The 519,525-nt window shown below is 44.8% G+C and overlaps 3 protein-coding genes across 9 annotated transcripts; 2 read left to right on the top strand and 1 right to left on the bottom strand.

Moving 5' to 3' along the window:
* Positions 1-142,440: 142,440 nt before the first annotated feature.
* TNS2 (tensin 2) lies at positions 142,441-334,348 on the top strand. Of its 3 annotated transcripts, none has more exons than XM_077298018.1 (29): positions 142,441-142,534; positions 225,592-225,697; positions 233,923-233,960; positions 239,827-239,865; positions 252,214-252,252; positions 256,286-256,332; positions 256,704-256,875; positions 257,285-257,335; positions 258,222-258,344; positions 258,755-258,819; positions 263,864-263,947; positions 267,012-267,124; positions 271,123-271,183; positions 272,356-272,440; positions 277,616-277,745; positions 284,329-284,394; positions 285,332-285,448; positions 287,324-288,730; positions 312,122-313,673; positions 317,708-318,273; positions 318,361-318,447; positions 319,063-319,194; positions 319,280-319,369; positions 322,086-322,163; positions 323,640-323,717; positions 325,379-325,544; positions 325,628-325,696; positions 326,722-326,751; positions 332,852-334,348. In XM_077298018.1, the coding sequence occupies exons 1-29, from the start codon at positions 142,460-142,462 to the stop codon at positions 332,991-332,993; spliced, it is 5,808 nt and encodes a 1,935-aa protein (XP_077154133.1). In that variant the 5' UTR covers positions 142,441-142,459; the 3' UTR covers positions 332,994-334,348. The 3 variants fall into 3 exon arrangements, with proteins under 3 accessions (XP_077154133.1, XP_077154135.1, XP_077154134.1); XM_077298020.1 differs by lacking the exon at positions 142,441-142,534 and adding an exon at positions 182,448-182,596; XM_077298019.1 differs by lacking the exon at positions 142,441-142,534 and adding an exon at positions 201,331-201,451.
* Positions 334,349-341,553: 7,205 nt separating this feature from the next.
* Positions 341,554-400,306, bottom strand: SPRYD3 (SPRY domain containing 3). 5 transcript variants are annotated; one of them, XM_077298016.1, is made up of 12 exons: positions 400,190-400,306; positions 398,022-398,520; positions 386,566-386,701; positions 365,563-365,638; positions 363,088-363,212; positions 354,794-354,929; positions 354,508-354,696; positions 351,436-351,585; positions 351,000-351,057; positions 347,438-347,557; positions 347,138-347,304; positions 345,433-346,325 (listed from the first exon to the last, which is right to left on the bottom strand). In XM_077298016.1, the coding sequence occupies exons 3-12, from the start codon at positions 386,691-386,693 to the stop codon at positions 346,191-346,193; spliced, it is 1,284 nt and encodes a 427-aa protein (XP_077154131.1). In that variant the 5' UTR covers positions 386,694-386,701; positions 398,022-398,520; positions 400,190-400,306; the 3' UTR covers positions 345,433-346,190. The 5 variants fall into 5 exon arrangements, with proteins under 5 accessions (XP_077154130.1, XP_077154127.1, XP_077154131.1 ...); XM_077298015.1 differs by lacking the exons at positions 398,022-398,520; positions 400,190-400,306 and adding an exon at positions 388,407-388,487 and having other exon boundaries at positions 341,554-346,325; XM_077298012.1 differs by lacking the exons at positions 398,022-398,520; positions 400,190-400,306 and adding an exon at positions 388,319-388,406 and having other exon boundaries at positions 341,554-346,325.
* A 29,793-nt stretch (positions 400,307-430,099) lies between these two features.
* On the top strand, positions 430,100-515,062 carry SOAT2 (sterol O-acyltransferase 2). Its single transcript, XM_077298011.1, has 15 exons — positions 430,100-430,448; positions 435,034-435,086; positions 437,159-437,286; positions 452,826-452,885; positions 469,916-470,023; positions 471,515-471,797; positions 471,962-472,034; positions 482,521-482,605; positions 482,904-482,949; positions 486,479-486,608; positions 509,857-509,954; positions 510,036-510,134; positions 510,217-510,352; positions 513,200-513,345; positions 514,611-515,062. Exons 1-15 carry the CDS (start codon positions 430,361-430,363, stop codon positions 514,659-514,661), a joined length of 1,584 nt encoding a protein of 527 aa, XP_077154126.1. The 5' UTR covers positions 430,100-430,360; the 3' UTR covers positions 514,662-515,062.
* The last annotated feature ends 4,463 nt before the right edge of the window (positions 515,063-519,525 follow it).

Below are 519,525 nucleotides of genomic sequence, written 5' to 3'. Positions count from 1 at the left end.
CCTGAGCAGGGTCCCTTCCTGCTTAGGTGGGCGACGCCACGGCCTGGTGTCCATGGGAGAGTTGCAGCACTGGTTACCGGCAGAGGTGCTGGGATGAGGAGGTGCTGGGATGAGGAGGTGCTGGGATCAGGAGGTGCAGGGATCAGGAGGTGCTGGGATCAGGAGGCGCAGTGACAGGTATGGTGTGAGAGGGTCCCTTTCCCCGGTGAGGTGATGCAGCAGCCCGGTAAGCAGCAGAGCCGGGTGAATGCTGTTGTTATCGGTGGTGGAGGCCATCTTCCGGGGGCCGCGCGTGCGCAGATGAAGCGCTCTGCTTCCCGGGGCTTCAGGAAAATGGCCGTGGGAGGCCGCGCGTGCGCAGATGGAGATCGCGCGGCCATTTTCCTGAAGCTAAGAACTTCAGAAAAATGGCCGCCGCGATCCCCATCTGCGCACGCGCGGCATCCCGCGGCCATTTTCCTGATGCCCCGGGAAGCAGAGCGCTTCATCTGCGCACGTGCGGCCCCCGGAAGATGGCCGCCACCACCGATAACAACAGCATTCACCTGGCTCTGCTGCTTACCGGGCTGCTGCATCACCTCACCGGGGAAAGGGACCCCGCTCACTGCGCCTCCTCATCTCCGCACGTCTGCCGAAGCACCTCTGCCGCCGCACCTCTGCCACCGCACCTCTGCCGCCACGGGTAAGCCTGCATTTCGACTATTAGATGCACCCCCCATTTTCCCCCCTTTTTTGGGGGGAAAAAAGTGCGTCTTGTAGTCCGAAAAATACGGTAATATACCAACACAAAATAGCAAATATTTGTGGTGTAAAGGAAATGATACATAGATATAAATCTAGAAATTGTGATGTGTATTTGTATTCACGCCCCCTGTAGTCTGATACCCTTAAGTAAAATCCTGAGTGACCAATTGTCTTCAGAGGTCACATAATTAGTCACCGTGTGTAATTTATTCTCAGTATAACTAATATCACTATAGCTGTTCTGTGAAAACCTCAGAGGTTTGTTTGAGGACATTAGGGAGCTCTAATTATTCCATCATCCAAAAATGGAAGTAGTATGGCACAACTGCAAACCTACCAAAACATGGCTGTCCACCTAAACTGATATCCTAATCAAGGAGAACACTAATTAGAGAAGCCACCAAGACAACCATGGTCACTCAAGCGGCTGAGAGCCACAGCTCAGATGGGAAAATCTGTCCACAGGACAAATCTGGCCTTTATGGAAAATTGACAAGAAGAAAAACAATTTTCAATGCAAGCCATGAAGGGCAGCGCGGTGGCTCAGTGGTGAGCACTGCAGCAATGGAGTCCTGGGTTCAAATCCCACCAAGGACAACATCTGCAAGGAGTTTGTATGTTTTTGTGTTTGCGTGGGTTTCCTCCGGTTTCCTCCCACATTCCAAAGGCATACTGATAGGAAATCTAGATTGTGAACCCCATCAGGGGACAGCAATGATAATGTGTGCAAACTGTAAAGCACTGCGGAATATGTTGGAGTTATATAAATAAAAGATTATTATTATTATTATTATAAGGGTATGTTTCCACGTTCAGGAAACGCTGCGTGTTTAGAGCCGCAGCGTCAAACACGCAGCGTCCAGATGTTACAGCATAGTGGAGGGGATTTAATGAAATCCCGTCTCCACTATGCATTAAAAGACGCAGTCGGCAGACCCGCGGAAACGGACATGCGGTGCGTCTTTTCAGAACGCAGCATGTCCTTACAATGCTGAAACAACGCAAGAACAACGTAGGTGACCTCAGGTGCAGATTTGGTCAGGATTTTACCTGCATAAAATCCTGACCAAATCCTGAAGCAATCCTGAACGTGGAAACATACCCTAAGGGTACATGTCCACGTTCAGGATGGTCGGCGCTTTGGACGGAGCGGAAAACTCGCTCCGCCCAAAGCACCGCCCCCTTCTGTAGACGCGATGATTCCGGATGTGTTCATTGCACACATCCAGAATCATCGCACCCCACACATAGAGCCCTGTGTTTTACCTTGCGGCGGCGCAGCGTCGCCGCAAGGTAAACTGACATGCTGCGTTCTAAAAAGACACGCCGCATGTCTGGAAACGCAGGGCCGCCGGATGCGTGTTCGCACGCATAGTGGAGACGGGATTTCATAAAATCCCCTCCACTGTGCTGTAACATCTGGACGCTGCGGATTGAACGCTGCGGCTCTACGCAGCGTTCAATCCGCAGCTATTCCGGATGTAATACGGCCCGTGGACACATACCCTTAGAAGTCCAGTTTGCATGTAACATAGTTATTAAGGTTGAAGGAAGTCTTTAAGTTCATCTAGTTCTAGGGACACACGCAGCATGTGGAACATGGTGCTCTGGTCAGATGAGACCAAAGTAGAACTTTTTGAGTTAAATGCAACATGCTATGAGTGGCAGAAAATGAACGCTGCACCTACCTTGAAAACACCGTCCCCACCGTGAAACATGGTGGTGGCAGCATCACGCTGTGAGAATGCTTTTCTTCAGTAGGGAAACTGGTCAGAGTTGATGGGGAACATGTATGGAGCTACATACTGGGCACTCCTGGAGGAAAACCTGATAGAGGCTATAAAAGACTTGTTACAGAGAGTAAGTTCACCTTCCAGCAAGTCAACGACCCTAAACATTCTACCAGAGTGGATGGTTTAAATCAAAGCATATTCATGTGCGTGAATGGCCCAGTCATAGTCCAAACCTAAATCCCTTTAAAAATCCGTGGCAACACTTGAAAAGTGCTGTTCACAGACGCCTCCACCCAATCTCAGTGAATATAATACATTTAATGCATAGAATAAATGTAATACATAGAATATAATGTAGCCCCATCAAAGAGTATGATGCAATTCTCCCTCATAAAACCTAATACAGCCCCCCCATAGAATATAATGTAACCCCCATAGAATATAATACAGCCCACCTCCCCATAGAATATAATGTAGCCCCATCAAAGAGTATGATGCAATTCTCCCTCATAAAACCTAATACAGCCCCCCCATAGAATATAATGTAACCCCCATAGAATATAATACAGCCCACCTCCCCATAGAATATAATGTAACCCCTAAATAGTATGATGCAATCCTCCCTCATAGAATATAACACAGCCCCCATAGAATATAATGTAGCCCACAGAGAAAATAATACAGCCCCCATAGATTATAATGTAGCCCCCCCGAGAATATAATACAGCCAACCTCCCCATATAATATAATACAGCCCCCCATAGAATATAATGTAGCCCCCCCGAGAATATAATACAGCCAACCTCCCCATATAATATAATACAGCCCCCCATAGAATATAATGTAGCCCCCCCCGAGAATATAATACAGCCCACCTCCCCATAGAATATAATGTAACCCCATCAAATAGTATGATGCAATCCTCCCTCATAGAATATAACACAGCCCCCATAGAATATAATCTAGCCCCCAAAGAATATAATACAGCCCCCATAGATTATAATGTAGCCCCCAGAGAATATAATACAGCCAACCTCCCCAGAGAATATAATACAGCCACCCATAGAATATAATGTAGCCCCCCGAGAATATAATACAGCCAACCTCTCCATAGAATATAATATAGCCCCCCATAGAATATAATACAGCCCACCTCCCCATAGAATATAATGTAACCCCATCAAATAGTATGATGCAATCCTCCCTCATAGAATATAACATAGCCCCCATAGAATATAATGTAGCCCCCAGAGAATGATACAGCCCCCCATAGATTATAATGTAGCCCCCAGAGAATATAATATAGCCAACCTCCCCAAAGATAATAATACAGCCCCCCATAAAATATAATGTAGCCCCCAAGAGAATATAATACAGTCCCCCATAGAATATAATACAGCCCACCTCCCCATAGAATATAATGTATAATGTAGCCCCATCAAAGAGTATGATGCAATCCTCCCCCTAGAATATAATACAGCCCACCATAGAATATAATTTAGGTCCGATAGAAATATAATACAGCCCCCCATAGAATATAATACAGCCCTCCCCATAGAGTATAATGTAACCCCTCATAGAATATAATGTAACCCCTCATAGAATATAATACAGCCCTCCCCATAGAATCTAATACAGCCCTCCCCCATAGAATCTAATACAGCCCTCCCCTATAGAATCTAATACAGCCCTCCCCATAGAATCTAATACAGCCCTCCCCATAGAATAAAATAAAGCCCTCCCCCATAGAATACAATAAAGCCCCCTTAGAATATATACAGCCCTCCCCTATATAATATAATACAGCCCTCCCCCAAAGACTCTAATACAGCCCTCCCCATAGAATATAATACAGCCCCCAATAGAACATAATACAGCCCTCCGCCATAGAATATAATACAGCCCTCCACCATAGAATATAATACAGCCCTCCCCATAGAATATAATACAGCCCTCCCCGTAGAATATAATACTGCCCACCTCCCCATAGAATATAATGTATAATGTAGCCCCATCAAAGAGTACGATGCAATCCTCCCCCATAGAATATAATACAGCCCCCCATAGAACATAATACAGCCCTCCCCATAGAGTATAATGTAACCCCTCATAGAATCTAACACAGCCCTCCCCCATAGAATCTAATACAGCCCTCCCCTATAGAATCTAATACAGCCCTCCCTATAGAATATAATACAGCCCTCCCCATAGAATATAATACAGCCCTCGCCCATAGAATATAATACTGCCCTTCCCCATAGAATATAATACAGCCCTCCCATAGAATCTAATACAGCCCTCCCCATAGACTAAAATAAAGCCCTCCCCCATAGAATCTAATACAGCCCTCCCCACAGAATATAATACAGCCCCCCAATAGAATATAATACAGCCCTTCCCCATAGAATTTAATACAGCCCTCCGCCATAGAATATAATACAACCCTCCCATAGAATCTAATACAGCCCTCCCCATAGACTAAAATAAAGCCCTCCCCCATAGAATCTAATACAGCCCTCCCCATAGAATATAATACAGCCCCCCAATAGAATATAATACAGCCCTTCCCCATAGAATTTAATACAGCCCTCCGCCATAGAATATAATACAACCCTCCTCGTAGAATACAGCCCTCCCCCATAGATTATAATTCTGCCCCTCCCATATAATATAATACATCCCTTCCCCATAGAATATAATGTAGCCGACCCCCCCCCCCCCCCTCAGAATGGCCTCACAGTCTAGTGATCACTCATTGATATCTAATATATAAAGCTGAATTTGTGTGTATGTATGTGTGTGTGTGTATGTCCGGGATTGGCATCTGCACCGTCGCAGCTACAGCCACAAAATTTTGCACAGTCACACATCTGGACCCCGAGAGCATCATAGGCTATGTTGTGAGGCGAAATTTTAACCCCGCGCGTTCCAATTCACCAAACAATTTTGCCTATCTACATAATGGGGAAAAAGTGAAAGGAAAAGTGTTGAAGGCAAATTGACAGCTGCCAGATGTGAACAAAGGGGACTTAAAGAGTGAGAGCGATTGGCGCCAAAGAGTATATACCATACAGTTGCTAAGGTGGGGCCCCAACATGGGATACTCACCACACACGGGGATATGAACACACACACAAAATGCGCCACACACTACCACGTGCTTGAACACATATATCACCCTCAGCACACATTTCACCACACATACACCAACCTCGCTACATAAAAGTCAAAACACAAAAGTCCCACTCAAAACTCGCCACACGCAAAACTCGCCACACTTGCAAAACTCACCTCATGGAAAACTCACCACACGCAAAACTTGCACATGCGGAAAAATTGCCACATGCACAAAAGTTGCAACACATGCAAAAGTTGCCTCACACAAAACTTGCACATACTCAAAACGCACCACACATAAAACTCGCCATGCGCAAAACTTGCTGCACACAACTTGCTACACTAACCTGTCACATGCAACTCGACACACAAAAAGTTGCTACACGCATGTCGCCACACAAAACTCATCTCACAAAAGTCGCTAAATGCATGTCGCGACACGCAACTCAACACACACAACTTGACACATGAAACTCGCCCTAAAACACACACAAGTCTGGTATTATCCTTCAAAAATAAAAATCTGATTAATAAGCAGACAAACTACAAGAGCAACAACTGTACCATATAGGAAATACGGCAGCTGTCAGTCACATGACCTGTCTATTATGTGTATGTGTGAGCTAATATATACTGCCAGGGAGGAGGGTTTCCTGTTGGCTGGGGATTTATCAGGCTGCCAATTGAGCTTACAAATACTGAGGTAAAAATACTGAGCAAATAACGTGTGAACGAGGGCTAATACAGGAGGAGATGACATACAGATATATACTATATACAGGAGGAGATGACACACAGGTATATGTAGCGCCCCCACTGCCGCAGGGCCGAGGGGTACCCGGTACCGGGCCTCTGAGTCTCTGCTTCTGGGGTTGTCACGGCGGCTAGGCCCCAGTCCGTGACCCTGCCGTGGGGCGCACAGTGAATGATCGGTGTGGATGTCGGTGCAGTTGTGGGGTGCAGGTCGCGGTAAATAACGAGGACACCAGGTTGCAGTCTCTTTACCTCTTTACTGGAGATCTCTGAGTCCTCAGTCCAGAATACGGTTCACCAGGCTGCGCAAGTCCGGCCGGTCCAATGGCACTTCCAGAGTTCTCTTCACAGGTGGAAATCGGTGCCTTCCTTCTTAGCGCTATGTGTTGTAGTCCTCCCCTGCTGTGCTTACGGAAAGTACCCCACAACTGTTGTGTCTGTTTCTTAAGTTCCCTCACAACTCGATTAAATGATGTTCTTCTAATCGTCCGTCCCTCCCTGATGTTACGGTTAGAACGGCACCCGTTTGTCGGGTAGGCCTGGAGTTCTTCCGGGACCCTAGAGACGCCCCTCTCCCGCAATTGCCTCCCAAGACTTCATAGGTGATATGTGTTAGACAGCCCGCCTTAAACTGACTGTCCTGCCGCTGTTTGGAGTATTGCTTGAAGCTGAATGTTATTCTACTCCCTCGGCGTTCCGGCCACCGGTAGTGCGCCTCAGTAGGGTGTTGCTTCGGTCTTACAGCACGACCCCTACTGGAATTCTCCTATTGCTTGATCTCGTTTCTCACTCAGCACAATCTATCTCGCTTCTAGTCCTTTCTTAGGGCACCGCCGCTATTCTGAGCAGGCACGGTCCCGTTACGTTCTTTCCAATGCCAAGCCTCTGCCAGGATCCCACCCCTGGCAGAGACCCTACTGTCTCTTCCTCCACAACACCCTCTGCCACTGAGTGTTGCTTCGTCCAATCCAGTCAGCTTTCTGATCTAACTTCCTGCCTGACCCCCGGTTTACCCACTATGGTGGGGAGTGGCCTAATGAATAGCACCCTTAGCTCCCCCCGGAGGCCCTGCGGTGAAATGTATTGGTGTCTGTGATACCTGATCAGATGAACTCCTTCAGTGCCATCGAACGCACCATGGCTCCCCATAGTGGCGGAGCCACAGTACTGCAACGACCAGGACTCTGGGGCGCTGCACTCCCCCCTGGTTAAACACAGTACTCCGGGACTGGGAAGAAAACAACAATACAAGTTAGCAAAAAGACATACAATTTTGTTGAGTGCAAAACAATAAGTATACTTGAACAGGCTTCCCTTTATGGGAGGTGAGGACACTTTAACGTTACAAACATAATTAAATATCATAGCAACATGCTATAATTAGCTTTTCTTACCCAACCGGGTATTCTACTAAGTGCAAACATTATTGACCAATAATTTAACTTTGCCTTTAAGGATATACACTCTTAATCCACTAAAGACCTTCCTATAATCACATTATAAGGTATTTTAACTTTTACATTCTCCTACTTTGAATCTGCAGGACCGCCTGTCCCTATGGCACCAGACCTACTGCCTCTCCTTTCTTTTACAGGACCGCCCCGTTCAGCCAGGGCCTACTGCCTTTCTCTACTATACATGGTATAGACATAACATTCCTCTCAATTAGAGAACATGGAGCCGGCTCTACTTGGCTCCTATTAGGACTCACTCACTAACCCCTACGGGTCCACTTTCTGTCCTTAGTAACACATTTCTAACTTTCTATGGGGACTCAGGGTTTACCTTCTATCCTCACCTTCATTATTACTTTCTTACTTTCACTTAAGCAGAACTCTAAATCTACCCCTACGGGCTTTCTGCATCTTTCCTTTTAAAGAACATTATCTAGGTTTCACATCTTAAACAAATTGAACACACATAACTTTCCTATATGCAAAGCAGTTACATTTCTTCCAGAGCATCATCATCAGCATTTCTTCACATTTAACTAGTTAAAACACATACAACTTTTCTCATTCCAACATTACCATGGCATTACTGTTCTTAAAACAGTATCTCTCGTAAGTACGCTGTTGGACATCCCCTTTAAAAGAGGATCAAGTCTTTCTGAGGTAGCTCGTCTTCTCAGCCTACCAGTCTTTGTTCAGCAAAGGTTCCAGAACGGTATCTTCGCAAAGAGTCTTTAAATAAAACCAGTAGGAAGCGCCTTTAATAAGGTGCAAACTATTTACAAGAAAGTTTGGATCATGCACTGTTCATGATTTCTCAGTTTGTAAAACTTGTAGAAAAACAAACAATAAGGATCCCGGGTCAACTAAGGGATCCATGAAAAGTTAACCCTGGACGGGTTTAGCAGCAAACAGTAAACAAACAGTTAAAAGGAGAACTATTTACATTTTCAAAAGAAACAGTAAAACCTTAAGGCCCCGTCTCACATAGCGAGATCGCTAGCGAGATCGCTGCTGAGTCACAAGTTTTGTGACGCAACAGCGACCTCCATAGCGATCTCGCTATGTGTGACACGTACCAGCGATCAGGCCCCTGCTGTGAGATCGCTGGTCGTGTCGGAATGGCCTGGACCTTTTTTTGGTCGTTGAGGCCCCGCTGACATTGCTGAATCGGTGTGTGTGACACCGATCCAGCGATGTCTTCACTGGTAACCAGGATAAACATCGGGTTACTAAGCGCAGGGCCGCGCTTAGTAACCCGATGTTTACCCTGGTTACCAGCGTAAATGTAAAAAAAAAACAAACAGTACATACTCGCCTTCTGATGTCCGTCAGGTCCCTTGCCGTCTGCTTTCTGCTCTCACTGACTGCCGGCCGTACAGTGAGAAGTGAGAGCGCAGCAGTGACGTCACCGCTGCGCTCTGCTCTCAGTGTACGGCCGCACTCAGTCAGAGCAGGAAGCAGACGGCGAGGGACCTGGACACCGAAAGGCGAGTATGTACTGTTTGTTTTTTTTGGTAACCAGGGTAAACATCGGGTTACTAAGCGCGGCCCTGCGCTTAGTAACCCGATGTTTACCCTGGTTACCCGGGTGCTGCAGGGGGACTTCGGCATCGTTGAAGACAGTTTCAACGATGCCGAAGTCGTTCCCCTGATCGTTGGTCGCTGGGGAGAGCGGTCTGTGTGACAGCTCCCCAGCGACCACACAGCGACTTACCAACGATCACGGCCAGGTCGTATCGCTGGTCGTGATCGTTGGTAAATCGCTTAGTGAGACGGGGCCTTTACTGTGGTGAAGCGGAAGGTGGTCTCCTATCCGGCCTCACCAGGCCAACAGATCGCACTGGTGAGCCAGGACGCCGTTCCGGTCCCAGCAGTGATAAAATCCCTCGCCGGGAGGCCCTTCTTACTGGCAGGCGCACACGTTCCTCCGGGGCACGGCGGGGTCGGGTTTCTTGTGGTTCCGCGGGGCCGGGCTCCGCTGCTTTTCCCTTGGGATCACCTTCTTCCGGTGCTTCAGCAGCAGCCTGAAGGGCGATGCACCGCTGAACACCTCGCGCCACCCAGCCAGCTTCTCCCGTAGCCCTCCTCCATCGGGTGTACGTCACCGCATCACCTGGCTCCAGGTCGCGGGGAAATCTTCCGCTGCAGGGCTCCACTTCTTCCCGTTCCACATGGATTTGCAGCGGCTCCCCAATCTCCTGGATGACCCCGCGTCCATGTTGAGGGTTGAAAGAGACCACCACACCCCAATGAGACAAGGGGGGCTCCGCAACGGCGGTTAATTCGATCTGGGCTGCCGGTTGTGGTCGGTTCCGCCATGCAGCCATCAAGCGCCGCAGGTGCTCAGCCTCTGGCAGGATCTTCATGCCCGGTGCCTGCAGCGTACCTTCAGCCGCGGCCGGGTGGGAAGGAGCAGGGGACACCGGAGATAGGTGGACTTCCGTGGGCCGACCCAGCCGAGCAAGCACGCGGGCATCGACCTCCATGCGGCGCGCTATCTGGCGGGCCTCGGCTGCGGCTACACACTCCTCCGATGGTGGCAAGGGGGGTCGGCCCATTGGTAGCTCCGTGAGGGTCAGTCCCCACAACGCTGGTGCATCTGAGGCTGTGTCAGACGGTGCAGCCTCAGGCTGAATCGGATCAGTCCCCCGCGGGATTCTTGGTGTCGCCATCTTTGCTCCTTCTGCAGTGTCTTCTTCCCGCGGTCTCTTTCGTGGGCGGCCCCGTCCCCATGGTCTCCACCCTCCGACCAGGATCAGGAGGCGGACCTCGGCTGTTGACGGGCACGTCCTCAGGACACAGAAATACTTATACTGGGCGGCCATTGCTGTTCGCGCTCTCCAGCTTGCCTACGCCCCCTTCACGCCCCTCTTCTCTTCCTGCGCTCTCCTCAGCGCTACAATGGCGGCGGAGTTTGGCGGCAAATGGCACAACACACAGTCCTCTCAATAAAGTACAGTCCAAGCACAACAAATCACAGTCTCTAGGCACACATGACCTGGTTCTTCAGGCTTAAGTAGATCCTGTTCGTGACGCCAAGTTTGTAGCGCCCCCACTGCCGCAGGGCCGAGGGGTACCCGGTACCGGGCCTCTGAGTCTCTGCTTCTGGGGTTGTCACGGCGGCTAGGCCCCGGTCCGTGACCCTGCCGTGGGGCGCACAGTGAATGATCGGTGTGGATGTCGGTGCAGTTGTGGGGTGCAGGTCGCGGTAAATAACGAGGACACCAGGTTGCAGTCTCTTTACCTCTTTACTGGAGATCTCTGAGTCCTCAGTCCAGAATACGGTTCACCAGGCTGCGCAAGTCCGGCCGGTCCAATGGCACTTCCAGAGTTCTCTTCACAGGTGGAAATCGGTGCCTTCCTTCTTAGCGCTATGTGTTGTAGTCCTCCCCTGCTGTGCTTACGGAAAGTACCCCACAACTGTTGTGTCTGTTTCTTAAGTTCCCTCACAACTCGATTAAATGATGTTCTTCTAATCGTCCGTCCCTCCCTGATGTTACGGTTAGAACGGCACCCGTTTGTCGGGTAGGCCTGGAGTTCTTCCGGGACCCTAGAGACGCCCCTCTCCCGCAATTGCCTCCCAAGACTTCATAGGTGATATGTGTTAGACAGCCCGCCTTAAACTGACTGTCCTGCCGCTGTTTGGAGTATTGCTTGAAGCTGAATGTTATTCTACTCCCTCGGCGTTCCGGCCACCGGTAGTGCGCCTCAGTAGGGTGTTGCTTCGGTCTTACAGCACGACCCCTACTGGAATTCTCCTATTGCTTGATCTCGTTTCTCACTCAGCACAATCTATCTCGCTTCTAGTCCTTTCTTAGGGCACCGCCGCTATTCTGAGCAGGCACGGTCCCGTTACGTTCTTTCCAATGCCAAGCCTCTGCCAGGATCCCACCCCTGGCAGAGACCCTACTGTCTCTTCCTCCACAACACCCTCTGCCACTGAGTGTTGCTTCGTCCAATCCAGTCAGCTTTCTGATCTAACTTCCTGCCTGACCCCCGGTTTACCCACTATGGTGGGGAGTGGCCTAATGAATAGCACCCTTAGCTCCCCCCGGAGGCCCTGCGGTGAAATGTATTGGTGTCTGTGATACCTGATCAGATGAACTCCTTCAGTGCCATCGAACGCACCATGGCTCCCCATAGTGGCGGAGCCACAGTACTGCAACGACCAGGACTCTGGGGCGCTGCATATATACTATATACAGGGGAGATGACACACACACATATATACTATATACAGGGGATATAACACAGGTATATACTATATACAGGAGGAGATGACATACAGGTATATACTATATACAGGAGGAGATGACACACATATATACTATATACAGGGGAGATGACACACAGGTATATACTATATACAGGAGATGACATACAGGTACATACTATATACAGGAGGAGATTACACACAGGTATATACTATATACAGGGGAGATGACACACGTATATACAGGAGGAGATGACACACAGGTATATACTATATACAGGGGAGATGAAATGAGAAACAAAACCCAAATTAGCCAGCTCACCAGTAACCAACGCAGGTGCACGGAACTTCGTTGCATGGAGACGAATGGATCATCAGGGAAAAAAAAAGGTAAAGTTCCAGCTCCTTAAAAATATGAAAAGTCTTTAATTGTATCCAATAAAATCCACAAAAATATGAACACGGTCACATATAGCTCCCCCCGGTGGGTGCCCTCCAGCATGAGAGGCTAAACGGCAACGCGTTTCGATCAAACGATCTTTATCAAAGCCATACCAAGCACTGAATGTGCTGCTCTATATGCTGGATGTCATCCAATCACAATGTCAGAAAAAATCACATGACTATTCAACAAGGTCCTATCATAAAAACATTTCTGCTATTCTATACAAAATACATTATATAATAAAATAGTCACTGCAGTACTTGCAAACAAGCCGTTGTTGCCAAAGTTTTCCATAATGCGGATGAAACTATGAAATTTTACATTAAACAATATATTAATTGCAATTCTAGCAATATAGTGTATAAAATTAACTGTAGAGAGTGCAACCTGTCTTATGTGGGCTGCACGACCAGAAAACTAAAAACACGCATTCGGGAACACCTATATGATATAGGCAACATACAGAGTGGCAATAGAAGCATATCGGCAGCATCCAGGCACTTTGTAGTTCATCATGCGCGGAACATTGCATGTTTTCAAGTGCAAGGAATCGAACAGGTTAATATGTCTCCTCGCGGTGGAGACGCCAGAAGACGGCTCCTCACGCGAGAAGCATATTGGATTTTCCACCTAAATAGTCGTTTCCCCATGGGATTAAACAAACGACACGAGACCATGTTACATTATTGCTGAATTGGAAGTGACTATTTTATTATATAATGTATTTTGTATAGAATAGCAGAAATGTTTTTATGATAGGACCTTGTTGAATAGTCATGTGATTTTTTCTGACATTGTGATTGGATGACATCCAGCATATAGAGCAGCACATTCAGTGCTTGGTATGGCTTTGATAAAGATCGTTTGATCGAAACGCGTTGCCGTTTAGCCTCTCATGCTGGAGGGCACCCACCGGGGGGAGCTATATGTGACCGTGTTCATATTTTTGTGGATTTTATTGGATACAATTAAAGACTTTTCATATTTTTAAGGAGCTGGAACTTTACCTTTTTTTTTCACAGGGGAGATGACACACACACATATATACTATATACAGGGGAGATGACACACAGGTATATACTATATACAGGAGGAGATGACATACAGGTACATACTATATACAGGGGAGATGACACACAGATATATACTATATAAAGGAGGAGATGACACACAGGTATATACTATATACAGGAGGAGATGACATACAGGTATATACTATATACAGGAGATGACACACACATATATACTATATACAGGGGAGATGACACACAGGTATATACTATATACAGGGGAGATGACACACAGGTATATACTATATACAGGAGGAGATGACACACAGGTATATACTATATACAGGAGGAGATGACCCAGGTATATACTATATACAGGGGAGATGAGACACGTATATACAGGAGGAGATGACACACAGATATATACTATATACAGGGGCAGATAACACACAGGTATATACTATATACAGGAGGAGATGACACACAGGTATATACTATATACAGGAGGAGATGACATACAGGTACATACTGTATACAGGAGGAGATGACACACAGGTATATACTACATACAGGAGCAGATGACACACAGGTATATACTACATACAGGAGGAGATGACTTACAGGTATATACAGGAGAAGATGACACACGTATATACTATATAAAAGAGGAGATGACACATAGATATATAGAGGAGGAGATGACATACAGCAGGTATATACTATATACAGGGGAGATGACATACAGGTAAATACTATATACAGGAGATGACATACAGGTATATACTATATACAGGAGGAGATGACATACAGGTATATAGTATATACAGAAGAGATGACATACAGGTATATACTATATACAGGAGGAGATGACACATAGGTATATACAGGTATACAGGAGGAGATGACATACAGCAGGTATATACTATATACAGGGGAGATGACATACAGGTAAACACTATACAGGAGATGACATACAGGTATATAGTATATACAGAAGAGATGACATACAGGTATATACTATATACAGGAGGAGATGACACATAGGTATATACAGGTATACAGGAGGAGATGACATACAGCAGGTATATACTATATACAGGGGAGATGACATACAGGTCCTTCTCAAAAAATTAGCATATAGTGTTAAATTTCATTATTTACCATAATGTAATGATTACAATTAAACTTTCATATATTATAGATTCATTATCCACCAACTGAAATTTGTCAGGTCTTTTATTGTTTTAATACTGATGATTTTGGCCTACAACTCCTGATAACCCAAAAAACCTGTCTCAATAAATTAGCATATCAAGAAAAGGTTCTCTAAACGACCTATTACCCTAATCTTCTGAATCAACTAATTAACTCTAAACACATGTAAAAGATACCTGAGGCTTTTAAAAACTCCCTGCCTGGTTCATTACTCAAAACCCCCATCATGGGTAAGACTAGCGACCTGACAGATGTCAAGAAGGCCATCATTGACACCCTCAAGCAAGAGGGTAAGACCCAGAAAGAAATTTCTCAACAAATAGGCTGTTCCCAGAGTGCTGTATCAAGGCACCTCAATGGTAAGTCTGTTGGAAGGAAACAATGTGGCAGAAAACGCTGTACAACGAGAAGAGGTGACCGGACCCTGGGGAAGATTGTGGAGAAGGACCGATTCCAGACCTTGGGGAACCTGAGGAAGCAGTGGACTGAGTCTGGTGTGGAAACATCCAGAGCCACCGTGCACAGGCGTGTGCAGGAAATGGGCTACAGGTGCCGCATTCCCCAGGTAAAGCCACTTTTGAACCATAAACAGCGGCAGAAGCGCCTGACCTGGGCTACAGAGAAGCAGCACTGGACTGTTGCTAAGTGGTCCCAAGTACTTTTTTCTGATGAAAGCAAATTTTGCATGTCATTCGGAAATCAAGGTGCCAGAGTCTGGAGGAAGACTGGGGAGAAGGAAATGCCAAAATGCCTGAAGTCCAGTGTCAAGTACCCAGTCAGTGATGGTGTGGGGTGCCATGTCAGCTGCTGGTGTTGGTCCACTGTGTTTCATCAAGGGCAGGGTCAATGCAGCTAGCTATCAGGAGATTTTGGAGCACTTCATGCTTCCTGGCACCTGCTCACAGTGCCAAAACCACTGGTAAATGGTTTACTGACCATGGTATTACTGTGCTCAATTGGCCTGCCAACTCTCCTGACCTAAACCCCATAGAGAATCTGTGGGATATTGTGAAGAGAAAGTTGAGAGACGCAAGACCCAACACTCTGGATGAGCTTAAGGCCGCTATTGAAGCATCCTGGGCCTCCATAACATCTCAGCAGTGTCACAGGCTGATTGCCTTCATGCCACGCCGCATTGAAGCAGTCATTTCTGCCAAAGGATTCCCGACCAAGTATTGAGTGCATAAATGAACATTATTATTTGATGGTTTTTTTGTTTGTTATTAAAAAACACTTTTATTTGATTGGACGGTTGAAATATGCTAATTTATTGAGACAGGTTTTTTGGGTTATCAGGAGCTGTAGGCCAAAATCATCAGTATTAAAACAATAAAAGACCTGACAAATTTCAGTTGGTGGATAATGAATCTATAATATATGAAAGTTTAATTGTAATCATTACATTATGGTAAATAATGAAATTTAACACTATATGCTAATTTTTTGAGAAGGACCTGTACAGGTAAACACTATACAGGAGATGACATACAGGTATATACTATATACAGGAGGAGATGACATACAGGTATATAGTATATACAGAAGAGATGACATACAGGTATATACTATATACAGGAGGAGATGACACATAGGTATATACAGGTATACAGGAGGAGATGACATACAGCAGGTATATACTATTTACAGGGGAGATGACATACAGGTATATACTATATACAGGAGATGACATACAGGTGTATACTATATATAAGGGAGATGACAAACATGTATACACTGAGGGGAAAATGAGAGATGTGAGGTGAAAATGAGGGGTGTGAGGTGAAAATGAAAAGGTGTGAGTGCAAAATGAGAGGAGTGAGGGAAAGTAGTGGAGTGATTGAAAAATGACAGATGTGAGGTCGAAATGACAAGTGTTAGGGGGGAATGAGAGGAGTGAGGGGGGAATGAGAGGAATGAGGGGGAAAATAGGAGGAGTGAGGGGAAAATGAGAGGTGTAAGGGAGAAAATGAGAGTTGTGAGGGGGAAAATGAGAGGCGTGATGGGAAAACAAGAGAAGTGAGGTTCTATAACTAACCACAGATATTTACTATGCCCAGGCAACGCCGGGCTCTTCAGCTAGTATTAAAATAAAAACACACAATCCTCACCTCTCGTGCCCCCGGCTCAGCTCCGGTCTCAGCGGCTGCAGTCTGCTCGACACACAGCAGTGTTGTGAACTCTGTTTTTGGGCTCCCTCTTGTGGTCACAAGTGGTACTGTGTGAGTGCTGTCTTTGGGCTCCCTCTGGTGGCTCTTTGTGTCATTCTGCAGGTCTGAGGCTGGATCAGCTGTCTCGTTATCTGTTAGCTGGTTTCCTATTTAGCTCACCTGGACTATCAGTTGTTGCCTGCTGTCGATGTATTCAGTGCTACTTTGAGCTCTCCTGAATTCCTTCATTATCAGTCTCGCCAAGAGAAGCTAAGTTTCTGTTTGGTTATTTTTTGCTCATCAGTGTTCAATATGTTTCTTAGTTATTTATTTGTCCTTGTCCAGCTTGCTAATATGTGATTTCCTTGCTTGCTGGTAGCTCTAGGGGGCTGAGTTTCTCCCCTCACACCGTTAGTTGGTGTGGGGGTTCTTGAACTCTCAGCGTGGATATTTTGTATAGGGTTTTTTACTGACCGCACAGTTCCCTGTCTGTCTTCTGCTATCTAGTATTAGTGGGCCTCATTTGCTGAATCTGTTTTCATTTCTACGTTTGTCTTTTCCCCTTACCTCACCGTTATTATTTGTTGGGGGCTTCCTATATCTTTGGGGTCATTTCTCTGAGGCAAGTGAGGTCTTACTTTCTCTATAGGGGTAGCAAGTTTCTCAGGCTGCGTCGAGACGTCCAGAAATTTAGGTACGTTCACCGGCTACCTTTAGTGTGTTTGGTTAGGATCAGGTTGCGGTCAGTCCAGTTACCACCTCCCTAGAGCTTGTTCTATGTTCAGTAACTTAGCTAGTCCATTCTGTGATCCTCAGCCACTAAGGATCATAACAGTACAGCAGGCCAAAAAGTGTTTAATGCATCGCAGAAGTGGGATAAGAGAAGTCCTGAGTACAATTTTTTTTTTCCTCTTCCTTTGTTGCAGTCTGTCCAGCTTCTCTCATCCCCTTAATCTCTGGGTGGCTTTAAGTTCAGCTGCAGACATGGATATTCAGAGTCTGACTTCTAGTGTGGATCATCTTGCTGCAAGGGCGCAAAGCATTCAGGATTTTGCTGTTCGCAGTCCTATGTCTGAGCCAAAAGTACCTATTCCTGAGTTGTTTTCTGGAGATAGATCTAGGTTTCTGAATTTTAAGAATAATTGTAAATTATTTCTTTCTTTGAGACCTCGTTCCTCTGGTGATTCCGCTCAGCAAGTTAGAATTGTTATCTCCCTGTTACGTGGCGACCCTCAAGATTGGGCTTTCTCCCTGGCGCCAGGAGATCCTGCATTGCTGAATGTGGATGCGTTTTTTCTGGCGCTTGGTTTGCTTTATGAGGAACCTAATCTTGAGAACCAGGCAGAAAAGGCCTTGCTGGCTCTCTCTCAGGGCCAGGATGAAGCTGAGGTATATTGTCAAAAATTTTGGAAATGGTCGGTGCTTACTCAATGGAATGAGTGTGCCCTGGCTGCAAATTTCAGAGAAGGTCTTTCTGAAGCCATTAAGAATGTTATGGTGGGGTTCCCCACGCCTGCAAGTCTGAATGACTCAATGGCTTTGGCCATTCAGATTGATCGGCGTTGCGGGAGCGCAAATCTGCGCACCATCTGGCGGGGTTTTCTGAACAGAGACCTGAGTCTATGCAATGTGACCGAATTCTGACCAGAATTGAGCGGCAAAATCATAGACGTCAAAATGGGTTGTGCTTTTACTGTAATGATTCAACTCATGTTATCTCAGCATGCTCTAAGCGCTTAAAAAAAATCGCTAAAACTGTCACCGTTGGTACCATACAGCCTAAATTCATTTTGTCTGTTACTTTAATTTGTTCTCTGTCATCCTACTCGGTTATGGCTTTTGTGGATTCAGGTGCTGCCCTGAACCTGATGGATTTGTCGTTTGCCAGGCGCTGTGGTTTTGTCCTGGAGCCTTTAGAATTCCCTATTCCACTGAGAGGAATTGATGCTACACCATTGGCTGAGATTAAGCCTCAGTATTGGACTCAAGTGACCATGTGCATGACTCCTGTACATCAGGAGGTGATTCGCTTTCTTGTGCTGCATAATTTGCATGATGTTGTCGTTTTGGGTCTGCCATGGTTGCAGGCCCATAATCCAGTACTGGATTGGAAAGCTATGTCTGTTTCAAGTTGGGGTTGCCAGGGGATTCATGGCGATGCTCCTTTGGTGTCAATTGCTTCTTCCACTCCTTCTGAGGTCCCTGAGTTTTTGTCGGACTAACAGGATGTATTTGATGAGCCCAGATCCGGTGCCCTGCTTCCTCACAGGGATTGTGATTGTGCTATAAATTTGACTCCTGGTAGTAAGTTCCCTAAGGGACGACTTTTTAATTTGTCTGTACCAGAACATGCCGCGATGCGGAGTTATATAAAGGAGTCTTTAGAGAAGGGACATATTCGCCCATCCTCCTCCCCTCTTGGTGCAGGATTCTTTTTTGTGGCCAAAAAGGATGGTTCTCTGAGACCTTGTATTGATTATCATCTTCTAAATAAAATCACGTTTAAATTTCAGTATCCTTTGCCATTATTATCTGATCTGTTTGCTCGGATTAAGGGGTCCAGTTGGTTCACCAAGATAGATCTTCGTGGTGCGTATAACCTTGTGCGTATTAAGCAGGGGGATGAATGGAAAACAGCATTTAATACGCCCGAAGGCCATTTTGAGTACTTGGTGATGCCTTTTGGACTCTCTAATGCTCCTTCTGTGTTCCAGTCCTTCATGCATGACATCTTCCGAGAATATCTGGATAAATTTATGATTGTGTATCTGGATGACATTTTGGTCTTTTCTGAGGACTGGGAGTCCCATGTGAAGCAGGTCAGGATGGTATTTCAGGTCCTACGTGCTAATGCCTTATTTGTGAAGGGCTCAAAATGTCTCTTCGGAGTACAGAAGGTTTCCTTTTTGGGTTTTATTTTTTCTCCTTCTACTATTGAGATGGACCCAGTCAAGGTCCAGGCTATTCATGACTGGACTCAGCCTACATCTGTTAAGAGTCTTCAGAAGTTCTTAGGTTTTGCTAATTTTTACCGTCGCTTCATTGCTAATTTTTCTGGCGTGGTTAAACCCTTGACGGATTTGACCAAGAAGGGTTCTGATGTGACTAATTGGTCTCCTGCGGCCGTGGAGGCCTTTCTGGAGCTGAAGCGCCGGTTTTCTTCGGCTCCAGTTTTGTGTCAGCCTGATGTCTCTCTTCCTTTTCAGGTCGAGGTTGATGCTTCTGAGATTGGAGCAGGGGCTGTTTTGTCGCAGAGAAGCTCTGATTGCTCTGTGATGAAGCCTTGTGCTTTCTTTTCGAGAAAGTTTTCGCCTGCCGAGCGGAATTATGATGTTGGTAATCGGGAGTTGTTGGCTATGAAGTGGGCATTTGAGGAGTGGCGACATTGGCTCGAGGGAGCTAAGCATCGTGTGGTGGTCTTGACTGATCACAAAAATCTGATTTATCTCGAGTCTGCCAAGCGGCTGAATCCTAGACAGGCTCGTTGGTCGTTGTTTTTCTCCCGTTTCGATTTCGTGGTCTCGTACCTGCCCGGTTCGAAGAATGTGAAGGCTGATGCTCTTTCTAGGAGTTTTGTGCCTGACTCTCCGGGAGTTTCAGAGCCAGCTGGTATCCTCAGAGAGGGGGGTGATTTTGTCTGCCATTTCCCCAGATTTGCGACGAGTGCTGCAGAAATTTCAGGCGGATAGACCTGACCGTTGCCCACCAGAGAGACTGTTTGTCCCAGATAGATGGACCAGCAAAGTTATTTCCGAGGTGGTTCATTCTTCGGTTTTGGCAGGCCATCCTGGGATTTTTGGTACCAGAGATTTGGTGGCTAGGTCCTTCTGGTGGCCTTCCTTGTCACGGGATGTGCGTTCCTTTGTGCAGTCCTGTGGGATTTGTGCTCGGGCTAAGCCTTGCTGTTCTCGTGCCAGCGGTTTGCTTTTGCCTTTGCCTGTCCCGAAGAGGCCTTGGACGCACATTTCCATGGATTTTATTTCGGATCTTCCAGTCTCTCAGAGAATGTCTGTCATCTGGGTGGTGTGTGATCGTTTTTCCAAAATGGTCCATTTGGTGCCCTTGCCTAAGTTGCCTTCCTCCTCCGATTTGGTTCCTCTATTTTTTCAGAATGTGGTCCGCTTGCACGGCATCCCTGAAAATATTGTGTCTGACAGAGGATCCCAGTTCGTGTCCAGATTTTGGCGGATCTTTTGTGCTAAGATGGGCATTGATTTGTCTTTTTCGTCGGCCTTCCATCCTCAGACGAATGGCCAAACCGAGCGAACTAATCAGACCTTGGAAACTTATTTGAGATGTTTTGTTTCTGCTGATTAGGATGATTGGGTGACTTTTTTGCCATTGGCCGAGTTTGCCCTTAATAATCGGGCTAGTTCTGCTACTTTGGTTTCGCCTTTTTTCTGCAATTCTGGTTTTCATCCCTGTTTTTCCTCGGGTCAGGTTGAGCCTTCTGACTGTCCTGGGGTGGATTCTGTGGTGGATAGGTTGCAGCAGATTTGGAACCATGTGGTGGACAATTTGAAGTTGTCACAGGAGAAGGCTCAGCGCTTTGCCAACCGCCGTCGCGTTGTGGGTCCCCGACTTCTTGTTGGGGATTTGGTATGGCTGTCTTCTCGGTATGTTCCTATGAAGGTCTCCTCTCCTAAATTCAAGCCTCGCTTCATCGGTCCTTATAAGATTTTGGAAATCCTTAAACCGGTGTCATTTCGTCTGGACCTCCCAGCGTCGTTTGCCATTCATAACGTGTTCCATAGGTCTTTGTTGCGGAGGTATGTGGTGCCTGTGGTTCCTTCTGTTGAGCCCCCTGCCCCGGGGCTGGTTGAGGGCGAATTGGAGTACGTCGTGGAGAAGATCTTGGATTCTCGTATTTCTAGACGGAGGCTTCAGTATTTGGTTAAGTGGAAGGGCTATGGTCAGGAGGATAATTCCTGGGTTGTCACCTCTGATGTTCATGCGGCCGATTTGGTTCATGCCTTCCATGTGGCTCATCCTGATCGCCCTGGGGGTTTTAATGAGGGTTCGGTGACCCCTCCTCAAGGGGGGGGTACTGTTGTGAACTCTGTTTTTGGGCTCCCTCTTGTGGTCACAAGTGGTACTGTGTGAGTGCTGTCTTTGGGCTCCCTCTGGTGGCTCTTTGTGTCATTCTGCAGGTCTGAGGCTGGATCAGCTGTCTCGTTATCTGTTAGCTGGTTTCCTATTTAGCTCACCTGGACTATCAGTTGTTGCCTGCTGTCGATGTATTCAGTGCTACTTTGAGCTCTCCTGAATTCCTTCGTTATCAGTCTCGCCAAGAGAAGCTAAGTTTCTGTTTGGTTATTTTTTGCTCATCAGTGTTCAATATGTTTCTTGGTTATTTATTTGTCCTTGTCCAGCTTGCTAATATGTGATTTCCTTGCTTGCTGGTAGCTCTAGGGGGCTGAGTTTCTCCCCTCACACCGTTAGTTGGTGTGGGGGTTCTTGAACTCTCAGTGTGCATATTTTGTATAGGGTTTTTTACTGACCGCACAGTTCCCTGTCTGTCTTCTGCTATCTAGTATTAGTGGGCCTCATTTGCTGAATCTGTTTTCATTTCTACGTTTGTCTTTTCCCCTTACCTCACCGTTATTATTTGTTGGGGGCTTCCTATATCTTTGGGGTCATTTCTCTGAGGCAAGTGAGGTCTTACTTTCTCTATAGGGGTAGCAAGTTTCTCAGGCTGCGTCGAGACGTCCAGGAATTTAGGTACGTTCACCGGCTACCTTTAGTGTGTTTGGTTAGGATCAGGTTGCGGTCAGTCCAGTTACCACCTCCCTAGAGCTTGTTCTATGTTCAGTAACTTAGCTAGTCCATTCTGTGATCCTCAGCCACTAAGGATCATAACACAGCAGGTAGGTGATGAAGTGACAACATCATGCACCCGCAGTGTCAGAGGCAGTGGGGAATGATGGGAGAGGGAGCGTCAGCTGACGCTCTCTCTGCCATCATTGCTTTGAATGCTACTGGCGTCATAGACGCCAGTATATTTCAATGCGGCGGAGGGGGGGCAGTTGGCGATGGCAGGGGGAGTCGGCGCTGGTGGCAGGCGACTGGCTGCCTGCCGCTAACGCCAGCCCTGAGAAGAGCATACCCCAACATTGCAGCCCTTACAAGTAAGTGTTGCCCTATTGAAACTCCTTAGTGTTCCCTGTCATGTTCTCAATGGCAAGAGAACATAGCATCAGCATATATAGGAACTAGCTCTTGGAAGATGGGAACTGAGCTGACCATGAACTAAACCTAACGCACAACTAGCAGTGGCCGGGTAGCATGCCTACGTTGATTCTAGATGCCCAGCACCAGCCGGAGGACTAAATAATACTAGCAGAGGAAAATATTAGTCCTAGCTCACCTCTAGAGAAATACCCCGAAAGGAGACAGAGGCCCCCCACATGTATTGGCGGTGAATTAAGATGAAATAACAAACGTAGTATGAAAATAGGTTTAGCAAATTTGAGGTCCACTTACTACATAGCAGAAGACAGAAAGGACACTTTCATGGTCAGCTGAAAACCCTATCAAAACACCATCCAGAAATTACTTTAAAACTCTGGCATTAACTCATAACACCAGAGTGGCAATTCCTGTTCACAAGAGCTTTCCAGACACAGTAACGAAACTACAGCTGTGAACTGGAACAAAAATGCAAAAACAAACATGGACAAGAGTCCAACTTATCTAGTAGTTGTCTAGGAGCAGGAACAAGCACAGAGAGGCTTCTGATAACATTGTTGACCGGCAAGCAACTAACAGAGCAGCAAGGTTATATAGCGACTCCCACATCTTGATGGGAACAGGTGAACAGAGAAGATGAAGACACCAGTTCAATTCCACCAGTAGCCACCGGGGGAGCCCAGAATCCAAATTCACAACAGTACCCCCCCCTCAAGGAGGGGGCACCGAACCCTCACCAGAACCACCAGGGCGATCAGGATGGGCCCTATGAAAGGCACGAACCAAATCAGAGGCATGAACATCAGATGCATTCACCCAAGAATTATCCTCCTGGCCGTATCCCTTCCACTTGACCAGATACTGGAGTCTCCGTCTGGAAACACGAGAGTCTAAGATTTTCTCCACAACGTACTCCAACTCACCCTCAACCAACACCGGAGCAGGAGGCTCAACGGAAGGCACAACCGGTACCTCATACCTGCGCAATAATGACCGATGAAAAACGTTATGAATAGAAAAGGATGCAGGGAGGTCCAAACGGAAGGAAACAGGGTTAAGAATCTCCAATATCTTATACGGGCCGATGAACCGAGGCTTAAACTTAGGAGAAGAGACCCTCATAGGGACAAAACGAGAAGACAACCACACCAAATCCCCAACACAAAGCCGAGGACCAACACGACGGTGGCGGTTGGCAAAAAGCTGAGTCTTCTCCTGGGACAACCTCAAATTGTCCACCACCTGCCCCCAGATCTGATGCAATCTCTCCACCACAGCATCCACTCCAGGACAATCCGAAGATTCCACCTGACCAGAGGAAAATCGAGGATGAAACCCCGAATTACAGAAAAACGGGGACACCAAAGTGGCAGAGCTGGCCCGATTATTGAGAGCGAACTCTGCCAATGGCAAAAAAGCAACCCAATCATCCTGGTCAGCAGACACAAAACACCTCAGATATGTCTCCAGGGTCTGATTAGTCCGCTCGGTCTGGCCATTCGTCTGAGGATGGAAAGCGGACGAAAAAGATAAATCTATGCCCATCCTAGCACAGAATGCCCGCCAAAATCTAGACACGAATTGGGTCCCTCTGTCAGAAATGATATTCTCAGGAATACCATGCAAACGAACAACATTTTGAAAAAACAGAGGAACCAACTCGGAAGAAGAAGGCAACTTGGGCAGAGGAACCAAATGGACCATCTTAGAGAAACGGTCACACACCACCCAGATGACAGACATCTTCTGAGAAACAGGCAGATCTGAAATAAAATCCATCGAGATGTGCGTCCAAGGCCTCTTAGGAATAGGCAAGGGCAACAATAATCCACTAGCCCGAGAACAACAAGGCTTGGCCCGAGCACAAACGTCACAAGACTGCACAAAGCCTCGCACATCTCGTGACAGGGAAGGCCACCAGAAGGACCTTGCCACCAAATCCCTGGTACCAAAAATGCCAGGATGACCTGCCAACGCAGAATAATGAACCTCAGAGATGACTCTACTGGTCCAATCATCAGGAACAAACAGTTTATCAGGTGGGCAACGATCCGGTCTATCCGCCTGAAACTCCTGCAAGGCCCGCCGCAGGTCTGGAGAAACGGCTGACAATACCACTCCATCCTTAAGGATACCTGTGGGCTCAGAGTTACCAGGCGAGTCCGGCTCAAAACTCCTAGAAAGGGCATCCGCCTTAACATTCTTAGAACCCGGTAGGTATGACACCACAAAATTAAACCGAGAGAAAAATAATGACCAGCGCGCCTGTCTAGGATTCAGGCGCCTGGCAGTCTCAAGATAAATCAAATTTTTGTGGTCAGTCAATACCACCACCTGATGTCTGGCCCCCTCAAGCCAATGGCGCCACTCCTCAAAAGCCCACTTCATGGCCAAAAGCTCCCGATTCCCAACATCATAATTCCGCTCAGCGGGCGAAAATTTACGGGAAAAGAAGGCACAAGGCCTCATCACGGAGCAGTCAGAACTTTTCTGCGACAACACTGCCCCAGCTCCGATCTCAGAAGCGTCGACCTCAACCTGAAAAGGTAGAGCAACATCAGGCTGACGCAACACAGGGGCAGAGGAAAAACGGCGCTTAAGCTCCCGAAAGGCCTCCACAGCATCAGGGGACCAATCAGCAACATCAGCACCCTTCTTAGTCAAATCGGTCAATGGCTTAGCAATATCCGAAAAACCAGCAATAAATCGACGATAAAAGTTAGCAAAGCCCAAAAATTTCTGAAGACTCTTAAGAGAAGAGGGCTGCGTCCAATCACAAATAGCTTGAACCTTGACAGGATCCATTTCAATGGAAGAGGGAGAAAAAATATATCCCAAAAAGGAAATCCTCTGTACCCCAAAAACACACTTAGAACCCTTCACACACAAAGAATTAGACCGCAAAACCTGGAAAACCCTCCTGACTTGCTGGACATGAGAGTCCCAGTCATCCGAAAAAATCAGAATATCATCCAGATACACAATCATAAATTTATCCAAATAATCGCGAAAAATATCATGCATAAAGGACTGGAAAACTGACGGAGCATTTGAAAGACCAAAAGGCATCACTAAATACTCAAAGTGGCCCTCGGGCGTATTAAATGCGGTTTTCCACTCATCCCCCTGCCTGATTCGCACCAAATTATACGCCCCACGAAGGTCAATCTTAGAGAACCACTTGGCCCCCTTTATGCGAGCAAACAAATCAGTCAGCAACGGCAATGGGTATTGATATTTAACAGTGATTTTGTTCAAAAGCCGATAATCGATACATGGTCTCAAAGAGCCGTCTTTTTTTGACACAAAGAAAAAACCGGCTCCTAAGGGAGATGACGATGGACGAATATGTCCCTTTTCCAAGGACTCCTTTATATATTCTCGCATAGCAGCATGTTCAGGCACAGACAGATTAAACAAACGACCCTTTGGGTATTTACTACCCGGGATTAAATCTATGGCACAATCGCACTCTCGGTGCGGAGGTAACGAACCAAGCTTGGATTCTTCAAAGACGTCACGATAGTCAGACAGGAACTCAGGAATTTCAGAGGGAATAGATGATGAAATGGAAACCACAGGTACATCCCCATGAGCCCCCTTACATCCCCAGCTCAACACAGACATAGCTCTCCAGTCGAGGACTGGGTTGTGAGATTGCAGCCAAGGCAATCCTAGCACCAAATCATCATGTAGATTATACAGCACCAGAAAGCGAATAATCTCCTGGTGATCCGGATTAATACGCATAGTTACTTGTGTCCAGTATTGTGGTTTATTATTAGCCAATGGGGTGGAGTCAATCCCCTTCAGAGGAATAGGAGTCTCCAAAGGCTCTAAATCATACCCACAGCGTTTGGCAAAGGACCAATCCATAAGACTCAAAGCGGCGCCAGAGTCGACATAGGCGTCCGTGGTAATAGATGACAAAGAGCAAATCAGGGTCACAGATAGAATAAACTTAGACGGTAAGGTGCAAATGGAAACAGATTTATCAAGCTTTTTAGTGCGCTTAGAGCATGCTGATATAACATGAGTAGAATCACCACAATAGAAACACAACCCATTTTTCCGTCTAAAATTCTGCCGCTCGCTTCGGGACAGAATTCTATCACACTGCATACTCTCTGGCGACTTCTCAGTGGACACCGCCAGATGGTGCACTGGTTTGCGCTCCCGCAAACGCCTATCGATCTGAATAGCCATTGTCATGGACTCATTCAGACCCGCAGGCACAGGGAACCCCACCATAACATCCTTAATGGCATCAGAGAGACCCTCTCTGAAAGTCGCCGCCAGGGCGCACTCATTCCACTGAGTAAGCACAGACCATTTACGGAATCTTTGGCAGTAAATTTCCGCTTCATCTTGCCCCTGAGATAGGGACATCAAAGTTTTTTCTGCCTGAAGCTCCAAATGAGGTTCGTCATAAAGCAACCCCAAGGCCAGAAAAAACGCATCCACATTGAGCAACGCAGGATCCCCTGGTGTCAATGAAAAAGCCCAGTCTTGAGGGTCGCCCCGGAGCAAGGAAATCACAATCCTGACCTGCTGTGCAGGGTCTCCGGCAGAGCGAAATTTCAGGGACAAAAATAATTTGCAATTATTTCGAAAATTCTGAAACCCAGATCTATTCCCCGAGAAAAATTCCGGCAAAGGAATTCTCGGCTCAGATACAGGTGCATGACAAACAAAGTCTTGCAAATTTTGTACCTTCGTGGCGAGATTATTCAAACCTGCAGTTACACTCTGAAGATCCATTACAAACAGGTGGACACAGAGCCATTCAAAGATTAGAAGGAGAGAAAAAAAAAAACCTCCAAATGAGGTTCGTCATAAAGCAACCCCAAGGCCAGAAAAAACGCATCCACATTGAGCAACGCAGGATCCCCTGGTGTCAATGAAAAAGCCCAGTCTTGAGGGTCGCCCCGGAGCAAGGAAATCACAATCCTGACCTGCTGTGCAGGGTCTCCGGCAGAGCGAAATTTCAGGGACAAAAATAATTTGCAATTATTTCGAAAATTCTGAAACCCAGATCTATTCCCCGAGAAAAATTCCGGCAAAGGAATTCTCGGCTCAGATACAGGTGCATGACAAACAAAGTCTTGCAAATTTTGTACCTTCGTGGCGAGATTATTCAAACCTGCAGTTACACTCTGAAGATCCATTACAAACAGGTGGACACAGAGCCATTCAAAGATTAGAAGGAGAGAAAAAAAAAAAAAAAAAAAATCTCAGCAGACTTCTTATTTCTCTCCTTTCTCAGCCAAGGATTTTAACCCTTTAGTAGGCCGGTCAAACTGTCATGTTCTCAATGGCAAGAGAACATAGCATCAGCATATATAGGAACTAGCTCTTGGAAGATGGGAACTGAGCTGACCATGAACTAAACCTAACGCACAACTAGCAGTGGCCGGGTAGCATGCCTACGTTGATTCTAGATGCCCAGCACCAGCCGGAGGACTAAATAATACTAGCAGAGGAAAATATTAGTCCTAGCTCACCTCTAGAGAAATACCCCGAAAGGAGACAGAGGCCCCCCACATGTATTGGCGGTGAATTAAGATGAAATAACAAACGTAGTATGAAAATAGGTTTAGCAAATTTGAGGTCCACTTACTACATAGCAGAAGACAGAAAGGACACTTTCATGGTCAGCTGAAAACCCTATCAAAACACCATCCAGAAATTACTTTAAAACTCTGGCATTAACTCATAACACCAGAGTGGCAATTCCTGTTCACAAGAGCTTTCCAGACACAGTAACGAAACTACAGCTGTGAACTGGAACAAAAATGCAAAAACAAACATGGACAAGAGTCCAACTTATCTAGTAGTTGTCTAGGAGCAGGAACAAGCACAGAGAGGCTTCTGATAACATTGTTGACCGGCAAGCAACTAACAGAGCAGCAAGGTTATATAGCGACTCCCACATCTTGATGGGAACAGGTGAACAGAGAAGATGAAGACACCAGTTCAATTCCACCAGTAGCCACCGGGGGAGCCCAGAATCCAAATTCACAACAGTTCCCACACACTAAGATACCCCTTTCATGGCTCCATAAAGTATAAGGCCAACATATGTGCCACTGAAACATAGTAATATCTCTCCCCCACAGTGAATTCCTCCACAGTATCATCCACACAAACAGTATGGTGACCCTACAGTACCACCTGCCCATGGTGAACCCAACTCAGTATGACAATTCCCATAGTTCCCCACACACAGTATGATGAACACCACTCAGTCATTCATACAGTATGATGGCCCTCCATACAGCAGTGGCCCCCCACTCAACCCTCCACACTGTATAATGGTCTGTACACATAATTGTCCCTACTAGCCCTCCAGACAGTATAATGGCACTCATACAGCCCTCCACACAGTATAGTGGCCCCTGCGTAACCCTACACACAGTATAATGGACCCCACACAATCTTCTGCACTGTGTAATGGCCTGCATACATTATAATGGCCCTTACTAGCCCTCCAGACAGTAAAATGGCCCCCACAACCCTCCACACAGTATATTGGACCCCACACAACCCTGCACATAGTATAATGGACCCCACACAGCCCTGTAAACAGTACAATGGCCCCCAAATAACACTCCAAATAGTATGATGGTCCCCACAGAGCCATGCAAATAGTAGGTGCCCCTCACAAGTAGCATGATGGCCCCTATATAGCACTCCAAATGTTAAAATGGCTTCCCCCCACACAGCCCTCCAAATAGTATGACGACCCCCCCATATAGCTCTCCAAATAGTATGACCATACCTCCCAACCGTCCCGATTTCAGCGGGACAGTCCCGCTTTGGCACCGGGGTCCCGCTGTCCCGCTTCGGGCATTTAAAATCCCGAATTTGCGGCCGCCGGTGAAGCCCCGCCCACTTCCGGGACGTAGAGACGATTAGGACTAGTCCCGCACTCCGGGCGGGGTCAGTGACGTAAGCGGCCGGCATGATCACACTCTGCAGCCTTTGTTTAGTAAATCTGGGCCAGGAGATCGGGGAAGGAGGGACCAGCTGCGTGGGCGGCGCCGACTCCAGCCTGGTGTCTCCCCCACCACGCACCGCAACGCGCATGCGCGGGAATCTGTGGTACCCGATGCTGAGGCGCAGAGTCTGGTCCTTGTGTCACTCGGAGGCGGCAGCGGCGTGTGAGGGGGAGGGAGGCGGTCATCATTACCGGCACACACCGGCATGCATTGTGTATGGCGGATAAGGGGCGGCAGGGAGAAGCCTGCAAACCAGATAGTGCAGTGTGTCCATGCACCTCTCCATCCACAGGTAGCACTGTAACACCTCTAACAGTGCCAGCCAGCACCCTCCTAGTGCCAACCTGGCTGTGGGTGTGTGTGTGTGATGGCTGGGTGTGTGTGTGATGGCTGGGTGTGTGTGTGATGGCTGGGTGTGTGTGTGTGTGATGGCTGGGTGTGTGTGTGTGATGGCTGGGTGTGTGTGTGTGATGGCTGCGTGTGTGTGATGGCTGGGTGTGTGTGTGTGATGGCTGCGTGTGTCTGTGTGATGGCTGCGTGTGTGTGTGTGATGGCTGCGTGTGTGTGTGATGACTGCGTGTGTGTGTGTGATGACTGCGTGTGTGTGTGATGGGTGTGTGTGTGAAGGCTGCGTATGTGATGCATTTGTGTCAAAGCTGCATGTGTTTGTGAGCTGCGTTTGTGATGCTGCGTGTGTATGTGTGATACTGTGTGTGTGATGCTGCATGTGTGTGAGCTGCGTGCGTGTGTGAGCTGTGTGTGTGCTGCGTGTGTGTGGGCCGTGTGTGTGAGCTGTGTGCGTGTGCATGTGTGTGAGCGTGTGTGTGTGAGCTGCGTGCCTGTATGTCATTATACAGTATGGAGAACTGTGGCCATTATACAGTATGGAGCATCATGTGCGGTCATTATACAGTATGGAGCATCATGTGTGGTCATTATACAGTATGAAGCATCATGTGCACCCAGCATACAGTATGGAGCATCATGTGTGGTCATCATACAGTATGGAGCATCATGTGCGGTCATTATACAGTATGGAGCGTCATGTGCGGCCATTATACGGTATGGAGCATCATGTGGGGCCATTATACGGTATGCATGCCGTCATTATACAGTATGGAGCGTCATGTGTGTTCATTATACAGTATGGAGCGTCATGTGTGGCAATTATACAGTATGGGGCATCATGTGCGGTCATTATACAGTATGGAGCGTCATGTGTGGCAATTATACAGTATGGGGCATCATGTGCGGTCATTATACAGTATGGAGCATCATGTGCGGTCATTATACAGTATGGAGCATCATGTGCGGCCATTATACAGTATGGAGCATCATGTGCAGTCATTATACAATATGGAGCATCATGTGCAGCCAGTATACAGTATGCAGCATCATGTGCGGTCAATATACAATACGGAGCATCATGTGCGGTCATTATACAGTATGGAGCATCATGTGCGGTCATTATACAGTATGGGGCATCATGTGCGGCCATTATACAGTATGGAGCATCATGTGCGGTCATTATACAGTATGGAGCATCATGTGCGGCCATTATACAGTATGGAGCATCATGTGCGGTCATTATACAGTATGGAGCGTCATGTGTGGCCATTATACAGTATGGGGCATCATGTGCAGTCATTATACAATATGGAGCATCATGTGCAGCCAGTATACAGTATGCAGCATCATGTGCGGTCATTATACAGTATGGAGCATCATGTGTGGCCATTATACAGTATGGAGCGTCATGTGTGGCCATTATACAGTATGGGGCATCATGTGTGGTCATTATACGGTCTGGAGCATCATGTGCAGTCATTATACAGTATGGAGCATCATGTGCGGCCATTATACGGTATGGGGCATCATGTGCGGTCATTATACAGTATGGAGCATCATGTGCGGTCATTATACAGTATGGAGCATCATGTGCGGTCATTATACAGTATGGAGCATCATGTGCGGTCATTATACAGTATGGAGCGTCATGTGCGGCCATTATACAGTATGGAGCGTCATGTGTGGCCATTATACAGTATGGAGCGTCATGTGTGGCCATTATACAGTATGGAGCGTCATGTGTGGCCATTATACAGTATGGAGCGTCATGTGCGGTCATTATACAGTATGGAGCACTGTGTGGCCATATTTTTTTGTTTATAACTATTGTATATGAAACAGTGTGATCAGCAGTGCTAAATGGGTGTAGTTGGGACGTGGATATGGGTGTGACTAATTATGAATGGGTGTGGTCAGAGGCGTGGCCTAAAATTTGACGCGGCGCGCTTCGCGCGCCGCTAACTTTGTCCCTCTTTCCCATCTTCAAAAGTTGGGAGGTATGGTATGACGGCCCCCAAATAGCCCTCCAAATAGCATGATGGCCCAATAAATAGCCCTCAAATAGTTTGATGGCTCCCCCCGTTGCTCTGGTCTCTGCAGTGTGTGGTCTGCACTGCTCAGCACAGCGATCGTGATGTAAACAAGTCATCATGTCTGGTGCGCTGAGACGTCAGACAATCAGCGAGAATGATAGGGTAGGAAGTATCATGATGGCTCCCTATTTTATCATTTCTTTCTCACTGTATCTGAATCCAGGATGCAGATACAATCCAAAGCTGGGGGGGGGGGGGCAATTCTTCTGGCATTGGCACTGGGAGGGATTCATAGTGCCCATTTTTTTTATTTTATTTAATTGTCATAATAATCTTTTTTCAGTATATGAATGTGTATATATATATATATATATATATATATATATATATATATATATATACTGTATAATTTAATATTTATTACATTTTTATGATAAAAACACCTGCATTTTTCGCCCACTCCTGGTTTTGGCATATAAATGCTGAGGTAAGAAAACTGACCAAATACTGAACTTTTGAACGTGGCCACATAGAAAGGTGCATCAAAAAGTCTTGTTTCCCTGTTTTTTCTGTATATCCAGCCCAGCACATTCTATACATACAACTGTATTAAGACAAGAGCAAAGACACAACAAGGCGTGTATATGTATGTGCACAGAGTATACAATATATAATACATAAGGATATAAAGTTACTATATGCACACACACCCTGGACTGAATGTATGAATGACCTTCAGTGATATCACAAGCAGAAAGAAGGAAGAGCAGAGATAATTAAGAGTTGTCAAAGACTAAGTTTGTGTTTAGTTTAAAAAATAACAAGCAAAAAAACCCACTGTATGCAATTGTTATTTTTTATGCTATAAATGGTATAGACCTTAAAAATTCTAAATGTCATGAAGCACTGTGAGTATTAGCCAAGCAGCTCTTAATAGGGCTTCCTTGGACAGGCTTAGTGCTAACCATTCCATCTACCAGATTCCTAGGGTTACCCTGACCTTCAGCCTTTAACCCCTGTTCAGGGATCTGGACTTACACAGGGGCCTTTGGGTTGAATCCACAGAGTAGCTACTGTGTCAACCAGGATCTCAGCCACAGGAACATGAACAGAATCATCAGGCAGAAAGGTCATCTATATGGAGCGCCCCCAGACGCAGTGCCGCGGGGTTCTCGGTACCGGGCCTCTCAGTCTCGGTCCTGGGGTTGTCACGGTGGCTAGACCCGGTCCGTGACCCTGCTAAGGGGCGTCCAATGAAAAATGAGATGATGTGCGTGGTGCAGGTCGCGATGAATAACGAGGACACAGGGTTGCAGTCTCTTTACCTCTTTACTGAAGGCGTCAGGATCCTCAATCCAGAGTACTGCTAACAGGGCTGGCTGAGACCGGCCGGTCCGAAGGCACATCCAGAGTTCCCTTTGCAGGTGGAAATCAGTGCCTACCTTCTAGCGCGCCTGTGTGTTGTAGTACCTCCCTGCTGAGCACCACGGGATAGTCCTCACAACTGTTGTGTCTGTTTCTGATGTTCTTCTCTCACAACTCGTATCTATTCTGATGTTCTTCTCCGTCCCCCAGATGATATGGATAGGACACACCCGTATGATGGGTAGGCCTGGAGTTCTTCCGGGACCCTAGCGTCGCCCCTCTCCCACAATTGCCCCCTATGTCTGCTTAGGTGATTTAGGTGAGACAGCCAACCTAAAATTAACTGTCCTGCCGCTGTTTGAAGTATTGCTTGGAGCCTAATACTTCTTCGGCGTTCCGGCCACCGGCTACGCGCCTCAGTAGGATGTTGCCTCGATCTTACGGCACGACTCCTACTGGCTTTATCTCCTTTGTGCTGCGATCTCGTTTCTCACTTCTCCACAATAAACCTCGCTTCTTTTCCTTTCTTAGGATGCCACCGCATTCGAGTGCAGGCGCGGCTCCGTAACGTTCTGTTCTGTTCGCTAGGCCACTGTCAGGATCCCACCCCTGACAGAGACCCCCCTGAATCTTCCCCTGCAACACCCTCTGCCACAGGATGTTGCCTGGTTCCAACCCAGTCAGCTTCTGACTAACTTCCTATCCAGCCCCCAGTTTTACCAGATTGTGAGGAGTGGCCTAATACATAGAACCCTTTGCTCCCCCTGGTGGCCAGAATGTGAAGTGTAAAGTGTGACTGTGATACCTGGTCAGGTGAACTCCTTAAGTGCCATCAGACGTACCATCACTCCCCTTAGTGGCGGAGCAACGGTACTGCAACGACCAAGACTCTGGGGTGCTGCACTCCCCCCCGGTTAAATCCAGTACTCCCGGACTGGGAAGAAAACAACAATACATGTCAGTAAAAGACATACAAATTTTAAAATGCTATGAACAAGTAATTATAACAGTGCTTCCCTTTATGGGAGATAAGGACTCTTGAATGTTACAAACAAAACATGGTTAAATATTTTAAATAACATATTATAAATAACTCCTATTACCCAGCCGGGTATTCTACTAAGTGCAAATTCTGAACAATAATTTAACTTTTCCTTTAAGGGCGTATAAGCTGAACCCACTAAAGGCTTACCATAAAACTCTAAAATATAAATTAACTTTTTCTTTATTTTTCTCTTCTAAGTGCAACACTCTTCTTTTTACTCTCTAATTTTTCATATGCAGGACCGCCTGTCTATCTGCCCAGGCCTACTGCCTCTTTTCTTACTACAGGATCAATTGGCCATCTCTCTATGGCTCTCAGGAGGACTCACTAACTAACCCCTACGGGTTTACTCTATTGAAAATCAGCTTTCAACTCTTTTCTGTCCTCATTCTCTAATAACATTATTAAACATTCTCTATAACTATCTAGCTAACTACATATTACTCCTATGTAAAACATTATTACCATCTACTTTCTTTCAAGACAACATTATACTTTAAGTGCAACTAGTGAACGTTCCCTTTAAAAGGGGACCAAGTCTCTTTGAGGTAATGCAGACTCTCTCTATCTGCAAGTCCAGTTAAGGCAAGAGCTTCCATGCTGTACTCAGGAACAGTCTCTTCGCAAGGCTCTCCTTCTTGTAAAACCAGTAAGGGGCAACTTTAAGAAGGTGCGAACTATTTACAATACAGTTTGTGAACCATTCACCGTCCATGATTCGGCAGTCTTTGTAATATTGTAGAACAAAAGCAAAAATAAAACAAGAGCAAAAATAAAAAGCAATAGGGATCCCGGGTATTAGCAGCAAAAAGCAGGGAAACAAACAGTTAACTATTTACATACTCGTGGTTCCCAGGTTTAGTTGGACGGCTTCCAGGGCTGCACCTGGCACTTAACCCTTCTTGGCCTGGGAAAAGTGAGGTCCAGGGTTACACCCAGTGCTGGACAAACGCCGTTAATCCATCTTTCATGTACGGTTAAATCATGAGCAGCGATGGAGGTCTGCGCAGCTTGAGTATGGGCATTTGCTGCAGCAGAGGTAGCGGCTGCTGCAAGATCAGTCACTGGAACGGAGTCAGCAGCTGTGGCACTAGCAGTCGATGGAGTGGTGTCGGTCATCAGGGCAGGGTCATCCTTCATACCTGCTTCAGATGCGGTCCCTCCGGTGCCGGGCTGCTCCGCCCCCGCTGGGGTCTGGAACGCTGGTTGCAGGGCCTTGTGCTGCGGCGTTGTCATCTCTGTTGGCAACATCTCGCTTTCCGGCAGGGCCCTGCTTTCTGGCTTCAGAGCGCTGGAACTCCTTTCCTGCTCCGGACCAGGCGAGGCTGCCGACAGGCGTCTGGTGAGACTCCCGATGAAGGTCTTCTTCCACCCGGCCTCAGTGCTCGGCTGCATCCGCCGGAGTTGGTCACTGAGCTTGTCCACTCCGGCCTGCAGGAATTCAGCATCAGTGGTGGAGGCCTGGTTACGGTGCCCCTCCGGGTAACTGGGGGAGTCCTCTGCTCCGACCCCACGCTCCGGCTCCAGGTGGCTGGCCATGGCGTCCTCCACGTGGCTGACTTCTTCTTTGTCCTTTTCCCGCTCTCTCCTTCGTGGGCGGTTTCGCTTTCTTTGTCTCTGCCCACCATTGAGGATCAGGAGGCGGATCTCGGCTGCTGACGGACACGTCCTCACGGGACAGAAATATTTAGACTGGGCGGCCATTGTTCTTCGCGCTTTTCAGTTCGTCCACGCCCACAAATCCACGCCCTTGTTCTTCTCCTGTGCTCCTCGTGGCGCTGTAATGGCGGCGGTTTTGGCGGGAATCTTTGGCGGCAAAAGCAATGCACAGTCTTTGCGATAAATCACAATTCAAGCACAATTCAGTCACAGTTCCAAGGCACACATGACCTGACTCTTCAGGCTTAAGTAGATCCTGTTTGTGACGCCAAGTTGGAGCGCCCCCAGACGCAGGGCCGCGGAGTACTCGGTACCGGGCCTCTCAGTCTCGGTCCTAGGGTTGTCACGGTGGCTAGACCCGGTCCGTGACCCTGCTAAGGGGCGTCCAATGAAAGATGAGATGATGGTGCGTGGTGCAGGTCGCGATGAATAACGAGGACACAGGGTTGCAGTCTCTTTACCTCTTTACTGAAGGCTTCAGGATCCTCAATCCAGAGTACTGCTAACAGGGCTGGCTGAGACCGGCCGGTCTGAAGGCACATCCAGTTCCCTTTGCAGGTGGAAATCAGTGCCTACCTTCTAGCACCTGTGTGTTGTAGTACCTCCCTGCTGAGCACCACGGGATAGTCCTCACAACTGTTGTGTCTGTTTCTGATGTTCTTTCTCACAACTTGTATCTGTTCTGATGTTCTTCTCCGTCCCCCAGATGATATGGCTAGGACGCACCCGTATGACAGGTAGGCCTGGAGTTCTTCCGGGGCCCTAGCGTCGCCCCTCTCCCACAATTGCCCCCTATGTCTGTGCAGCACCCCAGAGTCCTGGTTGTTGCAGTGCTGTGGCTCCGCCACTACGGGGAGCTATGGTGCGTCTGATTGCACTAGGGAGTTTCTCTGATCAGGTACACTCACACCACACTTCACACTCCGGCCACCAGGGGGGGTGGTCCTATCTAGTAGGCCACTCCTCACAACTCTGGTAAAACTGGGGGTTGGACAGGAAGACAGGGAGAAGTAGCTGGGAAGAGCTAGTGAGAGGACCTGTCAGGGATGGGATCCTGGCAGACTCCTCAGAGCAGAACTAACCAGTAAACAACGGGAATACAGAAAAGGAGAAATACCAGAAGGGGTCTTGCTGTTAGACCAAGGCAACATCCTTCTGAGGCGCAAACAGTCGGTGGCCGGAACGCCGAGCAAGTAAGAGACTTTAAGTACATTGCAAACCACGGCAGGGCAGCTAACTACAGGTTGGCTGTCTCACTTAACACCTAAGCAGACAACGGAGGCAGCTGTGGGAGAGGGGCGACTCTAGGGTCCCGGAAGAACTCCAGGCCTACCCCGTCATACGGGTGCGTCCTACCATATCAACTGGAGGACGGAGAAGGAACAGTAGAGACAGAAAGAAACAGTTGTGAGGACTATCCCGGGAGCTCAGCAGGGAAGAACTACAACACACAGCGCTAGAAGGTAGATACTGATTCCCACCTGTAAAGAGAGCTCCTGATGTGTCGTTGGACCGGCCGGTCTCTGAAAACCCAGTTAACAGCGCTCTGGACTGAGGTCTCCCACATCTTCAGTAAAGAGGTAAAGAGACTGCAACCTGGTGTCCTCGTTATTTACCGCGACCTGCACCCCACAACTGCACCGCTACACCACCGTTAACAGCACCTATTGGCAACGGACGTCCCCCACTGACAGACAGGGCCACGGACCGGGTCTAGCCACCGTGACAACCCCAGGACTGAGATCCCAGAGGCCCGGCTCCGGGTACCCCTCGGCCCTGCGGCGGTGTGGGGGCGCTCCGCAACTTGGCGTCACGAACAGGATCTACTTAAGCCTGAAGAATCAGGTCATGTGTGCCTAGAGACTGTGATTTGTCGTGCTTGAACTGTACTTTATTGAGAGAACTGTGTGCTACTGCTTGCCGCGGAAAGTTACCGCCAAAATTCGCCATTGCCGCGCGCGGAGGGAGGAGCCTTAGCTACGTGGGCGGGATCGGCCAAAAGAAGCGCGGAACGGAAAGCGCGGTGAGACGCCAATCCCGGAAGAGGAACTCCGACCTCCAGCAGGTTAGCGGGAGGAAGGGACGGCCATGTCCGAGTCGGGAGGAGAGGAGGTGGCGGTCGCAGCCGCGGACGCAGGGGCAGCTCCGGTCCCCGCAGCGGGCGAAGCCGCGGCCCTAATACCGCCACTGGCTGCCGCAGAGCCCGCTGCCCCCATCAGCCAGTCGGACACCGCCGCTAACGCAAAAGCCATAATGCCCTTCTCCATGCCCTACCTGCCCGGAGCGACCTGGCTCCCACGATACTCTGGGGAGGCGCATACATTCACTGACTTTAAAGAAGGGCTTTGCAGCCTACTCGAGTTCTATCCCCTAACCGAGCCTCAGAAGGTCCATATGATAACCGGTCAACTCTTTGGGGCGGCTCTGAGAGAAGTGAAATCCTGGCCCGCTGAGCATAAAGGAACTGCACAACAGATTTTTGCCAAGCTTAAAGCCACCTTTGATACTCGCACTGCCACAGAGATTAAACTGACTTTCTATGGATGCAAACAGAGGTCGCAGGATAGCTTACGGGACTATGCCCTTAATCTCCAGGAAGCGATGCGGGCCATTAAGCAGAGTGACCCCGGCAGCATGCAGGATGAGGATAAAATCCTGAAGGAGCGGTTCATCGAGGGGCTCCTGTGCAGTCACCAGCGGGGCCAATTGCACTTCCTGGCCATGCAAAATCCAGACTTGACTTTTGCGCAGTTTAAAGATAAAGCTATCCAGGCATTGCAGGAGCGGCAGCCCAGCCGCGCAGTGCCACCCAGGCGCCCCGCTCTCACCTACCACCAGGAGGTGGCATCGGATACCCCAGTTGCCGCGGAGGCCGACGCCCAGAGCTTCGAGGACGACTCCCCTGCAGGACTCCGTCTCCAGATGCAAGAGCTAACCAAGAGCGTTGCTGCCCTGGCCCGGACGGTGCAGTCCCTACAGGAGGCCCCCAAAGAGAAGATCCAGTTGGCTTCCAGCCCGGAGGATGTCCCTTGGATGCGACAGAGGAGGACTCCGCCGACCAGGAGCCGGCCCGACGATCGCTTCCACCAGGATGGACGACCCATCTGCCGCCGCTGTCATCAGGTGGGCCATCTTGCAAGGTACTGTCCTTTAAACGAGCAACCCCTGGGGCAAAGGGCCAACCCCCAGGAGTAGGACGGTCAGGCCCGCAGCATTGGAGAACCAAGTATATTGGAGGACGACCAGTTCTCCCTGTAGTGATTGATGGAATCCCCTTGAATGCTTTGCTGGACACCGGTTCTCAGGTGACGACTATACCTTACGTGCTCTACAAACGGTATTGGGAGGACGCTGATATTACTCGTGGCCCTGACGATGATTTCACCATAATCGCCAGTAATGGTCAGCCGTTGCCACAAGTGGGGTATAAGGAGGTCACCATCAAAGTGGGGCGGGTGGAATTGAAAGCCCAAGGGATTGTGATTGTAGATATTGATCGTCGAGAATGTAATCCCATGATGACTCTTGGTACTAATGTTATAGAAAATTGTCTTGCAGAAGTGATTGTTTTGTTGCAACAGGTGGTAGAAAACGCTGGCCACAGTGAGCAACGTGCCCTGCAGAAGGAAATCAGAGCTCTGATGCAGAGACAGCAGGTAGAGCTGACTGGTGGTGAGATTTGTCGTGTCACTGTAAGTGATTCAAACCCCATCGCGATACCTCCCAAGAGTGAAATGTTAATATGGTGTCGAGCAGCCATAGGCCTCAGGGGTAAGGACTACCAGGCCTTGGTGGAACCTGTATATTCAGACAATAGGCCTACTGTTCTGACAGCCCGGGGGGTGGTTGACGTCCGACAGGGGAGAGTGCCCGTACGTGTCCTCAATTGTGGGGAGGAAGAGGTCCACCTAACCAAGTATACCACGCTCGCCAAATTGTTCACTGTCAATAATAGTGTAATACAGACACCTGAACCCTTGGTCCCGTCAAACGTGGCGGAGAACAAAGGTTCTGCAGAGCACTCGAAAGACTGGTGTCGGGAACTGCATGTGGGCACTGACTCCACCCCGTCTCATCAAATACAGGGGGCTTACAGGGTGGTACACGAGTACGAGCAGGTATTCAGCAAACACCCCTCAGATTTTGGGCAGGTGAAAGGGATCCAACATCACATCCCCACGGGAGATCATCGACCCATAAAAGAGAGATATCGCCCTGTACCCCCAGCTCATTACCAGTGTGCCAAGGACATGTTGCGGGAAATGAAGGAGGCTGGGGTGGTGAGAGACAGCTGTAGCCCCTGGGCAGCTCCGTTAGTCCTCGTTAAAAAGAAAGATGGTACAATGAGGATGTGTGTTGATTACAGGCAGTTGAATCACATTACACATAAGGACGCATACCCACTGCCCAGGATAGAGGAATCTCTGGCTGCTTTAAAATCTGCTAACTACTTCTCTACCTTAGATCTCACCAGTGGGTACTGGCAGGTTCCTGTAGCGGAGGCGGACAAGGAGAAGACGGCCTTCACGACACCAATGGGTCTCTGCGAGTTCAACTACATGCCCTTCGGACTGTGCAATGCTCCAGGAACGTTCCAGAGGATGATGGAGTGCTGCCTAGGACACATGAACTTTGAAACTGTGCTGCTGTATTTGGATGATGTCATTGTCTTCTCTAAGACCTACGAAGACCATCTGAAGCACCTGGCCGAGGTGTTCGAAGCCCTGTCCAAATTCGGCTTAAAGGTGAAACCGTCCAAGTGTCATCTGCTCAAACCTAAAGTGCAGTACCTGGGCCATGTGGTGAGCGCTGAAGGAGTGGCCCCAGACCCCGACAAGGTCACAGTGATCAAGGACTGGCCAAAGCCTAGTGACCTCCACGAAGTCCGGCAGTTCCTCGGGTTGGTAGGTTACTATCGGAGATTCATTAAGGATTTCACCAAGAAGGCCGCACCCTTGCAAAATCTGCTGGTGGGCCAACCAAAGAAGACCAAGGGGAGGAAAACCCCCTTTGATTGGAACGAAGAGCTGGAGGAATCCTTCACCTGTTTGAAGTCGGCACTGACGGGAGAAGAGATACTGGCTTACCCCGAATACGATCAACCGTTTGTGCTGTACACAGATGCCAGTAATGTGGGATTAGGAGCCGTGCTGTCCCAGGTTCAGAACGGCAAAGAAAGGGTGATCGCTTACGCCAGCAGGAAACTCCGTCCCACGGAAAGGAACCCTGACAACTATAGTTCCTTTAAGCTGGAATTCCTGGCCCTCGTCTGGGCAGTGACAGAGAGGTTTAAGCACTACCTGGCCTCCGCGAAATTCACCGTCTTCACGGACAACAATCCGCTAACGCATCTGGGTACTGCCAAACTCGGGGCTTTGGAACAGCGGTGGATGGCCCGGCTGTCCAACTATGATTTCACCATCAAATATCGGGCAGGACACCAGAATGCCAATGCCGATGCTCTGTCCCGAATGCCCAATCTACCAGAAGTGGGAGAAGACCCGGAGGCACTTGAAGAGGTGGAGCTGCCTGCCTTCCATCGCCCCAAAGCCACTCAGAACTCTCACCATGTGAAGAACAGGCACAAGAACCAACCGGATGCCACGCTGAATCCCCTGCCCCACCACGGATGGGCAGAAACCCAGGATAGTGACCCCGCGGTCCATCAGGTGAAGGAACTCTTGACGCAGGCTGGGTTGCACCCTGGCCCAGATGATCCACAAGAAACTCAACAGCTGTGGAAGGGGAGAAGCAAACTGTTTATCCATGATGGCAAGTTGTGCAGGAGGAGCATCGACCCACGTACTCATGAATTGGTGTGGCAGATAGTGGTGCCAAGGCGAGATGCGCCCATGGTTCTGGGAGCCTACCATGATGGAGCCGGACACTTCGGATGGAGGAAGCTGGAGAAGCTGCTCCGAGGGAGGTTCTATTGGATTGGCATGAAGAGAACCATTGAGAAGTGGTGTCGAGAGTGTGGTCCGTGTAGTCTGCGAAGGAAGGACCGTGACAGTCAACGGGCTCCCCTGCGGCCTATCATCACCAAACGGCCGCTCGAACTGGTCGCGCTGGATCATGTGAAGCTGACGCCTAGCCGGTCGGGCTATATCTACGCCCTTACCATCGTGGACCACTACTCCAGGTTTTTGGTGGTTGTGCCTGTCAAGGATCTAACAGCTAGGACTGCCGCCAGGGCCTTCCAGCAGCACTTTTGTAGACCCCATGGCTACCCAGAGAAAGTACTGACCGATCAGGGGCCTGCATTCGAAGCGGAAGTGTTCCAAGAATTCTGCCAGTTGTACAGGTGTAAGAAGATCAGAACTACACCGTACCACCCCCAAACCAACGGGATGTGCGAGAAGATGAACCAGGTAGTAATCGATTTATTGAAGACCTTGCCTGTGGAGGAACGGAACCTGTGGCCGACAAAGTTGCCTGACTTGGTGGATATGTACAACCACATCCCAGTAAGTTCCACCAACTGTACTCCAGCGTACCTGATGCGAGGAAGGTCTAGTCGGTTACCCGTTGATCTGGACATGGGGGTCCTAGTACCCGAAGATACCTCGCCGGAGGCAGATTGGGATACAGAAAGGCAGCGAAGATACCGCGAAGTACAGGAGTGTGTGGAGAGAAGTCTCGCCCAGGCTAGGCAGAAACAAGAAAGGGACTACAATCAACACGCTCCTGCGATTCCCCTGTCACCTGGTGAGCAAGTGCTTAAACGAAAGAGGAGGTTACACAAGCTTGATGACCAATGGGAAGCGGAACCGTATACCATCTTGCCATCCGACTTCGACAACACTAAGGTCTGTCTCATCAGCAAGGACAGAGGGGAGACCTCGACAGCGGTATCCAGGGATCACCTTAAGGTCTGCCCTGATAAGTTGAAAGAGAGGGGCACGGCCCCAGAAATCTCCCCGCCGGTGGAAAAGGAGAAGATGTTCCATACTGTCCTTGGTGACTTTCCCCAGTCCTGGACTCAGATAAATCAGGCCATCGCGGTACCTGTTCTAACGTTTCCACAGCCGGACCCACCAGAAACAATGGTGGTACCAGATCATCCGGTCCCGCAACCTCAACAAGCCTTGCCTGAAGAAGCCATGCCAACCGTTGAACCGGCAAATCCTCCCTCTGCTATCAGTGAGCCTGCCGTACCCACTGTTGATAGCAGCAGCTCTGAGAGCCCCAACCTGCCAGTGCTACCCAGACTCACTAGAAGTGTAGTTAGAAAACAGCGCACTACACCAGCGGTAGCAAGCATAGCGGGCCCTGTTAGACCAATAGCAACCCCTGCGCTGCGAAGGTCCACACGCAGCACTCAAAATCAAACTCCCCTCCGCTACAAAACTTGGAGGTATTGATAGGGCTGCTATGTAATTGAAAATGTTTGTATGCATATCCTTTTGTTACAGGTTTTTAAATGGACACTAGAGTAATGGACGGTGAATTGCTCAAAAACTTCCACAAGGGGGGGCCCCTTTGTTTACCCGGGGTCCCCGCTGTTTCAACCACTGAACTGAGAGTCATAAACTGTGCATGACCAAACTTTCGCAACGTTCAAGAATCCTCACCTCCCGTAAAGGGAAGCTCTGTTATGTTCAATTGTTATGCTATTTCAAAAATTTGTGTGTTTTCTGTTAACATGTATTATTGTTCTTGTTTTCCCAGTCCCGGAGTACTGGATTTAACCGGGGGGGAGTGCAGCACCCCAGAGTCCTGGTTGTTGCAGTGCTGTGGCTCCGCCACTACGGGGAGCTATGGTGCGTCTGATTGCACTAGGGAGTTTCTCTGATCAGGTACACTCACACCACACTTCACACTCCGGCCACCAGGGGGGGTGGTCCTATCTAGTAGGCCACTCCTCACAACTCTGGTAAAACTGGGGGTTGGACAGGAAGACAGGGAGAAGTAGCTGGGAAGAGCTAGTGAGAGGACCTGTCAGGGATGGGATCCTGGCAGACTCCTCAGAGCAGAACTAACCAGTAAACAACGGGAATACAGAAAAGGAGAAATACCAGAAGGGGTCTTGCTGTTAGACCGAGGCAACATCCTTCTGAGGCGCAAACAGTCGGTGGCCGGAACGCCGAGCAAGTAAGAGACTTTAAGTACATTGCAAACCACGGCAGGGCAGCTAACTACAGGTTGGCTGTCTCACTTAACACCTAAGCAGACAACGGAGGCAGCTGTGGGAGAGGGGCGACTCTAGGGTCCCGGAAGAACTCCAGGCCTACCCCGTCATACGGGTGCGTCCTACCATATCAACTGGAGGACGGAGAAGGAACAGTAGAGACAGAAAGAAACAGTTGTGAGGACTATCCCGGGAGCTCAGCAGGGAAGAACTACAACACACAGCGCTAGAAGGTAGATACTGATTCCCACCTGTAAAGAGAGCTCCTGATGTGTCGTTGGACCGGCCGGTCTCTGAAAACCCAGTTAACAGCGCTCTGGACTGAGGTCTCCCACATCTTCAGTAAAGAGGTAAAGAGACTGCAACCTGGTGTCCTCGTTATTTACCGCGACCTGCACCCCACAACTGCACCGCTACACCACCGTTAACAGCACCTATTGGCAACGGACGTCCCCCACTGACAGACAGGGCCACGGACCGGGTCTAGCCACCGTGACAACCCCAGGACTGAGATCCCAGAGGCCCGGCTCCGGGTACCCCTCGGCCCTGCGGCGGTGTGGGGGCGCTCCGCAACTGCTTAGGTGATTTAGGTGAGACAGCCAACCTAAAATTAACTGTCCTGCCGCTGTTTGAAGTATTGCTTGGAGCCTAATACTTCTTCGGCGTTCCGGCCACCGGCTACGCGCCTCAGTAGGATGTTGCCTCGATCTTACGGCACGACTCCTACTGGCTTTATCTCCTTTGTGCTGCGATCTCGTTTCTCACTTCTCCACAATAAACCTCGCTTCTTTTCCTTCCTTAGGATGCCACCGCATTCGAGTGCAGGCGCGGCACCGTAACGTTCTGTTCTGTTCGCTAGGCCACTGTCAGGATCCCACCCCTGACAGAGACCACCCTGAATCTTTCCCTGCAACACCCTCTGCCACAGGATGTTGCCTGGTTCCAACCCAGTCAGCTTCTGACTAACTTCCTATCCAGCCCCCAGTTTTACCAGATTGTGAGGAGTGGCCTAATACATAGAACCCTTTGCTCCCCCTGGTGGCCAGAATTTGAAGTGTAAAGTGTGACTGTGATACCTGGTCATGTGAACTCCTTAAGTGCCATCAGATGTACCATCACTCCCCTTAGTGGCGGAGCAACAGTACTGCAACGACCAGGACTCTGGGGCGCTGCATATACACTACCGTTCAAAAGTTTAGGGTCACTTAGAAATTTCCTTATTTTCACAAGAAAAGCATAGTTTTTTCCAATGAAGCTAACATTAAATGATTCAGAAATACACTCTATACATTGTTAATGTGGTAAATGACTATTCTAGCTGCAAACGTCTGGTTTGTAATGCAATATCTTCAAAGGTGTATAGAGGCCCATTTCCAACAACCATCACTCCAGTGTTCTTATGGTACTTTGTGCTTGCTCACTGTGTAAGAAGGCTAATGGATGGTTAGAATACCCTTGAAAACCCTTGTGCAAGTATATTAGCACAGCTGAAAACAGTTTGGCTGATTAGAGAACCTATAAACCTGACCTTCCTTTGAGCTAGTTGAGAATCTGAAGCATTACATTTGTTGGTTCCATTAAATGCTCAAAATGGCCAGAAAAAAAGAACTTTCATGTGAAACTCAACAGTCTATTCTTGTTCTTAGAAATGAAGACTATTCTATGCAAGAAATTGCCAAGAAACTGAAGATTTCCTACAACAGTGTGTACTACTCCCTGCAGAGGAGAGCATAAACAGGATCTAACCAGAGTAGAAAGAGAAGTGGGAGGCCCGGCTGCACAACTGAGCAACAAGACAAGTACATTAGAGTCTGTAGTTTGAGAAATCGATGCCTCACAGGTCCTCAACTGGCAGCTTCATTAAATAGTACACGCAAAACGCCATTGTCAACATCTACAGTGAACAGGCGACTCCGGGATGCTGGCCTTCAGGGCAGAGTGGCAAAGAAAAAGCCATATCTGACACTGGCTAATAAAAGGAAAAGATTAATATGGGCAAAAGAATACAGACATTGGACAGAGGAAGATTGGAAAAAAGTGTTATGGACAGACGAATCCAAGTTTGAGGTGTTTGGATCACACAGAAGTACCGTATTTTCCGGCGTATAAGACGACTTTTTAACCCCCGAAAATCTTCTTAAAAGTCGGGGGTCGTCTTATACGCCGGGAATCGTCTTGTACGCCGGTGTATATGGTGGGTGGGGAGGGGGAGTGATCCTGATGACGAGGGGGCGTCTCACAGGAAAGTGAGTAATCCCCATTACCTTATCCTAGCGGTGCAGCGTGGGGGTGTCAGTGCTGGGAGCGGCGGCGGCTGCTGTGTTCTGGTGCGGCGGCTCCTCTTCTGTGTGGGGCCTCTGTGCTGTGGGGTGGCGGCGGCAGCGGCGTATCTTTATCCAGTTGGGGCTCCTCCGGCATCTCCTTAGCCCTGGAGGCCCCGCCGCAACTCCATCGGTGCAATGTGGTGGCCTCCGGGAAAATGGCCGCTGCTCAGATTCAGATCTCGTGTCCCGAGATTTCGGGACGAGATCTGAATCTGAGCAGCGGCCATTTTCCCGGAGGCCACCGCATCGCACCTATTGAGCTGCCTCCGGGAAAATGGCCGCTGCATTGCACCGATGGAGTTGCGGCGGGGCCTCCAGGGCTAAGGAGATGCCGGAGGAGCCCCAACTGGATAAAGATATGCCGCCGCCACCGCCACCCCACAGCACAGAGGCCCCACACAGAAGAGGAGCCGCCGCACCAGAGCACAGCAGCCGCCGCACCAGAGCACAGCAGCCGCCGCCGCCACTCCCAGCACTGAGACCCCCACGCTGCACCGCTACGATAAGGTAATGGGGGATACTTACTTTCCTGTGAGACGCCCCCTCGTCATCAGGATCACTCCCCCCCCCCCCCAAAAGGCACATATTCACCGGCCCTATAAGACGACATAGGGTGTATAAGAAGACCCCCGACTTTTAAGAAGATTTTATATTTTAACTGGTAAAGTTGGGGGGTCGTCTTATACGCCCAGTCGTCTTATACGCCGGAAAATACGGTACATTTGTGAGGCGCAGAACAACTGAAAAGATACTGGAAGAGCACCTGACGCCATCTGTCAAGCATGGTGGAGGTAATGTGATGGTCTGGGGTTGCTTTGGTGCTGGTAAAGTGGGAGATTTGTACAAGGTAAAAGGGATTTTGAATAAGGAAGGCTATCACTCAATTTTGCAATGCCATGCCATACCCTGTGGACAGCGCTTGATTGGAGCCAATTTCATCCTACAACAGGACAATGACCCAAAGCACACCTCCAAATTATGCAAGAACTATTTAGGGAAGAAGCAGGCAGCTGGTGTTCTATCTGTAATGGAGTGGCCAGCGCAGTCACCAGATCTCATCTCCATTGAGGTGTTGTGGGAGCAGCTTGACCGTATGGTACGCAAAAAGTGCTCATCAAGCCAAACCAACTTGTGGGAGGGGCTTCTGGAAGCATGGGGGGAAATTTCTCCAGATTACCTCTGCAAATTAACTGCTAGAATGCCAAAGGTAATTGCTGCAAAGGGAGCATTCTTTGACAAAAGCAAAGTTTGAAGGAGAAAATTATTATTTCAAATAAAAATCTTTTTTTCAAACCTTGTCAATGTCTGGACTGATTTTAAATTCATTTGGCAACTCATTAATTAATTAATAAAAGTATGAGTTTTCATGGAAAACACAAAATTGTCTGGGTGACTCTAAACGTTTGAATGGTAGTGTACATGGAGCAAAGGTCAGAAATGGGAGTCAAGCAGGCTGAATAGGAACTAACGTGTGAACCAGAGCAAGTATAAACTATAACTGGCACCTCCCAGCAGTATGCTGGGCATTTAAGTAGGGTTTGTGCTGTCCCATTGGCCATAGCAAGGTGCTGATTAATCCTGTGGGATAGCACACACACACATACACACACACCCATACTGCCAGAACGTGTGACACTACAGGCCCCAGCTAGTGAAGAGCGAGTGTGCTCATTACTCAGATTTTCTGAGCATGCTCGGGTGTTCTCCGAGTATCTTGGGCGTGCTTGTAGATTATGTTTGAGACCCGGCAGCTGCATGAAATGCAGCTGCTAGACAACCTGAATACATGTGGAGATTCCCTAACAAACAGGCAATCCATGCATGTATTCAGGCTGTCTAACAGCTGCAAATCATGCAGCTGCCGGGTCTCAAACATAATCTACAAGCATGCCCAAGATACCCGTTAACACCCGAGCATGCTCAGAAAACTCCAGTAACGAGCACACTCGCTCATCACTAGTCTCAGCCACTCTATCTTCTCTGGCTGGACAGAACCTGCTCTGCCCTCAGCTTCTGGTCCTGACATCTCTTCTATATTGAAAACTTATTATACTGATGGGTATATGGAGACAGCATTATTTTATTATTTTCCTGACTTGATTCTATTCTATTTTGTTAATCAAAAGGTTAATACACAGATTCTAATGCAAATCATGGTGAACCAGTGCACTTCTGCGTATAGCCATAAGATGGCGCCATGTCCATAGCATTTATATCTGGATTCTGGCAGCAGAATGATGTAACATGGAGAGTCTCTTGTCACTTCTCTCAAGTATTTGGAAGTGCCCTCTATACAATGCTACAGCCTGACCAGTTTCACAACCACAGACTGCTTCATCTACAGATATCATGTGGAATCCCCTCGCTTCCCTCCCACCAAAACCTCACTGGCACATAGCTGACTGTAATGAAAAACAGATTTTGTGAGCAAAGATGGGAATAATCTACATTTGTTTCTTAAAGGCAGATGAACTGTTTAATAAGTAGAGAGGCTAAGGAAGGAAATGTGAACGAGAGGTGTCCTTTTATAATATAGGAATGAATCGCCTACATAGCAACTCTCTAACTTCATTACAAGGATTATAATGGATGTCCTGAGAGGATCCCTTTAAGGATAAAAAAATCAATCATAAGGAGCTTCGTGGATTTTACGTTCACCACATCATGCTGAGAAGAACCCGCTGATGGGTACGCTGGATGACCACAAGGAATTTGACATTTTTCTCAACTTTGCATTAGGTGAAGCTAAGAGCAGAATGTGGACTTGGCTATTGGGCTGGTGCGCTGGAAGCCATGTCTGCAGCACCGGGCTAAAAATTATCTGCCCCCCTCCACATCCGTCATTGCCGTCGTGGAACTCCAGCGACACTCAGTCACTGTATATTGTATACGTGATCAGACAATTGCAGGTTTTAAAAAATATATATATAAAAACATATATGGCATTCATAAAAGTCCAATCTATCAAAATCCAAAATAAATGAACACAATTGGTAAACGCCTTAATAAGAACAACAATTCAGAACAGAAAAATTAAAAAAAAATTTATCACCACATCTACCCCAAATTGGTACCAATATAACCACCAGTTTGCTACGCAAAAATCAAGCCCTCAGTTCTGTTGTTAGGAAAATAAAAATGCTACAGGTTCCACTTATAATTACAACACAAAGCCAATTATTATTATTTTTTTTTAGAAACTTCTGAAATTTTTTCTATACCTAAATGAAAACTAAAATATACAGTGCCTACAAGTAGTATTCAACCCCCTGCAGATTTAGCAGGTTTACACATTTGGAATTAACTTGGCATTGTGACATTTGGACTGTAGATCAGCCTGGAAGTGTGAAATGCACTGCAGCAAAAAAGAATGTTATTTCTTTGTTTATTTTTTTTTTAAATTGGGAAAAGTTTTTTCAGAGGGTCATTTAGTATTCAACCCCTCAACCCACCAGAATTCTGTTTGGTTCCCCTAAAGTATTAAGAAGTAGTTCAGGCACAAAGAACAATGAGCTTCACACGTTTGGATTAATTATCTCTTTTTCCAGCCTTTTCTGACTATTTAAGACCCTCCCCAAACTTGTGAACAGCACTCATACATGGTCAACATGGAAAAGACAAAGGAGCATTCCAAGGCCATCAGAGACAAGATCGTGGAGGGTCACAAGGCTGGCAAGGGGTACAAAACCCTTTCCAAGGAGTTGGGCCTACCTGTCTCCACTGTTGGGAGCATCATCCGGAAGTGGAAGGCTTATGGAACTACTGTTAGCCTTCCACGGCCTGGACAGCCTTTGAAAGTTTCCTCCCGTGCCGAGGCCAGGCTTGTCCGAAGAGTCAGGGCTAACCCAAGGACAACAAGGAAGGAGCTCCGGGAAGAACTCATGGCAGTGGGGACATTGGTTTCATTCAATACCATAAGTAACGTACTCCACCGCAATGGTCTCCGTTCCAGACGAGCCCATAAGGTACCTTTACTTTCAAAGCGTCATGTCAAGGCTCGTCTACAGTTTGCTCATGATCACTTGGAGGACTCTGAGACTGACTGGTTCAAGGTTCTCTGGTCTGATGAGACCAAGATCGAGATCTTTGGTGCCAACCACACACGTGATGTTTGGAGACTGGATGGCACTGCATACGACCCCAAGAATACCATCCCTACAGTCAAGCATGGTGGTGGCAGCATCATGCTGTGGGGCTGTTTCTCAGCCAAGGGGCCTGGCCATCTGGTCCGCATCCATGGGAAGATGGATAGCACGGCCTACCTGGAGATTTTGGCCAAGAACCTCCGCTCCTCCATCAAGGATCTTAAGATGGGTCGTCATTTCATCTTCCAACAAGACAACGACCCAAAGCACACAGCCAAGAAAACCAAGGCCTGGTTCAATAGGCAAAAAATCAAGGTGTTGCAGTGGCTTAGTCAGTCTCCTGACCTTAACCCAATTGAAAACTTGTGGAAGGAGCTCAAGATTAAAGTCCACATGAAACACCCAAAGAACCTAGATAACTTGGAGATCTGCATGGAGGAGAGGGCCAAGATAACTCCAGAGACCTGTGCCGGCCTGATCAGGTCTTATAAAAGACGATTATTAGCTGTAATTGCAAACAAAGGTTATTCCACAAAATATTAAACCTAGGGGTTGAATAATAATTGACCCACACTTTTATGTTTAAAATTTATAAAAATTTAACTGAGCAACAAAACTTTTTGGTCTGTAAGATTTATGCATCTGTTAATAAATCCTGCTCTTGTTTGAAGTTTGAAGGCTCTAACTTATTTGCAGGGCCGGCGTTAGGGCCAGGCAGACTAGGCAGCTGCCTGGGGCCCCCACTCCCTTGGGGGCCCCAAGCATCTACAGCAGAAGCTTCACTGATAATAGCATTATCAGTGAAGCTTCCGAGTAGAGACTGGTTAAGGACCTGTAGTGACATCATGATCAGGTGACCTGCCATGTGACCGTGATGTCACCACAGGCCATGTACTCAGGGAATGTTTGTAGCAGTAAAAATAGGAGCCTGCAGTGAAGCACAGGAGCAGCGGCCACTGAACCTCCCCCATCAGAGTGATAGAAGTGCTCATTGGCCAGCGCCCTGTCCTGCTGCACGGAGCCTCTGAGGGGAAGGGAGAGAGACCCAGCACCAGTAACAACCTGAGCCGGCAGATAAGTAAAGAGCACCGTCCCACTGTGTGTGTGCTGCTCCTGGTGATGATGGCTCCTGTCCTGCTGTCAGCAACTCCTGCTCTTGTCGGCAGTCCCAGCAGAGGAGAGGGCAGGAAGGTGTCTGCTGGGAGCAGGAGGAGCTGCAGCTGATAGTGTGCATCATCTCATTCCCTCCAGCATAAAGGTGTGTGTGTGTGTGTGTGTGTGTGTGTGTGTGTGTGTGTGTGTGGTGTGTATAGCGTGTGTCATGTGTAGTGTGTGCTTATGTGAATCACATGTATCAAATGAGCATTTGTTGTGCTGCATGTGTGTGCCGTGTATGTGTGTGTGTATAAGTGTGTCTTTGCTTGCCGTGTGTGTGTGTGTGTGTATATATATATATATATATATATATATATATATATACACACGCTATGTATGTGTGTATGTATAAGAATGCTATGTATGTGTCTGTGTATAAGTGCATGCAGGGGCGTAACTACTGCAGTCGCAGCGGTCGCCATTGCGACCGGGCCCCGCAGGTCAGGGGCCCCGGGTTGGCAGGTCAGTACAGGGCCGGACTGGCCATCGGGCACTTCTGGCAGAAGAGCCGGTGCCAGTAGTGGGCCGCTGCATTGTTCCCCCCCGCCCCCCCCCCCCCCAGTGCCGCCGCCGCCGCATTTAACTATACCGGCGTCTATGACACCGATATAGTTGAATGCAATGATGGAGGAGAGAGCGTCACCTGACGCCCCCTCTCCCATCATTCCCCGCTCTGCCTCTGACAGTACACTGCGGGTGCGCGATGACGTCATATCATCGCGCACCTGCAGTGTCCTGGGCAGACTGCAGCCGCCGGGAGCAGCGCGGGCAAAAGGAAAGGTGAGGAGAGTTTTTTTTTTTTTCTTTTTAACTGGACTGTGGGGCCATTATCGGGGGGGGGGGGGGGGAGATGAGATGTGCGGGCTCTGCTGTATATATCCCTGTGCGGGCTCTGCTGTATATATCCCTGTGCGGGCTCTGCTGTATATATCCCTGTGCGGGCTCTGCTGTATATACCCCTGTGCGGGCTCTGCTGTATATACCCCTGTGCGGGCTCTGCTCTATATACCCCTGTGCGGGCTCTGCTCTATATACCCCTGTGCGGGCTCTGCTCTATATACCCCTGTGCGGGCTCTGCTCTATATACCCCTGTGCGGGCTCTGCTCTATATACCCCTGTGCGGGCTCTGCTCTATATACCCCTGTGCGGGCTCTGCTCTATATACCCCTGTGCGGGCTCTGCTCTATATACCCCTGTGCGGGCTCTGCTCTATATACCCCTGTGCGGGCTCTGCTGTATATACCACTGTGCGGGCTCTGCTGGATATACCACTGTGCTGGATATACCACTGTGCGGGCTGTGCTGTATATACCACTGTGCTGGATATACCACTGTGCGGGCTGTGCTGGATATACCACTGTGCTGGATATACCACTGTGCGGGCTGTGCTGGATATACCACTGTGCGGGCTGTGCTGGATATACCACTGTGCTGGATATACCACTGTGCGGGCTGTGCTGGATATACCACTGTGCGGGCTGTGCTGGATATACCACTGTGCGGGCTGTGCTGGATATACCACTGTGCGGGCTGTGCTGGATATACCACTGTGCGGGCTGTGCTGGATATACCACTGTGCGGGCTGTGCTGGATATACCACTGTGCGGGCTGTGCTGGATATACCACTGTGCGGGCTGTGCTGGATAGACCACTGTGCGGGCTGTGCTGGATAGACCACTGTGCGGGCTGTGCTGGATAGACCACTGTGCGGGCTGTGCTGGATAGACCACTGTGCGGGCTGTGCTGGATAGACCACTGTGCGGGCTGTGCTGGATAGACCACTGTGCGGGCTGTGCTGGATAGACCACTGTGCGGGCTGTGCTGGATAGACCACTGTGCGGGCTGTGCTGGATAGACCACTGTGCGGGCTGTGCTGGATAGACCACTGTGCGGGCTGTGCTGGATAGACCACTGTGCGGGCTGTGCTGGATAGACCACTGTGCGGGCTGTGCTGGATAGACCACTGTGCGGGCTGTGCTGGATAGACCACTGTGCGGGCTGTGCTGGATAGACCACTGTGCGGGCTGTGCTGGATAGACCACTGTGCGGGCTGTGCTGGATAGACCACTGTGCGGGCTGTGCTGGATAGACCACTGTGCGGGCTGTGCTGGATAGACCACTGTGCGGGCTGTGCTGGATAGACCACTGTGCGGGCTGTGCTGGATATACCACTGTGCTGGATATACCACTGTGCGGGCTGTGCTGGCACCCAACACCATGTTGCAGTGCAGGAGATTCCTGCGACAGTCCAAGGCGTATCTAGGGGAAGGTGGGGGGGCGCCCCATTTGGAAGTTCGCACCGGGGCCCATAACTTTGTAGTTACGCCACTGAGTGCATGCCATATATATGTGTGTGTATATAAGTGTGTGCCATGTACATGTATGAATGTGTGTATAAGTGTGTGTATAAGCATGTGTCATGTGCGTTTAATTGTGTGTGTGTGTGTGTGTATATATATATATATATAATTTTTTGCATTATTCTATATAAACATACAGTGATAGTGTGTGTGTGTGTTCCATGCACATTTTAAAATAATGGTTGAACAGACTAGAGTGTGTATATATATATATACACACACACACAGCATGATACTATATGGGGACAGATTGATCTACTAGCGTTCTGTCCCCATCATTCGATTCGTCCTCAGACGATGTAAAGAGGCCGAGAAACAAGAGCCAAACGACTTCAATGTTGTCAATCGCACGCATCGAACGGTCTGAACTCAACGCATGTCAATACAACAAAATGTTTGAGCGTCATGGTGCAATATGTATGTGAGCATTGGGGGCCTCATTTTAAACTTTTGCCTAGGGCCCCACTTTGTCTAAAACCGGCCCTGCTTATTTGCATCTTATTAAACCTGCTAAATCTGCAGGGGCTTGAATACTACTTGTAGGCATTGTACAAATTTCTTAAATCAAATGGTTTAATTCAAAACTACAGGAGGCCCTGCAAAAAAAAAAATGCTCCCATAAGGCTACGTCAATGGAAAAATAAAACAGTTTAGGCTCTTGGAATAAAAGGAGAAAAAAACAAAATGTAAAAAGTTATTGCTTTAGTGAGTTAACATGAAAATAAGCAAGTTTACAATTGACTTGCTTTTTCTAGCTGATGTCCTTATCCTGAAACTAGAGCTTCTAACCTTCATTATGCACAGCTGGTTTCCTTGGAGCTTGGCCACTAGTGCCTGCCCAGACCCTGGTCAGTAGTAACACTCCAGGAGAGAGGTTATTTCCTAAGATCCCAGCCACCTCTATCCAACTATTTGATTTCAATACTGAAGTTAGCTGATCGCCTCCCCCTCCCTTTCAGCTCCTGACAAGCTGCTGTTATTAACAAAATCACAATCTATTGGCTGTTTACAGTGCAGTTCTTCTCATCACGGCTCTCACTTTCCTGAGCTGCTTTCTTGATCAAATGCCCTGCCATCTCTATATGTAAATACAGTGATAGTAAGTGTAGACTCCAAAACAAACCACTCATAGCTGGATGTGTTACAGCAGAATTTGTGCTTAGCTTAGATCTACTAATGCTATAGATCTGCTATTCACCAGAACTGACAATAAGTGCCCAGAAGTGAGAGAAGCTGGAAAGCTGTCTGCTGCACAAGAAACACATTAAGAATAACCCTTTAAGGAGTTTTAGGGTGTTGTCTGCATCTATATGTAGACAACGCCTCCTTGTGGTGGTTGCAGATATTCAGAATGTTACCATTTAGCTCTATTATATGGTATTAGAGGTTCATATAAGAAAATTAGTTAGGAAGATTGCTTTTGTCAGGTGCCATAGCTTCTTTGAGAAGAAAACACAGGGTGGCACCCAGCATCAATAAATTTCCCATGAAGTACAAGAGGCCTGATGAGGAAGACTCAGGACTTTGTAGCGTGGCTACCGGGGGGCAGAGGGTGCGAGCGCCCCGGGCCCAGAGCTCAGAGGGGGCCCACCCAGAGCTACGCTACCGTAACTGTAAAACCAAGACTTTACACGTGCGGCGCCGATTCTTTGGAATGCACTACCTAGGTTAATACAATTAATCCCCAATCCCCACAGTTTTAAGCGTGCACTAAAAACTCATTTGTTCAGATTGGCCTACCGCCCCAACGCATTAACCTAATTATCCCTGTGTGGCCTATTAATAAAAAACAACAACATAATCACGTTCCTCCATCATGTTCTCATACACTTTATGCAGTTAATAGCCTCTGTGTCTGTACTGTTACATACTTAGGCAGTTAACTGGTTCATGCAGCTTTACATGAACACCCGAGCCTTACACTATGGCTGGTCCAAATAACTAAAGCAATTGTTACCATCCACCTCTCGTGTCTCCCCTTTTCCTCATAGATTGTAAGCTTGCGAGCAGCAGGGCCCTCATTCCTCCTGGTATCTGTTTTGAACTGTGATTTCTGTTATGCTGTAATGTCTGTTGTCTGTATAAGTCCCCTCTATAAGTTGTAAAGCGCTGCGGAATATGTTGGCGCTATATAAATAAAATTATTATTATTATTATTATTATTAACTGTATCGGCGCGCGCAGAGCAGGGAGAATCGATCTCCCTGCTCTGCCGCCTTGCCGCTATAGGGCCCCTGAGCAGGCGGGGGGCCCGGTGCCAGCAGTGGGCCCCCCAGCCATCACCGCAAGGTCAGCTGTATTGGCTTCTAGACAATACAGTTGACCGCATTGATGAGAGAAGGAGCGCACAGCGCTCCTCCCATCATCCCCCTGTCAGCGTCTGACATCACCGTCACCGACACTGACAGTGGGTGCAGTGATGTCACCAGCCGGCACCCGCTGTCAGGAGATGAGCAGGAGCTCGGAGCACCGCTGAAACAAGGAGGAAGAGAGGTGAGTATTTATTGTTTTTTTTAAATGGGGGCTGCCTATGGGGGATCTGCCTATGGGGGTGCTGTCTTATACTACAGGATCTGCCTATGGGGGTTGTTGTGAAATTGGATTCTGGGCTCCCCCGGTGGCCACTTGTGGAATTTAACTTGTGTGCATCATCCCCTCTGTTCACCTGCTCCTATCAGGATGTGGGAGTCGCTATATAACCTTGCTCCTCTGTCAGTTTCATGCCGGTCAACAATGTAATCAGTAGCCTTTCTGTGCATGTTCCTGCTACTAGACAACTCCCAGCTAAGTTGGACTTTTGTCCTTGTGTGTTTTTGCATTTTGTTCCTGTTCACAGCTGCTGTTTCGTTACTGTGTCTGGAAAGCTCTTGTGAGCGGAAATTGCCACTCTGGTGTTATGAGTTAATGCTAGAGTCTTAAAGTAATTTCTGGATGGTGTTTTGATAGGGTTTTCTGCTGACCATGAAAGTGCCCTTTCTGTCTTCATGCTATCTAGTAAGCGGACCTCGATTTTGCTAAACCTATTTTCATACTACGTTTGTCATTTCATCTAAAATCACCGCCAATATATGTGGGGGCCTCTGTCTGCCTTTTGGGAAAATTTCTCTAGAGGTGAGCCAGGACTGTCTTTTCCTCTGCTAGGATTAGGTAGTTCTCCGGCTGGCGCTGGGCATCTAGGGATAAAAAAACGTAGGCATGCTACCCGGCCACTTCTAGTTGTGCGGCAGGTTTAGTTCATGGTCAGTATAGTTTCCATCTTCCAAGAGCTAGCTCTCATATATGCTGGGCTATGTTCTCTCGCCATTGAGAATCATGACAGTTTGACCGGCCCAAAAAAGGGTTAAATTACTGGCTGAGAAAGGAGAGAAAAAAGAAGTCTGCTACAATTTTTTTTTTTTTTTTTTTTTTTTCCCTCTAGTTCTGAGTGTGCTCTTAATTGAATCACTTGCTAGTCTGCCTATACTGCAGCCTTCCTCTCTTCCTCTCCTTCTAATCCTTGAATGGCTCTGTGTTCACCTGTTTCAAATGGATCTTCAGAGTGTAGCTACAGGTTTGAATAATCTCGCCACAAAGGTACAAAATTTGCAAGATTTTGTTGTTCATGCACCTATGTCTGAGCCTAGAATTCCTTTGCCTGAATTCTTCTCGGGGAATAGATCTCACTTTCAAAATTTTAAAAATAATTGCAAATTGTTTTTGTCCCTGAAGTCTCGCTCTGCCGGAGACCCTGCACAGCAGGTCAGGATTGTAATTTCCTTGCTCCGGGGCGACCCTCAAGACTGGGCTTTTGCATTGGCACCAGGGGATCCTGCGTTGCTCAATGTGGATGCGTTTTTTCTGGCCTTGGGGTTGCTTTATGAGGAACCTCATTTAGAGCTTCAGGCGGAAAAGGCCTTGATGTCCTTGTCTCAGGGGCAAGATGAATATCGTTTCTGACAGAGGGACCCAATTCGTGTCTAGATTTTGGCGGGCATTCTGTGCTAGGATGGGCATAGATTTGTCTTTTTCGTCTGCTTTCCATCCTCAGACTAATGGCCAGACCGAGCGGACTAATCAGACCTTGGAGACATATTTGAGGTGTTTTGTGTCTGCGGATCAGGATGATTGGGTTGCTTTTTTGCCTTTGGCGGAGTTCGCCCTCAATAATCGGGCCAGCTCTGCCACCTTGGTGTCCCCGTTTTTCTGTAATTCGGGGTTTCATCCTCGATTTTCCTCCGGTCAAGTGGAATCTTCGGATTGTCCTGGAGTGGATGCTGTGGTGGAGAGGTTGCATCAGATTTGGGGGCAGGTGGTGGACAATTTGAAGTTGTCCCAGGAGAAGACTCAGCTTTTTGCCAACCGCCGTCGTCGTGTTGGTCCTCGGCTTTGTGTTGGGGACTTGGTGTGGTTGTCTTCTCGTTTTGTCCCTATGAGGGTTTCTTCTCCTAAGTTTAAGCCTCGGTTCATCGGCCCGTACAAGATATTGGAGATTCTTAACCCTGTGTCCTTCCGTTTGGACCTCCCTGCATCCTTTTCGATTCATAATGTTTTTCATCGGTCATTGTTGCGCAGGTATGAGGTACCAGCTGTGCCTTCCGTTGAGCCTCCTGCTCCGGTGTTGGTTGAGGGTGAGTTGGAGTACGTTGTGGAAAAGATCTTGGACTCTCGTGTTTCCAGACGGAAACTCCAGTATCTGGTCAAATGGAAGGGATACGGTCAGGAGGATAATTCTTGGGTCACTGCCTCTGATGTTCATGCCTCCGATCTTGTCCGTGCCTTTCATAGGGCTCATCCTGATCGCCCTGGTGGTTCTGGTGAGGGTACGGTGCCCCCTCCTTGAGGGGGGGGGGTACTGTTGTGAAATTGGATTCTGGGCTCCCCAGGTGGCCACTTGTGGAATTTAACTTGTGTGCATCATCCCCTCTGTTCACCTGCTCCTATCAGGATGTGGGAGTCGCTATATAACCTTGCTCCTCTGTCAGTTTCATGCCGGTCAACAATGTAATCAGTAGCCTTTCTGTGCATGTTCCTGCTACTAGACAACTCCCAGCTAAGTTGGACTTTTGTCCTTGTGTGTTTTTGCATTTTGTTCCTGTTCACAGCTGCTGTTTCGTTACTGTGTCTGGAAAGCTCTTGTGAGCGGAAATTGCCACTCTGGTGTTATGAGTTAATGCTAGAGTCTTAAAGTAATTTCTGGATGGTGTTTTGATAGGGTTTTCTGCTGACCATGAAAGTGCCCTTTCTGTCTTCATGCTATCTAGTAAGCGGACCTCGATTTTGCTAAACCTATTTTCATACTACGTTTGTCATTTCATCTAAAATCACCGCCAATATATGTGGGGGCCTCTGTCTGCCTTTTGGGAAAATTTCTCTAGAGGTGAGCCAGGACTGTCTTTTCCTCTGCTAGGATTAGGTAGTTCTCCGGCTGGCGCTGGGCATCTAGGGATAAAAAAACGTAGGCATGCTACCCGGCCACTTCTAGTTGTGCGGCAGGTTTAGTTCATGGTCAGTATAGTTTCCATCTTCCAAGAGCTAGCTCTCATATATGCTGGGCTATGTTCTCTCGCCATTGAGAATCATGACAGGGGGTGCTGCCTTATACTACAGGATCTGCCTATGAGGGTGCTGCCTTATACTACAGGGTCTGCCTATGAGGGTGCTGCCTTATACTACAGGGTCTGCCTATGGCGGTGCTGCCTTATAGTCTTATAGTTATTAAGGTTGAAGGAAGACTTTAAGTCCAACTAGTTCAACCCATAGCCTAACCTAACATGCCCTAACATGTACATATACTACAGGATTTGCCTATAGAGTGCTGCCTTATACTACAGGGTCTGCCTATGGGGGTGCTGTCTTATACTACAGGGTCTGCCTATGGGGTGCTGCCTTATACTACAGGGTCTGCCTATGGGGTGCTGCCTTATACTACAGGGTCTGCCTATGGGGGTGCTGCCTTATACTACAGGGTCTGCCTATGAGGGTGCTGCCTTATACTACAGGATTTGCCTATAGGGTGCTGCCTTATACTACAGGATCTGCCTATGGGGGTGCTGCCTTATACTACAGGATCTGCATATGGGGGTGCTGTCTGATACTACAGGATCTGCCAATGGGGGTGCTACCTTATACTACAGGATCTGCCTATGGGGGTGCTGCCTTATACTACAGGATCTGCATATGGGGGTGCTGTCTGATACTACAGGATCTATCAATGGGGGTGCTACCTTATACTACAGGATCTGCCTATGGGGGTGCTGCCTTATACTACAGGGTCTGCCTATGGGGTGCTGCCTTATACTACAGGATCTGCCTATGGGGGTGCTGCCTTATACTACAGGATCTGCCTATGGGGGTGCTGCCTTATACTACAGGGTCTGCCTATGGGGTGCCTCCTTATACTACAGGGTCTGCCAATGGGGGTGCTGCCTTATACTACAGGGTCTGCCTATAGGGGGTGCTGCCTTATACTACAGGGTCTGCCGATGGGGGTGCTGTCTTATACTACAGGGTCTGCATATGGGGTGCTGCCTTATACTACAGGATCTGCCCATGGGGTGCTGCCTTATACTACAAGATCTGCCTATGGGGTGCTGCCTCATCCTACAGGGTCTGCCTATGGGGTGCTGGCTTATACTAGAGTCTGCCTATGGGATGCTGCCTTATACTAGAGTCTGCCCATGGGATGCTGTCTTATACTACAGGGTCTGCCTATGGGGGTGCTGCCTTGTGCTATAGAGTCTGCCTATGGGTGCTGCCTTGTGCTATAGAGTCTGCCTATGGGGAGCGCATTATACTATATTTAGGACGATCTGTTGCATTATACTATATGGAGGCTATCTAGTGTGGGGATTACAGTGAAGGGGCCATCATACAGTGCTGGAACCATCAGTTTGGAGGCTACTAAGAGGTCAGTATACTGTGTTGGGGTGCATTACAGTGAGGGGTGTCATGATCTCTGCAAGCAGAGATCATAGCAAGCCTATAGAGGGACAAGCTCTCGGAAGATGGAACTATACTGACCATGAACTAAGCCTGCCGCGCAACTAGAAATAGCCAGGTAGCATTTCCTATTTATTGCTAGATGCCCAGCTCTGGCCTAAGACCTAAATAGCTAGCAGAGGGAAATATAAGACCTGGCTCACCTCTAGAGAAATATTCCAAAGAAGACAGTAGCCCCCCACATATAATGACGGTGAGTTCAGATGAAACAACAAACGCAGCAGGAAAATAGTCTTAGCAAATTTGAGGTCCGCTTACTAGATAGCAGAAGACAGATAGTATACTTTCATGGTCAGCAGAAAAACACTAACAAAACACCATCCAGAGATTACCTTAAACTCTGGCATTAACTCATAACACCAGAGTAGCAATCCCTGATCAACGAGAGCTTTCCAGACACAGTAACAAAACTTCAGCTGTGAACTGGAACAAATAGGCAAACGAAACATGGACAAAAGTCCAACTTATCTAGTAGTTGTCAGAAGCAGGAACAAGCACTGAGAGGCATCAGATAACATTGTTGACCGGCAAGAAACCACCAGAGAAATGAGCTTAAATAGCGACACCCACTACTGATGGAACCAGGTGAAACAGGAAAGAGGATGACAAGTCCAATTCCACAAGCGGCCACCGGGGGAGCCCAGAATCCAAATTCACAACAGTACCCCCCCCTCAAGGAGGGGGCACCGAACCCTCACCAGATCCACCAGGGCGACCAGGATGAGCCCTATGGAAGGCACGAACAAGATCAGAAGCATGAACATCAGATGCATTGACCCAAGAATTATCCTCCTGGCCGTAACCCTTCCAGTTGACCAGATACTGGAGTCTCCGTCTGGAAACACGAGAGTCCAAAATTTTCTCCACAACGTACTCCAACTCACCCTCAACCAACACCGGAGCAGGAGGCTCAACTGAAGGTACAACAGGCACCTCATACCTGCGCAATAACGACCGATGAAAAACGTTATGAATGGAAAAGGACGCAGGGAGGTCCAAACGGAAAGAAACAGGATTAAGAATCTCCAATATTCTATAAGGGCCGATGAACCGAGGTTTAAACTTAGGAGAAGAGACCCTCATAGGGACAAAACGAGAAGACAACCAGACCAAATCTCCAACACAAAGCCGAGAACCAACACGACGATGACGGTTGGCAAAACGCTGAGTCTTCTCCTGGGACAACTTCAAATTGTCCATAACCTGCCCCCAGATGTGATGCAATCTCTCCACCACCGCATCCACTCCAGGACAATCCGAGGATTCCACCTGACCGGAGGAAAATCGAGGGTGAAACCCCGAATTACAGAAAAACGGGGACACCAAGGTGGAAGAGCTGGCCCGATTATTGAGGGCGAACTCTGCCAATGGCAAAAAAGCAACCCAATCATCCTGGTCAGCAGAGACAAAACACCTCAGATATGTCTCCAGGGTCTGATTAGTCCGCTCGGTCTGGCCATTAGTCTGAGGGTGAAAAGCAGATGAAAAAGACAAATCTATGCCCATCCTAGCACAGAATGCCCGCCAAAATCTAGACACAAATTGGGTACCTCTGTCAGAAACAATATTCTCAGGAATACCGTGCAATCGGACAACATTCTGAAAAAACAGAGGAACCAACTCAGAAGAAGAAGGCAACTTGGGCAGAGGAACCAAATGGACCATTTTAGAGAAACGGTCACAGACCACCCAGATGACAGACATCTTCTGGGAAACAGGCAGATCTGAAATAAAATCCATCGAGATGTGTGTCCAAGGCCTCTTAGGAATAGGCAAGGGCAACAGCAGTCCGCTAGCCCGAGAACTACAAGACTTGGCCCGAGCACAAATGTCACATGACTGCACAAAGACTCGCACATCTCGTGACAGGGAAGGCCACCAGAAGGATCTTGCCACCAAATCCCTGGTACCAAAAATTCCGGGATGACCTGCCAATGTAGAAGAATGTACCTCAGAGATGACTCTACTGGTCCAATCATCCGGAACAAACAGTCTATCAGGCGGACAACGATCCGGTCTATCCGCCTGAAACTCTTGCAAGGACCGCCGCAGATCAGGAGAAACGGCCGACAAAATTACTCCCTCCCTAAGGATACCTGTGGGTTCAGTATTACCAGGAGAGTCCGGGTCAAAACTCCTAGAAAGGGCATCTGCCTTAACATTCTTAGAACCCGGTAGGTATGACACCACAAAATTAAAGCGAGAAAAAAATAAAGACCAGCGCGCCTGTCTAGGATTCAGGCGCCTGGCAGTCTCAAGATAAATCAAATTTTTGTGGTCAGTCAATACCACCACCTGATGCTTAGCCCCCTCTAGCCAATGGCGCCACTCCTCAAACGCCCACTTCATGGCCAAAAGCTCCCTATTCCCAACATCATAATTCCGCTCTGCGGGCGAAAATTTGCGAGAAAAGAAGGCACAAGGTCTAATGACGGAGCAGTCGGAACCTTTCTGCGACAACACTGCCCCAGCTCCGATCTCCGAAGCGTCAACCTCAACCTGAAAAGGCAGATTCACATCAGGCTGACGTAACACAGGGGCAGAGGCAAAACGGTGCTTAAGCTCCTGAAAGGCCTCTACAGCATGAGGGGACCAATTAGCAACATCAGCGCCATGTCTGGTCAAATCAGTCAGTGGTTTAACGACATCCGAAAAACCAGCAATAAATCGGCGGTAAAAGTTGGCAAAGCCCAAAAATCTCTGAAGACCCTTAAGAGAGGAGGGCTGAGTCCAGTCACAAATAGCTTGCACCTTGACGGGATCCATCTCAATGGAAGAGGGAGAAAAAATATACCCCAAAAAGGAAATTTTCTGGACCCCAAAAACGCACTTAGACCCCTTCACACATAAAGAATTAGACCGCAGAACCTGAAAAACTCTCCTGACCTGCTGGACATGAGAGTCCCAGTCATCAGAAAAAAATCAGAATATCATCCAGATATATTATCATAAATTTATCCAGAAAATCGCGGAAAATATCATGCATAAAAGACTGGAAAACTGAAGGGGCATTAGAAAGACCAAAAGGCATGACCAAATACTCAAAGTGGCCCTCGGGCGTATTAAATGCGGTCTTCCACTCATCCCCCTGCCTGATCCGCACCAAATTATACGCCCCACGAAGATCAATTTTAGAGAACCACTTAGCACCCTCTATACGAGCAAACAAATCAGTAAGCAATGGCAATGGGTATTGGTACTTAACAGTGATCTTATTCAGAAGCCGATAATCAATACATGGTCTCAAAGAGCCGTCCTTTTTTGAGACAAAGAAAAACCCAGCTCCCAAGGGAGAAGAAGATGGACGAATATGTCCCTTTTCCAAAGACTCCTTTATATATTCCCGCATAGCAGCATGTTCCGGCACGGACAAATTAAACAAACGACCCTTTGGATATTTGCAACCCGGTATCAAATCTATGGCACAATCGCACTCACGGTGCGGAGGTAACGACCCAAGCTTGGGTTCATCAAAGACGTCTTGATAATCTGAGAGGAACTCAGGGACTTCAGAGGGAATGGACGACGAAATAGAAACCAAAGGTAAGTCCCCATGAATACCCTTACATCCCCAGCTCAACACAGACATTGCTCTCCAGTCCAAGACTGGATTGTGAGACTGCAACCATGGCAATCCCAGTACCAAATCGTCATGTAAATTATACAGCACCAGGAAACGAATAATCTCCTGGTGATCCGGATTGATACGCATGGTTACTTGTGTCCAGTATTGTGGTTTATTATTAGCCAATGGGGTGGAGTCAATCCCCTTCAGAGGAATAAGAGTCTCCAAAGGCTCTAAATCAAAACCACAACGATTGGCAAAGGACCAATCCATAAGACTCAGAGCGGCGCCAGAGTCAACATAGGCGTCCGTGGCAATGGATGACAAAGAGCAAATCAGGGTTACAGACAAAATAAACTTAGACTGAATGGTGCCAATGGAAACAGACTTATCAAGCTTCTTTGTACGCCTAGAGCATGCTGATATAACATGAGTAGAATCCCCACAATAGAAGCACAATCCATTCTTCCGTCTAAAATTCTGTCGCTCGCTCCTGGACAGAATTCTATCACACTGCATACTTTCTGGCGTCTTTTCCATAGACACCGCCAGATGGTGCACCGGTTTGCGCTCCCGCAGACGCCTATCAATCTGAATAGCCATTGTCATGGACTCATTCAGACCTGCAGGCACAGGGAACCCCACCATAACATCCTTAACGGCATCAGAGAGACCTTCTCTGAAAGTTGCCGCCAAGGCGCACTCATTCCACTGAGTAAGCACAGACCATTTACGGAATTTTTGGCAGTAAACCTCAGCTTCGTCTTGCCCCTGAGATAGTGCCATCAAAGTTTTTTCTGCCTGAAGTTCCAAATGAGGTTCCTCATAAAGCAAGCCCAAGGCCAGAAAAAACGCATCCACATCGCGCAACGCAGGATCCCCTGCTGGCAATGAGAAGGCCCAATCTTGAGGGTCACCCCTGAGCAAGGAAATCACAATCCTAACCTGCTGAGCAGGGTCTCCAGCTGAACGAGACTTCAGGGACAAATAAAGCTTACAATTATTTCGGAAATTCTGGAAGCTAGCTCTATTCCCTGTGAAGAACTCCGGCAAAGGAATTCTCGGCTCAGATACTGGAGCATGTACCACAAAATCTTGTAAATTTTGTACTTTCGTGATGAGATTATTCAAACCCGCAGTTACACTCTGAAGATCCATTATTGTCAGGTGCACACAGAGCCATACAGAGATGAGGAGGAGAGAGAGAAAAAAGACTGCAGCAAGGCAAACTGGAGGGAAAAAAAAAAAAAAAAAAAAAAAATTCCAGCAGACTTCTTATAACTCTCCTTTCTCAACCTGGGTCTTTAACACTTTATTGGCCGGTCAAACTGTCATGATCTCTGCAAGCAGAGATCATAGCAAGCCTATAGAGGGACAAGCTCTCGGAAGATGGAACTATACTGACCATGAACTAAGCCTGCCGCGCAACTAGAAATAGCCAGGTAGCATTTCCTATTTATTGCTAGATGCCCAGCTCTGGCCTAAGACCTAAATAGCTAGCAGAGGGAAATATAAGACCTGGCTCACCTCTAGAGAAATATTCCAAAGAAGACAGTAGCCCCCCACATATAATGACGGTGAGTTCAGATGAAACAACAAACGCAGCAGGAAAATAGTCTTAGCAAATTTGAGGTCCGCTTACTAGATAGCAGAAGACAGATAGTATACTTTCATGGTCAGCAGAAAAACACTAACAAAACACCATCCAGAGATTACCTTAAACTCTGGCATTAACTCATAACACCAGAGTAGCAATCCCTGATCAACGAGAGCTTTCCAGACACAGTAACAAAACTTCAGCTGTGAACTGGAACAAATAGGCAAACGAAACATGGACAAAAGTCCAACTTATCTAGTAGTTGTCAGAAGCAGGAACAAGCACTGAGAGGCATCAGATAACATTGTTGACCGGCAAGAAACCACCAGAGAAATGAGCTTAAATAGCGACACCCACTACTGATGGAACCAGGTGAAACAGGAAAGAGGATGACAAGTCCAATTCCACAAGCGGCCACCGGGGGAGCCCAGAATCCAAATTCACAACAGAGGGGGCATTATACTGTGTATAAGAGGGCATCATGCTGTGTATAGGGGAGCTGTACAGGGGGCAGACTCGGGACTTTATTAAATATAAAGTGGGCACTTATTGTTATAGGGGAACTCAGGTTACTGTGACTATTAAAGGGGAACACACAGGGCATTATTACTTTCTAGAGGGCACAATGTGGGCACTGTTTTCTAGGACACTTGCACCCGGCATTACTATATTATAGAGGGGTACTTTAGAATTTAGAGGGCACAGAGAATCACACAGCAGGTGCAGTAATAGGGACACATACGGCAGCAGTAGCTCAGTATTGGGGTATCAGCAGGATGAGGAGTTTGTGAAGGTCGGGAATAGATGGTGATGGGGCTGGAATATGATAAATTAAATGTGTCTTTGTTGTAATCTCTGCAGGTGAGTCGTTGCTGGAAGAAGTTGTCATGTCGGTCTGGGCCAGATGGAAAAGACGGGAAAAATGAACGATTCATTCAGAAAGAACGTCAGCGGTAAGTTATCATCTATAACTGTGCTGTGATCTCTTATATGTTCTGTAGGACTGGTATCTACCACTGACCATATGGTGGTAATATCCATGTTGGTCTTGAAATAGAGATTATCTTCAGTAACAGCGCGGTCATCTGCTTGAGGTTCTCCTCCATTATTAGGGTGCGTCACCCAGTTGTAATCAAGGTTACCTGGTTAGGGGCCCACTCAGAAGCTTCGCCCACCCCGAACCAAAACCCTAGCTTCACCTCTGTCAGGGCTCACAAGGAAACCTCATAAAGGATGGCTTCTTCATATTTCTTAAGACAGAATATTCAGTTAACAGTGCAATGTGAAGAACAAGCCAGGCTTGGCACCATGCAACTACATTACTGCCTTATCAAGGCTTCTGAAGAACCTCCTGTGTATTTCCTAGCAACCAGGACAAGTTTACATGTTTTGATTTACCAGGAATGAATGTAAAATGGGATTGCATGTCATGGGTCAATCATACGCAATATCCCCTTATGTAGGAACACTCGCTTCTTTGTAAACGGACTGTTTATGTCTCTTACACGCTTATATTCATGTCATGATGGAAAGCTTTACACCATGTCTTGTGCACAGCAGGAGAGGATGGGACCATAAGTAAGGAGGAGCGGTGGCTTTGTGATAGCAGAGGATGCCATGGATTCTTGGCTATGGAGGAGAGTAAAACAGCTGTGGAATTTGTTCTGTCAGCTCCCCCCTCCATTTCTTAAATCTGTACCTTCTCTTAATCATAAGGGGCCCAACTGTGTCAAAGGACAGTCATATATCAACTCAGCCCTGACAGGTCCTGTTGTAGTGTCAATGCCTGATACAACGGAGGGGGAGATCGTGCGCTTCAGAATGATGTGATCGCTGTATAAAAGCTGCATTAAATACACAGATGATATGTTATAATGACATAATCCTACCTTTCTGCAAGTGGATCATCCATTACAGTCTAAGCAGGATGCCATGTGTGAAAAACACTAGGAGCTCCCCACCAGGACTGGTGCCCGGTGTGTAGCCCTGACTGATATACTGTATTAGAAATTAAAATTGATTAACTTACACCTCATTTCTGATGTTTGTTGTACATTTTTTGGCACATACTCTGCATCTGTTTTTCATTTGCATATAAAAGAGCAGTTTGTTGCAACATTTTAGTCCTTTATTTTGTAATATGGATGTGGTTTTCCAGACACATTTATATAAAGACGCACCTCTCCCATTAAAGTTTTTATCCTCTTACTATATTGCAATCATCATATTATATGGCACTGTGTGCTTAATTTTGCCCTTATACCCAGTTAATTCTTATCTTTTCCATTAGGTCTATGTCATCATGTAATTAAAAACTGAGTAGCTGAATCCTACGTTTTTTGTAGAAACAGGAGGTTTATTTTCCCTTCGTGAGTCATTATTAGAACTACAATTATACATCATTGCAAAATCCCAGGCAGAGGGGAAGAGCAGAGCAGCTGGGTCAGGGGTTCCAGAGAGGGTAGAACTGGGCTGCCAGGGACTTTCCAGTTATGTAGAATTGTAGTTTTAATGATGACTCATGCAGGGAAAAGACACTTCCTGTTTCTACATAGAGCTGAAAATTCAGTATCACTGCTCGGTAGCAGGATTCCCTGGTTCTAGGGGCTCCTTTCCTATCTCTCAAGCTAGGAGGCGCCCTAGTATATCCTTGCTCTTTGGATTACTGCTGATGTTGAAGACGCCAGGCCACGTGCCTTGAAGCACTCCTATATCAGCCCTGATCTGTCCACTCCCTCACCCAAGGAAGAGGGGAGTAGTAGTATATGAGAATACACCAACCAGACAAACAAGGGAAGATGGACAGGAATGAATGAAAATACCAATCATGCAAATATGCACTCACAAACAACCGAGTGAAATACCGGGGAGTAAAGGAAGGAGAAACAAAATACCGTATATACTCGAGTATAAGCCGACCCGAGTATAAGCCGACCCCCCTAATTTTGCCACAAAAACCTGGGAAAACTTAATGATTCGAGTATAAGCCTAGGGAGTAAAATGCAGCAGCTACTGGTAAATTTTAAAAATAGATACCAATAAAAGTAAAATTAATTGAGACATCAGTAGTTTAAGTGTTTTTGAATATCCATATTGAATCAGGAGCCCCATATAATGCTCCATACAGCTCAAGATGGCCCCATAAGATGCTCCATGCAAAATACGCCCCATATAATGCTCCATACAGTTTATGATGGGCTCTATAAGATGCTCCACATCAAAATATGCCCCATATAATGCTGCACAAATGTTGATTATGACCCCATAAGATGCTCCATACAGATATTTTCCCCATATAATGCTGCACATGGCCCCATAAGATGCTCCAAAGAGATATTTGCCCCATATAATGCTGCACGTGGCCCCATACAAATATTTGCCCCATATAATGCTGCACATGGCCCCATACAGATATTTGCCCAAATATAATGCTGCACATGGCCCCATACAAATATTTGCCCTATATAATGCTGCACATGGCCCCATACAGATATTTGCCCCATATAATGCTGCACATGGCCCCATAAGATGATCCATACAGATATTTGCCCCATATAATGCTGCACATGGCCCCATACAGATATTTGCCCCATATAATGCTGCACATGGCCCCATACAGATATTTGCCCCATATAATGCTGCACATGGCCCCATAAGATGCTCCATACAGATATTTGCCCCATATAATGCTGCACATGGCCCCATACAGATATTTGCCCCATATAATGCTGCACATGGCCCCATACAGATATTTGCCCCATATAACGCTGCACATGGCCCTACAAGATGCTCCATACAGATAATTGCCCCATATAATGCTGCACATGGCCCCATAAGATGCTCCATACAGATATTTGCCCCCCATATAACGCTGCACATGGCCCCATAAGATGCTCCATACAGATATTTGCCCCCCATATAACGCTGCACATGGCCCCATAAGATGCTCCATACAGACATTTGCCCCATATGCTGTTGCTGCGATTAAAAAAATAAAAAATAACATACTCACCTCTCAGGCCCCCGGCACTTGCTATACTCACCTTTCCCGTTCCACCGCCGACCGCCGCTGTGTCTTCCGCGTCTTCTGCACTGACATTCAGGCAGAGGGCGGCGCGCACTAATCGTGTCATCGCACCCTCTGACCTGAGCATCACTGCAGAGGACGCGTAAGACGCAGCGGTGCCGACGGTGGAACGGGGAGCAGGTGAATATAGCGCACTGCTTTATACTCACCTGCTCCTGGCGCCGTCCCTGCACGTCTGTTCCCCGGCGCCGGCAGCTTCTTCCTGTAGTGAGTGGTCACATAGTACTGCTCATTACAGTAATGAATATGCGGCTCCACCCCTATGGGAGTGGAGTCGGGTCCATATTCATTACTGTAATGAGCGGAACCATGTGACAGCTTACTACAGGAAGAAGCTGCTGGCAGCGGGGAACCAGGGACACCGCACCAGGAGCAGGTGAGTATTATTACACAGCTCCGCTCCCCCTCCCCTGCCGACCCCTGGGTATGACTCGAGTATAAGCCGAGAGGGTTACTTTCAGCCCAAAAAAGTGGGCTGAAAATCTCGGCTTATACTCGAGTATATACGGGAGTAGAGGATGAAGATGTGCACAGAGATAAAACTCCAAGTAGCAGTCTTCTGAACAACACTCCAAAACACCTCCTCAAACAACCAACCCCTCCAACTCCATAACCAGGCAGTATGAACTAACACTGGCAATCGATGAATGATTAATCCTTGCACTGCTAGCAAGGAGAAACCTGCACTACTTAATAAGAAGGTGAAGTGCTGAAGTTCTAATCAGTGCAGGAGTACGTGAAATCAAACACTGCAGTCTTCTGCCCCGTCTCTGTCGCAGTATACCTGTGACATTCAGCTGGTCTGTTTATAGGCACAGGATATCATAGACCTAATGGAAAAGAAAATAATTAACTAGCTAGAAAGGCAAAATGAGCAATTGTAAGTACACAGTGCAGGATAATATGATGACTGCAGTATATTAAGGTGGGAGTGCTTCTTTAATTTTGGTTTTGTTCTAAAAATTTGGTGCAATGTATACCAGCAGCAGGAACAACTTGGTCTAAACTAAAGTCTTCAAGGGAGACATAGACAGTTGAGGCCTGATTCATTAGACTGGAGTAGTGCACACTGGTTTTAATGACGGGAACGCTGGAGTGAGATGTGCCTAATTTATTAAGAGGTGTACACCACTTAAAGGGGTTCACCAGTACTTTTTTATTGAAGGCTTATCCTTTTAGGTAGGTCGTCAATATCAGGTCGAGATGGGTGTGACACCCGGCACTCCCACTGATCAGTTTTTCATGCTGCCGGAAGTGGCCAGATGTGATCATATTCAGTCTACACAGCTCCATCAATTGCATAGTGGCCACATTAGGGTACTGCACATCTGCCCTGTTCGAATGATTTTGCAGCCGGAACAGCTGATAGCTGGGGTGTGACACTGATATTGATAATCTATCCTAAGTATAGGCCATCAAATTAAATGAGTACTGGATAACCCCTTTAATGGAGTACATTTCTGATGTAACTTTTGATGAATTTGCAAGGTGGACTTTGCCGCACCCCATCCCTCCCCAGTTTCATCTATTTTGGTAAAAGTAATTGGGAATGGCGAAAGAATTTAAATTTTAACAAAACATTTTGTGACATTATAAGGTATTTAACTCCAGAATTCTTGATGAATAAGGCTCATAGACAAAATCCAAAGAAAGATAGAAATAGGGAATCTGCTTTGTTGAAGTCTTGAGAGAGAGAAATGTATGCTGCTAATATTTTATCTCACATATACCATAAGGACAAAAGTATAAAAACACATCACTGAATTCAAGTTTTTTATTCAGTCTTAGTACCACTGGTGTGGAAAATCCAGCCCCTCACCCTGCAGTCTGCCCGTACTAACATTTGGGATAGAATAACTCCTCTAAAGGGCTAAAGCGCAATCCCGGAGAATTGAGGCATGGGTTATCATGTGTTGTGAATTTGCTTTTTGCTCCCTCTAGTGGTTACTAGTTTTTTGACTCTGGTTTTTCTGTCATTCCTTTTATCCGCACCTGGGTCGTTAGTTAGGGGTGTTGCTATATAAGCTCCCTAGACCTTCAGTTCAATGCCTGGCAACGTAGTTATCAGAGCTAGTCTGCTGTGCTCTTGTCTACTGATCCTGGTTCCAGTTATATCAGCTAAGTCTGCCTTTTGCTTTTTGCTATTTGTTTTGGTTTTGTATTTTTGTCCAGCTTGTTCCAAATCTATATCCTGACCTTTGCTGGAAGCTCTAGGGGGCTGGTGTTCTCCCCCCGGACCGTTAGACGGTTCGGGGGTTCTTGAATTTCCAGTGTGGATTTTGATAGGGTTTTTGTTGACCATATAAGTTACCTTTCTTTATTCTGCTATCAGTAAGCGGGCCTCTCTGTGCTAAACCTGGTTCATTTCTGTGTTTGTCATTTCCTCTTACCTCACCGTTATTATTTGTGGGGGGCTTCTATCCAGCTTTGGGGTCCCCTTCTCTGGAGGCAAGAAAGGTCTTTTGTTTTCCTCTACTAGGGGTAGCTAGATTCTCCGGCTGGAGCGTGTCATCTAGAATCAACGTAGGAATGATCCCCGGCTACTTCTAGTGTTGGCGTTAGGAGTAGATATATGGTCAACCCAGTTACCACTGCCCTATGAGCTGGATTTTTGTATTCTGCAGACTTCCACGTACCTCTGAGACCCTCGCCATTGGGGTCATAACAGTTTGCCAGGCCAGTATTAAATGTTTAATGCGTTGCAGAAGAGGGATTATAAGAAAGAAGATTCTGAGTTTTTTTTTCTTTCTTTCTTCTTCCCCTTTACCTCAGAGTGGCTATGCTTGCTGCAGACATGAATGTCCAGACCTTGATTACAAGTGTGGACCAGCTGGCTACTCGTGTGCAGGGCATACAAGACTATGTTATCAGAAATCCTAGGTCAGAACCTAAAATACCGATTCCTGAACTGTTTTCCGGAGACAGGTTTAAGTTTAGGAATTTTGTGAATAATTGTAAATTGTTTTTGTCCCTGAGACCCTGTTCATCTGGAGACTCTGCTCAGCAAGTAAAAATAGTTATTTCGTTCTTACGGGGCGACCCTCAGGATTGGGCTTTTTCGCTGGCGCCAGGAGATCCGGCATTGGCTGATATTGATGCGTTTTTTCTGGCGCTCGGTTTACTTTATGAGGAACCCAATCTTGAGATTCAGGCAGAAAAGGCCTTGCTGGCTATGTCTCAGGGGCAGGACGAGGCTGAAGTGTATTGCCAAAAATTTCGGAAATGGTCCGTGCTGACACATTGGAACGAGTGTGCACTGGCCGCTAATTTTAGAAATGGCCTATCTGAAGCCATTAAGAATGTTATGGTGGGTTTTCCCATTCCCACAGGTCTCAATGATACTATGGCACTGGCTATTCAAATTGACCGGCGGTTGCGGGAGCGCAAAACCGCAAATTCCCTCATGGTGTTGTCTGAACAGACACCTAATTCGGTGCAATGTGATAGAAAAACCGCAAATTCCCTCATGGTGTTGTCTGAACAGACACCTGATTTAATGCAATGTGATAGAATCCTGACTAGAAATGAGCGGAAAATTCATAGACGCCGGAATGGCTTGTGCTACTACTGTGGTGATTCTACACATGTTATCTCAGCATGCTCTAAACGTATAGCTAAGGTTGTTAGTCCTGTCACCGTTGGTAATTTGCAACCTAAATTTATTCTGTCTGTAACTTTGATTTGCTCACTGTCGTCTTATCCTGTCATGGCGTTTGTAGATTCAGGTGCTGCCCTGAGTCTTATGGATCTGTCATTTGCTAAGCGCTGTGGTTTTACTCTTGAACCATTAGAAAATCCTATTCCTCTTAGGGGTATTGATGCTACGCCATTGGCAGCAAATAAACCGCAGTATTGGACACAGGTTATCATGTGCATGACTCCTGAACACCGCGAGGTGATACGTTTCCTGGTTTTACATAAAATGCATGATTTGGTTGTTTTAGGGCTGCCATGGTTACAGACCCATAATCCAGTCCTGGACTGGAAGGCTATGTCAGTCTCAAGTTGGGGCTGTCGTGGTATTCATGGGGATTCCCTGCCTGTGTCTATTGCTTCTTCTACGCCTTCGGAAGTTCCGGAGTATTTGTCTGATTATCAGGATGTCTTCAGTGAGTCTGAGTCCAGTGCACTGCCTCCTCATAGGGACTGTGACTGTGCTATAGATTTGATCCCAGGCAGTAAGTTTCCTAAGGGAAGACTGTTTAATCTGTCGGTACCTGAACATACCGCTATGCGTTCATATATCAGGGAGTCTCTGGAGAAAGGACATATTCGTCCGTCTTCTTCCCCCCTTGGTGCGGGATTCTTTTTTGTGGCAAAAAAGGACGGATCTTTGAGACCTTGTATTGATTATCGGCTTTTAAATAAGATCACTGTCAAATTTCAGTATCCTTTACCGCTGTTGTCTGACTTGTTTGCCCGGATTAAAGGTGCCAAGTGGTTCACCAAGATAGACCTTCGTGGTGCGTACAACCTTGTGCGCATTAAGCAAGGTGATGAATGGAAAACCGCATTCAATACGCCCGAAGGTCATTTTGAGTACTTGGTGATGCCTTTTGGGCTCTCCAATGCGCCTTCAGTTTTTCAGTCCTTTATGCATGACATTTTCCGGAAGTATCTGGATAAATTTTTGATTGTTTATCTGGATGATATTTTGGTTTTTTCTGATGATTGGGATTCGCATGTGGAGCAGGTCAGGTTGGTCTTTAAAATTTTGCGTGAAAATTCTTTGTTTGTCAAGGGCTCAAAGTGTCTCTTTGGTGTACAGAAGGTTCCCTTTTTGGGGTTCATTTTTTCCCCTTCTGCTGTGGAGATGGACCCAGTCAAGGTCCGAGCTATTCTTGATTGGACTCAGCCCTCGTCGGTTAAGAGTCTTCAGAAGTTCTTGGGTTTCGCTAACTTCTACCGTCGTTTTATCGCTAATTTTTCTAGCATTGTGAAACCGTTGACGGATATGACCAAGAAGGGCTCCGATGTAGCTAACTGGGCTCCTGCTGCCGTGGAGGCTTTCCAGGAGTTGAAGCGCCGGTTTACTTCGGCGCCTGTTTTGTGCCAGCCCGATGTCTCACTTCCCTTTCAGGTTGAGGTGGATGCTTCAGAGATTGGAGCAGGGGCCGTTTTGTCGCAGAGAGGCCCTGGTTGCTCTGTTATGAAACCTTGTGCCTTTTTCTCCAGGAAGTTTTCGCCTGCCGAGCGAAATTATGATGTGGGCAATCGGGAGTTGTTGGCCATGAAATGGGCATTTGAGGAGTGGCGTCATTGGCTCGAGGGTGCTAAGCATCGTGTGGTGGTCTTGACTGATCACAAAAATCTGATGTATCTCGAGTCTGCTAAACGCCTTAATCCGAGACAGGCCCGCTGGTCATTGTTTTTCTCCCGCTTTGATTTTGTTGTCTCGTATTTACCAGGTTCAAAGAATGTGAAGGCCGATGCTCTTTCTAGGAGCTTTGTGCCTGATGCTCCTGGAGTCGCTGATCCTGTTGGTATTCTTAAAGATGGAGTTATCTTGTCAGCTATTTCTCCGGATCTGCGACGTGTGTTGCAGAGATTTCAGGCTGATAGGCCTGAGTCTTGTCCACCTGACAGACTGTTTGTCCCGGATAAATGGACCAGCAGAGTCATTTCCGAGGTTCATTCCTCGGTGTTGGCAGGTCACCCGGGAATTTTTGGCACCAGAGATCTGGTGGCCAGGTCCTTTTGGTGGCCTTCCTTGTCAAGGGATGTGCGGTCATTTGTGCAGTCCTGTGGGACTTGTGCTCGAGCTAAGCCTTGCTGTTCTCGTGCCAGCGGTTTGCTCTTGCCCTTGCCTGTCCCGAAGAGACCTTGGACACATATCTCCATGGATTTCATTTCTGATCTTCCGCTATCTCAGGGCATGTCCGTTATCTGGGTGATATGTGATCGCTTCTCCAAGATGGTCCATTTGGTTCCTTTGCCTAAGCTGCCTTCCTCTTCCGATCTGGTTCCTGTGTTTTTCCAGAACGTGGTTCGTTTGCACGGCATCCCTGAGAATATTGTGTCAGACAGAGGATCCCAGTTCGTTTCTAGGTTCTGGCGATCCTTTTGTAGTAGGATGGGCATTGATTTGTCGTTTTCGTCTGCTTTCCATCCTCAGACTAATGGACAGACGGAGCGAACCAATCAGACTTTGGAGGCTTATTTGAGGTGTTTTGTCTCTGCTGATCAGGACGATTGGGTGACATTCTTGCCGTTGGCTGAGTTTGCCCTTAATAATCGGGCTAGTTCCGCCACCTTGGTTTCGCCTTTTTTCTGCAACTCTGGTTTCCATCCTCGCTTTTCTTCGGGTCATGTGGAGCCTTCTGACTGTCCTGGGGTGGATTCTGTGGTAGATAGGTTGCAGCGGATCTGGAATCATGTGGTGGACAACTTGAAGTTGTCACAGGAGAGGGCTCAGCGCTTTGCCAACCGCCGCCGCGGTGTGGGTCCCCGACTACGCGTTGGGGATTTGGTATGGCTTTCTTCCCGCTTTGTTCCTATGAAGGTCTCCTCTCCCAAATTTAAACCTCGTTTTATTGGGCCTTACAAGATATTGGAAATCCTTAATCCTGTATCTTTTCGTCTGGATCTTCCTGTGTCGTTTGCTATTCACAATGTATTTCATAGGTCCTTGTTGCGGCGGTACATTGTGCCTGTAGTTCCTTCTGCTGAGCCTCCTGCTCCGGTGTTGGTTGAGGGCGAGTTGGAGTACGTGGTGGAGAAGATCTTGGATTCTCGCCTCTCCAGGCGGAGGCTTCAGTACCTGGTCAAGTGGAAGGGCTATGGTCAGGAGGATAATTCCTGGGTGGTCGCCTCTGATGTTCATGCGGCCGATTTAGTTCGTGCCTTTCATGCCGCTCATCCTGATCGCCCTGGTGGTCGTGGTGAGGGTTCGGTGACCCCTCACTAAGGCGGGGGTACTGTTGTGAATTTGCTTTTTGCTCCCTCTAGTGGTTACTAGTTTTTTGACTCTGGTTTTTCTGTCATTCCTTTTATCCGCACCTGGGTCGTTAGTTAGGGGTGTTGCTATATAAGCTCCCTAGACCTTCAGTTCAATGCCTGGCAACGTAGTTATCAGAGCTAGTCTGCTGTGCTCTTGTCTACTGATCCTGGTTCCAGTTATATCAGCTAAGTCTGCCTTTTGCTTTTTGCTATTTGTTTTGGTTTTGTATTTTTGTCCAGCTTGTTCCAAATCTATATCCTGACCTTTGCTGGAAGCTCTAGGGGGCTGGTGTTCTCCCCCCGGACCGTTAGACGGTTCGGGGGTTCTTGAATTTCCAGTGTGGATTTTGATAGGGTTTTTGTTGACCATATAAGTTACCTTTCTTTATTCTGCTATCAGTAAGCGGGCCTCTCTGTGCTAAACCTGGTTCATTTCTGTGTTTGTCATTTCCTCTTACCTCACCGTTATTATTTGTGGGGGGCTTCTATCCAGCTTTGGGGTCCCCTTCTCTGGAGGCAAGAAAGGTCTTTTGTTTTCCTCTACTAGGGGTAGCTAGATTCTCCGGCTGGAGCGTGTCATCTAGAATCAACGTAGGAATGATCCCCGGCTACTTCTAGTGTTGGCGTTAGGAGTAGATATATGGTCAACCCAGTTACCACTGCCCTATGAGCTGGATTTTTGTATTCTGCAGACTTCCACGTACCTCTGAGACCCTCGCCATTGGGGTCATAACAATCATGGCCGAGCAGCTTTGTGCCAGCCTTACATCACCAAGCACAATGCCAAGTGTCAGAGTGGTGTAAAGCTGCCACCATTGGACTCTGGAGTTGTGAAAATATGTGCCGTTGAGTGATGAATCATGCTTCCCTATATGGCATCTGATGGATGACGAGTCAGGGTTTGATAGATGCAAGGAAAACGCTATCTACCGGACTGCATTGTGCTAAAGTTTGGTGGAGGAGGATGATACTATGGGCTTGTTTTTCAAAGGTCGGACACGGCTCTTTAATTCCAGTGAATGAATGTCTTAATGCTTCAACATAAAACATATTTTGGACAATTGTAGCTTCAACGCTTGTGGAAATAGTTTGAAGAAGCCCCTTTTCTGTTCCATTACTCTGCCCAAAACAAATGTTCTTCAGGGTAAATGGACAAAACATCCTGTAGACGCCCTCCAAAATCTGATAGAAAGCTTTTCCTGGGTTACTCAACAGTCCTGGCTTTTGGGTTTTCCATTTTCTTTTCCCAGCAGTCAACTGCCTGAGCTCTCATGTAGGTGGTACCATTGTAATGGTAACTAAGCATGCACCTTTCATGTCACTCTCATAGGCACTTTAAGGCAGGCTTAGATGCCTGCATACTGCCTGAGTTTTCAGGTAGTTCATCATACACTGGCTACCAAATGCTAGCAACTTCATGAGACACTAATCAAACCCAGCTTTGTTATTTCTCTCAGCTGTGCTGTACCAATGTACTGGCTGCACACTCAGGTCTGTTGTACCAAGGTGCCTGACTGCACACTTATCCCTGCTGTACTAAAGTGTCTGTCTGCATACTCAGCTATGCTGTTCCACAGAGATGCATATCCAGCTCCACTGCTTCATGATCCATCCAGCATTTACAGCTCCACTTTTACATGCATTTCCATCTAACATATTCAGTTCAACTATTTCACGTTGCTCCTGGTGCCAATCTGCTAATCCAGCTCTGCTGTTCCATGTGCTGTCCAGCTTATCTCACCCTGCTATATCTCGATGCGCCTAAAGTCCAAGGAATTCATTTGGCCCACAGCCCTGCAAATCCCCTTCGCCAGGTGAGCCATGACATTCAAAAGATTGGAGGCTGTTATAATTGAAAAGGGGGAAAACTCAATGTTTATGCCAATTGATTTGGAGTGGGATATCATAAAAGCTCCTGTGGGTGTAATTTGCAGGTTTCACAATACTTTTGTCTATATAGTGTAGGATTCCCAATATTGGATACAGTTGTAGCAAACTCTCTCCGCTTTGAGGATTATTATTCAAGAATGGATTTTTTGCCTTTGGATGTAAATGGGAATGTTTCCACTTACTGTCCAGGAACTGAGATACTGAGGAATGGAACACACAGATTGTATTAATATGTTGCATAGGGTTATCTCATGAAGACATTCCCTTTGAGGCCATCCCAGAGATCAGTGCAATATTACTTACTGGCATTTACAACCATGGCTGAAAGTGTTGGCACCCTTATGATTGTTGCATAAAATGAGGTATTTCTCACAGAAAGTTATTGCAATTACACATGTTTATTTCCTATGTGTGTATTGGAACACAAAAAAAAAGAGAAAAAAGAGCAAATTGGACTTAATTTCACACAAAACCACAAAAATGGGCTGGGCAAAATTGTTAGCACCTTTCCAAAAGTGTGGGTAAACAACTTTGCTTCAAGCATGTGATGCTCATTCAAACTCACCTGTGGCAAGCAATAGGTGTGGGCAATATGAAAATCACACCTGAAACCAGAAAAAAAAGAGGAGCAGTTGACTCAATCTTTGCATTATGTGTCTTTGTGTACCACATTAAGGGCTCATACTCACTTGCAAGCAACTCGGATGAGTCTCGCACGGCAATACCCGGCACTGCACCTGGCACTCAGATCGGATCGTGCAGCCGCACGATCCGCTCCTGAGTGCCGGGTGCAGTGCCGGGTATTGCCATGCGAAACTCATCCGAGTATTGCTCGCAATTGAGTATGAGCCCTTAGCAAGGAGAACAGAAAGAGGACAAGAGAACAGTCTGAGGACTTGAGAATGAAAATTGTTGAAAAATATCAACAATCTCAAGGTTACAAGTCCATCTCCAGAGATCTTAATGTTTCTTTGCCCACGGTGCGCAATATAATCAATACGTTTCCAACCCTTGGCACTGTAGCTAATCTCCCTGGACATGGACAGCAGAGAAAAATTAATGAAAGGTTGTAATGCAGAATAGTATGGATGATGGATAAGCAGCCCCAATAACGTTTCAAAGAAATTCAAGCTGTCCTGCAGGCTCAGGGTGCATCAATGTCAGCACAAACTATCCATTGACATTTGAATGAAAGGAAATTAAATTCTATGACAAGAGACCAAGGAAGACCCCATTACTGACACAGAGACATTAAAAAGCTAGACTGCAGTTTGCCAAAATGTATGTGAGTAAGCCAAGATCCTTCTGGGAAAGTGTGGACAGATAAGCTTCAAAGTAAAACACATAATTCTACTGTTTACCAAAAACAGAATGAAGCCTACAAAGAAAAGAAAAGTGCCTACAGTCAAATATGGTGGAGGTTCAAAGATGTTTTGGGGTTGTTTTGCTGTTTCTGGTACTGGGTACCTTGACTGTGTGAAAGACATTATGAAATCCGAATATTACCGAAGGATTTTGGGTCACAGTGTAGTGCCCAGTGTCAGAAAGCTTGGTTTGTGTCCTAGGTCATGGGTCTTCCAGCAGGACAATGACCCCAAACATACTTCAAGAAGCGCCCAGAAATGAATGGAAACAAAGCGCTGGAGATTTCTGAAGTGGCAATTGGTGATGAGCGAATATCTTCGTTACTCGAGATTTCCAGAGCACGCTCGGGTGTCCTCCAAGTATTTGTAAGTGCTCAGAGATTTAGTTTTCATCGCCGCAGCTGAATGATGTACAGCTACTAGCCAGCATAAGTATATGTGGGGATTGCCTGGTTGCTAGGGAATCCCCACATGTAATCAAGTTGGCTAACAGATGTAAATCATTCAGCTGCTGCAAGGAGCACTTACAAATACTCGGAGGACCCCCAAGCATGCTCGGGAAATCTCAAGTAACGAGTATATTCGCTCATCACTAGTGGCCATCAATGGCTCTGGATCTAAATTCCATTTGAGATCTTAAAATTGCAGTTGGGAGGAGGCAAACTTGAAGTATGAGAGAACTGGAGCAATTTGCAAAAGAAGAGTGCTCCAAAATTCCAGTTGAGAGGTGTAAGAAGCTTGTTGATGGTTATAGGAAATGATTGATTGCAGTTATTTATTCCAAAGGGTGTGCAATATTAAGCTGAGGGTGCCAACAATTTTGTCCAACTCATTTCTTGGGTTTTTTTTGTGCAATGTCCAATATGCCTTTTTCTCTTTGTTTGTTTTTTTGTGTGTTTTTCAAAACACACAAAGGAAAGAAATGTATGTATAACAAAACATGTGTAATTGCAATAATTTTCTGGTAGAAATACTTAATTTCTAGAACAATTTCAAGGGTGCCAACACTTTCAGCCTTGACTGTATGTGGTGCATGTGGTGGATCTTCTATGGTGAGAGACACTATCTGTGAGCTCTTCTCTTTAGGAAATATAGAGGGATACCAAGTGGAAATCCCCAGTTGATGATATCCACATACTTTTTTGATCCAAACATTGAAAACCTGTTCACAAAGAGTTGGTTAGCAGTTATGTGTTTTTAAACCTAGTTCTAATTTTTCTTCGGTTAGGCTGGAGCCACACATGCCTTTTTTTGTTTTTGAGTCAACACTGGAAATAGAACCTGGGACCATCATTGCCTATTTACTAGCAGCGCCGGGCTTTTGTAGAGTGTCTCATTGTATCACTGTTATTAAAACAATAAGTATCTGGAGAAGTCTGAGTACTGATAAGGGCTGGATACTTGGCCTGTAACATGATGATGCGTAACGATCAGATTATTGCATTGGAAGCAGAGAAGCAGAGGAGAATAACTTCCCCGCACAGCTGTTTTCCTTCTGTCTGTGTACACTGTCACCCACATAATGAAGCATTGGGGCAAGGGGCATAATTATAAAGGGTGCAGAGGCTGTGATTACCCAGGGAGGGAGTCCAAAGTGTATCACTGCCCCATAAAAGGAGACTAGTAAAAAAAAAACAAGCAAATTCAGGGGCCCCAGGCTGTTACGAGTAGTGGGCCTGCCTGGTCATCTGACATGTCATTATAGTGATAGGACTATGGGGTGGTCTCATATTTAGGGGAATATATTACATGAAAGATCATATGAAAAACGCACAGGTTCTGAAATATACCGTACATTTGTGCAGCACTGAAAGAGGGAGGCAAAGTGGTGCATATTTCCCTATCTACGCCAATTAACTTTCTTTTCAGCAGTGTCTTAATCTGGCCATACACACATGATGGCGGCTGGCCAAACGATATGTCGGCTGATCTTATGGCCGACAGCCATCTTATCCGACTCTCCCATAAACAGAAGCACTTGCGTTCATGTGTTCTCTATGAAGAAGCTATTGACAGACACAGCAGTCCGACCACCAGTTGGTTGGAACCTGTTAACACATTAGGCCATCAGACAAACTTATGGATATCTGCAGGTGTAGCCAACTTACGTCTAATGTGTATGGGGGCCCTAACCAGTGAGGTCTCATCTGAGTAGTTTTTTTATGTTTTTTCTCCACAAGCTCCAGACCTCCAGACCTTCATTTCATCTTCTTCCAGCCAAAACTCATCTCTGCAGTTTGCTGCACATGTGTCTTCTCCTTCTCTCTTTTTCAGAAGTTCACTGTGCCCCTGAAAAAGGCAAATGCACATATACAGTTAGGTCCATATATATTTGGACATAGACAACATTTTTCCAATTTTGGTTATAAACATTACCACAATGAATTTTAAACAAAACAATTCAGATGCAGTTGAAGTTCAGACTTTCAGCTTTCATTTGAGGGTATCCACATTAAAATTGGATGAAGAGTTTAGGAGTTTCAACTCCTTAACATGTGCCACCCTGTTTTTAAAGGGACCAAAAGTAATTGGACAGATTCAATAATTTTAAATAAAATGTTCATTTCTAGTACTTGGTTGAAAACCCTCTGTTGGCAATGACTGCCTGAAGTCTTGAACTCATGGACATCACCAGACGCTGTGTTTCCTCCTTTTTGATGCTCTGCCGGGCCTTCACTGCGGTGGTTTTCAGTTGCTGTTTGTTTGTGGGCCTTTCTGTCTGAAGTTTACTCTTTAACAAGTAAAATGCATGCTCAATTGGGTTGAGATCAGGTGACTGACTTGGCCATTCAAGAATATTCCACTTCTTTGATTTAATAAACTCCTGGGTTGCTTTGGCTTCATGTTTTGGGTCATTGTCCATCTGTAGTATGAAACGACGACCAATCAGTTTGGCTGCATTTGGCTGGATCTGAGCACACAGTATGTCTCGGAATACCTCAGAATTCATTCGGCTGCTTCTGTCCTGTGTCACATCATCAATAAACACTAGTGACCCAGCGCCACTGGCAGCCATGCATGCCCAAGCCATCACACTGCCTCCGCCGTGTTTTACAGATGATGTGGTATGCTTTGGATCATGAGCTGTACCACGCCTTCGCCATGCTTTTCTCTTTCCATCATTCTGGTAGAGGTTGATCTTGGTTTCATCTGTCCAAAGAATGTTCTTCCAGAACTGTGCTGGCTTTTTTAGATGTTTTTTAGCAAAGTCCAGTCTAGCCTTTTTATTCTTGATGCTTATGAGTGGCTTGCACCGTGCAGTGAACCCTCTGTAGTTACTTTCATGCAGTCTTCTCTTTATGGTAGATTTGGATATTGATACGCCGACCTCCTGGAGAGTGTTGTTCACTTGGTTGGCTGTTGTGAATGGATTTCTCCTCACCATGGAGATTATTCTGCGATCATCCACCACTGTTGTCTTCCGTGGGCGCCCAGGTCTTTTTGCATTGATGAGTTCACCAGTGCTTTCTTTCTTTCTCAGGATGTACCAAACTGTAGATTTTGCCACTCCTAATATTGTAGCAATTTCTCGGATGGGTTTTTTCTGTTTTCGCAGCTTAAGGATGGCTTGTTTCACCTGCATGGAGAGCTCCTTTGACCGCATGTTTACTTCACAGCAAAACCTTCCAAATGCAAGCACCACACCTCAAATCAACTCCAGGCCTTTTATCTGCTTAAATGAGAATGACATAACGAAGGGATTGCATACACCTGTCCATGAAATAGCCTTGGAGTCAATTGTCCAATTACTTTTGGTCCCTTTAAAAACAGGGTGGCACATGTTAAGGAGCTGAAACTCCTAAACCCTTCATCCGATTTTAATGTGGATACCCTCAAATGAAAGCTGAAAGTCTGAACTTCAACTGCATCTGAATTGTTTTGTTTAAAATTCATTGTGGTAATGTCTGTAACCAAAATTAGAAAAATGTTGTCTCTGTCCAAATATATATGGGCCTAACTGTATATGACCCCAGAATAAAAAGTGCCCATTCTGCATCAATGAATACAAATATTCACCGCCTCATAAAATTATTGGTGTGTTAATGTATAACCAATGATGTCAGGGTAGAAAGGGATTCAGTCCTTGGAATTACAACAACTGACCCTTTTGTTCTGCAGAGAGAAAAGCTGCTGCCAGAAAAGTCTGGCACTGGCTCTCTCTCAAAGAGAACACTTAAATGATCAGCGGAGCCAAACGTGGGAGTCAGAAGGGATAGCCAATTTGGCCAGCAGCTATCTAACTTTTAATAGTCTAATGTTTAATTGTAAAGTGCTCTGGAATACGTTGATGTTAAATAAATAAAATTATTATTATTATGGGGTCTTTACTTGGCTGTTTGTCAGCCTCATAGATTGTGATTGGAACGTCACTATGATCAACTGTGGCTCCATTCAAATGCCACCTTATTGCGGCCATAAATTGAAGAAAACAGCCGCACTCAAATTTTGAATTTTTAGATGCATAGCAAGAACAAAAGTTTATTCAGGTCACCACAATATTTAGGCAAAAAATGGAGAGGGCCTCCGTAGTAGGTATAAAGTAGGTAACGTGTCTATGTTATCAAATGCCAAAATGAGTCCAAAATGAGTCTTGAGGCGAAGGTTGCAGTAGAACTGTTGTAAGTCTTGGGACAGCCTGAATTTGTCCCATGGTGGTGTGGGACAAAAGGTTAAACCTCGTTGCAGAACTGCCAGTTCTGCAGGATTGAGGGTGTAGGATGAAATGTTTATGCCCGAATTGGTGGTCTTACCTGGGACCTCGTAGTCATGCGATCTGTGCTGCTTCCGGGCGGCCCTCCGTATCGGTTTCCACCGGAGCGGGTGTTGGGTTTTGTGTTGGGGCGTCTGGGTAAAAAATGACGTTCTGGGAAGCTGTTTGAGGAGCTGTCGCTGTCTGTACAGTATGACCCATAGCGCCGGGGTCCGGTGCTGGATCGTCTTACGCCTGTGTGGTCGCAGAGTCGTTCCATCTATAAACACGGCCTTGGGTATAGTCTTCGGAATCACGCTGGAACTTTGAACGTTTCGTCTCCTGTAGATATTTTCGATACTCTTCTATTGTCTTGTCATTTTTAGCTTTCAAGGTACTCCAATCGGCTGCTGGTAGAGATGTAGAGAAATGTTCCTCGATGGAAGAAAGTTTCTGTTCTGATTCGGTGATGGCTGTTTGGAGAGAATCAATAGTAAGTAGGATAATATCCAAGGAGCATTTATTAAGAATTTTTTGAAACTTCTCGCAGTACTCGGGCTTGTCAGAAAATAGTGTAGTTCTTAAGTGGCTCCTGATGCCACGTGGAATCCTGCTCAATCTATGATACTCAGCGAGTGTTATAGAGTGTAGCTCAAAAGAAGCCAGCCGTCTCCCTTCCCGCTCGTAATCCTTCGTGCGGAGTTTGTGTGCTGGGGTTTTCAAGAAGTCGCCTGGGTGGACTACTTTAGCAAGAATCCTTGAAGCTGCGGACTCGTCAAATGCAAAGGTTTCGGAAGACATCTAGGGCACATGTGCAGGCACCAAAACAAATTGATAAGTAATAGAAAGAAAAATGGCTGTATATCTGTATATACTATGTACATAGGCCACAACCACAAAATGTATAGTTTCGTGCATCTTTTCACATGTCTGTTGCTTATCTAGCTCTGTTCTCTGTAACTTTATCCTGCCTCTAATTATGTATATACTTGTTTTTTAGTGAGATTTGACAAAGACCCATCACGGGGTCGAAACGTTACCTACAGTATTCCTACTACGGAGGCCCTCTCCATTTTTTGCCTAAACATTGTGGTGACCTGAATAAACTTTTGTTCTTGCTATGCATCTAAAAATTCAAAACTTCAGTGCGGCTGTTTTCTTCAATTTATGACTTTTGATTGGATCATCCACGTTCAGCCAGCACCTAACTAACTATATACGGAGTGCATGCCATTTTTCTTTCTATACCTTATTGTGGCCATGCAGCTAGAAGGAACGTGAGTTTGGAAACCTCTTTCGAGTAATCCATAGGTTGTCACAGCTACGGGGCCTGAGGGAAAACTCTTTAAGCAATGGTTTCCATGTATTAAAAAATGACGCAAATTTACCAAAATTTATATAAGAATTTTTTTTCATATAGCTACAAATTTGGTATTAAATTGTGTAATTAGTTAATTATAGAAGAGTAATTAGAACGTCACTCTCCAACAATCAATTTGCTAGCAAAAAATGTATCCCAAAAATTTTGGGGAATCATACAGGTATTGAAAACAAGATCATTAATGACAATTACTTGGTCCCAAAAGCTATAGAACTTTGGACATCACCATATTAGATGTATCAAATCAGCATGAATATATTTGGGCTTTAATTTTCATCCATGAATGTAATGTTTAGGAATCAGGATACGTACAGTGAGATATAAATAATCAATATTTGAGCCTGTGAATGAGTTAGACTACAAAAGAAATTTGGAATAAAGGTATATTCCCATGGACGACATTTATGGAATATCCATGACATGCCATGACATGATAGACGCAGGTCCCACCTCCATTACTGCATCTACAGTGGGAAAAAAAGCATTTAGTCAGCGACCAATTGTGCAAGTTCTCCCACTTCAAAAGATGAGAGAGGCCTGTAATTGACATTACAGGTAGACCACAACTATGAGAGTCAAAATTGAGGAAAAAAATCCAGAAAATCACCTTCTCTGATGTTGCAAGATTTATTTTTCAAATTATTGTGGAAAATAAGTATTTGGTCACCTAAAAACATGCAAGATTTCTGGCTCTCACAGACCTGTAACTTCTTCTTTAAGAGGCTCCTCTGTTCTCCACTCATTACCTGCAGTAATGGCACCTGTTTGAACTTGTTATCAGTGTAAAAGACACCTGTCCACAACCTCAAACATTCACACTCCAAACTCCACTACGGTGAAGACCAAAGAGATGTCGAAGGACACCAGAAACCAAATTGTAGCCCTGCACCAGGCTGGGAAGACTGAATCTGCAATAGGCAAGCAGCTTGGTGTGATGAAATCAACTGTGGGAGCAATAGAAAAATGGAAGACATACAAGACCACTGATAATCTCCCTCGGTCTGGAGCTCCACGCAAGATCTCACTCCGTGGGGTCAAAATGTTCACAAAAACAGTAAGCAAAAAATCCAGAACCACACGGGGGGACCTAGAGAATGGCCAGCATAGAGCTGAGACCACCGTAACAAAGGCTACCATCAGTAACACACTAAGCCGCCAGGGACTCAGATCCTGCAGTGCCAGACGTGTCCCCCTGCTTAAGCCAGTACATGTCCGGACCCATCTGAAGTTTGCTAGAGAGCATTTGTATTATCCAGAAGAGTATTGGGAGAATGTCATATGGTCTAATAAAACAAAAGTAGAACTGTTTGGTAGAAACAAAAGTCGTGTTTGGAGGAGACAGAATGCTGAGTTGCATCCAAAGAAAACCATACCTACTGTGAAGCATGCGGGTGGCAACATCATGCTTTGGGCTGTTTCTCTGCAAAGGGGCCAGGACGACTGATCCGTGTACATGAAAGAATGAATGGGGCCATGTATTGTGAGATTTTGAGTGCAAACCTCCTTCCATCAGCAAGGGCATTGAAAATGAAATGTGGATGGGTCTTTCAGCATGATAATGACCCAAAGCACACTGCCAGGGCAGCGAGAGAGTGGCTTCGTAAGAAGCATTTGAAAGTCCTGGAGTGGCCTAGCCAGTCTCCAGATCTCAACCCCATAGAAAACCTTTGGAGGGAGTTGAAAGTCCGTGTTGCCCAGCGACAGGCCCAAAACATCCCTGCTCTAGAGGAGATCTGCATGAAGGAATGGGCCAACATACCACCAACAGTGTGTGCCAACCTTGTTAAGACTTACAGAAAACGCTTGACCTCTGTCATTGTCAACAAAATGTGGCGCCCCTAGGGGTATTTGCCACAAAAATAGTTATTGACACCAAATACAAATATTAAAATAGCAAGACTGCACTACCATCTCCGACCAGAATGGGGAGCTCCAGAGACTCCCCTTGATCTATTCTGGTCTGAGAAAAGGACTGGCAGTTGGGTTGAGGAGCTGAAAGTGAGAGGTCGTATAACTGAACTCCTAACAGCCCTATGACGGATTATAGGCCCGTAATATCCATAGTAGGAAAAGAGGAATAGAGAAAAAGGACATTGTGAGAACCGGGTAGCAATAACCTATACCCAGAATAGGCGCAGAGACGGATACCGGATCCGTGGCTATATTCATTATATATAATACAGCAACCGGAAGGAAGTGAGGTGATATCAGCTTCACCAGGGTAAGACGCAGCAACAGACACAGAGTTCAGCGGTACTCCCAGAGGGGGTAAGCCGACAAAAAAAAAGGACTCGGGTTGTCCGTCGAACCAGAGCACAGAAGAGACAGATTGGGTCGGCAGCCAGTTCACAAACAGCAGCAGGGCCATACAGAAACTGCGCATAATAAGAGGTGGAAATCCTGACAGGATCAAAGTAATTCAGAGTTCTTAAACAGACTCCGGTGACAGTATTGGTTGCAAATCCCTTTTTGTTGAAGTAAACTGGTTAAACGTTTCAGCGCCTCAGTCTTTCATTTGGACAATAGCCATCGATCCAGGATTGGGGTCATCACAGCCGAGAGGACCTGCTGCTGATCAAGTAAGTGTCTGTTCCTTCATGATATCCCTTACATTGTGCATCGCCTGAGGCCACAGCACCGGGTCAAGCCACTAGTGACACCCCCTCAAGAGACGGACCTCATTGATCTGGTGCTGGGTACCTCGGTCTCCCGGGCGTTACAACTGGCGTCACGAACAGGATTGGGCCAGCCCGTACACCGGGTATTGTGTGCCGTAATTGGAGTCTGAAACTGTGAAAATTTGGATGAAAAATCTTGGAGATTGACTTTGTTAAAGAAAATCCCATTCCCCATTGAAAACTATTGAAAGTGACTTTTCTCCATTGGTTATAATGGGGTAAAAATGGCCGCCATCCCCTGATGTAATCATCTCATAACCGTTAGGCACAAAACTGTTAATCGAGCTACGTCATTACCCAAGCCCCAGTCTAACTGAAAAACTTCAAAATCCACCATCACAGAGCGTGCGGCAGTTAGAGGCAGCAGGGGGCGTGTCATTGTCATCCTGCTGCACAGAGGAACGAATCTACATTATCTAGACGGAAGCTGGGACCGGAGGGGTCTGGATTAACTAAGGGAGTACAGTATGTCGCAGCACGGAGACGCCGCAGCACCCGGCGACGCTAATGCAGCTGAAAGACAGAGTGTCAATAGAGAGCCTGGCAGCGCAGCAGTGCAAGGAGTGGTGCCCATCATGCCGGTGTTAATGCCATTTACCCCGGGTGGCCCGGGGCTTCCAATGTATGAAGGTGAACCTAATACCCTTGACGGTTTCAGGGAAAAGATGCTGGCTCATTTTGATATGTTCCCCGTGGGTGAAGCTCAGCGTGTTAGTCTCCTGATGATGCAGTTAAGTGGCCATGCTAAGCGAGAAGTCACGGCATGGGCAACTGATCTAAAAGGTACAGTTGAACGCATATTTGCTGGATTAAAAGCTACATTTGAAACCACTGCCAGCAGCAAAGCTAAAGTACGATTCTTTAATTGCAAACAAAAAGCTAATGAGGGCGTGAGAGATTTTGCCTTAAACCTGCAGGAAGCCCTTAAATCACTTATACTGGCTGAACCTATTTTTAACACAGGAGCCGATAAACTGCTAAGAGATCAATTTATTGAGGGACTCTACACCCCTTCTCACCGGGGACATGTGAGTATGCTTGTTTTTAAGAACCCTGAATTGACATTTGCCCAATTAAAGGAGAGCGCTATACGTCTCCAGCTGGCAGAGGCACCTCGGGATCAGGATCTCACACAACCCATGGCAGATGCACTTCAGCAACGGGGAATGCCAGTGACATCAGCTACGTCCGGTGCCAGTGCTAAGTCCCTGGGGCCCATTACTAATGAGGCTCTTCAGCAAAAGCTTGACTCTTTAACTGATGTTGTTGCTTCAATGGCTAAAACCATGCAGGAGATGAGAGAACCCAAGATGGAGTTGGCAAACCGTAGAGAGGATGTTCCATGGATGAGGTCCCGGAGATACCCGACATGGAGAGGACGACCCCGTGACCGCTACCAACCGGATGGACAGCCCATTTGCCGCCGTTGCCAGCAGCCAGGCCACTTTGCACGAAATTGTGATTTAAACGGGAATCCCCTGGGAATGCGGGCCGCTTCGCAGGAATGAATTTTCAAGGCCCAACACCCTGGCACGACAGGTACATCGGAGGACGACCCATCATCCCTATGGTGCTGGACGGAATTCCCCTCAACGCTTTGCTGGATACAGGTTCCCAGATTTCATCTATACCATATATCCTTTATAAGAGGTACTGGGCTGAGGTAGATATTGATAAAGGACCCTCTGATGTTGAACTAGATATATGGGCCAGTAATGGTAAGTTGGCACCGAAACTAGGATTCAGGGAGATGACCATAAAGATTGGTAAAGCAGAATTGAAGAAACAGGGTATAATTGTCGTTGATGTTGACCGACAGAACTGTGAACCAACTGTATTGATAGGAATGAATGTGTTAGAGAACTGCTTTTCCGAAGTTATTTCTGTCTTACAACAAATTGCTGAAACTGCCCGATCCTGCCAGCAGAGAGTTCTCCGGAGGGAAATAAAAGTATTAATGTTAAGGCAACAGATAGAAGTTGCAGGTGGAGAAATCGGCACTGTGAGGGTGAGTGATCCAACGTCTATTGTAATCCCACCAAAAACAGAAATGCTGGTATGGTGTAGAGCGGCCATTGGTACTAAAGGACGAGACTATCAAGCCTTAATAGAACCAGCATACACCGACAGCAGGCCCACTATACTCACGGCACGAGGGGTGGTCGAGGTACACCGGGGACTGGTGCCGGTACGACTTTTGAACTGTGGAGAGGAAGAGGTCACTTTGCCAAGGTACGCTACAGTGGCAAAGTTATATACTGTTGACAACAATGGCATCTCAACCGTTGAGCCCTTAGAATCGACCTGTCAGGTGGAAAATAACGGCTCAGATGGAAAATTGGAGGATTGGTGCCAACAGCTAGACGTACGTGTAGATTCAACACCTACCCATCAAAGACAAGGGGTGTATAGATTAGTGACGGAATATGAACAGGTCTTCAGTAAACACCCATTGGACTTCGGACGGATAGAAGGGGTGGAACATACAATCCCCACCGGTGACCATCCCCCGATAAAAGAAAGATATAGACCCATACGGCCCGCTCATTATCAATGCACGAAGGACATGCTGAGAGAGATGAAACAGGCCGGGGTAATAAGAGATAGTTGTAGCCCTTGGGCGGCCCCTCTGGTGATTGTCAAAAAAAAGGACGGAACCATGAGAATGTGCGTAGACTACCGGCGGATTAATAACATCACCCATAAAGACGCCTATCCCTTGCCTAGGATAGAAGAGTCCTTGACTGCTTTGAAATCTGCTAATTATTTTTCCACCTTAGACTTAACAAGCGGGTATTGGCAAGTCCCTGTGGCTGAGAGAGATAAAGAAAAAACGGCATTCACAACACCAATGGGTCTAAGCGAATTTAATCGCATGCCGTTCGGACTCTGCAACGCATCCGGTACTTTCCAGCGACTGATGGAATGTTGCCTCGGACACAAGAACTTCGAGACTGTCCTCCTGTACCTAGATGATGTGATCGTCTACTCGAAGACTTACGAACAGCACTTAACAGACCTGGCAGAGGTGTTCGAAGCCTTATCCAAGTATGGTATGAAAATCAAACCATCCAAATGTCACCTTCTCAAGCCAAAGGTACAATACTTAGGGCACATCGTGAGTTCGGAGGGAGTAGCACTGGATCCCGAGAAAATAACTGCCATAAGGGATTGGCCAAGACCTACCAACGCAAAAGAAGTGAGGCAATTCTTGGGATTAGTGGGTTACTATCGTAGATTTATAAAAGGATTTACCAAATTGGCAGCGCCCTTGCAAGATGCTTTGATAGGGCAGACGAAGAAGCCTTCAAATCGAAACCCTCCTTTTCAGTGGAACGACGAAAGAGAAGACTCCTTTGAACAACTAAAGAAGGCACTAACCGGAGAAGAAGTTCTGGCGTACCCGGATTACCATCAACCTTTCATCCTCTACACCGATGCCAGTAATGTGGGATTGGGAGCGGTGCTGTCACAAAAGCAAGAAGGTCGGGAGAAAATCATCGCCTTTGCAAGTAGAAAACTCCGGCCTACTGAAAGAAATTCTGAAAATTATAGCTCCTTCAAATTGGAGCTACTGGCAGTAGTTTGGGCTGTGACTGAACGTTTCAAACACTATTTGACCGGTGCAGAAGTTATTGTCTATACTGACAACAATCCATTGACCCACCTAGACACGGCTAAATTAGGTGCGTTAGAACAGCGATGGATAGCCCGGTTATCTAATTACAACTTCGTGATCAAGTATCGAGCAGGTCGCAAGAATGGAAATGCCGATGCCCTATCCCGGATGCCACACTGGAGAGATGTAGAAGAAGAAACGGGGGAGCTTGAAAAAATTGAACTACCAGCCTTTCATCAGCCCAAGGTAAAACATCGTCAGTCAAATACCTATCAGAAACAACAAGAAGTGAATTTTAATCCGTTAGCACACCATAGATGGGCTGACACCCAAGATAGCAATCCGGCTGTGAAGCTAGTGAAGGAACTATTGACTGAGCAAAGTGCATATCCCGATGAGGATGCCCCAGAAGAGACGCATCAACTCTGGAAAGAGAGAGGCAAAATGTTCCTGTATCAAGGGAAACTCTGTAGAAGATACACCAATCCGAAAACACATGAATTGGTTTGGCAGATTATCGTGCCTAAACAAGATGTGAGGATGGTCCTCGAGGCTTACCACAATGGTGCTGGTCACTTTGGTTGGAAAAAGCTAGAAGTACTTCTGAGAGAAAGATTTTATTGGGTCGGGATGAGAAAATCAATCGAACAGTGGTGTAGAAACTGTGGCCCGTGCAACCTCAGAAGGAACGATCAAAAGAGCCAAAGAGCACCATTGCAGCCCATAATCACCAAACAACCACTTGAACTGGTAGCCATGGACCACGTGAAGTTGACACCGAGCCGGTCCGGTTACGTCTATGCCTTGACCATCGTGGATCATTATTCGCGCTTCTTGGTAGTAGTACCTGTAAAAGATCTGACTGCAAAAACAGCAGCCAAAGCGTTCCAAACGTACTTTTGTAGACCCCATGGATATCCGGAACAGGTTCTCCCTGACCAGGGTACAGCCTTTGAATCAGAGATCTTCAGAGAATTCTGTAATATGTATGGTTGCAAAAAGATCCGGACGACGGCCTATCATCTGCAAACAAACGGCTTATGTGAGAAGATGAACCATATTGTGATAGACCTACTAAAGACTTTACCTGAAACGGAAAGGAATCAATGGCCAGAGAAATTGCCTGACTTGGTGGATCTGTATAATCATGTCCCGGTGAGCTCTACCAACTGCACCCCAGCTTATCTTATGCGTGCAAGACCTGGCCAATTGCCAATCGATCTAGAAATGGGAATTCTGAAACCAGACGCAGAAGTTCAAGACTCCAATTGGGATGTCGTACGGCAAAAGCAGTAATCGCCAAGTGCAAGAGAGTGTGGAAAGAAGCCTCCAGCAAACCAGAGAAAGACAAGAGCGAACTTTCAACCAGAATGCTCTAGCAACTCCATTAAGACCGGGTGACCAAGTACTCAAGAGGAATCGTCGAACCAATAAACTGGATAATCAATGGGAAGCCGTACCCTACACAGTTTTACCAACAAGAATGGATAATCCTAAAATGTGTCTCATTAGCAAAAACGGAGGTTTAACATCTGTACTTTTGTCAAGAGACAATCTTAAATTATGTCCGGAAACGTTGAAAGAGCCAGAAGTTGTCCAGCCAGAATCAGAAGTTATTCAACCTATACAGGTTCAACCAGTAAAGGAAAAAGAGGAGGAAATGTATCACACCTGTATAGGAGACTTTCCCAAAACCCTACTAACATACCATGGTGCAGTAGTGGTTCCCATGGTGGCCTTTTATCCAACACCGAATCCAATATTAGAAGTCCCAAGACAGGAAGAGGTTGACCCCGTACTACAAGAGGTTCCAGGTCAGGAAGAACAGATTCCTGATCAGAGTGATCCCATTCACGGTGGACTTGCCAACCCCTTAGTGGTGGAATTATCTTTAGCAGAGAGGGCAGATACTATATCCGCAGTAGACAGAAGTACACCACATAAAGAGACACCGCTATTACGTAGATCCCAGCGTAGTACCCAGGGTCAATTACCGGCCAGGTATGCGGATTACCAACTATAAGACTATAGTCATTGTTATCGTTCTGTAACGTTTAAGCCCAGTACCTACAGAGACTTACCTGTATGAACTTTTTGCATATTCTTGAACTTTTTATCAGCCCGGAAACACTAAATCAAAGCTCTGGAAAGACTGCTTTGTGAACTTTGCTTCCTAGTACCTTCAAGGATAGAACTGTATTAATGGACGCTATTTGAAGTGACTTTTTACAGAATTCCATTTTTTTTGTTTCTTTGAGTGGTTTTTGTAACTTTTCATTTTTAAGACTCTGTACATATCAATTGTTATTTCAAAATGTTATCATCCCACAGTCCCGGAGTACTGTTCTTAACTAAGGGGGAATGTGGCGCCCCTAGGGGTATTTGCCACAAAAATAGTTATTGACACCAAATACAAATATTAAAATAGCAAGACTGCACTACCATCTCCGACCAGAAGGGGGAGCTCCAGAGACTCCCCTTGATCTATTCTGGTCTGAGAAAAGGACTGGCAGTTGGGTTGAGGAGCTGAAAGTGAGAGGTCGTATAACTGAACTCCTAACAGCCCTATGACGGATTATAGGCCCGTAATATCCATAGTAGGAAAAGAGGAATAGAGAAAAAGGACATTGTGAGAACCGGGTAGCAATAACCTCTACCCAGAATAGGCGCCGAGACGGATACTGGATCCGTGGCTATATTCATTATATATAATACAGCAACCGGAAGGAAGTGAGGTGATATCAGCTTCACCAGGGTAAGACGCAGCAACAGACACAGAGTTCAGCGGTACTCCTAGAGGGGGTAAGCCGACAAAAAAAAGGACTCGGGTTGTCCGTCAAACCAGAGCACAGAAGAGACAGATTGGGTCGGCAGCCAGTTCACAAACAGCAGCAGGGCCATACAGAAACTGCGCATAATAAGAGGTGGAAATCCTGACAGGATCAAAGTAATTCAGAGTTCTTAAACAGACTCCGGTGACAGTATTGGTTGCAAATCCCTTTTTGTTGAAGTAAACTGGTTAAACGTTTCAGCGCCTCAGTCTTTCATTTGGACAATAGCCATCGATCCAGGATCGGGGTCATCACAGCCGAGAGGACCTGCTGCTGATCAAGTAAGTGTCTGTTCCTTCATGATATCCCTTACACTGTGCATCGCCTGAGGCCACAGCACCGGGTCAAGCCACTAGTGACATCCCCCTCAAGAGACGGACCTCATTGATCTGGTGCTGGGTACCTCGGTCTCCCGGGCGTTACAAAAGGATATATAACAAAATATTGAGATGAACTTTTGTTAATGACTAAATACTTATTTTCCACCATAATTTGAAAAATAAATCTTGCCAAATCAGACAAGGTGATTTTCTGGATTTGTTTTCTCACTTTGACTCTCATAGTTGTGGTGTACCTATGATGTAAATCACAGGCCTCTCTCATTTTTTTAAGTCGGAGAACTTGCACAATTGGCAGCTGACTAAATACTTTTTTTTCCCACTGTATCACTAGAATACAGCCAGTGTCACTTTGTTGGGAATGGAGACGACGCAGAATATTCTTTGCGCTCTCACTTTGTTCCTATTGGAGTTTTGAAAGTTGCTGAAAAATGTTCAGAATGGAAGCAGTGAAGACTTATTCCAATTTAATTTTAAGCCCAAAATGTTTTCAAGGTTCCAATTATTTTATTTATACATAGAATTTATGTTCTTAAATTTTATATGATTTTATTCAAAACAAATATAAAAGTGATATCTTGGAAGTGGATAACTTAGTTAAATGATACTAAATTACAGTAAATGTATTTACTTTGGTACTTTTTTCTCCCATAAATATTTAGCTTTGTGGGCCATTTGTCTCCTTATAGGGAATAGGCAGGAGAACTTGGCAAGGAAATTAGTGATAAGTGAAGAATAAAGCCTATTTCTCAAGTACATACAGTAGTTCAGAATAACAGAGGTCATTGCTATCAGTGAGATATTGCATGATAATGTATGGGAATGTGAATACAATCTGTTCTTATCGGCGATCTGTGTCTAGGTGTAAGGACATTGTTAAGACCTGAAGGTCATCAGGAAATAAATCTGATATCCTGGAGACATGTGCTCTCTATAGAACTAGAAGAGACTTGCTATATTATGGGGTGTAACTGGCAATAGCCTGAAGACGTCATGAGCGCTGCCATGTAAAACAATGCCCTTCTGACAGATCAGAACAATACAACCTAATTATAGAAGCCCAGACAAGTGGACATTTATATGGCCGATGTCATAATGTTACAACACCACTACATTAATTCTGAGAGCCTATGTCAGTAATCTGGTGAGAAGGCAGCAGAGGACAATGTGACAATTGTCTACACTAATCTGTGGTTTTCTTCCCCGTGAGACAATAAATCACAATAATCAACAGACGGAATAAATATTAGGTAGTAAACTTCCTAGGGAAATATTACCATCCATTCTGCTCCAGTGCATCGAGTACTGAACTGCGTCGGGTGGCGTTGGCACATACACTTCAGAATTTGGCAGTCACTTTTGGAAACAAATTAAAAAGTCTCATACCTTACAATGCGCCTCTAAATCCTCCATCCTTTGACCCAAATAATGTTTTTTTTCTTTTTAGACTGTCATGATGTACCTTGGTGAATGATCGTCAGGTTGTGGACCACACATGACATCTGACGACCATCAAGGATGTTTCGTTTCTTGAACCACCCAGTAGTGAAGGAGATTTGGCCTTTTGGCTGATGCTGAACCTATTGGGTTATACACCTTACTCCTGCTCCATGTACCTGGCTTATATATGCTTCACATGGACGGCCATTCACTTGAATGTATGACAAATAGTTCAAGGATAGCTGTACTTTCAAGTAACTTTTCAGAATAAGCAATAATGTGTGTATGTAAATGAGTAATAACTAATAACACTTTCAATAACCCTGATTTGTATCCTGCATTTTCACCAGTTTTCTCCTCTGCCGGCTCTATAGCTAAATACCAGTTGTTTCTGAGTTGGTGGGGGGGAGACTAAAGGCTGTGGTGTCTCTTATACCCAGCATACACAGAGGAGGAGTCCTGCTCTTCATTCCTTTAGTTAGCACAAAGAGAGAAGCTGCATAATAAAAGGAATTATTCAGTAGTATTGAGCTGTGCAGATGTGAATCCGGCTTTTGGGTAAGGTAGACGATTTGTTACAAAGTTAAGCACCATCTTTACCTTGATTTCTCACTCTGTTTTCCATGCTTTCCCTCCCACCTTTCTTCTCTCCAGAGTATACGGTAGTCGGACACCTCATCATGCTCGCAGTCTGTTTTGTCTTGATCAAGATGAATTTAATATTTTTTTTTCAGAGTGAATGATAAGTTTAGGAGATGGGGAGGGCAAGAAGTGGCTCATAAGTGCATAAAAAGCATTTTTTGTTAAGATATATTACAAATAATAATAATAATCTTTATATAGCGCCAACATATTCTGCAGCGCTTTACAGCTTAACAGTTTCAAACACAACAGTCATAAGTAACAATGTTAGCAATACAATAATTAAAGCAAAATAAGATCACCCTGCTCGTGAGAGCTTACCATCTACAATGAGGTGGGGGAGATACAAGATAAAGGTGTGTATTTACAATGGGTCCAGCCAACTTCAGGGGGTGGGGGATAGATGGAGATAGGGAATGGGCTACACACACATAAACATAAAATGACTTTGATTTGTTAACGTGATAGGCCGCTCTGAACAAATGTGTATTGAGGGTGCACCTAAAACTATGCAAACTGTGGATGGTCCTAATATCTTGGGGTAGAGCATTTCAGAGAATTGGCGCAGCGCGGGAGAAGTCTTGGAGTCGGGAGTGGGAGGTACGGATTAGTGCCGAGGTTAGTCGAAAGTTGTTTGCAGAGCGCAGAGGTCGGTTAGGCCGATAGACAGAAATGAGAGAGGAGATGTAAAGGGGGTGCCGCATTGTGGAGAGCTTTGTGGGTGAGAACAAGTACTTTGAATTGTATCCTGTAATGAATGGGCAGCCAGTGTAACGACTGGCGAAGAGTGGACACATCTGAGTAACGATTAGCCAGATGGACGACCCTGGCTGCTGCATTAAGGATGGAATGGAGAGGGGAAAGTCGAGTAAGGGGGGCAATTAGTAGAGCATTGTAGTAGTCCAGGCGGGAGTGGATCAGGGCAACAGTGAGGGTTTTTGTTGTTTCCATGGTGAGAAAAGGACCGATTCTAGAGATGTTCTTTAGGTGTAAGCGGCACGAGCGGGCAAGAGATTGTATATGGGAGGTGAAGGAGAGATCGGAGTCAAACATAAAACCCAGACAGCGCGCCTGCTGCCGGGGTGTTATTATGATGCCACCCACGGAGAGGGAAATGTCAGAGTTAGGGAGGTTAGTAGATGGCAGGAGCAGAAGAAGTTCAGTTTTGGAGAGGTTGAGTTTCAGATAGAGAGCGGACATGATGTTGGAGACTGCAGACAGTCAGTGGCGTTCTGTAGTACAGCGGGGGTAAGGTCAGGGGATGACGTGTATAGTTGTGTGTCATCAGCATATAGATGGTACTGAAAGCCAAATCTGCTGACGGTCTGTTCAATTGGGGCCGTGTAGAGGGAGAAGAGAAGGGGGCCAAGGACTGAGCCCTGAGGTACCCTGACAGTGAGAGGAAGAGGAGATGAAGTGGAGCCAGAGAACAGAACACTGAAGGAGCGGTCAGAAAGATAGGAGGAGAACCAGGAGAGAGCAGTGTCCTTAATGCCTAGTGACTGGAGACTAGAGAGTAGGAGATGGTGGTCAACAGTGTCGAAAGCTGCAGAAAGGTCGAGAAGAATGAGCAGAGAGTGGTCACCATTACATTTTGCTGTCAGAAGGTCATTGGTCACCTTGATGAGTCCCGTTTCTGTCGAATATAGGGGGCAGAAACCAGACTGTGAAGGGTCTAGGAGGGAATGAGTGGAGAGGTATAATAACCTGTACTATTGATTTATTCAAAGTTTGGTGAAAGTTCAGTTTCTTTTTAAGACATCCCAAATGTGAATATTTTCTACTATGACTGACAGTGTATTTTATTTGATTATGGATAATTTGAACCCGCATAGACTCCCTGCCTTACCTTCGCAATTCCTGATGCTCCACACTCACCATTGGTTAGCCACCTGATAATCATTAATGGTAGAAAACATAGATAGTCCAATGAGAGCTCTTTGATATGCTTCCTAGACAAAACTCCACCACTCTCATCTATCGGCCAGTCCTTCCAGTCTACATCCTTTGTACCCTGCAATTTGCATCGAACCTTCTAAATTGCTGACTACCAGGGGATATAGAAGGCCTGACAGCAAGGAAGAAGCCCTAACTGCCCATGAAGGTTTGTGTGAAGTTACTGGGGGCCAGCAATGTATGCCTTATTTTGATGAGAACTATAAGGCTATGGTCACACAGAATTCTGAGAAGTTTTTCAAGTATAAAGCTCTTCAGGAAACGCTCCTTGTTTGGGAAGTTTTTTAAGAAATTTCCCTTTATCTGTAACGGTTCCTGAAGAAGCTTTGAAAGAGGTTTTTCCTGAAGCACTCATTTAATTCTTTTTATTTGACAGTGCCTACTATCGGAAAGGTTTCTTTCAGGATCTGCTTCAAAGACGAGACATGTCAAGGTTGTCCAGTTGCTGAATTCTTCAGAATTTTTTAATGTAATTGTTACACATCTTTTTATGTAGCTATGACTTTAATATGCCATACAAGCTATTTAATCTTGTTTGATGGATATTAATCCATTTTTCCTTGGAAAATTCTTTCAGTTCTGTGAGATTCCAGGGCTGTCTTGCATCCTCTGCTATTTTGAGGTCTATCAACAGATTTTCATTGATGTTTAGATCAGGAGACTGTGAGGGCCATTGTAAAACTTTCAGCTTGCGCCTTTTGAAGTAGTCTATTGTGGATTTTGACGTGTGTTCAGGATCATTATCCATTTGTAAAAGTCATCTTATTTTTAGCTTCAGCTTTTTTACAGATGGTATTATGTTTACATCAAGAATTTGTTGAAATTTAATTGAATCCATTCTTCCCTCTACTCGTGAAATATTACCAGTGCCATTGGCTGCAACACAACCCTAAAGCATGATTTATCCATCCCCATGCTTAATGGTTGGCGAGATGTTCTTTTTCTGAAAGTATGCGCCCTCTTTTCTCCACACATATCTTTGATCATTGTGGCCAAAGAGTTCCTCATCAGTCCACAGGACTTGCTTTCAAAATGCATCAGGCTTGTTTAGATGTTGTTTTGCATACTTCTGATGCTGAATTTTATGGTGAGGATGCAGGAGAAGTTTTCTTCATATGACTCTTCCTTGAAGGCCATGTTTGTGTAGGTGTCTCTGAACAGTAGAACAATGTACCACAACTCCGGAGTCTGCTAAATCTTTCTAAAGGTCTTTTGCAGTCAAGCAGGGGTTCTGATTTGCCTCTCTAGCAATCCTACAAGCAGCTATCACTGAAATTTTGCTTGGTCTTCCATACCTTATCTTGACCTCCACTGTTCCTGTTAACTGCCATTTCCTTATTACAACTGAGAAAGGGCAACTTGAAAATGCTTTGCTATCTTCTTATAGCCTTCTACTGCTTTGTGGGTCTCCCCCATTTTTATTTTCAGAGTGCTGCTGTTTTTTGGCACAAGGTTAGAAGAGACTGGGTTTTTATAAAGCCGGGAAATTTGCATCACCTGGCCTTTTTTAATGCTGATAGTGAACAATCCATAATCTTAACAGGCTAATTAAGGTCTTAAACCTTGGTCAAAGTTATCTGAGCACACAATTCTCCAAGGGTGCCCAAAATTTTGCATTGGCCCATTTTCCTTTTTGTATTTTTTAAAATGTAAACAATGACAGTATATATATTTTTTTTGCGAAAAAATAAAAAGGAAATGTGTCATCTTTAACTCTAGGCCTTTTTTAGAGATAAATTCATCTTCAACTTGCTTAACTGTTCACAATAACAATCATTATGACCGGGGATGCCCAAACGTTTACATACCACTGTAGTTTCTCTGCACATTGTGGCCAGCACCTATGAGTATTTTTCTATCATTGCAATATGGATCAAAACAATACTAAACAAATTCCTGCTATATTTGTGTATGAGGCTCCTATGTAAGTGAATATTTAACCCCTTTCTGCCATTGGACGTACTATTCCGTCCATGTGGGGTGGGCCCTAATTCCCAAGGACGGAATAGTACGTCCAGCACGATCGGCCGCGCTCACGGGGGGAGCGCGGCCGATCGCGGCCGGGTGTCAGCTGCCTATCGCAGCTGACATCCGGCACTATGTGCCAGGAGCGGTCACGGACCGCCCCCGGCACATTAACCCCCGGCACACCGCGTTCAAACATGATCACGGTGTGCCGGCGGTACAGGGAAGCATCGCGCAGGGAGGGGGCTCCCTGCGGGCTTCCCTGAGACCCCCGGAGCAACGCGATGTGATCGCGTTGCTGCGAGGGTTTCCTACCTCCTATCCCTGCAGGCCCCGGATCCAAAATGGCCACGGGGCTGCATCCGGGTCCTGCAGGGATTACTTCCGGGTGCCGTGCAGGCTGCAGATGAAAGCTGCAGCCTGCACGGCTGTAAGTGAGATCGGTGATCTGACAGAGTGCTGTGCACACTGTCAGATCAACGATCTGTAATGTCCCCCCCTGGGACAAAGTAAAAAAATAAAAATAAAAATTCCCACATGTGTAAAAAAAAAAATAAAAAAAAAAATTCCTAAATAAAGAAAAAAAAAATATATTATTCCCATAAATACATCCCTTTATCTAAATAAAAAAAATCAAACAATAAAAGTACACATATTTAGTATCGCCGCGTCCGTAACGACCCCACCTATAAAACTATATCACTAGTTAACCCCTTCAGTGAACACCGTAAAAAAAAAAACGAGGCAAAAAACAACGCTTTATTCTCATACTGCCAAACAAAAAGTAGAATAACACGCGATCAAAAAGACGGACATAAATAACCATGGTACCGCTGCAAACGTCATCTTGTCCCGCAAAAAACGAGCCGCCATACAGCATCATCAGCGAAAAAAAAAAAAAGTTATAGTCCTCAGAATAAAGCGATGCCAAAATAATTATTTTTTCTATAAAATAGTTTTTATCGTATAAAAGCGCCAAAACATAAAAAAATGATAGAAATGAGATATCGCTGTAATCGTACTGACCCGAAGAATAAAACTGCTTTATCAATTTTACCAAACGCGGAACGGTATAAACGCCTCCGACAAAAGAAATTCATGAATAGCTGGTTTTTGGTCATTCTGCCTCACAAAAATCGGAATAAAAAGCGATAAAAAAATCTCCCGTGCCCGAGCATGTTACCAATAAAAACATCAACTCGTTCCGCAAAAAACAAGACCTCACATGACTCTGTGGACTCAAATATGGAAAAATTATAGCTCTCAAAATGTGGTAACGCAAAAAATATTTTTTGCAATAAAAAGCTTCTTTCAGTGTGTGACGGCTGCCAATCATAAAAATCAGCTAAAAAACCCGCTATAAAAGTAAATCAAACCCCCCTTCATCACCCCCTTAGTTAAGGAAAAATAAAAAAAATTAAAAAATGTATTTATTTCCATTTTACCGTTAGGGCTAGGGTTAGGGCTAGGGTTAGGGTTATGGTTGGGGCTAGGGTTAGGGTTAGGGTTGGGGCTAGGGTTAGGGCTAGGGCTAGGGATAGGGTTGGGGCTAGGGTTGGGGCTAGGGTTAGGGTTGGGGCTAGGGTTAGGGTTGGGGCTAGGGTTGGGGCTAGGGTTAGGGTTGGGGCTAGGGTTAGGGTTAGGGTTAAGGCTATGGTTAGGGTTGGGGCTAAAGTTAGGGTTAGGGTTGGGGCTAAAGTTAGGGTTAGGGTTTGGATTACATCTACGGTTGGGAATAGGGTTGGGATTAGGGTTAGGGGTGTGTCTGGGTTAGAGGTGTGGTTAGGGTTACCGTTGGGATTAGGGTTAGGGGTGTGTTTGGATTAGGGTTTCAGTTATAATTGGGGGATTTCCACTGTTTAGGCACATCAGGGGCTCTCCAAATGCGACATGGCGTCCGATCTCAATTTCAGCCAATTCTGCGTTGAAAAAGTAAAACAGTGCTCCTTCCCTTCCGAGCTCTCCCGTGCACCCAAACAGGGGTTTACCCCAACATATGGGGTATCAGCGTACTCGGAACACATTGGAGAACAACTTTTGCGGTCCAATTTCTCCTGTTACCCTTGGGAAAATACAAAACTGGGGGCTAAAAAATAATTTTGGGGGCAAATTTTTTTATTTTTATTTTCACGGCTATGCGTTATAAACTGTAGTGAAACACTTGAGGGTTCAAAACTCTCACAACACATCTAGATAAGTTGCTTAGGGGGTCTACTTTCCAAAATGGTGTCACTTGTGTTTTTTTTTTACTGTTTAGGTACATTAGGGCTCTGCAAACGCAATGTGACGCCTGCAGATCATTCCATCTAAGTCTGCATTCAAAATGGCGCTCCATCCCTTCCGAGCCCTCCCATGCGCCCAAACAGTGGTTCCCCCCCACATATTGGGTATCAGCGTACTCAGGACAAATTGGACAACAACTTTTGGGGTCCAATTTCTCCTGTTACCCTCGGGAAAATACAAAACTGGGGGCTAAAAAATAATTTTTGTGGAAAAAAATATTTTTTATTTGCATGGCTCTGCGTTATAAACTGTAGTGAAACAATTGGGGGTTCAAAGCTCTCACAACACATCTAGATGAGTTCCTTAGGGGGTCTACTTTCCAAAATGGTGTCACTTGTGGGGGGTTTCTACTGTTTAGGTACATTAGGGCCTCTGCAAACGCAATGTGACGCCTGCAGACCATTCCATCTAAGTCTGCATGCAAAATGGCGCTCCATCCCTTCCGAGCCCTCCCATGCGCCCAAACAGGGGTTTACCCCAACATATGGGGTATCCGCGTACTCAGGACAAATTGGACAACAACTTTTGGGGTCCAATTTCTCCTGTTACCCTCGGGAAAATACAAAACTGGGGGCTAAAAAATAATTTTTGTGGGAAAAAAATGTTTGTTTTATTTTTACGGCTCTGCATTATAAACTTTTGTGAAGCAGTTAGTGGGTCAAAGTGCTCACTACACCTCTAGATAAGCTTCTTAGGGGGTCTACTTTCCAAAATGGTGTCACTTGTGGGGGGGTTTCAATGTTTAGGCACATCAGTGGCTCTCCAAACGCAACATGGCGTCCCACCTCAATTCCTGTCAATTTTGCATTGAAAAGTCAAACGGCGCTCCTTCCCTTCGGAGCTCTCCTATGCGCCCAAACAGTGCTTTACCCCCACATATGGGGTATCAGCGTACTCAGGACAAATTGTACAACAACTTTTGTGGTCCAATTTCTTCTTTTACCCTTGGGAAAATAAAAAATTGGGGGCGAAAAGATCATTTTTGTGAAAAAATATGATTTTTTATTTTTACGGTTCTGCGTTATAAACTTCTGTGAAGCACTTGGTGAGTCAAAGTGCTCACCACACCTCTAGATAAGCTCCTTAGGGGGTCTACTTTCCCAAATGGTGTCACTTGTGGGGGGTTTCAATGTTTAGGCATATCAAGGGCTCTCCAAACGCAACATGGCATCCCATCTCAATTCCAGTCAATTTTGCATTGAAAAGTAAAATGGCGCTCCTTCGCTTCCGAGCTCTGTCATGCGCCCAAACAGTGGTTTACCCCCACATATGGGGTATCGGCGTACTCAGAACAAATTGTACAACATCTTTTGCAGTCCATTTTCTCCTGTTACCCTTGGTAAAATAAAACAAATTGGAGCTGAAGTAAATTTTGTGTGAAAAAAAAGTTAAATGCTCATTTTTATTTAAACATTCCAAAAATTCCTGTGAAACACCTAAAGGGTTAATAAACTTCTTGAATGTGGTTTTGAGCACCTTGAGGGGTGCAGTTTTTAGATTGGTGTCACACTTGGGTATTTTCTATCATATAGACCCCTCAAAATGACTTCAAATGAGATGTGGTCCCTAAAAAAAAAATGGTGTTGTGAAAATGAGAAATTGCTGGTCAAATTTTAACCCTTATAACTCCCTAACAAAAAAAAATTTTGGTTCCAAAATTGTGCTGATGTAAAGTAGACATGTGGGAAATGTTACTTATTAAGTATTTTATGTGACATATCACTGTGATTTAATTGCATAAAAATTCAAAGTTGGAAAATTGCGAAATTTTCAAAATTTTCGCCAAATTTCCCTTTTTTTCACAAATAAACGCAGGTAATATCAAAGAAATGTTACCACTATCATGAAGTACAATATGTCACGAGAAAACAGTGTCAGAATCACCAGGATCCGTTGAAGCGTTCCAGAGTTATAACCTCATAAATGGACAGTGGTCAGAATTGTAAAAATTGGCCCGGTCCATAACGTGCAAACCACCCTTGGGGGTGAAGGGGTTAAGAGCTATAGCATAATAATTATTTGGCCATTGTATCGTAGAAATTATCTGGGTGTATGTCAGATTGTCTAACTTAAGATGGTCAGAGTGCCGTATTAACCTATGGTCAAGGACCAACAATCTGTGGTTATTTTGGCTTCCTCTGACATGTCAATCTTTCACCCTACTGCAGCTTCGCATTTGTCAGTTGGATCATTGTCCATTTCTGTGTTAAATTCACAGAAATTTGGAAAGTATAATTTATGCAACAATTTAAACTCTCAGTCAGAGGTATAACAAAAAAAATTCCCAAGGGTGGCGACAGTATCTAGGCCCAGAAGGGTAGGATGTCTTCACCACTACTTGCCTCGATCAAGCCTGGAGTTGCAGAAATCTCACCTTTCTCACACACAGCCTTGTGCTGAAGTCTCTATTGTTGTGTTGTGCATGCGAGTGAGTTGTTTGGTGATGATGGTGGATCATAGGTGGCTGTAATAATGTATGCTGGCCTGGCTGACTGCATGCTATTGCAGCGCCCCAGGGTCCTGGTCGTTGCAGTAATGTCATTCTCCTCTAGGGGGGAGTGATGTTACGTTTGGAGGCATTAAAGGAGATCTCACTACCAGGTATCACCAACACACAACACACTTCATACTCCAGTCCACCAGGGGGAGCTATGCTCCTATTTATTAGGGCACTCTTCACAATTAGGTAAAACTGGTGGTCTGGATAGGAAGTTAGGCAGAAGCTGGCTGAGCTTCACTCAGGCAGCGGCTAGCTGAGCTCGGCTCAGTTAGTTCGTCCCTGACGGGTGGGATCCTGTCAGAGGCCTAGACAGAAGGCCATGGAGCTGCGCCTGCCCCACGTGCGGCAGCTTCTAGAAAGAGACACTGAAGGAGAACTGTCTTGTAGAGAGTGAGAAGAAGTCATAGCAAAAGGAGAGGAAACCAGAAGGAGTTCTGCCCTGCACAGGCTGCCTCCTTCTGAGGCGCAGGATCCCGGTAGCTGGAACACCGAGGGAGCAACAGTCCTTTATGCCTTGCTCCAGAGACTGGCAAGACAGCTAATTTCACGTTACCTGCCCGCCCTATACCCAGGAGGCAAGGTGGCACCCACAAGAGGCTGGGGCATGATAGAGTTCCTGTAAAAAAGCCTCACGCCACCGGTCATACGGGTTTGTCCTAACCATCCGGGGGACAGAGAGACACAACATCTAGAACATCTACCACAGTTGTGAGGACCTTATGAGAGGCTCAGCAGTAAGGTACTACAACACACAGGCGCTAGAGGAAGGCTACTGATTTCTACCTGGATAAGGGGACTCTGGATTTGCCTACAAACTGGCCGGACTCTGTCTGCCCTGTGATCTGTTCTCTAGATCGTGGTCACTGAAGACATCAGTAAAGGTAAAGAGACTGCAACCTTGTGTCCTCGTTCTTCACTGCGCCTCACACCATCCACCATCTACACACTAGGAAGCTCTGGGGACATACTTCACCTGTGGGAAGGTATACCATCTAGCTGCCATACCATCACCCCAGCGGACCCCTTAAAGCAGCGTCGGTCACTCTGACCGAATACCACAGGTGGCGTCACGAACATTTCCCCTTTAAAGACCTTTCCCTTATTTCAACGGACCTCCCGAGGGCCACAGACCGGGTCAGCCACCGTGACATCCCCCTTGAGAACCGAAAGGTCTGGTACCGAGTTCCCCACAGCCCTTGGGGGCGCTCCACTATCTGCACAGGATGTGCTCTATGTGATATCAGCACAGCCTGCCTGCAAATTCAGATGAGTTGAGAAGTCAAATAAATCAAAGCTGCTGCTGGCAGGTAAATCTCTGGAGTGGATGAAGACTCACAGGCCTGGGATAGAGAGCAGAGAGGTATATTTCTCTATAAAGAATCATATCTATCTATCTTAATATATAACATAGATAGATATAAGATAGATACCACTAGATAGAACCACTACTAGCTGCCACCACTAATAGTTTATACAGGCCGATTCGACGCCCATTGCAGGTATAATATGGCTTCAGGGGTGCAGTTTACAGAGCAAGAGGAACTGAGAGAATACATTTTATATATTTAATCCAGATATATAGGCAGTGTTATAAAAAATATACAAAGATGATACAAAATGGGAACAAAACAATATGGTATATACAATTACATAAAAGGGATGACAAAAGAAAATAACTAATAATGATGTCAATGAAATGGCTCACAGCTTAGTAGACGGAGGTACTCCTTAGCAAAACAGAGAGAACTACAACAAGCTGTACCTTCTAGGACTGACAAATGACCACACCCAATTTCTACTTTTTGTTAGATCAAAGTTAAGTCCACATACCTCCCCTTGGTGAGCTCATATGGGCGCTGGTTGTGGGATGTGCTTCATCTTTCAAAATTTTATGAGATTCCCAACTTACAGGATACCTTAGTCAATGGAGGTCCCAGGGGGTAGATATTGTCGTCATGCTTCTTATCACAATTTTACGTTTATATCGAGATGAAAGATGGCCTGGATAGCATCATCCATAGGAAAGTTATTAAGTTGGAGGGGTTAAAAAGGCCTTACAGTTATATTTGTCCCTTTGCTACGATGCCAAAAATCTATTTCCCATAAATATTGGATTAATGCAGACCCTAATATGCATCACTGACCACTGACTCCAAAAGGTCTCAGAAAGATTCTTTGATCAGAAGAAGCTTTTTAGTTTGAAGCGTACTTTCCCATCTCTGTGTAAACAAATCTCAAAATTGGTGTCTATTTCCCAGCAAATCTCCTTGCTGTAATTACCTGGTCACTATAGGAGGCCACTACTTCAATTTTGCTGGAAGTGTCAGCTCTCTCTCTCCTCCTGTTTTAATTAATTTCTCTCTTCCTTAATTATAATTAGTTCCATATGTTCAATGTGAGGGTGATATGTTCCTTCTCTATGATAGATAGATAGATAGATAGATAGATAGATAGATAGATAGATAGATAATAGATAGTTAGGTAGATAGATAGATAGATAGATAGATAGATAGATAGATAGATAGATAGATAGAACACCAGAAAAACAGGTAAAGGTGCCTACCTGTCTAGGCCTTGAATCATATGCACTATCAAGGTGCAGCGGGCCCAAGTAAAGATGGCAACTACACAGGTGCGGTAATACCAAATTTTTAGAATAGTGGAGGTGTTTTCCTCTTTTTCCTCCTTTTGTGGTTTTTGCAGATAGATAGAATATGCCATGAGTTTCCATAGCCCCATCCATCGTTCCTACAGTCCTTACCCATCATCCCCACAGTCCTGTACACTTGCTTTGGCAAAACTTATATGTATTTGCTCATGCCAATAAAGTTTCTTTGCATTTAATAGAAGACAAATAGGAGATAAATATAGATACAGCTAGATATAGATAGATATAAGTGATATTAGATACTTAAATATTTATAAAATATCAAAAACCACACTGGCGCTATACACACTCTGCAAAAAGAAGAAGAAAGCTGCTGGTATTGGACGGATACTGTGCCAAATTCCATCGGTTATATAAGAATGGATAATAGTGAATAGAAATACCGCGCTATAAGGGGTCCAATTGAGGCTGGTTACTCGGATAACCAAATATATATACAAGTGTGATTCAGATTCAACACTGTTGCCTACTATTATTCAATAATTCCTAAGGAAACCAATAGACCTATTATCGGTCTAGAAATCTGTCATACATAGATATGTGTGTTCGCCTTAAAAACTATACTAGTTAACACTTTGTACATAAATTCCGTTAGCAATTGCACATCTAATTGCTCCACATACCTTGTAAGTTCACGGAGGTTAGTTCGATTGAGATTCCTAGTCTGGCAGGCGAAGAGTTGGATAATGTGCAAGTGCACACCACCGTCCTCCAGGTGGGTAAAAGTTTACTGCAGGTTTGTGCAGAGCTGGGTGGGTGAACACTGTGCGTGCACCGCCTGAGGGTTTGTGCGATAGGCCGAGGAGGATTGCAAATGTGTGCACAGGCAAAGACGTCCCGGCCGGTGGGTCCCTGGTTACACGAGGAAAGGAAGAAAGGGGAAGATGGCCGATACTGCTCAGCCATTCGACCGCATGTGACGTCACTGGTCTACGGAGTCTAACTAAGGCCAGAAACAACCAACGCGTTTCGAAGTATGTCGCAGGGCCCTGACGAAGAAGTGTGACACACTTCAAAACGCGTTGGTTTTATTGCCCCCTAAACCTAATTTCTGATTGGGCCACCCTTAGCAGCAACAACTGCAATCAAGCATTTGCAATGGGATAATTTTGTTTAGTCGGACATTAATGGGAAGGTTCGCCACTGTTCCATGTTTTTGCCATTTGTGGACAATGGCTCTCATTGTGATTCACTGGCGTCCCAAAGCTTTAGAAATGGCTTTATAACCTTTTCCAAACTGATAGATCTAAATTACTTTGTTTCTCATTTGTTTCAGAATTTGTTTGGATGGCAGCATGATGTCTAGCTTTTGAGGAACTTTTGGTCTATTTCACTTTGTCAGGCAGGTCCTATTTAAGTGATTTCTTGATTGGAAAGAAGTGTGGCAGTAATCAGGCCTTGGTGTGGCTAGGGAATTTGAACTCTGTTTCCCAAACATGTGATAAATTACAGTTAATTTATGTTTTAAGAGTGGAGGCAATCACTTTTTCACACAGGGCTCAGTACGTTTGGATTTCTTTTTCTCTTTATAAAAAAGACCTTCATTTAAAAACTGCATTTTGTGTTTACTTGTGTTATCTTTGTCTAATATTTGCATTTGTTTGGCAATCTGAAACATTTAGGCTATGTGCCCACATTGCAGAAATGCTGCGGAAATGTCCACAGCGTTTCCGCAACTCCCTGCCGCGGGTAAAACTCATGCAGAATTCGCATGTGTTTTCCCACAAAACACAAGCGTTTTGTAAGCTTTTTTAACTAGCAGAATGCTTGTGCTTTTACAACCGATTTGAAGCATCGCTTGTAAAAGTGATTGACAGGTTGGTCACACTTGTCAAGCATAGTGCTTGACAAGTGTGGCCAACTTTTTATTATTGATGCTGCCTATGCAGGAATATTGTACCCAGGGCCTGGAGGAGAGTCTCCTCTCCTCCAAACCCTGGGTACCATCCGCACATGAAGCGCTCACTTTACGCATGGTGGGCATAGCCACATGCGTAAAGTGAGCGTTTCAATGCAATCCTGTAGCGGCGGAATTGCTGCGATTCCGCAGAAATAATGAACATGCTGCGGATTTTACCGCTATGTGATTCCGCAGCGGGAAAATCCGCAGTATGGGCACAACTGCGGAATCCCATAGGATTGCATGGGAATGCGTTTTTAAGCGTTTTTTAAGCGTTTCCGCTGCAACGTGGGCACAAACTCTTAACTGTGACAAACATGCAAAAGAATAGGAAATCAGGAAAGGGGCAAATTATATTCTCACTACTGCAGATAGAGGTGTAGATGGAGATGTAATAAGGAAGGAGGCAGCATGGCGTCACAGCCCTGACGCTAGGGCACTATTGGTGCATATATACAGTATGTTTACTCATATTTCTATGGTGCAGAGTACAAGATGTTTATTGATCGCTTTCTATTCCGATTTTTGGGAGGCAGATTGAATAAAAACCAGCAATTCAGGAATTATTTTTGGGGGTTTTTTTTATGTCGTTTTGCATGGTAAAATTAATAAGGTAGCTTTATTCTTTGAGTCAGTACGATTACAGCGATACCACATTTATATTTTTTTATGTTTTAGCGCTTGTACACAAAACTATTTTATAGAAAAAAGATTTTTTTGCATCGCTTTATTCTGAGAGCTATAACTTTTTTATTTCTCTGCTGACGGAGCTGTATGGCAACTTGTTTTTTTGCAGATGATGTTTTCAGAGATGCCATTTTTATCTAGATTGGTCTTTTTGACCGTTTTTTATTTCACTTTTTGTTCGGTTGTTTGTTTTTCATTTAGTTTTTTGATGGTGTTCAGTAATGTGAACTATAATGTCACTAATGTCAACTATATGGCGGGTCGGCGATTCCAAATATGTGTACTTGTTTTTTATTTTATTTTTTACATAAATGTATTTATTGGATTAATACTTTTTGTTCTTTATTTTGTGATATTTTTTAAAAAAGCTTCATTGTCCCAGGATGGGACATCAACTTCAAACTGACAGATCGATGATCTAATACTCTGCAATGTGTATCCGCTCGTGCTCTGAGGATGAGCTGACATGCCACCGTCCTGACTCCGCTGCCATCTTTGGGCCCATGGTCACCATGGAGATCATTGATACAACGCAATCACATTGCATTGTGCCGATGGGAACACAGAGGGAGCTCCCTTCCTCTCCGATGCTCCGCGATGTCGTTGTCACTATTGACAGCGGCGTCGCAGAGGATAAAAATCCTCGATCGATGCTAGCACCAATTGCAGGCGTCGCTGCAGGGTTTCATGTCTCACACTCGACCACGGCGGTGCTCAGCGTGAGCCTGTGCAATCATCACCTACTGTATCCTCACCCATCCCTTGTAGATTGTGAGCCCTCGCGGGCAGGGTCCTCTCTCCTCCTGTACCAGTTATGACTTGTATTGTTTAAGATTATTGTACTTGTTTTTATTATGTATACCCCTCCTCACATGTAAAGCGCCATGGAATAAATGGCGCTATAACAATAAATAATAATAATAATAATAATCTCTGAGAGACATAGAACATAGGTAACAGTGATACCCCCCCCCCCCAAAAAAAAAAAAAAAAAAATGATGGTCCCTTAATCCCTGCCGGGGCCTTAGCGTTCAGCCTGGTCAGCCTTATGACTATAGTGACCATACATATTAGATCTATGTCAGCCAAACCTGCTGTTTTTGTTTTGTTAAAAGCTATGTTTTGTTATAGCTTATGTTGGTCACATGGATGTAACCTGTGTGTGGCTCTTTGTTCACACTGATCTTCTAGATGAACGTTTTCTGTCCTACGTCTTCCCTTACATCATATTTGCACTCCATACTCCCGTAAGGAGGAAGACCGGGCTGCGCGTACCTGTATTGAGCCTTGTCCGGAACTGTCAAGGCTGCGTCCCATGTTGCCCGGGGAAAGGAATAGGAGACGGGATGGCCCCATGACTCGGGAAGAGGGGGTGTGTTTAGACAGGAAACAGAGCCGAAAGCGAGCAAAGGGGCAGAGAGTTTCCTGCCGTCATGGAGAGTGCAGGAGGGTGAGCAGCGCGCTCCGCACCCAGAGCAGCAGCCGAGACCTCCTGGACACTCCAGCAGGGTAGGGAGGGTGGGAAGCCCCGTGCGCCTGGATGAGGGTAACACCGCGCTTGTGCAGGAGAACGTGAGCCCGTTACAGGACATTAGGTTGCGGTCCCCTCTGCTGGACAGCGCGCATCAGCCCACGTTTGATACCGGGATCTCTTCAGCTCTCTTTAGCTGCACAGGCTTATGGACTGGGGACTCAACGGGCAAAACTGGAGACCACCCTTTGCCGCCAGAAGTTAGACTGTTCGTTTTGGGACCCTAGCTGAGGGCACTATGCTGGCTGTTGCCGGTACTACAACCCCCAACGGTTCATCTGCGGCTGAGGAAGCTAAGGACACATAAGTTTGATAACTGGACTGTTGTTACATTATAACTTTCTCTTACAGCGTTATCTCCCTGCCAGGAGCCTGTTCATTGTGCCAAATTAAATTGTTAATCTGTTAACCCTTGCTCTGCCTCCATTGCGTCACTGCATCCCGCAACCTGCTTACGCTCCCTGATACCATTCACCTATTAAATAAATATCTTATTCAATCTGCAATTCCTGCCTGGAACCCAGAAAATATCTGAATGTTGCTTTTTTTATATCCTAAGAACCAAAATAGTTACTTTGGGTTAAATCCAATCTACAAAATAGCAAAGGACTGGAGCTGCAGAGATGGCGTAAACTCGCATGCCGTGAGGGAGGGCACCGGGCAGACAGAAGGGCACACATTGGGAGCCCTTTCTCCTGAGCCTCAGGAGTGGTGCCAGGAAAATGATCAGTCTATGTGTTCTAGGCGCTGAATTCCTCAGAGTTTATGAATGTTATTATTGCACCTTTTTATGCATTGTATGTGTGACTTTTAGGGCTTTGCCACACAAGCCCTTTACTCACCCTCTGCACATACTATGCTTGGTGTTGGCACTTGCCTCTTTAGTTTCCCTACAAGCGACATCTGCATGAGCATTTTCTTATAACGGCAATTTGGATCAAAGCAGCATGAAAGCAATTCCCACCTATATTTGTGCACAAGGTGGCCGCCACACCGTTATACCAGGTGTAAAAGTGACAACATGAAGAAGAGTTCAAGGGAATCTGTCACTACGTCTCTGCTATTTAACCTGAGAACAGCACAATGTAGGGGCAGAGAGCCTGATTCCAGTGATTTGTCACTTAGCAGGCTGCTTGTTGTTTCTCTATAAGCAGTCTTTTTTTAGCTGTTTGTTATCACTACACAACTAGTTGTCTCATGCCATTTAGTCCTCCTGCTCTGTGTAACCCAGCCCCCACCACTGATTGCCAAATTTCTGCCTACACAGAGTGTACACAAAAAGCAGCCAATCAGTGGTGTGGGTGGGATTATGCAGGGCTCAGCATTTAGAGAACTGCTAAATCTGCAGCAGACAAAACAGTGATTTTATCAAAACTGCACCAAGCAGCCCAGTAAGTGACACATTGCTAGAATCAGGGTCTTGGCTCCTACATTGTGCTGCTATCAGATTACAAAGTGAAAACCTGCTGATGGATTCCCTTAAATATGATTACAAGTTCACATGATGTCATTTATAAATCTAATATGTATAATACCCTGCATGGTATAACTGCATGTTAGGAGCTCGGCCTTATTGAGGCGTCAGTATTTGTTGTCTGTCATGGATAACATAGAAACCTGCCCATTCAAGTGAATCGGGCCACAAAAATGATGGGTAGCACATAATTGCCATCTGTGTCCTGTATGACCAGATGTTAGGAAACACATGGGAAACCCTCTCTCAGGCCTCCTGGTTGTTTTTTAGTCTAGATAAAAAAGTGTGAAACACTGATAGGGAAGATGAATACATGGAATGCAAGGAGATGAGAAATGGACAATCACATGGATACAATGGTTTGTATAAGGCCATAATATGGGTCTGGAGGTACACCAGATCCGTGAGATGGCAGCAGGAGCGTTGGCATGTTGGAGCAGCAGCGTGCCCACACACATACGTGACCGTCACTGACCATGGTGGCTGTGGGCTGATTACTGCTGTCCGACATTCATGTTGTGCAGGAAAAACAAGACAAACAGAAATACAGTGAAGACCTCCAGTATTCATACTGATATGCAGCGCCCCAGAGTCCTGGTTGCTGCAGTAATGTTATTCCTTCACCAGGGGGAGTGATATTACATCTGGAGGCAATAAAGGAGATCTCCTGTCCAGGTATCACAAACACACCACACACTTCACACTCCAGTCCACCAGGGGGGGCAAAGGTTCTATCTATTAGGCCACTCCTAACAGTTAGGTAAAACTGGTGGGTTGGTTAGAAAGTTAGGGCGTTCCTGGCTGGAGGCCGAGAGAGAAAGGTCTCCAGGCCGAGCTGTCTGGAGTGATCTCCAGCAGATCCAGACAACGGTCTGAGGAGGAGCAGGGTCCACGGAGCTACGCCTGCCCCACGTACGGCAGCATCCTAAGAAAGAGACATTGAAAGGAAGTGTGTTGCAGTGAGTGAGAAACAAAGGCATAGCAACAAGTGGATACCAGAGAGGATAGTGAACGAATAGAAGCGGCATCCTTCTGGTGCGTGTTCCGGTAGCCAGAATACCGAGGGAGTAAAGTGCTCTACGCCATTGCTTCAGAGACTGGCAGGACAGTCAATTCCAAGTTGGCTTCCCGACCTTAATACCTAAGAAGACAGGTGGCAAACTGTGGGGGTCGGGGCGTCTCTAGGGTCCCTATTAACAAGCCTCAGGCCATCAGTCATACGGGTTTTGTTCTATCCGACCACGGGGAACAGAGAGAGAAAAGTAATTACAGAGAGGACTTCATTAGAGCTTAAGCAAGTGAGGACCTACTGTGTTACTGTGTGCATAGGAAGGCTATTGCATTCCACCTGGATAAGGAGACTCTGGATTTGCCTTCAGACCAGCCGGACTCTGCCTACCCTGTGATCCGGTGCCCTGGACTGCGGACACTGAAACCTTCAGTAAAAGGTAAAGAGACTGCAACTTTGTGTCCTCGTTATTCACCGCGCCTTACACCATCACCATCACCATCTACTCTCTGGGAAGCCCTGGGGATACACTTCACCTGTGGGAAGGTATACCAACTGGCTGCCATAACATCACCCCAGTGGACCCCTAAGCAGCGTCGGTCACCCTGACCGAATACCACAGGTGGCGTCACGAACACTATCCCTTTAAAGACCTTCCCCCTTTTGATACGGACGCCCTAAGAGCCACGGACCCGGTCAGCCACCGTGACATCCCCAGAACTGAGAAGGACCCGGTACCGAGTACCCCACGGCCCTATAAGGGCGCTCCAGATAAAAATCTGGGTTTTCACAATGTTTGCTGCTACAGTGGCTTTAGATTGTTTAGTCAGAGGTTTCTGTGTTCACTGAAGTACAAATATAAACATTTTATACGTTTTTAACCCCTTTCTGACATTAGACGTACTATCCCGTCGAGGTGGTATGGGCCTGTATGACCACCGACTGGATAGTACGTCTAATCCGATCAGCTGAGCTTACGCGGTGACTATCACAGCTGACATCCGGCTCTATGTGCCAGGAGCGGTCACGGACCGCTCCCGGCACATTAACCCCCGAAACACTGCAATCAAACATGATCGCAGTGTTCCGGCGGCATAGGGAAGCATCGCGCAGGGAGGGGGCTCCCTGCTTGCTTCCCTGAGACCCTCGGAGCAACGCGATGTGATCGCGTTTCTCAGAGCGTCTCCTCCGTCCTCCTCCCTGCAGGCCTTGGATCCAAGATGGCAGTAGGGCTCCTTCCGGGTTCTGCAGGGAGGTGGCTTGCAAGCGCCTGCTCAGAGCAGGTGCCAGGAAGCCTCCTTCAGTGCCTGTGTGATCGCTACCAGCGATCTGACACTTTACCATGATGTCCCACACTGGGACAAAGAAAAAATGTAAAAAAAAAATATTTACTTGTGTAAAAAAAATAAAATCCTAAATAAATAAATAAAAAAAAATATTGTTCCAATAAATACACATATCTAGTATTGCAGCGTCCGTAAAGACCCGACCTATAAAACTGTCCCACTAGTTAACCCCTTCAGTGAACACCGTAAAAAAAACTAGGCAAAAAACAATGCTTTATCATCATACCGCTGAACAAAAAGTGGAATAGCACGCGATCAAAAAGACGGATATAAACTACCATGGTGCCGCTGAAAACGTCATCTTGTCCCGCAAAAACCGAGCTACCATACAGCATCATCAGCAAAAAAATAAGAAAGTTATAGTCCTCAGAATAAAGCGATGCAAAAATAATTATTTTTTTAATTTATTTTTTATTGTATAAAAGCTCCAAAACATAGAAAAATGATATAAATGAGGTATCCCTGTAATCGTACTGACCCGAAGAATAAAACTGCTTTATCAATTTTACCAAATGCGGAACGGTATAAACGCCCCCCCCCAAAAGAAATTCACGAATTGATGGTTTTTGTTCATTCTGCCTAACAAAAATCAGAATAAAAGGCGATCAAAAAATGTCATGTGCCCGAAAATGGTACTAATAAAACCATCAACTCGTCCCACAAAAAACAAGACCTCACATGACTCTGTAGACCGAAATATGGAAAAATTATAGCTCTCAGAATGTGGTAACGCAAAAAATATTTTTTGCAATAAAAAGGGTCTTTTAGTGTGTGACAGCTGCCAAACATAAAAACCGGCTATAAAAACCCACTATAAATAGTAAATCAACCCCCCCATTATTGTCGCCTTAGTTAGGGAAAAATAATAAAATAAAAAAATGTATTTATTTCCATTTTCCCATTAGGGTTAGGATTAGGATTGGGGCTAAAGTTAGGGTTGGGGCTAAAGTTAGGATTCGGGCTAAAGTTAGGGTTAGGGTTGGAGCTAAGTTAGGGTTAGGGTTGGGGCTAAAGTTAGGGTTAGGGTTTGGATTACATTTACGGTTAAGATTAGGGTTGGGATTAGGGTTAGGGGTGTGTTGGGGTTAGGGGTGTGTTGGGGTTGGGATTAGGGTTAGGGGTGTGTTCAGGTTAGGGGTGTGGTTAGGGTTGGGATTAGGGGTGTGTTGGGCTTAGGGGTGTGGTTAGGGTTGGGATTAGGCTTAGGGGTGTGTTGGGGTTAGGGTTGGAGATAGAATTGGGAGGTTTCCACTGTTTAGGCACACCAGGGGCTCTGCAAACGCAACACGACATCCGATCTTAGTTAGGGAAAAATAACAAAATTAAAAAAAAGTATTAATTTCCATTTTCCCATTAGGGTTAGGGTTGGGGCTAAAGTTAGGGTTGGGGTTTGGATTACATTTACGGTTGGGATTCGGGTTAGGGGTGTGTTCGGGTTAGGGGTGTGGTTAGGGTTAGGGTTGGAGTTAGAACTGAGGGGTTTCCAATGTTTAGGCACATCAGGGGCTCTCCAAACGCGACATGGCACCCGATCTCAATTCCAGCTAATTCTGCGATGAAAAAGTAAAACGGTGCTCCTTCCCTTCCGAGCTTTGCCATGCACCCAAACAGTGGTTTACCCCCACATATGGGGTACCAGCGTACTCAGGACGAACTGGACAATAACTTTGGGGTCCAATTTCTCCTGTTACCCATGGGAAAATACAAAACTGTGGGCTAAAAAAATAATTTTTGTGGAAAAAAAAGATTTTTTATTTTCACGGCTCTGCGTTATAAACTTTAGTGAAACACTAGAGGGTTCAAAGTGCTCACCACACATCTAGATAAGTTCCTTAGGGGTATAGTTTCCAAAATGGGGTCACATTTGGGGGGTTTCTACTGTTTAGGCACATCAGGGTCTCTCCATACAAGACATGGCGTACCATCTCAATTCCAGCCAATTTTGCAATGAAAAGTCAAATGGCGCTCCTTCCTTCTGAGCTCTGCCATGCGCCCAAACAGTGGTTTACCCCCACATATGGGGAATCAGCGTACTCAGGACAAATTGCACAACAACTTTTTGGGTCCAATTTCTCCTGTTACCCTTGGTAAAATAAAACAAATTGGATCAGAAGTACATTTTTTGTGAAAAAAAAGTTAAATGTTCATTTTTTTTAAACATTCCAAAAATTCCTGTGAAACACCTGAAGGGTTAATAAACTTCTTGAATGTGGTTTTGAGCACCTTGAGGGGTGCAGTTTTTAGAATGGTGTCACACTTGGGTATTTTCTATCATATAGACCCCTCAAAATGACTTCAAATGTGATGTGGTCCCTAAGAAAAATGGTGTTGTAAAAATGAGAAATTGCTGGTCAACTTTTAACCCTTATAACCCTCTAACAAAAACAAATTTTGGCTCCAAAACTGTGCTGATGTAAAGTAGACTTGTGGGAAATGTTGCTTATTAAGTATTTTGTGTGACATATATCTGATCTCTGTGATTTAAGGGCATGAAAATTCAAAGTTGGAAAATTGCAAAATTTTTAAAATTTTCACCAAATTTCCATTTTTTTCACAAATAAACTCAAGTAATGTCAAGTAAATTTTACCACTATCATGAAGTACAATATGTCACGAGAAAACAATGTCAGAATCACCGGGATCCGTTGAAGCGTTCCAGAATTATAACCTCATAAAGGGACAGTGGTCAGAATTGTAAAAATTGGCCAGGTCATTAACATGCAAACCACCCTTGGGGGTAAAGGGGTTAAAACTTAAACTTTTACTGAGAAATATATTAAATACAAAATGAATGGCAAGACTCAATATTTACTATGTCAATTGAGATGAGAAGATCTTTTGGAATTCATATTCGCCGACTTCGCTGAATCTTCCCTCAAAATATGATTTGCAGCAAATGTATTCCAATACTGGAATGCTTTTAATTGGTCAGAAAATACACGTGGGGAAATGAGAGAGCAAGAGAGAACTGTACTGACCATAAGAGCTTACACTCTACAGGAGAGATGACCCCGCTGACCCCAAGAGTTTACACTCTGCAGAAGAGAGAGGACCCCACTGACCATAAGAGCTTACACTCTACAGCAGTGTTCCCCAACTCCGGTCCTCAAGAGCCACGAACAGGTCATGTTTTCAGTATTTCCTTAGTATTGCACAGGTGATAATTGCATCATAGTAACATAGTAACATAGTTATTAAGGTTGAAGGAAGACTTTAAGTCCATCTAGTTCAACCCATAGCCTAACCTAACATGCCCTAATATGTTGATCCAGAGGAAGGCAAAAAAAACCCATGTGGCAAAGAGTAAGCTCCACATTGGGGAAAAAAATTCCTTCCCGACTCCACATACGGCAATCAGACTAGTTCCCTGGATCAACACCCTATCATGGAATCTAGTATATACTGTATAAGCTGTAACATTATACTTTTCAAGAAAGGCATCCAGTCCCCTCTTAAATTTTAGTAGGGAATCACTCATTACAACATCAAATGGCAGAGAGTTCCATAGTCTCACTGCTCTTACATTAAAGAATCCGCATCTGTTATTATGCTTAAACCTTCTTTCCTCCAGACGTAGAGGATGCCCCCTTGTCCCTGTCACCGGTCTATGATTAAAAAGATCATCAGAAAGGTCTTTGTACTGTCCCCTCATATATTTATACATTAAAATAAGATCACCCCTTAGCCTTCGTTTTTCCAAACTAAATAACCCCAGGTGTAATAACCTATCTTGGTATTGCAGACCCCCCAGTCCTCTAATAACCTTGGTCGCTCTTCTCTGCACCCGCTCTAGTTCAGCTATGTCTTTCTTATACACCGGAGACCAGAACTGTGCACAGTATTCTAAGTGTGGTGGAACTAGTGACTTGTATACATGTAAAATTATGTTCTCCTTATGAGCATCTATGCCTCTTTTAATGCATCCCATTATTTTATTTGCCTTTGTAGCAGCTGCCTGACACTGGCCACTAAATGTGACTTTGTCATCCACCCATACTCCCAGGTCTTTTTCATTGACGGTTTTGCCCAGAGTTTTAGAATTAAGCACATAGTCCTACATCCTATTACTTCTACCCAAGTGCATGACCTTACATTTATCCCCATTAAAGCTCATTTGCCATTTATCAGCCCAAGCTTCTAGTTTACATAAATCATCCTGTAATATAAAATTGTCCTCCTCTGTATTGATTACCCTGCAGAGTTTAGTGTCATCTGCAAATATTTAAATTCTGCTCTGTATGCCCCCTACAAGGTCATTAATAAATATATTAAAAAGAAGAGGGCCCAATACTGACCCCTGTGGTACGCCACTGCTAACCGCGACCCAGTCTGAGTGTGCTCCATTAATAACCTCCCTTTGGTCCTATCCCTGAGCCAGCTCTTAACCCACTTATGCAGCGCCCCAGAGTCCTGGTTGCTGCAGTAGTATTATTCGTCCACCAGGGGGAGTGATATTACGTCTGGAGGCAATAAAGGAGATCTTCTGTCCAGGTATCACAGCCACACACAGCACACTACACACAACAGTCCACCAGGGGGAGCAAAGGTTTTATCTATTAGGCCACTCCTCACATAGGTAAAACTGGTGGGTTGGTTAGAAAGTTAGGGAGTTCCTGGCTGGAGACTGAGAGAGAGAGGTCTCCAGGTCGAGCTGGCTGGAGTGATCTCCAGTCAGATCCAGACTACGGTCTGAGGAGGACGAGGGACCACAGAGCAGCGCCTGCCCCACGTGCGGCAGCATCCTAAGAAAGAGACATTGAAAGGAAGTGTGTTGCAGTGAGTGAGAAACGAAGGCATAGCAACAAGTGGATACCAGAGAGGATAGTGACCGAATAGAAGCGGCATCCTTCTGGTGCGCGTTCCGGTAGCCAGAATACCGAGGGAGTAAAGTGCTCTATGCCATTGCTTCAGAGACTGGCAGGACAGTCAATTCCAAGTTGGCTGCCAGACCTTAATACCTAAGAAGACACGGTGGCAAATTGTGGGGGTCGGGGCGTCTCTAGGGTCCCTATAAACAAGCCTCAGGCCATCAGTCATATGGGTTTTGTTCTATCCGACCATGGGGAACAGAGAGAGAAGAGTAATAACAGTGAGGACCCCATTAGAGCTTAAGCAAGTGAGGACCTACTGTGTTACTGTGCGCATAGGAAGGCTAATGCATTCCACCTGGATGAGGAGACTCTGGATTTGCCTTCAGAACAGCCGGACTCTGCCTACCTTGTGATCCGGCGCCCAGGACTGTGGACACTGAAGCCTTCAGTAAAGGTAAAGAGACTGCAACCTTGTGTCCTCATTATTCACTGCGCCTTACATCACCCACCATCACCATCTACACCTCTGGGAAGCCCTGGGGATACACTTCACCTGTGGGAAGGTATACCATCTAGCTGCCATAACATCACCCCAGCGGACCCCTAAGCAGCGTCGGTCACCCTGACCGAATACCACAGGTGGCGTCATGAACATTCATTCTATAAACTCTTGTCTTGTCATTACTGGACACCCCTAAAAGGGCCACGGGCTGGGTTGGGCCACCGTGACATCCACCGAACCGAGGGACCCGGTGCCGAGTACCCCATTGCCCTTACATGGGGGCGATCCACTTACACATATTTTCCCCTATCCCCATTATTCTCATTTTATGTATCAACCTTTTGTGTGGCACCGTATCAAAAGCTTTTGAAAAGTCCATATACACTATGTCTACTGCGTTCCCTTGGTCCAGTCCGGAACTTACCTCTTCATAGAAACTGATCAGATTAGTCTGACAGGAACGGTCTCTAGTAAACCCATGTTGATATTAGGTCATGAGGTTATTCCTCTTCAGATACTCCAGCTTAGCATCTCTTAGAATACCCTCCAGGATTTTACCCACAGTAGAGGTTAAACTTACTGGCCTATAATTTCCAAGTTCAGTTTTTGTCCCCTTTTTGAATATTGGCACCACATTTGCTATACGCCAGTCCTGTGGTACAGACCCTGCTATTATGGAGTCTTTAAAGATTAAATATAATGGTCTATCAATCTATCAATGACTGTACTTAATTCCTGCAGTACTCGGGGGTATATCCCATCCGAGCACGAGGATTTTTCAACTTTAGTGATTTTAGATGCCGACGTACTTCCGGCTGGGTTAAGCAGGTGACACTTAATGGGGAATTTTTGTTATCACTGATCATATTGTCTGCCATGGACTTTTCTTGTGTAAATACTGATGAAAAAAAGTCATTTAGCATATTGGCTTTTTCCTCATCCTCATCCACCAATTTACCCGACTATAAGGGGGCCAACACTATCATTTTTTAGTTTCTTACTATTTACGTAGTTAAAGAATATTTTGGGATTATTTTTACTCTCTCTGGCAATGAGTCTCTCTGTCTCAAATTTTGCTGCCTTGATTTGCTTTTTACAGAATTTATTTAATTTTCTGTATTTATTTAATGCCTCATCACTACCTACTTCCTTTAATTCTCTAAATGCTTTCTTTTTGTCACTTATTGCGCCCCTTACAGCTCTATTTAGCCATATTGGTTTCCTCCTATTTCTAGTATGTTTATTCCCATACGGTATATACTGTGCACAGGTCCTATCCAGGACGCTAATAAACGTCTCCCATTTTCTTTGTGTATTTTTATGTCTCAGGATATCGTCCCAGTTAATTGCACCAAGATCCTCTCTCATCCGTTGGAAATTTGCCCTCCTGAAGTTTAGTGTCCTTGTCACCCCTCTACTACACATCTTATTAAAGGATACACGAAAACTTATTATTTTGTGCTCACTATTCCCCAAGTGACCCCCAACCCTTATATTTACTATGCGGTCTGGCCTATTGGTTAATATTAGGTCTAGTAGTGCCCCCCTCCTTGTTGGGTACTGAACCAGTTGTGAAAGGTAGTTGTCTCTCATAGTTGTCAAAAACCGATTACCTTTGCTGGAACTGCAGGTTTCTGTTCCCCATTCTATTTCAGGGTAGTTGAAGTCCCCCATAATAATGACTTCTCCTTGAGTCGCAGCTTCATCTATTTGCTTTACGAGGATATTCTCCATTGCTTCCATTATTTTTGGAGATGTACAGTACAGACCAAAAGTTTGGACACACCTTCTCATTTAAAGATTTTTCAGTATTTTCATGACTATGAAAATTGTAAATTCACACTGAAGGCATCAAAACTATGAATTAACACATGTGGAATTATATACTTAACAAAAAAGTGTGCAACAACTGAAAATATGTCTTATATTCTAGGTTCTTCAAAGTAGCCACCTTTTGCTTTGATGACTGCTTTGCACACTCTTGGCATTCTCTTGATGAGCTTCAGGAGGTAGTCACCGGGAATGGTTTTCACTTCACAGGACTGCCCTGTCAGGTTTAATTTCTTGCCTTATAAAATGGGGTTCAGACCATCAGTTGTGTTGTGCAGAAGTCTGGTGGACACACAGCTGATAGTCCTACTGAATAGACTGTTTTTGTAGACTGAATTTGTATTATGGCAAGAAAAAAGCAGCTAAGTAAAGAAAAACGATTGCCATCATTGCTTTAAGAAATGATGGTTAGTCAAAAATTGGGAAAACTTTGAAAGTGTCCCCAAGTGCAGTGGCAAAAACCATCAAGCGCTACAAAGAAACTGGCTCACATGAGGACCGCCCCAGGAAAGGAAGACTAAGAGTCACCTCTGCTTCTGAGGATAAGTTTATCTGAGTCACCAGCCTCAGAAATCGCAGGTTAACCGCAGCTCAGATTAGAGACCAGGTCAATGCCACACAGAGTTCTAGCAGCAGACACATCTCTACAACAACTGTTAAGAGGAGACTTTGTGCAGCAGGCCTTCATGGTAAAATAGCTGCTAGGAATCCACTGCTAAGGACAGGCAACAAGCAGAAGAGACTTGTTTGGGCTAAAAACACAAGGCATGGACATTAGACCAGTGGAAATCTGTGCTTTGGTCTGATGAGTCCAAATTTGAGAACTTTGGTTCCAACCGCCGTGTCTTTGTGAGATGAAGAAAAGGTGAACGGATAGACTCTACATGCCTGGTTCCCACCATGAAGCATGGAGGAGGAGGTGTGATGGTGTGGGGGTGCATTGCTGGGGACTCTGTTGGGGATTTATTCAAAATTAAAGGCATACTGAACCAGCATGGCTACCACAGCATCTTGCAGCGGTATGCTATTCCATCCGGTTTGCGCTTAGTTGGACCATCATTAATTTTGCAACAGGACCCCAAACACACCTCCAGGCTATGTAAGGGCTATTTGACCAAGAAAGAGAGTGATGGGGTGCTACGCCAGATGACCTGGCCTCCACAGTCACCAGACCTGAACCCAATCGAGATGATTTGGGGTGAGCTGGACCGCAGAGTGAAGGCAAAAGGGCCAACAAGTGGTAAGTAACTCTGGGATCTCCTTCAAGATTGTTGGAAGACCATTTCCGGTGACTACCTCTTGAAGCTCATCAAGAGAATGCCAAGAGTGTGCAAAGTAGTCATCAAAGCAAAAGGTGGCTACTTTGAAGAACCTAGAATATAAGACTTAACAAAAAAGTGTGAAACAACTGAAATTAAGTATATAATTCCACATGTGTTAATTCATAGTTTTGATGCCTTCAGTGTGAATGTACAATTTTCTTAGTCATGAAAATACAGAAAAATCTTTAAATGAGAAGGTGTGTCCAAACTTTTGGTCTGTACTGTATAACAAACCCCCATCAGTAATTTATTATTTTTCCCCCTCCCCTTATCTCCACCCACAGGGTCTCTACATTTTCATTAGATTCACCTATATTATCACGCCGGATGGGTTTTAAGGACGATTTTACATACAGACACACCCCTCCCCCTCGCTTATCCGTTCGGTCATTTCTGAACAGACTATAATCCTGCAAGTTAACAGCCCAGTCATGGCTCTCATCCAGCCATGTTTCAGATATCCCCACCATGTCTTAATTATGCTCCAACAACATTAATTCTTATTCCTCCATTTTGTTGGCGAGGCTTCTGGCATTAGTATACATGCACTTTATGTATCTCTCTGTACTTCTATTCTTTCTTAGATTATTAATTGTTCTATCCCCACCCCCCCATGCCACCGCCACCCCCAACTTCCTTATTTATGCCCAGGTCTCTATCTGCACTATCTTCCCTCCTATAAAATCTATACCCTCCCCCCCAATCCCTAGTTTAAACACTCTTCCAACCTTCTAGCCATTTTCTCCCCCAGCACAGCTGCACCTTCCCCATTGAGGTGCAGCCCGTTCCTAGCGTAGAGCCTGTAGCCAACTGAGAAGTCGGCCCAGTTCTGCAGGAACCCAAACCCCTCCTTCCTACACCAATTCTTGAGCCACTTATTAACCTCCCTAATCTCTCGTTGCCTCTCTGTCGTGGCACGTGGTACAGGCAGTATTTCGGAAAATACCACGTTGGAGGTCCTTGCTTTCAGCTTGCAGCCTAATTCCCTGAAATCGTTTTTAAGGACCTTCCATCTACCTCTAACTTTGTCATTTGTGCCAATGTGCACTATGACCGCTGAGTTCTCACCAGCCCCTCCCAGTAATCTGTCAACCCGATCAGCGATGTGTCGGACTCGAGCGCCAGGTAGGCAGCACACTGTTCGATGATCCCTGTCTTTTTGACAGATTGCCCTATCTGTTCCCCTAATAATTGAGTCCCCCACTACCAGCACCTGTCTGGCCTGCCCTGCTCTCCTATTTCCCTCCTTACTGGAGCAGTCACTCCTCCGGCTTTCAGAGGACATGACTGGCTGCAGCAGTGCTACCCCTGTACTGGCACCCCCCTCATCTGCCAACTTAGCAAACTTATTGGGGTGTGCCAGATCAGGACTAGCCTCCCTGGCACTCTTCCCTCTACCCCGCTTCCTAACTGTCACCCAGCTTGCTACTTCACTGTCCTGCAGCTCCATCCTACCATCCCCCCCTCATCTATCCCATTGAGCATCTGCTCAGTGAGCAGAAGACTCCTTTCCATATTGTCAATGGATCTCAGTGTTGCCAGCTGCACATTTAGATCCAGAATCTGGGCTTCCAAATGCACAACGTGCTCACATCTCGCACAGCAGTATGCACCCTCGACCGGCTGCTCAAGGATTGCATACATGTGGCAAGATGTGCACTGGATGGCATTAACAATAGTGGAGCACATTTCCTAATGGAGATTGCACCAGACAGAAAAGTTAAATAAAAAAATAAATGCAAAGTATCAATAAAACACACACAGCAATTCAATAATTCCTCCCTTGGAAACTCCCTGAATCCAAAGTCACTGAATTTCAAGTCACATTTACCGACGTTCACACTTATGCTCAGGTCACACTCAGCTCGTTCACACTCGCTAAGGCCGGTTTCACACGTCAGTGGCTCCGGTACGTGTGGTGACAGTTTCCTCACGTACCGGAGACACTGACACACATAGACACATTAAAATAAATGTGTCTCTGCAGATGTCAGTGCAGCGCCTCAGGGTCCTGGTCGTTGCAGTAGTATCATTTTCCTCTAGGGGGGAGTGATGTTACGTTTGAAGGCAATAAAGGAGATCTCTTTACCAGGTATCACAAACATGCAACCCACTTCACACTCCAGTCCACCAGGGGGAGCTATGCCCCTATTTATTAGGGCACTCTTCACAATTAGGTAAAACTGGTGGTCTGGATAGGAAGTTAGGCAGAAGCTGGCTGGGCTTCACCCAGTGAGCTGCTAGCTGAGCTCTGCTCAGTTAGTGGATGATAGCAAAAGAAAAGTCCAGCTCACCATAGTCGTTATCCCAGGAAGCTCGGAGCACGGAAACGCTGTGTCAGGGCGTGAGGAGGCCAGAAATGAAGAAAGAATTCCAGCTCAACAACAGAGCACCCTGAATCGTGATATCATGATTAAGGGTGCTCTGTCACCTGAAACGCGTAGATAGTGTTTTTAATTGTATTGTGCTGATGTCTTATCCTCTGCTTCTGACATGAAGTGAATTAAGTACCAAGTGTTTACTTTTCACCGCCTCGTTGAGCTGGAATTCTTTCTTCATTTCAGTTAGTGGATCCCTGACAGGGGTGGGATCCTCTTAGAGGCCTATACAGAAGGCCACGGAGCTGCGCCTGCCCCACGTGCGGCAGCATCCTAAGAAAGAGACATTGAAAGAGAACTGTATTGTAGAGAATGACAAGATGTCAAAGCAGAAAGAGAGGAAACCAGAAGGAGGTTTGCCCTGCACAGGCTGCCTCCTTCTGAGGTGCAGGATCCGGTAGCCGGAACACCGAGGGAGCAACAGTCCTTTATGCCTTGCTCCAGAGACTGGCAGGACAGCTAATTCCACGTTACCTGCCCGCCCTATACCCAGGAGGCACGGTGGCAACTTGTGGAGGCTGGGGCGTGCTAGAGTCCCTAGTAAAAAGCCTCAGGCCACCAGTCATACGGGTTTGTCCTATCCATCCATCCGGGGGACAGAGAGAGACACAACATCTAGAACATCTACCACAGATGTGAGGACCTTATGAGAAGCTCAGCAGTAAGGTACTACAACACCCAGGTTCTAGAGGAAGGCTACTGATTTCCACCTGGATAAAGGGACTCTGGATTTGCCTCCAAACCGGCGCGGACTCTGCCTACCCTGTGATCTGGTGCTCTGGACTGTGGACACTGAAGCCTTCAGTAAAGGTAAAGAAACTGCAACCTTGTGTCCTCGTTCTTCTCTGCTCCTTTCACCATCCACCATCTACACACTGGGAAGCCATGGGGATATACTTCAACTGTGGGAAGGTATACCATCTAGCTGCCATAACATCACCCCAGCGGACCCCTTAAAGCAGCGTCGGTCACCCTGACCGAATACCACAGGTGGCATCATGAACATTTCCCCTTTAAAGATCTTTCCCTTTTACACCGGACCTCCCGAGGGCCACGGACCGGGTCAGCTACCGTGACATCCCCCTTGAGAACCGAAGGACCCGGTACTGAGTACCCCACTGCCCTACGGGGGCGATCCATCAGCATGTTTTCACGGACCGTGTGTGCGTGTGCAAAACACGGAGACATGTCAGTGTTCGTGGGAGCGCACAGATCACACGGAACCATTAAAGTAAATGGGTTCATGTAAACATGGACAGCACATGGACGATAAACACAGACACACGGATAGCACCCGGATGACACACGGATGGCCTACGTGCACACACGGACACGGATAGCTCCGGGACCGTTTCTTCCAGTACCGGAAATATCTGGACATGTGAGACTGGCCTCAGCTGAAGATTTAAAGAGATTTTTTTTTTCTTCCCCTCAGCAGCAATCCACCTTGCTGTTCAATGCACTTCCAAAAGGGGTGATAATTGCATCACCTGCACAGGCAATAATTCCATCACCTGTGCAATACTAAGGAAATCCTGAAAACATGACCATAAGGCTATGTTCACACGATGCGGCAAATCCGTGCGGATTTGCCTGCGGAAAAAAGAAGTACCATGTCAATTCTTTCTGCAGATTCCGCTGCGGGTTTCCAGCAGCACCAATAGGAAACTGCAGTTGGAAACCCGCAGTGGAATCCGCAGTAGAAAAAGGATCAAAAACCGCAGGGAAAAGCACCGCGGATTTTACCAAAAAAGGACCTGAAAAATCCGCAGTGAAAAAAGGATCGTGTGAACGTAGCCTAAAAGCTTACACTCTACAGGAGAGCGAGGATCCTGCTGACCATAAGAACTTACAGTCTACAGGAGAGAGAGGACCCCGCTGACCATAAGAGCTTACACTCTATAGGAGAGAGAGGACCCCGCTGACCATAAGAGCTTACACTCTATAGGAGAGGGAGGATCCCGCTGACCATAAGAGCTTACTCTCTACAGGAAAGAGAGGACCCCGCTGACCATAAGAGCCTACACTCTATAGGAGAGAGAGGACCCCGCTGACCATAAGAGCTTACACTCTATAGGAGAGAGAGGATCCCGCTGACCATAAGAGCTTACACTCTATAGGAGAGAGAGGACCCTGCTGACCATAAGAGCTTACACTTTTCTTCTGATTGTTCCACTCCTAATTTTTTGCTTACAAATACTGAGCAAAATACTGCCGTGTGAACGTGGCCTTACCCAGTGACTCTGGAGATAGATAATGACTGTGCAATCTGCAATGGTCCAGGTACCGACCACCACTGTACAAGGTATGATGATCTGCAAGGCCTCTTTCACACTTCCGTCTTTGAGCTCTCGTTGAAATCCGTTGATTTTTGAAAAAACAGGATCCAGCAAATTTTTCTGCTGGATCCTGTTTTTTCTCATAGACTTGTATTAGCGACGGATTGTGACGGATGGCCATCCGTTTCATTAGTCGTGCATTGGAAAATTGCTGTCCGTCGGGCGGGGACAACGCACAGAGGAACTTTTTTCTGTACGTCGGAAAATCGCTCAGCGACGGATCCTGCGCTGCCCGTCGTTGGCTATAATGGAAGCCTATGGACGCAGGATCCGTCGCTGACTGTCAAAAGCAGGAATCCAGTGATGGGTTCCGTCTTTTGAAACTGAGCATGCGTGGAAGAATTTCCAGTCAGGGAAATTCTCTCTCGCTCGCTCTCTCTCTCTTTTTACTATTGATGCTGCCTATTTTTTTTTTAATCCGTCACAATCCGTCGTTTTTTTGTGAATGCAGGATCCTGCAAAAAAATTTGCAGGATCCTGCATTTTCCCATAGACTTGTATTAGCGATCCCTGCCCAAAATGTGACCAATCCCTGCCCAAAATGTGACCAAATCCTTGCCCAAAATGTGACCAAATCCCTGCCCAAACTCTGACCAATCCCTGCCCAAAATGTGACCAATCCCTGCCCAAAATGTGATCAATCCCTGCCCAAAATGTGACCAATCCCTGCCCAAAATGTGACAAAACCCCTGCCCAAAATGTGACCAAATTCCTGCCCAAAATGTAACCAAATCCCTACCCAAAATGTGACCAATCCCTGCCCAAAATTTGACCAAATTTCTGCCCAAAATGTGACCAATCCCTGCCCAAAATGTGACCAAATCCCTACCCAAAATATGACCAATCCCTGCCCAAAATGTGACCAAATCCCTACCCAAAATTTGACCAATCCCTGCCCAAAATGTGACCAAATCCTTGCCCAAAATGTGACCAAATTCCTGCCCCAAATGTGACCAAATCTCTGCCCAAACTGTGACCAATCCCTGCCCAAACTGACCAATCCCTGCCCAAAATGTGACCAAATCCCTGCCCAAAATGTGGCCAATCTCTGCCCAAAATGTGACCAAATCCCTACCCAAAATGTGACCAATCCCTGCCGAAACTGTGACCAATCCCTGCCAAAAATGTGACCAAACCTCTGCCCAAAATGTGATCAAACCCTGCCCAAAATGTGACCAAATCTCTGCCCAAAATGTGACCAATCCCTGCCCAAAATGTGACCAAATCCCTACCCAAAATGTGACCAATCCCTGCCCAAAATGTGACCAAATCCCTACCCAAAATTTGACCAATCCCTGCCCAAAATTTGACCAAATCCTTGCCAAAAATGTGACCAAATTCCTGCCCCAAATGTGACCAAATCTCTGCCCAAACTGTGACCAATCACTGCCCAAACTGACCAATCACTGCCCAAAATGTGACCAAATCCCTGCCCAAAATGTGGCCAATCCCTGCCGAAACTGTGACCAATCCCTGCAAAAAATGTGACCAAATCTCTGCCCAAAATGTGATCAAACCCTGCCCAAAATGTCACCAAATCTCTGCCCAAAATGTGACCAATCCCTGCCCAAAATGTGACCAAATCCCTGCCCAAAATTTGACCAAATCCCTGCCCAAAATTTGACCAATCCCTGCCCAAAATGTGACCAAATCTCTGCCCAAAATGTGACCAAATCCTTGCCCAAAATGTGACCAAATCCCTGCCCAAAATGTGACCAAATCCCTGCCCAAAATGTGACCAAATCCCTGCCGAAACTGTGACCAATCCCTGCCAAAAATGTGACCAATCTCTGCCCAAAATGTGAACATATCCCGGCCCACCCACCAACAGTTCATGATAAAAGCATGAAAATCTCAGTGCCACTGGCCAACTGCAGGTTAGGAGGATTTTCAATCCCATTAATACTGGATGATTTTACCCTTTATAACAGTGAAAATAACAAGATCACATATACACATGTACACTTTTATTCTGGGAGGTGTGTACAGTAGAAATGTCCTACGCTGTGCCACTAAACATGAGCATATACAGAAAATTGGCCTGGACTCTGTAATAATGCGGGGTGCTGGTGTAACGGACCAAAAGGTCCAATATCTGTAGACTAAGTTTCACTGCAGATCCTTAGTGGAATATTTTTCAGAAATTAACAATTTATTCAATATGCACAAAATTAATTAGATAGCATATGTACACTGGAAAAATGATATGCGACACAGATTACTGATGTTTCGACCCCTCCCGAGTCTTACTCATAGGTCGCTGAATCCAGGTGTAGTATGGGAGCAGAACTCAAGAAAAGGGAAGAGATGTCCCTGTAGTATCCAGGGGCTAATAATCCCAGAAAATCAATTGTGGTGGTATAGGGTGCCTATTATGGCTGTGGACCTTGTTTGCAGTGTGAATCAGCGGCGCTCCTGCACCTTGCTGTGCGTTTTCGCATGGTATTTTCCGCACCATGGGCACAGCGGATTTTGTTACCCATAGGTTTACATGGTACTGTAAACCTGATGGAGAACTGCTGCGAATCCGCAGCGGCCAATCCACTGCGGATCCGCAGCCTAATCCGCTCCATGTGCACATAGCCTGAAAAGTCGTAAAATATCCCTGACCGGAGCACATTTCTGCTGGAGGCGCACAACGCTTGTAAAATGCGCCAAATTCAGTAAGTGGTGTGCGCCTCCTCATGAATATGGTGCTTGTCACTCCGTGTCCTCGTTCATTAGGACTTGTGTGCACAAAGTCAGTGTTAACAAATCGGGGTCCTAGTGTTCTGGGTGTGCTGAGTGCAAAAAATTTCATTTTTTTAATGGATGGCACAATGGTTGACCATCGAGTGTGATCAGTTACCCATTTACTTTAAGGTTAAGAAAAAAATAAAAGTCAACAGATCAACTACTATCCAATTTTTTTGAAAGGACAAAACAGTTGTGCAGACGACATTTTTAGTCCATCTAATACGGGTAACACACGGGACACAAGAGGGACGAGGCCTTTTTAGAACATTTTATTTCCATTTTTACACTCCCCAAACAGATCATGAAAATGGAAGTAATAATGCCTCACACCAACCACCAGTGAAAGTGTCCTGAGAAGGCAGAGAGCTCCTTATAGCTCTTAGATCTTGAATCTTGACATATTTTTTTCTTACATGACAAAAGATGGATGGAAATAGAGGGCCACTTAAGGCCACGTCAATATCTGGTCAGTATTTTACCTCAGTATTTGTAAGCCAAAACCAGGAGTGGGTGATAAATACAGAAGTGGTGACGTGTTTCTATTACACTTTTCCGCTGACTGTTCCACTTCTGGTTTTAGCTTACAAATACTGAGGTAAAAAACTGATCAAATTCTGAGCGTGTGAACGAGGCTTAAGAATAGGGTCACATGACTGTTTTTTCTCCATTTATTCTGATCACAGTTTCAGCAGCGTGGCATCAGTTTTTACCAGAGATGGAGGAAAACAAAATTCTCCATCTTCTCCATTCTATCTGAACGCGGGCCGATGTTTTTCACAGACCTGCCATCTTGTAGTGCTGGATTTGATCCTACACTCGGATCTAAATCGGACATGTGCACAGCCCCATAGAATATCATGGGTACGAGTATACAGCCCCATAGAATATCATGGGTACGAGTATACAGCCCCATAGAATATCATGGGTACGAGTGTACAGCCCCATAGAATATCATGGGTATGAGTGCTCAGCCCCATAGAGTATCATTGGTACGAGTGCTCAGCCCCATAGAGTATCATTGGTACGAGTATACAGCCCCATAGAATATCATGGGTACGAGTATACAGCCCCATAGAATATCATGGGTACGAGTGTACAGCCCCATAGAATATCATGGGTATGAGTGCTCAGCCCCATAGAGTATCATTGGTACGAGTGCTCATAGACTATCATGGGTACGAGTGCTCAGCCCCATAGAATATCATGGGTACGAGTGCTCAGCCCCATAGAATATCATGGGTACGAGTGCTCAGCCCCATAGAATATCATGGGTACGAGTGCTCAGCCCCATAGAATATTATGGGTACAAGTGCTCAGCCCCATAGAATATCATGGGTACAAGTGCTGTGAAAACCCCGGCTAGCACTCATCCGATATAGTCAGTGGTGTGCATGAGCCCGAAATGACAAAGTCAGCTCTGCTCCATTTACACCACTGACAGGTCACAGCTCTGAGTTACACAGCTCCCCTCACTGCCTGATAACCACAGCTCCTTCCAGGGACTGCAGCCCTAATGCCGAGCACATCTGCTGCACTCTCCTCACACAAGGCTGGATCAGTATGAGGTGACTGTGCCTCTCCTACACCGCCCCAAGGAGGAGCTCTGCACCCCGCAGCAGCAGCAGCACGGGCGGCACACGGGCTCTGCTGGGCGCTCTGCTGTGTGCTCTGCTGCGGCGCGGTGGCAGGTTATGTGTCCTGTATGGGCTGTGCGGGGAGTTGTGCTCTGGAGGGACAGGGGACTGGACGTGCCAGGAGGACAATGCACCTGACTGAGGTACACTGCTGGGCATCTCTGCCAACAAGAGAGCTGCTAATAGTAACCTGTTCAGTGCTGCAAAATTGGAAAAGTTCTGCTAATCGCCAATAAGTTTGTGTGTGTGTCAGTGTGTGTATATATATATATGTGTGCGTTTGTCAGTATGTATATGTGTGTGTATCAGTGTGTGTATATATATGTGTGTGTTTGTCAGTATGTATATGTGTGTGTGAGTATCTGTGTGTGTATATGTGTGTCAGTGTGTGTGTATATATGTATATATATGTGTGTGTGTGTCAATGTGTGTGTATAGATGTGTGTATCAGTGTGTGCGTGTGTGTATATATATGTGTGTGTGTGTGCGAGTGTCAGTGTCTATGTGTATATATATGCGTATCTCTCTGGATATCTATATAGATCATCTATATATAGAGAGATAGATCATATACAGTATATATATATATATATATATATATATATATATATATATATATATATATATATATAAATATTATGCAATGTATATGTTTCCATGCTGCTCATCCTGGGAGTAGTATGTAGTAAGCCAACTATATAAAGAGAACAGTTGACATTCAGCTCTGCTATATCAGTATATGACATGGTGCCCTTTTTTACACAGGTTAAATGGTTTCAACATTCATAATTCAGAAGCTTTCAGTAGAAAAAAACAAACAAAAACACCTGTAGCATCTATTCAGGATACATAAAAGTGAAACAAAACTACTGACGCGTTTCGCATCAGATGAATGATTGTTACTGGGAGCTTCATTATGTGGAGGCCAAGTGCTGGTTATGGGTGATGCTTTTTCTCCGCCGAGTGCTGTGTGCAGTGACCGCCCTGGGATGTGCAGGAGGTTGTTAGCACATTAGGGCGCTGACCTGCAGTGTCTTCTCCTTTTGGTATTGCTTCATTGTGCAGCTGAAGCGATCGCTGTTGTTAGATGGTGACAGATGATAAATTAGGCAACAGGAGCAATAACACTAAAAATAATTTACTCATATTCCTATATACTCGAGTCGTAATAGTTTGTGTTTATAAAAAGTTAGTCCACGTTCATACCCGAGTACAGCTGTATATACCAATTACTACTTTATGAACATTCATTAATACTACTATATGCTGTAGAGCCCACACACCATTTCTATATATTTCCCACTCAGTAGTACTATTGAGTACCCCAGTAAAACTGCCTAAGTACAGAAGTGGGTAGCAATAACTTCCCCTGGTGGTCTAGGACCTTGATGGGATTTGTGGAAGAGACCATTGGTTCAGGGCATTTCACCTTTAAATGCTCGATTCTCAGGTTGTTTCGATGAGTCCAGTTCTTGGACATACCTGAGCCTTAGGCAATTTACCAGTTTGTCACCCCCTAACCATACCTTACTTTGGCAAATATTATGGCCGTGTGTAAAACGTGACCAGGTAACGTAGCATCCATTGGTAGCATGATGTTATCACGTGATGGTGTATCCATGTAGCTGATAAAACCACAGGAGGATGCTGCTGTAGGGACCCAGGGCTTTGTGTATAGTAAAGTCTTCCTCGGATCTTCAGATCTTCTGTTAGAGATTTTGACCACTTCACTAGGTCTTCAGCTTGTTAAGGTGACACTTTCTGATTGAATGCTGGACACACAGTTAGTCACTTTATTATTTACAGTGATTTTGTTTGGGGTTTTAGAAAAAAATATCTGTTACTTCATGAAGTCAAATGATTAGAAACATACGGGATCAATGTGATGGTGGTGGAAGGTTTAGTGAAGCTTTGGATTCAGTCTGAGATCCACCCAGCATGACGGCTACATGGGACTTGTACGACATCTTCACCTTTGTGCAAAATTTTCTGTTCTGTAGTTTCTTTCTTCAGTTTCTGTACATTGCACTTAATCACTAGGGACCTGATGTTTTTACTGATAGTCCTGGTATTTAGTGAATGTCCCACATGTTTGCTGTGGTGTTTGGTGTTCACTGGCCATTGCTGATATGGTTTTCAGCATGATAAAGCTTATACAGTGGCAAAGACAGACAGAAGAGGGCCCTGTGCAAAATCAGTACATGGGACGATTGCAGTCCAACTGCTCTTCATAATGCACAATTCATTCTGCTTTCTAGGTAGAAGTGGCCCCTGTGTGGCTGCATAGGTTGCACCAATGGTATGTTCACTCCCAAAGCCATGTGCTTCTTGACATCTGAGCTCTGCGCAAGTTAATATTGAGGTATTTATTGGTTTGCTCATAAAAGGGAACCCTTTTAATCAAATTTATAAAGAACTGAAAAATGCTATATACATATGATGACATAACGAACTAAGTAAACATAGTGATATCGCGAAACAAGTACACACAATGACGTCATGAACCAAGTACCCACCGGGGCATCAAGAGCCAAGTACTCACGATGACATCATGGACCAAGTACTCATGATGATATCATGGATCAAGTGCTCACAGTGACATCAGGAACTAAGTACACATGATGACACCATGAACCAAATACCCACGATGACATCATCAACCAAGTACTCACGATGACATCATGAACTATGTACACACGATGACATCATCAACCAAGTACTCATGATGACATCACAAACTAAGGCTAGGTTCACATTAGCGTTTCTGTGCTTGGCGTATCATCTGCATGCACTAACGCATGCCAAAACGCATGCATGTTTACGCAGCATTTTTGTCGGCATCAGCTTACGCATGACTGCAAAAAAAACGCTGTGTGTGCATGCGTTTGTATGCGTTTTTGCCTGCGTTTGCGTTGTTTATGTGCATGCTTTCGATAATTCCAGGAGGGTGTTTCTCAATGGGTGTGTCTCAAAACAGTTCCTGGACATGCGCAGTCTGAAGTACGCAAGGGCATCGAACGCATGCGTGTGCATGTCCTTGCGTACCAATGCGTTCCCATAGACAGTAATTCATTTTTTGACGGACTCCATCCCCAATCATCCGCATGCGGATGACTGCGCATAATTGATGCCTCAAAAAAGGCAACATGTTGCGTTTGCCGGACCCCGCCGCACACCACGAAACGACGCATGCGTACACATCCGCATGTGAACTGATGCAAACGCATGTCCCTGCGTACACAATGTTAAAGATATGTACGCAGGAAGCATGCAGGTCTATGCGGATCAAACGCTGAGCACAGATACGCAAATGTGAGTCTGGCCTAAGTACACATGATGATATCACAAACCAATTACTCATGATGACATGAAATCAGCACACACGATGACATCATGAACTAAGTTCACAAGATGACATCACAAACTAAGTATACACACAATGACACCATGAACATGGGACTTAGTGGTCAACCCATAAAGACTGGTCTGTGGTGCTGGTTCACAGGAGACTAGTTTGCTCTCCCAGTTAGATATGCTTATTCACCAGTATAGGTTACCTTGCCCACTGGCAGATACTTTTGCTGTGCTTACCAACCTGCCATGAGACCATTGTAGCAGCTCCCTAGGATGTGTTTCTCTGCTCTCTGGCAGGACACTCTATATATATTTGACAGCCTGCTAGCAGACACAGACGGCAGATCTTATACACTTCCCCCTAATTCCCAACAACTTTCTCTCTTTTGGTCTCCTGATGAGTCCACTATTGCAGACAGAAACATGTCCTGTTGGGACAATTTAAACCTCTTTGAAAGGGACACACCAGGGATTGAGAGCAATGTTCCAGTCGGACGCCCTGTGGCAAGGAAAGGTTAGGTTCTCGGGGTTATTTTAACTTTCCTTTTTATTTTAGAGTGTAACAGGGATAGGAACCATTCACCACACCATGCAACCCGGGACCCCAATCTGACTTGACTGACTGCATAATACCTAATTGAAACCAGAAGTAGAACTTACCTATTTTTTCTACTGCACTGGTTGTATAGTCATACACTTTTACCTCTGTGTGAATTCATTCTAACTGGTTGCAGTAAGGTTTTTGGAATTTTCATGCACGGTTTGGTGGCTTGAAGTTTTGGTTACAAAACTAAAAGTTAGGGGTAAAACCATAGACTCCCTCCATATCTTATTCTTTACATTTTTGTGTCACTGTGTAGCACTACATGGTTTTTATTCTATGAGATTAATTAAAGATAATGGCCTGATTCAACATTGGCGGAGTTTTTGTAAGTCAATTTTATTTTTGTCTTATGTGATATACCGTATACTTTGACCTTCAAAATGGCTCAAGTAGCTTGTGAATGTTGTACAAAATAATGCTCTTTATTTTTTGCTGTAAAATTTTAAAACTTTTTAAAAAATTGAAATTGATGAATTAGTTGATGAAATGATTATCTGGAAAACAAAACCAACACCCACAATAGGGAACATAGAAAAACAACAGCTGAACACATGTTAAGTAGACTTTAAAAAAGGCATGACTTAAAAAAATGGATTTAAAAAAGGGGCATAAAACAACAACAACAAAAAAAACAAGGGTATATACAATATGGAATGGAGCCCAATGGAAGTAATAATGCCTCAGCTCACACCAACCACCAGTGAAAGTGTCCTGAGAAGGCAGAGAGCTCCTTATAGCTCTTAGATCTTGAATCTTGACACTTTTTTTTCTTACATGACAAAAGATGGATGGAAATAGAGGGCCACTTAAGGCCACGTCAATATCTGGTCAGTATTTTACCTCAGTATTTGTAAGCCAAAACCAGGAGTGGGTGATAAATACAGAAGTGGTGATGTGTTTCTATTACACTTTTCCGCTGACTGTTCCACTTCTGGTTTTAGCTTACAAATACTGAGGTAAAAAACTGATCAAATTCTGAGCGTGTGAACGAGGCCTAAGGATAGGGTCACATGACTGTTTTTTTTCTCCATTCATTCTGATCACAGTTTTAGCAGCGTGGCATCAGTTTTTACCAGAGATGGAGGAAAAAAAAATTCTCCATCTTCTCCATTCTATCTGAACGCGGGCCGATATTTTTCACAGACCTGCCGTCTTGTAGTGCTGGATTTGATCCTACACTCGGATCTAAATCGGACATGTGCAGAGCCCCATAGAATATCATGGGTACGAGTGCTCAGCCCCGTAGAATATCATGGGTACGAGTGCTCAGCCCCATAGAATATCATGGGTACGAGTACACAACCCCATAGAATATCATGGGTACGAGTGTACAGCCCCATAGAATATCATGGGTACGAGTGTACAGCCCCATAGAATATCATGGGTACGAGTGCTCAGCCCCATAGAATATCATGGGTACGAGTGCTCAGCCCCATAGAATATCATGGGTACGAGTGCTCAGCCCCATAGAATATCATGGGTACGAGTGCTCAGCCCCATAGAATATCATGGGTACGAGTACACAACCCCATAGAATATCATGGGTACGAGTGTACAGCCCCATAGAATATCATGGGTACGAGTGTACAGCCCCATAGAATATCATGGGTACGAGTGCTCAGCCCCATAGAATATCATGGGTACGAGTGCTCAGCCCCATAGACTATCATGGGTACGAGTGCTCAGCCCCATAGAATATCATGGGTACGAGTGCTCATAGAATATCATGGGTACGAGTGCTCAGCCCCATAGAATATCATGGGTACGAGTGTACAGTCCCATAGAATATCATGGGTACGAGTGTACAGCCCCATAGAATATCATGGGTACGAGTGCTCAGCCCCATAGAATATCATGGGTACGAGTGCTCAGCCCCATAGAATATCATGGGTACGAGTGCTCAGCCTCATAGAATATCATGGATACGAGTGCTCAGCCCCATAGAATATCTTGGGTACGAGTGTACAGCCCCATAGAATATCATGGGTACGAGTGCTCAGCCCCATAGAATATCATGGGTACGAGTGCTCAGCCCCATAGAATATCATGGGTACGAGTGCTCAGCCCCATAGAATATCATGGGTGCGAGTGTACAGCCCCATAGAATATCATGGGTACGAGTGCTCAGCCCCATAGAATATCATGGGTACGAGTGCTCAGCACCATAGAGTATCATTGGTACGAGTGCTCAACCCCACAGAATATCATGGGTACGAGTGCTCAGCCCCATAGAATATCATGGGTACGAGTGTACAGCCCCATAGAATATCATGGGTACGAGTGTACAGCCCCATAGAATATCATGGGTACTACGAGTGTACAGCCCCATAGAATATCATGGGTATGAGTGTACAGCCCCATAGAGTATCATGGGTACGAGTGCTCAGCCCCATAGAATATCATGGGTACGAGTGTACAGCCCCATAGAATATCATGGGTACGAGTGTACAGCCCCATAGAATATCATGGGTACGAGTGCTCAGCCCCATAGAATATCATGGGTACGAGTGTACAGCCCCATAGAATATCATAGGTACGAGTGTACAGCCCCATAGAATATCATAGGTACGAGTGCTCAGCCCCATAGAATATCATGGGTACGAGTGCTCAGCCCCATAGAATATCATGGGTACGAGTGCTCTGCCCCATAGAATATCATGGGTACGAGTGCTCAGCTCCATAGAATATCATGGGTACGAGTGCTGTGAAAACCCCGGATAGCACTCTTCCGATATAGTCAGTGGTGTGCATGAGCCCAAAATGACAAAGTCAGCTCTGCTCCATTTACACCACTGACAGGTCACAGCTCTGAGTTGCCTACAGCTCCCCTCACTGCCTGATAACCACAGCTCCTTCCAGGGACTGCAGCCCTAATGCCGAGCAGCACATCTGCTGCACTCTCCTCACACAAGGCTGGATCAGGATGAGGTGACTGTGCCTCTCCTACACCGCCCCAAGGAGGAGCTCTGCACCCCGCAGCAGCAGCAGCACGGGCGGCACACGGGCTCTGCTGGGCGCTCTGCTGTGTGCTCTGCTGCGGCGCGGTGGCAGGTTATGTGTCCTGTATGGGCTGTGCGGGGAGTTGTGCTCTGGAGGGACAGGGGACTGGACGTGCCAGGAGGACAATGCACCTGACTGAGGTACACTGCTGGGCATCTCTGCCAACAAGAGAGCTGCTAATAGTAACCTGTTCAGTGCTGCAAAATTGGAAAAGTTCTGCTAATCGCCAATAAGTTTGTGTGTGTGTCAGTGTGTGTGTGTGTGTGTGTGTGTGTGTATATATATATATATATGTGTGTGTGTTTGTCAGTATGTATATGTGTGTGTGAGTATCAGTGTGTGTATATATATGTGTGTCAGTGTGTGTGTATATATGTATATGTATATATATGTGTGTGTGTGTCAATGTGTGTGTATAGATGTGTGTATCAGTGTGTGTGTGTGTATATACACTCACCGGCCACTTTATTAGGTACACCATGCTAGTAACGGGTTGGACCCCCTTTTGCCTTCAGAACTGCCTCAATTCTTCGTGGCATAGATTCAACAAGGTGCTGGAAGCATTCCTCAGAGATTTTGGTCCATATTGACATGATGCTATCACACAGTTGCCGCAGATTTGTCGGCTGCACATCCCAAAGATGCTCCATACAAGGCAGGATGGATCCATGCTTTCATGTTGTTTACGCCAAATTCTGACCCTACCATCCGAATGTCGCAGCAGAAATCGAGACTCATCAGACCAAGCAACGTTTTTCCAATCTTCTACTGTCCAATTTTGATGAGCTTGTACAAATTGTAGCCTCAGTTTCCTGTTCTTAGCTGAAAGGAGTGGTACCCGGTGTGGTCTTCTGCTGCTGTAGCCCATCTGCCTCAAAGTTCGACGCACTGTGCGTTCAGAGATGCTCTTAGGCCTACCTTGGTTGTAACGGGTGGCGATTTGAGTCACTATTGCCTTTCTATCAGCTCGAACCAGTCTGCCCATTCTCCTCTGACCTCTGGCATCAACAAGGCATTTCCGCCCACAGAACTGCCGCTCACTGGATTTTTTTTCTTTTTCGGACCATTCTCTGTAAACCCTAGAGATGGTTGTGCGTGAAAATCCCAGTAGATCAGCAGTTTCTGAAATACTCAGACCAGCCCTTCTGGCACCAACAACCATGCCACGTTCAAAGGCACTCAGATCACCTTTCTTCCCCATACTGATGCTCGGTTTGAACTGCAGGAGATTGTCTTGACCATGTCTACATGCCTAAATGCACTGAGTTGCCGCCATGTGATTGGCTGATTAGAAATTAAGTGTTAACAAGAAGTTGGACAGGTGTACCTAATAAAGTGGCCAGTGAGTGTATATATGTGTGTGTGTGTGAGTGTCAGTGTCTATGTTTATATATACAAAGAAAAAATGGAGTTCTATACAAGGATTGAATAAAAACCAATGTTTATTATAACAAAAATTAGTTAAAAACTGATATACAGTGTACAAAATAATATAAAAAGAAGCAAGGAGACCTTAGTGAACACACATCCGGATCACATGCACTAAAACTGTGTGTAATATCACCATAGGTTACATATATATCTGTTGCTATTACAATGGTATAATGAATGGTGCCGGTTTCATTAAAGACTAGTGTCCCCCTGTGCGGAGTGACCGGACATCAAAAAGGGGATGAGGGGGATTTCCAGGGTCCCAGGCACCACCTACTTCTCCATGGGTAAGAAACTCGATATCTGACATATATGACTGCCCTTTTTGATGTCCGGTCACTCCGCACAGGGGGACACTAGTCTTTAATGAAACCGGCACCATTCATTATACCATTGTAATAGCAACAGATATATATGTAACCTATGGTGATATTACACACAGTTTTAGTGCATGTGATCCGGATGTGTGTTCACTAAGGTCTCCTTGCTTCTTTTTATATTATTTTGTACACTGTATATCAGTTTTTAACTAATTTTTGTTATAATAAACATTGGTTTTTATTCAATCCTTGTATAGAACTCCATTTTTTCTTTTTGTAATCTGATACCTGGAGTATACGTTACTGTCCTCATATATACATGGGTGGAGACTTATTTGCGTCCCTAAATATACGCACTGCTAATGTGATCCATGTTTTTTCTGTGGGGGTGTTTTCATTATGTTTATATATATGTGTGTATCTCTCTGGATATCTATATAGATCATCTATATATAGAGAGCGATAGATCATATACAGTATATATATATATATATATATATATATATATATATATATATATATATAAATAAATATTATGCAATGTATATGTTTCCATGCTGCTCATCCTAGGAGTAGTAGGTAGTAAGCCGACTATATAAAGAGAACAGTTGACATTCAGCTCTGCTATATCAGTATATGACACGGTGCCCTTTTTTACACAGGTTAAATGGTTTCAACATTCAGAATTCAGAAGCTTCCAGTAGAAAAAAACAAACAAAAACACCTGTACCATCTATTCAGGATACATAAAAGTGAAACAAAACTACTGACGCGTTTCGCATCAGATGAATGATTGTTACTGGGAGCTTCATTATGTGGAGGCCAAGTGCTGGTTATGGGTGATGCTTTTTCTCCGCCGAGTGCTGTGTGCAGTGACCGCCCTGGGATGTGCAGGAGGTTGTTAGCACATTAGGGCGCTGACCTGTAGTGTCTTCTCCTTTTGGTATTGCTTCATTGTGCAGCTGAAGCGATCGCTGTTGTTAGATGGTGACAGATGATAATTTAGGCAACAGGAGCAATAACACTAAAAATAATTTACTCTTATTCCTATATACTCGTAATAGTTTGTGTTTATAAAAAGTTAGTCCACGTTCATACCCGAGTACAGCTGTATATACCAATTACTACTTTATGAACATTCATTAATACTACTATATGCTGTAGAGCCCACACACCATTTCTATATATTTCCCACTCAGTAGTACTATTGAGTACCCCAGTAAAACTGCCTAAGTACAGAAGTGGGTAGCAATAACTTCCCCTGGTGGTCTAGGACCTTGATGGGATTTGTGGAAGAGACCATTGGTTCAGGGCATTTCACCATTAAATGCTCGATTCTCAGGTTGTTTCGATGAGTCCAGTTCTTGGACATACCTGAGCCTTAGGCAATTTACCAGTTTGTCACCCCCCTAACCATACCTTACTTTGGCAAATATTATGGCCGTGTGTAAAACTTGACCAGATAACGTAGCATCCATTGGTAGCATGATGTTATCACGTGATGGTGTATCCATGTAGCTGATAAAAGCACAGGAGGATGCTGCTGTAGGGACCCAGGGCTTTGTGTATAGTAAAGTCTTCCTCGGATCTTCAGATCTTCTGTTATTGATTTTGACCACTTCACTAGGTCTTCAGCTTGTTAAGGTGACACTTTCTGATTGAATGCTGGACACACAGTCCGTCACTTTATTATTTAGAGTGATTTTGTTGGGGGTTTTAGAAAAAAATATCTGTTACTTCTTGAAGTCAAATGATTAGAAACATACGGGATCAACGTGATGATGGTGGAAGGTTTAGTGAAGCTTTGGATTCAGTCTGAGATCCACCCAGCATGACGGCTACATGGGACTTGTACGACATCTTCACCTTTGTGCAAAATATTCTGTTCTGTAGTTTCTTTCTTCAGTTTCTATACATTGCACTTAATCACTAGGGACCTGATGTTTTTACTGATAGTCCTGGTATTTAGTGAATGTCCCACATGTTTGCTGTGGTGTTTGGTGTTCAATGGCCATTGCTAATATGGTTTTCAGCATGATAAAGCTTATACAGTGGCAAAGACAGACAGAAGAGGGCTCTGTGCAAAATCAGTACATGGGACGATTGCAGTCCAACTGCTCTTCATAATGCACAATTCATTCTGCTTTCTAGGTAGAAGTGGCCCCTGTGTGGCTGCATAGGTTGCACCAATGGTATGTTCACTCCCGAAGCCATGTGCTTCTTGACATCTGAGCTCTGCGCAAGTTAATATTGAGGTATTTATTGGTTTGCTCATAAAAGGGAACTCTTTTTTAATTTTATTCGCTCTTTATAATCAGATTTATAAAGAACTGAAAAATGCTATATACATATGATGACATAACGAACTAAGTAAACAGTGATATCGCGAAACAAGTACACACAATGACGTCATGAACCAAGTACCCACTGGGGCATCAAGAGCCAAGTACTCACGATGACATCATGGACCAAGTACTCATGATGACATCATGGATCAAGTACTCACAGTGACATCAGGAACTAAGTACACATGATGACACCATGAACCAAATACCCACGATGACATCATCAACCAAGTACTCACGATGACATCATGAACTATGTACACACGATGACATCATCAACCAAGTACTCATGATGACATCACAAACTAAGGCTAGGTTCACATTAGCGTTTCTGTGCTTGGCGTATCATCTGCATGCACTAACGCATGCCAAAACGCATGCATGTTTACGCAGCATTTTTGTCGGCATCAGCTTACGCATGACTGCAAATTAACCGCTGCGTGTGCATGCGTTTGTATGCGTTTTTGCCTGCGTTTGCGTTGTTTGTGTGCATGCGTTCGATAATTCCAGGAGGGTGTTTCTCAATGGGTGTGTCTCAAAACAGTTCCTGGACATGCGCAGTCTGAAGTACGCAAGGGCATCGAACGCATGCGTGTGCATGTCCTTGCGTACCAATGCGTTGCCATAGACAGTAATTTATTTTTTGACGGACTCCATCCCCAATCATCCGCATGCTCATGACTGCGCATAATTGATGCCTCAAAAAAGGCAACATGTTGCGTTTGCCGGACCCCGCCGCACACCACGAAACGACGCATGCGTACACATCCGCATGTGAACTGATGCAAACGCATGTCCCTGCGTACACAATGTTAAAGATATGTACGCAGGAAGCATGCAGATCTATGCAGATCAAACGCTGAGCACAGATACGCAAATGTGAGTCTGGCCTAAGTACACATGATGATATCACAAACCAATTACTCATGATGACATGAAATCAGTACACAAGATGACATCATGAACTAAGTTCACAAGATGACATCACAAACTAAGTATACACACGATGACACCATGAACATGGGACTTAGTGGTCAACCCATAAAGACTGGTCTGTGGTGCTGGTTCACAGGAGACTAGTTTGCTCTCCCAGTTAGATATGCTTATTCACCAGTATAGGTTACCTTGCCCACTGGCAGATACTTTTGCTGTGCTTACCAACCTGCCATGAGACCATTGTAGCAGCTCCCTAGGATGTGTTTCTCTGCTCTCTGGCAGGACACACTATATATATTTGACAGCCTGCTAGCAGACACAGACGGCAGATCTTATACACTTCCCCCTAATTCCCAACAACTTTCTCTCTTTTGGTCTCCTGATGAGTCCACTATTGCAGACAGAAACATGTCCTGTTGGGACAATTTAAACCTCTTTGAAAGGGACACACCAGGGATTGAGAGCAATGTTCCAGTCGGATGCCCTTTGGCAAGGAAAGTGTAACTAAGGTTAGGTTCTCGGGGTTATTTTAACTTTCCTTTTTATTTTAGAGTGTAACAGGGATAGGAACCATTCACCACACCATGCAACCCGGGACCCCAATCTGACTTGACTGACTGCATAATACCTAATTGAAACCAGAAGTAGAACTTACCTATTTTTTCTACTGCACTGGTGGTATAGTCATACACTTTTACCTCTGTGTGAATTCAGTCTAACTGGTTGCAGTAAGGTTTTTGGAATTTTCATGCACGGTTTGGTGGCTTGAAGTTTTGGTTACAAAACTAAAAGTTAGGGGTAAAACCATAGACTCCCTCCATATCTTATTCTTTACATTTTTGTGTCACTGTGTAGCACTACATGGTTTTTATTCTATGAGATTAATTAAAGATAATGGCCTGATTCAACATTGGCGGAGTTTTTGTAAGTCAATTTTATTTTTGTCTTATGTGATATACCGTATACTTTGACCTTCAAAATGGCTCAAGTAGTTTGTGAATGTTGTACAAAATAATGCTCTTTATTTTTGGCTGTAAAATTTTAAAACTTTTAAAAAAATTTAAATTGATGAATTAGTTGATGAAATGATTATCTGGAAAACAAAACCAACACCCACAATAGGGAACATAGAAAAACAACAGCTGAACACATGTTAAGTAGACTTTAAAAAAGGCATGAATTAAAAAAAATGGATTTAAAAAAGGGGCATAAAACAACAATAACAAAAAAAACAAGGGTATATACAATATGGAATGGAGCCCAATGTTTTAGAATGTTTAGCCAAATATTGAGTTTCGTAGAAAAAATGCAGAAGAAGAATCGCTGCCTTCAAATTGTGGTACTGGAGAAGGAAGTTATCAATACCATGGATGGCAAGAAGAAAAACAAAAATCAATTTTTGGAACAAATCAAGCCAGGTATGTCACTCGAAGCAAGGTCACCAAGGTAGGACTAACCTACATTGGACACATCATATGAAGAGAGCAATCACTGGAGAAATACATCATGGTCAGAAAAATAGAAGGAACAAGACGAAGAGGAGGACCAGCAACCTGATGGCTTGATAGAATCAAAATAATGGTGAAGACCCTGGTGGACCTATCTAGGCTTACACAAGATCGATCTTCCTACAGATCATTCATCCATCAAGTCACCATGGCTCGAGATCGAGCCTAAGGCCATTAAAAAAAAATCCAACAAATATAGAAGTTTCTGGTAGGTTGCTGTAAGGAATCATAAAAACATCTATGTTACATTGATCCAATTTTATTTTATATATATATGGCTAAATGTACACTATCCATGTTCTTTGGTCTCAATGATATATACAAATCATAAGATGTGCATCAAAACGAGTCTTAAACTTGAAGTTTTGTTGAGGGATCAAGATTGTCCCATCTGGAGCTCAGCCAGCAATATGTATACCACCAATGTGATCCTTCTGTGTGATGGAACACATACAGAATACAAACGCCAATAATGGGATAAAATCCTAATCCTTTCTTCAGTGTTCCTGTGTACTCTTTTTTTTTTAGTCATATTTTTTTAGTTCTCACTTTTTATTTTGTGCATGTAATGTCCTCCAGCTGCTTGACATCTTACACAGAGAGGCCTTTTTAATAATCTCTCCGGCTCATAAATATGAATACAAGAATGTGGATTGAGAAGCCCTCTCCTGGTGGGTGTACGGATCCAAAAATGTGGAGTATTCACATAACTGAGAAAGAACTGAAGGAGTCTGTTATTGGTTTACCCACTGTGATTTTGTATGTATAATTAGACAGCCATTGCGGTCAGTGACGTTTTTGTAGGGGTACTTCAGGAAGGGATGAGGTGCAGTGGCAGCCCCCTTATATACACAAGTTTCCATCATCCTACATAAAGCATAACATCATGTAAGCTTCCTGTCTCTCCTCTATAAACACTCTTGGGAAAAGGTTCTGAGTAGATGCGATAGTCTGCAGTTCCCAGATTTGGCTTTCCTACTTATTCTTGGTCCAATCTTTGTATCGATCCCATTCACATTTCCAACAGAGTTTCTTTTACCTTTATGCATTTTATTCTGTTCTTATAAGAACTGGCCTGATCCTGGTTCATACATCTCGAAAAGACAAGGGTCCACATTTACTAAGGCTGTTACACCTGTTTTCTAGCGTATATTCACAAAGAAGAGTGAGCGCATGTGCGACGCTTAAAGTCTTTGTGTTTTCAGATTAAAAGTGGCTTTGGCTAAGCAGTGTCATAATTGACACACATTTTATATTGGCGTGCATCAGGTTTAATGGGAACTAACTAAGAGTTGGTGAAGGAGAGAGAAAGTTTCTAACTTCCAGCAAGATGCTCCATATCTAGAACACAGCATGCGCCGCTATGATAAATTTGCCACATATTTAGACAACTTGAACTAGGCTTGTGTTGGCATTAGTAGACATCATTAGTACATGTCGGGCAATGTGTTTAAAGGGAATCTGTCACCTACTTTTTCACATATAAGCTTCGTCCACCGCCATCAGGGGCTTATCTACAGCATTCTGTAATGCTGTAGATAAGCCCCCGATGTAACCTGAAAGATAAGTAAAAGAGGTTAGATTATACTCAACCATAGGCGATCCCGATTCGGTCTGGTCCGATGGGCATTGCGGTCCAGGTCCGGTGCCTCCCAGCTTCATGCGATGACATCGTCTTCCTTGCTTCCTGATGCAGGTGTCCTTTATCTGCCTTGTTGAGAGCAGCGCAAAGTACTGCAGTGCGCAGGTGTTGGGTTTCTCAGACCTTTCCTGGTGCCTGCGCACTGCAGTACATTGCTCTGTACTTAGATCCCAGTCTTAAGCCTCTCACCTAGCCAAATGAGATCTCATAGTTTGCACTGATGAGGGGTAATATCCCAAAACACTGTGTCTGGAAATTGAAATTCGGGTTTGGCTTTTATCCTAATTCATATGGAAAGGCTTGTTAAGGGAATCTGCTGATGATTTCTTCCAGGTTCTGGGGTGTGCATTTCCTTTAAGAAATCTCTGCCTCCTGTCTTCGTTATCATACCACCCCTCAGTGCCCTGTGATGCATAATGTTGTCCTGGGATTCCGCTCATGTGCCCTGCAATAGTGTGATTATACAGTACGTATTCTGCCATTCTATGGGCATTGGCTTCAGCGTTCTTCTGCACAGGTGCTGGCATGTGCGGAGATAAGGCGTTCCCCCCACATCCTTCCTCCCTGCATAGTTAGGAACCATACAGTTTCTGATGCCCTTGTCACCCATGTATCCATGGTGGAGATAGCACCTTATTACTGCGTATGCCAAAGGTCACTGCAACGGAAGTAGCAGTGACTCGCCAGTGTGTACACAGCCGGTTGGCAGTTTTAAATGTCCAAAATTCATGGTCCATGTACCGTCCACAATGTCCAGGTCTGTTGCTTTTGTCCTGACCTGAATTTAATAGTCTCATGTGTTGTGAAATTGGATTCTGGGCTCCCCCGGTGGCCACTTGTGGAATTTAACTTGTGTGCATCATCCCCTCTGTTCACCTGCTCCTATCAGGATGTGGGAGTCGCTATATAACCTTGCTCCTCTGTCAGTTTCATGCCGGTCAACAATGTAATCAGTAGCCTTTCTGTGCATGTTCCTGCTACTAGACAACTCCCAGCTAAGTTGGACTTTTGTCCTTGTGTGTTTTTGCATTTTGTTCCTGTTCACAGCTGCTGTTTCGTTACTGTGTCTGGAAAGCTCTTGTGAGCGGAAATTGCCACTCTGGTGTTATGAGTTAATGCTAGAGTCTTAAAGTAATTTCTGGATGGTGTTTTGATAGGGTTTTCTGCTGACCATGAAAGTGCCCTTTCTGTCTTCATGCTATCTAGTAAGCGGACCTCGATTTTGCTAAACCTATTTTCATACTACGTTTGTCATTTCATCTTAAATCACCGCCAATATATGTGGGGGCCTCTGTCTGCCTTTTGGGAAAATTTCTCTAGAGGTGAGCCAGGACTGTCTTTTCCTCTGCTAGGATTAGGTAGTTCTCCGGCTGGCGCTGGGCATCTAGGGATAAAAAAACGTAGGCATGCTACCCGGCCACTTCTAGTTGTGCGGCAGGTTTAGTTCATGGTCAGTATAGTTTCCATCTTCCAAGAGCTAGTTCTCATATATGCTGGGCTATGTTCTCTCGCCATTGAGAATCATGACAGTTTGACCGGCCCAAAAAAAGGGTTAAATTACTGGCTGAGAAAGGAGAGAAAAAAGAAGTCTGCTACAATTTTTTTTTTTTTTTTCCCTCTTTTTTTTTCCCTCTAGTTCTGAGTGTGCTCTTAATTGAATCACTTGCTAGTCTGCCTATACTGCAGCCTTCCTCTCTTCCTCTCCTTCTAATCCTTGAATGGCTCTGTGTTCACCTGTTTCAAATGGATCTTCAGAGTGTAGCTACAGGTTTGAATAATCTCGCCACAAAGGTACAAAATTTGCAAGATTTTGTTGTTCATGCACCTATGTCTGAACCTAGAATTCCTTTGCCTGAATTCTTCTCGGGGAATAGATCTCACTTTCAAAATTTTAAAAATAATTGCAAATTGTTTTTGTCCCTGAAGTCTCGCTTTGCCGGAGACCCTGCACAGCAGGTCAGGATTGTAATTTCCTTGCTCCGGGGCGACCCTCAAGACTGGGCTTTTGCATTGGCACCAGGGGATCCTGCGTTGCTCAATGTGGATGCGTTTTTTCTGGCCTTGGGGTTGCTTTATGAGGAACCTCATTTAGAGCTTCAGGCGGAAAAGGCCTTGATGTCCTTGTCTCAGGGGCAAGATGAAGCTGAAATATACTGCCAAAAATTCCGCAAATGGTCTGTGCTTACTCAGTGGAATGAGTGCGCCCTGGCGGCGATTTTCAGAGAAGGTCTCTCTGATGCCATTAAGGATGTTATGGTGGGGTTCCCTGTGCCTGCGAGTCTGAATGAGTCCATGACGATGGCTATTCAGATCGATAGGCGTCTGCGGGAGCGCAAACCTGTGCACCATTTGGCGGTGTCTACTGAGAAAACGCCAGAAAATATGCAATGTGATAGAATTCTGTCCAGAAGCGAGCGGCAGAATTTTAGACGAAAAAATGGGTTGTGCTTCTATTGTGGTGATTCAACTCATGTTATATCAGCATGCTTTAAGCGTACTAAGAAGCCTGACAAGTCTGTTTCAATTAGCACTTTACAGTCTAAGTTTATTCTATCTGTGACCCTGATTTGTTCTTTGTCATCTATTACCGCGGACGCCTATGTCGACTCTGGCGCTGCTTTGAGTCTTATGGATTGGTCCTTTGCCAAACGCTGTGGGTATGATTTGGAGCCATTGGAGGCTCCGATACCTCTGAAAGGGATTGACTCCACCCCATTGGCTAGTAATAAACCACAATACTGGACACAAGTGACTATGCGTGTTAATCCGGATCACCAGGAGGTTATTCGCTTTCTGGTGCTGTATAATCTACATGATGTTTTGGTGCTGGGATTGCCATGGCTGCAATCTCATAACCCAGTCCTCGACTGGAGAGCTATGTCTGTGTTAAGCTGGGGATGTAAAGGAACTCATGGGGACGTACCTTTGGTTTCCATTTCATCATCTATTCCCTCTGAGATTCCTGAATTCTTGTCTGACTTTCGTGACGTTTTTGAAGAACCCAAGGTTGGTTCACTACCTCCGCACCGGGAGTGCGATTGTGCCATAGACTTGATTCCGGGTAGTAAATACCCTAAGGGTCGTTTATTTAATCTGTCTGTGCCTGAACACGCTGCTATGCGAGAATATATAAAGGAGTCCTTGGAAAAGGGACATATTCGTCCTTCGTCATCTCCCTTAGGAGCCGGTTTTTTCTTTGTGTCTAAGAAAGACGGCTCTTTGAGGCCGTGTATTGATTATCGACTTTTGAATAAAATCACGGTTAAATATCAATATCCGTTACCACTGCTTACTGATTTGTTTGCTCGTATAAAGGGGGCCAAGTGGTTCTCTAAGATTGATCTCCGTGGGGCGTATAATTTGGTGCGAATCAAGCAGGGGGATGAGTGGAAAACCGCATTTAATACGCCCGAGGGCCATTTTGAGTATTTGGTGATGCCTTTTGGTCTTTCAAATGCCCCTTCAGTCTTCCAGTCCTTTATGCATGACATTTTCCGCGATTATTTGGATAAATTTATGATTGTGTATCTGGATGATATTCTGATTTTTTCGGATGACTGGGACTCTCATGTCCAGCAGGTCAGGAGGGTTTTTCAGGTTTTGCGGTCTAATTCCTTGTGTGTGAAGGGTTCTAAGTGTGTTTTTGGGGTTCAGAAGATTTCCTTCTTGGGATACATTTTTTCCCCCTCTTCCATCGAGATGGATCCTGTCAAGGTTCAGGCTATTGGTGATTGGACGCAACCCTCTTCTCTTAAGAGTCTTCAGAAATTTTTGGGCTTTGCTAACTTTTATCGTCGATTTATTGCTGGTTTTTCTGATGTTGTAAAACCATTGACTGATTTGACTAAGAAGGGTGCTGATGTTGCTGATTGGTCCCCTGATGCTGTGGAGGCCTTTCGGGAGCTCAAGCGCCGCTTTTCTTCCGCCCCAGTGTTGCGTCAGCCTGATGTTGCTCTTCCTTTTCAGGTTGAGGTTGACGCTTCTGAAATCGGAGCTGGGGCGGTGTTGTCGCAGAGAAGTTCCGACTGCTCCGTGATGAGACCTTGTGCTTTTTTTTCCCGTAAATTTTCGCCCGCCGAGCGGAATTATGATATTGGGAATCGGGAGCTTTTGGCCATGAAGTGGGCTTTTGAGGAGTGGCGTCACTGGCTTGAGGGGGCCAGACATCAGGTGGTGGTATTGACTGACCACAAAAATTTAATTTACCTTGAGTCTGCCAGGCGCCTGAATCCTAGACAAGCGCGCTGGTCGTTGTTTTTCTCTCGGTTTAATTTTGTGGTGTCTTACCTACCGGGTTCTAAGAATGTTAAGGCGGATGCCCTTTCTAGGAGTTTTGAGCCTGACTCCCCTGGTAATTCTGAGCCCACAGGTATCCTTAAAGATGGAGTGATATTGTCTGCCGTTTCTCCAGACCTGCGGCGGGCCTTGCAGGAGTTTCAGGCGGATAGACCTGATCGTTGCCCACCTGGTAGACTGTTTGTTCCTGATGATTGGACCAGTAGAGTCATCTCTGAGGTTCATTCTTCTGCGTTGGCAGGTCATCCTGGAATCTTTGGTACCAGGGATTTGGTGGCAAGGTCCTTCTGGTGGCCTTCCCTGTCACGAGATGTGCGAGGCTTTGTGCAGTCTTGTGACGTTTGTGCTCGGGCCAAGCCTTGTTGTTCTCGGGCTAGTGGATTGTTGTTACCCTTGCCTATCCCGAAGAGGCCTTGGACGCACATCTCGATGGATTTTATTTCGGATCTGCCTGTTTCTCAGAAGATGTCTGTCATCTGGGTGGTGTGTGACCGTTTCTCTAAGATGGTCCATCTGGTTCCCTTGCCTAAGTTGCCTTCTTCTTCCGAGTTGGTTCCTCTGTTTTTTCAAAATGTTGTTCGTTTGCATGGTATTCCGGAGAATATCGTTTCTGACAGAGGGACCCAATTCGTGTCTAGATTTTGGCGGGCATTCTGTGCTAGGATGGGCATAGATTTGTCTTTTTCGTCTGCTTTCCATCCTCAGACTAATGGCCAGACCGAGCGGACTAATCAGACCTTGGAGACATATTTGAGGTGTTTTGTGTCTGCGGATCAGGATGATTGGGTTGCTTTTTTGCCTTTGGCGGAGTTCGCCCTCAATAATCGGGCCAGCTCTGCCACCTTGGTGTCCCCGTTTTTCTGTAATTCGGGGTTTCATCCTCGATTTTCCTCCGGTCAAGTGGAATCTTCGGATTGTCCTGGAGTGGATGCTGTGGTGGAGAGGTTGCATCAGATTTGGGGGCAGGTGGTGGACAATTTGAAGTTGTCCCAGGAGAAGACTCAGCTTTTTGCCAACCGCCGTCGTCGTGTTGGTCCTCGGCTTTGTGTTGGGGACTTGGTGTGGTTGTCTTCTCGTTTTGTCCCTATGAGGGTTTCTTCTCCTAAGTTTAAGCCTCGGTTCATCGGCCCGTACAAGATATTGGAGATTCTTAACCCTGTGTCCTTCCGTTTGGACCTCCCTGCATCCTTTTCGATTCATAATGTTTTTCATCGGTCATTGTTGCGCAGGTATGAGGTACCAGCTGTGCCTTCCGTTGAGCCTCCTGCTCCGGTGTTGGTTGAGGGTGAGTTGGAGTACGTTGTGGAAAAGATCTTGGACTCTCGTGTTTCCAGACGGAAACTCCAGTATCTGGTCAAATGGAAGGGATACGGTCAGGAGGATAATTCTTGGGTCACTGCCTCTGATGTTCATGCCTCCGATCTTGTCCGTGCCTTTCATAGGGCTCATCCTGATCGCCCTGGTGGTTCTGGTGAGGGTTCGGTGCCCCCTCCTTGAGGGGGGGGTACTGTTGTGAAATCGGATTCTGGGCTCCCCCGGTGGCCACTTGTGGAATTTAACTTGTGTGCATCATCCCCTCTGTTCACCTGCTCCTATCAGGATGTGGGAGTCGCTATATAACCTTGCTCCTCTGTCAGTTTCATGCCGGTCAACAATGTAATCAGTAGCCTTTCTGTGCATGTTCCTGCTACTAGACAACTCCCAGCTAAGTTGGACTTTTGTCCTTGTGTGTTTTTGCATTTTGTTCCTGTTCACAGCTGCTGTTTCGTTACTGTGTCTGGAAAGCTCTTGTGAGCGGATATTGCCACTCTGGTGTTATGAGTTAATGCTAGAGTCTTAAAGTAATTTCTGGATGGTGTTTTGATAGGGTTTTCTGCTGACCATGAAAGTGCCCTTTCTGTCTTCATGCTATCTAGTAAGCGGACCTCGATTTTGCTAAACCTATTTTCATACTACGTTTGTCATTTCATCTTAAATCACCGCCAATATATGTGGGGGCCTCTGTCTGCCTTTTGGGAAAATTTCTCTAGAGGTGAGCCAGGACTGTCTTTTCCTCTGCTAGGATTAGGTAGTTCTCCGGCTGGCGCTGGGCATCTAGGGATAAAAAAACGTAGGCATGCTACCCGGCCACTTCTAGTTGTGCGGCAGGTTTAGTTCATGGTCAGTATAGTTTCCATCTTCCAAGAGCTAGTTCTCATATATGCTGGGCTATGTTCTCTCGCCATTGAGAATCATGACACTCATGGCATAGTTGAGGTTGTTGAGTTCAGGTCAGGAAACTCACAGCCGGTCCAGACATCATGGTCTGTACTCGGACTGTGAATGTCGGATGTGAGACTACCACCAATCATGGAGTTTCATGGTTGTATGGCTGAATGGTGCACGCTTCTGCTTCATTCATTGAGTATAGGACCGATGGAGATATACTGCAGTACTCGCCAGTGGTCACTAAGCAATGCTCGGGGTTGTGGTGTTCCGCTCTGTATGCTGCTTACATCTGGCCACTGCGGGAGCATACAGTATATCAGCTGATTAGTGTGGGGTTCTGATGTCAGACCCCCCACGATCTCATATTGATTACCTATATTTTGACCCCTTTCATACTGTCTCCTGAGCTACCACCCTTTTTTTATGAACCTTAGCCTTAGATAGGGTACCTCTATGGTATATACTGCACCTTTATATTTGTCCATGAACATTAAAGATGAGGTACCCTGCTAAATAATTAAACAAAAGGTATACCAGTGAATACTGCCTCAGAAAATAGCAGTGTGAAAATAGCCTAATCTGGTAATATTATAAGTCGCTCCTCTGCTTTCCTTGTAACCAGTCTTATCTTTGTGGGGTAGGGAAGTTATAAATGACCGGATGCTGGAGGGACCTATGACCTGCCTTTCTGACCCATTGCTAACTTGATGCATGCTCTTGTTCTATAGTTAGGTGAGTTTACTGCTTACCTACAGCTGTGTCACACATTTAGCACTTTTTATTGAAAACTGAAGGAAGAAGGAGAAATTTAAGGTATTTGGCAAGTGCAAAGACCTTATAGACATATAGACCACCCTGGCATGCTGCTTGGCACTCCATGTATAAGCCAGAATGGAGAGCCCCTTTATAGGAGCAGCTAGTAGCTACCATTCTGGAAGACTTGAGCTGTCCTTATATTACATGGACAACTGTTCATGGTCGACATCTAATACTACAGCCGACCGACCGCTATTAAGGGATTTGGCAAGTGTAAAGACCCGACAGACATATAGACCACCCTGGCTACTGCTTGGTGCCTATGTATAAGCCAGAATGGAGAGCCCCTACTATTGGAGCAGCTACACTTCTGGAAGACTTGAGCTGTCCTTATATTACATAGACAACTATTTATGGTTGTCATCTAATACTGTAGCCGACCGACCGCTGCTGGGAGTATTCCTGACTAATTGTGACTTTTCCTGGCAAAATCAGATTTTGCTGCTTTATACATTTAAGAGGTTTGGTTTTTTTTACTTTACAGAGTTTGCAGTTCATTGGCTTTATGAACATATTATCTTACAGGTTCTCCTCCATCCTCCCCAACTCCTGTCCACAAAATGGCTACTGATGGAGGATCATGTGACCAAACCTGTCCATCAACCCCCTCCAATTGAACAGCAGCTTTCCCATGTGCAGTGTTTTTCTATTGGAGGAGGCTGATGGACAAGTCCGGTCACTTGCTTCTCCGCTAGCCCCCTTTTTAAAAAATAGGAGCGCCGTGCTGTGTGTGTGAAGAAGGCTGCACCAAGTGCAGGAGGAGAACCTGTCATATTTGTTTATTAGAGACATAAAATCATGTCCCTAACACATTTGGGGACAAAATTATCAATCCCTTTAAAATGGACAAACCTCTCAAAGCGGAAGTGTAATGGTGAAGATAAAAAGTGCATTTCACCCTTTGCATTGGTGGTGATATCAGCAACATCCACAGTATATTTTGATATGGATTTGAAGTCTGCAGTGCTGGTTAAAGATGCAATTATTCTCCCCATCCACTGTATGAGAGTTCTTAAAAATGCACAATGCAGGTACTGTAAAACTAAGCACATTCTCTATTCGGAAAATCTGCTGCATTTGCGCCCACTGTAATCATGTGGTATCATGTGGTACTAATAAAATTTTGCAGGGAGTATATTACCCCAAATTGTCACGTCAAACTAACCACGTAGCCTTTTAGGAGATGGAGCAGCAATAAAAATTGTTCTTTTTGTATTGAAATCTGTTTCTCTGTTGCCCCCCTCCCCCCAAAAAAAACAACAACTTTATTGTAATATTTAAATAAATGTTCTCATTGCACTCTTGTTGTAGCTAAATGGCACCCACTTGTTTAATTTACACTCCTATGATGATTGACAGCAATAGCTTGTCCAGACACAACACTATCTGAAGATTAAGCTCTGTTATGTGATGACTGTCCCTGTGCAGAAGATGGCACATAAATCACTCTCTCCTCACTGATGACACTACGTGTCTCCTCTACTATCACTGAAGTGCAGGAGATGGCACACAAATCACTCTCTCCTCTCTGATGACACTATGTATCTCCTCTACTGTCACTGAAGTACAGGAGATGGCACACAAATCACCCTCTCCTCACTGATGACACTGCGTGTCTTCTCTTCTATCACTGAAGTGCAGTAGATGGCACACAAATCACCCTCTCCTCACTGATGACACTGCGTGTCTTCTCTTCTATCACTGAAGTGCAGTAGATGGCACACAAATCATTCTCTCCTCACTGATGACACTACATGTCTCCTCTACTATCACTGAAGTGCAGGAGATGACACACAAATCACTCTCTCCTCGCTGATGACACTATGTGTCTTCTCTTCTATCACTGAAGTACAGGAGATGGCACACAAATCACTCTCTCCTCGCTGATGACACTATGTGTCTCTACTATCACTGAAGTGCAGGAGATGGCACACAAATCACTCTCCTCACTGATGACACTATGTGTCTCTACTATCACTGAAGTGCAGGAGATGACACACAAATCACTCTCCTCGCTGATGACACTATGTGTCTTCTCTTCTATCACTGAAGTACAGGAGATGGCACACAAATCACTCTCTCCTCACTGATGACACTATGTGTCTCTACTATCACTGAAGTGCAGGAGATGGCATAAAAATCACTCTCTCCTCGCTGATGACACTAGGTGTCTTCTATCACTGAAGTGCAGTAGATGGCACACGAATCCCTCTCTCCTCTCTGATGACACTATGTGTCTACTCTTCTATCACTGAAGTATATGAGATGGTACACAAATCACTCTCTCCTTGCTGATGACACTATGTGTCTCTGCTAATATCACTGAAGTGCAGGAGGTGACACACAAATCACTCTCTCCTCGCTGATGGCACTACGTGTCTCCTCTACTATCACTGAAGTACAGGAAATGGCACACAAATCACTCTCTCCTCGCTGATGACACTGTGTCTTCTCTTCTATCACTGAAGTACAGGAGATGGTACACAAATCACTCTCTCCTCGCTGATAACACTATGTGTCTCTACTATCACTCAAGTGCAGGAGATGGCACACAAATCACTCTCTCCTCGCTGATGACACTATGTGTCTTCTCTTCTACCACTGAAGCGCAGGAGATGGCACACAAATCACTCTCTTCTCGCTGATGACACTATGTGTCTCTACTATCACTGAAGTGCATGAAATGGCACACAAATCACTCTCTCCTCGCTGATGACATTGCTTGTTTCCTCTGATATCACTGAAGCGCAGGAGAGAGTACACAAGTCACTTCTGCTACTGACATTGCTTGTCTTCTCAACTGTCACATCAATGCAGGAGAGAGTTCACATCTCTCCATCCTTGTTTCTGATATTGCTGGTCTCTTCAATTATCACTTCAGAGCAGGAGAGGACACACAAATTACTCCCTTCTCGCTAATGACTTTGCTTCTTTCGTCTACTATCACTTCAGAGCAAGAGAGGGCACACAAATCTCTCTCTCCTCACTTCTGACATTGCTTGTTTCTTCTACTATCACTTTAGAGCAAGAGAGGGCACACAAATCATTCTCTCCTCTCTTCCAACATTGCTTGTCTCCTGAGCTATCACTTGAGAGCAAGGAGAACACACACATCACTCCCTGCTGATGACATTGCTTGTCTCCTCTGTTATCAGGCCAGCATAGGAGAAGACACATAAATCACTCTCTCTTCGCTGATGAGATCACTTAGGCTAGGTTCACATTGCGTTAATGGGTTAACGCTAACGGACTGCGTTTCACGGCGAAAATGTCGCAATTAACGCCATGCAACGGGTCCGTTAGCGCTCCCATTGACAGCAATGTGATTTCTGCCTGTAGCGCATCGCTAGCGCATGCCATTTTCGGCACGCGCTAGCGATGTGCCATTCTTTTGTGACGGACCTCGGACGCTGCTTGCAGTGTCCGAGGGGCGTCCGAGGTCCGTCCCTCGCTAGCGCAGATCGGGGATCTGCGCTAGCGGGGACGGCGAACGCGGACCCTAGAGAAACATTGCGTTAGCGCAATCCGCTAGCGCTATGCGCTTAACGGATTGCCCTAACGCAATGTGAACCTAGCCTTAGGTATAGCTGTATAACAATGTCACCAGCAAGGAGAGAGTGATATGCCTGCGCTCTGCTGCACTGAAGTGATAGCAGAGGAGATGACCAGTGTCAGGAGAGAGGAGCTTCTACTACCAATTAATCAGTAAAAAACAGACAGAACTCAGATGACACATGGTTGGCATCCGAATGCTATCCATTTTTTTCACGATCCCATTGAATGGGTGATATGATCCCATTCAATTATAAAAAAGTTACTGGTAGGTGGAGGAATTTACATTGGGCCCCAGGAGCTTCAAGTTATACCTCTGCCTCTATAGCTACTAAAGCACTGGATACAGGTGTGAATAAATGGCTTTATTTCTTTATTTTCTGTCATTTCCATTTAGCACGAATCATCTGCCTGCAGCTTGTAACAAGTTGTCCCAGAACTTCCTGCAGCTTTCTGTATATTGTTAATCCCTCTCCCTCTTGTGCTGTGTATACAGTTCCTAACCCCTCTTGTTCCAGGCTCTGCACACTGTCATTGACCCTCCGCTTCCAGTGGTGAGTGTACTTTCACTGACCCGCCATCAGTAGTCTGCATGTTCTCACTTTTCTGTCCACCCCCCAGTGATCTGTCCTGTATCAGTCTCTGCTCTTCTATGTATTCATGTTGCCTTTAATGGAAATTTATAGAATTTTTACAGTAAGATGTATTTTCCCAGCCTTTCCTTAGACAGCTGCTCGAAATGTTCCTTATGGTTATGTCAGAGAGAAAAATATCTAAGAAATTGCAGACACTAATAGTAATGTATGAATTCATGCTCACTGTGGAAATTGCAGATGCTCATTTTCTAAAATGAACTATAATTATTAATGAGTACCAGTGCTCGTTACAGTTTGCCTAGGGTGCTCAGGTATGCACCAAGGATCGCGGGTGCTCCAGTGACATGTGTGAGTGCCTGATGGCTGTTAAACAGCACAAAAAATGCGAGAATTGTCTGACCAACCCCGGGGTGCAGGGGTTGATGTAACTCCTGGGCCCTGGAGCTTGTAACTGAAGCTACAGGCTTGTCCCTGCTTTGCACTTGGACAACCCATTTAAGGCTACGTTCACATTTGCGGTCAGCACCGCAGCGTCGCCGCATGCGTCATGCGCCCCTATATTTAACATGGGGGCGCATGGACATGCGTTGTGCTGCGTTTTGCGCCGCATGGCCGCAAGCGTTGGACGCAAGAAACGCATCAAGTTGCATTTTTTTTGCGTCCAACTTTCGGCCAAAAAGGACGCATGCGGCGCAAAACGCAGCGTTTTAGCGTGCGTTTTGCCGCGTTTTTTGTTTGCGTTGTGCGCTGCGGCGCCGACGCTGCGGCGCACAACGCAAATGTGAACGTAGCCTTAGAGTTTTTCCAAATATGCAAGTTTTTCACTATCCATAGGATAAGGAATAATTTGTTGATTGTTGTGGGTCCGTACTCTGGGATTCTCCATTGGTCATGAGAACAGGGATCCGCATCCAGGGAATGGGGCTCTGGACCCAGGGAATGGGGCTCTGGACCCAGGGAATGGGGCTCTGGACCCAGGGAATGGGGCTCTGGACGCAGGGAATGGGGCTCTGGACGCAGGGAATGGGGCTCTGGACCCAGGGAATGGGGCTCTGGACCCAGGGAATGGGGCTCTGGACGCAGGGAATGGGGCTCTGGACGCAGGGAATGGGGCTCTGGACGCAGGGAATGGGGCTCTGGACCCAGGGAATGGGGCTCTGGACGCAGGGAATGGGGCTCTGCAGAACCCAATTTTGAATAGACCAGTGGTGCTCATGTTTGACCTTTGCTCCATTGATTCTCTATGGGACCGCGCTCAGCTATTGCTGGCAGTCTGTAATGACTGTAGTGGAGGTCGATCATGCGCACCTTTGCTTCATTCAGCATCGGGCTCTATACAGCTCCCCTCCCTAAGTTCTGTGACTTACCGTAATCATTTTTCATGGCATCACTGTACAATTACACTCAGAGAATGCATCGGTTCAGCAATAAATGTTGTCATGGTTCCCCCTTTTAGGACAAAGAAGCCAATATATGAGTCTCTAAGCACCAAGATGTTTACAGCTAAATATTAAAATCAATTTCCAGAACAGAAAATAAGAATCATTGTTAACTATGACAACCAGATGTTCCATAACAGTGAACTAGTGCAGGAAGAATGCATGTCCACTTAACTCCATGTCACATTTCATATATACTGTATGTCTGACCTAAGGGTGCTCACAAGAACTTCTGACTATCAAGCATGGACTTCCTCACCATCATCGAAACTGATAACTCTAAATATATAAAGGATCATTTCTTAGATAAGGGAAGGCTGGTCGGCCCACACCGTGCTTCCAACACCACTGACTAGAGTGGTAGCTGTGCCATCCTTCGCTTAGGTCAGAGTTTCAGTTTGCTGCCTAGACCTGTATCTAGACCTGGAAGCTACCCTTTGGCTATATCCTTACTTCTGGGATAGACAGATTTGTTGCTACCAGTTGAATCTAAGTTTACATTGTCCAGTCAGCATATTGCCAATGCTACTGGAACATCTAGAAGGCTCCTAAGAAAAAGGAGACACCTCCTACGCTCCAGTGTAACAGGCCATAGTATACCCCGAGTCCAGACTATACCTGAGATTAAAGCAGCCTTGGCTTGATGATACCCGGGTATATTATAGCCTAGGGGTATAAATTGGCCTAGGCCATTTCATATCCCGTCATGTAAGATTATACTCCCCCTTGATATCAGCAGCATTGAGTGATATACATATGAATAACTTAATTTTTTAACATCTTATTGGGATTTCAGGGTTGTCAGGTAAGTTATGTAAGAAGATAACTGACTTAAATCTTAAACTTCTAAACACAAAGACTTTTATTACTTGAACCAGAAAAACTTCAATCAGTAAAATATTAGACTTCCACAAAGATATAATGAGGTAAAGAATCTACCGCACTTCTCAGTAGTCACACAGGCTATGTGCCCACGTTGCAGAATATAAGCAGATTTTTCCTCATGAAAACCGCACACCCTTGCCAGGGAAAACGCATGCGAATTTTGATGAGTTTTTGATGCGTTTCTGATGCGGTTTCGACTCATTTTTCATGCTTTTTTTGCGTTTTTCCAATACACTTCTATGGCTGCGGAATCGCCGCAATTCCGCAAAATTAATGAACATGCTGCATATTTTACCGCGATGCGATTCCGCTGCAGAACAATACGCAGCAAGTGCACAGCAATTGCGGAATGAAATTAAAATCAATGGGATGCATTTTGTTAGCGGTTTTTTTAAGCGTTTCCGCAGCGGAAAAACGCGGCGGAAACGCTTAAAAAAGTAATGTGGGCACATAGCCTAAGACCAGCCGTCTATGAGTATAATAGAAGGAGATCTGCACACTTTTCCACCAAAGACAGGGTAAGAAAACCAGACTCAAGATACAATTGCATCCTAAGGTAAAAGGTAAAATCTTACTGGACAGCAGGGTAATCTCAGAATGATTGTTGTCCGTTACCAGTCACATTGTATTGTAAGATCAATCTTCATCATGTGGTTAACAACACAAATACCTACGTAAGAGTCAGTTTTAAGTTATTAAAAAATGACATCTCATTTACAAGGGCTCATAACATAGAGGGGTATATAGTAGTCTGGAGGGGTGTAGTTTGGCCGAGGCTATTTTACACCCCTGGGTATAGTTTGGCCTTGGACAGTTATTCCCCGGGGTACATTCTGGCCTAGGCCAAACTGTTCCCGGGGTTAATCTGGATAGGGGTTAATCTGACTGGTTACACCGTAAAAATTTTGCAAAAACCCAAGGTGTCCCGGGAGCCTCACGGGAAGTAGCACTCCCTCAACACTCTCTGTGTTTGGCACCAGGATGCTGGGTTATTAGGCTCAGCTCTGGTGTCCAGACCCATGTTCAGGGGCTGATCTGAGGGTGTGGAAAGGGGCATGGCCTGCAAAATAAACACTGTTAGGGAATGGGGTGTAAAAATGACAAGGATTTTCTAACTATTTTAGAAAGTTTATCAAAGATTTTTCTACCATTGCTAAACCGCTTACTGACCTGACGAAAAAGGGTACCAATTTCTCCGCCTGGTCTGAGTCTGCTGTGCGCGCATTCGAATTTCTGAAGAACAGTTTTGCTTCGGCCCCCATTCTGGTGCAACCGGACGTATCAAAACCATTTACCGTGGAAGTCGATGCGTCTGAGGTTGGAGTGGGGGCGGTGCTGTCACAAGGCTCATTCTTAGGCGAGTTGCGTCCATGCGCCTACTTTTCCAAGAAGCTGTCGCCCGCCGAACATAACTACGATATCGGCAACAGGGAGTTGTTGGCTATCAAGTTGGCTTTTGAGGAATGGCAACACTTCTTGGAGGGGTCGGTCCACCAGGTTACAGTTATCACCGACCATAAAAATCTGCTTTATTTAGAGTCAGCCAAGCGTCTGTCCCCCAGGCAGGCTCGCTGGGTGTTGTCTTTCACGCGATTCAACTTCCCTCCTCTGCTGGGAACACGGTCATCTTGGTGGTTGTTGATCGGTTCTCAAAGATGTCGCACTTTGTGTCCTTGCCTTCATTGCCTAACGCGAAGACTCTGGCTCAGGTATTTGTGCAGGAGGTGGTCAGACTTCACGGGGTTCCGTCTGACATCGTGTCTGATAGAGGTACTCAGTTTGTGGCAAAATTTTGGAAAGCATTTTGCTCACGGCTGGGGATCAAGTTATCGCATTCTTCGGCGTTTCATCTTCAGTCAAATGGTCAGACCGAGCGTATGAACCAGAATTTGGAGCAGTATTTACGCTGCTTTGTTTCTGACAATCAGGAGGAGTGGTCGACGTTCCTTCGGTTGGCGGAGTTTGCCATAAATAATCACCGCCAAGAATCGTCTGGGGAGTCCCCGTTCTTTTGTGTTTACGGGCATCATCCTCAATTTTGTACTCTGCGTCAGGGGGGCTCTGCTGGTGTCCCGGAGGAGGACCTGTTAGGAGCACAACTGTCATCTGTCTGGAGGAGAGTGAAACAGTGCTTGCTGAGTGTGGGTGCTAGGTACAAACGTGTGGCTGACAGTAGACGGGTGCCATGTCCGGACCTGAGTGTGGGTGACTGGGTGTGGTTGTCCACAAAAAACATAAAACTCAAAATACCATCCCTGAAATTAGGTCCAAGGTTTATTGGTCCATTTAGGGTCGCCGCCATCATTAACCCGGTAGCCTACCGATTGGAGCTTCCTACGGTTTATAAGATACACGTGTTCCACAGATCATTATTAAAAAAGGTGGTGGGTTCCGTGGACGCGACACCGACGCCATCTCCAGTTTTGGTGGATGGCAATTTGGAATTTGAAGTCTCCAAGTTGGTTGACTCTCGTGTAGTGCGCCACACATTACAGTATCTGGTACACTGGCGTGGTTATGGGCCGGAGGACCTGGTCAGTATGTTTCACCGCCGCCATCCGGACAAGCCGGGTCCTATAAGTCGTGAGGGCCCTGGGGTCCCTCGTAAAAGGCGGGGTACTGTCATGTCGGACGCTATTCACACTAGGGCGTCCGACAGACAGCGGTAATTCCGCATTCGTCCACTATACGCTTAGTGGCGCCTACTAGATTTTATCTAGGTTGTCCGGGGTTAATTTAGCTGGTAGTCGGGTTGGAGGCTGGGTCTCGCCCACGGCCTTTAAATAGTTCTGCTGGACTTTGGGCGTCGCCGATTATAGCTTGTGCCTCGTGCCTAGTGATTCCGGTCTGGAGTGGTGGTCTTGGAGTAGAAATATCGTATCTGGTGGTGTATTATCCTTTGTCATATTTCTCCTTCCTATATTTGTATTTGTTTTGCCCTGTGCACGTTATAGTGTTTTCCTGTGTGTCTGCAGCGTGGTGCATTTTTAGTTTTCCCTGTCTGCTTTCTGTTGAGGTTGGTGTGTGGTCTAATCACTGGGTGGCGGGTGGAAGTTTCAGCATAGGGCTGAAACAGGAGTCAGGGTCAGGCCTGGTGGCCCAGACAAGCACACCATTAGTGTAAATTCTGGGAGAGGGACAGACAGGGTTTTCCCTAGTCTGAGGGATATCGCAGGGGCCCGGGTAACCAGCCTTAGTCTACCCAGTACCCCCGTGACAGGCCTGCACCAAAGAGACATGTTTCTGTATTTAAGAATTTGGCAGTTTGGATAGCCCACCACAGTTAAAAAACTAATAGAAGAAAATTTCTAAAAATTGGTTTAGCAATGATGAATAGCAATTCCTTAATGAATTAATCATAAATGCTTCTGTAACACCCCAGGTAACAGGTTGTTACTGTGATGTTGCCTTTCTTTAGGGGAGGGCGATGTCATGCTTGGAGGCAAGGGGATTCTCTTTACCAGGTAAGCACCTACATACAACACATTCTGAATCCAGGCCAGAAGGGGGAGCTCTGAACCCGGATTCAGGGGAGCTTCCCCAGCTTTAAATATTCTGGTCTGGAGGAGGAGTTAAGTCAGTCTGGAGCAGACAGTGAGGAGTGAGGAGAGCAAACAGCGGAGCCGTGCAGCCAGGACTGAGCTGCAGCTTCAGGAAAGGACGAGAACCCGAGGGGTTCGTGTTGCACTCCAGGACACACGGCAGAACCGGATGGCATAGGACTGTACGTTATTTGCCCACACCACACCTGAAGGTGAAGCAGCACCTGAAGAGCCCTGGTCATGTTAGAGACCCTATAAAATGGCTCAAGTTGCCCGCCATACAGTTAACTGTCCCAGGACAGGACAGAGAGGACTTTGCCAGCAGCTACGGGCAGCAGGGACCTCGCATACTGGCGGGAGTAGGAAGGCTTACCGACCTCCCCTGGTAGAGGGATCCACTGTTGCCTCCAGGCCAGCCGGACCATATCATCACCTGTTCCTGGTACCCTGGACTGTGGACTGCTATTGCCAATAAACCAGGTAAAGATTTTACAACTCTGTGTCCTCCACTTATTTGCCAGCACACACCATCCTTGCCATACACCTTGGGAGCCCTGGGGACCCCGCTTCACCTGTGGGAAGCGTCACCATCATGCCCCAGAGGACCCCTTTAAGTAGTGTCGGTCCCCTTTGACCGAGAACCAAAGGTGGCGTCACAAACAAACTTTATTACCAAATCCCCTTAACCCTGCTGTGGAACCATGGGGTCATATAGACCCCAGCGCTGAATAAATTTTAATATTTCTAAAACTGGTCAATCTCAGACACTGAGCTTCTATTTATTTTCAAGTAACATATTTCTGCTTATGTTGATGATATTTTGAATTTGTTTTTCAATTTTGTTTCAAAGTTATTTTCAATTTTCTGTGTTTGGGACTCTCCTGACCCCATAGTACCTTTATCTTTTTTTGAATATTTTCTGTTTATTCACAGGTTTTGTAATATAATTGTAAATAAACAATGGCTAGTCACTTCCAAGTGACACTAGCAGTGTTACAGGACAGTGCAAATGCTGCTATGTTTGTCCTCGATCAAAGGACAAAAAGATGAGATCTGTTTGCAATGACGGCAAGAAGTTCATTTGTGAAGAACATGGCACTATGACGTGCTGTGAATACAAGGGCTATATTTATTGTCAGATCATTCGTTGTCATTATGTTTTTACTAAAATCCACACAGTTGCAGTTATTGTGCATTTTTTTTATTGAATTTGAATATTTTTAGTTATTAGTAAAGCATTTTGGTATAAATTTAAGTTTGTGTTTGATGATGACAAATACATCACTTCAAAGTTACATTTGATTTAATAACTTCTGAAATGATGACAGAATAAAACTTGATTATTCTGAACAGCCAGCATGTTCATTTTAATGAAATGTGATGATTTTGAGCCTGGGGTCATATAGACCCCATGGTACCAAAGCAGTAATTTTTTTCATGGTTCCACAGCAGGGTTAAAAGACCTTTCCCCCTTAACTAAAGTGCCCAGGACCACGAACTGGGTCGTAGCCACCGTGACATCCCCTTTAAGTGCGACTGGACCCGGTACCTAGTATCCCCATTGCCCTGGTGGGCGACTCACTTCCTATAATAATGCTGTAGGACCAAGACTGGAAGGTGACCCATGGCTGGCATCTCCTAAACCAGTAATATTCTGCCGTTGTCCTTATATTTGATAGTATTATCTTGTTGTAATACAGAATTATTTCATAACACCGGAAATGCCAAATACTGCTTCACAGCTGTATTCCTGCTAGGCCTCGCAGATCATGTGTAACATGACCACCATTTCCAGCTGGATTGGAGAACTATTATCCCCCTAGAGGAAAAACTCAACACATGTGTAGTCATCAATGGAACAGCCTCATTACTGCGGACTTCCCACAATCGAGCACGAACAACAAGTACAAGAATCTCTAATGGAGAAGTAAAGCATACTAGTATATAAAGTTGTGAATAAGTGTCTGAGAGTAGGGAATAGGATAAATAAATAAAAAAAGTACAAATACCTTCCTCTTTAACCCCATCCACTCGCTGCTTCAGCTTTGGTGGTTCCTGCCCGTCACTGTTCCTACCTAAGCTAACGTGTCCCGATCTAACCTCTCCAACCCGCTGCCGCTTCGGCACCCCTTCTCCAGTGGTCCTGTATTTTTATCTAGCTGGTGTCTCTTTAATACATTTAGTTTTTTGTTACATCTCCCAAATTGCTATTACTAAATGCTTCCAAAACGAGCCACCCTCAGGCATAACCAGTGGGAAATACATTTGCATCATGTGCTTGGACTTTCGTCCACAAGTCTGCAGATGACTTTAAAACAACCGACTGGGCAGTTAAATGTCTTTTGTGACATTATCTTTATTAACGGATTACTCCAATCTTCCTACATGGTTGTTATCAGTACTGCTTTTAAAAACAACTACTTCTACAATTGTTTCCTTATTAAAATTTACAGCATTTCTTGAGATATAAACACTTTTACATTGTTTACTGCTCGTTGCCTAAGAGACCGACCACCACTGCTGTCTAGTTTGTAAGGACACTGCACTAAAACTTGTTAAAATTAGGAGGTAACAGCACAGATCAGCGATCCTGGCCAGCTTCCAAACAATGCTTACAAGCGCAGTAGAAAAGAGCTTGTAAGCAGTGCACATCTTCTGCTGTCTACCAGCGGTGGCCGGTCTCCAAGGCAACAGTTTTAATAGCTCAAGAACAGCAGTATATTGCAAAATTGCTTGCACTTACAAACACTGTCTGCCAATACCCATGTATGAAGATGGGACTAGCCCTTTAAATACCTTAATATAAATGATGATGAGGATCAGATGATCTGCTTTAAGTGCAGTCCAGTCTGTAATGTCACCAGGTTTTGTCACCTAATTTGAGAGCAGCAGAATGTAGGAAAAGAGACCCTGATTCCAAGGATATATTACATAGGTTGCTGGGCTGCTTGCCAATAAAGTCAGTGGTTTATCAGCAGGACATTATCACTATATGACTAAAAAACCTGCTTCCAGGTAGTCCTCTTCTCCTGAGCTCTGTATAACCCCGCCCCCAACACTGACAGTTTCTGCCTATGCACAGTGTACACAAGAGCTGCCAATCAGTGATGTGGGCAGGGTTATACAGAGCTCAGCAGTTAGAGAACTGCTAGATCTTTGACTGTGATTTTATAAAAACTACAGCATGCAGCCCAGTAAGTGAGTCATGGCTGGAATCAGAGTCTCTGCCCCTACGTCATGCTGCTCTCAGATGGGATAGAAAAAAATCACTTGACAGATTCTCTATAACTATCCTTTCAGCACTGCAGTGAGTGATATGTTCGTGTTCGACCCATTGGTTTCGACTCTTGTTTTTAATAACCCTCATAGCTAGAGCCCATGATCAGATTACCATTTATTCTTGATTCTTTGTCATATATTTAATACCCTGTTCTCTAAGTCAGAGAATATTGAGTGTCACATTGTGGATCTGGCACAGCGCCACACGAAGGCCCGGCTGTAGAAAGCTGATTTTAGTGCCAGTGGATAATGGTGTCACAGGGATGGAAGGTGCGTCTCCCAACTACCATCATCCATACTTTCTTCATTTGATGATGGCTTCATAGACCTTTTCTACTGGGATTTCACCAACCAAAACATGGTGATACCCCGACTTCACCACTGGTGGTCACTATTCTTGTAAAAAGATATATATATTTCTGGGTTCAACTCTCTACCCCAATTTAACATTAAATAGATGTTTGAGAATCGTGTTACCTTTGGGTGAAAAATTAAATATGTGCATTATAGAAAATTGTATGTGCATCCACAAGAGCAAGATAATGACACGGTGGTGTATTTTATTAAACCATTTGCAAGCATAGCAGAGAGGCGCAGGCTCAGTACATATAGTGCTGGTAGAATGCTGATGAATACAAACTACTCTGTTAACCCCTTCCCGACCTTTGACGCATACGCTGCGTCATGAAAGTCTGTGCCAATCCGACCTATGACGCAGCGTATGCGTCATGGAATGATCGCGTCCCTGCAGATCGGGTGAAAGGGTTAACTCCAATCTCACCCGATCTGCAGAGACAGGGGAAGTGGTGCTTCAGCCCAGGGGGGGTGCTCCTGTCCGCTCCCTCCTTGTTTGTATTCACCCCCCCTGTGCTCCGATTACCCCCCCTGTGCTCCGATCCACCCCCCCACCACCCCTTCATACTTACCGATCCTCCCGGTGTCCGTACGTCTCCTCGCTGGGCGCCGCCATCTTCCAAAATGGCGGGCGCATGCTCAGTGCGCCCGCCGAATCTGCCAGCCGGCACATTCCTTACAGGTACATTTTGATCGCTGTGGTAGGTTCTATCACAGCGATCAAAATAAAAAAAATAATAAATAAACCCCCCCCCCCTTTATCACCCCCATAGGGACAATAATAAAATAAAGAAATTTTTTTTTTTTTTTTCGTTTTCCACTAGGGTTAGGGTTAGAACTAGGGGTAGGGTTAGGGTTAGGGGTAGGGTTAGGGTTACGGGTAGGGTTAGGGGTAGGGTTAGGGTTATGGCATGTGCACACAGTGCGGATTTGGCTGCGGATCCGCAGCGGATTGCCGCGGATCCGCAGCGGATTGGCCGCGGATCCGCAGCGGATTGGCCGCGGATCCGCAGCGGATTGGCCGCGGATCCGCAGCGGATTGGCCGCGGATCCGCAGCGGATTAGCCGCTGCGAATTCGCCGCTGCGAATTCGTAGCAGTTTTCCATCAGGTTTACAGTACCATGTACACCTATGGAAAACCAAATCCACTGTGCCCATGGTGCGGAAAATTCCGTGCAGAAACGCTGCGTTGTATTTTCCGCAGCATGTCAATTCTTTGTGCGGATTCCGCCTTTTACACCTGTTCCTCAATAGGAATCCGCAGGTGAAATCCGCACAAAAAAACACTGGAAATCTGCTGTAAATCTGCAGGTAAAACGCAGTGCCTTTTACCTGCAGATTTTTAAAAAATCGTGCGGAAAAATCTCACACGAATCCGCAACGTGGGCACGGATAGGGTTAGGGGTGTGTTGGGGTTACAGTTGTGGTTAGGGTTGGGATTAGGGTTAGGGTTGGAATTAGGGTTACGGGTGTGTTGCGGTTAGGGTTGTGGTTAGGGGTGTGTTGGGGATAGGGTTGTGATTAGGGTTATGGCTACAGTTGGGATTAGGATTAGGGGTGTGTTGGGGTTAGTGTTGAAGTTAGAATTGAGGGGTTTCCACTGTTTAGGCACATCAGGGGTCTGCAAACGCAACATGGCGCCACCATTGATTCCAGCCAATCTTGCGTTCAAAAAGTCAAATGGTGCTCCCTCCCTTCCAAGCCCCAACGTGCGCCCAAACAGTGGTTTACCCCCACATTTGGGGTACCAGCGTACTCAGGACAAACTGGGCAACAACTGTTGGGGTCCAATTTCTCCTGTTACCCTTGCAAAAATAAAAAATTACTTGCTAAAACATAATTTTTGAGGAAAGAACAATTATTTTTTATTTTCACGGCTCTGCGTTATAAACTTCTGTGAAGCACTTGAGGGTTGAAAGTGCTCACCACACAACTAGACAAGTTCCTTGGGGGGTCTAGTTTCCAAAATGGGGTCACTTGTGGGGTGTTTCTACTGTTTAGGCATATCAGGTGCTCTGCAAATGCAACGTGACGCCCGCAGACCATTCCATCAAAGTCTGCATTTCAAATGCCACTACTTCCCTTCCGAGCCCCGGCATATGCCCAAACAGTGGTCTACCCCCACATATGGGGTATCAGCGTACTCACAACAAACTGGGCAACAAATATTGGGGTCCAATTTCTCCTGTTACCCTTGTGAAAATAAAAAATTGCTTGCTAAAACATCTTTTTTGAGGAAAGAAAAATGATTTTTTTATTTTCACGGCTCTGCGTTGTAAACTTCTGTGAAGCACTTGGGGGTTGAACGTGCTCACCACACATCTAGATAAGTTCCTTGGGGGGTCTAGTTTCCAAAATGGGGTCAATTGTGGGGGGTTTCTACTGTTTAGGCATATCAGGGGCTCTGCACACGTAACATGATGCCCGCAGACCATTCCATCAAAGTCTGCATTCCAAAACGTCACTACTTCCATTCTGAGCCCCGGCATATGCCCAAACAGTGGTTTACCCCCACATATGGGGTATCAGCGTACTCAGGAGAAACTGGACAACAACTTTTGGGGTCCAATTTCTCCTGTTACTCTTGCAAAAATAAAAAATTCTGGGCTAAAAAATATTTTTGAGGAAAGGAAACACATTTATTATTTTCACGGCTCTGCGTTATAAACTTCTGTGAAGCACTTGGGGGTTCAAAGTGCTCACCACACATCTAGATAAGTTCCCTTGGGGGTCTAGTTTCCAAAGTGGAGTCACTTGTGGGGAGTTCCTACTGTTTAGGCACATCAGGGGCTCTGCAAACGCAACCTGACGCCCGCAGAGCATTCCATCAAAGTCTGCATTTCAAAACGTCACTACTTCCCTTCCGAACCCCGACGTGTGCCAAAACAGTGGTTTACCCCCACATATGGGGTATCATCGTACTCAGGACAAACTGGACAACAACATTTGGGGTCCAATTTCTCCTATTACCCTTGGGAAAATAAAAAATTCTGGGCTAAAAATCATTTTTGAGGAAAGAAAAATTATTTTTTATTTTCACGGCTCTGCGTTATAAACTTCTGTGAAGCACCTTGGGGTTATAAGTGCTCACTATGCATCTAGATAAGTTCCTTGGGGGGTCTAGTTTCCAAAATGGGGTCACTTGTAGGGGAGCTCCAATGTTTAGGCACACAGGGGCTCTCCAAACGCGACATGGTGTCCGCTAACGATTGGAGCTAATTTTCCATTCAAAAAGTCAAATGGCACGCCTCCCCTTCCGAGCCTTGCCGTGCACCCAAACAGTGGTTTACCCCCACATATGAGGTATCGGCGTACTCAGGAGAAATTGACCAACAAATTTTAGGATCCATTTTATCCTGTTGCCCATGTGAAAATGAAAGAATTGAGGCTAAAAGAAATTTTGTGTGAAAAAAAAAGTACTTTTTCATTTTTGCGGATCAATTTGTGAAGTACCTGGGGGTGTAAAGTGCTCACTGTTGTGAAATTGGATTTTGGGCTCCCCCGGTGGCCACTGGTGGAATTGAACTTGTGTGCATCATCCCCTCTGTTCACCTGTTCCCATCAGGATGTGGGAGTCGCTATTTAACCTTGCTCCTCTGTCACTTCCATGCCGGTCAACATTGTAATCAGAAGCCTTTCTGTGCATGTTCCTGCTACCAGACAACTTCCAGCTAAGTCGGACTTTTGTCCTTGTTTGTTTTTTGCATTTTGTTCCAGTTCACAGCTGCAGTTTCGTTTCTGTGTCTGGAAAGCTCTTGTGATCTGAAATTGCCACTCTGATGTTATGAGTTAATACTAGAGTCTTAAAGTGATTTCAGGATGGTGTATTGATAGGGTTTTCAGCTGACCATGAAAGTACCCTTTCTGTCTTCCTGCTATCTAGTAAGCGGACCTCGATTTTGCTAAACCTATTTTCATACTACGTTTGTCATTTTCATCTTAAATCACCGCCAATATATGTGGGGGCCTCTGTCTGCCTTTCGGGGAAATTTCTCTAGAGGTGAGCCAGGACTATATTTTCCTCTGCCAGGATTAGTTAGTCCTCCGGCCGGCGCTGGGCGTCTAGGGATAAAACGCAGGCTACGCTACCCGGCTACTGTTAGTTGTGCGGCAGGTTTAGTTCATGGTCAGTTTAAGTTTCCATCCTTCCAAGAGCTAGTTCCTATGTATGCTGGGCTATGTTCTCTTGCCATTGAGAACCATAACAGTTTGACCGGCCCACAAAGGGTTAAATTAATTGGCAGAGAAAGGAGAGAAAAAAAGAAGTCTGCTGAAAAATTTTTTTTTTTTTTTTTTTTTTCCTTCAGTTTTGAGTGTGCTTTCAATCGAATCACTTGCAAGTCTGCCTATATTGCAGCCTTCCTCTCTCTCTCTCCTTCTAATCCTGGAATGGCTCTGTGTTCACCTGTTTAAAATGGATATTCAGAGTTTAGCTGCAGGTTTGAATAATCTCACCACGAAAGTTCAAAATTTACAAGATTTTGTTGTTCATGTTCCTATATCTGAACCTAGAATTCCTTTGCCTGAATTTTTCTCGGGGAATAGATCTTGCTTTCAAAATTTCAAAAATAATTGCAAGTTGTTTTTGTCCCTGAAATCTCGCTCTGCTGGAGATCCTGCTCAGCAGGTCAGGATTGTGATTTCCTTGCTCCGGGGCGACCCTCAAGATTGGGCTTTTGCATTGGCTCCAGGGGATCCTGCGTTGCTCAATGTGGATGCGTTTTTTCTGGCCTTGGGGTTGCTTTATGAGGAACCTCATTTAGAGCTTCAGGCGGAAAAAGCCTTGATGTCCCTATCTCAGGGGCAAGATGAAGTTGAAATATACTGCCAAAAATTCCGTAAATGGTCTGTGCTTACTCAGTGGAATGAGTGCGCCCTGGCGGCGAATTTCAGAGAGGGTCTCTCTGATGCCGTTAAGGATGTTATGGTGGGGTTCCCTGTGCCTGCGGGTCTGAATGAGTCCATGACAATGGCTATCCAGATCGATAGACGTCTGCGGGAGCGCAAACCTGTGCACCATTTGGCGGTGTCTACTGAGAAGACGCCAGAGAATATGCAATGTGATAGAATTCTGTCCAGAAGCGAACGGCAGAATTTTAGACGAAAAAATGGGTTGTGCTTTTATTGTGGTGATTCAACTCATGTTATATCAGCATGCTCTAAGCGTACTAAGAAGCTTGATAAGTCAGTTTCAATTGGCACTTTTCAGTCTAAGTTTATTCTATCTGTGACCCTGATTTGTTCTTTATCATCTATTACCGCGGATGCCTATGTCGACTCTGGCGCCGCTTTGAGTCTTATGGATTGGTCCTTTGCCAAACGCTGTTGGTATGATTTAGAGCCTCTTGAAACTCCTATACCTCTGAAGGGGATTGACTCCACCCCATTGGCTAGTAATAAACCACAATACTGGACACAAGTAACTATGCGAATTAATCCGGATCATCAGGAGATTATTCGCTTTCTTGTGCTGTATAATCTACATGATGTGTTGGTGCTTGGATTGCCATGGCTGCAATCTCATAACCCAGTCCTCGACTGGAACGCTATGTCTGTGTTAAGCTGGGGATGTAAGGGGATGCATGGGGACGTACCTTTGGTTTCCATTTCGTCATCTATTCCCTCTGAGATTCCTGAATTCTTGTCTGACTATCGTGACGTTTTTGAAGAACCTAAGCTTGGTTCATTACCTCCGCACCGGGAGTGCGATTGTGCCATAGATTTGATTCCGGGTAGTAAATACCCTAAGGGTCGTTTATTTAATCTGTCTGTGCCTGAACATGCTGCTATGCGAGAATATATAAAGGAGTCCTTGGAAAAGGGACATATTCGTCCTTCGTCATCTCCCTTAGGAGCCGGTTTTTTCTTTGTGTCTAAGAAAGATGGCTCTTTGAGGCCGTGTATTGATTATCGGCTTTTGAATAAAATCACGGTTAAATATCAATATCCGTTGCCACTGCTGACTGATTTGTTTGCTCGCATAAAGGGGGCCAAGTGGTTCTCTAAGATAGATCTCCGTGGGGCGTATAATTTGGTGCGAATCAAGCAGGGGGATGAGTGGAAAACCGCATTTAATACGCCCGAGGGCCACTTTGAGTATTTGGTGATGCCTTTTGGCCTTTCAAATGCCCCTTCAGTCTTTCAGTCCTTTATGCATGACATTTTCCGTGATTATTTGGATAAATTTATGATCGTGTATCTGGATGATATTCTGATTTTTTCGGATGACTGGGACTCTCATGTCCAGCAGGTCAGGAGGGTTTTTCAGGTTTTGCGGTCTAATTCCTTGTGTGTGAAGGGTTCTAAGTGCGTTTTTGGGGTTCAAAAGATTTCCTTCTTGGGATACATTTTTTCCCCCTCTTCCATCGAGATGGATCCTGTCAAGGTTCGGGCTATTTGTGATTGGACGCAACCCTCTTCTCTTAAGACTCTTCAGAAATTTTTGGGCTTTGCTAACTTTTATCGTCGATTTATTGCTGGTTTTTCTGATGTTGTTAAACCATTGACTGATTTGACTAAGAAGGGTGCTGATGTTGCTGATTGGTCCCCTGCTGCTGTGGAGGCCTTTCAGGAGCTTAAGCGCCGCTTTTCTTCCGCCCCTGTGTTGCGTCAGCCTGATGTTGCTCTTCCTTTTCAGGTTGAGGTCGACGCTTCTGAAATCGGAGCTGGGGCGGTTTTGTCGCAAAGAAGTTCCGACTGCTCCGTGATGAAACCTTGTGCTTTTTTTTCTCGTAAATTTTCGCCCGCCGAGCGGAATTATGATATTGGGAATCGGGAGCTTTTGGCCATGAAGTGGGCTTTTGAGGAGTGGCGTCATTGGCTTGAGGGGGCTAGACATCAGGTGGTGGTATTGACCGACCACAAAAATTTAATTTATCTTGAGTCCGCCAGACGCCTGAATCCTAGACAGGCGCGCTGGTCGTTGTTTTTCTCTCGGTTTAATTTTGTGGTGTCATACCTACCGGGTTCTAAGAATGTTAAGGCTGATGCCCTTTCTAGGAGTTTTGAGCCTGACTCCCCTGGTAATTCTGAACCTACAGGTATCCTTAAGGATGGAGTGATATTGTCTGCCGTTTCTCCAGACCTGCGGCGGGCCTTGCAGGATTTTCAGGCGGATAGACCTGATCGTTGCCCACCTGGTAGACTGTTTGTTCCTGATGATTGGACCAGTAAAGTCATTTCTGAGGTTCATTCTTCTGCGTTGGCAGGTCATCCTGGAATCTTTGGTACCAGGGATTTGGTGGCAAGGTCCTTCTGGTGGCCTTCCCTGTCACGAGATGTACGAGGCTTTGTGCAGTCTTGTGACGTTTGTGCTCGGGCCAAGCCTTGTTGTTCTCGGGCTAGTGGATTGTTGTTGCCCTTGCCTATCCCGAAGAGGCCTTGGACGCACATCTCGATGGATTTTATTTCGGATCTTCCTGTTTCTCAGAAGATGTCTGTCATCTGGGTGGTGTGTGACCGTTTCTCTAAGATGGTCCATTTGGTTCCCCTGCCTAAGTTGCCTTCTTCTTCCGAGTTGGTTCCTCTGTTTTTTCAAAATGTGGTTCGTTTGCATGGTATTCCGGAGAATATCGTTTCTGACAGAGGAACCCAATTCGTGTCTAGATTTTGGCGGGCATTCTGTGCTAGGATGGGCATAGATTTGTCTTTCTCGTCTGCTTTCCATCCTCAGACTAATGGCCAGACCGAGCGGACGAATCAGACTTTGGAGACATATTTGAGGTGTTTTGTGTCTGCAGATCAGGATGATTGGGTTGCTTTTTTGCCTTTAGCGGAGTTTGCCCTCAATAATCGGGCCAGCTCTGCCACCTTGGTGTCTCCTTTTTTCTGTAATTCGGGGTTTCATCCTCGATTTTCCTCCGGTCAGGTGGAATCTTCGGATTGTCCTGGAGTGGATGCTGTGGTGGAGAGGTTGCATCAGATTTGGGGGCAGGTGGTGGACAATTTGAAGTTGTCCCAGGAGAAGACTCAGCTTTTTGCCAACCGCCGGCGTCGGGTTGGTCCTCGGCTTTGTGTCGGGGACTTGGTGTGGTTGTCTTCTCGTTTTGTCCCTATGAGGGTTTCTTCTCCTAAGTTTAAGCCTCGGTTCATCGGCCCGTACAAGATATTGGAGATTCTTAACCCTGTGTCCTTCCGTTTGGACCTCCCTGCATCTTTTTCTATTCATAATGTTTTTCATCGGTCATTGTTGCGCAGGTATGAGGTACCGGTTGTGCCTTCCGTTGAGCCTCCTGCTCCGGTGTTGGTTGAGGGCGAGTTGGAGTACGTTGTGGAAAAAATCTTGGACTCCCGTGTTTCCAGACGGAAACTCCAGTATCTGGTCAAATGGAAGGGATACGGTCAGGAGGATAATTCTTGGGTGACTGCCTCTGATGTTCATGCCTCCGATCTGGTCCGTGCTTTTCATAGGGCTCATCCTGATCGCCCTGGTGGTTCTGGTGAGGGTTCGGTGCCCCCTCCTTGAGGGGGGGGTACTGTTGTGAAATTGGATTTTGGGCTCCCCCGGTGGCCACTGGTGGAATTGAACTTGTGTGCATCATCCCCTCTGTTCACCTGTTCCCATCAGGATGTGGGAGTCGCTATTTAACCTTGCTCCTCTGTCACTTCCATGCCGGTCAACATTGTAATCAGAAGCCTTTCTGTGCATGTTCCTGCTACCAGACAACTTCCAGCTAAGTCGGACTTTTGTCCTTGTTTGTTTTTTGCATTTTGTTCCAGTTCACAGCTGCAGTTTCGTTTCTGTGTCTGGAAAGCTCTTGTGATCTGAAATTGCCACTCTGATGTTATGAGTTAATACTAGAGTCTTAAAGTGATTTCAGGATGGTGTATTGATAGGGTTTTCAGCTGACCATGAAAGTACCCTTTCTGTCTTCCTGCTATCTAGTAAGCGGACCTCGATTTTGCTAAACCTATTTTCATACTACGTTTGTCATTTTCATCTTAAATCACCGCCAATATATGTGGGGGCCTCTGTCTGCCTTTCGGGGAAATTTCTCTAGAGGTGAGCCAGGACTATATTTTCCTCTGCCAGGATTAGTTAGTCCTCCGGCCGGCGCTGGGCGTCTAGGGATAAAACGCAGGCTACGCTACCCGGCTACTGTTAGTTGTGCGGCAGGTTTAGTTCATGGTCAGTTTAAGTTTCCATCCTTCCAAGAGCTAGTTCCTATGTATGCTGGGCTATGTTCTCTTGCCATTGAGAACCATAACAGCTCACTATGCCTCTAGATAAGTTCCTTGGGGGGTCTAGTTTCCAAAATGGGGTCACTTGCGGAGGAGCTCCAATGTTTAGGCACACGGGGGCTTTCCAAACGCGACATGGTGTCCGCTAACGATGGAGATAATTTTTCATTCAAAAAGTCAAATGGCGCTCCTTCCCTTCCGAGCCTTACCATGTGCCCAAACAGTGGTTTAACCCCACATGTGAGGTATTGGTGTACTCAGGAGAAATTGTCCAACAAATTTTAGGATCCATTTTATCCTGTTGCCCATGTGAAAATGAAAAAATTGAGGCTAAAATAATTTTTTTGTGAAAAAAAGTACTTTTTCATTTTTACGGAACAATTTGTGAAGCACCTGGGGGTTTAAAGTGCTCACTATGCTTCTAGATAAGTTCCTTGGGGGGTCTAGTTTCCAAAATGGGGTCACTTGTGGGGGAGCTCCAATGTTTAGGCACACGGGGGCTCTCCAAACGCGACATGGTGTCCGCTAAAGATTGGAGCCAATTTTTCATTCAAAAAGTCAAATGGCGCTCCTTCCCTTCCGAGCCCTGCCGTGCGCCCAAACAGTGGTTTACCCCCACATATGAGGTATCAGCGTACTCAGGACAAATTGTACAACAACGTCCATGGTCCAGTTTCTCCTTTTACCCTTGGGAAAATAAAAAAATTGTTGCTAAAAGATCATTTTTGTGACTAAAAAGTTAAATGTTCATTTTTTACTTCCATGTTGCTTCTGCTGCTGTGAAACACCTGAAGGGTTAATAAACTTCTTGAATGTGGTTTTGAGCACCTTGAGGGGTGCAGTTTTTAGAATGGTGTCACTTTGGGGTATTTTCAGCCATATAGAACCCTCAAACTGACTTCAAATGTGAGGTGGTCCCTAAAAAAAATGGTTTTGTAAATTTTGTTGTAAAAATGAGAAATCACTGGTCAAATTTTAACCCTTATAACTTCCTAGCAAAAAAAAAATTTGTTTCCAAAATTGTGCTGATGTAAAGTAGACATGTGGGAAATGTTATTTATTAACTATTTTGTGTCACATAACTCTCTGGTTTAACAGAATAAAAATTCAAAATGTGAAAATTGCGAAATTTTAAAAATTTTCGCCAAATTTCCGTTTTTTTTCACAAATAAACTCAGAAATTATCGACCTAAATTTACCACTAACATGAAGCCCAATATATTACCTCATAAAGGGACACTGGTCAGAATTGCAAAAAACGGCAAGGTCATTAAGGCCAAAATAGGCTGGGTCATGAAGGGGTTAAAAGAGTGAATGGTAAGCTACAGAGTGAGAGTCCGGACAGTCCCTGGGATATTATACTGGTATAAAATAGTATGTAGGAGAGGTTTCTATGCTAAGTGGCCATCATGTACTGTCCTAGGAATGGGTTTTACAGACGGGCCAGTGACTATAACCGTCATTATAGAGAATATACTGCAGCTACTGGAAGAGTCAGAAAATAGCCAGGAAGCTTTTTTTCCAATTCTAAAGTTTAATATTAGAAATATGGAGTAGGAGGTGTAGACCGGCAGGACACTGACCCTCCGCAGATCCCTTAATGACCCCCTCCTGATCCAGGCGTGGGGACACCGCACAGACACACTATTATCTGAGGGTAATATAGAGCTGTGCGCCAGATCTGAGGGTGAGGATGAGGAGAGAGCCTGCAGCCCAGGGCGTATGAAGAGAACGACGTGGGAAGGAAAATGCCAAGAAGAGCGAGAGGAAAATCTAAAAGGGACATTTAGAAGGAAATAATTAGAAGAACTTATGAAAGGACGTTGTTGTCCGTTCTGAAATCCGGAGTTTCGCAGCAATCAGTGGGTGAAGGTGCGTATTGTGCGCGTGTGGACGCCTATGTTTGTTTTTCCAACCGCCGCAATTTTTTAAGTAAAAACCTTATACATTAAAATGGGGAAACATTGATGTTTTGCATGATTTACATATTTTTGTTATTGATTTGTTGGGGGTCACATCTAAATGTCTTCTGGACAGGGCAGGTTTTTGTGCCTTTTTTTTGGAGACAGAATTATGACTCTTCCCACCATAAAGCAAATTAGACATGAAGGGCCACTGTGATTGGGGATGGAGACGTAGCAGCCGTACATCAATCCTGGAGCTTGGAGGGCAGCGGCACTAGTCGTAACCCATCTCATAAATGACACTTGATAGGTGGGGAAACCTGTTACTGATTTGTATTGGAGCCTAGGGACATCTCTGCTCAGCTTCATTGTATTTTTGAGTCTGATCAGTGTCAGCATAGTGTGATCCGCTTTTCTCAGATGAGGAAAAGATGGAAAAAATGTCTCCATCTTCTCTATACTGCCAGTCTGTGAAAATCAGAATGCACTCAGATGTCATCTGAGTGCAATCCAGTGTTTTCCACAGAATCATTGACTTGAATGGCCAAGTACAATCCAATAATCATATCCATATCGGGTATTCTGTGATTTTTCCTTGAACTGTCTCGGTCTCAGGAAATTATCAGACAGGCGCACGGCCCTATAGAATAACATTGGTCCGAGTGCAACCCGATGTTTTGTCAGATCTCACTCAGGCGGAAAGCCCGATGTTTTGTCGCCTCTTATTCAGACCAAAAATGCAACTTAACTGGTTGACCAATTAATCTGTATAAGATGAAAAGACGATGTTCTTTGGCAGATGTTGAAAAAAAAAAGATCGGACAATATGCCCTATATTTTTGTCCTCGAGCGAGATAAGCCGCTGCCACAGGGGTCTGACAGAGGAGTCTGACAGCAGTTAGCTCCATACACACTAGATTGCTGTCAGCCAAATGATGGTTCAGCCAATAGTTCTGCCGGCATCTATTTCGGCCGTAGTTCATATTCACAGCACTCACTGACAACCTCTCCTGTGTTGTCTATGGGAGAGCCACTGTCAGACATCTCTGGCGGCAGCTTATCCTCTTGACAAAAAAGGATCAAAAGTCCGAAATCAACTTTCCTGATCCTTATTTCCCCCCGACAATTATCTGTTGGTGGCCTGCATACCCAGATGTCCTGTAGAACCCCATTATGGAGCTGGTTTACGATATTCGAGACATCACAGTCCATATTCCATGTCTTGGGTATTGTAAATGTTTAAGGCAATGACAAAAACATAACTCAGAGTGCCGTGGAAATATATGGCCACAGCAGCCTTTGTGAATTAGAAAGTATATATAAATCCTAATATAAATAATATTTTCCACTGAGGAGATCATGGATAGCCTTTTTTTACATCCATAATAATTTTTTTTTTATAAAAATTATATAATAATATAATTTCCTACATAATCTATGCAATGAAACCATTAAAAACGAGTGCCATCAGGGTGGTGTTCTTATGGCATCCATACGTTTTGTGCACACATTGAAATCTATACTCGAGTCTCACCCAAAAAACGGATGGGACTAGCGTCTGCTGTGATCTATTCCATTATTATTATTTATTTACCGTATTTATTTATGTTCCATAGAAACTATTGGTCCATATAGAAAAAAGGTTGATGTGAGCTCCCATGCCATCCGTCCGTGCGCTGTCCGTGGGCAGTCTGTTTTGTGTGCGACAGCGCACAGAGTGAAAATGTGCTTGTGTAAACTTAGCCTTCGAGAAATGGTTGAATTTTCTGTTCAGTAGCTGTATGTTTTACGTACAGACTTTTTGGGTTTACTCCGTCTACTTTCATGGTTCTATGCTGAAATCTTTCTGAGGTCCATGAATCCATCGGAGGGTTTCATGACCTAGAAGAAACTTGGCCACCCATGAGCACACTTATGGTCCCTGCATGGAATATCATGTTACCAGAAGCCCAGTGACAGTGTTGTTGTGCTGTTCTCTGTCCATTCAGCACCAGGCGGTAGGGGCTGCACCGACGCTCAGGAGGTAAAGTTGATAAAAAGAATCTTAGGGCAAAATTATCCCTGTGTAAAATCTGAGCTGTTTCACCGTTTCTCTGCTGGACTTGTTTATGCCTTATTATAGAAATGAGTGATTCTTCAAAAATTCTCCTATCCAATCAGTAAAGGCACGTTTACTGCAAACTGTTAATTCTGAGTAGATTCCGCTGTCTTTTCTTCCCAATATCCTCCGCTTTATGTTTGTACTATATTATTGCCGTATGTATAATGTATACACTCTTTTAGGCCACGTTCACACATTCAGTATTTGGTCACTGTTTTACCTCAGTATTTGTAAGCCAAAACCAGGAGTGGGTGAAAAAAACAGAAATGGTGACGTGTTTCTATTATACTTTTCCTCTGACTGTTCCACTCCTGGTTCTGGCTTACAAATACTGAGGTAAAATACTGACCAAATACTGATGTGTGAAGGTGGCCTTACTGCGTGCAGTCGGTTCCAGAGCTTCCCTGTTTGGTTTTTGGGCAGTCATTAGCTTTCTGAATACGTAAAGGGGTATTCTCATCTCCAAGAACCTATCCCAATATGTAAGTAGGTGTAGTAGTATAGTTTTTTCTGACTTGCTTTTTCCTCATGTGCAGGCATTTCAGGACTTTTTGCCCCTCATCAGTGCAAAGTATGAGACATGATTGGCTAGGTGAGAGGTTAAGACTGGGATCTAAGAAGGGTTTGCATATTTATTTTCCCAGAGGGGCATGTAAGGCATTTAAGTCTCCTCATGCTGGCACGCCACTCTCCACAAGGAGAAACCTTGCCCATTAGATCCCAGTCGTATCCGGATGTGTCAGGTCACGTGGTCATGTGGTCACTTGATTGTCTGTCCTGAAGTCACCTGGTCACATGACTCGGGGGGGCCGGCCAACTTCCGGGTTCCCCCTGGAGACAGATGCATCTCTCTGACCTAGGTCTCCTCTTATTGGCTGCGTATATCTTTTTAATGCCTCCGGTCTGATGCCATCCCCTAACGAAGGTCTTATTGTCATATTGTGCCCTGTGCCTACTCTATTTTGCCCTTTTGGCTTACTGTTTTTCCTGTGTGGTCTTTAGGGGTCTTTTTTTTATATTTTTGCTTTTATTTATACATCCTTGTATTTATATATGTGCAGTTGTAATTGTTGTTTTGTACTCTTGTGTGTGCACCCGTCTTCTACAGTGCCACTATTTAACAACTGATTGTTAATAAAGGTTTTTTTTTATTTTGCACTTATGGGTTCTTTCCTTCTATGACCTCATGAACAGTTTTTCTTCTTTGGGTATTCACTTTTCCTTCCGAATGGTCGACCCTGTATCCGCTATCTGATATATATCAATGTAACTATCTGTTTATAGTATTTTACCTTTTAGTTGAGATATATTATCTGCTTTGTCCAGTATGTGCTCTAATTATCATTACGCATGACAGCGTCCAGAGTCAGATGGTGAAACACCTATTCATAGCCTTGGTGAGGAACGATAAATAAGCTGCTTCCAAACAATGAGGCTGCATCATAGACAGATTGTTGAAAAATTGGGTTGCAAAATGGAGCAATTGCCCGGTGGGGTCTACCGCCCAGTTTCATTAGTCTTCCTCAACAGAAAGACGAGAGAGCATGACAAGACTGAAAGCGCACCTACAACAATAGAAAAGTTTTACTACTTGGCAGAAGATGATAACACAATACTAATTACTTAGGGTTTGAGCTCCATTCACATGTCTGCATGCTGGTTGAGCGCATGGATCAACAGATCCCGTCCGACCTACATTGTTTCCCCAATAGCAGACATTGAGGAGCAGTGGGACTTTTACATATTAGAATGGTATCCGAAGAACTGCACTTTAATTTTATTCTTGACTTATCAGTATTGATGAAGATAAAAAACAACAACTTTGTAATAGGTCTTGTAGAAGAAAAATGTCGCTTTCTTCACTTACCCATCTTTTTCTTCTTTAACTGCACTGATCCTTTACTCTCAAAAATTGCTCAAATCTGTCTACAGTTCTGCCTTCAGTTAGAGATCAAATTATATAATAACTCTATAGAGATGGGAGGGGAGATCTGCTCTTCTGTATGGGGCAAAAAGACACCATCTGGAGCTAATTTTTTGTTAGACCCAGTGTTAACGCACCAATTTGGCAGACTCCCGCACCACACATCATGGACCCACGAAAGATCTGCTTCCAGCCTACTTTATCCATATGTCACTTCCCTTCACCCTTGATCCGGCTCTGTATAGACGGGTAACAGACGATTTTATGGTAATGAGTTGTGTGACTTAAAAAAGACGAGTTGTGAAGCACGTAGTACAGTCAAATTAAAGTCCGCTACCTGCCCTGGCGAGTAATAGCCCCAGCTCTATGGTGGGTCTACATCACAGCTCAACCAGGAGCTGAGTGATCAGTGCTGCTCTTAGCCCATACATGAGGCACATAAGTGAGGCCATATTGTGGACAGGACAGTCTGCCTGTGTAATGGGACTTGATTTTACAGTTCTGGTCGAAAGCTGGACATACATATTATATAAAACTCACCTATTCCACACAACGCGTTTCAGACCTGTCCGGTCCTTAGTCTGAGCCTTTAAAATTTTGATAAAGATTTCATAAAGCATCTGTCTTTTTATGGAAGAAAACGAAAAACGAGTGCTGGCTCAAGGTTTGGACTGCCCTGCATGGAGGGAGCAGGTTTGCTGATTGACAGCTCCCGTCCCGACACATTACCCCTGCCATCAGTCACACATTGTGGATTTGTGCAGCCAGTTCTCACGTTCACCACCAATAACCTTATAAATCACAGGACAGAAGTGACTGATATAACGATTACAGCAGTTGCAGGGATATTTCCGAGCTCGCCCTCGTGCTAACATCACTGGTATGAACTGGGCTATAACTGGATTTAGCTGCCATGACCTCTATTCCTTCTCCCTTCTCTTTCACATTCCTTCTGTTCTCCATTTCATGGCAGCCCCCTCCTCTCGCTGTCCAGCTGCTGGACTCTCACAGAACATTCTTGTAATATCAGGGGACATGTCTTTCCCTTATCATAAGAGTGACATCCGGGAAAGAGGGAGGAGGACTGTGTTTCTTTCTTAATCCATGGGACAAGTTTTGGGCCGTCTTGTCCTATTCTTGTAATTTCCACCTTCTCAGGGTGACTTTCCGGAAGAGAAGTCTTATATTTATAGTGAACGGAAAATCCCTTCTTCACGCCGGTTACCATAAATATCCCAGGTTAATAAACATTTTGTGGGCACGTATTGCAGCACGGAAAAAAAATTACCATTTCTCCTACCCACAATGCCCCGGGAGTAGATGTCTAACATTTTATTAAAGTGCAGATTACTCACTGCGGCCCCTAGGACTGAAATATACAGTCGAAATGCAGTTCCTATTTGCAAGCAGATCTGTCCCCACATTTCACACTATAAAGTATATACTACATACAGTATTACATAGATGTCTTAGACCTGATGAGGTTGGTGTACTTACTTTTAAAGTCCATATCAGAATAACTGTATAATCCTTTTTGAAAAATTTATTGTCTGATATTAAAGAGAGCAGAGCTGGACTCATAAAATGCCTCCTTTGATATCAAGACTAGGCAGCCATTCTGACATGAATTTTTAAAGTAAATACACCAGCCTCATCTGTGCTCAGAAAGATTACTATTAATGAATGTATGACATTTTTATTGAGAGATAAGATAAGGCATGCTGTGTGACACGTGCGTCAGGTGGCCGGGCAATTATATTTCTGGTGCTTTTCTCTGCTGTGTGTGATTCCAGTCACCACTTTATATATGTTGGATGTCTTGCATTACTATTTTCAGCTCTTCTTGATTATAGCTGGCACCACTATATATACAGTGAATGAAATAAGTATTTGATCCCTTGCTGATTTTGTAACTTTGCCCACTGACAAAGACATTAACATTCTATAATATTAAGGATAGGTTAAATTTATCATTGAGAGATCGAATATCAAAAATAAAATCCAGAAAGTCACATTCTATAAATTATATAAATTTATTTGCATTTTGCAGTGAGAAATAAGTATTTGATCCCTCTGGCAAACAAGACTTAATACTTGGTGGCAAAACCCTTGTTGGCAAGCTCAACAGTCAGACTTATTTTTGTAGTTGATGATGAGGTTTGCGCACATGTCAGGAGGAATTTTGGTCCACTTCTCTTTGCAGATCATCTCTAAATCATTAAGATTTTGAGGCTGTTGATTGGCAACTCGGAGCTTCAACTCCCTCCATAGGTTTTCTATGGGATTAAGGTCTGGAGACTGGCTAGGCCACTCCATGACCTTAATGTGCTTCTTTTTGAGCCACTCCTTTGTTGCCTTGGCTGTATGTTTTGGGTCATTGTCTTGCTGGAAGACCAAGCCACGACCCATTTTTAATGTTCTGGCGGAGAGAAGGAAGTTGCCATTCAGGATTTTACGATACATGGCTCCATCCATTCTGATTACAACTGGGTGACACACCTTAATAGTGGATATAGAACCTCAGTGACCGCGCTGTTACTGAAGATAATCTCTATATAAAGACCTACATAGATATTACCGTCATATGGTCAGTCCTATAGAACATGTAAGAGATCACAGCACAGTTACAGATAATTACTTACTTTTCCCGTCTTTTCTATCTGGCCCAAACCGACATGACAACTTCTTCCAGCCACGACTCGGCTGCAGAGAATACAACAAAGAAACATTTCACTTCTCATATTCCACCCCCATCGCCATCTATTCCCAACCTGCACAAACTCCTCATCCTGCCGATACCCCAATACTGAGCCGCTGCTGCCATATGTGTCCCTATTACTGCACCTACTGTGTGGTTCTCTGTGCCTTCTAAATTCTAAAGCAACCCTCTATAATATAGTAATACCGGGTGCAAGTGCCCTAGAAAACAGTGCCCACATTTTGCCCCCTAGAAAGTAATATTGCCCTCTGTGTGTTCCTTTCACAGTCACAGTAACCTGAGTTCCTCTATAGCAATACGTGCCCAGTTAAATTTAATAATGTCCAGAGTCTGCCCCCTGTACAGCTCCCCTATACACAGTGTGATGCTCTCTTATACACAGTATAATGCCCCCTCAATGAATAGTACCACCCACACAGTATACTAACCCCTTAGTAGCCTCCAAACTGTTTGATGGCTCCAACACTGTATGATGGCCCCTTCACTGTAATCCCCACACTGTACGATGGCCCCCTCACTGTAATCTCCACACTGTATGATGCCCCCCCTAGATAGCCTCCATATAGTATAATGCACCAGATAAGCCTCCATATAGTATAATGCACTCCCCATAAGCCTCCATATAGTATAATGCAGTCCCCATAGGCCTACTATATATTGAATCATGCACCCCTCATACGCAGATTCTATAGCACAAGGCAGCACCCATAATCAGACTCTATAGCACAAGGCAGCACCCATAGGCAGACACTAGTATAAGGCAGCACCCCAAAGGCAGACCCTGCAGTATAAAGCAGCACCCCCATAGGCAGACTCTGTAATAAAAGGCAGCACCCCTTAGGCAGACCCTGTTGTTTAAGGCAGCACCCCCATAGACAGACCCTGTAGTATAAGGAAGCACCCCCATAGGCAGACCCTGTAGAATACAGCAGCACCCCCATAGGCAGACCCTGTAGTATAAGGCAGCACCCCCATAGGCAGACCCTGTAGTATAAGGCAGCACCCCACAGGCAGACCCTGTAGAATACAGCAGCACCCCCATAGGCAGACCCTGTAGTATAAGGCAGCACCCCTATAGGCAGACCCTGTAGTATAAGACAGCACCCTCATAGGCAGACCCTGTAATATAAGGCAGCACCCCATAGGCATACCCTGTAGTATAAGGCAGCACCCCACAGGCATACCTTGTAGTATAAGGCAGCACCCCACAGGCAGACCCTGGAGTGTAAGGCAGCACCCCCATACACAGACCCTGTAGTATAAGGCAGCGCCCCTATAGGCAGACCCTGTAGTATAAGGCAGCACCCCACAGGCAGACCCTGTAGTATAAGGCAGCACCCCACAGGCAGACCCTGTAGTATAAGACAGCACCCCCATAGGCAGACCCTGTAGCCCTCCTCCCATCAATGCGATCAGCTGTATCGGCTAAATGCCAGTACAGCGGACCTTGCGAAGTTGGGCGGGGGGCCCCCCCGCCTGCTCAGGGGCCCATAGCGGCCGGGCGGCAGATCAGGGAGATCGAATCTCCCTGCTCTGCCGCAGAATGTACAGTTACAATAGTGTAGCTCCGGGTGGGCCCCCTCAGAGCACGGGGCCCAGGGCGACCGCCCCCTCTGCCCCCCTGGTAGCTACGCTACTGAGTCTGACTGACTAATTGAGTCTGTGGACAGGAGTCTTTTATAAAGGTGACTATGCAAGACAGCTGTCTGTAATGCAGGTAACGAGCTGATTAGGAGTGTTATGATCCGGTGACCTTGGAGCTGCATGAGACTTTCTCAGGAGTAGGTGGAACATGTACTGACCGCAAACCCTAAACTGTCACTGCAACTAGAAGTAGCCGTGGGGTGTACCTAACACATCCTAGACACCTCGACAAAGCCGGAGGACTAAATACCCCTATAGATGGAAATGGGAATTCTATCTTGCCTCAGAGCAGAACCCCAAAGGATAGGCAGCCCCCCACAAATATTGACTGTGAGTATTAGAGGAAAGACACACGCAGGCAGAAATCAGGATTTAGCAAAAGAGGCCACGCTAGCTAAATAGAAAAGGATAGGACAGAATACTAAGCGGTCAGTATTAAAACCCTAAAAATATCCACAGCAGATGATACAAAAATTCCACCATCTAACTAAAGACATGGAATGTATATCTGCATCTCCTGAGAATCCAACTTGACTGAAATATCCAAACACAGTCTAAGCTGGACAAGAAAAAACATTGAATAGTACTGAATTGTAAAGCACACAGCATGTGTGCTGCAGAAACAAAACCAGACACTTATCTTTGCTGATTTGGCAGCAGGGCAGGAGGAACCAGACAGAGATGCAAAACCTCCAAGAACAATGGACAACTGGCAAGGGCTAATGAATCCTGCACACCTAAATATCCCAGTCAGAGCTGCAATCAGCAGGGACACCTGCCCAGGATTGCAACCCAGGGACAGGGACAACTGCATTACTACCAACAACCACCGGAGGGAACCCAAGAGCAGAATTCACAACAGTACCCCCCCCCCCCCTTGAGGAGGGGTCACCGAACCCTCACCAGAGCCCCCAGGCCGATCAGGACGAGCCAGATGAAAGGCACGGACCAAATCAGCAGCATGGACATCAGAGGCAAAAACCCAATAATTATCCTCCTGGCCATAACCCTTCCATTTAACAAGGTACTGAAGCCTCCGCCTCGAAAAGCGAGAACTAAAATCTTCTCAACCACATACTCCAACTCCCCATCAACCAACACAGGGGCCGGAGGATCAACAGAGGGAACAACGGGCACCACATATTTCCGCAATAAAGATCTATGGAAGACATTATGGATAGCAAAAGAAGCCGGAAGGGCCAATCGAAAAGACACCAGATTAATAATCTCAGAAATCCTATAAGGACCAATAAAGCGAGGCTTAAACTTAGGGGAAGAAACCTTCATAGGAACATGACGGGAAGACAACCAGACCAGATCCCCAACCCGAAGCCGGGAACCAACACACCGACGACGGTTAGCAAAACGTTGAGCCTCCTCCTGAGACAATACCAAATTGTCCACCACATGAGCCCAAATCTGCTGCAACCTGTCAACCACAGAATCCACACCAGGACAGTCAGAAGGCTCAATCTGCCCCGAAGAAAAACAAGGACCTTTGCTGATTTGGCAGCAGGGCAGGGGGAACCAAACAGAGATGCAAAACCTCCAAGAACAATGGACAACTGGCAAGGGCTAATGAATCCTGCACACCTAAATATCCCAGTCAGAGCTGCAATCAGCAGGGACACCTGCCCAGGATTGCAACCCAGGGACAACTGCATTACTACCAACAACCACCGGAGGGAACCCAAGAGCAGAATTCACAACATAGGAGCATCTAACTGGTCTGTAGGAGCCAGAACTCTTAATGGTTGGTAGGGGATCAAATACTTATTTCCCCCACTGTACTTGTATTATTGTTATTACCGGTATCATTCCCCATTGACTATTGCACCTTCTTTGTATCTCTATATACCGTATAAAGCCGAGTTTTTTCCACACATTTTTTTTGCTGAAAAAGACCCCCCTCGGCTTATACACGAGTCATGGTCCCACTTACTTGTTCTCCGCTGCAGTGCGGGTGTTACCTGGTCATCTACATGTGCCTGCAGCCTCTGTGAGTGTTTCAGTGACTGCTGACAGGGCCAGTGGTCGGTGGGGACAAAGGCGCGCTATGGGCGCCAGGTGCCTGTGCCGCCGCTTGCTCAGGCCCCCGGCACTTGGGATATTCACCTCTCCCCGTTCCACCGCTTCACTGTGTCTTCCGCATCCTCTGGCTGTGACGTTCAGGTCAAATGGTGCGATGACATGATTAGTATGCGCCCTCTGCCTGAACAGTCAGTGCAGAGAGACAGCGACGCTGAGGAGCATTGGTCAGCGTCAAGAGGTGAGTATTTCAGGGTTTTTTTTCCGGCAATATACGGTATATGGGGATTAGCATAAACTGTATTGAGCATTATGTGGGCCCATCATAAACTTAATGGAGCGTTATATGGGCCCATCATGAACTTTATGGAGCATTATATGGGGCATATTTTGTATGGAGCATCTTATGGGGCCATCATCAACTTTATGGAGCATTTACCAGTAGCTGCTGCTTTTCCCACCTTAGGCTTATACTCGAGTCAATAAGTTTTCCCAGTTTTTTGTGGTAAAATTTGGTGCTTCGGCTTATACTAGGGTCGGCTTATACTCGAGTATATATGGTACTTCATTCACTTACTCACCATTCCTTTATGTATGCCCATCTGCATTGAGGCATCCCTTCGGGCCTCTATCTGTCCTGCTCCTTTTTCCTTTTGTCTTGTTATTAACCTTTCATGCATTCCTTGTACTAATTTTTTATATGTATGTTTTTATCTATTTTTCAATAAAGTTGTTTACTTTTATATTTACGTATGGTCTTGCTCATGCTTCTCATGCTAGGGTTTTGGTGTACTTAGTTTGACAATCTAGAGGTAGACATATAAAAGCTCATATCAATATTATACTGCCCAGTTTTCAAAAAGGATTAAACAGCCATTCTAACCTATATTTTCAAAGTAAGCGCACCAGTCTCATCAGGTCTAAAATATCTGCTGTATTTATGGAAAATGTGGTTTACATAGTAAAATCTGGGTCTAAATCCACTTTTACCCCTTTATGACCTATGATGTATAGGGACGTCATAGGTTGCCTCCTTCTCTCCCTCTCTCGCTCAGCGCTGGAGCCCGCATCTTTTCAGGCACATGCAGGTGATCTGATCAGCTGTCATGTTCCCCTAACAGAGGCGGGTGGAATCACAATCCACATGCAGCTGTAAATATGTTAAATGCCGCTGAAAATCTCTGCGGCATTTAACTTGCACTTACCGTCACTAACCCTGACTATTGGCTGCCCCGTCACATGATCGCTGGGCGCTGATGAGTTGGCATGACAGCCGGGGTTCTGCAGAAGACCACCTTGCTCGTCATTGCAGATCTCTGGTGCTCATAGGAGATGATCATTATTGCTACATATAGCAGGGCTTCAGCACAAGCGCTTGGATGATCATAGCTCCAAGTCTCCTAAGGGGCCTATTGAAGTCAGTGAAAAATGTAAAAAAAAAAAGTAAAAAAATATTTAAAAAACATAAAAGCTCAAATCACTTTCTGGTGTTTCATTTCCTGAAACACCAGAAAGAGTCAGAACTAGCCCTAGTGGCCAGTATGAAAATTGCAAGATTTTTATTTTTAATACAGATTATGGTATGAGAATAAAAAATTTGACAAAAATGTAAAAAACAAACACACATTTAACGCAAAAATTAATTTATACAATTGGTCAATTTCTAATGATATCTTCGCTTTAATAGAGAATAGAAGTTTTTACATTAGGAGAGCTGACAGAGTCTATTTTATTAGTTTTTCATTGTGTATTTTTGTGAAAAGGAACAGTTCCTCCTATCAATACAAGTCATCAGTGTTGCTACATACTGAACAATTAATGAAGTGCTTCCTGTGGCTGTGTATAGAAGAGGCATCCCATGAAGGACTTCCTATCAGAAACTGATTCATTGTTGTTTAATGATTTCCTGTTTGGAAACTGCAGAGTATTCCTCCCGTTATCTCTTCCTGCCGTGATCCGCTGGTCGTCACACGCGCACACAATACGCAAGACTGCTTCAATTCAACCAACCCAATAAGACACTTGTTCCCATACAGAGAGTCCACGGGTAATGGTGAAAATTTTTAATTCTACCAACTAACTTCTCTGAAAACACAGTCACATCCGTACACGGAAAAGCTCTCTGGTACACGATCTGTTGGATGAAGGGAATAATTGCATCTTTATTACTGGTGGGGTGTGGGGATGGGGAGGTATAACTCTTTGGATTAGAGGAGCACAGAAGAAAGCGAAAAACTGTTCCAGAGTCAGTGGAGCAGTGCCAATTGGAGGAGGTTCATAGTTTTTAAGGTTGAAGGTAGACTGAAGTCCATCGAGTTCAACGTATAATTTAACATGTTGATCTAGAGCAGTGTTTCTCAACTCCAGCCCTCAAGACCCACCAACAGGCCAAGTTTTCAGGATTTCCTTAGGTGATGGAATTAATGCTGAAGCAGGTGATGAAATTATCACCTGTGAAATACTAGGAGATCCTGAAAACTTGACCTGTTGGTGGGTCTTGAGGACCAGAGTTGAGAAACACTGCTCTAGATGAAAGCAAAACCCCTTGTGGCAGGGGGCAATAGCTTCATATTAGGGGCAAAATACCTTCTCGACTCCACATACAGCATAGAATTAAATGAAAAAATTCAGTGAAAGGTCTTTAAACTTCAATTTACATGAATAGGGTAATTTTTTTATAGACTAATGTCTGCTGAACCTGCCGTTATCGACAGGTTCGGATGACGGACTACTGTGTATGGGGGCGCCGACCGACTGACGATCAGGAGAGTTGTAATTCGCGGAGGTCCAATTCTTGACAGCCAATTCCATTCTTCTCCCAGGGATAAGCCGACTCTCCTGTGTATGGGAGAGTCGGCTGACATATCTGCCAACCAAATGATCGGCCGAAGCATCATGCAGCCAACAGCTTAAGATATTGGTGACCTATATCAGATCAATGGGATTTCTACAGTTGAAACTTGGAGTCTCAGGTGTCGAAAGTGCCAAGTTTATGGAGACTTTCGAGCACGGCTTCGTTCCCTGTGTAGTGGTCGCTGTTGGGTGTTGCTGCTTAGATCATATTCATTTCGTTAGTAGCTGGGCTGCAATACCGGGTCAGGGTCCCAGACGTTAAACCCCCACAATCTGATATCCTAAGGTTAGGACATCAATATTTTAGTCCTGGACAACCCTTATAGGAAAAGTATATAAGCTCTTGTGAAAAAGCCATATTTTCTACCACTTTTTTGAGATTCTTTTTCATAGCAGTAATGCTTTCATAGTGATGGCTGACGTGTGCTGCATCGGCCCTGGTGACAGGAGCCCCACACAACACAACACAGCTATTAAATGTGCTGTATGGAAACATGCAGTGTGAGATCATACAGAAAACTCCCAGAATTTAGCCAAATTGGAAAATACCTACTTATGTGAATGCCGATGACTGAGACATAGAGAAAATCTGCTGTAAATATGGTTTCAATTTATACGCAGATCTAATGATCGCTTCTAGCTCATGTCTTCTAGTGATAACCTAATTCTCCTATTATTACTGGGGTTGATATAATCCTGCGCTGAAAACTTCGTCCCCTCGGGGACTTAAAAATAAAGGTAGACATCTTTCAAGAGCTTAGAGGTGTACTCCAGATTTTAACCATTCAAGGTCGTCAGTGTTTGATCAGTGTATAAATATTCATATACAATTCATTTAAGGTCTGTTCCGATAACAAAGTCATGTGTATATCCCCTTAAAGAGGATCTGTCACCAGGTCTCATAATACAATACTAGATGTTATAGATCTGATGAGGCTGATGTACTTACTGTACTTTGAATGTCCTTGTCAGAATGGCTGTATAATCCTTTTTTATTTTTTGCCTTATATTAACCAGTGCGAAGCTTCATTCAAAAAACAGCCACTTTGATATGAGGATTATATGGCCATTCTGAGAATAAGCTGCTGCCCAACACCTAGATGGGTGACTGATTTGGCCATTTCGGTCGATGTTTGAATAAGGTGTATGGCCGTCTAGTAATTTGTCATTATTCATAGTAAAAAAAATATTTCTAAGATAAGAAACATTAAAAAATACTCCACATTACTGTGTAAACTGTTGATTTTATCTTTTTTCGAATAGTTAAAATCCATCATCATCAGCTTTTCAAAAAGATGTTTGTATTACTGAGGCGTGGCAATCTAAATTAAGTTCTGGAGGAGGGAACTCAACACGTGCTTGCTATAAGTATCCACACACCAAAAAATAGACATCACCAGTAATGGTTATAAATAATATATAAATAAATAAATGCAAAGTCACTTGTATATAATAGCGAGTGTTGGCAGATAGGAAGCAGGATTGAAAAAAATTTTTTTTTAAAAAATTGTAATTTTTTTAAATAAAAAAATACGCTGAGGAGACTACATGAACCTTAAGATAGATAGAAGTGATGAGCGAACATGCTCGATAAGGTGTTATCTGAGCATGCTCTGGTGCTAACAGAGTGACTTTGTCGTGCTCGAATATGTTCGAGTCCCCGCGGCTGCATGTCTCGGGGCTATCAGGCAATCCCTACATGTGTTACAGCTGTCAAATAGCCGTGAAACATGCAGCCGCGGGGACTCGAACATATTCGAGCGCGCCGAAGTCGAAGTCGTATCCGAGCACGTTCACTCATCCCTAATAGATAGCTATTCCGTACTCTTCTCATAAAATTGGGAGCAATGTGAGCTCTATTGATGAAGAATCATCAGTCAGCCTCTGTAAGTCCTAAATTTTCATATTTAAAAAAATGCTTACTTAAACACTAGGACATATGAAAACCAAAACCTGTAGTTTAGGTTAAGGAAAAAATCCGGTTGAGGATAGTGAAAAAACATCGTTTAGAATCTTCCCCATGTATCTGCCCCATGATCCCTGACATTTGTGGCCAAGAAAGCCAAAGACGACTGATTGCTTCCAGATAACCCATCTACAGTTTAATTAAAAATGATTTAATTCCAATTGCAAAAATGATTATTATTTTAGGTATAAACATTTGGCTGCTTACAATGAACCAAAAAGGAAAAAATTAAATAACTCAACATAAGTAATGTAAAAAGGGCAATAGGAAAAATCCATAATCCCAAAAGAAATAAATGTTGCATTTAAAGCATCACATTTATTAAAACTCAAATAAAACATATTGAAAGGGGATAGGAAAAGGGACATCAAAAGATAGAGAAAGTTTGACGCGTTTCGAGCCAGCATGATTCTTCCTCGTATCCTTGCATTTTTTCTTTTTTTTGTGATGTAAAAAGAGGTTTCTCCAACCTCAACCGAAAATGCCACTAATTATTCAACGGTTGACATAAAATCCTTCTTAAGAGCAGACATGTGTTGTATCAAGCACCTCTGATGCAAGTATTCATTATCTGCAGGAGGTGGCACCATAGAGATACAGCGTGAAAAATAATGCCCGATTCAACATAACAGTTCGACAGGCGTTTGGCGTGAATATTTCTCAACTGGTGACTTTTCCATTTTCTACGAATTCATCAAGTGATTTGAGCCTCATTTCAAATAGTCTTTTGTTATTTAGTTAGTTTTCCGATTTTTCCGTTGATGTGGCTTTTTTGCAAAAGTTTTAGGTAAAATCGGTCACCTCTCCGGAGTGATTTTATGTACGCCAGTTATTTTGTTGCATTTTTTTACAAACATTTTACAAAACACACAACTTTTTCCACTGCAAAATTTAGCAAAAGTTAAACAGTTAAAGACAATTTTGGGCTTTGCTCAAAATTTGTGAATCACACCATTTTGATGAATTTGGGGTAAAAATGTAAGCAAAAACCACAAGTCGAAAAGCAAAAGTGACTTAAAGCACAAATGATGAATTGGACCCAGAGTTTGCAAGGAACCCTGGTCTACACTATCTGAATGTGCAGGAAAGAGGAAGCTGTCACCTGCTGCCATCAGATATCTGAGTAGGCAGGTGGTTAAAAACCTTCAAGTGACTGCAAAAGACCTACAGCAAGATTTCATTTGGTGGCAGCAGGCAGTGAGGTTTCAGTTAACATAGCAATAATAATAATAATAATAATAATAATAATTTTTGTTTCTATAGCTCCAACATATTCCACAGCACTTTACAATTCAGGGGAGACTTGTATAGACAATATTACAGAGTAACACGTAATTTAAGAGATGCCAACAGGAGTGAAGGCCCTGCTTGCAACCTTACAATCTATGAAGGCGCATACTAAACACTGAAGGCTTCCATTCCCAGACTCCAAGATATACATCTCTGCCGATCCTAAAGGAGAAGAAATGTCGAGTCTAATATGTTCACTACTAATAAAAAAATTAACCCACAGAAGTTTGGGGATTCTAATTTGAGGGGTTATGGATCATAGCTAGATCTTTTAAGACCGGTTGATCAGTAATATGTCTAGAGGAGGAAAGAAAAGCATAGGCTGAAAGAAGCACCCTGCATACAGTGAAGCATGGTGGTGGCTCAGGGATGCCTGCAGTGAAGCATGGCAGTGGCTCGGGGCTGCCTACAGTAAAGCATGGCAGTGGCTCAGGGATGCTCTGTGGTTGTTTTGCTTTCTCTGGCACAAGAAGTCTGCAACATGTGAAGGACAACATGAATTTAATGAAACATCAGAAAATCCTAGGAGAAAACATCATGTCTCTTGTGCAGAAGCTGAAACTTTGGTATCATGGGACCTTCCAATAGGACAATTACCCCAAGCTTATCTCAAAGTCCACTAAGGCTTGGATTCAAAAGAAGTCCTGGATGATTCTAGAGTGACCATCACGGTTGCCTGACTTCAGCCAGATAGAAAATCCTTGGTGGGATTTAGAGAAAGTAGTTGAAGAAAGCAAACCCACTGCCTGTGAGGAAAGGGCTAAGATTCTTCAGGAACGCTGCCAGAAGCTGGTGCCTGACTATGCGTCACTTTTACTGCAGGTCATTATAACCAAAGGTGCTCTACCAAGTACATCATGAGGAGATTGAATAACTGACTGCAGTAGTGAAAAAAGTGATTTTTTTGTGTGTGTTGAATTTGGATAAACCACTTGCTCTATATTAATCGCGTTGACCTATTTACTATATTCTTGTTTAGTTTATTGATAACAGCAGAAAGTTTGTAAATTTTTCTAATCAGCTGAATTTGCAGTGGGTTATTTTCTGATGACACAATCACTTTGAATAATTATTTTTATTACTGAAAGCTTCTCCTTTTTGACAGGGGGGAGATCAGAGGGTATCACATTACTCTGGTCTGCCAGTAGACACCATCCATGACTCCTACAGGTAATAAGGAGTGCGGATTTATGGAATACAAATGCCTCATAGTCACCCAGAGGAACCATCACTACTACCGCAAACTGTATTCTGTGACTGAAGCAAGCAGAGGGGCTTTACTGGTGCTGCCGCGTCTGGGAGAGAATACAGCCACTGTAAGGCCACCTTCACACGTTCAGTATTTGGTCAGTATTTTACCTCAGCATTTGGAAGCCAAAATCAGGAGCGGCACAATCAGAGGAAAAGCATAATAGAAACACGTCACCACTTCTGTATTTCTCACCCACTCCTGGTTTTGGCTTACAAATACTGAGGTAAAATACTGACCAAATACCGAACACGTGAATGTGGCCTCAGAGCTGTTGATGGATTTCCCTCTTGGCTGCTCTCCCCTATTTTCAAGAATTTAATTTTCTGATCATCTATTTTAGTTTTAGTAAAGGAAAATTCATTCACCTCTAAGTAACTGTGTTTCCTACCTTGTAATTGCAGCAGTGCGGTGGGCCAGCAGTAGTGTCAGTTTTTACTGTCATTCTTGCATTGCATTCATTGCCCCAGCATTATAAACAGTAGTAATTGGTCCCATTATGCTGCAGTGTTTAGTCTGTACTTTTTACCCTGCTCCATCTCTGTCCGTAATCTATGGCATCTCTGTCCGTAATCTATGGCTGCCTGGTGGATTACTTCTCTAATTATATCCAAATGCAGATGGAGGGACATGCAAAGCATTGCTGCGTTATTTTTAGAGAACGCTGCTGAATGATACGCGAGAACCTTTTGTTAGACCAAAAAAAAATGTCATCACAACCTTCCAGTCAGGCCCCCCCAAATTGCTGGATGTGTGTAAATGGCGGCGGCAGTGCAGTGGTTAAGCTCTATGCTTAAGTTTAGGTGGGGAGGAAATGTGAGCTTTGTCTTTCAGGAAAGGCTAGTTCCCCCCATCATGTCCTTCCCCCCCAACATCACATCCTCTGTCCGCCCTGATCGGCCACCACTCCCTGCACAGCCCCCCACACTGACTACACACACAGCTCCTTCAGAGTGCAGCCTGAGGGGTCCTGAAAAGTTACCATGAAGCCTAGGAGGTCTTTTCAGGAGGTGCTGAGAGGGCTGAGCAGGAGTTTCAACTGTGCCACGGTATGGGAAGGGGGTCTGTATCTAAAAATGTGAGGGGACGGGGAGCATGCACATGTGCCTGAGGTATTTTGGGGGTAGAACTGTGAGAAGACGCGAAGAGAACCATGTCTATGGAATGAGTGAGGAGGACGCAGGGGTCTTCTGCATTTCACTGGCTCCTTCCTGAAGGGTTTCTGGGAGAATGATGTGAGGAATGTGATGGACGGAAATAGACGTGTGCGTGTGATGGGATGTATTCTAGAGATGCAATGTTCTTGTGTCCACCACTTCCACCACTACTGGTCCATTAATGACCTTTATTATAAGACTACCCAGTGTGGACGCAGAAGAGCAAGACGTTACCAAGTGTCCCCATAGACACCCAGGATTGTATCCCAGTCCGGAGTGTGTGATGCACGTCTTCACCTTACACAGAGGTGTGAGTCTCCTCTCTTAGAAGGAGGAGGGAGGAGTTAATTTGCATGTTTTTCCCATGGTACCCCATGCTTGGCTAGTCTCCCTAAGGAAAGTCAGTCTCCCCCTCCATAACTTCCAGAATGATGACATTTTTCGATTTATTAGCAATGGTGACCGAGTCTGTCCGATGACCGTGTCTACCAATGGCTCATCAGTCAGAATGAACGTATCCCTAATGCCTCCATTATCAGGATCATCCCCATATGTGTCTGTGCATCTGGCGATGATATCTGCACAGTGTCAGAAGGGGGAGGGTAAAGGTGTTTTGACTTTGCATTATATAGTCAGTAATAAGTCAGAAATAATCATTTTACTTGTGATTGTGGGAAATAATACAGGGGCGGAGAGCTGGTTACATATATTTGGGACTATAGACGGGATGTATATTTAGTTCCCAGTGGATATCCGAATCCCACGGTCATGGATTACTAAGCAGCACCACACCCCCTTCCAGCGAGAGCTCAGGGGTCCGCACCTGCTGACCACATTGTAGACTATAGTGGTATGTGTCCTGGTGAGCGTGTGAAGTACCGCAGTTTTCTGATGTATCACCTGACGTAATGTAGTCCCGGTCCTACACTGTGCACTATTGCATGATTGCGCTGTGTATGGCATCCTGCACAACGAGTCTATGGCTGCTTCCAGTCACAATATCTTCCTTGCTAATTTTTTCAGCCAATTGGTGGATATGTCTGAAAATGATGCACGACAGCGCACACTGTGACTGCATCTGCTTCAATGGTCCCGTCGGCACATGCGCCCAAATCCCATTTTGCTCATGGTTCAGAGAAAAGTCCCAAAAGAGTCACTGACCATAGGAGAGACCCTGATTCCAGGGATGTGTCACTTACTGGCTGCTTGCTTTAGTTTTGATAAAATCCCTGTTTTATTTGCTGCAGATGTAGCAGTTCTCTGTCCACACCACTGACTGGAAGCTGTCTGTGTACACTGTGCATAGGCAGAAAGCTGCCAGTCAGTGTTGGGGGCAGGGTTATACAGAGATCATGAATTTGGAGGATGACATGGCAGCATGTTTTCTAGTTATCTAATGATAATCTCCTGGTGATAAAGCTGTAATTTTATTGAACCTACAGCAAGCAGTCCAGTAAGTGACACATCGCTGAAATCAGGGTCTCTGACCCTACATCATGCTGCTTTCAAATTAAGTGACAGATTCTCTTTAAATCAGCTACCCCTTTACTGCACCCACAAGCCCATCAGAGCGCGGCATACTCACACTTCTGCTTTTTACATTGACTGGATCCCGCATATTGTCGGCCTCCATGACAGATCCAGCCTCGCATGTACATAGCGCCCCAGGCAGACACTGCCCTTTTACCAAGCCAGCATGATAGAGAACTAATAATAATACCGCTCTGTCTTTCCCAAACTATGAAGGAATTATTCCAGCACCAACCACCACAATGTACAGTGCCTAAAAGTAGTATTCAACCCCCTGCAGATTTAGCAGGTTTAATAAGATGCAAATAAGTTAGAGCCTTCAAACTTCAAACAAGAGCAGGATTTATTAACAGATGCATAAATCTTACAAACCAAAAAGTTTTGTTGCTCAGTCAGTTAAATTTTTATAAATTTTAAACATAAAAGTGTGGGTCAATTATTCAACCCCTAGGTTTAATATTTTGTGGAATAACCTTTGTTTGCAATTACAGCTAATAATCGTCTTTTATAAGACCTGATCAGGCCGGCACAGGTCTCTGAAGTTATCTTGGCCCACTCCTCCATGCAGATCTTCTCCAAGTTATCTAGGTTCTTTGGGTGTCTCATGTGGACTTTAATCTTGAGCTCCTTCCACAAGTTTTCAATTGTGTTAAGGTCAGGAGACTGACTAGGCCACTGCAACACCTTGATTTTTTGCCTCTTGAACCAGGCCTTGGTTTTCTTGGCTGTGTGCTTTGGGTCGTTGTCTTGTTGGAAGATGAAATGACGACCCATCTTAAGATCCTTGATGGAGGAGCGGAGGTTCTTGGCCAAAATCTCCAGGTAGGCCGTTCTATCCATCTTCCCATGGATGCGGACCAGATGGCCAGGCCCCTTGGCTGAGAAACAGCCCCACAGCATGATGCTGCCACCACCATGCTTGACTGTAGGGATGGTATTCTTGGGGTCGTATGCAGTGCCATCCAGTCTCCAAACGTCACGTGTGTGGTTGGCACCAAAGATCTCGATCTTGGTCTCATCAGACCAGAGAACCTTGAACCAGTCAGTCTCAGAGTCCTCCAAGTGATCATGAGCAAACTGTAGACGAGCCTTGACATGACGCTTTGAAAGTAAAGGTACCTTACGGGCTCGTCTGGAACGGAGACCATTGCGGTGGAGTACGTTACTTATGGTATTGACTGAAACCAATGTCCCCACTGCCATGAGATCTTCCCGGAGCTCCTTCCTTGTTGTCCTTGGGTTAGCCTTGACTCTTCGGACAAGCCTGGCCTCGGCACGGGAGGAAACTTTCAAAGGCTGTCCAGGCCGTGGAAGGCTAACAGTAGTTCCATAAGCCTTCCACTTCCGGATGATGCTCCCAACAGTGGAGACAGGTAGGCCCAACTCCTTGGAAAGGGTTTTGTACCCCTTGCCAGCCTTGTGACCCTCCACGATCTTGTCTCTGATGGCCTTGGAATGCTCCTTTGTCTTTCCCATGTTGACCATGTTTGAGTGCTGTTCACAAGTTTGGGGAGGGTCTTAAATAGTCAGAAAAGGCTGGAAAAAGAGATAATTAATCCAAACGTGTGAAGCTCATTGTTCTTTGTGCCTGAACTACTTCTTAATACTTTAGGGGAACCAAACAGAATTCTGGTGGGTTGAGGGGTTGAATAATAAATGACCCTCTGAAAAGACTTTTCCCAAATTAAAAAAAAAATAAACAAAGAAATAACATTCTTTTTTGCTGCAGTGCATTTCACACTTCCAGGCTGATCTACAGTCCAAATGTCACAATGCCAAGTTAATTCCAAATGTGTAAACCTGCTAAATCTGCGGATAGATGGGGCTGCTGGCTGGCGAATCCCCAATTAATCTGATATTGATGACTTAAGGTCTTATCCAGATGACCGTTTTTTATTCCGAGTGCAATCTGACAAAACATCGGATCGTACTTGAATCAATGTTAATCTATGGGGCTGTGGACTTGTCTGATTTTTTCCTCAGACCGAGTCTGTGGAGGAACATCTGATAATCGCACTCGGATGACATCTGATTGCAGTCTGATGTTCACAGATTCACAGAATGTAGAATCTTCTCTACATCCAAGAAAATCGGATGAAACTCTGATAATAGTTTGATCAGGGTGTGATTAGCATAATTGTTCCGATTCTCTCGGATGAGAGAACATTCAGTGGTGTGACCCCGGTCTCCGGCTTAGTTACCAGTCTTTTGGTCCCATACAACCATTTTACTCATCTGTACATTTACATCAGCTGCTATTATATGGCAAGACAACATACCGTATTTGTAATAGATCCAGTTTTGAAAACTAACTGGTTAACACATGTCGGATATAACTGTGTGATGAAAAGAGCAAATGTCCCCTTCAGGATGACAATTTCACTATCTTACTCAGACAGCTGCGAGTAATACGTAACTCAGCCATGGAAAGGGGCTGCCATTTAGGAAAGAGCAATATGCCATACATGTCCCCTTCTTACAGGACCTTTTAATGTTTACCTTGTATGATGCAGTCATTCATTATACATCTATATACACTGCTCAATAAAATAAAGGGAACACTAAAATACCACATCCTAGATATCTCTGAATGAAATATTCCAGTTGCAAAATTTTATTCATTGCATAGTAGAATGTGTTCAGAACAATAAAACGTAACAATTATCAATGTAAATCAAAATGAATATCCCATGGAGGTCTGGATTTGGAATGATACTCAAAATCAAAGTGGAAAATCAAATTACAGGCTGATCCAACTTCAGTGGAAATGCCTCATGGCAAGAAAAAGATGTAAAGTATTGTGTGTGGCCTCCACGTGCCTGTATGACCTCCCTACTATACAATGCCTGGGCATGCTCCTGATGAGGCAGCGGATGGTCTCCTGAGGGATCTCCTCCCAGACCTGGACTAAAGCATCCGCCAACTCCTGAACAGTCTGTGGTGCAACGTGATGTTGGTGGATGGAATGATTCATGATGTTCCAGATGTTTTCAATCGGATTCAGGTCTGGGGAACAGGCGGGCCAGTCCATAGCTTCAATGCCTTCATCTTGCAGGAACTGCTGACACACTCCAGCCACATGAGGTCTGGCACTGTCCTGCATTAGGAGGAACCCAGGGCCAACCGCACCAACATAAGGTCTCACAAGGGGTCTGAGGATCTCATCTTGGTACCTAATGGCAGTCAGGCTACCTCTGGAGGGCACATGGAGGGCGGTGCGGCCCTCCAAAGAAATGCCTCCCCACACCATTACTGACCCACTACCAAACCGGTCATGCTGAAGGATGTTGCAGGCAGAACATCGCTCTCCACGGCGTCTCCAGACTCAGTGTGAACCTGCTTTCATCTGTGAAGAGCACAGGGCGCCAGTGGCGAATTTGCCAATCCTGATGTTCGTGGCAAATGCCAAGCGTCCTGCACGGTGTTGGGCTGTGAGCACAACCCCCATCTGTGGACGTCGGGCACTCAACCATCCTCATGGAGTTGGTTTCTAACCGTTTGTGTAGACACATGCACATTTGTGGCCTGCTGGAGGTCATTTTGCAGGGCTCTGGCAGTGCTCCTCCTGTTCCTCCTTGCACAAAGGTGGAGGTAGTGGTCCTGCTGCTGGGATGTTGTCCTCCTACGGCCCCCTCCACATCTCCTGGTGTATTGGCCTGTCTCCTGGTAGCGCCTCCAGCTCCTGGACCCTACACTGACAGGCACAGCAAACCTTCTTGCCACAGCCCGCATTGATGTGTTATCCTGGATTAGCTACACTACCTGAGCCACTTGTGTGGGTTGTAGAGTCTGTCTCATGCTACCACGAGTGTGAAAGCACAACCAACATTCAAAAGTGACCAAAGCATCAGCCAGAAAGCATTAGTACTGAGATGTGGTCTGTGGTCCCCACCTGCAGAACCACTCCTTTATTGAGTGTGTCTTGATAATTGCCAATAATTTCCATCTGTTGTCTTTTCCATTTGCACAACAGCATGTGAACTTGATTGTCAATCAGTGTTGCTTCCTAAGTGGACAGTTTGATTTCACAGAAGTTTGATTTACTTGGAGTTATATTCTGTTGTTTGTGTTCCCTTTATTTTTTTGAGCAGTGTATATGTGTGTTTACACTCCTCAACATTGAAATTGCAACACTGAGAAGGAAAAGTCATGGGATCATCGAAATCACAGGATTGATAGACATGGTAGTGATAATAAAAATAATAAATAATTAAAAAATGGAAGAAATTTTTATCTAAATTTATTCAAAATTAAATAAGATCTTCATAAGCAGAAGTACACGTCTTGACAAGCTAGCCAGGAGGTTATTACTGATTGTCAGAAAAATGTTTTGCCATGCTGAATACACTTTCACATGTAACTCATCAAGATCCACCGCTAGCAGCACCCTTAGCAAATGCTGGCTGATGTCGTCCCTGATGTTTTCGATGGTAAACAAGTCTGGAGACGCTGGAGGTCATGGAAGCACATTTAAGACACAATGGATGCCGACATTAGGACGAGCAACATGTGGCCTGGCGTTGTGTTGTTGATAGACAGCTCCTGGGACACCATGGAGAAATGACTGTACCACTGGTTCCACAACCAAATCAATGCAATGCAGAACTTGTAGTGCACCTGGCATGAAGACTAGATGTGTCTTGCCACTCTATATTATGCCACCTCACACCATAATCCTTGAAGAAGGACTAGTGTGACATTCCCTTGTGAAGGTTTCTTCATGGCATTGCCCACGTAGACTTCATGCCACTCTCTGTCTATCATTGCATTCAATTAAAAACAAAAGCAGGCCAAATCACTGAGAAGGATAGACCTCCATTCCAGCCTCCATGGCCATCTTGCTGTGCACCATGATAGCCATTGAGAGCAAAGTCAATGCAACCTGTAGTTGGCAATCTTTCCTGCAGCCTAATAACGCTAAAACGCCTTTTCATGGTTTGATATGTGATGTCCAATTTCAATTGCAGTACAGAATGGATCAATCATGGAACTAGTTCTAATTCTCCAAAGTGTACCCCGGGCCGCATGTTGCTTGTGCTTTTGTGAGTAGCCTGTGTGACCTAAACGTGCGACCATGGCCTACAGCATCTACAAGCTTCTATCTCATCGAGCCTTATCTGTGACGTCATTGGTCAGCAATTGCAAAGGGAGCTGCCAGCAGCGGATCTTGATGAGTCACCCAAGTGCATTCAGTGTGGCAGAACATTCCTCAGAGAATCATTAATAACCTCATTGATAGCCGCCAAGAAGTGTAAGTGCCGGGATTTCTGCATGCGGCTCCCATACTCATCACTGAATAAACCAAGATGTTTTAAAAATGTTGTTTCCATTTTTTCACCATCTGCATCTCAGTAACATGTCTGTCCATCCTGTGATTTCGATTATCCCGCAACTTTTCCTTCTTGGTGTTGCAATTTTAACGTTTATGAGTGTAAATATACGTATGTCTGTATGTGGTGCACACATGTAGAAGATGGCAAGCTGATTTATATATGTAGAGATAGAGGTCAGAAATCGGGGCACAATAGATGTTCATGATGATGGAGGAGATACTGGTCCTGTGTGTGTTGGATGAACACTTTCTGACATCCCATCATGTATGTTATTGCGTTTGTCACTGACACACTAATCAAGGCTCACCAAGCAACGCTGCCTCCACCATCACACAGGAGTGGCCTGTTAACCACTTGTTAGCGGCCTTGGGTAAATGGTGGCTCATGAGACGTTACCTTTTGAGGCTGCCTGGTTTCAGAGGAGGATGTCTTGGCTGCTAAACTAGCGAACTAACCATCACTATATCAGTGGTTGTAGCCATGGATACCTAAGGTCCTGCAATGCCCTGCACATGGCGAATCAGAAGAACTATACTACATTTCTAATTGGAGGCAATAGCTGATATTATTATTTTTACACCTACTACATATTGGGATAGGATCTTGGAGATGGGAATACCCTTTTAACAGTTATCCTCACAGGCCGGGCTCAGATTCTTTATAACATTTAGGGGGCAGCCTCTATATTGGAAGTCCTGTATGCCAGTAGCCGCCAAACACATGGCGCCCTACTTCCTACCTGAAAGCCACTTGTGACTTGTTCAGTCCACATCCTGTAAGAAGGAATAAATCGCTTTTACAAGCGCTGCTCGATAGCACAGTTTAGTAGACGCAATAACTGGTGGTAAATGAACCCACCAGTGTGCGCTCGGTCTCGAGGGCAGCCCCAGCTTTCATGTTCAGTGGGGTAGTGATGGCACTGCCACGCCGCACTGCTGCAGTATACAGTCATCATAGAATCTGATTCTCACATCCCATACAAAACTTCTGTGTGGATACCCTGCCTCTCCTTTTCACCCCATACTGGATTATTTCTTTCTCTAAGGGCTCCATGATAGTAGGCCCAGGACATTTTGGTACTCTCTGCCCATATCCCGTGTCTTGTAGGACCCTCACAAATCTGTCTGTGCCAACAAGAGTAGGCAAACACCCAACAACTCTTGGCACCATAACCCATATCAATGTATCAGAATAAAGCCTCTCCCAGAGATTGACAAGGCACCATGATTGCACGGCCCAAATGTTTTCAAGATATTGCAGGGTTCCGCAAGAGAACACACAAATTACTCATGTACCTTGTGAAATGGCAGTCAAGCCTCTTGTTTAAGTGAATTTGTTACCAGAATTTCCTCCCAAAAAAACTTTTTATGTGCATATAGCGCTTTCATAGACAAGTCCAGCAATACCTTTACGTGACCAGTCTGTTCCTTCATTACTTAGAGCTGAGATGCAAAAGCTGCTGAAGAGCCATTTGTAGATCTGAAGCCTCTGTCACTCCAGCATTACTCCCTGCCTAGCACTGCCTCCTGTGTAACTAATTGCCTGCCGTCACACTGCATAGAGGCTGTCAATCAAGCAGGAGGAGGCGGCACTGGGAGGAGAATAGAGCTGGAGTGACAGAGGCTTCAGATCTACCAGTCTTTCAGCCTCATTTGCATATTAATTCAAATATTGATGTTTCAGAGGAACAGACTGGCCATGTAAAGGTGATGCTGGTCCTGTTTTTGAAAAAGCTACCTGTACATATATAGTATGGGGGGTGATGTCCTGCTGACAGATTCCCTTTAGTCTTACCTTGACTCACCCTATTGCTGCTACAGAAATGTTGATACGTTTGGTTCTCGATATTGTCAGAAAGACCAATTCTACTCTGTTCTCTCCAGATGAGTGAAAGTATGAGGAAGAACGGAAGATTTATGTGACAAGAGAACAACACAGAACATCTGTTGGCCTCGCTTACAAATTATTCTCAGTCATTGCTTGTTTTTGTACAAAATGTAACATTGAACAAATTCATTGGAGGGTCCCAGGTGGGCCGATGCTGAAATACCATTGTTACAATTGCATTCATTGTAATATATATGTATAACTGTAGTCAGGGGCAGGAGGTGTAGAAACACCAGTGTGTTCTCAGCGATTACTGCCCATGAAGGGGTTGTTTAAGTAATTAATGCTTGAAGGTGGGAGGTTATATTTAGGATAGGTGCGCACAACTGTCTTTTTTCCATTCGAAAAAAAATGGTCCAATTATTCCGATGAAGGTTTCGTGCACACGACTGATAATGGTTTTTCATGGATAGCACTCATGAACATAATATTCTATGGGGCTGTGCACATGTCTCATTTGTACCTTGGACAGAGTGGAAAAAAATCAGACATGTCCAATTTTAATTCAAGCGCCAGATCAAAACCAGCAATGAAAGTCTATGGGTCCATGAAAACATTGGAGCACACTCGGATGACATGATTTTCACAGGCAGGTATTCTGACAACGTTCAGTAACAGTGCGCTCTGCTGCTGGCTTGTTACTACTGATCTGAGCCGGCAAGAGAGCGCACTGTCATTGGGACTAGCCCATTCCCTGAGACGAGTGTCACTGATGAAGCTTCTTTTCGGGGAAGGGGCCGCAGCCTCTGCCCTCTGATGACTCTTTGTTTCAGTATCCCAACATGCACTAAGATTCTAAAACTAAGCATCATCAAAAAGGGAGTAGGAAAAAAAAAAGAGAACCAGTTAGAAAGTGTATTTAGAGAAAGATTGGGAATTTGTAATTCAAGTATATTAGAAAATAGTTTAGATTATTGCATTAAACACATAGGGATTAAGGATAAAAAATTATTTAGTATTTCGTACTACCCCTTTAACAATTCATCCAATCCTGGTAAATATTAATCCTGATAACCATTATTTTTTGAGGAGTGAAATGTATTTTCCTATGGGTACTTTTTTAGAGGATCAAATAGTTGGAAATGAAGTATGCAAACAGTGCTCGTCAATGTGACACATTGTGGCTGTCACTGTGATTGCACCTTTCTCGATTTGTAGCCATCACGGCGCTGCATACTAACGGGATGTTGGTGAGTTTAGTGGAATGACAGATAATAACTTCTCAAAAATAAATCATATTGAAGCTGTGGGTTTATCTACATCATGATATGGATCAGAAGGAGCTGAACAGCTTGATGTATAGTTCTAAAAATCTTGGGGTTCCAGATATTAAACCCTGCCTCATCTAGACTGAGGAGTCCAGTGGGCGGTGTCAGTCAAAGATTGACAGCCTTGTCCAATTACCTCTCCAGCAGTGCAGGATAGATCCCCGCTTTCAAGATGGGCGCAGTCCCAGAGGTGGTAGTGGCATGTGTAAGGAATTGATGACTTATCCACCAACCCCTTTATACCTTGTACAAAAATTACTACTAGAATGAAATCTAGTTTTCGTATTATTAGTTGTACAATCGGAATAAATGAGTAAAATAAAATTGAAAGATCTCTTATAAAAAAAGGGTTGTACTAGTTACCTTCCTGAAAATGTAACTCCCTCATTCTCCTTGGTTATACATTGCCATATGGAAAGATTTAGCACCCGTGAGGTTGAAGGAGGTCAGGCCAAGAAATCTAAATATGCCTGGCTGTTTTATAGCATGCGCCTGTGTTTCCCTACCAAAATTTTGTAAAGTAGGTTCACAAGAGCTAAAGTAACCAGATACTGAAAAGCAAAGCTCTGGAAACGTTTCAGAGGTTTTGGGGTTATTTTTCCTTTCCGAGATAAAATTCTATATAAAAAGTATCCAAACTTTTTGCTCGTGTAAGAGCGTATGATGAAAGGCACATTATGCTGTGAATTTCCTCTATTTATTTTGGGTCATTTACAGGATTTTTCAGGTTCAGAATTTCCACTTGTTATGTGGAAAACCTTTGGAACAACAGTTCATTTCACATAACACTTTGATATTTAGGATTTGTCGGAGAAGTCTCACAATGAATTTTTCTAGTATATGAATCACTGGTATAAAGCTGCCTATGACCGGACAGTCCATTGTTCTACTTTGTGGCACGCTTATTAATCTATCTACTAAATCTTGATTAAAAAAAAAATGAAAAACCTCCTGCTGTACAAGATAGGTGTCAAAGAGACACCTGCCACAGTGCCATTTCAGAAAGTGGAAAAAATGGCTGGTTACACCTCCGCAGGGTCAACTTGGTATGGCCCAGCCATATTGTAGCTATTGAGTGTGGCACCACAACCCATTTTTTTAAGGTTTGCCACATCCACATGGCCTCTGAATATATGACTGGATCCCAGGGCCTGGCGTTATGGCGAAGGGTACCTTGAACGAGTGCTGCCTTGTGAGAGGATTACCAGACGATAAGGCGGTCTCTCCGTTTTCCAGCAATGTCCTCGAGAGTTGGCAAGTAAAGAATACGTTAAGCTGGCCAAAAACAATAATAATTGCCAAATCCTGTCAACATCAAAAAGAGTTGCTGACTAAATGACTATGAAGGAAGCCCAGTTTTTGCCCAGCGTCTCCTGTTACGATCAGCTAAGTCACTGTTTCCCAAACTCCGGCCCTCACGGCTCCCGACAGGTCATGTTTCAGGATTTCTTTAGTATCTCACAGATGGTGAACATATCATCAAGGCATCAGGAATTCTATCACCTGTACAATACTACGGAAATCCTGAAAACATGACCTGAGGGGGGCCGTGAGGACTGGAGTTTGAGAAACACAGTCATGTTTTAGTCGCCTGAAAGTAACTAGAAGTTTCTGGCAGCCCCTTATCCACTTCTAACTATTTCAATATGCCCACTGGATTTCTTATAAAGTGGTTTAATCCACATCATAAATGGTTAACTTGCAATTTATTTGTTATTGAAAATATTCTCCGTCTCCGTTCTCAAGACTAGAAAGATTTTTAGTTTTATTGTGTATTTCTAGTTACCTGCCACCTCTGAAGTCTATCAGCAGTGGCTGGTCTCCTAGGCAAAGAGTGCAGTGCTTACAAGCTGTTTGCTATGTCCAGCTTCAGTGTCACTGCCTTCCTCCATTGGTGCAGAGGCACAGCTGACTATGCTTGCTACATCGGAGAGTGCACATTATAGACCAAAGTCTCACTGTCAATTGTGAAGACCACCCCTCCGGCATGGAGGCAGGGGAGGATCGAGCTTTATGCTCAATAGATATGCATGGAATTAATTTCTAACTCTCCCTATTGATACCATATTGAGTGTGCCTTCCTTGCTGCGGAGGTTGGGACCCTAGCTTGGAGGCAATGTGGCTCCCCCGCTCACTAACAGATAACCCTGGTAATTCCTGTTATTCCCTGGTCTAAAACCACTTGCCATCACCAGAAACCAGTTGACGTAAAGTCCGTCAATGCCAGACTAGATAAAATACTCAACTCATTAGGTGATAAGACACAAAAAAAGAAAACAAATGATGGGGTAAACCTTAACACACTCACAGGGACACACCACGGGTGAGATAGTCACGGATAATACTAATTCAAATTCCATATACCAAGCATTAAATCTCACAATAGTAAATAGATATTCGTAGATAAAAAGTTTATTGCCCAAATAATCAAATTCTATCAGTGATGGGTTAGTGAGATTTAATGCTTGTGCTTGTGAAGTATTTTCTCGAGTCTGGCATTGATGGACTTTACGTCAACCGGTTTCTGGTGATGACAAGTGATTTTAGACCAGGGAATAACAGGAATTACCAAGGTTAGCCATCAGTGAGCGGGGCATCACGTTGCATCCAAGCTAGGGTGCCAACCTACGTGGCAAGGAAAGGACACTCACTAGGTATCAATAGGGGGAGTTAGAAATTAATTACACGTCTATCTATTGGGCATAAAACTCTCTCCTTATTAAACGTTATATTGTTTGTATTTATCCTATATGGATTGATTATCTTTTTTCTGTTTTTTGACTACTTTAATGATATGATTTAATAAATGTTTTATTTTAGTGGGTACTTTTCTTGATAAGCTTCATCACTTTGAAAAACTTTGAAAGTTGAGACAACCCCTCTAAAAAGACAGAGAAGTTCCAACACCAATGTCTCTGTGATAAAATCTGAAAAGAGATGGGAAGACCCTTGGGCTATTGGCCCCTTTCCTCTCTCTATAAACGAGTCCTACTTATGCTCCTCCTTCTGTGAACGCTACTACCCATTCAGGATAATGACTCTTATTGGTCATAGAAGTAGTAGTAGGGCTTGCTCCTCCTGTCTTCCTGATTTCCCACGGTCCAATTGTCAAAATCAGTTTTGCTCCTCCACTTTATTATTATGGGATAATTTGGTTCCTTCATGGTACTTGTTCTGGCAGCGGCCACAGGTTTCTTTTAATTAAAGTCCTAGGAATCAACATTTTTAATATAAAGTTGTTTTTGAATTGACAATTAGGTTCTTGTGTGAATATCAAGATTGAAGCAAAAGGTCACATCCATCATTAAATTTTTGCCAGTTCATTTGCAATAAATTCATCAAAGGATTTGCTCTTTTATTCAAAGTTGTCTTTTGTTTATTTAATTTTCATATTTTTATGGCAATGCGGCTTTTGTTTGCACAATTTTTGCACAAATGTTCTCCATTTGCTTCTGGAGTGATTTTGGATGCCAGAATTTTTTGCTCAAATTTTGCAGAATGTAACCTTTTGCTCTTAACATTTTGTAAAAAGTTTAAAGACAAAAATAAAAAACACTTTTGACTGTCTGCAAAATTCATGAAATGCGATTGCCATTTTGAAAAATTAGCCACAAAAAATGGCAACTAATACCACAAGACAAGAAAAAAAGAAAACTGTCTTAAAAAATGTCAAATAATGAATCAGAGCAAAAGTGTTTTAAATTTAGGAGGTCCAGAATAAATCTCTACTATTTCTGTAAAACTACAATAGCTAAAAAAAAGTGCACATTCATATGCAGTTGAATTGAGCTTATAGAAATTCCATTTAGGTCACAGAAATGTGTTCACAAATTTGTCATCTGCGAATAAGCCTCGTCAGAGCTCGCGGTTTTCTCTTCTGTGTTCAGGACAAGTAAAGTGAAAAACTTGACAGCTACGTTTCCCAGTTCTTAAAACTGCCCAAAATCCCACTTCCAAATGTCCCTGAATATCAGTGTGCTGCTGTGCACCTTATAGACCCCCTCTGCCCCAGATTTCATTAAAGGTTTTAAAATAGTAATTGTCTTGTGATGGATGTAAAACCAGAGTGTAAGCATTATCTTACAATATTCATCCTGTACAACAAGATACAAGACAAAACTGCTTTTCTTACACATACAAGTCTAATATGTTCAGGGACTGTTGCGATTCAGATGCCTTACTACTTGGCATCCAGTGGGTAGTACTTTTCATATTTACTCTGCCTGCACTATTGGTGCCGGAACTTTCATCCCATCACCTCTCAGAATGCATTGTGCCTACTGTTGGCCAGTGGCTTGCCTGCAATGAACAAAAAGCCAGCTGCATGTTATGCATGTATGCAGTTTGACAGATAGGAGAGCAGGACTAGGGAGATCCATTAACTGGTAATGGAGACGTTACACTTTCATTAGCATTCTGGTGCTTTTGGCAAAATATAGAGCTGGAATGAGCACAGTTGTTACCATTAGAAAGTGCAGAGCATTGAAATAAAATAACCGAGCAGAGCCATAAGCGTGATTGATCCAATGTCTCCTCCTTGGGGGTCTCTACCGTGGCTTCCTGCCAAAGAGTAACAGAGTTAATCGCTCCCTAATGGGCTATTTCAAGAGAAATTAGCGTAGACCAGTCGTCTCCTTGACAGGTTGTCCTAGAGGATTTACTCAGTTTTTCCTTATTACTTTTTAGCAGCTGTATACTTTGCTTTTACGGAAAGAATCAGCCACTGCATTTTTGTCATCTCAGTTTTTATTGTAGGTTTATGTTTTCTGATGAATAAAATTTGTGCTCTTCTCCGCGGCAGCCAAGAGGAAATTCTTAGATAGCCTGAAGTAATTGTGCTGTCATCTTCTGCGCTCAACATGCTAAACAGCTGGCCCCCGGAAAGTGATTTACAGATCACAGAGCTGGACTGTTCTGCCAGAAGCACCTGCTCGGCAGAGATCACTGCTCCCTCCGACTCCGCTCACATGGTGTCAGAGGTGTCCATTCATACTTCTGTTTCTTCACGAGAGAAGAATGGATCCCAGCAGAGGAAGCAAAGAAAAACAATTTCCTTGTTCTCACTGGTGGGACAAGTTACCAGAATGAGAAGGATATGGACTAGTGTGAATCCGAAGAGTGTAGAAAAAAAATAATATTTTAATGAAACTTTAGGTTCAATGGAGATTGGTTCAGCCCAATAGTTATTATAAATTGAGCCCATCTGGCTGCATTGGGGCCCTTGGAGAGAAGGGGCCTATTCCAAAATAATTTTTCTCCAATTTTAATAAATAGCGAGAACCTACACATGGAGGTGGTGTACACCGCTGCTACTATTAGACATACATGTACAAGGATCAACGGTGACACCTAAGAATCTACTATGTCAGAAGACACGAAAGTGGAGTATGTACTGAAAACGGAATTGGGGCACCAGGAGACCCTGATGGTTAGATTGTGGTGTGGTGGTATCAAGCAGAGAGAGAAAGGGACGTCACTTTTGTCCTTGCTTTTGGGACACTTCACATTTTAAGAATACACTGTTACATGCCCATTAGATAGCTAATGTGATTGTCCCCAGATACAAGAAATCTCAGCTTGGCCGAGGGTTCTTGTGCTCTCTATGTGGGAGCTGCTACCAGATTCCTCTGAGTTATCTCTCAACTGACTAAAAGGATCCGGAGTGGATTGGTCAGGCTCCTTCTCTCCCCTGGCTTCACCTAGGGTTAGAAGGCAACTATAGACGTTTGATGTTCATCCGATCTGCCGTCTATCATTTATCTAATGTCTAAGGGCACTTTAGAGATGAGGGCACTCAAATGAGTAATGCCCATGCCTTTCAAAGGTGACTGTCCATACTTGGACACATCTACAATATAACTATGGATGAGAACCAGTATATATACAATCAATTCTAATTTATTAAGTGTCCCCTACAAGTGTAGGCTGATAGGAATCCTGGCTGAGCCTGCAGTCACAGTTTTATCCATATGAAATTACCGTATTTGTTACGGAAACAGCCAACAAAGCTTGATTTGATTTTTATTCAAACGCTTCTCATGTAACCCTTTCCCAACATCCGTACATGTATGATGCTTATTGGGCCCCCATGTATGGAGCGGTCTCAGGAGCTGAGCCCGCACTGTAACTGGCAACTGCTGGCTATGTTCCACATCCAAAGTCTCCATGTCAGTGGAGCGATCAGAGCCGAGCTCCGGTCACTCCTGATAACCACCTAAATGCTGCTTTCAAACTCTGACAGCGATATTCAAGATACGCTATGGGGGTAGGGATGGACGCACCATTCAGGGCACCCATTGGCAACTCCATGACACACTTGTAATAATGATGGGTTGCTACAGCAGATTAGGGCCTGCTGACGGTGTTTCTGCGAAGACCGGTTTGTGGAGACCATGATTTTCTGAATATATACCGTAATAACATTGTATTGCCGTATATAGACAAGCAAACAATCGTAGGTTTAAATCCCCTAAAAATAAAAACAAATTTGAATCCTGTCCATTTCCCACATTTAAAAATAAAAAATATAAAAAATAAACATATTTGGTATTGCTGTAACTAGAAACATCTGATCTATCAGAATATAATAATTTCATTCGAACAGTAAACACTATAGCACAAAAAAAAATTTAAATGCTAGAATTGCAATTTGTAATTTTACCACACTTTTTTTTCCAGTTTTTCAGTATATTGTAGGGTAACAGGAATTAAAACTGCAACCTATCTTGCACAAAAAAGCTCTATATTGCTATGCGAACAAAAAAATAAAATAGTTATAGCTCTTAGATAAAAAGGAGAAAAAAACATATACAAAAATAAAATATTGCTGTGGCATGAAGAGGTAAAGATGTCAGTAGAGAAAGAAATGCAGCAGTCTAAAAAACTTGCATGTTGCTGCCCGTCACACGTTGTGGTCAAACGGGGAGCCTCGGTCTCCAGACAAGTATAGATCTGGAGGTAGGAGCCCATCTATACCCAGTATATTTGCCTTAAAGGGAACCTGTCAGGGAGTTAGTGCAGTACGATCTGTGGTCAGCACAGTATAGAGAAGGATAAGCTGAGCAGAATGATATATAGGTTTGTGATTATGAAATCTCTTGTGTTTGTATATGTGGGAGTATAGTTGGCAGTCTTATTTAGTGTAGGAGTCCAGTTGGCGGTCCTATTTAGTGTAGGAGTCCAGTGGGCGGTTCTATTTAGTGTAGAAGTTCAGTGGGCTGTCCTATTTAGTTTAGGAGTCCAGTAGGTGGTCCTATTTAGTGTAGGAGTCCAGTAGGTGGTCCTATTTAGTGTAGGAGTCCAGTAGGCGGTCCTATTTAGTGTAGGAGTCCAGTAGGCGGTCCTATTTAGTGTAGGAGTCCAGTGGGCCGTCCTATTTAGTGACTGTTGGCTGTGTTTGCATTCACAGTCATACAGGGAAGACCTCCCGCTGGACTCAGATGCATATAAACACCAGAGATTTCAATGAATAAGATTGAAGTTTTTCTGAAACTTTTCCCACAAAAATGTATGTAAATCTGTTCATCTCCTACTGCTCCATAACATCCTGCCTGTAGATCAGTTACCATTTTCAGCAAGACAGGTTCCCTTTAAATTCAGATTGGTGGAGATCCATCTCTGGCAAATCGAACCGTTTATAAGGCCCGGCATTGTCCGTTATATGGCCGATGTTCATGAATGGGACTGAGCTGTAGTGAGTGTTAGTGCCAAACTCAGTCATTACTAAATGTGGGGCACCGAACCTTGAAACCTTCAAAGTGATACTGCATGTAGGGGAACCATAATGTAACCCCTTTAGCTGATTGGTGGGGCTACCAGGTGTCAGATTCCCACCAATCTGATTTTTGTGATCTATTCATAAGAATAGGGCATGAATTTTGTAGTATTACGGTTTCCATATTCCTAAAGATAAAGATTGTCCAAACTGGCCATTTTCAGTGGAACTGCCTGACCATGTGTATGTTGGCCATCCGACTCTCCCCTGACATCAGCAATGAAGGATCCTGTATGGCCGGCTGTAGGAAACCATTTATTACACTTTCTCAATAATTGCTGGACCTCTAGAGGAGAGCACAAATTTGCATTGGTAAAGAAATTAAATGAGCCAATAATTATTGTTGAGGTTTAGCCTGGAACAGTTCCAAGAGCTAATGAAACAATATTACTCCTAGTGATTACTGGTCAATAATATCTATTCCCTAAAGTCAAAAACCGCGATGAAACAGCTTTCACCTAGTTTTTGGAATCTGCAAGGCTTTCTACGTCTATGCCTTCAACAGTATGGAGTTATTATTATTATTATTTATATAGCACCATTAATTCCATGGTGCTGTACATGAGAAAGGGGTTACATACATGGTTATAAATATTGTTTACAGTAATCAAGTTTACAGTGACAGACTGGTACAGAGGGGAGAAGATATTATAGTTATATACCTATCATCACACGCAAGGTATTCTATAGGAAAGTACAGTGGGGCAAAAAAGTATTTAGTCAGTCAGCAATAGTGCAAGTTCCACCACTTAAAAAGATGAGAGGCGTCTGTAATTTACATCATAGATAGACCTCAACTATGGGAGACAAACTGAGAAAAAAAAATCCAGAAAATCACATTGTCTGTTTTTTTAATATTTTATTTGCATATTATGGTGGAAAATAAGTATTTGGTCAGAAACAAACAATCAAGATTTCTGGCTCTCACAGACCTGTAACTTCTTCTTTAAGAGTCTCCTCTTTCCTCCACTCATTACCTGTAGTAATGGCACCTGTTTGAACTTGTTATCAGTATAAAAAGACACCTGTGGACACCCTCAAACAGTCTGACTCCAAACTCCACTATGGTGAAGACCAAAGAGCTGTCAAAGGACACCAGAAACAAAATTGTAGCCCTGCACCAGGCTGGGAAGACTGAATCTGCAATAGCCAACCAGCTTGGAGTGAAGAAATCAACAGTGGGAGCAAAAATTAGAAAATGGAAGACATTCAAGACCACTGATAATCTCCCTCGATCTGGGGCTCCATGCAAAATCCCACCCCGTGGGGTCAGAATGATCACAAGAACGGTGAGCAAAAATCCCAGAACCACGCGGGGGGACCTAGTGAATGAACTGCAGAGAGCTGGGACCAATGTAACAAGGCCTACCATAAGTAACACACTACGCCACCATGGACTCAGATCCTGCAGTGCCAGACGTGTCCCACTGCTTAAGCCAGTACATGTCCGGGCCCGTCTGAAGTTTGCTAGAGAGCATTTGGATGATCCAGAGGAGTTTTGGGAGAATGTCCCATGGTCTGATGAAACCAAACTGGAACTGTTTGGTAGAAACACAACTTGTCGTGTTTGGAGGAAAAAGAATACTGAGTTGCATCCATCAAACACCATACCTACTGTAAAGCATGGTGGTGGAAACATCATGCTTTGGGGCTGTTTCTCTGCCAAGGGGCCAGGATGACTGATTCGGGTACATGAAAGAATGAATGGGGCCATGTATCGTGAGATTTTGAGAGCAAACCTCCTTCCATCAGCAAGGGCATTGAAGATGAAACGTGGCTGGGTCTTTCAACATGACAATGATCCAAAGCACACTGCCAGGGCAACGAAGGAGTGGCTTCGTAAGAAGCATTTCAAGGTCCTGGAGTGGCCTAGCCAGTCTCCAGATCTCAACCCTATAGAAAACCTTTGGAGGGAGTTGAAAGTCCGTGTTGCCAAGCGAAAAGCCAAAAACATCACTGCTCTAGAGGAGATCTGCATGGAGGAATGGGCCAACATACCAACAACAGTGTGTGGCAACCTTGTGAAGACTTACAGAAAACGTTTGACCTCTGTCATTGCCAACAAAGGATATATTACAAAGTATTGAGATGAAATTTTGTTTCTGACCAAATACTTATTTTCCACCATAATATGCAAATAAAATGATAAAAAAACAGACAATGTGATTTTCTGGATTTTTTTTTCTCAGTTTGTCTCCCATAGTTGAGGTCTACCTATGATGTAAATTACAGACGCCTCTCATCTTTTTAAGTGGTGGAACTTGCACTATTGCTGACTGACTAAATACTTTTTTGCCCCACTGTATATACTGTATATATCTCCTATACATATATAATATATCCAATACATTTATAAATTCATCATTTATACTGATATACATGAGTGATACTAGTACTGTATACGCAGGAACCACATGAGAAGATTAGTTGATTTCTCCACCATTGTCATGATGCCATAGTGTATATATTATAGATTATGCTGTCATCAGTCCACTGTAACTTATAAATACCTGTGCAAAGTGATTATATATACATGTGCGATCATTTGGCGGGAATCTATCTCTCCCGACTCCTACATACGAAGGAGATCTCATTCTACCAATTACTCCTGTAGCCTCTACGAGAGAGCTTCGGGTGGTGGCTTATCTCTCCAAGAACTAATGGATTGGCAGCCCAAAATCATACTGACCGCATCCTTATCTTCTCCAACATCTGTCGTGGAATAGTCGGGAAGCCTCCATGCATATTAGCTCACCGATATCGGCGGGTTGAGCTGATGTTAGTCTAATGTGTATGGGGTCCTCAAGACTATGTTCACACTTGTGTTTTGACATTCCATTTGTCTGTTCTGTTTTTAGGAACAGAAGAATGGAATTAATGTTAATAATGGATCTGTTGCATAACTGATGCTGACGCATGTAGAGACACCCATCATTATCATGAGGCCTTCTGTGTCCCGTTATGTGGCCAATTTTAGATTGGAGTATTCAAAGAGTTGTCCACCTTGGGTCATCCATTTTTTTTTAGAGATTCTCTCTTGATGGGTTGATCTGAATATGTATTTGATTTATGTGTAGCACCAGTACAAAGTTGATGAACTTTACAAGGTGTTTATTCAACTACATGGAATAAATTGACATTCCAAATCCCCATGGACACTTTTCTATTTTATTTATTTTGGGTTGTTTATACTCCACTGACATATTTTGCAGTGCAGTACAGAGATTTTTACCATTCACATCAGTCCCAATAGGACTAACAATCTCGAACAAGGGTTGGCAATTAATTTTCCCGTGTGGCCACAAGAGAGACTGTGATTGTGGTGGAGGGATGAATCAGTCAGATCAACGTTTTACTGCTAGCAAAGTTCATTTTAATTAATAGATCCTGGAATAAAAATAAATTGCACAGTTGGATGTGTTAAAAAAATGTTCCTGTGTTTAGATAATCTTATAAATCTTCCCCTGTTATGTACTGTGTTATAACTTTGTCATGGACAGGGACATGGTCTAATCATACCACATCTCCTAGGCAGGAACTGTGGTGTGATCAGACCATGTTCCTGTACGGTCAGACACAGCCATTACACAGTACACAGCAGGGGCACATGTATAATTATCTCAGCACAGGAACATTTTTTTAATACATCCAATTGTGGAAATTATTATTATTCAAAGATCTTTTGATTAAAATGTTGATTAAAATTAACTTTGTTCATGGGAAAACCCCTTTAATTCTGCTCATTATTGTTGTTTTATTATTTTTATCACTTAATATTGAGCTAACAATTATCTAGCTGCTACTAGTAATATATATTCCAATTATTATTATTTATTAATATAGCGCTACTTATTACATGGTGCTCTGTATGTGAAAAGGGGTCTACATAATAAAAACTAGTGCAATAATCTTAAACAATATAAGACATGACTGGTACAGGAGGAGAAAGGATCCTGCCTACAAGGGCTCACAATCTACAAGGGATGGGTGGGGATACAGTATATGAGCTGGTCATGCAGTGGTATGGTGGAACGAGGGTTACTGCAGGTTGTAAGCTTGTCGGAACAGGTGGTTCTTCAGGTTCCTTTTGAAGGTTTCCATGGTAGGCGAGAGTCTGATATGTTGTGGTAGAGAGTTCCAAAGTAGGGGAGATGCGCTGCCGAATCTTGTATGTGATTGTGGAAAGTGGAGATAAGAGGGGAGTAGAGAAGGAAATCTCATGAGGTTTGGAGATTGCATGAAGAGCTTATAACAATATTATGATAGGGCTTATTGTAACTTACCTGCAGGAACAAATCAAAACCATATAATTTACTGCTTTTTTAAAAAGTTCATAAATCATACCGCTCCTATTATTCATCCCTTGTACCTTGATTAACAACTTCCAACACAATTTGATGGTTCCACAGTCCCAAGAGACAGTATGTCACCACACAATTGCCCACATGATATGTCCCCACACTGCCCCATAAACTATATTATATTCCCTTAAACAGTATCATGCTTAAAAATGCTCCCCCGCACACTGTATGATATCTCCACAAACTCCCTCACACAGTATGGTGTCCCATCACAAAGTACGATGTCCCTACAAACACCCCCACACAGTATTATGTTCCATCATGCAGTATGATGTCCTCACAAAGCTCTCCATACAGGAATGGTGTCCCCACAAATCCCCCACACTGTATAATGTTCCCACTCAGTATGTCAACACAATGCCCCCCAAGCCGTATGAGGTCCACACACAGCCCCCTACACAGCATGTCACCACAAAGTCCCCATACAAAGAATGATTTCCCCACACAGCCCCCTGCACAGAATGATGTACCTACGCAGTCCCCCTGTACAGTATGATGTCCTCACATAGCCCCCCTACACAGTATGATGCCCCCACACAGGTCCCTTAGGGCACAGTATGATGTCCACACACAGGACCCTTAGGGCACAGTATGATGTCATCACAAAGCCCCCCCTACACAGTATGATGTCCCCACACAGCTCCCTTAGGGCACAGTATGATGTCCACACACTGGACCCTTAGGGCACAGTGTGATGTCATCACAAAGCCCCCCTACACAGTATGATGTCCCCACACAGCTCCCTTAGGGCACAGTGTGATGTCCCTACACAAGCCCCTTAGGGCACAGTGTGATGTCACAACACAGGTCTGTTAGGGCACAGTATGATGTCCCTACACAAGCCTCTTAGAGCACAAGTAGCTGCTGACAGCTACCTATTCAGGTATTGTGTTCACCAGTATCTGCATCCCAAGGATGCAGATATCAGTGTCAGTGAGACGCCGGGCAGAAGGTGACCACATGGTGCAGGTCACCACTGTTTCCTTTGGCTTTTCTGGTCTGCAGGCCGCAGCGGAATAGACAAAGCGCTGCATGTGACCCGTGGATTCCATAGGAGGCCAAGTAACCTTCTAATATATTTTTCAGAGCACTGATAACCACTAAGCCTCCACCAGAGCTTTCGCTGCTCTTTGCTCTGGCAGATAATTGCAGTCTCAAATAAGTGAGCATAGTTAATGTATTACATTCTATTCAGAAGTATTTAACAGGGTATTTAAAATGTTTATCTAAACTCCTTTTAGTATGCTGGTTCATGTGACTAGCTTCCTCTGCTTGTGTGGAGGTGCATGAAATGTCATTTTTCCGTAAAGCTTGCAGCTTGACCTTAGCAGGCCTGGAGAATACCTGTTAGCTTGATAGCCATTAGTTCCAATAAATAATTTCCAATGTCATCTCTTTAGGGTATGTTCACACTCCTTGAAAACCACTTGGAAAACTCTTATTCATTTCTATGAGAAATCCTTGTTGTTCATACGAGGAGTTTTTGAGGCCTTTTTTTTTTTTAAAGAGGTTTTGAAAAAGGCCTATTGGGAGAAAAGAAGGTGAATGTCACTTATTCGAAGCAGATCCTGAAAGATTCAATTCCAAATTAGGCACTGTAAAATCAAATGGCTGCCAAAATTATTTTTTGGGGGAAAAAACTAGTTCCTGTGGAGCGATATGATTCACAGTCATGAAGATTTCTTCAACATTTTATTCCCACTTTTAATACCGTACTCCTCAAATTCTAAAATAGTTTTCATTTTTTGTGCACAACTGGAAATATTTTGAAACCCATAATTTTAGCAATCTCTTGGTACAAAGATTGTAATACTTTAGTCTCCCACTGATTCTGTTAGACTTGTGGTCATGTTTAATCTTGATGTTGTTTCCTCTACAGCCCACGGGGGGTGAACGTCACATTTTCCATGAGAAAGTACTGAAAAAGAAGAGGCTGTGTGCTGCATGCAGTGAGCCTGTCGTATCCCAAGGCAGTGTCTGCAGAGGTAAGCAGTGACTACCACCGATACCCATTCCTGACCGTTATGGCAAAGCATAACTGAAAATGTACAATTTGGATTCTGTATCAAAAAGTCCACCACATGTTCTCCAGCGATCCAAAGATTGGACTGATGGTGGCAATACAGACTGGCATTTCATAATTAGGATTTAAAGGAATTGTTCCTTTTGTTGGAAGAATTTACTGGCAATAAATTGGTCAGTGGGTATCCGAATAGTGGGACCATCAGTGATCAGCTCTTGTTGGTGAGGGCAATTTTCCTGCAGTGCCTCCACAGGAGAAATAGGGCATAACACTGTTGTAATTGTACAGCTAATTTCACCACTTCACCATTAAAACTCTTTCTCAGCACAGTCATTTAGTGTGGAGAAACAAACAGCACTGGACGTTCTGTCTAGAGATCAGTAGGGAAACCAGCCTTGAGCCCCCCATCAATCGGACATTTATTATCTATTCTAATGTCCAGGCAAAAAGAAAAGTTCTTCAGAGGTTTGAATCTGTAAAAATTACTAATTTATACTCCCCTACCGGAACCCATTTGAATCCAGTGAACCCCTCTTAGGAGTCAAGTGACGTTGAACAGAACAACATTTGATGACGGACTGCTCAAATCACCTGAGCATTACATCACTGTCTGCAGCGGTCCTGCAGCTGGGGAAATAGTGATGTCTCCACTTACAGCGCTGGCGCAGCTACCAGAGCAGCCTGCACAGGATCCAGGTGGGTGCCGGTAGGTGATCCTCAGCTAGTTTCTTATTTTTCACAGATCCGAGTTCCTGAGTAACTCTTGTTTTTGTTTCGTAAACCCCTCTAATGACCATTGTGAAGGAACCGCTTCAACTGGAACCCGTCATGCCGTCCAAACCACAGGCCACAAGAAATAGAGGCAGGATCCATACGCTTTTACTCTCCTGTTGCTGTTACACTTCATAGAAAACAGAGCAGAAGATTTCCGGAACTGAAAGAAAAATTGTCTTTCTTGAAGAAAAATGTCTACTAGATGTCTGTCTCTTCTCGATTAGGCCTGATTGACATATCGCTCCCAATTTTCTAATAGGGAAAGAAGGTCTTTCAAGCTGAAATGCCTGTACAGTTGTTACAAGATCATGTATGTAAAAATGACATCAATTGTAGGTGACGATAGACATGGTATGCATAAAACTAGTTTGTGCACCCCACTTATTTTTCAGCGCATTCAATTTTGACATTGAGAATTGTTTACAAATGTCTAAAAAAAAAAAAGCATGCGGCCCATGTGTAATCGTCACCCGGTTCGGGATATTTATTCCGTTCAGGGCTTCATAAAGAAACCAGTCTATGCACCACCTGTTTTTATTTATCTATATGCTTTCTTGGAACTCTATGTACAATGAGTGAAAACTATTCTTATTAATTGTCTCTGGGGCTTTACATCAGAATTTAACTCTTTGTTGGTGATCCTGCTAATTCATTCCGGATAAAGATTAATTCAGCAGCCCTGCAGCAATAATACTGTCAAACATTTGTTGAAAATAATCAGTAAGCGATCAGTCGACCACCGTGTCACACTAGCAGAAGATGGTTGGGATAGTCTAAAGGCAGCTAAGAGGACCTCACGATTATGGCGACCAATCTAATGTGTGTGAGCTTTTCAGCTCCTCCCCACAAATGATGTTGGAGAAATAAAAAAAAGGATCGATCAACATGAAAATAATTTCCTGAACCTTTTATTATGCTTCAGTTAAGCCACAACCAGAAGTATCTTCTCACAGTGGCTTCCTTCACTCTTCTAATGGAGAGCACAATGCTCGGCCAAGATTTATCCAAGGTGTGTGGGCACCTTAAGATGCCACCGTGTTGCATCGTCCTGTTGTATACATTGTAACCATATGGACATTTTCTGGGTCATAATTGATTTCCCAATTGGTATAAATGGTGTTCCAGCTACCACCAGTCTAAATTTTTGATCCCATAGAGCAGGGGTGAGTAATATTTTTTCTGTGAAGGGCCATTTGGATATTTATACCATCCTTCGGGGGCCGAACAAACTCTGCCCACAAAGTACATCCTGACTCTGGAACTAGTTCCAGGACGTAATCTTTCATTGCATGCCCTTCAATGTTGAGTAGTGAACACTGCGTGTGTGTGCTAACAGAGCAAGAAGAAATTAATGAGCTAGTTGTAATCAAAATACAGCTCCTTACCCAAGAATGCAGTCCCCGAGAATCTGCTCGGGGGCCTGATAAAAGGTCATCGAGGGCCATTGGCCCTGGGGCCTGAGGTTCCCCACCCCTGCCATAGAGGATTGGGCCCTTATTGTGGCTAAGTCCACCAATTCCACCAACAATTATCATCGAGCAACTCGGAATAATCACATCAGGTTAACCTTTTCTGGATCTCAGTCCTTGATTTATGGAGTTCCTCAGATGTGTTGGGCTGTGCGTGTCGTCTGCTGACACAGACCATCCATATCTGTAAAGGAGTATGTTAGTTCAAAATTGCTCTATTGTGACATGACACGTAGACTGATTCTCCTCATTTACACCCCTCTTGTGCGAAAAGAGGTTAATCTCAGGTTCAGGTAAATGTGACATATAAAAATATATTGTTAATTTTTTCATGTGCAGAAGAGAATTGTCATGTGTGGACCGGTTACTGAGTTAAAAGGGTTTTCTCATGAACAAAGTACATTTTAACTACTAGATCTTGGAATAATAATAAATTCCACAATTAGATGTTTAAAAAAAAATGTTCCAGTGCTGAGATAATCTTATAAATGTGCCCCTGCTGTGCACTGTGTAATGGCTGTGTACTGACCGTACAGGAACATGGGCTGATCAGACCACAGCTCCTCCGCACTGGAACATTTTTTACACATCCATTTGTGGAAATTATTTTTACTCCAAGATCTAGTGATTAAAAGGTACTTTGTTCTGTATGTGTAGGGGATCCAGGTTACAAACTGTGGTTCCAGATCATGCATTGTATTTACTTGGTTGGCCCATGAAGAACATTATACGATAGATGATAAATGTATAATCACCATCTGTGATCGCTACTCCCACCAATCACAAAAAAAACAACCCAGGAGTCCCATGTAACCAAATGTATGGAGTGGTGGAAACACGTGTGCAATATTCCTGCATTTCTTGCCTACAGGACTGATGAATATACAGTACAGAGCTATGATATGTAAATCTGCAGAATATGTTGCCGCTATATAAATAGACATTATTATTAGCATTATTCCCTCTGTGAGTCCAATAGTTACAGTACATTTTATATAGGTGCCCCTGCATGATTACCCCTCCATTCAGATGGGGAATATGGAACCCGTTTGGGGGTTTTAACGTTGGGACCCAAAGTAATTATTTATTCTGCTTGACGATACAACTAGCCAAGTTTTATGTGCTTTGATAAAGATCTGGTCTCAGATCGAAACGCGTCGCTTTAACCCCTTAGAATCACATTGTACAGAGAGTTTTTTCATCGCTGCAAGGACTAATAAAGTTTAAATTTTTAAGGAGCTGGAACATCACCTTATTTAAGTTTTATGTAAAGACCACATAGGCCAAGATGGCAGCTTATGAATGTCAGTACCTGGTGAAAAAAAATGCTGTTTGTGGCATACACAAAATTAATAACATGATACGTTGACTTAGTGGAAACGTTTTGGCCACGGTCTTTATTTAAATTATTAACTTACAGATCTATATTAAACATTTAGCCAAACTCGTATAACAAATTTGTACACCAATAACCTCAGCTTAGCCAAAGCTCAAAATGTCAACCCAAAAGACATGCTGTCAATTCAGCTGCCTGAATGCCTAACCCCAAGGCCGTGACATAACCTAAATTCTATATATATATCCTGTATTCTCACAGAGCTGCCATGTTGTCCCCTTGCCAGCCAGTGACGAAGTTAGCCACGTGCATGGTTTTATATGTATGGTGTAAACCTAGACCTATATTTGGTAGAATTTCATGCTGACCTTCTGCATGACCCTGCTCCTAGCCTCCCAGATTAAAAATGCAGCTAAACCTCAGTTAATGAGCGGCACTGAGATTTGTAGGACTCCAAATTTAGGTCAGTCAGTTTCAATTGAGCCCTTTGTGAGCCAAAACCTTGGTGGTCAGTAACACGAGGAGGGAGTTCATGTTGCAGGGTACTGTCACAATGTCACATAGAACAGACGCTCATAGTTAAGTTGTTGACTTTTCCTGTAAACCGTATATGAGGAGTTTCCAATTTTCCCATTAAACCACATTTAGCTCTGACTCCCAGCTATGGGAAATTTTAATGTTCTGCTTTTAGTATGTGACACACGTAGAAATCAACCCTGACACTTTCTTTTAGCAACAGATCACGTGTCTCACACTGATGGAGCGGCGGTGTGGTCTATCAAAGTGACAGGTTCCTACATAGACCATTCTTTTATGTCAATGGGAGGTTGGTGGAGCTTCTTGAACATTACGGTGGGTTTCCCAGAGTTTCTTAATTTGTCACTATAGTGCTACTTCCATCAGAGTCTTGTGGTGGAAATACCATCACTCAGTATTTATCATGGCGTGGCATTGTTTTCCAACTAGTTTTGGCAAAGAAAGTAAATTTCCTTGGTGACAACTTCATGGGGGATCTCTTCAAAATCAGCAATGGTCGCCCCTACTGTGGGGATATGTAGTGGATACGCTGTCGATTTTTATCTAGATTTACAGATGGAAAATTGGAAAATTGACAGCTTGTTACAGTAGCATCAAAGTAGATGACATTTTACAAGTTCTCCGTTGGACGCTGCATAATAAATCTGGAACTGAAATAGAAATGTGGCACAGATTTTCAATCTACTGCCTGTTCATGTGTGCTGAGGATTTTTATGGCAAAATTCACCATTTCCAGTGCACGGGGTGAATTCTATGAAAAAAATTTCACCAATCTCAATGCCGAATCTGCATGCAACTATTGTGGATTCTGAAGTGCATTTTCTTGCTTATTTGTATCAGTTGTACAATAAAAGTAAAAAAAAGGGTTTAGTACTGTGTGAGGCCGGTTTCCCACATCCTGATTTTTCCAGTAGCAGAAAAACCAGTACCAGAGATATCAGTGTCTGTGTGTCCGTGTGTGTAATACTTGCAGCACACATGTGGCAACATGCTGCCCGTGTGTCGCATCAGTACCACACGTACCGGCACCTGAGAAGCAGCGGTGCAGTTAGCGCTGTTCCCCTGGGCCGGGTGCTGAAGACGGCTTGCATCATTCACCCCTGCTCTGCTGGCTATCAGTTCAAATAGGGGAGAATGTTGAGAGTTCTATTCAACTGATCACAATGACAGCCGGTGGCGGCTGATGGGACTATTACTCCTATCAGCCTATACCTGCTGCCACTAATAACAGTGAGATCAGGCAGTGTCTGATGGCAGAATTCATCACCCGCCACCTGCGCTATAAATAAATAAACTGGTGTGGGTTGCCCTGTATTTTATATAATTAGCCAGGCAAAACTGATAGCTGTGGTCTTCAGCTCTCAGCTGTCAGCGTTAGCAAGGCTGGTTATCAAGAAAAGAGGGATCCCCACGCTGTTATTATTTAAATACATAATTTATAAAAACCAGTGGGTTCCCCCCCATTTTTGACAACTAGCCTTCCTAAAGCAGAGAGCTGAGGGCTGGTATTCTCAGGCTAGTAAAGGACCATGGATATTGACCCCCACCTGCCTAAAAATAGCAGCCCACAGCTACCCAGAAAAGGCACATCTATCAGGGAGTAATAGCCCCATCAGTCGCCGCCTGCTCTCGCTGTTATCACTTGAATATAACTCTCATCATTCTCACCTGCTCATGCTGATCGCCGGTAGAGCAGGGGAGAAAGATGAGAGCTGTCTTCAGCACCCGGTGCTGGGGAACAGCGCTAACTGTACCACTGCTTCTCAGGTGCCGGTACCTGTGGTACTGATGACACACGGATGTCATCCATGTGTCATCATTGTGTGCGGGAAATTTTGCGGCCCGTGCTGCTGGTGTCATCGGGCATATCAGCGTATTTTGCCTGCCTATTGACACACGGTCCGTGGAAACACACTGACATGTGCACAGACCCATTCACTTGAATGGGTCTACGTCTGAAATGTGTCTCCAGTACGTATAACAAAGTTTTTGAATAAAGTTTTTGAATAAACACAAATATATGCACAAATTGAGCAGAGACATAACATAATAAATGGACATTAAAAAACCAAGAACAAAATGAGGTCAGAGAATGAATCCTTCAGTAGCTTAGATAGGTGGTGTGAAAGTTGTATTGTCCCAGACCTGATCCCTTCACTGTCTCTGAAATTCCTCAGATTTTGTAGTAAATCATAAATCCTTGTGTCAGATTAAGTCCTGTGTGGAGAGTATCAAAGACTGCTATAAATGTTTGCTCACAGACCCTGCGGTGTTTTTGTGATTTGAAGTTGCCTTTTAATATAACAACTTTCATATTGTTTATGTTTTGTCCTGGGCCACAGAAATGTTTAGCCAAAGATTGATGGTTTTTTTGTCTGAGTTTTTTTTTTGTCTCTGATTGTGTGGCGATGAGATTTCATCCTTGTGTAAGGGGGTGACAGGGACGTTCATACACCTCTTCCCCTGAAAACAATGTTTGCAAGAAATGTATTTAAGCATGTGATTTTATTGTTTTTTCGTAGCCCTGTAAAATATAGAAGTGCCTTAAGAACCTTATAAGCATTATTGTATGCGGTTCTTCTAATGTATGGCAATTAACATACAATGTTATTAATGTGGAGTGTATAGCGAAAGCAGAGAGATAGGTTTAGGGCATATGGTATAGTATAGGGCTTATAGTTTAGAGTAGGAACAGGTTGACATGAGAGGTGGTGAGTTCTCCTTTTCAGTTTTAGTGAATCCTGTATTGAGCAGGGGGGTGGACACGACGACCCTTGAGGTCCCTTCCAACTCTAACATTCTATGATTCTTAAGTTCTTGTTTAGACTCAGTCCAGCTTATTAATGTCATCGATGTAACGGAAATAGGCCAAGGGCTTGATGGAGCAGGATGATAAAACATCATCCTTCAGTTTAGCCATGAAATGGTTGGCCTTCTTGGGTGCCAATTTTCTGCCCATAGCAGTTTTGGTGTGTTGTAGGTATAGCTCCTCACCGAAGAAACAGAAAAAGTTATGCGCAAAGATAAATCTGGTGAGTTTTAATACAGAATCAGAAGGCATCCCATTAGCTTCCAGAAACATTAGATTAGAAATCTTTATGTGGGATGTTATAATATAGAGATTCCACATCAATGGTGGCTAAGAGGGCACCCTTGGAGAGGGGACCTACTGTAGGTAGCTTTTTCAAAAGGTCCGTGGTGTCCTGTACATAGCTGGGTGGTTTTCTTACCAGAGGTTTAAGATTATTCTATACCTACCCTGAGAATTTTTTCAGTGAGTGTTCCCACCTCAGAGATGATTGCCCTCCCTAGGTGGCATGGCTTATGAATTCTGAGAAGCAGATAGAAAATTCCCATCCTAGGATTCTCAGGTATAAAGTTTGTGGAAAGGTTTGTTGAATTTTTCCACTGACAACACTCAATCTTTCACAGTAAAATACACAGCACAAAATTTGTATGTAAGAACATACACGAATATGTCAGTTTTAGACCTGTTGAACTCATATAGACTTTTTGGACAATTCTCAAGCTCCAATCACGACCTTTGCTCCCCCTGTAGTCGTTCCCCTGCTTGGTGTTTATTATAGATGTAAGATATGGGGACATTGTCTTTAATTCTGTGAGAGGTGGCCAAGATGTTGAGGGACTTTCCATGGGTATAAGTTGGTGGCATTGTGGGGTTTCTTGGGAAGCCTCACTTGGTTTTTTTTTTTAGGTTTAGAGAGGTTTAGAAATCCAGGACCCAGGAAAAAATACATTATAGAAAAAAATAAATCAAGGAGCCAGGACAAAGTTTTTAGAATCAGTTTTTTCTTACAGATCTGTTTATTTAACGTCCTGCAGAAAAACGCAAGAGGGAGATTTAAAAACATGGGTATTTTTGGTCAAATATGTGATTGTAGATTAGATGCCATGAAATTCGTGGGGACATTGCCCATATGAAGATGGTTTTAATGTATGAGGCAGATACGGAAATTTCAAGACACACTGTACAATTTAACAGCAATTTCTCTGTACATTATTTACATATGGTCCCCTCTAATGCTCTGCTTTTCCCTACATGTTTTTCAGTCTGCAAGATTACGAGCCACAAGAAATGTGAAGGAAAGGTGAGGTTCTTTTCAGATCGTTTGCTTAAATTTTGTCCTGTGATTCCCATTTATGATGTAGCATTTGGAGCAAAAGAATGTTCAAAACTTGTGTAACGTGGCTGCTCTAATACCAGGTGGATGATCTTCTGTGCTATGCCAACTGTACATCACACAGGTTGTCGTACATCTGGTGTTTGAACAACTTTCAAAGCCAGGAAGACCATCAACTAAGGGCTGACACGAAGTTAAAATAAAAGCATCCAACAGAATGAGTTTTTCCTGTCTGATCTTTTTGTCTTCCTGGAGGTCACGTGAGATGCCCTCTAGCTACCTATCTCAGCCTGGTCCACATAAATAACATGCATATGCATAATATACAGCTCCGCCAAAAAGTGTTTTTTGAGGATTTTTTTTGGAGCAGGTGCTGAATAAATGACCTGAATAAATAATTCAAAACACGCTTGAAATACTCTTCCTATTAATGTCTAGGAACCACTTTAAAAAACTTTGCTGTTATTGCGTTCAGTCTCTTGAATATTTTATGCTCCTCAAGGTGTGATAATCACATGATAGTGAAATAAAATGGCATGTGACCTCTTTGAAGCAGATCCTGATGGAATCCGCTCCAAACTAGGCACAGTCTAAATCAAAAGGCAGCTAATGATGCTGGGGGGGGGGGGGGGGACTTCAAAAACTCCTCAAAACTGCTTCAGAAAACATTTCAGAAAATGATAAAGTACTCCAAATAAGGAAAATTTCCTCTTTGCTTTTTAGACCTTTTTTGTGGTGGCTTTGACGTCAGCATCTACAGTGCCTTGCGAAAGTATTCGGCTCACTTTTCAACCTTTTCCCACATATCATGCTTCAAACATAAAGATACCGCCCCACTTTTCAGTTTTTGAATTTCCACAAAAATGTAAAATAACCAATAAATTTCATTCAACTTCACAATTGTGTTCCACTTGTTGTTGATTCTTCACCAAAAATTTACATTTGGTATCTTTATGTTTGAAGCATGATATGTGGGAAAAGGTTGAAAAGTTCCAGGGAGGCACTGTATTTCTTTTAAAATTTTACATATAAAATAGTGGTGACCTCCAAGTGGAAGCCACTTGAAAAATGGTCACTTGACTTTTTTCAGCCGCTTCATGACTTTCAAAGTCTGAAGTGGTGAAAACAGACAGAACATATGAATGGCAAGTAATTTTTGACTTGTCAGGTCATGTAAGTTCTTTATGTTTTTTAGCACCTTTTCAGGTGGGTTGCAGTCATGATCTGTCTTAAAAAGACATCTTTTTTTGCTGCGTTTTTGGATTAAAAACTCTTTAAAAACCCTGAGTTTAGATTGGAGAGTTGGAGAGTTTTTAGCTCCTAAAACAAAGTAAAAAAACTCAATGTGTACACACTTTTTGGAAGTGGTCATATTGAGTCTTGAGTCTTTTTGCTGAGTTTTAGATTGGAAATGCTCCCAAATCCTACTGAAAAAAACTTAGCTTTTCTGGAGCAAATTTTCAGCAAAAAATCATTGTGAACACACCCTCTGAGTAAGTAATCAATTTATAGGGAAAGCGTCATCCCGTCCATGATTACCCCTCTTGCAGGGGGTACTTGTAAGATTTTGAAGAACAATTTTGGATAGCTGACACTTTTAATTATCAATTTAAATATTACTGTGCACATTTGATAGTAGGTTTTTTAGGCGTTTTTCATCTCTATGACTGTCACTCAGGAGAAGGTAGAGTTTCTGGACAATCTTTTTACAGAGAGTTGCTGTGAAAGGGTCTCCTGTCCGAACCATGGGTGGAGGGACCCTGTCTGCCCATAACCCTGCGCCCATGTGAATTATGAACTCACCTACTAGATAAAGAGCCTTTGTGGCATCTCTACAGGAGTCTTGTATGTTGGTTTTCCCAGGGCCGTCTATATATAAATTTGAGCCCTGTGAAGTTTCAGCTCACCTACTATTAAGCCAAAGTTTATATATGCTGCTGGATAAAGATCTTTTGTGGGATCTGTACACGAGACCCCTTGGTTTTCCCAGGGCTGTGACTCCGAATGTTTATTCTTCCACACATTGGCCTTGTTTTCACATGTATTTAGAGGATTAGTATCAGTGGGATCCTTAATCCAATAGCTTTTAGATATAAAAAAGATCAAAATACACCCAAAAGTGACACGAGGTTCATAGGGCACAGAATTTTAGCTTTTTAGATTTTAGCTGGTTTATTTGAAATACCGTATATTGCCTCGGTATAATTCTCTTTATTAGGGCTAGGCTTTATTAGGGAATATACAAAAGTAATAGTTAAAAGGTTATTCCCCAAATTTGTAAGTTGTATCCTATCTATAGAATTGTGGATAACTTGCTGATCATGGGTTGTCGAAGTGGTCTAAGGCTTCTTTCACACTAGCGTCGGCACGGGGCCGACGCGCGTTGTGAAAGTGATGCCCGACGTGGGGAGCGGAAGCAGTGTCACGACGCTTGCGCTGCCCCATTGTAAGGTCCGGGGAGGAGGGGGCGGAGTTTCGGCCGTGCATGCGCAGTCGAAAATGGCGGACACGACGCGCCAAAAAACGTTACATGTAACTTTTTTGGGGCCGACGGTCTGCCAAAACACGACGCAACCGTCGCACGACGGTTGCGACATGTTGCCATACGTCGCTAATGTAAATCTATGGGGAAAAAACGCATCCTGCGGACAACTTTGCAGGATGCGTTTTTTCTCCTAAACGACGCATTGCGACGTACAGCAAACCACGTTAGTGTGAAAGTAGCCTAACTCCCAGCATTCAGCACATTATCCACTGTCCAATGGAGATGGAATAGATTAATGTTTTAGGAATTGTTCATTTTCAAGAGCCAATGGTGTGTGGTGTATTGAATTTCACAATTTTAGGTACATTTTGGGAACTAATACAATTTCTATGTATAATATACCGTAGTCTAATTGTCGTCACGTTACATTTGAAGAAGCACCATCAGCCCTCCTGATTTAGCTGTATTCCTAATAAAATGACAATGTTAGGGTATTTTGTCTTAGTACTTTGCATTGTGTTGCCCATCTGTTTTTCTTTCTGCAAATGTATGGCTAAATAAAAACCTGTTTGAGAAGCATGGACCTAAACAGTGTGACTCTTGCAATGAGCGTTGACTGTGTGAGGATCTGTAGTGCACTGATAAGGGGCAGTACCCCAAAACACAGTGATTCACGTGACAAGGCTCGTCAGAGAGTCGATATTGGTTTTTAGGATTGCTACTTCCAATAGGTGGCACTTGACTTCTAGTCTTCTTACTCTCTGAAAAGACAATTTGCATATGTCCCATAGGAGCATAGCGGCTTAAAAGTCTCCTCACCTTGGCATGTCAGGCTTGACATGTCACTCTGCGCAAGGAGAAATGTTACTCCTTGGTTCCCTGTCAGAAGCCTCTCACCCAGCCAACCAGAACTCACACTTTTCAGTAACGAGGGGCAGTACCTCAAAACACAGTGTCTGCAAATTGAGATTTTGGTTTTGGCTTTTATCCTAAGTCATGTGACAACATTGACTTTTAGGATTGCTTCTTCCTATATGTGGCACTAGGGTTCTAGTTCTATTTCTCTCTGAAGAGACAATTTGCAGTGACACACACTAGTGTATGGGCAATAGTCAAGGCCAGTCTCATACTGGGGAAAAAATCCCCCATACACCTTAGATGACTGTCTGCCGAACGATGCTACGGCCGATTGTTTGGACAACAGCCTTGTCAGCCAACTTTCTCATACACAGGAGCGCTGGCTTTGCTGAGCTCTATTGTGTGCTCTTTGAGAAAGATGCTGCCTGACATGTCAGCCAGTGACTTATTTCCAGGAGAACAATAGGATCGTCAGCTTGAAATAGGACATGCCAGATCGATAGCTGAAAAGTCAGTCAGCCGGCACAAACAACCACATTAGATTGTCTGATGAACCTACTCGTATCAGCGAGTTCGGCCGACATTAATCTGTGTATGTGGGCCGACATTAGTCTGTGTATGTGGGCTTTCATTAGTCTGTGTATGTGGGCCGACAGTCCGTATATCTGGGCTGACATTAGTGTGTGTATGTGAGCCGACATTAATCTGTGTATGTGGGCCGACATTAGTCCGTGTATTGTGGCCGACATTAGTCTGTGTATGTGAGCCGACATTAGTCTGTGTATGTGGGCCGACATTAGTCTGTGTATGTGGGCTTTCATTAGTCTGTGTATGTGGGCCGACAGTCCGTATATCTGGGCTGACATTAGTCTGTGTATGTGAGCCGACATTAATCTGTGTATGTGGGCCGACATTAGTCCGTGTATTGTGGCCGACATTAGTCTGTGTATGTGAGCCGACATTAGTCTGTGTATGTGGGCCGACATTAGTCTGTATGTGGGCCGACATTAGTCTGTGTATGTGGGTGGACATTAGTCTGTGTATGTGGGCCGACATTAGTCTGTGTATGTGGGTTTACATTAGTCTGTGTATGTGGGCCGACATTAGTCTGTGTATGTGGGCCGACATTAGTCTGTGTATGTGGGCCGACATTAGTCTGTGTATGTGGGCCGACATTAGTCTGTGTATGTGGGCCGACATTAGTCTGTGTATGTGGGCCGACATTAGTCAGTGTATGTGGGCCGACATTAGTCTGTGTATGTGGACTGACATTAGTCTGTGTATGTGGGCCGACATTAGTCTGTGTATGTGGGCAGACATTAGTCTGTGTATGTGGGCCGACATTAGTCAGTGTATGTGGGCCGACATTAGTCAGTGTATGTGGACCGACATTAGTCTGTGTATGTGGGTTTACATTAGTCTGTGTATGTGGGCCTACATTAATCTGTGTATGTGGGCCAACATTAGTCTGTGTATGTGGGCCGACATTAGTCCGTGTATGCGGGCTGACATTAGTCTGTGTATGTGGGCCGACATTAATCTGTGTATGTGGGCCTACATTAATCTGTGTATGTGGGCCAACATTAGTCTGTGTACGTGGGCCGACATTAGTCTGTGTATGTGGGCCGACATTAGTCTGTGTATGTGGGCCGACATTAGTCTGTGTATGTGGGCCTTTATTCAGTGGCGATTGTCTCTTTGTCCATTAGTATTGTTGTCTTCTGTAGTAATTAGTGGTCACTTGGATTGTTTCCAGTTTTCTGATGTATGCTTTCTAGAACTGATCACAGATCTCCTGTTATGTCTTGTTGCAATAAAATGTTCATTATAAATACACCATATTGAAAAAAGAATTGGGAGACACGTCTTAATTAGTGATGAGCGAGTGCACTCGTTGCTCGGGTGGTCTTCGAATATTTGTTAGTGTTCGGAGATTTAGTTTTCATCGCGGCAGCTGAATGATTTATAGCTATTAGCGAGCTTGATTAGATGTGGGGATTCCCTAGAAACCAGGCAACCCCCACATGTACTCAGCTTGGCTAGTAGCTGTAAATTATTCAGCTGCCGTGATGAAAACTAAATCTCCGAGCACCAAAAAATACTCGGAGGTCACCCGAGCGTGCTCAGGAAAACCCGAGCAACAAGTACACTCGCTCATCACTAACTAGAACAGAATTTGTGAGCCTGGCTCTCTCGTTCAACATCAGTGTCTGACCTCACAAATGCTCTTCTGGCCAAATTGGCAAAAAAAAGTGCCACAGATACACTTCAAAGTCTTGTAGAAATCCTTTCCAGAAGAGTATATGTAGTCATAGATACAAAGGGACCAACTTCATATTAATACCTATGGATTTAAAATAGGATGTCATATAATTTCCTGTAGGTGTAATGTCAAGGTGTCCTAATAGGTGTGTTGCTTTATAGTGTACGCTTTATTCCACTTCTATTTTGCCTCGTTCCATGACCCATGCTCTTACTCCCATGTTGCAGGTACCCCCAGGTTGCTCTTCTCCCCCACCAGCTGACATGGTGAGTAGGTTGCCCATACATTTTTCTTGGATGTAATTTGTTTGGGTAGCAGAAACACGGTCTCATCTCATCTAAGGACCCGTTCACCAATAATATTCTAGAAGTGTTTTGGCTTCAGCAAATATTTTCTAATAAACTTTCTGTATCAGTGACTCTTGTTTTTTGTATAAGATCTCTGCTTTCTGTAGGAGCCTTCATTGTATAGTCACAGGGAAGATTTTATCTGAAAAACACAGTTAATCGGCCCTGTACCTGTCTGTCCATCACAAGACTAGGTCAGAGCTTAACGACCTGCTAACGATCGCCTATCAGTGGCCATTCAGAGGACTTTTGTTGAAGCACCTCCTTTTTATGGCATCATTCAGAAAAAAGATTGCTGCAATGTTCACTGTACAGACCCCGTGGACAGGCGGCTGCCGCGATGGCCTTGGGCAAAAGGCACTGACCTAGAGTTATACAAACAGAAAAGAAGAGGTGACCTTAGTTTATTTTTCCAAGCATTATTCACATTGACTATTATTCACATTACTGTGCACCACTTAGTAGAATTGTCCAAACGAAAAGAAAAAAGAAACGTGAATGAAAGTGTGACCTTTAGGCCATGTGCACACGTTCAGGATTTTTTGCGGGTTTTTTTTGCGTTTTTTCGCTATAAAAACGTGATAAAAATGCGAAAAAAACGCTTACATATGCCTCCTATTATTTAGAGGGTATTCCGCATTTTTTGTGCAAATGTTGCGATTTTTTCCGTGAAAAAATCGCATCGCGGAAAAAAAAGCAACATGTTCATTAAAAAATGCGGATTGCGGGGATTCCGCACACCTAGGAGTGCATTGATCTGCTTACTTCCCGCACGGGGCTGTGCACACCATGCGGGAAGTAAGCAGATTATGTGCGGTTGGTACCCAGGGTGGAGGAGAGGAGACTCTCCTCCACGGACTGGGCACCATATAATTGGTCAAAAAAAAAGAATTAAAATAAAAAATAGTGATATACTCACCTTCGATGTCTTCCCGCCTCTCAGGTGCATGCTGCCGCTTCGGTTCCTATAGCTGGTGTGCGGTGAAGGACCTGCGATGACGTCGCGTCCTGTGATTGGTCGCGAGACCGGTCATGTGACCGCTCACGTGACCGCGACGTCATGGAAGGTCCTGCGCACACACACCAGCTATAGGAACGGACGCCGCTGAGATCAGATGTCTGGGTGAGTATAAGCATTTTTTTATTTTTTTTATTATTTTTAAACATTCTATCTTTTACTATAGATGCTGCATAAGCAGCATCTATAGTAAAAAGTTGGTCACACTTGTCAAACAGTATGTTTGACAAGTGTGACCAACTTGTCAGTCAGTTTTCCAAGCAATGCTACAGATCGCTTGGAAAACTTTAGCATTCTGCAAGCTAATTACGTTTGCAGAATGCTAAAAAAAAACGCGAAAAAAAACGGAAAAAAAACGCAAAAAAAAAAATGCAGATTTCTTGCAGAAAATTTCCGGTTTTCTTCAGGAAATTTCTGCAAGAAATCCGGACGTGTGCACATACCCTTATTATGTCTTTTCCATATTGATTGTGTCAGTCATGTGCTAAGCGCCTTATCCCAACACTAAGGCCAGGGTCACACAAGAGAGTTTTACGGACATATGAGAGGCGCAAAAACTACGCATTGCACACGGACCAATGATTCTCTATGGGGCAGCTCCTATCTGCCGTATATTTCGCAGCCTTATTTTACGGGCGTAGAAAATCGCAGCATGCAGCGTTTGTCAGTGTATTGCGCAAAAAAAATTAGCCAATGAAAGTCTATGGGGGCAAGAAGAATACGGATTACACATGGACCATCAGTGTGACTTGCGAGAAATACGCACCAGTGTTCTATAGAAAAGCCGGTAATTCAGTGCGGTGTACAGTAAAATCACACTGACAGAGTAGAATAGAATAGATAGAATAAATGTGTACATATAGAATAGGTATATATATATATATACTATATATATACTAACGCATCGGGTATTCTAGAATATGCATGTCCCCGTAGTATATGGACAATGATGATTCCAGAATTCGCGGCAGACTGTGCCCGTCGCTGATTGGTCGAGGCAACCTTTATGACATCATTGTCACCATGGCAACCATTATGACATCTACGTCGATACTGTGCCCGTCGCTGATTGGTCGAGGCCCAGGCGGCCTCGACCAATCAGAGACGCGGGATTTCCAGGACAGACAGAAAAACCCTCAGACAATTATATATATAGACTAGATTGTGGCCCGATTCTAACGCATCGGGTATTCTAGAATATGCATGTCCCCGTATTATATGGACAATGAGGATTCCAGAATTCGCGGCAGACTGTGCCCGTCGCTGATTGGTCAAGGCAACCTTTATGACATCATTGTCGCCATGGCAACCATTATGACATCTACGTCGATACTGTGCCTGTCGCTGATTGGTCGAGGCGAATTCGCGGCAGACTGTGCCCGTCGCTGATTGGTCGAGGCAACCGTTATGACATCATCGTCGCCATGCTGTGCCCGTCGCTGATTGGTCGAGGCCTGGCGGCCTCGACCAATCAGAGAAGCGGGATTTCCAGGACAGACAGACAGACAGACAGAAAAACCCTTAGACAATTATATATATAGATATCTCATTGAGACACACACACACATATATATATTTATATTTAATACAGCGCTAGATAGCTTAAAAGCCGTTAATTCAATTGCCGGCTTTTGCTATCTCCTTATCAAACCTGACAGGATATGAGACATGGTTACATACAGTAAACCATTTCATATCCCTTATTTTTTTACATATTCCTCAATACTAATGTTAAAAGTGTCTGTGTGCAAAATTTGGTGGCTCTAGCTGTTAAAATAAAGGGTTAAATCACGGAACAAACTGGCGTGATCTCCCACGCAATTTTGTCCGTCAGAGTGGGAAAGCCAGTGACTGAGGGCAGATATTAATAGCCTAAAGAGGGACCATGGATATTGCCTTCCCCCGGCTAAAAACATCTGCCCCCAGACACCCAAGAAAAGGCACATCTGTAAGCCTGCTAATGCACCTGTTGCTCCTGGTTGTAAAAACTGGGGAATGAATGGAATGCAGGGGATTGTAGCATCGTACTCTTGCGGTGCTGCGCCCCCTGCTGGCATAAACTCATATGAACTCTAGCGTGGGAAAATATTCAGAAAAATTCCTATGCTAGAGCTCATATGAGTTTATGCCAGCAGGGGGCGCTGCACCGCAAGTCTACGATGCTACGTTCCTCTGCATTCCATTCATTCCCCAGTTTTTACAACCAGGAGCAACAGCTGCATTAGTAGGCTCCTGGTTGTAAATTTATTTAACCCCTTCAGATGGATTTACAGCGTGGGACATGACTGGTCGCCGGAAAGGTATGGGATATTGTTGCTTTTTTATTTTATTTTTTTAACACAACAAGGGTCTTCAGGTGGATTAAGCGTACAATAAAGATTTTATAACCCCATGTGTTTATTTATTTCATTAAAATACTTTATTCATAATGTGTGTGTGTATTATTAACCCCTTACTACTATTGGATTAATAATGGATAGGTGTCTTATTGACATCTCTCCATTATTAACCAGGCTTAATGTCACCTTACATTAGCAAGGTGACATTAACCCTTTATTACCCCATATCCCACCGCTACTCGGGAGTGGGAAGAGAAAGGCTAAGTGCCAGAATAGGCGCATCTTACAGATGTGTGTTGTGAATTCCGTTCTTGGGCTCCATCCTGTGGTTGCGAATGGTATTTTTGGGAGTTCTGCTCTTGGGCTCCCTCTGGTGGTTTCAAGTGGAACTTAGCAGCTGCGTTCACTAATCGGTTCCCTGGCCTTTGTTATTTAACTGGGCTTTTGGCTGTAGTGGATGCCAGCTGTCAATGTATTTCCTGTGGATTCAGTTCTTTCCTGGAAGTTCTCTGTTGGCCAGTCTATTTTCAGCTTAAGATAAGTCTGCTAGTTTTTGGGTGTTTCCCTGCTTATGACCTTCTGTTCAGTTTAGTTTTGTCTCTTTTGTCCAGCTTGTCATTATGAAATATTCCCGCTAGTTGGAAGCTCTGGGGTCGCAGATTTGCCCCTCCACACCGTGAGTCGGTGTGGTGGTTATTTTTTGTAAACTCTGCGTGGACTTTTTAGTTTTTATACTGACCGCACAGTAGCCTTTCCTATCTCTGTCTATTTAGATAGTATTGGCCTCCTTTGCTAAAAAATCTAGTTTCATTTCTGAGTTTGTCATTTCCCTCTCCACTCACCGCCAATATTTGTGGGGGGCTGTCTTCCTTTGGGGGTTTCTCTGAGGCAAGATAGTTTTCCGTTTCCATCTTCAGGGGTAGCTAGTTCTTAGGCTGTGAAGAGGTGTCTATGCAGAGTTAGGTACCCTCCACGGCTATTTCTATTGTTGGTGTTAGGAGTAGGGATTGCGGTCAGTAGAGTTACCACCTCCTCAGAGCTAGTACATTATTTGTTTTACCCACCAGGTCATTTCAGTGCTGCTCCGTATTCACTAGGTCATATCAGTGATTACTGTCTGTGGAGCTGCTACCTCCTCTAAGTTTGTCCATGATTGGTTTTACCGGCCACCAGGTCATCTCAGTACCGCTCCGTAACCACCAGGTCATAACAGATGTGCCTTTTCTTGGGTGGCTGGGGGCAGATGTTTTTAGCCAGGGGGGTTCAATAACCATGGTCCCACTCTAGGCTATTAATATCTGCCCTCAGTCACTGGCTTTCCCGCTCTGGCGAAGAAAATTGCGCGGGAGCCCACGCCAGTTTTTTCCGTGATTTAACCCTTTATTTTAACAGCTAGAGCCACCAAATTTTTCACACAGACACTTCTAACATTAGTAGTGAGGAATATGTAAAAAAATAAGGGATATGAAATGGTCTACTGTATGTATACCATGTCTCATATCCTGTCGGCTTTGATAAGGAGATAGCAGAATGTACCTCCGTACCTCCGCAACAACGACCTATGGAACACATTATGGATGGCAAAAGAAGCTGGAAGAACCAAACGAAATGACACAGGGTTGAGAATTTCAGAAATCTTATAAGGACTAATGAAACGAGGCTTAAACTTAGGAGACGAAACCTTCATAGGAACATAACGAGAAGACAACCAAACCAAATCCCCAACACGAAGTCGGGGACCAACACAACGACGGCGGTTAGCGAAACGTTGAGCCTTCTCCTGGGACAACATCAGATTGTCCACTACGTGAGTCCAAATTTGCTGCAACCTGTCCACCACAGAATCCACACCAGGACAGTCAGAAGGCTCAACCTGCCCCGAAGAAAAACGAGGAAGAAAACCAGAATTGCAAAAAAAAGGCGAAACCAAAGTAGCAGAACTGGCCCGATTATTAAGGGCGAACTCAGCCAATGGCAAGAAGGTCACCCAATCATCCTGATCAGCAGAAACAAAGCATCTCAGATAGGTTTCCAAAGTCTGGTTGGTTCGTTCGGTTTGGCCATTTGTTTGAGGATGGAAAGCCGAAGAAAAAGACAAATCAATGCCCATCTTAGCACAAAAGGACCGCCAAAACCTAGAGACAAACTGGGAACCTCTGTCCGACACAATGTTCTCCGGAATGCCATGCAAACGAACCACATGTTGAAAAAATAATGGCACCAAATCAGAGGAGGAAGGTAATTTAGGCAAGGGTACCAAATGGACCATCTTAGAAAAGCGATCACAAACCACCCAGATGACAGACATCCTTTGAGAGACAAGAAGATCTGAAATAAAATCCATGGAAACATGCGTCCAAGGCCTTTTCGGGACTGGCAAGGGCAAAAGCAACCCACTGGCACAAGAACAGCAGGGCTTAGCCCGAGCACAAGTCCCACAGGACTGCACAAAAGAACGCACATCCCGTGACAAGGAAGGCCACCAAAAGGACCTAGCCACCAAATCTCTGGTACCAAAAATCCCAGGATGACCGGCCAACACCGAGCAATGAACCTCAGAAATAACTCTGCTAGTCCACCTATCAGGGACAAACAGTTTCTCCGCTGGACAACGGTCAGGTCTATCAGCCTGAAACTCCTGCAGCACCCGCCGCAAATCAGGGGAGATAGCAGACAGAATTACCCCCTCTTTGAGAATACCAGCCGGCTCTGGGACTCCCGGAGAATCAGGCACAAAACTCCTAGAAAGGGCATCCGCCTTCACATTCTTAGAACCTGGAAGGTATGAGACCACAAAATCGAGAGAAAAACAGCGACCATCGAGCCTGTTTAGGATTCAACCGCTTGGCAGACTCGAGATAAGTCATATTTTTGTGATCCGTCAAGACCACCACGCGGTCCTTGGCTCCCTCAAGCCAATGTCGCCACTCCTCGAATGCCCACTTCATAGCTAGCAGCTCCCGATTGCCAACATCATAATTACGCTCAGCAGGCGAAAACTTTCTAGAAAAGAAGGCACATGGCTTCATCACAGAGCCATCAGCACTTCTTTGAGACAAAACAGCCCCTGCTCCAATTTCAGAAGCATCAACCTCGACCTGAAAAGGGAGCGAAACATCTGGCTGACGCAACACAGGGGCCGAAGAAAAACGACGTTTCAGCTCCTGAAAAGCCTCAACGGCCGCAGAGGACCAATTCACCACATCAGCACCTTTCTTGGTCAAATCAGTCAAAGGTTTAACCACACTAGAAAAATTAGCGATGAAGCGACGGTAAAAATTAGCAAAGCCCAGGAATTTCTGGAGGCTCTTCACCGATGTAGGTTGAGTCCAATCATAAATGGCCTGAACTTTAACAGGATCCATCTCGATAGTAGAAGGGGAAAAAATGAAGCCCAAAAAGGAAACCTTCTGAACTCCGAAGAGACATTTAGACCCCTTCACAAACAAGGAATTAGCACGAAGGACCTGGAATACCATTCTGACCTGTTTCACATGAGGCTCCCAATCACCCGAAAAGACCAAAATATCATCCAAATATACAATCATGAATCTATCCAGATACTTTCGGAAGATGTCATGCATAAAGGACTGAAACACAGATGGAGCATTTGAAAGCCCGAATGGCATTACCAGGTACTCAAAATGGCCCTCGGGCGTATTAAATGCTGTTTTCCATTCATCGCCCTGTTTAATACGCACAAGGTTATACGCCCCTCGAAGATCTATCTTGGTGAACCAACTAGCCCCCTTAATCCGAGCAAACAAATCAGACAGCAGAGGCAAAGGGTACTGAAATTTGACCGTGATTTTATTGAGAAGGCGGTAATCTATACAGGGTCTCAGAGAACCATCCTTCTTGGCCACAAAAAAGAACCCTGCTCCCAACGGTGATGAAGACGGGCGAATATGCCCTTTCTCCAAGGACTCCTTTATATAACTCCGCATAGCGGCGTGCTCTGGCACAGATAAATTGAAAAGTCGGCCCTTAGGAAACTTTCTACCAGGAATCAAATTAATAGCACAATTACAATCCCTATGAGGGGGTAGGACACTGGATTTGGGCTCATCAAATACATCCTGGTAATCCGACAAAAACTCAGGGACTTCAGAAGGAGTGGAAGAAGAAATTGACACCAATGGAACATCGCCATGTACCCCTTGACAACCCCAACTAGACACAGACATTGATTTCCAATCCAATACTGGATTATGAACCTGTAGCCATGGCAAACCCAACACGACCACATCATGCAAATTATGCAACACCAAAAAGCGAATATCTTCCTGATGTGCAGGAGCCATGCACATGGTCAACTGAGTCCAGTACTGAGGTTTATTCTTGGCCAACGGCGTGGCATCAATTCCCCTTAATGGAATAGGATACTGCAAAGGCTCCAAGAAAAAACCACAGCACCTGGCAAACTCCAAGTCCATCAAATTCAGGGCAGCGCCTGAATCCACAAATGCCATAACCGAGTAGGATGACAAAGAGCAAATCAGAGTAACAGACAAAAGAAAGGCTGTACAGTACCAATGGTGACAGACCTAGCGAACCGCTTAGTGCGCTTAGGACAATCAGAGATAGCATGAGTGGGGTCACCACAGTAAAAACACAGCCCATTCTGACGTCTGTGTTCTTGCCGTTCAGTTCTGGTCAAAGTTCTATCACATTGCATAAGCTCAGGCCTCTGCTCAGAGGACACCGCCAAATGGTGCACAAGCTTGCGCTCACGCAAACGCCGATCAATTTGAATGGCCAAGGACATTGATTCATTCAGACCAGCAGGCGTGGGGAACCCCACCATAACATCCTTAAGGGCTTCAGAAAGACCCTTTCTAAAAATTGCTGCCAGGGCACACTCATTCCATTGAGTAAGCACAGACCATTTTCTAAACTTCTGACAATATACCTCCGCTTCATCCTGACCCTGACACAAAGCTAGCAAGATTTTCTCTGCCTGATCCACTGAATTCGGTTCGTCATAAAGCAATCCAAGCGCCAGAAAAAACGCATCTACATTAAGCAATGCAGGATCTCCTGGCGCAAGGGAGAATGCCCAGTCTTGAGGGTCGCCACGCAACAAAGAAATAATAATTTTTACTTGCTGAATGGGGTCACCAGAGGAGCGGGGTTTCAAAGCAAGAAACAGTTTACAATTATTTTTGAAATTCAGAAACTTAGATCTATCCCCAGAAAACAAATCAGGAATTGGAATTCTTGGCTCTAACATGGGATTCTGAACTACATAATCTTGAATGCTTTGTACCCTTGCAGTAAGTTGATCCATACAAGAGGACAGACCTTGAATATCCATATCTACACCTGAGTCCTGAACCACCCAGAGGTTAAGGGGAAAAGAGAGACAAAACACACTGCAAAGAAAAAAAAATGGGTTCAGAACTTGTCTTATCCCTCTTTTGAGATGCAGTAACACTTTGTGGGCCAGCTGTACTGTTATGGACCTGGTGGTTAGGAGCACCCGGAATGACCTGATGAGTAAACTCAAAATCGGGACTAGCTCTGGGGAAGTGGGAACTCTGCTGACCGCAAACCCTGCTCCTATCACACACACTAGAAATAGCCGTGGAGCGTACCTAACTCTCCCTAGACGCCTCTTCACAGCCTAAGAGCTAACTACCCCTAAAGATAGAAATAGAAGCCTTACCTTGCCTCAGAGAAATTCCCCAAAGGTAAAGGCAGCCCCCCACATATATTGACTGTGAGTTAAGAGAAAGGTCACAAACACAGGAATGAAACAGGTTTTAGCAAAGGAGGCCAGACTTAACTAAATAGTCAGAGGAAAGAAAAGGGAACTATGCGGTCAGCACAAAAAACTACAAAAAGCCACGCAGAGTAAGCAAAAAGACTCCCCACACCGACTCACTGTGTGGAGGTGCCACTCTGCACTCCCAGAGCTTCCAGCTAGCAAGGGAATATCATGATAGCAAGCTGGATGAACTAGCAAAGACTTAGCTTCTGCTGGAGCAGACAGGTCCTCAGAGAAGTCCAAGAGAGATCTGAACCAATACTGAAACATTGACAGCTGGCATGAAGTAACGATCTGAGTGGAGTTCAATAGGGAAACCAGCATAGCAATAAACGAGGGCAGCTGATAAAGCCAACCTCAGTGACTAGCAGTTCCGCTCGAAGCCACCAGAGGGAGTCCAAGAGCAGAACTAACCAAAGTACCATTCATGACCACAGGAGGGAGTCCGAGAACGGAATTCACAACAGCAGAAGCCGGCAATTGAATTACAGGCTTTTAAGCTATCTAGCGCTGTATGAAATATAAATATATATATATATATATGTGTGTGTCTCACTGACAAATATATATATATATATATATATATATATATATATATATATATATATATATATAGACTGTATATATGTTTTCACAAATATTTGAGCCCATGGATCCATTATATGTCTATTTTGCAAGGTTGTGAGAAAAAAATGCAGTACGGATGCCATACGGATTACATACAGAGGATGACATGCGTAAAATACGCAGCCACACCCTGCCTACGGATGACGTACGGATCACTGTTTAGGGAGCATTTCTGTGTATTACGCCTGTAAAAATGGACCATATTTTCCTACGCTAAGTGTGACCCCGGCCTAACAGCGTAGCCAAAGAAAGAGACTATCGAATTCAACTGCACGGTTAGTTTTGGGTGCTTAATGTCAGCTATCATATGACTGACACAATCAATGTGGAAAATGGCAATAAAGATTAGATTTTTATTCACATTTCTTTCATGTTTACACCTTTGTAGCTGGTCACTTATTGTTAAACCCTTTAGATGCAATAGTGTTGTGAATTCTGCTTTTGGGTTCCCTCCGGTGGTGGTAGGTGGTAATGCAGTTGTCCCTGAGTTGCAGTCCTGGTCAGGTGTTTCTGCTGATTGCAGTTCTGACTGGGGTATTTAGGTGTGCAGGATCCATTAGTCCTTGCCAGTTGTCAATTGTTGTTGGGAGGTGTTGGACCTCTGCCTTGTTCCTCCTGCCTTTCTGCCAAATCAGCAAAGATAAGTGTCTGTTTTTTTTTTTCTGTGGCACACATGCTGTGTGCTTCATGATTCAGTGCTATTCTTTTGTGTTTTCTTGTCCAGCTTAGATTGTGTCAGTATTTTCTCAGTCTTGTTGGATTCTCTGGGGTTGCAGATATTCATTCCACGTCTTTAGTTAGATTGTGGAATTTTTTGTATTATCTGCTGTGGATATTTTTTGAAGGGTTTTAATACTGACCGCTTAGTATTCTGTCCTATCCTTTCCTATTTAGCTAGAGTGGCCTCTTTTGCTAAATCTTGTTTTCTGCCTGCGTGTGTCTTTTCTTCTCCTACTCACAGTCAATATTCGTGGGGGCTGCCTATTCTTTGGGGTTCTTCTCTGAGGCAAGGTAGTATTTCCATCTATAGGGGTATTTAGTCCTCTGGCTGTGTCGAGGTGTCTAGGGTTTGTTAGGCACACCCCACGGCTACTTCTAGTTGCGGTGTTAGTTCAGGATCTGCGGTCAGTATAGTTTCCACCTACTGCAGAGAAAGTTTCATGCGGCTCCAAGGTCACCGGATCATAACACAACAGTCAATAATAATCGAGGTATCTAAGCAGTTTGACAGAGACGGGCAAAAAAAAAGAATGTCAGAATTGCTGTTCTTTTAACTTTCCTATGTGGATTTTCTGTAATTATGGACTATGGATATATGACTGGTGTCGGACTAAGATGCCTAGGGACAACCAGTGATATTGAGTCGGTCATCCCTAGGGACAACCAGTGATATTGACTCTAGGGCACACTGCTGAATCACAAATGTACCTATTCTTCTATATAATAATACATTTGGTAATTTGATAAATGAAGGATGTGATTCTGCTTGTCTGTACATAGTGGATCAAGTGTATTGTTTCAGCTACTGCTTATGTCAGAAGGATGTGGACCCACTACTACACCAGGGCCCACCGGGGAATTTCCCCACTCTCCCACGGGCCAATCCAAGCCTGCATATTCCATATTAATTGTATTAATTGACATGAATTGATGTTAGCAGTAATTGATAGAAAAGTAAAAATACTTTCCTGTTTGAGCCATACATTAAGGCTGCTTTCACACATCAGTTTTTTGCCATCAGGCACAATCCGTTGAATGTTGAAAAAAAACAGATCCATTGCAGATTGTGAAAAACTGATGCGGTGGATCCGTTTTTTCGACAGATCCGACTAGCTGATACAGCTAATTGTATCCTAAAAAATTCGGAGCATGCTGAGTTAATAAAAAACGGAGTCCCTCACCGGATTCTATCATTTGACGGATCTGGCGCCATAAGGTTCCATTCTAGCAAACGTCGGATGGCGTTTTTTCGACGGACACAAAAAAAGTTACTATGTCTGTTTTCCCCTGCCGTCCGAAAACCAATTTTTGATGGATCCGGCGAACATGGATGAAACGTGAGGCCATCCGTCGCAATCTGTCGCTAATACAAGTCTATGAGAAAAAGACAGATCCAGCGGCAACTTTTGCCAGATTCGTTTTTTCAAAATTCGCCGGATTGTCCCTGACGGCAAAAAACTGATGTGTGAAAGCAGCCTAATTTGGGAACTAGCATCCATCTTTCCTGGAGAAAATCTCTGAGCTGCTTACAATGCAGATTTCATGGTAATAGTTTTTCTTGAGGTTTATCCATTTTTTTAATTACATTCTGAATTTTCCAAATGTATTTTTTTCTTTAATTTGTAAATAAAAAAAAATCTTTAGAGAAGATCAACTTTGTAGCCAAAAAAAAAACTACAGATAAAAGGATTGTTGCCTATGTCTCGGTCCCTATATGAAGTCTTTGCAAGGTTGATGGGGATACGCGGGAGATAACCTGTTATGTATATACTGACCCCTGTGCTTTCCTGCAGAGGAGAAGAACAGCTCCGGGCCCATGCATCCAGCACATGGTAAGGAGGTAGGGGGTTAATAAATGCATGGAAGAGTGGAGGGGCTGGCAAGGAAGGGGTGATGGAAATGAGCAGGACGTGGCTGCGTTTCTGTGTGAAGTTTTTCTTGGCTGAATATATGGAGAGAGTGACACAGCCAGTTCTAGAGAAGATGAGGAGGGGCGAGAAAAAGGAAATTTCAGGAACACACTGTGGGACACAGATCTATTTGAAAACGCTATCTCTCTTTATCCACAGTTTACAGTTGTAAATATTATGGGCCCCAGTCATCATTTCAGGATGTTTTAAGTTCCTTTTTTTTCTCTTGTGTTATTTGCTGATGTTTTTTTTTGTGTCAAATCCATCAAAATAGTGCACACGATTCCTGAATTTTGCACAAAGGCAGAAACTATTTTTTTTTCTCTGTCTTTATCATTTTTGCAACACATAAGGTTGCAGTACTTGCAGGAAAATAATTCTGGCGTACAATGAAATCACTTCTGGGAGAACTGGAGTACGTGTGCAGCAAATTTTGCAAGTTTTTAAAAAGTCACAATTGATAAATTAGACAAAAATATCTTCAAAACAGGTGCAACTGAAAAGATGGATTTGGTGCAAACTAAAAAAAAAGAGGAGTAAAACGCCAAAAAAAAACTGTCGAAACTACAATAATAAATCTGGCCCTATATCTACAGGGTGGGCCATTTATATGGATACACCTAAATAAAATGGGAATGGTTGGGGATATCAACTTCCTGTTTGTGGCACATTAGTATATGGGAGGGGGAAAACTTTTCAAGATGGGTGGTAACCATGGTGGCCATTTTGAAGTCGGCCATTTTGGATCCAACTTTATTTTTTCCAGTGTGAAGAGGGTCATGTGACACATCAAACTTATTGAGAATTTCACAAGAAAAACAATGGTGTGCTTGGTTTCAACGTAACTTTATTCTTTCATGAGTTATTTACAAGTTTATGACTACTTATAAAATGTGTTCAAAGTGCTGCCCATTGTGTTGGATTGTCAATGCAACCCTCTTCTCCCACTCTTGACACACCGATAGCAACACCACAGAAGAAATGCTAGCACAGGCTTCCAGTATCCATTTTTTCAGATCTCGTACACCTGCACATCTCGTATCTCCACATCATAGACAACTGCCTTCACATGACCCCAAAGGTAAAAGTCTAAGGGGATCAGATCCGGAGAACTTGGTGGCCATTCAACTGGCCCACGACGACCAATCCACTTTCCAGGAAACACAAAAATTGGAGCACATAAATTGATGGTATGGTGTGGTATATGGGGTACAAAGATAGTGGGGCCATTCTTCATCAGTGGAAACCTCAATACCACTGGATATCTGAAACTGCTACATGATGATGTGTTGCCCTCTTTATGCATTGAAGATGGCACGCTCCCTGAGCTTTTCCAGCAAGATGGTGCACCACAACATTATGGGTATCAGGTCCAAGCATTCCTACATGAGCAGTTTCCTGGAAAGTGAATTGGTCGTCGTGGGGCAGTTGAATGGCCACCAAGGTCTCCCGATCTGACCCCCTTAGACTTTCATCTTTGGGGCAGCATCTGAAACAACAGATACTGGAAGTCTGTGCTAGCATTTCTTCTGCGGTGTTGCTATTGGACTGTCAAGAGTGGGAGAAGAGGGTTGCATTGACAATCTAACACAATGGGCAGCACTTTGAACACATTTTATAAGTGGTCATAAACTTGTAAATAACTCATGAAAGAATAAAGTTACGTTAAAAACAAGCACACCATTGTTTTTCTTATGAAATTCTCAATAAGTGTGATGTGTCACATGACCCTCTTCCCATTGAAAAAAATAAAGTTGGATCCAAAATGGCCAACTTCAAAATGGCCGCCATGGTGACCACCCGTCTTAAAAAGTTTTCCCCCTCCCATATACTAATGTGCCACAAACAGGAAGTTGATATCACCAACCATTCCCATTTTATTTAGGTGTATCCATATAAATGGCCCACCCTGTATATATACACCCCTACTAGACACCTGACTTCACCTCAAAATTAGTATATGTTAGCCAATGTCCATGTCATTTTAATAATAGGGCAGCACTCATTCTGCCACCAGCTAGCTCTTCCGATCCCACCCCACACATGCCCGCATGGCTTGGTCCAGCATGGATGTCTTCTATATGAACAGTTAGTATAGAAAAGTAGGAGACAAAAAAGCGCAAATAGGGTCTTATCCTCAGGATTGCTTCTAATCAATTATGAGAGAACTGCTCACCTGGTGGTACACAGTAAAGGCGTGTAGTTTGTCAGCTGCTGCAGATCCACAGGTCGGCGCTGCGACCTCTTAGAGACGTTATAATTGATGAATGTGGATAAAATCCGCGCTGCTGCGACAAATAATGGATCCAGATATAGTTATAAGGTGTTCGGGTGGTTTATTCAACGCGTTTCGAAGCTCATTTCTCTGTGTGGAAACTTCCTGAAGAAGAAGCCATGAGCTTCGAAACGCGTTGAATAAACCACCCGAACACCTTATAACTATATCTGGATCCATTATTTGTCGCAGCAGCGCGGATTTTATCCACATTCATCTATTATAACGTTTCTATATGAAGAGAGCAGACTAAGCTCCTACCAGACACGTCAGTGACACTATCTTTCATAGAAACTAAACCCATCCGGTTCTATCTCGGCATCATTCTACCAACGGGGGACTGTCAAACAGGCCCTGTACACATTAGATGGTCAAATTCATCAGTTTTGATGGCATGAGCATGGCACCAATGTGCATGGCCAACTTTGGAAGTGTGGAGAGAAGTTTCTTGACTGTTCTCAATAGCAGTCAGCAGAACTGAGAATTCAGCTCCGGGTTATCATACAGATGGTGATGCAGGTTTCCTTCAAGGAATTAAATGAAACCTTTATCCAAAGCTATCTTTTGACTATGCATATATCCTGTAGTAATATGGTCAGGGGTGGTCATGGATTTTACATGGAAATCATGTAAGTGACTCAGTGGCGTGTAAAGCATCGGCCATGGTAAAGAGAATTCTTTCCTGGATGGAACTAGTTGTTATTCACGACCTTCTGGCTTTATTCTGCTTTTTGTGCTGTTGCTGCTCCTGAATAAACACCACAAGTCACTTTTCTCATTAGAGTTTTGCAATCCTGTGCTGAAACAAGCGGGAAACAAGGGGAGTGGCGGCGCTGCGGAGAATTGTATAACTGATCCGCTGTGGGAACTGGATTATTGTGTGCTGAAGTGGATCCCACAGTCTTTATGTGCTGCCCTATCTCAGGAGCTTTTATCGTTTTATATAAATGCAACCCTATAAACCTACATTCATGGCGGGCTACACAGTCCAAGCCTTGTGGTCCGATAGTTATTAGTGATAGTCTTTCTTGAGCAAGAGCTATGGAAAGTGCCCATAATTAATGATAATAATCACATAGGTCATTATACAGCCTCTCTTATGCTCTATTACTTCTTATTTAATTTATGGGGCATTTTAAAAGAGATATAAAAAGACAAAAGTGCATGAGTTGAGTTTGAGAAATAACTAGATATTTAGCAGATATAAAGATAATTAGAGTGATAGATAATAGATATATACGATAGATAGATAGATAGATAGATAGATAGATAGATAGATAGATAGATAGATAGATAGATAGATAAATTTGTGACTTTAAAAAGTTGGAAATGAAAAGATGAATATTGAGGAAACAAAAACCAAACACAAAACTAGACACAAAAGAAATAATGAATCGACTCTCCAGTGTATTAAAGTTTTTAGAGTGCTGCTTTTTTCCAGAATTTATTTATTAAGGACCCCAAGGTTATGGGCTGGGGCTTGCACCCTTATTTTGCATTGGACTGGTGGTTGCTTCCAATTGCAGATAGAAAGATAGGTCGTTGTTCTGTGGTGATGGTGAAATTATTTATAAGGGTGTTACTAATTTTTCTCAGAATCCTGACTGCTAGATCCCTGACTACGACTACAGTGATTATCTTCTGTCCATGCTGATACTGAGTCGCTATGTTTTTTTTCAGGGTTCTACCAAATCTCTCAACGTCAAACAAAGGAGCTCCCTACCAAGGTGAGGAGAGAGACTTACTACTGTTTGTATACAACACCCCAGCCTGGAATACTAAAGACAACTATATATAGTGAAGTCTCTTTGTGATCACCACCCAAAATTGCATTAAAAAGTAGTCTTATAGGGGATGGTCTTCCCAAAGATGGTCAGTTTTGATAACATATGGTAGAATTGAAAATTTGTAACAAGGACTTTGGTCTGTATATGGGGTGGGTCTTCTCAACAAGTTGGTCCTATGTTGAGTTTCCCTGTAATTAGCTTTAATTATGAAGCTGTGACCTCCTTGTGGTCTTTCATTTCAAAAGTGTGGAATGTGTCAGGTTATCAGGTAATTGTGATCATTAGATCTACTGTACTTTTTTTTATTTCAGGAGTTTTAGCCTAGATCAAGTGATCCAGCGCAACTATGACCTGGACCTGACATATATCACTGAACGTATCATTAGTGTCTTCTTCCCCACCATCCTGGAAGAACAACGATATCGAAGCAATCTGCGGGAGGTGGCAAGCATGCTGAGATCCAAACATGAGGACAAGTACCTGGTGAGAGCGGTTCCCCTTATCATAAATACTTCTCCCTTTCATCTAAATCCTAAAGATCTCTTTTCACAAACTCTGCAAACGTTATCATAGATGTAACATCGGCTGTCACTAGAATAAAATCCAAATGTAATCTAGAAGAACCTCACCTGCTTAGGTTTTATGACTAAAGCTACCACTCATGACACCATTTAGCCACCATGGTCATGTAGGGTGATGCCTACATGGACACCATACAACATTATGATGTGACACCAGATATATGTAGCTCATAGGGCTTTCTAAATTCTAAAATATGTCCTTAGCTCCGGTGCTCATTTGTTCATTTATTTTAATAAGCAGATAAAATCGCTGTTATCTCATTTTTTGATTAATTATTCATATGGTTTTTACTGTTTGTTGTTTTTTACAGTTTTTTAACCTGTCAAGAAAAAGACATGACATTAAAAAGCTCAACCCAAAGGTAAATGTATTACACATTAGTAGGTATCAACATTGGGTCTCGGTAAATAGGATGTGTGGCAAAGGAGACATCTGTGTGAAATATTGTCGTGCTGCCCAATTTGGCACATGGACCCTAAAGAGTTTCATCGACCTGTTCACACATCCGTGAAAATTATGGATCCGAGCGTGAGATCCATGACACTCAGGGCATTTCCTATTCTGATCCGAATTTGAAAATAAGTATAGGACATTACTCAATGTGACTGTGTGCTGTCTGAGACACAATCGGCCACCACACCGACATTTCACAATGATGTGCATTAAACTGTACATTGCCTTGATTTTTGATGTTTACCTATGTATCGAAGTGTTTCTTTTTTATATTACTCATTATTTTCTTCTTCTTGTGCTTTTTCCTTATACCACCAGCCCTCCTGCCTTCTTAATAATCCCTCAGCCTCGCCACAACGACCTCCCACCCCCACACACCTCGAACCACCGCAGAAACTCATTCACTTTCATCAATGGGTTATTATACAGGAAATATATAAGCGTCTATATGAGAACAATCTTCCTGTGAACCTGGTGGTAGCTGCTCTATTTTGATTATTTGCCAACCCAGCTCTTTGTGGTTGATCAGTCGGCCTTGTCCGTGACCTTGACTTCCGCCCCTTCTCCAGACATAGCACCTCTTGTCTTATATTGCTTTCACTAACCCTCCTCCCTCCCTCCAGCAATGACCTGACTTTGCCCAATTCTTCTCTCTTATGACTTGTGAGTGGGATTCTGATAAATCAGCCTTTTTCATACCCTATATGTGTAATGTAGAATTTTTCAAGCAATGTCTCCTCAAAAAACCACCTACAACTGTATAATTTACATTAACTTTTTTTACGGTCTTTTAGGTTCAGGAGTTTTTCTGGCCAGACTGTCATGCACCATCTCTTGATGTGATATGCTCCATTTGTAAAGCCATGGAAGCCTGGCTAAACAATGACCCACAGCATGTGGTTGTCTTACACTGCAAGGTATTACCTGAGCCTAAAACTAAGCTGTGACTTTTCGTTCAGTAGAGATCACATCTCATTATCACCATGGAAGGATTTCAATGACTTGTATCACGATATTCACAATACATGATCACAGCTCACCTCCTACCCCTCCCTGTACAGTGGCCCCTGCACAGATCACAGAGCATGCTCAGTACATTCCTCCAATGAACATCTGCAGTTTATTGTTTCCTGTGGTCCATGAAGGTGTTGTATCAGAACAGAACAACTGGCCCCGTAGTTTTGTACAGAAGAGAGTAACATTTACAAGACAGAAAATATAAAAAACTATACAAATTATATATTTCCTATAACTTAAACAAATGTAAAGGCCACTTGACCATACCCTATGCCACCATGAATTTATAATGTTTATTTCTTTTTTCCAGGGAAATCAGGGGAAGACGGGAGTGGTAATCGCATCCTACATGCATTATAGCAAGGTGTCCGCAAGGTATTCTTTGCTTAATTTCAATTGCTACTATTTTTTTAACCTGAAAAAAATAATCCTAGTAATTAATTATTTAAATTAAATAATCCCAATTGTAATGTAAAAACCCCATATACTTTCTTCCTGCATCGGAGCTGCTCTATTGATGTTGGCTCCTGGGGCTCCTGTGACATTGTTATGCCAGGTGAGCCCTGCTGCCAATCATTGGCCACTATTGGTCTGAAAGTGTGAACCTTGGACAAACAGAAGAAGTGAGAACGCGGCATCCCAATAGCTGCCGCTGATTGACTGCATAAGTCACAGGGCATAACAATGTCACGCGAGCTTCGGGAGACCTAGAGCCCACATCCCTAGAGCAGATCTAGTGCTGGAGGTGTTTTTCTTTTACAAAGGGGACTATTTCAATTAAAATGGGGTTGCCCAGGTAGTGGACAACCCCTTTAACAATGTATTTTTTTTATTTATTTAGCAACAGCATATTCCACAGCACTTTACAATTCAGAGGGTACTTGTACAAAAATATTGTATTTTAATTTAAAAAGATAGCACACAGATATAGAAAGCGTATGTTACATTAAAATCCAATCCTGAATTCCTTGGTTCCACCATCCTTGGCATCAAAGGATGAGAACGAATTCTGTAATAACTTAGAATCCATCTTTCATATTGGTATTGAATACAGTGTAAGTGATCTGATATAATGGTAGCTTCTGAGCATAGATTCAATTCAAGTGCTTGACAATGACTGTCCAAAACCTTAACTTTATTTCTGCTTCGTTCTAAAGATGTAGACTTGCTTTTGATCTTGTTAGCACATCTAGCTTTGTCTGATGTACAGATAATCAGGCATCAAAGGTGTCTCATCTTCTTAAATAGGCAAAATTGCAAAGTGCTCATAAAAACAAGTAACTTTGAAATTTACAACCTATTTCCGAATCCTCTTTGTTCTAAAGAACGGAAGGATTTTTTTACTGTATAGTGTAATGCTCATTGCCTCATTGTACTCTATGGTCAGTGGCTGATTGCTAGCTCTGCTCTGAAGTTGGCATTTTATCCAACACGTTTCCTCTGCGTGCAGCATCAGAGACCGCACAGTTCGGACTGACAGTACAGTTATGTGAATCTGCAGGAGCGCGCCACCTCCCTGGAAATTAGGAAGCCAGGAGGCAGGGGAGCAGTGCGCTCCTGCAGATAGAAGCCAAGACAAATCCTTTAGTAGTCTCTTGATTAATTGTAGGCTTTGTAGGTCTTTAAGCGGTAACACATCTCCACATCATCACAACCACCGCTATTGCCTGTTGGCACTACGTTCTTACTCTTGAGTGTTCCAGATAATTCACATTTCACTTAATTTTCCATTGAACATTATCCCGACCATTTTAGGGTCAGTCAGATGTTTTGTTTCTGGAGACCTGAGGTGAACTTTGGTCTTACTCATGGACGCCTGTTGTTTCCATCTGAATACATTCTGATAAATTCCAGGTTTATTTTTTTGTGGTGTAATGAGCAATGAGCTTAGCCGAGACTAGCGAGGTCTCTCTTCTATCCTCCGGTGATGGTTTTGTGTCTTCCTGAACAGACTGTCCTTACGCCCTCTGAATAATTTTGGTAGTCTAGCCAGTTGAGGAAAATACATTACAATTTTCTTTCAATCCTTTTTTTCGGGAGAGGGTGATGAACCACTGCAGGTCACGTGCCCAATTCTGGTTTTCATCAATTACTGACACTATGATACAGGCAGATTACCCACCATTACATAAGATTGCTTTGAAGATTATAGGACAGTGATCTATAAGAGATTTTCTGGGACACTACATTGGTGGGGTATCATTAGGGTTACCGCGTAAAAGCAAAGTGAAGGTTCAGCTCTTTTCTGCAGTCCTGTCAGCGTATTCATGATTGCATCTTGTGCTGAAGTGCAACCCCCTTTATTTAAAGGGAACCTGTCTTATGGCTTCTTGATGTATCGGAGACCACCTTCTTCTGCCTTATAACCATGTACGTTTTACTCAAAAATGGTGCTGCATTTTAGAGACATACATAGTTGAAACATAGTCAATTTGTACGGCTGGTAACAAGGTGACCAATTCAAGTGGTATGCCCCCCACCGTATAGAGACCTACCTGAGTGGCCGATCCGTGGCCGATCCAGCAGGAACATACCTCTTGGGCTAGACATGTTGTCCCTGGCTGTGGTTTCAATTCTGTATTTTTTTTAATGTTTCAGCATTTCAGAGTAATATGTACATGTTTGTAATTCAGCTGCTCGTCGCTGATTTAGGCTGCACATGAATTATGGGGCAGGATCCTTTTAATGTGCTGAGCTGCAGTACCACCCATAATGCTTGCCTATGGGTATGGCATCAGATACTCTTGTGCCTGTTCCGATCAGTAATGCTGCCAATCAGTGGTGGTCTCACAGCTGAAACTCATGCCAATGACACATCGGTGGTCTATCCGAAGGATTCTTTTGATTTCTCACATGGATAATTTAGTGTTTTATTAACTCTATTCCTTTTATTTATTTAATGTAATACTTTGTAATGGTCATGAATTATGGAAAAGAGGAAATATTTTTTGTAGGATTTAAAGAAGACCTGGTACTTACCACAATTATGTATTTTTTAACCTGTTCTAAATGTCACTGTTCTCCTGAATCTGGGGCTGTATTTCTTTTGTTCCTTCTCCTCTCCTTTCCTGAGATATGGGCTTCCTCTTCTTTGTTTATAAATCTACTATATATATATATATATATATATATATATATTTATTTATTTATATACACACACAGAAATATATTTAGCCAAGTGGGCGTGGTCATCAACTGTTCTCTGTAGGTGTCTAATTGAGCAACACCCCCCTTTGCTTTACTAGACTAGATTTATTTACAAGTAAAAGGGGGTATATCTCAAGAATGGAGAGGCGCAGGATCAAAAAAAGGAACACTGTCAGATTCAGGAAAACAGCGCCATTTAGACCAGTTTTTTAAAAAATACATATTATTGTACTTGCAAATGATATTATTAAGAGACTGGAGGATTTGTTATAATATTATTTGGAAGGAACACTAGTAATATCTACAATGAGCTGTGATTGCAATTCCTGCAAGTGCACCCTTAGCTAAATGAAAGTAACTGTATATGTGGATTCTGGCCAAATTCACCATATTTTCGGCCTGTGCGCTGAACTGTATATGGACGTCAATGGTCCCTGTGGAAAAAAATCTCAACCTGCACCATCAGATGAGGTGGATGACTTGAATTTTGCCATATGATCATGTAAATTCACCCTTAGGCCTCATTCACACGTCTGATTTTCACATGAGTGCTATCCTTGATTTTCACGAATAGCACTCAAACTTGTGATAGTACATTCGCCTGTCCGTGATTTTTCATAGACTGAGGGGAGACATAAAATCAGGGAGATTTAGGTACAGGAAAGAAATATATCTTGGTACCTTGTTAGCCAGTAGATAGAAAAATATTTAGAATTGAGAGTCCTCAGTGGTTGATACCTTTTAATGGCTAACTGAAAAGATGGTAACAAATTGCAAGCTTTCGAGACTACACAGGTCTCTTCATCAGGCAAAGACTAAAAGAAATTCTGAAGAATCACATATTTAAGCACAACATAGCATAGAAAAAAAAAAAAAGGAAAAACCATGGATAAGACAGGTGACATGAAGCAGAATTACCATGAGTGATAAACAGTTATGTCCATAAATATTGGGCCAGTTCTTAGATAAGGATTGTTTTATTGGGGTTTGGTTCTGTTGTGATGACCCCTCATACTCTGAGGGGCAAGTTCCTTAGTTGATATAAAAAGACATAAATCCATGCGACACATTCATTCCTGCAGTGAGAGTGTCAAAGGTCGTCATCAGTTTATATTCCCAGACTCTTCTGTCTCTCTGAGATTTGAAATTACCTTTTAACACAAGTAATTTCATGTCCATAATGTTATGATTTGGGAGACAAAAATGTATTGCCACAGGTGGATCCACCATTCTTTTTTCTCTTATTGTGTGGCGGTGAGAATTCATTCTTGTTCTAAGCTTTTGCCCTGTCTCCCCCACACACAGACCCCCAGTTGGACATTTAGTACAAATAATTAGGTACACCACATTAGAAGTGGGAGATTTCGGGGGAGACGTGTCCTATTTTGATCCAAGGGTCGGATCAAAATCGTCAATTCATGTCAATGGGTCCTTGACAAAATCAGACTGCATTCAGATGACATTCAAGTACGGTCTGATTTTCACTGACTGACAGAACAGAGAAGGTGGAGACATTTTTTTCTATATTTCTCCACGTACGAGAAAATCGTATCACACTCGGACCACTCCGTGATCAAACTCTGATCAAAATAGTTGCACGTGTGAATGAAATCTAAGCATTATTTTCGTTCCTTTTATCACGGCCAGTGATTATTTCAAGTAGTGACTGTTTTGAGTGGATTATGATTGTTGCCGTTGTAAATTAAATCAGTCTGAAATGATAAAAAGTCATTTGGGGTCTTCAGCACAGGAATGAATGGCCTCCTATTGTCAGACTCTAATCATTATTATTAAGGGATGATATGCTTCGCATCGTCATACACATGATGATCATATTGCATGTTGGGCCTTTGCAGAGTCATAGTACATAAACCCGGCCCTAAAGGGTTTATAGGTGGAGAACCCCTTACAATCCATTGTGTATCATGGGAAGCCTATACGCACATAGTAGAATTACTTGAGATGCCGCGAGTCACTCTATATCTAGGATCTATGGCGTGATATAAACCAGTGATTGGCAACTGGAGTCCTCCAGCTATAGAATTTCTGAAAAGCCTCGACAGCCGCCAAGATATAGGTCGTACATAGCGTCAGCAAAAAACGCCAGATGCCAAGTAAATGAATAATTTCATAACCTCACGGGTTGTTTTACTTTTTAAAGTAATGTATTCTATTTCCATGATTTTGCAGAATTGTTTCCAGTTTTCGTGCTTCCTCCTATCTCTCCCTTCTTCCCTACGCCGTCGGTCACACGCGTTGTTTCCTTTTGCAGTGTGGATCAGGCACTCAGCACTTTGGCCATGAGAAAGTTCTGTGAAGATAAGGTCTCTTCATCGCTTCATCCATCCCAGCGCAGGTCAGTGCAGAAAAACCGGTAACGCCAGTGAACCCGAGAGCCGTAGCATTACTCATGGCTCACATGCAATGCCAGAACACTTCAGTATTGTTTTCCCACCATGCTGTTGGGAAATCGGGACCTTTTCCTGTTCTAAAAGAGAAATATTCACTTTCCCCGTGTCCTGTTATCAGAAGCAACAGAATACTCTTTACTGAACTGGTTTCCTGCTGTACCAATTGACAAAGTAAAGTCTTGTTTCCTTACAGGAATGACAAGGAAACTTCTAGTAAAGTCCAATGGCATTATATTAATTTAATCTGCTGGCAGTTCCCTCAGAGGTGAAGTAGAAAGAAAAAGCAAATTGATACCCCAGATGGTAAAAAAAAAATCAATTTTTTCCATATTATAGTGGAAATATTACGCATTCATGTGCTTCAGTGTTTTCCAATAGTCAGAGGCAGATGTCTACTAAACCTCATGAGCTGGTGAGACCCACATAGCCTTACGTTACCACCTATATTAACATGAAAACGATTACAGTGCTGAAGTCTGCAGTATAATAATTTTAATAATTTTTCTATTCTCAATCCATTTCACATTTTTGCTGATAAGCCTCAGCACAGACCGCCCAACTGCTGCTGCGGGATGCACTAAACTAGGCAGCGTTCTACTCATCCCTCTTAGCTACCGCCTGCCTATCAACAGGAAAAGGGCACAGACTAGTGCAATGCAGCCCGAAGCACAGACTCTGGCCAGTCCGTGATGCAAAACATGTAATAGGGTGACTTAGAAAACTAATTAATCTGTAGAGTTTTGCACTATAATCGCTTTCAAGTGAAAGAGGAGGTACGTTTCAAGTTAAGGAACCTGAGTTACAATACCAGGTATAGCCCGTAGAAAAGTTTGGCACTGGAGGAGGAAACAGCCATATTTTTTTTGTCTCATACAACCCTATATGAAGAAACGCTGTACTGGTGAGGATTGGTGAGATATCGACCAGTCCAAACTGTTGTAACTATTTTTACTACGAGAAATCATTTGAATCCTTGGAAATCTCATGTTTGTACATTGCTGCACTTGTATTTTCTCAAGAAGTTGTTAAAGTCCTCCATCTGTTACACAACATGGAAAAAATGTCATCGATAGACCCTCTCATTTCAGTAAATGGACTGATGTCAGAGTCCTCAAGTTGTCACTTGCTTATTAGTGTGAGGACCCATCTTGGAATCTCTTATTACGGTTTATAAGGGTGTCTGGCTTGTAACTTTTTTGTTTGTGTCCTTTTATATGTTGAAATTTGATGTAAATATAGGGATCTTTTTTAATAGTCAACATGAAATAACCCTGGATTGTCCTTAATTCTGCAAACTATTTCCTACATGTTTTTGTCACGTAAATTACCCCATGTACAAGTACAGATATTTAATTCTTGTGGCTTAATGGATGTTATTTGTAACCACATTAAATTATGCAAAATTTGATATAAAAAAATAATAGAAATTAATTGTTTTAGTAAAATACTCCAAGGTGGTTTAAACATGGGCATAATTATAAGCTTCAATTGCACCAGGGCCCTGGAGACTAGGGAGGCCCCAAAGGTCAATTTGCCCTGTATAAAGGGACTATTATTATTAAAGACCTGTGATAGTTGGGGGCCCTGTTGGAGATTTTGTATTGGGCCATATATAATTTCAAGTGACACCACTTCTATTTTTCATATACTTGTCTATATATTATAATAGTTTTTGAAGCTTTGTGATTGCATGGTACTATGCTGGATAACTTAGGCTATGTGCAGATGGAGTTTTCTTGAAGCGTTGAAAGATAAGTAATTCAAGCGGCAAAATCTTTGTGAAATTCTTCTTTTTTTGTGAAGTTTCTCAGTATTTATTTTCATAAAGTGTTTTAGAAGGTTTTTGTAATAGTTTTTTTTTACTTTTTCTCCTGAAGCTTATTTTTTCAAACCTCTTATCGTATATGCACGTGGCTTCTTTTTCAGGCAAGTCCGCTCCCAAACTCGTGTGAAAAAGCTCACAGAGAATTCTCAAAAGCATAAACGTACATATCCATTGTTCAGGTGTTTTACTCTTGGAAGACGCTTTATTCAAGTCAATGGGAAAGCTCAATAGATACCTAGAGGTATTTTTTTAATGTTTTCCCAGTGTTTCGCTTTAGGAAATCACTATTGGTTTCTTCATTGGTCAATGGAGTAAAAAAAATGCTGGAAAATACAACCCAAAAATGATGGGAATATACGGAAAAAAAAAAAAAAACACCGGCAGTCAAAAAAGAAGCACGCACTAAGGAAACAAGCAAAAAAGCACAAAAAAGATGCTTTAGGACAAAAAAGGCAACGTTCCCTGAAGCGTCTCCCTCTTGGAATGGTCAGCAGATTAGCCCATGTGTAAGAGACGTCATGTGCACAAACCCTCAGAGCGGGTTGCAAGAGGAATCTACATCGAAGAAGGGACATGCACTTTTTGTTCCCACCAGGTGTTTTACAAAACCTGGAAAAATGGGAAAAATGCTCCAAAAAACTGTAATATGAACATTAAACTAAATAGGAACCTGGAAAAATGGGAAAAATGCAAAAAAAAAAAAAACTTTACATATGAACATTAAACTAAATAGGAACCTGGAAAAATGCTAAAAAAAAACCCTGTACATACGAACATTAAACTAAATAGGAACCTGGAAAAATGGGACAAATGCTAAAAAAAAAAAAACTTTACATATGAACATTAAACTTAAAAGGAACCTGGAAAAATGCTAAAAAAAACCCTTTACATATGAACATTAAACTAAATAGAAACCTGGAAAAATGTGAAAAATGCTAAAAAAAACCCTGTACATATGAACATTAAACTAAATAGGAACCTGGAAAAATGGGGAAAAAATGCTCAAAAAAACTGTACACATGAACATTAAATTAAATAGGAACCTGGAAAAGTGGGGAAAAAATGCTCAAAAAAACTGTGCATATGAACATCAAGCTAAATAGGAAGTGGCGGAAATGCTTTATAAAAAGCTCCACTGCCTTATATTATTATCACCCCCCTCTATGTTTTTTTCCTTTGTACAGGTATATCAATTATTTTGGAGGATTATTGTCGGGCAATATAAAGATCAGCAGTGGCATGTTATCGTTGCAGTGTGTGCTGCTACCGGTTATCCCGGCACTTCAGAATGATGGCGGTAAGTGTTCATCATAGTATAGAGATGGTTCCCACATTCACTCTATGTCCTGTGGATATGCCAGATGTAGCGTGGAATGGATGATTTGCCCCATAACAGCACTTTACATCTAACATGTCAGTGTTGGATGGCGGCATATTTCCTTGGCACTGACTTTGTTTATTCCTATTGTGTATCTATTAGATTGCTCAGGGAGGTGGCTTCATGGTTTCTTGAGGAGTTGATGAACAAGGTCTATTCGGCATGCAGCGCAGAATCTCTCTGTGATTGTTCCACTATTAATTTCTGCTTACATGGTGCTCATTATACATTTGTCCTAGGCACATATGTTTCTTATAAATCCTGGCTTCCCTCGACATCTGCTTCCCAGATCCATAGAGTTAGCATCGAATGTAATAAAAACTCCACCTTGGCTATTGCATGCCGTGCCAGACATAGACTCCCACTGCTCGTTGCCATGTGGAATTTAACATTTTCTAACCTCCAAAATTAGTTTGGAAAAATAAAACCCTAAATGAATATGACCGTGCCAAATGTAATGAGAACCTATGCAGCTGATGCCTCTTTCCATACAGTGTAGGATGAGAGCACAGGTTTCCAGACCTGAGTCACTCCACCTCCCTTGTGGTCTGTGCATACCATCATCTCCACGCATGGGTCAGACATCTGCTCAGCGCTACTCTAGCATGCAGTGGAGCACTCGCTTCTTTTTTAATTTCATAGTTGTGACTTGATTTTCCTTTTGCCATCGTTTTCACTTTTTATTTATATGATTTTTTTTGCTATTTATGGCAGGGTATGAACTTGGAACCAACCTTACTCCATGACTATTACATTATTTAGTTATTTTAGCCACAATATCCTCCCCATATCACTATCAGGCCATTTTTCCTAAACATGCTATTTCTAAGGCTGGGGTCACACATGCGTGTTTTACGTACGTAAGAGCGCAAAAACTACGTACGTAAAACTCGCATTACATACGGCACAATGCTTCTCAATGGGGCTGCTCCTATCAGCCGTATATTACGGATCCGTAATATACGGCTTTCTACGGCCGTACAAAATCGCAGCATGCTGCGTTTGTCAGCGTATTGCGCAAATAATACGCCAATGAAAGTCTATGGGGGCGAGAAAAATACGGATTCCACACGGACCTGCAGTGTGACTTGCGAGAAATACGCAGCGCTGTTAGTGAAAAGTCGGTAATTCAATTGCCGGCTTTTCATTTCTCCTGCACAAACCCGACAGGATATGAGACATGGTTTACATACAGTAAACCATCTCATATCCCCTTTTTTTTGCATATTCCACACTACTAATGTTAGTAGTGTGTATGTGCAAAATTTCAGCGCTGTAGCTGCTAAAATAAAGGGTTAAATGGCAGAAAAAATTGGCGTGGGCTCCCGCGCAATTTTCTCCGCCAGAGTGGTAAAGCCAGTGACTGAGGGCAGATATTAATAGCCAGGAGAGGGTCCATGGTTATTGGCCCCCCGTGGCTAAAAACATCTGCCCCCAGCCACCCCAGAAAAGGCACATCTGGAAGATGCGCCTATTCTGGCACTTGGCCACTCTCTTCCCACTCCCTGTAGCGGTGGGATATGGGGTAATGAAGGGTTAATGCCACCTTGCTATTGTAAGGTGACATTAAGCCAGATTAATAATGGAGAGGCGTCAATTATGACACCTATCCATTATTAATCCAATTGTAGGAAAGGGTTAAAACACACACACACACACATGATTTAAAAGTAGTTTAATGAAATAAACACAGAGGTTGTTGTAATAATTTATTGTTCTCTCAATCCATCAGGAACACCCTCGCTTGGAAAAATAATAAACGCACAAGATACATACCTTCTGGTGAACCATCTCGTCCCACGAAGTAATCCATCTGAAGGGGTTAATTATTTTACAGGCAGGAGCCCTGCTAAATGCAGCTGTGCTCCGTGCCTGTAATCCCCGGCGAATGAAGGAAATGTAGGTCATTGACCTACATTTCCTTCAGTCGCGGTGATGCGCCCCCTGGTGGATGTCCTCATATGACCTGGAGCGTGGGAAAAAGTTCCCAGGCTGCAGTTCATGAGAACATCCACCAGAGGGCGCCTCACCGCGACTGAATGTAAGTATAGATCCTGCTTTCCTTTCAGCACCCGGGGGATTACAGGCACGAGCGAGTGGTTTATCGCAGCTCTGCCTGTAATATTAGTTAACCCCTTCAGATGGATTACTTCGTGGGACGTGATCTGACATCAGAAGGTATGTATATTGTGTGTTTATTATTTTGCCAAGCGAGGGCCTGGAAATGGATTGCGAGAACAATAAATTATTACAACAACCGCTGTGTTTATTTCATTAAAATCCTTTTTAATAATGTGTGTGTGTTTTTTAACCCTTTCCAACAATTGGATTAATAATGGATAGGTGTCATAATTGACGCCTCTCCATTATTAATCTGGCTTAATGTCACCTTCCAATAGCAAGGTGGCATTAACCCTTCATTACCCCATATCCCACCGCTACAGGGACTGGGAAGAGAGTGGCCAAGTGCCAGAATAGGCGCATCTTCCAGATGTGCCTTTTCTGGGGTGGCTGGGGGCAGATGTTTGTAGCCACGGGGGGGCCAATAACCATGGACCCTCTCTAGGCTATTAATATCTGCCCTCAGTCACTGGCTTTACCATTCTGGCGGAGAAAATTGCGCGGGAGCCCACGCCAATTTTTTCCGCCATTTAACCCTTTATTTCAGCAGCTACAGCGCTGAAATTTTGCACATACACACTACTAACATTAGTAGTGTGGAATATGCAAAAAAAAAGGGGATATGAGATGGTTTACTGTATGTAAATCATGTCTCATATCCTGTCGGGTTTGTGCAGGAGAAATGCAAAGCCGGCAATTGAATTCCCGACTTTTCACAGATCTCGCGCTGAATGAAATCTAAATACAGAATATATATATATGTGTCTCAATGACATATATATATATATATATATACTGTATATATGTTTTCCCTAACATTTGAGCACATAAATCCATTAGATGTCGGTTTTTCAAGCCTGCGCGAAAATCTCGCAGTACGGATGGCATACGGATTACATACGGAGGATGCCATGCGCAAAATACGCTGACACACCCTGCCTACGGATCACTATTTTGGGAACATTTCTCCGTATTACGGCCGTAGTACGGACGTATAATACGTGGCGTATTGTCTTACGCCATGTGTGACCCCAGCCTAAGAAGTAATGAAATCAGCTGCCAGATATTGCTGATTCCGCAAATGGCATTGGTAAAAATACGTCTCGCTCGGTGCTTGGGTCACCCAACTGGAGACCACAAGGTTAGTTAGGCTTTTCCCATAGTCTTGACTGTTGGAAGATCTTGTTAAAATATTAAATTGGTCCTTCCAAGTAGTCCTTTTGGCACCATCCATATCCTGCAGGCTTGTCAAAGAGAGGAAGAAAAATCTAACGTCTTAGAGGCTCTAGGAAAGATCGGAATTGCTTGTGTTCTCTACCTTTTGCATGAAGCGCACCATTGCAGTGTCCATTGTAGTAGTCACTTGAAATAGGGCTGCAATACCAGGCACAACCCAAGGTCACAGGTAGCACTATTTCGTGAACATAAGTCTTTTGTTTTTTAGTCCTGGACAAACCCTTTAACTTTTAAGTATCACCGGTCAGACAGGAGCTCCTCATACTTGACCCTCAGAGTTTAATGTCCATCTTAGCCATTTTGCTAGCTGAGCCGCCCTTGTTTGAACCCTTTTTCATTTGTAATGTATTCCTGCAACAGATCTACATGCAGCCAATGTTTTCCCATCTGTTTACCATCTGCAGTAATCTACCCGTGTTATTTCACTTGTGTCATAGTAATGCCTTTATTTTGCTGTATCAGTCCGGCACATTCCTGTCCAGGCCACATAAATAAGAGGATGCCAGGGCTTCTGTGAATCTTCATTCCACTCATATTCTATCATTTCTTCTCTCGCTCAGGATTTTGTCCTTTTCTGAAGATCTACCAGTCCATGCAGCTCGTCTACACCTCAGGAATTTAGTGAGTTTTATTTCTGTATCTCGGCACTTTGTAATGTACAATACCAGCTGCAATGGAGGGCTCGTACAGACGGTCAGGACGGACAGCACACTGACCTACGGTAGCCGATAATCCCCTGCACGCGGGCACTTTTCGCATGGGCCGTGGCGGTGTGTGTGCACTCTTCTACTATTAACTGCCATGTTACACATCATTGACACATCAGTGTTGTATCCGTGTGTCTCACAGACTCAACACGTGTAAGCTATAGTGCTGTTCACATGTCTGTTTTTTTTCCGTTATGCCTGATGACAAGGGTCAATACAAGTCTATGGGTCCGTGAAAACTACGTATAGCATCAGTATGTCATCTGTGTGCGCTCCATATTTAACATTGATACACAGATGACACACTGATGGTAGAATCGGACACATAGATGACACACTGGTGGTAAAAATGGACACATAGATGACACTGATGGTAAAAATGGACACACGGATGACACTGATGGTAAAAACTAACCCATCGATGACACTGATGGTAAAAACGGACACAAGGATGACACTGATGGTAAAAATGGACACTCGGATGACACTGATGGTAAAAATGGACACTCGGATGACACTGATGGTAAAAACTAACCCATGGATGACACTGATGGTAAAAGCGAAATCCACAGATGACACACTGAAGGTAAAAACGGACACATGGATGCACAACACTGATGACACCGGTACCATTTTTTCCAATACAAGGTTAAACACGAACGTGTTAATGAGGCCATAAGGATGAAACTAGTTGTGTCTGTAATACAGAAGAGCACACAGAGCTCAAAGTTTGAGCAGGATGTGATCCGATTTTCTCGAATGTGCAGAATAAAATAAAATTTCTCCATCTTCTTCATTCTGTCAGTCCGTGAAAATCAGACCTTATTCTGATGTCATCAGATTACAGTACAACTTTTTATACTGACCCATGGACATGACTGGCCGAGTGTGACACGATAATTGGATGCAACTCGGGCATGCTACGATTTTTTTTTCTAGACTGATTCAGTCCAAGGAAAAACTTGGATGTGTGCACGGCCCCATAGAATAACATGGGGACGAATGTCATCTGTCTAAATGTCGGATTGCACTTGTTCGATTTTTACAGTCGTCTCCACGAGCCCTAACTCTCCCTCTCGTCTCCAGCTTAAGTCATGGGGATGGCGATAATAAGAAACGTCAGCTGTGTGTTAGCCTGGAGCCAGCGCTGCTTCTGAAAGGCGATATCATGGTATGTAGTGGTCTCTGCATTTTACAGGTATCTTAAAACAGGCATACAGTATGGAGCATCAGGCACGGGGCAGACAGAGTACGGAGCATCAGGCACAGGGCAGACATAGAGTACGGAGCATCAGGCACAGGGCAGACATATCCCCTTTGAAAAAGCCATCTAAACGCGAAACGCGCGTCAGGGGTCTTAGGGTGGATCACTGTTTCCAGCCGGATTTACAATGGGTAAGCAGTGATGTCGGTATTTTTGTATGCTGTTGGTAACTATGCGGTGTTAATTACTTTTTGATGTGAGTACGATTCCTTGCGTTCTAACACCAATAATAGCGATACTCTCTTTAAAATACATGGACACATGCTACACCAGGTCATATTAATGGAGCAGTGATCCCCTCTTTGAGTGCTCAGTTGTTGTTCCCCCTTATTGTATAATCCTTTTTGTACTGTTTTTTATACTGAATATTTAAATAAAAATTGACTATTTTTAGATCATGTGGTGGTGAATTATATATACTCTGGTTCTCTTGGTATCTAAATTGATGTTTGAGTATTTCACCTGGCAATGTGCCGATTTAATATATGGGAAAGGTTCTAAATCATATACCTTTGGCCCTTACGAATATGCAGTGCTGGATTGCTTTTGTTTGTATAGAGTACGGAGCTTCAGGCACAGGGCAGACATAGAGTATGGAGCATCAGGCACAGGGCAGACATAGAGTACGGAGCATCAAGGACAGGGCAGACATAGAGTACGGAGCATCAGGCACAGGGCAGACATAGAGTATGGAGCATCAGGCACAGGGCAGACATAGAGTACGGTGCATCAGGCACAGGGCAGACATAGAGTATGGAGCATCAGGCACAGGGCAGACATAGAGTACGGTGCATCAGGGACAGGGCAGACATAGAGTACGGAGCATCAGGCACAGGGCAGACATAGAGTACAGAGCATCAGGGATGGGGCAGACATAGAGTACGGAGCATCAGGGACAGGGCAGACATAGAGTACGGAGCATCAGGCACAGGGCAGACATAGAGTACGGAGCATCAAGGACAGGGCAGACATAGAGTACGGAGCATCAGGCACAGGGCAGACATAGAGTATGGAGCATCAGGCACAGGGCAGACATAGAGTACGGTGCATCAGGGACAGGGCAGACATAGAGTACGGAGCATCAGGCACAGGGCAGACATAGAGTACAGAGCATCAGGGATGGGGCAGACATAGAGTACGGAGCATCAGGGACAGGGCAGACATAGAGTACGGAGCATCAGGCACAGGGCAGACATAGAGTACGGAGCATCAGGCACAGGGCAGACATAGAGTACAGAGCATCAGGGATGGGGCAGACATAGAGTACGGAGCATCAGGGACAGGGCAGACATAGAATACGGAGCTTGAGGCACAGGGCAGACATAGAGTACGGAGCATCAGGCACAGGACAGACATAGAGTACAGAGCATCAGGGATAGGGCAGACATAGAGTACGGAGCATCAGGCACAGGGCAGACATAGAGTACAGAGCATCAGGGATGGGGCAGACATAGAGTACGGAGCATCAGGGATGGGGCAGACATAGAATACGGAGCTTCAGGCACAGGGCAGACATAGAATACGGAGCTTCAGGCACAAGGCAGACATAGAGTACGGAGCATCAGGGATGGGGCAGACATAAAGTACGGAGCATCAGGGATGGGGCAGACATAGAGTACGGAGCATCAGGGAAGGGGCAGACATAGAGTACAGAGCATCAGGGACAGGGCAGACATAGAGTACGGAGCATCAGGGATGGGGCAGACATAGAGTACGGAGCATCAGGGATGGGGCAGACATAGAGTACGGAGCATTAGGCATGGGGCAGACATAGAGTACGTACAACCATTTCTTCTGCATCGGGGCCTTAAGTTATGTAGATATGATGTCTTTTAGACGTGTGAGAATCCGGCAAATTTATAAGGAGGAAGGCCCTTCTGTTTACTCTGGCGTCTCTTGTTGTGACGGGTCTTCTTTGGTGTCTTTTTGGTCATCTCTTTTGAGGTTTTGGCCAAGCTTGTATTGAATAGACTAGTGAGGGGCTTCTAAGTGAAAGCTGCCAGAAGAGTGGTCTGCTCCCCTTCTTTAACCATCTTTAGAAACCCGACATAGTTAAAAGAAGCTGAAAAGACTGAAAATATAAAAAACAAGTCATTTTTATATAAAAATGGATATGTTCATTCTTTTTAGCGTTTATTTTGAGATTTTTCAGGGAGGGGTTATAAAGCATACCTGCCTGAACATTTTGTGACATGCCCGTAAGGTCCCCATACACATTAGATAAAAGCCAGTGGGATCAGCAAACTATCTAATGTGTATGTGGGACGCCCAACTGTCCCCAAACAAATATTGTTGTGGGACATAAGGATTGAGTGGTTGGAGTTGGTCTCTTCTCCTTACACAAGAGATTCTTGTGTATGGAGTAGTTCGGAGATATAGCTGTAAGCCAAACTCTTGTGACGGACAGCTATCTAATGTGTATGGCCAGCTTTACAGTCAAGGGAGGCCCATTGATATCTTAAAGTCCTATTCCAGCGATTTTTGTTATTTCAGTGCTGGAGTGGTGCTACTAATCCATGTTACCTTACCCTAGTGTTATACTTACCAGCCACTGTCTTTATCTGTTATCAGCGCCACTCTGGTCCTGCGCCACCATTTACTGACCACAACTTCTGCGTAAGTCAGAGGTACTGGACACAAGCTCTCAGTGTTAGTCTATGAGAGTCTCGTTCTGGCCTCTTTCTGTCTCTCATAGACTTACATTGAGTAGTGACTTCCGGATCTCCCAGCAAACACTGGAGCGGTCCAGCAGGTCACAACCTATAGAAGACGGATCGGAGCGGCACTGATAACAGATGAAGACAGCGGCAGGGGAGTATAAGGGTATGTGCACACTTTGCGGTTTTTGCTGCAAATCCGCAGCGTTTTTGGACGCTGCGGATCCGCAGCAGTTTTCCATGTGGTGTACAGTACAATGTTAACCTATGGAAAACAAAAAACGCTGTGCACATGCTGCGGAAAAAAACACGCGGAAAGGCAGCGGTTTTCATTCCGCAGCATGTCAATTCTTTGTGCGGAATCCGCAGCGGTTTGGCACCTGCTCCATGTTAAAAACCCGCAGGTGTCTAAAACCGCAGTGGAAACCGCACAAAAAACGTGATAAATCCGCAGTACTTTTTGCACTGCGGATTTCATCAAATCCGCTGCGGAAAAATCCGCAGCAGAATCTGCAAAGTGTGCACATAGCCTTAGAGTAGGGGCAGGGAACTTAGATTAGTGAAATAAAAAAAAACGCTGGAGTGGTGCTTTAAGAAAACAATTTTGCCCCTGCTGTCTATTAGACCACCCAATAATGCCAGATATAATAATATCATGAAAGCATATGCCAACCAGGAAAATACGCATTTATGGTCTTATTTCTTACTGGAATCTTGCTGAACTTTTGTTGAACCTTTATGGATACTGTTATACAGATTGGGGTCGAGTTCTTAGACAGCACAAACTTAGACTAGAAAATGTTAAAACGCGCCAGTTGTATCACAGTGGTTCATGCTATTTGATTAATCTAATTTTAGCACTGTCTAGTCTAAGTTCGCACCATTTTTGTAGTTGTTTAGTTGACTTACTTTGGGCCAGAAATGTATAACACAATTTTGGTGCCTCATTTTGGCTCCGCCCCCATTGTCCAAGGTGCTGAAATTGTCTAAAACACATAATACTTTTTGGGGATGCAATTTTTGCAGAATTGTGGCACATTTAGCTTGATAAATCTCCTCCAATGTTCCTATATGTTCACTTTGGCAGCTCTGTCAGCAGAATACTGTACAGAACACAAGTGTACCGCCGATAGCGGCAGATCATGCTATGGAGCCCGGAAGCCGGAAATACCCTGCACCACTACACCATAAAGTACACTGCTCAAAAAAATAAAGGGAACACTTAAACAACAAAATATAACTCCCAAGTAAATCAAACTTCTGTGAAATCAAACTGTCCACTTAGGAAGCAACACTGTTTGCAATCAATTTCACATGCTGTTGTGCAAATGGAATAGACAACAGATGGAAATTATTGGCAATTATCAAGACACACTCAATAAAGGAGTGGTTCTGCAGGTGGGGACCACAGACCACATCTCAGTACCAATGCTTTCTGGCTGATGTTTTGATCACTTTTGAATGTTGGTTGTGCTTTCACGCCCATGGTAGCATGAGACGGACTCTACAACCCACACTAGTGGCTCAGGTAGTGCAGCTCATCCAGGATGGCACATCAATGCGAGCTGTGGCAAGAAGGTTTGCTGTGTCTGTCAGAGTAGTGTCCAGAGGCTGGAGGCGCTACCAGGAGACAGGCCAGTACACCAGGAGATGTGGAGGGGGCCATAGGAGGGCAACAACCCAGCAGCAGGACCGCTACCTCAGCCTTTGTGCAAGGAGGAACAGGAGGAGCACTGCCAGAGCCCTACAAAATGACCTCCAGCAGGCCACAAATGTGCATATGTCTGCACAAATGGTTAGAAACTGACTCCATGAGGATGGTCTGAGTGCCCGACGTCCACAGATGGTCGTTGTACTGTTGCCAAAGAACACCAGGATTGGCAAATTCACCACTGGCGCCCTGTGCTCTTCACAGATGAAAGGTTCACACTGAGCATATGTGACAGACGTGACAAAGTCTGGAAACGCCATGGAGAGCGATCTGCTGCCTGCAACATCTTTCAGGATGACCGGTTTGGCAGTGGGTCAGTAATGGTGTGACTGAATCCGATTGAACACATCTGGGACATCATTTATCGCACCATCCATCAACGTCACGTCATTTTTAGGTTTTACTGTTCTCAACGCATTCCACTATATAATGAATAAAGATTTACAACTGGAATATATCATTCAGTGATATCTAGGATGTGAGATTTTAGTGTTCCATTTATTTTTTTGAGCAGTGTATAATGCAGTGCAGTTACTACCTTTGACAGCTCTGTATAGTACAGATGAAATTATATTTATTACCGTACTTACTGCATTTTTTACACCTTATTATTAAAAATGGTTTTCTAAGATTGCTCTAAAACTTGAAACGTAAACTCTTCAAGCAAGTTTAGTATTTATCGCCTACTTGCATCATATAATTTTGTATTCCCAGGTGAAATGCTACCATAAGCTCTGCAAGCCCCACGAGCGCGAGGTCCTGTTCAGACTTCAATTCCATACGTGTACAATTCACAACACTCACCTCTGCTTCAGTAAAGACCAGCTGGACTGTGCCAGCACAGGTGAGATGTAGCACGTACTACCCTGGCTCCCTACCGTTAAAAAAATGAGTTTTTCAATGTCGTTTCCAAAGGACCACTACAGGGAAGCAATCATCAGAAAATGACCAATTGTTTAAACCAGGTTTTTGCGTATTTTTAAACATTTCAACAGCGTTTTTTTTTTAGAATTAACAATCTTGCAATTTTTACATTGACCACAGAGTCTATTTTAGACTGATACTTCCTATCCTTTCAGGAAGAGTTTTCAGTAGACTACTTATCAGTAAAAGCAGGGTTAAAATGCCATGGCTGGCCCTGCTTCCCCTTCGTTTTCAATAACCTTTGCACACGCTCTTAGGATACTTCAATACAAAGGATACAGTCAGAGACATTGTGGCTTTGTACATGTGTTGTTTCCTGAAACAATAAGAAGAGTCTAAAAAGAGCCTCAGTGTTCATTGCAAGAGTTCTGTTTTTAATTTTTTTTAAACAGATTGTGATATGTAAAAAAAAACATTGCTAAAATGTAAAACAAAATACATTCACCAGAATAACCTGACTAACAAAAGGTAATTTTCTGATTATAGCTTCACTTTTAGGCAGGGTCTCTTTACTCTTGTAGGCATTTAGGACATAAGGGGACAGAAAGAGAGCTTTGGGCCAAATTTTTAAAAGTCTCTGGCTGTGTTTGCTGAATTGGCCAGATGTTAAGAGAAAATTGGTCATTTCACGCTAGGCAGCACATATCTTGTTATATTTGTTGTTCCTGGAGAAACTACTGCAGTACTTCTTTTTTTTTCCCTTTTTAAACCAATTTCATTTTCTGTGTTGGTGGACTTTCTTCAACCCAGAGTGATGAAATCAGTCAAAGGTAAAAGTTTCCCCTTTCACACTTGCCTATTTTCCATTTGTGTATTTCTGACCAAGAAGGGAACATAAACAAAGAGAAAGATTAATGCAAAGATTTGCAGGTCTTCCACGTTTAGGATGTAATGTTGGTTTTGTCTTTGTTCACATCTATATCATGATGAATGTTTTTAAAAAACACTAAGACAGTGCCAGATCCATCAAAGGACAGATACCAACGCGTTGGTGCCTGACAGACCCTGTTGACGCGTACTGTCTGTCCATGTGCGTCATTTAGATGGGAACCATAACTTCTAGTCTTTCAACTAAATGTGAACACAGCCATACAAATACTAATGCAAAATACCAACGAAAGTATGCAAGTGTGACAACTAAAAGTTTGAGATTAGGAAAAATAAAGAAGAGTTGGCCATTTCTGCAATCCTGTTGTTACTGTGTTTATAAAAGGATATCCGTAAAGCTGAATGCTGACCACGCTAATGAGAGGATGTGGGGCTGTGACAGCTGAGCTTTGTGGGATTAGAGCTAGATATACAGATCCGTCTATGTTTTGTATCTGTAAAGTGCTGAAGAGCAGTAGTCACAACCAAGCTGCTGTCCGGTTGCGCTCTGGTAGTTTACAGGCAATGGGTGTCCCAGTCCTAGTGTGCTGTAGGGTGTGGGTTGCATCACAATCACTTGTAGGACGCATATTATTATTATTTATTATTATAGCGCCATGTATTCCATGGTGCTTTACATGTGAGGAGGGGTACACATAATAAAAAAAGTACAATAATCTTAAACAATACAAGTCACGACTGGTACAGGAGGAGAGAGGACCCTACCCGCGAGGGCTCACAATCTACAAGGGATGGGTGAGAATACAGTAGGCGAGGGTAGAGCTTGTCGTGCAGCGGTTTGGTCAATCGGTGGTTACTGCAGGTTGTAGGCTTGTCGGAAGAGGTAGGTCTTCAGGTTCTTTTTTAAGGTTTCGATGGTAGGCGAGAGTCTGATATGTTGTGGTAGAGAGTTCCAGAGTAGGGGTGATAAGCGAGAGAAATCTTGTATGCAATTGTGGGAAGAGGAGATAAGAGGAGAGTAGAGAAGGTGATCTTGTGAGGATCGGAGGTTGTGTGCAGGTAAGTACCGGGAGACGAGGTCACAGATATATGGAGGAGACAGGTTGATGATGGCTTTGTATGTCATGGTTAGTGTTTTGTACTGGAGTCTCTGGGCAATGGAGAGCCAGTGAAGGGATTGACAGAGGGGAGAGGTCAGGGAATAACGGGGGGACAGGTGGATTAGTCGGGCAGCAGAGTTTAGAATAGATTGGAAGGGTGCAAGAGTGTTCAAGGGGAGGCCACAGAGCAGGAGGTTGCAGTAGTCAAGGTTGGAGATGATGAGGGCATGGACTAGGTTTTTTGCAGATTCTTGGATTAGGAATGTACGGATCCGTAAAATATTTTTGAGTTGAAGGCGGCAGGAAGTAGAAAGGGCTTGGATATCTGGTTTGAAGGAGAGATCAGTATCAAGGATTACCCTGAGCTTGTGGGACTGGGGAGAGTGGGCAGCCGTTTACTGTAATGGATAGGTTCATTGGGGGGGTCGCGTGAGATGGGAGAAAGATGATGAATTCTGTTTTGTCCATGTTAAGTTTTAGAAATCTAGCGGCGAAGAGGAATGAAATAGCGGACAGACATTGAGGGATTCTGGATAGTAGGGTGATGATATCTGGTCCAGAGATGTAGATCATCAGCATAGAGGTGATACTGAAAGCCATGAGATTCTATGAGCTGTCCCAGGCCAAAGGTGTAAATCGAGAAGAGCAGGGGCCCAAGGACTGAACCTTGCGGGACTCCGACAGATAGGGGCGAGGTGAAGAGGTGGTATGTGAGTGGGAGACGCTGAATGTCCGGTCTGTTAGGTATGACGAGATCAAGGTTAGGGCCAAGTCTGTGATGCATATCTCCGCTGCCTCCAGGCTTCTTTCCTCAGGAGTCACCGCACACAATGCATGGGATACAAGGCTCTTTAAAAGAGTTAAACTTTTACTAAACAGTCCAAGTTCATCAGGTGGGTACAACTGGGATAGGGCACAGCAATTCACAGTTTCCTCCTTCTTAAAATAACTCCTCTTCAGCCCAGTCACCAGGGCTGCCATCAGGAATTTCAGGGCCCCATACTGGCAAAATTTTCAGGCCCTCTTGAGACTCCGCCCAGGCTCCACCTCAGCCTCGCCTCCAGCCCTTGAACCATCCACAGTTCCACCGCCCACTCTTGGAAAAACTCCACTTATGCACCATGTCCTCATCAATCACATGTTAACAGTTTCCATCGAACACCATGTCACAAACATAGCCAGCGGCTTTTGTTTTGGCCAAAAGATTTAAGTCGCCACCTTGACAAGGCAGACTCTTTTGTCTGTGCCCTACTTTAACCTATCAAACATTTCTTAAAATACACAATACTCTTTTTAGGTATATTTCTATTTATTTTTCTTTAAGGGTATGAGTCATATTAATTTTTTTAAATGAAAAATAATACCACATACAAAGGACACACCTTGACCAGACCACATATTACCACCACATAGTGACTGAATAATACAATGTACAAGGGAGAAACAGTGATCACCAGTGACATTATACACAAGAGCTCTGCATATAGTGTGCAGGTTATACAGTGGTCAACAGTGACATATACAGGAGCTCTGTATATAGTGTCAGTGTATGGGTAATACAGTGATCACCGGGACATTATACACAGGAGCTCCGTATATACTGCAGTGTACAGGTTATACAGTGGTCAACAATGACATTATACACAGGAACTCTGTATATAGTGTCAGTGTACAAGTAATACAGTGATTGCCAGTGACATTATACACAGGAGCTCTGTATATAGTGTCAGTGTAAAGGTAATACAGTGATCACTGGTGACATTGTACACAGGACCTCTGTATATAATGCCAGTGTACAGGTAATACAGTGAGCATCAGTGCCATTATACACAGGAGCTCTGTATATAGTGTCAGTGTACAGGTAATACAGTAATCCCCGGTGATACACTGTTATGTGTATAGTATACAGTGTATAGTGTAAGTGTGCAGGTAACACATTGACTGAGTGGTAACGTCTCTACTGTAATTGAAGTTCTTCAACCAGCGCAGACTGCCATCACTTCTTCCATCAAAGACTCGTCTCTGTGGAAAATAACACTTATCTAGAGCACATTCCCCAATTTTTCCCCAACTTCTTCACTACGACAGATGAAGAAAAAAAGTGACAGTGTCACCCTGCACAGTGTCGCCCTGCACAGTAACAGGACCTCCCCACCTACTTAAAACAGTAACCCCAAAATTAAAATATATCACTGCAGTAAAAATATCCCTTAGCGACTACTGTATTAATGTCCCACTTCCTGCTCCCGTATGCACTCCATTTTGGACCCCACATGTCTTATTCCTGCCACCTTGTGTCACATTCAAGGTCCGATTTGTATCCATCCATACCCATGTGTTTTCCTATCCCGGCCCCATGTCTCTCAACTCTGCCCCCCCCTCCCGTATCTTTCCATCCCCCCCCATGTCTCTCCATTCTGCCTACCATTTCTCTCCATTCTGCCAAATGTCATCTCCATTCTGACCCCATGTTGTGTCCATGCTGCCCCATATGATCTCCTGTCCTGGCAGTGACATCATATGCCGGCAACGTAGAGGTGGGGCACAGTCCTACTTGTCACTAGCTCATCCTGAACTACCCCCAAGCCCACTGGTTCTATCAGGTCCCTGTCCATCTTCCCCTGCGTTCCAGAGGACACAATTTGTCTGACAGTCCCTATGACAGACATTAGGCTGCGGGCGTGACAGGAGCGACTGCTTGGAATCCCAGTAATGCCTCCCAATGCCTGGAACAAGGGACACATGCTGCCCCTAGCAGCCCACAACCTCTCCTGAACTTGAACTCACTTCACACTTCACTGGCTGACACTGAACTCCCTCTAACCATGAAGTGACCCCCTTCTTATCAGCACTAGTGTCCCCCACTGGGCTAATCCTAACCTGAACCGTTTCCTATCTACATTCTAACCTGTTCTCTATCCTATGCTATATTCTATGCTGTCTTATCCTTATGTTATATTCACATTATGCATTAACACTTTATATACTTTGCATCACCATAATACACTACATTATACACGTTACTGTCACATATAAAGCCGCACAAATATATTCACACAGTGCGTCTTCAGGTGCCGGAACGGTGTAAAAGAGTCCACATCCCTACATATCATCATGTAGAGAATTATGTACTTGGTTGTCCTAGGGTTACTTATTTTCAGGGTTATATACAGGTATATAAAAATGTAGTAATAATCTACCTCCTTTGTCTCTAAGGGCAGGTGACGACGAGCGTATATTTGAGAAAATCAGCTCAATTATACTAATCGCATTCTGATCAGTTTGTCATCATAGTGTGATCTCTGCCCGAGGAAAAAATTGGAAAATTGTGCATGGCCCCATATAATAACATTGGTCTGAGTGCCATCCAATGTTTTGTTGGATCGCACTCGGATGTCTATATCTGCTCTTAGCTGAATTTCTGACACTTAGCTTGTCCTTTCTGGTCTCATCATACTGGAAGGGTTTAGGGGGTCACTGCTGTGATCAATGATTGGATAAGAAGACATTTATGGCCAATTTCATTGTTTTGAGGAAGTGTCAAGAATAGTAAAGTCTGCCTGAACTCTTATCTTGAAGATTAATCTGTGACTATGTCACTATAATACTCTCCCACACTTATCTGGATGGGAAAGCTGAGATATGGGGTGTTCTTTGTTTGTCCCATTGATTGCCTGATAGCCGTACGCTGATCTTCTCCATGGTGTAAAGGCCCCGTCTCACTAAGCGATTTACCAACGATCACGACCAGCGATATGACCTGGCCGTGATCGTTGGTAAATCGCTGTGTGGTCGCTGGGGAGCTGTCACACAGACCGCTCTCCCCAGCGACCAACGATCAGGGGAACGACTTCGGCATCGTTGAAACTGTCTTCAACGATGCCGAAGTCCCCCTGCAGCACCCGGGTAACCAGGGTAAACATCGGGTTACTAAGCGCAGGGCCGCCCTTAGTAACCCGATGTTTACCCTGGTTACCAAAAAAAACAAACACTACATACTCGCCTTTCGGTGTCCAGGTCCCTTGCCGTCTGCTTCCTGCTCTGACTGAGCCGCCGTACTGTGAGAGCAGAGCGCAGCGGTGACGTCACTGCTGCGCTCTCACTTCTCACTGTACGGCCGGGAGTCAGTGAGAGCAGGAAGCAGACGGCAAGGGACACCGAAAGGCGAGTATGTACTGTTTGTTTTTTTTGGTAACCAGGGTAAACATCGGGTTACTAAGCGCGGCCCTGCGCTTAGTAACCCGATGTTTACCCTGGTTACCAGTGAAGACATCGCTGGATCGGTGTCACACACACCGATTCAGCGATGTCAGCGGGGCCTCAACGACCAAAAAAAGGTCCAGGCCATTCTGACACGACCAGCGATCTCGCAGCAGGGGCCTGATCGCTGGTACGTGTCACACATAGCGAGATCGCTATGGAGGTCGCTGTTGCGTCACAAAACTTGTGACTCAGCAGCGATCTCGCTAGCGATCTCGCTATGTGAGACGGGGCCTTAACAGAACATCACGGAGTTCACTACCATTTATTGCTCTTTCCCATATTATTAATAATAATTGTGATTTCTTCTCCAAGATGACAGATTTCCAGACGATGCAGCTGTGGAATTTATATTTTCTTCTGGACAAGACAAAGTTAATGGTAAGGACACTTCTGAGTCATAGGGCCCCATCCATTAAGATGTTTTTGACAGAATTCTACCGTTAAAAGAAGATATTGAAACATTTCAAAATATTTGAGCAACTGGAAGTTACGCAATAATTTAGCAATTTTTTTTTTCGGTAATTTTTACACACGTCCCAACCAGGTCCACCAAAGCTAGGATGGGCCGTGATGAAGCCCACCTGGCAAATTCATCATAATTTATGCCACTTAGGTGGTGTAAATGACACCAAACATGTACACCAGCCCAGCCCCCGGCTGGAGTAACATTTCTGGCAGACAGGATCAGCATTCATAATATTCATTAAAAGATTCTCTCTTCATTAAGGGCTCATTCAGCCATCAGTGATTTTTCTCACACGCAAAAGAAGAGTCTGAGCTTCATCAGTGTTTTTAATCAGAGTTTGATCAGTGTGTCAGTTTTCTCCAATGAGTTTCATCAGTTTTTTCTCCAGCTTTTCATATCACACAGACGCCATCCAGTGCTGTCCGATGCTTTAACAGACTCATAGACGTGCATTGGCAAGTTTTGATCCAACATTCTGACCTCAGTGCTTTTTTGCAGACCATTCGGTCCAAAGAAAGAATCATACAAATGAACCATAAACTATCTGTAAAAAACACCGATGGCACTCGTGCAAGAAAAACTGACTTGGACGAGAACAAGTGATTTCACAATGAGCCCAATTTGTAGGTCATAGATTTGTCTTAGTTCTAAACATATCCAAGAGTGTTAACCAGATTCTTCCTGTATAGACGACAACATCTTGTAGAATTATCTAGTGGAAGTCCCCGATATTTCTGCATAATCAACTAATTTTCTCTCCTAAACACATCTGTCTGCCACCGGCGCATCATCCTTCTAAACTTACTGCCATCTTATTCCCATTTTGTCTCTCCATCTTCCACATTAAAGGGCGAGAGGTTTTCCGGAAAGACCCCAGCGTTTCAGTGGATTACGACATCACTGATCCCCTTGTCCGATATGACTCTTATGAAAACCTCAATGTTAACCACGAGGACAGTCTGGAGGGTGAGTGCACTGAATGTCACATATAACAGCTGTGCCAAATACGTGCTTAATGTAAAGGGCAGAGGTCTCCTTATTCCAAGCCACTTGTAGATATAAGATGGGGGGAGAGACTAAGTGGATTAGTCACTTCCTCAGTAATAATTTGCGCAGACAACATTCCCAGAGGCTGCTTTACATTATAGCTCTGGTTAATATTAGTGATGTAAGATGCTGTGGCTTTAATGAAATTTCAGGGGTTTAAGCTTTTTATGTATGTGACATGTCAATGAGTCACTAAAGGTACCGTCACACTAAACGATATCGCTAGCGATCCGTGACGTTGCAGCGTCCTCGCTAGCGATATCGTTTAGTTTGACACGCAGCAGCGATCAGGATCCTGCTGTGATGTCGCTGAATAAAGTCCAGAACTTTATTTGGTCGTCCGATCGCCGTGTATCGTTGTGTTTGACACCAAAAGCAACGATACCAGCGATGTTTTACACTGGTAACCAGGGTAAACATCGGGTTACTAAGCGCAGGGCCGCGCTTAGTAACCCGATGTTTACCCTGGTTACCAGCGTAAAAGTAAAAAAAACAAACAGTACATGCTCACCTGCGCGTCTCCCAGCGTCTGCTTCCTGCTCTGACTGAGATCCGGCCCTAAAGTGAAAGTGAAAGCACAGCGGTGACGTCACCGCTGTGCTGTTAGGGCCGGAGCTCAGTCAGTGTCAGGAAGCAGACGCTGGGAGACGCGCTGGTGAGCATGTACTGTTTGTTTTTTTTACTTTTACGCTGGTAACCAGGGTAAACATCGGGTTACTAAGCGCGGCCCTGCGCTTAGCAACCCGATGTTTACCCTGGTTACCCGGGGACCTCGGCATCGTTGGTCGCTGGAGAGCGGTCTGTGTGACAGCTCTCCAGCGACCAAACAGCGACGCTGCAGCGATCGGCATCGTTGTCGCTATCGCTGCAGCGTCGCTTAATGTGACGGTACCTTAAGACAGGACGCACAGGGAAGATTAATATGATTTACTGATTTAGAGTGCAGAGGGAAAACAGGACAACAAAGTGAATGTTGATGCGTAGCTTGAAGGGGAGAATGTGCATTGTCTGCAATTTCTGAATCCTTATACAGTTGTGATCAAAATTATTCACCCCCCCCCCCCCCCCCCCACTGCAAATTAGTAATGATGAGCTGATCGATCTGTAGAGGATCGAGTTATAGTCTAATTTCCTGAATTTCGCTGGTTTCTGCAAAATCAAACATTTTGAGATTCGATTTGTGGTTCAAAAAGAAAAACTTGGCCAGCACCCTTTCCCTCACTGCTGAAGCATCAGAGAGCTGGCTAAGGTCATTTTGCATTGCTGCGTGGCCTTCCCCATAAAGATATTGGATCAGCAGCCACATTTGCAGAAATGTTCTCTTCAGGTCCCATTCACATCATGTTTTCACCAATATATTTAGTGGGAAAGCTCCCAATATACATGATTTAGGGTTGCACTTGTCTATTGGGTTCTGTTGCCAGATAAAAAAAGCCAAAAGCGTGACCTTTGATCCTCTGTCTAGCCAGAAGACATTAGTATATAACAAAATACTCAGTTTCATCCTGTGCAGTGTGGTTAAAAAAATCTATACTTTTTTTTTAAACATAGAAGTGTATTGGTGATGGATGCCATAATACATCAGTCACTGGAATCCATTAAATGGATGAGCTTTTCAATAGCATTAAATGCCGTATCTGTTAAATGGAAAGCTTCACACATGGGTTAAATTAAAGCTGTGACTGATACCTAACAGTGATGTCCTTCACCCTCTGACTATTTGTGTTATATTTTATCATCATACGCCACTTTCTTTTTTTTAATTACATGTCTTTAATTTTTTTTGTTCCATAGATCTAAGTCACACTCGTGGGCCATTGGATGGCAGCTTGTATGCCCGTGTGAAGAAAAAAAGCACTCCATTGACGTCTACAAATGGAAGCCCCGAACAGCATGGACGACTGCTGTCTGTTAGTAGTGACTCTGGACACTCTTCAGCCCCGACTGAGAGGTTGGAAGAAAGTCCACAGAAGACGTTGCCAACAGCAGCGGAGCGAGAAGACCTAGCAAAACTTTTAGGTGGTTTTGGAGTTAATGTAAAGAATGAAAGAGAGCCACATTACTCACAATTGGTAAAATGTGAGGATGTGGTAACCCAAAATGGACATCAAAGGCAAAATATTGAGGAAAGACCAAGAAATTTACATCATCAAATGCACCAAGAAGGTATAAACCAAAACAATCAGGCAAAAGTGAATGGAGATTCGAGGTTTCAGTACTCACCTCAGTGGTCTGGAGTATCCGATGAAGGACCATCTCAAAACTTACCCTTAACTCCACCATCCTGGGATGAACAGAGAGAATCGCCTTGTGAAGCAATCATTTTGGAAGATGAAGTAGCACAGTTTGGCAGCCTCGCTGTCTATCCAGGAAGGAGAGCTGTATTGTCCAGGCACTGTTCCTGCAGAGTAGGTTATGCTGGTCCCAATATTGAAGGACCTCCTAGCAGATCTTACTTCAGACCAGAAGGAATTCTTGATCCTCGTGGGGCACCAGGAGCAGGTGCAATATTACAAGGATGTCACTATCCAGGCATGTATGGAGATCAAGAGAGAAGAAGAGTGTATCGCTCTTTGTCTGAAGGACCCCAACATTACCCCAGCCAAACACAAAGCCCACCAAAGAGAGGAAGTTTAAGAGAAAATCGACAATATATGTGTCAGCCTATTTCTCATGAACCTGTTTTGCCTCCAATGTGTCCATGTTCTCATTGTCAAAATTCAGCTTGCTATCCAGTGCCTGGATTGTGGACTATGGAAGGAGGCAAGATGTCAACAATGCAACCTTTCCATCGAGGAGAGTTTCCGTTACACCTATCCCAGCCTTATGGGCAAAGTGTACAGCCCAACCATGATATTTCACCTGCTTATCAGGTCCCCCCTGTTAAGATGCAGTATGGATTCACAGTTCCACATGGTGAAGACTCACTACACTTTAGTAATTTTGCTGACACAGGATATGGACATGCCTACCCACATTTATTACACCCCTCCTATCTCCAAGCTCATTGCCCACCCAATGGTTATGTTCCTCATCCTTTTCCTGGTTGTATGTCCTCCTGTAATCAGACCGGTGGACAATCTCCTCCAAGCTCTGTTTCTCCCATTGTACCATCCAGTTGTACTCCCCAAAGAATGAGTGGGGACACCATGTCTGCAGGGAGCCCTGGTGAACTAACACCCCCACAGCAACATCAGCAAGGTGAGGCATGAGATGTATAACAGCTCTTTTCAAGGTCAGACGTCACTATCAAAATATCTAGGTTCATGCCTAAAGGGTGGGTTAGTAGCTAATTGGCATATTATTCTTTATTGCTGATGGAAAATTTCATGAATGAATATAAGTGGTATTTCATTTTTCAAAATTTGAGTTACTGAGGATACTGACTTTTATGTATGTTAGGGCAAAGGTAATGAACAAGAACAAGAGTCATGCTAAGGCACTGCGTCAGTAGGTCATTTTCTATCAGTAAAAATTGACTTGATTCTTATTTCCAGTGGAAATCAGGAAGTTTATAAAAATTATAACGAATCTAAATTGTTCGGGCATTTCGAAAACCATGTGGAGTAGGCTGTGAGGATCAGGTGGCTGTACTGTAACTGACTATGGCCAGTGGTCCTGTATTTCCAAAACACTTTAAAAGTTTTGAGCAGTGGCATATGGTGGAAAGCCTCTCAACTACTATGTAGACCAAGAGCAAGGGAGGACCTGGTGCTGAGCTATTTTGCCCCCTGCCTGTCATCTGCCTACTCCCGTCATCTGCCGAATTTGTTTGGCGAAAGTCGGAGGAACTTGTATTGAGCAGACATATGTGCTAAGCTTGCCATACCCGGTGACTACCAACTATTGTACGGATCAGACACAAGGTGGTAACTGCCATGGTGAACTGCTACTATGGAATATAAGTAATTAGACGAAGGGTGCTCTCTTTCACCCCCATTGAGCCCATGTCACTCAATTGTGGGAACTTTACGGTTGGTTAATGGCTGCCGGGGCCCCAGTTTGGACCTTCGCTCCATTGCCATGTATGCCCGTGTTTTGGGCAGTTGATAATGAAGGTGGTGCAGCAGAACACAGTGTCCATAGCATACAAAGCTGAGAATACTGTATCGGTGGGTGCCGGATCCTGCTGGTGCGGCACAGCAAAACAGGGCGGTAGCAGAGAAAATTATCGACACTTCCGTCCAATTAATAAAAAATTCAAAAACTGACACGTTTCTGGCACAAACATACTATTATGAAGGGCGCTTGTTCTGGTCAAAAACGTGTCAGTTTTTAAATCACTCCTACATGGATTTGTTTGTTTTTATGAATTTACAATAAAGGGAATTTTTTTATAGGATGGAAGTGCCGATAATTTCCTCTACTACCGCCCTATACAGTCATATGAAAAAGTTTGGGCACCCCTATTAATCTTAAGCTTAATGTTTTATAAAAATTGTTTTTTTTGCAACAACTATTTCAGTTTAATATATCTAATAACTGTTGGACACAGTAATGTTTCTGCCTTGAAATGAGGTTTATTGTACTAACAGAAAATGTGCAATCTGCATTCAAACAAAATTTGACAGGTGCATAAGTATGGGCACCCTTATCATTTTCTTGTTTTAAATACTCCTACCTACTTTTTACTGACTTACTAAAGCACTTTTTTTGGTTTTGTAACCTCATTGAGCTTTGAACTTCATAGCTAGGTGTATGCAATCATGAGAAAAGCTACTTAAAGTGGCCACTTGCAAGTTGTTCTCCTGTTTGAATCTCCTCCGAAGAGTGGCATCATGAGCTCCTCAAAACAACTGTCAAATGATCTGAAAACAAAGATTATTTAACATAGTTGTTCAGGGGAAGGATACAAAAAGCTGTCTCAGAGATTTAACCTGTCAATTTCCACTGTGAGGAACATAGTAAGGAAATGGAAGAACACAGGTACATGTTGTGAAATTGGATTCTGGGCTCCCCCGGTGGCCACTTGTGGAATTGTACTTGTGTGCATCATCCCCTCTGTTCACCTGCTCCTATCAGGATGTGGGAGTCGCTATATAACCTTGCTCCTCTGTCAGTTTCATGCCGGTCAACAATGTAATCAGAAGCCTTTCTGTGCATGTTCCTGCTACTAGACAACTCCCAGCTAAGTTGGACTTTTGTCCTTGTGTGTTTTTGCATTTTGTTCCTGTTCACAGCTGCTGTTTCGTTACTGTGTCTGGAAAGCTCTTGTGAGCGGAAATTGCCACTCTGGTGTTATGAGTTAATGCTAGAGTCTTAAAGTAATTTCTGGATGGTGTTTTGATAGAGTTTTCTGCTGACCATGAAAGTGCCCTTTCTGTCTTCTTGCTATCTAGAAAGCGGACCTCGATTTTTGCTAAACCTATTTTCATACTACGTTTGTCATTTCATCTAAAATCACCGCCAATATATGTGGGGGCCTCTGTCTGCCTTTTGGGAAAATTTCTCTAGAGGTGAGCCAGGACTGTCTTTTCCTCTGCTAGGATTAGGTAGTTCTCCGGCTGGCGCTGGGCATCTAGGGATAAAAAAACGTAGGCATGCTACCCGGCCACTTCTAGTTGTGCGGCAGGTTTAGTTCATGGTCAGTATAGTTTCCATCTTCCAAGAGCTAGTTCTCATATATGCTGGGCTATGTTCTCTCGCCATTGAGAATCATGACAGTTTGACCGGCCCAAAAAAAAGGGTTAAATTACTGGCTGAGAAAGGAGAGAAAAAAGATGTCTGCTACAATTTTTTTTTTTTTTCCTCTAGTTCTGAGTGTGCTCTTAATTGAATCACTTGCTAGTCTGCCTATACTGCAGCCTTCCTCTCTTTCTCTCCTTCTAATCCTTGAATGGCTCTGTGTTCACCTGTTTCAAATGGATCTTCAGAGTGTAGCTACAGGTTTGAATAATCTCGCCACAAAGGTACAAAATTTGCAAGATTTTGTTGTTCATGCACCTATGTCTGAGCCTAGAATTCCTTTGCCTGAATTCTTCTCGGGGAATAGATCTCACTTTCAAAATTTTAAAAATAATTGCAAGTTGTTTTTGTCCCTGAAGTCTCGCTCTGCCGGAGACCCTGCACAGCAGGTCAGGATTGTAATTTCCTTGCTCCGGAGCGACCCTCAAGACTGGGCTTTTGCATTGGCACCAGGGGATCCTGCGTTGCTCAATGTGGATGCGTTTTTTCTGGCCTTGGGGTTGCTTTATGAGGAACCTCATTTAGAGCTTCAGGCGGAAAAGGCCTTGATGTCCTTGTCTCAGGGGCAAGATGAAGCTGAAATATACTGCCAAAAATTCCGCAAATGGTCTGTGCTTACTCAGTGGAATGAGTGCGCCCTGGCGGCGATTTTCAGAGAAGGTCTCTCTGATGCCATTAAGGATGTTATGGTGGGGTTCCCTGTGCCTGCGAGTCTGAATGAGTCCATGACGATGGCTATTCAGATCGATAGGCGTCTGCGGGAGCGCAAACCTGTGCACCATTTGGCGGTGTCTACTGAGAAAACGCCAGAAAATATGCAATGTGATAGAATTCTGTCCAGAAGCGAGCGGCAGAATTTTAGACGAAAAAATGGGTTGTGCTTCTATTGTGGTGATTCAACTCATGTTATATCAGCATGCTTTAAGCGTACTAAGAAGCCTGACAAGTCTGTTTCAATTAGCACTTTACAGTCTAAGTTTATTCTATCTGTGACCCTGATTTGTTCTTTGTCATCTATTACCGCGGACGCCTATGTCGACTCTGGCGCTGCTTTGAGTCTTATGGATTGGTCCTTTGCCAAACGCTGTGGGTATGATTTGGAGCCATTGGAGGCTCCGATACCTCTGAAAGGGATTGACTCCACCCCATTGGCTAGTAATAAACCACAATACTGGACACAAGTGACTATGCGTGTTAATCCGGATCACCAGGAGGTTATTCGCTTTCTGGTGCTGTATAATCTACATGATGTTTTGGTGCTGGGATTGCCATGGCTGCAATCTCATAACCCAGTCCTCGACTGGAGAGCTATGTCTGTGTTAAGCTGGGGATGTAAAGGAACTCATGGGGACGTACCTTTGGTTTCCATTTCATCATCTATTCCCTCTGAGATTCCTGAATTCTTGTCTGACTTTCGTGACGTTTTTGAAGAACCCAAGGTTGGTTCACTACCTCCGCACCGGGAGTGCGATTGTGCCATAGACTTGATTCCGGGTAGTAAATACCCTAAGGGTCGTTTATTTAATCTGTCTGTGCCTGAACACGCGGCTATGCGAGAATATATAAAGGAGTCCTTGGAAAAGGGACATATTCGTCCTTCGTCATCTCCCTTAGGAGCCGGTTTTTTCTTTGTGTCTAAGAAAGACGGCTCTTTGAGGCCGTGTATTGATTATCGACTTTTGAATAAAATCACGGTTAAATATCAATATCCGTTACCACTGCTTACTGATTTGTTTGCTCGTATAAAGGGGGCCAAGTGGTTCTCTAAGATTGATCTCCGTGGGGCGTATAATTTGGTGCGAATCAAGCAGGGGGATGAGTGGAAAACCGCATTTAATACGCCCGAGGGCCATTTTGAGTATTTGGTGATGCCTTTTGGTCTTTCAAATGCCCCTTCAGTCTTCCAGTCCTTTATGCATGACATTTTCCGCGATTATTTGGATAAATTTATGATTGTGTATCTGGATGATATTCTGGTTTTTTCGGATGACTGGGACTCTCATGTCCAGCAGGTCAGGAGGGTTTTTCAGGTTTTGCGGTCTAATTCCTTGTGTGTGAAGGGTTCTAAGTGTGTTTTTGGGGTTCAAAAGATTTCCTTCTTGGGATACATTTTTTCCCCCTCTTCCATCGAGATGGATCCTGTCAAGGTTCAGGCTATTGGTGATTGGACGCAACCCTCTTCTCTTAAGAGTCTTCAGAAATTTTTGGGCTTTGCTAACTTTTATCGTCGATTTATTGCTGGTTTTTCTGATGTTGTAAAACCATTGACTGATTTGACTAAGAAGGGTGCTGATGTTGCTGATTGGTCCCCTGATGCTGTGGAGGCCTTTCGGGAGCTCAAGCGCCGCTTTTCTTCCGCCCCAGTGTTGCGTCAGCCTGATGTTGCTCTTCCTTTTCAGGTTGAGGTCGACGCTTCTGAAATCGGAGCTGGGGCGGTGTTGTCGCAGAGAAGTTCCGACTGCTCCGTGATGAGACCTTGTGCTTTTTTTTCCCGTAAATTTTCGCCCGCCGAGCGGAATTATGATATTGGGAATCGGGAGCTTTTGGCCATGAAGTGGGCTTTTGAGGAGTGGCGTCACTGGCTTGAGGGGGCCAGACATCAGGTGGTGGTATTGACTGACCACAAAAATTTAATTTACCTTGAGTCTGCCAGGCGCCTGAATCCTAGACAGGCGCGCTGGTCGTTGTTTTTCTCTCGGTTTAATTTTGTGGTGTCTTACCTACCGGGTTCTAAGAATGTTAAGGCGGATGCCCTTTCTAGGAGTTTTGAGCCTGACTCCCCTGGTAATTCTGAGCCCACAGGTATCCTTAAAGATGGAGTGATATTGTCTGCCGTTTCTCCAGACCTGCCGCGGGCCTTGCAGGAGTTTCAGGCGGATAGACCTGATCGTTGCCCACCTGGTAGACTGTTTGTTCCTGATGATTGGACCAGTAGAGTCATCTCTGAGGTTCATTCTTCTGCGTTGGCAGGTCATCCTGGAATCTTTGGTACCAGGGATTTGGTGGCAAGGTCCTTCTGGTGGCCTTCCCTGTCACGGGATGTGCGAGGCTTTGTGCAGTCTTGTGACGTTTGTGCTCGGGCCAAGCCTTGTTGTTCTCGGGCTAGTGGATTGTTGTTGCCCTTGCCTATCCCGAAGAGGCCTTGGACGCACATCTCGATGGATTTTATTTCGGATCTGCCTGTTTCTCATAAGATGTCTGTCATCTGGGTGGTGTGTGACCGTTTCTCTAAGATGGTCCATCTGGTTCCCTTGCCTAAGTTGCCTTCTTCTTCCGAGTTGGTTCCTCTGTTTTTTCAAAATGTTGTTCGTTTGCATGGTATTCCGGAGAATATCGTTTCTGACAGAGGGACCCAATTCGTGTCTAGATTTTGGCGGGCATTCTGTGCTAGGATGGGCATAGATTTGTCTTTTTCGTCTGCTTTCCATCCTCAGACTAATGGCCAGACCGAGCGGACTAATCAGACCTTGGAGACATATTTGAGGTGTTTTGTGTCTGCGGATCAGGATGATTGGGTTGCTTTTTTGCCTTTGGCGGAGTTCGCCCTCAATAATCGGGCCAGCTCTGCCACCTTGGTGTCCCCGTTTTTCTGTAATTCGGGGTTTCATCCTCGATTTTCCTCCGGTCAAGTGGAATCTTCGGATTGTCCTGGAGTGGATGCTGTGGTGGAGAGGTTGCATCAGATTTGGGGGCAGGTGGTGGACAATTTGAAGTTGTCCCAGGAGAAGACTCAGCTTTTTGCCAACCGCCGTCGTCGTGTTGGTCCTCGGCTTTGTGTTGGGGACTTGGTGTGGTTGTCTTCTCGTTTTGTCCCTATGAGGGTTTCTTCTCCTAAGTTTAAGCCTCGGTTCATCGGCCCGTACAAGATATTGGAGATTCTTAACCCTGTGTCCTTCCGTTTGGACCTCCCTGCATCCTTTTCGATTCATAGTGTTTTTCATCGGTCATTGTTGCGCAGGTATGAGGTACCGGCTGTGCCTTCCGTTGAGCCTCCTGCTCCGGTGTTGGTTGAGGGTGAGTTGGAGTACGTTGTGGAAAAGATCTTGGACTCTCGTGTTTCCAGACGGAAACTCCAGTATCTGGTCAAATGGAAGGGATACGGTCAGGAGGATAATTCTTGGGTCACTGCCTCTGATGTTCATGCCTCCGATCTTGTCCGTGCCTTTCATAGGGCTCATCCTGATCGCCCTGGTGGTTCTGGTGAGGGTTCGGTGCCCCCTCCTTGAGGGGGGGGTACTGTTGTGAAATTGGATTCTGGGCTCCCCCGGTGGCCACTTGTGGAATTGTACTTGTGTGCATCATCCCCTCTGTTCACCTGCTCCTATCAGGATGTGGGAGTCGCTATATAACCTTGCTCCTCTGTCAGTTTCATGCCGGTCAACAATGTAATCAGAAGCCTTTCTGTGCATGTTCCTGCTACTAGACAACTCCCAGCTAAGTTGGACTTTTGTCCTTGTGTGTTTTTGCATTTTGTTCCTGTTCACAGCTGCTGTTTCGTTACTGTGTCTGGAAAGCTCTTGTGAGCGGAAATTGCCACTCTGGTGTTATGAGTTAATGCTAGAGTCTTAAAGTAATTTCTGGATGGTGTTTTGATAGAGTTTTCTGCTGACCATGAAAGTGCCCTTTCTGTCTTCTTGCTATCTAGAAAGCGGACCTCGATTTTTGCTAAACCTATTTTCATACTACGTTTGTCATTTCATCTAAAATCACCGCCAATATATGTGGGGGCCTCTGTCTGCCTTTTGGGAAAATTTCTCTAGAGGTGAGCCAGGACTGTCTTTTCCTCTGCTAGGATTAGGTAGTTCTCCGGCTGGCGCTGGGCATCTAGGGATAAAAAAACGTAGGCATGCTACCCGGCCACTTCTAGTTGTGCGGCAGGTTTAGTTCATGGTCAGTATAGTTTCCATCTTCCAAGAGCTAGTTCTCATATATGCTGGGCTATGTTCTCTCGCCATTGAGAATCATGACAGGTACAGTTCTTGTTAAGGCCAGAAGTGGCAGGCCAAGAAAAACATCAGAAAGGCAGAGAAGAAGAATGGTGAGATCAGTCAAGGACAATCCTCAGACCACCTCCAGAGAGCTGCAGCATCAACTTGCTGCAGATGGTGTCACTGTGCATCGGTCAACTATACAACGCACTTTGCACAAGGAGAAGCTGTATGGGAGAGTGATGCGAAAGAAGCCGTTTCTGCAAGCAGGCCACAAACAGAGTCGGCTGAGGTATGCAAAAGCACATTTGGAGAAGCCAATTTCATTTTGGAAGAAGGTCCTGTGGACTGATGAAACCAAGATTGAGTTGTTTGGTCATACAAAAAGCCGTTATGCATGGCGGCAAAAAAACACAGTGCGTTGTATAGTTGACCGATGCACAGTGACACCATCTGCAGCAAGTTGATGCTGCAGCTCTCTGGAGGTGGTCTGAGGATTGTCCTTGACTGATCTCACCATTCTTCTTCTCTGCCTTTCTGATGTTTTTCTTGGCCTGCCACTTCTGGCCTTAACAAGAACTGTACCTGTGTTCTTCCATTTCCTTACTATGTTCCTCACAGTGGAAATTGACAGGTTAAATCTCTGAGACAGCTTTTTGTATCCTTCCCCTGAACAACTATGTTGAATAATCTTTGTTTTCAGATCATTTGACAGTTGTTTTGAGGAGCCCATGATGCCACTCTTCAGAGGAGATTCAAACAGGAGAACAACTTGCAAGTGGCCACTTTAAGTAGCTTTTCTCATGATTGCATACACCTAGCTATGAAGTTCAAAGCTCAATGAGGTTACAAAACCAAAAAAAGTGCTTTAGTAAGTCAGTAAAAAGTAGGTAGGAGTATTTAAAACAAGAAAATGATAAGGGTGCCCATACTTATGCACCTGTCAAATTTTGTTTGAATGCAGATTGCACATTTTCTGTTAGTACAATAAACCTCACTTCAAGGCAGAAACATTACTGTGTCCAACAGTTATTAGATATATGAAACTGAAATAGTTGTTGCAAAAAAAACAATTTTTATAAAACATTAAGCTTAAGATTAATAGGGGTGCCCAAACTTCTTCATATGACTGTATGTAAATTATGTTGATCTTGGGATATAAACTTTTTTGTGCTACATGTCAAATGAAACCAGTCCCAATGACCACTGTAAAACATAAATCTGAGATATTTACAGCATATTAAAGTAACTTCTGTGGAGTGTGTGGGAACAGATGATAGAAAGACCCATCAGTTTTGACAGCATGAATCAAATTACATGCTTTTTTTTTTTTACAACTGGAGACTTGTAATTAAACAGATTGTCTTGGGAAGTGCATTCTAGAGACCTGGTGCAGTACATGAAATTTAGATTATGGAGGATGATAGTCTTAGATCATGGCAGACTGGAGAGCATCGGGAGGGTGGTAGACAGATGTGGGAGGAGATGTAGTGTGGGGCAGCACTGTGCAGAGTTTTGTGGGTGGAGTGATAAGTATATGTAGTATTTTGTAGCAGATGGGCAACCAGTGTAATGACTGGCACAGGCTGGTGGCATCAGTGTAGTAGTTGGACAGACCCTTTCTGCTGAGCTCAGGATATATTGGAGGGGGAGAGTTTTGTGAGATGGAGACCAATTACTAGAGCGTTGCTGTAGTGCAGATGAGAAGGAATCAGTGACATTTACATTTTTTACCATTTCTAAAATAAGAAAAGGGAAGATTGTGGAGATGTTTTTGAGGTGCAGTTGACAAGAGTATGTGAGTGTTTGGATATAGGGCATGGAGGAAAGATCTGAATCAAATATAACCCCAAGACAGTTATTGTGCTGCTTGAGAGTTACGGCAGTACCACACACAGAGATTAAACATGGTGGTACTATGCAGATACAGTATGGTAAATATTATGTTTCTACTTTCCGAAATCACAAAATCGGGCACTTGGTGACCTCCACCGACATTGATCTGTTCCTTGGCACCAGCACCACACTATGGGAGAGACTTGTCAATCATCTGTAGTGCCGTAGCCAGACTATTATTATTATTATTATTGTTTATTTATATAGCACCATTAATTCCATGGTGCTGTACATGAGAAGGGGTTACATCAAAATACAAATATCACTTACAGTAAACAAAACTAACAATGACAGACTGGTACAGAGGGGAGAGGACCCTGCCCTTGCGGGCTTACAATCTACAGGATTATGGGGAAGGAGACAGTAGGTCGAGGGTTGCAGTAGCTCCAGTGGTGTTGAGGTGGCCGTGTGGTCTTTACAGGCTGTAAGCTTCTTTGAAGAGATGGATTTTCAGGTTTCTTTTGAAGGATCCAAAAGTAGTGGATAACCGGATGTGTTGGGGCACTGAATTCCAGAGGATGGGTGATATTCGGGAGAAGTCTTGGATGCGATTGGGTGAGGAGTGAATAAGCGTGGAGGAGAGAAGGAGGTCTTGGGAGGACTGGAGATTACGTGAGGGAATATATTGAGAGATTAGTGTGGAAATATACGGAGGAGAAAGATTATGGATGGCTTTGTAGGTCAGTGTTAGTAATTTAAACTGGATACGCTGAGAAAGACTAGTCTCCAGACTAAACCTAGTATAAAAACAGTGGGCAAATACCCTGCCGTAAGTAAATAAATATTAAATGTAAATAACATGGGGTACTTACAGTCATATGAAGAAGTTTGGGCACCCCTATTAATCTTAAGCTTAATGTTTTATAAAAATTGTTTTTTTTGCAACAGCTATTTCAGTTTCATATATCTAATAACTGTTGGACACAGTAATGTTTCTGCCTTGAAATGAGGTTTATTGTACTAACAGAAAATGTGCAATCTGCATTCAAACAAAATTTGACAGGTGCATAAGTATGGGCACCCTTATCATTTTCTTGTTTTAAATACTCCTACCTACTTTTTACTGACTTACTAAAGCACTTTTTTTGGTTTTGTAACCTCATTGAGCTTTGAACTTCATAGCTAGGTGTATGCAATCATGAGAAAAGCTGCTTAAAGTGGCCACTTACAAGTTGTTCTCCTGTTTGAATCTCCTCTGAAGAGTGGCATCATGGGCTCCTCAAAACAACTGTCAAATGATCTGAAAACAAAGATTATTCAACATAGTTGTTCAGGGGAAGGATACAAAAAGCTGTCTCAGAGATTTAACCTGTCAATTTCCACTGTGAGGAACATAGTAAGGAAATGGAAGAACACAGGTACAGTTCTTGTTAAGGCCAGAAGTGGCAGGCCAAGAAAAACATCAGAAAGGCAGAGAAGAAGAATGGTGAGATCAGTCAAGGACAATCCTCAGACCACCTCCAGAGAGCTGCAGCATCAACTTGCTGCAGATGGTGTCACTGTGCATCGGTCAACTATACAACGCACTGTGTTTTTTTGCCGCCATGCATAACGGCTTTTTGTATGACCAAACAACTCAATCTTGGTTTCATCAGTCCACAGGACCTTCTTCCAAAAAGAAATTGGCTTCTCCAAATGTGCTTTTGCATACCTCAGCCGACTCTGTTTTTGGCCTGCTTGCAGAAACGGCTTCTTTCGCATCACTGTCCCATACAGCTTCTCCTTGTGCAAAGTGCGTTGTATAGTTGACCGAAGCACAGTGACACCATCTGCACCAAGTTGATGCTGCAGCTCTCTGGAGGTGGTCTGAGGATTGTCCTTGACTGATCTCACCATTCTTCTTCTCTGCCTTTCTGATGTTTTTCTTGGCCTGCCACTTCTGGCCTTAACAAGAACTGTACCTGTGTTCTTCCATTTCCTTACTATGTTCCTCACAGTGGAAATTGACAGGTTAAATCTCTGAGACAGCTTTTTGTATCCTTCCCCTGAACAACTATGTTGAATAATCTTTGTTTTCAGATCATTTGACAGTGACAGTTGTTTTGAGGAGCCCATGATGCCACTCTTCGGAGGAGATTCAAACAGGAGAACAACTTGCAAGTGGCCACTTTAAGTAGCTTTTCTCATGATTGCATACACCTAGCTATGAAGTTCAAAGCTCAATGAGGTTACAAAACCAAAAAAAGTGCTTTAGTAAGTCAGTAAAAAGTAGGTAGGAGTATTTAAAACAAGAAAATGATAAGGGTGCCCATACTTATGCACCTGTCAAATTTTGTTTGAATGCAGATTGCACATTTTCTGTTAGTACAATAAACCTCATTTCAAGGCAGAAACATTACTGTGTCCAACAGTTATTAGATATATTAAACTGAAATAGTTGTTGCAAAAAAAAACAATTTTTATAAAACATTAAGCTTAAGATTAATAGGGGTGCCCAAACTTTTTCATATGACTGTAGTTAACTCTATTTTGATTAAAAAAGCGTAAAAGCCGATCACTCCGTGACAAGGATGGTCGCTAACTGTAGTATCTCAAAATAGCAGGCCTCAAAATAGACGGAGACAGAGCATGACCTAGACCTGACTGTTTCACACTTGCCTTTCTAAAGCTACATAGACAAGATGCACAGCCCAAAAAGTGAGATCCATGCGTCTCTATGTACAAAGTACAGGGAGCTAAAGCAACATGGAAGAAATGGGTCAGCACACCTGTTGGTGTAAGTGCAATGTGTAGGTGCATGTTCACACTGTTGCCTTTAACAGACAAAACCTAGGATAAAAACAAAGCCATCCCTCCGTGACAAGGTGTACCCAGTCTGGATGGTCCTTAACTCTGGTATTTCACCTCGCTATGTGCTAGCAGGCCTCAAAATAGACGGGGGCAGAGCAGGACCTAGTCGCGGTGTTTTGCTTTAGTCTCCGAACTAGTCTCATCTCTGTCGGCGGTTTGAGGAGCATACAACAGGTGACAGGTTCCATTTAAGTAAAAATTTCACAAAAAGTAATCTAAATAGACAAGATAGTGTGGTTTAGCTGCGTGTCCATCACAGTCCTGCGGTTCACAGCGCTTAGAATATACAGTACTGTATGTAAAGAGCCAGCTATACACTGTGTAACGAAACATGGTACTGAATACAGACAGTCCGCAGTGCACTCGTACCCCATAAACCAGCAATCACGACTCCTGGAAATTTCCTCTCCTTCTGTTTGCCAGTGTCGGCATCCCGCATGAATTTTCTTTTCCAAGCAAAGGGATTTGCCAAACTAACAAGCATGTATTCCCCTGTAGGCGATCAGTGGAGACGTGCTCACATAAAATGATTATTATAGATTGCCATTTCAGAGATCGGGAAAAACCGTGGCCGTGGAGTTACATCATGGCTCAGGGTGTATTGGCCGGCGTCACGTCACTGGTGTTATTACAAGCCAACACCTTATAGGAACCCGATTATAGCGGCTGTAATGAGCGTAATTACTAATAATGGGCTGCACTTTATAACTCATGCTCATTATGACATCAGGGATTGGGAATTTAGTGGTATTTTGGAACACTCCCATATTTATCGTAAGAGATATTAACCCCTTCACATTCAAAATAGTTCAATAATAATTATGTAAAGACATACTTGCTATATAATTTAGGTACCCTAACTTCTGGATAACTCCTTATAATGGGCCCAGGGAAGTGGAAAAATTAATGATACCTTTCAGACCAGCATCACTCCTCCATACTCATCGGTGCTTGACCCACTAGTTCCCTGGCATCAACATCTGGTAGGGTTGTCACACAGCAAATCAATGGCTGCTGGACGTCTGCAATGTTCACAATTCATCCTATAAATCTGTTATGCTTATTAAATCACTGGCATGATGTATCAGGGCTTGTCAGTGCCGGTCCTCTGCATAAGCTGAGCGTTGGAAGACTCCTATGCTCAATCACTATTCACAGCCAGGTATCTGGATAGCGGTCATGTGTTCACTGCAGAACAACCATTAGAAATAGCTTTCTGTCCTGTCTATCAGGGAAGGGACAGAGGATCTACACTAGCATAGTCGTATAGCAGAGAAGACTCCTTTTGCAGAGGTAGGAATTATGGCAGCTGCCAGAGGGGGAAGGGGAATGATTCTGTCTAGATTCTGGAGCGCCCCCATAGGGCTAGGGGTACTCGGTACCGGGTCCTTCGGTTCTCAAGGGGGATGTCACGGTGGCTGACCCGGTCCATGGCCCTAGGGACGTCCGTGTAAAAGGGAAAAGGTCTTTAAAGGGGAAATGTTCATGACACCATCTGTGGTATTTGGTCAGGGTGACCGACGCTGCTTAGGGGTCCGCTGGGGTGATGTTATGGCAGCTAGATGGTATACCTTCCCACAGGTGAAGTGTAACCCCAGGGCTTCCCAGTGTGTAGATGGTGGATGGTGAGAGGTGCAGTGAAGAACGAGGACACAAGGTTGCAGTCTCTTTACCTTTTTACTGAAGGCTTCAGCATCCACAGTCCAGAGCACCAGATCACAGGGCAGACAGAGTCCGGCCGGATTGGAGGCAAGTCCAGAGTCCCCTTATCCAGGTGGAAATCAGTAGCCTTCCTCTGGCGCCTGGGTGTTGTAGTACCTTCCTGCTGAGCGTCTCGGTAATAAGGTCCTCACAACTGATGGTGTTCTAGATGTTATGTCTCTCTCTCTGTCCCCCTGATGTGAAGGATAGGACAAACCCGTATGACTGATGGCCTGAGGCATTTTACAGGGACCCTAGCACGCCCCAGCCCCCACAAGTTGCCACCGTGCCTCCTGGGTATAGGTCGGGCAGGTAACGTGGAATTATCTGTCCTGCTGGTCTCTGGCGCAAGGTATGGAGACGGTTGCTCCCTCGGTGTTCCGGCTACTGGATCCTGCGCCTCAGAAAGGAGGCAGCCTTTTGCAGGGCAGAACTCCTTCTGGTTTCCTCTCCTTTTTGCTATGACTTCGTTTCTCACCCTCTACAATACAATTCGATGTTCGTGTCTCTTTCTTAGGATGCTGCCGCACGTCGGGCCGACGCAGCTCCGTGGCCTTCTGTCTAGGCCTCTGACAGGATCCCACCCCTGTCAGGGACCCACTCTGTCAGCAGCTATTAGGTGTTCGTCCTCCCTCTCTGTCTGCCTGACAGGTGCTGCCTGGGTGAAGCTCAGCCAGCTTCTGACTAACTTCCTATCCAGACCACCAGTTTTACCTAATTGTGAGGAGTGCCCTAATAAATAGGAGCATAGCTCCCCCTGGTGGACTGGAGTGTGAAGTGTGGTGTATGGTTTGTGATACCTGGTAGAGAGATCTCCTTTATTGCCTTCAGACGTAACATCACTCCCCCTGGTGGAAGAATGGCATTACTGCAACGACCAGGACCCTGGGGCGCTGCAATTCCGTCCCCAGCAGGACTAGAATGAGGCACATGGAATCAAGTAAACACTGTAAATTACCTTAAAACAAAAACTAGAAATGTTTAAGAATTTTGGCATTAAAATGTTTCATGGGATCTCCTTTTCAGAAGGTGAAGATTCAGGGCTCGTTATATTGAAAAATCCACTTTTCTCATGTCCTCCTTGTTATTCATTGGACTACTGGGGACAGCGATGACATGTTTGTAAACTGCTGTGGAATATGATGCTATATAAGCATAATAATACTCACCAAAATGAAATGTCTTTAGGCTGGATTAAGAATTTTCGGTCTGTAGATTTTCTAGATGATCTGTATTTTTAACACTGACATCAAAAAGTGTCATAGTTTCCACAGTCATTCCCTGTCCTGCCAACCTTCTACCTAAAGGTACCTTCACACGAAGCGACGCTGCAGCGATAGCGACAACGATGTCGATCGCTGCAGCGTCGCTGTTTGGTCGCTGGAGAGCTGTCACACAGACCGCTCTCCAGCGATCAACTATGCCGAGGTCCCCTGGTAACCAGGGTAAACATCGGGTAACTAAGCGCAGGGCCGCGCTTAGTAACCCGATGTTTACCCTGGTTACCAGCGTAAAATCTAAAAAAAACAAACAGCACATACTTACATTCACGTCCCCCTGCGTCCACTTCCTGACTGACTGAGCGCCGTACAGTGAGAGCAGAGCGGTGACGTCACCGCTGTGCTGCTTTCACTTTCACTTTGCGGCGCTGAGTCAGAGGAGGAAGCAGACTGCAGGGGACGCAGGTGAGTATGTACTGTTTGTTTTTTTTACATTTTACGCTAGTAACCAGGGTAAACATCGGGTAACTAAGCGCGGCCCTGCGCTTAGTAACCCGATGTTTACCCTGGTTACCAGTGTAAAATATCGCTGGTATCGTTGCTTTTGCTTTCAAACACAACGATACACAGCGATCGGACGACCAAATAAAGTTCTGGACTTTATTCAGCGACCAGCGACATCACAGCAGGATCCTGATCGCTGCTGCGTGTCAAACGAAACGATATCGCTAGCGAGGACGCTGCAACGTCACGGATTGCTAGCGATATCGTTATAATGTCGTTTCGTGTGAAGGTACCTTAAGACTCTCATGACTCACTCTGGGGCTGCCAAGGCCACTTATGAGTCCCATGAGCAAACATCACAGAACACTTTTTAGTGCTTTATTAACTGTATCCTGTCAGAACATCTCTATACATTTCACATTTTTTATAGTATGCCACAGATTTTATTAGGATGTACAATTATTTTCTATTATTCAAAGAAGGCAACAGTTTTTGTATTAAAGGGGTTACAATTGACCCTCTAGCCTAAAACTAAAATTGGACTATTTATGTCAAATGTAGTGTAATGTCAGCATGCCCAATGACTTCTCCAAGGCCCCCATACACATTGGACAAAAAAAGTTTATAGCTGAAAAACTGCGAAAAATAATTACTGTATTTTATACAACTATAAGACGCACCTAGGTTGTAGAGGAAGGAAATAGAAATAAAATTGAAGCAACAAATGTGGTTTTAACACACTGTTATGGGGGGGAAGGATCTGCTGTTGCCACTGTTATAGGGGTAATGTCCCCTAATTCTATAGTAATATCCCCTATTGGTACATCCAGACTATAGGACGCACCCCCCACTTTCCTCCAAACTTTTTTGGGGAAAAAGTGCGTATTATAGTCCGCAAAATACGGTTTGTTGAATGACTGCTAAACTGAATGGTCTCCGGTTATAATGATGTACCCCAAGGTTCAGTGCCATGTTCGCTAATATTGAACGTATTTAGTAATGGTATAGAAGACAGGAGGATTAATATTATTGTTCCTATTTATGCAGATGACGTTATGTAGTATAGAGCGGTGTGTGGAAGCTATAATTAACAAGCTGACATAGATAAGCTAAGCGTTTGGGCATCCACGTGGTATATGAGGGTCAATATGGATAAATACAAATGTATTCATCTAGACACAAATAATATCCAGTCATCCAATGAATAAAACTAGGAGATATAATATGCAAATTGCCTCTTCAGTGAAAAAGAGGACTTAAACTCTATAGCGCCACCTGTTGGAAGTAGCGATCCTACAAGTCACAATCAACCCTTTAACAAGTCGTGCAATATGACTTAGGATAAAAGCCAAATCAGTATCTCAATTCGCAGACACGGTGTTTCGGGCTGTTGGCCCTCGTCAGTGCGAAGCATGAGAACTGATATGGCTAGGTGAGAGGCTCCGGACTGAGGTCTAAGGGGTAACGTTTCTCCTTATGGAGAGTGACATGCCAGCTGGCTTGTCAAGGTAAGGAGGCTTATTCGCCGTGCAATGCTCCTCTGGGAAATATAATATGACTTGTAGGATCGCTACTTCCAACAGGTGGCGCTGTAGAGTTTAAAGGGACTCTGTCACCTGAATTTGGAGGGAACAATTTTCAGCCATAGAGGCGGGGTTTTCGGCTGTTTGATTCACCCTTTCCTGACCCGCTGGCTGCATGCTGGCTGCAATATTGGATTGAAGTTCATTCTCTGTCCTCCGTAGTACACGCCTGCGCAAGGCAATCTTGCCTTACGCAGGCGTGTACTATGGAGGACAGAGAATGAACTTCAATCCAATATTGCAGCCAGCATGCAGCCAGCGGGTAAGGAAAGGGTGAATCAAACACCCGAAAACCCCGCCCATATGACTGTCACCTGAATTTGGAGGGAACAATTTTCAGAGTCCCTTTAAGTCCTCTTTTTCACTGAAGAGGCAATTTGCATATTATATTTCCCAGAGTAGCATTGCACAGCGAATAAGCCTCCTTACCTTGACAAGCCAGAGCTGGTATGTCACTCTCCATAAGGAAAAACTAGGAGAGTCATTTATAGAGAAGGATTTGGGTATCCTTGTAAGTCACAGACTGAATAACAGCAATAAATGTCAATCAGCGGCTTCTAAGGCCAGCAGGTTATTATCATGTATTAAAAGAGGTGTGAACTCGTGGGACAGGGACGTAGTGCTCCCACTTTACAATGTGTTTTTGCGACCTCAGCTAGAATATGTAGTTCAGTTCTGGACATCAGTTCATAGAAAGGATGCACTGTAATTAGAAAAGGTACAAAGAAGTGCACAAAACTGATAAGGGGAATGGAGGAACTTGGTTATGAAGAAAGATTAAAATAATTAAATGTATTTAGTCTTGAGAAGAGACATTTAAGGGGCAATAACCTCTTATATACAGTATGAGCCCCCACATGGCCTCCTATATAGAGTTTGAGACCTCACATATCCACCTTTTATACAGTGTGAGCCCCCAGATAGCCTCCTGTATACAGCATGGGCCCCACATATCCTCCCATATACAGTATAAGCCCCACATAGCCTCTTATATACTGTATGTACCCTACATAGTCTCCCTATATACAGTGTGAGCCCCTACATAGCCTCTTATATACAATATGAGCAACCACTTAGCCTCCTATGTAGTGTGAGCTCCCACATAGACTTTATATATACAGTGTGAACACCACATAGCCTCCATATATACAGTGTGAATGCCACATAGCCTCCATATATACAGTGTGAGTGCCACATAGCCTCCATATATACAGTTTGAGCACCACATAGCCTACATATATACAGTATGAGTGCCACATAGCCTCCATATATACAGTGTGAGCGCCACATAGCCTCCATATATACAGTGTGAGCGCCACATAGCCTACATATATACAGTGTGAGTGCCACATAGCCTCCACATATACAGTGTGAGCGCCACATAGCCTCCATATATACAGTGTGAGCGCCACATAGCCTCCATATATACAGTGTGAGCACCACATAGCCTACATATATACAGTGTGAGTGCCACATAGCCTCCATATATACAGTGTGAGCGCCACATAGCCTCCATATATACAGTGTGAGCCCCACATAGCCTCCATATATACAGTGTGAGCACCACATAGCCTACATATATACAGTGTGAGTGCCACATAGCCTTCATATATACAGTGTGAGCGCCACATAGCCTCCATATATACAGTGTGAGCCCCACATAGCCTCCATATATACCGTGTGAGTGCCACATAGCCTCCATATATACAGTGTGAGCACCACATTGCCTCCATATATACAGTGTGAGTGCCACATAGCCTCCACATATACAGTGTGAGCGCCACATAGCCTCCATATATACCGTGTGAGTGCCACATAGCCTCCATATATACAGTGTGAGCACCACATAGCCTCCATATATACAGTGTGAGCGCCACATAGCCTCCATATATACAGTGTGAGCGCCACATAGCCTCCATATATACAGTGTGAGCCCCACATAGCCTCCATATATACAGTGTGAGCACCACATAGCCTACATATATACAGTGTGAGTGCCACATAGCCTTCATATATACAGTGTGAGCGCCACATAGCCTCCATATATACAGTGTGAGCCCCACATAGCCTCCATATATACCGTGTGAGTGCCACATAGCCTCCATATATACAGTGTGAGCACCACATTGCCTCCATATATACAGTGTGAGTGCCACATAGCCTCCACATATACAGTGTGAGCGCCACATAGCCTCCATATATACCGTGTGAGTGCCACATAGCCTCCATATATACAGTGTGAGCACCACATAGCCTCCATATATACAGTGTGAGCGCCACATAGCCTCCATATATACAGTGTGAGCGCCACATAGCCTCCATATATACAGTGTGAGCCCCACATAGCCTCCATATATACAGTGTGAGCGCCACATAGCCTCCATATATACAGTGTGAGCGCCACATAGCCTACATATATACAGTGTGAGCACCACATAGCCTACATATATACAGTGTGAGTGCCACATAGCCTTCATATATACAGTGTGAGCGCCACATAGCCTCCATATATACAGTGTGAGCACCACATAGCCTCCATATATACAGTGTGAGCCCCACATAGCCTCCATATATACCGTGTGAGTGCCACATAGCCTCCATATATACAGTGTGAGCACCACATTGCCTCCATATATACAGTGTGAGTGCCACATAGCCTCCATATACACAGTGTGAGCACCACATAGCCTCCATATACAGAGGGTGAGTGCCACATAGCCTCCATATATACAGTGTGAGCACCACATAGCCTCCATATATACAGTGTGAGCACCACATAGCCTCCATATATACAGTGTGAGCGCCACATAGCCTCCTATATACATACAAACATCCCATATGCATGATAAAAACAACAACGCATACTCACCTCGCTCTCATTCCCCTGACGTTCTGCACTCTCTGATGCACTGACGCTACGCTGTGCACAGCTGACATCGCAATGTCATCGCGATTGCTGTTTCACACACTGATTGATGGAAGATGGAGCTATCTACCCCATCCTCCACCAATGTATTCACCGCTGTCTGCTTCCCGAGGATGCAGATAGCGGTGACAGCGGGCATGGTTCGGTCAATGTGCCACTGTTTCAGCGCTTCCGGTGTCCTGGTCCTGGACTGGAACAGTCACAGGGCCAGATGTGGCCTGCGGGCTGCAGTTTGCCCAGGTCTGCCATTAATCTGTGGAATAGTCTACCTCAACATCTGATCTCTGTGGCAACAGTTGATGGTTTGAAAAAAGGCTCAGATGCTTTTTTTTTTTTTAAGAAGAAAATAACAGAGTTATTTTCTGAATGTTTGGTCCAGTGGACTGACAATCGGGATCATGAGGGAAAGATTAGTCATTTTAGAAAGGACTGGTCACGCATTCTGGTTGTGCATGTGCCCTCTTCTACCATTGTCCTTTACTATGCCTCAGTTGAACATTTGTAAATTTTCAATTGTATTAACTACATATGTTGTTTTTTTCATTACTGGTATACTCATTAGTAGTCAGGATCTATGAAAGCCTAAGGCTACTTTCACACTAGCGTCGGGCTCGGCCGAGGTTACCGACGCTAGCGTTCTCTGCGCCGCACAACGGGGGCAGCGGATGCATTTTTCCAGCGCATCCGCTGCCCCATTGTGAGGTGCGGGGAAGCGCGGGGAGGTGGGGGCGGAGTTCCGGCCGCGCATGCGCGGTCGGAAATAGCGGACCGTCGGGAGCAAAAAACGTTACATGTAACGTTTTTTGCTCCCGACGGTCCGCCACAACACGGCGCAACCGTCGCACGACGGTTGCGACATGTGTCAATGCGTCGCAAATGCATCGCTAATGTTAGTCAATGCAGAAAAAACGCATCCTGCAAGCACTTTTGCAGGATGCGTTTTTTCGGCAAAACAACGCATTGCGACGTATTGCAGTTAACGCTAGTGTGAAAGTAGCCTAACATGTCAGTATTTCCTAAGGCTGCCCTCCAAACATGTAGCATCTCCAATGTGTCACTTGGGCAAATCCTATGTTTATTCATTTATTGTCCTTACTTACCATATATAGCGCCATCATATTCAGCAGCGCTTTACAGACATTATCATCTCTGTCTCTATTGGGGCTCGCAATCTAAACTCCCTATCAGTATGTCTTTGGAGTGTGGGAGAAAACTGGAGGAAACCCACGCAAACACGAGAAGAACATACAAACTTATTACATACAGTGGGGCAAAAAAGTATTTAGTCAGTCAGCAATAGTGCAAGTTCCACCACTTAAAAAGATGAGAGGCGTCTGTAATTTACATCATAGGTAGACCTCAACTATGGGAGACAAACTGAGAAAAAAAAATCCAGAAAATCACATTGTCTGTTTTTTTATCATTTTATTTGCATATTATGGTGGAAAATAAGTATTTGGTCAGAAACAAAATTTCATCTCAATACTTTGTAATATATCCTTTGTTGGCAATGACAGAGGTCAAACGTTTTCTGTAAGTCTTCACAAGGTTGCCACACACTGTTGTTGGTATGTTGGCCCATTCCTCCATGCAGATCTCCTCTAGAGCAGTGATGTTTTTGGCTTTTCGCTTGGCAACACGGACTTTCAACTCCCTCCAAAGGTTTTCTATAGGGTTGAGATCTGGAGACTGGCTAGGCCACTCCAGGACCTTGAAATGCTTCTAAAGAAGCCACTCCTTCGTTGCCCTGGCGGTGTGCTTTGGATCATTGTCATGTTGAAAGACCCAGCCACGTTTCATCTTCAATGCCCTTGCTGATGGAAGGAGGTTTGCACTCAAAATCTCACGATACATGGCCCCATTCATTCTTTCATGTACCTGGATCAGTCGTCCTGGCCCCTTTGCAGAGAAACAGCCCCAAAGCATGATGTTTCCACCACCATGCTTTACAGTAGGTATGGTGTTTGATGGATGCAACTCAGTATTCTTTTTCCTCCAAACACAACAAGTTGTGTTTCTACCAAACAGTTCCAGTTTGGTTTCATCAGACCATAGGACATTCTCCCAAAACTCCTCTGGATCATCCAAATGCTCTCTAGCAAACTTCAGACGGGCCCAGACATGTACTGGCTTAAGCAGTGGGACACGTCTGGCACTGCAGGATCTGAGTCCATGGTGGCATAGTGTGTTACTTATGGTAGGCCTTGTTACATTGGTCCCAGCTCTCTGCAGTTCATTCACTAGGTCCTCCCACGTGGTTCTGGGATTTTTGCTCACCGTTCTTGTGATCATTCTGACCCCACGGGGTGGAATTTTGCGTGGAGCCCCAGATCTAAGGAGATTATCAGTGGTCTTGAATGTCTTCCATTTTCTAATTATTGGTCCCACTGTTGATTTCTTCACTCCAAGCTGGTTGGCTATTGCAGATTCAGTCTTACCAGCCTGGTGCAGGGCTACAATTTTGTTTCTGGTGTCCTTTGACAGCTCTTTGGTCTTCACCATAGTGGAGTTTGGAGTCAGACTGTTTGAGGGTGTGCACAGGTGTCTTTTTATACTGATAACAAGTTTAAACAGGTGCCATTACTACAGGTAATGAGTGGAGGAAAGAGGAGACTCTTAAAGAAGAAGTTACAGGTCTGTGAGAGCCAGAAATCTTGATTGATTGTTTCTGACCAAATACTTATTTTCCACCATAATATGCAAATAAAATGATAAAAAAACAGACAATGTGATTTTCTGGATTTTTTTTTCTCAGTTTGTCTCCCATAGTTGAGGTCTACCTATGATGTAAATTACAGACGCCTCTCATCTTTTTAAGTGGTGGAACTTGCACTATTGCTGACTGACTAAATACTTTTTTGCCCCACTGTATGTTTTCCTTGATGGGATTTGAACCCAGGACCCCAGCGCTGTAAAGCAACAGTGCTAACCACTGAGCCACTCGATGTTCATACCTTTACTCCACAAATATTGGTTACCCAATAATAGACGTCAGACTTAAGTATTTTTTAGTAAGTAAGGCCCCAGTGACAATTCCCTTCAATCCTTAGACTAGTTGTAGCCCAGATAATGTGTACATCCTGTATTGCATGCGTGATGGGTCAACTTTTATTATTTAAAAGGGTTGTCCAGGATTAGAAAGGTTTGACAGCCTTCTAGAAGCAGGAATACGCCTGTTCTCTAACTGTGTGATTCTACAACTTGGCTTTGTTCACTTTAAATGAGCTACAATACCAGACACAACCCATGGCCATGAGTGGTGCTATGTCCAGAAGAAAGGGGTCAGATTTTATCTTATGGTGTTTTTTCCTGGAGTGCCATGTTAAAGATTTACTCCCTATTGTTTTGTTTTTTTACAGATGTACTTGACCATGTTGTTCCAAGAGACGCCCCTTTTTTTCAGCAACCGAATCCAAGAGGGGCAACAACTGCTGCCAATGTTTCTTCGATAGCACAGAGTAACCATGCGGTTCATGTACAGAGCCCACTGCTCACCAGCTCCCCAACAAGCAGCCAAAGTTCAGGACCCAATACAAATCCCCACGCACACAGTCCATTGCATGGCCGCAGCACAGTGCCGCCTGATGCCTTTGTGTATCCACAGAGTCCTTTACATGTCAGTACCCCAATAAACACACATTGTCTGCCAGCGCAAGCACAACATAACCTTATCCACACACAAAACACAGCTGTGCAAACCCATATCCCACCTATGTCACCATCACATAGACCCCTGATACACGCTGACCATGGAACACAACCCAAAAATTCATCTGGGCAGCAAAACACTGTTCAAAGGCAGAGCTCAGTCGTGCAAAAACAGAGCCCTCCACGGGCACATGTGCATTTTCACAGTCAAGTCACTGTTGGTCCAGTGCAGTCTCAGAATCCTGTTGCACAAACAAATGGATATGGGCCAAAAAATAGTCCTGTGCAGTCCCACGGTCTTGAACAGGTTCGCAATACATCAGTACAATTACCTGATACGGTGACTCTGGAACAAACTGTACCGGCGCATAAGATTGTGCACACACAGGGCTTCAGTTCACCTGTACGCTCACAAAGTGAAGGCACAGCACCCAGTAATGGTCAGGTCCAGGGTCCAGGTCAAACCGTACCAGTGCATAAGATTCTGCACACACAGGGCTACAGTTCACCTGTTTGCTCACAAAGTGAAGGCACAGCACCCAGTAATGGTCAGACCCAGGGTCCAGGTCAAACCGTAGCGGCGCATAAGATTGTGCACACACAGGGCTTCAGTTCACCTGTACGCTCACAAAGTGAAGGCACAGCACCCAGTAATGGTCAGGTCCAGGGACAAGGTCAAACCATATCGGCGCATAAGATTGTGCACACACAGGGCTTCAGTTCACCTGTACGCTCACAAAGTGAAGGTACAGCACCCAGTAATGATCAGGTCCAGGGTCCAGGTCCACTTTCACCTTTAACCTCTCAAAGTTCTGGAACCCAAGCCCAACCTGCTGTGCACACACAGTTCTCCCAATCTCATCCCCCCGTGCACAGGCAGAGCTCTGCAGGTCAGGCAACCACTGTTGTACGCACACAAGGTGGATTTACCCAGGAAAATAAGCCTAAGCCAACTTCATTTCATCAGCCAGGTCCTGTCTGTACCAGCACTACATGTACTCCTACAAATAGCACCGTGCAAACTCAGCACGTACATTCAGATAACACGATGCCAGTCCACAGCACAGTACACACCCAGATGCCTTCCCTTACGTTACACAGTCCTGTCCAAAGGCAAGGCCCACAACTACACAGCACCGTGCACATACAAAACACCTTACAAACATTCAGAACACCTTGTAATCAAAGTCAGTCTGCTCCAAACTACCAACTGGCGCAAACACAGAGTCAGTCATATCCAGTCAGCCCTGGCAGCACGGGCAGGTGAGTCTTCTTCTACAAGCCTGTATTGTAGAGCTTCATTCGCAATTCTGCAGGCTTCAGAGCTGAAATTTACAGCATATCATTCCGATTCAGTATCTGTGTAGCATTTGATCTGGTGACTAAGATTCTGAAAAGTTCAGTCTTTACACAAGGCTGTTAACAGTAATCTGATATATTAAAACCCAATTTGTCCGTCGTCCATCAGACTGACAGATACAGAAGCTTGATTCATCGCTCGGAACGTTTCCACTGGTCCAGAGTCCAGTGTTAGTGGTGTTATACCACTACATCTTACTATTGCTTGGTGATGCATGGCTTGCATGTAGCTTCTCATGAAACCCATGATATCAAGTTCCTGGCACATAGTTTTTGTGCAGATGTCAAAGCCAGAGGAGGTTTGCAGCTCTGCAGTTATTGACGCAGCAGGGGACTTATGACTTTAATGCATTATTGTCACGGGGTTACCGCAACAGAGAGGAGCCAGAAGACCTCAGCATCTGATTGCTCATACTCCTGCACTGAAAAGAAGCACTTCTCCTTTTTAAATGGTGGTAATTTCTTTTGGCAGTACAGGGGTTAATCAGCCATGTTGGAACCTCTGGGAGTATGAGCTCTCAGCTGAGCTCGGATAGCCACTCGTATCCCCTTTATAATCTGGGTCCTGATTCAAACCCATGTCAGAGCTAGCTTATGCTGCATGGCTTGGAGGAGAGGTGTTTATATGAGAAGTTTTGAGAAGTTATCTGTCACTGTTGCGTGGTTTGTAAGTGTGATAATTCCCTTCCCTCCTCTTACGTTGGTTATTCCCCTGTCCGCCACTCCCCAGAGCATTCCTCTGTTATATGTGAGTGAATATTTGTATGCTTGGTATTTACAGCTGAGTCGTGACAACTGTGATCTCAGTCTCTAGCACTTGCCAGAGTTAGGGTATGTGCAGACAGCATCTTTTAGACACCAGTGCACCAGCCGAGTTCTCCCAGGCGAAGATGCTTGAGGAATATGCTAGCAGACATTTTAATAAAGCGGCTTTGATGTCAGTTTTTTCATTGTTCTTGAGCCGACTTTTCCGCTATACTTTGAAGTATAGAGAACAGGCGGCTTTGGCTTGGAATGAGGGAATCCTGAGGAGTTAAAAGATGTGACATAAGCCAGAACATGTACACAGCAATATCGTTTACCTCCTCCCTCCTCACTTATCTCTGCTGAAGACTTTGCCTCATTCTTCAAGCAGAAGATTGATAACATCAGAGACAGTTTTGGTCAACAAGCCCCAGAGCCCTTCCTCCCAACTTCCCTACCCTCCACCTCCAAAACCAACTACTCCACCATTACAGAAGATCAACTCGCCACTCTACTCTCAAGATCGCATCTCACCACTTGTGCACTTGACCCGCTCCCATCCCACCTCATCAAAAACCTCACCACAATCTTCATCCCAACCCTAACCCATCTCTTCAACCTATCACTAACAACTGGTGTTTTCCCCTCAAGCTTTAAACATGCCTCCATCACACCGATCCTCAAAAAGCCCTCTCTTGACCCATCCTCTGTATCTAGCTATCGCCCTATATCACTTCTCCCCTATGCCTCAAAACTACTGGAACAACACGTCTACCTTGAACTGTCCTCCCATCTCTCTTCTTGCTCCCTCTTTGACCGCTTACAATCTGGCTTCCGGTCACACCATTCCACTGAAACTGCGCTAACTAAGGTCACCAATGACCTCTTAACCGCCAAGAGCAAGCGACACTACTCTGTTCTCCTCCTCGACCTGTCGGCTGCCTTTGACACAGTGGACCATTCCCTATTATTACAGACCCTCTCATCCCTTGGCATCACAGTCTTGGCCCTATCCTGGATCTCATCATACCTAACAGACCGGACATTCAGCGTCTCCCACTCACACACCACCTCCTCACCTCGCCCCCTCTCTGTCGGAGTCCCACAAGGTTCAGTCCTTGGGCCCCTGCTCTTCTCCATTTACACCTTTGGCCTGGGACAGCTCATAGAATCTCATGGCTTTCAGTATCACCTCTATGCTGATGACACACAGATCTACATCTCTGGACCAGATATCACCTCCCTACTAACCAGAATCCCTCAATGTCTGTCCACTATTTCATCCTTCTTCTCCGCTAAATTTCTGAAACTTAACATGGACAAAACAGAATTCATCATCTTTCCCCCATCTCACGTGACCCCCCCAACGAACCTATCCATTACAGTAAATGGCTGCCCACTCTCCCCAGTCCCACAAGCTCGCTGCCTCGGGGTTATCCTTGACGCTGATCTCTCCTTCAAACCACATATCCAAGCCCTTTCCACTTCCTGCCGACTTCAACTCAAAAATATTTCACGAATCCGTACATTCCTCAACCAAGAATCTGCAAAAACCCTAGTCCATGCCCTCATCATCTCTCGCCTTGACTACTGCAACCTCCTGCTCTGTGGCCTCCCCTCTAACACTCTCGCACCCCTCCAATCTATTCTAAACTCTGCTGCCCGACTAATCCACCTGTCCCCCCGCTATTCTCCGGCCTCTCCCCTCTGTCAATCCCTTCACTGGCTCCCCATTGCCCAGAGACTCCAGTACAAAACCCTAACCATGACGTACAAAGCCATCCACAACCTGTCTCCTCCTTACATCTGTGACCTCATCTCCCGGTACTTTCCTACACGCAACCTCCGATCCTCACAATATCTCCTTCTCTACTCCTCTCTTATCTCCTCTTCCCACAATCGTATACAAGATTTCTCTCGCGTATCACCCCTACTCTGGAACCCTCTACCACAACACATCAGACTCTCACCCACCATCGAAACCTTCAAAAAGAATCTGAAGACCCACCTCTTCCGACAAGCCTACAACCTGCAGTAACCACCGATCGACCAAACCACTGCATGACCAGCTCTACCCTCACCTACTGTATCCTCACCCATCCCTTGTAGATTGTGAGCCCTCGTGGGCAGGGTCCTCTCTCCTCCTGTACCAGTTATGACTTGTATTGTTCAAGATTATTGTACTTGTTTTTATTATGTATACCCCTCCTCACTTGTAAAGCGCCATGGAATAAATGGCGCTATAACAATAAATAATAATAATAATATTCAACTTATGCAGTGCTTTTGCAGTGCTTTTTCAGGCAGATTCTGGACAGAATATGCTTGAAAAAGATGCTGTGTGCACATACCCTTACTGTGGTTCCTAAACACTTTCACTTTTCGGTAAACCACTCACAGGTGATGGTGGAATATTTAAAGGGAATCTGTCATCAAGTTTTTCCTACCTCATCTGAGAGCAACCTTATGTAGACAAGAAGAAGCTGAATTCAATAATGTATCACTTATATTACTTGGTGCAGCTGTTCTGACACAGTCATTGTTTTTAGATTTAGCATGAAGCCGAGCTGAGGAAGCTGCCCCTGCCCACACCACAGCTAACCTTGCCCCCACAAGGCTCTGTATATACAATTCCTGTAGACAGTGAGCTGCTTATCACAAGAGGGGGCGTGCCGGACTATCATGCAGTGCTGCTGTGTCTCAGCAATGATAAGCTCTTGGTGCTAAAACAATACTGCAAGCAAACAAAACCACTGAGCTTGATATGAGAGGCATTGCTGAAACCTGTGTTTTAACCTCTACAAAATGCTGTCTTCAGCTTACATAGCAACAATCTGCTGACAGATTCCCTTTAAAAGGAAAGAAATTGCTCTAAGTGACTTGTTACAATGGTGACGTCCTATTACAGAATGGCACTGGTATTGGTGAGCTCTTTAGAACAAGCCATTCTTTCAAAACTGTTGGCAATGGCAGACTTGGTAAAGGCTAGATTTATACATACGTTCTATGTAGAAGGATATGCAACGTCAGAATTATTTTCTTCTCGTGGCCCAAAAAATGACACTTATTACAGCTAATTGCTGGGGGGTCCTGGCAGGGAGACAGGGATCAGCTTATTGTATAGCGTCTCTTCTTACAAATGTAGATTTTCGAAATCTGAGAAATCCTTTCTAACATATGTCTGTATATCACAGGGTTGAAGTCACGGATCCAAATGTAAATCTTGCTTCACCTATTCCAGAAGGAAATGATTCACATTCTGCCTCCCCACCCCGGGTATCAAAGGTTGTACCTCAAATACCTATAAATCCTTCCCCAAGGACAATAGAAGAAGCAAAGGGACCAATACCCCTCGGTTCTGCACCAGTGCCTACTGAGACAAGTCCTCAAGCAGGCCAATACAGTGTAGCCACTGAAGCTACCAGCCCTCCACAGCAGCCCCCAATGTTAAATCCCGTTACACCACAGAAAAGGACTATTACCATGTCCTTGCCGGAGGCTCCTGTCACCTGCCATGGAGCTGAAGTTACAACCAGTCCTCCACTGTCACCAATGGGAAGCCAATGTGACCAACTGTCTCCTTCTCCTACACCATTATTTCCAATCAGCACTGCTTATTATTCAGGAAGCCCGTGTCCTCCACATGCCCAGCCACCCACTTTGCCTGAAAAGTGCCACATTCCCAGTTCGGTAGAAAAGTTAGGCACCCTTGGGAGACCAAATGAGCAACAGGCAGAAAAATCGCCCTCTTCAATCAAAGGTTAGTATATAGTATGTGTTCTTCTATTAGTCTCTTTCTTCTCCTGAATGCTTAGAAGTAACTTATTTGTTTTACCCCAAAATTTAGACATACAACTGGACATTCCTCCTGCTGCCAACTTTGTGCAGGATTCTTCGAGATTTTGGTATAAGCCAAGCATCTCCAGGGAGCAAGGTAACAAAACGTCCTGTGTCTATTGTATTTTTGAGCACACCACGCCTTGGAAGAGTTGGTAATCCCACTGATGTGCCACCCACTTCTCCTGCCAGTTTACCTCACTAGATATAGTCTACATACATGCTAGTACAACTTTTATTTAAATGCAAATTTTTAGGTCTGAAATAATCTTTTTTTTCAATACAGTATCCTGATACACAACAGAATAAGTTAAGAGTGAAATCCGTCAGTGAGTTTATCTGCAGGCCTTGGTGTCACCCTTCTCTTGTTTTTCTTCAATGTTCTAAGCTGATTTATTACTAAATCAAGGACGACTTTTACTTGATCATAAATGAGCTTAGAAGCTGAGACCGGAAAAGAGAGGTAAGGGTTCCAAAACCTGTCATCAGACCAGCTTACAAATGGAGTTCATCGTTAACTTATTCTGCTATATGTTCTTATACACAAAGACCGTAAAAGCCAAAGGTATTTTTGGTCATAAATAATTGCATAAAGGAAAAATTTAAACCAAGAAATCAATATCCTTTATATCTGTACCAATAAAATTAATATCTTTTATCCAACTGTTAAGACCACTTTGTATTTTCAGCATCAATTTAATGTCTTTTTCAGCCATCGCCCTTTTAAGAAGTGCAGAGCCAGGCTCCTTCCTCATTCGGGACAGTAACTCTTTTCGAGGGGCATATGGTTTGGCTCTGAAAGTTTCCAGCCCACCTCCAAATGCAGTGACACAACCGTGTAAAGGTGATGTGTTGGTTTTAGTCTTTGACCCTTGTATTGATATCGATAATACATATTGTCCATAACATGAACTTATTCCTGTCTGCAGATCCCTCTGAGCAATTGGTCAGGCATTTTCTCATCGAGACTGGACCTAAAGGAGTGAAAATTAAAGGTTCCCCTATTGAGCCACACTTTGGTAAGTGAAAAATAAATTAAGCCCAACGATAGTTTGAACTCCAGCACCCGGTGGTTTAAAATCCAATAATAATATTTTTTGGAAATCCATTTAAACTATAGAAGGTCCAGAAATTTTTCTGATGAGTTTTTGATGTTGCAAATTTTTTTCACCATGTACCCAATAAGTAAAATAGGTTACTTGCATTTTTTTAAAAAATGCGCAGCATAACAAACTCACCAAAAAATCATCTTGGGAACGTAGTCTTAAATGTATGAAAACACATTGGATTACACCGTTTTTATTCTGGGTAATATCAATTTATTGAAAAGTTCATGCCTCTAAATAATTTTTAAATAACTTCTTACCTGCCCTTAGAATCCAGCAAAGTAAGAGCCAGCTGGACACTACTTTGGTAAATTGATTCTCAGGACTCGGGCCTACTAATCAGAAGAGACGCCAGGGATGTCGGCAGCCTAGGTGGTGGTTTGCAGGGCTCCCAACCAGCAGAGAATATTGACGTGGCCGCTTGACCACCGTATACCGATATAATCGGTTTAGAAAATGATCATAACAGCAGATGATGGGTATAGTTATATTGCACAAGTAGACATTTTTTCGAAGTAGTTCTTAAGGAGACCGTTGCCTTATAGCCACTGTTGAGGCTTAAGTACAGATCTGTTGGATAGGTTCTGTACAGACGGCTCCAGATCTTCTCAAGGAATTCTGTAGATGCTTTTCCTCCAATTCCCTTAAGAAAGCCCTTCTGAGGCTACAACTGAGGAAGACCAGATAATAACAGCTGAAAATAAAGAACCCCTCAATACTTGGCTCCTTGTGTGATCTGCTTCCATATAGGTGGTTCCTTCTAGCATGGAGTCCTCAGTCTGTGAGCTTTTTCCTCTAATTCTTTCCCCTGATTTATTTTTTTGAGGTTTCTGTGAGCCGCTTGTTGTGTTTTGGCTGTCTGGGACCATGAATGAGTGATTCTGTGTTTCAGTGGTGTGTTTGGAGCTGTTCAATCATAACTCTTAGGTTTGTGGAGATTTCCTGTCTGGACGCAGATTTCTCAGTCATATCTGCGTGGGCTTCGCCGATTTACCTTCTCTATTCCTGGTTTTGTGGCTTGATGAAATGTTATGTGGTTTTCTCAAATGTTCGTGAAAAATCAATGGTGAGAACTATGGCTCCAGACAAGCTAATCTCCGTTGTCATAGGGTGAGATATAGCACATGGCCTCCATTTATCAGACAGTTGAGGCCGTTCTGATAGACAGTCAGCTTGTACTTGTCTCCGTCACACACTTTTTTCTTCATTTTAAAATATTCCAGTGAAAACATTTGAAATATCCTTTTTTACATAACATCTTAGATTTTGGTTACTTTTTCCTTTTTTTAGAGTTCATAGATCAGCATTCAGAAAAATTAAGAGGCAAAAAATGCTAATCCTAGTGCGTGCTGCATTTTACATGGGAAATAACATTGACTGCAACAGGGTCAGGACGTGCGGGAGACATAAGGCGCTGGGGTCTGGCAGCAGCGTAATAAATATGTGCACTCTGCTGAGTGTGTGTGTTCATGGTGAAGTCCGGAGAAGCAGCTGTCGACAGTCATTTCATACATGTAGCCACCTGGAGGCTGAAGCTACATGATGGCCTTGGCCACAGCAAATGTCACTCGGCCAAAGATCTCTATATTTTATTTTTTAGCATAGTGCATATGAATGGGGTCCACCGATAAACTAAACAATTCTGAATTTTTGTGTTTGCCTTGACGGTGGCAATGTGACCCCGTTCACTTGCACAGTGCTGTGATGTATGGCATAAATTCGTCCTGTAGCCCTGACCCATAACAGCTGCCTAATTCTAACCAAGCTGTTGATGTGAAGGGAAAGACTTTTTACTATCCAGTTCTATTCTATTGTTTTATGAGGTTGACATGGTCACTCAAATGACAAAAATATGTAAAGTTTTGCTATTTCCTACTTGCTATTTTGCCCCCACTGTTCTTTTTAGTCCTTGTAAGTCCCCCTTATAAGCGATCTTGGTGGTCACAAATGCTCAGTAGATCCGTCAGACCACTCGGATCCTCCCGAACCCCAGAAACACAATGAATTGGGCGGCTGTAGATTGTCAGTATGGATTAGTGCAGTAGAAGCTGCTGCTCTCTATCTCAGGACATATTATGTGGACGTTATAAAAAGGGAATAAAAAAAACACCAGTGGGCACCATAACACGTATGGAGGAGCAATATCTTCACACAAAAGCATTTTTTCATCTAACTGAATCTTGTTGTGTAGGAGAACCCCTTTAGGCAATGTGCACACGTTCAGGATTTTTCACATTTTTTTGGCAGTTTTCCGCTGCAAAAACGCTTAAAAAACGCTTACATAAAGCATCCCATCATTTTAATGCATTCTGCAATTTTTGTGGCCATGCTGCGTTTTTTCCCGGAAAAAAAACCGCATCGCGGCAAAAAAAAGCAGCACGTTCATTAACTTTGTAGAAAATCTGCGGATTTGCCGCTATATTATTGCATTGAGAACCTCAGGGAAAAAAACGCTAAAAATCCTCGCAAAAAAATGCGATAAAAACGCGAGCGGATTTCCTGCGAAAGGAGTCCGGATTTGCTCGGGAAAATTCTGCATAAATTCCTGATTGTGGGCACATAGCCTTAAGGTAATGATTTTCCCCATCTCAGAAGTAAATGACATTTTTTTTCCTCTACCTATGATTAGGAAGCCTATCGGCCCTGGTGTCTCAGCACTCGGTCACTCCATTGTCTCTGCCCTGTAGACTTCGTGTCCCTGACAAGGGTAAGTTCACGCTCCTGACCTCAAAGAAAGTTACTGGTCAACAGATTTCGCTAAAACATTTAGTAGGCGTGCCCACTGGGTACGATTCGTGTATGTTCACACTGAGCAATTATGCTGCAGTTTTATGTATATAATAAAAAGCTAGGTTTTACAGTAGTAGAAAAATGAATGAGATTTCTAAACGCTCATGCACACCTTGTGTTTTCTTTTCTTACCTTTTTTGACCTGTAGTGTGTTTTTTAACCATTAAGATCGAAAAGATTTAGAAAAACGCTTAAAAAAAGCATCAATAATAGTGATGAGCGAACGTGATAAGGTGTTATCCGAGTATTCTGAGAGGCTAACCGAGTGTCTTTGGAGTGCTCAAAAAATATGTTCGAGTCCCCGTGCCTTTATGTCTCACAGCTGTTTCGACAGCCACAACACATGCAGAGAGTGTCTAACAATCAGGTAATCCCTGCACGTGTTGCAGCTGTCGAACAGCAACGAGATATGCAGCCGCAGGAACTCGAGCATATTACTCGAGCACTCCAAAGACATTCGGTTAGCACCCGAGCATGATCAGATAACACCTTATCCAAGCACGTTCGCTCATTACTAATGATAAACCCTCATAATGTATTCAGCTTTTTTCATGAGGAAACACACTAAAGACAGTATGTGTGAACATACCCTTATGGTGGTCATTAACATTTGGGATTGGGACCAGTTACACCCACTAAGATCTTTTCAATGCTGATATACGGCCATTTGCAGAACAGGAGTTGCAGGCCCAAAGCCTCGAGCTGCACTACTGAGGAGATCGCAATGACATTTTCTGTCCTGCTTTGTGTTAGCTGCAGTGTGGTCATGTATGTAAATCCCCATATACATGACACACGCCTGTACTCACATTAAATAGGACGTGGACATTGTATTTACTGATAGGAATACGGACGAAGATGGAGTACAGATATAAGCAGGCTACAGGCGCTCACAGTCTCTTCATGCTTTGGGCCTGTAAATGTTCTCCATGATATCCCATCCTAGAAGTAAGGGCTAGAAAAGTGATAAACAGATGACCAAATGATTTTCCAAAGCATAGGACTATTATTTTTTTCACAGATAAATGTCATTTTGTTTAATTAAAATGGTAATTTCCTAATTGTTAAATTGTTTCCTCAATATTTTAAAAACTTGCTAATACGTAGAGATCAGTTGAATATAAAGTGTTATGCCCCGCTCTATTCAGCTATCACTTCTGCACCATAGCCCTAGAGGTCTTCACCAGGTTCAGAAGTTATACCATCCCATCCATTCCTCATCTCCTCCAGCATGATCGGCTGGGGTTGTGGTAGTAACACTTCTTTATTTTTTTTCAATTTCTTTATTCTAGAAAGTTGTGGAAAACCCCTTTAAGTATTAACATTGTATATACCAGCGTGTATTGCGGTGGGTTCTGTATAAAGTGTTCACGTCTCTCCTCTCGATGTGTAGATCTGGCAGAGCAGAGCGCAGATGTCGTCGTTCACACTAATATGAGCACAGCGGCCGACCTACTACGACAAGGGGCAGGTGTGTATGGTGAGAAACATGGCGCTGAGACGTAGAACAACCACTGAACAATATTACCACTTCTTTCCACTTTAGCTTCAAAGTTTCACTGTTCTTGGATCAGAGCAGAGAAATAAAGTTGCAAAATGTAGGTGTGATCAGAGCCCCCCTGGTAATCTGGCATCCTTGTGTCATACAGTAATGTGACCCATGCAGCCCCCAGAGATCACGGGCATGTGGACATGTCATCACTGCAGCAAAATACATGAAGAGCGCAGGAAATTGACAAGTACAATTGCATTTTTGCAAATTTAGAAACAAAGAAGCACAATTCATGCGGAGGACGGATCCGGTCAGGTGCGAGCAGTGAATAAAACCACTCCCAAATCTAAATTCAGGACAATGCCTTTAAATGGAACTGAGCTGTAAAACTACATCTAGCCCTGGTCAGGTCATTACTGACATGTTGTAATTAGAAATGATTTCTATGAAAACTACAATTTTTCTTTCTCAGATGGTTCATTACTGATCATATTATTTTACATTTTGTTCTATTAATTTGAAGTTTTAATAAAAACTGTTTACTTAAAGGCCCCGGTTCATCCAGATGGGCGATTCTTAAGAGGCCTCTTCATAAATCAGGAGTGTCTGATGAGTGGTGACTGGAGTGTCTGATGAGTGGTGACTGGAGTGTCTGATGAGTGGTGACTGGAGTGTCTGATGAGTGGTGACTGGAGTGTCTAATGAATGGTGACTGGAGTGTCTGAGTGGTGACTGGAGTCTCTGATGAGTGGTGACTGGAGTGTCTGATGAGTGGTGACTGGAGTGTCTGATGAGTGGTGACTGAAGTGTCTAATGAATGGTGACTGGAGTGTCTGAGTGGTGACTGGAGTCTCTGATGAGTGGTGACTGGAGTGTCTGATGAGTGGTGACTGGAGTGTCTGATGAGTGGAGGCTAGAGTGTCTGATGAGTGGTGACTTGAGTGTATGATGAGTGGTGACTGGAGTGTCTGATGAGTGGTGACTGGAGTGTCTGATGAGTGGTGTGCACATCTGTGTGCTTCGCAGCAACTCTTACTCCAGTAGGTGACTGGAGTAAGATTTCTGCTGTAGGAACCGTCACATCTCATCATAAATTAGATGAACTGGTGCAGCACACCCCCATCTTGCCCCCATCATGCCTTAGCTCTGATAGTTTTGACGGAGCTGGAAGAAACTGGTGTGAAATCGCCAATAGTCCAACTAGTGATGAGCATGCTTGGATATCGTGTTATCTTAGCATGCTCGGGTGCTCACTGAATATCTTCGGCATGCTCAAAAAATATGTTCGAGTCCCTACGGCTGCATGTCTAATGGCTGTTCGATAGCCGCAACACGTGGGGATTACGTCTTTGTTATGCTGGCCCTGCATGTGTTGCCACTGCTGTACAGCCACAACACATGTAGCCGCGGGGACTCAAGCACATTACTAAAGCACTCTGAAGATACTCCGATAACACCCGAGCATGCTCGCTCATCACTAGTCGCAACATTTTTCTGTAACTTTTCAGAGTGGATTTAGGCAAGATTGCTTTAGGCATTTGGGCAAGATTGCTTTGATGACTCGGGGCCAGTGAGTTTTGCTGATATTGCAGGTTGTGTGTCCAGTGCTTCTTATCTGTGCATCTTCTCTCCACCTCCAGCCTGCAGTGTCCTGTACCTTGGCTCTGTGGACACAGAATCTCTGACTGGCCCGCAGGCTATTTCCAGGGCTTCCAGCGCCATCTTAACTCCCCCTCGGTCTACTGCGACTATTGTTCATTTCAAGGTGTCTGACCAAGGTATCACACTGACTGACAGCCAGCGCAAGTAAGTTTGGGCAAGTGGCGGCTTTAGTTTGGGCAGTGAAGTTCACTGTTCTGTGCCCTGATGTCATTTGGTTTTATTTGCAGACTGTTCTTCAGACGCCATTACCCTATTTCCAGTGTCACATACTGCAGCGCTGACCCCCAGGACCGCAGGTATCAGACTCATTGCATTTATTCTCTGTTAAAGGAAGTCTATCAGCCAAAAATGACTGTTCAATCCAAGCAAAGTGGCACTCTGTTCGCTATAGCATGAAAACATGAAATATATGAATTGCATTACTGCTCTAGAAAATAGGAACAATTCAGAATACTTGTATACCCAGCAGCAGCGAGGACCAGAAAAGTGCACTGATCTGTTGGGCCTGTTTGTTAGGCAATTCCTGCAGGTGTTATGGCTGTCGAACAGGAGCGAGACATGCAGCCTCCGGGACTCAAGCATTTTTTCGAGCACACCGAAAATACTCGATTAGGACATGAGCACGCTCGCTCATCACTAGCACAGCAGTCAACTGAGCGCTTTTGCCTCTTTGCCGATTGCGGAGTCTAAACATCCAGTCACTCACTTATCATTTTGACATGTAAGAAGTTTCCGAAAGTTGTCTTATGCTTTAAAGGGAATCCGTCAGTAGGATTAACCCTCCTAATCCATCTATATGGATATGTAGGTCATAGGAAGGTGAATAATATTATACTTTGATATCTGCGATCTAACGTCTTAGTCCAGAGAAATACAAGTTTTTTCTTAATATGTAAATGAGCTGTTAAAATCTATGGATCCGCATAGATCTGCCTGAAAATCTGTCTCCAGAGCTTATTTTGTATGAAAGGGTGAGTTACCATTGTGAGACATGTAGATCAAGAGAGCGTACTGTCAGTCATTACATGTTTCACACTGGCAATGCCCCTTTTAGTTGAAATAATCTCTGGAGCAGAGATTCAGGGAGATCTATGTCCGGCCCATAGATCTTAACAGCTCATTTACATATTAAAATATAGAAAATGTGGATTACTTTGGAATAAGATATCGGATCGCAGATATAAAGGTATCATTTTGTTCAACTTCCTATGACCTACATGCCCATATAGATGGTGTCGGAGGGTTTATTCTACTCACAGATTCCCTTTAACACCTCTATACTTTAGAGCTTTACTCCTAAAACTCTTTCATTTCATTGCAGGTGGACCAATCCAGACAGGACAACATCAAAGTATGTATAATCCACGGCGTCTTCGCAGCTAAAGACCTTTGTATTCCATGCACTATGTAGACGCCAACAAGTTACATTTCATAAGAGACGGCATTTCATCTTCAATGACAGCAGTCAGGTGCCCTGGAGGCTCATTCACACGGGCACCAAAGCCAAGGAACATACAGGGTCCTCCACAGCCAGCCATTGTCACTGATCCAAGTGATCCCTTACGGACTCATGCCGGCTATTAGATTTTCTCAGATTTTCATTACTTCAGCCAAGTGATTTACACTTTTTGTGATGTCACATATAAAATATTATGAGCATTGTCATGGATACACTAAAAATAAGCCAGTCCATAGGAATTTATACTTTTAATTTACATTTAGTGGAGCAGTAGACTAAGCAATAAACCTTACAGGATAGTATGGACCATTGTCCCTACCCTCTGCAACTTTTGTAGTACTATTGCCCTATAATCTAGGACTGCTTAGACATTATAAGGCTATCTTCATACGTTGCCCTTTTTTTTTTTGCTAATTTTTTTGCCAAAAGGCAAATTTTCCTGCGTTTTTCGCTGGTATGTTTTCTTGCTATGTTTTTGCAGCTTTTTTCAGGATCCCAAAGTTCAGATACGCTTCCACCTTACAAAAATGAACAATACAAGGGGTTAGGCCACCAATGCAAGATGTATGTGACACCATAAAATATTTTGAAAAAAAGAGCAATCTGATCAAATTATTTAGCAGAAAAAGTTTTTTTTTTTTTATATATTTATTAGGTAGGGCATTGTTTACTTTTTATATCATTAATTTAATGATCACTAATTCAGCTAAACTATGCTTTGAGTGGGGAGAACGCAAAGGATAAACAAAAAAATTTTTGAAGCAATTTTTTTTAAATAGTGACTATTCTGAACACAAGCCTGAATTCATGTATGACGCGCAGCCGTGAACTTTTTTTTTTTTTTTTATCAGTGCATGAAAAAATGTACAATTGCAAATATAAAAATAGTGGGAGAAGTTGAATTGGTCGGGCGTTGTTTACTTAAAGGGTTTGTGCAGACGCCCATAGTTTTGGTGTGAGTATGATCCATGAAAACATCGTATCGCACTCGGAACAAAGTTATTCAAGGAGGCCATGCACAGGTCCGATTTTTTTTTTTTTCTTCAGACAGAGTGGTCCAAGGGAAAAAATATCACATCGTGCACGATTTGGCTTCGATATGGCACTCGCCCATTCACGTCTATGGGTCCATTGTGAACAGTAGACTGCATTCGGACGACAGCCCTGCCTTAGAGAATAAAACGCAGCGGTTTTGCAATTCAATCAGGAAATAAAAAACAAGTGTGTGCAGGGGATTCCTGAAATCTCATAGATCCTGTAAAACGCAGCTTTTAATTTGCATTAAAAAAACACGCTGCAAAAATGCAACGTGTGAACATAGCCTTACCGGTATCAAATTTCAGGGTGAATTTATTAGGTTTTTTTTGCTGTAAGAGATTAGCCACTACATATGTTTAAGTAAAAATGTCCCAATATTCATCATAAAACAAAAGAGGCCTGATACCTCTCTGCTGGACTCCTGCCACCAGCCGACTGTTTCTTCTGGTCAGGAAGGAACATCTAGACAGCAGCTGAATAGTGGCTAGTGATCGTCTGCAGTGGTAACGCCCACTTTAGGTTAGGACACTCACAAGGGTCCGGTAGGCGAGTATCTGCTATTTCTTGCTTTATGACAAATATTAGTCCATTTTTAATTTAAAAAAATGTAGTTGACAAATGTAAAATGCACTGCAAATGGAGCTTTTTTTGGCCTTCATTCCTTATTTTCCGTGCAGTTTTAGTTCCATACTGTTTTTTTCCTCAAACTGAGCATGTTCTAATTGTGGCTTTTTCATGCGTTTACGCCTTCAACTTTTTATGGGAAGAAAAGCATGAGTATCTACTGTATAATATATACATAAATATAAAAAATGCATGAAAATTAGCCAGAAAAAAAAAATCAACAGGTCCAGTCTGCAGAACTGCACAATGCACCAAATGCTGCAGAACCTCTTTAAGAAGGGGGTTCCTTGTAATAATAAGTCGTGTGTGTATAATAAGGTATACAGCATCAAACATACTAGAAATAGGAGGAAACCAATATGGCTAAATAGAGCTGTAAGGGGCGCAATAAGTGACAAAAAGAAAGCATTTAGAGAATTAAAGGAAGTAGGTAGTGAGGAGGCATTAAATAAATACAGAAAATTAAATAAATTCTGTAAAAAGCAAATCAAGGCAGCAAAGATTGAGACAGAGAGACTCATTGCCAGAGAGAGTAAAAATAATCCCAAAATATTCTTTAACTATATAAATAGTAAGAAACTAAAAAATGATAGTGTTGGCCCCCTTAAAAATAGTCTGGGTGAAATGGTGGATGAGGATGAGGAAAAAGCCAATATGCTAAATGACTTTTTTTCATCAGTATTTACAAAAGAAAATCCCATGGCAGCCAATATGACTAGTGATAATAATTCCCAATTTAATGTTACCTGCTTAACCCAGCAGGAAGTACGGCGGCGTCTAAAAATCACAAAAATTGACAAATCTCCGGGCCCGGATGGGATACACCCCCGAGTACTGCAGGAACTAAGTACAGTCATTGATAGACCATTATTTTTAATCTTTAAAGAGTCCATAGTAACAGGGTCTGTACCACAGGACTGGCGTATAGCAAATGTGGTGCCAATATTCAAAAAGGGGACAAAAACTGAACTCGGTAATTATAGGCCAGTAAGCTTAACCTCTACTGTGGGTAAAATCCTGGAGGGCATTCTAAGGGATGCTATACTGGAGTATCTGAAGAGGAATAACCTCATGACCCAGTATCAGCACGGGTTTACTAGGGACCGATCATGTCAGACTAATTTGATCAGCTTCTATGAAGAGGTAAGTTCCGGTCTGGACCAAGGGAACCCAGTAGATGTAGTGTATATGGACTTTTCAAAAGCTTTTGATACGGTGCCACACAAAAGGTTGTTACATAAAATGAGAATAATGGGGATAGGGGAAAATATGTGCAAGTGGGTTGAGAGTTGGCTCAGGGATAGGAAACAAAGGGTGGTTATTAATGGAGCACACTCGGACTGGGTCACGGTTAGTAGTGGGGTACCACAGGGGTCAGTATTGGGCCCTCTTCTTTTTAACATATTTATTAATGACCTTGTAGGGGGCATTCAGAGCAGAATTTAAATATTTGCAGATGACACTAAACTCTGCAGGGTAATCAATACAGGGGAGGACAATTTTATATTACAGGCTGATTTATGTAAACTAGAAGCTTGGGCTGATAAATGGCAAATGAGCTTTAATGGGGATAAATGTAAGGTCATGCACTTGGGTAGAAGTAATAAGATGTATAACTATGTGCTTAATTCTAAAACTCTGGGCAAAACCGTCAATGAAAAAGACCTGGGTGTATGGGTGGATGACAAACTAATATTCAGTGTCCAGTGTCATGCAGCTGCTACAAAGGCAAATAAAATAATGGGATGTATTAAAAGAGGCATAGATGCTCATGAGGAGAACATAATTTTACCTCTATACAAGTCACTAGTGCGACCACACTTAGAATACTGTGCACAGTTCTGGTCTCCGGTGTATAAGAAAGACATAGCTGAACTAGAGCGGGTGCAGAGAAGAGCGACCAAGGTTATTAGAGGACTGGGGGGTCTGCAATATCAAGATAGATTATTACACTTGGGGCTGTTTAGTTTGGAAAAACGAAGACTAAGGGGTGATCTTATTCTAATGTATAAATATATGAGGGGACAGTACAAAGACCTTTCTGATGATCTTTCTAATCATAGACCGGTGACAACGACAAGGGGGCATCCTCTACGTCTGGAGGAAAAAAGGTTTAAGCATAATAACAGACGCGGGTTCTTTACTGTAAGAGCAGTGAGACTATGGAACTCTCTGCCGTATGATGTTGTAATGAGTGATTCATTGCTTCAATTTAAGAGGGGACTGGATACCTTTCTGGAAAAGTATAATATTACAGGGTATACAGTGGGGCAAAAAAGTATTTAGTCAGTCAGCAATAGTGCAAGTTCCACCACTTAAAAAGATGAGAGGCGTCTGTAATTTACATCATAGTTAGACCTCAACTATGGGAGACAAACTGAGAAAAAAAATCCAGAAAATCACATTGTCTGTTTTTTTATCATTTTATTTGCATATTATGGTGGAAAATAAGTATTTGGTCAGAAACAAAATTTCATCTCAATACTTTGTAATATATCCTTTGTTGGCAATGACAGAGGTCAAACGTTTTCTGTAAGTCTTCACAAGGTTGCCACACACTGTTGTTGGTATGTTGGCCCATTCCTCCATGCAGATCTCCTCTAGAGCAGTGATGTTTTTGGCTTTTCGCTTGGCAACACGGACTTTCAACTCCCTCCAAAGGTTTTCTATAGGGTTGAGATCTGGAGACTGGCTAGGCCACTCCAGGACCTTGAAATGCTTCTTACGAAGCCACTCCTTCATTGCCCTGGCGGTGTGCTTTTGATCATTGTCATGTTGAAAGACCCAGCCACGTTTCATCTTCAATGCCCTTGCTGATGGAAGGAGGTTTGCACTCAAAATCTCACGATTCATGGCCCCATTCATTCTTTCATGTACCCGGATCAGTCGTCCTGGCCCCTTTGCAGAGAAACAGCACCAAAGCATGATGTTTCCACCACCATGCTTTACAGTAGGTATGGTGTTTGATGGATGCAACTCAGTATTCTTTTTCCTCCAAACACGACAAGTTGTGTTTCTACCAAACAGTTCCAGTTTGGTTTCATCAGACCATAGGACATTCTCCCAAAACTCCTCTGGATCATCCAAATGCTCTCTAGCAAACTTCAGACGGGCCCGGACATGTACTGGCTTAAGCAGTGGGACACGTCTGGCACCGCAGGATCTGAGTCCATGGTGGCGTAGTGTGTTACTTATGGTAGGCCTTGTTACATTGGTCCCAGCTCTCTGCAGTTCATTCACTAGGTCCCCCCGCGTGGTTCTGGGATTTTTGCTCACCGTTCTTGTGATCATTCTGACCCCACGGGGTGGGATTTTGCGTGGAGCCCCAGATCGAGGGAGATTATCAGTGGTCTTGAATGTCTTCCATTTTCTAATTATTGCTCCCACTGTTGATTTCTTCACTCCAAGCTGGTTGGCTATTGCAGATTCAGTCTTCCCAGCCTGGTGCAGGGCTACAATTTTGTTTCTGGTGTCCTTTGACAGCTCTTTGGTCTTCACCATAGTGGAGTTTGGAGTCAGACTGTTTGAGGGTGTGCACAGGTGTCTTTTTATACTGATAACAAGTTTAAACAGGTGCCATTACTACAGGTAATGAGTGGAGGAAAGAGGAGACTCTTAAAGAAGAAGTTACAGGTCTGTGAGAGCCAGAAATCTTGATTGTTTGTTTCCGACCAAATACTTATTTTCCACCATAATATGCAAATAAAATGATAAAAAAACAGACAATGTGATTTTCTGGATTTTTTTTTCTCTGTTTGTCTCCCATAGTTGAGGTCTACCTATGATGTAAATTACAGACGCCTCTCATCTTTTTAAGTGGTGGAACTTGCACTATTGCTGACTGACTAAATACTTTTTTGCCCCACTGTATATATTAGATTCCTTGATAAGGCGTTGATCCAGGGAACTAGTCTGATTGCCGTATGTGGGGTCGGGAAGGAATTTTTTTACCCATGATGGAGCTTACTCTTACCACATGGGTTTTTTTTGCCTTCCCCTGGATCAACATGTTGGGGCATGTTAGGTTAGGCTATGGGTTGAACTAGATGGACTTAAAGTCTTCCTTCAACCTTAATAACTATGTAACTATGTAAGGTATACAGCATCAAACATTGCAAATTATAGGATTAAGAGAGACCAAGTAATTTCATAGACGCATAAAACTTTTATATGGGGCTCGTCACTGACTGTTTTTAGCATGCCATGTATAAAGACCTCACCTTCTCCTGGATCACTTCATGATCACACGAGAGACTATTAAGTTTATGAGGTTTGGTAAGTGAATCACAGTGACATTAGCGAGGCATCAGTGCATTTTTTTCCTTTACAGGGTGTTTGGTTTTGTGGCCCGGAAAGCAGGAAGCACAGCGGAGAACGTCTGCCATCTCTTCGCAGAGGTAGACCCCGAACAGCCAGCATCGGCCATTGTCAACTTCATCACCAAAGTCATGCTTGGCACACATCGGAGATAAAAGGAGGAAACCAGAGAATAAACTGGGAAAGAAATGGTTAAAGAAGGTCGACTGGTGGTTCCCAAGAGATGCAGGTGCTATAGAGCCAAGAGTATGTGACAATGGATGGTCAGATCATCTATACCGTTAAGTGAAGGACTCTGCAATCATGGTTTCTGCCTACAGTACAATGGATGTGGTTGAAGGGATTGTTGAGGATTATGGAGAACCATTGAAATTTGGTATCTCCCTTACATCCTAAAGTATGGTAATTGTCTTCATCATGACGTTATTTAAGGTCTTGTCAAAAGGTATTATGCCTACAAGGTGACCTTACAACTGAAGATTCAGAGCAAAGAATTCTTGCTCTACAAAGTTGATGGAAGTCCAACTGGGTCACAAATACAATCTTCTAATCGTGCATTGTTGAACGGCCGACATAAGTCACTGTATGACATCTGGGATATAGATTTAGCTCATATATATTAATGCATATTGCTCCTCTACAACATCAGTGCCATGAATGCCGCCTCTTCACGATACCAGGAACAACATTTTTATTATCAATTTCTAAAGTCATCTCAACACAAGCATCTCGTATTATTGAGCTTGTGACGCAAGGTGGTCACTATATAACTGGTACATAATACCCTATAATCCTTCCAGGATATTTCATACTGTCAATGTCAATAGACGCTCACAGTATTACTTCTGGGGCGCCCTTTCCTACGTACCATACGAAACCTAACAGGCCCCCTGTCTATTGTAATGTCGTTGGAAAAAGGCACTCAAGCCAAAGTTCTGGACATCCAGAAGTTCCCCCCCAGGGCAGAGTTAGTACTTGTCTTTTAGACAGTCTAAAGGTAGACCTGCCATGCAGATGTGCCAGACTTATCACAGTGGCTCACACTGAGCATTCGGTTACAAATCATAGCCGCTCATCTCTTGGTTGGTTGACGTTAAATCAGTATTGTGCGGCACAACCTGACATTTTAGAACATCCCGACCGCCCTTTTTAGACATGCTTCAAAACACTTTTGCGAGTTGCAGTGTGTTTAAGATGCATACGAAATCTGATGTGTACGCTAGTTTTTTTTTGGGGGGGGGAGAATGTTAGCAGAAATAGTGTTCTCGAGTGGAGCATGGCCTTGTTACTGCTTCCCATTTGGGACAGGATCCCATAACAGGAAAATTGGAAACTTTCCTGTTGGAAAGGTTTCCCTGCTTTGCTCAGTTTTCGGGTACACTCCCATATTTGGCAAGGAAAGTGTTTTTGCGGAGAGCGGTAATACAATCGTAGGGTCGTCCCAAGTAGAGAACGTCGCCACAGTAACTTCTAATGTGAGTGCTCTCAACAAATTAAAGGGCCACTGTCACCCCCTCCAGCCGTTATAAACTAAAAGAGCCACCTTGTGCAGCAGTAATGCTGCAGTCTAACAAGGTGGCTCTTTTAGTTTTTGATTCATTTATTACCTCAATAAACCGTTTTAAAAATTGGCCACAAATACCAGATATTGTACCTGGAGGCGGTCCGAATCGTCCTCTATGAATCTCCCAACTGCCGTCACTCTTCTCTTCAGGGGCGATGGTCGCCGCCCCCTTCGCGGTGTTTCTTCTTAAATCCGGCGCCTGCGCTGTGCGTGCCTGCCTGGGGCCTGCGCAGTCTTCATTGTCAGTCACAGCTCAGATGCAGGGTGCCTGACTGCGCCTGTGCGGGCAGTGCGGCCACCCTGTTGCTGAATCCCCGCCCCGCACTGTGTTATTCAGTATGCACAGTGCGGGGCTGGGGTTCCTGGGAAGGCGGGGGAGCATCTGAGCTGGGGGAGCGTCTGAGCTGGGGGAGCATCTGAGCTGGGGGAGCGTCTGAGCTGGGGGAGCATGTGAGCTGGGGGAGCGTCTGAGCTGGGGGAGCGTCTGAGCTGGGGAGCGTCTAAACAGCGCAGTGCGCATGCCCAGGAACGCCAGCCCCGCACTGTGCATAATGAATAACACAGTGCGGGGCGGGGATTCAGGAACAGGGTGGCCGCACTGCCCGCACAGGCGCAGTCAGGCACCCTGCGTCTGAGCTGTAACTGACAATGAAGACTGCGCAGGCCCCAGGCAGGCACGCACAGCGCAGGCGCCGGATTTAAGAAGAAACACCGCGAAGGGGGCGGCGACCATCGCCCCTGAAGAGAAGAGTGACGGCAGTTGGGAGATTCATAGAGGACGATTCGGACCGCCTCCAGGTACAATATCTGGTATTTGTGGCCAATTTTTAAAACGCTTTATTGAGGGAATAACTGAATCAAAAACTAAAAGAGCCACCTTGTTAGACTGCAGCATTACTGCTGCACAAGGTGGCTCTTTTAGTTTATAACGGCTGGGGGGGGTGACAGTGGCCCTTTAAAGGGCACCTGTCACCCCGTTTTTTCAGTATGAGATAAAAATACTGTTAAATAGGGCCTGAGCTGTGCATTACAACAGTGTATTTTGTGGACCCCGATTCCCCACCTATGCTGCCAAAATACGTCAATGCCTGTCAATCAGGCTGGTCTGGTCAAAAGGGCGTGGTGTCTTCCCCCAGATCTTGCTTAGTTTTCCGATGGTGGCGTAGTGGTTTGCGCATGCCCAAGGTCCCGAATCCACTGCACAGGGGAGTTAAAAGAGGGCGATGTGCACTATTTCATTGGTGATCGGAGGGGGCGGCCATCTTCCTTTGGCCGCGCGTGTGCAGAAGCGGCGCTCTGCTGGCCGCGGCTTCAGGAAAATGGTCGCGGGATGCCGCGCATGCGCAGATGGAGATCGCGGCGGCCATTTTCCTGAAGCAGAGTTCGCAGACCAGCCTGATTGACAGGCGAAAACGGCTACTTTGGTAACGTATTTTGGCAGCATAGGTGGGGAATCGGGGTCCACAAAATACACTGTTGTAATGCACAGCTCAGGCCCTATTTAACAGTATTTTTATCTCATACTGAAAAAACGAGGTGACAGGTGCCCTTTAACACTGAAATATGTTCACTCATGTTGCTGGAAGATGTGTAGGCTGTAGGTCCTCCAGAAACAGTATGATGGCAAGTTATTCTGCCAACCATTTTCTTTGCCAAGTACCCGTCAGTCTTTATAAAAGGCTACACAGTATTGCACTCTAGGAAGCCATTTGAAGTCAAGGTGATTGTCTAGACATAGGAAAGGAAGGGTCAGCACAAAAAGACTCGGCATCTATCATCCCCTTTTCTAACTTCTGTAAAACCAGAGGTGTCAATCAATGAAGAGGGGCGCAGAGGTAGATGGAAGACAAGTAGAATGAAAGGTGGAATGAACAGATCATTCACGCCAAGGGTGTGTGTTGGATGGAAAAATCAACAAGCTCCCTTTAAATTTCGGTATAGCATCAACTCCGATACATTGTGCAAAATACATGGTTATAATCAGCCAGTTAACCAAAGAGGACCAATATCTTGTCAAGGTCTGCCAACTAAGGGTATGTGTCCACGGTCAGGATTGCTTCAGGCTTTGGTCAGGATTTTATGCAGGTAAAATCCTGACCAAAAATGCACCTGAGGTCACTGGCAGGTCACCTGCGGTGTTCCTGCGTGTTTTGCTCATTGTAGCAACATGCTGCGTTCTGAAAAAACGCAACGCATGTGCGTTTTTGCGGGAAAAACACATGCGTTTTTTAATGCACAGTGGAGACGGGATTTCATTAAATCCCCTCCACTATGCTGTAACATCTGGACGCTGCGTTTTTGACGCTGCGGCTCAGCGCTGCGTCAAAAACGCAGTGTTTCCTGAACGTGGACACATACCCTCATAGGTCTTTATCAGGTTGCTTGAGAGTGCCTTTTCGGTTGTGGGTAATGAGCCCTCAGGACCTAGTTATAAGCCATCTCTATTACTTAAGTATTTGCTTAGAAATCAGATGCAGGTCTTCATATTCATGTTACAACTTACTACATGTTGGAAGTCTTGGATTCAGGAGACTCCATAATTCATGAAAATGAAAGAGCACATATTCCAGGGAATCAGATTTTGTCCTCTGAACAAACCCATGTGTACCAATAGTACTTGTTGTGGCTGGAGACAGGGCTTTACTCACAATACTGCACCTGGATGGGGACAGGGCTTTACCTAGGATTTCTCGTTGGCAAGTCATTCATTTAAAAGGAATCTGTCAGTAAGATCAACCCTCCGGAGCCGTCTATATGAGCATGTAGGCCATAGGAAGCAGAATAATAGGACACCTCGATATCTGCGATCAGATGTCTTATTGCAGACATGTCCATGTTTTCTTATATATAAATGACCTGTTCCTGGCTCTGCGGAGGATGTTGCATGTAGATAATTCTACCTCCAGAGATTATTATACATGATGGGGCAGTTACCAGTGTGAGACAAGTAACTAACACAGAGCAGGAGAAATTAAATTTGTAACTTGTATTTTTTGCAGCTCTTGAGCTCTGCTATATTGTAACCCTGTGTTGGTGAGCTGGAAGCTGAGATGCGTCAGGTATAATCGCACACGGCTCTGCAGCGAGATCAGGAGAGCAGAGAGCGGCTATTACATATCACACTGGTAACTCCCCTTCATGTAAAAAGGCCCTGGGTGCAGAGTTATCGTCAGGCACCATCCTCCCCAGAGCCTGGAAGAGGTCATTTATATAAAATGATAAAAGATGATTTAATAACAAGACATCTGATATGAGACACACAGGGAGGACATTTTTCAGCATTCTATAACCCATATGCCCATCTTAATAGTTTAGATAGGTCAAATGTGATAGATTCCCTTTAACAGCCATGTATCCAACATCCAGAGACTGTACTTTCCTGTGTTTGAACTAAATATTGTCCAGAATATTATATTTTAAAAGCAATGCATGTGATAAAATAAAATATCCCGCATGTGTGCCTACGCCTCCATCGCTGCTGTTTCCGTATCCTCCGCCAGGCTTTCACGTGACTTGCTGTGACCACGCCAGCCAGTTATTAGGCTCACGGTTGATGCCTGCATATACAGTATGACTGGCATGCAGCTATTATAGTGCTGGCTGCAGACAAATAAGAGAAGTCAAAGCGATATCTGGGAAATTAGTGAATTTCGTTTTAAATATTTTAGCAAATTCCTTCAGTAGGATTTTTTTTTATGTTTTCTGGACAACCCCTTTAAGCATATCAATGATATATTCCTAGGGATCTCCTAAAGTGGCTCTGCCAGCTCTTCACGTCTGCCTTAGTAAATAATTTATGTTGCCCATGAATTAACAATTTTGGAGAATCTTTCTTAAAACTCTGCATCGTGCTGATCCTCTTACTATTCCCAGAAATGTAGAAATTGACAATACTGTTGTTACCAGCTTTAATAAGGGAAATGGTAACACCTAGCTGTCAACTTTTTCACCGTTTACAAGGAATAACAGAAGACAATGTTATGAGATATAATATCCACGGCGAAAATAAAGTATTTACTGCAAGACTGTCTGCAAGGTTTTGCTACCTAATAAGAGAGCAGAATAATGTAGGGTGAGATGCCCCAATTCTAGCAATATGTCACTTACTTGGATGCTTGCTGTGGTTTTGATAAAAACCATTGTTTAACCAGTAGCAGATTATAACCGGAGGACTAGAAAACTTGCAACAATGTAGTCCTTGATATTCATCAGCTCAATCTAACCCCACCTCCACTACTGATACTTTCTGCCTATGCACAGTGTAAAAGCAAAGCAGTTGATTAATGGTGTAGGCAGCAGGGTTATACAGATAATTGAGAAGAGTAGCAATGCTGCAGAAGACAAACAAGTGTTTTTTTTTTATCAAAACTGCAGCAAGCAGCCCAATAAATGACACCAAGCTGGAATTAGGATCTCTGTCTCTACTAGTGATGAGCCAATGTGCTCGGATAGGGTGTTATCAACGCATACTTACGTGCTAACAGAGCGTCTTCGGCGTGCTCAAAAAATATGTTCAAGTTCCCGCTGCTGTTCGACAGTCGCAACACATACAGGGATATACCGTTTGTTAGGCAATCCCTGCATGCGATAAGGCTGTCGACAGCCGCGGGACAAAGGCACGTGGACTTGAAAATATTTTTCGAGCACGCCGAAGACACTCTTAGCACACGAGCATGATCGGAAACACCTTACTTATCCTAACACGTTGGCTCGTCACTAGTCTCTACACTCCCTGACAGAAGTTGTGTCGCTTATCCATGTTATGTAAATAAAACCTTATAACCGGATGTTAAATTCATCCATTGGTTGTATAAATTATTCTTTTAAAAGCTGAAACCCTCCGAAATGTGGTTTAGGTCAAGAAAATAAATTGGCATCAATGCAGAAATATTGATCAGTTAATGGACACAGAATGGTCAGATTTTGGCAAGACAAAAGTTTTGTCGCCCACAGAAAGTAATGTGATATTCAAACAAATAATTAACTTAAAATACAAATATATGTTGCATAACATTGGTGAATGAAGTTGTGGTGCTATTAGAGTCATATTTAATATTTTGTGTGACTTCCATGAGCTTGAGGACTGCATCCATGCGGTTCAACAATGATTCATAAATTTATTAATGAAGTCATCAGGAATAGCAAAGAATGCAAAGAGTTCATCTAGATTCTTTGGTTTTGTCTTCCAAGCTTCCTCTTTCATCCTACCCCAACCATGCTCAATGACGTTCATGTCTGGTGACTGGGCTGGCCAGTCCTTGAGAACCTTGATCTTTTTTGCCTGGAGGAACTTTGTTGTAGAGATGGATGTATGAGATGGAGCACCATCCTGCTGCAGAATTTGACCCCTATGATTTGGAATATAAAAGGTAGCTAATACTTCTTGATATTTCAGGCTATTAATATTGCCTTCCACCTTGCAAATGTTTCGCACACCCCTATACTGAATGTAACCCCAGACCATGATCTTTCCACCACCAAATTTAACTGTTTTCTGGGTGTATTTGGATCCATACGGGCTCCAGTAGGTCTCCTGCAGCATTTGCGGTGGCTGTGGTGTAATTCTACTGAAGATTCATCAGAGAAATCCACCTTCTGCCACTTTTCCAGCATCCATCTGTTTAGCAGGCTGTGGGACTTTACAAATGCCACACGGTTTTTTATTTGCCTTTTGTGTAGTGCTGGCTTCTGAGGACTGATTCGACCATGGAGGCCATTTCGAGACAGAATCCTACAAACTGTTCTAGTTGACACAGGGACTTGAGGTGACCAGGCCTGTTGGAGCTCTGCTGCAGTGGAAGAGGGGCTTGCTTTGGATTTTCTAACCAACAAATGTTCCTCCTGAGCAGTTGTCTTGCGGGGTCTGCCGGACCTGGGCTTGTCAAACATCTCCAGTTTCCTCAAATTTTTTTTTTAATTCTTTGTACTTGACGCTGAGACACATTAAAGGTGCCAGCCACCTCTGCAGTGGATCTGGTCTTCAGCCTCTTGATAATCCAGGCTTTGGTCGCAGGGTGGATTTTTGGAATGTTGGTTGCAGTTCAAGTGAAGGTCTGGGGTGCTGGGTTTCTTTTTATACACACACTAATTAACCAATCATTTACTAAGCATAGGTGAGGATGTAAACTAGGATTGGGTGCATTATATGACCAGGCGACAAAACTTTTGTCTTGCCAAAATCTGACCATTCTGTGTCCATTAACTGATCAATATTTCTGCATTGATGCCAATTTATTTTCTTAACCTAAACCACATTTCGGAGGGTTTCAGCTTTCAAAAGAATAATTTATACAACAAATGGATGAATCTAAAGTCAGGTTATAAGCTTTTATTTACATAACATGGATAAGCGACATAACTTCTGTCAGGGAGTGTACTCAATGCAGCCCTCAGCTGTGAGAAACACTGCGGATGGATTCACTTTAAACTAGGCTTGAAAGCTCCCAAAAGTTGTTTTTTTTTTGTTTGTTTTTTTTTTTATTTGCGTCTTCTCTTTTTATTTCTTGGAGATCCACCCAGTCCTCTGACAATGCAATGGCTGTCTAGGCCACAGACTTCTTTACCAAAAAAGAGATGAAGAATATCTCCGATGTTGGAAGTATTCTGCTACAGGTCAGCATTCTGTGCATGTGAATACTCTAACTTCATCGTCCTATCATTGCAATGATAATATGCTGTTCCCGCAGCCATTTAGTCGCGTGACTATGTAATCTTACGGCAGCTATATTATTAATTTGCTTGGTTTTAATAAATGGACCACCCCAGCCGTACACCCCTAGGAAACAAACATGAAAGAGGAGGTTACACCGACTCATGAGGAGAGGAGAGGGAATACTGAAGAGCTATTCTACAAGAAGCTTTCTATAGAAGTATATTTCCTATTTATAATATATACATAGCATATGTAATATATATGTAATAAACTTTGGCAAAAGCATTTGCGCTTTTATATAATAAAAAAAACCAGATATTTTAATTTTCTATGCAAGCTTGAAGAATCTTTTATGGAAATGTTTCAATCTTATGTAAAAATGGACCTGAAATAAAACAGACGTTTTATTCATTTTTGCGCGTCCGTGAATTATTCCCGCTCACATCCTGTTGTATAGAAGGCGCTTTAAGGAGAGTGCACAAAATCAAGGACAACCAGGTAAATAGAGATCTGTGTTTAATATATGTATATAAACATGGATATCGATTATGTACAGACATTGGGATATGTTCTAGTGCAATTCGGCTGAACCGTTAACAAAATCAAAATGGTCGAAGGTGTATGGAAATAATGGGTGGCATACGCAGCAGACAAGACAGCGAGGAAACAGGACGTCCTACTCATCTGAAGCACCTGAGAATACTGGAAACTCCCAACTGACAATTCCTCTTGTGCCAAACACCGCACAAAACAGACAGATCCAATCAGAAATCCTTTCTGATATCCGCAGGTATAGGAGAGAGAGGACTGTAAGTGACTCCCCGTTTTGTATTCAGACTGCTAGTTCCCATTAAAGCAAAGCAGGAAAACCTTTCCTAAATATTTGTTTTCTTTCTTCATTATTCTGATGAGATTTGATCCCATTTTTTTGGTCTTAAAATGTTGTGCTCCCATATAAAGCGGTATTACCACAGTCTGAAGGCATAGGCCAAGGTGGGCCTATACGGGGTAACTACTAGTGATGAGCGCAAATGCTGGCTCATTGAGTTTGCCTAGGGTGCCCGAGTCCTCTTGCCCGCATGTTTCGCTGCTATTAGACAGCCACAAAACATGTAGGCAATGGCCACATATTTGTTCACTGTCTAACAGCCGCAAAACATGTGGGCATGGGGACTCGAGCACCCTAGGCAAACTCAAGGAACGAGAGCTTGCACTCAACACCAGCCCTCTCTGATTAATGTGTTCATGAATTATCGCTTGGGAAGATATGATATAATTGTTTAATGGAAGCTGAAGTCAATGGATGCCCAACCTTGGAAATATTATTTGTTTTTCCTAAAACTCCATAGCTGCAATGCTATGAGCACACAATGGCAAGTGGGACTGTCACAAGTGACCAATGAGTTTTGGAATGGAAGCAGAAGGTACATTATTCTTCCAAATCTAATGTAAGAATATAGGATATTTCACCACCCATAAATGTGTAGGCAGGCACCACGGAGGCACCACTATGTAAAGCACAACGATCCTCATTGGTTACCAACAATTTGCTTACAAGGGGGTGCTCAGCGAAAATAAGTAGTGGGAATCCGATCACTGGAATTCAGCCCATCAGCAGAAACGGCAATTTTTATTGCAGTTCCAAAATGGTGTGGCAGGTCAGATGCCCGACAGCTGCTCCATTACTTCTCTATGGGGAATAAATGGAGCGGCGGTCAAGTATGCACACTGCAGTCCTATATGAACAGGGATTAAGAATTCCCCATTCAGCTAATTGGTGTTGGGTCACAAGTATCATGTAGGATAACCCCTTACAGGGCTCCATCCTACTGGGAAATGTGCTTTACACCCAAATTTCAGCTGCAGGAAACAGTTCTTGACACTTTTGTATGAAATGGTAGGAATGCAACACTATTCAGTGATAAAGAATGGATGCAACTTTGTGTAACATGGGCCCTTACGTCACTAGTGTGCGGGTGGGATGTACCCCAGAAGATACCTGGTACAGCAAAGAAGCACAATGGTCAATAAGACACCCTCCATCTCCGAATAAGAGATTTGGCCCCATGACCTCAATATCAGGACTGTTGGCCTGTTTGGTCATTTACACACATATTTGGTTTATTAGGATGGGGGAACCTTCGCAGGGGAAAAAAAAATGTTTCCTATAGAGCGAAATAAAACCTTCACTAACAATCGCTAACTGGGCTCTCTGAATCTAAGCCAAAATAAGAGTAAAACCTAACACCCATCCGGCACAAAAATAATTCCATGGAATTATTATGGAATAAAAGGGCTCATCTCCCAACATAAAAAAAATATTTAAACATTTATAAATAAAATATGATCACCCAAGCTCTGGCTTTTCGACCCATGGCAACCAGTTTCTCCTTTTGGAGAGGAGATCTATAGCCAGACGTTCTCCCTGCAGAGGGATGTAGTGTCACATTCAAAGGAATGGGTGACCAGGTAACGCACAGTCTCCTCGGGCCCCCCAGGGCAAGTCTCTATCATGACCCAAAGAGGAGTCCCAAGCAGTGGACTCTCCCATATGCCCAATATGGCTGTTGTCTGTATACACCAATACAGAGCTGGCCGTATGAAGGACAAGTCCTACAGAACAGAACATTGTCCAATGCATCGGGATGGAAACATGGGCAATATTGTGTTTCGTTCACAGCTCCTACTCAGACCTATGTTTTCATGGTAAAAAACTTCACATCCTGTATAGTCACTCCAGCAGTCATCTTAGGATCCATCTTCCCTATGTATGTGGACAGATGAAAGGGGTATGGACTGATGGATCAGGCTACACAAAGATGTAGACAAGATATGTAATATACATTATTTGTAAGGTTACATGCCTCGAAACAAAAAAAAAAAAAAGTGGACCTTCCACTTAAAGGGGTAACCTGGTTCTGGTCTCTTACTAAGGCTTCGCTCACATGGTCTGCTTAATTTACTGGGCAAATCACATCTGGAAATGGTGTATGTGACTGGCTCCGGGTATCCATCCACATAGCTGGCGGCTGCAGGAGCTGTCTGCTATTTACATGCACCAGCCTGTGAATCAGACTAAACCCAACACATACTGTGATTTTTTTTTCATACGGGTAGGCAGCGCATGTGAATTAGCACGTAGGCCAACATTGGGTCCATGTGCTGTCAAGATTTTCATATGTTAAAAAAAAAAAAAATGTTTGAACATACCCCGATGTGCAGGATACCAGCCAATGGAGCAGATAAGAAGTGGGTATCCCCAGACATCCCCGGCCATGGAGCAGTGGGTATCCTCAGACATCCCCGGCCATGGATTAGTGGGTATCCCCAGACATCCCCGGCCATGGAGCAGTGGGTTTCCCCCCAGACATCCCCAGCCATGAAACAGTGGGTATCCCCAGACATCCCCGGCCATGGAGCAGTGGGTTCCCCCCCCCCCAACAGCCCCGGTCATGGAACAGTGGATTTCCCCCCAGACATCCCCAGCCATGAAACAGTGGGTATCCCCAGACATCCCCGGCCATGGAGCAGTGGGTATCCCCAGACATCCCCAGTCATGGAGCATTGGGAATCCCCCAACATCCCCAGCCATGGAGCAGTGGGTATCCCCCAACATCCCCAGACATCCCCGGCCATGGATCAGTGGGAATCCCCCCGACATCACCAGCCATGGTCACCTACCAATGTGGAAGTGAACAGAGTCGGAAGATACCTACTGATAAGATTTGTAAGATGCAAAATTTGCCGTTCCCAACATGAAAAATACAACATTTTGTTTTATAGCCCAACTCGCTGGAAATAGGTCTGAATAGAATGCAAAAACCATAGTAATATTTATGACTAAATCAGGATAGAGTCACATACCCCTGGTGAACCCCGGTACAGAGCTTGTACATACACTTTATAGTACGGTCCCTTCTTATTTTTAAACCAAAAATAACCCTCAATGGATGCTGAAGACACAGAAAAAAAGACCAAGCCTAGGAAGCGAGAATCTTCTGTCTGGCACTGCTCCCCAAATAATGACCATTACAGAAAGCCACAATGACACAGGAGCGATAGCAGCAGATGTAGAGGTAGATAGGCCGTGTTATATATATATACACACACATGCATACACCATGTTATATATACCAGACAGCACACGGACACAGAGGTCTGCTCTCACACAGGTATGGCATACGGCACAGACGCCACGAGTGACTGGGTAGGATTCATGGCAAGTGTCTAGAAAAGAAGAATAAGTGCTAATAAGAGACTGCCTAAAGCTGCCCGGCGACAAGTGGGCAGGATGCCGGCACCCTTTTAGAATCATACGCAGGAGCACACAGAGTCCTGCCACATTAAGGGGGGTAACAATAGAAAGGGGACAATATGTGCGCTGCCTGCCACCAAAATGGTGGCATTTGAGACAAGTTTTAATACGCCGGGATGCTATTTGTACATGTCTGGCAACCTGATCAACGTCTAGACGACGGGTGTACACTGCCGCGCTCTGTATAGGTGAAGACATTGCACTACTTCCACCTTAGTTGGCACAATTGCATTTCCCATACTGTATTTTCTTCTTTTTAAGTAGGATTCCTTCCATATCAGCTGGACTGTGGCAACTGGAGGCAACGTGCACTGTGACCTGACTCCTAAGTACCAGAGTTGCCCTAGAACGTAACCCGCTAATGGCAGATAACATGATGCCCTTGGCATGTATGTTTAGTTATATAGCACCAGGTCCCAGGCCTGTAAAGTAACTCACGGCTGACACAACCTTCCTGTATGAGCAGCTATTCTGGGACTCATTTTTTGTCCCAAGTTGCACTGTAGCTAATGAAAGAAAAATGTGCGTTAGTGATGGCGGGGGCATCAATATATATACTGAGCTATAGTGACCATTAGTCACACAGGTACTCTCCCAACATACTCCCTTGTTTCCGGTCACTTCATGTCTTCTGCTATGCCAAAAGATACAGGCAATCACTGCGGAGCCCACATTGACAAGCAAGGGCCACTGAGACACGTTTCCAGATACGAAGAAGCACTATCACAAGCCCACGTGCAAATCGTGCATGATGGGGGAGGGGGGTTGTATGGGAAAGATGGCGAATGAATGCAGTGTGCTTCCCCACTGATGACAATCTTTCACCCACTCAATGGGTGCAGGTCCACTTTAACCTTCTCTCCACTGCTCAGCATTCCTATGGTGGGGTAGAAGCCCCCTTGAGGCAAAATGGATTCCTTCTTTCCAATGATCTTCCCATTCCTCGTGAAAAAAACCTGGAGATGGAAACACAAGTTTACAGCAATGTTTAGGAAGCAGCAAAATGCTTCTAATCGGATGCTTTACTTTCTGGTGAGAGGACAACCCGCCACAGGGACGTGTGACCGCTGCAGATGATGACCAAGTACTGCTGTGATTGACTGCAGCAGTCACATGTCCTGTGACATTGGTGTATTTACTCCAGCAAGAAGTAGAGACTGATGGCTGGCTGAGCCGTGTCATAGTAGCAGGGGGTTACAAGGAGAGCATTGCCTTTATTTTTTTTTACCTCATTTTGACATAAACGATATAGCAACTCCGCCGAAAAAGGAGCCCACATGACCAAGGTCTGGCTGGTTTGTAATAGAGTTCCTAGGATTTCAGGGAAGTCCTACAACAAATTGTCAGACCTGCCATGGCTGAGGCCATTCTGTGACAAGCCATTGTGCAGCGCTCAGTGACCGGCCGGTTACATTTATACGGGATTATGCCATTTGCCGTCACGGTACAACTCCTTATATTGTACAGAGGGTCTTTATGAAATCCTTAGTGTGGCCAATTCCCAGCACGAGCTTCAGCATGGAGCACAGCCATGGATCATGAATGGGCTACTTGGTATAAAATAATGTAATGATTGCTTTCCAGAACTGGGAACAAATGGCTTCCTAACATTCTCACAATGCTCCTCCCTTTCTTGATCTGCACTTTGCCCCCAGCTGAGGCTTTACAATACACAGACTATACTCCATGGTTGGAGCTCCTCGAAGCAAGATGGATGGTTTTCCTTTTTATTAGGGGCATAAAGGTGGGAAACTGTTCTAACACTTACCACGACTTTCCTGCCCTCGTGATCCCGCTCGATGTCCTCCTCTTCTTCGTCATCTTCCTCTTCTCCATCCTCATCTTGCTGCTGCTCTCGCCGGAGGTACATAACATTCCTAACTCCACGCGGCTGCAGCCTCATTTCCTTCATGTCGCTGCTATCATCACTTTCTCCTATGGAAAAGGCCGTCAGACTGAGATTACACATCACATATGGTTGGTGAAGAACATCAGCATCATGCTAAGGAACAGCAGAGGTCGTGCTCCCACTAAATAGGAGCTGGGAATAGCCCTTTAGTCTTCATACCTTCACTGTCGAGGATATAGTCCCTTGGAAACATTATTCCACAGCCCATTATATCTCCCTTATAACAGCGTGGACCAAATGGATCCCCAACTCCACTTCCATGGAAGATCTTCCCGTCATCTGCAACGTAAGGAACAGATCAGTGCTAACACTTCACTTCTACATGACACATATGGATACATGGGTACATGCTACAAGGTAGTAAGGGATCTGGTACATGCGAGAAAATAAAACCAATGTGTATTCCAAAATTATTAACATTTTCATTAGTGTATATTCCATAAAAAGATATGTAGGACAGGAGAGAGATTACACATTTCCAACCTTTGAACTCCCTAGTTCTTAGTTACATGGGTACATGCTGTTTACAGATGGAGACAAAATGGTTAGTACATTTCTGTTAATGTAAGAAAAAAAACAAAACACATCATTGGTCACCGAAATAGCTTGAAACTGTTGAAAGCAATTTCCAATTTAAATTTACTGAATACCAACTAATGACAATCACACATTGTTTTTGAATTTTGGTTCAACAGAAAAGTTAAAAAGAAAAAAAAAAATGTAATTTTATCTGCAAAAAAATGATAGCACCACTCCAGTGTTTTGTTTTTTCACAGCCAAAGAGGCGCTTTAAATTTAGGTTTTCTGCCCCCAGTCATATACTCACCCTCCGGCGGCATCACAGTTTTCCGGTGATGCTCCACCAGTCCTGCGGTGCCATCTTGTGAGCGCTGCTTCTGACTGGCCGGAAGTCAGGAGCTGCGTCACAAGCTCTCAGTGCAAGTCTATGAGAGACAGAATGAGGCTTTCATAGACTTACATTGATCAGGGACCTCCAGTGCGACACAGCAGCCGGCAGGTCACAAACTGCAAGAGACTGACCAAAACGGCTGAAAAAAACAGATGAAAAAGCCAGAAAGAGTGTCAGAAAGAGGACAGGACTTGAATGTAAAGAAACACGCCAAAGCTGAATAAAAAAATAAAAAAATAAAAAAAAAGAATCAATAACAAAACAAAACCACAACACTGGAGTGATGGCTGTAGCTCAATAGTTTGTCGCACACCCTTTTGAGACAATCCCTACAAACGATTTCTCTAACCCTCAATGAGACTTCTGCACCTGTACACAGATATTTTGGCCCAAATCTCATAAGTAAACTGCTCCCATTGTCTCAGGTGAGAAGGTCCCTGCTCCAGACAGCATGATTCAGTTCCTTCCACACATGTTCAATAGTATTTTGATCAGATCTCATAGGAGCCATTTCACAATAGTACAATTCTTTGCTCTTTACCATTCTTGGAATTTTTTAGCCGTGTTTTGGGTCATTATCCTGATGGAGAACCCATGTCCTGTGCCTCAGATGAAGCTGACACTAGGCAGCACATTTGGCTAAAAATGCCTTGATGGTCTTGAGATTTCATTGTACCCTGCACATATTCAAGAATCTCTGTACCAGATGCAGAAAAGCAGCCACAAAACATAACCAAGCCTCCTCCATGTTTCACAGTAGGTACAAATGTTCTTTTCTTTGTAGGCTTCATTTTTGCATCAGTAAACATAGACCTGTTGCGATTTGCCAAAAACCCCCACTTTTGTCTCATCTATCCAAAGGACTTTTCTCCCAGAAGCTTTGAGGTTTATCAAAATGCATTTAGGGTTTTGCCTTTTCATGATTTGCTGTCAACAGTGGTTTTCTCATCAGTCGTCTTCCATGAATTCCACTTTGGCCAAGACAGTGACGGATAATGCGATCTGACACTTTTTACCTAGACCTTGAAGTTCACCTCCAACCTCTTTGGAATTTTTTCTAGATTCATTGGTTACCATTCGTAATATCCATCTTTTCAATTTGCACCAATTTTCCTCTTGTGGCCCCGTCCAGGGAGGTTGGCTACACTCTCACAGATGTTAAACTTCTGAATAATATGTGCATCTGTAGTAACGGGAACATCAAGATGTTTGGAGATAGTCTTATAGCAGACCTGGGCAAACTGCAGCCTGCGGGCCAAAAATGTCCCACAGACACACAGCCGAAGGACTGAAACAGTGGCCCACGGGCCGCACCATGCCCTCTCCCACCCGCCGCCGCTCAATGTCACCGCTCTCAGCATCCTCAGGATGCAGAGGGCAGTGAACACATTGGTGGAGGAGGGGACGCCTACTATCTGCCACCAATCAGCATGTGAGACGACAGATGCAATGACGGCATTTCATCGCACTACTGCTGAGGCTCAGTGCACGGAAAACAGGAGCAGAGCGAGAATGTGGTGTTTTTCAGGTTTTGGGTTTTTTTAAGTGAATGGTATATTTTTATGTATATAGGAGAATATGTCGGGGGCTCATACTGTATATGAACCTCTGAATTGTTAAGCGCTGTGGAATAGGTTTTGCAAATAATTATAATAATTATTAATATTACTAATAACTTAAAAATTACTTGAGTGTCAAGGTTTTTAAGTGCCCATTGTGGGTTTTTCTTACTTTAACAGAAGGGGACTAAGGCCATTTTCATATGTTCAGTGTTTGGTCAGTATTTTACATCAGTATTTGTAAGCCAAATCCTAGAGTGGGACAGTCTTAAAATACTGACCAAATACTGAACGTGTGAACATGGCCTAACAATTTTGCCACGTCTATATGTACATTTCCTTTAGACACATTGATTTCTATTGAGGACTTCCCCATTCACATTCTTACATATTCTCCTGCTATAGCCGCTTTCCTCGTGCATGTTTATCACCTGCCAACAGGCTACAAGAACCAGCCGCATATATCAGTTATATCATCTGAAAGTATCCACAGGGGATTGCAAGGGGTTGTACATGCACATGCTGCAGAAAACCTCATTCAGATGGATGGATGGAAGATTCTGTGATAAATCTACTACATGTTAGTTAATTTACCATGAAAAAGTTGAAAAAAAAAAAAAAAGGATTATGCCATTTACATTAATCTATCAATCATCGGCTATATGGGCAGTCAATTACTGGCCTGATTAAGCAGGTAAAAATGGTATTTTATGAGCACAGAATGGGCCTTTATAGAGGAAAAAACAAAACAGTGTTTTGTTCCCAATACCAGGATGACTGCATTACCAGTCACAGCCAGACGTGGCGCCGTTACTGTTCAAGCTATTAACACAGCTAAATGTCTTCCATGCCGATCTGCCCACGGGGTCTGCGGTATTGGCAATGCCAAAAGGACGGTGGCTATTGGATTTGTACGAGTTTCCCTTTTTCTATAGAGAGGAAGTTTTGTTTAAAAGGGATTGTCCAAAAAGAGTATCACAAAATAAAATCCTGCTCAAGTTTCATTATGATGTGAAAAGTGGAAACAATTAAAGAAGGACTTGTCATATGACGGAGACCAACCACGCCATGCCGATTAGAGAAGCCGTGGGGAGACTCAAACACAAGAGATAGGCTGCATTATGCATAGAACAGACAAAATCACCCTGAATTATGGCCAAGGCAGAAAAATAGCGCATTTATTTATTCAGAAGCCATCCTCTCTTCCAGCTTTTCTTGCGACTAAGGAGGTACAATATATGAAAACACATACCCGCATGATATGCGACAGAACCACGACTCCAGCCCGGGTGCCTGTTTTTTGGGTAATCCTGAATAACAAAAAAAAATGACCTGTGTTATTTGGCAATAAAGAAAATCTCCAAATGGCCATATGTTTCGATCAGTGTGCCGTCTGTGCGTCAACTGATGGCTAATACATGTTAGTGAGGCTGGCCTTCGCACCCACCCATTATGCGGATGAGCACATGGAGCCAGTTATGTAGGCAAGTTTATTTTTATATATACGAGCATTTAAGGGTATCTATAGGTGGCCATAGACTTTATATGATGGTTTCCCAACCTCCTCTCCAATGGAGAAAATGCAGAATCCATGAAAAACTAGGAGACATTACCCTTTGAACTAATTCAAGGAGCAGCTTGTAAGACTTAGGACTGAGACTACGTAAAACAGCCTAAACCATGCTCACCTTCCTTGCTAGTCCTAACGCAATATAACACTTTTCTCCAGGGTCAACGATTTCCACCTCAAAGTAATGACTCCGAGTGCTGAGAGAATGACGAGCCTGTGCCAGACCCACATCAATTATACTTTTTCCTTTACCAACATACTCTAGGAGCTGAAAGAAGGAAAATAATAATGGTGGATATAAGAGGTTGCTATATTACGATAGTCTTAAACAAGAGCCTTAAATTACAAGTCTGTCTTACAAGTGGAAAAAAAAAAGTCATATGTAATGTTATGATGAATAATCAATATTTAACAAACTCTTCCATATACAGTTAGGTCCAGAAATATTTGGACAGCAACTTAACTTTTGGAATTTTAGCTGTTTACCAAAATATATTATTCAAGGTACAGTTACATCATCAATATGGGCTTAAAGTGTAGACTCTTAAAGGGAACCCGTCACCCCCCCTGGCGTTTTTAACTAAAAGAGCCACCTTGTGCAGCACTAATGCTGCATTCTGTCAAGGTGGCTCTTTTATTTGGGGTCCCTGCAAACGCAGAAATATTCTCTTCTAATTTATTCACACTGCGGGATGGGATCTCGGGCGGTGGGTACACACAGGCGCGAGAATAAAGACATCATGTGATGTGAGTCGAAGGGCAGCGCAAAGTGCGCATGCCCAGGATAAAAAACAAACAAACAAACAAACAAAAAAAAACACTTACAGCGCAGGTGCCGGGGACGTAAATCAGAGGTCCCCAACCTTTTTTGCACCAGGGACCGGCTTTAAGCAAGACCAGTTTTCCATGGCCCGGTGGGGGTGGGGCAGGGGCGGGGCTTTGGTCATATGGGGGTGGGGTTATGGAGGGATGGAGCTTAGTGCATACTTATCATATAATTATGACATTTATAATGAGAATGTGATTCAAACTGATTCAATGTGATTCAAACTTATAAAGCTGTGCCTTATATATAGTGCTCTGCAGCGTTGCCCCATAGATGCTCCACATAAAGCTGTGCCTTATATATAGTGCTCTGCACCGTTGCCCCATAGATGCTCCACATAAAGCTGTGCCTTATATATAGTGCTCTGCACCGTTGCCCCATAGATGCTCCACATAAAGCTGTGCCTTATATATAGTGCTCTGCAGCGTTGCCCCATAGATGCTCCACATAAAGCTGTGCCTTATATATAGTGCTCTGCAGCGTTGCCCCATAGATGCTCCACAAAGCTGTGCCCCATATACAATGCTCTGCACCATTGCCCCATAGATACTCCACATAAAGCTGTGCCATTGCTGCTGCTGCTGCAATAAAAAAAAAAACAACACATACTCACCTCTCTTGCTTGCAGCTCCTCAGCGTCCCGTCCCGGCGTCTCTCCGCACTGACTGATCAGGCAGAGGGCGGCGCGCACACTATATGCGTCATCGCGCCCTCTGACCTGAACAGTCAGAACTAGAGGACGCGAAGACTGAGCGGCGCCCGGCGTGTGGAACGCGGACAGGTGAATATGTAATACTTACCTGCTCTCGGCGTCCCGCTCCTTCCCCCGGACAGCTGGTCTTCGGTGCCGCAGCCTCTTCCTCTGTCAGCGGTCACCGGCACCGCTGATTAGAGAAATGAATTAGCTAGCTGTCAGCGGCGCCGCGGACAAGAAGAAGCAACTTTGGAAACTTGCCTGCTAGGTGGTGTGTGTTGTTTCTAGGTGTGTTATTTATGGGTCTTGATCTGATAATAAATTGGGGGTGATCTTTACCCACCTAGCAGGCAAGTTTCCAAAGTTGCTTCTTGCCCGGCGATTGCTAGAGGAGGAGGAGGCACGATCTGTATATTGTATCCAGAAGCAGTAAGGCGGGGGACCGGGCTGACAGGATGCAACACGCTGTGCGCATGCCCAGGAATACCAGCCCCGCACTGTGCATAATGCATAACACATTGCGGGGCGGGGATTCCAAAGGTGGGGGCCGCACTGCCCACGCAGGCGCAGTGTGAAAGCCTGGCTTGGACGGCAGACGGCCAGAGCTTACTGCGTCAGCGCAGAACAGTACTACACAGCGCAGGCGCCGGTTTGAAAACGTAAACAGCGCTGAGGGGGCGGCGCAGAAAGACCAAGAAGATGTGAGTGACGGCAGAGGAGCGTTTCAAACTGGGGAGGGAGGACCAGCCTACGTGGCTAGAGACACCAATTATGGCTAAGTATCAAATCGCGTTTTTTGGGGTATACTTGAACCTAAAACTAAAAGAGCCACCTTGTTAGACTGCAGCATTACTGCTGCACAAGGTGGCTCTTTTAGTTTATAACGGCTGGAGGGGGGTGACAGTGGCCCTTTAACATGTTTTTTGATTAAAAAAAAAAATAGAAAGCCATCCCACCACTCCACGGTCACCGTAACTGGGACGGTCCCAACTAATATTGAAGACCTTATTGTTTGTCAATTGACATGCATGTGGATAAAGGCTGAGAAGGACTGAGCCCAACTAGCAGTACACAGCCATGGAAGACCACGTCAATATAATGCCCAGCCCAAAGGTAATATGGCAATTATCTCAAAAGCTTTTGAATGTGCTACATGGGCTGTTCCTTTGCCAATTCATCATCAATTAAGCAAGTAAAACGCCCTGAGCTGATTCCTGTTGTGGCATTTGAATTTCTAGGCTGTTGCTGTGAACCCACAACATGCAGCAGGTGGTGCTCACAATGGAAGTGAAGCAGACCATCAATAGGTGGGAAAAAAAATAAGAAATACATCAGAGAGATGGAAGAAATATTAGGAATAGCTAAATCAGGTAGCACATTCTGCAAAAAAAAAAAAAAAAAAGTGCACTGGTGAGCTTGGGAATTCTGAAATGCTTGGACATCCAAGGAAGACAATGGTGGATGATTGTAGAATCCTTTCCCTTCACAACATCCCCCAAGTAAAGAACACTCTCCAGGAGGTAAGCATTTTGGTTTCTAGGTCCACCATATAGAGAAGACTTCATGGGGGGGCAGATACAGATGGTTCACCACAAGGTGTAAACAATCAGCCTTCTGCATCCTACATAAATAATGATGTGGAATGGCAATATGCATGGAAAATTTCCTACCGTGCCAGAAACTCTGACATCATGTAGCCTTCCCCACTCGTCCTCGTAGCTGTCCACCATCATTATGCTGTCATCATCTTCGCAGCCAAGTTCTGCATTTAAATGAAGGCGGACTTCTTCACCTAAAGAGTGCATCCCCACTGCCGGGAACAGGCCATCGGGAGATAAGGGCATCACAGTGCTGCCAACCTGCATTGGGAAACAGAAGAACACCAGCATCAACTATTACCCAACACAAATAGTAACTTTAGAAACAGGTAAGATAAATGTGGAGTCTCTGCCTTACCCGTTTTCCATTCTTCGTAAAGAAAATCTGAGCCGTCTGTACATGGAACGAGCTGGGCTCTATACCACAACCAATCCGATCACCTGAGCTGCACTTTGTACCAAACTGACGTCCCTTTGCTCTCCCATTATAGAGTCTGAGAGAAAACAATAAAGATCATGGTCACAAGCGTCTCGTAAAACATAGATCACTGTGTCATAACAGACAGAAGCCCTGAAGACATAAGAACATCTCCGATCAAGGGCGAGCAAGGAAAAGCTAGAGAAAGTGGGAAAAAAGCAAGTGAGAGAATGAACTGTGGCATCTACACATACTTCATGATAAAACCTCTAAGCTTCTCGAGTCTAGACTATCAAGTCTTCTGTGGAATTTATTACTTGCTGCATCGCTGGGCGCTGACTATATACAGAAAGCGTTGTACCATGTAATATTATACAAGATTAAAATACATAGTGATTTATAGCAGTGTAATAAAAATACGTAAGCTACTTACGGGTAGCGGTGTTTTTCAGGAGCCCATGACAGCACCACGAGAGAGGGGATCCGCCCTTCAGGGACAGGAAACCTTCAGACATAAAAGGGCGGCACCTCTCTCCTCCGTCAGTTGGTTTACAGAGCATGAGAGAATCTCCTAGGTTAGTAGCATATCAACATTAAAACATGGTACAATTCACCCAGTGAATAAAACTTAGGACCCAATGTAAAGAAGGTGCTGACCCAAACAAGAAAAGAGGGTAGGGAATATAAGGGTGCTGTCATGGGCTCCTGAAAAACACCGCTACCCGTAAGTAGCTTACGTATTTATTCAGTCGCCATGACAGCACCACGAGAGACTTTCAGAGAAGTAAAAGAGACTAGGGAGGGATAACTGCTTCAAGCACCCTTCTCCCAAATGTGAGATCTGAGGAGCTACCCAAATCTAGTCTATAGTGCCTAAGAAAAGTAGACGGAGAAGACCATGTGGCCGCCTTACAAATGTCTTCAATCGATACTTCCGATCTTTCTGCCCAGGAAGTAGCCATGGCTCGAGTGGAGTGAGCTTTTATACCCTCCGGGATCTGTGCACCACCTGCTGAATAAGCCAGAGAAATCGCCTCCCTGATCCATCTAGCTAATGTGTTTTTGGACACCCTAAGTCCTTTCCTAACCCCCTGGAAGGATACAAATAGGGAATTATCCTTCTTCCACGCATCGGTAACCGAAATATATTTAAGAAGACATCTTCTCACATCTAGCAAATGGAATTTTCGTTCTTTATCATTAGTGGGGTTAGAACAAAACGAAGGCAAAACAACTTCCTGTAGCCTATGGAACTTTGAGGCTACTTTCGGAAGGTAAAGAGGATCAGGTTTTAAGATAACTCTGTCTTCTCTAACCTGCATGTAAGGAAGCTGTCTAGATAGAGCCTGCAGGTCACTAACCCTTCTTGCGGACGTGAGTGCGACTAATAGGGCAGTTTTGAAGGATAGGATTTTAATTGGCACTGTGTCAATAGGTTCAAATGGTGTTTCCATTAGAGCGGAAAGCACAAGATTTAAGTCCCACGGAACCAATTTTTGTTTAATTAGAGGTCTGGACCTAGATGCGGCCTTGAAAAATCTGGATATCCAGTAATTATTGGCTAATTTATTATTATACAGAGCCCCCAGAGCTGATACTTGGACTCTGAGAGTGCTTGTGGCCAATCCCATCTGTAACCCTTTTTGCAGAAATTCCAAAATTTTCTTGACACAGATTTTTTGGTCAATACGTGACCCTGACACCTCTAAAAATTTTTTCCAAATTCTAACGTAGATATTTGTTGTGGATGGTTTTCTACTTTTTAGTAGTGTGTTTACAAGGTCCTGAGAAAACCCCTTTGCTCTTAGTAGTGACCTTTCAAATTCCACGCCGCTAGGTGTAAATTGGCGACTCGTGGATGGAGAATTGGGCCCTGGGAGAGGAGATCCGATGTTTCTGGGAGAATCCACGGCTGAGAGATAGACATTTTCCTCAGCCAAGGAAACCATGATCTTCGAGGCCAGAACGGGGCTATCATGATTACCCGGGCCTTGTCTTCCCGTATCTTCCTCAGAACTAATGGTATTAAATTTAGAGGGGGAAAGACATAAGCGAGATCGAAGTGCCATGGAATTAGGAGAGCATCCACTGCGTAAGGGTTTTCTCTGGGATTTAAGGAGCAGAAACGGTGTAGTTTCCTGTTTTCCTTGTTCGCGAAAAGGTCTATGTCTGGGCACCCCCATAAGCGAACAATCTGATTGAAGATAGTCTGGTTCAAGCTCCAGTCTCCCTGACCGAGTCTGTTGCGGCTTAAGTAGTCGGCCATGACATTGAGTTTCCCCTTTATGTGGAGAGCCGTGAGAGACAGAAGGTGTTTTTCGGCCATCTGAAAAATATGATCCGTAACATTCATTAATGAATTTGATCGAGTACCCCCTTGGTGATTAATATAGGCTACAGTCACTTGGTTATCTGAGAGCACTCTGACATGTCTACCCCGAAGATGTATGAGGAAACTACTTAAGGCACGTTCCACTGCTAACAACTCTTTTAGGTTGGATGTCAAGTTCTGTTCTGATTGGGACCACAGTCCTTGAGTGCAGCTATTTCCCATGTGCGCTCCCCATCCCCTGGGGCTAGCATCAGTAGTTATTATTCGCGACACGTCGTTTGTCCAGGGAACCCCTCTACGTAAATTTGTTGTGAGTGTCCACCAATATAAAGATTGTATAGATTCAGTAGATAGTGAAAATATACTGTCCAGGTGTCCTGACAAGCAACGGGTGTTATGTAATATGTCCCACTGCAGCGGCCTAGTGTGATATTGGGCCCAGAGAACCGCCGGGATACACGATGTAAGGGACCCTAAAAGAGACATTGCTCTTCTTAGCGAGATTGATGGGTTGTTAATTATTTTAATCACCAATTGAGAGATCTTATCTACTTTTGTATCTGGAAGGCGGCATTCCTGTATGCTAGAATCTATGACCAGACCCAAAAACTCCTGTACCCTAGAGGGTTGTAACCGGGATTTTTTAAGATTAATTATCCACCCCAATTCCTGTAATACAGATGTTACTTTCCCCAATTGGTCAGTACAGTGAGATTCCGAATGACCAACGATCAGCAGGTCATCCAGATAGGGTATTATTAAGATGTCCTGCTCATGAAGGTGTGCCATGACCTCCACCATTACTTTAGTGAATACCCGGGGTGCGACCGCGACTCCAAAGGGAAGTGCACGGTACTGGAAGTGTTCTATAGAGCCATTAATTGAAACTGCCACTCTGAGAAATTGTTGGTGGTCTGTGTGTATTGGGATATGGTAATAGGCGTCTTTTAAGTCCAAGACAACCATGAAGCAGTTGTAAAATAAGAGCTTTATTGCCGTTTTTATCGACTCCATTTTGAAGGAGGGAATCAGTAGAAATTTATTCAGACCTTTCAAATTAATGATTGTACGGAAAGATCCATCAGGTTTTTTGACCAGAAAGAGAGGGGAATAGAACCCCTTACCTTTCTGTACCGTGGGTACTCTAACCAGCACACCCTTTTGCTGTAGATCTCGGACCTCCGATTCTAGAGCCAGCTGTTCTGTGGAGGAAGAACGGATGGGCGTTATACAAAATTTGTTATAGGGAAAAGTCTGAAATTCAAATCTTAGACCAGCCGAGATGACACTGAGGATCCATGGGCTGTTAGAAATTTTCAACCAGGCAGGGAAGAAGGCTGAAAGTCTTCCCCCCACCTGGTCCAGCAGTCATTGAGGCTTTTTATAGTCCCGAGAGGTGTCAAAGATATAGCCTCTACCTCTTTTTCTGTTACTGTCCCGCCTGGATCTTTCTCTAAATGATCTTCTACGGTTGTACCATCCTTTGTTGTATTCCCGTTTATATGGGGGTTTTCCCAGGAAGGGGAACCGTTTTTTATTATCACCAGCTTTCTCTAATAATTCGTCCAGTACAGGCCCAAACAAATGTGTCCCTTCACAGGGAATGCCGCATAATTTTGACCTTGCCTGTAGGTCTCCCGGCCAACATTTAATCCATAAAGCCCTGCGGGCTGCATTTGATAGAGCCGAGGACCTTGCGGCTAACTTTACCGAATCTGCCGAAGCGTCTGAGAGAAAAGCTGCCGCCTGCTGAATTATAGGAAGGGAAGACAGGATTTCACTCCTAGGGACTTTGTTCTTAAGTTGGTCTTCTAGCCGGTCAAGCCACACCATTAGTGACCGAGCCGTACAAGTGGCTGCAATTGCTGGTCTTAGAGATCCTGCCGCTGTTTCCCAGGTCCCTTTAAGAAAAACGTCAGCCTTTCTATCTAACGGGTCTTTTAAGTTGCCCAAATCTTCGAATGGTAGCGATGATTTTTTACACGCTTTGGCCACTGCGGCGTCTAATTTCGGGGCTTTATCCCAAGAGGACGATGACTCTTCCTCAAAGGGATACCTTCTCTTGAATGCCGGTGGGAGTGAACCTTTCCTTTCAGGCTTCTTCCACTCCTTTGTAATTAGAGTTTTTATTTTTTCAATCACCGGGAAAGATCTACGGGACTTTTTGTCCAACCCTTTAAACATTATGTCCTGCATAGACCACTCTGACTGAGGCTCCTCAATCCCCATAGTGTTATTTACCGCTTTAACTAGCCGATTCACTTTATCAAGTGGCAAACAGGAATATCCTGATTCAACGTCTATAGATGAAGAGGAAGACGTAGAGGAATCCGAGGTTAACTCAGCCGAGTCTGACTCAATATCTGAAACTGGAGAAGCAAGTTTCTTCCCTTTAGATTTTGTTTTTTGGGAAAGAGACCTAATAGAACCCCTGACCTCTTGTCTAACCATATCCCTCAAGGAAGACGTAAGGTCAGAAGCTTCTTCCCCTATAAGGCGCTGTATGCAAGGCCTGCACAGCTTTTTCTCATAGGCATCCGGGAGTAGATCCCCACACTCGCCACATTCCTTGTGTTTGGACTTGGCGGTACATTTTCTCCCCTAATAGGATAAAGGGGGACATAACAGGGACAAAGGATCACTAGGTGAACTTTCACGTAGATCACTTACCCAGATGCGTAGTGAATGGTACCGTAGATAATGGGGTGTCCTTCCTGGCCAAGGTAGTCTTATGACCTGAGGACTTGCTTGACTTTTGAACATTTTTGACTCCACCAGCGCGACTACTGCCACTAGATCGACGCTGGGAGATGGCACGGGTCTCTTCAAGAGGCTGAGGCTGCTGCCGCACCTGCGGTGCTTCCTGCTCCGGTGACTCCATTATAATAAAGGGTCAGAGACATGCAGCGGCCGCCATATTGCCTTTAAATACTGCCCCCAAGCGGTACCACCCCCAGATGGGGGGTCAGCAGGATAATCCAGGTGTCCTGCCCGGTATACATCTAATTGGCCCCCACTACTAGAGCCGCGCCCCCAGCCCAGGCCTCGGCACATCACCGCCTCCGCCCCATAATACCGATAGGCCCGCACGGCGATCGCGCGTGCGCAGCCGCGCCAATGGGCCACGCCGCTGCGTCACCAGGAAGCGCCGACGAGGACGTCGCCCGGGAACGCCCCTTCCGGTTACAGGCGCTCCCATTGAAAGGCAGGAAAAAACAGAACCGCCCCATCCGGCGCGGCCACCGCGCATGCCCAGCCGCGCTAATGGACCGCGCCGGCCGCGTCATTAGGAAGCGCCCCAGGGACACCGCCGGGACGCCCCAGCACACGCGGCGAGCCCAGAGACATATGGCCGGAGCGGAGGCAGGATGTGACCGGACCCGAGGCGCAGACACAGCTCCAGAGCAGGTAGCGTATACTTACCTTGTACCTGTGGCAAAAAAGGGTCACCCAGAAGCAAGCCATGTCTGAAGGCTGCTTCTCTCTGCTGACACCTGACACAAGCAGTCCCCCTGCCGTGTGGTGCTTCCGGCGCCCTGGCTAGTCCGAGGTAGGGGCCCTCCCGCTACCTGCATCGGACTACCAGGACTGGGAAATCTTCCTTAATCTTCAACCTTCTTCATGAGGTCTTGTCTGAAGAGGTTACCCTGTCAGGGACAGGAAACCAACTGACGGAGGAGAGAGGTGCCGCCCTTTTATGTCTGAAGGTTTCCTGTCCCTGAAGGGCGGATCCCCTCTCTCGTGGTGCTGTCATGGCGACTGAATAAATAAACATGTCCCGTTTCCACTCCATTGTTCAAGAAAAGTCCAGGAGGATTTCCTGGCCGATCTGTCACACTGGCATTACAAGGCTGCGGCTTCCTCAGACGGCGGCTCCGTCATACTTCGACATCATTACCTGGATCTACAAGTGTAAATCCACAGACACACAGGAAGATGTATGAAGACTGGATTTCCATGAGGACTGGATTTCCATACACCAGTCTTAAGATTTAACTATAATTTACGCCGAGTTCAGATTTAATAGATACTGTGTTGGGCTGCTGGAGATTACAGCCTCTGCCGCTAAGCCTTACCTACTTTCCAGAAAATCTGTGTGCTATGATTTGCAAGTTGTTTACGCTATTTTTCTGGTGTATAGTCATTGATGCATTTCAACCAGACTCTCCACACATACATTGATTGGCTTAAGTATTTAATGTCCACGGTTTCCATGTGGTCATGTCCCTGAAGCCGCGGGCGGCCGGAGGCTTCAGGAAAACGGTTGTTGGAGGCCGCGCGTGCGCAGACTGAGATCTCAGTGGCCATTTTCGGATGGCCGCAGGGAAACCAGTGATGCACTCAGCTCTGCTCGTCATGGACACCGAGCCGCGGCGTTGCCACATTTCTGCCGCCGGCATCAAAGGGACTCTGCTCAGGTGCACTCCGCAGCACCCACCGCCGCAGTATCGCCACACCTCTGCCGCCGCTGGTTCCGCTGCTACCACTGCCGCAACCCCCCGGGTAAGCCTGCATTCGCACTATAAGATATCCCCCATTTTCCTCCCAATTTGTTTTGGGGGTAAAAAGTGCATCTTATAGCCTGAAAAATATGGTATACAGCAGCTTCTTTCTGGAATAGATTTTTAGAAATATTGCACCTATAAAAACACCCATGGATTAAAGTGAACCTGATTAAATTGAGACCTTAGTTGATGAAATCTGCCTTGTGGTTGTTGTATTTTCAGTTTTGAGTTAATGACATGCTTGTGCTCCGGGGCGGCCTGTGAGGGAAGGGCTTCATGTGGTGCTCTGCTTAGGTATTCATCTGTATGGCTTCTGACAGGTCACTGATCCCTCACTGACCTGCCACCTGGTTTACAATTATATGTATTGGAAAAAAAAAACAAACAAAAAAAAACAAACAAAAAAAAAAAAACTTACATTCAGCAGGCAGGCGCCACAGCATGATCAAATGTATGACATGCATTTAATCATTTTATTTGCCGATTCCAATTTATTCAGAAAAAAAAAAAAAAAATCTCTCAAAATGGCGCCGGCCGCGTCTGCACTGTAGCATCTATTGGCGATCCAATAGATGGTACTGCACAGGAGCCGCCATCTTGCTAGAGAAAATTAAAGATTGTCTCCGCCAAGATGGCACCGGCTGCAATAGATGCTACGTCGGCGCCATGTTGAGAAGTTTTTTCTGAATAAATTTATAATCAGCAAATAAAATAATTAAATGCATATTATACATGCAATCATGCTGCAGGTAGGTGCCTGCCTGCTGAAGGTGATTTTTTTTATTTCAATAGATATATTAATTATGTAAACTATGGGGGGTCAAGTGTCTGCTTTATGAACAGCTAATCAGAGCACCACATGAAGACCCCTCCCCCCCCTCCACAGGCCGTCCCAGAGCACGGGCATATCATTAACTCAAAACCGAAAATAAAGATTAAACAACAACCACAAGACGGATTTCATCACCAGATATCATTTTAATAAGTATAACGGTGCCGACCTGACACTGTCTGTAGGTTATACAGCACAAATCTGCCGACAGGTTCCCTTTAAAGAGGGGACTTTTTACACTGAAGACCAATCCATAGGATACGGTCATCAAGATCTGATCGGTGAGGGTGCGTGACATGTAGCACCCCCACCAATCAGATGTTCCTGAAGCCAGCGGCACAATAGGGGGCAGGTATGCAGTACCCAGCCACGGACACTAATGTTAATGGAGATGTACTGTTTCGTTCCACAACTGAGCAGTACCAGGATCAGCGGGGGTGCCGGATGTCACAACCTCACAGATCAGGCATTGATAACCTATCCTAAGGAAAGGCCACCAATGTTTAAGTCCAGGACATCCCCTTTAATTAGCGCACCTCTTAGTCAGAATTAAGTGAACACTTACTTGCCGTCATCCGCATGGTATGCCACGGAATCTGGCAGCCAACCTGGTTGATGATCCAGACTGTAATATTGTGGTACTAATCCCACAGCGATTGTTCCTCGAACGCCACGATCCACAATAGACACCTGAAGAGTAGGACAAAAAGGAGAATCAATTTCACCAAGAAGGAAAATGATGTAATATGTACATCTTGCCCTCTAGTCAGGGGCATATTATTCCAAACAAGAATAAACTTTTTTTTGTTTTTTCCCCCCTTTGTGTGGTGTTTAAAGCCCCCTTTAATGTCTGGGACTGTTAGGCCCGACCGTCAGAAAATATGGGGATAGACCACATTTGCATACCGTAAGTTCTTAGCTGCCCGTGTAAACAGGTTACATGGTGCCAATGGCTTTCTAGGCACAAAAAGATCAAATAAGCCTCATGCAGAGAGTTCAAGATCTGGCTATGTTACTCCTATTCCTGACCAGCCACATTGTCAAGGTTTCTCGTACATGTGGCTTAAAGCGTTGCAAACAAATTTCTGGTTCGGTTATTCAAATATTTTTATTTTTTTTTTCACAATGCGTAGGGTGTAATTTTTTTTTTTTTTTGGAATCTTTATGCTTGTCTTATAGTTTTTTTTTTTATAATACTGGTCGAAAAATTAATGGAAATAGCATCAGCGATTTTAAACTGGCAGCAGCTTTTTTTATTTATCTTTTCATGTTTTTAATCAATGTATTTATTTTTCATTTATTTCACGTATTTTGCCCGAAAAGTTTTTTAAAAGACCTTTGAGGGCTTTTCAATATATATTTTTAAACAGATTTACCATTAGCCCCAGCTACAAGGGAGATTCAGCCTCCTGGCGGTACAGCAGAACTGACTGGGTCCCCGCTCCCTACACCCAGTGATGACATGACTGCTGGGACGAGAGGTGGAAGCACAAGTAGCACTTCCCATTATCATGTACACAGTGTTTACTTAGCACTGTGTGTAAAGCTATCAGGAAGGCAGAGACTGTAATGAACCGACTCTGCCATCTCTTTGGAGAACAAAAAAGGGAAGGGGGGTGGAATCAACAAATAGTGTGAACACTCGGCAAGGAAAAATCTTTATTGGAAACACAAGCAGGTGTGCAATGGATTTGCAGGAAAACAAACTTAATGTACATAAATACAACATGTAGAAAGTGACATGTTCAAAGGAAACCTATTAGGTACCTGTGTACCATATAGTTACATGCTAAGATGCCAACCCCTAAAGAAGGTCACCACCAAAACGTGCGTCGGGGTGGGCAGCACACTTGCACTTGTGAGCCTATTCAGGTAAATTGCTATTTGACCTCCTAAAGTCTATTTAGTCACTAATGACTTATTAATGGTGACATGCATTATGTACTATTTCCACGTGTACACACTATTTATTGACCTTATATTGGCTCCCCCATTTGTTTCTTTAGGTTATCACCGACTGGTCTCAATATTTTCAGTTTAAACCTGGTCGTCCATGTGCATTGACACAAAAGGTATGCATACACATAGATTTTGCCTGGCACTAGTCTATTTTGTGCATCTCTTTACGGAGTCAGGCTGTGCCTGTCAGCTGGCTCCCAATCGATCGCATGCAGAGGAGTGGCACACTTTCTACTCAGAAAGGAAAATCATTTTGCTTTCATTTTTCAAAATAGGAATGCAAAATGAGAGCTGTGCTAGGATTGGTTGCTATGGGCAACAGAGACAGGCTTACTTTTAAAACCGGTCTCAATATAACTGCTCCTAAAGTTGCTTTTACACTTGCCGTGTTTTTGCGGCTCGTTTTGCACCCCCAATAGATTTCTATGGGGCCGCAATAATTTCACAGTGCACAGTATGGCCGCGAGGGCTGTACTTACAGCCGTGAAAAAAGATCGAGCCTGCTCGATCTTTTTCACGGCTTATGGACACGGCCCCCATTGAAAATCAATGGGCAAAAACAAGGAAGTTTGTTTTTGCGGAACGCCTTTTTTTTCCCCTCCAATACTACTTCCATAGTATTGGAAACCGGAAAAACGGCGATCCTCAAGTTATTGAGGCAGACCATGAAAACTGCGGTGATACGGCCTGCAAAAAACACAGTATGTGTAAAAGTAGCCTAAAAATGAAGGGAGAAGAGCGACTAACAAAGCTGCACAAAATTCTCAGTAATACAGTGTAATACCCTAAAACATGGTGCGGGTGGTGGCAAATACACATTATAATAAGTTGCACTTTAGGTGTTTTTTTTTTTTTTTTTTACCTCATAATAAACACCAGCAATGAACACGACATAATTTCTGACAAAAAAAAAAACAAACAAGAAAAAAAAAACAGATTCACCCCCCCCCCCCCCGGGAAAACCGAGCTCAATAGACACAACATTAACTATTCACAAGATGAATTCACCACAGCTTCTGACACAATATTCCCCATAGTAAACACTAATGAAAGAAGCGGTCTGCCCCATCGCCCGACTCACCTCAAAGTAGTTATTGTCTTTACTTAGCGGTCGTGGCGCAACGTAGCAGCCGACCTCCCCTGAGTTTCCGTGGTAACTAGTGAGAGAAAAGCAGGAATGAGCCAAACATCTAGTCATACACATGACACCAATTTCATGAGACATGACAATGTCATAACACACATCAATGACACCAGTTTTTTACTTAATTATTCTCCTTGAATTTCCATGTGTTTCCACGAGGAACATCTAGTCCGCTCATCCGGAGCATTGCTGGTGCATGAAAAGATTACAAGTTGTCAACAAGGCTGTGGAGTCGGTAAGGCAAACCTCCGACTGCACAGCACTGGTCACTACTGAGCATGGTCATTATCACCAATAGGGATCATTCAGACATCCATGCAAATTGCTCCATGATTGGGTGCAACGCACGGACTGGCCGCAGGTCTCCCGACCCGAACATGACGGCTTCATGTATTTTTATTCTGCACTGCGTCCCAGTTCCGGGCCATTTTGCATGGATGTCTGAATGCGCCCTTATAGGAAACTGAAATTACCCATTATTTGCTTTTTGCAAAGTTTTAATAAATAGTATTGAATTCTTAGCAATTTTGAATGGAGGGGGTCTGCGTCCCACCGATCGCTCCAAGCAAAAAGGCAGAAGCATTCAGCTCTTACTCAGAGCAGTGTACAGATCTGTAGACCACAATGAGCCAGTACACGCTGCTCACTCAGCTTTTTTTCTTCTGTGTGGTCCTTCACAAAAGGGTCTCTGCCATCACAGCATTACAAATTGAATATAAAGTGAGGCCGTACTGGGCCACAGGCCTTTGAAGGGAGGACGACATGACAGGGTTGAGGGGGCCTATATAGAGAGTGGAACATGTTAAAAGGGTCGGCTTAGTAAGGGTTAAGAGATTTGAATAGCAGAGTTGGGAGAGGGCTGTAGGGTGGTAGGAGGGGTTAAAGGTGGAGTCAAGGGGAGCATTATAAAAGGGAGTAGCCATTTTAGTGGGGCAACCATTTTAGGTGCCCCCATCACAGTTGAAGCAAGCTGTAGTAAGGTGTACCTGTACTATGGAGGTTGAGTAGATCCTACAGCAATTGAGGGACGCTGCCGATTCCAGGGGCGCTGGATGGCTGCAGGCATCTATCCAAGGCCTGCTGCAGGGAGTAGAGGCAGGGCACCCTCCGGCCCAACGAGATGGACGTCAGCCTCGGAGAACCAGGCTTCCGGAGCACCTTAGTCCTGAGGTTACCCCCCCGGGGCCGGCGCCATGTGAGGAGCCCCTCCGACACGGGTAGATTGCAGCAGGCCAAGGGCGCGTGGATCTAGAGCCAGGAGGAATCCTGCATCTTGGCGGTACCCTCAGCGGGGGGGGGGGGGGGGGGGGGGAGATGTCGGCCTCTCCCTCGACCAGTGCGACGGTGTCGGAAGGGGATCCAGGATCAGGTGCCCACTCACCGGCAGCAATGAGGGACCGGGATCTGGGCGCAGGGGCAGCGGGAGCTCCCATTGACCAGGGCTCCGTTCGGCGATGTGCAGGTACCCGACGGGGGCAAGCGGTACAGGCCTCAGAGCGGCCGGGGAGTGGCAGCACGATAGCTCCGCCCACTCGCTGGCTGCTAAAGTTTTTGAAAATAACGGTGGGCAGCTTTGTGCTGGCTACATGGAGGCAGAAGGGGGTGGGGGAGAGGGCAGTGAGAGTGGGCCACAATGGGATCTTCCGGTGTCAGACGTTGGGGGTAGGAACACCGCACCCAGGCAGCTAGGTGAGAGAGAATCAATGGCTTATTTTCAACAGTCACTAGCTTCCAATGTAAATGTGAGGGGGCAGTTGTCTGCGGGGGCTAGTGTCGGCATGGGTGTTGTACTGCAGGGTCTGAAGGAGTTGGTTAGGCTGTGGGAATCTGGGAATGGTCAGGGTGGGTCTTTGTCAGCATGGATAGGTAATTTAAGGGAGAGTTTTTTTTGGATATTAACGGGGCAGCGGTTTCATCTGGCGTGGTACCAAGCACAGTAACGGGGGGAGAGGGGGTTCAGAGAATGTTGGTGGGGTAACGGTGGCTGAAGGCAAGCTAACGGGACAGGGATCTTCTTCTGGGGACGGTGGGGAAAAAGATAAGGATGAGACAGACAGTGCGGCTGGACGATGCAGCTAAAGGGGAAGTTTACGTCTGCTTTGAGGGGCCGTTGGGGGGCACATTTGAAGCAGGAGGTGAGAGAAAGAATAGGGAAAGGGGAGTATGTGGAAATGTTTTCATTACTCTGACTAGAACGTTTTAAATTTAGATAGGGTAAGAAGAGATGAATCTAAAGGTACCTTCACACTAAGCGACTTTACAACGATAACGATAGCGATCCGTGACGTTGCAGCGTCCTGGATAGCGATATCGTTGTGTTTGACACGCAGCAGCGATCAGGGTCCCGCTGTGAGATCGCTGGTCGTTGCTGAAAGTCCAGAACTTTATTTCGTCGCTGGATCTCCCGCTGACATCGCTGAATCGGTGACAACAGCACAGCGCCAGGAGCGCATAACGGACGTGTGTCTGTGTGGAGTGTGTGAGTGTACCAACCGTTACTACCGTAAATGGGCCCCCCCGTCTTGCCAGGGCCCCGGCACTTGCCCGGGTACGCCGGGTGCTGACGCCGGCCCTGGGTGTGTGTGACACCGATCCAGCGATGTATTCACTGCTAACCAGGGTAAACATCGGGTTACTAAGCGCAGGGCCGCGCTTAGTAACCCGATGTTTACCCTTGTTACCATTGTAAAGTAAAAAAAAAAAAAAAAACACATACTCACATTCCAGTGCCCGGCGTCCGCTTCCCTGCACTCCTCCTGCATCCTGTGTAAGTGCCGTCCGTAAAGCAGAGCGGTGACGTCACCGCTCTGCTCTGTGGGAGATGCCGGAGATGTTCGGCGCTGACACAGGATGCAGGAGGAGTGCAGGGAAGTGGACGCCGGGCACCGGAATGTGAGTATGTGTTTTTTTTTTTACTTTTACAATGGTAACCAGGGTAAACATCAGGTTACTAAGCGCGGCCCTGAGCTTAGTAACCCGATGTTTACCCTGGTTACCAGGGGACTTCGGCATCGTTGGTCGCTGGAGAGCCGTCTGTGTGACAGCTCTCCAGCGACCACACAGCGACGCTGCAGCAATCGGCATCGTTGTCTGTATCGCTGCAGCGTCGCTTAGTGTGAAGGTACCTTAAGAAGGAGGAAGAGGATAAGAGGAGGTTTCGACTAATTCCCCGCACGTTCTCTAATTGGTTACAAGCATTTGCTATACTAGCCAGTGTCATTGGGGAGAAGTCACCGGAGAATTGTTCGGCCTTTCTTGTTATATGGATGAGATTGGTGAGGCAGGGGTGGCTTTGATATGATGAACAATTCCGACCTAGCATCCGTTGGGATCATAAAGACATAGCACTATGGATGAGAGTAACGGCTCCGGGCAGATCAGGAAAGGGATCTCAGTCTTTTCCTGGGGGCACCAGGGGCCCGGGACAGTCAGGGCACTCGGTGGCATTACAAAGGGGACTGTGCTTCGCATCTAACGAAGGGGCATGCAGATTCAGTGCTAAATGCAAATTTAAACATGAATGTTCTTCCTGTGGAGCTAGTCACGAGGCATCAAAATGTTTTAGGGAAGGAAAACAAAAAGGGTCAGAGGGAATTGAAAAAAAGGAGTGACACCAGTGCAACTGGCAGAGATAGAGCGATTTCTAAATAGGTACCCGGATAGGGAGGCGGCAGCATTACTTTGCGATGGTTTTAGGGACGGGTTTAAAATTCCTTTTGATAATGTTGAGGTGAAGTGATCAACCAAGAATTTAAAGTCAGCCAGAGAGTTTCCAGAAGTGGTCACTGAAAAATTGAATAAAGAAGTGGACTTAGGTAGAATGGCTGGAGCGTTTGATTCGGCTCCTATTGATAAATTGAGGGTTTTATCCATTGGGTGTAGTACCAAAAAACAAGCCTAACAAATTCAGGTCGATTCATTACCTCTCATTTCCAAAAGGTTTGTCAGGTAATGATGGGATTGACCCCCAGTTGTGTTCGGTTTTGTACACGTCTTTCGATGCGGCCATGATTTTTGTTAAGCAATGAGAACAGGGGGCTCTGTTGGCAAAGACAGACATCGAAGTGGCTTTTCACTTGTTACCAGTTCACCCTGATAGCATGCATTTGTTAGGGTGTTTTTGGGATGTTTTTTTTTTTTCGTGGATCATTGTTTGCCAATGGGGTGTTCGCTGTCATGCACGTACTATGAAACGTTCGGCACATTTTTGGAATGGACGGTTAAGGAAGTGTCTGGGCTCAGTTTATGTACTCATTACTTGGATGACTTCTTGTTTGATGGTTCGGAGCAGTCTCCTGATTGTTCTGTTTTACTTCACACAATGGGAAGTGTGGCTAAAAAAATTCAGGGTCCCAATGCCAGCTGAAATAAAACTATAGGGCCAGTGACATCATTGAGTTTTTTGGGTATCGAAATTGATACGGTCACAATGGAGTGCAGACTTCCAGAGGACAAATTTCTGATGAGATGAGTCGGGTTTGTAGTCTGAAGAAGGTAACGTTGCGGGAGGTTCAGTCGCTGCTAAGCAAATTGAATTTCGCGTGTCGGATTATGACGATGGGTAGAGCATTTTGTCAGAGGTTTTCTTTGGCTACCGTGGGAATGAAGGTGCCTTCGCATTTCATCAGGCTTTGGAAGGAGTTGAAGGAGATTTAAAGGTTTGGGCACTTTTCCTGGACTCCTACAAAGGGAAGTAAGATTTGGATCGCACCGATGGGGTCGGCTGAATCCCTAGGCATTCTGGTGGTTGCGGCTGGTGAGCAGGGTTTCAGTTTGTTTTATCAAGGCATGTGGTTTGTGGAGCAGTGGCCACGAATCAGGGAGGATAGGGACTTGTCGGCCAATCAGGTACGGTGCGAGGTGTTCCCCATTATTGTGGCACTATTGTTGTGGGGAGGGAGTGTTCGGAATAGAAAAATCTGTTTCCGTTGCAAGACAATGGGCGCGATGAGGGCCATAAATTCATTATCTTCTGATCAAGCTTGGTGAGAGTTCTACAGCATATGGTGTGAACGGGTTGGAGTTTTAACTTGTGGGTTATTGTGGAATTCAGGCTTAAAGGGAATCTGTCACCCCAAAATTGGCAGGCGTACTTTGCTCTACCCTCAACAGGGCCAACAAAGTACGCCTGCGCAGGAGCCGCGGCAGGAAGGCAAGAAAAGGACGTCATCGCATGACGATGGGTGGCGCCGGACCCAGACCGCGACACCCATTGGACCGGTTCGCACTGGGACCGCCCCTGGGTGAATATAATCTAACTTGTTTTGGAGGGAACATTTATGTTGGTGGCGTTGGGGGGTGGGAGAATATCAAAGGTCCTGGACTCCCCATTGGGTGGATTAAGTGGAATGGAACGTAATGGTCACACAGAGGAGATAAATGGGATCCGTGGGTTTTTCTGGCGGATATTGGCTGGTCGAGTCTATTAGTGTCTCTGAGCTGGCGCTTAGCGGCTAAAGGCAAGACTTGACCTAGAGGCCAAGCTTTTTGGACATTGAACTGAGGCTGTTACAGCTTGGGGCTTCGAGGACCGCCTCTCCCCTTGTGGATAATGTTAAAAAATTGTTATGTTAAATGTTAATAAAGGCTGCTGTGGCCAATTTATCCAAATGAATGTGTGGTGAGTCATTATCTTATGGAGTAGGGTATTAGGGCTGTTGGGCTGAATAGGGATGCAAAGTTTTAGATGGGGGCGTGAAACTCACAGGAATCACAAATACCCAATTGTCATGTAACGTACATCAAAAACCCTTTGCTGCTAAGATCTACGCCAGATCGGAGTTGGTCCGACAGCCCCAAAATGCACCAAATATATTATGGGGCATACAGTCTTTAGGTACCTCCACACTAAACAACTTTCCAACGAGAACGACAACGATCCGTGACGTTGCAGCGTCCTGGATAGCGATCTCGTTGAGTTTGACACGCAGCAGCGATCTGGATCCCGCTGTTATATCGCTGGTCGGAGCTAGAAGGCCAGAACTTTATTTGGTCGCTAGATCGGCGTGTATCGTCATGTTTGACAGCAAAAGCAACGATGTCAGCAATGTTTTTACATGGAGCGTGAACGATAAGTGAGTCGCCGTTACATCACTGGATCGCTCCTGCATCGTTCTGGAGCTGCTGTGTTTGAAGTCTCTACAGTCATGGCCAAAATTTTTGAGAATGACACCAAAATTATATTTTCACATGATCTGCTGCCCTGTGGTTTTTATTAGTGTTTGTCTGATGTTTATATCACATACAGAAATATAACTGCAATCATATTATGAGTACCAATAGGTTATATTGAAAGTTAGAATGAGTTAATGCAGCAAGTCAATATTTGCAGTGTTGACCCTTCTTCTTCAAGACCTCTGCAATTCTCCCTGGCGTGCTCTCAATCAACTTCTGGACCAAATCCTGACTGATAGCAGTCCATTCTTGCATAATCAATGCTTGCATTTTGCCAGAATTTGTTGGTTTTTGTTTGTCCACCCGTCTCTTGATGATTGACTACAAGTTCTCAATGGGATTAAGATCTGGGGAGTTTCCAGGCCATGGACCCAAAATCTCTGTTTTGTTCCTTGAGCCATTTAGTTATCACCTTTGCTTTATGGCAAGGTGCTCCATCATGCTGGAAAAGGCATTGTTGGGCGCCAAACTGCTCTTGGACGGTTGGGAGAAGTTGCTCTTGGAGGACATTCTGGTACCATTCTTTATTCACGGCTGTGTTTTTAGGCAAGACTGTGAGTGAGCCGATTCCCTTGGCTGAGAAGCAACCCCACACATGAATGGTTTCAGGATGCTTTACAGTTGGCATGAGACAAGACTGGTGGTAGCGCTCACCTCTTCTTCTCCGAATAAGCTGTTTTCCAGATGTCCCAAACAATCGAAAAGGGGATTCATCAGAGAAAATGACTTTGCCCCAGTCCTCAGCAGTCCACTCCCTGTACCTTTTGCAGAATATCAGTCGGTCCCTGATGTTTTTTCTGGAGAGAAGTGGCTTCTTTGCTGCCCTCCTTGAAACCAGGCCTTGCTCAAAGAGTCTCCGCCTCACAGTGCGTGCAAAAGCACTCACACCAGCCTGCTGCCATTCCTGAGCAAGCTCGGCACTGCTGGGAGTCCGATCCCGCAGCTGAAACAGGTTTAAGATACGGTCCTGGCGCTTGCTGGTCTTTCTTGGGCGCCCTGGAGCCTTTTTGACAACAATGGAAGCTCTCTCCTTGAAGTTCTTGATGATGCGATAGATTGTTGGCTGAGGTGCAATCTTTGTAGCTGCGATACTCTTCCCTGTTAGGCCATTTTTGTGCAGTGCAATGATGGCTGCACGTGTTTCTTTAGAGATAACCATGGTTAACTGAAGAGAAACAATGATACCAAGCACCAGCCTCCTTTTAAAGTGTCCAGTGATGTCATTCTTACTTAATCATGACTGATTGATCGCCAGCCCTGTCCTCATCAACACCCACACCTGTGTTAATGGATCAATCACTAAAACGATGTTAGCTGCTCCTTTTAAGGCAGGACTGCAATGATGTTGAAATGTGTTTTGGGGGTTAAAGTTCATTTTCTGGGCAAATATTAACTTTGCAAGTACAGTAATTGCTGTTAAGCTGATCACTCTGACATTCAGGAGTATATGCAAATTGCCATTAGAAAAAATGAAGCAGTAGACTTTGGAAAAATTAATATTTGTCTCATTCTCAAAATTTTTGTCTATGACTGTACAGCGACCTAACAGCGACGCTCCAACGATCTAGTTTAGGTCGGATCGTTGTCTATATCTCTGGAGCGTCGCTTAGTGTAACGGTACCTTTACAGTAATGTCAGACACTATGCCATACACACACACACAACACTATTATTTTGGGGTGGGATGTGTCTTTTGCTCATCACTGCATCCAGCCTGACTGGTAAAAAAAACTAACGTACACTGGTGTATTATAGCGGTTGGCCTTGCACTGACGCTTCACATGATTATGGATAATAACAGTATGTGATCTGTAATGTCATTGGCACAGGAACGTCAGCTGAACATTACATGCCGACCCCTGACCGTGTTTTTCGGATCCTAGAACAGAGGATGTCTTGAAAGGAAATAAGCCATGGTCCGCACACTATTAATTAAATCACGAGATAGGAGCAAAGTGATCGGCCCTGCGCTCCGAGCCAAGATTCCATCCTGATATGGGGCTGCCCACTCCCTGCAACTTCCCTTCATTTATCACAGGAGGCAATATTATGGAAACAAGCACAAAAGCCCAGTGTTGAATTAAAACTTGGCTATGCATTATAATGAAGTATCTTATTTTTGTAACACAATTAACAGGGTTTTCAAAGAGATAGATAGATACTGTAGATAGATAGACAGACACATACATGTATACACACACACCACAGCTACCAATATAGCCAAAATATACAGTACAGATCAAAAGTTTGGACACCTTCTCATTTAAAGATTTTTCTGTATTTTCATGACTATGAAAATAGTACATTCACACTGAAGGCATCAAAACTATGAATTAACACATGTGGAATGATATACTTAACAAAGTGTGAAACAACTGAAAATATGTCTTATATTCTAGGTTCTTCAAAGTAGCCACCTTTTGCTTTCATGACTGCTTTGCACACTCTTGGCATTCTCTTGATGAGCTTCAAGAGGTAGTCACCGGGTATGGTCTTCCAACAATCTTGAAGGAATTCCCAGAGATGCTTAGCACTTGTTGGCCCTTTTGCCTTCACTCTGCGGTCCAGCTCACCCCAAACCATCTCGATTGGGTTCAGTGTTGTGAATTCCGTTCTTGGGCTCCCTCCGGTGGTTGTAAGTAGCACTTTTGTGAATTCTGCTCTTGGGCTCCCTCCTGTGGTTTTGAGTGGTATAGCTGCTTCTTGGATTTAGCATCAGCAGCCGCTTCCACTGATCGTCTTTCTGGCTCGGCTATTTTAGTCTGGCCTTATCCCTCAATCAATGCCAGTTGTCAATTGTTCCTGCTTGGAGTTACTGCTCTTTTGGATTTCCCTGACACTCTGACCAGTTCTGCAAAGATAAGTCCTTGCTTGTCCTTTTGCAGTCCACTTGTTGTGGACTTTATTGTTCAGCACATTCTATGTTTTGCTCATTTGTCCAGCTTATCAGTATGGATCTATTCAGCTAAGCTGGAAGCTCTGGGCAGCAGATTTTGCCCTCCACACCTTTAGTCAGGTGTGGAGATTTTTGCATATCTCTGCAGTGGACTTTTTCTAGTTTTTATTACTGACCGCACAGTGTTCTTTCCTGTACTATCTATCTAGCTAGAAGTGGCCTCCTTTGCTAAATCTTGTTTCATACTACGTATGTCATTTCCTTCTCCTCTCACAGTCATTATTTGTGGGGGGCTGTCCTATCCTTTGGGGATTTTCTCTGAGGCAAGATAGCTTTCCTGTTTCTACCTTTAGGGGTAGCTAGTTCTCCGGCTGTGACGAGGTGTCCAGGGAGTGACAGGAACATCCCACGGCTACTGCTAGTGTTGTGTTAAGATCAGGAACTGCGGTCTGTATAGTTACCACCTGCTCCGAGCTAGTCGCATGTCGCTCCTAAATCACCAGTCCATAACAGTTCAGGTCTGGTGACTGTGGAGGCCAGGTCATCTGGCGTAGCACCCCATCACTCTCCTTCTTGCTCAAATAGCCCTTACACAGCCTGGAGGTGTGTTTGGGGTCACTGTCCTGTAGAAAAATAAATAATGGTCCAACTAAACGCAAACCGGATGGAATAGCATGCTGCTACAAGATGCTGTGGTAGTCATGGTGGTTCAAATGCCTTCAATATTGAATAAATCCCCAACAGTGTCACCAGCAAAGCACCCCCACACCATCACCATCCTCCTCCTCCATGCTTCACGGTGGGAACCAGGCATGTAGAGTCCATCCGTTCACCTTTTCTGCGTCGCACAAAGACACAGTGGTTGGAACCAAAGATCACAAATTTGGACTCATCAGACCAAACCACAGATTTCCACTGGTCTAATGTCCATTCCTTGTGTTCTTTAGCCCAAACAAGTCTCTTCTGCTTGTCCTTAGCAGTGGTTTCCTAGCAGCTATTTTACCATGAAGGCCTGCTGCCCAAAGTCTCCTCTTAACAGTTGTTGTAGAGATGTGTCTACTGCTAGAACGCTGTGTGACATTGACCTGGTCTCTAATCTGAGCTGCTGTTAACCTGCGATTTCTGAGGCTGGTGACTCGGATAAACTTATCCTCAGAAGCAGAGGTGACTCTTGGTCTTCCTTTCCTGGGGCGGTCCTCATGTGAGCCAGTTTCTTTGTAGCCCTTGATGATTTTTGACACTGCACTTGGGGACACTTTCAAAGTTTGCCCAATTTTTCGGACTGACTGACCTTCATTTCTTAAAGTAATGATGGCCACTTGTTTTTCTTTACTTAGAATTTGTATTATGGCAAGAAAAAAAGCAGCTAACAGTCTATTCAGTAGGACTATCAGCTGTGTATCCACCAGACTTCCGCACAACACAACTGATGGTCCCAACCCCATTTATAAGGCAAGAAATCCCACTTATTAAACCTGACAAGGCACACCTTTGAAGTGAAAACCATTTCCGGTGACTACCTCTTGAAGCTAATCAAGAGAATGCCAAGAGTGTGCAAAGTAGTCAACAAAGCAAAAGGTGGCTACTTTGAAGAACCTAGAATATAAGACATAATTTCAGTTGTTTCACACTTTTTTGTTAAGTATATAATTCTACATGTGTTAATTCATAGTCTTGATGCCTTCAGTGTGAATGTACAATTTTCATAGTCATGAAACTACAGAAAAACCTTTAAATGAGAAGGTGTGTCCAAACTTTTGGTCTGTACTGTATAAATGTTGCATTTATTTATTTTACTTATTTATATAGCGCCATTATTTCCAAAGCACTTTCCAAACATTATTAGTACTGTCCCTGATGGGGCTCATAATCTGTATTCACTCTCAGTATGTCTTTGGAATGTGGGAGGAAACCCATGCAAATTCGGGGAGAACATACAAACTCCTTGCAGATGTTGTCCTTGGTGGGATACAGGTCCTCAACCTTTCTTGCCGTTACATGATATCCTGTATACCCTAAATCACCGCTGCGGCCAATCACTGGTCTCAGTGGTATAAAGCACAGGAAAGCAGAGGCCAGTGTTGCCCAGTGAACTCTGATTAGCTGCAGTGGTCACGTGGGGACTACAGGATGTCATCACTGCATCTAAGGTAACAGCAGGAAAGGTTGGGGATGAATCAGGGGTTGGAATGGCAGAGAGTAAAAGATTCAGGATAGATTACTTATTTTAGCTGTATTGGTGGATGTGGGCTGATTTTTAAGCATTTTGGGAAAAAAAAAAAACACCTTTAATTCCATGGTGTTGTACATATGAAACAGAGTTTTCCCTAAGTAACATGAACGATAAAAACAAGCAGGTACAATAGACATGAGCCTACAGGGGGGCAGATTGGTACAGAAGCAGAGACGGCTTATATTATACCAGGTAACGAGGAGAGTAGAAGCTGCAGTGGTGTAATGGCCGTGGGTTAGTGCGTGGTGCAGGCTTTTAGGTGGCTTTTATGGTTTGGATGATGGTAGAGAATGTGATGTGTTGGGGTAGTTAGATCCACAGATCCACAATATGAGGGAAGCACAAGAGAAAGCTTGGATACAACAGTGTTAGTCCCCTTTCACACATCAGTTTTTTGCTATCAGTCACAATCAGTCGAATTTTGAAAAAAAAAACGGATCCAGCGACTTGCCGCCGGATTCGTTTTTTTTCCTCATAGACTTGTATTAGCGACGGATGGCCTCACATTTCTTCCGTTGTTCGCCGGATTCGACGAAAATTGTTTGTCCGGCGGCCGGAGACAACGAACAAAGTAACGTTTTTTTGTGTACATCAAAAAAAAAAAAAAAAAAAATCAGACAGTGACAGATCAGTCGCCGTCCGTTGTTTGCTAGAATGGAAGCCTATGATGCCGGATCCGTCAAATGACGGAATCCAGTGACAGATTCCGTTTTTTGGGGGTTTTTTTTAACTGAGCATGCTCCGATTTATTTTGGATCCAATTAGCCAGATCCGTCGAAAAAACAAATCCGTTGCATCAGTTTTTCACAGTCTGCGACAGATCCATCGAGCCAGCGGATTGTGACTGACGGCTTCCGTTCTCAGGGATGCTGTGTGCTTAGGACCTGCGATTACGTCACGGTCCTTCGCACACAGCATCCCAGCTGCCGCGTGCACCCCTGAGAGGCAGGAGGACTTTTTTTTTTTTTTTTTTTTTAACAATTATATGGTTCCCAGGGCCTGGAGGAGACAGTCTCCTCTCCGCCCCCCTGGGTACCCTCCGCACATGGTATGCTTACTTCCCGCATGGTGGGCATAGCCCCTTGTGGGAAGTAAGCGGATCAATGCATTCCTATGTGTTCGGAAATTAATGAACATGCTGCGTTTTTTTCCGGAATGCGTTTCCGCTCAGGAAAAAACACAGCATGTGATTGCACTGTTTTAATACGGTGCTTAATGTGAGCGTTTTTTTCGCGGTTTTATTGCGTTTTTATAGCGCAAAATCAGGAACGTGTGCACACAGCCTGAAAGGGGCCTAAGAAGCAGAAAGCAGGATCTTGTGACGACCAGGGAGGACATGTCAGGAGGTACTTTGTAGTTCTAGATCATGAATAAAAAAAAAATAAAAATGCCATGTTAACATTGAATAAAATTAGAACAAGTTAACATGAGCTAAAGAATCTTATCCATGTATCTCATACAAAATGTTGGGGGTTAATTAATGCTGTGTAACTACCGGACATTATATTGAGAAAAAGTCAGACATTGAACTCGCTTCAGGGGACATTGATGATACTAATGGTTGCTATTGCTAAAGAAGGTCTCCTCCTCCCATCAAAATAGTTATCCTCTTGATATATTGCAATCATCATATTATAAAGCACTGTGTACTTACAATTGCTCATTTTGCGTTTCTACCCAGCTAATTCTTCTCTTTCCATTAGGTCTAGGACATCATGTGATTAAAACTAACTGAAATGAATCCTTCTAACCTCTATGTAGAAACAAGAAGTCTCTTTCCTGCATGAGTCATCACTGGAATAATCCCTAAGGCTAGTTTCACACTAGCGTTCGGCAGGGCTGCGGACTTCCTCCGTGAAGCCCCACCCACGGCCGCGCCTCTTCTTTCAGCTCCGCCTACGGCTGCATGCGTCCTGCATCCTCTATCTTTACCATTAGGTACGCTGCATGGAGGAATTCCGCAGCCCTGCCGAACGCTAGTGTGAAACTAGCCTTACAGAGGGGAAAATTGGCGCAGCTGGGTCAGGAGTTGAAGAGGGAGATGATTCATGTAGGGAAAATAGACATCATGCTTCTTCATAGAGCTTAATTTTTTTTTATTTTCAGAGTTGGAGATGTGCTTCTATTGTTATGTCCAGTTATACTTGCCCTCAGGCATCGCCACTTAGGCGCCACTCTGATTCTGCAAGGCTATCTTGTGATTGCAGCTTCTGACTGTCTGGAAGAGAGAAATACGTCACAAGCGCTAACTGTAGGTCTATGAGAGCCAGAACAAAGCTCTCAGACTTGTATTGAGTTGTGACCTCGGCTCACGCCAAACACCGGATCTGTCAGGTCACAATTAGAGATGAGCCAATGTGATCGGGTCAGGACTTATTGGGGAAGCTATAGCGCCTACCGAATAAGCTGCAGCGGGAACCCGGATACCTGGATCGCGCCGACTCATCAGATGCTTAGCTCCGCAGCTGCATGTGTTGCGGATGTGTTACAGTCAGGACACATGCATGGAGAACCCAAGAAAGATCCATATCTGAAGTGTGTGTCCGGGACCAGCAGTGGCAGTGAGATCCCGAGGTGCAGTGTTCAGAATGCTGCACAGCTTCAGGAAGCAAGAACACCCTACTGAGGAGGCAGAAAGGCTAATCTTTGGGGGGTACATCTTACCCTAGTATAGGTATTTAGTGCAGCGCTTGTAAGAGCGGGAGCCATACGGGGCACCAGGGCTGTGGAGTCAGAGTCGGTGTCCGTTTTGGTGGAGTCGGCATAAAATAGACCGATGCCAACTCCTAAAATATTTAATAAATTGGGTTCAGTAGAATAGTGCAGGATGTGCTGTAAATATTTTCATAAGAAGTTGGGAAAGCTATGAAATGTCTGTTCCTGATCCAAGGATCTGGGCTTTTAGATGAGATGAATCTTTATGCACATGCTCAGTAGTGACCAGCGCTGTGGAGATGGAGTTGAGCTGAATCTGTGCTGCACTTTATGCACATGCTCAGTAGTGACCAGCGCTGTGGAGATGGAGTTGAGCTGAATCTGTGCTGCACTTTATGCACATGCTCAGTAGTGACCAGCACTGTGGAGTCGGGGAATATGAGGAGTTGGAGGTTTGGGCACGACAGGGGAGAATAGGTTATCAGTTTATCCCTGTGACCTTATACCCCAAATTCCTGTGTCATTTGACTTCACTAAAAGAATTGGGCGAGATAAAACCTTGTAAGGGTATGTGTCCACGTTCAGGAAACGCTGCGTTTTTGACGCAGCGCTGAGCCGCAGCGTCAAAAACGCAGCGTCCAGATGTTACAGCATAGTGGAGGGGATTTCATGAAATCCCGACTCCACTATGCGTTAAAAAACGCATGCGTTTTTCCCGCAAAAACGCACATGCGGTGCGTTTTTTCAGAACGCAGCATGTTGCTACAATGAGCAAAACATGCAGGAACACCGCAGGTGAGCTGCCAGTGACCTCAGGTGCATGAAGCCTGAAGCAAACCTGAACGTGGACACATACCCTTATTGGCACTGATATCACTGAGCTCTTTATCATTGTGTATATGTGGTTTTTTTTTTGCCCTTTAGTCATCACCTTGTTGACTGACTGGAGCAGAGCTCCTTTTATCCGTTCTCATTCAAAGTAAAGGTACCTTCACACTAAACAACTTTCCAACGAGAACGACAACGATCCGTGACGTTGCAGCGTCCTGGACAGCGATCTCGTTGTGTTTGACACGCAGCAGCGATCTGGATCTCGCTGTTATATTGCTGGTCGGAGCTAGAAGGCCAGAACTTTATTTGGTCGCTAGATCGGCGTGTATCGTCATGTTTGACAGCAAAAGCAACGATGTCAGCAATGTTTTTACATGGAGCGTGAACGTTAAGTGAGTCGCCGTTACGTCACTGGATCGCTCCTGCATCGTTCTGGAGCTGCTGTGTTTGACGTCTCTACAGCGACCTAACAGCGACGCTGCAGCGATCTAGTTTAGGTCGGATCGTTGTCTATATCGCTGGAGCGTCGCTTAGGGTACCGTCTCACATTGGCACTTTGATCGCTTACGATGGCACGATCCGTAACGTTCCAGCGATATCCATACGATATCGCTGTGTCTGACACGCAGCAGCGATCAGGGACCCCGCTGAGAATCGTACGTCGTAGCAGATCGTTTGAAACTTTATTTCGTCGCTGGATCTCCCGCTGTCATCGCTGGATCGGTGTGTGTGACCGATGCAGGGCCACGCTTAGTAACCCGATGTTTACCCTGGTTACCATCGTAAATGTAAAAAAAAACAAACCGTACATACTTACATTCCGTCAGGTCCCTGGCCGTCTGCTTCCCTGCACTGACTGTGAGCTTACACAGGATGCAGGAGGAGTGCAGGGAAGCAGACGCCGGGCACCGGAATGTGAGTATGTGTTTTTTTTATTTTACGTTTATGCTGGTAACCAGGGTAAAGATCGGGTTACTAAGCGCGGCCCTGCGCTTAGTAACCCGATGTTTACCCTGGTTACCCGGAGACCTCGGCATCGTTGGTCGCTGGAGAGCTGTCTGTGTGACAGCTCTCCAGCGACCACACAACGACTTACCAACGATCACGGCCAGGTCGTATCGCTGGTCGTGATCGTTGGTAAATCGTTTTGTGTAACGGTACCCTTAGTGTAACGGTACCTTTAGGCTTTACCTTTTGTAACCACTGATTTTATCTTCTATTGATTCTCCCCCCTGCTGATTTAGTAGAAAAAACTACCATCTGTCTATACCTCAAAAACTGTGTATAGGGCGTGTTCTGGCCATGACACTAAAACCCATGTAAGGGTAAGTGGACGCCGATCTGATACTTTTTTTTTCCTGTATGAAAACCGATGCCATAACCAGAAAACCACAGCGTAAAATACGCACTTTTTTGTAGTTTTAATGAGCTATTGATGGGTTGTTGTTTTTTGTTGTTGTTGTTGTTAACCCATTTTGAGCTCAAACTGGGAAAAAAAAAAATTGACAGGCTGCTTCTTTTAACAAAGGAAAAAAACCTTGTGTGACAGATTTTAAAACCAGCAAAGTACAGAAAATCGATTTACTCCATCTTTAGAGAGACTTACAATAGCATGTTAAAGTTTGCGCACCCCTGGTCAAATTGACTTATTGTTAACAGTTAAGGCTACGTTCACATTTGCGTTGTTGGGCGCAGCGTCGGCGACGCAACCAACAACGCATGTACACAACGCAGCATTTAGCGACACATGCGTTGTCATAAGATAGTAAAGATCAGGAGTTTCGACGCAGGGAAAATGCTACAAGTAGCGTCCTCTGCGCCCTGTCTTGTGCGTCAATATGACGCATGCGTCGTAAAACGCATTACAACGCATACCGGCGCATGTCCATGCTCCCCCCATGTTAAAGATAGGGGCGCATGACGCATGCGTCGGTATCCGTCGACGACACTGCGCCCAACAACGCAAATGTGAACGTAGCCTAAGCAAGTTGAAGATTACATAATCTGTAAAAGGTATAAAGTTAAAGGTTTCAGACCTTGATTAGCCTGTTAGGGTTATGTATTGTTCACCATCATCATTAGGAAAGACTTTATAAAGACCCAGCCGCCTCTAACCTTGTGCCAAAAAAAACAGCAGAAATGGGTTCTTCTAGGCAGCTGCCTAGCACCCTGAAAATAAAAATGATAGAGGCCCACAAAGCAAGAGAAGGTTGTAAGAAGATACCAAAGCGTTTCAAGTTGCCCTTTCCTCAGTTCCAAATGTAATTAAGAAACGGAAGTTAACAGGAACAGTGGAGGTCAAGATAAGGTCTGGAAGACCAAGCTAAATTTCAGAGAGCTGTTTGTAGGATTGCTAGACAAGCAAATTAGAAACCCCGCTTGACCACAAAAGTCCTTCAGAAAGATTTAGTCTCTGGAGTTGTGGTACATTGTAATACTGTTCAGAGACACCTGCACAAAATGTAAGAGTCATCAGAATAAAACCTCTTCTGCATCTTCACCATAAAATTCAGAGTCAGAAATATGCAAAAGAACATCTAAACAAGCCTGATACAAGTATTATAGAATTCTCTGGCAACTACGATCAAAACCTATGCATGAAAAAAAAAAAAAAACACACGGAATTTCAGGAAAAGAACATTTCGCCAACCATTTAAGCATGGCTTGGGGGTTGTGTTGCAGCCAATGGCACGAGGAATATTTCACAGGTAAAGGAAAGAATGGATTCAATTACATTTTTAACAAATTCTAGATGCAAACATAACACTGTAAAAAAGCTGAGGATGAAAAGAGGATGGCTTCTACAAATGAATAATGATCATAAACACACGTCAAAATCCACAATAGACTATGTCAAAAGGCACAAGCTGAAGATTTCACAATGGCCCTTACAGTCCCCTGACCTGAACATCAATGAAAATCTGTGGCTAGACCTCAACATACAGTGCATGCAGGACGACCCAGGAATCCCGCAAAACTGGAAGAATTTTCCAAGAGTGAACAGATGAAAATCCATCATACAATAATTGAAAGTGTCTTGGCTGGCAAAAAAAAAAAAAAAAGGTTTTACAAGCTGTGATACTTGCAAAAGGGGGTGCTACTAGGTACTAACCATGCAGGGTGCCCAAACTTTTGCATTGGCCCATTTTCCTTCTTGTTACTTTTAAAATGTAAAAAAAAATAATGACATTTTTTATTTCCCTAAAATACAAGGTAAATGTGTCATCTTTTAGGCCTTTCAGAGATCATTTCATCTTCAACTTCCTTAACTGCTCCCAAGAACAGTAATTTTGACCAGGGGTGCCCAAACTTTTTCATACCACTGTATTTAGAGTGGAAATGCAGTTGTCTTTTTTGGGGATGGAATAAAGAACTTTTTGTACCAACTTCTGTGTTGTGAGAGAATATTTCTGGTTAGACTATGATAGCAACACTTTCTATTTGTGAAAAACTGAACAGAACAATGTCAGGACTTCTTGTAGTCACTGAAAATAAACACAAATGCTTCCAAACACATACAAAAAGTCGATGAAAAAATACATTTATATATATTGGTAATCTGTCAGTACAATTTTAGTAAAAAAATAAATATATATATATATATATATATATATATATATATATATATATATATATATTTTTTTTTTACTAAAATTGTACTGACAGCTTACCAATGCAAAAATCTCATTACAATTCCATGTGAGAAACTACCAGACTGGCCTCTGTGCCGCACATGGTGAATCCGGTGTGCTCCTCAGCTACAATACCTGAGCCATTATTGTGTGTGGCTCCGTGCTCAGATTAATAGCCAATAATGGCCCCTTTAGATCGACAACAATGTAACAGCCTGGATCAGCTCATCAAGGGTCTTTTTCCAGCCTGGACATTTTACATGCACAGAACGATTGTTAATATGATCGTTCTGTGGACACAGAATATCATTTTCGGCAGCACTTCTCCCGTTTACACAGGGCGATGATAATGATGATTTTTATGTTGACAGAAATATTAGCATCTGTCGAACGAGCGTTTTTTTCTCATTTAGCGGGCGACTGGCGACCATTTCAGACGAGCCAATAGTCAGGATCGAACGTTACTTTGAATGTTCATTCGCCTGCATCGGCCTTCAGCCTCACGTCCCCTTGGAGTTGGTCAGAATAAGTAGAACCAGGGCTGTGGAGTCAGAGCCCATTTTGGTGGAGTTGGAGTCAGAGTTTTGCCTTATCGACTCCATAGCCCTGAGTAGAACTAGTCTGACCCAAGCCTTAGCAAGCATAGACACCTTCACTAGCTGTCAGCTGATGGCTATGCTCCAGTTTCCTTCCTAGATGCATGTTTAGCTCAGAGTGCATGTGTTTTAATGGGATGAGGAAATAGGCCACTGCCAGGCACCATGACAGGGTCTTGTCTCCGGTGTGAACAAAGAATCAGGCATGTTAAAAGCAGACATGCCTGATCTTTCAGGAAAAGGGTGGGTGTGGGAGACGTCAGACGTGGCTGCAGACTGACTCACCGGTGACACGAGGTAGATTAGTCACAGAACACACAACATATACATCAGCAAATAGAAACGTCTCCGAGGTTAAAGAGAAGAAGTCATTCAGGAAGAAACTCTGCCAGTAAGGCCACCGACCACCATTAAGCTCCCTCTACCTTTACCTAAAACAGCTGATAACTGGGAACAATAGATTGCATTCATTTGAGCAGTTTCAGGGTAAACTTCTTATAAATAGTGGGAAATCTGAAATCAGCATTTGCCCAATAGAAGTCTATGGAAAAACCGCCATCACCAATATAATTTTCATCACTTTCCTTATTAAAGGGAATCTGTCAGTAGGATCAACCCTCCTGAGCCGTCTATATGGACATGTGGGACATAGGAAGCTGAATAAAAGGTTACCTCGATATCTGCGATCAGATGTTTTATTCCAGAGAAATCCATGTTTTTCTTATATGTAAATGAGCTGTTCAGGACACTGGGCCGGTCACTGATCTGCAGGAGATCTTAACGGCTCATTTACATATTAAGAATAATGTGGATTTCTCTGTAATACATCATCGAATCGCAGATGTCAAGGTATCATTTTATTCAGCTTCCTATGACCTACACTCACCGGCCACTTTATTAGGTACACCTGTCCAACTTCTTGTTAACACTTAATTTCTAATCAGCCAATCACATGGCGGCAACTCAGTGCATTTAGGCATGTAGACATGGTCAAGACAATCTCCTGCAGTTCAAACCGAGCATCAGTATGGGGAAGAAAGGTGATTTGAGTGCCTTTGAACGTGGCATGGTTGTTGGTGCCAGAAGGGCTGGTCTGAGTATTTCAGAAACTGCTGATCTACTGGGATTTTCACGCACAACCATCTCTAGGGTTTACAGAGAATGGCCCGAAAAAGAAAAAAAATCCAGTGAGCGGCAGTTCTGTGGGCGGAAATGCCTTGTTGATGCCAGAGGAGAATGGGCAGACTGGTTCGAGCTGATAGAAAGGCAACAGTGACTCAAATCGCCACCCGTTACAACCAAGGTAGGCCTAAGAGCATCTCTGAACGCACAGTGCGTCGAACTTTGAGACAGATGGGCTACAGCAGCAGAAGACCACACCGGGTACCACTCCTTTCAGCTAAGAACAGGAAACTGAGGCTACAATTTGTACAAGCTCATCGAAATTGGACAGTAGAAGATTGGAAAAACGTTGCTTGGTCTGATGAGTCTCGATTTCTGCTGCGACATTCGGATGGTAGGGTCAGAATTTGGCGTAAACAACATGAAAGCATGGATCCATCCTGCCTTGTATGGAGCATCTTTGGGATGTGCAGCCGACAAATCTGCGGCAACTGTGTGATGCCATCATGTCAATATGGACCAAAATCTCTGAGGAATGCTTCCAGCACCTTGTTGAATCTATGCCACGAAGAATTGAGGCAGTTCTGAAGGCAAAAGGGGGTCCAACCCGTTACTAGCATGGTGTACCTAATAAAGTGGCCGGTGAGTGTATATGCCCATATAGATGGCTTAGAAGTGCTGATCTACTGACAGGTGCCCTTTAAATCTCATACATGGAGTAATATACATTAATATTTACATCAAATTGCAAAAAAAAAAAAAAATGAAGCTCATCCTAAAACTCCAAGTTCTGTTCCCCACCTTAGGGTATCCCCATCTACCATAATGTGCTTGGCCCTCTCCTGGTATCGCACAGCTCGCACCTCACGGATCTCGCGGATGCGACGTCTCCAGTTGAGAAATCGGTAGTGAAGGTTCAGGTCATCCATGTCTTAGCCTGGAAAATGGTATAAAGGAGGGTATTTACTGCAGTGTGACTGCTTGAGAGCCACAGATTATACAACTGTGATCTTAAAGGGGATGTTTACCCTACTAGGACAACCAAAAAGGGGGGACTAATAGAAAACAATGGACAGGCTTTTTAGTTGTTTTTTTTAGATCTGCATTTCTGACTGGCACTACATGGCTAAACCATCCCGTATAGAGTTGCCTTGTGCCTATCACATCATTCCTATTGGAAATGTACGGCTAAAATATACAAGTGGGTGTCACTACACAATCTGACACCGACACCACTGATTGGACAGTGTGGACACACCCACTTGTCAATATATCAATAAAGGGTTATTTAATTATAGTGTTGACTACTTGTTACCGACAACCAACGCAGTCACCTAGCGGAGGCCGAACATGTGCCGCGCTCATAAGCCATTTCCAGTAGTGCTTGTCCTTTGGATCAGGCCAGATCTCTGCAGCGTTAGTGACCGCTGCAGGCCATCGGCAGTCCCATCGCAGGCCATCGGCAGTCCCATCGCAGGCCATCGGCAGTCCCACCGCGCTCCTCTGATGCTGCAGAGACATTGCTGCCCCACACAGCAGCTTCAGCAGCGCATAGTCTGAACTGTCAATCAGGATCGCACCGACTCCATGATGCCGGGGAGAGGTGCGCGCCTGCCGGGAACATCCACCGAACGTTATCCCTTATCCATAAACCGGGGATAACTCCCCGATCACAGAGATCCTGAAAATGGGGCTCTGTACCTTACAGGAGTACTCCCATCTCCAAAATCCAGTGCAGTAATTGTAATAAATACCTCCAATTAGAAATATAGTATAGTTCTTCTGATTTGCTATGTCGCTTACCCCATATGCAGGCATTGCTATAGCTTAGGGATCCATGCTAGCTCCCACTCATATAGTGACAGTTTTTAGTGGCCTTAGATACTTACACTATGGTAATGCCCTTCACACGGGGTGAGCGACATAGCAAACCAGAAGAACTATCCTAGATTTCTAATATTATTATTACACCTACTGCATATTGGGATAGGATCTTGGAGATGAGAATACCTGTGAGGAAAAGCAGAGAAACGGTACAAGGCAAAGTTCTACCAGATGCCCCAGATGTTCTAAGCGGATACAAACGGGAAGAGGCAACAGGTTCTCAATAAATAGAAAACGGCGCCCATGGAGAATATTAATAACACGACCAATCATGAGGCTCCTCGCCGGGCGGGATCCACTGACAGCACAGGCTTCCATTCACTGACACCGCTGCAGTCAGTCACATAGGGATCACCCAGACAGCGGGAAGCAGCTGATTGCTGGAGCTGCTATTAAAGGGACAGGCACACACATATATATATATATATATATGTGTGTGTATGTCACACACGCATTCTCCATCCATCCGGTGTATGACATGCAGTCCTCCATATTAACGCCCGGCCATAGACACATACGGGCTCTGGGCAGCAGCGTCCCCAGGTACCGCAGCCATCACCTGCCGCCCGCTCACACATCAGCCTGCGCTGCGTGTCATCCACAGAGCCGGTCACATGCTGAACCTTCCCGGCAGCTCATCTGCGCCACACCGTCCGCAGCACTGACGTACCAGCTCCATCTCCTCCATGACGCTCCCTCCGTCAGCAGCTCAACACCCACGTCCCCTCCAGCATATGCCCACAGCGCAGCGCTCTTACCTTCCGCCATGGATACCATCAGTCACTAGTTCTCCCCACTCTCGCCAAGGCGAGCCAATCAATCACCGTTCGCCTCACAATCAGCCAATCGGCACCAACTATTAAAACAGACATACGGTTCAGCCAATCAAAAGCACGGTATTGTCCAGAAAGGCGGGAATAAAGAGATAGGATAACTTTTCACTGACGTGTTCTAGAGTGCTAACGCGCTTGACATTTATTGTCTTCGCTGCTGGCGCCATTTTGCCTGCGTTGTTCTCTTCCTGTAGGGTTACTATTGAGCTACGGGAAAATGGAGCTGAAGGTAACTGGAGCTGCCACGCCACGGAGACATTTACTACCGAGTCAGAGAAAATATTCTCCACTTGTAGTGAGAGGTTGTACTTTTAGCTTGGTGATGTGGGACATACAGCGTACATGGTGTTACGTGTGAGGGTTGGTGTGTAGCACTAGCCGGTGACTCAGTGGTGTCACTCCTCCTCTGCTGTACTGTACCCATAGGCGCCCTCTGCAGAAATGTGGCCCGACCTGTGTAACCGTGTGTCAGTGTGTGAGCTCAGGTCTCCGCCGCCTGACAGCGCCGGGTCCGGGGATTGGCACTTACAGGACCAGGAAAGGACTCGGGAGTCTATTGTCCCGCATTATAGATGGTTTCCCCCAGTATGGTCAGTTATGCTGTGGATTTTCTCCTTTGGCAAAACAGGATGAAAGCTGTGAGAAATCCTCACCCACGCTGCTTAAGGCTATGTGCACACGTTGCGGATTCACCGCGGATTTAGTGCAGTTTGTGTGCGGTTTTACACCTGCGGATTCCTATTAAAGGGAACCTGTCACCCCCAAAATGGAAGATGAGCTAAGCCCACCGACATCAGGGGCTCATCTACAGCATTCTGGAATGCTGTAGATAAGCCCCGATGTATCCTGAAAGATGAGAAAAAGAGGTTAGATTATACCCAGGGGCGATCCGATCCAATGGGTGTCCGGTCCGGGGCCTCCCATCTTCTTACGATGACGTCCTCTTCTGGTCTTCACACTCCGGCGCACTTTGCCCTGTTGAGGGCAGAGCAAAGTACTGCAGTGCGCAGGTGTCGGGCCTCTCTGACCTTTCCCGGCGCCTGCGCACTGCAGTACCTTGCTCTGCCCTCAACAGGGCAAAGTGCGCCGGAGCGTGAAGACCAGAAGAGGACGTCATCGTAAGAAGATGGGAGGCCCCGGACCGGACACCCATTGGATCGGACCGCCCCTGGGTGAGTATAATATAACCTCTTTTTCTCATCTTTCAGGATACATCGGGGCTTATCTACAGCATTCCAGAATGCTGTAGATGAGCCCCTGATGTCGGTGGGCTTAGCTCCCCTTCCATTTTGGGGGTGGCAGGTTCCCTTTAAGGAATGGGTGTAAAAGGCTGCGGAATCTGCACAAAGAATTAACATGCTGCGGAAAATAAACAACGCAGCGTTTCCGCAGCATGGGCACAGTGGATTTGGTTTTCCATACGTTTACATGGTACTGTACAACGCATGGAAAACTGCTGCGGATCCGCAGAGCCAAATCCGCAATGTGTGCACATACCCTTAGACACGGATTGCTGCGGATCTGTGACACAATCCACAATGGATAATTTGTCATTATTAAGCCTTCAATCCAGAATTTGCTATGGAGCTTTATGATCATCACACATCAATATAGATATAGATAGAAGAAAAATCTGCTGTCACTCGTTAACTGTTGTGATGCCCCAATATTTCCCACTCTGTCACAATTCTGCAGTATTTTCTACACTGTCATGATTCCCTATTATTTCCCACACTGTTGTGTTCCCCAGAATTTCCCACTGTCATCATTCCTCGGTATTTCCCATGGACTCCTGCTCTTCTCACAATTCTCTTCTTTGAGAGGAGCTGGATGAGACTAGTCAGCACGTGCCTGCATTCATGGGAACAGCACCCCACAGGGAATCCAGGGGAGTCCTGACAGTGAGTGCAGCACTTAGGCCGAGGTCACACTTGCGAGTGCAATGCGGGAAACTTGCGCATCGATACTCGGGCCCGGAGTGTGCGGCTCCATGTATTTCTATGCAGCAGAACGCTCCGGTCCCGAGTGCTGGGTATCGATGCGAGTTTCTCACATTGCACACACAAGTGTGACCCCGGCGTTACTGTCACAATTTGGCAGTCACATAGAGTGACTGTAGACTTTTCATTTGTGACCTGAAAACACCATTAAAAAAAACTGTCTTTTCTGACGATCACAAAGCTCTATAGCAAATTCTGGTGCACAGGAAAAGCATGGAAACGGCGATGCACGTTCAGACACGACTACATGGACTGTGGGAGCAGATATATACAGAGGAAGCCTTACGTTTACACACACCTTATCCACCTTCATTAGAATCCCGTTTTTCGTAGCTGCGGGCATTTAATCCTCGTACATACATTATTCACTCTCTCTAGAGGATCATTACTATAGTTCCAGCATGTGACGTGTCAGAATAATACCAGAGACAATGATTTATTTCTGCTTTTATGTCTTTCATCACATTCCCGGTGGTTCCTTGGTTAGTATTTTGGTAGGATGACCACTTAATTGACCAACTTGGGCCACACATTTCAGGTAGCCATCCACAAACCTCTCCCATGAGGTTGCTGTCATTTTGGCCCATTCCTCCTGACATGACTCGCCTTGCAGTCATTACGGAGGCCTCCTGACATCAGCGCTGCCCATACAGTTTCTACAGTATTGAGATCAGGACTTTGTGGTAGATCCTCCATTACCTGCACTTTGTTATCCACGTCTTTGGAAATGCTTGGGGTCATGTCTGTGACACTGGTGGGTGTGGACCCCCTGCGCCACTAGCCAGGCTTACCCTGGAGGGACGTGACTAAGTGGCTGCCTGATCTTCACCAGCACCTCTGAAGGTGAGGATAGGCCGCAGGATGGCCACCAGGTGCCACTCTGGGGCAGTGTATGGACCTGCAGCAGCTGACCCATGGGAGGTACAGAGGATAAAACATAGGATAGCCCTCGGCCTTGTTATACGGCAGTGTGAGTGAGTCCTTTAGGCTACGTTCACATTTGCGGTGTGCACCGCAGCGTCGGGCGCCGCAGCGTCGCCGCATGCGTCATGCGCCCCTATATTTAACATGGGGGCGCATGGACATGCGTCGCACTTGCGTTTTGCGCCGCATGCGTCACTGCGGCGCCCGCGTCCGGGCGCAGAGGACGCAGCAAGTTGCATTTTTGCTGCGTCCAAAATCAATGAAAAAAAGGACGCATGCGGCGCAAAACGCAGCGTTGTGCATGCGTTTTGCTGCGTTTTTGTTTGCGTTGTGGCGCCGACGCTGCGGCGCACAACGCAAATGTGAACGTAGCCTTTCTGTTTGTCTTGGATAGATTGCTGTAGGAGATATAACGCATCTTCTACCAGAACGGACCAATACTGTGACCAACTGGATGACAAGAATTTTTTTTTATTCAATTTGGGGAATGTTTCCCACTAAGAACACTTACAATAATATTTTTTTTATATAGCGCTAACATATTCCGCAGCGCTTTGCACACATTATCATCGCTGTCCCCGATGGGGCTCACAATCTGAATTCCCTATCAGTATGTCTTTGGAATGTGAGAGGAAACCGGAGAACCCGGAGGAAACCCAGGCAAACATGGGGAGAACATACAAACTCCTTGCAGATATTGTGCTTGGTGGGATTTGAACCCAGTACCCCAGCGCTGCAAGGCTGCAGTGCTAACCACTGAGCCACCGTCACTTATCACTGACACACAGCTTGGCTGCTTTCAGACAAGAATTTGTTGTGCTTGTAATATAGACGAAACCCCTCCTGTGATTCAGAAGAATGTGATGCATTGCCCCCTCTAATGAACCTCAGGGGGTTTGAGTGTCATGTCTGGAGCGCCCGCATTATGGCCACCGAAAGCTGCCTTTGTGTGTCACTGAGTCTCACGTTGCTGCACACGGCCCGGCCATGTTGAATAGTTTAAATTGGTAAGTAGTTGTGTATGTGAGTAATGAAGATCGAACGTGCTCCGATAAGGTGTTATCTAAGCATGCTCGGGTGTTACCCGAGTGACTTTAGCATGCTCGAAAAATGTGTTAGACTTCCTACGGCTGCATGTCTCATGGCTGTTCAAGAGCCGCAGCACATGCACGGATTGACTTAGGGTATGTGAACACGTAGAATGGTCCACTGCGGATTTTTCCACAGCAGATTTGATAAATCCGCAGGGCAAAAACACCGTGTTTTTCCTGCAGATTTATAGCGGATGTACCGCGGTTTTTGTGCGGATTCCAGTGCGGTTTTACACCTGCGGTTTTCTATTGGAGCAGGTGTAAAACCGCTGCGGATTCCGCACAAAGAAGTGACATGCTGTGGAATGTAAACCGCTGCATTACCGCGTGTTTTTTTCCCTAGCATGGGCACAGCGTTTTCAGTTTCCCATAGGTTTACATTGTACTGTAAACTCATGGGAAACTGCTGCGGATCTGCAGCAAGATCCGCATTGTGTGCACATAGCCTAACGAGCACGCATTGCCTGCATGTGTTGTGGCTGGCGAATAGCCGCATGACATCCAGCCGAACATATTATTTGAGCACGCCGGAGACACTCTGTCAGCACTCCAGCATGCTCAGGTAACGCCTTTCTGAGCATGGTCGCTCATCACTATATGTCAGCTGACGCTCCTTACAAAGTCTAACAAAATGTGTTTTGCCTAGGGCCATGAAAGCAACAATCAGACCCAGCTGCAATCAGTCCCACGTAAATATGTTTTGTATGATGAAATGACCCCCCTAATGATCATTAACATGCTGGAAAGATTTATGATCGATAGTTGGTCAGCTAAGGCTCAAAATTCCATCCAATTACATTTTACGCCTGGTTGTTGGACATGTAAAGCATTGCGCCCCCTGGTGTTTATATGTGATATTTCGGTTTTTCTTTTTTAATAAATTTACAAAAATGTCTACATTTCTGTTGTTTTTTTTCAGTCAAGATGGGGTACAGAGTGTACATTAATGTGAAAAAAATAAACTTGTTTGAATTTACCAAATGACTTCAATGAAACAGAGTGAAAAATTGAAAGGGGTCTGAATTTTTTCCGTACCCACTGTATGTGTATGCATTATACTGTGTGTGAATGTATGTGTATATGTGTATGCATTATACTGTGTGTGGGGGGGGGGGGCTGTATTATACTATGTATTATACTATGTGTGTGGGGGGCTGTATTATACTATGTAGTATACTATGTGTGTGGGGGGCTGTATTATACTGTGTGCGGACTGCATTATACTCTGAGGTGGGCTGAATTATACTGTGTGTGTGGGGCGACTGCATTATACTCTGAGGTGGACTGAATGATACCGTGTGTGTGGGAAAGCTTGTTTCCCTTTCTTGGGGATGTTATTTGACCATTGCTGTAGTGAACATATTCCTTTCAGAAGAGGAGAGGTCCAGACCCTGATGCATCTTTCCCTATCACCCTGTCTGCTTTTGCATGATAGTACTGGGCAAGATGGTAGTCTCCCCGGACGCCATCCGTTTTGCTTACTTTAACATCACACCACTTCAGCTTATTTCCTTTTTTCTATTGGATAAGTCTCCTCTCTCTGAATTGCCTTGTTCTCCTACCTCAATCTGTCAGACAGCCCCTCCTGTTATAGATCTCTATGCCACTGATCCTCCCCATTCACTGGCAAGTAGTGACCACAGATTCCAGTTTCCTGGGTTGAGGAAAGGTGTTTCTATACCTCACAGTTCAGAGACATTAGAATTGTCATGAAGCTTGCCTACCTGCTTGACTGCCCATTTTCATCCTGAAGCTAAGACCTATGCAGTTGAGTCTTCGCCACTGATGGGACAAGTTTACTGGTCTCCCAATTTACATCCAGACCAACAATCCCACTGTAGAATACTAAGTCAGGTGGCCATGTTGGAGACCTCTCAAATCCTGTATTGTGTTGAGCACAGAGTTCCAACAATTCCAGCGAGCTAGGGTGCCCTTAGTGTTAGGGACAGGGAAGGAGCCCCTGGTCCCGGGACACCCGACAACAGAATCGTGACATTGTGTCTCTATTAGTATTCTCATAAATACCATCTGTTTCTGACAGTGGATATATTTTGTGGATTATACTTACAGGAGCTTCTCATATTACTCTCATGGAGAATATATATATTGTAGTGCAGCGGTATCCACGCTGTGCAGTGATGAGGCAGTGACCCAGGAAAAGTGAAAAGTAAAGTCGCTTTTAATAAACAGCATACTCACAAAACAGGAAAGTAAATCGGATCCTCCGGATTGCATCTGGGAAAAATAAAGACAGTCCGTGACCAGTTGCCGTGGGCGACTGGTACGCCGTGCATGCTGAGGGTGCCAGGACTTTTGACTCTGCTTGACCCTGTGTTGCCTCACACAGGTTGAGCCCTGCAAAGCCGTCTGCTCTGTGTGCTTGCAAGACCAAAACTAACACACCCAACCCTCTGCTGCATAGGTTTTTAAAACAAACCTGTAGGCCACATGGAGAACCTGGGGCCGGGGAAGGAAATGGCTCGCCCCACTACCATTCTGTTGTCCATTTAAAAAATAAAAGCCTATGGCAGGTTTTCCTAACTCTGCCCTGGCCAAATATCTGGCCCAAGACTTAAGGCCTCGTCACACTTAGCGACGCTGCAGCGATACAGACGATGCCGATCGCTGCAGTGTCGCTGTTTAGTCGCTGTGTGGTCGCTGGGGAGCTGTCACACAGACAGCTCTCCAGCGACCAACGATGCCGAAGTCCCCGGGTAACCAGGGTAAACATCGGGTTACTAAGCGCAGGGCCGCGGCAAGTAACCCGATGTTTACCCTGGTTACCAGTGTAAAATGTAAAAAAACAAACAGTACATACTCACCGTCGCGTCCCCCGGCATCCGCTTCCTGCACTGACTGAGCGCCGGCCCTAACAGCAGAGCGGTGACGTCACCGCTGTGCTGTGCTTTCACTTTACGACCGGCAGTCAGTCAGTGCAGGAAGCAGACGGCAAGGGACCTGACGGACACCGGAATGTGAGTATCTACTGTTTGGGTTTTTTTACATTTACGATGGTAACCAGGGTAAACATCGGGTTACTAAGCGCGGCCCTTCGCTTAGTAACCCGATGTTTACCCTGGTTACCAGTGAAGACATCGCTGAATCCGTGTCACACACACCGATTCAGCGATGTCAGCAGGACCTCAACGATCAAAAAAAGGTCCAGGCCATTCCGACACGACCAGTGATCTCACAGCAGGGGCCTGGTCGCTGCTACGTGTCAAACATAGCGAGATCGCTACTGAGGTCGCTGTTGCGTCACAAAACTTGTGACTCAGCAGCGATCTAGCTAGCGACCTCGCTTAGTGTGACGGGGGCTTTACACTTAGGCTATGTGCACACGATGCGGATTTGCTGCGGATCCGCAGCAGATTTTTCCGCTCAGAAATGCTGCAGATCCGCACTGTGATGTACAGTATAATGTTATTCTATGGAAAAAAAAAAAAAGCTGTGCAGAAAAATCAGTGCGGAATTGCTGCGGATTTCAAATAAGTGCATGTCACTTCTTTTGTGCAGATCTGCAGCGTTTCTGCACCCCTCCATGTTAAAAATCCACAGTGGCAAAAGCCGCAGAAAATCCGCAGCAATTCCGCATAAAAACCGCACAAAATCGGCATAAAAACCGAAGCAATTCCGCAGCTGTGGATTCTGCCAGGAGCTGCGGATTTTGTGCAGAAAATTCTGCACCTCTTTTCTTACGTGTGCACATAGCCTGTTATTCTGCCTTGCAATAACAAAAAATAAAAATAAAAAGTCGGAAAAAGAAAAAGTCAGATTTTTCATTTAAATTTCTCTCTCCTCTGATGTGATCACCCCCCGGTACCTCTGGTGTGCAGGCATCCTCCCATGAAGTCCCCCGGGCCGCCGGCGTCTTCTTCCATGAGAAAATGGAGGGCGCATGCGCAGTGCTCCCGGCAAGATCTGCCGGCCGGCACCCGGCAACAATAAGACATTTTTCCTATTGGTTCATTTTGATCACTGTGATAGACCCTATCACAGTGATCAAAATAGAAAATAAAACTCCCCTTTATCACCCCCTTAGTTAGGGAAAAATAATAAAATATATATATTTCCATTTTTCCATTAGGGTTAGAGTTGGGCTAAAGTGAGTTGGGCTATGGTTAGGGTTGGGATTACGGTTAGGGTTGGGATTAGGGGTAGGGGTGTGTTAGGGATAGGTTTGTGGTTAGGGTTATGGTTAGGGTTGGGATTAGGGTTAGGGGTGTGGTGGGGTTAGGGTTGTGGTTAGGGTTATGGATAGGGTTGGGATTAGGGTTAGGCGTGTGTTGGGGTTAGGGTTGTGGTTAGGGTTATGGATAGGGTTGGGATTAGGGTTAGGGGTGTGTTGGGGTTAGGGTTGTGGTTAGGGTTATGGATAGGGTTGGGATTAAGGTTAGGAGTGTGTTGGGGTTAGATTTGTGGTTAGGGTTATGGTTGGGATTAGGGTTAGGGGTGTGTTGGAGTTAGGTTTGTGGATAGAGTTATGGTTAGGGTTGGGATTAGGGTTAGGGGTGTGGTTAGAGTTATGGATAAGATTGGGATTAGGGTTAGGGGTGTGTTGGGGTTAGATTTGTGGTTAGGGTTATGGTTGGGATTAGGGCTAGGGGTGTGTTGGAGTTAGGGTTATGGTTAGGGTTGGGATTAGGGTTACGGCTGTGTTGGGGATAAGGGATAGGAATAACTTGTTGACAGCTGAGAGTCCAACTTCTGAGACCTCTTAGTGATTCTAAAATTGTGTAAGGGACTTCTGAAGGAAGCGGCGTAGACCACTTGGTTGGCTGAGCATGCGCATCTCTGCTTCATTCCACACAAAGCTCTGCACCATTCTACACAGGGCTCTGCACTCTGCAAAGCTTTATTCTTTGGATCCCTGCAGTAAAACTACAGCAATCAGTAAGCTTTCCCCTACACTATGCATGGGGGGACCTTGTAATTTTGGGAAAAGCCCTTTAAATGACATTATTGATGATACTGTTTCACTACATTTTCTGCATATTCCATCTGTTGCTGTGGTGGGTTTGTGCCCCACTTAGGCTACTTTCACACTAGCGTCGTGCACTGCACGTCGCTATGCGTCATTTTGTAGAAAAAATGCATCCTGCAAAAGTGCTTGCAGGATGCGTTTTTTCTCCATAGACTTGCATTAGCGACGCAGTGTGACGCATTGCCACACGTCGCAACCGTCGTGCGACGGTTGCGTCGGACCGTCGCCACAAAAAAAGTTACATGTAACTTTTTTGTGCGTCGTGACCGTCTTTTCCGACCGCGCATGCGCGTCCGGAACTCCGCCCCCGCACATCACAATGGGGCAGCGGATGCGTTGTTAAAATGCATCCGCTGCCACCATTGTGCGGCGCTTTCACAGTTTGCGTCGGTGCGCCGCAACGTCGCATTGCGACGTGCAGTGCATGACGCTAGTGTGAAAGTATCCTTAGATGAGAGGGGCAGCCACCGACATTTCGGCAGCAAATTCTGGTGTGTGTGTTCCCTAAAGTACTCAATTAATGGGAAACAAAATAACTTACCTGCTGTTTTCTTCTCGGAGCCGTATTCTCTGCAGCCATACCGGTGTACTAGAATTTATTTTCAGGATCAAAACAAATATGTCAATAAAATGTGTTCACATCCTTGGACTTTATCCGGTTTTCTTGTGTAACAACATTGAGTCACTTGGGCGGCTGTCACCTTAATTGGCTTCACTGAAGAAGGACGGTCTATCATATGTAGAAGTCTGCGGTGCTCATGTGCAATCCAAGGGTTCATTCACACAGTGAGATCAGAGGTGTTTTTTGGATGATTCTGACGTTGTCGTAGCCAAAAATGTCATGTGACTCCGCCATCAGTGTACAGCCTTCAAGTGTTTGTAGGGCGCGTTCAGACAAGTGTATTATACCTTCATGGTAAAATCCTCACACACTGGCAGCACATAGGACAATGCTGTTCAGATGACAATAGATCCATGTGAAACAATCGCAACATTCACTAGTTACTTGTGTTTTTCAAATGAGTCTCCCCAATTCAACACTGTGGGTACACAAACAAAAATGGATGCCATGCAGATTATCCGCATTACATCCATTTATTACAGATATGCTGCAATTATTATCATATTGGTTCATGTACATTTATAAAGTATTGATGTATAAAAGCAAATGCAAAACAGATATAAAAACAGACATACATATGGGATATGGATGAAAATCGGAAGAGTTTTCGTACGCTCATCTGATTCTGGCCTTACACAGATTTTTTCCTGACATAAGTTGACAGCTTTTTTTTTATGAGGGGGACAGGGGCAAAAAATGCAGATATTTATTGTATGCACTTTAGAGGTTTTTTTGCAGAAGTTTTTTTTCACACTTTTGGCGCATACTATGTTTTGGGTACTTGGTTATTTTTTATTCTTAGGATGCATTATTCTCTTTTTTTCACGCAATTTCCCATAGACTTAAAAAATGTGACAAAATGTCTGAATAAAAAAACATCTAAACGCTTGTAAAAAAAACAACTTGAAAGTAATGGCATTTTTGTACAAGCCTAAAAAATGCTAAAACAAAAGTCTCATAGAACAATATCTGTATGTACACCCCACAAAGTAAGGCCGGTTTCACACGTCAGTGCCTCCGGTACGTGTAGTGACAGTTTTCCCACGTACCGGAGACACTGACACACATAGACCCATTCAAATGAATGGGTCTATGCACATGTCAGCGTGTTTTGACGGACCTTGTGTCCATGTGCAAAACACGCAGACATGTCAGTTTTTACCTGGACACACGGGCCGCAAAACGTGCCACACACGTGCACGCGAAGAACAGTGTACACTGTCCTCAGTGTGCACAGACGGCCGCAGGGGAAGCAGTGCTACTGTAAGCCGCTGTTCCCCTGCGTGTAGTGCTGAAGCCGGCTGTCATCACTTCTCCCCTGCTCAGCCGGCGAGCAGGGGAGAAGGGATGAAAGAAAAAAACGACGTTATATATATTTTTAAACCATGTAGAACCATGTAGAAGTGGAGTAGTAGATGAGAAAAATATGCAGAAGCTGTGGAATGATTATGACAGGGGAGGGAAGGAACCAGTGTGAATACTTAGGGTACCTTTACACAGTGCAATTTTGATCGCTACGACGGCACGATTCGTGACGTTGCAGCGTCGTATGATTATCGCTCCAGCGTCGTAGACTGCGGTCACACGTTGCAATACACAGCGCTGGAGCGATAATTTCATGACGTATTTGCGATGTAGAAGCCGTTGGTTACTGTGCGCACATCGTATACAACCTGTGTCACACGATGCAATCATGCCGCCACAGCGGGACACTAGACGACGAAAGAAAGTTTCAAACGATCTGCTACGACGTACGATTCTCAGCGGGGATCCGGATCGCAGTAGAGTGTCAGACACAACGATATCGTAAATGTATCGCTGGAACGTCACAAATCGTGCCGTCGTAGCGATCAAAATTGCACTGTGTAAAGGTACCCTTAATGTCACATGCCGGTAATCTAATGTAGGTGTAAAAGTCCCCCTCTTATATAGATACCTCAGAATGGCATGTATTAGGCTTGAGGTAACCACCTCAGATGGCCAGAAAAGGAACAGGGGCTATAGGGAATACAAATTAAAAATTTAAAAATGTGTCAGCGCATAAAGGCATAATCCCCTATCTGGTAAATAGGCATCTAGTACGGTACCTGGAGGGAAGCCGTTCTGGTATATGTGATGTCCTCTCAGACGCGGAGTCCACCGTTTGTCTGAGGTGTGTGTGTAGGTGGCGCGTTTTAAATCCCCCGGGCCTGCGCTGTGGTGAGACGCCGTGACCGGATATGATGTAATGGAACACAGCCAGAGCGGAAGTGTATGGCCGTGCGGGTCACCATGAAAATATGCGTTCCATTGCAGTAGCGCTGATGTAGGGGGCAGCATAAAGTTTAATGTAGTGCACTTGGGCGGCTATATTATGTGGTAAGAAGGTGGAGAGATGGGAAATATGTGTATATTTAATAAAGCACAACGATCATGTAAAAAAGCCGTAGGTGGGAGGTTTAAAGAGGCGGGGTTGGAGGAGGGGTGTACCGTGTTAGATGTAGCAGGACATAGGAATGAAATAAAAAGGAGGAATAGATACCATAGGATCTGCGGGCTATAAAAGGGGATAGAGACTATATCCTCTGTAAACCCAGTACATTATAGGGTCTAAATAGACCACTGGGCATAGAGTGTGAGCACAGTGCAGTATACTGTGATGTATTCCGGTGGATAAAATATGACATCTGTTCTAAGAGTGCCGCCAGGAACTCGTATATCTAGAGAAATGACGTGTCCGTGGTGAACAGTGGCGGTCAGACAAGACACTAACACGGAGAGTGGTGATCGATCCGGTGGTGACAGTAGTTCGTGATGTGCCAACCATCATTAATACAGACGTCATATGTCATATAAGACAATCACAACAATAGTACAGCAACAGTCATAAAAGATGCTCAGTACCCTTAGATAAATGCAGACAACTCGTATTCCCTGTTTAGTCCTTTTGGTGACAATGTATCTAAGGTGTGAATCCAGTATGCCTCACGTTTCTTGAGCATAAGTATTCTATTGCCTCCCCTGCGTTGTATGGGAACTTGCTCAAGGACTTGAAATTTCAACTGTGAGATGTTATGTCCGGATGTGTGAAAGTGATGGGGTAGTGGTAACAGGAGATTATTGCAGCGAATGGTAGATTTGTGTTTAGACACTCGGTCCCTGATTGGTTGTGATGTTTCCCTCACATACAATAGGCCACACGGGCATTTAATGACGTAGATGACAAATGTGGAACTACACGTGAAATACCCTCTAATTTTGAATTCCTTGCCAGAGTATGGATGTGTGACCACGTTACCTTTAAGAACGTTGTTACACTGGACACAGTGCAAGCAAGGGAAAGTGCCTTCCCTTGGTTTACCTAAAAAACTTTGTTTCACAGTGGTATTGGTGCCAATATCTGCCTTAACTAGATTGTCCCGCAGACTTGGGGCTCTTTTGAAACACGGAAGGAATAGGTGTTGAAATTCTTTGACGTTAGGGTAGGCACTGGAGAGGATTGACCAGTTGCTACGTATAGCTATATGGAGATTGTACATGAAGGGGTGGAACGAATGTACAAACGGGATGCATAAAGTAGTGTCTGTCCTGGGTCTGTTGGTCATGACCCTAGATTCCTCAAGGAGGGATAAAGGGTAGCCTCTAGCTTGGAACTTCTGTGTCATCTCATGTGTGCGATGTTCCCTGGTGTCAATATTGGAAACAATGCGTTGTACCCTCTGATATTGTGCCTTAGGTATGGATCTCTTGGTTGATGGGGGGTGGAGACTCTGAAAATGTAGGAGACTATTGCGGTCTGTACTTTTGGAATAGAGATCTGTACTCAGTAGACCGCTCGAGTCTTTCACTACCAGTGTGTCAAGGAAATTCATGCTCCAAAGGTCATAGTTCATAGTAAAGGTAATTTTGGCTCTGATTGTATGTTTGTATTTTTGTGATAATCTGTATATACTTTTGTTCTACTTATGTTTTGTTGTTTATATACCATATTGCACCTAGTACACAGACGGACACACGGACAATGATATCTCCGGTACCGTTTTTTCCTGTACCGGAAATATCAGGACGTGTGAAACCGGCCTAAATTGGGATTCTGTGCTCAAACCCTCCACTACTAAAAAGCAATACACAGTTTCAAAACATCATACTTTCCCCAGTGAAAACACTACAGGTTAAAAGGAACCTGTCAGCAGATTTTCCCATACGATATAAGATCACCTTTCAAGTGCATTCTACAAGGCCGGTTTCACACGTCAGTGTCTCCGGTAAGTGTGGTGACAGTTTTCTCACGTACCGGAGACACTGACACACATACACCCATTCAAATGAATGGGTCTGTGCACTTGTCAGAGTGTTTTCACGGACCGTGTGTCCGTGTGCAAAACACGCTGACATGTCCGTTTTTGAGCGACAGCACGGATCACACGGACCCATACAAGTCAATGGGTCTGTGTAAACACGTACTGCACACGGATGGCGTCCGTGTGCCATCCGTGTGCGTTTTTAAAGTCAGTGTTAAAATTTAAAAATTGTTTCCCAGGACGTCCCTCATGACAGCACGACAGGAGGTAGTCCTGTATATCCTCTAGGGACAGGAAACATACCTCACTGGGCAGGGGTCCCTCAGAGTGTCGGTGGAGCAGGGGAGCTCCTGATGTTGCCGCTTCCTTCTCCGGAGGGTTCTCGGCTCAATTTGGCCGCCAGCTGCTTACTTCCGGTTGCATGGTGAACATGCGTTCCACCGGTGAACGTGTTTCCGGCCGGACGCCATTTGAGGATGCACACTTTAGAGGGACACTTCCGATCGGGATGGCGCAGCATGGGTTCCAATCAGGAGAGCTATGGGGATAATCTGGAGGCCATCTGGACAAGGTAAGACCCTTTAAAAAGGGTACTCACAAGACGGGTGATGTGCACAGTCTGACCCATTTAGGTTAATCCATGTCGCTCAGAAGCACCAGCCGAGCAATCCTTGGCCAGCGTAAGTGCCCCCATAGCGCCTGCTTTGTCTCATGTTAGTAGTCACTTAGTTGAAGGGGAAATGTTCCATTTTGTGTGTTAGGATAAAGGGACCCCCTTAAGATCCAGCTCTTCTTCCCGGAAGAGGATGCGGAGATGCCCGACATGCAACACTAAATTAGCGGACTCATACACAAAACAATTATGTCCGGAGTGTCTTGCAAAACTCCTAAAAGAGGAACAGGCGTCCTTCCTGACGAATATGCGGGCCATTATCAGGGAAGAAGTCCAGAGCACCGTTGCTAATCTCGTGCCGCCACAACCAGATCCGAGCACCTCCCATCACAAGAAAGCCCAATGGGAGATGGAGGAATCCTCAGAGAAAGCGTACCCTTACTTGTACTATTCAGAGGAAGAGGCTGAAGATGAGGAAGAAGGTTTTTCCCAGAGGCCATCCGAGTAGAGGAAAAAGTATTTTCTCACTCGAAAATACGGACGACCTATTGAAAGCGGTGAGAGCAACCATGAAGATTGAAGAAACTGAGGTCCCTCGCACGGTTCAGGACGAGATGTTCAGCGGTCTCAGAACACAAAGAAATAGAGGGCTTCCAGTCAACCAGCATATTAGAGCCATGATCCTGGAAGAATGAGAAGATACGGAGAATCGCCTGGTCATCCCTCATAACTTTAAGGCTGTGTGCACACGTTGCAGGTTTTTCGCTTTTTTTGCGTTTTTTTCGCTATAAAAACGCGAAAAACTGCATACATTATGCATCCTATCATTTAGAATGCATTCCGCAATTTTTGTGCACATGATGCGCATCGCGGTAAAAAACGCAGCAAGTTCATTAATTTTGCGGATATTTTGCGGATTTCCCACTATATTATTGCATTGGGAACCTCCAGAAAAATCCGCAAAAAAACCCGCACCAAAAACGCGGTAAAAACTAATGCGGATTTCTTGCAGAAAATGTCTGGTTTTGCTCAGGAATTTTCTGCAAGAAATCCTGAATGTGTGCACATAGCCTAAAGCCCATCTTCCTTTTGATCCTTCAGAAATCAAAGAATGGGAGGAAATCCCTAAGGTGGATATTCCTATCACCAGAGTGGCAAAAAAGACCGCTATACCATTTGAGGACTCTTCCTGCCTGCGGGACGCCATGGACAGGAAGGCAGAGGGTCTGTTGAGAAGAAGCTGAGAGTCCACGGCAGCGATTATTAATACCAACATAGCAGCCACCTCGGTAGCTAGGTCCATGGGCATCTGGATTGACGAACTATCCACCCAGATAAAATCTAACACCCCTAGAGAGGTTATAGCAGAATATAACCCCATGTTAAAAATGACGATACAGTTTATGGCGGATGCTTCAGCAGAGTCTGTAAGATTTGCGGTTAATAGTAACGTACTATCCAACTCGGCACGGCGGGCCATATGGCTGAAAAACATGGTCAGGGAATAGCCAATCCAAAAGCAAGCTCTGCTCCATCCCTTTCTCAAGAACACTTGTCTTCGGTCCTATACTGGATGACATTTTAGAGAGGGCCGCTGATGACAAAAGGGGGTTTCCGGAGGAAAAAAAACAAAAAATGTTGTTCCTTTCTTAGGCCCCATCAGCCCTCTAGGCAGAACTATAAGGGAAAGGGAAAAACAGGCAGGTGGAATTTCCCCAAGGGAGGTAAGGGTAGAGTCACCCAGTCGTCCTCCACCGCACATATAAGGTCTTGACGCCAGGAAAGTAGGAGGGAGACTCCAGTTTTTTCAAACAGAGTGGGGGGCATAACCGGCAACAAATGGATCCTGCGAACCATAGGAGAAGGTTACAGGATAGATTTCGCCCATCTCCCTCCCCATCGGTTTTGCATCACCAAACCCCAATACCTTTCCACGCAAAACAGGCTCTGGACAGATGTCAGAAATCTCTTAGAATTGGGGGTGGTCGGGCCGGTACCTATTGCAGAAATAGATCAGGGCCACTACTCCTCCCTATTCTCCATAAAAAAAGCCTTCGGGCAAATATCGCACCATCATAAATCTAAAACCCCTGAATCAGTGGGTAAGATACAAAAGCTTCAAAATGGAGACAATAAAATTTGCCATCCAACTGATAGAGACAACACCATGTGCACTTTAGATCTAAGAGATGCGTATTATCATGTGCCGATTCACCCAGACCACCGCCAATATCTGAGGTTCGCTCTATACCATCACGATTCAGACCATCATTTCCAGTTCATATGCCTTCCATTTGGCCTATCCTCAGCCCCGCGCATCTTTACAAAAATAATGATGGAGGTGGCAGCTTTTCTGAAGAAACAAGGGATCATCGTGGTCCCCTACCTGGACAACATCCTGCTGGTAGCAGACTCGGCTATACACCTCAAACAGCAGCTATCCCGCACTATAAAAGTTCTGGAGGACCTAGGGTGGCAAATAAACTGGGAAAAATCCGATTTACATCCAGGGACCCAGAAGGTGTTCTTAGGGGTCCTCCTCGATTCCCATCGTAGGATGTCCTACCTGCCCCACGTGAAGCAGGGGGAGATCAGAAACATGATCTGTATGTTACAGAGGAAGATGACCTCAGATACGCCATGAGGATCCTAGGACTGATGACATCCTGCATCCCGTGTACATTGGAGTCAGGCCCACTCAAGACGCTGATATAGAAGGGTTAATGTTTTACCTTTAATTTGCCTTTAATTGCTAGAATGTGTTTAGTCGTGCAAGCAGTCTGGTAGTCTCCTCTTCAAGGATACTATACTTCTTATCATATATGTTTTCAATAGCCAGCAACAACATGTTCTGGGTACATGGGAAATAAAGTATGACCCTGGGTAACGGTGGGGGCTACATGAGTTACATTGAGTTACAATTGTTGAAAATGGTATAAAATATTGCCTTGTGTTTGAGTATATCAGATAAAGTGACTTGCTCACAATCCGTGTGCGGTTTCCTTGTCAATGAAGGGCCTAACCTCCAAATTTGGCCTCACTGGTGATCTGGCATATCTGACATTGGGTCAGAATGCAAACAGCTACAACAATGCCTTCAGAGAGCAGTCCTTACGTCCTGGAACAGGCATCACTCGGGCCTAGACAAAAAGATGGCGGTCCCCACCGCTCTAAAACATTCCCTGTCATGATGGAAATCCAGGGACAATCTCGGAAGAGGAGTGTCTTGGATCCTTTCCCCCTGCATTCAGATTTCCATGCAAGTTTGAATGGATGGGGTGCAAAAGTAGAGGGTAGTTTTCTACAGGGCACATGGGGCCCGGAAGACTGGAGAAGAACCTCCAATTATAGAGAGCTAAAAGGTGTATGGGACACTCTGCAACGCTGTCAGGACACGGTCCGAGATCGACATGTAAAAGTCCTGTCGGACAATATTACAGCAGTTTCCTTCTTGCGACGCCAGGGAGGTCCAAGAGGCCAACTCCTGCAGACCTTAGCCGAAAATATTTTTCAGTGGGCGGAAAGAAACGTCCGGTCCATCTCCGCCGTGCACTTGAAAGGTTCCGAGAACATAACGGCAGATTATCTCAGCAGGGAGAAACTTTGGTCCTCAGAGTGGGAACTGAACCCAGAGGTATTCCACCAGCTGACCCGGAGATGGGGAACACCACGTATAGACATGTTTGCAACCCGGAAGAATGCGAAGGTGGCAAGATTCTTCTCCATAAATTCAGCCGACAGCCCAGAAGGCATAGATGCCCTATCTCAGAGTTGGGAAGAAGGTCTTCTGTATGCGTTCCCTCCTTTTCCCCTCATACCGAGAATACTGAGGAAAAACAAAGAGGATTAGGCCACAGTGATATTGTAGCTCCCTTCTGGCCGAAGAGGAATTGGTTTCAAATGTTGCACCGCATGACTCTGGAAGATCCACTTCCAGACAGACCCTATCTGCTGTCTCAAGGTCCCCTCTGGGACCAACACCCTTGTCTTTTGCGCCTGACGGCCTGGATCGTGAGGGGAAGATCCTAAATTCAAGGGGATTGTCAGACAGGGTGATAGCTACTATGCAGGCGAGTAGGAAACCAATAACATCAGCGATCTACTCCAAGATATGGAAGAGGTTCTGTTCCTATGTGGGCGAATCTACTTAGAGCACAGCCCGCCCAGAAATTCCCAGAATATTGGACTTCCTACATTAGGAATTTGAGATGGGCCTAAAGCCTAGTACACTGAAGGTGCAGATCTCTGCCCTTAGTGCCTTCATGGACTTTTCTTTAGCCGACCTCCCTTGGGTATCAAGGTTCTCTCGAGCCATTACCAGATTAAGGCCCACAGTCAGAGAAACTGTGCCTCCTTGGGACCTAAACCTTGTGTTAAATACACTGTGCAGATGCCCCTATGAGCCCCAAGAAGAATTCAGCATCAACATCCTCTCTATGAAGACGGCATTCCTAGTAGCAGTTACCTCAGCAAAACGTTTGGGTGAATTACAGGCACTGTCAGTCAGGGATCCCTACTTACAGATCCTGGAGGATCGATTAATATTTAGGCTTAACCCGTCCTTTTTATTGAAGGTCATGTCAGAGTCAAATTTGAGCCAAGAGAATATTCTTCCATCTTTTTGTCATCTTCCAAAAAACGAGAAGGAAAGGCTGTTTCACACACTAGACGTGAGAAGAGCAGTGATGCGCTATGTAGAGGTCACAGCTTCCTGGAGGCAGGATTCGAATCTCTTCTTATGCTGGGAAAAATAAGGGTAAAAAAGCCTCTAAATTAACCTTGTCTAGGTGGATCACGTCTACTATAGCACTAGCATATGAGTGAGCGAAAAAAGATCCCCCACTTAAAATTAAAGCCCACTCTACAAGAGCAATTTCTGTTTCCTGGACCGAAAGAGCAGGGGCTTCCATAGAACAGGGCTGCAACTTGGTCCAATATAACAACCTTCTGTAGACATTATAAGTTAGATGTGATGTCAGGTCAGCAATTGTCCTACGGACGAAAGGTCCTACAGGCAGTGGTCCCACCCTAGAATGCCATTTATTTGGTATTTCTCCTGTCGTGTTGTCATGAGGGACGTCCTAGAAATTAAACCTACCGGTAATTATATTTCCATGAGTCCATCATGACAGCACCATTACATTCCCTCCCCTGAACCTTGAAACTAATGTGAGTTAACATTTGTGTGTAGGAGTTAAATAAAATAGAGTTGCATCTATCCTGGTGTATTGATTGGAAAAAGACACTGGGGTTGAGGCGGAAGGGGGGGCTTTTAACCTCTTGTGTGTTTCCTGTCCCTAGAGGATATATGGGACTACCTCCTGTCGTGCTGTCATGATGGACTCCTGGAAATATAACTGCTGGTAGGTCTAATTTGTATTTTCAATACACGGACACACAGACAGCACATGGATGCCACACGGATGGTACACATGGATAGCACACGGATGTGACAAACAGTCACGGATATCTCAGGAAATATCAGGACGTGTGAAACCGGTCTCATCCTGTATATCTGTCCCCAATCTGGCCTGCAAGACAAGAAAAACACCTTTTATTATACTCACCTATGGGGCAGTCCGGTCTGATGGGCATTGATTGTCTTGATCCGGCGCCTCCTCTCTTCTAGCAATGCCTTCCTTCTCTTCGTTGTGTGGATGACGCATCCTAAGTCATCCACACAGTGTCCATCATCGCGCTTCTTCGCAGGCAGAGTAAAGTACTGGAGTGCGCATGTGCCAGTGCTCTTTGGCCTTTTCTTGCGCACTGCAGTACTTTGCTCAGTTCTCAACAGGTTAGAGAAGTACGCCTGTGCAGGAGCGTGATGCTGGACACTGCGGATGACCTAAGACGCATCATCTATACGAAGCGACAAAGAGGACAGCAATTACAAGAAGAGAATGCAGTATGTGAGGGCTTACAGGGGCTGGCCTTACCTCATATAGGAAAAACTTGGCGACAGGTTCCCTTTAATTAGATCTTGACATTAGTATTGTCTATGTTCCAATGAGAACCCCTCTTTAACTTAACCCTCTCAGTTAAATACCCAATCACCCCCCCCCGACCCGGGCCCCAAAATTAAGACAATGACACCATACATTGGATAATATGGGCCACAGCAGCCTTTATTTATACACAATACAAATATTGAACAATAATATAAATAACACTGTAAACCAAGTGCCCACAGATCGAAACCTACAGCATTCAAGTGTACCCCACCCGACATCCAGAGTTCCTCATACAATTTTTCCAACTCAAAGTGACAAACCACAACACCCCCATTCCCACACACAAAACTGGACATAGCCCTGTTAATTTTTATTCTTGCCTTAATCTTTTCCACTGATCTCGCGTTATGCCAGCATTTCCGCAGAACAATTTCCGACCACACAACGGTCAGCCCTCTAAAAGACACCCATAACCGAAGCAAATCATGCTTAATGTCCTTCACTAATTCCTGAAAAGGACGAAACTCCAGGTCATTATGTAGCACACCAGGAGTCCAGTTGCCACAATTTCATTGCCTTCCTCACGGGGGGGGGGGGGGGGGGTGATGTCAAGTCTGGAAGTAAGGAGGGATCCCCTTGGCAGGTAACACAAACATACAACACATTCCTGACTCCAGACAAGAAGGGGGAGCTCTAAACCCGGTTTCAGGGGAACTTCCCTATAAGTTCTGGTCTGGAGGCGGGGTTAGTGAGTTTAGTGTGAGACAGTGAAGGGAGAGGAAGCATGTGAGGAGAGAGACTGGGAGTGGAGCTGTGACTGAGCTCTCCCCAGGATTAAGCGCAAAAGAAACCGGAGTCCGTGGTTGCACGGGTACTAAAGGCCCAGCAACTAGAACCGGAGGGCAGGAGATTGCAGGCCCATCTGACACCTAGAGGTACCACAGCAGGTCAGGAGCCTGGGGCTGCCAGTGAGAATACAGTGCCCATGAAAAGCTCATGCTGTCAACCATACGGGTTGGGAGTAACGGACACTGAGAGGAACTTTTGTAAAGCTTCAGGCTGAAAGGAACAGGGAATACAGCGCAAAAGGAAGGCCTCCGAACCCACCTGGCTAGGTGGATCCAAAGTAACTCCCAGGCTGCCTGGACCCCATCAACACCTGTAATCTGTGCCCCCGACTAGACCTGCAATTCACCAATAAAATGTAATGGAAACTGCAACCCCTATGTCCTCCAATAATTTCCTGTACTCTCAGTCTTGCAACCCACCGTCTATCATCCCTTACCAACTGCATCGGTAGCCCTGGTGCCCCGCTCCACCTGTGGGGAGCAGAACCATTTTTGCTGCGTTACCATCTGCCCCAGCGGTCCCTTTAAGCAGCGTCGGCCATCCTGGCAGAACACCACAGGTGGCATCACGACTTATCCCCAATAGACTTTATTTTTGACTTCCCTTCATCATTTTTGTTGGACGCTCAGGGCCACGGACCAGGTCATCATTTCCATGACCACCCCTTTAAGTACCGACCCAGCCCGAGTACCCCACAGCCCTAGTGGGTGCTCCATTTCTGGCATCACAAACAGGATGGACTGACCCAGCAAACTGGGTCCTGTGCGCCATACCCTTAATTAAACTGTTTGATCGCCGCCATTGTCGCGCCACACGGCGTGAAAGTAGCATAGGAGATGTGCTGTCGTGGGTGGAGCAAAACAAAGAGCGCAAAGGGAAGCTGCGCTCCATGCTCTGCGGTGTGCTGATGAAAAAGCAGGAGGCCCCAGACTTGAGAACCGGAAGGAGCACCGTCCATGCTGCCGGTGGAGCAGCCGCTGACTCTGGTAAGAAAATGCTGGGCCTGGCTGAGGTTAACTGGGGGGGAGGAACCTGTCCAATCTGGGTGGAGATTCAGCGGCGGCTGCAGCCGCAGCCCCCATGATGCAGCCAGATCCAGCGGCGGCCACAGCCCAAACAAGCCGGCCGGATCCAGCGGCAGCCGCAGCCACAGCTCCCATTATGCCGTTATCAATGCCGTACATACCGTGAGCAGTCTGGTTACTACAGTACTCAGGGGAGTCGCACACCCTGAGCGATTTTAAGGAGAGATTCTGCAGTTTGTTTGAAGTGTACCCCCTGTCTAAAAATCAAAAAGGTCAGCATCCTCACTGGCCAGTTAACTGGTGCAGCTCAGAGGGAGGTAAAGTCCTGGCTGTACACTGATAAAAGAGCTATTAAACAAATCTTGGCCAGGCTGAGGCCATGTGCACACGTTCAGGATTGTTAGCGTTTTTTTCGCGTTTTTTCGCTATAAAAACGTGATAAAAACGCGAAAAAAAACGCTTACATAAGCCTCCTATTATTTACAGGGTATTCCGCATTTTTGGTGCAAATGTTGCGATTTTTTCCGCGAAAAAATCGCATAGCGGAAAAAAAAGCAACATGTTCATTAAAAATGCGGAATTGCAGGGATTCCGCACACCTAGGGGTCCATTGATCTGCTTACTTCCCGCACGGGGCTGTGCACACCATGCGGGAAGTAAGCAGATTATATGCGGTTGGTACCCAGGGTGGAGGAGAGGAGACTCTCCTCCACGCACTGGGCACCATATAAGTGGTCAAAAAATAAGAAATAAAATAATAAACAGTCCTATACTCACCCTCGATGTCTTGCCGCCTCCTCGCACGCTGCCGTTCGGTTTCTGTACCTGGTGTGCGCTGAAGGACCTCGCCGAATGACGTCACTGTCCTGTGATTGGTCGTGAGCGGTCATGTGACCGCTCACGTGACCGTGACGTCACGGGAGGTCCTGTGCGCACAGACCAGCTATACGGAACGGACGCCGGTGAGATGTCTGGGTGAGTATAAGCATTTTTTTATTTTTTTTATTATTTTTAAACATTCTATCTTTTACTATAGATGCTGCATAGGCAGCATCTATAGTAAAAAGTTGGTCACACTTGTCAAACGCTATGTTTGACAAGTGTGACCAACCTGTCAGTCAGTTTTCCAAGCGATGCTACAGATCGCAGGGAAAACTTTAGCATTCTGCAAGCTAATTACGCTTGCAGAATGCTAAAAAAACGCGAAAAAAACGGAAAAAAAACGCAAAAAAAAAAATGCGGATTTCTTGCAGAAAATTTCCGGTTTTCTTCAGGAATTTTCTGCAAGAAATCCGCAACGTGTGCACATACCCTGAAGGACACTTTTGACACCCTCACTGCAGCAGAGATAAAGATGAGATTCTTTGGGTGTAAACAAAGGGTGCAGGACAGTATATGGGACTATGACCTTAATCTTCAGGAGGCACTGCGGTCCATTAAGCAGGTTGACCCTGACAGCGCGCAGGATGGGGACAGATTGTTAAAGGAGCAATTTTTTGAGGGACTCCTGTCATGCACCCACAGGACACAGCTGCGCATCTTGGCCCTACAGAACCCTGCCATGGACTTTGCACACTTTAAGGGTATGTGTCCACGTGCCGTATGACATCCGGAATAGCTGCGGATTGAACGCTGCGTTGAGCCACAGTGTTCAATCCGCAGCGTCCAGATGTTACAGCATAGTGGAGGGGATTTTATGAAATCCCGTCTCCACTATGCGTGCGAACACGCACCCGGCGGCCCTGCGTTTCCGGACATGCGGCGCGTCTTTTTAGAACGCAGCATGTCCGTTTACCTTGCGGCGACGCTGCGCCGCCGCAAGGTAAAACACAGGGCCTTATGTGTGGGGTGCGATGATTCCGGATGTGTGCAATGAACACATCCGGAATCATCACGTCTACAGAAGGGGGTGGCGCTTTGGGCGGAGTGAGTTTTCCGCTCCGTCCAAAGCGCCGGCCATCCTGAATGTGGACACATACCCCTAAAGATAGGGCCATCCAGGTGCTACATGAACCAAATTTCAGCCGCACAGCGCCCCCTAGGCGTCCAGCAATTACGTACCACCAAGAAGCGGCATCCTTTCCTCAGGCCCCCGTTGAGGCCGACGCGCAGACCCTAGATAATGACCCTGCTGCAGGACTGCGCCTTCAGGTCCAGGAACTGACCAAAAGTGTGGCTGCACTAGGCAAAACCATGCAGTCCATGCAAGTGTCCCCAAAGGAGAAGATCCAGTTGGCTTCCAGCCCAGATGACATCCCGTGGCGACGGCAGAAGAGGATCCCACCAACCAGAGGGAGAGACAGCGACCGCTACGACCACGACGGACTACCCATTTGTCGCCGCTGCAGCAAGGCAGGACACATCGCAAGGCAGGACACATCGCATGCAATTTAAACGAGCAACCCCTGGGGCAGAGGGCCAACCCCAAGGAGTAGGATGACCAGGCCCACAAAGCTGGCGAGCCAAGTAGGTTGGAGGATGATCGGTCCACCCAATTGTGATTGACGGCACTCCAATGAACGCTTTATTGGACACCGGCTCCCAGGTGACGACTATGCCATATATTCTTTACAAACGGTACTGGGCTGACTCTGATATTACCGTGGCCCAAATAATGATCTGAGAATAGTAGCCAGCAATGGTCAGCCTTTGCCACAAGTGGGGTACAAGGAGGTGACCATTAAGGTGGGGCGGGTAGCGTTAAAAGCCTAAGGTCTGGTAATTGGATATTGATCGGCGAGAATGTAACCCAATGATGACCTTAGGTACTAATGTGATAGAAAACTGTCTTGGCGAGGTTATTGTTTTGTTGCAGCAGGTAGCTGAAACTGCCGATTCCAGTGAGCAGCGTGCCCTGCAAAAAGAGATCAAAGCCCTGATGCAGAGACAACAGGTAGAACTGTCTGGTGGAGAAGTCGGCAGTGTCAGAGTGAGTGATCCAATCCCCATTGCAATAACCCCCAGGATTGAAGTGTTAACCTGGTGTCGAGCAGCAATAGGCCTCAGGGGTCAAGACTACCAGGCCCTGGTAGAACCCATGTATTCTGATAGTAGGCCCACCTTCTTGACAGCCAGAGGGGTAGTCAATGTCCCCAAAGGGGAGGGTACCAATGCGCATCCTGAATTGTGGAGAAAAAGAGGTCCATTTACCCCGATATGCCACCCTTGCAAAACTGTTCACTGTCAGTAACAATGCAATGCAAGCAACATAACCCTTGGTCCCGTCCGACCACGTGGAGGGCAATGTCTCTGCAGGAAAGTTGGAGGATTGGTGTCAGAAGTTACACGTAGGCACTGACTCCACTCCTTTGCACCAAAAGCATGGGGCTTACCGGGTGGTCCAAGAATATGAGCGGGTATTCAGCAAACACTCACTAGACTTTGGGCGGTAAAAGGAGTCCAACATCATATCCCCACTGGAGATCATCCACCCATTAAAGAGAGGTACCGGCCTGTACCTCCAGCTCACTATCAATGTGCCAAGGGTATGCTACGGGAGATGAAGGAGGCTGGGGTGATCAGAGACAGTTGTAGCCCCTGGGCTATGCTAAATGACTTTTTTTCATCAGTATTTACAAAAGAAAATCCCATGGCAGAAAATATGATCAGTGATAACAAAAATTCCCCATTAAGTGTCACCTGCTTAACCCAGCAGGACGTACGGCGGCGTCTAAAAATCACTAAAATTGACAAATCTCCAGGCCCGGATGGGATACACCCTCGAGTACTGCAGGAATTAAGTACAGTCATTGATAGACCATTATTTTTAATCTTTAAAGACTCCATAATAACAGGAACTGTACCACAGGACTGGCGTATAGCAAATGTGGTGCCAATATTCAAAAAGGGGACAAAAACTGAACTCGGTAATTATAGGCCAGTAAGCTTAACCTCTACTGTGGGTAAAATCCTGGAGGGCATTCTAAGGGATGCTATACTGGAGTATCTGAAGAGGAATAACCTCATGACCCAGTATCAGCACGGGTTTACTAGGGACCGTTCATGTCAGACTAATTTGATCAGCTTCTATGAAGAGGTAAGTTCCGGACTGGACCAAGGGAACCCAGTGGATGTAGTGTATATGGACTTTTCAAAAGCTTTTGATACGGTGCCACACAAAAGGTTGTTACATAAAATGAGAATAATGGGGATAGGGGAAAATATGTGTAAGTGGATTGAGAGCTGGCTCAGGGATAGGAAACAAAGGGTGGTTATTAATGGAGCACACTCGGACTGGGTCTCGGTTAGCAGTGGGGTACCACAGGGGTCAGTATTGGGCCCTCTTCTTTTTAACATATTTATTAATGACCTTGTAGGGGGCATTCAGAGTAGAATTTCAATATTTGCAGATGACACTAAACTCTGCAGGGTAATCAATACAGGGGAGGACAATTTTTTATTACCGGATGATTTATGTAAACTAGAAGCTTGGGCTGATAAATGGCAAATGAGCTTTAATGGGGATAAATATAAGGTCATGCACTTGGGCAGAAGTAATAAGATGTATAACTATGTGCTTAATTCTAAAACTCTGGGTAAAACCGTCAATGAAAAAGACCTGGGTGTATGGGTGGATGACAAACTCATATTCAGTGGCCAGTGTCAGGCAGCTGCTACAAAGGCAAATAAAATAATGGGATGCATTAAAAGAGGTATAGATGCTCATGAGGAGAACATAATTTTACCTCTATACAAGTCACTAGTGCGACCACACTTAGAATACTGTGCACAGTTCTGGTCTCCGGTGTATAAGAAAGACATAGCTGAACTAGAGTGGGTGCAGAGAAGAGCGACCAAGGTTATTAGAGGACTGGGGGGGTCTGCAATACCAAGATAGGTTATTACACTTGGGGCTATTTAGTTTGGAAAAACGAAGACTAAGGGGTGATCTCATTTTAATGTATAAATATATGAGGGGACAGTACAAAGACCTTTCTGATGATCTTTTTAATCGTAGACCTGAGACAGGGACAAGGGGGCATCCTCTACGTCTGGAGGAAAAAAGGTTTAAGCATAATAACAGACGCGGATTCTTTACTGTAAGAGCAGTGAGACTATGGAACTCTCTGCCGTATGATGTTGTAATGAGTGATTCATTACTTAAATTTAAGAGGGGACTGGATACCTTTCTGGAAAAGTATAATGTTACAGGGTATATACACTAGATTCCTTGATAGGGCGTTGATCCAGGGAACTAGTCTGACTGCCGTATGTGGAGTCGGGAAGGATTTTTTTTCCCCAAGGTGGAGCTTACTCTTTGCCACATGGTTTTTTTTTGCCTTAGGCTACTTTCACACTAGCGTCGGGAACAACCCGTCGCTGTGCGTCGGGCCGAGGTTCCCGACGCTAGCGTGGTCTCCGCCGCACAACGGGGGCAGCGGATGCATTTTTCCCACGCATCCACTGCCCCATTGTGAGGTGCGGGGAAGTGCGGGGAGGTGGGGGCGGAGTTCCGGCCGCGCATGCGCGGTCGGAAAAAGCGGACCGTCGGGAGCAAAAAACGTTACATGTAACGTTTTTTTTTCCCGACGGTCCGCTAACACATGCCCAAGCGTCGCAAAACGGACGCGACGTTTTGCAATGCATCGCTAATGCGTCGCTAATGTTAGTCTATGACGAAAAAACGTATCCAGCAAGAACTTTTGCTGGATGCGTATTTTCGGCAAAACGACGCATTTGCGACGTATTGCAGGTAACGCTAGTGTGAAAGTAGCCTTACTCTGGATCAACATGTTAGGGCATGTTAGGTTAGGCTATGGGTTGAACTAGATGGACTTAAAGTCTTCCTTCAACCTTAATAACTATGTAACTATGTTAGTCCTCGTTAGAAAAAAGATGGTACATTGAGGATGTGTGTTGACTACAGGCAGATTAACCGCATTACACATAAGGATGCCTACCCGTTACCCAGAATAGAGGAATCATTAGCTGCACTGAAATCCGCTAACTATTTCTCCACCTTAGATCTCACCAGCGGGTATTGGCAGGTTCCCGTGGCAAAGGCGGATAAAGAGAAGACCGCCTTCATGACACCAATGGGCCTCTCCGAGTTCAACTACATGCCATTCGGACTTTGCAACGCACCAGGGACATTACAGAGGATGATGGAGTGTTGCCTCGGGCACAAGAACTTTGAAACCGTTCTGTTGTACCTGGATGACATCATCATCTTCTCCAAAACCTATGAAGACCACTTGAAGCACCTGGCAGAGGTGTTTGAAGCCCTGTCCAACTTTGGCTTGAAAGTGAAGCCGTCTAAGTGCTACCTGTTGAAGCCCAAGGTGCAGTACCTAGGCCACGTGGTTAGCGCCAAAGGTGTGGCACCAGACCCTGACAAAGTCACCATGATCAGGGACTGGCCAAAACCCAGCACCATTCATGAAGTACGACAGTTCCTCGGGTTGGTAGGCTACTACCGGAGATTCATCAAGGGTTTCACCAAGATAGTCGCACCCCTGCAAGATCTTTTGGTGGGCCAGTCCAAGAAGGCTAAGAACAAGAATCCTCTGTTTGAGTGGAACGACAGGTTAGAAGAATCCTTCACTCGGTTGAAGTTGGCTCTCATGGAAGATGAAGTCTTGGCCTACCCTGACTATGACAAACCATTCATACTTTACACTGATGCAAGCAACGTGGGACTGAGAGCAGTGCTGTCCCAAGTGCAGAGAGGCAGAGAGAGAGTGATTGCCTATGCCAGCAGGAAGCTTCGCCCCACTGAAAGGAACCCCGACAACTATAGTTCCTTTAAGTTGGAGTTTCTCGCCATAGTCTGGGCTGTGACCGAGCAATTCAAACACTACCTGGCTTCAGTGAAGTTTACCGTCTTCACGGACAATAATCCATTGACTCACCTGGAAACCACAAAGCTGGGCGCATTGTAACAGCGATGGATGGCCTGGTTGTCCAACTACGAGTTTACCATCAAGTACCGAGCGGGGCATAAGAACGCTAATGCTGATGCGCTGTCCAGGATGCCCAATTTACCAGATGTGGGAGAAGACTCGGAAGAGCTAGAAGAAATCGAGTTACCAGCCTTCCACCGCCCCGAGGCGGCCCAGTGCTCCCACTGCATGAGGAACAAGTGCTGTGGCAGGCAAGAAGCCACGCTGAAGCCCTTGCCCCACCATGGATGGGCAGAGACACAGGATAGTGACTCGGCAGTCCACCTGGTAAAGGAATTGCTGACACAGGCTGATTCACACCCTGATCCAGATGCTCCACAAGAGACCCAACAGTTGTGGAAAGAAAAGGGCAAGCTGTTCATCTATGAGGGTAAATTGTGTCAGAGGAACATCAACTCGCGCACACAGGAACTGGTCTGGCAGGTGGTGGTCCCGAAGCGGGATGCACCAATGGTCTTGGAAGCGTACCACGATGGAGCAGGACACTTCGGGTGGAAGAAGTTGGAGGTCCTACTAGGTGAAAGATTCTACTGGATTGGCATGAGGAAAGCCATTGAGAAGTGGTGCCGAGAATGTGGCCCATGCAACCTGCGCAGGAAAGACCGCAACAGCCGGAGAGCCCCATTACAGCCTATAGTCACTAAAAAAACGCTTGAACTGGTAGCTTTGGATCACGTCAAGTTAACCCTGAGTAGGACTGGCTACACCTACGCTCTGACCATAGTGCACCATTACCCAAGTTTCCTAGTAGTCGTGCCTGTCAAGGACCAAACAGCGAAGACGGCAGCCAAGGCATTTCAACAACATTTTTGTTGACCACACAGCTACCCTGAAAAGGTACTCACCAACCAAGGCCCAGCCTTTGAGGCAGAAGTGTTTCAGAAGTTCTTTAACCTGTATGGATGCAAGAAAATCAGAACAACACCGTACCATCCACAGATAAATGGCATGTGCGAGAAAATGAACCAGGTGGTAATTGACCTATTGAAGACTTTGCGCCTGGAAGAGAGAAACCTGTGACCAGAGAAATTGCCGGACTTGGTAGATCTATACAACCATATCCCAGTTAACTCCACCAACTGCACTCCGGCCTACCTATAATCAGCATGCCCCTGCAGTTCCCTTGTCACCTGGAGAACAAGTTCTCAAAAGAAAGAGAAGAATGCACAAACTGGATGATCAGTGGGAAACTGAACCATACACCGTCATGCCTTCAAACTTTGATAACACCAAGGTGTGCCTCATCAGTAAAGATGGAGGAGAAACCTCAGCGGCAGTATCAAGGGATCATCTGAAGGTATGCCCTGACCAACTGAAGGAGAGGATTGAAGATCAAGACATTCCTCAGCCCATGGAAGAAGTGGAGGAAAAAAATCAGCACAGTACTCGGCAAGTTCCCTCAAAATTGGACAAGAGTGCAGAGTTGTGCCTGTTTTGACCTTTCCCCAGCTAGTAGTGCCAGAAGGAGATGTGACTCAAGACCAACCTGAAGACCAGCGGGCTTAAACAGCAGATGCCACACCAGCAGCGGAGCAAGAGAATGCACCACCTGCCAGCGGTGAATCTGTCATGCCCACAGTGAGCAGGAGGCAGGAGCAGTCATAGAAAATCAGGTATACCTATGCTACATAGAATCACCCTTAGCGTAGCCAATAGAGAGCACAATATTGCAGTGGTAGCAAGCATAGTGAATCTGGTTAGGTCACTACCAGTACCAGTGCTATGAAGATCTACCTGTAGTACCAGAAGTCAGATCCCAGCCCAGTATAGGGACTAAAATGTCACTGTAATACTAATATAAATAAGTTAGAATGTATAAGTTTGCAACCATTAAAGCATGAGTACCTACAGAGACTACTGTATGAACTTTTAAACATGCATAATAACCTGTTGAGGGCCATTTGGGCCACAGTACTATGTGTGGTCAGGACCTTCTGTGCATATAGTTCCCCGACCTGACGTAAATAGAAACCGTCGGCGTGGCCGAAGAGCCAAATAAAGTCAGGTCTAGAGTCCCGTAGCCATGCCCAGGAACGAAGCAAAGGTGGGTTGGGGAAGTTCCCACCAAGGAAACTCAAAAGTCCGGAGGGTAACACTAATGGACCAGTGTTGCCCCCAGGAACTTAATTGGCCAATTCTTACTGTTTTGTTTTGGTTTTTGTAATTTTTATATTTTTTAAACCCTGTAAACTGTTACAATTGTTCACCTGTTTAACCTGTTTTTGTTTCCTCAGTCCGGGAGTACTGAATTGTGCTAGGGGGTAATGTGGCACCCCAGGAGTCCAGTTACCTCAATGGCATTGCCTTCCTCACAGGAGGGGGGGGGGGGGTGATGTCATGTCTGGAAGTAGGGAGGGATCCCCTTGGCAGGTAACACGAACATACAACACATTCCTGACTCTAGACCAGAAGGGGGAGCTCTAAACCCGGTTTTAGGGGAACTTCCCTATAAGTTCTGGTCTGGAGGCAGGGTTAGTGAGTTTAGTGTGAGACAGTGAAGGGAGGGGAAGCATGTGAGGAGAGAGAGTGGGAGTGGAGCTGTGACTGAGCTCTCCCCAGGATTAAGTGCAAAAGAAACTGGACACCTGAGTCCGTGGTTGCACGGGTACTAACGGCCCAGCAATTAGAACCGGAGGGCAGGAGATCGCAGGTCTCCTGGCCCATCTGACACCTTCTCCCATCTGGCAATGACTGACAACTCTCTGCTATATGCGCACGCAGGAAGACACTTTTCAGTCACTGTCAGTGGGCGGGGAGAAGCCGCCAGGCAGCTGTCTGTAGGACTAGTGCACAGGACTGCACTGTCAGCGGGTGGGGAGAAGCCGCCGGGGACCTGTCTGTAGGACTAGTGCACAGCGCCACTCGCTTCCTAGCAGCTATTAGTATGTTTTTCTATGAAACACTCCAGCTTTAGGGTATGTGCAGATATTGCAGTAATTGGCAGCGCTTTGGATACAGCACATGTCCGATGTGTCCAAAGTGCTGCCACTATTGGACACAGGTAATTCCGCATGTGTTCACTGAACCGTGCCGATTCATCGCATCCAATGCATTGTACGGGTGACATTTATCTTGGATAAATTGACATGGTGCGCTCTGGAAAGACGCGCCGCTTATCTGTCTCCACAAGTAAACCGTGGGCGTCGCAGGCATCTATGGACGCATACTCCATAACTTTATAACAATAATAAGTCACTTACTATGACAGCATTACATATCATGCAGTAACATGGTTACTGTATCGAGACTTGTTATACTAACAGGCTCGGGCTTATAATAACACCCCGGCTGTAATAATAAGCCCCCTATCGCCCCATCAGCCCCCCCAACAGCACTTACTGCATGTGATGTGATGCAGAGCACTAAACACTATTATAGTAAGTATAATAATAAGGCCCCTGCCCTGTCCTCCTTCCACTACCACTTCAGTGCCCACCTTGCCCCCATGCTCTCACATTCACCCCACAGTGACCTTTACCTGAATTTAATTAGCCTACATTGCCCTCAGATGGAGTTTGCAGGCACTGCAGCTAGTTCATGGATGGCACTGCAATGTCTCACCAAGTGCAGCAGGCAGGGAGCATGAGGTGAGGTCAGACATGGCCAGGCAGTGTCTGAGGTAAATCAGTGGTGAGCACTAGGATCCAGGGGAGCTCCAGCATGCATGAAGGAGTCAGGAGAGGATAGCCGAGCCTGTCAGAATCTTATCTGGTGAGCTCCTGCCGCACAGTACACGGCACTGAGGACAGCACGCTAAAAGAAACCGGGTGCCTGCAATCACCCCTAATACCACTTTGTCTAAACCCTTTTAATGCCTGCTTTACCAGAAACACTTTTGTCAAATCCCTCTGACCCCGAAGCTTGAAACCAAAGGCCAAAGCCACGCTAATCCGCGAGACTTTCGCCGATGATCAACCTTCTGCAGCCCCCCGACTCAACCACAACAGGGCTCCCACCTGATCTGCCACAGAGCTGCTACCAGCACACGACGCTAATCAACCTTCTCAGGAACACCATACCGATTGCCACATGCTGGCTGCCAGAGACGACTGAATCAAAGATTCTCAACCCGGAGACCACGCTCTAAAGGCCCCGTCTCACTAAGCGATTTACCAACGATCACGACCAGCGATATGACCTGGCCGTGATCGTTGGTAAGTCGCTGTGTGGGTCGCTGGGGAGCTGTCACACAGACCGCTCTCTCCAGCGACCAACGATCAGGGGAACGACTTCGGCATCGTTGAAACTGTCATCAACGATGCCGAAGTCCCCCTGCAGCACCCGGTAACCAGGGTAAACATCGGGTTACTAAGCGCAGGGCCGCGCTTAGTAACCCGATGTTTACCCTGGTTACCAAAAAAAAACAAACACTACATACTCGCCTTTCGGTGTCCAGGTCCCTTGCCGTCTGCTTCCTGCTCTGACTGAGCCGCCGTACAGCGAGAGCAGAGCGCAGCGGTGACGTCACTGCTGTGCTCTCACTTCTCACTGTACGGCCGGCAGTCAGTGAGAGCAGGAAGCAGACGGCAAGGGACCTGACGGACATCAGAAGGCGAGTATGTAGTGTTTGTTTTTTTTTACATTTACGCTGGTAACCAGGGTAAACATCGGGTTACTAAGCGCGGCCCTGCGCTTAGTAACCCGATGTTTACCCTGGTTACCAGTGAAGACATCGCTGGATCGGTGTCACACACACCGATTCAGCAATGTCAGCGGGGCCTCAACGACCAAAAAAAGGTCCAGGCCATTCCGACACGACCAGCGATCTCGCAGCAGGGGCCTGATCGCTGGTACGTGTCACACATAGCGAGATCGCTATGGAGGTCGCTGTTGCGTCACAAAACGTGTGACTCAGCAGCGATCTCGCTAGCGATCTCGCTATGTGAGACGGGGCCTTTAGTCTATGTGCACACGATGCAGATTTTGCTGCGGATCCGCAGCGTTTCCGCAGCTGCGGGTCCACAGCAGTTTCCCATGAGTTTACATTACAATGTAAACCTATGGGAAGCAGAAAACGCTGTGCCCATGCTGTGGAAAAAAACGCCCGGAAACGCAGCGGTTTACATTCCGCAGCATGTCACTTGTTTCTGCGGATTCCGCAGCGGTTTTACACCTGCTCCAATAGAAAACCGCAGGTGTAAAACCGCAGTGAAATCCGCACAAAAACCGCAGTAAATCCACGATAAATCTTCAGCAAAAACGCAGCGTTTTTGCCCTGCAGATTTATCAAATCCGCTGCGGAAAAATCTGCAGAGGACCATTCTACGTGTGCACATACCCTTGGTAGGTATGTGGAGCAACCCATCAGTAAACATCTATCAACAAAAAACTCCCTCCCCAATAACAACCCAACAATCTAATGCTCTCCGGATGAAACAGTAACAATCTAAAAGCAGGTTCAATGTCCATTTTTGCCAAAAGTGCCACCCTCCCACAACTCCGAACCCAATGCGTCGCTTAATCAAATAACGTATAAACCATGGCGCAAAGCTCCGGGTCAACCCCATCATTCACCGACCTCCCACGAGCATAAGACAGATGATGAATAAGGCTACTTTCACACTAGCGTCGTACGACGCACGTCGCATTGCAATCGACGTGTTGCGATGTACCGACGCAAACTGTGATAGTGCCGCACAACGGTTGCAGCGGATGCAGTTTTACAACGCATCCGCTACCCCATTGTGATGTGCGGGGAGGCGGGGCAGAGTTCCGGCTGCGCATGCGCGGTCGGAAAAGACGGTCACGTCGCACCAAAAAACATTACATGTAACGTTTTTTGGTGGCGACGGTCCGACGCAACCGTCGCACGACGGTTGTGACGTGTGGCAATGCGTCGCTAATGCAAGTCTATGGAGAAAAAAACGCATCCTGCAAGCACTTTTGCAGGATGCGGTTTTTCTACAAAACGACGCATAGCGACGTGCAGTGCACGACGCTAGTGTGAAAGTAGCCTAAGCCGAAATTTATTCAGCTCCTTCTTAGGAACAACTCTCAAGGGTGAAACAACCAAATCATCAAACGGAGGAACACTAAACGGTCCGGACATCCAGCCCAAAGCAACCTCCTTGCCAAATTTCTCGGCAACCACCTCTGCATATTGCTCAGCCGACCTAAGATTCTTAAGAACCCGAGGTATCTCAAAAGGAGGAGCAGGAATTTTGAAACCATCCCTAAAACATAACCTCAACAGCTCCTCCTTAAAGGGAACCTGTCACCTGAATTTGGTGGGACCAGTTTTGGGACCAAAACTGGTCCCGCCAAATTCAGGTGACAGGTTCCCTTTAACCTTATCTGGAAACCTATTTAGATAAGGGACCATTTCGGCCAGCTTCACTGGCTTCTCTCCCTTGGGTATTATTAGTTCACTTCCCACCTTTGCCTTGATTTTTCTAACACGTCTGGTGGTTTCATGTGAAGAACCACTGCAGTGTGAGCAGAGAGGCTTGAACTTGCAGCTGGTTCCAAATTTACACTTGGTTTCATTAAACTGCCAGCATAATCCGGGCTTCTAAACTCCTCACTACCCTGACTGCCCCCCAGCCCCTTGTGTACTCCCCTAGGTGGTGGATGGGCCAGCAAACCCTGCCACCCTTGAAAGGAATGGCCAAACCTAGTCGGTGCCATAACCCGCAACCACAAACCTATATCCTTCTGATCCCAACGAATTGCTGGACGAATAGCCTTCCTCTGCCGAAACCATTCGTCATAACGGAGCCATGCTTGACCCCCATAAACCCTATGGGCCTCCCTGATTGAGTCCATATAGCAAAACAGAGGAGATCAATTCTCTGGCACCTTTTCCCCTATAACACTTGCCAAAATAGCAAATGCCAATTGACAAATGCCTGGGGGATCAGGCGCCACCTAAGTTTTTTCTCCTAATCCTTTTTATTATCATCCTTTTTCCCTTTATCCAAATTAAACTTCTCCAAAGGAAGCAGTGAAAAAATCTCGAAATATTCATCCTTCCAGATTTTTTCATGCACCTCCTTCTTAGGGCTGTCCCACACGTCCAGATAATTCCGGTACCAGAATAAATCGGTACCGGAGTTATCCGTGTCCGTGTGCCTGGGAACTCACGGAGGCCATACGTGCGGCACACGTGTGCCGCCCGTATGGCGAGTGGGTACCACACGGAGCGTGTGGTACCCACTCTGCATGGTGCTGAAGCTGCTGAAGCTGCGATTCATATCCTCTCTGCAGTAGCGTTTGCTGCAGAGAAAATATGAAGAATAGTGTTAAAAATAAAGATTTAGGTGTCCGCCGCCCCCCCACCCCCTGTGCGCCCCCCCGCTGGTCAGAAAATACTTACCCGGGTCCCCCGTCGGCTGTCGCTCCTTCCTGGTCTGGCCGCGGCTTCTCCTGCATGCGGTCACGTGGGCCCGATCATTTACAGTCATGAATATGTGGCTCCACCTCCCATAGGGGCGGAGCCGACTATTCATGATTGTAAATGATCGGCCCCATGTGACCGCATACAGTAGGAGGCGCGGCCAGACCAGGAAGGAGCGAGGGAGCGGATAAGTATTTTCTGACCAGCGGGGGGGCGCACAGGGGGTGGGGGGGCGGCAGACACATGGATCTTTATTTTTAACACTATTCTTCATATTTTCTCTATAGCAAACGCTGCTACAGGGAAGATATGAATACCGGCTTCAGCACCATGTGGGGGGGACAGCGCTTACTGTAGCGCTGTCTCCTGCACGCACACGGACCCCAGACGGAGAATGTCCGTGTGAGGTCCGTGTTTTACGCGGACCCATTGACTCTATTGGGTCCGTGTAAAACGTGCGCTCCCACGAACACTGACATGTCTCCGTGTTTGGCACACGGAGACACGGTCCGCAAAAAATCAATGACATCTGCACAGATGCATTGATTTTTATGGGTCTACGTGTGTCAGTGTCTCCGGTACGTGAGGAAACTGTCACCTCACGTACCGGAGCCACTGACGTGTGAAACCGGCCTTAGGGCTCATTTCCACATGTGAGACATACGTCCGTGTCTCGCAGGTTAAAACCCTCTTCTGGTGCCGGCACTTGGGAGCGGAGCGTGCAGCTCCATGTGTTGCTGTGCGGCCGCACGCTCTGCTCCCAAGTATCGGCGCCAAAAGAGGGTTTTAACCTGCGAGACACAGACATATGTCTCACATGTGGAAATGAGCCCTTATGGTGAGCCCCAAGCGGACCCTCAAAACAAACGTAAACATCCCCATGAGCCCTATCATCTAAATGAATCCTACACTCCTTTTCTTTTTCCGTCTGCACTGACCTCGACACCGGATCAGAAATTCTGCTAGGCACCATGAACTCATGAACTGGAGCCTTGGAAAAGTTCCCACGCTCGAGTTCATATGAGTTCATCCACCAGAGGGCGCCTCACCGCAACTCAATGTAAGTACAGATCACTCAGCTTTCATTCATTCCCCGGGGGTTACAGGCACGAGCGAGTGCTTTAGCGCAGCTCCTGCCTGTAAATTGAGTTAACCCCTTCAGATGGATTACCTCGTGGGACGTGACAGGTCATCTGAGGGTATGTATCTTGTGGGTTTATTATTTTGCCAAGCGAGGGTGTTCAGCTGGATTGAGAGAGCAATAAAATACTAAAACAACCTGTGTGTTTATTTCATTAAAATACTTTTTAATAATGTGTGTGTGTGTTTTTTAACCCTTTCAGACAATTGGATTAATAATGGATAGGTGACATAATTGACGCCTCTCCATTATTAATCTGGCTTAATGTCACCTTACAATAGCAAGGTGACATTAAACCTTCATTACCCCATATCCCACCACTACAGGGGGTGGGAAGAGAGTGGCCAAGTGCCAGAATAGGCGCATCTTCGAGATATGCCTTTTCTGGGGTGGCTGGGGGCAGATGTTTTAGCCACGGGGGAGCAATAACCATGGACCCTCTCTAGGCTATTAATATCTGTCCTCAGTCACTGGCTTTACCACTCTGGCGGAGAAAATTGCGCGGGAGCCCATGCCAATTTTTTCCGCCATTTAACCCTTTATTTTAGCAGCTACAGCTCCCAAATTTTGCACATACACACTACTAACATTAGTAGTGTGGAATATGCAAAAAAAAGGGGGATATGAGATGGTTTACTGTATGTAAACCATGTCTCATATCTTGTCGGGTTTGTGAAGGAGAAATGAAAAGCCGGCAATTGAATTACCGGCTTTTAACATATATCGCGCTGAATTAAATATAAATACAGAATATATATATATATGTGTCTCAATGATATATATATATATATATATATATATATATATATATATATATATATATATATATATATATATATATATATATATATTTTATTTTTTTTCCCCGAACATTTCAGCACATAAATCCATTAGATGTCGGTTTTGCAAGCCTGCCAGAAAATATCGCAGTACGGATGCCATACGGATTACATACGGAGGATGCCATGCGCAAAATACGCTGACACACCCTGCCTACGGATCACTATTTTGGGAACATTTCTCCGTATTACGGCCGTAAAAAACGGACCGTATTGTCTTACGCTGAGTGTGACGCCGGCCTAACAGCGAAGGCAACGAACAAGACATAGACTCATACTCACCGGGCTGCGAGGGAGCTGTGATCCCCAGCCGCAGATCCCACGTCCAGCCATCCATCCGCTGCGCCAATCCTGTCCACTGGACACTCAGGTGCCTGAGCTCCGAATCCCGATGATCCTGATACTAGCGGGCCACTCCACCCTGGATGGGACCATTCCATAATACCCACTTGGACCAGCAGGCTGCACCTGAGAGGATAACCCCCAGGCCCCAACCCGCTGCTCGATCCACCCACTGGAAACAGAGGCTGCTGGGCATCCAATGTCATTCCTGTCGCTGTCAATGGAAGTCCTGGGGTCTATAACAGGGCTAGCAGCCCTGGCTGCATAGTGATACCGTACGCAAGCTGAGCATCCTGGAAAATCCCATGGTCAGGGGCAGAGGCCGTTCGCCCGACTGGGTCATCACCTTGACAACCTGCCATGACTTCACAGGAACTGTGAATCCCGGTATGCGCAGGCTCTGCCCCAACAGAGGCTGAGGCGGAGGCCTGCTAAACGCCGCTGGACTCAGCCGGATCGTGGATTCCTCCCAGACCAGGGCCTGTTAGAGCACTTACGGCTCAGAACTTGGCCTGGAGGGTCCCTTGTAGGGGCTCCTGCGCCGGGTCAGGGGAGGTGCATCGGGGGACAAGCGCTCAGGGGGCCGCACCTAACAGGGGCGCCACTCTCGTGGAAATTCCGCTGCCACCGTTCCGGCTCCCCCGCCAATGATCCCAGCCACCTGCATCTCCAGCCAGCCGGGTGGCTGCCAATCGTAGACTCTCCAGGATCTGCACTACCGATGCTATGGTAAGCGCAGCAGGGCGATAAGGGGACTGCTCTTGACCTTTTAGGAGTGGGAACTAAAGTATTCCCACTCCTAACCGTCCCTATAAAAAGCCCCTTTTGCATACCCCCACCCCACTAAACCTGTCCCCAACCCCTCCAACCCACTGTCATGCCGGCCTCTGCCTACACCGTGGGGGGAGGGTGCGGCTTGCTCCGGCCTTTACTTTTAAACTCAATGAGGCTGGTATATTAAGGGCTCATTCACACAGATCAGTTTTTCAATTACAAGTGCGCTCTGTGTTTTTCACAGATAGCACTCGTACCTCTTACAGACAATGCGGCTGTTTACATGATGTTTTGCAGACCGAGTGGTCCATGCAAAATCAAGTAGACATGTTCGATATTGATCCACATGTTAGATCAAACTTGGCAACTCAAGTCTACAGGTCAGTGAAAAAATCTGACAGCATTTGGATGCCATCCATGTGCTGTCTCTTTTTCACTGACTGATGGAAGGTGGAGAGACTTTTTTTTCGTTGACTGTCTGCTGAAAATCTGATGAAACTCGGTCCGTTTCTCTTGTACGTCATAAAAACTGACATCTGAATGAGGACTTAGGGCTCCTACTCACTTGCGAGCAACACGGATGAGTCTCGCATGTTAAAACCCGGCTCTGCTGCCGGCACTCAGATCGGAGCTTGCGGCCGCATAGGAATACATGCAGCCGCACACTCCGCTCCTCTGTGCCAGGTGCAGTGCCAGGGTATTGCCGTGCGAGACTCATCCAAGTCTCGCGCAAGTGAGTAGGAGCCCTTACTGTGAACATCAGTTTCAGAATAGCTATATAAACTTTTTTGAAACTTTTTCTGCCTGATTTTAGTGACCATTTTTGAGCTTTTGAGCTTGGGGTCTTCATCGAGTCTAAGATCTGTTTTAGGCATTAGACATCTGAGTTTGTTTTGTGTATATAAAAGGACCATTTTTATCAGTGTTTTTGATTCAATTGTCATCTGTTTTTGGGCCCATGTGTGCATTTTTAACATTAGTGTGGCATCAATTTTTTTCTTTTTCTTTTTTTTAGGTACTTTTGTTGTCACTATTTATTTTATTTTTTTCAAACACCGTAAAATCACCATGTCCTCACGCAGCGCAAGTGCTGTTTTTTCCACTGTGTTTTTTTTGCAGAACATCCACTGCAATTCAAGCAAAGTTGATGTGGTGTCACAAAACCTCATGCCAATTGTGCATTTTTGGTGCTTGATTTCTTCTCTAGACTTCTATGGGGAGCCTAATAAAAAGCATGTATAAAACTCGTGTGTTTTCAAGTGTAGAATCCCAGCGTTTCTCAACGAAAAAAACCACATAAAAGGACGCTGCTTCAAATCTGCACCAAAAATGCATAAAAAAGTAAATTGCATCAAAAGAGAAACGCAAAAACGCAATAATCAGAGCAGATTGTTATTGAGAATTTCGGTCTGGGAACCTGCAGAAAAACTAAGCAGGGAAAAAAAAGCAGCGTTTCTGCTCATAGGAACACGGACAAATGGGTGGCAGAAGCTTGGGATCTTGTGTTTTTTATGTAAGGGTTCATGCAGACATCAGTGGATCATGGTCCGATCATGAGGATCTTCCATTTGGAAGCTGACAGCTTCATATATTTCTATGAGGCTGTCTTGCTCGGATCAAGAGACCCACAACTACACCATACATTGAGGTCCATGATCGGACAGAGATCCACAGACGTATCCTGAGCCTGACTTTTGGTTGGGGCTGCTAATTCATAATATTTCTTGTAAAATAAACGTAGATATAACTAAAATCCTCTGTGAAACTACAACTCCCATCATGTCCTGGCAGCTAGTCCATTTCACAACAGCTGGAGGACAAGAGGTTACAGAATTACTGCTCTAGGTTAATTAATGCCTCATTGGTTTAGAAGTTTAGAAAGTGGTATATCTCCAAGGATCAGATACGATATGGCTTTATAGGTCACCATGATCCACCAGCACATATTTCCCTTTCAATCAGATAATTTGGACAGATGGAGCAAAGTTCTCCTGGGCTCCAAAGGTTACATGGGAGACTTAACCACAGGTTTTAGTCTATTAGACGTCTTAACTGTTTGGGGGCAGGGGAGAAGGAGATCCCGGTGAACACACACAGGACAAGGGTTATTTGGCACTTACTCTCATTAAAAGGGAGTACAGGGGACTTTGTCCGGTCTCTAAGTATGACAGTGTGGCTGTGGGCACCATCTCTGCAGTGAGACACCATGGCATCTACTGGAGAGACAGCAGAACCCACCGTGCGCCATAGAAAGACCAATCACACTGAGGATGGAGCTGATGACAAGCACAATGGTAACTACCGCAGCCTGTTCAGTGTGCATAGAAGATGTGGCTTGTGCAACCTATAGGGAATGTTATATAGGGTTAATCACTTTTCCTATGTCATATAGTCAGCATAGTATGAGTTTGGTACTACAGTCCAATGTCCGAGCCAAAATTGTCCAGTAAGATGCCCTTGAGGAGCACAATACAACTTTTTTGAAATTGCACTTTTTTTTTTTCTTTTACACCCTCCGACTCATGACAATGGAAATGATGCTGGTGGCAGTGAGTGGTAAGGAGGAAGATTACTGGATGCAAGAATGAGGTTTGGTCAGGGGTCTCTATTACATCAAGTGGGGCCTGATTTGGGGGTTAGTATCTGTTTAGTGATTCTAATTAAGGCCAGTCTCACACGTCCAGATAATTCCGGTACCGGAGAAAACGGTACCGGTGTTATCCGTCTCCGTTTGCTCATGTAGGCCATCCGTATGGGATCCGTGCGATGTCCGTGAGTACGTTTTTAAGGTCTGTGTGCTGTCTGTGTGTCCGTGTCTTGCAACAATTTTTTCAATTTTAACCCTGTGACAGGAAAAACGCACACGGACAGCACACTGATGGCACACGGACAGCATCCGTGTGCGGTACGTGTTTACACGGACCCATTGACTTTAATGGGTCTGTGTGATCCGTGCGCTCCCACGAACACTGACATGTCTCCGTGTTTTGCAAACGGACACACGGTCCTTGAAAACACGCTGACATGTGCAGAGACACATTGATTTTAATGTGTCTACGTGTGTCAGTGTTTCCGGTACGTGAGGAAACTGTCACCACATGTACCGGAGCCACTGACGTGTGAAACCGGCCTCATGGACTGTAATATTTTAGGTGCTCTGGCTGTGGTTCTGTTGGCTTAGGGAGTTTAGTTTGGAGTGTAGTATGGAGTCTGTATTACATTACAAGGTTCTGGGGTCCTTATTTGTTTGGGGCATCTGGCCTAGCGTCTGTTTAGTTTGGCTTATAAAATATGGGTGAACTGCACTACTTGTTATTTAAATCCTGTAGATTGGAGGCATGTCCAATAAAAATAGGCAAAGCATGGGGTGAGTAATTTCATACTTCACCTTTCAGAATCTCCTTGTTGTTCCTTTGCCAAAGTAGCCAATTATGCTAGTAGCTTTACTATATTTCAAGGTTAGCAAGGCAAAATTAATTTCTTTAGAAGTTTAGAAAGTTGCCAAAGACTTCTGTATGTATTACTTTCTAGAAGTGTTTTCTAACAATAGCCAAGCACCGCTTTCTCAATCCACTTAGGCTTCTTTTACACTTGCCGTGATTTTGTGGCCTGTTTTTGCGGCCCCAATAGATTTCTATGGGTCCGCAATAATTCCATGGTGAACCGTATGGCCATGAAAATCAATGGGGCGGGAAAAACAACAAAAGGTTGTTTTTGAGGTGCGCCGTGACTTCTGGTTTTGCGGACCACCATTTTCCCAATACTTTTGCTATAGTATTGTGAACCCTAAAAATGGCGATACGCAATTTTTTTGCGGTCTGTTATAGTGGCAGACCTTGCAAGTTGCAGCAATACGACCCACAAAAAAGGCCCGCAATAACGGGGTGCAAAAAACCCGGTATGTGTAAAAGAAGTCTTACATGGGAGTTCTGAAAATTGCGGTTTCTGGCACTCTCTATTCACTCCTGTAGAAGTTCCAAAATTTGCCCATCACACTTCCTCAACCATTTTCCCAGCTCTTACAGAAGTGTATGGAGTGAGATCTGCATGCTCGGCCACTTCTCCATTTAGTGCACTACTGTATCCTTGAGATAAATGCAGGTCCCATCTCTGGAACTTTTACCTCTAGGGCATTTATTTTATATCCTGTGAATCATAAATGGCTAAGATAGGAACATCTTTTTTAGGTTAAAAAAAAAGATGTTAAAGCAAGAACGACTTGTTGTTTATATGCTCAGTCTTTTAAGTTCTTTGAACCGCTTCAGGTTTCAAAAGCCGTAAAAGGATAAGAAGTGACCTGTCCATTCTTCTGGAGGCCACCACTATCTTATACATTATTATTATTATTATTTATTTATATAGCACCATTGATTCCATGGTGCTGTACATAATAAGGGGTTACATACAAGTTACAGATATCATTTACAGTAAGGGTACTGTCACACTCTGCAACTTTCCAACGATCACGACCAGCGATACGACCTGGCCGTGATCGTTGGAAAGTCGTTGTGTGGTCGCTGGAGAGCTGTCACACAGACCGCTCTCCAGCGACCAACGATGCCGAAGGCCCCGGGTAACCAGGGTAAACATCGGGTTACTAAGCGCAGGGCCGCGCTTAGTAACCCGATGTTTACCCTGGTTACCATCGTAAAAGTAAAAAAAAAAAAAACCGTACATACTCACATTCCGGTGTCCGTCAGGTCCCTTGCAGTCTGCTTCCCGCTCTGACTGAGTGCCGCCGTAAAGTGAAAGCAGATCACAGCGGTGACGTCACCGCTGTGCTCTGCTCTTACATTCCGGCCGGCAGTCAGTCAGAGCGGGAAGCAGACTGCAAGGGACCTGACGGACACCGGAATGTGAGTATGTACGGTTTGTTTTTTTTTACTTTTACTATGGTAACCAGGGTAAACATCGGGTTACTAAGCGCAGCCCTGCGCTTAGTAACCCGATGTTTACCCTGGTTACAAGCGAACGCATCGCTGGATCGCTGTCACACACAACGATCCAGCGATGACAGCGGGAGATCCAGCGACGAAAGAAAGTTCCAAACGATCTGCTACGACGTACGATTCTCAGCGGGGTCCCTGATCGCTGCTGCGTGTCAGACACAGCGATATCGTATGGATATCGCTGGAACGTCACGGATCGTACCGTCGTAGCGACAAAAGTGCCACTGTGTGACAGTCCCCTAAGCAAACTAACAATGACAGACTGATACAGAGGGGCGAGGACCCTGCCCTTGCGGGCTTACATTCTACAGGATTATGGGGAAGGAGACAGTAGGTCGAGGGTTGCAGGAGCTCCGGTGTTGGTGAGGAGGCAGCGGGGTCAGTGCAGGCTACATAATAACAAAATGATATGACATCGGCAAAGAAGACTGTTCAGGAAAAAAACACAACCGGCCATTCCTGGAGCATCTTCTGCTTCATAAACTGTGCAGGTATAACGGTGTCTGTAAGGTGCCTTGTGAACATACCCTTTTTGGAGGGTAAGTGTCTACAGGAGTTTTTCGTTTCCTGAATCATGTCCAGAAAAATTGTGGTCTTTACCTACAATGATTTTTCTTTAAACCTTTGGATTTGACAATGGCTAATTTGGAGAGGTTTTGTTCCGGAACCTCTTGAAAGAAGTGACATGCAATTTTTTTTTTTCACCATGCATTTTTCAAAGCTTCTGCTGGGAAAAAAAGAAATAAAAAAATTTCCCCATGAGCAACAAAGTGGATTTCCCATAGAAATTAATACGAAAAGTGTAGCACGGTGTGTGACAGAGCACGCATGGACAACATGCTGGTAAACAATCCAAAATTGTTTTTATTGGGACCAGTAGAATATTCCACCGAACATAGATATGATTCCTTGAGCTAGGTTTCCATGATGAGTTTTTGGTGAGTTTTTTTTACCCTATGTATTTAAAAACAAAAAACAAGTAACCTATGTTAATAGGTACAGAATATCTGCAACGTCAAAAACTCACCAAAAAGCTTGTTGTGGGAGCGTAGTATAGCCTAAGGCCTCGTTCACATGTTCAGTAATTAGTCAGTATTTTACATCAGTATAGATAAGCAAAAATCAGGAGTGGGACAATCAGAGGAAAGGTGTAACAGAAACACGGCACCACTTCTGTATTTATCACCCACTGGTGGTTTTGGCTTACAAATACTGAGGTAAAATACTGACTAAATACTGAACATGTGAATATGGCCTCAGAGTCTGCAATGTGGCCTTAACAAAAGGAATAAATCTGGGACCGCAATCCAGTAATCTGAAGCCAAGGAAAATGCAACACTGGTCCTTCTGGATAGCTCCTCTAATCAATCAGTGTATCCAACGTGGCTGAAATAGTGTGTGGCAGATGATCTTCAGTCTATAAATATCCAAGTAGTGGCACCAGGATCTGGCATCAGCAGCATACCCTAACCCTTCCAAGACAAGGCACCAACAAGAACCCTCAAACATGTCATTTTTTCTTTCTTCTTGGAATCAGTCCCCTGGTTGGATAGAGATACTCACACACCACCCTTTTAAAAACTTGGTGCATTAACGTCAAAGAAGTTCTATGAAGTCTTGTCTCTGGCTGGTCTGTAATGTTATGCATCAGGAAGGCCCCCTGCAGAGAGAAACAAAGACAATCAAGGCCTAATTACATTATGCTCCATGGGTTCTAATTACATTATGCTCCATGGGTCCTAATTATATCATGGTCCATGGAGGCCGACCGGGGTGACACATTGTTAAAAAAATATATATTTCAAGCGTTTTTGAGGCGCTTTAATAAAATATTTTGGTTGGGTGTAAACTGTAAACTGTAAACCAATCTTGAAAGTTTGATGTAAATGGAAATTGTCATACACTGACCCTTCTCATACCATCACCACAGGTGGTGTGTCCCATCACATCAGTGGTCTGATAGAATGGAAGAGACACATGGAGGTAGGTGAGCGGTTGTACCTTGTATACTGGATATATGTTAGTGTGCATATTACATGATGACATTGCGGATATAGGAGAATAGGTAAGACATTAGAAACCGTAATGCAGTGCAGGGTCACAATGGCTGAACCCTTTGTCTCCTTCCCAGAGACATAACTTTTTTATTTTTCCATCAATATGGCCATGTGAGGGCTTATTTTTTGCGGGACGAGTTGTACTTTTGAACGACACCATTGGTTTTACCATGTCATGTACTAGAAAACAGGAAAAAAATTCCAAGAGTGGTGAAATTGCAAAAAAAAGTGCAGTCCCACACTTGTTTTTTGTTTGGCCTTTTTGCTAGGTTAACTAAATGCTAAAACTGACCAGCCATTGTGATTCTCCACATCATTACTAGTTTATAGACACCAAACATGTCTAGGTTATGTTTTATCTATGTGGTGAAAAAAAATCCAAACTTTGCTAAAAAAAAAAAAAAAAAATGGCGCCATTTTCCGATACCCGTAGCATCTTTTTCAGGATCTCGGGTCAGGTGAGGGCTTATTTTTTGTGTGCCGAGCTGATGTTTTTAACGATACCACTTTTGTGCACATAAGTATTTTAATGCAATGACGCGGCGACCAAAAAATCGTAATTCTGGCTTTTTGAATTTTTTCTTGCTACGCCGTTTAGTGATCAGGTTAATCTTTCTTTTATTGATAGATCGGGCGATTCTGAAAGCGGCGATACCAAATATGTGTATGTTTGATTTTTTTTTTTTATTGTTTTATTTTGAAAGGGGGGTGATTTAAACTTTTTATATGTTTATTTTATTTTTTTCATATTTTTTAAATCCTTTTTTTTTAAACTTTTGCCATGCGTCAATAGCCTCCATGGGAGGCTAAAAGCTGGCATAGCTTGATCGGCTCCGCTATATAGGAGCGAAGCTCAGATCGCTCCTATGTAGCTGAATTACAGACTTGCTATGAATGCCGACCACAGTAAGCCGGCATCAACAACCATAAAGGTCTCAAGGAGACCTCAGGTTGTCATGCCGACGCATCGCTGACCCCCGATCACGTGACGGGGGTCGGTGGCGATGTGTGCATTTCCAGCCCGATGGCCGGAAGCGGTAGTTAAATGCCGCTGTCAGTGTTTGATAGCGGCATTTAACTAGTTAATAGCGGCAGGTGGATTGTGATTCCACCTGCTGCTATTGCGTGTACAAAACAGCTGACATGTCCCGACTTTGATGTGGGCTCAGCGCCGCAGCCCACATCAAAAGGGGAGACACGACATGCGCAGTACTAGTACGGCGCATGTTGTGAAGGGGTTAATAAAAATTACACACTGAATTCACGATATTGTTGTAAAGTCAAAAATTGACTTTTTTTTTGCTGTTTTGGCACCAATTTTGCATTCTTATGTTTGAATTTGCATACCAATTCTTTCTAACGTGTTAAAAACATGTGTAGGAAACGCACAAAAGCACAAGCAGTAGAGACACATTTTCTCACTCAAATCCAAACAGATTTGGAACATGGGTTTTGCTGCAGATTCCATGCCGAAAACAGGAAAAAAATCTGTGAACAATTCCTGGCATGCCCAAAATATTATCAATAAATGCTCCAAAGAAGGAACATCTGCATTTCTATGTAAAATGGACTTGTTGTGCCTATTGTCAGGCTTCTGAATGTCTTTTAACAGTTTGACGTTTCTAAAAATGCCAAGCGGCCGTTCTTCTGGTGTTTTTCGCTCAGAAGATGCCTTGTACTTTTCCAATATAAGTCAATAGGAAAGCTCAAATGGGGCCAGGAAGACGGACATCTTTTGAAGCATTTTGCCATAATTTTTGCTTTTGCTTTTTTTCTGTGTTCGGTTGAGCTTTAAAGACGTTGTGTGTATACGGTACTTAGTTTGCCGTACTGGGAAACATCTATTTACTGTTTTAGATGACACATAGGTTTTAAGCAGGAATCTAGGAAACTTGCTTTGTGGTGAATGTATGTCGTAAGTGTTTTTCATGTGTTTTTTTAATTTATTTTTTTAAAATGTGTGTATTCCTGTCTAAAGTGACATCTTGTTGGCTTCAGGGAGTTAAAGCTGAACTTTTGGAGGACATGAGCAGTCACATGAAAATTCTCCTGGACAAAGCTGTGACAGAGGCTGTGGAGTCCTACAAAAGGGGGGATAAGGCTGTAACTACTGGGTTAAAAGAAAGGTAAGTTGTCCTAGGGTGCAAAAATAATTTAGCTTTTTATTGTAATTAGTAGCTCTGTTTTAATCTTCAACATCAGGTTTATGGCATCTCCCAGCATGTGATAAATGTGCTCTGTGCAGTAAAAAAACGACAGGCTAAATGTACCCTGTGAGTCAGGGCAATTATTGTGTTACCAAAATTATATAGTTTTTAGTTGTGCTTTTTTTATTTTCTACAAAATTTTATTTTTGAGATATTTATATTTTTGTCCATGGAGCTGTGTAAGGGCTTGTTTCTTGGCCGTAGTTTTATTGGTACCATGTTTGGCTGCATTAGTCTCTTTGATCACTTTTTGTCCTTGTGAGAGGCAATGGCCATCATATTTGTATTGTTTATATGTTTTTACTTATTAATTAAATGTATTTATTTAAATTTATGTTTAACTGCTCAATTTTGGGGGGGTTTCAGATTGAAACATTTTTATTGAGATAGCTTCCTCAACTTATCAAAAGTGATGTAACTCTGTCTATCCATATAGACAGTGGAAAAAGACGTGAGCACTACTGTGAATGGTGCCTGGGTAGGATCCCACACCGTATAGTAATAAATACAAGAACCCGGCACTCAACTTAAATGCAAATAAAGAGGAGTTATATTCCGTCCACGGAACAGCAAACGTTTCAGTCAATCCTGACCTTCATCAGTTACCACAAAAATATACATAGCAAGATAAACATGTAAAATGAAAACATGAAATAAATGAAACATTGTAACAAAAAAGGACCAGAAAGTATGAACAAACGAATAAGTGCACATAAAACAGACAGCTGGTCATTGTTGGCATAATGTGGTCTGTGCGTAGAATTCAAGATTCAGTACAATACAAGAATATGAATGGTAAATGTCCAAGGATGGTCCAGATTAGAGGATCCAAGATTGTCAGGAAAAGAGAAGTATAAAAAGACATACCGTACTAGAGTGATTGAAGGATTCCAACTGAATACCATAGTATAATAGCACAAATGTGTCAGTGCAGCGCCCCAGGGTCCTGGTCATTGCAGTAATGTCATTCTTCCATCAGGGGGAGTGATGTTACGTCTGAAGGCAATAAAGGAGATCTCCTCACCAGGTATCACAAACCACACAACACACTTCACACTCCAGTCCACCAGGGGGAAGCCATGTTCCTATTTATTAGGACACTCTTCACAATTAGGTAAAACTGGTAGTCTGGATAGGAAGTTAGTCCGAAGCTGACTGGGCTTCACCCAGGCAGTACCTGTCAGGCAGACAGAGGGGAAGGAGGAACACCTAATAGCTGCTGACAGGGTGGTCCCTGACAGGGGTGGGATCCTGTCAGAGGCCTAGACAGAAGGCCACGGAGCTGCGTCGGCCCGACGTGTGGCAGCATTCTAAGAAAGACACGAACAGTGAATTGTATTGTAGAGGGTGAGAAACGAAGTCATAGCAAAAGGAGAGGAAACCAGAAGGAGTTCTGCCCTTCAAAGGCTGCCTCCTTCTGAGGTGCAGGATCCGGTAGCCGGGACACCGAGGAAGCAACCATCTCCATGCCTTGCTCCAGAGACTGGCAGGACAGCTAATTCCAAGTTACTGATCCGCCCTATACCCAGGAGGCACGGTGGCAACTTGTGGGGGCCGGGGCGTGCTAGGGTCCCTGTAAAAAGCCTCAGGCCATCAGTCATACGGGTTTGTCCTATCCTTACCATCTGGGGGACAGAGAAAGAGACATAACATCTACAACAGTTGTGAGGACCTTAGGAGAGGCTCAGCAGTAAGGTACTAAAACACCCAGGCGCTAGAGGAAGGCTACTGATTTCCACCTGGATAAGGGGACTCTGGACTTGCATCCTAACTGGCCGGACTCTGCCTGCCCTGTGATCTGTGCTCTGGACTGTGGATACTGAAGTCTTCAGTAAAAAGTTAAAGAGACTGCAACCTTGTGTCCTCATTCTTCACTGCGCCTCACACCATCCACCACCTACACTCTGGGAAGCCCTGGGGATACACTTCACCTGTGGGAAGGTATACCATCTAGCTGCCATACCATCACCCCAGCGGACCCCTAAGCAGCGTCGGTCACCCTGACCGAACACCACAGGTGGCGTCACGAACATTATTCCTTTAAAAACCTTTCCCCCTTTTACAACGGACTTCCCCAGGGCCACGGACCGGGTCAGCCACCGTGACATCCCCACTGAGAACCGAAGGACACGGTACTGAGTACCCCACTGCCTTACGGGGGTGCTCCATCAGCATCTAGGAAAGGATAAATATATAGTGCATAATCTGGGCCCCTAAAGTGGATAGATCAAAGGGAAAGAGGAGAACATACCCGTCAGGACTGTATGTAATATGCCGCTAAGGACATATATGCAAAGCCTGTGGAAAAAGGTGGAACGGTAAAGATCGGCAAAATACCATGACCCACACTAAAATTGTGGTCACCTAGCGGGAGTAAGGATACCTTTAAGTGCAGTGGGTACAGACGAGTACTCCTTGGACGTGGTGTCCACCTCTTGTCTGACGTGTAGCAGTACTAAGTTCGCCTTTAAAGACGGGGCGGGCTTGCAGCGTTGGTGCGCAACCAGTAGGTGCCCGAATATGGAAACCGGAAGTGACACGGGCGGAAGTAAGATGGCCGTGCGTTCCAGCTAATGGAGTATATGCGGTCCACCATGATTCTTTGCATGTAAAGTGAGAGTTAATGGGCGGGCGGGCTGAGGTGCAGATTAGGTGCCGATAGTATATGTAAGAGTGGGATATGACAAAAAAGCATGCAAATGAGTAACACCAGTGATGTAATGTGTTATGATCCTTAGTGGTTGAGGATCACAAATTACTCCAGCTAAGTAACAAACATAGGACAAGCTCTAGGGAGGTGGCAAACTGGGCCGACCGCAAATCTGAACCTATCCAAACACACTAGAAGTAGCCGGTGAACGTGCCTAAAAATCCTAGACGTCTCGAGCCAGCCTGAGGAACTAACTACCCCTAGAGAGAAAGAAAGACCTCTCTTGCCTCCAGAGAAATAATCCCCAAAGATATAGAAGCCCCCAACAAATAATAACGGTGAGGTAAGAGGAAGGCACATACACAGGGGTGAAAGCAGATTCAGCAAATGAGGCCCACTAATACTAGATAGCAGAAAATAGAAAAGGGAATCTATGCGGTCAGTAAAAAACCCTTACAAAATATCCACTCTGAGATTTCAAGAACCCCCACACCAACTAACGGTGTGGGGGGAGAAACTCAGTCCCCTAGAGCAACCAGCAAGCGAGGAAATCACATTTTAGCAAGCTGGACAAGAAACATAATGAATGCTGATAATCAAAAAATGAACAAACAAAAACTTAGCTTGTCTTGGAGAGACTGGGAACAAGGTAGTCACAAGGAATCTGAAGAGCACTGAATACATTGATAGCAGGCAAGGAACTGAGTCTCCAGGTGAGCTAAATAGGAAACCAACCAAGGATAACGAACCAGCTGATGCTGCCAACCTGCAGAAAGACAACACTACACAGTACCGCTTGTGACCACTAGAGGGAGCCCAAAAATAGAGGTCACAACAGTACCCCCCCCCTTGAGGAGGGGTCACCGAACCCTCATCAAGACCCCCACGTACTCCAATTCGCCCTCGACCAGCACCGGAGCAGGAGGCTCAACAGAAGGAACCACAGGTACCACATACCTCTGCAACAAAGACCTATGGAACACATTATGAATGGCAAACGATGCTGGGAGATCCAAACGAAAAGACACCGGGTTAAGGATTTCCAAGATCTTATAAGGACCGATGAAGCGAGGCTTAAATTTAGGAGAGGAGACCTTCATAGGAACATACCGAGAAGACAGCCAAACCAAATCCCCAACACGAAGTCGGGGACCCACACCGCGGCGGTTGGCAAAGCGCTGAGCCTTCTCCTGTGACAACCTCAAATTGTCCACCACATGGTTCCAAATCTGCTGCAACCTATCCACCACAGAATCCACCCCAGGACAGTCAGAAGGCTCAACCTGACCTGAGGAAAAACGAGGATGGAAACCAGAATTGCAGAAAAAAGGCGAAACCAAAGTAGCAGAACTAGCCCGATTATTAAGGGCAAACTCGGCCAATGGCAAAAAAGTCACCCAATCATCCTGATCAGCAGAAACAAAACATCTCAAATAAGTTTCCAACGTCTGATTAGTTCGCTCGGTTTGGCCATTAGTCTGAGGATGGAAGGCCGACGAAAAAGACAAATCAATGCCCATCTTAGCACAAAAAGTCCGCCAAAACCTGGACACAAACTGGGATCCTCTATCAGACACAATATTTTCAGGAATGCCGTGCAAGCGAACCACATTCTGAAAAAATAGAGGAACCAAATCGGAGGAAGAAGGCAACTTAGGCAAGGGCACCAAATGGACCATCTTGGAAAAACGATCACACACCACCCAGATGACAGACATTTTCTGAGATACTGGAAGATCCGAAATAAAATCCATGGAAATGTGCGTCCAAGGCATTTTCGGAACAGGCAAAGGCAAAAGCAAACCGCTGGCACGAGAACAGCAAGGCTTAGCCCGAGCACAAATCCCACAAGACTGCACAAAGGAACGCACATCCCGCGACAAGGAAGGCCACCAGAAGGACCTAGCCACCAAATCTCTGGTACCAAAAATCCCAGGATGACCCGCCAACACCGAAGAATGGACCTCGGAAATAACTCTGCTGGTCCATCTATCCGGGACAAACAGTCTCTCTGGTGGACAACGGTCAGGTCTATCCGCCTGAAATTTCTGCAGCACTCGTCGCAAATCTGGGGAAATGGCAGACAAAATCACTCCCTCTCTGAGAATACCAGCCGGCTCAGAAACTCCCGGAGAGTCAGGCACAAAACTCCTAGAAAGTGCATCAGCTTTCACGTTCTTCGAACCAGGCAGGTATGAGACCACGAAGTTGAAACGGGAGAAAAACAACGACCAACGAGCCTGTCTAGGATTCAGGCGCTTGGCAGATTCAAGATAAATCAGATTTTTGTGATCAGTCAAGACCACCACACGATGTTTAGCTCCTTCGAGCCAATGTCGCCACTCCTCAAATGCCCACTTCATAGCCAACAACTCCCGATTACCAACATCATAATTCCGCTCGGCAGGCGAAAACTTTCTTGAAAAGAAAGCACATGGCTTCATCACAGAGCCATCAGAGCTTCTCTGCGACAAAACAGCCCCTGCTCCAATCTCAGAAGCATCAACCTCGACCTGGAAGGGGAGAGAGACATCTGGCTGACATAAGACTGGAGCTGAAGAAAACCGGTGCTTCAGCTCCCGAAAGGCCTCCACGGCCGCAGGAGACCAATTAGTCACATCAGAACCCTTCTTGGTCAAATCCGTCAAAGGTTTAACCACGCTAGAAAAATTAGCGATGAAACGACGGTAAAAATTAGTAAACCCCAAGAACTTCTGAAGACTCTTAACAGACGTGGGCTGAGTCCAGTCATGAATAGCCTGGACCTTGACTGGGTCCATCTCCACAGTAGAAGGAGAAAAAACAAAACCCAAAAAGGAGACCTTCTGTACTCCGAAGAGACATTTTGAGCCCTTCACAAATAAAGCATTAGCACGCAGGACCTGAAACACCATCCTGACCTGCTTCACATGGGACTCCCAATCATCAGAAAAGACCAAAATGTCATCCAGATAAACAATCATAAATTTATCCAGATATTCTCGGAAGATGTCATGCATGAAGGACTGAAACACAGAAGGAGCATTAGAGAGTCCAAAAGGCATCACCAAGTACTCAAAATGGCCTTCGGGCGTATTAAATGCTGTTTTCCATTCATCTCCCTGCTTAATGCGCACAAGGTTATACGCACCACGGAGATCTATCTTGGTGAACCAACTGGCACCCTTAATCCGAGCAAACAAATCAGACAATAGTGGCAAAGGATACTGAAATTTGACTGTGATTTTATTCAGAAGACGATAATCTATACAAGGTCTCAAAGAACCGTCCTTCTTGGCCACAAAAAAAAATCCTGCACCAAGAGGGGAAGAGGATGGGCGAATATGTCCCTTCTCCAAAGACTCCTTTATATAACTCCGCATCGCGGCATGCTCTGGTATAGACAAATTAAAAAGTCGTCCCTTAGGAAATTTACTACCAGGAATTAGATTTATAGCACAGTCACAATCCCTATGAGGGGGCAGGGCACTGGACCTGGGCTCATCAAATACATCCCGGTAGTCAGACAAAAACTCAGGGACCTCAGAAGGAGTGGAAGAAGCAATAGACACCAACGGAGTATCGCCATGAATTCCCTGACAACCCCAACTTGACACAGACATAGCTTTCCAATCTAAAACTGGATTATGAGCCTGCAGCCATGGCAGACCCAAAACGACAACATCATGCAAATTATGCAGAACAAGAAAGCGAATCACCTCCTGATGTACGGGAGTCATGCACATGGTCATTTGCGTCCAATACTGAGGCTTATTCTCAGCCAATGGCGTAGCATCAATTCCCCTCAGAGGAATAGGAAATTCCAAAGGCTCCAGGACAAAACCACAGCGCCTGGCAAACGACAAATCCATCAGATTCAGGGCAGCACCCGAATCCACAAAAGCCATAACCGGGTAGGACGACAAAGAACAAATCAAAGTAACAGACAAAATAAATTTAGGCTGTATAGTACCAATGGTGACAGGTTTAGCGAATTTTTTTAAGCGTTTAGAGCATGCTGAGATAACATGAGTAGAATCACCACAGTAAAAGCACAACCCATTTTGACGTCTATGACTTTGTCGCTCAATTCTGGTCAGAGTTCGGTCACATTGCATAGACTCAGGTCTCTGTTCAGAAAACACCGCCAAAGGATGAGCAGATTTGCGCTCCTGCAAACGCCGATCAACCTGAATGGCTAAAGCCGTAGAATCACTCAGACTTGTAGGGGTGGGAAACCCCACCAAAACATTCTTAACGGCCTCAGAAAGACCTTCTCTCAAATTTGCAGCCAGGGCACACTCATTCCATTGAGTAAGCACCGACCATTTCCGAAATTTTTGACAATACACCTCTGCTTCATCCTGACCTTGAGAGATAGCCAGCAACGCTTTTTCTACCTGATTCTCAAGATTAGGCTCCTCATAAAGCGGTACAAGAGCCAGAAAAAATGCATCTACATTAAGCAATGCAGGATCTCCTGGCGCCAGAGAGAAAGCCCAATCTTGAGGGTCGCCACGCAACAAGGAGATAACAATTTTAACTTGCTGAGCGGAATCACCAGAGGAACGAGGTCTCAGAGATAGAAATAACTTACAATTATTTTTAAAATTTAGAAACCTAGATCTATCTCCAGAAAACACCTCAGGAATGGGTATCTTTGGTTCTGACATAGGGCTATGAATAACAAAATCCTGAATACTTTGCACCCGTGCCGTAAGATGATCCACACTAGAAGTCAGAGTCTGAATATTCATGTCTGCAGCTGAGCTCAAAACCACCCAGAGTTCAAGGGGATGAAAGAAGCTAAACAGACTGCAGCAAAGGAAAAGCGGGAGGAGAAAAAAAAAAAAAAATTTACTCAGGTCTTCTTTTTATCCCACTTCTGCGATGCATTAAACACTTTTGGGCCTGCTATACTGTTATGATCCTTAGTGGTTGAGGATCACAAATTACTCCAGCTAAGTAACAAACATAGGACAAGCTCTAGGGAGGTGGCAAACTGGGCTGACCGCAAATCTGAACCTATCCAAACACACTAGAAGTAGCCGGTGAATGTGCCTAAAAATCCTAGACGTCTCGAGCCAGCCTGAGGAACTAACTACCCCTAGAGAGAAAGAAAGACCTCTCTTGCCTCCAGAAAAATAATCCCCAAAGATATAGAACCCACCAACAAATAATAACGGTGAGGTAAGAGGAAGGCACATACACAGGGGTGAAAGCAGATTCAGCAAATGAGGCCCACTAATACTAGATAGCAGAAAATAGAAAAGGGAATCTATGCGGTCAGTAAAAAACCCTTACAAAATATCCACTCTGAGATTTCAAGAACCCCCACACCAACTAACGGTGTGGGGGGAGAAACTCAGTCCCCTAGAGCAACCAGCAAGCGAGGAAATCACATTTTAGCAAGCTGGACAAGAAACATAATGAATGCTGATAATCAAAAAATGAACAAACAAAAACTTAGCTTGTCTTGGAGAGACTGGGAGCAAGGTAGTCACAAGGAATCTGAAGAGCACTGAATACATTGATAGCAGGCAAGGAACTGAGTCTCCAGGTGAGCTAAATAGGAAACCAACCAAGGATAACGAACCAGCTGATGCTGCCAACCTGCAGAAAGACAACACTACACAGTACCGCTTGTGACCACTAGAGGGAGCCCAAAAATAGAGTTCACAACAGTAATGATTGTGATGTCTATTTAGATGAAAAGAAGAGATGACTATAACAATGGTGTCCGATGATCAATCTAAGGAGTCCGGACTCCACATGGGAGGTATCCAGTGAACTAGGTGACCGAGAGCAATAAGAGCCATAATGCGCTCGTGACTATAAGGGTATGTGCACACGTTGCGGATCTGCAGCAGTTTTCCATGCGGTGAACAGTACCATGTAAACCTATGGAAAACCAAATCTGCAGTGCACATGCTGCGGAAAATTTCATGCAGAAACGCTGCGGTTTATTTTCCGCAGCATGTCAATTCTTTGTGCGGATTCCGCAGCATTTTACACCTATTCCTTTATAGGAATCCGCAGGTGTAAAAACACAGGCGAAATCCGCACAAAAACTGCACAAAATCATCGGGAATCCGCAGGTAAAAAGCCTTGCAGAATTCCGTGGAAAAATCTGCAATGGAATCCGCACCGTGTGCACATACCCTTAGAATCCAAGATAGATATCACAAATTCAGCTACAATCAATCTAAGTGGCTCTAGGGGAAGAAAAAACAAGTATTAGTCACTGGTTATAACAATAGTAATAGAGTCACAATTATAAATACCATTAATACATGTAGCCCATATGTAAGTGAATGGTACAATATGGCACAGAGTGACTAGACATACAGGCGTGGGTCATGTATATGGATACACCTAAATTAAATGGTTGGTGATATCAACTTCCTGTTTGTGGCACATTAGTATATGAGAGGGGGAAAACTTTTCAAGATGGGTGGTAACCATGGCAGCCATTTTGAAGTTGGCCACTTTGGATCCAACTTTATTATTATCAAATATTATTAAGGGGGTCATGTGACACATCAAACCTATTGAGAATTTCACAAGAAAAACAATGGTTTTAATGTAACTTTATTGTTTCATGAGTTATTTACAAGTTTCTCTTTGTTTACAGCCCTTGACATGTCGCAGAGTTTAACACTAGTGATGAGCGAATAGCATTGTTGCTCGAGTCTCCCCGAGCACGCTCTGGTGATCTCCGAATATTTGTTATTGCTCGGAGACTTAGTTTTCATCGCCTCAGCTGCATAATTTAAGGCTGCTGGACAGCCTGAATACATATGGGAATTCCCTAACAAACAGCCATTCCTCACATGTATTCAGCCTGTCTAGTAGCTGTAATTCATGCAGCTGAGGCGATGAAAACTAAATCTCCGAGCACTAACAAATATTCGGAGATCACCCGAGCGTGCTCGGGGAGACTCAAGCAACAATGCTATTCGCTCATCACTAGTTAACACATGAGGAGCGGATAGAAATTGTGTTGATGTCTGGTGAACGCAGTACCTGGGTTATTGCAGCAGATTTCAATGCAAGACACCCTACCCAAGAAAACTGTCACCATTCCCATTTTATTTAGGTGTATCCATATAAATGGCACCAGTCGAACATCCCTTTGGCAGATATTAGCTACTCATAAATGGCACCCATACAAAATCCAACTGCTGCAGCATCTCAACGAGAATGACCCAGATCAGCTCGCTGAATGTGCAGAAAGGGCAAAACAAAAATTGGAATAAGACCCTCAGTTTACACAGAACATTATGTTCAGTGATGAGGCAAACTTTTTTGGGTGGGCCATTTATATGGATACACCTAAATAAAATGGGAATGGTGAGTTTTCTTGGGTAGGGTGTCTTGCATTGAAATCTGCTGCAATGACCCGGGTACTGCGTTCACCAGACATCAACACAATTTCTATCCGCCCCTCACGTGTTAACCTCTGTGACATGTCAATGGCTGTAAACAAAGAGAAACTTGTAAATAACTCATGAAGGAATAAAGTTACGTTAAAACCAAGCACGCCATTGTTTTTCTTGTGAAATTCTCAATAAGTTTGATGTGTCACATGACCCTCTTCCCATTGGAAAAAATAAAGTTGGATCCAAAATGGCCGACTTCAAAATGGCTGCCATGGTCACCACCCATCTTGAAAAGTTTTCCCCCTCCCATATACTAATGTGCCACAAACAGGAAGTTGATATCAACAATCATTCCTATTTTATTTAGGTGTATCCACATACATGGCCCACCCTGTAGATATTGGAAGAGGATACAGTAAAAATGGCAGTAATTGGTCCTTGAAATGACACCATTGTTAAATGATAATCATATAAAGGATAGCAGGTCATAGTCTTTGTTTAATCCCCATGGAGAAAGAGTCTCAAGTGTGTATCCAATAAGCCTCACGTCTTTTTAGCATAGAGATTCTGTCTCCACCCCGTCTTGGGGGTAGTATATGTTCTAACACTTGAAATCTGAGTTGTGAGTCCCTATGTCCATGTGTATGGAAATGGTTGGGAATAGGTAGAAGGAGGTTCTTGCACCGGATTGTGGACTTCTACTTAGAAATCCTATCACGGATTGGTTGAGTCGTCTCACCTATGTACAAGAGTCTGCACGGACATTTAATGAGATACACTACGAATGAGGTATCACATGAGTAGTAATCATGAATCTTGAAGCACTTGCCCGAGTGGGAGTGATAGAACTTATTACTCTTAAGAACATTGCTACACTGTGCACAATGTAGGCAAGGAAAGGTGCCAGTTTTTGGATTCTGTAGAAAACGTTGTTGTGTTTGCATGCCCAACCCGATGTCTGCTCTCACTAGAGAGTCTTTCAAATTGGTGCTCTTTTAAAGCATGGCATAAAAGGTTGATGAAACTCGGGGATATTAGGAGGTGCCGTGGACAAAAGGTGCCAGTGTCTACGGATTGCTTTGTGTAATATATATGACACCATGATTATCAAAGACCATGAGGGCTCCCTAATAACAGACCTATACATTAAAACCACAGGCCGGAACAGCCTCCTACACTTTAGCAGTCTTCATCCATCCTCCTTAAAACGCTCTATTCTTAAATCGCAGTTCCAAAGAGTCACACGAATTGTCATGGACAACGATCTGCGTACACAACGTCTCAAGGAGATGTCATCCAAATTTTCCGAAAGCGGTTATCCCAACTCTATACTCAACGAACACATAACATCACCAGTGTCCACCCACAAGAGATCATCTAACCCCATTCCCTTTATCCATTCCTTCCACCCCTTTTCATGTATATTACACAAAGCAATCCCTAGACACTGGCACCTTTTGTCCACAGCACATCCCGAGTTTCATCTGTTCTGTCCCCGCATGAGGCGAATGGAGGTGAGGTTGATTAATAGGGGTTGTGAGAGGTTCCTACCTTCCGTTTCCTCATTGCAGAGCAGGCAGGACCAATGCTGTTCAGCGTCCGGAGAGATGATCCATACCAGGAATTGTGCAATCCAGACTTGCTTATTTGGAAATCTGGACATACAGCGAATGATTGGTAGTACAGTAATTCTCCAGAAATGCAGGTATAACCAAGGTGCAGTAAGGTGCAGCACAAAGTGTGGCTGCAAGTGTGAGCAGCAAGAGGTCGAAAAACTGATGCCTTCCTGATCCCGGTTCAAGGGTGTCCTCTCACAACAGCAAATTAAACTAAACTGAAAATGGCTGCCAGGAGGAAGAAGAAGACTTGACCCCTGAACCGGAAGTAGAAGGCATACATATAAGCATTAATATAATTGCAGGCTGCCATACACACAAGGCCAGTAGGTGGCAGCAGAGCACATGTGAGAATAGATTATGCACAGCAAGTAAATACAACACATAGAAACTATAGAAGCATAACTTAAGTCCCGGAAATCGGCCGAACGGAACAGCACATCATCACCCTTTTATGCCGTTCTTTAAAAGTGCACCCAATTTGAAAGACTCTCTAGTGAGAGCAGACATCGGGTCAGGCATGCATTTTCATACACATGGACGTAGGGTTTCGCAACTCCAATTTCAAGTGATAGAACATATTCCACCGCCGAGACGGGGTGGAGACCGAATCTCTATGCTGAAAAGACGTGAGGCTTATTGGATACACACACTTAAGACCCTTTTTCCAAGGGGATTAAACAAAGACTATGACCTGCTATCTTTTATATGATTATAATTTAACAATGGTGTCATTTCAAGGACCAATTACTGCCATTTTACTGTATCTGATTCCAATATCTATGTCTAGTCACTCTGTGCCATACTGTACCATGCACGTACATATGGGCTACATGTAGTAACTGTATTAATAATTGTAATTCTATTACTATTGTTATAACCAATGACTAATACTTGTTTTTTTCTTCCCCTCGAGCCACTTATATTGATTGTAGCTGAATTTGTGATACCCACCTTGGATTCTTAGTCACGAGCTCATTATGGCTCTCGGTCACCTAGTTCACTGGATACCTCCCATGTGGAGTCTGGACTCCTTGGATTGATCATCGGACACCATTGTTATAGTCATCTCTTCTTTTCATCTAAATAGACATCACAATCATTACATCACTGGTGTTACTCATTTGTATGCTTTTTTGTCATATCCCACTCTTACATATACTATCGGCACCTAATCTGCACCTCAGCCCAACCCCGGGCCATTAACGCTCACTTTACATGCAAAGAATCATGGTGGAACGCATATACTCCATTAGCTGGAACGCACGGCCATCTTACTTCCGCCTGCGTTACTTCTGGTTTCCATATTCGGGCACCTACTGGTTCTGTACCAACGCTGCAAGCCCGCCCCCATCGTTAAAGGCAGACGTAGTACTGCTACACGTCAGACAAGCGGTGGACACCGCGTCCCAAGGAGTACTCGTCTGTACCCACTGCACTTAAAGGTAACCTTACTCCAGCTAGGTGACCACAATTTTAGCGTGGGTCATAGTATTTTGCCGATCTTTACTATTCCACCTTTTTCTACAGGCTTTGCATATATGTCCTTAGCGGCATATTACATACAGCCCTGACGGGTATGTTCTCCTCTTTCCCTTTGATCTATCCACTTTACGGGCCCAGATTATGCACTATCTATTTATCCTTTCCTAGATGCTGACACATTTGTGCTATTATACTATAGTATTCAGTTGGAATCCTTCAATCACTCTAGTACGGTATGTCTTTTTATACTTCTCTTTTCCGGACGATCTTGGATCCTCTAATCTGGACCGTCCTTGGACATTTACCATTCATATTCTTGTATTGTACTGAATCTTGAATTCTACGCACAGACCACATTATGCCAACAATGACCAGCTGTCTGTTTTATGTGCATTTATTCGTTTGTTCATACTTTCTAGTCCTTTTTTGTTATAATGTTTCATTTGTTTCATGTTTTCATTTTACATGTTTATTTTGCTATGTATATTTTTGTAGTAACTGACAAAGGTCAGGATTGACCGAAACGTTTGCTGTACCGTGGACGGAATATAACTCCTCTTTATTTGCATTTAAGTTGAGTGCCGGGTTCTTATATTTATTATCCATATAGACAATCAAGATGCAGAGGGCTGAAATGAGAAATAATGAGGGTTTTTATTTTTAATTTCCTGTATTTTCATTTATTTTATTTTTTATTTTCACTGAGGCCACAGTCACACGTTGAATATTTGAGTTTTTACCTCAGTATTTGTAAGCCAAAACCAGGAGTGGAGCAATCAGAGGAAACGTATGCTGTATTTTTCACCCACTCCTGGTTTTGGCCTAAGCAAAACTGAGGTAAAATTCTGAACAAGTGCACATGGCCAAATGGATTTAAACTTTTGTTCAATATATTAATTTTTATTACCAGAAGTAGTTTCTGATATTTATACTCTTGTACAGTGGGTACGGAAATTATTCAGACTCCTTTAAATTTTTCACTCTTTGTTTCGTTGCAGCCATTTGGTAAATTCAAAAAAGTTCATTTTTTTTTCTCATTAATGTACACTCTGCACCCCATCTTGACTAAAAAAAAACCCAGAAATTTAGAAATTTTTGCAAATTTATTAACATACAAAAACTGAAATATCACATGGTCATAAGTATTCAGACCCTTTGCTCAGACACTCATATTTAAGTCACATGTGGTACAATTCCTTGTGATTCTCCTTCAGATGGTTCTACTCCTTCATTGGAGTCCAGCTGGAGTTCGACTGTTTCCAATTCAAGGAAACATGAATGTGGCCAAGTACAGAGATATCCTGGATGAAAACCTCTTCCAGAGTGCTCTGGACCTCAGACTTGGCCGAAAGCTCACCTTCCAACAAGACAATGACCATAAGCACACAGATAAAATAACAAAGGAGTGGCTTCAGAACAACTCTGAGACCATTCTTGACTGGCCCAGCCACAGCCCTGACCTAAGCCCAATTGAGCATCTCTGGAGAGACCTGAAAATGGCTGTCCACCAGCGTTCACCATCCAACCTGACGGAACTGGAGAGGACCTGCAAGGAAGCATGGCAGAGGATCCCCAAATCCAGGTGTGAAAAACTTGTGGCATCATTCCCAAGAAGACTCATGGCTGTACTAGCTCAAAAGGTGCTTCTACTCAATACTGAGCAAAGGGTCTGAATACTTATGACCATGTGATATTTCAGTTTTTCTTTTTTATTAAATTTGCAAAAATTTCTACATTTCTGTTTTTTTTCAGTCAAGATGGGATGCAGAGTGTACAGTAATGAGAAAAAAATGAACTTTTTTGAATTTACCAAATGGCTGCAATGAAACAAAGAGTGAAACATTTAAAGGGGTCTAAATACTTTTCGTACCCACACTTGGACTAAAGGGGAGAAATGGTGTTGGCTTTGCCTGGTCAATATTGCCTTCAGAAATGGAGCAGCTGACCTAAAATGGGTAACTCTACAAAAACTGCAATGAAATCACTTTCTGACTTTTGAGATTTTGTCTGGCAAGACTCTTACTGGTTGCAAGCCTTGCGTAGTCCTTCCTTGGCATTGAGCCCTAACTAAAGTTTTTTTTCTCCATAGCCTCTTTGGATACTGGCCGTGGAGCGTGCTGCGGCACGGTTTCACTTGTTAGATGCCTGGAGCTCTGTCTGCAGAGAAAAACAGTTGTGGCCTCATTCACTTCCTGATCGGTGAGCCTCCCAGAGGCCCCCACTGATCAGAAAGGGACAACCTACCCTAGTGATGCAAAATGTAGTTTTCGTGGCTCTTATGTCAGGTCTTTAGCACAGTTAGAAGTCAGTAAATATTAAATTACATTGCTTCAAATGTTTTCTCAGACCCAATGATTCAGTAATGGAAAGAAAGAAAATTTTTCTTCATCGAGCATCAATGCTGGAGTAAGTGTTATGTTATTGGTTTACCATCTTCTATTACGCTTTACTCTATAATCATCTTTTTAGGTCTGTTAATAAATTTTTGTTAAGAGTGCTGCACATGTTACCCTGCTAAATGGCCCAGCAACACCATATGCTTTGCATAACTTTATTCTAGGGAATAGAAACCAATCTTTTCTAGTCCAAGGGTCACAATGTCCTATTGAATGACTTCCAAGGGCCGCAATTAACCTTAAAGGGCTTTTACCTTGGAGAGAACTAATGTCAAGTCAGATGCATGCTCCACTACTAGGACTCCCGCATACCTGTAGAATGGGGGCGCTCTTTTCACCCAGTCAGTACTGTAGAGAAGACCCTGCATGCATGTAGCTCCCCCCTGTAGTAGATTATGGATGTTGTGGTAGCTGGTTGCATTTCGCCACAATCCCCTTGAAATAAGTAGTGAGAGTGTCTTGAGTAGGCCACCACTAACTCACATATGGCTGTCTGTAGTGCTAAACAGGGGTCAAGAACCTTGGTTTCTTTATGACTGGGGGACCGAAATGTGGTTACACAGTGCTGTATTCATGCTTGCCCATCCCTGCTCCCGAGCATTGTGTTACTCTTCTTCTCTCTGACATGTAAACTACTGTGTACAGAAGGTTGGGTACAGCACAAAACAGCATGGAGGGCAGCGTGTGGCTCCCTTGTAGAGATGAGCGAATATGTTCAGGAAACAATAGACAAACATAAATTCGGCACGAATATGGCACGTGATTCGTGATCATAAAGACAAGCAATTTTTTTTAACCCCTTAACCCCCGGAGTTTTTCGGTTTAGCGTTTTCGTTTTTTGCTCCCCTTCTTTCCAGAGCCATGACGTTTTTATTTTTCCGTCACTATGGTCACGTGAGGGCTTATTTTTTGCGGGACGAGTTGTACCTTTGAACGACACAATTGGTTTTAGCATGTCATGTTCTCGAAAATAGGAATCAAGGAATCAGTCTGTGATTCCCGGGAGGCGGAGGCTGGAAAATCCCACAATGGCATATTAGGTGACGTGTGAAGGGTTCGTGAACTGGTCCCGGAGAAAGGTGAAGCATTGTCTCTTAATGGAAGCGACATATCCTGGCCTTCTAACGCGTAGTCTTGTGGTCCTGGAACAAGGTACTGCTCGAGTGGTTATCTGCAGCCCCGTGGTTGATGAACTAAGTCTCGCAGTGGAGGCCGCGGTCACGCTACCTGCTTCAGCGTGCACTGTTTGATGAGTACTGTGATGTGGGCTAGAAGCAGTCAGCGGTACGGAATGGTTTGTCTTAGTTAAGTCAGAGGCGACAGGGGTAGTGGTCTCTGGAGGTACACAGTCTGTATGTGTGGGGGAATGGAGAGTGCAAAGCGGACCTGCTTGTTGGCGTCAGTCAACCTTCTCCTGTCGCACATGCTGTCTTCCCACCAAAGGGCCCATTCTGGCGCGCCCCGTCCCTTTTATATCAGACGCGCCCCCTGCAGTCAGGTGCAAATGTCTCTTCCAGTCAGAAAGTCCTTCCCCCAGCAACAATGGTGACAGTCCCAACAGTTCCGGCCTTGATACGAGCGGGACACCACCAGCCCGGTCCATCTCCTTACAGAAGCAGCATGCTTGTAATTTTTTTTTTCCTAACTTTATGAATGCAAATTGCAGCTAGCCAATCAGGGCGCAGGAAACATCCACAATGTGCAGACACAATGGCTTGTGCCATTGGCTGCTGAAATCACATGTCCCTCTCTATATAAAGAGCAGATATCTTGTTTAAGCGCCATTTTATATGTATAAGGCCGGGGTCACACTTGCGAGAAACTGGCACGAGTCTCTCACATCAATACCCGGCACTGCAGCTGGCACTCGGGAACAGAGTGTGTGGCTGCATAGAAATACGTGCAGCCGCACACTCCGGTCCCTAGAGCCGGTGGCAGTGCCGGGTATTGATGCGAGAGACTCGCGCCACACTCGCAAGTGTGACCCCGACCTAACAGCACAGAGAGGCTTCTCCTGATGCTACTCCTCGTTGCTGAGAGATGTTAGCTAGGCGGTCTTTTCTATGTCAGATAGTTTAGATAGCTGGTGTCCTGTGTGGCTGTGAAACCGACCTTCCAGCAGATTTTTTTTTCTTGTGCCATTAGTGAGATCCAGAAACAAAGACAGCAGGGCACATTTTATAGAAGTGTGCTGTGCACTGCTTCTATTGTGCTCCATGCACAAGTAAACCCTCTAAAAATCTATTTTTTTTCAGTTGCTAACGTGATTCATCACACCATATTTCACCTTGCAATTTAGTGGCAGTGAAATTCAGTTTTGTGCAGAGCTGGTGCACAGTAAAAAAAAAAAAAAAAAAAGAATTGTTTCTTGCTAATTGTGTGTTCCTAGCACACTATCTGAGCAACATGAGAGGGAAAAAGCAAGGTCGTGGTGGAAGGGGGAATAGGCTTAATTCAAGGTGTATGTGGCATAGGTGGTAATGTTAGTGAAAGCACTAATGAACACTGTCACGTCCTATCCAAACACAACTGACAACTTCTGTTACTGGACAGGCTGCTCCACTCCCTTTCTTTGGCAGCAGCACAGTGGTGTTCCTTGTTCATGAGGGCCAGAAAGAGTATGTACTCCAGTGGATGGCAAGTGCAGCTTCAAGTTACCTCTCCTCCTCTTCCTCCACCTCAATATCACACCCAGTACAGTCCACAGAGGGGGTACCCAAATTCCCCTTGCTTCCCCCTGCGTCACAACTCTCCAACCTCCCAACTGACTGTAGGGAACCACAGATGGGCGAGTCTGCAGAGCTGTTCACACATTCCATGCCATGGGCATTGGAAATATACTCAAAAGCTTCACAGAGTCAAGAGGAGGAAATCATCTGCACCAATGCACACATTTTATTTTAGCTTGGATCCCGGGCAGGATGATGTCGGGTCCGAGCAACATCCTGACCCTCGTCACTAGACGTTAACCCCCGGGGGGAGAAGTGATCCTGATGAGACTCAGATATCTGAGGTTCACACGGACTGTACTGTGCTGTCAGGGCAGGAAGAGGAGGAGGGTGACTCTCAGGGTGAGCAAAGGGATCACACAGAGGATGATTAGGAGGTTGTAGATCCCACTTGGTGTGCACCTAGAGGCACGCAGCTAAGTAGGTCATATGAGGAGATGGAAGAGGAGGAAGACGAGGAGGAAGACAAGGAGGTAACGTTGCGCCATACGGCGCAGACATGGAGTGATGCAACCATGACGAGCACTGCATCCTCAGCCAGGGTTGCCTAGCCTGGACCTTTTTTGATACCCCAAAGGATGAGCCAACTCACGTTATCTGCCAACTTTGCAAAAGAAAAAAAACTGAGTAGAGGGAAAAAGTGCAATAATTTGACTACTACATGCATGAACCTTCACATTCGCAATCAACATGCATTACTCTGGCAATCTCAGAGTGCTAAAATGCAGACCAGCGGACCTCAACAACCATCAGCCACCCAATCAACCGTATCTACTGCTTCTTCTTCCTCCTCCTCTGTTACCATGCCAAGTATTGTTACGCAGGTCTCCGACCGCATAACCTTCGGTTCTTTACCCTCTCCAGTCAGGCTGAGTGAGAGCCCGTCAGTTGTAAAAGAAGCAGAAATGCCTGCTGTTTTTGACTGATCTCAGAGAACGAGCACTCCACAACTTTATCAATCCACTGTAACATCTGTCTGCACCTCACTCATGGTCCAGCCCTTAGCCCGGTTCACTGTACTCCACCCTCTCTCAGCACTGCAGCCTGCCCACGATCCCGCAGTTGTGGTCACGTCCTAGATTGTTTCCTCCTACACATCACAAAGCTAAGATGTTGAACTCCACCATCTCCAATCTGTTGGCCACGGAAATGCTGCCTTTCCACAAGTCTTGAAATCCTCAAGGCTTGCGGGACAAACCTTTGTCTTTCAAACTTCCTCCACGGCTTCTGCCCCCTCTACCTCCTCTAGGGCCTCTACCTGCACCATCAGCCTCTGCCATAAGGAGACATGATTTCCAACAATGCAGAACAAATCCCCACCACCTCTGTGCTGCACAGCCAGGGCTCACTGCAATCAGGCAGTGTTAAAATTAATATGCCTTGGATATCGCAGTCATACAGCTAAAGAGTTGTGGACAGCTCTCCAAGCCGAGTTTGAGCAATGGCTGTCTCCGCTGAACTTGCATCCAGGGAAGGCTGTGTCTGATAACGGTGCAAACCTGGTGGCAGCCCTATGCAGAGGAAAGCTCACACATGTGCTTTGCATGGATCACGTTCTCAACCTGGTGGTACAGTGATTTCTTCGCCACTATCCTTGCCTGCGCGAGCTGCTGCAGAAAGCACAGAAGCTGTGTGCTCTGTTCCACTGTTCGCACCCCTCAGGTCATCGACTTGCATACAGAGATCTTTGTCCATGCCAGTTAACAGGTTAATATGCACATGTTGCATCGACTGCAGCAGCAGCAACGACCCCTGACACAGTGTAAAAGGGTGAACTGTGATGACATCAGGAGAGCATTAGGACCCTGCTGCTGCATATCTGGGCTGTGTGTGAAAGCCCGGGAAAGTGTGTGTGCTGGGGGTGGGGTCTAGTCTCTGCTGTATAGAATGTTGGGATGTGATGCTAGAGAAGCAGAGAGACTGCCATGTGACATGCAGCATGAGGCAGCTGATGAGAAGTGAGAAGTCTGGATTCTGCAAAGACTGTTTTCTGCCAACATTTTGTGAAAGTGTTAACCCCTTTTGCTTGTGAACCATGGATCTGCTGGAAAACAAGGACAGAACATTTCTGAGAGCTGTGTGACTGTGGAGCTCAATCCCTGCTCTGCTGAGCTGAAAAAGGACTGAAGACATCCTTCCTGTGCAGATTCAGGCGGTCAGCTCCCAGGGGAAACTGGTAGTGACTGTTAAAAGAGAGACATATCCTGTATCATCCACATTGAGAGGGATCCCCACAAGCCCTGTTGAATTGCTGTACCGGATCACATCTTGAGGCTTCAGAACTGTAAGTCCTCGGCATGTGGGCTCAGCAAGATGCAGAAGTTTGTTTTGCTGTAACTGTTTGGCGCCAAAGATTTTGGGACTGGCTGCAGCTGAAGCAAGATAAATACCTAAGTGGAGACTCACCTCAGGTTAACGGTATCACCTCAGGTTAACGGTATCATAGTAATAGATACCCGGGTATCCCTAGATTAACTGTATAAGAATGGAAAATATATAATATATATATATATATATATATATATATATATATATATATATATATATATATATATATATATATATTTATGTATTCATAATATTGTTGGTATTTGATAAGTTATAGTCAGTGTTCCATCCCGGAGTCTCCCATAACACCTCTCCATCAGGTTTACACCTTCTTTTCAGATAATTCACTAAAAGACTTTGTTAACTTAGTGGTTAGGGAAATTTCTTCTGTCACTTCAGTGTAATACACATAATTTGGAGATTTTGGGATTGGCAGGTTGATTTCAGCTCTGGCTGATTGAGTGGAAATAGTTGAGGAATCTCAGACTGTTTCAGATAATCTTCAATTTCATTTCAATTCCTTTTCCAGTAAAAGGGAGTTTTGGTTTTTCTGTCTCCGCCTCAGTTTGTGACCCACTGGATCTTATTAGGACCTCTAGTCATTAGAGCAGTATGTCATGCCATATAGAATGGGCCAACGCAGTATGGACGTGGGGCATATCACGTTTACGGAGTGAGCACAGATTAAGGACCCCTGCACCCTTCTGCACAGTTTCAAAATGGCTACTAAGATGGTTAGCGCTGACGATGCAGTCATCAGCCTCACTATACGGGTCATCTACATGCTGGAGCAGACTTTGAATAGCCTGCGGGAGGAGGTGGTGGTCTCCCAAGAAGAGGAAGAAACAGAGGAAGATGCAGAAGGAATAACATTGTTTCTAAGTTCCAGACTGTCGTCACACAGGCGGTTGCCAAGGGAGGGTGGATTACTGCTATCGAGGGGTGCTGGGGATACCAGACAAACTGTTGGTGAAGGTTCAAGAGCCAAAGAACAAATGGAGGAGGAAGAGGTGATGGGCCAGCAACTGTCAGGATATGAAGAGGATAATCATCCCCTCTTTGTTGTCTGTGGTTGGCGGGAGGGGACGGAGGAAACAATCATCAGTGTTACCTAGCCACCAACTCAGCATGGGCTTGGACCTTATGGAAAAGGCTGACATATAAGTGCTTCTTGCTGCACTCTCTGCAACACGATCCTTGTATAGTTATAATTCGAAATAGTGCTAACTACTGGGTTGCCACTCTGTTAGATCCACTTTAAGAGTAAATTTTTGCCAGATGCTTCTTGCCCTGGAAAGGGTTCTGCGAATGCTGGAGTATCGAAACACACTTTAAACAACCTTAACAGGTTTTCCCCAAGACAGCAGTGAGGCACGCAGTGTGCATCGCAGCTCTAGTCTTCCAACTCTGACACGTCAATTCGTCAATGCCAAAACATTAGCAGCAGTGTAAGTGGCAGAAGCAATTTCTGTGAGTGACACATTTTTTTAGACCAGCTTGTGCACGAGCACAGTAGAGTCCAAGTCTGACACAATTTGATATCCAAAAATGGATGAGTAGCCTAAGCTCGCCTGTCATGCCTTGGAGGTTTTATCATGCTTGGCAGCCAGCATTCTCTTAGAACGTGTCTTCAGCGCTGCTGGTGGTGTCCTGACTGATAACCGCAGTCGGATGTCTCCGGAAAGTGCAGACCGCCTAACTTTTATCAAGACGAACAAATCATGGATCTCCAAGAACTCTTGCACCCCAATTGCATACTGTACAGACTAGGCGATGCATTTGTTTTTAGTGTGCTGCATAATTGCAGTCTGTGATGTCTTTAGTTTGGCTTCTGTGCCTGCTGTTGCTGGTCCTGCAGATGTTAACACTAATTTTTGGAAATGTGAATACTCCTGGTTGGGTCTCCATCTGCTGGGTTGGCTGTAGTGGAAAACATGTTGGTCCCTATTATACTTGTTCTACTGTAGTGAAATTTATGCCACTTTGTTGGTGTCTGCTACTACTTTTTGGAAATGTGTAGACTCCTTATTGGGTCTCCTTCATGTGTGTTGCCTATAGCAGTAGGCCTCCACTTTCAGTCAACTAGACGTGTTACTATCCTTACATTTTCTGACCAAAGTAGTCTACAAAACTGATATTGTGCTACCTGAGTGTGGCTGAGCATAAAAGCAGGTTGAGCTGTTGCATGTGGTATCAGGGCTCCCAGCACAGGAGGCCTACACTGATGCCTCACCCACCTCATCTTAATTTGAAGTTCAATTCAAAGTTGTAAATGTTGGCCCAGACCCCGATACCTCATGCCTGGCTGATTGCTGCCGTGCCATTCTAAAATTTGTACTGTGGGACATTTGAGGCCACTCTCCTGGTGACTGCCCCTAATTTGATGTGTTTTGGCAGCTTTGGGCCCGTTTGAAGGTGTTGTCTATGTGTTTGCGTTTGCCTTCCATTTACTCCAATGGCGTTCGGCTATGTTCTATGAATATTCAACCAAAAAATCTGCAAATATTGCAAAATCAGCCATCGTAATCCGAACCGAATATTGAAATATTTGTTCATCTCTACTCCCTGGCTGCAGGTTGTGCACCCCCTAGCATATACAATGTATTGTGCATGTTTTTACTGCTTTTGCTCAAGTCTGTGATCTATGCTGAATTTTTGCAGAACTGTCATAACACTGCTGTTCCCTATGGTGTGCCAATTTCTGTCCATCGTGGCCTCTGCTTTTCTTCTTCTTGTTTCTCGATGTGCTTCATGTCCCCACAAGGCTGTCTCTGTACTGCTGAGACTGCATTGTCGTTCTTATTATCCACAGCAATAATGCTATTCATATTTCATATATTACATATCTACATACAGCGTGCAACTTTGTTGTATATGGAGGTGGCTGCTCCTTGTTTGCACCTGTATACACCAGTTTTCTGATTTGGAATTGCCAGTCAGTCTTTTGCTATTTGCAATACTTATGTCCCCAACACATTTGTTAAAATAAAGATAAAGTGTACAACCCCTTTGGTATGACGAGGCATTAATTCCCTTAAGGTTGATTTGGAGGGGGTGTAGTTACATACATAGTTACATAGTTACATAGTTATTAAGGTTGAAGGAAGACTGTAAGTCCATCTAGTTCAACCCATAGCCTAACCTAACATGCCCTAACATGTTGATCCAGGGGAAGGCAAAAAAAAACCATGTGGCAAAGAGTAACTCCACCATGGGGAAAAAAATTCCTTCCCAACTCCACATACGGCAATCAGACTAGTTCCCTGGATCAACGCCTTATCAAGGAATCTAGTGTATATACCCTGTAACATTATACTTTTCCAGAAAGGTATCCAGTCCCCTCTTAAATTTAATTAATGAATCACTCATTACAACATCATACGGCAGAGAGTTCCATAGTCTCACTGCTCTTACAGTAAAGAATCCGCGTCTGTTATTATGCTTAAACCTTCTTTCCTCCAGACGTAGAGGATGCCCCCTTGTCCCTGTCTCAGGTCTATGATTAAAAAGATCACCAGAAAGGTCTTTGTACTGTCCCCTCATATATTTATACATTAAAATAAGATCACCCCTTAGTCTTCGTTTTTCCAAACTAAATAGCCCCAAGTGTAATAACCTATCTTGGTATTGCAGACCCCCCAGTCCTCTAATAACCTTGGTCGCTCTTCTCTGCACCCGCTCCAGTTCAGCTATGTCTTTCTTATACACCGGAGACCAGAACTGTGCACAGTATTCTAAGTGTGGTCGAACTAGTGACTTGTATAGAGGTAAAATTATGTTCTCCTCATGAGCATCTATGCCTCTTTTAATACATCCCATTATTTTATTTGCCTTTGTAGCAGCTGCCTGACACTGGCCACTGAATATGAGTTTGTCATCCACCCATACACCCAGGTCTTTTTCATTGACGGTTTTGCCCAGAGTTTTAGAATTAAGCACATAGTTATACATCTTATTACTTCTACCCAAGTGCATGACCTTACATTTATCCCCATTAAAGCTCATTTGCCATTTATCAGCCCAAGCTTCTAGTTTACATAAATCATCCTGTAATATAAAATTGTCCTCCCCTGTATTGATTACCCTGCAGAGTTTAGTGTCATCTGCAAATATTGAAATTCTACTCTGAATGCCCCCTACAAGGTCATTAATAAATATGTTAAAAAGAAGAGGGCCCAATACTGACCCCTGTGGTACCCCACTGCTAACCGTGACCCAGTCCGAGTGTGCTCCATTAATAACCACCCTTTGTTTCCTATCCCTGAGCCAGCTCTCAACCCACTTACACATATTTTCCCCTATCCCCATTACTCTCATTTTATGTAACAACCTTTTGTGTGGCACCGTATCAAAAGCTTTGGAAAAGTCCATATATACTACGTCCACTGGGTTCCCTTGGTCCAGTCCGGAACTTACCTCTTCATAGAAGCTGATCAAATTAGTCTGACATGAACGGTCCCTAGTAAACCCGTGCTGATACTGGGTCATGAGGTTATTCCTCTTCAGATACTCCAGCATAGCATCCCTTAGAATGCCCTCCAGGATTTTACCCACAGTAGAGGTTAAGCTTACTGGCCTATAATTACCGAGTTCAGTTTTTGCCCCTTTTTTGAATATTGGCACCACATTTGCTATACGCCAGTCCTGTGGTACAGACCCTGTTATTATGGAGTCTTTAAAGATTAAAAATAATGGTCTATCAATGACTGTACTTAGTTCCTGCAGTACTCGGGGGTGTATCCCATCCGGGCCCGGAGATTTATCAATTTTAGTTATTTTTAGACGCCGCTGTACTTCCTGCTGGGTTAAGCAGGTGACATTTAATGGGGAATTTTTATCACTAGTCATTTTGTCTGCCATGGGATTTTCTTTTGTAAATACTGATGAAAAAAAGTAATTTAGCATATTGGCTTTTTCCTCATCCTCATCCACCATTTCACCCAGACTATTTTTAAGGGGGCCAACACTGTCATTTTTTAGTTTCTTACTATTTATATAGTTAAAGAATATTTTGGGATTATTTTTACTCTCTCTGGCAATGAGTCTCTCTGTCTCAATCTTTGCTGCCTTGATTTGCTTTTTACAGAATTTATTTAATTTTCTGTATTTATTTAATGCCTCCTCACTACCTACTTCCTTTAATTCTCTAAATGCTTTCTTTTTGTCCCTTATTGCGCCCCTTACAGCTCTATTTAGCCATATTGGTTTCCTCCTATTTCTAGTATGTTTATTCCCATACGGTATATACTGTGCACAGGTCCTATCCAGGATGCTAATAAATGTCTCCCATTTTCTTTGTGTATTTTTGTGTCTCAGGATATTGTCCCAGTTAATTGCACCAAGATCCTCTCTCATCCGTTGGAAATTTGCCCTCCTGAAGTTTAGTGTCCTTGTCACCCCTGTTATGGTTCTCAATGGCAAGAGAACATAGCCCAGCAAACATAAGTACTAGCTCTTGGAAGGATGGAAACTAAACTGACCATGAACTAAACCTGCTGCACAACTAACAGTAGCCGGGTAGCGTTGCCTACGTTTTTTATCCCTAGACGCCCAGCGCCGGCCGTTGGACTAACTAATCCTGGCAGAGGAAAATATAGTCCTGGCTCACCTCTAGAGAAATTTCCCCGATAGGCAGACAGAGGCCCCCACATATATTGGCGGTGATTTTAGATGAAATGACAAACGTAGTATGAAAATAGGTTTAGCAAAATTGAGGTCCGCTTACTAGATAGCAGGAAGACAGAAAGGGCACTTTCATGGTCAGCTGAAAACCCTATCAAAATACCATCCTGAAATTACTTTAAGACTCTAGTATTAACTCATAACATCAGAGTGGCAATTTCAGATCACAAGAGCTTTCCAGACACAGAAACGAAACTACAGCTGTGAACTGGAACAAAATGCAAAAACAAACGAGGACTAAAGTCCAACTTAGCTGGGAGTTGTCTAGCAGCAGGAACATGCACAGAAAGGCTTCTGATTACAATGTTGACCGGCATGGAAGTGACAGAGGAGCAAGGTTAAATAGCGACTCCCACATCCTGATGGAAACAGGTGAACAGAGGGGATGATGCACACCAGTTCAATTCCACCAGTGGCCACCGGGGGAGCCCAAAATCCAATTTCACAACAGTACGCCCCCCTCAAGGAGGGGGCACCGAACCCTCACCAGAACCACCAGGGCGATCAGGATGAGCCCTATGAAAGGCACGGACCAGATCGGAGGCATGAACATCAGAGGCAGTCACCCAAGAATTATCCTCCTGACCGTATCCCTTCCATTTGACCAGATACTGGAGTTTCCGTCTGGAAACACGGGAGTCCAAGATTTTTTCCACAACGTACTCCAACTCGCCCTCAACCAACACCGGAGCAGGAGGCTCAACGGAAGGCACAACCGGTACCTCATACCTGCGCAACAATGACCGATGAAAAACATTATGAATAGAAAAAGATGCAGGGAGGTCCAAACGGAAGGACACTGGGTTAAGAATCTCCAATATCTTGTACGGGCCGATGAACCGAGGCTTAAACTTAGGAGAAGAAACCCTCATAGGGACAAAACGAGAAGACAACCACACCAAGTCCCCAACACAAAGCCGAGGACCAACCCGACGCCGGCGGTTGGCAAAAAGCTGAGTCTTCTCCTGGGACAACTTCAAATTGTCCACTACCTGCCCCCAAATCTGATGCAACCTCTCCACCACAGCATCCACTCCAGGACAATCCGAAGATTCCACCTGACCAGAAGAAAATCGAGGATGAAACCCCGAATTACAGAAAAAAGGAGACACCAAGGTGGCAGAGCTGGCCCGATTATTGAGGGCAAACTCCGCTAAAGGCAAAAAAGCAACCCAATCATCCTGATCTGCAGACACAAAATACCTCAAATATGTCTCCAAGGTCTGATTCGTCCGCTCGGTCTGGCCATTAGTCTGAGGATGGAAAGCAGACGAGAAAGACAAATCTATGCCCATCCTAGCACAGAATGCTCGCCAAAATCTAGACACGAACTGGGTTCCTCTGTCAGAAACGATATTCTCCGGAATACCATGCAAACGGACCACATCTTGAAAAAACAGAGGAACCAACTCGGAAGAAGAAGGCAACTTAGGCAGGGGAACCAAATGGACCATCTTAGAGAAACGGTCACACACCACCCAGATGACAGACATCTTCTGAGAAACAGGAAGATCCGAAATAAAATCCATCGAGATGTGCGTCCAGGGCCTCTTCGGGATAGGCAAGGGCAACAACAATCCACTAGCCCGAGAACAACAAGGCTTGGCCCGAGCACAAACGTCACAAGACTGCACAAAGCCTCGCACATCTCGAGACAGGGAAGGCCACCAGAAGGACCTTGCCACCAAATCCCTGGTACCAAAGATTCCAGGATGACCTGTCAACGCAGAAGAATGAACCTCAGAAATGACTTTACTGGTCCAATCATCAGGAACAAACAGTCTACCAGGTGGGCAACGATCAGGTCTATCCGCCTGAAACTCCTGCAAGGCCCGCCGCAGGTCTGGAGAAACGGCAGACAATATCACTCCATCCTTAAGGATACCTGTAGGTTCAGAGTTACCAGGGGAGTCAGGCTCAAAACTCCTAGAAAGGGCATCCGCCTTAACATTCTTAGAACCGGCCGGCAGGTAGGACACCACAAAATGAAACCGAGAGAAAAACAACGACCAGCGCGCCTGTCTAGGATTCAGGCGTCTGGCGGACTCAAGATAAATTAGATTTTTGTGGTCAGTCAATACCACCACCTGATGTCTAGCCCCCTCAAGCCAATGACGCCACTCCTCAAAAGCCCACTTCATGGCCAAAAGCTCCCGATTCCCAACATCATAATTCCGCTCGGCGGGCGAAAATTTACGCGAGAAAAAGGCACAAGGTCTCATCACGGAACAATCGGAACTTCTCTGCGACAAAACTGCCCCAGCTCCGATTTCAGAAGCGTCGACCTCAACCTGAAAAGGAAGAGCAACATCAGGCTGACGCAACACAGGGGCGGAAGAAAAGCGGCGCTTAAGCTTCCGAAAGGCCTCCACAGCAGCAGGGGACCAATCAGCAACATCAGCACCCTTCTTAGTCAAATCAGTCAATGGTTTAACAACATCAGAAAAACCAGCAATAAATCGACGATAAAAGTTAGCAAAGCCCAAAAATTTCTGAAGACTCTTAAGAGAAGAGGGTTGCGTCCAATCACAAATAGCCTGAACCTTGACAGGATCCATCTCGATGGAAGAGGGGGAAAAATATATCCCAAAAAGGAAATCTTTTGAACCCCAAAAACGCACTTAGAACCCTTCACACACAAGGAATTAGACCGCAAAACCTGAAAAACCCTCCTGACCTGCTGGACATGAGAGTCCCAGTCATCCGAAAAAATCAAAATATCATCCAGATACACAATCATAAATTTATCCAAATAATCACGGAAAATGTCATGCATAAAGGACTGAAAGACTGAAGGGGCATTTGAAAGACCAAAAGGCATCACCAAATACTCAAAGTGGCCCTCGGGCGTATTAAATGCGGTCTTCCACTCATCCCCCTGCTTAATTCGCACCAAATTATACGCCCCACGGAGATCTATCTTAGAGAACCACTTGGCCCCCTTTATGCGAGCAAACAAATCAGTCAACAGTGGCAACGGATATTGATATTTAACTGTGATTTTATTCAAAAGCCGATAATCAATACACGGTCTCAAAGAGCCATCTTTCTTAGCCACAAAGAAAAAACCGGCTCCTAAGGGAGATGACGAAGGACGAATATGTCCCTTTTCCAAGGACTCCTTTATATATTCTCGCATAGCAGCATGTTCAGGCACAGACAGATTAAATAAACGACCCTTAGGGTATTTACTACCCGGAATCAAATCTATGGCACAATCGCACTCCCGGTGCGGAGGTAATGAACCAAGCTTAGGTTCTTCAAAAACGTCACGAAATTCAGTCAAGAATTCAGGAATCTCAGAGGGAATAGATGATGAAATGGAAACCACAGGTACGTCCCCATGCGTCCCCTTACATCCCCAGCTTAACACAGACATAGCCTTCCAGTCAAGGACTGGGTTATGAGATTGCAGCCATGGCAATCCAAGCACCAACACATCATGTAGGTTATACAGCACAAGAAAGCGAATAATCTCCTGATGATCCGGATTAATCCGCATAGTTACTTGTGTCCAGTATTGTGGTTTATTACTAGCCAATGGGGTGGAGTCAATCCCCTTCAGGGGTATAGGAGTTTCAAGAGGCTCCAAATCATACCCACAGCGTTTGGCAAAGGACCAATCCATAAGACTCAAAGCGGCGCCAGAGTCGACATAGGCATCCGCGGTAATAGATGATAAAGAACAAATCAGGGTCACAGATAGAATAAACTTAGACTGTAAAGTGCCAATTGAAACAGACTTATCAAGCTTCTTAGTACGCTTAGAGCATGCTGATATAACATGAGTTGAATCACCGCAATAGAAGCACAACCCATTTTTTCGTCTTAAATTCTGCCGTTCACTTCTGGACAGAATTCTATCACATTGCATATTCTCTGGCGTCTTCTCAGTAGACACCGCCAAATGGTGCACAGGTTTGCGCTCCCGCAGACGCCTATCGATCTGGATAGCCATTGTCATGGACTCATTCAGACCCGCAGGCACAGGGAACCCCACCATAACATCCTTAATGGCATCAGAGAGACCCTCTCTGAAATTCGCCGCCAGGGCGCACTCATTCCACTGAGTAAGCACAGCCCATTTACGGAATTTCTGGCAGTATATTTCAGCTTCGTCTTGCCCCTGAGATAGGGACATCAAGGCCTTTTCCGCCTGAAGCTCTAACTGAGGTGCCTCATAAAGCAACCCCAAGGCCAGAAAAAACGCATCCACATTGAGCAACGCAGGATCCCCTGGAGCCAATGCAAAAGCCCAATCCTGAGGGTCGCCCCGGAGCAAGGAAATCACAATCCTGACCTGCTGAGCAGGATCTCCAGCAGAGCGAGATTTCAGGGACAAAAACAACTTGCAATTATTTTTAAAATTTTGAAAGCAAGATCTATTCCCCGAGAAAAATTCAGGCAAAGGAATTCTAGGTTCAGATATAGGAACATGAACAACAAAATCTTGTAAATTTTGAACTTTAGCTGCAGGTTTGAATAATCTCACCACGAAACTCTGAATATCCATTTTAAACAGGTGAACACAGAGCCATTCCAGGATTAGAAGGAGAGAGAGAGAGAGAAAGGCTGCAATATAGGCAGACTTGCAAGAGATTCAATTACAAGCACACTCAGAACTGAAGGGAAGGGGAAAAAAAAAAAAAAATCTTCAGCAGACTTCTCTTTTCTCTCCTTTCTCTGTCAATTAATTTAAGCCTTTTTGGCCGGTCAAACTGTTATGGTTCTCAATGGCAAGAGAACATAGCCCAGCAAACATAAGTACTAGCTCTTGGAAGGATGGAAACTAAACTGACCATGAACTAAACCTGCCGCACAACTAACAGTAGCCGGGTAGCGTTGCCTACGTTTTTTATCCCTAGACGCCCAGCGCCGGCCGGAGGACTAACTAATCCTGGCAGAGGAAAATATAGTCCTGGCTCACCTCTAGAGAAATTTCCCCGATAGGCAGACAGAGGCCCCCACATATATTGGCGGTGATTTTAGATGAAATGACAAACGTAGTATGAAAATAGGTTTAGCAAAATTGAGGTCCGCTTACTAGATAGCAGGAAGACAGAAAGGGCACTTTCATGGTCAGCTGAAAACCCTATCAAAATACCATCCTGAAATTACTTTAAGACTCTAGTATTAACTCATAACATCAGAGTGGCAATTTCAGATCACAAGAGCTTTCCAGACACAGAAACGAAACTACAGCTGTGAACTGGAACAAAATGCAAAAACAAACGAGGACTAAAGTCCAACTTAGCTGGGAGTTGTCTAGCAGCAGGAACATGCACAGAAAGGCTTCTGATTACAATGTTGACCGGCATGGAAGTGACAGAGGAGCAAGGTTAAATAGCGACTCCCACATCCTGATGGAAACAGGTGAACAGAGGGGATGATGCACACCAGTTCAATTCCACCAGTGGCCACCGGGGGAGCCCAAAATCCAATTTCACAACACACCCCCCTACTACCCATCTTATTAAAGGTTACATGAAAACTTATTATTTTGTGATTACTATTCCCCAAGTGACCCCCAACCCTTATATTTGATATGCGGTCTGGCCTGTTGGTTAATATTAGGTCTAGCAGTGCCCCCCTCCTTGTTGGGTCCTGAACCAGTTGTGAAAGGTAATTGTCTCTCATAGTTGTCAAAAACCGATTACCTTTGCTGGAACTGCAGGTTTCTGTTCCCCAATCTATTTCAGGGTAGTTGAAGTCCCCCATAATAATGACTTCTCCTTGAGTCGCAGCTTCATCTATTTGCTTTACGAGGATATTCTCCATTGCTTCCATTAGTTTTGGAGATTTATAACAAACCCCTATCAGTAATTTATTATTTTTTCCCCCTCCCCTTATCTCCACCCACAGGGACTCTACATTTTCATTAAATTCACCTATATTATCACGCAGGATGGGTTTTAAGGAAGATTTTACATATAGACACACCCCTCCCCCTCGCTTATCTGTACGGTCATTTCTGAACAGGCTATAGCCCTGCAAGTTTACAGCCCAGTCATGGCTCTCATCCAGCCACGTCTCAGATATCCCCACCATGTCATAATTATGCTCCAACAACATTAGTTCTAATTCATCCATTTTGTTGGCGAGGCTTCTGGCATTAGTATACATGCACTTTATGTTACTCTCTGTACCTCTATTCTTTCTTAAATTACTAACTGTTCTAACCCCACCCCCCATGCCACCGCCACCCCCAACTTCCTTATTTGTGCCCAGGTCTCTATCTGCACTGTTACCACTCGGTGATTGTATGTACGGTATCTAATTTGATGTACTCCCCTGTTTCCAGTGATTTATTGGAGGTGGAACACTTCCGAACCATCTACCACATGTTTCTTGCGGGTCTCTGTGTGTTTGTGATCAGCACAGCTGCTATCGATATTATTGACCAAGGGAGGTAAGTGAAGATTGGCAATCTAAGCCGCCATCCACACCACATTCATACATCCTCATGTAGCCCGCTGCTGATAAGTGTCCTGCATTGTGGAAGATGGAGGGGCCACATTTACTATTCACAAATAGCTTATCGCATTTATTAGTGATTTGCACCAAAAAGTAAAAGTTCCGCTCACTAGACACTGTTCAGTGAGTAAAAAGATGTGCCACATTTATTATTGACGTGTGCCAATTTTTAGACACAAATGAATGACCTAATGTAAGCCACGGGGAAGTGTCATCTAAAAAGAAAATGTCAATCTATTCTAGTTTGACCCTGTTCACACCATCATCATTTTATTTCCACTATATTCTTCCATCAGCGGAGCAGAAAACCAGAAACAAAATGTTCAGTTATGAGGCACAATCATATTAAGTTTTAATTTCATAAGTCATCATTTTGGATCCATTACATTTGCATATAGACAGAAAAATGCAGTCTATGTACATTAATAGTTAAAAAAATGGATAGTGGATGTAAGAACTATTTAGTTATATTCTTTTACATTATAGTCTATGAAAAAGGGATCATAATGGATGGTGATCTGTTACATTTTCTGTTTTAATTATTATTTTTTTCTATTTAGCACTGTGTATGCCCAGGACACTACAGGTGTTCAGAAACGCTTATAGAAATGGATCAGTACAAAAATGGAAACTAAAGTTAATAGTTTTGTAAAAGCGCCTTCAATTGAATCCCTTTTAAAGGTAATCTGTCGCGTCCCTGAATGCTATTAACCTGTGGATATAGGGTTACTCTGCCGGTTAATACTGATCTGACACAGTGCGGCACCAGCACTGAGAGCCCCACTGCCGGGAAGAAATGAACTTTGTTCCCTCCGACAGCCTTGAGCTTTCAGTCCTAGAGGTAGGCCAGTGTGGTTTCAGTCAGGCTGTCATTCAGTGCCCGACGTGGTTATAGCCACTGCTCACTATGTACTGAGCAGTGACTGAAGCTGCATCTCTGACTGAAAGCTGAAGGCTGCCGGGAAAAATAAAGTTAATTTCCTCCTGGCAGCGGGGCTCTCACTATGGGCACTAGGCATCTTCAGAACACTATTAACCTGCAGCTTAACCACACATCTGCAGGTTAATATCGTTTGGGGATGTAACAGGTTCTCTTTAAAAATAGAAACTTTGGATTCTGTTACTGTTTGTTTGGAATCTTTAACTGGATTAGTTAGAAACTATTTATTAACTCTAGTGTGAACTTGCCCTTTCCTATGGTTATTGCCTCAAAGCTGTGCATTATAAAGATCTAACCTGCCAGATTCCCAAATTAAAGTCACCAGTCATGGTAGTGAAGGTAAGCCATGAAAATTACAATCCTCTTAAGCTTAGGCATCTCTAAATAAGATGCCATCACTATTGTCATTTTTTTTTCTTTAATGTCTGCCAATTTGCCAATTTTCATGACTTCTATCTTACGTCTGAGAGTCCTTGTTATCTGCAGGTTGGTTCTGGAATTTGACCTTCTGTTCTATACATTTGGGCAGTTGGGGACAGTGGCCTGGTCATGGCTCTTCCTTTTTATATATACACTTCTGGTGCCATACAAAGTCTTCTCTTTCTGGGGTTCGTTGTATCCAAAGTCAAAGCACAAGCTCCTGCTGTCGGCTTTTGTCGGGACGTTCCTACTTGTGAGCCAGACTTGTGTCCTCTGCATTTTCCCCATTTACGTCATAAAACACTACCAGCTGCCTCCAGCATCCAGCTTCATTGTTTCACTGGAACAGGTGAGTTCAGTAGCCAAGGAAAATGCCTTCGAGTCCCTGATCTGTCCTGAACTTTGTTTTGCAGTTTTTTTTTGACACAATGGTGGGACAATTTATTCTTTCACTTATGGTAAGAGGATAATCTTAGTTAAACTGATGCTTTTTTTTTCTTTGTCGTTTTGTAGGTTCGTTTATTCATGAAGACTTACTCTTTTCTTAGAGAGACCATTCCAATTGTGCTGCAAGATGGAAGTAAAGGTATTTTCCTGTAGTGTTGGTTAGCCTTCCTCACAATTCACTATGTCCAGTATAGAAATGTGCTGCAAACTGATAGGATCAAGCTCAACCACTGTTAGGTGCTCAGGGATGAAAACAATAAGAGAATGCAAAAGATCAAACCCTGGCACACTCCAAAAAAGTGAAGAGAGAACTTGTTGCTTTCAAAATTTTAATTAGTTTATCTTGTACAAAAAAATTAGTTTCCAAACAATGTTTTGGCTCAGGCACGAGCCTTCATCAGGAAGACAATTAGTAGTTATACTGTTTGTTGATCCTGAATTTTTTGGATTATCCTATAGATACTGTCAGAAATGGTCATGTGGAAGGCTGCAGCTTGCAATACGCATAAAGTAGAGGTAGTTAGTCCATAATGAGCCTTATTTCATTATTCATGTGGAAGGCTGCAGCTGGCATGTGACTATCACCCTGTGTCCTTGTTGGTGACTGCTTATATGTGGAGGCATAGAAGAGGTCACTATAGAAATGTGGACACTGTATCAGACATTTCTGCTGTTTTGAAGACTATCATTAGATGCATAGTCTCCTTGTGATTGGAGCGCAGTAGGTTAATAGTTCCTGGCAGGTATATGTTAAAAAAAAGTTTTCGGTAACTCTTTCTACACTTCATATCGAAATCTCTGAACCCAACTTCACCACTCAAGACAGTCTGTCTGCATAGCAAGATGTCTGCAGATCATGCCCACCTAGTTGTAGTTTGGGGCATGTGTTAGCACTCCTCTCTCTTTATTTTTTTTGGCTAAAATCAAAGTGCTGCATTTGTTCTTATCAGAGGACATGACAAGTGGCATTGATGTAGGATGGATACATCATTACAGAAGGGAGGAAGCTTCTGGTTGTACACAGGTTGACTTATAAAGGCAACTCTAGGCAACTTTGACCTCCAGGATCAATGCCAAGAAGTCAAAATGATCAAAAGCCAAGGTGCTGAAGTTCCCCAGGAGTGGTGACTCTCTGGTTCCAAAACTCACTAGGATTGGGGATTCCACTTGAGTTCTGACTTATTTGAACTGCACATCTTGTTTCACACGGTTAAGCACACACTTCTATTCCAAGGCTTCTGGCAAGATAAAGGATTATTTTAATTTGTAGCCATATGTCTGGACTACACTGTAAATGCATTTATTTAGTTTATTCTTTATAACACATAAGTGACAACTTTGGCATGTATGTTTGTATGGATGTTCGGGGAGGGGGGGGTATGGCCATCAAATTCCACATCCCTTCACTTGCCTCCCAGATTGAGCTCTCTGTTCCACTGGGGCAGCAGACGAGAGATGCTGGGAGACAATGGGCTCAACCCAAGCTTCAGAGAGGTCCGGCAACTTATACCAGACATTCGCTGTGACCTTCTGATCCATAGGGATGGGAAAAGACTTGTTGCGGGCCCTTGTCCTCCAAGAGAGGGCTTACGATGGATTGAGAAAAAAATCAAAACAAAACCTCCTGTGCCTGACAAAGTGGGACTCCTTTCGATATTCCAAACATGAGTTAAAGTTTATTTTGAATTTTAGAGATTAATTATTGGAAATTGCAATTTTCCAGCTTCCTTGGGAACCTACAACAGTATTTTATCATGGGAAAAGAACAAAGGTTGTTCTTTTTCTTCTTCCCTTTTTGCTTGTTATACATAGGAGTAAAATTTCATATAAATGGTATTTGGAACCGTATTATCATCATGTAAAACTACTTCTCCAACGACTTTTCTAACAGACTAATATGTACAGTACATAAGCAAAAAAGGAAAATGAGACAAACACAAATATCTCAAAATCCAAATATAGGTACTTCTTTATTTTTAATATTTTTCTATTCAATAAAACATAAAACAAGGTCTCTACAATATCTACAATAGTAAATGGGGAATGGCAGACTTTAGAAAAAGAACTGCTATGTAACATATTTAAACCTATTAAATCGGGTGCCACAATACAAAGGACTAAATAGAAGACCATGAAAAATACTCATCTGTGAGAAAAACGGATGAGTGCAATCCGATAAAAACTCGGATTGCACACTGATCAATGTTAATCTGAGTCACTGCTCATCTGAGATTTTTTTTTTTGCTTATCGCAGTTGGCTGCAACTGTCATAGGATGAAACTCGCTAATACAACACAATGGTTGTGATAAAAAAAAATCACATGATCCCTGGATCATGCGAATGCCATTTGATTTTATCACACCCATGTCCTTGAAAACCCGACATTTTATCAGCCGCGTACAGTAAAATCACAGCGTGGCAGTGACATTATTACACTGTGTGTGTAGATTACTGTACATGGTTTTTACTTAAAAAATATAATTTTCTGAATAAATGACGTGGGATTCCTGAACATTTTATTAACCAGCAGAGGGAAAGCGGACAAGTGGGGGCAGATGTTTATAGCCTAGGAAGGGGGTAATACCCATGTGTAAGATGCGTGATCGAGGTAATCGTGGATAATTTTCTGTTCCCACTCGCTTTGGCATCCTACAGACATCTCGTGTCTCATTTCCCGGTGTGCTGCTGTGTGTGAGGTGCATCACACTTACTTTAGGGCTGCAGGCCTCTTTTTCTGAGTCCAGGAGTCCTTCTTTTGGAACCAGGCCAGCAATTAATCCAGGAGACAAGAGGTTCATAAATGTTTACGTTTACTTGGTGAATAGCAGTATTTACAGGCAAACATAGTGAATAAGGCCAAATGGGTTGTCATCTTTCCCACAGCTACCAAATACAACTTCAGCCCTTGTTCCCCTTATAGGTAGAGTGTCCCTCTTACTGGCTTTTCTATCCCTAGGGAGTCTTCTCCACCACTAGAAGTATATTTGGATTGCAATCCATTCCACCCCATGTAGTCCATTTATACCTGTAGCTTCACAGGCTGAGTTCGCCCCGGGCCCCTGACATCCATCTCTAGGTTGCTTTAGGCCATGAAACGCAATCACATGGAAGGGTATTTTCAGCAATCCACTGCCTCAAGTATTAGGCCCATGCTGTCCTTAGAAGCTTCTTGACTTAAGCCTTCTACTTCACACACTGATCTCCACACTCTCACTGGCCCTGTCACTTCCTGGCCTTGCCACTAGCTTTCAGTTACCCCCTCCCAACAACCCTGTCTAAGATAACTGCAGCTCCAGTGGGCATCATACTTTTATAACACACATAAACATCAAATGCATTTATCCCTTGGAGTGTCAGCGAGCAAACCACCAGACTAAGTTGGTTATTGCCCAAAAGGGGCAGAGCATCCCAAAGTAAAAGGGGTGGCGTAGACGGACTGTTGCTGGTGCCAAGTGCACTATGTGTGCCCAGTCTGCCATATGAACTACCCACCTGAGGCTATGAGGGTGTGCCCTGCAGATGAATGAAGTAGACGTGGTCGGACTGGTTGATTCTGGGAACTCGGCGATCCTAGTGGGGGATGCGCCAAATGTGTATGTACTTTCAAAGAGGAAGATCGGGGTCACCTGCATCCATGGGGGCACTAAAGACTATCCGGTGTCCAGTGTGATCCTCGAGATGGCCAATGATATTGCAACCTATGATGTCGCAGTAATCCCGAACTTCTCCTATCTGGTGATGGTAGGCCGGGACTCAAGGCTGTTTCTGGATTTATGGGAGAAGGGAGCTTCTCAACAGCAGGAGGATAGAGGGCTCTATGATGGTTCAGATGTAAGGGTGACCGGAGGAAGGTATGCGTCTGCCTAACGTACTGACTTGACGTCACCTGACGCGTACCACAGTATGACCTGGAGTGATGAAGAAGCTAAAAAGAGGGGAGCTGACACTCGGTTAAAGAGCAACTTTAGGGTTCACCATACTGTGAGGTGTGACACAGACTCCGGGGGTGACTGTGACTCTACAAAATAAATGGAGTACAGTAAGGAAGGGCCCAATAAGGACAGCAAATTCTCCCATCGACGAAGGAGAAAGGGCCAAAAAGCAGTGATCCAAGTGACTCTTTTGGAAGAGAAGCTTTGGAGACAGGCTGCTGAGTGTCAGGTGGGTGCGTTGGAATGAGAGGTGTCCGAGCTCAGAGGCCGGCTAGCAGAAAGCCAGTCAATGAATACTGCAGCCTTGAAGAAGATGGAGCGGCAGGTGTCTATTCTGACCAATGGATTAGAGGAGGTGAAAGTCCAGCGAGAACCAATGCCGGAAACTGAGCCAGGCAATCATCTCGGTGCAGTGGAGACGGGTGAGATTCACTTGTTCAGGTGCTTTGTAGAGGTTCCGGAAGACGTGAGGGAAGAGTGTGCCAGAAAGTTGGTGCATGATGACTTTAAGGCCGTGGAAGCCTGTAGGGTGTACTGGTCCCCCAAAGCTAAACAGCTGGTGGTTCTGTCCACATCTGAAGTCACGGTGGATCGAGTGGCTATCCTGAGGGACATGCACTTGAGGTGTGTTCGCATGAAGCGGTTGATCCGGTGGAAGAACGAAGAAGCTGCTAGGCAGCTGGGGCTTATGAGGAAAGCTCGGAGTCTACTGGAAGATGTTATCCAGGTGCCTAGTGCCCTGCTGAAAGAAGTCATTGGGCCAAACGGACGACTCATGCAAGAAATGGTAGATAAGTCTGGAGTGAGAATTCCCAATAATAACAAAGACAAGATACCCAGGAAAGTGTGTATGGTTCCATTCCTCACGGTGGGGACAGGGGAGAGTCTTGGCAATATGCGGATTCTTCTCACATATAGGGTGGCTGACCTCAAAGAAGTACAGCAGTTGAGGCTGGAAAGAGCGAGAAAAGAGAGCCAGCGTCGTTTTCAAAGATGGAAGCCATCTTTAAAGCATTGTTGCCAACAAATTGGGGGCCCTCCCAGTAATAGATGGGCCACAGCAGAAGCTAGAGACAAGTGGTGCAACGCACGCGTCTCTAGGCAATGGAGGAAAACAACCAGAGACATCCTGAGGATAGTGGGCATACTAGTTTGAGGGGTACTGAATCCCCTGTTAAACCAATGCTGAGGGTCTTAGACAAGAGACCTAATAGTGTATGTGACAATACCGAGTCGGTCCTAACCATCGATACAGAGGGAAGTGAATCACACTACTGTATTGACGGCCGGGGGCGGGGAGGACTAACCAAGTCACGACTTGGGATTGTGAGAGGGCTGATTCTGGTGGATGGTACCTTTCTAATAATAATAATAATAATAATAATAATAATAATAATTTTATTTATATAGCGCCAACATATTCCGCAGCGCTTTACAACTTATAGAGGGGACTTATACAGACAACAGACATTACAGCATAACAGAAATCACAGTTCAAAACAGATACCAGGAGGAATGAGGGCCCTGCTCGCAAGCTTACAATCTATGAGGAAAAGGGGAGACACAAGAGGTGGATGGTAACAATTGCTTTAGTTATTTGGACCAGCCATAGTGTAAGGCTCGGGTGTTCATGTAAAGCTGCATGAACCAGTTAACTGCCTAAGTATGTAACAGTACAGACACCGAGGCTATTAACTGCATAAAGTGTATGAGAACATGATGGAGGAACGTGATTATGTTGTTGTTTTTTATTAATAGGCCACACAGGGATAATTAGGTTAATGCGTTGAGGCGGTAGGCCAATCTGAACAAATGAGTTTTTAGTGCACGCTTAAAACTGTGGGGATTGGGGATTAATTGTATTAACCTAGGTAGTGCATTCCAAAGAATCGGCGCCGCACGTGTAAAGTCTTGGAGACGGGAGTGGGAGGTTCTGATTATTGAGGATGCTAACCTGACGTCATTAGCGGAGCGGAGGGCACGGGTAGGTTGGTAGACTGAGACCAGAGAGGAGATGTAGGGTGGTGCTGAGCCATGGAGTGCTTTGTGGATGAGGGTAGTAGTTTTGTACTGGATTCTGGATTGGATGGGTAGCCAGTGTAATGACTGGCACAAGGTAGAGGCATCGGTGTAACGGTTGGCGAGGAATATGATCCTGGCAGCAGCATTCAGGACAGATTGGAGCGGGGAGAGTCTGGTAAGAGGGAGGCCGATTAGTAGAGAGTTACAATAGTCCAGACGAGAATGAATAAGTGAGACAGTAAGAGTTTTTGCAGAGTCGAAAGTAAGAAAAGGGCGAATTCTGGAAATGTTTTTGAGATGCAGATAAGAAGAGCGAGCCAGTGATCGGATGTGGGGGGTGAATGAAAGCTCGGAATCAAGGATGACTCCAAGGCAGCGGGCATGTTGCTTTGGAGTAATGGTGGAACCGCACACAGAGATGGCAATGTCGGGCAAATGAATGAGGTGATGAGGGATCAGGTTCTTATAGATGACGCATATAGTAGGTGGAGAGGGTCCCCTTGACTGATAGCTCGGGATGACAGGGACAGTTTTTCTCGGGACCCTGGACTGTGGTCATGTGTTCATCCCAACTGGTTTGAACAGAGGGGGAGGGTATGTGATGTACCAACTAGTGGTACACTGAGAGACAGGTATGTATCACACAGACAGAGGTCTGCTGCAATCTGAATCCAGAACAGGTTGCTGGGTCTTGTAGTCCCACAAACCTGTATATTAGTAAAGGGCTGGCTTTAACCCCTTTCTGACCTTGGACGGGATAGTACATCCAAGGTCAGATCCCCTGCTTTGATGCAGGCTCCGGCGGTGAGCCCGCACCAAAGCCGGGACATGTCAGCTGTTTTGAACAGCTGACATGTTCCCACAATAGCAGTGGGTGCAATGGCAATTCACCCACCGCTATTAACTAGTTAAGTGCCGCTGTCAAACGCTAACAGCGGCATTTAACTAGCGCTTATGGCCATTGGGCCGGAAATGAGCACATCGCTGACCCCCGTCATATGATTGGGGGTCAGCGATGTGTCGGCATAACAACCAGAGGTCTCCTTGAGACCTCTATGGTTGTTGATGCCAGATTGCTATGAGCGCCACCCTGTGGTTGGCGCTCATAGCAATGCAACAATTCTACTACATAGGAGCGAACTGAGCTTCGCTCCTATGTAGCAGAGGCGATCGAGTTATGCTAGCTTCTAGTCTCCCATGGAGGCTATTGAAGAATGGCAAAAGTTAAAAAAAGTTTACAAAAATATGAATAAAAAAAAAATAGAAAATAAAAGTTTAAATCACCCCCCTTCCGCCCCATTCAAAATAAAACAATAAAAAAAATTAAATATACACATTTGGTATCGCCGCATTCAGAATCGCCCGATCTATCAATAAAAAAAAGGATTAACCTGATCGCTAAACGGCGTAGCAAGAAACAAATTTGAAATGCCAGAATTACGTTTTTTTCGTCGCCACGACATTGCATTACCATGCAATAACGTATCTGCACCAAATTGGTATCATTAAAAACGTCAGCTCGGTGCGCAAAAAATAAGCCCTCACCCGACCCCAGATCACGAAAAATGGAGACACTACGGGAATTGGAAAATGGCGCAAGTTTTTTTTTTTTTTTTTTTTTTAGCAAAGTTTGGAATTTTTTTTCACCACTTAGATAAAAACCTAGATATGTTTGGTGTCTATGAACTCGTAATGACCTGGAGAATCAAAATAGCAGGTCAGTTTTAGCATTTAGTGAACCTAGCAAAAAAGCCAACAAAAAACAAGTGTGGGATTGCACTTTTTTTGCAACTTCATCACACTTGGATTTTTGTTCCCGTTTTCTAGTACATGACATACTAAAACCAATGATGTCGTTCAAAAGTACAGCTCGTCCTGCAAAAAATAAGCCCTCACATGGCCATATTGACGGAAAATAAAAAAGTTATGGCTCTGGGAAGGAGGGGAGCGAAAAGCAAAATGAATATACCCCTGGTCATGAAGGGGTTAAGGGTTAACCAGATAGTGATGGGCGGGACTGGTTATCCAACACAGGTCCCATGGGTGTGTTCCTGTGATGTTTTGAAGGTCCTATATGTTTTCCTGGTTGCACCACATGGGGGTGTTGGCCATGTGTGAGACTGGAGCTGGCAGGAGCTCCTGGAAGTCCAGGATGAACTGAGGGTCTGGACTACGGATAGGACCTATATGAAGCCAGGCTGGGAAAACCTGAAGATCGGTTAAGCAGGTAACCTTGAGAGCCTGAAAAATTGTGAACTAACAGGCGTCAGCTGTGAGAACGTAACCGCAACTGAAATGGACTATATGTCAGTTCTGTGATGTTCTCATGGCATACCGTGGTTTATGAAGGTGTAATAAACCAGGCGTGGACTAATCTGAATGCTGGTTGCTGTTTGCTTACAAAATCGTCGCCAAGTGAGTGTACCCCAACCCACCTAGTGATCGCTACGTCACAAAATATATATATATACAGTATATATATATATATATATAATATAATCTCCACAGTGGATAAGGTATTGATGGAGTACCTAGCAAAGATATAGTGGCATGTACAAAACCATGATAAGGGGAAACAAAAGAATATAGCTATTACGGTAATTAAAATTTAATTATATAAGCTCACCATGAGGAGATACCATTGGGTAACCTTGGCTAGATGAGCTCACAGTAGTGCATCACAAGGTATCACATGTATTGAATTTGTGTCCCTGCTCCCCAACACAAGTTTCACCCTTTCTTGATAAAGGGATGTGTCAGAAGATGGGAGACGTTGGCGTATACATAAATGCCCACCCACAAGGAAGTGAATCTCCAAACCTGCGGGTAGTTATGTGAGTGCACAGTGATGCCAGCCATGGCTAATATGCTGATTGCGCACCCGTGTAAAGTGGCCAAGAACTGTAGTTATGACCAAGTTGCTGTCCCGTTACACTGTGGCACTTTACAAGAAAACCGTTGCTCAGTCCTAGTGTGCTGTCAGGTGTAGGATGTATCACACTCTCTTGTAGCCACAGGACACAACTCAGGGGGATACCAAGTTCATTTCAACAGACATTTACTGGACATTTCAAGTTCATAAGGTTGTAGCATGTAGGATAGGCAGCAACCCATCTTCATTAGTGATGAGCGAGTATACTCGTTACTCGAGATTTCCCGAGCATGCTTGGGTGATCTCCGAGTATTTGGATGTGCTCGGAGATTTAGTTTCTGTCGCCGTAGCTGTATGATTTGCAGCTGCTAGCCAGCCGGAAATCCATGTGGGGATTGCCTGTTTGTTAGGCAATCCCCACATGTATTCAGGCTGTCTAGCAGCCACAAATCACGCAACTACGGCGACAAAAACAAATTCTCCGAGCACATCCAGATACTCAGAGATCACCTGAGCATGCTCGGGAAATCTCGAGTAACAAGTATACTCGCTCATCACTAATCTTCTTCCGTTCTTCCTGGACTAACCCTAAGTTCAATGGCCCCATCAGCCCCAGGGATTTCCTGTCCAGTCTTGCAGTGACCTTCCCTTCACATGGTTCTGAGTCCATCTTCCCTTGTGCGCGAGAGGACACGATGCCCCATTTAGCCTCCCACTGCCTTGCAATACATGCTGGCCCTAGCACACCACTGCACTTGAATGTGTCCTTCTTACTGTTCTTCCCTATCTGAATCTCTACAAGGATGTCCCCTCTTTTTACTAGCACTATTCCCCTCCCACTATGGGCTAGCCCCTAACATTAACTGTATCTTGCCTTATCATTTTTCCTATCCTTGGATACTATCATGTCCTACACCGCTGCCATGTACTAAGAATATTATACTTCACATTACTATATTAACAGTATTCCATATTACTATGCTTTATTGCAATGTATTCACAATATAAACTAAAACCACAGTACATAGTTCACATTTCACATGAGACATATACATACAATAAGGAAGATACTTGGACGGAGCCATTCTTGAAGAAAACCTGTTGGAGTCTGCAAAAGACCTGAGACTGGGACGGAGATTTGTCTTCCAGCAAGACAATGATCCCAAACATAAAGCAAAATCTACAATGGAATGGTTCACAAATAAACGTATCCAGGTGTTAGAATGGCCAAGTCAAAGTCCAGACCTCAATCCAATCGAGAATCTGTGGAAAGAGCTGAAAACTGCTGTTCACAAACGATCTCCATCAAACCTCACTGAGCTCGAGCTGTTTGCCAAGGAAGAATGGGCAAGAATTTCAGTCTCTCGATGTACAAAACTGATAGAGACATAAACCCCAAGCGACTTGCAGCTGTAATCGCAGCAAAAGGTGGCGCAAAAAAGTATGAAGTTAAAGGGGCCGAATAATATTGCACGCCCCACTTTTCAGTTTTTGAATTTCCACAAAAATGTAAAATAAGCAATAAATTTCGTTCAACTTCACAATTGTGTTCCACTTGTTGATTCTTCACCAAAAATTTACATTTAGTATCTTTATGTTTGAAGCATGATATGTTCAAGGGAGCCAAATACGTTCGCAAGGCACTGTATAATCGGGGTTTCTGCCCCTACATTATGCTGCTCTCAGATTGGGTAGCAAAAGCCTGCTGACAGATTCTCATTAAGATGTAAATTACAGAAGTTTTCTAGTTGCATGTAATTTTATGATTTATGGCTTAACATCTTTCTTTGTTTTGCAGATAAAAATACCCCAATTCCTGCGCTTTCCAGTTATTTATACTTTCTCTTCTGCCCAACTCTGATTTACAGAGAAAGTTATCCAAGGTATCCCCCCAAGACACGTTCTGTTTTAGTCACTACAGTATAGGTCGTTATATACACTAATGTGATTTTATTGAATCAACACCTGCTTAGCGAAAACTTTAACTATACTTTGATAAGCCAACAACTAATAAAGCATATTTTACATAATATGTTTAGTATCTAGATTATACATTATCAAGTTATCTCCTATCATGAGCAGTCAGGAAAGCTTGTAAAAGTCTGAGATAGAAGTGTATTCTCTATGGTACATGTAGATTAGGACCAAGGCGACCTTCTGATGTATTTCTTCTCCCTACAGGACACCGTACATCAGATGGAAATATGTAGCTAAGAACTTTGCCCAGGTAGGATGTAAGTTAAGAATGTGCATAAGTGGGAAGATCTGCCTGCATTCCAGTGAGTGCTATGATATATTTAGGAATTGGGATACCGTTGTAACAGGCCATAGTATACCCCGAGTCCAGACTTTACACAGGGATAAAGCTGCCTTTGCTTGATTATGCCCCTGGTATATTATAGCCTAGGGGTATAAATTGGCTTAAGACATTTCATACCCCTCATGCCAGATTATACCCCCTTTGCTATCGGCAGCGTTAAGTGATATACATAAGAATTACTTAATTTTTCAACATCTTATTGGGAGTTCAGGTTTGTCAGGTAAGTTATGTGAGAAGATAAATCTTAAAGTTCTAAACACAGACTTTTATTACATGAACCAGAAAAACTTCAATCAGTAAAATATTAGACTTTCACAAAGACATAATGAGGTAAAGAATCTACCGCACTTCTCAGTAGTTGCACATTAAATGCAGCTGTGTGTCTGAGGATGATAGGAGATCTGCACACTTTTCAACCAAACAAAGGATCAAGTTACAATTGCATCCTAAGGTGAAAGCACTGATCTTACTGGACAGCAGTCAGTGTAATGTCAGATGAAATGGATACTGTACGTTACCAGTCACATTGTATTATAAATTCAGTCTTCATCATGTGATTAACAACACAAATACCTTCTCATGTCCTGTAAGATATCAAGCAGGAAAGCGGGATGGAGTGACAGACGGGAGACAGAACAAGGGTTAACAGGTTTATTTACAGGGGAGATACTCCGCAGGGAGGTAAAGAGTTAACGGTATTAAAGGCACGGTAAAATGCAACAGTTCAAACTCAACAATTAGGAAGCAAGAGTATATGGAAGTTCTCACACTGAAGATCTTGCTGTGCACTAAATAGCACTGGCAACGGCGGGTGCAGCACCTCCTCCTGGAGGGTACTATAGTCACTGTTCCGTGTTCTGGTGGCAGTGGTCGGTCTCCTGTACCTTCCACTGGGCCTAGTCCATATACTAATGTGGCTATTAAAGGCACGGGCCACAGTCTGGTGCAAGCCCAACGTGGCTTATTAACTATCTCAAATGGGGGGTATTCAGGTAACAGACGGTCAGGACTATTCTCTTCTCACGTCAGGGTGCAAGTCTCAGTCCCGTGTGTGATCTCTCTTGGGGGCAGCGCGTGTGCGGTACTCACGGTCACGTCGTGTCCAGCAGCTGGTAGTATCTAGCTATCACTAGGTACACACCACACGTCCCCCTCTCCCTGGTCCTCGCTGTTGGCGGCAGGTGACACCTGTCTCTTTAGCGCTGATGCTCCCGACCAGAGCACTCCTTTCTATGTCTGCTGCGGCACCCGGCTCATCTCCGCTCTGTGTGAACGGCTCTGCATACCTCTGTCCCCCACGGCTCTGCTCCACTCTACACGGCTCTGCAGCGGTCCCTCGCTCCGGAGTGCTACTGGGCACACACGGCTCTACAGGCAAAGGGATCCCCTCTATGCAGCCTGCTACAGCACCAGTACTCTCTGAGGGCAAGGGAGTCCGAGCGCACCACTCACTGCTCTGCTCTGGCCTGCAACTCTCCTCTTGCGTGCGCTTTCTCTTCACTAGCTGCGCGCCCTTTTCTGGCTCCCCCCGCCTCTCTGGGTTACTCTGCAGGAAGGTCCCTCCTACTCAGGCTTCCCTCAGGCTGCAGGGGAAGGTCCACCTCCTCAAAGCTGTCCCCCGGGAACAGAGGATTCAGCCTTTCTAGTTCCGGACCAGGCATGCAGGTACCCGAGGTCTGGTCTATCTCTCTACATCATTATGTGTGAGTCAGTTTTAAATTATTAAAAAATGGCACCTAAAGTCTCTCATTTACAAGGGGTCATAACATAGAGGGGTATATTGTAGCCTGGAGGGGTGTAGTTTGGCCTAGGCTATTTTACACCCCTGGAGATAGGTTTGGCATAGGACAGTTATTCCCCAGGGTACACTGTGGCCTGCGCCAAACTTTACCCAGGTTTAATCTGAACAGGGGTTAATTTGGCCTGTTACACTGGCTGCTATAGGCATATACACAGATAATCATTTTTTCATATGAAACAATTCCTTCCACTGCTCCAGATATTGTTTACATGAGATACTGATCAAATGCAACCCAGAAAAATAATTCCTATGAATGTTCTTCTTGCAGCTGTCTAGTAGATCAGCATATAGTAGATGGATGTATTTAGAAAGCTTCTGTCCTCTGACAAGAACGCTTTTATTATTAAAATGATAAGACCGTTCTATGTTGTGGCTCGCTACCATCTGCCACCCTGCCACGTTCCATGGGGCACTGGATGCGCTTGGTGTTCTCCCCTAGAGTCTAGTGCTTCTTAGGGTGGATTATTGGTGTGTGGAGGCCTTACTCAGATTTTTCTCCCCCTTTCTAAAACCAGCAGTTGTCCTTTTGATTTTTTTTAAAGCAGTTCTCTTTAGTACTTGTGATCTGATGTCTACCAGCGCATTAACTGAAATTTAAAAAAAAAAATCAAATTGTGATACTGTGCTTTATTCACCCTTATTTGGTACAAGCGCTGAGTCTCCTACGAGACTCCTGATGTCTGTTATTGTCTGCAGCTCTGATGTCACATCGCCAGCGCTGCAGCCAATTACTGAGCTCAGCAGCTCTGCCCAAATAAACTGCACAATCTGCTCAGTGCTAGACCCAGAAAGGGCTTTTTTTAAACTTTGTTCCTTTATGGGGATTGAATACTCAATAGTCTGATTGCTGGTGTAATACACTGCAATACTCTTATATTTTAGACCACAAGCACATTAATATTTGTTTGTCATGACAACCATCGGAATCCCGTAATCACGGCACGGAGACACCGATACTGTTAAAGAGGGAGCATCCTCACTGTAACAACAATCTAGATGCCGGGGTTTCTATTTACTGCAGCATCCAGAGGGCTAAACAGCCAGGATCGCTACTGCAACTGACCTTGGCTGTTGCTTCAGGAGCTTGGTTGTTGGTGAAGCCGAGCTATCGTAGTGATCGCACACTCATCATGACGTAATGGTATTTCCAAAACCAGAAACAACTTCCCAAAAAGGATGGACCAGTATGTGAAATGTCGGGAAGGGGTTAATAATGTATGCAGTTTGTTTTTTGAAGTCTGGTGAAAGATCCACTTTAAAAGTGCATTCGACAGCTGAATAACTAAGCTAGAAGTTGAAAACTCTGAGATTACACCTGCAGTTTGATGCGGTCTTTATTGATCCAACACCAGATGTGAATCCAGCAGGGCGCTCCTTTACATCTCCCATTCATATAATAGCACACTGATGCTGGTTTTAAAGACTTCACAAAAAATTGCCCTTGTGATTCCAGTCTCGAGCTTCAGGTTTTCTTTTTCATTTACTTCTATGTATAGATATAACTGTTGGTGTTTTGATTTATTTATTTTTGTACATTAAAGACATCAATGTCAATTGGTTAATAAGAAGTGCTAAGGTAATTGATATATGGTTTCAAGTGCAATCTGTTTAATCTGTTTTTTTCTCTATCATTAGTTTCTTGGCTGTATCTTTTTTATGTACTTTACCTTGGTTACGCTGTGCATCCCTGTATTCAAAAACATGAGCAAGGAGCCATTCAGTACGAAGATGTTGGTGCTTTCCTTCTTCCATGCTACACTGCCCGGTAAGGCTAAGAACTGGGGTGTGAAAATGAAAAATTACATTTTGTTCCACAAAAATGTTGCTTTAGTACCAAATTTTTCCTTTTTTTACAAGAGAAATAGGAGTAATTGTGCAATTGCTCCTGTGTACGACTATTCCCCATATGCAGAGGAAACTACTGTTTCGTCACACTGCAAGGTTCAGAAGGGAAGGCGCACTTTGTGAATTTGGAGTGCCATTTTGTCTGAAATAGATTGTGAACACCATGTCACGTTCGAAGAGCCCTGACCATATTACAATAGCAGAATTCCCCACAAGGGACCTTATTTTGAAATCTACACCTCTCCAGGGTTCATCTAGCGGAGTAGTGAGCAATTTTAACACTGAGGTGATTCACAGAATTGTATAACGTTGGAATGAGTAACTAAAAACACATTCCCCCTCCCTCAATGTTACCTTGGCCCCAAGCTTTTAATTTTCAAAAGGAGTAATAAGAGGAAATGAATGAGACAATTTGTTATACAAGTTCTCCTGAGTAAAAAGGATTAAAGAGCCAGTGCAGTGTGGGCTGTTACAGCCGGAGCTCTGCTATCTCTAAAGCCAATCTTCTGACTGCGATCATGCTGACATAGCTCCTTTGCCAACACAATCGCCATGATGTACCTGTACATCCTTTTGCAGGAAATACCCACAAGATATGACATACTGGTATGTCCTATGTCGGGAAGGAGTTAAAGGTTCGGGTTGCTGTCTAGATTATTAACCAAAGTCAGTTTGTTTGTTGATGTAGGTAGGGAAAAATTATGGAAGGATGCTGTTAGGGTTGCTGGTCCATTTAGGTCTCCTCCATTCACTGCTTTTAGGCCACCTCCACTGGGCTTATTATGGATTACACAAATCTCGCGCGACTTCGGCACTATCTTCAATGGAGCACAGTGACCCGCTCCACTGCGCAGGTGCCTGATTCCCAGCCCTGCAGGGTGAATACATCATAACACACTTCGGGGCGGGATCTGGGGCCTTGGCTGCACGAAGGTGCCAGTGATGTCACGACAGAAAGGAGGCGGCGCCCGGTGGGATGATGGATGGCTGCGAGGCGCTTGAGTCAGAGATAAATCATACCTCCCTGACTCAATAGAGGCATGGCGCCAAATTTATAAAACTGATTGTTTCAGCATTCCTAGGGATGCTAAACATAAGAGCCACCTTCACAGAATGCAGCCTTAGTGCTGCTGAAGGTGGCTCTTTTACTTAAAAACGCCCTGGGGGGGTGGTGACAGGTTCCTTTTAATAAAATTTGAGGCCTTATTTTATCCAAAGTTGGTAGCTACTGTCTACTTTATTAGATGTTAAATTGTTTAATTTTGAGATATTTTTTGCATACTTCTGACATTGAATTTTTATGGTGAGGACAGAGGAGAGGTTTTATTCTGATGACTCTTCCATGGAGGCCATATTTGTGCAGGTGTGTCTGAACAGTAGAACAATGTATCACAACTCCAGAGACTGCTAGATCTTTTTGAAGATCTTTTGCAGTCAAGCAAAGGTTCTGATTTGCCTCTCTAGCAATCTTGCGAGCAGCTTACTGAAATTTTGCTTGGTCTTCCGGACCTTATTGTGACCTCCACTGTTCCTGTTAACTGACATTTTTTTAATTATGTTTTGAACTGAGGAAAGAGCAGCTTGAAAATGCTTTGCTATCTTCTTATTGACTTCTTTTTACGGAACTGCAACACAGAACTAGGACAGAAGGGGGAAAACTGACCCTGCAATGAGACTAGCCTGATACCCTACGATGGTGTGGGTGACCCATTCCTTGCGAATAGACCCACCGACGATCCTACGTTAATCTCAAGCGAAGACCTATAGATAGGGGGAAGGAGGTCCCCAAAAGATCTAAGGACTGGGTATAAAAACAGGTCACCTCCTAATAGAAAATACAGAGAAGGCTACAGAAACCAAACAAAAACAGAAACTAAGGATAGCAGAATTGGGGGACCCAGAACTGCACAATATCAAACACAGAAAGCTATCAAAGCACCTAGCCAGAACTCTAGCGGATTAACACTGTTGTACAGCAAGAACTGGGAGGCAGGTGCTGGATAATAAAGGGTGATACAATCACCTGACCTAAGACAACCCAGCACCAGGGGAAAAAGACCAGCAGCCAGAAACCACAACAAGATGGCGGATGGTCAAAAACAAAACAGATTCTAACAGTACCTCCCCTTTTACGAGGATCCTCCGGATGCTCTTGGCCAAGCCTTATTCGGAAATCTGTGAAAAGCCTTAATCAGCCTTGAGGCCGAGACGTCCTCAGCTTTCACCCAGGAATTATCCTCGGGACCAAAACCTTGCCTGGACACGAGATACTGCAACCTTCCTCTGTGCCACCTGGAATCTAAAATGCGTGAAATCTCAAACTCGCCATCCTCATCAACTGGAGGAACAGTCGGCATAGTCTCCTTATCTGGTGTATCAACTTTCTTCAGTAAAGATACATGAAAAACTGAATTCATTCTCCAGGACGACGGGATGTCTAATCTCACCACTGCCGAGTTGACAACCTGAACCACTTTGAAGGATTCTACTAACTTAGGCCCCAGTTTTTTAGAAGGGATCTTCAAATGCAAATTCCTAGAGGACAACCAGACCATGTCCCCAATTGCAAACAACGCCTCCCTTCTTTTCTTGTCAAAATATTTCTTTGACCTCCTATTTGCCTCTTTCAGATTATGGTGTACATTGGTCCAAACCCTGTCCAAATTTCCAGAAAAAGTCTCCTCCTCAGGCACCACTGCCCCAATCTTAGAAAATGGAATGAAAGATGGATGCCTCCCTGTACAGCAAAAAAAAGAACACCCAGCCGAGGAAGATGTATGATTATTAAGAGCAATCTCAACTAGTAGTAGATATTCCGACCACATCTCCTGATTGTCTGCTACAAAACATCTCAAAAACTGCTCGACATCCTGGTTCTTCCTTTCGGTCTGTCCATTGGACTCTGGATGATAACCTAACGAAAATTACAAATGAACCTTTAATCTGTCACAAAAAGCACCCCAAAAGTGAGCCACAAACTGTGGTCCTCTTCCGGAAACAATGTCCGTGGGAACACCATGAAGCCTGATAATCTCTTTCATAAATGCCTTAGCTAGAGTCATGTCGCAGGGTAATTTTATTGAACGGGACCAGATGACACATCTTACTAAATCGGTCCACAACAACCCAGATGACAGAAAAACCCTCAGAGACCGGCAGATCAGTGATAAAATCCATAGCAAGATGTGACCATGGCAAACTAGGGACCTCCAAAGGGCACAGCAACCCTGCAGCTGGGGCACGTGAGTCCTTCGACCTAGCGCAAACAGTACACTGACGCACCCACTTGATGATTTCTCTTTGCCACCCTGGCCACCAGAAACTTCGACTGATCGACTTTCTAGTTTTCTGAAATCCCTGGATGACCAGCCAACCGAGACTCATGACATTCAGCAAACAAAGCTCTCCTCAAGGTTCTAGGCACAAATAATTTACCTTATGGAGTGTTGGTTGGTGCAGCATTCTGGGCCTCTAGGATGCTACTCTCCAACTCAGAACCCAATGCTGCCACCACCACCCCTTTCTGCAAAATACATTCCTCCTTCTCAGTATTAACTGCTGGAGAGAAACTACGAGACAAAGCATCCACTTTAACATTCTTTGTCCCAGGGATATATGTTACAGAGAAATGAAACCGGGCAAACAACAGTGCCCACCTAGCTTGACGGGCATTCAAACGTTTAGCAGCATCCAGATATATCAGATTATTATGATCAGTAAAAACCTGTATCGCATGTCTAGCCCCCTCCAAAAAATGTTGTCTATGCTCAAACGTGAGTTTAATAGCCAGCAACTCTCTGTTCCCAACATCATAATTGAGCTTAGTCTCCGAAACGTTTTTACAAAAGAAAGCACAGGGATACACCCCATACTCTCCCTCCTAGGACAGAACTGCCCCCACCCCTACTGAAGAGGCATCAACCTCTACCAGAAATGGCTTGGTCTCATCTGTCTGGATCAAAACAGGAGCAGAGCTAAACCTCTCCTTGAGATGCTCAAAAGCCTTAACAGCCTCAGAGGACCATTGGACAGTATTAGAACCCTTCTTGGTGAGATCAGTTATAGGTTTAGCGATCACAGAAAAATTCTTTATGAATTTTCTGTAATAATTAGCAAACCCTAAAAATCTCTGAACCGACTTCAAACATTCAGGCTTAAGCCACTCCAGCACTGCCTGAACCTTCACCGGGTCTATCTCAAACCCATCACTGGAGACAAGGTACCCCAAAAAACTCATTTTCTGTACTGAAAACTTGCACGTCTCCAATTTAGCAAAGAGTGAGTTTTTACTCCAAATCTGTAGAACTTCGCAGACTCTCTGCCAATGCGACTCCAGATCAGGTGAATAGATCAAAATGTCATCCAAATAAACAATAACACTCCTACCAATCAACGACCTCAGAACGTCATTAATGACATTTTGAAAACACGCAGGCGCATTGGTAAGGCCAAAAGGCATCACCAGAAACTCAAAATGACCTTCCGGGATATTAAAGGCTGTCTTGCATTCTTCGCCCTCCTTCACTCACAGCAAATTATATGCCCCACGAAGGTCAATCTTAGAGAACCACTTCTCTCCAGTTAGTTGGCTAAACAAATCCGGAATTAGTGGCAACGGGTAAGGATTGCGCACAATGATCTTATTAATCTCCTGAATATCCAGACACGGCTTAAGGCCACCATCCTTCTTTTTGACAAAAAAGAATCCTACAGCCACAGGGGACTTAGAGGGTCTTATATGACCTGCAGCTAAACTAGTCTGTAGGTATTCCTTTAAGGACTCCCTCTCGGGAATCGTCAGATAAAATAAACGACTCTTAGGAAGTGTGGCACCTGGGACGAACTCAATAGCGCAGTCGTAATCTCTATGGGGTGGTAAAGCTTGCGACTCAACCTCTGAAAATAACCTCCAGAAATCCTGAATGGCTTCAGATAGCTCCTTCTTCACAACAGCAGCAATGTGCACATTACAACAAATACCATAACACCCCTGACCCCAGGACCTTACAGTACTAGACGACCATTCCAGCAAAGGATTGTGCATTTTTAACCAGGGTAAACCCAGGACGACTGGGCAAGGTAATTTAGCAAGGACAAACAAGTCTATACAATCTCTAAATGACCTCTGAGGTGGGCTTGCTTACTATACTTCCCATTCCGTGGCCCATCATCTTTTTTCCACTTTCAGACAAGCTGAGGGCTTGATTTTCCTTTTTTTATAGGATGAGTTGTAGTTTTGAACTTTGCCAACAATTTTACCAAAACTGCAAATAAAAAAACCCCACAGCTCTGAAACTGTGTTTTTAATTTTGTTTTTACATGATTTTTTTGTGCTGTAAAAATGACCTGGCAGTATGATTCTCCATATTTTGGTACATATGACATTTTGAATGCATCTTTTTTTTTTTTTTTAGATTGGACCTTTTTTTTTTTTTTCTTTATAGGTTTGGTGGAAAGGGGATAATTTGAATATCTATATTGTAGGGGTTGTACTCACTCGGGTGAGACGGGAGGAAAACAGGAGGCTCGTTCCTTTAAAAGTTCATGTGGGTTTATTGCTTCATAAACCCCAGAAGCACAAACAGAAAGTAAACAGCCTTTTGATCAGGCAAAAACAAAGTACAAATGTCCCTAGCAGGGCTCTGCTCCTCCAGGTCTGTGGGCTCACAGGCTGGGTTAGTGTCCAATATTCAGGCTTGGTCTGGAGCCAAACACACAGGAGACCTTCTCTCTCCCAATACACAGACCATGTGCCAAACAGCCTCCATTATATAGGCTGTAACCACACCCAGAGGTGAGGTATGTGGGTAGCTAGACCTGCCCACCTCTCATAGCTACCCGCAACCTGGTCCTAGGTGCAAGAATCGAACCTCTTGGTGCTTACGTGCACTAGAGAAAATACTCTGGGCTACAACACAGAGACAATCTACCTCTGTGACATATACCTCCCATCGACTATGCGACCATTAGCCACACTACTATATATATATATATATATATATATATATATACTAGCTGTACTACCCGGTTTCACCCGGGTTAATGACTTCTGTTAGCAAAATAGAATGTGTTATCAAAAATTCATTCTGCACACAAAAACCACAAAACAAATAGATAGAAATGTAAATATTAAAATGCAAAATCTAAGCTAATAGAAGCATTTCCCAACATATATTAGCTTTGTTATACTGAGAATGTCCTTTGTTGCCTATATTAACCAATCAGAGCTCAGATTAATTAACTGTAGCAAAATAGAAGCTGAGCTGTGATTGGTTGCTATTGGCGGCCTGATAAATCCCCAGCCAACAGGAAGCCCTCCCCCCTGGCAGTATATATTAGCTCACACATACACATAATAGACAGGTCATGTGACTGACAGCTGCCATATTTCCTATATGGTACATTTGTTGCTCTTGTAGTTTGTCTGCTTATTAATCAGATTTTTATTTTTGAAGGATAATACCAGACTTGTGTGTGTTTTAGGGCGAGTTTCATGTGTCAAGTTGTGTGTGTTGAGTTGCGTGTGGCGACATGCATGTAGCAACTTTTTGTGTGTCGAGTTGCATGTGACAGGTTAGTGTAGCAAGTTGTGTGCAGCAGGTTTTGCGCATGGCGAGTTTTCCATGAGGTGAGTTTTGCACGTGTGGCGAGTTTTGCGTGAGCCTAGTTTTGCATGTGGCGAGTTTTGCGCATGGCGAGTTTTGAGCGGCGACTTTTGTGTTTCCACTTTTATGTGGCGAGGTTGATGTATTTGTGGTGAAATGTGTGCTTTGGATGGTACATGCGTTCAAGCACGTGGTAGTGTGTGGCGCATTTTGTGTGTGTGTTCATATCCCCATGTGTGGTGAGTATCCCATGTCGGGGCCCCACCTTAGCATCTGTACGGTATATACTCTTTGGCGCCATCGCTCTCATTCTTTAAGTCCCCCTTGTTCACATCTGGCAGCTGTCAATTTGCCTCCAACACTTTTCCTTTCACTTTTTCCCCATTATGTAGATGGGGGCAAAATTGTTTGGTGAATTGGAACACGGGGTTAAAATTTCACCTCACAACATAGCCTGTGACGCTCTCGGGGTCCAGACGTGTGACTGTGCAAAACTTTGTGGCTGTAGCTGCGACGGTGCAGATGCCAATCCCGGACATTGAGCCTTTCTCAAGAAGTGAATTCATCATACGAGTGGGTATATATAGGAATAGTTTATCAATCATCAATTAATACAATTTGTTTTGTATAAAAAAGTGCAAAAAATACATTATAATACATAGTTTACATGATTCTATCTGTAGTGCAGCAGCAATAAACCTCATATATCATTAGATGGTGCTAGTGCTATAAAGTGCCAAGTGAATGTATACAGTGCAGTCTAATGCACATTAATCACTCTTCATCCTATAATTGATACAGCTGTGCAAAAAAATATTAAATTACCTCAATCAGTCTGGATCACTGAATTCCACATGGAGGACACTGAAAACGCCATGTTCAGCATTTCTAGAAACTTACTGCGCTTGTTTCTGCACATCATAGGCCTGTCACAAACAGACAGCCAATCCTAATGTCCGTGTGGAATGTTTCTAGTACACGCATGTGCACTTCCACAGTTCGGACTGTTATGATCCTTAGTGGTTGAGGATCACAAATTACTCCAGCTAAGTAACAAACATAGGACAAGCTCTAGGGAGGTGGCAAGCTGGACTGATTGCAAATCTGATCCTAACCAAACACACTAGAAGTAGCCGGTGAACGTGCCTGAATTCCTAGACGTCTCGAGCCAGCCTAAGGAACTAACTACCCCTAGAGAGAAAGAAAGACCTCTCTTGCCTCCAGAGAAATAACCCCCAAAGATATAGAAGCCACCAACAAATAATAACGGTGAGGTAAGAGGAAGGCACATACACAGGGGTGAAAGCAGATTCAGCAAATGAGGCCCACTAATACTAGATAGCAGAAAATAGAAAAGGGAATCTATGCGGTCAGTAAAAAACCCTTACAAAATATCCACTCTGAGATTTCAAGAACCCCCACACCAACTAACGGTGTGGGGGGAGAAACTCAATCCCCTAGAGCAACCAGCAAGCGAAGAAATCACATTTTAGCGAGCTGGACTAAAAACAAAATGAACACTGATAATCAAAAAATGATCAAACAAAAACTTAGCTTGTCTTGGAGAGACTGGGAGCAAGGTAGACACACGGAATCTGAACAGCACTGAATACATTGATAGCAGGCCAGGAACTGAGTATCCAGGTGGGCTAAATAGAAAACCAACCAAGGATAACGAACCAGCTGAAGAAGCCAACCTGCAGAAAGACAACACTACACAGTACCGCTTGTGACCACTAGAGGGAGCCCAGAAATAGAGTTCACAACAGTACCTCCCCCTTGAGGAGGGGTCACCGAACCCTCATCAAGACCCCCAGGGCGATCAGGACAAGCTGCGTGGAAGGCGCGAACCAAATCGGCCGCATGAACATCAGAGGCGACAACCCAGAAATTATCCTCCTGACCATAGCCCTTCCACTTAACCAGATACTGAAGTCTCCGTCTAGAGATACGAGAATCCAAAATCTTCTCCACCACGTACTCCAATTCGCCCTCAACCAGCACCGGAGCAGGAGGCTCAACAGAAGGAACCACAGGTACCACATACCTCCGCAACAAAGACCTATGGAACACATTATGGATGGCAAACGATGCCGGGAGATCCAAACGAAAAGACACCGGGTTAAGGATTTCCAAGATCTTATAAGGACCGATGAAGCGAGGCTTAAACTTAGGAGACGAGACCTTCATAGGAACATACCGAGAAGACAGCCACACCAAATCCCCAACACGAAGTCGGGGACCCACACCGCGGCGGCGGTTGGCAAAGCGCTGAGCCCTCTCCTGTGACAATTTCAGATTGTCCACCACATGGCTCCAAATCTGCTGCAACCTATCCACCACAGAATCCACCCCAGGACAGTCAGAAGACTCAACCTGACCCGAGGAAAAACGAGGATGGAAACCAGAATTGCAGAAAAAAGGCGAAACCAAGGTAGCAGAACTAGCCCGATTATTAAGGGCAAACTCGGCCAATGGCAAAAAAGTCACCCAATCATCCTGATCAGCAGAAACAAAACATCTCAAATAAGTCTCCAACGTCTGATTAGTTCGCTCGGTTTGGCCATTAGTCTGAGGATGGAAGGCCGACGAAAAAGACAAATCAATGCCCATCTTAGCACAAAAAGTTCGCCAAAACCTGGACATAAACTGGGATCCTCTATCAGACACAATATTTTCAGGAATGCCGTGCAAGCGAACCACATTCTGAAAAAATAGAGGAACCAAATCGGAGGAGGAAGGCAGCTTAGGCAAGGGCACCAAATGGACCATCTTGGAAAAACGATCACACACCACCCAGATGACAGACATTCTCTGAGATACTGGCAGATCCGAAATAAAATCCATGGAGATGTGCGTCCAAGGCCTTTTCGGGACAGGCAAAGGCAAAAGCAACCCGCTGGCACGAGAACAGCAAGGCTTAGCCCGAGCACAAATCCCACAAGACTGCACAAAGGAACGCACATCCCGCGACAAGGAAGGCCACCAGAAGGACCTAGCCACCAAATCTCTGGTACCAAAAATCCCAGGATGACCCGCCAACACCGAAGAATGAACCTCGGAAATAACTCTGCTGGTCCATCTATCCGGGACAAACAGTCTCTCTGGTGGACAACGGTCAGGTCTATCCGCCTGAAATTTCTGCAGCACTCGTCGCAAATCTGGAGAAATGGCAGACAAAATCACTCCCTCTCTAAGAATACCAGCCGGCTCAGAAACTCCCGGAGTCAGGCACAAAGCTCCTAGAAAGTGCATCAGCTTTCACGTTCTTCGAACCAGGCAGGTATGAGACCACGAAGTTGAAACGGGAGAAAAACAACGACCAACGAGCCTGTCTAGGATTAAGGCGCTTGGCCGACTCGAGGTAAATCAGATTTTTGTGATCAGTCAGGACCACCACACGATGTCTAGCTCCCTCGAGCCAATGACGTCACTCCTCAAATGCCCACTTCATAGCCAACAACTCCCGATTACCAACATCATAATTTCGCTCGGCAGGCAAAAACTTTCTTGAAAAGAAAGCACACGGCTTCATCACAGAGCCCTCAGAACTTCTCTGTGACAAAACAGCCCCTGCTCCAATCTCGGAAGCATCAACCTCGACCTGAAAGGGGAGAGAGACATCTGGCTGACATAAGACTGGAGCTGAAGAAAACCGGTGCCTAAGCTCCCGAAAGGCCTCCACGGCCGCAGGAGACCAATTAGTCACATCAGAGCCCTTCCTGGTCAAATCAGTCAAAGGTTTAACCACGCTAGAAAAATTAGCGATGAAACGACGGTAAAAATTAGCAAAACCCAAGAACTTCTGAAGACTCTTAACAGACGTGGGCTGAGTCCTGTCATGAATAGCCTGGACCTTGACTGGGTCCATCTCCACAGCAGAAGGAGAAAAAATAAAACCCAAAAAGGAGACCTTCTGTACTCCGAAGAGGCATTTTGAGCCCTTCACAAATAAAGCATTGGCACGCAGGACCTGAAACACCATCCTGACCTGCTTCACATGGGACTCCCAATCATCAGAAAAGACCAAAATGTCATCCAGATAAACAATCATAAATTTATCCAGATATTCACGGAAAATGTCATGCATGAAGGACTGAAACACAGAAGGAGCATTAGAGAGTCCAAAAGGCATCACCAAGTACTCAAAATGGCCTTCGGGCGTATTAAATGCTGTTTTCCATTCATCTCCCTGCTTAATGCGCACAAGATTATACGCACCACGGAGATCTATCTTGGTGAACCAACTGGCACCCTTAATCTGAGCAAACAAATCAGATAATAGTGGCAAAGGATACTGAAATTTGACTGTAATTTTATTCAGAAGGCGATAATCTATACACGGTCTCAAGAACCATCCTTCTTGGCCACAAAAAAGAATCTTGCACCAAGAGGGGAAGAGGATGGGCGAATATGTCCCTTCTCCAAAGACTCCTTTATATAACTCCGCATCGTGGCATGCTCTGGTATAGACAAATTAAAGTCGTCCCTTAGGGAATTTACTACCAGGAATTAAATTTATAGCACAGTCACAATCCCTATGAGGGGGCAGGGCACCGGACCTGGGCTCATCAAATACATCCTGGTAGTCAGACAAAAACTCAGGGACCTCAGAAGGAGTGGAAGAAGCAATAGACACCAATGGAGTATCGCCATGAATTCCCTGACAACCCCAACTTGACACAGACATAGCTTTCCAATCTAAAACTGGATTATGAGCCTGCAACCATGGCAGACCCAAAACGACAACATCATGTAAATTATGCAGAACAAGAAAGCGAATCACCTCCTGATGAACGGGAGTCATGCACATGGTCATTTGCGTCCAATACTGAGGTTTATTCTCAGCCAATGGCGTAGCATCAATTCCCCTCAGAGGAATAGGAAGTTCCAAAGGCTCCAGGACAAAACCACAGCGCCTGGCAAATGACAAATCCATCAGATTTAGGGCAGCACCCGAATCCACAAAGGCCATAACCGAGTAGGACTCCAAAGAACAAATCAAAGTAACAGACAAAATAAACTTAGGCTGTATAGTACCAATGGTGACAGGTTTAGTGACCTTTTTTAAGCGTTTAGAGCATGCTGAGATAACATGAGCAGAATCACCACAGTAAAAGCACAACCCATTTTGACGTCTATGACTTTGTCGCTCAATTCTGGTCAGAGTTCGATCACATTGCATAGACTCAGGTCTCTGTTCAGAAAATACCGCCAAAGGATGAGCAGATCTGCGCTCCCGCAAACGCCGATCAACCTGAATGGCTAAAGCCATAGAATCACTCAGACTTGTAGGGGTGGGGAACCCCACCATAACATCCTTAATGGCTTCAGAAAGACCTTCTCTGAAATTTGCTGCCAGGGCACACTCATTCCATTGAGTAAGCACTGACTATTTCCGAAATTTTTGACAATACACCTCTGCTTCATCCTGCCCTTGAGAAAGGGCCAGCAAAGCTTTTTCTGCCTGATTCTCAAGATTAGGCTCCTCATAAAGTAGTCCAAGAGCCAGAAAAAACACATCCACATTAAGCAATGCAGGATCTCCTGGCACCAGAGAGAAGGCCCAATCCTGAGGGTCGCCACGTAACAAGGAGATAACAATCTTTACTTGCCGAGCGGAATCACCAGAGGAACGAGGTCTCAGAGATAGAAATAACTTACAATTATTCTTAAAATTCTGAAACCTAGATCCATCTCCAGAAAACAACTCAGGAATGGGTATCTTTGGTTCTGACATAGGGCTATGAATAACAAAATCCTGAATACTTTGCACCCGTGCAGCAAGATGATCCACACTAGAAGTCAGAGTCTGAACATCCATGTCTGCAGCTGAGCTCAAAACCACCCAGAGTTCAAGGGGATGAAAGAAGCTAAACAGACTGCAGCAAAGGAAAAGCGGGAGGAAAAAAAAAAAAAAAATGTTCTCAGGTCTTCTTTTTATCCCACTTCTGCGATGCATTAAACACTTTTTGGCCTGCTATACTGTTATGATCCTTAGTGGTTGAGGATCACAAATTACTCCAGCTAAGTAACAAACATAGGACAAGCTCTAGGGAGGTGGCAAGCTGGACTGATTGCAAATCTGAACCTAACCAAACACACTAGAAGTAGCCGGTGAACGTGCCTGAATTCCTAGACGTCTCGAGCCAGCCTAAGGAACTAACTACCCCTAGAGAGAAAGAAAGACCTCTCTTGCCTCCAGAGAAATAACCCCCAAAGATATAGAAGCCCCAACAAATAATAACGGTGAGGTAAGAGGAAGGCACATACACAGGGGTGAAAGCAGATTCAGCAAATGAGGCCCACTAATACTAGATAGCAGAAAATAGAAAAGGGAATCTATGCGGTCAGTAAAAAACCCTTACAAAATATCCACTCTGAGATTTCAAGAACCCCCACACCAACTAACGGTGTGGGGGGAGAAACTCAGTCCCCTAGAGCAACCAGCAAGCAAAGAAATCACATTTTAGCGAGCTGGACTAAAAACAAAATGAACACTGATAATCAAAAAATGATCAAACAAAAGCTTAGCTTGTCTTGGAGAGACTGGGAGCAAGGTAGACACACGGAATCTGAAGAGCACTGAATACATTGATAGCAGGCCAGGAACTGAGTATCCAGGTGGACTAAATAGAAAACCAACCAAGGATAACGAACCAGCTGATGAAGCCAACCTGCAGAAAGACAACACTACACAGTACCGCTTGTGACCACTAGAGGGAGCCCAGAAATAGAGTTCACAACATCGGACATGCCAGCGCCATGTTTAATGTGGCAGACTGACAATATAGCAATGCGCCTGTGCACAATTCATTCTCAAACTCCGCAATCTATCTAACCTAGCACCACCAATGTATTTTATCATATTACATTCAAGTACATACTCTCTTAACCTAGTAACATATTTCCAAAGCCCATCATTCTTTTTATACTGGTGGCTACTTAACACAGATTGGGTTTTGTGAAAATAAGGATATTGGTATCAACCCTTACCTTGGCATTTTGGACAGTCCCCTATCTAGGTCACTTCTAGACACCAATGGCACTAATGGGAGGCATGTAGCCCTCTCAGACCAACATCTCTAAACCAATGTGTCCATAAAGGTAAAATGGGTATATATACACCTATCCCAACACAGTATATCCCCAAAATACATGTACAGCGGTAAGGAATGTCATAGTTCTCCATTATTCATTAACCTTGGCTGACAGTCTATGACAAGACAATGAACAATAAAAAATTATTTTTTCTTAGAACTTTTTTGTTCATTGTCTTGTCATAGACTGTCAGCCAAGGTTGATGATTATATATATACTAGATTGTGGCCCAGGCGGCCTCGACAAATCAGAGACGCGGGATTTCCAGGACAGGTTTTTCTGTCTGTCTGTCTGTCCTGGAAATCCCGTGTCTCTGATTGGTCGAGGCCGCCAGGCCTCGACCAATCAGCGACGGGCACAGCATGGCGACGATGATGTCATAAAGGTTGCCTCGACCAATCAGCGACGGGCACAGTCTGCCGCGAATTCTGGAATCATCATTGTCCATATACTACGGGGACATGCATATTCTAGAATACCCGATGCGTTAGAATCGGGCCACAATCTAGTATATATATATACACTCACCGGCCACTTTATTAGGTACACCATGCTAGTAACGGGTTGGACCCCTTTTGCCTTCAGAACTGCCTCAATTCTTCGTGGCATAGATTCAACAAGGTGCTGGAAGCATTCCTCAGAGATTTTGGTCCATATTGACATGATGGCATCACACAGTTGCCGCAGATTTGTCGGCTGCACATCCCAAAGATGCTCCATACAAGGCAGGATGGATCCATGCTTTCATGTTGTTTACGCCAAATTCTGACCCTACCATCCGAATGTCGCAGCAGAAATCGAGACTCATCAGACCAAGCAACGTTTTTCCAATCTTCTACTGTCCAATTTCGATGAGCTTGTACAAATTGTAGCCTCAGTTTCCTGTTCTTAGCTGAAAGGAGTGGTACCCGGTGTGGTCTTCTGCTGCTGTAGCCCATCTGCCTCAAAGTTCGACGCACTGTGCATTCAGAGATGCTCTTAGGCCTACCTTGGTTGTAACGGGTGGCGATTTGAGTCACTGTTGCCTTTCTATCAGCTCGAACCAGTCTGCCCATTCTCCTCTGACCTCTGGCATCAACAAGGCATTTCCGCCCACAGAACTGCCGCTCACTGGATTTTTTTTCTTTTTCGGGCCATTCTCTGTAAACCCTAGAGATGGTTGTGCGTGAAAATCCCAGTAGATCAGCAGTTTCTGAAATACTCAGACCAGCCCTTCTGGCACCAACAACCATGCCACGTTCAAAGGCACTCAAATCACCTTTCTTCCCCATACTGATGCTCGGTTTGAACTGCAGGAGATTGTCTTGACCATGTCTACATGCCTAAATGCACTGAGTTGCCGCCATGTGATTGGCTGATTAGAAATTAAGTGTTAACAAGAAGTTGGACAGGTGTACCTAATAAAGTGGCCAGTGAGTGTATGTATATGTATATATATATATATAATACCGTTCAAAAGTTTCCTTACTTTTGAAAGGAAAGCATATTTTTTTCCAATGAAGCTAACATTAAATGATTCAGAAATACACCCTATACATTGTTAATGTGGTAAATCACTATTCTAGCTGCAAACGTTTGGTTTGTAATGCAATGTTTTCATATTTATATAGAGGCCCATTTCCAACAACCATCACTCCAGTGTTCTTATGGTACTTTGTGTTTGCTGACTGTGTAAGAAGGCTAATGGATAGTTAGAATACCCTTGAAATCCCTTGTGCAAATATATTAGCACAGCTGAAAACAGTTTGGCTGATTAGAGAACCTATAAACCTGACCTTTCTTTGAGCTAGTTGAGAATCTGGAGCATTACATTTGTTGGTTCCATTAAACTCTCAAAATGCCCGGAAAAAAAGAACTTTCATGTGAAACTCGACAGGCTATTCTTTTTTTTTTTTTTTTTTTTTTTATTCGTTTATTAATTCAGAATAAAACAAACATTACACAGATTTGCATTTGTCATTGTCAATTACACCATAGTATATAAAATAATTGCAGAGATATATCCTATCCACAATTTACAGAGGTATTACACTGTGTATGTTAAATCACTTGTACCCTATAAAATACCTATTATATAACTTTAACTACTTAACCTTCTATAGTAAGTCGCCGAAAGGAAAATCATACATAAATCCTGCTCTGCGAACGGTGCCCCCAAAAACCACCCATCTATCTCTCCACACTTGCATCCAGTCGTGTAGATTACAGAGTGTGGTGAGAGGAATTCCACCTACCCCAGATCCTTTCAAATTTGCCTGGACATCCTCTATTTTGGTATAGTGTTTTTTCATATGGGATAATCAAATTCACTAAATCTATCCAAGCCCTGAGAGTCGGGGGGGAACCACCCATCCATCTTAACGCCAGTACCTTCCTTGCCATGAAAAGTGTCTCTCGAAGGAAGATCCCAGTATAATGATCCCAAGTTTCCGCATCCCACACCCCGAATAAACAGGTCAGCGGCTCAGGTGGGACAGGAATCGACAATAAAGACGTTAGTAATGTCGTCACCTCTTTCCAGAAATGTAGTACTATCGGACACCTCCAAATCATATGAATAAAGTCTGCATCACGTGTATGACACTGCAAGCAATCTGATGAGGGGAAGCGACCCATTTTGAAGAGTCGTGTCGGAGTCAAATAAGTTTGGTATATAATATATAACTGGGTCATCTTATTATTCACTGAAGGAGAAACTTTAGTAGGAGACTCCAGAATCTCTTCCCATTCCTCTCCCAGTACATCGGGAAGAAGTCTCTCCCACTTCCCTTTGATAGAACTAATAGTGGACCCGTCTCCCACAGATAGTAAATATGTATATAGAGAAGAAATGAGTCCCTGCGGGCCCTGTGATTTGAGGATGCCTATTAGAGGTAAAGATGAAATCGCTCGACCTGTATCTACATTTCGCATATGAGACTGAAAAGCTGACCTTAGCTGTAAATACCGGAAAAATTGAGATCTCGGGATGTTATGAGTGTTTTGTAGTTGTTCAAAGGATACAAAAAACCCCTGGACATGTACGTCACCTACTGAGAGAACACCATGTGAGATCCAGAAATCAGTAGACGGGTGGTTCAGTAGCTCTGAAAAATAACTGTTATTCCACAGTGGCATTTCAGCTATTATATCTATAAATTTAATAACTCTTTTTATTTGTCTCCATATTAATCTCGCTAGTCGGTGTAGGGGCAGTAGACGGGGAGTATTAACTTTCTCCATCTCCAAGAACCCTAATGGGCAATCAATCCGGGCAGAGTGAAGTAAATGACTCTCAGAGCTGGGCAAAGAATTATTGGGTATCCATTTATTTATCGCCTTAGCTTGTCCAGCTAGGTAATATAAATAAAAATTTGGCAGGGCCACCCCACCCCCTTTTTTCGGTCTCTGCAGAGTAGACAATTTAAGTTTAGGTCTAGTTTTCCCCCATATAAAGGATGTGGTTAAGGAGTTTAATTTTGCAAAAAAAGATTTGGGTATTGGCACAGCACTATGTTGAAAACAATAATTAAGCTTGGGAAGCAATATCATTTTGATTAAATTGATGCGGCCTGCAACAGAGAGAGGGAGTTTACTCCAAGTTATGAATTTAAACTTGACCATATCCAGTAACGGGTAAATGTTAAGTTGAAGGTCCAGTCGACTATATTGAGACATATAAATACCTAAATATTTAAAATTAGAAACGATAGGCAGAGGCGAGAGAGCCTTAAGACCAGGCATCGGATTATGAGATAGAGGCATCAGGGCGGATTTATCCCAGTTTACGTAAAGACCAGAGAATTTACTAAATTTATCTATGGTCGCTATTACTTGTGGCAATGTTTCCTCTATTTTATCCATAAATATTATCATATCATCGGCATAAAGTCCTATATTATCCACACGGTCCGCTATGCTTATTCCTTTAAGGTCTATAGAGGATCTTATGCGTATTGCCAAGGCCTCTATTGCAAGGGCAAAAAGGGCCGGGGATAGAGGACATCCTTGACGGGTTCCTCTATACAGGGCGAAAGAATCAGAGATAGTTATTCACAATTATACGAGCCCTGGGATTCTTATATAATATGTCTATGCCTCTAATAAATTTATCCCCAAAACCGTATTTCCGTAGACATGCGGATAGAAAAGACCATTCAAGAGAGTCGAATGCCTTAGCCGTGTCTAGCGATGCTAATGCCCAATTATTATCTAACTCTAGAGAGCTATATTGAATCACCGACTGGACCTGCCTGATATTGATGGAGGTGCTTTTCCCAGGCATAAAGCCGGTTTGGTCTGGGTGTACAAGATCTAGTATAATCGTATTTAGCCTAGTAGCTAAAATTTTGGTGAAGATTTTGTAATCTACATTTACCAGTGATATGGGGCGATTATGATCCACACTCTAGAGGGTCCCTTCCCTCCTTCCTAAGTACTATAATATTTGCATCATAAAATGTTTCGGGCATGAGCTCTCCCTCCCATATACTCCAAAGTATCTTCAGTAAAAGTGGCGCCAAGTATCGACAGTCTATTCTTGTTCTTAGAAATGAAGGCTATTCCATGTGAGAAATTGCCAAGAAACTGAAGATTTCCTACAACGGTGTGTACTACTCCCTTCAGAGGAGAGCACAAACAGGCTCTAACCGGAGTAGAAAGAGAAGTGGAAGGCTCCGCTGCACAACCGAGCAACAAGACAAGTACATTAGAGTCTGTAGTTTGAGAAATGGACGCCTCACAGGTCCTCAACTGGCAGCTTCATTAAATAGTACACGCAAAACGTCAGTGTCAATGTATACAGTGAAGAGGCGACGTGGCCTTCAGGGCAGAGTGGCAAAGAAAAAAACATATCTGAGACTGGCTAACAAAAGAAAAATATTAATATGGGCAAAAGAACACAGACATTGGACAGAGGAAGATTGTAAAAAAGTGTTATGGACAGACAAATCCAAGTTTGAGGTGTTTGGATCACACAGAATATTTGTGAGACGCAGAACAACTGAAAAGATGCTGGAGAGTGTCTGACGCCATCTGTCAAGCATGGTGGAGGTAATGTGATGGTCTGGGGTTGCTTTGGTGCTGGTAAAGTGGGAGATTTGTACAAGGTAAAAGGTATATTGAATAAGGAAGGCTATCACTCCATTTTGCAACGCCATGCCATACCCTGTGGACAGCGCTTGACTGGAGCCAATTTCATCCTACAACAGGACAATGACCCAAAGCACACCTCCAAATTATGCAAGAACTATTTAGGGAAGAAGCAGGCAGCTGGTATTCTATCTGTAATGGAGTGACCTGCGCAGTCACCAGATCTCAACCCCATTGAGCTGTTGTGGGAGCAGCTTGACCGTATGGTACGCAAAAAGTGCCCATCAAGCCAAACCAACTTGTGGGGGGGGGGGGGCTACAGGAAGCAAGGGGTGAAATTTCTCCAGATTACCTCAGCAAATTAACTGCTAGAATGCCAAAGGTCAATTCATTTGGAAACTCATTTGATTAATAAAAGTATGAGTTTCCATGGAAAACTCTAAATTGTCTGGGTGACCCTAAACTTTTGAGTGGTGGTATATGTGTGTATCTATAATATAACGCTGGGAGCGTCACTCTGTCCGAAGCCTCTATAGACTGCGCAAGCGCAAGCGCCGGCGCAGTCTGGACCGCACAGAGCGACGCTCCCAGGAGATCGCGGTATGCGTAAGCGCTGAACGCACACCGCGATCTCCACCGGACAAGCAGGGACGAGCCAGGAGGCGGAGGGTGAGTATACTTACCTGACCCGTTCCACCGACGCGCTTCCGGGCCGTGACTGTCCCCCTGATCCCGGAATCGGCGCCTGCGCAGTCCGCGCTTTCCGGCGCCATTTTCTTGAAGACACATTGCAGTGTCTTCAAGAAAATGGCGCCGGAAAGCGCGGACTGCGCAGGCGCCGACTCCGGGAGCAGGACCGAGAAAATGGCCGCACCCAGCACAGCCGCCGCGCCCAGCACAGCCACGCACAGCCGCCCACAGCAACGCACAGCCGCCGCACCCAGCACAGCCGACCATAGATGCCCACAGCCACGCACAGGCGCCCACAGCCACGCACAGCCGCCGCACCCAGCACAGCTGCCCACAGCCACGCACAGCCACCCATAGCCACGCACAGCCGCCGCACCCAGCACAGCTGCCCACAGCCACGCACAGCCACCCATAGCCACGCACAGCCGCCGCACCCAGCACAGCCGACCACAGCCACGTACAGCCGCCGCACCCAGCACAGCCGCCCACAGCCACGCACAGCCGCCCACAGCACAGCCGACCACAGCCGCCGCACCCAGCACAGCCGCCCACAGCCACGCACAGCCGCCCACAGCCACGCACAGCCGCACCCAGCACAGCCGACCACAGCCACGCACAGCCGCCGCACCCAGCACAGCCGCCCACAGCCACGTACAGCCACCCATAGCCACGCACAGCCGCCGCACCCAGCACAGCCGACCACAGCCGCCGCACCCAGCACAGCCGCCCACAGCCACGCACAGCCCACAGCCACGCACAGCCGCCGCACCCAGCACAGCCGCCGCACCCAGCACATCCGCCGCACCCAGCACAGCCATGCACAGCCGCCACAGCCACGCACAGCCGCCTACAGCCACGCACAGCCTCCCACAGCCACGCACAGCTGCCCACAGCCACGGACAGCCGCCGCACCCAGCACAGCCGCCGCACCCAGCACAGCCGCCGCACCCAGCACAGCCGCCCACAGCCACGCACAGCCACGCACAGCCGCCGCACCCAGCACAGCCGCCCACAGCCACGCACAACCGCTGCACCCAGCACAGCCACCCACAGCCGCCGCACCCAGCACAGCCGCCGCACCCAGCACATCCGCCGCACCCAGCACAGCCGCCGCACCCAGCACAGCCACGCACAGCCGCCACAGCCATGCACAGCCTCCGCACCCAGCACAGCCACGCACAGCCGCCTACAGCCACGGACAGCCGCACCCAGCACAGCCGACCACAGCCACGCACAGCCGCCGCACCCAGCACAGCCGCCCACAGCCACGCACAGCCGCCCACAGCCACGCACAGCCGCACCCAGCACAGCCGACCACAGCCACGCACAGCCGCCGCACCCAGCACAGCCGCCCACAGCCACGTACAGCCACCCATAGCCACGCACAGCCGCCGCACCCAGCACAGCCGACCACAGCCGCCGCACCCAGCACAGCCGCCCACAGCCACGCACAGCCCACAGCCACGCACAGCCGCCGCACCCAGCACAGCCACCGCACCCAGCACAGCCGCCGCACCCAGCACAGCCGCCGCACCCAGCACAGCCATGCACAGCCACGCACAGCCGCCTACAGCCACGCACAGCCTCCCACAGCCACGCACAGCCGCCCACAGCCACGGACAGCCGCCGCACCCAGCACAGCCGCCGCACCCAGCACAGCCGCCCACAGCCACGCACAGCCACCCACAGCCGCCGCACCCAGCACAGCCGCCCACAGCCACGCACAACCGCTGCACCCAGCACAGCCACCCACAGCCGCCGCACCCAGCACAGCCGCCGCACCCAGCACATCCGCCGCACCCAGCACAGCCGCCGCACCCAGCACAGCCACGCACAGCCGCCACAGCCATGCACAGCCTCCGCACCCAGCACAGCCACGCACAGCCGCCTACAGCCACGGACAGCTGCCGCACCCAGCACAGCCACCGCACCCAGCACAGCCGCCGCACCCAGCACAGCCGCCCACAGCCACGCACAGCCGCCGCACCCAGCACAGCCTCCCACAGCCGCCTACAGCCACGCACAGCCGCTGCACCCAGCACAGCCACCGCACCCAGCACAGCCGTCCACAGCTGCCGCACCCAGCACAGCCGCCCGCACCCAGCACAGCCACGTCACATACAGCCGCCCGCACTCAGCACAGCCACATACAGCCGCCCGCACTCAGCACAGCCGCCCGCACTCAGCACAGCCGCCCGCACTGATGGGGGCGCAGGATGGAGCAGCACGTGATAGGATGGGGGCGCAGGATGGGAGCACATGACAGGATGGGGATGAGGATGGAGCAGCACATGACACGGTGGAGCAGCACATGACAGGATGGGGGCGCAGGATGGAGCAGCACATGACACGGTGGAGCAGCACATGACAGGATGGGGATGCAGGATGGAGCAGCACATGACACGGTGGAGCAGCACATGACAGGATGGGGGCGCAGGATGGAGCAGCACATGACACGGTGGAGCAGCACATGACAGGATGGGGGCGCAGGATGGAGCAGCACATGACACGGTGGAGCAGCACATGACAGGATGGGGGCGCAGGATGGAGCAGCATATGACAGGATGAGAGCAGCACATACCAGGATGGAGACCATATTCCAATATAAATGCTCGCCACCCGGGCGTAGAACGGGTTCAATAGCTAGTATATATATATATATATATATATATATATATATATATATTATAAATTTTCTTCTTTTAAGAACATTTTGATTTAGTTTCTGTTCGTCCTCTTGGGAGAACTTGAACCTGAGAAACGAAATTTAGATATCTTGCAATTTTATTATAATTCTAAGGGAAAATAAACTCCAAGCGAATGTGGCACTAATCACCTTAGGATTTTTGGAAAAAAACAAAACAGACAAACATACAAAGGCACTATAATCACATCACTTTTTATAGTGCTTTTGTATGTTTGTTTGTTTTTTTGTACCTGATGAAGGCTGCACTGTAAAAATAGCAGCCGAAATGCGTGTTGCTGTATTTTAAAAAAAATTTTAAATATTTTTTTCCTTTTTTTTGTTTTGAGAAAATAAATGAACTTTTATTAACATTTTTTCACTGGAAGTGGATATATTTAAAAAATCCTAAGGTGCTTAGCGCCACATTTGTTTGGAGTTTATTTTCCCTTTGAATTCACCACCTCCGTGTATCCGAAGCAAGATCAACACATAGTTCTCCAAAGTGAGCTGCACACCTTATTGGATTATACAAGATACAGAGAAGAGTTGCCTAAAGAATTGATTCCTTGAGAATCTCAATGTGCATTTCTTACTTATTGAGGGTGAGCATAACCACAACTAAAATATTTTTTTTACTATTGGTAAAAACATATTATGCTCAGAGGAAGCACCGCACTTGTCTTTTTTTCCCCTCTTTCCCTAAACCAGGGTATTTCTAAAGAATTTTATTATAAAGCGGAATATGAAAAAAACAAATATAGAACACTAAACCTGATTTAAAAAGTAGGTAATTTTCTGATGAAATATTCCCTTTAAATTCTAAACTGTTCTACGATCGGACCGTAAGTAAAAGCCTATGATGTGATGATGATGATATAAGGACTGTGACCAATTACTTTCATGATGATGATAGTAGCTACCACATATACAATAATAGATATGGACACAATGAAATGTATACAGTATAATATTCAGCAGCCTCACACAGATTTTACCGTCATTGTTCTGTTTTTCAGGCACCTTTATGCTGCTAATCACCTTCTTTGCATTTCTGCACTGTTGGCTGAATGCCTTTGCTGAGATGCTCCGCTTTGCAGATCGTATGTTTTATAAGGTGACTGCACTTTTCTTCTGACGTAGTGGTTTGTGCATGGCATGGCCTTATGATAAAGCTGCTTTTCTTTTTTTTCTGCAGGACTGGTGGAACTCCACATCCTTCTCTAACTACTACCGCACGTGGAATGTGGTCGTCCATGACTGGCTGTATTACTATGTCTATCAGGACCTGCTGTGGGTAAGGACTATAGCGTCGGACTATTAGGAAAGTCTGGAGATGTGAGCCTGCACTCAGCAAGTGACGGATTCCTGTTTTTCAGCTGTTGAAGAAGCGTTTCCGCACAGCAGTGATGCTGTCAGTGTTCCTCATCTCCGCCTCTGTACATGAATTTGTTTTGACATTGTCGCTTGGTTTCTTTTACCCGGTCATGTTCTGCCTTTTTGCTATTTTTGGAGGTATATAAATCCATGTTTGTTTGTTTTTCCTTCATAATTGTGGTGTTAGCTGCAGTTGTATAAAGAGAAGAAAGGGGGCACACATGAACGCATGGCCCTATTAAAGGGGTTTTCCACTGCTTAGACAACCCCCATCTGAATCCGTATGCTTGCCAACAGTAAAATAACGCCTCTTCTCACCGCCGGTGCTGGAGACATCCCAGTGGTGTCGGCACTGGCTCTCCCAAGGCTTGATTCACATTATGTCACGTGATCTCTGTGCCCAATCATCACTGACTCTCCCGAGGCTCGATTCACATTATGTCACGTGATCTCTGGGCCCAATCATCACTGACTCTCCCGAGGCTCGATTCACATTATGTCACGTGATCTCTGTGCCCAATCATCACTGACTCTCCCGAGGCTCGATTCACATTATGTCACGTGATCTCTGTGTCCAATCATCACTGACTCTCCCGAGGCTCGATTCACATTATGTCACGTGATCTCTGTGCCCAATCATCACTGACTCTCCCGAGGCTCGATTCACATTATGTCACGTGATCTCTGTGCCCAATCATGACTGACTCTCCCGAGGCTCGATTCACATTATGTCACATGATCTCTGTGCCCAGTCATCACTGACTCTCCCGAGGCACATTGGGCACAGGGATCACGTGACATAATCAGTGCTGGCTTCACTCTCCCTGCCTTCGGACAAATTGGGCATGAAGAGGAGGTGAGCAGGCAGCCAGACCGCTGACTACCTCCTGATGTCTGATTTGTGCCATGATGGAAATAATGATTTGGTGTTTGTTTCCCTTCCTCTCACTCACTTATTCACAATCATTGCTATTCTCCTTGGAGATTCTCACAACCCAATAGCAAACACAATGGGACCAAGCAGGGCAAGGTTCCTCTTTCCAAGAGCAGCGAACTAGTGGGATGATCTTCTTTTATGTTATATACTTATGGTTAGCTAAAAATACTATCTGTTCTATGTTTAGTAGAGTTGAGCAAAACTTCCCACAAGACCCTGATCCAGTGACCATCTCCGTTCTCTGTCGCTGATGGGTCAGAGCACTTTGAACTTTTTACTACTTTCCGGCATTCTGGGTGTCTCTTCTGATTGACAGGCCACCACAACATCATGCCATGGACTACTGACATGGTCTCTGGACCTGTGTCCTGCCAGTTGTTTTGCTAAACTGTAATCTTCAATGTTTAGGTATTACTTACACCTAAATTTCACAGTTTCCCTTTTGGCTATTATTCCAGTATGTTCAGATGCAAGGGTCATACATAAGTCATGAGGCTCCATATCAGGAGCTCTAATAACACCTGCCAAAAAAAATAAAATTGATGTGGTACAGAAGAGCAGATTTCACAACTTTGCAGCCCTTACAAAGTATTTTTTCTCCTATAGATTCCCCTTTCATTGCCCCCATAAAGTATGATGCCAACAAAAGTGCCCACAAAACACTGATACCCATACAGTGAATTCCCGCACAGCATGATTACACTAATGTGTATCTCTCTAGTCTGTCTCTAATCAGGAAGTATTATAACCATCTTTTATCTAAACCCTGCCCCCTCCCATATTAGGGCTGTTCCCAAACATTTAAGTGGTCCTAAACCTGTATAACTTCCTATATCTAGTGTGCCCAAAACTGCACTTTTCCTTTCTTAAATCTAACAATCAGACTTCTGCTATACCTTATGTCCTATATTCTATGCCATACCTAAGCTTATCCTTAAATGTCTTGCATGAAATGCATTTTACATCCACAATAACTTACATTAGTGCCTATGAAATCCTATCTATTTTCACAATTACATTACTCATATAATACAATAAAACCCACAATAAAACACATATTCAAATACAGTGACCTCACATTTTGGGAAACATCGTCTTTAAGGAGGAAGGCACCTAACCATTTCTGTAACACTCTTACACTTCACTACTTGACTGGGAAGGAGGTGGGCATAGATTATTAGACATCTTCCACTTTATATAATAATCATCATGTCTCACTTTTCCCCTTTACTTATAAGTTATAACCAACTCTCAGTGGATAGCACTGCAGCCTTGCAGTGCTGAGTCCTGGGTTCAAACCCCACCAAGGACAACATCTGCAAAGAGTTTGTATGTCCTCTCCGTGTTTGCATGGGTTTCCTCCGGGTTCTCCGGTTTCCTCCCACATTCCAAAGACATACTGATAGGGAATTTAGATTGTGAGCCCCATCGGGGACAGTGATGATAAAGTGTGCAAACGGTAAAGCGCTGCGGAATATGTTAGCGCTATATAAAAATAAAGATTATTATTATTTATTAATTAACTCGGTCAAACCGAGCCAGGTGGGGGCAATGCATTGTGAGCATCACACAACCAGGTGCCTTAAACTCCCACCCCACAGTCAGGAGGCACCTTCCATGGTCAGCCAGGTGCCATACATGAGAAGCACGCACCCTTTTGTCTTGTTCCCACCTAGTTTTTCAAAATTCAGTATATTTTATCTGAAATACCACAAAGTTTCAGAATAAACCAGCTCGGTGTAATATGGAGCTTTTCTGGGTTTCATGCTCTCAGTAGTTCTGTGCATATGATGGATCCCTCTTTAGGCCACACAATTTAGGTAAACGTTGTCAGTTTTGGTATGATCTATCCCCAACTAATGTATAAGAAGGCAGCCTCAATAGCAGACATTGAATTTCATTGTGATGTCGGTATTTGAAAGCAGTTTATCTATTCTTTCCCATTGAAGCAAGCAGGCATGCTCAGTCCATGTTAGCATGCATGTTTATGGGAACAGGTGGCTGTGCTTTGATTACAGACTTCTCTCATGCTTCTTGTGTCTTTCCAGTATGTTTTAATTTCATGATGAATGATAGTCGGACCAGCCCGGTGTGGAACGTGATGATGTGGACCTTCCTCTTCATTGGCCAGGGAATCCAGCTGTGCTTGTACTGTCAGGAGTGGTACGCCCAGATCCACTGCCCCCTCACAGAGGTAAATCTGGAACCTATTAGGAGATTCGAGATGACCGAATTAGGATTCAGATCATCAGTCGGACTCTGTTTTTGTAGACCTGTATGTTCTACTGTAAAACATCGGTGCTTTTCAGAGAAAACATAGTTTGAAATGGCGGAAGGGAACGAGGCGACGGTGAGTTTGATAAAATCTTCATGTCTGTCAAAACATTGCTTGGACATGAGATATAGAAAAAAGAAACTCTTCTTCCACCAATAACAATTGGGAAGCATTGTTACTTTTCTTTTTTCTTTATCCGAGAAGCAGGGCCGCGCTGTCTTCTTCTGTCCACCACTTGCCTAGATTGACAAGTCTCTCCCTGTGTGTATACGGTGCGACCAGTCAGGGAAAGATTGTCAGAAACATACTGTACCTATGGGATTAGTCATCCTCGTCACCATCTTCAACTATGTTTTGTCTGAAGTGTCAAAGCATTTCAGAATACAACCTAGTAACAAACCACAAAGCAATATAGCTCAGTGGTTAGCACTGCAGCCTTGCAGCGCTGGGGTCCTGGGTTCTAATCCCACCAAGGACAACCTCTGCAAAGAGTTTGTATGTTCTCCCCGTGTTTGCGTGGGTTTCCTCCGGGCACTCCGGTTTCCTCCCACATTCCAAAGAAATAGTGATAGGGAATTTAGATTGTGAGCCCCATCGGGGACAGCGATGATAATGTGTGAAAATCGCTGCGTAATATGTTAGCGCTATATAAAAATAAAGATTATTATTATTATTATTATAGATAGGGTGTACTTCGATTTGCCATCCAACAGCGAAAAAAGCAACCCTTACAAATTAACCTTTAATATTTCTCATAAAAAATCACAAAAATATATATTTTTTAAAATTACAAAATATCGCAAACCCCTTTCGGGTCTTTTCCACATAGGGGAATACTCCAGGGAAGGGACAGTTTGGTGGTATAGTATCATAATCCTATACTAACCCTAGTAGGTCCCTGTTACACTGTTCACCTTACTGACAGCGGAGGTTGGCACCCTATAATTCGATGTGGCACCCTATAATTCGATGTGGCACCCCTGCACCACGTCGACTGTCCCGTATAACCCTATATAGGGGATATAGGGTTATAAGAGACAGTCGACAGACATGGCGCGATGTCTCCTGCTTTGGACCTCCCTCTACTAAGGTTTTTGCACTTCATAGAGGATATAGATGGAGGTCACTTTCATTACACAAACCATTCAATTATATTTTACAACCAGTTTTTTCTGTTTTTGCAGAAAACATTCTGGGGACTGATCACCCCGCGCTCATGGTCATGTCCTTTGTGATTGGAGAGACTTGGGAAGTTGCTGGAAATGTGGAAATGTGCAGAATCTCTTTATCTCCAAACGTCTGGATTGTGAAGACCACAGACTGTTCTTATAACCTGTATTTCCTGATTTAGGAACGTTTACTCAAACCTAAACTGAGATCTGAAAGCCTGAATTGATGACATTACACTGGATATTCCTCCTGTTTTACAGCGATGTAGAAAATGTATCATGAAAATAACATTTCTGATGACCAATTGTTGTGAAAGCCGAGAAATATTCTGGATACTTCATGGAATGGTTCAGGGAGTTGAGACATAGGTGGGTACATACAGTATGCCATGGATGCATTCCAGGGAACATGTTCTCAGAAAATGACAATGATTAAGTTTTTTTGTGGTTTAAATAAATTTTGTAACAAAGTTTTGTCTTTTATTTCTGTTATTCTGCATTATGGTCACTGGGCTGTTTTACACTCTCTGGGCCGATGCATCACAGCTGCTTTTATGTTAGAATTCTGGAGTAAATGGCTTTAAAAAGTAATAAAATTTTGGCTCAACTCTAGGTGCTGCTAAAATTTTGTGACTTAGCATAGTCATCTCTGGAGTAAAGACGTGTTGACGAGTCTTGTCAAATTAATGACGCAATATGGCGTTTGTTACTATAGAAATCTTACTCCAAAGGGGACTGGAATAAGATTTGTGTCGAGAATCACGTCACTTGTCACATACTCCTGATTCACCACAAGGTGACGAGGTATACGCCTCTTAATGAATCAGGAACTTCGCACTCCACCCTGCCCCCTCATCAAGATCGGCGCGAAGAATGCCAGTCTTAATGAATATGGGCCATACTTCTTATTTTATACAGAAGACTTTTCAGCAGCCTCATTATCATCATTGGCTGGATTATTAGACGCTTCAATGCGAAAAATGAGTTCTGAGTCTATCTGCTGCTAATGTGCAGGAGGATTTCCTGAACGAGCAGAAGTAACAGTCTAGAATAGGCACAGTGGTCAGTGTAAAAGTGCAAGAATCCAAAGTTTTCCTGACCTAAGCACAGCAGATTCACGGATCAGAATCTAGACTAAATTACTATGAAAATCTGGATGAACTCGTTGGAAACAAAGGCGATGAACACAGAAGTCAGGGTATACATTGGAATTACATTAAAGACATTAAAACAAAGCCTTTTTGTTTCTTTGTAACTGTGCTGCTCTTTTCTATGAGCTATGCTTAGTATTTAGTCTGTCCTATTCGCAGGAGTTGCAATAAATTGACGTAGCAGAGTTCAATAGGTTTAAAGACTCACTATGGCAATATAGCAAAGTTGAATGTCAGGAGGCACAAGCTTAGCAATGTAACTGAGCCCAATGATGTAGCAGAGCTGAGTATATCAGGGGGTACTCTGGCTATATAGAAAACCCAGTAACCTAGCAGAGCTGAGTATTTATAAATGTAGAGGGTAACAGTGTACCAGAGCTGGGTATGCTAGGAAACACATGAGGCACAGTATTAGCAGAGCGGAGTGGTGATTGTCTGTAGTGGCAGACGCCAACTACCTGAATTCGCAGGAGGCTTTTTGCCCCAAGAGCTGAGCTAAATGGTCTAGGTAAATGACATCACATGAGTGCACCATATTGTCGTGACACTTCAGAGAGGGGATCGGCCCAAGAGTGGTTAGACAATAGTAACAACTAGTTTGGGTATGTACATTATTTATCATGTAGGTCGAGTCTATAATGCAGCAAATAATACTCTACATATATGGAAATTGCAATATGTCTAACTGCTATGTATATGATGTCTATCTATATACACCGCTCAAAAAATAAAGAACACTTGAACTTCACAATGTAACTCCAAGTCACTCACACTTCTGTGAAAACAATCTGTCCAGTTATGAAGCAACACTGATTGTGAATTCATTTCTCCTGCTGTTGTGCAAATGGAAGACAACAGGTAAAATGATAGCCAATTAGCAAGACACCTCCTATAAAGGAGTGTTTCTTCAGAGGGTGACCACAGACCATTTCTCTGTTCTCATCCTTTTTGGCTGTGTTGGTCACTTTTGCATTTCGTCCTTGCTCTCACCCTAGCGGTATTGTACAGTAGCAAGAGGTTGTGTCTACAACCCACAGAAGTTGCTCAATTAGTGCAGCTTATCCAGGATGGCATATCAATGCAAGCTATGGCAAAAATGCTAGCTGTGTCTGTCAACATAGTGTCCACAGCATGGAGCAGATACCTGGAGACAGGCCAGTTCACCAGGAGATGTGGAGGGTGCCGTAGGAGGGAAACTACTCAGCAGTAGGGCCGCTCCTCCTCCTTTGTGCAAGGAAGAACAGGAGGAGCAGTGCCAGAGCCCTGCAAAATTACCTCCAGCAGGCTACTAACATCCATGTGTCTGCTCAAACTGTCAGAAAAAGACCCAATGAGAGTGGTATGAGGGCCCGACGTCCACAAGTGGGTGTTGCAATTACAGCCTAACAATGAGCAGGGCGATTGACATTTGCCAGAGAACGCCAAGATTGGCAGATTCAACTATGGTGCCCTTTGCTCTTCACAGTTGAGAGCAGGTTCACAATGAGCAAATGTGACAGAGTCTGGAGATGTTGTGGAGAATGTTATGCTGCCTGCAGCATCCTCCAGCAGGACTGGTTTGGCAGTGGGTCAATAATGGTGTGGATAGGCATCTCTTTGGAGGGACAAACAGCGCTCCATGTGCTAGCCAGAAGTACCCTTGTAAGGTGGCCAGGGTGGAGTCGTTGCAACGAGCTGTAGTGTTCCCACACCCTGGCGCCCCACAGATGAAATGCAATTTCCCTTCTGCAGCATGTGCAGTGTGCACAGCAGTACACTCTCATTCACTCTTAGCATCCCCTCGGCTTCTTTCACTCCAGCTCCGCATTCATGAGCTTCACAAACCATCTCAGAGACAATGTCCTTTTTCAACAGTTCAACTTTACTTAACAGTAGGGTTTCCATCACAAGTGCAGCACAGTGTACACAGAGTGGCATCTCTCATGGTTTCCCTGCCTTCCCGGCAACCTCGATCCTTCCCGGCAGTCCCTGCCTTGCTTTTGGCAATCCTTGCCTCACTTCCGGCAACACCTGCCTCGCTTCTGGACAATCTCTGTCCCGCTCCTGGACAATCTCTGTCCCATCTGTTCCTTCAGGCCCACCAGCTTCCTACCATCCCCTGGTCCGGCTTCAATAGGAAATGGTGCCAGGCTCGCCATCTCAGCTTCACTGTCCCCGGTCGTAGAGCCCAGATCCTCTTCAGGTTGGTTTCTATTGACGCTGGTGACAGCCTGCACGATACTCAGCCTGGATCCCCTTCCTGCCTTAGCAGTCTTATCCCCACGCCTAGCAGACTCTCCTTTCACTGCTGCATCCTGACTGACTCCCACCAGGAAGTGCCCACCTATATCCTCCTGCTCTATGCTGCACTACTCTGTAGCCCCTCCCAACTGGAAAACCCCTATGCTAACTAAACCTAAACTAATACTCCTATTCCCTATCTCTAATGTGCCACACTAATCTAATCCCACTATTGCCCTATGCTATCTTCTATTCTATCCCTACTTCTATACATAACACATAAAATTCAGCACATTACAGTACATAAACAATACAGCGACATTACACTAACATTACTGAACGACAAGGTGAGGCACGTAATCACGTGAACAGTGTCCAAAGAAGAGGAGGCACGTGATGACTCTGGTCACCCCCTTACACCCTGACTGCCATTAGGTACCAGGATGAGATCCTCAGACCCATTGTGAGACATATGCTGGTGCACTGGCCCCTGGGTACCTTCTGATGCATGACAATGCTAGGTGTCATGGCTGAAGTGTGTCTGCAGTTCCTGCATGATGAAGGCATTGATGCTATGCATTGTCCTGCTCGTTCCCCAGACCTAAATCCAATCGAGCACATCTGGGACATCATGTTTTGTTCCATCCACCAATGCGACGTTGCACCACAGACTGTCCAGGAGTTGACTGATGCTTTAATCCTGGTCTGGGAGGAGATCCCTCAGGAGAACATTCTTTGCCTCGTCAGGAGCATGCCAAGGCACTATAGGAAGGTCATACAGGCACGTGGAGGCCACACACACTATTGTGCATCATTTCCTTGTCTTTAAACATTTCCACTGAAGTTGGATCAGCCTGTAATTTGATTTTCCATTTTGATTTTGAGCATCATTCCAAATCCAGACCTCCATAGGATATTAATTCTAATTTACATTGATTATGTTTTATTGTTCTCAACGCATTCCACTATGTAATGAATAAAGATTTGCAACTGAAATATTTCATTCAGTGATATCTAGGATGTATTTTAGTGTTCCCTTTATTTTTTTGAGCAATGTACTTAGAATTGGAAGCCATCTCCTATTGGGCAGAGATGACATCACTGTGGAGTACGGCATGTTCTGAATGCTGTCCTGTAACGGCAGGCCTACATTCCCAGACCTAAAAATGTACTTTGGATTTATTGCAATAATCTTTCTGGGAAAAAGATCAAATTCTTGTTATTTACTTGATGATAAAAGCATAAAAAACAAAACCTAATCACAGTTCTCTACAGCAAATAATCAGATGCAACCATTGAGCCAGTGCTGCCAAATGGGAGATGGAGAATAGAGCACGCACCCCCAATCCACTCAGCATCCTTCTAGGGCACAGCCATACTATACTACAGCAGCATCTCGCTGTACCTTCTCTTATTCACACAGCACTCAATAGTAAAAGATAGATTAACCCCTTCACAACATCCGCCGTACATGTACAGCACAATTCAGAAGCTGGTGTATGGCTGCATATTACAGCCAGAACCTGCTGCTAACAATCGTGGGTGGAGCGGTGCTTCAC

Source organism: Ranitomeya variabilis, chromosome 3, assembly GCF_051348905.1.
Source record: "Ranitomeya variabilis isolate aRanVar5 chromosome 3, aRanVar5.hap1, whole genome shotgun sequence".
NCBI lineage: Eukaryota > Metazoa > Chordata > Amphibia > Anura > Dendrobatidae > Ranitomeya > Ranitomeya variabilis.
This window is presented reverse-complemented; position numbering and strand designations above follow the sequence as displayed.

What these genes read in the sequence shown, in the direction of transcription:
- TNS2 (XM_077298018.1), top strand. Translation starts at nt 142,460, where the DNA reads ATGGGCTGTGCGGGGAGTTGTGCTCTGGAGGGACAGGGGACTGGACGT. An exon ending in CCAAGGCAGTGTCTGCAGAG is followed by an intron (nt 225,698 to 233,922) that starts GTAAGCAGTGAC and finishes CATGTTTTTCAG; the next exon opens with TCTGCAAGATTACGAGCCAC. An exon ending in TTAAAAAGCTCAACCCAAAG is followed by an intron (nt 257,336 to 258,221) that starts GTAAATGTATTA and finishes ACGGTCTTTTAG; the next exon opens with GTTCAGGAGTTTTTCTGGCC.
- SPRYD3 (XM_077298016.1), bottom strand. Translation starts at nt 386,693, where the DNA reads ATGGATGACCTGAACCTTCACTACCGATTTCTCAACTGGAGACGTCGC. An exon ending in GTAGATGGGGATACCCTAAG is followed by an intron (nt 365,639 to 386,565) that starts GTGGGGAACAGA and finishes TTCTCTCACTAG; the next exon opens with TTACCACGGAAACTCAGGGG. An exon ending in ACGAGGGCAGGAAAGTCGTG is followed by an intron (nt 346,326 to 347,137) that starts GTAAGTGTTAGA and finishes TTCCATCTCCAG; the next exon opens with GTTTTTTTCACGAGGAATGG.
- SOAT2 (XM_077298011.1), top strand. Translation starts at nt 430,361, where the DNA reads ATGGCATCTACTGGAGAGACAGCAGAACCCACCGTGCGCCATAGAAAG. An exon ending in ACTACTGGGTTAAAAGAAAG is followed by an intron (nt 437,287 to 452,825) that starts GTAAGTTGTCCT and finishes ATGTTTTCTCAG; the next exon opens with ACCCAATGATTCAGTAATGG. An exon ending in GCTGCAAGATGGAAGTAAAG is followed by an intron (nt 472,035 to 482,520) that starts GTATTTTCCTGT and finishes TTTGTTTTGCAG; the next exon opens with ATAAAAATACCCCAATTCCT.